The sequence below is a fragment of the Oncorhynchus gorbuscha genome, linkage group LG25, assembly GCF_021184085.1.
Source record: "Oncorhynchus gorbuscha isolate QuinsamMale2020 ecotype Even-year linkage group LG25, OgorEven_v1.0, whole genome shotgun sequence".
In the NCBI taxonomy this organism is placed as follows: Eukaryota; Metazoa; Chordata; class Actinopteri; order Salmoniformes; family Salmonidae; genus Oncorhynchus; species Oncorhynchus gorbuscha.
In genome coordinates, this window is record NC_060197.1 from 10,171,913 (window position 1) to 10,691,912 (window position 520,000).

General features: G+C 45.5%; 16 protein-coding genes and 1 pseudogene across 49 annotated transcripts in view; 9 read left to right on the top strand and 8 right to left on the bottom strand.

The window, feature by feature from the left end:
• The window catches only part of camk1da (calcium/calmodulin-dependent protein kinase 1Da), a 113,529-nt gene extending 67,919 nt beyond the window's left edge, over positions 1-45,610 (top strand). The window contains exons 4-11 of the mRNA XM_046328889.1: positions 33,590-33,728; positions 34,874-35,000; positions 38,744-38,819; positions 40,943-41,055; positions 41,401-41,479; positions 41,569-41,656; positions 41,899-42,184; positions 42,296-45,610. Coding sequence (XP_046184845.1) covers positions 33,590-33,728; positions 34,874-35,000; positions 38,744-38,819; positions 40,943-41,055; positions 41,401-41,479; positions 41,569-41,656; positions 41,899-42,184; positions 42,296-42,420 — 1,033 coding nt within the window. The 3' untranslated portion in view covers positions 42,421-45,610. The remainder of the gene's footprint in view (positions 1-33,589; positions 33,729-34,873; positions 35,001-38,743; positions 38,820-40,942; positions 41,056-41,400; positions 41,480-41,568; positions 41,657-41,898; positions 42,185-42,295) is intronic.
• Positions 45,611-47,426: 1,816 nt separating this feature from the next.
• On the bottom strand, positions 47,427-55,964 carry LOC124013623 (coiled-coil domain-containing protein 3-like). The gene is made up of 3 exons (XM_046327958.1): positions 55,197-55,964; positions 54,734-54,908; positions 47,427-48,196 (listed from the first exon to the last, which is right to left on the bottom strand). The coding sequence occupies exons 1-3, from the start codon at positions 55,628-55,630 to the stop codon at positions 47,897-47,899; spliced, it is 909 nt and encodes a 302-aa protein (XP_046183914.1). The 5' UTR covers positions 55,631-55,964; the 3' UTR covers positions 47,427-47,896.
• A 1,133-nt stretch (positions 55,965-57,097) lies between these two features.
• LOC124013710 (optineurin-like) lies at positions 57,098-65,175 on the top strand. 2 transcript variants are annotated; one of them, XM_046328155.1, is made up of 13 exons: positions 57,098-57,333; positions 58,713-58,858; positions 59,061-59,263; positions 59,517-59,675; positions 59,805-59,977; positions 60,047-60,200; positions 60,786-60,901; positions 61,035-61,184; positions 61,399-61,483; positions 61,618-61,770; positions 63,736-63,878; positions 63,985-64,104; positions 64,280-65,175. In XM_046328155.1, exons 2-13 carry the CDS (start codon positions 58,717-58,719, stop codon positions 64,284-64,286), a joined length of 1,605 nt encoding a protein of 534 aa, XP_046184111.1. In that variant the 5' UTR covers positions 57,098-57,333; positions 58,713-58,716; the 3' UTR covers positions 64,287-65,175. The 2 variants fall into 2 exon arrangements, with proteins under 2 accessions (XP_046184111.1, XP_046184110.1); XM_046328154.1 differs by having other exon boundaries at positions 57,100-57,333; positions 63,985-64,076.
• A 797-nt stretch (positions 65,176-65,972) lies between these two features.
• Positions 65,973-76,631, top strand: mcm10 (minichromosome maintenance 10 replication initiation factor). Of its 2 annotated transcripts, none has more exons than XM_046328152.1 (18): positions 65,973-66,075; positions 66,457-66,508; positions 66,608-66,901; positions 67,113-67,316; positions 67,504-67,864; positions 68,703-68,868; positions 69,491-69,658; positions 69,764-69,880; positions 70,681-70,877; positions 73,058-73,152; positions 73,288-73,395; positions 73,582-73,934; positions 74,086-74,218; positions 74,302-74,432; positions 75,024-75,137; positions 75,762-75,907; positions 76,104-76,146; positions 76,259-76,631. In XM_046328152.1, exons 2-18 carry the CDS (start codon positions 66,502-66,504, stop codon positions 76,340-76,342), a joined length of 2,721 nt encoding a protein of 906 aa, XP_046184108.1. In that variant the 5' UTR covers positions 65,973-66,075; positions 66,457-66,501; the 3' UTR covers positions 76,343-76,631. The 2 variants fall into 2 exon arrangements, with proteins under 2 accessions (XP_046184108.1, XP_046184109.1); XM_046328153.1 differs by having other exon boundaries at positions 65,979-66,070.
• A 721-nt stretch (positions 76,632-77,352) lies between these two features.
• Positions 77,353-80,904, bottom strand: LOC124014361 (unique cartilage matrix-associated protein-like). Its single transcript, XM_046329258.1, has 5 exons — positions 80,774-80,904; positions 80,495-80,560; positions 80,311-80,406; positions 78,246-78,344; positions 77,353-77,838 (listed from the first exon to the last, which is right to left on the bottom strand). Exons 1-5 carry the CDS (start codon positions 80,829-80,831, stop codon positions 77,750-77,752), a joined length of 408 nt encoding a protein of 135 aa, XP_046185214.1. The 5' UTR covers positions 80,832-80,904; the 3' UTR covers positions 77,353-77,749.
• Positions 80,905-84,586: 3,682 nt separating this feature from the next.
• LOC124013568 lies at positions 84,587-91,925 on the bottom strand (annotated as a pseudogene).
• A 1,995-nt stretch (positions 91,926-93,920) lies between these two features.
• LOC124014421 (cyclin-dependent kinase 17) lies at positions 93,921-127,928 on the top strand. Its single transcript, XM_046329368.1, has 16 exons — positions 93,921-94,273; positions 115,979-116,130; positions 117,873-118,037; positions 119,772-119,905; positions 121,699-121,824; positions 122,061-122,117; positions 122,232-122,346; positions 122,559-122,653; positions 122,804-122,866; positions 122,977-123,221; positions 125,092-125,189; positions 125,419-125,524; positions 125,745-125,787; positions 125,974-126,064; positions 126,161-126,238; positions 126,366-127,928. The coding sequence occupies exons 2-16, from the start codon at positions 116,004-116,006 to the stop codon at positions 126,401-126,403; spliced, it is 1,581 nt and encodes a 526-aa protein (XP_046185324.1). The 5' UTR covers positions 93,921-94,273; positions 115,979-116,003; the 3' UTR covers positions 126,404-127,928.
• Positions 127,925-138,423, bottom strand: elk3 (ETS transcription factor ELK3). Its single transcript, XM_046329369.1, has 5 exons — positions 138,107-138,423; positions 135,270-135,478; positions 130,830-131,603; positions 129,805-129,927; positions 127,925-128,825 (listed from the first exon to the last, which is right to left on the bottom strand). Exons 2-5 carry the CDS (start codon positions 135,474-135,476, stop codon positions 128,730-128,732), a joined length of 1,200 nt encoding a protein of 399 aa, XP_046185325.1. The 5' UTR covers positions 135,477-135,478; positions 138,107-138,423; the 3' UTR covers positions 127,925-128,729.
• A 2,773-nt stretch (positions 138,424-141,196) lies between these two features.
• LOC124014424 (host cell factor 2-like) lies at positions 141,197-150,642 on the top strand. Of its 6 annotated transcripts, none has more exons than XM_046329374.1 (16): positions 141,197-141,736; positions 144,755-144,903; positions 145,123-145,286; positions 145,514-145,716; positions 145,918-146,002; positions 146,104-146,207; positions 146,422-146,646; positions 146,905-147,096; positions 147,384-147,448; positions 147,594-147,774; positions 147,863-147,912; positions 147,993-148,136; positions 148,393-148,572; positions 148,859-149,156; positions 149,267-149,342; positions 149,489-150,642. In XM_046329374.1, the coding sequence occupies exons 1-16, from the start codon at positions 141,673-141,675 to the stop codon at positions 149,532-149,534; spliced, it is 2,226 nt and encodes a 741-aa protein (XP_046185330.1). In that variant the 5' UTR covers positions 141,197-141,672; the 3' UTR covers positions 149,535-150,642. The 6 variants fall into 6 exon arrangements, 4 of the variants coding, with proteins under 4 accessions (XP_046185330.1, XP_046185327.1, XP_046185326.1 ...); XM_046329371.1 differs by lacking the exon at positions 141,197-141,736 and adding an exon at positions 143,981-144,546 and having other exon boundaries at positions 148,399-148,572; XR_006835017.1 differs by lacking the exon at positions 141,197-141,736 and adding an exon at positions 143,983-144,546 and having other exon boundaries at positions 148,859-149,172; positions 149,489-149,506.
• A 123-nt stretch (positions 150,643-150,765) lies between these two features.
• Positions 150,766-160,984, top strand: cep83 (centrosomal protein 83). 5 transcript variants are annotated; one of them, XM_046328487.1, is made up of 16 exons: positions 150,766-150,894; positions 151,861-152,040; positions 152,136-152,286; positions 152,409-152,501; positions 152,886-153,017; positions 154,089-154,340; positions 154,515-154,646; positions 154,804-154,918; positions 155,062-155,206; positions 155,518-155,667; positions 155,798-155,873; positions 156,002-156,159; positions 156,332-156,461; positions 156,580-156,683; positions 156,761-156,956; positions 160,589-160,984. In XM_046328487.1, exons 2-16 carry the CDS (start codon positions 151,868-151,870, stop codon positions 160,715-160,717), a joined length of 2,136 nt encoding a protein of 711 aa, XP_046184443.1. In that variant the 5' UTR covers positions 150,766-150,894; positions 151,861-151,867; the 3' UTR covers positions 160,718-160,984. The 5 variants fall into 5 exon arrangements, with proteins under 5 accessions (XP_046184443.1, XP_046184442.1, XP_046184444.1 ...); XM_046328486.1 differs by having other exon boundaries at positions 150,815-150,894; positions 151,858-152,040; positions 160,589-160,834; XM_046328488.1 differs by lacking the exon at positions 150,766-150,894 and adding an exon at positions 150,983-151,352 and having other exon boundaries at positions 151,858-152,040.
• Positions 160,985-161,008: 24 nt separating this feature from the next.
• On the bottom strand, positions 161,009-186,596 carry plxnc1 (plexin C1). Of its 3 annotated transcripts, none has more exons than XM_046328485.1 (30): positions 185,410-186,596; positions 185,117-185,272; positions 184,318-184,452; positions 184,134-184,228; positions 182,435-182,715; positions 182,239-182,341; positions 181,893-181,980; positions 181,051-181,089; positions 179,853-179,986; positions 179,450-179,626; positions 178,872-178,974; positions 178,522-178,701; positions 178,224-178,394; positions 177,998-178,100; positions 177,705-177,806; positions 177,381-177,484; positions 177,203-177,244; positions 176,946-177,052; positions 176,536-176,734; positions 175,678-175,824; positions 174,598-174,766; positions 174,345-174,445; positions 171,525-171,597; positions 170,598-170,632; positions 170,421-170,516; positions 169,965-170,128; positions 168,046-168,193; positions 162,372-162,512; positions 162,216-162,290; positions 161,009-161,707 (listed from the first exon to the last, which is right to left on the bottom strand). In XM_046328485.1, the coding sequence occupies exons 1-30, from the start codon at positions 186,373-186,375 to the stop codon at positions 161,603-161,605; spliced, it is 4,539 nt and encodes a 1,512-aa protein (XP_046184441.1). In that variant the 5' UTR covers positions 186,376-186,596; the 3' UTR covers positions 161,009-161,602. The 3 variants fall into 3 exon arrangements, with proteins under 3 accessions (XP_046184441.1, XP_046184440.1, XP_046184439.1); XM_046328484.1 differs by having other exon boundaries at positions 176,946-177,058; XM_046328483.1 differs by having other exon boundaries at positions 176,946-177,070; positions 185,410-186,595.
• A 9,466-nt stretch (positions 186,597-196,062) lies between these two features.
• cradd (CASP2 and RIPK1 domain containing adaptor with death domain) lies at positions 196,063-239,382 on the bottom strand. Of its 3 annotated transcripts, none has more exons than XM_046328010.1 (2): positions 238,091-239,382; positions 196,063-197,774 (listed from the first exon to the last, which is right to left on the bottom strand). In XM_046328010.1, the coding sequence occupies exons 1-2, from the start codon at positions 238,395-238,397 to the stop codon at positions 197,536-197,538; spliced, it is 546 nt and encodes a 181-aa protein (XP_046183966.1). In that variant the 5' UTR covers positions 238,398-239,382; the 3' UTR covers positions 196,063-197,535. The 3 variants fall into 3 exon arrangements, with proteins under 3 accessions (XP_046183966.1, XP_046183967.1, XP_046183965.1); XM_046328011.1 differs by having other exon boundaries at positions 196,063-197,753; positions 238,091-239,381; XM_046328009.1 differs by lacking the exon at positions 196,063-197,774 and adding an exon at positions 223,901-227,576 and having other exon boundaries at positions 238,091-239,318.
• A 5,522-nt stretch (positions 239,383-244,904) lies between these two features.
• On the bottom strand, positions 244,905-252,169 carry LOC124014614 (suppressor of cytokine signaling 2-like). Of its 6 annotated transcripts, none has more exons than XM_046329830.1 (3): positions 252,054-252,169; positions 250,225-250,487; positions 244,905-246,427 (listed from the first exon to the last, which is right to left on the bottom strand). In XM_046329830.1, exons 2-3 carry the CDS (start codon positions 250,349-250,351, stop codon positions 245,949-245,951), a joined length of 606 nt encoding a protein of 201 aa, XP_046185786.1. In that variant the 5' UTR covers positions 250,352-250,487; positions 252,054-252,169; the 3' UTR covers positions 244,905-245,948. The 6 variants fall into 6 exon arrangements, with proteins under 6 accessions (XP_046185786.1, XP_046185785.1, XP_046185781.1 ...); XM_046329829.1 differs by having other exon boundaries at positions 251,937-252,157; XM_046329825.1 differs by having other exon boundaries at positions 251,645-252,157.
• A 3,199-nt stretch (positions 252,170-255,368) lies between these two features.
• On the top strand, positions 255,369-266,095 carry LOC124014306 (condensin-2 complex subunit H2-like). Of its 3 annotated transcripts, none has more exons than XM_046329140.1 (19): positions 255,369-255,507; positions 255,794-255,914; positions 256,150-256,251; positions 256,882-256,943; positions 257,972-258,050; positions 258,201-258,263; positions 258,417-258,496; positions 258,658-258,824; positions 259,946-260,091; positions 263,208-263,309; positions 263,416-263,479; positions 263,600-263,701; positions 263,788-263,832; positions 263,925-263,995; positions 264,102-264,318; positions 264,514-264,557; positions 264,678-264,779; positions 264,935-265,084; positions 265,304-266,095. In XM_046329140.1, exons 2-19 carry the CDS (start codon positions 255,801-255,803, stop codon positions 265,469-265,471), a joined length of 1,878 nt encoding a protein of 625 aa, XP_046185096.1. In that variant the 5' UTR covers positions 255,369-255,507; positions 255,794-255,800; the 3' UTR covers positions 265,472-266,095. The 3 variants fall into 3 exon arrangements, with proteins under 3 accessions (XP_046185096.1, XP_046185097.1, XP_046185098.1); XM_046329141.1 differs by having other exon boundaries at positions 264,102-264,297; positions 264,508-264,557; XM_046329142.1 differs by having other exon boundaries at positions 264,102-264,297.
• On the bottom strand, positions 265,855-267,992 carry LOC124014307 (protein SCO2 homolog, mitochondrial-like). Its single transcript, XM_046329143.1, has 2 exons — positions 267,932-267,992; positions 265,855-267,375 (listed from the first exon to the last, which is right to left on the bottom strand). Exon 2 carries the CDS (start codon positions 267,357-267,359, stop codon positions 266,403-266,405), a length of 957 nt encoding a protein of 318 aa, XP_046185099.1. The 5' UTR covers positions 267,360-267,375; positions 267,932-267,992; the 3' UTR covers positions 265,855-266,402.
• Positions 267,993-268,273: 281 nt separating this feature from the next.
• On the top strand, positions 268,274-356,015 carry LOC124014270 (coiled-coil domain-containing protein 136-like). 12 transcript variants are annotated; one of them, XR_006834993.1, is made up of 12 exons: positions 268,274-268,430; positions 275,862-275,921; positions 278,841-279,116; positions 335,445-335,765; positions 336,189-336,263; positions 338,139-338,438; positions 341,095-341,212; positions 345,444-345,753; positions 345,921-346,055; positions 347,524-347,589; positions 349,547-349,594; positions 355,224-356,015. XR_006834993.1 is itself a non-coding variant. In XM_046329085.1 (11 exons), the coding sequence occupies exons 3-10, from the start codon at positions 279,065-279,067 to the stop codon at positions 347,577-347,579; spliced, it is 1,416 nt and encodes a 471-aa protein (XP_046185041.1). In that variant the 5' UTR covers positions 268,276-268,430; positions 275,862-275,921; positions 278,962-279,064; the 3' UTR covers positions 347,580-347,589; positions 355,224-356,015. The 12 variants fall into 12 exon arrangements, 8 of the variants coding, with proteins under 8 accessions (XP_046185044.1, XP_046185041.1, XP_046185036.1 ...); XR_006834990.1 differs by having other exon boundaries at positions 268,275-268,430; positions 347,475-347,589; XR_006834991.1 differs by having other exon boundaries at positions 268,275-268,430; positions 347,475-347,589; positions 349,547-349,607; positions 355,224-355,289.
• Positions 356,016-370,373: 14,358 nt separating this feature from the next.
• On the top strand, positions 370,374-473,647 carry LOC124013603 (filamin-C-like). The gene is given in 48 exon segments (XM_046327920.1): positions 370,374-371,271; positions 408,337-408,585; positions 420,398-420,453; positions 420,455-420,496; positions 432,149-432,299; positions 436,851-436,969; positions 437,118-437,195; positions 437,275-437,437; positions 437,728-437,928; positions 440,696-440,833; positions 441,017-441,143; positions 441,499-441,635; positions 442,362-442,555; positions 442,728-442,985; positions 443,393-443,516; positions 443,818-443,978; positions 444,076-444,166; positions 444,395-444,564; positions 447,838-447,955; positions 448,520-448,782; positions 450,292-450,889; positions 454,113-454,286; positions 455,914-456,076; positions 456,392-456,552; positions 457,556-457,723; positions 457,847-457,970; positions 458,432-458,588; positions 459,754-459,943; positions 460,089-460,112; positions 460,249-460,496; positions 461,109-461,201; positions 461,683-461,782; positions 461,882-462,022; positions 462,132-462,260; positions 462,477-462,650; positions 462,845-463,006; positions 463,223-463,426; positions 464,352-464,504; positions 464,660-464,782; positions 465,045-465,299; positions 465,981-466,250; positions 468,664-468,801; positions 468,923-469,038; positions 470,558-470,690; positions 471,004-471,180; positions 471,425-471,643; positions 472,081-472,287; positions 472,435-473,647. Coding segments are annotated over 48 exon segments (8,238 nt in total). The 5' UTR covers positions 370,374-370,862; the 3' UTR covers positions 472,623-473,647.
• Positions 473,648-520,000: the final 46,353 nt, after the last annotated feature.

Genomic DNA, 520,000 nt, shown 5'->3' on the forward strand with positions numbered 1-520,000 from the left:
GAGAGAGACAGTTGTAGAGAGACAGTTGTAGAGAGAGAGAGAGAGAGAGACAGTTGTAGAGAGAGAGAGAGAGAGACAGTTGTAGAGAGAGAGAGAGAGAGAGAGAGACAGTTGTAGAGAGAGAGAGAGAGAGAGAGAGAGTTGTAGAGAGAGAGAGTTGTAGAGAGAGAGAGACAGTTGTAGAGAGAGAGAGAGAGAGAGACAGTTGTAGAGAGAGAGAGAGAGACAGTTGTAGAGAGAGAGAGAGACAGTTGTAGAGAGAGAGAGAGACAGTTGTAGAGAGAGAGAGACAGTTGTAGAGAGAGAGAGAGAGAGAGAGAGAGACAGTTGTAGAGAGAGAGAGACAGTTGTAGAGAGAGAGAGACAGTTGTAGAGAGAGAGAGAGTTGTAGAGAGAGAGAGACAGTTGTAGAGAGAGAGAGACAGTTGTAGAGAGAGAGAGACAGTTGTAGAGAGAGAGAGAGAGAGTTGTAGAGAGAGAGAGAGACAGTTGTAGAGAGAGAGAGACAGTTGTAGAGAGAGAGAGACAGTTGTAGAGAGAGAGAGACAGTTGTAGAGAGAGAGACAGTTGTAGAGAGAGAGAGAGAGACAGTTGTAGAGAGAGAGAGAGAGAGACAGAGTTGTAGAGAGAGAGAGAGACAGTTGTAGAGAGAGAGAGAGACAGTTGTAGAGAGAGAGAGAGACAGTTGTAGAGAGAGAGAGAGACAGTTGTAGAGAGAGAGAGACAGTTGTAGAGAGAGAGAGACAGTTGTAGAGAGAGACAGTTGTAGAGAGAGAGAGTTGTAGAGTTGTAGAGAGAGAGAGAGACAGTTGTAGAGTGAGAGAGAGAGAGACAGTTGTAGAGTGAGAGAGAGAGACAGTTGTAGAGAGAGAGAGAGACAGTTGTAGAGAGAGAGAGACAGTTGTAGAGAGTGAGAGAGAGAGAGACAGTTGTAGAGAGAGAGAGAGAGAGACAGTTGTAGAGAGAGAGAGAGACAGTTGTAGAGTGAGAGAGAGAGAGAGAGACAGTTGTAGAGAGAGAGAGAGACAGTTGTAGAGAGAGAGAGAGAGACAGTTGTAGAGAGAGAGACAGTTGTAGAGAGAGAGACAGTTGTAGAGAGAGAGACAGTTGTAGAGAGAGAGACAGTTGTAGAGAGAGAGACAGTTGTAGAGAGAGAGACAGTTGTAGAGAGAGAGAGAGAGACAGTTGTAGAGAGAGAGAGACAGTTGTAGAGAGAGACAGTTGTAGAGAGAGAGAGAGACAGTTGTAGAGAGAGAGAGACAGTTGTAGAGAGAGAGAGACAGTTGTAGAGAGAGAGAGAGAGAGTTGTTGTAGAGAGAGAGAGACAGTTGTAGTTGAGAGAGAGAGTTGTAGAGAGAGAGAGACAGTTGTAGAGAGAGAGAGTTGTAGAGACAGTTGTAGAGTGAGAGAGAGAGAGACAGTTGTAGAGAGAGAGAGAGAGAGACAGTTGTAGAGAGAGAGAGACAGTTGTAGAGAGACAGTTGTAGAGAGAGAGAGAGAGACAGTTGTAGAGTGAGAGAGAGACAGTTGTAGAGAGAGACAGTTGTAGAGTGAGAGAGAGAGAGACAGTTGTAGAGTGAGAGAGAGAGACAGTTGTAGAGTGAGAGAGAGAGACAGTTGTAGAGTGAGAGAGAGAGAGAGAGAGACAGTTGTAGAGAGAGAGAGAGAGACAGTTGTAGAGAGAGAGAGAGTTGTAGAGAGAGAGAGTTGTAGAGAGAGAGAGAGAGAGACAGTTGTAGAGAGAGAGAGAGAGAGAGTTGTAGAGAGAGAGAGAGAGACAGTTGTAGAGAGAGAGAGACAGTTGTAGAGAGAGAGAGAGAGAGAGAGTTGTAGAGAGAGAGAGAGAGTTGTAGAGAGAGAGAGAGAGACAGTTGTAGAGAGAGAGAGAGAGAGAGTTGAGAGAGAGAGTTGTAGAGAGAGAGACAGTTGTAGAGTGAGAGAGAGAGAGACAGTTGTAGAGAGAGAGAGAGAGTTGTAGAGTTGAGAGAGTTGTAGAGAGAGAGACAGTTGTAGAGAGAGACAGTTGTAGAGAGAGAGAGAGACAGTTGTAGAGAGAGAGAGAGTTGTAGAGAGAGAGACAGTTGTAGAGAGAGAGAGAGAGACAGTTGTAGAGAGAGAGAGACAGTTGTAGAGAGAGAGAGACAGTTGTAGAGAGAGAGAGAGAGACAGTTGTAGAGAGAGAGAGAGAGAGAGAGACAGTTGTAGAGAGAGAGAGAGAGAGACAGTTGTAGAGAGAGAGAGACAGTTGTAGAGAGAGAGAGACAGTTGTAGAGAGAGAGAGACAGTTGTAGAGAGAGAGAGAGAGACAGTTGTAGAGAGAGAGAGACAGTTGTAGAGAGAGAGAGAGAGACAGTTGTAGAGAGAGACAGTTGTAGAGAGAGAGAGAGACAGTTGTAGAGTGAGAGAGAGAGAGACAGTTGTAGAGTGAGAGAGAGAGAGACAGTTGTAGAGTGAGAGAGAGAGTTGACAGTTGTAGAGTTGTAGAGAGAGAGACAGTTGTAGAGTGAGAGAGAGACAGTTGTAGACAGTTGTAGAGTGAGAGAGAGAGAGAGACAGTTGTAGAGAGAGAGAGAGACAGTTGTAGAGAGAGAGAGAGAGACAGTTGTAGAGAGAGAGAGAGACAGTTGTAGAGAGAGAGAGAGACAGTTGTAGAGAGAGAGAGAGACAGTTGTAGAGAGAGAGAGACAGTTGTAGAGAGAGAGAGAGACAGTTGTAGAGAGAGAGAGACAGTTGTAGAGAGAGAGACAGTTGTAGAGAGAGAGAGAGAGACAGTTGTAGAGAGAGAGAGAGAGACAGTTGTAGAGAGAGACAGTTGTAGAGAGAGACAGTTGTAGAGAGAGACAGTTGTAGAGAGAGACAGTTGTAGAGAGAGACAGTTGTAGAGAGAGAGAGACAGTTGTAGAGAGAGAGAGAGAGACAGTTGTAGAGAGAGACAGAGAGAGACAGTTGTAGAGAGAGAGAGAGACAGTTGTAGAGACAGTTGTAGAGAGAGAGAGAGAGAGAGACAGTTGTAGAGAGAGAGAGAGAGAGACAGTTGTAGAGAGAGAGAGAGACAGTTGTAGAGAGAGAGAGACAGTTGTAGAGAGAGAGAGAGAGTTGTAGAGTTGAGAGACAGTTGTAGAGAGAGAGACAGTTGTAGAGAGAGAGAGACAGTTGTAGTTGTAGAGTTGTAGAGAGAGAGACAGTTGTAGAGAGAGAGAGACAGTTGTAGAGTGAGAGAGAGACAGTTGTAGAGACAGAGAGAGAGAGACAGTTGTAGAGAGAGAGAGAGACAGTTGTAGAGAGAGAGAGACAGTTGTAGAGAGAGACAGTTGTAGAGTTGTAGAGAGAGAGAGACAGTTGTAGAGAGAGAGAGAGAGAGACAGTTGTAGAGTGAGAGAGAGACAGTTGTAGAGAGAGAGAGACAGTTGTAGAGAGAGAGAGACAGTTGTAGAGAGAGAGAGACAGTTGAGAGTTGAGAGAGAGAGACAGTTGTAGAGAGAGAGAGAGACAGTTGTAGAGAGAGAGTTGTAGAGAGAGACAGTTGTAGAGAGAGAGAGAGACAGTTGTAGAGAGAGAGTTGTAGAGAGACAGTTGTAGAGAGAGAGAGACAGTTGTAGAGAGAGACAGTTGACAGTTGTAGACAGTTGTAGAGAGAGAGAGACAGTTGTAGAGAGAGAGAGAGAGAGTTGTAGTTGTAGAGACAGTTGTAGAGAGAGAGAGACAGTTGTAGAGACAGTTGTAGAGAGAGAGAGAGAGAGACAGTTGTAGAGAGAGAGAGAGAGACAGTTGTAGAGAGAGAGAGAGAGACAGTTGTAGAGAGAGAGAGAGAGACAGTTGTAGAGAGAGAGAGACAGTTGTAGAGAGAGACAGTTGTAGAGAGAGACAGTTGTAGAGTGAGAGAGAGACAGTTGTAGAGAGAGAGAGACAGTTGTAGAGAGAGAGACAGTTGTAGAGAGAGAGAGACAGTTGTAGAGAGAGAGAGACAGTTGTAGAGAGAGAGAGAGTTGTAGAGAGAGACAGTTGTAGAGAGTGAGTTGTAGAGAGAGACAGTTGTAGAGAGAGAGTTGTAGAGAGAGACAGTTGTAGAGTGAGAGAGAGAGACAGTTGTAGAGTGAGAGAGAGAGACAGTTGTAGAGAGAGAGAGAGAGAGACAGTTGTAGAGAGAGAGAGACAGTTGTAGAGAGAGAGACAGTTGTAGAGAGAGAGAGAGACAGTTGTAGAGAGAGAGAGAGACAGTTGTAGAGAGAGAGAGAGAGACAGTTGTAGAGAGAGACAGTTGTAGAGAGAGAGGTAGAGAGAGAGAGAGAGACAGTTGTAGAGAGAGAGAGAGAGAGACAGTTGTAGAGAGAGAGAGAGACAGTTGTAGAGAGAGAGAGACAGTTGTAGAGAGAGAGAGAGAGACAGTTGTAGAGTGAGAGAGAGAGACAGTTGTAGAGTGAGAGAGAGAGACAGTTGTAGAGAGTGAGACAGTTGTAGAGAGACAGTTGTAGAGTGAGAGAGAGAGAGACAGTTGTAGAGTGAGAGAGACAGAGAGAGACAGTTGTAGAGTGAGAGAGAGACAGTTGTAGAGAGAGAGAGAGTTGTAGAGAGAGAGTTTAGAGAGAGTTGTAGAGAGAGAGACAGTTGCAAATTGGAGACAGTTGTAGAGAGAGTTGTAGAGACAGTTGTAGAGACAGTTGTAGAGTGAGAGAGAGACAGTTGTAGAGTGAGAGAGTTGTAGAGAGAGAGACAGTTGTAGAGTGAGAGAGAGACAGTTGAGAGACAGTTGTAGAGAGAGAGACAGTTGTAGAGTAGAGTTGTAGAGAGAGAGAGACAGTTGTAGAGAGAGAGAGAGACAGTTGTAGAGAGAGAGAGACAGTTGTAGAGAGAGAGAGAGAGAGAGAGAGTTGTAGAGTGAGAGAGAGAGACAGTTGTAGAGAGAGAGAGAGAGAGAGAGACAGTTGTAGAGTGAGAGAGAGACAGTTGTAGAGACAGTTGTAGAGTGAGAGAGAGAGACAGTTGTAGAGTGAGAGAGAGAGTTGTAGAGTGAGAGAGACAGTTGTAGAGAGAGACAGTTGTAGAGTGAGAGAGAGGGAGACAGTTGTAGAGTGAGAGAGAGAGAGACAGTTGTAGAGAGAGAGTTGTAGAGAGAGAGACAGTTGTAGTTGTAGAGAGAGAGAGACAGTTGTAGAGAGAGAGAGACAGTTGTAGAGAGAGAGAGACAGTTGTAGAGAGAGACAGTTGTAGAGAGAGAGAGACAGTTGCAGAGAGAGAGAGACAGTTGTAGAGAGAGAGAGACAGTTGCAGAGAGAGAGAGACAGTTGCAGAGAGAGAGAGACAGTTGTAGAGAGAGAGACAGTTGTAGAGAGAGAGAGACAGTTGTAGAGAGAGAGAGACAGTTGTAGAGTGAGAGAGAGAGAGAGACAGTTGTAGAGAGAGAGAGACAGTTGTAGAGTGAGAGAGAGACAGTTGTAGAGAGAGAGAGTTGTAGAGTGAGAGAGAGACAGTTGTAGAGAGAGAGAGACAGTTGTAGAGAGAGAGAGACAGTTGTAGAGTGAGAGAGAGACAGTTGTAGAGTGAGAGAGAGACAGTTGTAGAGTGAGAGAGAGACAGTTGTAGAGTGAGAGAGAGACAGTTGTAGAGTGAGAGAGAGACAGTTGTAGAGTTGAGAGAGAGAGACAGTTGTAGAGAGAGAGACAGTTGTAGAGAGAGAGAGACAGTTGTAGAGAGAGAGAGAGAGTTGTAGAGAGAGAGAGAGAGACAGTTGTAGAGTGAGAGAGAGAGAGACAGTTGTAGAGAGAGAGAGAGAGAGACAGTTGTAGAGTGAGAGAGAGAGAGACAGTTGTAGAGTGAGAGAGAGAGAGTTGTAGAGTTGAGAGAGACAGTTGTAGAGAGAGAGACAGTTGTAGAGTGAGAGAGAGTTGTAGAGACAGTTGTAGAGTGAGAGAGAGAGAGACAGTTGTAGAGTGAGAGAGAGAGACAGTTGTAGAGTGAGAGAGAGAGAGTTGTAGAGACAGTTGTAGAGAGAGACAGTTGTAGAGTGAGACAGTTGAGAGTTGTAGAGAGAGAGAGACAGTTGTAGAGAGAGAGAGAGACAGTTGTAGAGTGAGAGAGACAGTTGTTGTAGAGAGAGAGACAGTTGTAGAGTGAGAGAGAGACAGTTGTAGAGTGAGAGTAGAGTTGAGAGAGAGAGAGACAGTTGTAGAGAGAGAGAGACAGTTGTAGAGAGAGAGAGACAGTTGTAGAGAGTGAGAGAGAGAGAGAGAGACAGTTGTAGAGAGAGAGAGACAGAGTAGAGTTGAGAGAGAGAGACAGTTGTAGAGAGAGAGAGACAGTTGTAGAGAGAGAGAGAGAGAGTTGTAGAGAGAGAGACAGAGACAGTTGTAGAGAGTTGTAGAGAGAGAGACAGTTGTAGAGAGAGAGAGACAGTTGTAGAGAGAGAGAGAGAGTTGTAGACAGTTGTAGAGTTGAGAGAGAGAGAGACAGTTGTAGAGTGAGAGAGTTGTAGAGAGACAGTTGTAGAGAGAGAGAGAGAGACAGTTGTAGAGTGAGAGAGAGACAGTTGTAGAGTGAGAGAGAGAGACAGTTGTAGAGTGAGAGAGAGAGACAGTTGTAGAGTGAGACAGTTGTAGAGTGAGACAGTTGTAGAGAGAGACAGTTGTAGAGAGAGACAGTTGTAGAGAGAGACAGTTGTAGAGAGAGACAGTTGTAGAGTGAGAGAGAGACAGTTGTAGAGTGAGAGAGAGAGAGACAGTTGTAGAGAGAGAGAGAGAGTTGTAGAGTGAGAGAGAGACAGTTGTAGAGTGAGAGAGACAGTTGTAGAGTGAGAGAGAGACAGTTGTAGAGTGAGAGAGAGACAGTTGTAGAGAGAGAGAGACAGTTGTAGAGAGAGAGAGACAGTTGTAGAGAGAGAGAGAGACAGTTGTAGAGTGAGAGAGAGACAGTTGTAGAGAGAGAGAGAGAGAGACAGTTGTAGAGTGAGAGAGAGAGAGACAGTTGTAGAGTGAGAGAGAGACAGTTGTAGAGAGAGAGAGTGAGAGTTGTAGAGAGAGACAGTTGTAGAGTGAGAGAGAGAGAGACAGTTGTAGAGAGAGAGAGAGAGAGACAGTTGTAGAGTGAGAGAGAGAGAGACAGTTGTAGAGTGAGAGAGAGAGAGACAGTTGTAGAGTGAGAGAGAGAGACAGTTGTAGAGAGAGAGAGAGAGAGACAGTTGTAGAGAGAGAGAGAGTTGTAGAGTTGAGAGAGTTGAGAGAGACAGTTGAGAGAGTTGTAGAGAGAGAGAGACAGTTGTAGAGAGAGAGAGACAGTTGTAGAGAGAGAGACAGTTGTAGAGAGAGAGAGAGTTGTAGAGAGAGACAGTTGTAGAGAGAGAGACAGTTGTAGAGAGAGAGAGACAGTTGTAGAGAGAGAGAGAGACAGTTGTAGAGAGAGAGAGAGTTGTAGACAGTTGAGAGAGAGAGAGAGAGACAGTTGTAGAGAGAGAGAGACAGTTGTAGAGAGAGAGAGAGAGACAGTTGTAGAGAGAGAGAGAGAGACAGTTGTAGAGAGAGAGAGAGACAGTTGTAGAGAGAGAGAGAGAGACAGTTGTAGAGAGAGAGAGAGACAGTTGTAGAGAGAGAGAGACAGTTGTAGAGAGAGAGAGACAGTTGCAGAGAGAGAGAGACAGTTGCAGAGAGAGAGAGACAGTTGCAGAGAGAGAGAGACAGTTGTAGAGAGAGAGAGACAGTTGTAGAGAGAGAGAGACAGTTGTAGAGAGAGAGAGACAGTTGTAGAGAGAGAGAGACAGTTGTAGAGAGAGAGAGACAGTTGTAGAGAGAGAGAGACAGTTGCAGAGAGAGAGAGACAGTTGTAGAGTGAGAGAGAGAGAGACAGTTGTAGAGTGAGAGAGAGAGAGACAGTTGTAGAGAGAGAGAGACAGTTGTAGAGAGAGAGAGACAGTTGTAGAGAGTTGAGAGTTGAGAGAGAGAGAGACAGTTGTAGAGAGAGAGAGACAGTTGTAGAGAGAGAGAGAGAGACAGTTGTAGAGTGAGAGAGAGAGACAGTTGTAGAGTGAGAGAGAGAGAGACAGTTGTAGAGAGAGAGAGAGAGAGAGAGAGTTGTAGAGAGAGAGAGAGACAGTTGTAGAGAGAGAGAGAGAGTTGTAGAGAGAGAGAGAGAGACAGTTGTAGAGAGAGAGAGAGACAGTTGTAGAGAGAGAGAGAGAGACAGTTGTAGAGAGAGAGAGAGAGAGAGAGAGTTGTAGAGAGAGAGAGAGAGAGAGAGACAGTTGTAGAGAGAGAGAGAGACAGTTGTAGAGAGAGAGAGAGACAGTTGTAGAGAGAGAGAGAGAGACAGTTGTAGAGAGAGAGAGACAGTTGTAGAGAGAGAGAGAGACAGTTGTAGAGAGAGAGAGACAGTTGTAGAGAGAGAGACAGTTGTAGAGAGAGAGAGACAGTTGTAGAGAGAGAGAGAGACAGTTGTAGAGAGAGAGAGACAGTTGTAGAGAGAGAGAGACAGTTGTAGAGAGAGAGAGACAGTTGTAGAGAGAGAGAGACAGTTGTAGAGAGAGAGAGAGACAGTTGTAGAGAGAGAGAGAGAGAGAGACAGTTGTAGAGAGAGAGAGAGAGACAGTTGTAGAGAGAGAGAGAGAGAGACAGTTGTAGAGTGAGAGAGAGAGAGAGACAGTTGTAGAGTGAGAGAGAGAGAGAGACAGTTGTAGAGTGAGAGAGAGAGAGACAGTTGTAGAGAGAGAGAGAGAGAGAGACAGTTGTAGAGTGAGAGAGAGAGACAGTTGTAGAGTGAGAGAGAGACAGTTGTAGAGAGAGAGAGAGAGACAGTTGTAGAGAGAGAGAGACAGTTGTAGAGAGAGTTGTAGAGACAGTTGTAGAGAGAGAGAGACAGTTGTAGAGAGAGAGAGAGACAGTTGTAGAGAGAGAGAGAGAGACAGTTGTAGAGAGAGAGAGAGAGAGACAGTTGTAGAGAGAGAGAGACAGTTGTAGAGAGAGAGAGACAGTTGTAGAGTGAGAGAGAGAGAGACAGTTGTAGAGTGAGAGAGAGACAGTTGTAGAGTGAGAGAGAGAGAGACAGTTGTAGAGAGAGAGAGAGAGAGACAGTTGTAGAGAGAGAGAGACAGTTGTAGAGAGAGAGTAGAGACAGTTGTAGAGAGAGAGAGAGACAGTTGTAGAGAGAGAGAGACAGTTGACAGTTGTAGAGAGAGAGAGAGAGAGACAGTTGTAGAGAGAGAGAGAGACAGTTGTAGAGAGAGAGAGAGTTGTAGAGAGAGACAGTTGTAGAGAGAGTTGTAGAGTAGAGAGAGAGACAGTTGTAGAGAGAGAGAGAGAGACAGTTGTAGAGAGAGAGAGAGAGAGACAGTTGTAGAGACAGAGAGAGAGAGAGACAGTTGTAGAGTTGTAGAGAGAGAGAGACAGTTGTAGAGAGAGAGAGAGTTGTAGAGACAGAGAGAGACAGTTGTAGAGAGAGAGAGACAGTTGTAGAGTGAGAGAGACAGTTGTAGAGAGAGAGAGAGAGTTGTAGAGAGAGAGAGACAGTTGAGAGAGAGACAGTTGTAGAGTTGAGAGAGAGAGAGACAGTTGTAGAGAGAGAGAGACAGTTGTAGAGAGAGACAGTTGTAGAGTGAGAGAGAGAGACAGTTGTAGAGAGAGAGAGAGACAGTTGAGAGAGAGTTGTAGACAGTTGAGAGAGACAGTTGTAGAGAGAGAGAGACAGTTGTAGAGAGAGAGAGACAGTTGTAGAGAGAGAGAGAGACAGTTGTAGAGAGAGAGAGACAGTTGTAGAGTGAGAGAGAGACAGTTGTAGAGAGAGAGAGAGAGAGAGTTGTAGTGAGAGAGTTGTAGAGAGAGAGACAGTTGTAGAGAGAGAGAGACAGTTGTAGAGAGAGAGAGAGACAGTTGTAGAGAGAGAGACAGTTGTAGAGAGAGAGAGAGACAGTTGTAGAGAGAGAGAGACAGTTGTAGAGAGAGAGTTGTAGAGTTGAGAGAGAGAGAGACAGTTGTAGAGAGAGAGAGAGTTGTAGAGAGTTGTAGAGAGTTGTAGAGAGAGAGACAGTTGTAGAGAGAGAGAGAGAGACAGTTGTTGTAGAGTGAGAGAGAGACAGTTGTAGAGTGAGAGAGAGACAGTTGTAGAGTGAGAGAGACAGTTGTAGAGAGAGAGTAGACAGTTGAGAGAGAGACAGTTGTAGAGAGAGAGAGACAGTTGTAGAGTGAGAGAGAGAGAGACAGTTGTAGAGTGAGAGAGAGACAGTTGTAGAGTGAGAGAGAGAGAGAGACAGTTGTAGAGTGAGAGAGAGACAGTTGTAGAGAGAGAGAGAGACAGTTGTAGAGAGAGAGAGAGAGACAGTTGTAGAGTGAGAGAGAGAGACAGTTGTAGAGAGAGTTGACAGTTGAGAGAGAGAGACAGTTGTAGAGAGAGAGAGAGACAGTTGTAGAGAGAGAGAGAGAGTTGTAGAGTGAGAGAGAGACAGTTGTAGAGAGAGAGAGAGAGAGAGAGAGACAGTTGTAGAGAGAGAGAGAGACAGTTGTAGAGAGACAGTTGTAGAGAGAGACAGTTGTAGAGAGAGAGAGAGAGAGAGAGACAGTTGTAGAGTGAGAGAGAGAGACAGTTGTAGAGAGAGAGAGAGAGAGAGAGACAGTTGTAGAGAGAGAGAGAGAGAGAGACAGTTGTAGAGAGAGAGAGAGAGACAGTTGTAGAGTGAGAGAGAGAGAGACAGTTGTAGAGTGAGAGAGTTGTAGAGAGACAGTTGTAGAGTGAGAGAGAGAGAGACAGTTGTAGAGAGAGAGAGACAGTTGTAGAGAGAGACAGTTGTAGAGAGAGACAGTTGTAGAGAGAGAGAGAGAGAGACAGTTGTAGAGAGAGAGAGAGAGACAGTTGTAGAGAGAGAGAGAGAGACAGTTGTAGAGAGAGAGAGAGAGACAGTTGTAGAGTGAGAGAGAGAGACAGTTGTAGAGTGAGAGAGAGAGACAGTTGTAGAGAGAGAGAGACAGTTGTAGAGTGAGAGAGAGAGAGAGACAGTTGTAGAGTGAGAGAGAGAGAGAGACAGTTGTAGAGTGAGAGAGTTGTAGAGAGAGAGAGTTGAGAGTTGAGAGTTGTAGAGAGAGAGAGAGACAGTTGTAGAGAGAGAGAGAGAGACAGTTGTAGAGAGAGAGAGACAGTTGTAGAGTGAGAGAGAGACAGTTGTAGAGTGAGAGAGAGAGAGACAGTTGTAGAGAGAGAGAGAGACAGTTGTAGAGTGAGAGAGAGAGAGACAGTTGTAGAGTGAGAGAGAGACAGTTGTAGAGAGAGAGAGACAGTTGTAGAGAGAGAGAGACAGTTGTAGTGAGAGAGAGAGAGAGTTGTAGAGTGAGAGAGAGAGACAGTTGTAGAGTAGAGTGAGAGTAGAGTGAGACAGAGACAGTTGTAGAGAGAGAGAGAGAGAGACAGTTGTAGAGTGAGAGAGAGACAGTTGTAGAGTGAGAGAGACAGTTGTAGAGTGAGAGAGAGAGAGACAGTTGTAGAGTGAGAGAGAGAGAGACAGTTGTAGAGTGAGAGAGAGACAGTTGTAGAGAGAGAGAGACAGAGAGAGAGACAGTTGTAGAGTGAGAGAGAGACAGTTGTAGAGTGAGAGAGAGAGACAGTTGTAGAGAGAGAGTTGTAGAGAGAGAGAGACAGTTGTAGAGAGAGAGAGAGTTGTAGAGTTGAGAGAGAGAGAGAGAGACAGTTGTAGAGTGAGAGAGAGAGAGAGACAGTTGTAGAGTGAGAGAGAGACAGTTGTAGAGTGAGAGAGAGACAGTTGTAGAGACAGTTGAGAGACAGTTGAGAGAGAGAGAGACAGTTGTAGAGAGAGAGAGACAGTTGTAGAGAGAGAGAGACAGTTGTAGAGTGAGAGAGAGACAGTTGTAGAGTGAGAGAGAGAGACAGTTGTAGAGAGAGAGAGAGAGTTGAGAGAGAGACAGTTGTAGAGAGTGAGAGAGAGAGAGAGAGTTGTAGAGTGAGAGAGAGAGAGACAGTTGTAGAGAGAGAGAGAGAGACAGTTGTAGAGTGAGAGAGAGAGAGACAGTTGTAGAGTGAGAGAGAGAGACAGTTGTAGAGAGAGAGTTGTAGAGACAGTTGTAGAGAGAGAGTTGTAGAGAGAGAGACAGTTGTAGAGAGAGTTGTAGAGTGAGAGAGAGTTGTAGAGTGAGAGTAGAGTTGTAGAGAGAGAGACAGTTGTAGAGAGAGAGAGAGAGAGACAGTTGTAGAGAGAGAGAGAGACAGTTGTAGAGTGAGAGAGAGAGACAGTTGTAGAGAGAGAGAGAGACAGTTGTAGAGAGAGAGAGAGACAGTTGTAGAGTGAGAGAGAGACAGTTGTAGAGAGAGAGAGAGAGTTGTTGAGAGAGAGAGACAGTTGTAGAGTTGAGAGAGAGACAGTTGTAGAGAGAGAGACAGTTGTAGAGAGAGAGACAGTTGTAGAGTGAGAGAGAGACAGTTGTAGAGTGAGAGAGAGACAGTTGTAGAGTGAGAGAGAGAGACAGTTGTAGAGAGAGAGAGACAGTTGTAGAGTGAGAGAGAGAGTTGTAGAGAGAGAGTTGTAGAGAGAGAGACAGTTGTAGAGAGAGAGAGACAGTTGTAGAGTGAGAGAGAGAGACAGTTGTAGAGAGAGAGAGACAGTTGTAGAGAGAGAGAGAGACAGTTGTAGAGTGAGAGAGAGAGAGTTGTAGAGAGAGTTGTAGAGTGAGAGAGACAGTTGTAGAGAGAGACAGTTGTAGAGAGACAGTTGTAGAGTGAGAGAGAGAGAGACAGTTGTAGAGTGAGAGAGAGAGACAGTTGTAGAGAGTGAGAGAGTTGTAGAGAGAGAGACAGTTGTAGAGAGAGAGAGAGACAGTTGTAGAGAGAGAGAGACAGTTGTAGAGAGAGAGAGACAGTTGTAGAGAGAGAGAGAGAGTTGTAGAGAGAGAGAGAGAGTTGTAGTGAGAGAGAGACAGTTGTAGAGTGAGAGAGAGAGACAGTTGTAGAGAGAGAGAGAGTTGAGAGTTGTAGAGTTGAGAGAGAGAGAGACAGTTGTAGAGAGAGAGAGACAGTTGTAGAGTGAGAGAGAGAGAGACAGTTGTAGAGAGAGAGAGACAGTTGTAGAGAGAGACAGTTGTAGAGTGAGAGAGAGAGACAGTTGTAGAGAGAGAGAGAGAGACAGTTGTAGAGAGAGAGAGAGACAGTTGTAGAGAGAGAGAGAGAGAGACAGTTGTAGAGTGAGAGAGAGAGAGACAGTTGTAGAGAGAGAGAGAGAGAGACAGTTGTAGAGAGAGAGACAGTTGTAGAGAGAGAGAGACAGTTGTAGAGTGAGAGAGAGACAGTTGTAGAGTGAGAGAGAGAGAGAGTTGTAGAGAGAGAGAGAGAGAGACAGTTGTAGAGAGAGAGAGTTGTAGAGAGAGAGAGAGACAGTTGTAGAGAGAGAGAGAGAGAGACAGTTGTAGAGAGAGAGTTGTAGAGAGAGAGACAGTTGTAGAGTGAGAGAGAGAGAGTTGTAGAGAGAGAGACAGTTGTAGAGAGAGAGAGAGAGAGACAGTTGTAGAGAGAGAGAGAGAGAGACAGTTGTAGAGAGAGAGAGAGAGAGACAGTTGTAGAGAGAGAGAGAGAGACAGTTGTAGAGAGAGAGAGAGAGAGACAGTTGTAGAGTTGAGAGAGAGAGAGACAGTTGTAGAGAGAGAGTTGTAGAGAGAGAGAGTTGTAGAGAGAGAGAGACAGAGAGAGAGAGTTGTAGAGTGAGAGAGAGAGAGACAGTTGTAGAGAGAGAGACAGTTGTAGAGAGAGAGAGACAGTTGTAGAGAGAGAGAGAGACAGTTGTAGAGAGAGAGAGAGAGACAGTTGTAGAGTGAGAGAGAGAGAGACAGTTGTAGAGTGAGAGAGAGAGAGACAGTTGTAGAGAGAGAGAGACAGTTGTAGAGAGAGAGAGAGACAGTTGTAGAGAGAGAGAGAGAGAGAGACAGTTGTAGAGAGAGAGAGACAGTTGTAGAGTGAGAGAGAGAGAGACAGTTGTAGAGAGAGAGAGACAGTTGTAGAGAGAGAGAGACAGTTGTAGAGAGAGAGAGAGAGTTGTAGAGAGAGAGAGACAGTTGTAGAGAGAGAGAGACAGTTGCAGAGAGAGAGAGACAGTTGCAGAGAGAGAGAGACAGTTGCAGAGAGAGAGACAGTTGTAGAGAGAGAGAGAGACAGTTGTAGAGAGAGAGAGAGAGACAGTTGTAGAGTGAGAGAGAGAGAGACAGTTGTAGAGAGAGAGAGAGAGACAGTTGTAGAGTGAGAGAGAGAGAGACAGTTGTAGAGAGAGAGAGAGAGACAGTTGTAGAGAGAGAGAGAGAGAGACAGTTGTAGAGTGAGAGAGAGAGTTGTAGAGTTGTAGAGAGAGAGAGAGACAGTTGTAGAGAGAGAGAGAGACAGTTGTAGAGAGAGAGAGAGAGAGACAGTTGTAGAGAGAGAGAGACAGTTGTAGAGAGAGAGAGACAGTTGTAGAGAGAGAGAGACAGTTGTAGAGAGAGTTGTAGAGACAGTTGACAGTTGTAGAGAGAGAGAGAGACAGTTGTAGAGAGAGAGACAGTTGTAGAGTGAGAGAGACAGTTGTAGAGAGAGAGAGAGAGACAGTTGTAGAGTGAGAGAGAGAGAGACAGTTGTAGAGAGAGAGAGACAGTTGTAGAGAGAGAGAGAGAGAGAGACAGTTGTAGAGAGAGAGAGAGAGAGACAGTTGTAGAGAGAGAGAGAGAGACAGTTGTAGAGAGAGAGAGAGAGAGAGAGTTGTAGAGAGAGAGAGAGAGAGACAGTTGTAGAGAGAGACAGTTGTAGAGAGAGAGACAGTTGTAGAGAGAGAGAGACAGTTGTAGAGAGAGAGAGAGAGACAGTTGTAGAGAGAGAGAGAGACAGTTGTAGAGAGAGAGAGAGAGAGAGACAGTTGTAGAGAGAGAGAGAGTTGTAGAGAGAGAGAGAGAGAGAGACAGTTGTAGAGAGAGAGAGAGAGACAGTTGTAGAGAGAGAGAGAGAGACAGTTGTAGAGAGAGAGAGAGAGAGAGTTGTAGAGAGTGAGAGAGAGAGACAGTTGTAGAGTGAGAGAGAGAGAGAGTTGTAGAGAGAGAGAGAGAGAGACAGTTGTAGAGAGAGAGAGAGAGACAGTTGTAGAGTTGAGAGAGTTGTAGAGTTGAGAGTGAGAGAGAGAGACAGTTGTAGAGTGAGAGAGAGAGACAGTTGTAGAGAGAGAGAGAGACAGTTGTAGAGTGAGAGAGAGAGTAGAGTTGTTGTAGAGAGAGAGAGAGAGAGACAGTTGTAGAGAGAGAGAGAGACAGTTGTAGAGAGAGAGAGACAGTTGTAGAGAGAGAGAGAGAGAGACAGTTGTAGAGTGAGAGAGAGAGAGACAGTTGTAGAGAGAGAGAGAGAGACAGTTGTAGAGAGAGAGAGAGACAGTTGCAGAGTTGTAGTTGTGAGAGAGAGAGACAGTTGTAGAGAGAGAGAGAGACAGTTGTAGAGTGAGAGAGAGAGAGACAGTTGTAGAGTGAGAGAGAGACAGTTGTAGAGAGAGAGAGACAGTTGTAGAGTGAGAGAGAGACAGTTGTAGAGAGAGAGACAGTTGTAGAGTGAGAGAGAGAGACAGTTGTAGAGTGAGAGTTGTAGAGAGAGACAGTTGTAGAGTGAGAGAGAGAGAGACAGTTGTAGAGTGAGAGAGAGTTGTAGAGAGAGAGAGAGACAGTTGTAGAGAGAGAGACAGTTGTAGAGAGAGAGAGAGAGACAGTTGTAGAGAGAGAGAGTTGTAGAGAGAGAGAGACAGTTGTAGAGAGAGAGAGAGAGACAGTTGTAGAGTGAGAGAGAGAGAGACAGTTGTAGAGTGAGAGAGAGAGAGACAGTTGTAGAGAGAGAGAGAGAGAGAGAGAGACAGTTGTAGAGAGAGAGAGAGAGACAGTTGTAGAGAGAGAGACAGTTGTAGAGTGAGAGAGAGACAGTTGTAGAGAGAGAGAGACAGTTGTAGAGAGAGAGACAGTTGTAGAGAGAGAGAGACAGTTGTAGAGAGAGAGAGACAGTTGTAGAGAGAGAGAGAGACAGTTGTAGAGTGAGAGAGAGACAGTTGTAGAGAGAGAGAGACAGTTGTAGAGTGAGAGAGAGAGAGAGACAGTTGTAGAGAGAGAGACAGTTGTAGAGAGAGACAGTTGCAGAGAGAGAGAGACAGTTGTAGAGAGACAGAGAGAGAGAGAGTTGAGAGAGACAGTTGTAGAGTGAGAGAGAGAGACAGTTGTAGAGAGAGAGAGACAGTTGTAGAGTGACAGTTGACAGTTGTAGAGAGAGAGAGACAGAGAGAGAGAGAGAGACAGTTGTAGAGTTGTAGAGTGAGAGAGAGACAGTTGTAGAGTGAGAGAGAGACAGTTGTAGAGTGAGAGAGACAGTTGTAGAGTGAGAGAGAGACAGTTGTAGAGAGAGAGAGAGACAGTTGTAGAGTGAGAGAGAGAGACAGTTGTAGAGTGAGAGAGAGAGACAGTTGTAGAGTGAGAGAGACAGTTGTAGAGTGAGAGAGAGACAGTTGTAGAGTGAGAGAGAGACAGTTGTAGAGTGAGAGAGAGAGACAGTTGTAGAGTGAGAGAGAGACAGTTGTAGAGTGAGAGAGAGACAGTTGTAGAGTGAGAGAGAGACAGTTGTAGAGTGAGAGAGAGTTGTAGAGTGAGACAGTTGTAGAGTGAGAGAGAGAGACAGTTGTAGAGAGAGAGAGACAGTTGTAGAGTGAGTTGTAGAGAGAGAGACAGTTGTAGAGTGAGAGAGAGAGAGACAGTTGTAGAGTGAGAGAGTTGTAGAGTGAGTTGTAGAGACAGTTGTAGAGAGACAGTTGTAGAGTGAGAGAGAGAGAGACAGTTGTAGAGAGAGAGACAGTTGTAGAGTGAGAGAGAGAGACAGTTGTAGAGTGAGAGAGACAGTTGTAGAGAGAGAGTAGAGTTGTAGAGAGAGAGAGAGACAGTTGTAGAGTGAGAGAGAGAGACAGTTGTAGAGTGAGAGACAGTTGTAGAGACAGTTGTAGAGTGAGAGAGAGAGAGACAGTTGTAGAGTGAGAGAGAGAGACAGTTGTAGAGTGAGAGAGAGTGAGAGAGAGACAGTTGTAGAGTGAGAGAGAGAGACAGTTGTAGAGTGAGAGAGAGAGAGACAGTTGTAGAGTGAGAGAGAGAGACAGTTGTAGAGTGAGAGAGAGACAGTTGTAGAGTGAGAGAGAGAGAGTTGTAGAGTGAGAGAGAGAGAGACAGTTGTAGAGAGAGAGAGAGAGACAGTTGTAGAGTGAGAGAGAGAGAGACAGTTGTAGAGTGAGAGAGACAGTTGTAGAGAGAGAGAGACAGTTGTAGAGAGAGAGAGAGTTGAGAGTTGTAGAGAGAGAGAGAGAGAGAGAGAGAGTTGTAGAGTGAGAGAGAGAGAGACAGTTGTAGAGTGAGAGAGAGACAGTTGTAGACAGTTGTAGAGTGAGAGAGACAGTTGTAGAGTGAGAGAGAGAGAGACAGTTGTAGAGAGAGACAGTTGTAGAGTGAGAGAGAGAGACAGTTGTAGAGTGAGAGAGAGAGAGACAGTTGTAGAGTGAGAGAGAGAGAGACAGTTGTAGAGTGAGAGAGAGAGACAGTTGTAGAGTGAGAGAGAGAGAGACAGTTGTAGAGTGAGAGAGAGACAGTTGTAGAGTGAGAGAGAGAGAGAGACAGTTGTAGAGTGAGAGACAGTTGAGAGAGAGAGACAGTTGTAGAGAGAGAGAGAGAGTTGAGAGTTGTAGAGTTGAGAGAGAGACAGTTGTAGAGTGAGAGAGAGAGACAGTTGTAGAGTGAGAGAGAGAGAGAGAGACAGTTGTAGAGTGAGAGAGAGAGAGACAGTTGTAGAGTGAGAGAGAGAGAGACAGTTGTAGAGTGAGAGAGAGTTGTAGAGAGAGAGAGAGACAGTTGTAGAGTGAGAGTTGTAGAGAGAGAGACAGTTGTAGAGTGAGAGAGAGAGAGAGAGAGAGTTGTAGAGTGAGAGAGAGAGACAGTTGTAGAGTGAGAGAGAGAGAGACAGTTGTAGTGAGAGAGAGAGAGACAGTTGTAGAGTGAGAGAGAGAGAGACAGTTGTAGAGTGAGAGAGAGAGAGACAGTTGTAGAGTGAGAGAGAGAGAGACAGTTGTAGAGAGAGAGAGAGACAGTTGTAGAGAGAGAGAGACAGTTGTAGAGTGAGAGAGAGAGAGACAGTTGTAGAGTGAGAGAGAGAGAGACAGTTGTAGAGTGAGAGAGAGAGAGACAGTTGTAGAGTGAGAGAGAGAGAGACAGTTGTAGAGTGAGAGAGAGAGACAGTTGTAGAGTGAGAGAGAGAGACAGTTGTAGAGTGAGAGAGACAGTTGTAGAGTGAGACAGTTGTAGAGTGAGAGAGAGAGAGACAGTTGTAGAGTTGAGAGAGAGAGACAGTTGTAGAGTGAGAGAGAGAGAGACAGTTGTAGAGTGAGAGAGAGAGAGACAGTTGTAGAGTGAGAGAGAGAGAGACAGTTGTAGAGTGAGAGAGAGAGACAGTTGTAGAGTGAGAGAGAGAGAGACAGTTGTAGAGTGAGAGAGAGAGAGACAGTTGTAGAGTGAGAGAGAGAGAGACAGTTGTAGAGTGAGAGAGAGAGACAGTTGTAGAGAGAGAGAGTTGAGAGAGAGAGACAGTTGTAGAGAGAGAGAGAGAGAGAGACAGTTGTAGAGTGAGAGAGAGAGAGAGACAGTTGTAGAGTGAGAGACAGTTGTAGAGTGAGAGACAGTTGAGAGAGACAGTTGTAGAGTGAGAGAGAGAGACAGTTGTAGAGTGAGAGAGAGAGAGACAGTTGTAGAGTGAGAGAGAGAGACAGTTGTAGAGTGAGAGAGAGAGAGACAGTTGTAGAGTGAGAGAGAGAGAGAGACAGTTGTAGAGTTGAGAGAGAGAGAGAGACAGTTGTAGAGTGAGAGAGAGAGAGACAGTTGTAGAGTGAGAGAGAGAGACAGTTGTAGAGTGAGAGAGAGAGAGACAGTTGTAGAGTGAGAGAGAGACAGTTGTAGAGTGAGAGAGAGAGACAGTTGTAGAGTGAGAGAGAGAGAGACAGTTGTAGAGTTGAGAGAGAGAGAGAGTTGTAGAGTGAGTTGAGAGAGAGAGAGACAGTTGTAGAGTGAGAGAGAGACAGTTGTAGAGTGAGAGAGAGAGAGACAGTTGTAGAGTGAGAGAGAGAGAGTTGTAGAGTGAGAGAGAGACAGTTGTAGAGTGAGAGAGAGACAGTTGTAGAGTGAGAGAGAGACAGTTGTAGAGTGAGAGAGAGACAGTTGTAGAGTGAGAGAGAGACAGTTGTAGAGTGAGAGAGAGACAGTTGTAGAGTGAGAGAGAGAGACAGTTGTAGAGTGAGAGAGTTGTAGAGTTGTAGAGTTGAGAGAGAGACAGTTGTAGAGTGAGAGACAGTTGTAGAGAGAGAGAGTTGTAGAGTTTGTAGAGTGAGAGAGACAGTTGTAGAGACAGTTGTAGAGTGAGAGAGAGACAGTTGTAGAGTGAGAGAGAGAGAGACAGTTGTAGAGTTGAGAGAGAGAGAGAGACAGTTGTAGAGAGAGAGAGAGAGTTGTAGAGTTGAGAGTGAGAGAGAGAGAGAGAGAGACAGTTGTAGAGTGAGAGAGAGAGAGACAGTTGTAGAGAGAGAGAGAGACAGTTGTAGAGTGAGAGAGAGAGAGACAGTTGTAGAGTGAGAGAGAGACAGTTGTAGAGTGTAGAGACAGTTGTAGAGAGAGAGACAGTTGTAGAGTGAGAGAGAGAGAGAGACAGTTGTAGAGTGAGAGAGAGAGACAGTTGTAGAGTGAGAGAGAGAGAGACAGTTGTAGAGTGAGAGAGAGAGAGACAGTTGTAGAGTGAGAGAGAGAGAGACAGTTGTAGAGTGAGAGAGAGAGACAGTTGTAGAGTGAGAGAGAGAGAGACAGTTGTAGAGTGAGAGAGAGAGACAGTTGTAGAGTGAGAGAGAGAGAGACAGTTGTAGAGTGAGACAGTTGTAGAGAGACAGTTGTAGAGTGAGACAGTTGTAGAGACAGTTGTAGAGAGAGACAGTGGTAGAGAGAGACAGTTGTAGAGAGAGACAGTTGTAGAGAGAGACAGTTGTAGAGTGAGAGAGAGAGAGACAGTTGTAGAGTGAGAGAGTTGTAGAGAGAGAGAGAGACAGTTGTAGAGTGAGAGAGAGAGAGACAGTTGTAGAGTGAGAGAGAGAGAGACAGTTGTAGAGAGAGAGAGACAGTTGTAGAGTGAGAGAGACAGTTGTAGAGTGAGAGAGAGACAGTTGTAGAGTGAGAGAGAGACAGTTGTAGAGTGAGAGAGAGACAGTTGTAGAGTGAGAGAGAGACAGTTGTAGAGTGAGAGAGAGACAGTTGTAGAGTGAGAGAGAGAGACAGTTGTAGAGTGAGAGAGAGACAGTTGTAGAGTGAGAGAGAGAGACAGTTGTAGAGTGAGAGAGAGACAGTTGTAGAGTGAGAGAGAGACAGTTGTAGAGTGAGAGAGAGTGAGAGTGAGAGTGAGAGTGAGAGACAGAGACAGTTGTAGAGTGAGAGAGAGTTGTAGAGACAGTTGTAGAGTTGAGAGAGAGAGAGACAGTTGTAGAGTGAGAGAGAGAGAGAGAGACAGTTGTAGAGTGAGAGAGAGAGACAGTTGTAGAGTGAGAGAGAGAGAGACAGTTGTAGAGTGAGAGAGAGAGAGACAGTTGTAGAGTGAGAGAGAGAGAGACAGTTGTAGAGAGAGAGACAGTTGTAGAGTGAGAGAGAGTTGTAGAGAGAGTTGTAGAGTGAGAGAGAGAGAGACAGTTGTAGAGAGTTGTAGAGAGAGACAGTTGTAGAGAGAGAGACAGTTGTAGAGTTGTAGAGAGAGAGAGAGAGACAGTTGTAGAGAGAGAGAGAGAGAGACAGTTGTAGAGTGAGAGAGAGAGAGAGAGAGTTGTAGAGTGAGAGAGAGAGAGACAGTTGTAGAGAGAGAGAGAGAGAGAGACAGTTGTAGAGAGAGAGAGAGAGAGAGAGACAGTTGTAGAGAGAGAGAGAGAGAGAGAGAGACAGTTGTAGAGTGAGAGAGTTGTAGAGAGAGAGACAGTTGTAGAGTTGAGAGAGAGAGACAGTTGTAGAGTGAGAGAGAGACAGTTGTAGAGAGAGAGAGACAGTTGTAGAGAGAGAGACAGTTGTAGAGAGAGAGAGAGACAGTTGTAGAGAGAGAGAGACAGTTGTAGAGTGAGAGAGAGTTGTAGAGACAGTTGTAGAGTGAGAGAGAGAGAGAGACAGTTGTAGAGTGAGGAGAGAGAGAGACAGTTGTAGAGTGAGAGAGAGAGAGACAGTTGTAGAGTTGAGAGAGAGAGAGACAGTTGTAGAGAGAGAGAGACAGTTGAGAGAGAGAGAGACAGTTGTAGAGTGAGAGAGAGAGAGACAGTTGTAGAGTGAGAGAGAGAGAGACAGTTGTAGAGTGAGAGAGAGAGAGACAGTTGTAGAGTGAGAGAGAGAGAGACAGTTGTAGAGTGAGAGAGAGAGACAGTTGTAGAGTGAGAGAGAGAGACAGTTGTAGAGTGAGAGAGAGAGACAGTTGTAGAGTGAGAGAGAGACAGTTGTAGAGTGAGAGAGAGACAGTTGTAGAGTGAGAGAGAGAGAGACAGTTGTAGAGTGAGAGAGAGGGAGACAGTTGTAGAGTGGAGAGAGAGAGACAGTTGTAGAGTTGAGAGAGAGAGACAGTTGTAGAGTTGTAGAGAGAGACAGTTGTTGTAGAGTTGAGAGAGAGAGAGACAGTTGTAGAGAGAGAGACAGTTGAGAGAGAGAGACAGTTGTAGAGTGAGAGAGAGTTGACAGAGAGAGAGACAGTTGTAGAGAGAGACAGTTGTAGAGACAGTTGTAGAGAGAGAGAGTTGTAGAGAGAGACAGTTGTAGAGAGAGAGAGAGAGAGAGAGAGAGTTGTAGAGTGAGAGAGAGAGAGACAGTTGTAGAGTGAGAGAGAGAGAGACAGTTGTAGAGTGAGAGAGAGAGAGACAGTTGTAGAGTGAGAGAGAGAGAGACAGTTGTAGAGTGAGAGAGAGAGACAGTTGTAGAGTGAGAGAGAGAGAGACAGTTGTAGAGTGAGAGAGACAGTTGAGAGACAGTTGTAGAGTTGAGAGAGAGAGAGACAGTTGTAGAGTGAGAGAGAGAGAGAGACAGTTGTAGAGTGAGAGAGAGAGAGACAGTTGTAGAGAGAGAGAGACAGTTGTAGAGAGAGAGAGAGAGACAGTTGTAGAGAGAGAGAGAGAGACAGTTGTAGAGTGAGAGAGAGAGAGACAGTTGTAGAGTGAGAGAGAGTTGTAGTAGAGTTGACAGTTGTGAGAGAGACAGTTGTAGAGTTGAGAGAGAGAGAGTTGACAGTTGTAGAGAGAGAGAGACAGTTGTAGAGAGAGAGAGAGACAGTTGTAGAGTGAGAGAGAGACAGTTGTAGAGTGAGAGAGAGAGAGACAGTTGTAGAGAGAGACAGTTGTAGAGAGAGAGTTGTAGAGTTGTAGAGTGAGAGAGAGAGAGACAGTTGTGAGAGACAGTTGTAGAGAGAGAGAGAGACAGTTGTAGAGTGAGAGAGAGAGAGACAGTTGTAGAGTGAGAGAGTTGTAGAGTGAGAGAGAGAGAGACAGTTGTAGAGTGAGAGAGAGAGACAGTTGTAGAGTGAGAGAGAGAGAGACAGTTGTAGAGAGAGAGAGAGAGACAGTTGTAGAGTGAGAGAGAGAGAGACAGTTGTAGAGTGAGAGAGAGAGACAGTTGTAGAGTGAGAGAGAGAGAGACAGTTGTAGAGTGAGAGAGAGAGAGACAGTTGTAGAGTGAGAGAGAGAGAGACAGTTGTAGAGTGAGAGAGAGAGAGACAGTTGTAGAGTGAGAGAGAGAGAGACAGTTGTAGAGTGAGAGAGAGAGAGAGACAGTTGTAGAGTGAGAGAGAGAGAGACAGTTGTAGAGTGAGAGAGAGAGAGAGAGACAGTTGTAGAGTGAGAGAGAGAGAGACAGTTGTAGAGTGAGAGAGAGAGAGACAGTTGTAGAGTGAGAGAGAGAGACAGTTGTAGAGAGAGAGAGAGAGTGAGAGAGAGAGACAGTTGTAGAGTGAGAGAGAGAGAGAGACAGTTGTAGAGTGAGAGAGAGAGAGACAGTTGTAGAGTGAGAGAGAGAGAGACAGTTGTAGAGTGAGAGAGAGAGACAGTTGTAGAGTGAGAGAGACAGTTGTAGAGAGAGAGAGACAGTTGTAGAGAGAGAGAGACAGTTGTAGAGTGAGAGAGAGAGAGACAGTTGTAGAGTGAGAGAGAGAGAGACAGTTGTAGAGAGAGAGAGACAGTTGTAGAGTGAGAGAGAGAGAGACAGTTGTAGAGTGAGAGAGAGAGAGACAGTTGTAGAGTGAGAGAGAGAGAGACAGTTGTAGAGTGAGAGAGAGAGAGACAGTTGTAGAGTGAGAGACAGAGACAGTTGTAGAGTGAGAGAGAGAGAGACAGTTGTAGAGTGAGAGAGAGAGAGACAGTTGTAGAGTGAGAGAGAGAGAGACAGTTGTAGAGTGAGAGAGAGAGAGAGACAGTTGTAGAGTGAGAGAGAGAGAGACAGTTGTAGAGTGATGGAAAGGGTTGTAAAAGTGTGTGGTGTTTTACAGAAAATATAAACACGCTTGTGTTTTTTTTCTTTTCTCCCCAACAACACTGAAACCATGTGAGTTAAACAAACCAAACCGTTCTGTTCTTCAGAAGCAGCAGGCTCAGCCACAGGCTTGTGAATGTTACTGTTAAAACACCTTCACACCACTACCTTACTGTAGGAACCACTACAGCAGGGTCAGCAACACCACTACCTTACTGTAGGAACCACTACAGCAGGGTCAGCAACACCACTACCTTACTGTAGGAACCACTACAGCAGGGTCAGCAACACCTTCACACCACTACCTTACTGTAGGAACCACTACAGCAGGGTCAGAAACACCTTCACACCACTACCTTACTGTAGGAACCACTACAGCAGGGTCAGAAACACCTTCACACCACTACCTTACTGTAGGAACCACTACAGCAGGGTCAGAAACACCTTCACACCACTACCTTACTGTAGGAACCACTACAGCAGGGTCAGCAACACCACTACCTTACTGTAGAAACCACTACAGCAGGGTCAGCAACACCTTCACACCACTACCTTACTGTAGAAACCACTACAGCAGGGTCAGCAACACCTTCACACCACTACCTTACTGTAGGAACCACTACAGCAGGGTCAGCAACACCTTCACACCACTACCTTACTGTAGGAACCACTACAGCAGGGTCAGAAACACCTTCACACCACTACCTTACTGTAGGAACCACTACAGCAGGGTCAACAACACCTTCACACCACTACCTTACTGTAGGAACCACTACAGCAGGGTCAGCAACACCACTACCTTACTGTAGGAACCACTACAGCAGGGTCAGCAACACCTTCACACCACTACCTTACTGTAGGAACCACTAGATCAGGGTCAGCAACACCTTCACATCACTACCTTACTGTAGGAACCACTACAGCAAGGTCAGCAACACCACTACCTTACTGTAGGAACCACTACAGCAGGGTCAGAAACACCTTCACATCACTACCTTACTGTAGGAACCACTACAGCAGGGTCAGCAACACCTTCACACCACTACCTTACTGTAGGAACCACTACAGCAGGGTCAGCAACACCTTCACACCACTACCTTACTGTAGGAACCACTACAGCAGGGTCAGCAACACCTTCACACCACTACCTTACTGTAGGAACCACTACAGCAGGGTCAGCAACACCACTACCTTACTGTAGGAACCACTACAGCAGGGTCAACAACACCTTCACACCACTACCTTACTGTAGGAACCACTACAGCAGGGTCAGAAACACCTTCACACCACTACCTTACTGTAGGAACCACTACAGCAGGGTCAGCAACACCACTACCTTACTGTAGGAACCACTACAGCAGGGTCAGCAACACCTTCACACCACTACCTTACTGTAGGAACCACTACAGCAGGGTCAGCAACACCTTCACACCACTACCTTACTGTAGGAACCACTACAGCAGGGTCAGCAACACCTTCACACCACTACCTTACTGTAGGAACCACTACAGCAGGGTCAGCAACACCACTACCTTACTGTAGGAACCACTACAGCAGGGTCAGCAACACCTTCACACCACTACCTTACTGTAGGAACCACTACAGCAGGGTCAGCAACACCACCTTCACACTACCTTACTGTAGGAACCACTACAGCAGGGTCAACAACACCTTCACACCACTACCTTACTGTAGGAACCACTACAGCAGGGTCAGCAACACCACTACCTTACTGTAGGAACCACTACAGGGGTCAGCAACACCTTCACACCACTACCTTACTGTAGGAACCACTACAGCAGGGTCAGCAACACCTTCACACCACTACCTTACTGTAGGAACCACTACAGCAGGGTCAGAAACACCTTCACACCACTACCTTACTGTAGGAACCACTACAGCAGGGTCAACAACACCTTCACACCACTACCTTACTGTAGGAACCACTACAGCAGGGTCAGCAACACCACTACCTTACTGTAGGAACCACTACAGCAGGGTCAGCAACACCTTCACACCACTACCTTACTGTAGGAACCACTAGAGCAGGGTCAGCAACACCTTCACACCACTACCTTACTGTAGGAACCACTACAGCAGGGTCAGCAACACCACTACCTTACTGTAGGAACCACTACAGCAGGGTCAGAAACACCTTCACATCACTACCTTACTGTAGGAACCACTACAGCAGGGTCAGCAACACCTTCACACCACTACCTTACTGTAGGAACCACTACAGCAGGGTCAGCAACACCTTCACACCACTACCTTACTGTAGGAACCACTACAGCAGGGTCAGCAACACCTTCACACCACTACCTTACTGTAGGAACCACTACAGCAGGGTCAGCAACACCACTACCTTACTGTAGGAACCACTACAGCAGGGTTTAAAACACCTTCACACCACTACCTTACTGTAGGAACCACTACAGCAGGGTCAGCAACACCTTCACACCACTACAGCAGGGTCAGCAACACCACTACCTTACTGTAGGAACCACTACAGCAGGGTCAGAAACACCTTCACACCACTACCTTACTGTAGGAACCACTACAGCAGGGTCAGCAACACCACTACCTTACTGTAGGAACCACTACAGCAGGGTCAGCAACACCTTCACACCACTACCTTACTGTAGGAACCACTACAGCAGGGTCAGCAACACCTTCACACCACTACCTTACTGTAGGAACCACTACAGCAGGGTCAGCAACACCTTCACACCACTACCTTACTGTAGGAACCACTACAGCAGGGTCAGCAACACCACTACCTTACTGTAGGAACCACTACAGCAGGGTCAGCAACACCTTCACACCACTACCTTACTGTAGAAACCACTACAGCAGGGTCAGCAACACCACTACCTTACTGTAGGAACCACTACAGCAGGGTCAACAACACCTTCACACCACTACCTTACTGTAGGAACCACTACAGCAGGGTCAGCAACACCACTACCTTACTGTAGGAACCACTACAGCAGGGTCAGCAACACCTTCACACTACCTTACTGGGAACCACTACAGCAGGGTCAGAAACACCTTCACACCACTACCTTACTGTAGGAACCACTACAGCAGGGTCAGCAACACCTTCACACCACTACCTTACTGTAGGAACCACTACAGCAGGGTCAGCAACACCTTCACACCACTACCTTACTGTAGGAACCACTACAGCAGGGTCAGCAACACCTTCACACCACAACCTTACTGTAGGAACCACTACAGCAGGGTCAGCAACACCTTCACACCACTACAGCAGGGTCAGCAACACCACTACCTTACTGTAGGAACCACTACAGCAGGGTCAGAAACACCTTCACATCACTACCTTACTGTAGGAACCACTACAGCAGGGTCAGCAACACCTTCACACCACTACCTTACTGTAGGAACCACTACAGCAGGGTCAGCAACACCTTCACACCACTACCTTACTGTAGGAACCACTACAGCAGGGTCAGCAACACCACTACCTTACTGTAGGAACCACTACAGCAGGGTCAGCAACACCTTCACACCACTACCTTACTGTAGGAACCACTACAGCAGGGTCAGCAACACCTTCACACCACTACCTTACTGTAGGAACCACTACAGCAGGGTCAGCAACACCTTCACACCACTACCTTACTGTAGGAACCACTACAGCAGGGTCAGCAACACCTTCACACCACTACCTTACTGTAGGAACCACTACAGCAGGGTCAGCAACACCTTCACACCACTACCTTACTGTAGGAACCACTACAGCAGGGTCAACCACCACTACCTTACTGTAGGAACCACTACAGCAGGGTCAGCAACACCTTCACACCACAACCTTACTGTAGGAACCACTACAGCAGGTTCAGCAACACCTTCACACCACTACAGCAGGGTCAGCAACACCACTACCTTACTGTAGGAACCACTACAGCAGGGTCAGAAACACCTTCACATCACTACCTTACTGTAGGAACCACTACAGCAGGGTCAGCAACACCTTCACACCACTACCTTACTGTAGGAACCACTACAGCAGGGTCAGCAACACCTTCACACCACTACCTTACTGTAGGAACCACTACAGCAGGGTCAGCAACACCACTACCTTACTGTAGGAACCACTACAGCAGGGTCAGCAACACCTTCACACCACTACCTTACTGTAGGAACCACTACAGCAGGGTCAGCAACACCTTCACACCACTACCTTACTACCTTACTGTAGGAACCACTACAGCAGGGTCAGCAACACCACTACCTTACTGTAGGAACCACTACAGCAGGGTCAGCAACACCTTCACACCACTACCTTACTGTAGGAACCACTACAGCAGGGTCAGCAACACCTTCACACCACTACCTTACTGTAGGAACCACTACAGCAGGGTCAGCAACACCTTCACACCACTACCTTACTGTAGGAACCACTACAGCAGGGTCAGCAACACCACTACCTTACTGTAGGAACCACTACAGCAGGGTCAGCAACACCTTCACACCACTACCTTACTGTAGAAACCACTACAGCAGGGTCAGCAACACCACTACCTTACTGTAGGAACCACTACAGCAGGGTCAACAACACCTTCACACCACTACCTTACTGTAGGAACCACTACAGCAGGGTCAGCAACACCACTACCTTACTGTAGGAACCACTACAGCAGGGTCAGCAACACCTTCACACCACTACCTTACTGTAGGAACCACTACAGCAGGGTCAGAAACACCTTCACATCACTACCTTACTGTAGGAACCACTACAGCAGGGTCAGCAACACCTTCACACCACTACCTTACTGTAGGAACCACTACAGCAGGGTCAGCAACACCTTCACACCACTACCTTACTGTAGGAACCACTACAGCAGGGTCAGCAACACCACTACCTTACTGTAGGAACCACTACAGCAGGGTCAGCAACACCTTCACACCACAACCTTACTGTAGGAACCACTACAGCAGGTTCAGCAACACCTTCACACCACTACAGCAGGGTCAGCAACACCACTACCTTACTGTAGGAACCACTACAGCAGGGTCAGAAACACCTTCACATCACTACCTTACTGTAGGAACCACTACAGCAGGGTCAGCAACACCTTCACACCACTACCTTACTGTAGGAACCACTACAGCAGGGTCAGCAACACCTTCACACCACTACCTTACTGTAGGAACCACTACAGCAGGGTCAGCAACACCACTACCTTACTGTAGGAACCACTACAGCAGGGTCAGCAACACCTTCACACCACTACCTTACTGTAGGAACCACTACAGCAGGGTCAGCAACACCACTACCTTACTGTAGGAACCACTACAGCAGGGTCAGCAACACCTTCACACCACTACCTTACTGTAGGAACCACTACAGCAGGGTCAGAAACACCTTCACATCACTACCTTACTGTAGGAACCACTACAGCAGGGTCAGCAACACCTTCACACCACTACCTTACTGTAGGAACCACTACAGCAGGGTCAGCAACACCTTCACACCACTACCTTACTGTAGGAACCACTACAGCAGGGTCAGCAACACCACTACCTTACTGTAGGAACCACTACAGCAGGGTCAGCAACACCTTCACACCACAACCTTACTGTAGGAACCACTACAGCAGGTAGTGGTTGATTTGATTTGATTTGATTTGATTCAGCAACACCTTCACACCACTACAGCAGGGTCAGCAACACCACTACCTTACTGTAGGAACCACTACAGCAGGGTCAGAAACACCTTCACATCACTACCTTACTGTAGGAACCACTACAGCAGGGTCAGCAACACCTTCACACCACTACCTTACTGTAGGAACCACTACAGCAGGGTCAGCAACACCACTACCTTACTGTAGGAACCACTACAGCAGGGTCAGCAACACCACTACCTTACTGTAGGAACCACTACAGCAGGGTCAGCAACACCTTCAGACCACTACCTTACTGTAGGAACCACTACAGCAGGGTCAGCAACACCTTCACACCACTACCTTACTGTAGGAACCACTACAGCAGGGTCAGCAACACCTTCACACCACTACCTTACTGTAGGAACCACTACAGCAGGGTCAGAAACACCTTCACATCACTACCTTACTGTAGGAACCACTACAGCAGGGTCAGCAACACCACTACCTTACTGTAGGAACCACTACAGCAGGGTCAGAAACACCTTCACACCACTACCTTACTGTAGAAAACATGGCAGCAAGGGTCAGCAACAGGCGAGCCGCGGCATTTTAGTTTTTTGGGGAAAAAACTATTGTAAAATCACCAGGAATTTAGGTTTCATTTAGGAAACGTATTCCCACAAATAAAAAAGAGATGTGATCGTGTCTCAATGTAATCAAGGAATGAAACTATTGTTATTTTAAAATAATAATATATTTTTGGGGCTTATTTGTGGTCAATTTGCAGTGTATCAATTATTATAATTATGTTCCATCCTCATCGACAGAAATCATCCCGCGGCTGAATCTAGTTGACAACCACTGCACTGCAGTGTCTGACACTGCTGAGCCAGACAACTACACAGGAGCACACAGGGTCACTGTACAGCTCAGATTACACTCAGATAAAGGGACAACCTGATACTGTTCTGACAGAGAGGGAGAGCGAGAGAGGGGGGGTGAAGGTAGAGAAAGGGATGAGGAAGGGACCGTGATAGCAAGAAAGAGAGACTGAATGGAAAGATGATTGAGTGTGTGTGTGCCTGCAGTATGGTGTGTGTGTATTGAAAGGGAAGTAGATTTGGCTCCTGTCTGATTGCCATGGTCTCCCTACGCAAATGGTTACGTAATCCCGCAGGATGGTGGCCCATCTCCTCCGTCACTACCACACCGTTATGTCCAGCCAACGTGTGTGTGTGTGTGGCTTAGCCTTTTGCTTGTCATCCCCTGCCACGCTCGTCTTGGCTGGAAAAAAGTCACTGTTGGCAGAGGAGAGAGAGCGAGAGAAGAGATGGAGCGTGGGGATATAGAGGGAGAGAGGATAGAAAGGGCGAGCGAGAGCAGAGCAGATTAGCAATTTCTTATCTCCTTTTTTTCAGAAACTTCATTAGAATGTACACTGTGTGTGTGTGTGTGTGTGTGTGTGCGTGCGTGTGTGTGTGTATTCAATATTCATCCAATGCAAATCTCTGTGGTTTCAGCGAAAAACATAAACTCAGCAAAAAAATCCTCACTGTCAACTATTTATTTTCAGGAAACTTAAAATGTCTAAATATTTGTATGAACATAAGATTCAACCACTGAGACATAAACTGAACAAGTTCCACAGACATGTGACTAACAGAAATGGAATAATGTGTCCCTGAACAAAGGGGGGGTCAAAATTAAAAGTAACAGTCAGTATCTGGTGTGGCCATCAGCTGCATTTGGGGCGGCAGTGCATCTCCCCCTCATGGACGACACCAGATTCACCAGTTCTTGCTGTGATATGTTACCCCACTCTTCCACCAAGGCACCTGCAAGTTCCCAGACATTTCTGGGGGGAATGGCCCTAGCCCTCACCCTTCAATCCAACAGGTCCCAGACGTGCTCAATGGGATTGAGATCGCTGGCCATGGCAGAACACTGACATTCCTGTCTTGCAGGAAATCACGCACACAACGAGCAGTATGGTTGGTGGCATTGTCATGCTGGAGGGTTATGTCAGGATGAGCCTGCAGGAAGGGTACCACATGAGGGAGGAGGATGTCTTCCCTGTAACACAGCATTGAGATTGCTTGCAATGACAACAAGCTCAGTCCGATGATACTGTGACACACCGCCCCATGGAGGGATTGTGTTATCTGGTGTAACTTGGGCACTTGTTGTAGAAGCCATTCTATAGCTGTTTTGCAAGTGTGATGTTCGGATGTACCGATCCTGTGCAGGTGTTACACGTGGTATCCCACTGCGAGGACGATCAGCTGTCCGTCCTGTGTCCCTGTAGAGCTGTCTTGGGCGTCTCACAGTATGGACATTGCGATTTATTGCCCTGGCCACATCTGGAGTCCTCATGTCTAAGGCACGTTCACACAGATGAGCAAGGACTCTGGGCATCTTTCTTTTGGTGTTTTTCCGTCTGTAGAAATGCCTCTTTAGTGTAGTGTCCTAAGTTTTCATAACTGTGACCTTAATTGCCTACCATCTGTAAACTGTTAGTGTCTTAACGACTGTTCCACAGGTGCATGTTCATTAATTGTTTATGGTTTATTGAACATGCATGGGAAACTGTGTTTAAACCCTTTACAATGAAGATCTGTGAAGTTATTTGGATTTTTACGAATTATCTTTGAAAGACAAGGTCTGGAAAAAGGCACGTTTCTTTTTTTGCTGAGTTTATTTGACCCTATGCTCAATCTCCCTCAGTGCAGTAATGAGAGGTGCAGTGAAACTGGTCCATCTTGTGTAGTATAGGCTGTTATTGTAGATTGACAGTTATGTTTGTATCTTATGGCGGTTAAGGTTAGAATTGTGATTGATTTAAGCTGATCCAAGATCAGTATTTAGTTCTAGTTGAGGCTGTTTACGGTTCAGTGTGTGGTTTAATCGGAATACCAGTAAGGATCATGGTTACAGCGCCCCCATGGGGATCAGAGGAGAGGAGCAGCCCCTCAGGCTCCTGCTGCACCGTCTGTCAACTCCGTACTGAGGAAGAAGGTACAGTACATTTGCTTCCCAAACGCCATACACAGGGGCACCGAGAGAGAGACTTTATTGGGTCAATATGAAAGTACTAACATCAGTGGATCAAAACAGTACTTCCTGGTAGTCCTTGGCGTGACATGACTTTCTGTTGAAGGTCAGCTGTCTGTTTATCAATAGAGTATATACGAGGACTGCAGCCAGATGCCTTCAGGGGACATGTCAAACATGAGAGCGCGAGACAACAGAAACAGTCGGTGGGGTCAATACAGGAACCAGGAGAGGGAGCTGTGTACCTGTGGAAATGCAAAATGTCCTTCCTCCGTTGTTTCCATATTGTGCTTGTCAGTACAAACGGAGACCAGTCATAAGAGACAGATTCTACCTCATTAATCTTCTTACCGTACATACTAGGCATTTTAATTTCTCTCTTGGTTCTAAAGCATGTTAAACCTAATATAGAGTAATTTGAATTACATTTATTTATTTTAATCCCTTCCTCAGAACTAGTCTTTACGGACTGTGGCACTATTAGAGATGAGTGGTTGGCTACTCCCCCTTGTGGTGGAATGTGACAGAAAGCTACTTTACCCCGACAGTCAGCCAGAGACCTCCAGTATTTACAAAGGTTCTCTGCAGTGCTACGCAGTGACGACACCCTGCTCAGATACAGCGGAGTGCCACTAAGCTAATGACCAGTGCACTGAGCTGTTCTGTTAGTGGCAGACCCAGGATCAGTTTACCCTTTCCATAACCATAAGGGACGGCCGGACAGACTACAAATCTGTCCTTAGATCAGTGCTTAGCAGCAATCTATACTGCCCTGTGCCAGCTAGCTGTTGAGGACTGAGGAAAGTTCTGGGATGTTCAGCTTCTGGCCTGTGGCTGTTCTGGCGCTTTAAAAAAAAACAATCTGGTTTAGAGTCTTAAAACAAACCTGTAAAACAGCAAGGGCACCGTCTGACACACACACACACACACACACACACACACACACAGTCTGAAGCTTAGCTATCCTCCACTGTGTGAATCTATGATCTGAGAAAAATGAGGCACCTTTTTTCTCAGTTTCTTTGTTTTAGATTTTGTTTCCCTCCCATCTCCTGTCCTCTCTCTCTCTGCTACAGTTCTCCCTATACAGTTAGTTTTAGACTGTATGGTGCACTTTGATTGGTCGTGATAGTATGGGGCATGAAGGGTTAAGTTTAGTGGAGCGGCGGGTTAGAATGGGTCAAAGCATACCCCCACTGTGGGGTACACACGTGTGTCTCACACACACACACACACACACACACACACACACACACACGCATACGGTTGAATGGAGGCAGATTCGTATAGCTCCTAAATTAAGTCTCAGTGGATCTGTCTCATGATAACCGGTTCCCTCCAGATGTGTGTTTGTGTCTGTTTTACTTACCTTGTTTACTGACCCCCTCTCTGTCTGTGTCACAGAGTCTCGGGAGGTGAGTTGTTTGACCGTATCGTGGAGAAGGGGTTCTACACAGAGAAAGATGCCAGTACTCTCATCAGACAGGTGCTAGACGCTGTCGACTACCTCCACAAGTTGGGCATCGTCCACAGAGACCTGAAGGTGACGGTGACACACACACACACACACTCACACACACAAACCCTGTCTACTCCCCCCTGCATTTTGACATGAGCGTGTCACTTGTGTTTTATGGGCCGTGATTCATTGCGGTGGTGAGGTGCAGCTTGCGTTTGTGATTTATGCGGGTCACAACACGCAGTGGCTTCTGTGAAATATACCACATAGCGGACTCCACTGAGAGAGGAGTACGGTCATACGGCCTCATAAAACAGACGACAACATAACTGTACTGTGTTGAAGGGTTATAGACTGTAGAAAGAGGAGGAAGGGAAGCGCTACTAAGGTACACAATAGTACATTTTGGTAGATAGAAGGTGCTCTTTGGTAAACGGGGTAAATTGGTCATCAAAAAGGAAGGAGGGCCTCCCGGGTGGCGCAGTGGTTAAGGGCGCTGTACTGCAGCGCCAGCTGTGCCACCAGAGACTCTGGGTTTGCGCTCAGGCTCTGTCGTAACCGGCCTCGGCCGGAAGGTCCGTGGGGCGACGCACAATTGGCCTAGCGTCCTTGTCTCATCGTGCACCAGCGACTCCTGTGGCAGGCCGGGCGCAGTGCACGCTAACCAAGGTTGCCAGGTGCACAGTGTTTCTTCCGACACATTGGTGCGACTGGCTTCCGGGTTAGATGTGCGCTGTGTTAAGAAGCAGTGCGGCTTGGTTGGGTTGTGTATCGGAGGATGCATGACCTTCAACCTTCGTCTCTCCCGAGCCCGTACGGGAGTTGTTGCGATGAGACAAGATAGTAGCTACTAAACAATTGGATTCCACGAAATTGGGGAGAAAACGGGGTAAAATTTCAACAACACAACAACAACAAAAAAGAACGGAAGGAGGACTAAGGTACTCTTCATATAATTAATTAAAATGGCTTTATTAGAATGGCATTTTCAATAGAAACAGTTTATATTTTATTTATTTTTTTACAACGCATTTTGGCTGCATGGCCTTCGTCAGGGAGTACTATTGAACATACCATACAAATGATTACGGTTTTCTATCTACAGTAGGTTCAGGGTAAGTAGAGATCCAAGGATGGGAGAGCTCCGTTTGTGGTTAACACGATCCCTCCATCTCTCCATCTTGCTCTCTCCATCTTGCTCGCTCTCTCCCTCTGTCCGCTCTCTCCAGCCAGAGAACCTGCTGTATTTTAACCCCCAGGACGAGTCTAAGATCATGATCAGTGACTTTGGTCTGTCCAAGATGGAGGGCAGCGGGGATGTCATGTCGACCGCGTGCGGAACGCCGGGATACGTGGGTAAGAAGAGATGCCCCCCCCACCCCATAACCTTAAATGTCCTGACTTAGAAGTTAATGCCACTTGTTAATATACCTTGTGTCGTCAGCTACTGAAATGTTAATGCTGGGAGCAAGTATTTTGGGGGTTTTGGTCTACCGTCCTTTCCAAAGTCGTATGCTACATTGTCTAAGTGCTCACTCTTACTGAGTGTGATGCCATCACTGTGCTTTACATAAATGACACACTGCATAATACAGTATACTGTAGGTGAAATCCCACTGCTTTAATTATGTGCGTGCAATGGGGGAGGGCGCATCTGTGTGCAGCTCACACACACAGACATCCTGCCTCTGGAGTAAGAAGGTCTTATCACACGCTGACAGACCCTGCCCCCAGTCGCCTGCTTTCCCCTTTTTTAGCAGAGCGACTGAGTCAGACGGCCAACATGGCGGGGCGCTCTACTGCAGTTCACTACGCGCTAGAGGGCTGTCAACTCTGTGCCACACATGGGGATTTATATACTGTAGCCCTGTGTGTGTGTGTGTGTGTGTGTGTGTGTGTGTGTGTGTGTGTGTGTGTGTGTGTGTGTGTGTGTGTGTGTGTGTGTGTGTGTGTGTGTGTGTGTGTGTGTGTGTGTGTGTGTGTGTGTGTGTGTGTGTGTGTGTGTGTGTGTGTGTGTGTCAACTCTGTGCCACACATGGGGATTTATATACTGTAGCCCTGGCTGTGTGTGTGTGTCAACTCTGTGCCACACATGGGGATTTATATACTGTAGCCTTGGCACTGTTTTTGCATGTGTGTCTTTAAGTGTTAGTTTGTGTGTGTGTGTGCTTTTTCATCTTGTCAAGAGTGTGTGAGAGACACAGATGTTTACATTATTTCCATGACAGAACCTTTCACATTGACGTTTAGCACGGTACCTCTGGTAGTCAGACACTCTGAAGACTCATCATGTTGACGTGTAGGACGGTGCCTCTGGTAGTCAGACACTCTGAAGACTCATCATGTTGACTTGTAGGACGGTGCCTCTGGTAGTCAGACACTCTGAAGACTCATCATGTTGACGTGTAGGACGGTGCCTCTGGTAGTCAGACACTCTGAAGACTCATCATGTTGACGTGTAGGACGGTGCCTCTGGTAGTCAGACACTCTGAAGACTCATCATGTTGACTTGTAGGACGGTGCCTCTGGTAGTCAGACACTCTGAAGACTCATCATGTTGACTTGTAGGACGGTGCCTCTGGTAGTCAGACACTCTGAAGACTCATCATGTTGACTTGTAGGACGGTGCCTCTGGTAGTAAGACACTCTGAAGACTCATCATGTTGACGTGTAGGACGGTGCCTCTGGTGGTAAGACACTCTGAAGACTCATCATGTTGACGTGTAGGACGGTACCTCTGGTAGTAAGACACTGAAGACTCATCATGTTGACTTGTAGGACGGTACCTCTGGTAGTCAGACACTCTGAAGACTCATCATGTTGACTTGTAGGACGGTGCCTCTGGTAGTAAGACACTCTGAAGACTCATCATGTTGACTTGTAGGACGGTACCTCTGGTAGTAAGACACTCTGAAGACTCATCATGTTGACTTGTAGGACGGTACCTCTGGTAGTCAGACACTCTGAAGACTCATCATGTTGACGTGTGTAGACACTCTGGTAGTAAGACTCATCATCATGTTGACTTGTAGGACGGTGCCTCTGGTAGTAAGACACTCTGAAGACTCATCATGTTGACTTGTAGGACGGTACCTCTGGTAGTCAGACACTCTGAAGACTCATCATGTTGACTTGTAGGACGGTGCCTCTGGTAGTCAGACACTCTGAAGACTCATCATGTTGACGTCTTATCTGCCGGCTCCTGTCCACGCCCCTCCATCCACATGCAAGTCAGTTAGCAGACACTTGTTTAAGTTTATCCATCGGGAACTATAGTCGGTGTACTGTAGGCCAGCTAAACAACACCTTGCTCATTAACCTCCCTGGGATATGTGGGACGGTAGCGTCACACTTGGCCAAAAGCCAGAGAAAATGCAGAGCGCCAAATTCAAATTAATTCCTATAAAAATCAAACTTTCATGAAATCACACATTTAAGATTCCAAATTAAAGCTAGACATGTTGTGAATCCAGCCAACATGTCAGATTTCAAAAAGGCTTTTCGGCAAAAGCAAACGATGCTATTATCTGAGGATAGCACCTTCATAAACAAAAGAGAGAACATATTTCAACCCTGCAGGCATGACACAAAACACAGAAATAAAAATATAAATCATGCCTTACCTTTGACGAGCGTCTTCTGTTGGCTCCAACATGTCCCATAAACATCACAAATGGTCCTTTTGTTCGATTAATTCCGTCCATATATATCCAAAATGTCCATTTATTTGGCGCGTTTGATCCAGAAAAACACAGATTCCAACTTGCGCAACGTGACTACAAAATATCTCAAAAGTTTGCCAAAACATTTCAAACTACTTTTGTAATACAACTTTAGGTATTTTTTAAAGTAAATCATCGATAAATTGAAGTCGGATAATCTGTGTTCAATACAGGAAGAAAACAAACTGAAGCATGCTTTCTGGTCATGCGCCTCTATCAAACAGTACACATGAAGTGACCCTCGTTCAAGATGGCCGTACTTCTTCATTACACAAAGGAATAACCTCAACCAATTTCTAAAGACTGGTGACATCCAGTGGAAGTGGTAGGAACTGCAAGCAAGTCCCTTACAAATCTGGATTCCCAATGAAAATCCATTGAAAAGAGAGTGACCTCAAAAACAACAAAAACATCTGAATGGTTTGTCCTCTGGGTTTCGCCTGCTACATAAGTTCTGTTATACCCACAGACATGATTCAAACAGTTTTAGAAACTTCAGAGTGTTTTCTATTAAATCTACCAGTAATATGCATATCTTATCTTCTGGGGATGAGTAGCTTTTCATACAAAATTACAAATGCTGCCCCCTGTCCTAGAGAAGTTAATGACATTGGAAGTGTCTCATCCTCCCTCTATCCCACAATCTCTTCAGATGAGGCCACTGCAGTTTTAGTCCCTCCATCCCTCCCTCCATCCCTCCATCCCTCCATCCCTCCCTCCCCATCTGCTGTAGGGCTTTTCTAAAAGGCTGCAATGTGACGGTTGCTGCATTAGAAATGCTGCTAAATATAGCAGCTACTGGATGATGGCATTGAGAAGCCTGCATTCCTGTGGTATGAATAGCCCAGGGTTAGCGCCTGGCTGAATTAAGACCAGACTCTGTGGTTTGGACAGGCCCACCATCAGAGAGCGGACACACGCATACACATACTGTGTACAAACACACACACACACACGTCGGCCATATTGTCAGAGGAGATACGCAATATACGCTCAGCCCAGCACACACAGTGCCTGACTGTCTGTGGGTGTGCGTGTTTCCTGTGATCTGTATTTACCTCAGTCTTCAATATTGTTCTGTTTGTCAACCGTTGTTTGGGTGAGCTCAGTTCTATTTTGGCTGGGCTGTTATCATTGATTAGTCTGGACAGGCTTCTCTCAGTCTCGATAATCGCCCACGGGGGTGTGGGGGGGGGTCACGGCCTCTGATAGGATGAGCTCCAGCTCTGGGCTTGACAGCAGGGTAATCCAGGGGGAGAACACGTCTCTGTGTCCATTTCTCCATCTCTGACTGTCTCCAGTTGTGTCATCAACGTCTCATCCCCCTCTCTCTACATCTCTCCCTTCGTCTCTCTCTCTCCTTTTTCTCTCTCTCAGCTCCAGAGGTTCTTGCTCAGAAGCCCTACAGTAAGGCAGTGGACTGCTGGTCCATCGGAGTCATTGCATACATCCTGTAAGTTTCTATAGTCAATTGTACAACTCCTACAGACATGCTATGTGTTCCCATACCCAGTCAATGCCATGAGGGCAGATTTCACAGCTTTATATTGAGGGCCTTGGTTTGGATCCTTCTAGAGTGCAGCTGCATTTCACAAGTTCGCACACACGTTTGACTTATTGTGCGTGTGTGTTTGTCTGTGTGCGTGGATGGTTGTGTGTTTTGTAATGGAGAATGACACAACATCATGCCTCTCTCTATTCCTTTCATCAGAGCCAGATGTTGGTCTGCTACACTCTGCTCTGCTCAGTCACCATGTATGGACATAGTGCTTCTGAGGAGAAAAAACAGACTTTTCAACATGTCTCTCTTTTTTGTTTTTCACCCCTCTGTCTGTGTGTGGACAACCTCTGAGTCAGAGGGCAGATTTAGCGCTGTGTCTGTTCCAGCTCTCGCTGACTGAGTTCCAGGCGTGTGTGTGTGTGTTAGGGGTTAGAGTTCAGGGTTAGGGGCGGGGTGAATAGGGGTTAGGGGCGGGGTGAATAGGGGTTAGGGGCGGGGTGAATAGGGGTTAGGGGCGGGGTGAATAGGGGTTAGGGGCGGGGTGAATAGGGGTTAGAGTTTATCGTTAGGGACAGGGTGAATAGGGGCAATGGAACAATAAAGGCTGTGAGAACGATTGAAAGGTGTGAGTTACCTCATTGTTCCTCATTTTTGCTCCCCTCTCCCTTTCTGTGTTGTTCTTGGCTCTCAATGGTTTGTCGCTCTGTGATGTGCAAAGCAGGCTCTGCCCTCTGGTTCTATCTCTCACCCTTCTCCTCTTCCCTTGTTCTTTCTCCCGTCCCAATAGCTCAGACATCCTTCTGTTCTTCTCTATTTTCACCTGTTTATCCATCTCTGTCTGTTTATTACATTTACATTTAAGTCATTTAGCAGACGCTCTTATCCAGAGCGACTTACAAATTGGTGCATTCACCTTATGACATCCAGTGGGACAGTCACTTAACAATAGTGCATCTAAAACTTAGGGGGGGTGGGGTGAGAGGGATTACTTAACCTATCCTAGGTATTCCTTAAAGATGTAGTTGTTATGGTACTCTCCATGCTTACACAGCTTTGGATATAAGGTTCACTAGGTGTCACTGGGTCATTAGAGGTGTGTGTGTGTGTGTGTGTGTGTGTGTGTGTGTGTGTGTGTGTGTGTGTGTGTGTGTGTGTGTGTGTGTGTGTGTGTGTGTGTGTGTGTGTGTGTGTGTGTGTGTGTGTGTGTGTGTGTGTGTGTGTGTGCTCCTGTCACCTCTACTGTACACATGGGGAGGATAAATAAATGTCTGAGAAACAGCGTTCACAGAGGTAGTGAGTCCAGCTGGTGGATTAAACTTTGAATGATTGTATGTTCAATAAGTAGTCCTCAAACATCCTTGAGAATAGCCTAGGCAATATTAAATTAGACCAAATATGTGTTTAGAGTTCAAGTAAATAGATTAAATCCAATAATATCCAGTTGTGGATGGTAGTGTTGGGTCGAGGCCCGACGTTGGACCCCTTGATGTTTCCTCAGTGAGTTCCCAGTGGTCAGTGAGCTACTCCCGTCTTGTCATTTAGCCATTAGCACGGGCCTCGGAACTCGTTAGCCGATTTCCGAGCGCCTCCACACAATCCAGCTCGGCATGCCTGGTTGGGTCTCTCCTCAGGTGTGACGAGATCGCATCAGGTAATCAGGTGGAATAATCGCTCCGGCTCCTGCGGAGGAATGGCGCGCAAGTCTTTAACCAAATGTGAAAGCACAAAAACAGAAGGCTCATTGCGGCCACATCAGAACAGCTTCTCGATGAAGGAAGGCATTTTAATGAGGTTCGATCATAATGGCGGCTAATGTTTTCTATGGAAATCGTTTTGCCACAAGAAGTTCAATTAGTCCAGGATGAGGTTAGGAGAGCAGACAGAGAAAAGGTTTCGGATACATTACATTCACCTTGTCAGTTTGTTATCAATTGAATAGTTGTTCCAGCATTTGTCTCATTCGTCATCATGTTATTCTATTATCATCTTGAAAGGAAACGATTCCCTGAAGTAGGAAGTGAATGCATGTTCATTTTTTAATTTTTTATGAGCTCACTTCCTGTCTGTGTCTGCAGGTTGTGCGGCTATCCTCCATTCTACGATGAGAATGACTCCAAGCTCTTTGAGCAGATCCTCAAAGCAGACTACGAGTTCGACGCGCCATACTGGGACGACATATCTGATTCAGGTAAGCTGTGTGTGTGTGTGTGCGTGTCTAATGGAATGAGTGATCCCCTTCAGACAGAGCTCTTCTTCCTCCCGTCTGGCAAATATGGACACCACACCACCATAGCTACTTTCTCTATGCTGTGACGTCGTCCTCTTGGAATTTGTGTTTTTAAAAGGTCATCACAGACCTGATCTGAGAACCCTATATTCTCCAGTCTAACCAGTAAATGGAAGAGAGCGGAGGCTTCGTCCAGGTGTTCGGTACACTGGCTAGGGAGTGTGGGAAACCATGTGCCTTGAACTGTGGACTGTTTGTGTATGTTGTGATGAGTGTGAGCTACTGTTCCCTCGTGTGTTTTCACAGCCAAAGACTTTATCGGCAGTCTGATGGAGAAAGACCCGGCGAAGCGCTTCACCTGTGACCAGGCCCTCAGGCACCCATGGTGAGAGAACACACTGATGGTAAACGCGCACACACACACTCATGTGGGTATTATGGGATGTTAAAGTGTCTGTGTGTGTGTGTGTTCAGGATCGCTGGGGACACGGCCCTCTGCAAGAACATCCACGAGTCTGTGAGCAGGCAGATCAGGAAAAACTTTGCCAAGAGCAAATGGAGGGTACGTTTGCATGTATGGTAATAAATGTCTGAGTGTCATTCAAGTGTCCGAGTGTGTCTGAATGATTGCTTATTTAATGTAGTGTTTATAAATCATACACTGGTCTCTTCCTCTCGCTCTTTCCTCTCTCTCTCCTCTCTCTCTTCCTCTATCTTTCTCCCTCTCTCTCTCTCCTTCTCTTGCTCTCTTTTCTTCTCTCTCGCTCTCTTCCTCTCTCTCTCTCCCTCTCTCTCCCTCTCCAGCAAGCCTTCAATGCCACTGCAGTGGTGCGACACATGAGGAGACTGCAGTTGAGCAGCAGTATGGGCCAGAGCATGGACAGCTCTCACCCTCACCCTCCTAACAGCCGGGCCGCACAGATGCAGAACCAACGGAACCAGGCCAACCAGAACCAGGCCAACCAGACTCCCAACCAGACCCCTAGCCAGAGCTCTACTCAACCCTCTCTGAGTCCAAGCCAGACTCTGAGCCAGAACCCTAATGCAGCCATTATGAAGAGCTTTTCTGTGGACTCGCCTCACAAGGACTGTAAGTGGACAAGTATGCATCCACACAAATACACAAACCATGAACTAGTAAACACCAACTACCAGTTTGTTAGTTCTGACTGTGTGTTCATAGCCTCTGTTCTCCCCCCAGGTGCCCCAGCCACTCCCACCCCCTGCAGCCTGGCGTCTGCAGCCTCCTCTGTCCCCTCCGCGGGGGCGGAGCTCGCCCGACCCCACCCATCCACTGTTGCCACGGTACTAACAGAGACTAAGTGACGCCAGGTCCCGCGGGGGACCAGCTGGGAGGCTACGGCGCTGTGAGAGATAGAGAGGGGTGAAAACCGCACCCTCCCCTTCCTTACCGTGCCCCTACTACCCCCACCCAGCCTGCCCCCCCGCCCTGCCCCTCCCCCACGCTGCATCTGGGAGGACTGGGAGAGCAGAGGACTCTAAACCCATTGCACCAATCACAACACGCCATACTCACCTTGGACAAGCCCATTGTGTCGACTCTGTGGACCCACACCCACTCCGAGAGCATTATTAATTGGTTTACATTTTGAGTGTTTGTTTCTGTCCGAAACCATGATGAGTGAAGTGGGTGTGTTTTCAGAAGCTGCTGTCGGATTGGGCGTTGTCTACGTCAGTCAAACTCAATTTCCCTGTAGTCTTTCCGGCATCTTCTAGAAGGTCCTACTTGTGAGTTTTTAAATTCTGTTTATTTTCTTGTCTTCATCCTCTGGGTTAACAGTTACCAACTGGATAATTTTTCATTTGTGTTTTCTTGCGCTTTCTCCCCCATGTTTATGTTCGCGCCTGTGTTTAAGACGTGCTTTAAAAGTACCATAAGACTGTTGATTGATGTCTCAGCGCTTTATCTATTTGCACGTTGAGGTTTGGATGCGGTTTCAGACCTAGATAATGTGTGTACAGCTACCAAGTTAGACTCTTCATCTACGTGAATTTATCAGACAGAGAATGGAGATTGTAAACAGTTTTAAAATACCCAAAATGGGGTCAGAGCATTGTACAAATTATTTGTTAAGGGAAACATGCACTATGTTTAATTATTGTCTTACTTTATAAGACTTTTATAATGACCACCCTATATGGGACGCATATACAATATATTATAGAACACACTGCAGGTTTGGGATGGAGTCGGAGAGTGCTGGACAGGGATTCCCCCTGTTAAAGTTTGAACCATCACCGGTTAGTTACCTGTGGGGTTTCCCATCCTAAAGATCAGGGGCTACAGGTGGGAAACCAGGCACTTCCAAATGTGCCTCAGAAAAAGCCCATGAAAAAGAGCAGCCATCTCTGTAGTGTCGTGTAAGCATGGGGAAACCCTGACGTACTGTATCAGTTTCCCAGGATCCAAGACGGTGGAGCTGTTGTCTCTACCCCCATCCCTTTTACAAAGCCATGACCTCACCACAAGAGCCATCATTGTGATGACATCATCAACCGGCACCCAGTACACAAATTCTCAGGGATTTGGACTGGGCGCCGTGGTGACCCTTGTTGCTGTAGAAACCGGTCGCGAGCATAGGTTTGTCTACACAGTTAGATGCAAGTCCAACGATCCCTTTATGTCATTGTAATGTCTAGCCAAAGCACTGTTGAAACAGAATATGTGGACACTGATTAACTGATGGTTAGCTATGAGCTAGACCTGCAACCCTGGCCGATTCCCACTGAGAAATGAATTGTTTTGAAACGAAGGACTGAACTCTGATAATCTGGAGAAAGATGACAGAAGACCAGATGTTTTCTATTTCTGTCCCCCTTACCTTCTCCTTTTCTCTCTGTCCCACCCCTCCCCTCTCTCCCTCTCTTTTTCTTTCTAGTTTCTTTAAGACCAGTTCACTGTATACTGTAGAAGTTTCACCCAACACTGGGACTGTTACGCTCACGACACCAGAGTCCCCTAACCAGACTATGGCCAGACACAGCCCTGCATATAGACTACATATAGAGGTCAAAGTGCAGTATTATTATCTGGCTTCGTGGTGCTGGGTCAACCATCATTAAGTGTGATGTCATCGACTGGATTATTTTAGGGGGTGGGTGGGCTTTACTTTAGGGCTCCGTTTTTGTTAATTTATTTATTTTAATCGAGGCAAGCATGTATTGTTTTCTGATATGAATGGATATATTTGTTGGAAACGTCTTGTGAATATTAATGCTAATTTGTAAGATAACCTATGCGAATGTTGTGCAGTGCGGGCGTGCGTGTGTGTGTGTTTGTGTGTGGGGGGTTGATTTGTATTCTCATTGGAATGTTTAATGTGTTTTAAATTAGCTACAGCCCCCCACACCTCCATCCCGCACCACACCAAGCTTTGATACCATGATATTCAGAGCATACCGTACTGAACACTCAGTAACTGCCATCTACGGCGTTACCATGGAGACGACGCCATCAATATTCTAAACAATATCCGACTAAAGAAAATACAAAATAAAACCATTTTAAATTTAAAAGCAAACTCAGGCTTTAGTTTGCAATGTGTATAAACGTTGAAGCTTTGACTGATACGACATCCACTGTTATGGAGCTGTGCGGTTTTTACACGTATCTGACTAAGTCATCGGTCGTCCACTTTTACCCCCTTTGCTCACTGACACTACGGCAACAGGCGTCCCAACACACCTAAACACATGCCCATGATCAGCTGTCATGAGAGAGAAAAGAATCCCACAATGCATCGCAACACTTTTTTCTGAAGATGAAATGCAAAGCATGTTGAAAAGTGCTTAAAGAAATCCACCTCCACAAGTGTTTGCATTAACTTTTATATGCCATTGTATGATGTTTGTATCTGTATCTAAAGAAGAAGATCAATGTGTCCATAGAGAGCAGAGTATTGTTGGGGACCACTGCATCTCCCTGTGGGTTCCTGTGAGGTCCAGAGCCCGGGGAATGGGCCATATTTACGCTGCATGTGACCAAAACAAACCTCCATCTTGTGTGGCGGTCTCTCACTAACGACTCCTGGTAGATGTTCCCCTTAACCACAGATCTAGGATCAGAAAACTCTCCCTCAATCTAAAGCTTAACCATTAGATACTAACTCAAACATAAATCTCGGATCAGAATATCCTCCCTCAATCTGAACCCTAACTAATAGATATACTAACAACCATAGATCTAGGATCAGCATATCCTCCTTTGATCTGAACCTAAACCATTAGGGGGAAGAGAAAATATCTGACCTTGTATCAGTGGTAAGGGGCAACTTTCTTCCTACTTCGTTAAGCAGACACCACCTTCCATTTTGTGTGGCAGAGTGAGTTTCCCTGCCACTCTTACTGTGCTGTGATGACCTTCTGTTATGGGGCTTGTATATCCGATGCCTTCGACAATCATGTGCACATATCAGTTACCATGACGACGACAGAGGCCAGAATGACTGATTTTAGTTTTTTTCTCTCCTGAAATAAATCCTGAACGATCATAAAGCAACTGTCTCCGTGTGTCTGTGTGCAGCGACTGCTACACTTTTATCCATTCAAAGTTTGTTTTTGCACTTAGATTGATTTCCACTTCTAATTGGCTTGTTTGTTGACCCCTGACCTTTTTGCCTTGACGACCAGAGAAAGATTAGAAAGGAGTCGTGTCCCTCCATAACCCTTCCATACACACAACCCCTGACTTCAGACACACCACAGATGCTCAACAGACAGACATTTGACAGACGTCTAGCAGATTCACAGACGTTACTCTCACAGACCCACTTCAGGTCCAGCTATGACCCTGGGTCTGAGTGAATGTGAAGACACATTGATCTACATGCTCACAAAATAATTGCCTCAGGCATCAATGTTTTCCCAATACACTTTATTTCTAATTGTATAGCAAATGACTGTTAATTCACTAATACAGTTAGAACTAGCCACTTATAGCCAAGTGTGATTGGACTTAATTGGTGAAAGTGGTCTGAGATTGCCCTGTAGTTCGTCTGGAACTGGGGGCCAATTCAAACTGCAGCCACATTACGCACCTCTCATACTCACTCCTAGCACGTCAGCCTCTATCCTCAGTTATTGACCTTTGAACCCGGACTCTGAGTCGTGTGCAAATTCCAACCCATTCGTCTTGTTTACATTGTCCCCCCCCCCCTCCTCTCTGCGTCTGTCTTTTTGCTCTCCTGGTCAGAGGAATGCAAAGAGAAGCTCAGGGAGATCATTCTCTCATAGACGTTAACAAACTCCATGCAACACACACACACACACACAATATGACATTCTCGGAGCGAGTTGAGCAAGTGTGGGTGGGGGGGCCTGCTGTTGTTGGACGAGAGGTTATGGTGCGTGTGAGTGGTGTGGGGGGATAGTTGAGAGGTTTTGGGTTCCCTGATCTTTTTTGCCATTTAAAGTGTTTCCCTCTCTCTCCTCTGTGCCCAGATACACAGCCCCTCCTCCCTTCCACTCTCTCATATTTAGGCTCCATAGGTGGCCTACAATCGATGGGATACACTGAAACAGCAACCAGAACGATCTTTCTCTCCTTCCTCGTTCTCCCCCTTTTCCTACTCCATCATCACATCTTCCTTGTCTTGCTTTTCCCCCTCCTCATCCTTTTCCTCATTCTTCTGTCCCTTTCCTCATCTCTAGCTTCTAGAAAATGGCAGGCAACGGGTCCATCTGATTAACTGTAGATGGATCTGAGCTGGTATGTTGGTGATTTTCTCTGGGCCAATCCAGAGACTGATAGAGCGTCTCCCTCTCTCCTGCCCAGAAAAGCACGCAAGCACATTCCGTTCTGCTGTGTCCCGAGCATAGACTGACAGACTATAGTAGAGTGTGTGTGTGTGTGTGTGTGTGTGTGTGTGTGTGTGTGTGTGTGTGTGTGTGTGTGTGTGTGTGTGTGTGTGTGTGTGTGTGTGTGTGTGTGTGTGTGTGTGTGTGTTGTCCCCTACAGTTACAGGTATTTGTTTTCCTGTGCTCACAGACCCAGATGAAGATTGAGGCTGTAGGGGTCTTCGTGATGAGGTTCAAGTCTTAGGACACGAACTCCGGCGAAAGGGGAGGGCAGTGAAGACTGTGTGTGTGTCTGTCTCTGTGGGGGTGGCACATCTGGCTTTATCCCACAGTGCCTGGAGGAGAGCGGGAAACCCATTGAGCCTGTAACGGCAACCCACAACTCTCTCTTTCATCCTCCACTCTTTTCTTTACCTCTTTTTTTTATACCAATAATGGAATTTCAGTTTGTGTTTAGTTTGTTTGGCCAAAAACAACAGATTGTGTAATCTGGAAATAAAACACCCAAGCGTTAGTAATCATGATTAGAGTTTATATGCAGCTTCAGTAATACATTCATATATAATAATCCCAATGCCTCATAGTCATTCTCTTTGGTGGTGCTGACACGAGGACAGCAACAGACACCACATGCCCACAGACACACCTACCAGAAAGTAACCTCACTTTCTTCATTCACTCTAGCCATTCACTCATCATATACTCACTCTACATTAAATCATTTCATCTGTCTATCCATCAGCTGTATGACAGTGTTGTGTATTAATAGGAGCTATACACTATCTCTCTCCCTCTCATTCTCTCGAGTCATTCACTAATACAAATTGGACAAAATTGCTATTCGAGGGCTACTTGATGCCCTCTCTATGTAATGTGTGTAGGAACTACAGTATATATGGCACTAAATGAGTATTGAGTGTGTGCCTGTGAACAACAGGAATTAGAGAGACTGCCCAGCAGTCTTTAACAACATCCAGTCCAAAGACTAAAGCGGTGTGTGTGGTAACACAGTCTCCTGGTATCTGCTGGGCGTAGCCTCCTGTGTGATAGTATTGAGGTGGTGCCCAGCCCATCTCTCCACTGACCTCAGCCTCTCCTCCAGCCCTTGCCTTTCCTGCTCCGCTTGGCGCTGGCTCTTCCTGGCGTTCCGGAGGGAGCGCTTCACCTTCCGGACGCGCTCCTTCAGCTGCCTGTTCCTCCTCTCCAGCTGGCCCAGGCGCTCCTGCTGCTTCCTGCTCTTCTCCTCCTCCTCGAACAGAGCCCCCTGCACCGAGGAGCACAGGAGCTGGAGGGGATGGGGAGGGAGGAGGAAGAGTGAGAAAGAGAGGTGTGGAGAGAGAGAGAAATTAAATCAACATTGGATGGAAATATCTATTAGCAGAAGTGTCATTCACCTAATCATTTTAAAGGGGGTGCACTATCTGGTGAACTTTTTAAATGTACAACTCGATGATACTTGTGTCCCGCCATTTTCAAAGGGCATGACACTCAATTTGTGAAATCAGTGTCTGAATATGTATTTGAGCACAGTGCAACAGGGAAGTTGACCTGAGGGTCTTCTGTAAACATGGACGAATACAGCATGCCAGTAAGTATGTTGTCGGTTGGCATCAGGAGGAGAGCGTGAGAGCCCCAGTGACGACATCTTCCCATCAATGTGTGTTCCTTTGGTTCGTTTATCTCCACCGCCTTAGTTACTTCTCCTTGGCTGGTGCCTTTCTTCTCCTAAGGGTTTCTGACAGACCTGATGCTCTGTGTGTGTGTGCATGCATGTGTGTGTGCGTGCGTGTTACATGCTCAGGCTTGATGAACACAGGGGTTGTGAGAGAGACCACAGGGAGTAGGGGCCCTGACTCTTTAAGGGCTCTAAGACCCACTTATCATGAGTTTGGGTGGAAGAAGCTCTGAGGAACAGTACTGTAGCTAGTCCCGCCCCCTCCAATGAGTCAAGGTGCAATGTAGCCTCTGTGGAATATAGTACCCCATCATCTCTCCCGGAGTTATGGCGGTTCTGAGGGGCCATCATTTTCCAGCTCATTGGAGGCGGCGAGACCTCTCTGTGGGGTTTCCCCTCCTAATGCTACGTTAGGCTTCAGGTCGGCATTGCAGAGGGCCCCGGGCCCCTAATATATCCCCAGAGGGTTGCGTTGACATGTGTTTTTGTCCAATAGCTAGCTCTCAAAACATTCTGCCCTAACGAGCATCCCATCTCCCTTTAAACAAAAGTGGTATCTGGGAGGAAAAACATGATAGTTCAAATAATTTAGCTCTATGCTGTAACTCCTAAAGTCCAGTACTAGAGTCCTGACTGTTAAATGTGCAGACAGTGTGCACTCCAAAAATATGTTGGGTTGTTTGAATGACCCAACTGTTGGGTTGCAGGTATTGGGTCACTTAGTTGAGTTGTTTCCTATAAAAAAAAGAGCAAGGTTGTTGATGTTGGGTTATTGAGATATGACCCACCAGATCAGATCAGAACACTGGAGGCATGGCTTAGTAGCGGCGTAGCTTTCAGGAAGTTGTTTTTGGCCACCTGTGAGGGTAACTAATTCCAGTTCATCTGTTCTATTGTCATGACATGTTAAGGTTGAATACTGACACTTGTGTGAGTTATATATTTGGAAAGGTACCACTTTGTTACAATATATAATTCATGTTATTAATTGTATATTAGAACGTAATGTGCAAAAATATTCAAGAAACATTGAAATGTGCAGTGTACAAACTTAACATGATGAACTGAAATGACATTCACTCTCACGGGTGGCCCAAAAAAGAACCCTGAAATACACACCCCTAATAGGCCACACCTCCTGAAAATAACCATTGAATTACATAACATTACCCAACATAAATCTGAATAAAAACCCAACTGATGGTTAAATTAACCCATGTTTGGGTAATCCAAACAACCCAACAGGTTGGGTTATTCACACCCCCCAACTAGCTGGGTAAAGATAACCCAGCATATGTTCAATATTTACCCAGCGCAGGGTTACCAAATAATGTAAATTTGTTTCTAACACAGTGTAGTGATAGTTTACCTCAGAAAAACTAAACCACCCAATCAAAGTTCCCTCACATTTTTGGGGGCACTGAGCAAATGTTAGGTTTTGTGAGTGGATACTTGACATTTTTTGCAAAATCCGCCACGCATCTACCATGAACATTGAGGATGTACCCTTACTATTTTAGACAGTAGCCAACTAAACCAATGGAGCCAATCCCATAACATTTTCACATGGAAATAGCTTTTGATTTCTATGATATAGCCTACAGTAGCCTAATATGTGGTGTTAAATGCAGGCCTACATTGAATTAAACGTTTTTACATTATGAAGGGCTTATTATGAATTTTTTGTACTTGGTCTCTAACTCAATTCAAAGGCACTCGCACATCTGAACTATCTTTTTTGCAGGTGCATTGGTAACAGTTTAATAACATGGGAACAAAGAAGAAACCCGCAAACTGCTCTTGTTCGTATCACTGCTTTTGTATCTTTTTCTACTTGGTCTGTAACACCATGGGCCAAATAGGTGGCTGTAACTTGCATTGTATGCTGCAAGAAACATCTTTACAAAATAAAAGGCATTATTATTACCATACAGAGAATTAAACAAATATCGGCTAACCCTCTGCATATTTGCGTATTTGTATATTCAAGCCTGTGTCAAAATGCAACACTGCCCTTTTAATAAAGACAAGATTTTATCAAATCGCTTTTCAAAGACAGCTTGAAATGTAGCCTACGCGTTTTGTGCTCTTGTAGGAAGCAGAATCTCCCCATTGTTCACCTATACTTATCTATAACTGGGCTAATAACTCGCTAACTAGCAAAGAATATCAACAAATGTGAACACCACGGCTCTGCGCTCTGATCTGAACTGATCGCTCATGGTCTGCCCCTGCCAGTAGAATTCTACTCCGTTGCGCTCTGGCTCTACATACAAGAAGATAAGACTCAATCTTGCAAAGTTAGATTTGTTTTGGTTTGTTGCATTGGAAATGGGCTGACATAATGTTGATTCGATCACAGAAAAACGTTGATCTATATAGTGTAAACTAATGAGGTGGTCTCAGTGAAGTTCAATCACTTGCTTTTCTGTGCAGCCTGGCATTTCTCCGGTGTGGCAGTCCTGGAGGAGGTGCACGGCCACGCACACAGCAGTTTAAATGGGACATTGCACCCAATCCAGGGACCTGGCAGTCTGCCTGAAACCAAACCCAGTGTCTTTCTGACTTCCGAATCTGGAAAGCTTGTTTTGCTGTTGTCTGCTAGACAAATGAAGGGGGCTGTGTTTTTTGACTGATTCAAAACCAACAGGGACAGTGCAGCCCCCTTCCAATACACCTGTTGGATTTTCAGATCTAAACAACGAGAGTTCTCAAGCCCCCAGGGAAAAAAACTATCCAAACTCAACATTTTTTTGTGCTAATATTGCACCAACAAACGGACTCCTGTCCAGACCAGTGTGTCGCGTTTCTCCCTCGCTGTTTACCACATTAGTCGCGGGCTAGGGACCTGGTACTTTGGGACATTATCCAAAGCTAACTCCCAACCATCCACCCATCCATCGATCTATCCCCAGCACCACCTGTCAAAACATCCGGGTGTTAACTGCTTGCTGTGGAGGATCATCTGTGTAAACACCACTTAGAGAAACAGGCACAGAGACACACAGAAAGACACAAACCCATTACCACACACAGCAGTCTACCCTCTGACCTGAACTGAGGTCCTCCTTCTTACAACCTCTGAGCAGCTGTAAAACCTTAATCTAAACACCGTCTGTGTGTGTGTGTGTGTGTGTGTGTGTGTGTGTGTGTGTGTGTGTGTGTGTGTGTGTGTGTGTGTGTGTGTGTGTGTGTGTGTGTACTGTACACATGGGGAGGATACTGAATGTGCAACAAGATCCCACTATTTTACCAATTTGACTTCAGATTTTGACATTTGTTTCCATTTCTCCTAACATAACATGTATGTATCCAAACGTCCTCAACGGTGGTTAAGTTTGGGATAGGGTTACTGTTACAACAGAAACGATGACAGTTCAATTAGGCATTCATTCCAAATGGTTAGATTTGCACTGGGATTTAACACACGACCCTTGGAGCCAGAGCTTGCAGTTTACGCCCGTCCACCATCCCCATCCACAACGCCTGACGAAATCACTCATACTTGATGGTAACAGTGCTCACCGTTGCCCCTAGTGGAAGGTTTGTAAAGCCCTTTCCTGGCTACCTGGACGGACGACAAATTTCGCCTTGGATCTTAGTTGGTATGTATGCATGCAGGTCTGCTCACGTTACAGTGTGGCAGCCACAGTATGGAGCATACACTGTCCTTCTGTTTGGCAGAGTACACACTGAATACTCCACTGAGTGCATGTATGGGGGAGTTGGGCGGAAGGGGGTCTAATTTGAGATTTCCATGCCCTAGGGAAGAAGGCTAGGGTGCATTAGATGACAAAGTATTTACCCTTGCTGTGACTGAATTCAACTAAATGAAACATTAAAAGGGGTTAGAAAGGGAGGGCTATTGCATTATTATTATTACTACAGTTCTGGACATCAGGTAGGACTGACTGAGTCACAGAACACACTGACTGTTATGAAGATGCTTAGAGGCGATCCTGCATTTAGGCTGGAGAAGCATTGCGGGACTGGGCATTTGTTCATATGAGAGACCCAGATCTGTCCCGACATCTCCCTATAACTCCAGTCTCTATCTCTCCCTCTCTTTTCTCTCTCCCCAATATGTCTTTGTTTTCCTCCCTCCTTTCTCTCTCTCTCTTACCGGTCTCTATTTATCTCTCATTTATCAACCACTGCAGGCTTTTCTCTATAATAAAGGAGAGGAAGTCTTTTGAGAGAAGGAGTTCTGAGGACAAAATGTCCATGGATTCGTTTTGGCACTCCGGAACCGCTCTGGAGTGCATAAGAAGGGGTTTAATCGAGTGCTAATTGGGGGTTTGGGTGTAAGTGGAGGCGCTCTCATCTTACCTTCCCATCCAGCTTTCCAGCCTGCATGGGATGTCCATCTGGAACCTCAGCGTTCCCACAGGAAAACTACAGAGCAGACAGCGCTAGACTCATCATCCTAGCCTCTCCCAGCCAATCCCTAACTAACCACCATCTGTCCCAACACATCGCTGAAGAGAGCCTCAGTCACATGTTAACCTCACACCTGTGTGTGTGTGTCTGTGTGCAGTGACGTAGTGGTAATAAAATAGGTGGGTAAAACTCTGATCGTCGGCCGTTGTGAAAAAAGTAACACTCCTTATACTTTCAATGCATTTTCCAGCAAAAAGGGGGTAAACGGCATTCAGTTGCGTTTACCCTCCACTACACCACTGCGTGTGCGTGTGGGTGAGCTGTGGTTCCATTGATCGGTTCCCACAGGGTTTGTAGTGTCATTTTTAAGCCTGTTTTTCTCCCATTAACTTTGTCTATATTTCCATAGCGTAAGCTCTGACAACACACACATCTGCTCCTCCACATGGACACACCCCCCTCCTAAGGTTACGACCCCTGCATGTCAGTACCTGGGCTCACGCCACGCAGTGTCTTTAACCCCTAACCTCTCAACCCGTTAACCCATCAGAAACTCGACACCCTGCGTGTCACAAGTCAGGCTCTCTGGGATAGACAACGTTTTATCCAAAGCGACTTACAGTCATGCTCATCTGGGATAGACAAGCATGCTCTAGAAGAAGGACCAGACCTGACCACTGTACCTCTTGAGGTTTCACATGACATCATCCCTCCACTCCAGTCTCCCTGAGACCCCGTTCCATTTCAGTGTCTGCAGGTCTTGAAAACAATGGGTACGTAGGTGTAATCCACATACATGGCCAAGCGAAGCCTCTAGCATGTTGCTAACACCTATTCAGTCCTTTCAGGTCTACAGATCTGTGAACACCCGAAGGGGTATGACTAGGAGCATGTGACCAGGTCAGCGACAGTCTTTGGTCCAGTGAACCTTGGGAATGGCTGAGTGTGTGTCTGTATTGTCTTGACCTCAGTAGAAATACATCTCATGCCTAGGGAATCAGAGGAGACAGGAGGTCTCATGACTTAATCAATGACTGCTTTGATCTCAGAGTCAGGTTAGTCTAGTTAAGCAGCGTGACCTAGACACACACAAACACACGGTCAGCTGGGTGGGCAGTCTTGTGTGTTGGTGCGGTCTTTGTGTCTGATTCTTAAATTGTGTGTCTATAGCTAAGGAGACACGTCAATACATCTCACACAACAGAGTACTGTCTGAGGATGATGGTGGCTCAGAGGTGAATGTCTGACTGTGTGTCTGTGCGTTACTCTGAAGGTCAGCGAGATGATTGCTGCAGATGTACACACATCTGGAGAGAGGGGAGCTACATGTGAGCACCTGCTGTATCCAGGGGCAAGCAGGTTGTAAAGAATAGAGTTTAATATAGCTTGCCTTAGTTACAACCCTACTCTGCTACGTAAGCTCTGACAAACATCTGTGTGTGTGTGTGTACGGTAGGTGTGTGCCAGCGTGCATGCATGTGTGTGCACGTGTGGCTGTCTGTTGACATTTTACAAGCAGGTAGAACTTCTATTTCCAGCTGTTTGGACCCAGAAGACCCTACCCTGCCTTCTCATCTCTCTTCCTGCCCCTTTCTCTTGTTATCTCCATTCATCTACCTTTTCCCCTATTTTCCTCCCTTTATCTCTCTTTCTCCCTCTCAAACCCATATTCCCCTCTAGCTACCTTTCTCTCCCTCCCCCTCTCTCTCTTTGTCCCCACCCCCCCCCCCATTATGTACAGTGCATGCAGTGTGTTGCGTGGCCTACCCTGCTGTCCTCTTGGGGGTCCCACTGTGGGGAGAAGGTCTGGAGGGGTTGGCCATGGGAGCAGTTGGAGAACTGGAACAGGCTGGAGAACGTACGGCGATTCTCTACGGTGTCTGGGAAGATGGCGTCCTGGAAGTTGACCCCGTGGGGCTGGATGTTGTAGTTCTCATCCATCCTGTAGGAGGTAAACCAACAAACACTGTGAGTGACTGAGTGCATGCTTCCTATAGGGTCAAAACGTGACCTCTAAAGGGGCTCAAGTCTGTATTATATCACCCAGTACATCGAGAAAGACGAGTATAGAGCAGCTAAATTTTGTAGGCCTATATACTGTAAAGTCTATGTCATGTTTTTGTGTGTATTTATGATGCATCACACTCTTAAATGTATTTGTGATTCTGTGCGATGTACACAGGTTCCCGGTCACCAGGTCATCCTGACTCACCAGGTCATCCTGACTCACCGGAGGAAGAAGATATAGGAGTAGTTCTCCATCACGGTGTGAGACTGGCACGACAGGTACCCCAGCCCTGTCAGGTTGAGGCGCGAGCCCGCCGGCACCTCCAGCATGCTGCCCCACGCCTGGTCGCACATGAGCTCCACCTCTGCGGAGTAGAGCAACCCTTCCTCAGCGCCCTCATAACCATACAGAGAGTTGTAGATGCCCTCTGCCCCGCCATACTCCTCCCGGTGAATTGCCAGCACCTTGGCATACACAATTATCTCTGCCAATTCCGCACGGCAGCTCTCACTCAGTGGACGCCACTCGGTGGGCAGTTGGCACCCGTACGCAACGCTCGCCATGGAGCCAAGAGCGAGAAGCAAAGGGGCAAAGGTCGTCATGTCTGGCACAAATCCGATAAAAAAAAGATGATGGAAATAAATATATAAAAACATTTACAATAAAAGTTCCTTTATATCCAGTGATAGGGGCATATAATAACGGCACTGTGGTCGTATTGTTGAATTATAGTCCGTTAAAATGGTTCCAGTTCAAAGTTGATGAAAACTATTTGACAGATCACACACAGAGAAACAGACGTGCTCCTGGCGTTAAATCTGAGTCCGTTTGTCAGTCCGTTAAAGACAGAGTATATCCACATACAGATAATCCAATGTTATGACCCAGTGTTTAAGTGCGCATTTTTTTGAGCCCGGTGCAGCGCAAGTCCAGTCCCATTCAAAGACATTCCAGAAGGCTCCTCAAAGCACCTTCATTCTCAAAGATCTCTCCGACCAATGAGACTGCACCAAAGTTTACACAGCCAATCATTGAACCGCCCTTGTTTTACTACAAATACTTTTTAATAGGCTTTATTACAGAAATATTTGAAACTGTTTGGAGGAATGCAGGCATGCGCGCTGGTGTGCGTAACGCTCTCATTCTGTTACTTTTGTTGTTGTTGCTTGTTTATTCTTTTTGACACGTCAAGCATTGTGTGATTTCTTGGCCAAATCAAATGAATGTAGTTTTGTCTATGTTGTGCATTAAAGTATTTGTCAAGGAACAGTAGGCATGCTTGCTTGTCCAAATATGTGTAAGCATTTATTAGTACGATAATATGTGATTGTTAATAACTAGCCAATGACATAATGTAGGCCTATATTTTTAATATCATATGGCGATACATACATACCCAGAGGAGACTAGAGCTATAGGAGGACGGGCTCATTGAAATGGCTGGAATGGAATAAATTGAACGGAGTCAAGCATGTAGTTTCCATACGTTTGATACGTTCCATTGATTCCCTTTCAGCCATACAATGAGACCGTCCTCCTATAGCGCCTCCCACCAGCCTCCTCTGACTCACATTTCATATGGTTGAACAACTGCCAACACGAGACGAGCCGACTGCTGCAGGGATTTTCCATGCACTTTTTTTTCTCCAGGCGAATGTTGCCATCTAGTGGACATTTGAAGGACCTGCAAACCAACAACATTTGTGGTCCCAAGGCAAGCCAATTATACCTCACTGTATTGTTCATTCTGAAGTGCCCATATAGCCTCTCATCCTTCATAGTCATACACTCATTTTACTACTCAGTTTCTATGTTTTTATAATTATACAGTGTCATAGTGCAGTAGGCAGATGGTGGGTAAATTAGGCAAAAGGCTGTCCTATTTCATTAGATTGATGTGAAAATAGTCTACAATATAGGCTGAATAAATTCTCAATTCTCCAATGAAATTGTCAAATAAATGTTTGATTAGTCGGCTTTCTGATCTCATATGTAATGGGTTTACCAGGCAAATGTCACTCCTTGACCAAAAGTGCAAGGTCACTCCTTACGGGAAAACCCGCTGGAATAGCAGTCCATGACGTCACTGTCAGCCGCTCTGTGGGTCAGTTCGAGGGTGTCACTAACGCAGCATATTCACTGATTTGCAAAATATATAGATGAGTCTACGGCTTTTGAAGGCAAACCAGCGTACTCCGTTTGATTGAAGATTTGATCATCACACACCCTTTTTTGTGACGTGACGTTAAGACAAGGAAATGCTGTAAACCAATAACAAGTCCGAAGAAAAACGAAACAGAAGTGTTTTGATCTTAGAAAAGAAGTATCCGAGTTCTTTCAAGGTGTATTTTAATCACGTGTGAGTATTGAAATCGCGATTAATTTGTTAGGCCTAGGTGTATAATGTGACGCACTAACAGTTTGGGAAGTATGATTTCGTTTTCACCTTGTTTTTACCCCAGCTAGCTAAAGAAGCAGTCAAATGTGGTACATTGTTGTATCGTTGAAGGTAATGTTTGGTAGAATTTCAAATGAGGAAGTGAAAGAGAAAGGAGTAGGAGAAAAGGGGGCAGCCTTGGCAGCTGTCAGTCAACCCATGTTCTGAGTCGGTAGTGGTGCCTTTTGTGATGTTATTTTAGAGTATTTGGGGGTTAGCTCCGACTGGGACTGAACCACCGGTCCAGCGAAAGCCAACACCTTATGACGCGTTCACACAAACTGGAAAATCTTCCGAGTTAAATGCGTTCATGACAACTGAGGATTCGGTATAAAAAAAACGAGCTCCGTCTTGAAAGTGTTTTGAACGGTCATCCAACCCCGAATTCCAAGTTGGGAACTCCGGTCTCTTTCTCGAGCGCCGATTTCCCGAACCTTAGGATCACTGACGTCATGATTCGACCTCGTTTTTTTCCCCTAGCTCCCGGTTGTCTTGAAAGCACAATAAACCCAGGGGTGTCAAACTCATTCCATGGAGGGCAGAGTGACTGCTGGTTTTTGGTTCCTGCTTTCAATTTGTGTCCAATTAAGACCAACAACCAAGTGAGGGGAGTTCCTAACTAATCAGTAACCTTAACGTAGCAATCAAGTACAAGGGAGGAGTGAAAACAAGCAGAAAATTAGCCCTCCGTGGAATGAGTTTGACACGCAACCTTTTCAGTTTAACCAGTGTTTCCCAAACCCGGTCCTCGCAACCCAAAGGGGTGCACATTTTGTTTTTTGCCCAAAGCTTGATGATTAGTTGGTTATTTGAATCAGTTGTGTAGTGCTGGGGCAGAAATGAAAACGCGCAACGAATTTGGGAAACACTGAGTTACAACAAGAGGTCCGTTACGCCAAAAGGTCTGAACCTCTTGAGGAGTTCGCTAGGTGTTGCTTTAAGGTCGCTACGATATACACTCCGTCACAGACCTGTGGAGGTTTATTAAATTACATGAAAAGTGGCCAGCACACTCAGGCAGGCTGCTGAGCTTCCTACCACGTGACAGCTGCTGATAAGATTATTCAATAACGGATATTGCCCAGTGTACATGAGTAATTGTGTGCAATAGTATTCCTTCACACCTCTGACAAGGCGTGCTGTTGTTTTGATGCATACAGATCTAGAGGATATATAACATCTGATTGTCCTTGCACGGGGCTTCGCTAGAATCAGAATCCCTATTCTCATTCTAGTGTATTCCATGGTCTGAGAATGTATTGTCCACTTGCATGTCTCCACACCTCCTCACCTTGCTGTAGAGTGATGGCGTCCAGCTCCCCCATGGTGAACGGGGACGTCTCCCGCGGTCCGAGCTCCCACCCCGGCCACAGCCCCACCACAGGCACCCTGGAGGAGACGCTGCAGCAGATGAACCGCCTCATCCAGGAGAACCGAGACCTGAAGGGTGAGGCATGGAGAGGGGACCAGAATGTGGTTCAGCCTTAAAGCTCATTGAGAATCTCCTGTATGGGGCGGGGACATTAGGATGTTACGGCATATGAGGTTCTGATTGTCTTGCACTAGCTGATTAAGTGATTGACTGCTCTGTCCGTGTGTGTTTTTGTGTGTTTTACAGTAATGTACTCTCTGTTTATCTTCCCCTGTAGAGGCGCTGAAGCAAACCAACGTGTCGATGAAGGAGCGCTTCGAGGGTCTGTCTGTGTGGAGGGAGAAGCAGAGGGAGGAGAAGGAGTTCCTGGAGGGGAGGCTGGATGAGGCACGCAGCCGTATGGAGGCCCTCTCCTCACACAACCAGGAGCTCAGCATGAAGGTGGAGGAGCTGGAGGGTGGAGGAGAGGGGAAGGGACAGGTGTGTGTGAGAGAGAGAGAGAGAGAGAGGGAGAGAAGGCTAGTGTTCACAAGGTTACTCTGGCTAGACCACACAATCCGCTTATTAAGTGAGAAATTATTGTATGGAGGATTTTTGTAGATTTTGTATAACAAAATAAGAGGCTTAGAAAAGAAAGATGGTGTGTTTAAAAAATATATATAGTAGAATATGGATAGATAGATGTACTGCTGGGCAGACTGTTTTGTCTTTATCTGTGCTGTGTCACCTCCAGGCCGAGACAGCCAATCAGAATTCAGAACTGGAGGCGCTGCGTGCCCAACTGGTGCGTCTGCAGGCTGAGAAGAATGACCTGGTGGCCATGAACTCTGAACTCCAGCTCAAGACAGGTCAGGGGTCAGAGGATGACTCCTTCATAGAGATCAGGTTTGCTGTGAGTGACACTCACTTACTCCATCCATTCATATTGAAAGGGTGTGTGTCTTGATTTTGGTGTGTGTGTGTGTGTGTGTGTGTGTGTGTGTGTGTGTGTGTGTGTGTGTGTGTGTGTGTGTGTGTGTAGAAAGAGGATACTGGAAAGGAGCTGTATCATAATGAAAGGGACCCCAGGTATGACATGAGTGTACCCAGGCAGGAGTCTGAGGAGCTGACTGTCAGCCAGCTGCTCCAGTCCCTGAGGAAGGAGACCCAGAGGGTGGAGAGGCTACAAATCGAGCTCCAGGCTACCAGATCCAGGTGGGCCGCATTTCTGCCTGGGCTTTATGTTTGGGTGGAACCGAAGACTGATGTTCCTATGTCTTTCAGAATCACAGAGCTGGAGGAGAAAGAAACTAACACGGAGAGCTCCACACAAACCTCACTACTGCCAGAGGTGGTTTCCCCAGCACTAGCCAACACAGCATGTGGTACTGAGCCAGAACCAGCGGAGGAGCCCCAACAGAACTCTGGGAAGGAGAAGGTAGATGCACAGATAAGCTGGTTAAGAGCTTGTCTCTCACCCTGTAAGAACACGCAAGTTATTGAGATTGAAATGTATTAATGTACAGTATGTAATAGGGATTTCCCAGATGATTTAAAGTAAACCAATGTGGTTTAATACAAGTTGCAACAGGGAGACACCTCCAGCACAGAAGCAGGCCCTTATATTCTCGTCTCACTCCACCAATGTTCTGTAAAAACCCGCTGAGAGGCCTGTAGGAAGTCACAACATCAGCTGCTACAGAATCAGTGTCCCAGAATACAATAACAATCATTGTCCTCGGTCCTTGTACCTCCAGTCTGGCGTCAATCACTATCAACAGACATGAACAATACATAACATTCAGTATCAAGTCTAGTGACCATCAATCAGTACACGAGTGTCCCAAATAAAACCTGGAAATCCTGTGTATTACAGGAAGAGAAAACACAAATGTGCTAAGCGTTGTGTTATTTACTCTTAACTGAATATTAACTTTATTAAATGTCCCCATTACAGTGTCCTGACCCTTAGCTTCTCGATCAGAACTGTCAGTGTGTTGGACTGTTCTCTGTTCTGTGTCAGGCTGTGTCAGAGGTGGAGAATCTGAAGGCTCAGATGATGACCCTGTTTAATGAGCTACAGCAGGCTCAGAGCAAACTGGGCGAGGCTGAGGGCATGAAGAAGAACCTGCAGGACAGGTGAGAGAGACACGGAGAGGAGAGAGCTACATAGACAATGGAAATATGTAAACTATGCTAACCTTGCTCATTCCCTTTCCCCCAATACACACTTTCCCTTTATCCCACTCTCTGTATTTCTCTATCTCTGTAGATGTAGGGATGTGGAGCAGGAGGTTGTGACCCTGACAGCCCAGCTGGTAGAGAAGCAGGAGGTACAGAGTGAGAATGACAGACTGAAGCTGCAGGTGGAAAGCATGAAGGCCCAGAGCCAGCTAGAGCAGAGGAAGGCTGGAGAGGAGAGGTGGGACAACAGTCAAGCATGCACGCACACTCTCACTCAGACATATTCCTACTACCCAACACTATTAGGGTGGGGTCTTGGGACAGAAATTCCCTGCTCCTCTTTTGAACCCACCCCCCCCCCCCCCCTATCAGTTTCCACTGGTCAATGCCATGAGTTTCTATATCTAAATACTCCTTAGTCATCATGAGTCAGTTGCCCCTCCCCTCCTCAGGACTAACCTGACCCAGCTGAAGGATGCCTACACCAAGCTATTCGAGGACTACAACGAGTTGAAGCAAGCGAGCAAGAACCAAGAGGTGACCACACTACTTAGCCTCTGTTAAACAGAAATCAGTCTAGTTTGGCACTTTGCACTGCTTTGCCCTTTGTCAAAATGGTATGGCATGGTGAAGGTGATGAATCTGACCGTTGCCCTCTTTGTGGCCTCCAGCCACTGGTCACTAAGGAGGTGGGAGACCTGCAGACCAGACTGGATGCAGCAGAGAAGGCCCTGGCTGCTAAGCAACAGCAGATAGATGTCATGAAGCAGGAGATGTATCAGAAGGAGAAGGAGCTGGAAACGATCTCTGTGTTTCAGGCTCAGGTAGGTTTTCTGTGTGTGTTCTCAATCTAGTTGTGTGTGTGTCATGTGAATTATTCTGTGTTGAGCTGGAGGTTTGTGTGTGTGTGTTCTCACACTTGGAAAAATATTAAACCATTCTTATTTACTTAGTGAACTCTGAACATTTGGAGTTGTACAGCATCTCTTAAAAGTGACATTTGAGTGACTGTCAGTGAAGGCAGCTTCTTTGTTAAACCAGTAATTCAATTAATTCAGGCTAAGTACCCTTCCAAAAAAGTGTAACAGTTTATATTTTCATGAGGTGAAATAGGTGCCACTGTCTCTTATTTTATTTTTACATTTAAAAAATAATAAGTATACTTCAACTCAGACTGGCTTGATTTTAAATATGAATATGCATTAATGAATGAAATAATTCAATGAAACACAAGAAAGAAGGTAGTAGGCCATCTTTACTCGTCATTTGGGTCAAGAATTCAATAATCAGCAGTTTGACTTCCGTGTGCAGTACTGGTATCTCCAACGACGGTCTCTGAAAGTACACAATACATTTTGAGGTAAAGATTCTTGTTGTTGAAACATCGCTCCCCTGAACTACATCACACACATTGTTCTCCATCATAATAATTTGAATGGTAGCTTCCGGCCCCAACTAGGTAGTTCAGGCCTGGGACTTGCCAAGAGATGATCTCATCAAAGTAGTTGATATAGGGGGTCCACTGACAGTCCTGGTTATGGTAGCTGTTGACTCGACAGCAGTAGAACTTCCACCTGTGACACAGTGATGGAAATCATACATGTATAGTATAACACACAGTCAAGATTGTCAAAAACTTGTTTTCTTTCAAATACTTCAGTGGCACTTGGTTTGAACCAATGGAATAGTCTCAAAAGTGCAAATGCTGCTCATATGGCACTCCAAGCAGGCTCAATCAACCGCTCAAAGTATTTGGGAAAAAATGAAATGTACCAATTGAACATATGATCTGGTAAACATTGAGGTTTACTCACCTTCTGTCCTCATAGTGTGATAGCTGTTCACCCCAGTTAGGACATAGTTTTGGGGGCATTTGAAGCTGAACTCTTGATCAAAGTAATTTACGTAAGGAGACCAGAGGCACTCAGGCTCTTGAGACAAATGTGTCTTTGCACTCACAAAGTCCCACACACGGTCTTCATAGTAGTTGACATGTTGACTGATATTAGATACATGACAATGCACATATTAATAGTTGAAATGATTTGAAAACAAAAAATGCATTTGAAGTTTTTTTATTTGATATGCCCAATATCAACAGTACAGTGCAGCTCACCTACTGGTCTATGCAGAACAATGAGATCATTTGATTTATAATTGGTGATGAAAAGTAAAACGGCACTAATGATTGGAGTAGACATTTCATTTTGGTAGAAGATTGATAGTAAGCAGATAAGAACAGCCTTTTGCCTTTTCACACTATTTACGTGGGAGATGGATTGTCTTGAAGGGCAGTTAAACTGTAAGGGCTGGTCAAATAGTTTTTCCCATCGGAGTTCTGCAACTCACAAGCAAGGAAATGATCAACTGATTCCATATACACAGCATCATTATATAAATGATGCCCGTTGACCAAGACTCCAGCAAGAAGCAGAATATAGAAATTGGGTCCGTTCATGGCTTCTCTGAGGAGTGTGATCTCAACAAAACAGCACAAGCAAGGTTAATGCTCCACTTCTAGAACTAGACCCAAGCCCCCCCCCAGGGGCTTGTTGGTCCGTTGTTAGTCCCTCAATTAAACAACATTTACAATATCTTTTGAATATTACATTTTATTTGGCTGAAATTAAATGTATAACCAATACACTCCATTCTGTATATGACATATCTATACAACAATACAGCCACACCTTTATAATCATTGACACGTATAGACAAATGTTTTGTCTGTCTGATTTTATATGCGTGGGTATCATTTTAATAATGCGTGTGTGCCATTCATTGTCCAGGCGGAGGTGTACTCGTCTGACTTTTACGCGGAGCGAGCCGCTCGGGAGAAGATTCACGAGGAGAAAGAACGTCTGTCTGCTCAGCTGGACTTTGTCAAGAAACAGAACACTCAGCTACAGGACGAGATGGACTCACTGGGCAGGTGCGCATCAGATTATATATTGGTCATGTGATCACAGATTGGTCATGTTGGGTCACGTTCACTGCCATTTTTGGATCCACCGCCTGACTACGTCTGGTTTCTGTAGGCAATCTCTGAGCGATATGCAGAGAAGACACATGCCACGTGGAGGCAATCCACATGGAGGTGCTGCTCCACACAACATGGAAGGAGCCAGAGGTACCGGACAGTACCTGGCTTTTGCAAGGTTCAAGCCAGGGCACATCATATTGTTTTCTGCCAATTAAATGTGATCTCATATTTATTTTTATGATGGAAAACCCTCTGCTCCTCTCCATCTCACATTATTTACAACAACGATAAATGATGTAATTGTGTGTATATAAGGGAATAGAGTTACCATACCACTGTGTGTCTGATAGGTGGTGATGCCAGGGACTGGCAGCAGCAGGGGAATATCCCGGAGCACGTCTGCCCCAAGTGTAACGAGATCCTACCAGACCTGGATAGCCTGCAGATTCACATCATGGACTGCATCATCTGAGCCTTCATCATAGTCATCAGCAACAACAGACAACTGCTGCAGATGCACCATAATCAGATTCTTCCTCTTCATCATCATCTGATTTATGGCAGAGTAAAATGCTGCCTTTATGCTCTAAAAAGTGTGTTTATTTTGCAGTTCGGGGCTATGTTGCTCTGGTCTGTTTTAGAACATGTAACTATAATATAAAATGTGTTCTTACAGTGCACAACTAGACACACTTTTGTTTTGTTAGGGGTGAAATGTATTGCGTTTATTATGCTGTTCGGTGGTAAATGGAGAACTGGAATTTGTATTTTAAGTTTGGTAACTTTGTTTTCTTATTGACAGCTGTCTGCCACTTAGTTTCTTGCTAAAGCGTTAGTTTTTAATAATTTGTTTTATTAAATGCTTATTACGGATTTTCGGGTGACTCAATTTAATTAAGCTGTAATTCTGTTTTGATTAAGGTTATGAATAGATTACATTTACAGCATAGACATTTCGTTTTGAATAATTCGAAAAATCTTTTGCTTCAACAGAGGGAAGGATGCCTAAGACACTTTAATGTTGCTTTGTAAATGTATATTGCACATACATTTTATCCATCATTGTCATGGTTTGTACATGAATAATTAAACCTATTTACAGCTTATGTAGCCTGCAGGAAGAATGACTATGCAAGGGAGTGTGTGTACCGTATTAGATAACTTCTCTATCCAGATGTATTTACAAATCACGTGATTCTGTAAAATAATTATGAAAATATGTAATAAAGGTGTTATTGGTACAGTAGGCTGTTTCTGTCTGTTTCACACACATCTGATGGCACCTGAAAAAATGCAACATGAGAGTACTCACCATGGATATAGAACGGAATCTGCTTTATATCTATGGGATAAAGCAGCTCGAGCTGCAACAAACACCCAAACTGGACCGTTTTATTTCAATCTCTTCATTCAAAGACTCAATCATGGACACTTACTGACAGTTGTGGCTGCTTTGCGTGGTGTATTGTCTCTACCTTCTTGCCATTTGCTGTTGTCGGGGCCCAGTAATGTTTCTACCGTGTTGTGCTGCTGCCATACTATGTTTGTCTTTGGTCTCTCATTTTGTAATATCGTGTTGTCTCTCTGGTCGTGACGTGTGTTTGTCCCATATTTTTATGTTTAATCCCAACCCCCGTCCCCGTCATTGTAAATACGAATGTGTTCTTAACGAATTTGCCTAGTAAAATACCTTCATATGTTTGTTCAGTCAGTGCAATCCGGAATCCTTGGGACGCAATATCCTCTAACCATAACCCTTACCTTAACCATTCAACTTCAATATGCTCTTGATCCCTGTAAACACACCATGTTTGTTGACGTTCACAAACTTTGTTTATATATTCGGACCGCGACTGTAGTCTATATTTAAAGGAGCCATGCCTACACCAGTCAATAAAATGAAATAATGTATAATTTCAACAAAAAAATTAAACTAGGTATACCGTTTTCTATGATTTTATCTGCGATATGCAAGTCATTTGTGAGTGGAAACATCTACCAAAAACATTGTGGACAGGCAAAATAGTAGCCATTATTCTATTTGATAGGGGTCCTTCGTTTAGCGCCAGATTTCAGTTCTTTCTCAGTAGTATTTTGAAGAAACAACGATAGCTAGCTGGAGAAGTCCCTGAAACCATCAAGTAAGGTGAACAATATAATTATTTTAAAGAAAATGTTTTCTTGGTCACTACACAAAAAGTATACAATCGACAACGTAATTTGACCTGAAATTTACCTCGAAGTGACATTGTTGCTACCGCGGCTTTCGCACTGTCTGGGGTGGAGATCATATTCATAATGTGTTTGCTAGCTTGCTGTACGCGTTGTTGCTAGTTTAAGTTTTGTGAAAATCGGATAACTTACTTATTTCGATGTCAGTAGGAAACAGATAATGGGAGAGAATATACATAATGGAAATTGTAAAGCTTTAGCTAGCCGTGTCCATAAATAAGTTAATGACATGTCAATAAACAATTGTGTCTTCGGGATATGACTGTTAAAATACCTGTGCATTTTTTATTCCTAGATCTGCTTTTTAATCGGGAAAGGCTTGATCTTAAATTTCCAAGAAATGGATGGTAAGGGATACAACTCGTGTGTCTGTGTTTGTTGGGGGGGGAATAATCAATATATGGCTTTGATCAAAACAAAACTCTATAACACTGTGTGTGTGTCAGGTGATGATGACCTGGACCTTCTAACAGAGCTGCTGGCTGAGAACGAGGCTGGAGAGGAGCAGCAGGCTAGCCAGGAAGCAGAGGATAACCTAGATGACCTGTTTGACAACGATGATGATGATGAAGAGTACAGGGAGGGACTGGAGGGGGAGGGTGGGGAGAGGGAGGAAGAGGATGAAGCCGTTGCTCTCTTTGGAGATGTGGATGGCATTGAAGACGAGGAAGAAGTCGAAACACAGCCGTCTGGAGGGAAGGCTCCTGATAACCTCAATAAATCCCAAGAAGATTTACAGGGTTTGTCCACAAGGAGTTCAGTACCTCAAAATGATTATGTTAGCACTATAGCGTAGCATTAACGCCTATATTATGTATACAGTAAATGTTTCTAAAATGCAGATACCTACTCTTAAAGTATGTCAGCTTCACACACGGTCTCCTTTGCTTTTATAATTCATGGCAGGTTTCTGGTTCTAATCATATTTGTTGTGTTTCTGTGTGTTCTCAGAGGAGCTGAGGCGTATGAAGGAGCAGATGCAGAGGCTGCAGCAGCAGCTAGAGGCCTCCCAGAAGAGCTCTACAGCCACCTCTACCCCAAACAGCATCCCAGGAACAAAGGCACCTTCCAAAGCTAACACTCCCTCACAGGGTCCCCCCAAACAGAGCTCCTCCAAGCCAGTTCGTCCCACACAGAAGACCAAGCCCCAAGCAGGTATTACTTTCGTATGTTTTTTTTGTGTTTCAGCATGTATTCTCATCAAAGTCAAAGCTGAGCTTACAGGAACACAGTGGCGACTTAACATGTCATGTAAGGAGCATCTGTGTAAAGTGTAATGGGTGACGGTGGTGCCTGTGGATGTGTGTTTTAAAGGAATCTCTTCATCTGTTGTTTTTGACAGTGGGGAAGCCCTCGTCTGCCCCAGACCGAGGAGACGGCACCAAGGTTCAGGAGTCCTCCGACTTCACCGCTCAGCTCAACAACGCTGACCTGTTCAAACGCAAAGGTCAAAGGACAGCTCACCAGGTCCAGCCCAGCACTACAGCAGCCGCTACAGACACCAGAGGTCCACTGGTGGAGATTAAGACTCACAGCTCCTTCCAGCCAATAGCAAGCAGCAGTAGGACCAACAGTACGGTACGTTCATCGCTACCTTCCCAGTCCAATGCGGCTGCAGCCTTGTCCGCCGTACGACAGGCCAATCCCCTTCCATCTCTCCCTAAAGACGTCGCCATCGAGAAGTACTCTGGACTGCGGCTGAGGTCAGAGCACACACACACTCATCTACCTGTAACACACACACACTCATCTACCTGTAACACACACACACACACACTCATCTACCTGTAACACACACACACTCATCTACCTGTAACACACGCACACACACACTCATCTACCTGTAACACACACACACACACACTCATCTACCTGTAACACACACACACTCATCTACCTGTAACACACACACACACTCATCTACCTGTACCACACACACACACACTCACACATCTACCTGTACCACACACACAGACACACACATCTACCTGTACCACACACACAGACACACACACATCTACCTGTACCACACACACAGACACTCATCTACCTGTACCACACACACACACACACTCATCTAGCTGTAACACACACACACACTCATCTACCTGTAACACACACACACACTCATCTACCTGTACCACACACACAGACACACACACACACTCATCTACCTGTAACACACACACACATCTACCTGTACCACACACACACACACACACACACACTCATCTACCTGTACCACACACACACACTCATACCACTACACACACACACACACACATCTACCTGTACCACACACACACACACTCATCTACCTGTACCACACACACACACACACTCATATACCTGTACCACACACACACACACACACTCATCTACCTGTACCACACACACACACACTCATCTACATGTAACACACACACACACTCATCTACCTGTAACACACACACAAACTCATCTACCTGTAACACACACATAAACACTCAAGGTTTCTTGCCCGAGCTCAGATCTGGATTCTGATTGGTTCGTTGGTTTCAGGCGACCACGCGTGTCCTCCACGGAGATGGATCGTAAGATGGCCGACCGCAAGCTGATTCGGCTCTCCCAATTGCCTGAGCGCCTTGCCCGGGAGAAACTGGATGAGTGCGACTGGGTCACCTTCGCTGTGCTGGTCAACAAAGCTACACCACAGAGCAACAGCAGTGTAAGACCAGAATTATTCAACTTTTATTTCACGAGGCAAGTCAGTTAAGAACAAATTCTTATTTACAATGACGGTCTACCGGGAAACAGTGGGTTAACTGCCTTGTTCAGGGGCAGAGCGACAGATTTTTACCTTGTAGACTCGGATTCGATCCAGCAACTGTTCGGTTACTGACCCAACGCTCTAACCACTAGGCTACCTGCCATCCCAAATTACCCCATCTAAACCACAGGAGGTTGGTGGCACCTTAATTAGGGAGGATGTGCTTGTGGTAATGGCTGGAGTGGAATAGATGGAATGATATCAAATACATCAAACAAATGGTTTCCATGTGTTTGATACCATTCCATTTGCGCCATTCTGACCATTATTATGAGCCGTCCTCCCCTCCGCAGCCTCCACTGCTCCATACTGTATACCAACATACAACTTCAACATCTACAGTAGGTCAATGATCATGTGGTTTTATTGACATGGACACTCAGGACTCCAGAAGTATGTAAGGTTGACCAATGTTCATTAAAAACAAGTCATTGACTTGACAAGAAGTGGGCCTGCCTGTATTCATTTCAGATGGGTCAGAGATCAGCGCTAAGAGTTGTCTCCCTCCCTCCGCTCACAGGGTAAGACGTTCAGCATCTGGAAGCTGTCTGACCTCCATGACCTGGAAGTGTACGTGTCTCTCTTCCTGTTTGGGGAGGTGCATAAGGAACACTGGAAGACTGAGCCAGGCACCGTCATGGGCATCCTCAACCCCAACCCCATGAAGGCCAAAGACGGATATGACGGGGTGAGTGTGTGTGTGTGTGTTTACTTTCTCTGTAGTGTGTGTGTGTTCTCACCATCACTCTCTCTTCTCCCACCCCTTCTCTGCCCCCCCCCCCCCCCCCCTCAGGTGTCTCTGTCAGTGGACCACCATCAGAAGGTGTTGTTGATGGGGGAGGCTCAGGACTATGGCACCTGTAAGGCAGCCAAGAAGAACGGAGACCCCTGCTCTCAGATTGTCAACCTGGTGGGTTTGCCTTTACATCCAGAAACACACACAGAACCGGCACCGCTCAACAGCTCCTCCATCCACTCTCTGACCCACACTGACCCTCAGAACCGACCTAAAGGCTGATCGGTGTCATTCATATTTGCTGTGTCAGTCATATACCACCGCCAAATAGAGAGGGGGACATTTGAGAACTTGTGAAGTGACATAGTTTCTAGCGTTTTCTCTGCAGTAGGAGGGTGTAGGACTGTTGTCATGTGCTATCTCTCTCTGCAGTAGGAGGGTGTAGGACTGTTGTCATGTGCTATCTCTCTCTCTGCAGTAGGAGGGTGTAGGACTGTTGTCATGTGCTATCTCTCTGCAGTAAGAGGGTGTAGGACTGTTGTCATGTGCTATCTCTCTCTCTGCAGTAGGAGGGTGTAGGACTGTTGTCATGTGCTATCTCTCTCTCTGCAGTAGGAGGGTGTAGGACTGTTGTCATGTGCTATCTCTCTCTCTGCAGTAGGAGGGTGTAGGACTGTTGTCATGTGCTATCTCTCTCTGCAGTAAGAGGCTGTAGGACTGTTGTCTTGTGCTATCTCTCTGCAGTAAGAGGGTGTAGGACTGTTGTCATGTGCTATCTCTCTCTCTGCAGTAGGAGGGTGTAGGACTGTTGTCATGTGCTATCTCTCTCTCTGCAGTAGGAGGGTGTAGGACTGTTGTCATGTGCTATCTCTCTCTGCAGTAAGAGGCTGTAGGACTGTTGTCTTGTGCTATCTCTCTCTCTCTGCAGTAGGAGAATGTAGGACTGTTGTCATGTGCTATCTCTCTCTCTGCAGTATGAGTGCCAGTACTGCCAGTACCACGTCAAGGCCCAGTATAAGAAGATGAGTGCCCAGCGGGCCGAGCTGCAGTCGTCTTTCTCTGGGAAGGCCACAGGGAAGGCCAAGGGGAAGGGCAACAGCCTGAAGGAACGACTGTGTCAGACTGGCTTCCACTACGGAGGCATGTCCTCACCAGCCTGCGCTGCTGCACTGTGAGTGTGTGTGTGTCACAGTGAATATTGTGTGCATGTGTGTGTTGGTTGGTCAGTGTGTTTATCTATGTAAACGTCAGTCGTCTCTAAGCGGTGTTTTCCATTAGCGCCGGTAATCAGCCGGTTACAGACTCATTTTCAACCGGCTTCTTTTCATTTAAACCTTTCAATTCGCTAGTCCATCGAGTCCTCTCCCGCTAGAATGAGCGATCTGCATCTCTTCCAGCGCTCTGTTGATCGGATAGGCGCCTGTCAGTCACAAAGCGAGCAATGACAGAGGAACGCAGTGTGCTGTCTGTCCCGCCTCCTGGTACAATTTGTGTGTGCTGTGGTTGGTTGCAGTCGAATGTCTTTACACAGAGGAGGGAGAGAGCGTGATGGTCGAGAAGTTGCCCGTGTAATGTAAGTGGTAAATCCTGTCTTTCTGCCACATTAATTTCTTTGGCGTGTTTCACATATGGCTGGATGGCTTCTCCAGCCACGCGGAGTCATGACCATCAGGCTATTTACTGTGCTTTGATTGACAGCTAAACGGCAAGTGTTGACTCGTTTATAAAAGGTGTGGAACGGACGTTGAATGAAGTCTCCTACATCCCTCTGTCATTCATAAATCCCTCAGCGTGGTTATATGTCGACGGCATCACATCAGACAAGCAAAGCGAAGGATTTCCTAGGTTTCCTTTGCTAGGATGTCGGGGTTTGCCAGACAGTGATTCTAAAGTGAGTGACTCTCATCTCGTCAGTCAGTGTAGCCTACCCAATGGCATCGTTGAGAGGCTCTGTCGTTTGGCTCCCCTATTTGCATAGGCTACTGGTAGGCCGAGGCTTTTTGGTGAATGTCTGCGGATACATTCTGAAAACATTTGAAGAAGATGGTGAATCATCACTGCAGGAACGTTAGGTAGTGGAGGGCCTCATTCTGGTCCAAATATGTTAATTGGGGCCCTCACGGAATCCAGGCATTAAAACAGAACAACAATATTCAAACATTTATGGACCTTAGTAGGGAACCAACTAAATGTATTGAAAATGTATTAATTTGCCCAAGTTTATCATAATGTATGAACAGAATGCAATACCACAACACATTTTTCTAATCTGGGAGGTAAATTCAATAATGTATTCAATAATTTCGCTGTGGATTCAGGGTATTACACTGTACCAGAGGCCATCAAATAGAGCTGGCAGGCTACTTTTTCTGTTTTTTGGCTGGCTACTCTTTCTGTTTTTTGGCTGGCTGGCTACTCTTTCTGTTTGGCTGGCTGGCTAATCTCTTTCTGTTTGGCTGGCTGGCTACTCTTTCTGTTTTTTGGCTGGCTGGCTACTTTTTCTGTTTTTTGGCTGGCTACTCTTTCTGTTTTTTGGCTGGCTGGCTACTCTTTCTGTTTGGCTGGCTGGCTAATCTCTTTCTGTTTGGCTGGCTGGCTACTCTTTCTGTTTTTTGGCTGGCTGGCTACTCTTTCTGTTTTTTTGGCTGGCTGGCTACTCTTTCTGTTTTTTTGGCTGGCTGGCTACTCTTTCTGTTTGGCTGGCTGGCTAATCTCTTTCTGTTCGGCTGGCTGGCTACTCTTTCTGTTTGGCTGGCTGGCTAATCTCTTTCTGTTTGGCTGGCTGGCTAATCTCTTTCTGTTTGGCTGGCTGGCTACTCTTTCTGTTTGGCTGGCTGGCTACTCTTTCTGTTTGGCTGGCTGGCTAATCTCTTTCTGTTTGGCTGGCTGGCTAATCTCTTTCTGTTTGGCTGGCTGGCTAATCTCTTTCTGTTTGGCTGGCTGGCTAATCTCTTTCTGTTTGGCTGGCTGGATAATCTCTTTCTGTTTGGCTGGCTGGATAATCTCTTTCTGTTTGGCTGGCTGGATAATCTCTTTCTGTTTGGCTGGCTGGATAATCTCTTTCTGTTTGGCTGGCTGGATAATCTCTTTCTGTTTGGCTGGCTGGCTAATCTCTTTCTGTTTGGCTGGCTGGCTACTCTTTCTGTTTTTTGGCTGGCTGGCTACTCTTTCTGTTTGGCTAGCTGGCTACTCTTTCTGTTTAGCTGGCTGGCTACTCTTTCTGTTTGGCTGGCTGGCTACTCGATGTCGTTGTGGAAAACACTGCTCTATGTGTTTGTCTGCGCTGTGAGTCAGTATGTGTGTGTTTGTATTGTATTGTGTTAATTTATGTACACCTCCGTTCCTGTCTAGGTCTGCGTCTGGCCCTAAGAAGCCCACCCAGACCACTCTAGGGAACCTGTTTGTTAAGGGATCAGACCAGCTGGCCAGCCAGGCCAAGAGACTGGGTAAGACTGGGGTAGATGGAGGGAGTGAGTGGGGGGCGAGAGAGGTTTAAGACTGGGGGAGATGGAGGGAGTGAGTGGCTGGCGAGAGAGGTTTAAGACTGGTGCTCTTTCGTAATGTGTTTGATTGTTTTTCAGCCATGAAGTCTAACGAGGTGTCTGGCTGCTCAGACGACTTCAAGGACCTTTTATCCATGCCTACCCCGGGAGCCCTCCAGCTGAAGAGACACCTCACCAAACCCCCAGGTAACTGACTCACTCAAGCAGACCAGACCAAACCCATGAACACATCAGATGGGCCATCTGGAGACTAGAGAAAGACAGGAGGGCTTTATTTTTTACCTTGGTGTGTTTTCTCCCTGCTTGTTAATGCATTAGAATTACTGTATATCATCTTTCTCTCTTCTTCCACCTTCTCTCTCACTCCCCCAGGTTCCAAGGGCTCCGCTGGTGCAGGGGTCCAGTCCATCTCTGCCTCTGACCTCCTGAAGCAGCAGAGACAGCAGCAGAAGCAGCTCTTAGAGAACCGTAGATGCCGGGCAGAGGAGATCCAGCAGAGGGTCCTCCAGAACACAGGCAGGGCGGGGGTCCCCGGGGCCTCTCCCCCATCTAGAGGGACCCTCCTTTCCCCTAAGTCTGCCTCAGAGGTCCCCAAAGTCACCCAGAGCCCCACCGCCCCCCACACCCCAACACTGGGCAGGGGTTTTAACGAGGGAGATGATATCTTGTTTTTTGACCACACCCCTCCTCCGCCCCCGACGCCACACAGCCTATCAGCAGCCAAGGTAGGTGGTGCTCATCCTATCACATGCTTTCATGCTTAGTGTACACTGTTGCACTGTTGATTTGACTGTAGAATGGATGTCATAGAGAGGCTAGAGTTCAACGGTCACATAGGTTGGAGGTTAAAGGTGAAGCTGCCCCTCTCCTCTCTAGTTGGCTGCTCTGAAGAAGCTGAGAGTGAAGGGTGCTGGGCTGGCCAAAGAAGACCCCAACGCTGTGAAAAGGAAGAGGAGCAACAGCACTGACATCACCACCAGGGTGCAGAAGAACCTGTCCTCGCCCGATGGTACACACCTGAGCACACAGACACACACACACACACACAGAGTCACTGTTCTTACCCATCCTCTGGGATCTGCCTCTGTACAGGTGAACAGCCTGGGGCCAAGGAGGAGGTGCCAGCCCAGAAGAAGAGGCGGGAAGAAATGGACTACGTCCAATCAGAGGAGTTTAAGAAGATCCTCAACGCCAAGTCCCGTCACGGGGCCGAGCTACAGGCGGTGAGTCAGCAATTACGTAACCATAGCAGCCTAGTGTAACTGCTCCCTTTTCTGTGTAACAGTGTAATGATTCCCCCTTATCTCTAGCCCAGTGTTATAATAGTTCCCCTCTCCTGTAATGATTCCCCCTTCCCCTAGACGAGGGTTAATAGTTCCTATCTCTCTCTTTGGGCAGAGTACCAGCAGCAGGAGAGCTACTTTGACCCCCTCGTGTAACAATGTAATGATTCCCCCTTCCCCTAGACGAGGGTTAATAGTTCTTATCTCTCTCTTTAGGCAGAGTACCAGCAGCAGGAGAGCTACTTTGACCCCCCCGTGTAACAATGTAATGATTCCCCCTTCCCCTAGACGAGGGTTAACAGTTCCTATCTCTCTCTTTGGGCAGAGTACCAGCAGCAGGAGAGCTACTTTGACCCCCTCGTGTAACAATGTAATGATTCCCCCTTCCCCTAGACGAGGGTTAATAGTTCCTATCTCTCTCTTTAGGCAGAGTACCAGCAGCAGGAGAGCTACTTTGACCCCCTCGTGTAACAATGTAATGATTCCCCCTTCCCCTAGACGAGGGTTAACAGTTCCTATCTCTCTCTTTAGGCAGAGTACCAGCAGCAGGAGAGCTACTTTGACCCCCTGGTGAAGAAGGAGGCGATGGAGGACAAGATGAGGAACATCAGAGAGCAGAAGTGTCGAGCCGTCAGCTGTAAAAAGGTCCGTGTCCAATCACAGGTCTTGTTCTCTAGTGTCATCAGCTAGCGGTTTTATTCTGTCGAGTCAAAATCTACTCCTGGGATTTACGTAAGTCAGATGAAAGCGCCCATCTCCTAGCACCTCAGAATATTCCCCATGAGCCAACTAGCAATTTAGACCGGTACGATTACAACGGTCCCAATGGCGTGTAAACCTAGCATGATAGCAGATCGGCCAGACTCCTAGCATGATAGCAGATCGGCCAGAATCCTAGCATGATAGCAGATCGGCCAGACTCCTAGCATGATAGCAGATCGGCCAGACTCCTAGCATGATAGCAGATCGGCCAGACTCCTAGCATGATAGCAGATCGGCCAGACTCCTAGCATGATAGCAGATCGGCCAGACTCCTAGCATGATAGCAGATCGGCCAGACTCCTAGCATGATAGCAGATCGGCCAGACTCCTAGCATGATAGCAGATCGGCCAGACTCCTAGCATGATAGCAGATCGGCCAGGCTGCTCAGAATTATAATTCACCTACTAGCAACATGATTTAACCGTCCTGTCAGACCAACATAACTGTGTCTTTACGGCTTGGTACAGACACATATTTATCTGTGTTTATCTGTGTCTTGTCTCCAGTGTAAGTACACATACTTCAAGCCTGCTGATCGCTGTGTGGAGGAGAAGCATGAGCTGCAGTGGCACGACGCCACCAAACGCTTCTTCAAGTGCCCCTGTGGACAGAGAGCCATCGCACTGGACCGCCTGCCACACAAACACTGCAGGTGAGACACGTACACACACACACTACAGTTTTTATCACGGCCGGTTGTGATACAGCTTGGATTCGAACCAGGGGCTGTAGTGACGCCTCTTGCACTGAGATGCAGCCACTCAGGGGCCCAGTTGAAACGCACACTCTCAAACACAATGCAGGTTACGTGCTCATCAGACATGATAATGCTGCGTTCTCTATTGCAGTAACTGCGGCCTGTTCAAATGGGAAAGGGATGGCATGTTGAAGGTAAGTGTCGCGTTTTTAGTGGGTTTGGAGTTAAGATCCGTCTCCCGTCTGATCGGTCCTTGGTTTGACTACTACTTAATGTTCCTTAACTGTTTCCTGTTCCTGTCCACAGGAGAAGTCAGGGCCTAAGATCGCTGGGGAGCTCCTGCAGCCTCGAGGTGACGAGCAGCCCAAGTTCCTCAACAGCATGCAGTAGCCCTGGGTCACTGACCGTCACCTTCATCATTGTCTTCATCATATGAAGCTGCTGGTGCTGCTGGTGCTGTTGGAGTATCTTGTGTTATATTTATTTGCATGTCGCTTTTTAAATTTACTTTTTAATGTTTGTTTTTAGTGTCAATGTCATTTTAAGTTGATTGTGGATTTTAAATTGCTGTGTTTTGAATGGATTCGATTGAATTTCCCGAATGAGCTGTTTGTCGTTCCCTGCTGCTGGGTTTGATGTGAATGTGCTGATTAAATCGTGCTGAGTGATTTACCAACAATCTCCTCCTTTTTCTGACTCGGGCTCGCTGGAAGAAATTGTCTCCGGTGCTATATTGCGTCCTTACAGTCTGGGGGAGTCTTAGAGACACCCAAAATAGTAACGGGGGCTGGATAAACAGAAGATTGGGTACGTCTGAACCAGGGAGTCCGCTCACTGTTTTGCGTCTCCCAAATGTGATTTAATACAGCTTGACGTGATAGCCTGCCTCATCACAATGACGTAACAGTCGGTTGTATTGATCGAAGCAGGTTGTGTAGAACACAATCGATCAACCACACCATGTGACCAGGTCATGGCTCATATAAGGAACAAACAGGCACTAGTTAAACTCCTGAGGTTAGAGACCTGCCTGTCAGTCTTTTTAGTTGCACTTCTTTCCTCCAGTCTCCTTTCTCTGTCTCTCTGTCTGTCCTCTGCCCAGTGCTGTCTAAAGTTTCAGCTGTGGAATGTTGGTAAGTCTCGCATGGAATCCCCGACGTTTGTCTCCGTCTGATGAGTTCCCCAGGACTCACTCGCGTACTCATTTTATCATTCCTTCTTTCTCCAGCTTCCCCTCTCTCCACCCTCCTTCAACTCTCTTTCTCACACACACACACACATTTGATTCAGATTCTGAATCTAGGCGCTTAAGAATTCACCCCCTGATTTATCAACACTTTGTAACAGTAAGAGAAGCTATATATGCCCCAAAAAAACATGTTTTTGTTTTCCCACAGCAGTACATTGTAGTATTGTCTTTATTGGTGTCTGTGGTCCTGCATTACAGTATAGGTTTCACATTTGTGATGACGGTTACAAATACAGAAAAGACCACACAGTTTGATACACAGACAGATGTGAAAGATACACAGACCACACCAAACAGTACACCACACAGATACATGCACAAAGATAGAAATTGAAATAAGCACAGAAACACAACCGATCACGACAGCCTCCCCTTTTCAAACTTGACCTGCCACATTCACTAAGTCTTTAAATGTTACATAATATTACCATTTTAAAATTGATTGAAATTGTGTTGTACTTCAACCTTTTTACTCCTAGGTGAGTGATGGTTTGGCCACCTCCCATGCTCTTGTTATGTCCGTCTGATAGGCTTGGTGTGGAGCATGCTCACCAACCGCGGGGATAACGGGGGTAGAGTCCATCATAGTGGAACTCACGCCACTGCTCTGTCTTCTCCCGTGTCCTCTCATCCTGCTCTGTGGATGGAGAGAGGAGAAGAAGGGAGCCGAGAGAGGGGAAAGGAAAAGGGTTGAGGGGGTTTTGTTTGTGGCAACCTGCGGAGTGTCGAACGCGGAGGACTAAGAACGTGTATTTCTGTCCTTCGTGTGAAACACTTTGGTTTACTTATGTGGGAGAAAACACTTACTTCCCAGAAACACATTGGGCACGAGAACTACCACAAACCCAACACATCCCTACACAGACATGTGGTCAAAGTGTTCAGTGCAGCACACTGTGTGATTACTTTGATTAGACTCTGTGATTACTGCAGATAAATCAAGCTGTGGCGTTTACCACTAAGAGGTATAAAGGGTCTGAGTTGAACCAAATGGGCACTTAGGGTTTTAAACCTCATCTTTGGAACAGAGTTAGTCGGTCTTACCATCGCGCTCCTCTTCCACATAATTCTCAAACTCGTTCCTCTGTTCGTCATAGTACTCCCTCCTCCTCTCATCAGCTGACAGCCTTACCCTCTGCTCAGCTACGCAGGGAGGGAGGGGGAAAAGAGAGGGAAGCAAGGTGAGATGGAAGAAGGTGTTATGGTTAGTGAGGTAGAGTGCGATGTGTTGTCTTAGTTACGTCATGAACCTCGAAGATGTTTGGCGCCAAACTTCCAACCTGTCCTCACCTCACACTTTCCTCACGTCACACACTGCAGGCAGTCCACCTCTATCACATAGTGTTTGGGAGAGATACTGTACCTGTTGCTTTATACACACACACACACACACACAGGCCGGTACTGTATACATTGGACACTAGCCCTCATTGGGGTACTCATAGACGTTTTAAGGTGACATCACAACATTTTGAGTACACACACACACACAACAACACATACACAACAACAACAACACACACACTGAATAGTAGGTTGTTTTCTTACAAAACGGTTGGGTGGAATGAGGCTTTGCGGAAAGGAAACTTTCTCAGGTACTAGGCTTACTGGTTGGGTTTTCTCCCTCCCTCTCTCCCTCTCTCTCTCTCTCTCTCTCTCTCTCTCTGTCTGTCTGTCTGTCTGTCTGTCTGTCTGTCTGTCTGTCTGTCTGTCTGTCTGTCTGTCTGTCTGTCTGTCTGTCTGTCTGTCTGTCTGTCTGTCTGTCTGTCTGTCTGTCTGTCTGTCTGTCTGATTAAATTAAATTCAAAGGGATTTATTGGCATGGGAAACATGTTTACATTGCCAAAGAAAGTTAAATGAACACTAAACATTACACTCACAATGTTCAAAGCGATAGACACCTATCAAATGTCATATTATGGCTATGCACAGTGTTATAATTATTATGAAAATGTGGAAAATAAATCAACGTAAATGTGGATTGTATTTACAATGGTGTTTGTTCTTCACTCATTGCCCTTTTCTTGTGGCAAACAGGTCACAAATCTCTTTCTCTCCCTCTCTCTTTCTCTCTTTCTCTCCCTCTGTCTCTCTGTCTCTGTCGTCGTGGCTGCAGACCTCCTCACGTGTCTTACTGTAACCCAGTGACCAAGTTAACAGACCTTTCCATTATCCTCCTCAGGTTTCTTCTCTTTCTTTTCTCTCTCTCATTTCCTCTTGTTGTCTCTCTCTCTCTGCACTAGAATGGTTAATTGGTCCACACATTCCTGTCTCAGCTCCTGCAGTGCCTTCCCTGCTACCTGCGCATCACTCCCCTAACACGGTCACAACAATGTTGTATACACCTACACACACATTCATGCACACACACATTTATCCCCCTTCTCTCTCAGGCACACCCAGCGCCTCAGTGACTGGCTGGCGATATAAACAGTATTTTGTAACTAAAACTTTTCAAGGAATGTGGGCTTATTTTCTCTGACCGGTGGCCTAGAGAGGTGCACTGACAGGGAGCTGGAGCAGACGACAGCCTATCTGTCTCTGGGACTGGCTGAGAGGGACAGAGAGAGAGAGGGAGAGAAGCTGCTCCATACTACCCTGTGACTCCTTTTGCTGCCTCCAGCCAGTGTGTGTGTGTGTGTGTGTGTGTGTGTGTGTGTGTGTGTGTGTGTGTGTGTGTGTGTGTGTGTGTGTGTGTGTGTGTGTGTGTGTGTGTGTGTGTGTGTGTGTGTGTGTGTGTGTGTGTGTGTGTGTGTGTGTGTGAGAAACAGATGGCTTCAAATGCTTTTAAGCTTTTGGGGCAGCTGCTAGCGATTCACCTGTGGGTGATTTGGAGTCTTTAGTCTGCCCTCAGAGTTCACAGCCATGACCTCAAACCACACCATCCAACATTTTAATCCACAGACCATCAAATGAATAGACTTTGAGTACACACACACACACCACCAGCCTCTACAGAGTGCTGTAAAGATCCCAAAACAAACTGTCCATAATGGCACTAGCAACTTCAACCACATGCAAACACTACCATCATCAACCCGCATGCCCCCTGTCCTGCCACTGCCCCGGCTCCATGGTAACGCCCCATAGTGATGGTAAACAGCCTCACCGAGGACCTCCGCCTCATGTTTGGCCGAGCGCCGACTACGCTTTTTGAAGAAATTTGCTGCATCCGCCTCGGGCATGAAGACTCGCCGAGCTGACCCTAGGGGCAGAGGGTAGCAGGGAAGGGTCAAAGAGGGCCATTGGAGTCACTCAGGTTGGGGAGGGGGAATGGAACATATGACACTCACCTTTGGGCTCTGCAGCTTTTCCCTCTCTTCCATCTGCCACCGATGCACTCCGCACCCCGGGGGAGACTGGGAAAGACAGAGGTCTTTGTCAATTTTACATTTGAGCTGATCAGCAAGTCCTCTTTCTAGAAATTCTGCACATGCACCTTTCAGAAAAGGTCTGAAAACATCAAACCTTTGCCATAAAAATAACATTTAAAAAGTCACCCTACACCTCCTCTACCATACCCTTCCTTGACCCCCCCCCCCAGCATGTCAACCCCCTATCGTGGTACTTACGTGTGAGGATGAGGAGGGTGGCGAGCAGAGAAAGAAAGACCAGATGAGTCCAGGACATGATGAAGAATACAGTGAAGCAGCGCTGCGAACAGTCAAGTTTTGAACTGAGAGAGGGGGGGAGAGGGAGAGGCAAGGGAGGGAGAGGGGAGGGAGGGAGAGGCGAGGGATGGAGAGAGTGGGTGTGAAGAGAAAGAGAAAGAGAGGGAGATTTGGGGGAGGGGGGACAGCTGGAATTTCATTCGCCCAGAGGAGGGGTGAGGAGAGGGGGCATGAAATATAACCTGAGACAGAATCTGTGTTGTCGTTACTGAGAGACACTTAAGAACCCACGAGAAAAATATGCAGAGTGAAATGAGTTCGAGGCACTTTAAGGATCATTTGAACTTCCAAACCAAACGTTTCACGCAGAAGGAGAGATAGGAGAGAAGGATGAGAGAGTGGGAAGTATAGGAGAAGGAGAGAGCGTGTGAGAAGGAGCAGAGGCAGAGATTGACGTTCATTACACCTCACAAATCATAAGGGTGTCACTGATCTAAGTCGCAGTATAAGAGCCACACACAGCACAGGGAGTTGAGGAGGATAGTGTGTGTGTGGTCTGCTCCGGGTTACTGATCTGAGGTCAGTTCAGGCCAATGAGGGCACATCACTATCCAATATCCACTATCCAATATCCACTATCCAATCAGTGACCAGGGTCCCACTGGAGATGTCAAAGCTGCTTTTGTATCCGTCAGTTTGTACGTGTGAAGATGTAGTGTGTGTTTCACGTTTTCAACTCTGATGTTTTTCGCTGCTTGGAAGACTTGTAGACCAGGAGACTCAGATTGGGATTAAAATGTGTTTGTCTGTGTGTTAACTTGTTGTGTGTGTCCACCTGTTGTATTGTGTGTGTGGATGCATATGTTTTCCCCCTGAGGAGAAGCAGGTGTGTGTGTTTCGTGTTGATGCATGCCAGCCGTGACAGACCTGGGCATATGCAAATCAGCAGAGCCCATTAGCCACTCTGGTATGGATGATCTCACTACTGTGCATTGCCCCGACGGGCACAGCTCTCTTAAGTTACAAACAATGTGCTATGCCCTCCACAGGAGGTTGGTGGCACCTTAAATGGGGAGGATGGGCTCATAGTAATGGCTGGAGCGGAATATGTGGAATGGTATCAAATACTTGTAACACATGGTTTCCATGTATTTGATGCCCTTCCATTTGCTCCGTTCTGAGACATCATTATGAGCCGTCCTCCCCTCAGCAGCCTCCACTGACATTGCCCTCATATGAACTCACACAACTTATTCGCACACAAATGGTAAGTCTTAAAAATGATCACTGTAATTCCAGCATCAGTTGGTGAAGTTCCTTCCTTGTCAACCTGTTTATGGTCTACTTTCCTTTTTTTCATACCTGGTTTATGACCTTTCACCCCAGGTGTGTGATGGTGTGTGACCCTTGCAGTGAGTGTGTTGCATAGGAGAAGGTGAGTTTTTGTTGTTGTACCTCTCTCACACATACACACACACACAGGTATGATTGGCAAGCAGGCAAACTAAATGTTCTATCGTGAGAATGATTGTTGAGATATCTCCACCTTAATAATGAAATAGATTCACTGCTGCTATCAAAGTCCTTCCTCCTCCCCTTCATCCACCTCTCTCTCCTCCTCATTTCCCTGTCCTCCTCCTCTTCTCTCCTCTCCTCCTCCTCCTCTTCTCTCCTCCTCTCATCCTTCCCTTCCTCTTCCTCCTCCTCTCCCTCTCCTCCTCCTCATTCTTTCCCTGTCCTCCTTCTCTTCTCTTTTCTCCTCCTCCCCTTCTATCCCCATCTCCTCCTCTTCTCTCCTCCTGCTCCTACTCCACACCCTCCTCCTGTCCTCTCCTCTTCCTCCTCTCTTTCTCCTCTCCTCTTCCTCCTTCTCCCCTTCCTCTTCCTCTCCTCCTGTGTATGTCCCATATATTTGAGAACTTAGAAGGCTTAGCTTACATGTCTCTTGTATGTTTTTTATATATAATACATGTAACTTTTCTGTTGTCTAAATGTTAACCACCCACAGAAGTCAGATTTTGCAATAATCTTCTATGAATCTTGTTTGTGTATTTGCTGCCTTATGTATTACTGACAAGTTCCAGGTTGAACAGATAAGAATCTCGTTAAATTATTTTATATCTTTTCCATGTGGGGAAGTGGTGATGCAGCCAGTCAAGATGCTCTCAAATGGTGCAGCTGTATAACCTTTTGGGGATCTGAGGGCCCATGCCAAATCTTTTCAGCCTCCTGAGGGGGAAGAGCTGAATAACTTTTTACTGTTTCACATTCAAGCTTCAAGGTGAAGTTCAGCTTTTTTTCTTCTTTCCTCTAAAAGGAATCTACCTTCAGTGTCTATGTAGCCACAATAATGACAAACAGCCAGACCACCTCCACAAATACTGCAGAAGTCATCATCCAGTTTACAAATGCAATAACTCCACCTTGAGGACTGTTCATGCATTTACATAAACACATGCAGTTGTCTGTGTGCTGGAAAAATCAAGAAGAGCTCTCTTTAAGATTCTCTCAATAGGAAACTGGGCAGAGGAGTCTGTCCTTGGCTTCTGTTTATCTGAGTGAATAATATGAGTGCCTTAGAGACGTGTGTGTGTGTGTGTGTGTGTGTGTGTGTGTGTGTGTGTGTGTGTGTGTGTGTGTGTGTGTGTGTGTGTGTGTGTGTGTGTGTGTGTGTGTGTGTGTGTGTGTGTGTGTGTGTGTGTGTGTGTGTGTGTGTGTGTGTGTGTGATCATGAAAAGAGTATGAGGTTTGTGGGTATTGATTTTGACACTGAATTACATGTGTAGGGTTGGTAGGATATCATGTATGGTGTCTGTGATTAACTGGTAGACTTAAGGGTTTCCCCTTTACTCTGAATGGAATGGCTGTTCTCCTTTCCATGACACACAGACGCGCGTGGCATGGCACACACACACACACACACACACACACACACACACACACACACACACACACACACACACACACACACACACACACACACACACACACACACACACACACACACACACACACACACACACACACACACACACACACACACACAGCCCTTAGGTGTTTTCTTTGGTTCCACAGGAGAGGTACCAGCCCTAGTCAGGAAACATCTCAGCCTCCGTTTGAAAACACAGGGGAAACACTCACCTCACACGCATAAACTCTCTTTCCTTCACACATACGTAGATCCTATCACTTGCCTGGTATCCAGACTGGTGCTGTATATGGAAATTGGACTGGATTGAATTGCTGTCCATCTTAATTGTAATGCTCTTTCTCTGTCTTTAAATTGTCCTTTTTGTTCCACCCCCCCCCCCTCACTATGCTAAGAACTCTACCTCCCCCCAACACTGTGTCTGGATCTGGGACAAGGTGGGACACTGGGATTGTACGTGTCTCCAAGGTGATGGAGATTTCACAGAGCTTTAGCCGCTGAATATTCATGAGGCCTGGGGCTGGGGGGGAGGAGCTGGCTGGGAGTGTGTCTGGAAAGCAGATTGGTTCGAGGGGGAAGGGGATGTTTAGGTAAAACACATCAGATTTAGGGGATCAAGAATGGTCTCTGAGGTGGTGTGTGTGTCTGGGATGTGGCACAAAGGAGTGAGGAAACCAAAAGAGTATCTCACCCTCCTCATTAGAATCTCACCATCCTCATTAGAATCTCACCATCCTCATTAGAACCTCACCTTCCTCATTAGAATCTCACCCTCCTCATTAGAATATCACCATCCTCACTAGAACTCCAAGGAACAGATGATAAAGAGAGTAAAGCAATTGATTCTGAGTCTGTTTATTGTTAGTTACATCGACAATAATGAAAGGAAATCACATAAACTCATTTTCAAACCATTTTAAACATAAAGTACTCATTACAAACTCATTAAAAGCAGCATAGATTTGATTGTTAAGGCGGGGATGTAAAATACAGCTAGGATTCTGTTATATTGAGGCATCAAGGTTACTGGTATTTCATGGTGGACTGGTCTACAAAGTGACACCCTGAGTACCTGGTTTCCAAAGTGTACTAAAACAAAGTGTACTATTCACCTTAATCCACTCATCTCTTTCATATACACTCTCTTTCTCCCAGTCTCTCTCTCTCTCTCTCTCTCTCTCTCTCTCTCTCTCTCTCTCTCTCTCTCTCTCTCTCTCTCTCTCTCTCTCTCTCTCTCTCTCTCTCTCTCTCTCTCTCTCTCTCACACACATTCTACCTCTGCTCCTCTCACTTCAGTCCACCACACAGTAAGTACTTTATTGTTAGGCAGAAGATGATTACTTCAATCAATGTTTAACTGTGCAATTAACATCCATTTAGTTTAATATGTTGAACACACCCAGAAAACATCCCTGACTGGACTCCTGGACACTCTCTCTCGCCCAATGAATAAATGACTCCTGTCACTGAGACTCAGTTTATTGGCTGGTGGATTTGTCAACATTTTTCAATCACCTTTGATTGGTAGGTTGTTAGTGGTGAGTGACCATCACACTGCGGTGGCTCTCTCACAGATTGGTCCAATCCCCTTGCACCAGACGGCCCCTTACAGCCCAGGTATCCTATAACACATGCAACAGACAGTGTTAGACACAACACACTGTTACACACAGTTTATTAACAATGTGTTTGATGTATACTGTGTCACTCCTGCAGAGATGTGATGTACCTCGAATTTGGCGTCTTCAACGGCATATTTGCTTGCTGCGATCTCGTACACCTCCTGCCCTATGTTCTCCTGGGTGGTTCCCCTCACGTCAATGGAGTAGCAGTTAGCTCCGGCATAGTGGCAGGAGATGGCCTACACCCACACGCACACACAAAACACACACTTCCATGATTTATGGATCCTAGAATGGTTAGGTATATATGGCTTCCAGAGTGTTTTTCAGTGGTGAGTGTGTTACCTTGCGGAAGCCCTGCTTCTGGTTCATTTCAGATCCATGGATCAATAGAGGGTGGAAGAACACTGCGTCTCCTTTCTCCATCTCCAGGTGCACCCTTGGACCCTTGGATGATTTGGGTCGTAGTCACGGACACCGTGGTACATCTTATTGACCCCGCCCCGAGGAAGAGGAAAGGGAAGTAATGTCACAAGATCAAGTGGGGGTAGTCATGCTTGTTGAGGAAGCAGCTGTGTGTGTACTACCTCCCACTCTGGGTAGTCGTGTTCTTTGAGGGTGCCATGGTGAGAACCAGGAAGGACCACCAGGGAGTGAACCTTCTCCATGGCGGTCCAGGACCACACAATACTGTCCGCTGGACAGAATGGAAAATAATGCAGGTCCTGGTGCATGGAGTGACGAGATGTCCTATTACCTGAGCTAGATCACACACACACACACACACACACACACACACACACACACACACACACACACACACACACACACACACACACACACACACACACACACACACACACACACACACACACACACACACACACACACACACACACACACACACACACACACAAATAAACATACATTAAATAGACAGGCTCCCTGTTTTCACTCTCTCAAAGGTGTGTCTATGTGTGTCTTTCTGGATAAGGGTCAGTGTTAGGGGTTGAGGGTCAGGGGTTAGAGTTTAGACCTGTGTTTGGGGGCTTGTTGATCAGCATGATGTGCATGGCCATGATGTTGGACCAGTGAAACACTCCACATAATAGTGCTCAGATGGTGCCGGAAGAAACGGCAACCGTTTTACAGGCGCCTAACCAATAGTGCTATTATGTGGGGGTTTTTCGTGTTATTTGCAACTTATTTTGTACTTCTTATGGCAAAAAGAGCTTCTGGATATCAAGACAGCGATCACTCACATCAGATCAGCCAAAGATTTTTTTTCTACAAAAAGCAGGACACACAGGATGTACTTCAGACACTCGACAAGGCCAATATCCCCGTCATTGGCAGGAGAAAGAGACACAGGTATAGAGGACACAGGGCGGGGTGCCTTGTAAGGATCCGCCGACGACGAGTGGGAATTCTGCCCTTTCCATCAATATTACTTGCCAACGTACAATCATTTGACAATAAATTAGACGAGGTACGATCATGAATATCCTACCAACGGGACATCAAAAACTGTAATATCTTATGTTTCACCGAATCGTGGCTGAGTGATGACATGGATAACATTCAGCTGGCATGATATATGCTGCACCGGCTAGATAAAACGAGGGGGGGGGACGGTCTGTGTATATTTGTAAACAACAGCTGGCGCATGAAATTTAAGGAAGTCTCTAGATTATCTCATGATAAGCTTTAGACAAAACTATTTGCCAAGACAGTTTTCATCTATATTTTTCGTGGCTGTTTATTTTACCACCCCAGACGGATGCTGGCACTAAGACCGTACTCAGTCAGCTGTATAAGGAAATAAGCAAACAGGAAAACACCCACCCAGGTTGGCACTCCTACTGGCCGGGGACTTTAATGCAGGAAAAATTCATTCAGTCTTACCTAATTTCTATCATTATGTTAAATATGCAACCAGAGGGGAAAAAAACTCTAGACCACCTTAACACCACACACAGAGACGCATACAAAGCTCTCCCTCACCCCCCATTTGGCAAATCTGACCATAATTCCATCCTCCTGATTCCTGTTTACGAGCGAAAACTAAAGCAGGAAGCACAAGTGACTCGGTCAATAAATAAGTGGTCAGATGACGCAGATGCTAAGCTACACCACATCAGTCACTGGCTTCATAAATAAGTGCATCGATGACTTCATCCCCATAGTGACTGTACGTACATACCCCAACCAGAAGCCATGGATTACAGGCAACATCCTCACTGAACTAAAGGTTAGAGCTGCCGCCTTCAAGGAGCGGGACTCTAACCCGGACGCTTAGAAGAAATCCTGGTACGCCCTCTGACGAATCATCAAACAGGCAAAGCGCCAATACAGGACTAAAATTTAATCATACTACATCAGCTCCGACGCTCATTGGATGTGGCAGAGACTGCAAACTATTACAGACTACAAATGGAAGCACAGCTGCGAGCTGCCCAGTGACACAAGCCTACCAGACGAGCTAAATAACTTATATGCTCGCGTCGAGGCAAGCAACATTGAGGCATGCATGAGAGCATCAGCTGTTCTGGAAGACTGTGTGATCACGCTCTCCATAGCCGGCGTCAGTAAGACCTTAAAACAGGTCAACGATCACAAGGCCGCTGGGCCAGACGGATTACCTGGACGGGTGATCCGGGCATGTGCTGACCAAATGGCAAGTGTCTTCACTGACATTTTCAACATGTCACTGATTGAGGCTGTAACACCAACATATTTCAAGCAGACCACCATAGTTCCTGTGCCCAAGAACACTAAGGTAACCTGCCTAAATGACTACCGAGCCATAGCACTCACGGCTGTAGCCATGAAGTGCTGTGATAGGCTGGTCATGGCTCACATTAACACAATTATCCCAGAAACCCTAGACTCACTCCAATTTGCATACCGCTCAAATAGATCCACAGATGATGCAATCTCTATTGCAGTCCACACTGCCCTTTCCCACCTGGACTAAAGGAACACCGATGTGAGAATGGTATTGTCACAGCTGGCTGAAGGACTGGACCAAGGTGCAGCATGGTAAGCGTACATTTTAACTTTATTTTAAAATGACGCAGACAAAACGATGAACAACAAAACAACCGTGACGCTATGTGCCCTGAACAACTACAAAGTTAACTTCCCACAAAACAGGTGGGGGAAAAGGGTACCTAAGTATGGTTCTCAATCAGAGACAACGATAGACAGCTGCCTCTGATTGAGAACCACACCCGGCCAAACACCTAGAAATAGAAAATCATAGAATGCCCACCCTAGTCACACCCTGGCCTAACCAAAATAGAGAATAAAAAGCCTCCCTATGGCCAGGGCGTGACAGGTATTCATTGACTACGGCTCAGCGTTCAACACCATAGTGCCCTCAAAGCTCATCACTAAGCTAAGGATCCTGGGACTAAACACCTCCCTCTGCAAGTTGATCCTGGACTTCCTGACAGACTGCCCCCAGGTGGTAAGGGCAGGTAACAACACATCTGTCACGCTGATCCTCAACACTGGATCCACTCAAGGGTGCGTGTACAGTCCCCTCCTGTACTCCCTGTTCACCCACGTCTGCATGGCCAGGCACGACTCCAACACCATCATTAAGTTTGCAGATGACACGCCTGATCACTGACAACGACGAGACAGCCTATAGGGAGGAGGTCAGAGACCTGGCCGGGTGGTGCCAGAATAACAACCTATCCCTCAACGTAATCAAGACACAGGAGATGATTGTGGACTACAAGAAAAGGACGACCGAGCAGCCCCCATTCTCATCGACCGGGCTGTAGTGGAGCAGGTTGAGAGCTTCAAGTTCCTTGGCGTCCACGTCCACATCACTAACAAACTAGAATGGTCCAAACACACCAAGACAGTCGTGAAGAGGGCACGACAAAGCCTATTCCCCCTCAGGAAACTAAAAAGATTTGGCATGGGTCCTCAGATCCTCAAAAGGTTCTACAGCTGCAACATTGAGAGCGGTCGAGTGGTTGCATCACTGCCTGGTACGGCAACTGCTCAGCCTTCGACAGCAAGACACTACAAAGGGTAGTGCATACGACACCGACCATCACTGGGGCTAAGCTACCTGCCATCCAGGACCTCTATACCAGGTGGTGTCAGAGGAAGGCCCTCAAAATTGTCAAAGACTCCAGCCACCCCAGTCATAGACTGTTCTCTCTGCTACCACATGGCAAGGGGTACCGAAGCGTCAAGTCTAGGACCAAAAGGTTTCTCAACAGCTTTTACCCCCAAGCCATAAGACTCCTGAACAGCTAATCTAATGGCTACCTGGATTATGCATTGTGTTCCGCCAACCCCTCTTTCACCCTGCTGCTACTCCCTGTTTATCATCTTTGCATAGTCCCTTGAACTAATCCTACATATTACCTCAAATAGCCCGACTAACAGGTGCACCCACACATTGACTCTGTACAGGTACCATCTCTATATTGCCTCGCTACTATTATTTTTTACTGTTTTTATTTTTATTGAATTTTCTTATCTATTGTTTACCTAATACCTATTTTTTACTTAGAAACTGCACTGTTGGTTAAGGGCTTGTATTCTGCGCTCGTGACAAATACACTTTGATATGATTTGAATGCAGGATCTGAGAACGACAAAGACAAGTGAAATAATAAAGAAATAAAGGAAAGAAAGACTGTAAGAAGAACGTGTGTGTTGAGCTTGTGTGCTTGAGAGTGTGTGTGTGCTTGAGAGTGTGTGTGTGTGCTTGAGAGTGTGTGTGTGTGTGTGTGTGTGTGTGTGTGTGTGTGTGTGTGTGTGTGTGTGTGTGTGTGTGTGTGTGTGTGTGTGTGTGTGTGTGTGTGTGTGTGTGTGTGTGTGTGTGTGTGTGTGTGTGTGTGTGTGTGTGTGTGTGAATGCGTCCGTGTCAGCCTGATCACTAGAAATACACTTCGATTTCGGACATTTGAAAAGGTCCTAAAAACATATGTATGCCTTCCTAGGCGCGCTGCTCAGACCACTGCGCTAGGGCAGCTCCCAATGCTCTAGCAAGCCGCAATGAATAATTAATCCATCAAAAATAGCTGTTAATCCAAAAGAGGTCGAATTTCAAAGAGAAACTATGAGATCTGATGCAGTCCGCATGCGTGGGTGTGTGTCCATGCAGTGTGTGTACCTGAGGCAGGCTACAGTAGCGGAATAACTCTTCCTGGAAGTCCTGCAGCTTGGAGATGGCCTTCTGGTAAGGGATGAACTCTGACTTGGCGATGGACACGTCCCTCATCACCACCAGCCCCGGGACCTGCACCTCCCGACGGAATATCCGCTCAAACGCCGCCCTGCCACACACACACACACACACACACACACACACACACACACACACACACACACACACACACACACACACACACACACACACACACACACACACACACACACACACACACACACACACACACACACACACAAACTCAGTCCTTGTTCAGTGTAGCATCCCTAATTAAGCCCAGCTGGTAAAGCCATGTGTCTCTGGTACAGAGGAGCAGTGTTCTAGTGTTCTGCTGGTGAACCATGCTGCATGTGGGGTCAAAGACAGGGGACATATTGAAGCGCTGGTGGAGACAGTCAAGTGAAGTGATCTTCAGGCATTTTTCTCTTCTGTGGTCTTTTTCTACTTTTATCATTGAGCATCCTACGTTAGACGCCTGTTTTTTGTTTATCTAGTGTTATCCTTTCAATCACATCTGAGACCTTTTCTGTTGTCTCTCTCATGGTGTTGTGGCCTTACCTGATTCTGTCAATGTGCTCCCCAGACACCAGGCCCTTGATAAGGAGGAAGCCATCCTCCTCATAGGAGATTCTCTGCTCAGTGCTCAGCAGATCATTGTCAAAGGAATACCTGGATACAGCAAGTGAATGACAGTGTGATAAACGCTTATTAGACTCATGTGTTTAGATACAGAGTGATGGTAACTCATAGTTGAATGAACTACTGAGATGATCTCAGCATTGTGTAATGTGCACAGTAAGTAGGGCAAGGGTCAATAGCTGTACTTTTAGACTGTCCTGATATAAGGCCATTGACATGGTCAAAAACAGCTAAAATAGGAGATTGATGTGTCACTTACTGTACCTCAGTGCTTGTGGTTGATAGTAGGCAACGTTTTGGCCAGAGGTAGATGCTTGCTTTATGCAATGAGTTAAGGCCATATTTGAATTATTTCCTACAACAACATTTGTATTTGTAGCTATTACACATTTATGTAAGCTATGTTATACCGTTAATTATAACAACAAATTAAATTGTGAATAAGATATAGCCTGATAGTTAGACTATACAAGCGGGCCTTTTACGCATTCATAGGCTATAAGATAATGTTGTTTATATGCATAAATAAACACATTTACAGAAAATAAATACATTTTGCAATGTTATAGTTACACTCCCAATGCTCAGTTTGCTCTGAAAAAAGCCTGACAATTACAGTAAAACAGTTGAAAAGGATACAACAAAAGAAGATGGTCGATCGAGATGATTCACGACCACTTTCAGTCTGTCTGCCGCCCCAGATATTTTGCAATAATATATGTTTTATTGTGTATTCCCTTCGATGCGCAGACAGCCATATGCCCACTGTTATGTAGACCTATGCTGCTGGTGTAGGCTACTCTCCAACTAGGTCAAGGTTCACAAGTGAGAATGTCACACCCTGATCTGTTTCACCTGTCTTGTGATTGTCTCCACCCCCCTCCAGGTGTCACCCATCTTCCCCATTATCCTCTGTGTATTTATACCTGTGTTCTCGGTTTGTCTGTTGTCAGTTTGTTTCGTTTGTAGAACCTTCCAGCGTTTCCCCTTGTTCCTGTCTTGGTTCCTGTTTTCTAGGTTTTCCCGGTTTTGACCCTTCTGCCTGCCATGACCCTGAGCTTGCCTGCCGTCCTGCACTTTTGCCCCACTACTCTGAATTACCGACCTCTGCCTGATCTGACCCTGACCCTGAGCCTGCCTGCCATCCTGTACCTTTTCCCCTGTTGTTGTAATAAACATTGTCACTTTGACACAGTCTGCATCTGGGTCTTACCTTAAACGTGATAGAGAAGGACATTGACAGATGCACACACACACACACACACACACACACACACACACACACACACACACACACACACACACACACACACACACACACACACACACACACACACACACACACACACACACACACACACACACACACGTTTGTTGTACTTTTCTTGTGGGGTAAAAACAGTCCCATTCAATATCCTATTTTCCCTTACATCTAACCCTTAACCTAACCCTTACCTTACCCCCCCCCCCCCCCCCCCCCCCCCCCAAAAAAACTAACCCTAAACTGAAACCTAATTGTAACCCTTTTGGCCCCCACAAGGATAGTAAAACCAAACACACACACACACTATTAATTGAATGGAAGATTTCCCTCATTTCAGCCTGGCCGCAGAGCTCATTTCAGCCTGGCCGCAGAGCTCATTTCAGCCTGGCCGCAGAGCTCATTTCAGTCATGGTCAACAACAACAACAAACAAGGAAACAAATAATTGGACACAAAACACTAAATACCACTCCTCAATCCTGTCCGATGGCAACCATCCGCATATGCCCACAAGACAAGACATGAGAGAATAAAAGAAAACAGAGCATCTTTGTGACAACCTTACAAAACATGCAACAGATATAGCCTAATAATTGAATGAACTATTAGGGGACAGAAATCAACAGGCACAGACTCAGGTGAGAATGGATTCCCTTAGCCTAAGTAGATCGACCCATGCATGCTTCCAAAATCAAAGGGTCCAATCCAATTCCAAGAGCTAATCAATTAATAGCAGGAGTGGAAAACGACACAATTGTCATACTTGAGTGAAAGTTAAGATACCTTAATAGAAAATGACTCAAGTAAAAGTGAAAGTCCCCCAGTGAAATACTACTTGAGTAAAAGTCTAAAAGTATTTTGTTTTAAATATACTAAAGTATCAAAAGTGAAAGTATAAATCATTTCAAATTACTTATATTAAGCAAACCAGATGGCAACATTTTCTTGTATTTTTAATGCATGGATAGCCAAGGGCACACCAACACTCAAACAAAAGTTACAGATGAAGCTTGTGTGTTTAGTCTGCCAGATCAGAGGCAATACGGATGACCAAGGATGTTTTCTTAATTAGTGTGTGAAAACAGACAATTTGACTGTCCTGCTAAGCATTCAAAATGTAACGAGTACTTTTGGGTGTCAGGGAAAATGTATGGAGTACAAAGTGTATTATTTTCTTTAGAAATGTAGTGAAGTAAAGGTAGTCAAAAATATAAATAGTAAAGTAAAGTACAGTACAGATACCCCCCAAAGGTACTCAACAGGTAGTACTTAAAAGTATTTTTACTAAGTAGTTTGCACCACTGATTAATAGGCCTAGTTGTCAGAGAATGTCGGATAAGATGTATCTGTGTACTAAGCCTACTGCAGGAGGCGCTACAAAACTACTCATTGAATGAAGGGCCATATTGGTGCTGCTGGTATGCGGCCACCAATCGCATTCAGTTTATTTCCCCCCTCTCTCTCGGTGTCAGCAGCAGCATAGGCGGAGGCGTCAGAATGTGGGCAGCCACAGTTTGCACCTCTACCGGTTCATCCGCGGACACAATCCGTTCTCACTCCCCATAAGCTCCCTGCTCGTCATAGAAGTGAGCTTTCGGGAATCTGGTCTGTAATTTTTGTATCATTTGAACTTTGAATACGGTGTTCAAGTGAGAACATTCTGTACGGAATAATGTGAGCAAGAGAAAAGCAAGACGTAGACGAACTGTTTTTTTTACGGGTGGGTGGAAAGACGGGCATCCGGCCTCCGAGGAAGCGCCCAACGAGGTGTGGAAGTCAGGTAGAAACAACGTACATCGTTTTTGGTAAGTAGCCAAATGTTGTGGCTTCATGTAGGTTTACAAGCACACTATCCATCAGAATGGCTACTGAAATGACTAGAATCAATGTTACCAGCGCGCAATGTTGCGTCGCCACAAGGGTCTGGTTGAGTTGACCAACTATTTTGCTCGCTTGTCAAAATAGGACTTATTAACACAATTATATGTGTGGTTTAAATACCTTAGTGAGTGGTTACAATGGGCAATACCATTGCTGTTTATTTGCCTTCAACCTATAGGCTAATTTACCCACCATTTGATTTTCAACACCATGTTGTCAACATCTTTCAGGCTATAACCCAGGAGAATCGGAAGCATGTAACGTCACATACAGTAGGTTACATTGAAAGTGCTGAGTATGCCAATGCCTTGTGCCGTGTCAGTTAGATGCATGTCATCACAATCTATACACAGATTCCTTTCAGGGTTACACTGGCTTCGTTTGTTTGTGCCCAATTTTATGTTTTGCTATAGCCTATCTGAACCGTTAAAATAACAATGTATTATAGGCTTTAACAGGTGTCGCACATTGTACGTTTGTGTCAAATGTGCATATATGAAACTGATTGGCTACTGTGTACAATGTTATCAATGAATGTAAGGTTGATAGAGGCCAATAAGCTATAATTCAAAGCATATAGATGTCTGAACGAGGGTTACTGTAAGTGTGTAATAGTGATGATGAGGAATTGGTTCCTTGGACCACAGTAATACCTGGCACACTCTAATCTCAGTCTAGCAGCGCTTAGCTGTGACTGCCTCTCAGGGAAACAATATCATGGTATAATTGGTGGAAATGGATCAGTTCAGTCAGATTTCCCTCTGAAAGCCATGCCACAAAGATACCAGGCACCCTCCCCACCATCTATCCCCCCCAGCACTGCATGTGTCCGGAGTGTGTTTTTCATCCACCATAGGTGTGTCTGTGTGTCAAATCTTAGTAGTTGTCAGTTAGTTCTTGGCCAAGAGGTATGTGTGTACATGTACTCAAGTTAGACCTAGCAGTTCCCTGCAGCTAGAATGACCCAGATCAGGAGTATGTAGCCAAGTTGTTCTATCGGTGTGAAACCAATCCCTCATGACAGGCTAATTATACTGACCCAAACCCTCATGTTTCTGTCCCAACTCTCTCTAATCTCTCTCTAGTGCTACAGTGTAACCCTGCTGATAATAGCATGCCACGATAACCTTGATATTGATCAGTCTCAGTGCTGGGAGGTGAAGTGCATGGAAGGATAAAGGAGACCGAATCAAGATTATATACAGTTGTGATGGTGTACGGGTGCTCTGTGAGTTTCCTCTGTCGTGACCCATGAAAGGGCTCACACTCATCCTCTCCGGTCCGATTGGATATGATCATGCCGATTATTCATGGTAGATGCACCGAATGTCGTGCGGTACAGTCTGTCTTTTGCCAGCCCCCTCTGTCTCTCTCGCTGTCTCTCTCGCTCTGTCTCTCCCCCTCTGTTTCTGTGTGTTTGTGTCAACTCCCCTCTCTCCTCCTTTGACACCAGACTCTAAGCCGGTGCCATCCTCTCTCTCCCTCTGTCTTTAGGAAGGTTCTTCTGTGAGTCTTCTTTTCATTGGACCCTCTGCTTTCTATACCCACAGTGTCTGTCTGACAAATGTTCAATCCATATGTCTGTCTGCCTTCACATGCAAATCAGCAGATCAAGTCTGAGGGATGAGAGGAGAGGATGAAAAATAGAGGAGATGGTCCAGCAGTGGTGGAAAAAATACTCAATTGTTAAAGTAAAGATACCTTAATAGAAAATGACTCCAGTGAAAGTGAAAGTCACCCAGTAAAATACTACTGGAGTAAAAGTCTAAAAGTATTTGGTTTTAAATATACTTTAAGTATCAAAAGTAAATGTAGTTGCTAAAATATACTTGAGTTTCAAAAGTAAAAGTACGAATAACAAAACATTCCTTATATTAAGCAAACCAGATGGCACAATTGAATTTATTTATTTATTTACGGATAGCCAAGTTCACACTCCAACACTCAGACATCATTTAAAAACAAAGCATTTGTGTTTAGTTATTCTGCCAGATCAGAGGCAGTCGGGATGACCTGGGATGTTCTCTTGATAAGTGAAGTGTGTGAACTGGACCATTTCCTGTCCTGCTAAGCATTCAAAATGTAATGAGTACTTTTGGGTGTCAGGGAAAATGTATGAAGTAAAAAGTATAGAATTGTCTTTAGGAATGTAGTAAAGTAAAAGTTGTCAGAACCCCCCCCCCCCAAAAAAAAACTACTTAAGTAGTACTTTTAAAGTATTTTTTACTTAAGTACTTTACACCAGTGAGGTCCAGACTGTTCTCCCTATATGAATGTGCTAACTCTGGTGGGTGGAGGGGTTGTGTTGACAGAGTAATGCCCACAATGACAGTACACACATTCTCAGTGCAGATGTGCTGAAGTACGCAGTATGCTCACAAAGTTCCTGTCTGCTATGGGAGGGGGGGATATCTCACTCTGACAGGCTTACAGAGGATCATCCTAGGTTAGAACACACTGTTGCCATTGACAACAGAACCAGGCGCTATCTCTTTCTTGATTTCTGTCCATCCCAACTTACGAGATTTCTCTCTCTCACAATCACATCAGGCATTAATCTTGTGTTCCGTTACTGTGTCTTGAGAGAGCTCACTGATTCGGGACAAGAGATACAGCACACACACCGTGCCCACAGCCTGATCTTTACCTATCACTGAAGATATCGTCAACACCGTACTGAGGGATGAACAACTGTGTGCGGGGCGAGAGAGCAAGATATACATTTTCCATTTATTTATTCCTAGTCCTTGTGTGAATGTTCATGTGTGTTTCTGTGAGGCGTGCACATCCCTATTCCTGCTCGTATGATTATGTGTGGAGGAAGGCAGGCTAACTCACACAGCCCCCCCCCCCCCCAGTCTGGTCAGCCAGGGGTTAAACTGTTAGCCTGGACGTGTGGAATGTGACATCAGATTATCATTAGGGGCAATCAGATGCTTTCTCTCAGTTCCTGATTCCTGAGTGGAGGACAGAGAAGAGCGGGAGGAGGAGGAGTGGATGCTGACGATGCCCCCCGTTTATCTATCATCTGATGCCATGTGTCTTCGGGACAAGGTCCGTTGTCATTGGGTGTATTTTGGGTCGCTTAGCAATTTCTTTTTCTTTTTTCCGGGGCAGTCTAATTGGAGGCTTGATAATGAGTGTAATTATTGCAGCCTGAGTCTGCCTCACACCCACACAGACACATTTAAAGAGTCATAGAACAGAGGTAAAGGAATGTACAGACGGCTATAGAACAAGCCAGAGAACAGCATTCTGTAAGATGGAATACACCGAGGTGTTACTTCTAACACTTTATCATTGCTATTTTCCCAATTTCATAGTCATGTACATTGTCTATACTGCACGTGACTAAGTATTGACCATACACCATTAAAGTGTAGTGGGGCTCATTTGATGGGTGACCACGCCTGAAAGCGAATGACTTATTGGCTTTCTCCACTTACGTAGCAGCTGCCTGTGTCCGACCCCTGCTGTGTGTGTGACAACAGTTGCCCAGCTCTTTTTCCCAGGCCTGCTTCAGAACATGGGTGACTGAATCAGCACAACTAGCGAGGGGAGGCGGTTTGACGGACACATGTGCACACGTGCTGATTATGGAAGCTATGTCAGCCACGTCAGGAATGTGGAAGAGGAGTGGGCTTGTGTGTGTGTGTGTGTGTGTGTGTGTGTGTGTCTGTGTGTCTGTGTGTTTGTGTCTGTGTGTCTGTGTGTTTGTATGGTGGGGGATTATCTCGTTCTGTCTCTGTGTTCACAGTTTTAAAGTGAAACTGAGGAAGTTGTGGTGTGTGGACACTTCAACTGTAGAAGACTTTCAGTATCGTTGATTACTGGTATGATCTGATGACCAGTCATGGTATATTAGAAATGCTGTCGGGTGTCGTCGCTGTCTCATTGTCTGGTTCTACTGCTCTCCAAACGATTAGACTGTACTTTCAAGGTGTGCTGGACACGCGCACACATCCTTGGCCTGCTATGGCGACAGAGCCGCAGCTTCCTTCCTGCTGTTCAATGGAGAGCGTTGAGATCATATATACAGTAATAAGCCATTTTATATCAGCCTGCAGTGTGTGTGTGTGTGTGTGTAGGGCAACAGTACAATACCAGTCTATTGTTATCTGGCTGTGATGTCATCTTATGTGAATGGCTGGACTAGAGTCAACGTGGGCCTGTTTTCTGGTGGGAATGGGACGACGACTTCTACTGAGGGATACACTTTCTGTCCCCTGAAAAGAGTTTGATGGAGGGAAGCCGGGGGTGTTCTGTAGACTATCCTAATGCCCTCCTGTCGTTGCCTGAAGAGGGGCATTGTGGGAACTGGAGCTGCCCTTTTGGAAGGAGCCCAGGGTCTGATTAACACTGCCCCGGTACCATGCACAGACCAGCACTGTGTGTGTGTGCACTCACACATTCTGTCTTTGTCCTCTCTTTTTTTCTTTCCCTCCCTCCCTCCCTCCCTCCCCTGGGGAGACTGTCCCATCGTGCGTTGCCCTGTGGGGGTTGGGACATTGGCTTGTAATCTGGAGATTAGAGGGTGGCATTGTCCGAGCAGCAGACAGACGGATTATTCACACACACACACACACACTTCACATACTGTACTCATACACACTCATAGGGAAATTCCCTGAAGTAGACACACGCACAACAGCACAGAGTGACTGTGTCTAATGGGTCCTTCTGTAGCTCAGTTGGTAGAGCATGGCGCTTGTAACGCCAGGGTAGTGGGTTCGATCCCCGGGACCACCCATACGTAGAATGTATGCACACATGACTGTAAGTCGCTTTGGATAAAAGCGTCTGCTAAATGGCATATATTATTATTATTATTTAATACAGAATGACTGTGTCTAATACAGAGCGACTGTGTCTTATACAGAGCGACTGTGTCTAATACAGAGCGACTGTGTCTAATACAGAGCGACTGTGTCTAATACAGAGCGACTGTGTCTAATACAGAGCGACTGTGTCTAATACAGAGCGACTGTGTCTAATACAGAGCGGCTGTGTCTAATACAGAGCGGCTGTGTCTAATACAGAGCGGCTGTGTCTAATACAGAGCGGCTGTGTCTAATACAGAGCGGCTGTGTCTAATACAGAGCGACTGTGTCTAATACAGAGCGATGGTGTCCCGTTAGTCTGTCCTGTCTGCCATGTTGAAATAGTCAAGGAGCTGTGATCTCCACACAGCGAACTCTATACTTCGGCACACAGAGTAACATGACTTCAGCTAGCATAACAGAACAAACCCTACCTTGTGGTGCAACTTCGCATAGTGGGTCCTAATGGCACCTAGCACACTGTTCTGACAGGCACATTGTTCACATTCCTTCACAGACCCTCATATCCCAACCCGCACAGTGGCAGTGACAGCGCAGTGACAGCACAGTGACAGCAGAGTACAGTGTCTGACTCTGGTTCACTAGTTCAGCTGACACCGTGGAGCTTTAGGAAGTCATGGGAACCTTGTTAGCAAACTGCCACGAGGCTGAAGGAAATAAATCTAGCCCAAGGTAAAGTTACATCACAAAAAGAGTTTGTTCTGTTTTGAGACAGTAGCTGGACTCATGTTACGTGTGTGTGCGTGTCAGACGCTGTATGTTGATGCTGATAGTCTCAGGACTCTTTTGGAGGGTCTTGGGTGGCAGGCTGTGTGTGTGTTGAAGAGGACACTTGTGAAGGCTTGGTCGTCTTGACTGCAATTGAGGTTAAAGTGGTATTGGGAGGAGGTAATGAGCTATGGGGTAATATGGCTAAGAGGCAGGGGATACTCTTAAATAGCTTCCTATCCTAGTCTCATTTCCTAGCCATTCTGCCTTCACAGCCAAATCAGAGGAGATCGCGGGAGAGGAAAGGAGACGAGCTGAAACTGTTGAGAAGCCTGAGCGGGAGGGTGGAATGTTTCTCTTCCTGACTTCCTAACCCTCACTCGGGTGAAGAGGAGGAATGTCACACCAGGAGCGACCCGGACAAAGACAGGAAGCACCGCTGGCTGGTCCAGTGGGAACAGAACGGGGACTGTGGGACGCAACAACCACCTGTGCCTGGCCTGGGTGTCTCCGGGACGATCCCTAGGGGCACCTGATGGGCACACCTGTTCTCTAGGGCTTTATGGTTTAGAGGTGGGGCCTGGGGAGGGTCGTGGGAAAGGGGAGGTTCAACAGGAAAGGAGAGATCAGGGAAAGGATAACAGTGGGCAGAAAAGACGGTGAAGTGATAAACCATTGAAGCGTGCAAGGATGAAATAATTGATCTGCTCTCTGTTGCTGGAATACACTTCCGGGTAACTTAGGCATTAATGTTTAATGTTTAATGTGCTTTAATGTTCACATCCATCTTGCGTGTGTGTCCCCAGTCCCCGTGTCCCTCCTATCTCTGTCCTGTGGGAATGGGAACTATTCCAGCTGTTCCTTGCGAAGAGGAAGCCTGTGTTTTGGGACACACTCGCACGTTCCCTGTTGTGCTCCTCTGGCTGGCTGTCCTGAGTCGTCCGGAAGCAGCTCGTTAGACCTCGTTAGTGGCTTTAAAGGAGAAGAAGAAGAAGTAAATAGCAAGATGTGTAACTGTAAGGCTGAGAGGGCTGGTGGGAGGAAGGTGCTACAGGAAGAGAGGATGGATGGGCTGACAGTTATTGACTTGACTGTCAGACTACTACAGGGGGTTCAATAACTGCTCCTCAATAACCGCACCGGTGTGGCCTTCTGCTCCTCGCACACACCGAAAGGAGACGACGAAGCACAGAGTTATCTTCTCAAAGGGTCGTCATGTGAGACTGAGACATTGCTAAAGCTGGTTAAAGGGTAGCGGTCCAGGCAACCCTGAAGGGTTGTGTTTAACTGGCTCCGAGCGAGCGTGTTTAGGGGTGAGGTCCTGTTGGAGTCTGTCCCGTTCATCTCTCCATTTGACACAGGGATAATGTATAGCCTCGTCCGTGCTCATCCTCTTACCTCCCTCACACGCACACGCAGTGCTTTTTCTCCCTTTCCAACCCCCCTTTGCTGCACACTGATGACACTGTAGTGTCTGTGCGCCAATTCAAACCCTGTTTGTGTGTGTGTGTGTCATGCCACTCACTATGGGGCTATGATAACTAATTGTCCTGCTTTATTCTGTGCGTTGTTTGTATTTTTATCAGAGATACTCTAGCTCGGATTGGTGATAGCTACTTTATTGAGGAAAAATCTATGACTGAGATATGAGGTTGTCTCACCTAGCGACAGTAGCTAAAGATGAATGCACCGGCCGTAAGTCGCCCTGGATAAGAGCGTCTGCTAAATAACTCAAATGTCAAATGTAAAGAGGGAGGGAGCACGTGCCTGTGTGGTGTTTATGCTCGTCTGTGTATAATGGCAGGCCTGTCCTCTGTAGAACACACTGTGTATTCAGCTGTGAGAGTCTGCAGTACCCAGTCCTAAAAATAACCCCCCTTACTGCCCCTCTCCTTCTCCTCCCTCCCCCTTTCACCCATCCTCTCTCTCCTACGCTATTCCTATCTCCCCATTCTTATCTCCTCTCTCTCTGCCCTCCTTCCCTACAGGATCCGATCGCTCCACTCTCTCTGTCTCATTGTCTTGGCTTCCACTCTCAAACTGAAGGAGATTTTCCAGCATTTGGGACATAGGTATTTCTGTCTCTGTTTGCTCAAGTGCCTCTAATGTACACACACACACACACACACACACACACACACACACACACACACACACACACACACACACACACACACACACACACACACACACACACACACACACACACACACACACACACACACGTCCATTACCCGTTAGCGCTGTTATTTCAGCTCATCCCTCCAGGGTCAGTCACGCTGAAACTCCTTTTAGCTCCTTACACTGAGAGGTGTGCGCGCGCGAGCTGGCGTGACTGGCTCAGTTCCAGTCAACCAGTGTGATGGATGTCGAGCAGCAGCGTTTTGTGCTAACACATCCCATTACATCACTGTGAACGGTTGCCCCCCCTGGCACCACTGGTTTATGGTTATTGGCTGCAGCAGCCATTACCTCTCAGCCGGGTTGGCTCGTGTTGGTTTTGGGAGTTCAGAGGTCACAGGTTGTCATGGTGATATGCTCGACCTCTCATCCCTGAGTCTGGCTGCGGGTCAAAAGATCGGAGGGGAGGCAGCGTTATGTCTCTAATAGCTGTGTTCCGTTATTTATGGTACGACCTCATCTGTGTGTTTGGGGGAGGTTGTTTGGGTAGGATAGCTGAGATAAGGCTGAGTTTTGTTAAGAGGCGTGTGTGTGTGTGTGTGTGTGTGTGTGTGTGTAGGATAAGGCAAGGTAAGTTTTGGGTTAGGGGTGTGGAGGGGCATTGATGAGAGGGGGAGGGGCATGATGAGAGGGGGAGGGGATTTGATTAATGCTTCGTGCCTAACCGGGTTAGCGTTGATTGTATTACATTTGGAACTGAGCTGCCTCCAGAGCGGTGTACTAAGGAGCATAATCAAAGAGTTAGCCTGCGAAGTTGGCTCAACACAAGTGACAGCGTAAGCACCTGGAGCAACGAGTAGGATTCTGTGCTTTCACATGCTACAGTGATTGCTTTTGATAAAAACGCTTTATCTGCTTTCTCAATGAAAACTACTTTGAACATTTCGGACATATATTTAATGGAAAATATATGTATGTTTCTAAACAACGTATCATGCCGCCTTGTTGACATGACTGAGTGGTGCAGATTACTGATTGATTTGAGAAAGGCCCTCCTCCCTCACTTCCCCCGTCAACATCACTGGCCATAGCCCGGTGCACCGCAGTTCAACTTAATGGAACTCCCTCAGGGTCCAGGAAGGAGGTGTAATACTGTGTTTGGGAGTGCTCGGGCAGTATATTGTAGTCCGCATGTCTTTAATCCCATTCATTTGACGACAGTGGTGGTTTTGGTTAGTAAGGCACACCTGCAAGATGAGGAACCCCTCTGGCACTGGTGTTTGTGTCCGTGCGTACTGTGTTCACTGCTGTACCCCCTCTTCTCTTACACAGGTGTGTTTGTGTGGTGGCCTACAGGGGTCTGTGACTGTCTGTGATCTTTATATCATAGGGGTGATGTTAGCTAGCCCAGGGCTAGGCCTGTAGCTGTAGCCTGTTACTCACCTCCATGTACACAGCAGACACACAACGGGTAGGGCTGGGCGATATGGCCGAAAAAAATCTTATCTCCATTTTTATTAAATTTTTTCCCTCTGAATAAGCTTTGCTTTGCACAATTTTATAGGTCAATACACCACATTTCAAACAGTCAGCAATAATCTAATGAATTCAAGGCTTGTAAAATTATACAGTGTCAAGAAAAAGTATGTGGGCCCTTTTGAATTGCCTGGATGTCTGCATAAATTGGTCATCAAATTTGATTTGATTTTCCATCTAAGTCACAACAATAGACAAACGCAGTCTGCTTAAACTAATAACACATAAATTATTGTATTTTTCTCGTCTATATTGAATAAATAATTTAAACATGCACAGTGTAGGTTGGAAAACGTATGTGAACCCCTGGGCTAACGACTTCTTCAAAAGCTAATTGGAGTCAGGAGTTAGCTAACCTGGTCCAATCAGTGAGACGAGATTGGAGATGTTGGTTAGAGCTGCCTTGCCTTGAACAAAAGAGGTCTCAGAAGACCTAAGATTAAGAATAGTTGACTTGCATAAAGCTGGAAAGGGTTAAAGTATCTCTAAAAGCCTTGATGTTCATCAGTCCACGGTAAGACAAATGGTCTATAAATGGAGAAAGTTCAGCACTGTTGCTACTCTCCCTAGGAATGGCCTTCCTGCAAAGATGACTGCAAGAGCACAGCACAGAATACTCAACGAGGAAGAATCCTAGAGTGTCAGCTAAAGACTTACAGAAATCTAACATGCTAACATCTCTGTTGACGAGTTTACGATACCTAAAACACTAAACAAGAATTGTGCTCATGGGAGGACACCACGGAAGAAGCCACTGCTGTCCAAAAAAAAACCACATTGCTGCACGTCTGAAGTTTGCAAAAGTGCACCTGGATGTTCCACACAACACTAAAGGGCTGGGTGATATGGCCAAAATCTCATCCCGATATAGGTCATTTCATATCCCGATAATGATACATATCACAATATAGCACATTTCTGTCAAACCCACCGTCGCTGGACCAGACAGGACTGGCAAAAAAGTGTTCTTCACTGACGAGTCGTGGTTTTGTCTCACCAGGGGCGATGGTCAGATTTGCGTTTATCGTTGAGGAATGAGCGTTACACCAAGGCCTGTACTCTGGAGCAGGATCGATTTGGAGGTGGAGGGTCCATCATGGTCTGGGGCGGTGTGTCACAGCGTCATTGGACTGTGCCTGCAATGACAACAAGCTATCTCAACACTGTGCATTACAGGGAAGATATCTTCCTCCCTTATATGGTACCCTTCCTGCAGGCTCATCCTGACATGACCCTCCAGCATGACAATACTGCTCGTTCTGTGTGTGATTTCCTGCAAGACAGGAATGTCCGTGTTCTGCCATGGCCAGCGACGAGCCCAGATCTCAATCCCATTGAGTACATCTGGGACCTGTGGGATCCATTGAGCATAAATTTCCCATAACATGTTCATTGATACTCTCGTTTTAGTAGGGTCTGCTCTGTTCTACCTTTTTGGTAGTTGAGACATAAAAAGGGTATCATTAGAAAGGTAATCTTATTACAGTCTAAGAGTTTCGGTGTCGATATGACCGATTCTGTTGGACCAAACCTCAAATGCAAATACTGAGTTTAAACTGCTTGTTGTGAGAGAGGAAGAAGTTCTTTGGGGGAGGGGCTTGGTGTCTGTGCCAGTGGGAAGGTGCACACAGCATAGAAGGAGCAAAGGAGCCTAGAACAAAAAGATTCAGAACACTCATAAAAACAACAACAAATAGCATTCTTGCAATACCGGCATATGGAACATCACGCTAAAACCAAAATGTGAATTAATTGGACATATCCCCCAGCCCTATGGACAGGTACTAGGCCTTTGTCTCAGAATAGCTTATCACAGTGTTAACCATATTAGCCTCAGGTCAATGTGGAGGAAGGGTCGTTGACATGTATTTGACATTTTGAATCTATTAATCAAAGTTGGCATATTTATTACATTTTGCCCTTACCCAGTCCACCTTTTTGACGTCAAAATGTTTCGTCTGTAGGTTCTACAAAGCAAAAGTTGGTGTCATGTGAAGCTTTATCGCTTGCTCTGAAGTATGAGTAGCACGTCTATTTAATTTGTGAATATTGAAAATTAAACTATATTTTAGATTAGGCTTTTTATTTATATATATTACTCTACTGCCATATCAAAGTTTCACCGTGGGATCTCTACTAGTTTTTAAAGTTATAGCCTGTTTTATAGAGAGTTTGGTTACATTACCTACTGTGCCAATCGTTGCACTCCTTTTACTTATATCATTACACATCCTGCACATTACCAGCAGAGGTCGACCATTTTGAAGCCATTTTCACATTCACTCTGTTGGTAATGCTGACAAATTGGATCATAAACAAAAGTAGCAGAGATCCCGCTCTGGAACTTTTGATATGCCCGTAAAGTATATTACGTTCAACAATACATTTGTATTTTTCTATTGTCATGTTTGTTTATTTTTAACCTAATTTAATGAAAAAATGTGTTATTGAAATCAATCTACTATTCATATCACAGAGCATGCGGTAAAGCTTCATATGACACCAATTGTTGCTTTGTAACGCCTACAGATGAAACATTATGGAGTCTTAAAGGAGGCTTTAATTAACTTAATTATTTCTCAGTTATGCTTTTAGATACATATGTCAAAACTTCCTCCAAAGGACCCTTCTATGAATTACATTTCGTGAACACTTCAAAATCATGTATTGAAAAAATAATTTTGTCCTGGTTTGGTATTGAATTCCAGTACAGCCCTGTCTCTGTTCTCGTTCTCTGTTCTCGTCTGTTCCTTCCTCAGCTAACAGTACATGCCTGGAGTTACCCCCGGTGATGTCATGCCTCTTACACAAACACAAAGACACCATTCTGTTCTTCTCACTCGAAATATGCTCACTTTCTCTTTTCCTCGCTCTCTTTATCCCTCGCTCGCTCTCGGCTTTCACACTCTCTCACATGCACGTGCACACATTCACGTCTCTTCTCGTTTCATTTTTATCTTTTCTATTTTCAATTGAATATTAATTTGATCATATCATAATTTCCTAGTTACTTGACAAATAGTGAGAGTGACTAGAAGGAACTAGAAGGAAAGGAGCAGCCAGCTAGAGAGGGTTCTGGGATAGTCTAGACCTACTAATCTTTTGGTAGCATAATATAGAGTCTGGGGCCTTGGTCACCATGGTGATGAGAGAGGAGTTTGGGGATATAGAGAGACAAAAGGGAGAGAGACAAAAGTTGCTGTTCTTATTCAACTTCAAGGCAGATGTCCCTAAATGGGGGTGGAACTACTGTATCTTTAGGGACATGACTTCAAGGGAGCTGTCTTAGTTGTCACATTTTTAATTGATTTTGATGTGTGTGTATTCGACTTAATTAGGCCTTGTTGTCTGCCGTCTCTCACTCGCCTGCCCTTTGTCTCCTCTTCGCTGGGCCCTGGCTTACCCACGATGCACTGGGGGACCCCCAGAAGCACAGGCTAAGAGGTTTGAGGGGAGATCTGAGGGGGTGCCTGGTTTGGGTTCGAAATTCTGGGTCAGGACTTCACAGAATAATTATTAGACTGTGTGTGTGCCTGCTTGCACATGTATGTTTTTTTTTGAAGGGATGCTGATAGGCGAGAGGAATGGGGGGGGGGGGATACTGGGACAGAGCCCATCAGCCAGTGTGTTGGATTGTGTTTGATGGGGAATTCTCTGTGCTTTTCATTTCACATCATTCAGATATGCCAGATGCTTTATCCCCCCTCTCTATCCCCAGCCCCCCAGCCCTGTCACATGAGCTCTCTTTGTTTTGGTGTGGCCCAGCGATAATACCCGTCTCTGTTACACCCCTCTGTATCTGAGACAGAGAGTGCTAATCTTGTACTTATGGCTGCACAATGAATCACACTTTAATCAAAATTGCAATATTGACATGTGCAATATCCATATCTCAAGGCTGATTTAAAAAATAAAAAAAACATTATGAATGGAACATTCAAATGTAGTAAGCGTCCCCTGAAACTCTGACCAACACTTTGGTTCCTACTAGTGATGCACCAAAATGACATTTTTGGCCAATTCCGATATTTTCTTTGCCAATAAATACTGATAACCGATTTATTTAACATTTTAGCGGCCTTATAAGTGTTCTAGTACAGTTAAATAGTTAACACACACACACTACATCTCAGTGCAAGAGGCATCACTACAGTCCCTGGTTCGATTCCAGGTTATATCACATCCGGCCGGCCGTGATTGGGAATCCCATAGGGCGGCGCACAATTGGCCCAGCGTCGTCCAGGTTCAGCCAGGGTAGGCCGTCATTGTAAATAAGATTCTGTTCTTAACTGACTTGCCTAGTTAAATAAAGGTTACACACCACACACCACACTGACCATTAGGTTCTTCAAAGTAGCCACCCTTTGCCCTGATGACAGCTTTGGACACTCTTGGCATTCTGTCAACCAGCTTCACATGGAATGCTTTTCCAACAGTCTTGAAAGAGTTCCCACATGCTGATCACTTGTTGGCTGCTTTTTTTCCTTCACTCTGCGGACCACTCATCCCAAACCATTTGAGTTGAGGTCGGGTAATTGTGGAGGATAGGTCATCTGATGCAGCACTCATCACTCTCCTTCTTGGTCAAATAACCCTTACACAGCCTAGAGGTGTGTTGAGTCATTTCCCTGTGGAAAAATAAATGATAGGCTCATTATGCGCAAACCAGATGGGAGGAGGATGGCGTCGGAGGGGAAGGCTGCCATCTTATTGCTCACCTCAAACTGGCTGAGGAGTTCTTCTTCAATGAGTCAGACTGGAGGAATATAATACAGACACCAGGTCCAGATCCCCGTTATTAGCTGGAGATGGAAATGTAGATTTCACGGAAAGAGATCAGGGTGTCTTGTGAGGATCAGGCGACAAGTGGCTATCCTGACCTTGCCTTCCGTCCTGCTAGCTAACATTGAATCGCTGGAAAATAAATGGGATGAACTGAAAGCATGTTTATCCTACCAATGGGATATTTAAACTGTAATATCTTATGTTTCACCGAATCGTGGCTGAACGACAACATTAAGAACATACAGTTGGTCGGTTATACACTCTATCGGCAGGACAGAACAGCGCCCTCTTGTAAGACATGGGGCATTTATGTATGCAACAGCTGGTGCACTATGCATTTATGTAAACAACAGCTGGACCATGACAGCTAAGGAAGTCTTGAGGTGTTGCTTGCCTGAGGTAGTGTGGTCTACAGCTTATCATGAGATAACTCTAGGTAGGATAGTGTTTCATCTGTATTTTTTGTAGCTGTCTACATACCACCACAGACCGATGCTGGCACGAAAACCGCTCTCAATGAGCTGTATAGCGCCATAAGCAAACAGAAAAACTCTCATCCAGAGGGGAAAAAATTATTTGGCCGATTAATCGGTATCTGCTTTTTTTGGTCCTCCAATAATCTGTATCAGGCGTTGAAAAATCATAATCGGTCGACCTGTAAACTCGAATGAACCTGTCCTCTGCAGCAGAGGCGGCCCTCATGAGAGACAGTTTTGTCATAGTGCTTGATGGTTTTAGCGACTGCACTTGAAGAAACTTTCAAAATTCTTAAACATTTTCCAGATTGACTGACCTTCATGTCTTGAAGTACTGGCCTGTCATTTCTCTTTGCTTATTTGAGCTGTTCTTGCCATAATAAGGACATGGTATTTTACCAAATAGGGCTATCTTCTGCATACCACCCCTACCTTGTCACAACACAACTGATTGGGTCAAACGCATTAAGAAGGGAAGAAATCCCACAAATGAACTTTTAACAAGGCGCACCTGTTAATTGAAATGCATTCCAGGTGACTACCTCCTGATGCTGGTTAAGAGAATGTGAAGAGTTTGCAAAACTGTTATCAAGGCGAAGGGTGGCTACTTTTAATAATCTCATCTGAAATATATTTTCATTTGTTCAACACTTTTTTTGGTTACTAAATGATTCCATGTGTTATTTCATAGTTTTGATGTCTTCACTATTATTATACAATGTAGAAAATAGTACAAATAAAGAAAAATCCTTGAATGAGTCGGTGTGTTGGTACTATACATATACACTGCTCAAAAAAATAAAGGGAACACTAAAATAAGACATTCTAGATCTGAATGAATGAAATATTCTTATTAAATAGTATTTTCTTTACATAGTTGAATGTGCTGACAACAAAATCACACAAACATTATCAATGGAAATCAAATTTATCAACCCATGGAGGTCTGGATTTGGAGTCACACTCAAAATTAAAGTGGAAAACCACACTGCAGGCGGATCCAACTTTGATGTAATGTCCTTAAAACAAGTCAAAATGAGGCTCAGTAATGTGTGTGGCCTCCACGTGCCTGTATGACCTCCCTACAACGCCTGGGCATGCTCCTGATGAGGTGGCGGATGGTCTCCTGAGGCTTCTCCTCCCAGACCTGGACTAAAGCATCCGCCAACTCCTGGACAGTCTGTGGTGCAACGTGGCGTTGGTGGATGGAGCGAGACATGATGTGCTCAATTGGATTCAGGTCTGGGGAATGGGCGGGCCAGTCCATAGCATCAATGCCTTCCTCTTGCAGGAACTGCTGACACACTCCAGCCACATGAGATCTAGGTACCTAATGGCAGTCAGGCTACCTCTGGCGAGCACATGGAGGGCTGTGCGGCCCCCCAAAGAAATGCCACCCCACACCATGACTGACCCACCGCCAAACCGGTCATGCTGTAGGATGCTGCAGGCAGCAGAACGTTCTCCACGGCGTCTCCAGACTCTGTCACATCTGTCACGTGCTCAGTGTCAGATTGCTTTCATCTGTGAAGAGCACAGGGCGCCAGTGGCTTATTTGCCAGTATTGGTGTTCTCTGGCAAATGCCAAATGTCCTGCACGGTGTTGTGCTGTAAGCACAACCCCCACCTGTGGACGTCAGGCCCTCATACCACCCTCATGGAGTCTGTTTCTGACCGTTTGAGGAGACACATGCACATTTGTGGCCTGCTGGAGGTCATTTTGCAGGGCTCAGGCAGTGCTCCTCCTGCTCCTCCTTGCACAAAGGCGGAGGTAGCGATCCTGCTGCTGGGTTGTTGCCCTCCTACGGCCACCTCCACGTCTCCTGATGTACTGGCCTGTCTCCTGGTAGCGCCTCCATGCTCTGGACGCTACGCTGACAGACACAGCAAACCTTCTTGCCACAGCTCGCATTGATGTTCCATCCTGGATGAGCTGCACTACCTGAGCCACTTCTGCAGGTTATAGACTCCGTCTCATGCTACCACTAGAGTGAAAGCACCGCCAGTATTCAAAAGTGACCAAAACATCAGCCAGGAAGCATAGGAACTGAGAAGTGGTCTGTGGTCACCACCTGCAGAACCACTCCTTTATTGAGGGTGTCTTGCTAATTGCCTATAATTTCCACCTGTTGTCTATTCCATTTGCACAACAGCATGTGAAATTTATTGTCAATCAGTGTTGCTTCCTAAGTGGACAGTTTGATTTCACAGAAGTGTGATTGACTTGGAGTTACATTGTGTGTTTAAGTGTTCCCTTTATTTTTTTTGAGCAGTGTATATAAACTCAATATTAGGAAGGTGTTCTTAATGTTTTGTACACTCAGTGTATGTGATCTTATACAATGTAAGCAAGTTTTTAAATGATTGTTTTAGTAAAATATTATATATTTTTGGGCTTCTTATGGTAAATTTGCATTCTTCAAATGATTTGTAATTGCTCTGGCCACCTGACCATCTGCTCAAGAAAAAATCGACCTGCGGCTGAATCTAGTTGACGATCCCTGCTTTACTGTGTGAGTGTGTGAGTGAGTGCAACCACTAGAGAGAGGATGAGTTAGAGAATGAGATGGAATGAGCGAAAGGGAGGGAAAAAGAGGTTGCGTTTTCTCCCTGTGCTGCTGATGCAAGATTCTGGACTCTGTCCAATGGGAACAGCTAATCTAGTAACTCTATATCTACGCTGCAGGGTGGCAGAGAGGGATCTGCTCCAGTTACTGAAGGTGGGACCAGCAGCATATGTTTTTTTCATTGTTGGATATAAAAGACTGCCCAATGCGCACACACACATTGGAGGACAGCTGTGGCTTCCTTGGCCCTCAGTTCTTCTCATATTCCCTTGCCAGCTCAGCTCATGCTGCTGAGCTGAGGTAAATAGTTAAATAAAGGTTCAATGAAAACATTTTTAAAAATGCAGCAGGAAAGAGTGAGTGTGTGTGTCACTCCCTACAGCAGCAGACAACCTTGGTCTCAGCAACCCAATCCTCCACAGCCTGCCCATTTTCCTAGCCTGTCTGCCCAAGGACAGTGATGCCCTGAGGGGCAGACACAGGCATACTCAGCCCCAGCCACATGACCAGGCCTGTGTCCCGCACAGGATAGAGTTGTTGGAATGGTAACATAGCATGTTAATATATAGCCTTATTGGCATTACTGCATTCAATACTGTCAAACTGTGTGTGTGTGTGATAAGATAAATGGAGAATGTTCTGTTGGAAAAGCCTATTCGTGAACTCCGAACACACTCTTCCCCTCCTGCTCACTCTGTTTTTTCTCTCTCACTCTTCTGCTCTCTCTGTTTTTACCTCCCTTTCAATTTAAGGGCTTTATTGGCATGGGTATCACATGTTTATATTGCCAAAGCAAGTGAAGTAGGTCAACAATACAAATTAACAGTGAACATTACACTCACAAAAGTTCCAAAAGAATAAAGACATTTCAAATGTGCAAATAGTTAAAGTACAAAAGGGAAAATAAATAAACATAAATATGGGTTTTTATTTACAATGGTGTTTGTTCTTCACTGGTTTCCCTTTTCTTTTGGCAACAAGTCACACATCTTGCTGCTGTGATGGTACACTTGTATTTCACCCAATAGATATGGGAGTGTATCAAAATGTTTTTTTTTCCCCCGAATTCTTTGTAGATCTGTGTAATCTGAGGGAAATATGTGTCTCTAATATGGTCATACATTTGGCAAGAGGTTAGGAAGTGCAGCTCAGTTTCCACCTCATTTTGTGGGCAGTGTGCACATAGCCTGTCTTCTCTTGAGAGCCAGGTCTGCCTACGGCGGCCTTTCTCAATAGCAAGGCTATGCTCACTAAGTCTGTACATAGTCAAAGCTTTCCTTAAGTTTGGGTCAGTCACAGTGGTCAGGTATTCTGCCACTGTATACTCTCTGTTTAGGGCCAAATAGCATTCTAGTTTGCTATGTTTTTTGTTAATGCTTTCCCCTCCCTCCCCCCCCCCCCCCCAGCAGGTTTGTTGTGCTTAAACAGATGCGCGCACACGTCAACACACCTTTTGTTTTACTATCCTTGTGGAGACCAAACCGTTGATTCCCATCCAAAATCCTATTTTCTCTAACCTTAACTCTACACCTAATCCTTAACCCCTAACGTAACCCTAAACCTAACCCCTAAGCATAGAATGAGCTTTTTCCTTATGGGGACTGGTGGAATGTCCCCACAACGATAGTAAAACTAAAAACACATGCACGTGCACACACACCTGCACACACACACACACACTCCATTAACTAAATTTGTTTTAATGAGATCAACTCCAGCCGAGAAGAGAACCAGGTCATACCCGTGCAACACACACCCACACCCACGCTTAAACCTGACATCAAAGCGTCCCTGCCTTCGCCCAGCTAGGTACATGGTGGGTGTTGGGGCATGTGGGGGGCAAAAGGTGGGGGAGACTAATCTTTCATCCCCTAACACACACACACACACTGTGTTTCATCGATTTTCATTGGTAGATTAGTGGTTGACTGAGGGTGGGGTGCTGCTATATGCGTTGGCCTGGGGCATATTTGAGGGCACAGATAAAAATGTCATTAGAGGTGATGTGATTCCTCACTCTTCATGACAGAGAGGCATGTCTGTTCTACACTATATCTGATCGTTCTTTGACGTTGTGCCCTACTGCCTGGAATCTGTACACCTGGAGGTGATTTGAGCCCATAAGCTTAGTCTGGACATGGTGAGTGTATGTGCACTTGGGGTCATTGATTGAATGATTCCAGGGATTCCTGCAATGCACGCTCATGCCATCAGGAATGACGGAGGAATTTTAAGGATGACCGAGATGTGTGTCTAGACAGACAGATGGTGTCTGAAGTGTATGCAGTTGAGCTAATGATCTCAGAGGGAGTGAAAGAGAAAGGTGCAGTACATGACCAAAAGTATGTGTACGTCGAACTTATCTTATCTTGATCTTATTTCCAACTCCTGGGCGTTAATATGGGGTGGGTTCACCCGTTTTGCTGCTGTAACACTGGAAGGCTTACCACTAGATGTTGGAACATTGCTGCAGGGTCTTGCTTCCGTTCAGCCACGAGCATTAGTGAGGTCGGGCACTGATGTTGAGCCATTAGGCCTGGCTCGCAGTCGCTTTGGCACCTCGGCGGTCCCGTTCTGTGAGCTTGTGTGGCCTACCACTTCGCGGCTGAGCCGCTGTCGCTTCACAATAACAGCACTTACAGTTGACCGGGGTATCTCTAGCAGGGCAGATATTTGATCAACTGACTTGTTGTAAACGTGGCATCCTATGACTGTGCCACGTGGAAAGTCACTGAGCTCTTCAGTACGGGCCATTCTACTGCCAATGTTTGTCTATGGAGTTTGCATGGCTGTGTGCTCAATTTTATACACCTGTCAGCAACGGGTGTGCCTCAAATAGCCTAATCCACTAACTTGAAGGCGTGGCTACATAGTTTTGTGTATATAGTGTAGATGGCTGGAGAGATGGATAGCTAGATATTCTTGGTCGTCTTCTTGTCTGTCTGATGTGATGTTTTCATTATGTAGTGGATAACTGTATCCCATGTGTGAGACACACACACACACACACACCGCACCCTTCACTGCTAGCTGGCAGTGTGTTATCGCTGTGTCCAGTACGGGATGGTGTGAGGGGGTTAGAGGGGGGGTCCCACTCTCGAGGGGAGTCACCGCGGCAACACAATGGGCAGGGAAACTGGCCCGAGGCAGAAAGAACAAGGTGTTTCCTATGACCTGGCTTACTGCTGTGTCAGCATGCGTGCGTGCACCCACACACACACTCTGATACACACATACTGATACACATAAACACACACACTGATACCCAAACCATACACTGATACACACACCATACATACACACATGCACACACACACACTGTATTCTACATGCATTTATGCATATTTATCATACGCACACAAATCACACACTAGCATATCCGCACAACACATTATTAATTGATACACTTACACACATACAGTAGATCCTACACAAATGGATGCACACACAACACAGCCATACCATCGGACCAGGAAGGTATTTGTGTTGCTATGAAATGTGGCCAGTTCTCCCAGTTTGCTGGCCTTTTCACCTCCCATCACACTCAGCCAGCCTGCCTCGGCCAATCACTGCAGCCGCTGGACTAGGTCTGTCACTGCAGCCCACCAATCACATCACACTACACAACCACATGACGACCACTGCTGTTACTTAGGGTGTGGCCAGTCTGAGGACACTGATGGGGAGGTCAGTGAGGGCGTGTGTGTGTGTGTGTGTGTGTGTGTGTGTGTGTGTGACTGCTATTCCTATATTTAGCTGGTACTGTGGATTTGAAGTTGACCTCTGTGTTGCACCTCTCATTATGTCATTTTAGCCACAGTAGATGGCCTTGACAAATGATGGATGTGTGTCTGCTTCTGCATCTGTGTGGGTATGTATGTTTAAGCGTATGTGCATGTGTGTGTATTAATGCATTTTGCTTGCAATTAAGGAAAGCAGTATTCCTGTTTGGATGTTGTTAAATTAATGTTTAGTTCGTGCTTTATGAAGGCCCTAGCTGAGTGCTGAGGGGAGGTGTGGTGACTGCAGTATTCATCTACTCATCATAAATATTAGATTAAAAGGAGGCGTAGTTTATTTATGAACGGTGCTATTTTAGCACATCCGTGTGTTCTCCGCCTCTCATGCGTACTCTTGCAGCTTAAGGATTGGGCTTCTCACGGTCTGTGTCCATGTGTTGGTAGCATGTACAATACCAGTCCATACAGGGGGTTAAAAGGGGTTAAAAAGCTAATCACGACAACACAACGTAATAATAATAATAATAAATAATATATGCCATTTAGCAGACGCTTTTATCCAAAGCGACTTACAGTCATGTGTGCATACATTCTACGTATGGGTGGTCCCGGGAATCGAACCCACTACCCTGGCGTTACAAGCGCCATGCTCTACCAACTGAGCTACAGAAGGACCACACGTACTTACTCCAGCCCAACTGTGCCGCTCTCAACATAAGGAATCTAACGTGTCGCTATGTGAGCAACATTGGACTAGAAGTGACTAGCGAGACAATTACAAGTTACTTGTTTACGCCTGGCCACCTAAAATGTGTGTGGGTCCAGTGCTGACCTTTTCCCTCTGTGCCCTGCCAGCCCAGCCAACCCTGAGGAGTGTGTGATGGAGAAGATGAAGAGGTTTAAGCGGCGTCTGTCCCTGACGCTGCGCTCCAGCCACACCATAGACGAGTCTCTGTCTGAACTGGCCGAGCAGATGACCATCGAGGACGGCGGCAACAAGGACAATGGTCAGTAGCGTGTGTGTGTGTGTGTGTGCGTGCGTGCGTGTGTGTGCGTGCGCGTGTGTGTATGTGAGAGAGAGAGTATTAGAGATTGTATTAGTAAACAAACAGAGCACACACGCTCCAGTGCTCTGTGCCAGTCCCAGTGATAAGAGACTGATGATGTTACTATTCTGAAGTGACTCTTGACTGAATGCCAATAGAGAAGGATACAGCCAGTGGACACACACACTAGGGCCCTTTAGTCACCCCGAGGATACAGTTGAAATGTTTGATGTAGCTGGCAGCCAGCAGTATCCTTTCTTGCCATCTGAAGTGATTTAATTTGATGGCTAATGAGAGTTTAAAGAGATGGTGTGCCAATGGCCAGCGGGAGACCGATAGAACGGGGTGAGAGACATGGAGAGGGAGACCGAGAGAACAGGGTGAGCAACATGGAGAGGGAGACCGAGAGAACAGGGTGAGCGACATGGAGAGGGAGACCGAGAGAACAGGGTGAGCGACATGGAGAGGGAGACCGAGAGAACAGGGTGAGCGACATGGAGAGGGAGACCGAGAGAACAGGGTGAGCGACATGGAGAGGGAGACCGAGAGAACAGGGTGAGCGACATGGAGAGGGAGACCGAGAGAACAGGGTGAGCGACATGGAGAGGGAGACCGAGAGAACAGGGTGAGCGACATGGAGAGGGAGACCGAGAGAACAGGGTGAGCGACATGGAGAGGGAGACCGAGAGAACAGGGTGAGCGACATGGAGAGGGAGACCGAGAGAACAGGGTGAGCGACATGGAGAGGGAGGCCGAGAGAACAGGGTGAGCGACATGGAGAGGGAGGCCGAGAGAACAGGGTGAGCGACATGGAGAGGGAGACCGAGAGAACAGGGTGAGCGACATGGAGAGGGAGACCGAGAGAACAGGGTGAGCGACATGGAGAGGGAGACAGAGAGAACAGGGTGAGCGACATGGAGAGGGAGACCGAGAGAACAGGGTGAGCGACATGGAGAGGGAGACCGAGAGAACAGGGTGAGCGACATGGAGAGGGAGACAGAGAGAACAGGGTGAGCGACATGGAGAGGGAGACAGAGAGAACAGGGTGAGCGACATGGAGAGGGAGACAGAGAGAACAGGGTGAGCGACATGGAGAGGGAGGCAGAGAGAACAGGGTGAGTGACATGGAGAGGGAGACCGAGAGAACAGGGTGAGCGACATGGAGAGGGAGAAAGAGTGGAAATTGACACACAGGGAAAACGAGCAGCAGTGTGAATGACCGTGTTCTGGAGAGTAGCTCTTTATATCCTTATATAACAACAGAAGCAGCCTGGTGGGATGAAACACGTACTGGGAAAATAAACACAACGCAGGGGGACGGCAGGTGATGTTGCCACACTGTTTGTGGAAAAGACATCACACAGAAAAGGAAACCACTCACACGTAAACAAACAGACATTTTGGGCTGTTGAAGTATAAAGCTAAAATCCTCTGGCCTACTTTAGGTTGCGTAAGTGTTCTTTTCTACTGTTTTTATATAAAACAAGGAAGCACTCTGTTTACTGAATTCTGCTCAACAGAAGACTGAACAGTATATGAACTTCTTGTTTTATAATGACTGATTGATTCATTGGTAGAATGCGTGGTTGATTCAATGGTAGAATGTGTGATTGATTCATTGGTAGAATGCGAGATGAATCGGCTGGATGGATAGATGGGCCAATTGATTGACATATTGATTGACATATTGTTTCTCCTTGCAGAGCCAATCGTGCGTAATGGGCGACCACCCTCCTCCCACAGCATGCACTCGTTCCTGCACCAGTACACCGGCTCCTTCAAGAAGCCCCCCCTCCGCAGGCCACACAGTGTCATCGGAGGAAGCCTGGGTTCCTTCATGACCTTCCCCAGCAACGGCAGCCGCCTTGGTGAGTTACACAGAGAGAGACAGAAACAGACTCGGAGATGCACAAGCACGTATACACTAACGGCACACACACACACACACACACACACACACACACACACACACACACACACACACACACACACACACACACACACACACACACACACACACACACACACACAGACTCGGAGATGCACAAGCTCACACTCATTCAAACATGCAGGCATATTTACTAATGACACACCCACTAGCAGCACCACTATAAGCAGCCTGTTCTCCTTCATGGCCATGCCACCCAGATGCCAAGGTGAGTTGCCGTGGAGACGGGCATGCTCGTGCCTGTGCGCCAGGAAGTGACTGAGAAAGAGCAGATGGCGACAGAGGACAAACAGGAAGTGAGTCATAGCCCCTGAGAGTTCTGTCCTGACACGGTCATGGTGTGACTTTTCATCACACACAACACCAGACTCGTCTGTCTCCGTCTCTATCTCCAACCTTTCTCGCAATTAAGTGCGTTTTGTACGACTCAACCTTTCTCATTCTACACTGTGTGTTTGGATGTTTGTGTGCGTATGTGATTCATTCATTTGTGTGTGTCTGAGGACAAACGTCTTCTCCGCATGTTCTCTGAGCCGTCACCATGACGATAGCTGTTCCTTGCTGTTCTCTAGTCTCCAGGGTGAGCCAACTATCATGGTCTGCGGTCTCGTCGATAAGTTTTCACGAAGAGCTTCTCCTCAGACTGAACTCTGTCCCAGTTAGAGTTACATGAGTTTGGCCATTTTTGGGGGGGAACAGACACCCAGGCAAGTCTATCTGGGACAAGATGGAACTAGATTAAAACACACTGTCACACTATGTTAAATGCCTGGTTAGCTCAAACAACAGAGTGTGAGAGAGCGAGGGAGAAATAGGGCCAAGGAGAGGAAAGCGAGTGGAGTTGGAAAGAAAGGAGGGGTATTTGGTAGGCAGAGCAGAAGATAGACGGCCAGAGAGAGAAGCAGAAGGGGGGGGGGTTGACAGTAGTGTGCTGGATGATATGATGACAGGCTGCTGGGTTGGTGGTGTTGACACTGATGACGGAGAGAATATGTGCCAGCACACTTAGATACAGCTACTCATTAACTGTGTTTGTGTGTGTGTGTGTGTGTGTGTGTGTGTGTGTGTGTGTGTGTGTGTGTGTGTGTGTGTGTGTGTGTGTGTGTGTGTGTGTGTGTGTGTGTGTGTGTGTGTGTGTGTGTGTGTGTGTGTGTGTGTGTGTGTGTGTGTGTGTGTGTGTGTGTGTGTGTGTCTATGCATGTATGTTTCGTGTGTGTGTTCACTAGTCCCCCCCCCCCCCACTACGCACCATGTTCTACACCAGAGGCAGTAGTTTTAGTTTTATGACCCTGGAGGAAGCAGTGTTGGTTAGTGTTTCATCTTTGGCCTGTGGGGTGAGAAGGGGAAGGGGTGAGAGCGGGACTGCAGGATGATGAAAGGAGGGAATTTGAGAGAGAAGGTGAGGTTGTAGGATCAGATCCAGGCCATAAACTAACTGTTGACAGAATGAGAGAAAGCACTCCTCTCTGTAATGTCTAACTTATTCTCTCCTATTCTTACTAAAACAGCAGACTACTGACTCAGTTTGACACAAGCTATAGCAAGTCCTTGCCATGTTTATCTTATCACGGGTGTCATTTGCCAGGCAAAATGTTGAAATTGCTTCTGAACTCTAACTCTTCCTCCCTCTTTCTCCTCTTCCTCTCCTCCAAAGACATCGTCCATGAGAACCTGAAGATGGGCTCAGACGGGGAGAGTGACCAGGCATCTGGGACGTCGTCGGACGAGGTGCAGTCGCCCACCGGGGTGTGTCTGAGGAACAGGGTGCAACGGCGCATCTCCATGGAGGTACACAAACACAGCTGGCAGGGTGGGAAGTATGAGCCGGTTCAGGCCACGAACAGTTAGACTGACTGACTAATGGAATGTTGTCATGAGACAGTAATCTGTGGCACGCTTGGCCTCTGACTGCTGACGTTCCAGACGATCCCCTGCCACATAGCTGGTCAACAATCCTGAGAGGAACCTCGGACAGGGAGTGGGATGGAGACCGAGAGAGCGACTACTCCACTTAGCTCAGCGAGAACCCGGGATTTAAAGAGGGACCGCCTTTAAAAAACAACTAATGCCTTTTTGAAAATGTACTGATGTGGCATCAGTATGAATCAAATAGTTGTTCTAGTGTCAACATTTACTGCGAAGTGTAAATAGGATCATTTTGGTCATAAAGGTAGTCTCATCCTTGCGTCACAACGGTAAATTAAGGTTGAGTTTTTTAATTGGATGATGTCCATTTGCCCGCTAACATGGGGTGAACAGCTGTGGTGATCGCTCTCTATCCAATAGCATAAAGAGTGACAGGCCCGCCCAGCAGCTCCGACGTTGTTTACATAAGACAATGCCTCGTGCATTCTTTTACTTGAAAAATACTGCCCCAAACACATTGGTTGTATGTAAAATTGCCTAACTAAAACATCCACGGCAACAACTTTAATTATATTTAATTACAGATGTCTCATGGGGGACAAACACCTCCAATACTGAAATCCTGTTTTTCTTATAAACAACAGAAAAACACTCATATGTTCAGTCACTCTTTAAGGCTGGGGAGGTTTTTCCTTTTGTCTCTGTGACTCATTTTTTTTGCTGTATGGGTAAGCTGTGTTATTTTTGCTATTTTCTATGTGAGTGAATGTTGTGAAGTATGACCTTAGTTTCTGGTGACTAGAACTTATTCAATGGATAATAGATTTAGTGCTTGTCTCACTGGTTCTGTTTACGGAGTTCCTATAGAATCACTGGTAGGAATGCTGTTTCCTCAGCCTGGTGACATTCTGCCACCTGGTGGTCAGTCTGGAGAAATGTAAGCAGTACTTTACCTAAATATCAGTATTAGGTTATTGCACGCGCACACAGGGATTGACCTATTTCTCCTTGATGCCAAGCGTTTATCATATTAGTCTGAGCGGAGACATGAGGTGCTTGACCTTTTTAGATGGGAATCATCCGACATCTGAATAATCTCTCACACACACACACACACACACACACACACACACACGTCATCTTGGTTACTACATCTAACCAGATTCACACATACATATCATTCTGCCCATTAGTTCCCTTTGAAGCGGAGTGTTGATGGGGTTAGTAGGCTGTAACAATACACTAATTCATATCACTGTCTATTGAGAGAACATGATGCTCTCTTTCCATCTACTTCTATGGGCGAGAGATGGCAGGCGGTATACAAGTGTGTTACGTGATATCCATGTGTGTGTGTGTGTGTGTGTGTGTGTGTGTGTGTGTGTGTGTGTGTGTGTGTGTGTGTGTGTGTGTGTGTGTGTGTGTGTGTGTGTGTCAATAGTGTGTGAAGATGCTTGTTTGCTTATCTCTGTTTTTGCTTTCTCTTCAATAACGATTGTTTTCATGTATGGATCATTTTTCTAGAAGCGCCTCTATTCTTCTGTCTCTCTTTTTGGGGTGAGTGGGAGGAGAGGAGAGAGTCATATCTAGGACAAAGTGTGTGGGTGTAATCATGGAGATGGCTACATGTTCCACACAGACGCCGTATTCGATAGGATACATGATGTGTATGTTACGTCTCTAACCCGTGTGTGTGTGTGTGTGTGTGTGTGTAGGACCTGAACAAGCGTCTGTCTCTGCCTGCTGACATCCGTATCCCTGACGGTTACCTGGAGAAGCTGCAGCTGAGCAGCCCTACCTTCGACCAGCCCCTCAGCCGACTCTCACGCAGGGCCTCCCTGGTACGTGTGTGTGTGTGAGAGAGCGATTGAAGGAATATAACATTATTACCCGACAGCGTTCAGGTACCGCCCTCTTTTCTGGTTGTCTCCATGGCAACAGGCATGAGGCTGCATTGGACTGTCTCTGTATGTAATCTTGTGCAGTGAATGAAGGTATCCTGTACAAATGTCATTCAACACAGGAAAAAAAAGACCTAAACAACATGGAAGATGATATCTTTATTTCTGTTTTTCAGTCGGAGATTGGTTTTGGGAAGCTGGAGACCTACATCAAACTGGACAAACTGGGAGAGGTCAGAGAACACACACAAACACTCCAATAAACTCAGAAAACATGTTTTTCACAAGAGGTTCCCGAAAGTGGTTTAGTTTTGACTCCGGTCATAACCAGTTTGTTTTTTCTATAGGGGACCTATGCTACAGTATTTAAGGGGCGCAGTAAGCTGACTGACAACCTGGTGGCGCTAAAGGAGATCAGGCTGGAGCACGAAGAGGGAGCACCCTGCACCGCCATCAGAGAAGGTGAGTCTATACCTCTCTGCCTTTCCTCCTCTCTCTCACGTTATCCCCCCTTCTCTTCCTCTCCCTCATCCTCCCATTACTGATTTCAATGCCACATTGTCTTTTATTTTTTTCCGCTCTTCGCTCTTTCTCATTCACTATTGTTCCTCCTCTTTGTCAATATATTACCCCTTCTATCGTTCTCTCCCTTTTCCCTCTTCCCTTCTCTCCAGTGTCGTTACTAAAGGACCTGAAACATGCCAACATCGTGACCTTACATGACATCGTCCACACAGACAAGAGCCTGACGCTGGTCTTCGAGTACCTGGTGAGAATCACTTACTACCTCACACTGCATGCTGGTCATTGTAGTCAAAAATCTGCCCTAATTATCTGAGGAATTTCTAGTCCTAAGTAGGCTCTTGTACATGTTCTTCCTGTCTTGTCTGACTGACTGCTGACCTCACTTCCTGTGCAGGATAAAGACTTGAAGCAGTACATGGATGACTGTGGGAACATCATGAGCATGCACAACGTCAAGGTGAGTATGACCAAGACGAATGACCTAAGCACTCACTGTACTGTAAGTCACTTTAGATAAAAACCCCGCATAAATAGTGGTTAACATTGCATGTGTTTGTGCGGTTCTAGATCTTCTTGTTCCAGATTTTGCGGGGGTTGGCTTACTGCCACAAGCGGAAGGTTCTCCACAGAGACCTAAAACCCCAGAACCTGCTCATCAACGAGAGAGGGGAACTCAAACTGGCTGACTTCGGTCTGGCGCGGGCTAAGTCTGTCCCCACTAAGACGTACTCCAACGAGGTGGTGACTCTGTGGTACCGGCCACCTGACGTGCTGCTAGGCTCCTCCGAGTACTCCACACAGATTGACATGTGGTAAGAACACTACACCTGACGTCCTGCTAGGCTCCTCCGAGTACTCCACACAGATTGACATGTGGTAAGAACACTATACCTGACGTGCTGCTAGGCTCCTCCGAGTACTCCACACAGATTGACATGTGGTAAGAACACTACACCTACCCCTGACGTGCTGCTAGGCTCCTCCTCCGAGTACTCCACACAGATTGACATGTGGTAAGAACACTATACCTGACGTGCTGCTAGGCTCCTCCGAGTACTCCACACAGATTGACATGTGGTAAGAACACTACCTGACGTGCTGCTAGGCTCCTCCGAGTACTCCACACAGATTGACATGTGGTAAGAACACTACACCTGACGTGCTGCTAGGCTCCTCCGAGTACTCCACACAGATTGACATGTGGTAAGAACACTATACCTGACGTGCTGCTAGGCTCCTCCGAGTACTCCACACAGATTGACATGTGGTAAGAACACTATACCTGACGTGCTGCTAGGCTCCTCCGAGTACTCCACACAGATTGACATGTGGTAAGAACACTACACCTGACGTGCTGCTAGGCTCCTCCGAGTACTCCACACAGATTGACATGTGGTAAGAACACTACACCTGACGTGCTGCTAGGCTCCTCCGAGTACTCCACACAGATTGACATGTGGTAAGAACACTACACCTGACGTCCTGCTAGGCTCCTCCGAGTACTCCACACAGATTGACATGTGGTAAGAACACTACCCCTGACGTGCTGCTAGGCTCCTCCGAGTACTCCACACAGATTGACATGTGGTAAGAACACTACACCTGACGTCCTGCTAGGCTCCTCCGAGTACTCCACACAGATTGACATGTGGTAAGAACACTACACCTGACGTGCTGCTAGGCTCCTCCGAGTACTCCACACAGATTGACATGTGGTAAGAACACTACACCTGACGTGCTGCTAGGCTCCTCCGAGTACTCCACACAGATTGACATGTGGTAAGAACACTACCCCTGACGTCCTGCTAGGCTCCTCCGAGTACTCCACACAGATTGACATGTGGTAAGAACACTACACCTGACGTGCTGCTAGGCTCCTCCGAGTACTCCACACAGATTGACATGTGGTAAGAACACTACCCCTGACGTGCTGCTAGGCTCCTCCGAGTACTCCACACAGATTGACATGTGGTAAGAACACTACCCTGACGTCCTGCTAGGCTCCTCCGAGTACTCCACACAGATTGACATGTGGTAAGAACACTACCCCTGACGTGCTGCTAGGCTCCTCCGAGTACTCCACACAGATTGACATGTGGTAAGAACACTACACCTGACGTGCTGCTAGGCTCCTCCGAGTACTCCACACAGATTGACATGTGGTAAGAACACTATACCTGACGTGCTGCTAGGCTCCTCCGAGTACTCCACACAGATTGACATGTGGTAAGAACACTACACCTGACGTCCTGCTAGGCTCCTCCGAGTACTCCACACAGATTGACATGTGGTAAGAACACTACACCTGACGTCCTGCTAGGCTCCTCCGAGTACTCCACACAGATTGACATGTGGTAAGAACACTACATCCTAACAAGTTACGCCAAGGGTAAGCAAATACTACCCCGGAGGTCCGGAGTACTGCTGGTTTTCTCTTCTACCTGATAATTAGTCCCTTATTCGAGGGGAAGAATCAAATAAATAAAAAAGCAATGGAACTGGCTTCGAGGTCCAGATTTGAGGCCCTTTACACCCTAGGAACTACAACCACTTCATTCATGAATGAATTTTACACATATAAACTTTGAGTAAGAGCTATACATCCTAACCCCTTCATCCTACTCCCTAGCCTCTATTTTTGATGTGTGTATGTGTGTGTGATTTTCTCTCTCTGTTGTGTAGGGGTGTGGGGTGTATATTTTATGAGATGGCTGCAGGTCGGCCCCTGTTTCCTGGCTCCACCGTAGAGGACGAGCTCCACCTCATATTCAGACTGCTGGGTGAGGACAGAGTACAGCCTCATTTGGATGTTACAGCCTAACTAACCCACTGACCTAGCGCCACCTAGTGTCTGCTACAGGGACGAACACACTAACACACAACCATGGAACTCTCTAAATAAGCAGGAGAGGCCTCAGACATGCTGCTGCTGATGGGGACATTATTTGAGCGTCAACTAAACGTTGATAGAGCGTTATCTAACGACTGTCCTCTCTCTTATTTCTTCAGGCACGCCATCAGAGGACAGCTGGCCAGGGATCTCTGGCGTCGACGAGTTCAAATCCTACAACTTCCCCAAATACAAACCTCAGCCCTTCATCAACCACGCACCCAGGTAGCTTGTGTGCCCGCGCGCGTCCATGAGTGTGTGTGTGTGAGAGCGCACGTTTCTGTGTGGGTGTGTGAATGCGTATCCGTGAGTGTGTTTAGTCAGTGCAGGAGGCAGGAAATCCTGTGGAACTTTAGTGAAGCAACTGTTCACTTCCTTCCTCTGAAGTTCCCATCAGTCATCACCGACTGACAGTAAACCCTGTGATTCTCGCTCTCCTTTTCAGGTTGGACACAGAAGGCATTGAATTGGTGTTATCGTTTCTGAAAGTGAGTTTGTCCGTCTACATTTTCCACACACTGTGTAACCTACGCAGTTATACTCTGAACCACTGGCATGCAGTACTGATAAAATAACAACAGGGGGTGCAGTAGTCACTTCTGCCCTACTGATTCTGTTTTGTCGTTGCTGTACTGTCAGAGTGTTGGTTAACTGTTGGTCTCCCTCCTCTCCAGTACGAGTCCAAGAGGAGGATCTCAGCAGATGAAGCTATGAAGCAGGCCTACTTCAAGAGCCTGGGGGCACGGGTCCACACACTGCATGAGAGTGAGTCTCTAAACCTGGGGATGGTCTAGTCCTCTGAATTGGCTGGAGATACTCACACATAATTACAAATCTCTCTCCGCTCTCTCTCTCGCTCAGGTGTATCAATATTCACTCTGAAGGATATCCAACTGCAGAGAGACCCTGGCTATCGGAACTCCTCAAACCTAGAGTCAGGTGTGTATAAAACAAACACACACACCTCTTCTTACCTAGAGCTTTATAACTGTTATGACATACATGGAACACTCTCTCTCTCTCTCTCTCTCTCTCTCTTTTTTAAAAATTCACTCCATCTCTCCAGGCAACAGCAAGAACAGAAGACAGAGCATGCTCTTCTAGACTTTCTGCACCTGGGTGGAGCTCTTTCCTGTTGCTATAGTAACGGACTCTCGCTTGAGATGAGACTGAATGGAACAGAGCCCCCTCCTCCTTCTCGCATGAGCCCCTCACCCCTGGACCCCCTTCCCCCCCATAGAGCGAGTGAGTCTGGAGTTGATTGGGGAGGGAGAGATGAACTATGTTTATTTATTTGAAGATATGGAAAGGGGGGTGGGGGGGTATATTTTGCTGCTATACTACTACTGTCTGTATTTAACACGCAGTTTGTGTATATGATGATGTGAACTCAGACACCATGCACAACCGACCAGTCGCTAAGGTTACTATTGTTATTGCAAATGATGAATTATGGTTATGATTCCACTGATGATCTCGATGTTGTTTATCATAGCTGTTACCTTTGCTGTTTTGCATGTCGTTGTGTTCAGAGACTGAATGCCTTTTTAGCATTTTTTTCCTCAAGTACTTTCTCAAGCTTCCTCTGATGGTGGTGTTTGACTGAAACGAGACCAGACTGGTCCAAACTGGGAGAGAGAGGGACTGGACTGGGAGTGTCTGGTCCTCAACTGGAAATCTTTCCTCTGAACCGAAGCAATTCCCAGCCTCCCTCATTCTCCTTGACCTAGAACATTCCAGAACATTTCAGGGGCCAGACCGGGCTTTAGGAAGGGGTTGAGGTGGGGTCCAGTCATTGGGAGAGCACAACGACCCTCAGAGCCTCTTAGCCAACGAATGGGACCACAGCAGAAGGTAGAGTTTGACTCCCCAGGACATTTCCGGTCTCCCTCTCCGGTTGTCATGGCAACAGGGAAGCAATGATTTGGGAGGAGAGAAACACAGGAGCGCCGTGACCTCCCACAGGAACTCATCAGTCCCCCCCCCTTCTCTATTTCCCCTAGATGGTCTTGACCCCCCAGGATGGTCTTGACTTAAGTTCTTGTATGCAAGATCTTCATTTTCTCTTGCCTTTTGAAGGTCTACAATACTGGTTGTTTTTGTGCATCAATAACCTGTAAGCAGTTTCTAGTTTTTTTTTAAATGGCTCTCTACTCTGTAGCTGGCCATGGGAGTGGGGTTGTACCATGATGACTGGTGTTTAAAATGGCTGACTTGATTTGACAGTATTAAGAGATTTTTGTTTTCTGTGTTTGACCTCTCCTTGTGAATACAGTGTCAGTGTGGCATGTCAAGGGGCAGAAGCGTCGCCTCTGAAAGGAGAAAACATTTAGTTTCACAGTCTACATAGTCTGGACCTGGTTTCTTTTTTTTCAGCGTTTGTACACATTTTAAATAGACTTAACAAGCCGCGGTGTGTGTCTTCAGCTGACAGTGATCTATATTAATATTGTAATACTGTACTTTTTCAAGTTTAAAAATGATCTGAGCTTACCTGAGGGGGTGTGTGCCAGACATATGGAGCTCCTGCTGTGGTGTAAACTCAATCTCTCTGGAACACTGACAGTTGTCCTGTAATTATTTATTTCTCATAACCATCACAGTAAAATTAGTCTGTTTGATAAGTACACTTGTCCTTGTCTTTATTGTGGTTTTCTTGAATAGCATTCAATGCTTCATGTTTTATTTAAAACCGTATGTAAGACATTTTTACTGGACTCTGACAGCAACAACAAAAAAAGCAAATCATTGATAATACATTTGTATCAATTCCTTTATAAAAACAAAATAACCAAAAGCTGTTACAAATAAGCTTTTGTTCAATATTGAACTGGAATTTCGTCAAAAGAGTTTCAAAGCTTGAAAATAAAACATTTACATAACAGTCTTACATTTGAGAAGGCACAGCCGGTACAAGGTAATAATGCATATAAAGTGTAATACAATACCATAGAAAAACACTTAGCCAGAACAATACAACCAGGTTCACAGCCTCAAATGAACATATCAACCACTATACAATGATACAAACATTTCTAACCATACGACCAGGCATTTGATAAAGGGCTGAAAAGGTCCAATGCATGGGACAGCATTCTGGCATTGAGAAGTGGATAAATATGGGATAGAAAATGTTTAAGACGGATGAGATCCAAACTAAACAGAAGAAAGCCAACAAAGAAATATTTTCAACTAAAGCTAAAGAAAATGTATCTTCAAGTCAATGATATTGACGCAGTTGAAGGCTGATCCAGTAGGTTTGCAGCAGTGTCCTGATATTTACTGGCTTAACCTGATTTGGCCTCGAGTCCTGCTGTGTCGGGGTCCAGGATTTGAAATTGCGTGGACTGGGCATATTTGTTCTGGTCGGGCCTGATTTAAGCCTGTTTTGGTCCAGTCCAGTAGGGTATGGTACTGTCCTCCAGGATGATCAGGACTTGTGTGGGCTGTGGGAGAGCAGTAAGGGGGAGGAGGTGTCCAGGCTGGACAGGGGGACTGGGATGGGCCCATTCAGGAGGGTGGGGAACTACAGAGAGACAGACAAAGGACAAGACTGCTGAAATACCACACAATTATAATGCTTGATCAATAATGCCCCCATATTATACTGAGGTAAAGTACATTCATCTATATCCCTATTCTAGTGTTATACATGTGTACTACTACAAATAACTTTTTGAAAGAACTCCAGCCTTAACTCTGGAGAGGCTGACTGGGTTTAAGAATTCCCTAAAATGGTGGCCGAGGTATTTTAACGCCCATCCCTCCTGACGATGGGAGGAGAGGCACTTCCTGTTGTGAGAGGGCTGATGGGAGTGGGTGGGGCTCCTGACCACCCCGCCTCCCAAGCAGGAAGCTGCCCCCCCACTCCTCGTCTACACCAGAAAGGAAACATCTGTAGCTTATTTTGAAACCCATGCACACAGTGAATCACACACATACAAACTTAAGTATAATCACAGCGAACCGCTCACACACACAACTAAATAGGGACCGTTGTTGTTGAGAAAATGAGGCTGTTCGGGGGAAATCTTCTGTCTTAGCAAAGGTTGCAAAATTCAGGGAACTTTCCAAATAAAATCTGGTTTTCCAGAAGTCCTGGATGGAGGATTACGGATTTACTGCTTATTCCCTCCTGGTTCCGGGACCCTCCAACCGGGATTTCGGGAAACAAGGGATTTATATTGAACGTTCCCGGAATTTTGCAACCCCAGTTGTAGCTCAAACTTCTAACTCAGACTGTCAGAATTCACTATCCCCCCTTTGTTTACCAGTTAGAGTGGAGCCCTTTCCCTCTCAGCTCAGTATGAACAAGCATAAATACTATACTGTCCTCCCCCTTTCTGTCACCCATCCCACAACTTTCCCCTCCCTCACTCCTCAACTCGCTTACATCAGTCTTCACTCCATGTGGTGTCACTCTCTTTCTTTCCTTCCTTTCTCCTCTCTCTTTATTCTCTTTTAGAGTTTGTGTGTGTGTGTGTGTGTGTGTGTGTGTCTCTTACCTGGAACAGGGGTCCATGGCCCTGCAGGCGAGCGGGGCTCAGGGGTCCTACGGGACTCAGGCTGCTCCAGAAATGGATACTGGACAGCAGGGGACTGGGGGTGAGGATGAGACCTGAGGGAGTCTGGAGGGGGAGAACGGGAGCGAGATTTCAATTTGTTCAATGTTCTGTTGGTGTTTTTCTCAGTGATCTGTAAAATGAGCTAGCGGAGTATGAACACACAACACAGATGTACTTTCTCACTGTGGTTATTCAGTCCTGCTGTGCTGCCACTGTTTGTTTTAGTTAAACACCGGAACCAGGAGGGGAGAGAGCGCTTCATACCCTGCTTTGGGGGACAGATTGGGGGTGGGGGGGGTGAGTTCAAGGCTGACTTTGGGAACTCTAGGGGTCACAGAACTTGGAAAACTAGGTTCCAGCTGAGAAGTTACATATGACAATTTCTCTCCATCTTGCCTCCCTATTGCTGGGGGGGGGGGTTGTGTTTCGGTGGGTAAGGAATGATGTATGCTATTTTAACGTGTTGTTTTGTAGTGGCCCAATAAAGAGTTTTAGGTGGAGAGAATCGATCTCTCTATCCGTGGTATATTACAACAACTCTTACCTCACGCCGGCGATTCAAGAGCTTTAGAAACATATGGCTTCACTTACAGACCTCCCCACCCTCCTTCTCTCCTTCTCCCCTCCCTTCTTTTACCTCTCCTCCTTACTAGTCTCGCTCCCCACCCACTCCCTCTTTTCCGCTTACCTCTTTCACTCCTTCCCTCATTTCCTCTCAGTCTCTCCTCAATAACTCTTTCTTACCTCCCTCCCTCCCTCTACTCTCCCTACCCTGCCTGTTTCAGGGTAAGGACAGACGGTTCCAGAGAGACTCAGGGATAAGTCAAGATAAGTCATGTATTTTCCCCAAATGTTATTACACACATAAATCAGCACGCACACACAGAGGGTGAGGGTGGAGCGAGTGTATGCTCTTGTGTTCAGGGCTAACCTGGGAAAAGATTGTGAGTGAGGGTGGTACTGACCTGTGCAGTGAAGAAGGCTGGTGTTAGGGACCCTGAGGGCAGTGCAGGACTGTTGAGGGCGATAGAGCCGATGTCATTGGCTGTCAGGAGCAGGGAGGGTGCGGATATCTCCAGGCCTTTAGGCTTCCTGGTTTTTGGCGGGACGCTATTGGCTAAGCCCCTCTTCTCTGGCGTGGGTGTGGCCTGGCCACGATCTCTGTGACCAGATGATAGGTTAAGGGGTTGAGCGCTCTGCTCTGATTCGTCAGTCTCAGGGGCGGGGCTCCGTGCCCTCCAGAGTGTGTGTGTGGGGCTGTGTGATGGGGAGGAGGAGCAGGACGAGGAGTGGGCTAGCCTTGTGGAAGTTTTGGATGAATAGTAGCCCTCATTGGAGGAAGGGAGCGGGGATGACGGCAGAGACACCACCGGCAGTGCCCCGCCCTTATGGCTGCGGTTCTGAACAAAGCGAATCACCGTGCCACTGTCGTCATGGTGATCATGTCGAGGCTCCACCTTGATTGGTCGGAGTAAATCAGGGGGACGGAGGAGGTCCTGGGGATGCTGAAGGGAGCTGACGGTAAAGGAGGAGTAGAGGCCTGAGTGGAGGTACTCGTTCCTCCCTGGGGGGCCACCCCTCACCCCCTCCTCATCCCCCTCCCCCTCCGACAGGGCCCCACCAGCCTCATCACACACCCGCACCCCCATCTCCACCGCCGCGGGGTCCATCTTCAGGATCTCCGGGAAGGACACAAATTTGTACACAAACTTCTGGCCAATCACCTTCTTGATGATGTTCTGGAGGAGGAAGAGGGGAGGAGAAGTTGAAGCATCATATGTTATACAGTAATAACAGTGTAATGTTAACATACATGCTACGATATATGGAGGTTTGACCTGTAGAATTGGTACAGACATGTTCATGCTGTGTAGAGATATTTGGTATTTATTAGGATCCCCATTAGCTGCTGCAAATGCATCAGCTACTCTTCCTGGGGTCCACATGACATAATACATAGTACAGAACATTATTAGTCAAGGACTGAAATACATAGCCTACATCAGTATATACACACAATATCTAGGTCTAAAACATAATACAGTGCAAATCACAATACAATACACACACATATATATATATATAAAATGGCTGTCTTGTCACAGTCCCCTTTGTGCAGGTGTTACTCATCTGTTTTTTTAATGTGTCTATTGCTAGTTTGAGTTACCTGTGGTGGCAGAGAGTTCCATCTAGTCATGGCTCTATTTAATACTGTGCGTTTCCCAGCCTCTGTTCTGGACCTGGGGACTGTGAAGAGACCTCTGGTCGCATGTCTTGTGTTGTACTGAACTGTCTGCTTGAACAGACAGTTCAGTACCTTCAACAGATCAATACCTTGCATAAAGACCAATAGTGATGCAGTCAATCTCTCAATACATGCTGCCTTGTTTCTGGACCAACTACAATTGACCTATGTCCTCCTTTGTCGCTCATGACCACACAGCTGGGCAGTAGTCCAGATGCGACAAAACTAGGGCCCGTAGGACACGTTTGGTCGGCAGAGCAATACCCTATCATGGACAGACCTCTTCCCATTTTAGCAACCATTGAGTCTATGTTTTGACCACGACAGCTTGCTATCTAGGGTTACACACGGCAGTTTAGTCCCTTCAAATTGCTCAGCCAACCATCAGTCATTTGTGTCAATGCCAAGCATGTTGAGTGTCCATCAGTATAAGCATGCTGAAAGTCTGTTGTTATTTGGTTTTCTGTAAAATAACTTTATGTTTGATCAAATGTTTTTCCAAATGTTTGCTGAGCACTTGTAACAAGCGGATTGGTCAGCTGTTTGAACCATTAAAGGGTGCTCTGCTATTCTTGGGTAGCGCAATGACCTTTGCCTCCCTCATTGTCTGAGGGCACACGCTGTCTTCTAGGCTTAAATTGAAGATGTGGCAAATGAGTCACAATGTATTCCGCTACCAACCTCAGCAATTTACCATCCAGGTTGTCTCTACCGGTTGGTTTGTCCTTATTTATAGATAGCAACCATTTTTTTCACCCTTCCATACCCACTTTTTGGAACTCAAAACTACAGTTCTTGTCTTTCATTATTTGTCCATTATGCATGAATAGGAAGACTCAGCATTTGGTGTTTGCATGTCATACCTAAGCTTGCTAATCTTGTCAACAACAACAAATATGAAAAGTGGTTGGCAATATCAAAGGGTTTTGTGATGAACAAGCCATCTGCCTTAATGAAGGATGAAGCCGAGTTTGCTTTTTGCATCAAATTTCATTAACTTTAACTCCTGCGCTTTTTACTATCATTCTTCATACAATTCATCTTAGTTCCATACTATAGTTTCTTCATTTTGTTTAGTTACATGATTTCTCAACTCACTGTATGTTTGTGAAGGGTTTATACAATGTTGGTGTACCTTGTCATCCGTACCAGCAGGCGTGTGTTAGTGTAGTGCCAATGTAATCTATGGGAGTTGTACCTTGTCTTCCGTACCAGCAGGCGTGTGTTTGGTGTTTGCGTAGTGCCAATGTAATCTATGGGAGTTGTACCTTGTCATCCGTACCAGCAGGTGTGTGTTTGGTGTTTGCGTAGTGCCAATGTAATCTATGGGAGTTGTACCTTGTCATCCGTACCAGCAGGCGTGTGTTTGTGTAGTGCCAATGTAATCTATGGGAGTTGTACCTTGTCTTCCGTACCAGCAGGCGTGTGTTTGGTGTTTGCGTAGTGCCAATGTAATCTATGGGAGTTGTACCTTGTCATCCGTACCAGCAGGCGTGTGTTTGTGTAGTGCCAATGTAATCTATGGGAGTTGTACCTTGTCTTCCGTACCAGCAGGTGTGTGTTTGGTGTTAGTGTAGTGCCAATGTAATCTATGGGAGTTGTACCTTGTCTTATGTACCAGCAGGTGTGTGTTTGGTGTTAGTGTAGTGCCAATGTAATCTATGGGAGTTGTACCTTGTCACCCGTACCAGCAGGTGTGTGTTTGGTGTTAGTGTAGTGCCAATGTAATCTATGGGAGTTGTACCTTGTCATCCGTACCAGCAGGTGTGTGTCTGGTGTTAGTGTAGTGCCAATGTAATCTATGGGAGTTGTACCTTGTCATCTGTACCAGCAGGTGTGTGTTTGTGTTAGTGTAGTGCCAATGTAATCTATGGGAGTTGTACCTTGTCATCCGTACCAGCAGGTGTGTGTTTGGTGTTAGTGTAGTGCCAATGTAATCTATGGGAGTTGTACCTTGTCATCTGTACCAGCAGGTGTGTGTTTGGTGTTAGTGTAGTGCCAATGTAATCTATGGGAGTTGTACCTTGTCTTCCGTACCAGCAGGTGTGTGTTTGGTGTTAGTGTAGTGCCAATGTAATCTATGGGAGTTGTACCTTGTCATATGTACCAGCAGGTGTGTGTTTGGTGTTAGTGTAGTGCCAATGTAATCTATGGGAGTTGTACCTTGTCATCCGTACCAGCAGGTGTGTGTTTGGTGTTAGTGTAGTGCCAATGTAATCTATGGGAGTTGTACCTTGTCATCCGTACCAGCAGGTGTGTGTTTGGTGTTAGTGTAGTGCCAATGTAATCTATGGGAGTTGTACCTTGTCATCCGTACCAGCAGGTGTGTGTCTGGTGTTAGTGTAGTGCCAATGTAATCTATGGGAGTTGTACCTTGTCATAGTAGTAACAGCAGGTGTGTACCTTGTCATTAGTGTAGTGTATGTAATCTATGGGAGGTGTACCTTGTCATCCGTAGTAAGCAGGGAGGTGTTTGTCATAGTAGTGCCAATCATCTATGGGAGTTGTACCTTGTCATAGTAGTAGCAGGTGTGTGTTTTGTCATAGTAGTAATGTAATCTATGGGAGTGTACCTTGTCATAGTAGTAACGCCAGGGAGGTGTGTGTCATAGGTGTTAGGGAGGTGTACCTGTCAATAGTAATCTATGGGAGTTGTACCTTGTCATAGTAGTAACGCAGGGAGGTGTACCTTGTCATAGTAGTAACGCAGGGAGGTGTACCTTGTCATAGTAGTAACGCAGGGAGGTGTACCTTGTCATAGTAGTAACGCAGTCATAGGTAGGTGTACCTTGTCATAGTAGTAACGCAGGGAGGTGTACCTTGTCATAGTAGTAACGCAGGGAGGTGTACCTTGTCATAGTAGTAACGCAGGGAGGTGTACCTTGTCATAGTAGTAACGCAGGGAGGTGTACCTTGTCATAGTAGTAACGCAGGGAGGTGTACCTTGTCATAGTAGTAACGCAGGGAGGTGTACCTTGTCATAGTAGTAACGCAGGGAGGTGTACCTTGTCATAGTAGTAATGCAGGGAGGTGTACCTTGTCATAGTAGTAACGCAGGGAGGTGTACCTTGTCATAGTAGTAACGCAGGGCGGTGTACCTTGTCATAGTAGTAACGCAGGGAGGTGTACCTTGTCATAGTAGTAACGCAGGGAGGTGTACCTTGTCATAGTAGTAACGCAGGGCGCGGCTCAGCTTGTCATAGTTCATGTTGGTCTTGTTCTTCCTCAGGCCCCACAGCTTGGCCACCTCTTCCGACTTGAGCAGTTTAAACTCCCCGTCGTTAGACGTCCAGCAGATCAGGTGCTTGTGGCTCTGGTCCAATAACAGCTGCAGCAGGAACTGCCACAACGTGATGGCACTCTCCATGACTGGGGAGAGATAGGGGGGGGGGGGGAGAGGGGGGGGGCATCATTGTCAGTTGCACTGCATGTAAATCGACAAACACACAGATTCTAACCCTCAAGTACAACAAGTACAAAAGCCTCCCCCATGTCCCGCCCCCAACCAAGAAGGCGTTTCCTGCACCATAGAAATCCTACCCATAAAGACAGAAAACACACCAACAACACATTTAGATCATCACTACAGACACTGGAGTCACAGTATTATGCTACTCCTGGCATTGTGTGCCAGATCCGGTGCCAACCAATGTACTGTCTATAGACATATGTATGCCTATGGGGCCAAGTTCCAGCCAGCGACATCATACTTCTCATATTACAATATGTTGAAGTGGGGAATAAAAGCCATTACTGCATATGTAATGAGACACACCAGTGACTGTGTAAAACTTTCACTCACTGGAGCGCTTGGCTGGCTGCCTAAATGATAAGAAGACGGGTCAACACAGCAGCTCTTTGTGAATGAGGAGCTGCCTGGCAGCTTTAGTACATCAGACAAGTCAGAGAAGCTTGTCCACTCAAACTCTATGCCACTCCACTAACACGCATGCACACTCGGTCACTGGCACTAACTCACACGCTGTGCTTTGTGCCTGTGCGCTTCTTAGTAGTAATTATGTTTCATTATAGGTCAAAATAAAGAGTTCAAGTGTGTGTGCTTGTGTCAGAGTTCAGGGACTTGGTGCTGCCAACTATGGCCAGATGGGTGGAGCGAGGGATGTTTCTGTGGTGATGAGAGGATGTGGTCAGTGCCCCTCTGCGAAGACAGGCCTCAGCCCAACAACACTATTTACCTTGACTTCACTGTCTGTCTCTCTCACACTCTACACAGACAACTTTCTGTGCACCTCTCTCTCTCTCTCTCTCCATCTAACTCTCATACACACCCCAGACACAAGCTTGTCCGTTTAAAAACCCCGAACAGAGTATCCTGCTTTCCCTCCTCCTCCATCCCCCTCTCCACCAGTGGGAGAGAGACCATCTAGGAGAGGAAAAAGGTGAACACCCCCTCTGACTCTGTTTCCTGAGGAGGTCTCGTGTGTGTGCGTGTGCGTGTGTGTGTGTGTGCGTGCGTGCGATGGGAGACCATAAAGCTGTCTAAATGAGGACTTCCTCTCATTCTGCTACAGGGCGTCTTCCCAGGGACCAGTCCCAACTCAAAGGTAGGAATTCCTGTCACCGGGAACCATCGGAAACACAGGGACCTCACAGTTGGGACAAATGGACGGGTTTCCTCCTCGCCTCGCTCTGGTACGGCAACACAGACCACCCATTTCCTATTCCACAACAACATATGGAGAATGCATTGCATACATGTATGTACTCTGGGTCTCCCCCAGGACATGCTGTGGTATGATGTATTTAGTCTTTGATGTTCCATAGTGACAAGGGTTAACAAGCCAAGCTCAGGCACAAAGCAGCAGGGTCTGTTCATTTGGGGATATCCTTAGCAATCATAAGGAAACATGCAACTCTGCATTGCCTGATAAACACTGGACTGGTGCAACTAAAAATATGGTTACAATAGATTTACATATGTTTTATTGCAGCATTGAATATGTCCATGTTATTTATGTGTACTGTATGGGATGATAGGCCCACAGCCCAGTGTCTCTCCTCCTGGACAGGTAGGTACACACACACTACATGTAGCTTCTGGTAGGGATGATTTATTTTGTTGATGGGGAGTTTCTAGTATCTTATAATAGTGTTATGACACAGAGACAGAAATCTTACAGCTGGTCCTCTGGACAGGCTTCTCCAGTATCTAACAACGATACTACGCGCTCCTGTCGCTAGCACGTACTGTTCAGCCACCAGTGATATCATTAGACATCATAGGCTATATAATGCCTCTAGTCGCTGTATCGTACCAAACGCCGCATATAGACGCTCTAAAGTCTCAAAAAGGTGTGGGTTATCACGGGTGGACCGCCGGGCTCGGGTCTGTGCAGAATCATCGGTGTTGGAGAGCCTGGAACACTCAAACGGTTCTTTGTTTGCCCCATGACTCATTTTCAAGATGTTGTCTGCTGCCAGATTCAATCCGGAAGCGCATGGCAATTAGTCTGTTGAGTCCAGACAAACCAGAAAGTCTACTATAGTTTTTAAAGGGCCATGAGCATTTTCACACCAACAGCTACTTTGAGTTGCCAAATGCATCCCAAAAAACAAGAAATTGCGCGAGAAAAGCAGACTAGAGCACCATGACAGACCCGAGCGATTTGCATTTGACATCCAATGTGTGAATAACGGAGTAGCCCAATGTTAGCAAACATCAAAACGAAAACAAATGTAACTTTTTAATAGCGTACTTATATGCATAGAAGGAAACATATACTTTTTACGCAAATGTATACATGTGTTACAAGATAGCGTAACAAATCGGGGATATACTACCAGCATCTATCGACTGTTGTCCCCTAAATTTCAAGTTCATTGTGATGACCGAGTTATATCATATCTCCAAACTATATTTTCTGGTACAGCGTTTACTTCTAAGTCATCATCACTCAAACTCCACTCAAACTCAGTGACTATCCTAGTTAAATAAAGTGAATATTAATATCATAAGAGAAGCATGCCTCCACATACCCTGGTTTTAGACGTCTACCTTCCTCCCGTATATGTTTTTAAAGAGAATTCCGTATAATGCGCTGGTTTTCCATGCTGATGCCGTCTGGGCTGCGGCGCTCGAGAATGTAAGGGGATCCGGAGGTTTTTTCTCCTTCTTCAGAGCAGGAAGTCGGAGCGCGCAGACATAGAGCCGGCTCACTTCCTCTCGCGCATTATTCCCCAGGCTCTCGGCCGTCTGTGTAAACACGCTTTTCCTCCTCTCTGCGACCGCTTGCGCGCGCACACACAGTAATATTGTAATTCTGACTACTTGCGGGCCAACTGACGTCACCTTCTTGGCAAGCACCTGGAGGCGTTTGTGTTCCTTCCTCCTCACGCACATACAGTCTGAGTGCTCTCTGTGTGTGTGTGTGAAATACTCAGACTGTATGTGCGAAATCTCCTTGACATCTAATTATGGAAAGAAATTGGGCTAGTTGTTACATTCAATTTTTAAAAGTAGGCTATTCTTCAAATCAGCCGCACCACACACAGACAAACGTGTGTACACACTTTCATTCTCACAGGCTTCACTTCGGTCAAAACGGGAGAAGAGGAGCCCTTTAATCTTTCCACATGTTTCAGTCCAATATTCCATTCACAGCGCTTTAAAAGGGCATTTTCCCCGAAGTTCATGGTAAATGCTGGAGATGTCGGTTCAATCGGATATTACCATTAAATGTCAAGCGCACTATTCCGTGGATCTTACACGGATCGGATTGAATCCTGGCCTTAGTGGAATAAGGTGATGTGATTATGTTTGTGTGCATTAGTGTTGTTGTGTGTCAATTACAAAATGCAATAAGTAGGCTCATGTGTGCACGTTTGTGTGTGTGTGTATCCACTTTTCCGGTGCGCTGCATGTGTTTCCTCTCACTGACAGGAAACTGTGCCTCACAAAACACATGCAGTCACGTAGGTCAGTAGCCTACACACGGCCGGCGTTATGGGCGGGCCTTAGGGGCCTGGGACGCCCTACCGTAGTCTACCTCCTTGTACAAATACAATATTGAAATATGAATAATAATTTATTTGACCGAGACGCGCCCCGACAGAAAGTTGCATCAATCTCAGATAAAGCATCGGAGCAAGAGAAACAGCTCCCCATGTCATATTATTTCTGTCCAGACAGTATCAGAAACATGGGCTACATTTATGCCTCCTGTCGACAATGCTTCGGTTGACATTTGCATAAAGTAGAGGAGAACTAAACTTGTTATACCGCTCCTCTAGCAGGGTTCTCGCTGCTCACCTTCCCACAATCCCTTGCACATGTATCTGTGTCCTCGTCGAAAATGAATGGGGGCTGGACTGCCGAATTCGTTGCTGGTGAAAACCTTCAGACCGGAGGGGCGCTGTTTCGCTCGCTCGGATGCTTTCTCCAGTGAGAGAGTTTCAGCAGCGAGGAAGAGCCGAAGCCCGAATCATTTTCATGGTCATAATATGCAGACCTCAGCTTGTAGCCTGTCTTCCCTCCTTTGGGACGATGACTCCCATTTTTTGGGCGGAGACATGAGCATCTCAACATTATACACATATCTAGTTTCAGCCTCTTTTGAATTGGAAAGTTGGCGGATGCACAGTGCACTGTTTGGATGCTGGCTTCCACTAAAGTAAATATATGTTTTGCCTAAATTATTTAATTACTCTGTCTAAATAAAATCATTTAAAAAGATTCACCAGAGAGCATGACTTAGCCACAAAGCTTTTTAAATACCTGTGCGTGCCCCTACGCCTATTTGGGAAGCCTGCCATTTGGGCAGCGCGCATGGCAATAGGCCTAGCTGATTGAGTTGCGGCTGTCAGTGAAAAGCATCTAAAATATGTGAGAAGATAATGTGTGTTGAGTGTCATTTTAAATGTTGCAACAAGCAGAGGGGTGTGTTGTGAAGATATGGTATGTCTCTCTCCAGAATGCATGCACTCAGCTATCCAGAATGCGCTCAGTTGTCTTCTGCCAATTCTTGCAAATGCATTGTTTCATTGTGTGAATTGTTTGTCCTTCAATTGTTTATTTTGATCAATTTTCGCATTACATAGTATGTCGCCAGTAGGCCTCGTACATGTACCATTAATTCCTCATGATTTAGTTACATTAATGTATATTAATGCATGTATTAATTACAGTCATTCAGTTTTGAGCCACACATTCTTTACTCCCCCCCCAATATATATATATATATATATATATATATATATATATATATATATATATATATATATATATATATATATTTGATTAATTGATTGCCTGTTGTGCATGTTATTTTGGCATTAATACGAGTCACATATCAGTTTGCAAACAATGTAAAACAAAAACAAAAACAAATATATATATATATATATTATTGAGTTAATAGGGCCACATACAAACATAGTCTCTTTTTTGTTTTCTTAAGGCAGCTCCAAAATGCAGGGTTTTCAGCCTAGCTCAGTGCTTTCTGTGGTGAAGGGGCAGGAGGGTAGAAAATATGGAGAGTTGCGTTTTGATTGTCTCAGTGTTCTGTCACTCATGGGGACACTATGTTGCTGCCAAGTCTAAGGGAAGAGCTAGAAAATTCCAGCCACTTGTGTGCTGCCATGGAATTACAATAGAAGTACCCATCCAAGAAGGCTCAAGGTCATTGGCCACAGATAAAATGAGTCAAATCATGTTATATCTACAGTAGCTTTGATTGGTCAACATCATACTTTCAAAATCTTAGCAAGCAGTCATCCTCATGAATCAAGTCAACAATATACTGGCAAATTATTTTTAGTCCATGTCATATGAAGATAAATTATGTATTAAACGTATTGGTGCTCATCGGCCATTGGACATAAACATTACACAACAAGTTGGAAATCGCAAATTCAACAATGACTTGTTTGGAAGGAAGGAATCAGTGGCTAACTGCAAGCATTGCAAAGCAATCATTAGCCTGACATTCAGTGGAGTGGCTGTGTGGTCCTAAATCTAAGATTCCTTAGTGTTGTGTTGTGTAATTGCTTTGCTGATTTTGCCCACTTTTCTTCTTTGTTTTTGCCCCACCAAGATTTACATGCTAAAATCACCACTGCAATTGTTTCATTGTTTTTCGTTCGGAGTGCTGCATGTCAGCCATGAGCATGTGTCTGGTTTCTCGGTCCTGATCATGTTGAGGGAGCATGCGCGCCTGAGCATGCATAGGAAGTATGTAGGAAGGTGCACATTTGGGATGTTTTATTTCTTATTGTCTTAACTCACCACATCCATCCCTAATAAGATGAGTTTCTCTGTATTTTTTTATTCTTCGTCGCAACAGTTTTTTTCTTTCTATCCATTGCGAGTACTAATAGTTCTTCACATTATTTGAAACAACTTTCCAACACTCCAGGCCTCGATAACCACCAAGTCTTGATCTGATGATCCCATAAATCCAGTGGAAACGTCATACAAAAACAGATGTCTGTCCCGATCGAGTTCACTGGCGCAGGAAACTGAGGGCCCGGAATAGGCTGATTGATACAACGTTGTAAGTTCGCTAGCGACAGCTTCTGCTGGAGCCAGTTGATGATTTGATCAAATGTTTCACTTTACTTGCAACAGCTCAAGTCAAGACCGAGAGAAAGAGAGGCAAGACAGGCGGAGTACGTGAATGTGATTGAAAGAACCAGACTTTTCATCAGGATATTTGATTGTTTTTATTTTGTCAGCTTCAGGCCTATGTATTTGACTCAGATGACGATGGAAGTACATTTCCATGCGCTCATTTATTTAGCCAATGGATCATAGTGTAGTGTAGCATACCAATGTGTCTATATACCCTACATTACTCATCTCATATGTATATACTGTACTCTATACCATCTACTGCATCTTGTCAATGCCGTTCGGCCATCGCTCGTTTATATTTTTTTATGTACATATTCTTATTAATTCCTTTACACTTGTGTGCATAAGGTAGTTGTTGTGAAATTGTTAGGTTAGATTACTTGTTAGATATTACTGCATGGTCGGAAATAGAAGCACGAGCATTTCGCTACACGAGCATTTCGCTACACTCGCATTAACTTCTGCTAACATGTGTATGTGACAAATACAATTTGATTTGAAATGGCAGACTGGTGCTCTCGCCTTAGTTGATTTTTAACTTGTAGATATTTTTATTTAATATTTTTATGATTAACCACGTAACGATGATTTTGAGAAACGAAAACATTATTATTGAAATGAAACTGTTCCACGAAAATGCGCATATACAACTAATAATAACTGGCACCCAGATCGGTATAAATTGTAGGGTACTAGGAGGTAACTAGCCCTCCCTAAGAACAATGCCTAATTGATGACACATAAAAGCAATGTTTGAAAAAAAACATGGGTATGAGGGTCATGCTTAGGCAAATTAACTATTAATAAGGGAAATAATTTACAGTTTACACTTTGTTTAGGAATTTCATGAAATGTTTGTAGAAAAGGGGCGTTCTATAAAAGTACATTGGTAAAATATTATGGCATAGGGTTTCAAACGAGTGTGTTAAAATCCATTTAATCAGTTTTAATTTAGAAATTCTTTAGTTAGTAATACTTAAAGGCTAAGTCTCGTTCTTATTTTAATAATTTAAATAAAATATGGGGGGGGGGGTGGTGTTGCACATGGAACAATTAATATTCGCACTATGAGGAGATTTGATGTAAAGTCCCTCTTTAGCTCACCTGCACATTCATTTTCTGTTGTTCCTTTTCCATACAACCCATTATGTACAATTGCGCTAAATATTATTTTAATATTGCAAAATTTTAAATCCTAGCAGTCTTTAAAATGATATTCAGGATCAAAATGTTTTCAATAGCTGTTTTTAATTAATGAAAAAAATATTAATTGGAAGTGAATATAACTAATAACATTAAATAATATTGGGGGGAATATAACATTTAATAACAACAACTCATAACTTAACTCATGAATTCAGTGTAACATTGATGTGGCAACTCTCTTATGCTCTGTTATTGCACAATTCTAATTTGTACATAGGTCACAAATAAAGCTATCCCCAGTCAAATTGGAGCACAGCTCATGAGCCCACCTCCTACACTGCTCACATCTAATCCAGTCCACACCTGTGACTGAAAACGGGGGAGTTACTACTTACTATATGACATAACGGTGTTGTGGAAAATAGCTAAAAGGCTATAAAGTAACATTAACTGTAAAGCAACCAGTCACTAGTGGAAACATTTACAACTGCAATTAAGTCACGTTATCTTATTTAATGTATTTTTACCACTCCTAGCAGTTTATGCTAACTAGCTAGCACGTACTGCTAGTGAAGTTGCTAGCTGGCAATTTAACATAAACTAGCGCTAACCGGGCTAGTCATTGTCTAAATGACAGTTAACTAGTTTGGCACATTCATAGAAGCCAACAGACTCATCCAACATATTACTTTACTCTAAAATTATCTAAATCTTTCTCTCTAAACAAGTGGATTATTTATCTTAAGCCTTTCCTACTTGTATATTTAACAAATATATATATAGATCTAACTTCATTGGAATATATCTACAACTTTTTCCAAATGTAAAACAATTGATCAATTTACCATAAAATTGTTTTGTTGACATATCTCCAAAAGTTGTGATGAAAGTGTTGGGGAAATAATTACCCTAAACTTTCCCAAACTTGAAACTCAAGAGCTGCCTATGGCCGCCTGCCCTGAGTCTACAAACACACACGCACACTTTTAAAATAGAGGTTCTCTAAGAAAAATGTGTGGATTTTCTCCACTTGCACCATGTGAGGCTGGAGAAAGAGTGTTTCGGGATATTTCTTGAATGTTGTAGCTTGATGTATTACCAGTAAATAATGCAGACAAAGTAGGTAAAGGATATAAGTAGAGGACAAGGATTAAAACTAAAATCAAACGTTAAACTTTGTCTCAACCCAATTTCTTGACTGGCTCTCTGGCATTTAGGCAAGCCTACATAAAAGTTGGAAGGATGTCAAAACTGCATTTTTAGAGCTTATAGTAGCTTAGAAATCACTTCGGCAATACAAATCCATAAATTGAATCAACACCTATTATTGGCAGCAACAAAAAAAAATCGGTCAAAATTGGACACTTCCATTCATTTCGATACAAAAATAGCAACTTCCTCTGTCTAGTATTGCAGTTCTGGTGAAGGGAACAACGTCAGAGTTTGTCACCTCGCTCCTCCTATTTCTCTCTCTTAACAACAAACAGCGCCAAACTGCTGTAACCGTTAATGGACCGAACTCCGGTGTGTAACGTTCCTAACGGAACAATGGACCCGTTATGGAAAAAAGTCAACTCATTTACTGGACCTTTTCCCCGGTCAAGACACGGACACCGAGCAGCGGCTATTCGGGAACTTATTATCGTGTTTGGAGGTGGAAACGAGGGGATAGCGGAGGAGCTCCATGTTTACAACACCGGTAACGTTAGGCTAACACGTTAGTTAACTAGTTTGGCTAGCTAATGGACGCGACACATTTTGCGTTTGAGAAGTGAGCTAGTTAGCTATTTGGTTTTCCTAGCCGTCTGGTGCGACTAATATGTTAATGCCTTGAAAGTTTCACAATCATTCTAACGTTAGCTAGTTAAGCAAACCAACTATTGCTCGGTCTCTGTCCCTTTGTCTAGTTTCTAAGCAGTGGTTTCTCCCAGCTGTGAGAGGGGACATCCCTCCAGGCTGTGCTGCCCATGGGTTTGCCTGTGAGGGAACCCGCATCCTGGTCTTTGGAGGCATGGTGGAGTTTGGCAAATACAACAACAGCCTGTACGAGCTACAGGTGAGGCTCTCCCACTCAATAGTGTCTTCAGTAATAGGGATCCTCTTGTCATGTTTTATGTATAAGGTGAAGAGTGTGCAGCAGCATTGTCATTCACAGTCCTGTAGCTCTGATGGAAGGTCTTCACAAGTACAGCGTCTTTCCCCCTTAGATTGTACAGTAGATTGTATGTATTCACTCTGATGGATAAGATGCCATAGTTGACCCCTTGTCTATCAGGCGAGCCGCTGGCTGTGGAAGAAGTTGAAACCCAGGCCACCCAAGAACGGCATGCCGCCCCCCTGTCCCCGCCTCGGCCACAGCTTCACCCTCATTGGGAACAAGTGCTACCTGTTTGGGGGACTGGCCAATGACAGCGAGGACCCCAATGGCAATGTCCCAAGGTATGGAGCTATGTACCTAGCTCCAACAGTCTCCAACGTAGCTTCTCTAATCAGGGTACTGAGGGTTGTGATTAATCATAAGAAACCTTAATGTTTGCTCTGTCACTGTTGATCCCACCTAGCCTGGACCCAGATCTGTTTGGCCACACCAATGACCATAGGAGTGGGAAAGATCTGGGACCAGGCTAGTTCTCATCCCACTGGCTGTCTCTGTTTTCTCTCTGTAGGTACCTGGATGACTTTTATGAGCTGGAGCTGCATTCAGTGTCAGGGGTGAAGGGTTGGAACATTCCAGATACTAAGGGCGTGGGTCCGTGGGCTCGAGAGTCCCACACGTCGGTAGCATACACTGGGTCAGGCTCCCCCAAACTCTACATCTTCGGAGGAATGAGAGGCAGTCGCCTTGATGACCTCTGGCAGCTTGACCTCGGTAACCTCACAGCCTACTGCCATGCTTTGATGAACCACAATCTGACCACAACACTTTGAATGAAATAACCTCCTTGGTGTGAATTCAAGTTGCTGTAGCAGTAACCAACTTTCGGTTTCCATAAAACGCAACCTTGCATTTGTGGTCGTGGCGATGAAATCTAACTGGCTCTCTGAATCCACTCTTCTGTCTGCTCATTAGAATCTATGACATGGTCTACACCTGACACTAAAGGACCCCCTCCTCTACCCAGAAGCCTTCACTCTGCCAACGTTATAGAAAACAAGTAATGGAAATAGTTATTTTGTGTGTGCTGTATATGTTTGTGTGGTATCATGGATGTTTGCCTAATATTTTGTATTTTTTTTGCTTTGCCTCTGTGGGAAGGATGTATGTTTTTGGGGGGTGGGTCCCCGTTCCAGAGACAGACAAACCTAACACCCTGGGAGCTGAATGGATCTGTACCAACTCCTTATCCGTGCTCAACTTAGGTCAGTATCATACCCTAAGTGATTAGCTTGTAATAATGAGTATCTGACTGGTCACATAACAGGCATTCCATTTAGTTAAATTCATATTTTGAGAATCATATTGAATTGAACCCAGTAAGGTTAAATCAATCACATTTATTTATAAAGCCCTGTTTTACATAAGCAGATGTTACAAAGTGCTTAAATAGTTAACCCCTTTTCCTGTTGATTTCAGACACCATGACATGGCAGAGCCTAGGCCCAGATCAGCAACAGGGGCAGACAGTGAGCCAGGGTGACCAGGAAGAGTCCCAGCCCAGCAGCGGGGGACCCCGAGCCAGAGCAGGCCACTGTGCTGCCTCTATCGGCTCCCGCCTCTACATCTGGAGCGGCCGTGACGGCTACCGGAAGAGCTGGAACTACCAGGTGTGCTGCCAGGACCTATGGTATCTGGAGACGGGTGAGGAGAGAGACAAGGATACTATTAATATCAGCACTTGTCTTATTACTGTAACTCAATATGTGCTGCAGAGTCATACCATCTTTAAAGCCTATTTTTACATTTTCATTTGACCTTTTATTTAGCTAGGAAAGTCAGTGGAGAGAGTGTATTTCTCATTTGTTCACACTAGCAACCCTCAGATAAAGTTAAATGGATATTGCTACCTGCTCGGCCATTTTGCTGCTACAACCTAACTGCAACTTGTGGTGTTTTCAGAGCGGCCCTCCACCCCAGCAGCAGTACTACTGGTCAAGTCCACCGTCAGCATGCTCCGTGTGGCCTGGCGCCCCCTACCTGCAGCAGAGTGTTACATCCTCCAGCTGCAGCCCGTCTCCCCCTCTAACACCCCAGACAACCCCACAGCCCGACCCAGCACAGGTGCCCAGGAGAGGAACCACCAGGACCAAGGTGAGAGGAGAAATCTACCTGCTGCTCACACACATACAATCAGAGACCACTAGTTTGAATAGAAATGACCACAGTGAATTTCACATGGCCTCGAGAGGATGCCAAGCTATTGGCTTTGAAAGTGGTTTTAAAGCAGAAGTCTTTGTCCAGGGCCATCTGGTCCATTCACAAGGCCAGGGTTGACATCTGTACCGGGCCAGGGTTGAAGGTTGACGCAGGCTAATATATAATGAGCTAAGAAGAGGTATATGTGTAAAGCTATGCTTGATGTGCTCGTTTTCCTCCAGATGTCCAGTCAGCTCAGGTCCCAGACGACCCCACCTCACAGGAAGCCCAGAATACATCCCAACAGGTCAGGTGGTGACCCCTTACATACATATCCAGTTGTCTTAGCTACAGTGCTGGGAAAGTGCTATATTCAGATGGTGTTAGTACTGCCATTGAGACTGTAACAGCTAAGCTAAATGTTACACCCTGATTTGTTAATGCTACGCCAGGAGGTGGCTTCAGGGCAGAAAGAGACTCCCATGGAAGTGTCAGAGGCTGTTAGAGACCCCCATACAGAGGGGGAGAGTGATGCTAGTGGAAAAACACAATCCGAGCCCTTGGGACATGAGGCTGACCCCACAAAAACCTCCCAGCCCTCAGACACAGTGGTGAGCAGTGAACACCAGCCAGGTAACAGCATGGACCTCAAGCTAGCTTTTTACTCTACCAGGTTTGTATATCATCTGCATAAACAATGACAGTCCTTCCTCATTCACAGGACAAGAACCTGACACCGCTTCCTCAGATCTCAACACTGTCAAATGCAAGGTAGGACAAGAATACTAAAGAAGTTACTCATTTTCCTACCATAGAGACTGAAGGAAGTAATCCCTGTCTGTGCCCTGTAGGTATCTGGTGAGAAATTAGATGAGTCTGAGTGGTTTGATGCTGGAGTGTTCAAAACCCTGTTCTCTGAGGTTACCCACTACTACCTGCCACCTGGGAATGACTTTATTCCCACCATCTACAGCAGACCCACTAACACTAAAGAGGTAAGCCACATCTTGGTTTGAATCTTAATGAAAAAACATGCCCCCAGAATGTGTGTTGAAAATGGTGCGTGTGTGTGTCAAATCCAGAAATCAATGAAAAGATTAGAGACAAATTAACAATTTCTGCATGTTATCTGCAGAAACCATCTTCAGCTAGCAGTCATTTTTTGTTAATTTGTCTCTAATCTTTTCATTGATTTCTGGATTTGACACACACACGCACCATTTTCAACACACCCCACTCCCACAAATTAAGTTGCAGGGGCCTCAGGACTATGAGTGGAGGGAGAAGAAGGAGCTGGGTCCAGGTGTAGCGTACAGGTTCAGAGTAGCAGGCATCAACAGCTGTGGTCAGGGAGACTTCAGCCCTACCAGTGAGTTCAAAACCTGCCAGCCCGGCTTCCCCGGAGCGCCCTCAGCTGTCAAGATCACCAAGGTACTGTACTCTACAACAGCAAACTTTACACTGAGAGAAGGTTACTGTTCAGGGGTGTAAATGAGGCCAAGCACATTAACAGAATGTGCTGCCAGCATTCGTTATTGTTCAACAGAGGCTTCCGAGAGCTCACGTGGGAGATTGTTGTGATTTCTTGCTGCCTGTTCAATTTCACTAGTTTTCTAGTTCCACAATATATTTCTCGTTTAACATGTGTATCATCGTTTCTCCTAAATAACCTGCTTTTCCTCTCACCCTTTATCCATCAACCACTGTCTCCCCCCAGGCTAATGACTCGGTCCACATCACATGGGACTCCCCCACATCCCCGTCAGGTACGATCTTGGAGTACTCCATGTACCTGGCGGTGAGGAAGAGCCGGTCCAGCAGCTCTGAGCGTCCTGGCCAGCTGGCCTTCATCAGGATCTACCGCGGCACCAAGACCTCTTGCACCGTCAGCCCCGCCCACCTGGCCAACGCCTACATTGACAGCTCCTCCCCCAACCGGCCAGCTGTCGTCTTCCGCATCGCCGCCAAGAACGAGCAGGGCTATGGGCCCGCCACACAGATCCGCTGGCTCCAGGGTACGCTGCAAGACAGGTGGGGGGTTATCCTGACCCTGAATCAGTACTCTAGTGGCATACTGACTGCCACCAATGAGTGGTCTCTAACCATGGGCTCTGTCTCCTTTCAGATGCCAGTAAACTCAAAGCCTCATCAACACAACCAGATGGCAGCCCCACGGAGGCAGAGCAGGAGGCAGCAGACAGGTGAACAAGCTCTGCTCTCATCTGACTAAACCTTAGGAGAAGGTTTATATGAGATGAGTTGTCTCTTGGCATTGTCAGGCTTGCTCTTTTTAGAGTTTGTATTAGAGGACTTATTGTCGTTTTTTTTCTTGTATCTTGCAGCTCAGGTTGAAGATGGACTGCCAGACGCTCGCCGATACCCAGGAAAGATGATGTAACTAGTCAGAGGGCATGACTACTTTCCAACCGAGCCATGTCCCTCACAAAAAGGCTGTACAGAACTTATAGATTTAAGTTATTTTTTGGATTTTTCTAATTGTTGTACATAACTGTTGCGTGTGTTAATTTCCACCTGTCATTTGACCATTTTGTATTACATTATAGTGTCAAAAAAGTTGCACTTCCATGACTATTTTTTTAAGTTAAATAGATAACTGATGTTATGACCAGAGCATTTCCCCTCTTGTCAAACATACAATGAATGAACGTGCCTTATTGTATGAAGGGGTTTTGATTAACATGTAGCAAACTTGAATTGGATAATAGTGGGATGTTTTGTGTATTTATCATTTGGACCAAGTCAATGGTTGTATTTCAACCTCAACATGCAGAAGTTTTTTGGTAAGTATAACATGATTCCAGCACAGCACTTCTTACATGCCTTGTGGGCATGGAATGTGAGGGTTTGAGTCCATCAATTTATGTTGTTCATTTACCATTTCATATTTATGGATACTGTTATTATCCTTTACTCAAAGGATTATTTTGTAGCCATAGGAAGTAAGCCATGTGTTTGAATCTTAAGCTATCTATACTTAAATACAGTGATTGCCACTACCTTTCCTCTCTTATAGCACTGTAGCTCACTATGCAATGTGGAAATCACTAGATTTCTTTGGGCTGCACATGTTTACAATTTGAAATGTACATTTGATCCAGACATGAATTCCATCTGATTCCGAAGCTACTTTAGTATGGCGAAAGCGAAGATACATATGAGTTTTTATTTATTTATTGTTGAATCTTTAACATTTTTTACTATATGTCACCCAGTGACAATGTAGCCCAGATCTCATTTTTGTTAATATGAGCTCAATGCAGGAGATAATTGTGTTTTAACATTCCTGTTTTGTTACAGGGTTGTATTGAAAAAGAATCCAGGCGGCATGACTAACTGTTATCCCTGTACTCTTGGTCGGTGTATGTTTTACAATTTGTTAAATGAGAACTGAGAACATTTTGGACTTCTGTTAACAGTCCAAATGAGGTAAAAAATAAATAAATACATGAAATAAAACTGTTCTTGACAATCTGCAAATGAGCATTATTATCAGTGTGTGATTCTTGTCTGAAATCAGACAATAACCTTTTTTATTCAATTTGTGAAAATGGATCAAAATGAAAAATTAATTGTGGCGAGAGTTTTCCAAGAGCCTTTGTAATGTTGCAATTTAACCACATGGGGTTAAAATTGAAGTAGAGTAAAGATAAATCTCCCATGATCCCATGCGAATCTGTAGTTCTCTGCAGGATAAGATAGCTAGTTTTGTCAAGGAGTCGAGTCGAGTTCGAGGTAAGCAACGATCAAAACAGCCTATTATTATCGCTGAATTGGTAGCTTCTAGGAAGGAGCATTCTAAATTGTGCCCAAGAGCTAGCCAGTTAACTTGATAACTGATTTGACATTGTTCAGTGACCGGTTGTTAGCAAGCTAGTGTACGTTGGCTAGAACGGCGGGAGTTAAAGCGCCACTTTCAAAAATAGTAGCACTAGTTGAATCTAAATGACTGGCTAACTACTGATGACAGCTTGGAGATCTGTGCCCTTGCTATTTGATTTTGTGCGATAGTGATCCGCCAAACACAGTTGTTATGCTATCAAGTACTGTAGCTAGTCAACGTCGTATGGTCCGGGCAAGACAGTCAGCTGAACTGTTTAGTGTGCAGTGATGGAACTGTTTGTCTTTGCTGGGCTGGATTGCCTTGCCTGTATTTGTTGCATCTGAGTCTGACATTGTCTTCTGTTCTTTGAGTAAGTAGCTACATGTATCCAGGGTGGGCGGGGTGCTTGAGATGAGGCCAAGATGCTCGAGTGCCGTGTTTGCAATCAAGCATAATCATCCCTCCCTTGACCACGCGTATCCACAACAGAACGTGGAGAAATCACTTGAGACCGAGGCTGTGTAGTTACCTGAGCGGTTCTCATTTGCACAAATAGCTGGGGAATTTAGGGCTACCATGGTAACGACTGCAATTTGCCCCAAACCACTCATCACACCATCCTTACAACATCCGTCTTTACCATCTCTGACCTGCAAACAGAGAGCACAGCACGTCTCTTCCCTTTGAAGTTGGTTCTGTCTTATGATTAATTTCCTTGAGCTAAAGCCTTTGTGTAGAGCTGAAGAAGTGGATCTTGCTTTGATGTCAATCTTTCTTACTAATTGGATGATGTATTTGGAAATGGATGGAGCTGAACAACGCGCAGATCACGCTTTCCCTAACCTCACTCTCTCTTCCTCCCTATATCCATCCAGTAGAGGCGAGATGAACCCCTCTGCTTTTGCTCAGTCCGGCCCCCTGCACCCAAGCCTGGACCCTGGGGGGATGGTGAAGCTGGTGGAGTCCGACATGGAGCTGCAGAAGATGCTGATCGATGAGCGGATGAGATGTGAGAACCACAAGACCAACTACCGGACTCTCAAGGCTGAACATACCAGGTAACATCCCAGGAGATGTGTGTAATACCATAATACTGATTTTGTGTGTGTATTCACGCTTGTATATATCTCCTTCACCGTGTTGTCTGTCCCAGGCTGCAGGATGAGTTTACCCGGGGGCAGGGAGAGCTGAAGCGTCTCCTCAGTGACAAGCAAACCGCCCAGGAGAAACTGCAGCTGCTGCTGGCTGAACTCCGCGGTGAGATGCTGGACAAGACCAGGGAGCTGGAGGAGCTACGACTACAGGTACTGGAGCTAGTCCATAGAAAACGCACCCGCTGACCTATGACTACTGTAGTGTCCCTTTTGTATATGGCAGTGTTTCTGTCTCTGTGCCAGTGTGTACAGCAGTCGGTTTGTTTTGTAAGGTGCTGACCCCCCAGCGGTTGGAGCTGTTGAGGGCCCAGGTGCAGCAGGAGATGGAGGGGCCTGTCAGAGAGCGCTTCAACAAACTGGAGGAGGTGAGCCTCACGCCCCAGAACACTGTCTATGGTCAATTCTCTAATGCTATTTACTGTTTTCTCCTCCTGACTGCTTTTAACCACCTCCGGCTGCCTCTTTAAATACTTTGCACTGCTTCTATCCAGCTTCAGCTGCTTTTGATAGCTTTGACACTTTAGTTCCACTGTGCTCTCCAACTGTCACAGCTGTAACCGTTATCTCCATAGCAACTGCTTGAGAACTTGAACGTTTTTGAGGGCAGGGAAGGGTGGGCCATCACACTTACACTGTCAGATTATTGAGAATGACAATGGTACATCCATTCAAATTCAACTTTCTCTTTGTTTCTGTCTCTTTCTCCTCCTTGATTATAACAAGCCCTCTTATCTCTGTGTTCCTTGCAGGAGACTGAGAAGTACAGGTCTGAGTATAACAAGCTGCGGTACGACTACACCTTCCTGAAGTCTGAGTTTGACCACCAGAGAGAGGAGAGCGCTCGCATACTGGAGGAGAAGAAGATCCGCTTTGATGCTGAGGTATGTGTGTGTGTGTGTCCGTGTGTGTGTGTGAGAGAACATTTTTAATGGTAGGTCTAATACAGTATGTTTGTTTTTCCATATACACTACATGACCAAAGTATGTGGACACCCACTCGTCGAATGTCTCATTCCAAAATCATGGGCATTAATATGGAGTCGGTCCCCCCCCTTTGCTACTATAACAGCCTCTACTCTTTTGGGAAGGGTTTCCACTAGATATTGGAACATTGCTGCGGGGACTTTCTTCCATTCAGCCACGAGCATTAGTGAATTTGGGCGATTAGGCCTGGCTCGCAGTCTCTGTTCTAATTCATCCCAAAGGTGTTCGATGGGGTTGAGGTCAGGGCAGGTCAGGGCTCTGCAGGCCAGTCAAGTTCTTTCACACTGATCTCTACAAACCATTTTTGTATGGATCTCGCTTTGTGCATGGGGGCATTGCCATTCTGAAACAGGAAAGGGCCTTTCCCAAACTGTTGCCACAAATTTGGAAGCACATAATCCTCTAGAATTGTATTCTGTAGCCCTAAGATTTCCTTCAATTGAACTAAGGTGCCTAGCCCAAACCTTGAAAACCACCCCCAGACCATTATTCCTCCTCCACCAAACTTTACAGTTGGTACTATGTATTCGGGCAGGTAGCGTTCTCATGGCATCTACCAAACCCAGATTAGTCTGTTGGACTGCCAGATAGTGAAGCGTGATTAATCACTCCAGACCTTGGCAGCTCTAGCAGGGCAGAAATTTGACAAACTGACTTGTTGGAAAGGTGGCATCCTATGACGGTGCCACGTTGAAAGTCACTGAGCTCTTCAGTAATCCCAATTTACTGCCAATATTTGTCTATGGAGATTGCATGGCTGTGTGCGCAATTTTTATACACCTGTCAGCAACTGGTGTGGCTGAAACAGCCGAATCCACTAATTTGAAGGGGTGTCTACATACTTTTGCGTGTTAGTATATAAAAGTTACTTTTCTGATTGTTGTGTGTGTGTGTGTGTGTGTGTGTGTGTGTGTGTGTGTGTGTGTGTGTGTGTGTGTGTGTGTGTGTGTGTGTGTGTGTGTGTGCAGGTATCACGGCTGGAAAGGGACAGAGAGGACCTGATTGGCCAGTATCAGGGCACAGACTCGTCTAGAGACGGTAAACGCGTTGAGTCTCTGCTGAGAGAGAAGGCCCAGCTCCACCTGCGTCTGAAGGGCCTGGAGGCTGAGGTGGCTGAGCTCCGGGCCCAGAGGGACAACTCTGGCCAGCAAGCCGAGAACGTGCAGCGCATCCAGGTCCGCCAGTTCGCAGAATCCCAGGCTGCAGCCAAGTCACTGGAGGTAAGAAACTTGTGTTATCTGTCAGTCAATGTTTTGAACTGTTATTGTCACTATGAAACTTAAGCTAGATGATTAAATAAATCTGTTGGAGTAAGTCCAAACTTTCTTAGAATGACTTTACTGTGTGTGCTTGTTTTGATTTGTGGAATAATGAATCATTTGATTGTGTTTCAGGCAGAGAGGCAGTCACTGCGCCTGCAGTTGGAGCGTCTGGGGAGCGAGTTGCAGCTGAGTCATGAACAGAACACCCAGCTGACCGGCAGACTACACAAGGCTGAGCGAGAGGTCAACACTCTCACCAGCCAGGTAAGTACCTATGTGATCCTTAACCTCTAACCCCAGAGATCATCAGCTGTGTTTCTCATAGCAGATGCTCTTATCCAGAGTGACTTACAGTCCCCACCATAACCCCTTATGTCAATAGGTTGCTGTGTGCTCATGCCAGTCTCTCGGTTTCTCTCAGGTGGAGGGCATGAGGCACTCTCACAAGCTGGAGGTGGCCAATGTGAAGCTGGAGTGTGCCAGGTCTAGAGGGGAGGTGGAGCGGGAGAGAGACACACTACAGGGCCAAATGGAAGGTGACTCGGCAAATAACCTCTTTGTGTGTTTTGATCATACATGTACTGTACATCACTCTCATTTTAGTCTGGTAACTTAACTCTTTCCTTCCTGTCTCTCTCCTTCAACCCCCCCCCCCTTTCCTTTCTTCTCTGGCTGTCAGGTATGCAGTCTGATGTGGAGGTGTTGAAGGGGACGGTGGAGAGACAGAAGGAGGTGCTGGCTGAGAGGGAGAGGGAACTCGTCCGGAGGGTGCAGGCTGCTCGCGAGGAAGAGTTCCACAAAACAGCTATCGTCCACGAGGAGAAGTTAGGATCCATCTCTCTCACAGACACACTGTCTCACATACACACGGTCTCAGATTACTTTGTTGAAATTGTGTGCATCGATCATGTGTGTGTAATGTGTGTGTCACAGGAGGTTGGTGTCACCTTAATTGGGGAGGGTGGGCTCGTGGTAATGGCTGGTGCGGAATGGTATTAAACACATGGTTTCCCTTCGTTTGATGCCATTCCATTTCCTCAGTTCCAGCCATTTTATGAGCCGTGCTCCCCTCAGCAGCCTCCACTGGTGTGCTTGTGTATATAATGTGTGTGTGTGTGTGTGTGTGTGTGTTCAGGTTGGTGCTGGAGGATCGTCTGGCTGAGCTGGAGCAGCAGAGGGCGCTACAGGATGCTGCTGGCCACACCCAGAAAGAGGAGTGGGAGGAGCGTCTCCGTGGCGCCCAGCTGGGGGAGGAGTCTGCCCGTAAGGAATTGCAGATCCTAAGGTTAGTAAGAGGTGTGCTGCTTTACCCGTGCATAGTGTGCATTACTAATATATTTCACATAAGTCTGTGTGTGTGTGTGTGTGTGTGTGTGTGTGTGTGTTAATGACCCTGTGTGTGTTGCGTGTGTCAGGACTAAACTGCAGCAGCAGGGCTCTCAGCTGGAGGAACTGCAGACACAGAAGACAGATAATGCTGATCTGAGACGGGTACTAAGCTGCCTGAGGCTCAGCGCCTGACTGACGTTCAGTTTGTATTGCCCTTTCAACATTGATTGGCTGATGTAAATGTCTAAACAACATTGAGGTGACCACGTACCTGTCCCTCCCTCTCACAGCAGAACCAGGAGCTGGGGGTGCAGCTGGGTACGTTGTCCCACGCAGAGGCTGAGCTTCTGGAGACCAACCAGCGTCTGAGGGACACCCTGGAGAGGGCCCGGGAGGACTTGAGGAGCGCCCGCTCACAAGCTGAGAGGACCCAACATGAAGCCGAGAGGTACACTGCATCACCTTTATACAGTGGTCTGTATACTGTATAGATATGCTGAGTATGAGGCAGAATGGAACAGTTAGAAATTATACTGTTGGAACCATCAAGTGGTTTCTATTTCTAACCTTCCTCTTTCTCCCTCTCACCTATTTCTTTGTTCTCTTCCCTATCTCTGCAGATTGGTGGAGGAGCGTCGTGTGGAGTGGTTAGAGGAGAAACACAAACTACAGGAGAGGGATGCAGAGCTGCAGGAGAAGTACGGCCAGGCCAAGGAGAAACTTCAGAGGGCCGCGCTGGCACAGAAAAAGGTACATGCCCCCCCCCCCCCATCCTCCTCTTCTATCTTCCTTTCACTGCCATCTTTACCTCTCTTCCCTTCCTCCTTTGCTCCTCCTTCTTCTTCTGATGTCTCTCTCTCTGTCCCAGAGGAAAAACATGACAGAGAACAAGGAGAAGAGATACCAGGACAGGATCCAACTACTGGAGGCTAAGATGGCAGAGCTGGAGCTCCAGACCAGCTCAGCCAAGAAGTATGTATATTTTCTTAGTGTGTGTATGTTAATTACTGTGTGTGTTTTAAGACTAGTATGCGTGTTTTCCTCCCCAGGCGTCCTTCCTACACCGAAGAGCATGCCCTCCTTAACAGACGACTGAAGGAACTGCAGCGCCGACACAGCGAGTTCCGACGCCTCCTATTGGGCAACCAGGTGACCTCTGCCACAGGCCCTGCCCTCATGACCTCCACCACCGGCACAGGACTTGGCCCGGTCCTCGTACCCGAGTCTGAGGGGCCTAGTCTTCATGTGAGTATATTGAAGCCAAATACCTTCTCATATACCTCATCACTGGTGTTCACAGACCAGGGACAGTATCCATAAAGAGTCTCGGAGTGGGAGTGCAGATCTAGGATCAGTTTTACTTTCAGATTATGATGAATAAGATTATGTGGACAGGGGGGAGGGTTCTGGTCCTAGCTAGGTGAGAGCATCCTGTCAGGCTGTTTCACCGCCTGGTATGGCAATCGCACTGTCCGCAAGGGTGGTGCAGTCAGCCACACGCATCACCTGGGGCACACTGCCTACCCTCCAGGACATCTATAGCACCCAGTGTCACAGGAAGGCCAAGAAGATCATGGACCTCAGCCACCAGAACCATGGCCTGTTCACCCTTCTAACATCTAGAAGGTGGAGATGGTACAGGTGCATCAAAGCTGAGACAGAGCGACTGAGAAACAGCTTCTATCTCCAGGGCATTAGACTGTTAAATAGCAATCACTAGCCGGCCTCCGCCCAGTACCCTGCCCTGAAGCTCAGTCACTATTACTAGCCGGCCTCCACCCAGTACCTTGCCCTGAAGCTCAGTCACTATAACTAGCCGGCCTCCGCCCAGTACCTTGCCCTGAAGCTCAGTCACTATAACTAGCCGGCCTCCTACCAGTACCTTGCCCTGAAGCTCAGTCACTATAACTAGCCGGCCTCCGCCCAGTACCTTGCCCTGAAGCTCAGTCACTATAACTAGCCGGCCTCCGCCCAGTACCTTGCCCTGAAGCTCAGTCACTATAACTAGCCGGCCTCCGCCCAGTACCCTGCCCTGAAGCTCAGTCACTATTACTAGCCGGCCTCCGCCCAGTACCCTGCCCTGCCCTGAAGCTCAGTCACTATTACTAGCCGGCCTCCGCCCAGTACCCTGCCCTGCCCTGAAGCTCAGTCACTAAAACTAGCCGGCCTCCGCCCAGTACCCTGCCCTGAAGCTCAGTCACTATAACTAGCCGGCCTCCGCCCAGTACCCTGCCCTGAAGCTCAGTCACTATAACTAGCCGGCCTCCGCCCAGTACCCTGCCCTGAAGCTCAGTCACTATTACTAGCCGGCCTCCGCCCAGTACCCTGCCCTGACCTGAAGCTCAGTCACTATAACTAGCCGGCCTCCGCCCAGTACCTTGCCCTGAAGCTCAGTCACTATAACTAGCCGGCCTCCGCCCAGTACCCTGCCCTGAAGCTCAGTCACTATTACTAGCCGGCCTCCGCCCAGTACCCTGCCCTGAAGCTCAGTCACTATTACTAGCCAGCCTCCGCCCAGTACCCTGCCCTGAAGCTCAGTCACTATTACTAGCCGGCCTCCGCCCAGTACCCTGCCCTGCCCTGAAGCTCAGTCACTATTACTAGCCGGCCTCCGCCCAGTACCCTGCCCTGACCTGAAGCTCAGTCACTATTACTAGCCGGCCTCCGCCCAGTACCCTGCCCTGCCCTGAAGCTCAGTCACTATTACTGGCCGGCCTCCGCCCAGTACCCTGCCCTGAAGCTCAGTCACTATAACTAGCCGGCCTCCGCCCAGTACCTTGCCCTGAAGCTCAGTCACTACAACTAGCCGGCCTCCGCCCAGTACCTTGCCCTGAAGCTCAGTCACTATAACTAGCCGGCCTCCGCCCAGTACCCTGCCCTGAAGCTCAGTCACTATAACTAGCCGGCCTCCGCCCAGTACCCTGCCCTGAAGCTCAGTCACTATAACTAGCCGGCCTCCGCCCAGTACCCTGCCCTAATGCTCAGTCACTATTACTAGCCGGCCTCCGCCCAGTACCCTGCCCTGAAGCTCAGTCACTATTACTAGCCGGCCTCCGCCCAGTACCCTGCCCTGCCCTGAAGCTCAGTCACTATTACTGGCCGGCCTCCGCCCAGTACCCTGCCCTGAAGCTCAGTCACTATAACTAGCCGGCCTCCGCCCAGTACCTTGCCCTGAAGCTCAGTCACTACAACTAGCCGGCCTCCGCCCAGTACCTTGCCCTGAAGTCACTATAGTCACTAAGCTCAGTCACTAGCTCCGCCCAGTACCTACTGCCGGCCTCCGCCCAGTACCCTGCCCTGAAGCTCAGTCACTATAACTAGCCGGCCTCCGCCCAGTACCTTGCCCTGAAGCTCAGTCACTATAACTAGCCGGCCTCCGCCCAGTACTCTGCCCTGAAGCTCAGTCACTATAACTAGCCGGCCTCCGCCCAGTACCCTGCCCTAATGCTCAGTCACTATAACTAGCCGGCCTCCGCCCAGTACCCTGCCCTGAAGCTCAGTCACTATAACTAGCCGGCCTCCGCCCAGTACCTTGCCCTGAAGCTCAGTCACTATAACTAGCCGGCCTCCGCCCAGTACCCTGCCCTGAAGCTCAGTCACTATTACTAGCCGGCCTCCGCCCAGTACCCTGCCCTGCCCTGAAGCTCAGTCACTATTACTAGCCGGCCTCCGCCCAGTACCCTGCCCTGAAGCTCAGTCACTATTACTAGCCGGCCTCCTACCAGTACCCTGCCCTGAAGCTCAGTCACTATTACTAGCCGGCCTCCGCCCAGTACCCTGCCCTGAAGCTCAGTCACTATAACTAGCCGGCCTCCGCCCAGTACCCTGCCCTGAAGCTTAAAGGCGCTGCATGGTCATTCCGACATCTGCGTTGGCCATTGTCACGAACCGGCTCAAAGCCCGTAACAAAGGGAGACAACGTGGAGATAAGGAGTAGCAAAATATGTATTTATTAACTAAAGCAACTAAGTATAATATACAATGGTGTGTGTAATCAGTAATCAGTAGTGTAAGTGAGTGTTTTGCATGCATGAATGTGATAATGCAGGGTGATGAAAGGTGCCAAAGCAAACAAACAAAAGGCCACCAAGAACCACAACAGAATCTACAAAAGGTGTCTGCATGGAGAGAGTCTCCCCCATGAATGGGGAAGTGGTGTATTTATCCTGGGAGACACCGGGCCCAGGTGTTTCCCATGCAGCTGACGATCCTCCCAACTCCGCCCACCAGCATCCTAATAAGGAAATAACAGAGAGAATACAGTAGACAGAGTGGGAGGGTCGTCACACCATGCAGCATTTAGGTGATATGGCCTCTGCAGAAGTCAGGGCATTCATACTACTAATGCTTCGCTGCACAGAATTGTTGTCAAGGAAGTGAGTTTGTTTATACAGGACCTCCCGCCAACCAACCATGTCAATGCAGAGCTATACGGAGCCCTCCGCATTGTTACAACATTTGAGAGGCGCACGGCGATGTGGTACAGAGCTCAATCTGCCCACTGGGGGCTCCGCTATTTCGTCTCACCATCCATACGGCGCCTCCGACCACATTTTCGGGTCAAGCATAAATTGGCTCTTAGTTAGCAGAATAATTTAACACTGGTCACTTTAATGTTTACATACTGTTTTATTCACATTGTTTATACTTTTAGTCATGGCTCATTTTTGTCTATTTTTCTGGATTATGTGTGTATTACTGCACAGTTTGAGCTAGAAACACAAGCATTTGGCTGAACCTGCGATAACCTCTGTTTACGTGACCAACAAACCTTGATTTGATAAGTGTTAGCAACATGGTAGAGGTCACTCCTCCATCTCTTTCTGTCCCTCCTCATCCTCTTTCTCCCCACCCCTCTCTCTCTCTCTCTCTCTCAGGAGGAGCAGCACCAGAGAGAGTTATCACTGCTGCGTCGGAGGCTGGAGGAGTTAGCCTGTACGCAGCAGCAGCAGATGGAGGAACTGGGACAGGAACAGGGGCTCTGGCCTGCACGACTCTCTCCCTGAACTCTGACCCCCCCCCCCCCCCCCCAGAGAGTGAGCATGTAGGATTTATTACTCCCTAAAAGTGATGTTTGGTAATATTCTAATTTAATCAGTGACATCTCAAATATTTTGTGAAAAACAGTTTGATTTTATTGGCACAAAAGATGTCAAATGAAAAGAGAACTACATGGATTCAATGTCTACATTCCTTGTTGAATAACAGTACTCTAGTCCTTCCATGCCTTGGCTGTTGATGCCTATGTAAATAATGATTTCAATGGCCAACCAATGACTTCCTCAGTTTTAATTGACTGTTGTGAGATTTGTATCAAATGTTTACGCTAAGACCATCACTCTAAAACTTTAAAAGCGTGATGGTCCCAAAGGCATTTGTATTTAAAAAAAAAACATTTTAAAAGTTGGTTTCGTGGATCTAAAGAGCTGTGACTTGCACAACATTTATACATTTTTTTTTGTAATGTTATTTCAAGATGTATGTGTTTTTGTATTTGCAATTCATACAAATAAATGTTTATGCTTTACTGATGTTGTGTACATATTTGTTGTTGTGAGCTTTACTTGTGTGAACCATTAACACTAGAACTGCTGAACTCTTCTTTAGTCTTTCAGTTTTGGTTGAGGAAACAAAAGTCCCAGCTTCAGAATAAGAGTGTATTTGCTGCTTCTGGGTAAATGTCTGTCTGGAATGTGACCTGCTAATTCCTGCCATCATTTGGTTCATCCCAGTAATCGGAAAAGCCTCCCGATTTGTATGTATTTTTTCTTCTTGAATTGTAAATCCCTGTGTCTCCTGACATATTCCATCTTAGAATCACAAAGCAGGGTGGGCATCGGTACTTAGAGCAGCTTTCTGGCCTTCAGCACGTCGAAGGGGAGGGAGTGAGCTCAGTTCCAGGAACAGCTCTTGAGGCTGTCAAACAGGCTCTTCACATGCTGCAGTTGCTCTTTCAACTCCACGGGGGCGCCGTTCTGATCCAGCTTCAGTTTAATCTGCCAGGGAAACACCACACACACCCAATTGTTTACACAAGCAGAGGAGGGGGGGGGCAGCTCATGTCCATAAACTTCAGACCTCAGCCAGTAGCAATATGCCACAATGGGGGATTATCATTCCACACAATCTAGGCAAATTCAAACTAAATATTTGGTGCAGGTATGGCCAGCTGCCATTGTGGAGCTCAAAACAGTCCATAGATCATTACAAAATGAAGAACTGAAAACAGCCTGACCACCCCCTTACCCCACAGAGAAGTGGTATCGGCTATGCTCTGCCTTGACACTGCAGTTATTTCATTTCCCAAGACCTGGGCTTTGTGCCAGTCGGCTTTACAGTTACACAGTGATCATATCATGTTGGCCTGAACAACATATTTTTCAAGATGTTTAGTCCTGGTTGAAGTGATTAGACAGTGCAGGGGAAGTGTGAAGGTTATGGGAAAAATCATGAATGCCAATTAAGGGGAGATTACTAAAGGTGGGAGTGAAAAAGACAGTTTACCTCATCAAAGTACAGCTGCATGTATTTGTAGAGTTCACGGAGGGCAGCAGATTCATTGAATTCGTTTTCATGTTTCTAAAGAAACAAATATACATTTAATGTCCTTAAAGCACAATATCAAAATGAATTAGAAAACAACCACTAGATGGGAGGTACCTTTGACTCCTTATGCAGGAACTCTTTGAACTCAGAGCTGCTGATTGGTGGCTGGTCCCTGACCTGCTTGTAGTAAGCCCTTACTTCCTGCTTGTACTGGGAGATATCTTTGGCATAGAGCAGTTTATTGGTTGGGTCATGCTGGAACAGAGAGAGGGTAGAAGAGTCATGTCAAATCTAGGTGATAGGTGTGCTTACATTTGAGCTTCTAGCATTGTCAATGCCAGGTATTCTAAGAGGCCTGCAAGTTATGAGACCAAGCCTGTGACTTGCATTTTGTTTTACATCTATGGGCTCGATTCAAGGTAGAGCTGTCAAATCCATAGGCAGCTACTGGCATTATACCTATCGATGCTAGTGTTGAGCGTTTAACTGACATGGAATATATATATTTTTTAAAACAACTAATGGATTGACGTCGGTTAATTTGAATTCCATTTTTGTTCGTTCGTTTTTTCTGTGAACTCAATGCGCAGTTTCTTTAGCGATAAATCAGACCAAGCCTGGACTTGTGCGATGTAGTAGGGAGTTGTAGTTTCCAACAAGCCAATATTCTACATACTGCAAAAAAAAACATGGTAATTAACTACAATGCCCATAATCCATTGTGCTTCTACTTGGCCTGTCTGTGTAGTGCAAACATAGAAAGGGAGAGAAGAGACAAGCAATGTTGCCTCAAATTCATTGGGTCACTGAAATGTTAGGTCTTGTGAGTGGAAACTTGAAAGTTGCCTCAAATTCTTTGCAACTTCCGATGCACGTTTTTTTGTGAACATTGAGGCTGTATCCTTACAGTTCGACAATAGCTAATAGGCTACTTGAGCATAATGTAGGCCTACCAACAAAGCCAATGGAGCAAATCCCATAACGTTTTCACACGGAAATAGCTTTTGAGTTCTATGATATAGCCTTCAGTATCCTAATATGTGGTGTTCAATGCAGGCCTACATTGCATGAGATGTTTTTTAAAAACATTATTTTACATTATGAAGGGCTTGACATGAATGATTTTTAATTTGGTCTGTGACACTATGGAACAAATAGGGGACTGCAAATTGTATTGTGTTGCATGTTGCAAGAAACATCTTTGCAAAATAGCATGTATTATTACCATACAGAGAATTAGAATGTAGGCTACCCCTCTGACTATTCAAGCCTGTCTCAACATACAACACTGCCCCTTTAATTAAGACAAGCTTTTTACCTGACTTGCTTTTCAAAGATGGCTTGAAATGTAGACCACCATTTTTGTGCTCTTGTCAGAAGCGGAACCTCCACATTGCCGACCTATACTTATCTATAACTAGGGTAACAACTCGCAAACGAGCAAAGAATATCAACAAATGTTCATGTGAGCAGCTCTGAACTGATCTGAAAAGCACGTTCATTCACTAGCAGGTGATTGAAAGAACCCTAGTGGGCTACCCACCAATAGAATTCTATTGAAAGACCCCTAGTGGGCTACCCACCAATATAATTCTATTGAAAGACCCCTAGTGGGCTACCCACCAATATAATTCTATTGAAAGACCCCTAGTGGGCTACCCACCAATAGAATTCTATTGAAAGACCCCTAGTGGGCTACCCACCAATATAATTCTATTGAAAGACCCCTAGTGGGCTACCCAGCAATAGAATTCTATTGAAAGACCCCTAGTGGGCTACCCACCAATAGAATTCTATTGAAAGACCCCTACTGGGCTACCCACCAATATAATTATACTCTGTTGTGCTCTGCCTACAACAAAATCACAGCCTCAAATCTTGCAAAGTTAGATTTGTTTCGTTGCATTGAAAAGGGGCTGATATAATGTTGATTCAATCACAGAAAAACATTGATCTATATAGCGCAAACTAATGGGGTGAACTCAGTGAAGTTCAATCTCTTGCGTCTCTGCGCGGCCTGACATTTCTTCTGTGTGGCAGGCCTGGAGGAGGTGCGGGCCAAGCTTGTGCAGTTTAGAGGGAACACTTGAGGTATCTCTACCTGAAAATACATGATCTACGTCAGGGGTGTCAAAGTCAAATGGACGGAGGGCCAAATAAAAAATGTAGCTACAAGCCGAGGGCCGGACTGTTCGAATGTTCATTGAAAATTTTTTAAATGACGCATATAGTCTAGTGAACCTAATTGAACCTACTGAAAACCTAACAAATATATTCCAATATGATCAGATAAATAAAGCAATATTTTCTTATGGCTCTGTCAGTAATCTTTCATTTTCAACAGACACAAAAGACAAATTTCCTTTATATAAAAATCCCCATAACATGAACATTAAATGAAAGAAACCGGTATTCAAGGCACCATCAGTAGCCTATATTTTCTATTTTAGCAAAAGTGGGCTAAATTTACTTCAAAGAAAAAAACAATAATAGCAATTTTCTATCATCCACTCAACTGAAATATTTTTAAAATATAATTGGATTGAAATACAATAAAATAAAGTGCAAAAATCTATTAATCAAAAACAACACTTTGTTTAAGGAGAAGTAACATGCAGTGAAAACAAATATTAAACTTTAACTTTTAAACTTGAACTGAGTAAAAACTCTAAATATGTGATTGCACAGTAATGTTCACTTGTTTGAGGTTGAGGGTGATACTTGGTGGTGTCCCATCTTTTCCACAAGTTCATCAATGTTCGGGTAAGGCTCTGAGCTGAGGAAATCCTCAGAATTGAGTGGAGGTGTTCAGCAGTAAGTCGACTTCTGTGTGATGTTTTGTTCAAGTTCATCAAAGAAAACAGTTGTTCACACAGGTATGTGCTGCCAAACATAGACAACGTTTGAGCAGCCTGGATGCGCAGCTGGGGCATTGTGTCGGGAGGAAACGGGCGAACTCCGCAGCACCCACTGCCGCATATTTTGCCCTCAGTGCATCATTGCATTGGAGGTCAATCAACTCCATTTGGAGGTTTGGTGGTGAGCTTTCCACGTCAACAGCAAATGGGTTACCGAGCAGTTCCAACCTGCTTTTTTGTGCTTCAAAGTCAGCAAATCGGCGTCGAAAGTCAGCGGCAAGCATACCTATTTTATCAGCCAACTGTGCGCTCGGGAACGCACTGGTAGAGAGCTTCTCTTTCATGGTCTGGCAGCTGGGAAAGTGGCTCAAATTTTCATTCCGCATCTGCGTCTCCCACAGAGTCAGTTTGGTTTTAAATGCCTTCACTGTACTGTACATATCAGAGATGACACGATCCCGACCCTGCAGCTGCAAGTTCATTGCATTCAGATGACTCGTAATGTCACACAGAAAAGCCATTTCACACAGAAACATTTCGTCTCGGAGTTGTGTTGTGTCTTTCCCTTTGCTGTCCAAGAACAGACAAATCTCCTCACGAAGCTTGAAACATCTTTGAAGCACCTTTCCCTGGCTTAGCCATCGCACCTCTGTGTGATAAGGCAAATCACCATGCTCCGTTTCTAACTCCGTCAGAAATGCCTTGAACTGGCGGTGATTCAAACCTTTGGCTCTGATAAAGTTAACTGTGCGCGTGATGATGCTCATTACATGCTCCATTTTCAAGGCTTTACCGCACAACGCTTCCTGGTGTATGATACAATGATAAGCTGTCAGCTCACCTGTCGCGTTTTCCTCTTGCATCTTTTCCCGTATCTTCTCCACCAGTCCGCTCCTGTGTCCACACATCGCAGGTGCTCCGTCGGTTGTCAAACCCACAAGTTTTTCCCAAGGCAGCTCCATCTCATTTACACATCTTGACACCTCTTCATACAAATCATGCCCCGTAGTTGTGCCATGCATAGGACGTAAAGCCAAAAACTCCTCTGTCACGCTTAGGCTGGAGTCCACTCCGCGGATGAAAATTGACAACTGGGCAATGTCAGAAATGTCGGTGCTCTCATCCACAGCCAAGGAATATGCAATGAAATATTTTCCCTTTTTCACAAGCTGCTCTTTTAGATTGATGGACAACTGGTCTACTCTCTCGGCAATGGTGTTTCTGCTCAGACTCACATTTAAAAAGAGTTGCCTTTTTTCTGGGCAAACTTCGTCACAAACTTTAATCATGCAGTTTTTGATGAAATCCCCCTCCGTAAATGGCCGGGCTGATTTAGCGATCTCTTCTGCCAAAATAAAACTGGCCTTGACAGCAGCCTGGCCTTGTGATTTGGCTTTTTTGAACAGAGCCTGTCGAGATTTGAGGCCTCGTTTTAATTCCTCTGCCTTTTGTAGCCTTTGTTCCATGTCCATATTCTTGTTTTTGTCCGCGTGTTTCGTTTCATAATGTCGTCTCAGATTATACTCTTTCAGTACCGCCACACTTTCTCCACACAGAAGACACACAGGTTTTCCAGCTACCTCCGTGAACAAATACTCCGACTCCCACCTTGTTTGAAACCCCCGGTTCTCAGTGTCCACCTTCCGTTTTGCCATTTTTGATGGGTATCTGAAAGTTAATTTTACTGTGATGCTGACAACTGCTGTGCCAATAAATATTGAAATGAAGCAGCCTACTGCTCGGTGCGTCACCGTTGCATTGTGGGAAATGTAGTATTGGTGCGTGTAAAAGATCTGCGGGCTGCCGGCTTGCTGCGGGCCGGTTCTAATAATAAATCAAGATCATCCCAGGGGCCGTAAAAAACCTTCTCGCGGGCCGGATGTGGCCCGCGGGCCTTGACTCTGACATATGTGATCTACGTGGATCAGTTGAGAGGGAACATTGGAGACAAGACGCTACCTGAAAATAGATGATCTAAGTGATTGATAGTTGTTGTTCAGCAGTCATAAAGGTATGCCTTATTTACTTTGAAGAACTACTAAATAGTGATTTTGTCAGACCGCACAGGCAGCAACTCTATAGAGATGAGATGATGACTTTGAATGAAATAATGAAGTCATCAAATGTATTAAACAACTGAAATGTTGTGAATAAATTATGGTTAATAAGTGTTAAGCAGTAAGGGGCAGTCACTACCATCATGGGACTTTTAATAATCATTTTTTTTATGTGTTACAGCATTCAACCCACATAGAGCATTTCATGTTTAAATATATTTGAAATTGAAAACTGATAATCGAATCGAAACGACCTCGAAAAGCACTATTCAGTAATGGCCTTGACTCACTGACCAGCAGAGTCATCAGTAGGTAACCATGCCCAGTAGCTGGCACCTAGGTTCAAACCTACATCCCTGTCCTTAGGGGGAGAGATTCTTGCACCAAATTCGAGCCACAAACTCCTGAAAATTAATTACAATTCTCTTTGTAAATTTGACAGTTGCAGAAACATACAAGAATTTAGGCTTGAACCTACAACCGCTTGGCTGCTAGGCAGCGATTTAACCATTGGACCACATTCTCCTTCACATTCTTTACCCTGCTCTTTGTTTATTTGACATAGAGAATTGTGTAAACGTACACAAAAACACAAGAAACATCTCAGGTCCAAAGCAGGAATTTTACTTTTTCTACTCTTCGTATAAATTGCATTGAGACTTGTGGAAACGTACACAAACGCACAAGAGATGAGATTTGAACAACCAACCTTTCTGTGTTACATGTCTCCTAGTACATTTTACATTGAAAGTTGTGTGAACCACCAACTCTTTTTGCATATTTGATATTGAGATTTGCAGAAACGTACACAAAAGCACAAGAGATGAGGTGTGTTAGTCATTATATTCTGCGATGTCACGGTCATGTCCCCACCTTGCCCAACTGTTTCTCAGCCAGGGAGAAGGAGTCCATGAAGGCCTGGGCAATGACGGACAGACAGCCGTCCAGAGGCGGGGTCTTCTCCATGTCGAACACAAACTGGGGGTTCTTCAGGATGTTCACCCAGAACCGCAGGGGCAGGCTGGGAAAGAGCAGGGCAGAGGGCCAGTCAAACATTATATTACTATCCCAATACAGTGAGTAGTGGATTGAGTATGAGTGAGTAAATACAACACATTGATTAGACATGAGGAAAGACATTAAGAAAGATGGATTCTACTATAAACATACTCAAACAGGTGTACCCTCAGGGTCATATACATTAGGCACCAAATGGAAGAAAACACTGAAAAATGGAAGGACTACTTGAGCTTAATCATAAAAATAAAATGCTCATATTCGTTTTCCATTGCAAAATGTTTTGCTACAGTGTGAATTTTATTAAACCTTTATTTAACTAGACAAGTCAGTTAAGAACCAATTCTTATTTACAATGACGGCCTACCAAAAGGCAAAAGGCCTCCTGTGGGGACGAGGGCTGGGATTACAAATAAAAAATATAGGACAACACACACATCACGACAAGAGAGACAGCACAAATTGACATAATGTAAGACCTAAGACAACAACATAGCAAGGCAGCAACACAAGACAACACAGCATGGTAGCAACATGACAACATGGTAGCAACACAATATGGTAGAAGCACAAAACATGGTACAAACATTATTGGCCACGGAGAACAGCACAAAGGGCAAGAAGGTAGAGACAACAGTACATCACGCAACGCAGCCACAGCTGTCAATAAGAGTGTGCATGATTGAGCCTTTGAATGAAGAGATTGAGATAAAGCTGTCCAGTTTGAGTGTTTGTTGCAGCTCGCTCCACTCGCTAGCTGCAGCGAACTGAAAAGACGAGCGACCCAGGGATGTGTGTGCTTTGGGGACCTTTAACAGAATGTGACTGGCAGAACGGGTGTTTTATGTGGAGGATGAGGGCTGCAGTAGATATCTCAGATAGGGGGGTGTGAGGCCTAAGAGGGTTTTATAAATAAGCATCAACCAGTGATGGAAAATCTGATGGCTGAATGGTAGGGAACATCTAGCCGCTCAAGACCACCCTCACCTGCCGATCTTTAAATTATGTATCTGTAATCTAGCATGGATAGGATGGATCTGAATCAGGGTTAGTTTGGCAGCTGGGGTGAAAGAGGAGCGATTACAATAGAGCAAACCAAGTCTAGATTTAACTTTAGCCTGCAGCTTTGATATGTGCTGAGAGAAGGACAGTGTACCATCTAGCCATACTCCCAAGTACTTGTATGAGGTGACTACCTCAAGCTCTAAACCCTCAGAGGTAGTAATCACACCTGTGGGAAGAGGGGTATAATTCTGACCAAACCACATGACCTTTGTTTTGGAGGTGTTAAGAACAAGGTTAAGGGTAGAGAAAGCTTGTCAGACACTAAGAAAGCTTTGTTGTAGAGCATTTAACACAAAATACAGGGAGGGGCCAGCTGAGTTTAAGACTGTATCATCTGCATATAAATGGATGAGAGAGCTTCCTACTGCCTGAGCTGTGTTGTTGATGTAAATTGAGAAGAGCGTGGGGCCTAGGATTGAGCCTTGGGGTACTCCCTTGGTGACAGGCAGTGGCTGAGGCAGAAGATATTCTGACTTTTTACTCTGCACTCTTTGAGAGAGGGGAAGTTAGCAAATCAGGCCAAAGACCCCTCAGAGACACCAATACTCATTAGCGGCCCATAAGAATGGAATCGTCTACCCTATCAAAAGCCTTGGCCAAGTCAATAAAAATAGCATCAGAACATTGCTTCGAATCAAGGGCAATTGTGACATCATTGATGACCTTTAAGGTTGCAGTGACACATCCATATGACCCAGATGAACACATACCTGTTGGTTTTCCAGATGTGTAGTACATCCTGGTCACTGATCCTCTTGCTCTCTCCCTGGGCGTCCAGGAAGTCAAAGAAGTACTTGATGGCAGGCGGGGTTTTGAGGTTAGGGGTTCCCCAGATCGTTCTGAACAGGTTTTCCACAAACGAATGCACAGCCACCTGAGAAAGGAGGAAGTGGAGATCATATGGTCATATATAATGTCCCTTACACTGAAACTGCAATGACAGCTCCAAGCAAGCCACTTTAGTACCTATCCATGTTTTTTTTAAAGCAATGTTCAAAGGGGAAATGAGAAAAGGGAACTGTTACAGTCAGTATATATGCTGGATCTCACATAACTGAAGAATCTAGATTTCCATCTTTCAGTTAACCATTTATCAGAGCACAGTGGCAGGTTGAAAGGGGTTGGTTTGACAGGTCAGGATGTAAGTTAACAGTGAGTTTTCTTGCCTTGGTGGAGAGCAGCTTGGTGAGGTACACTTCCTTCAGTTTCAGCTTCTTCCTCTCCGGGTTCTTCTTTTGGTCCTGGTCAATGTCAGGATCAATCTGGGGTCAAAGAGCACCATTAATCAATCATATCAAACGCAAAACAGTGACATCAAATTCAGAGGTCATGTTGGCACTTACCAGATGGAAGTATTTTGTGGAGTAGTTCTGATCGTCTGTGACAAATACACAACAACAGGTCCAGGTCACCATGGATGACTAAATAGCAGACAATTGTGCTAAATAGCTTCCTGGTTTCTGTTCGTGTTTTATATAAGCTGAAACAGTTAAGTGGTTTTGCATCTCACTTGTGTTTCACATCTGCCATATAACAACATTAGAAATATGGGGAGGGTAAATGTGGAGCAAAACATGTCTACTTTAAACTCAACTTTTACTGAGGAATGTTTGTTTTGTTGATTATTGTTTTTTATTTGTGCATTTCTTTTGGGCCCATGCTGTCTTGATTGAGTAATTGTTTGCACCAGAGCTCCCTTGTAAAAGAGACCTTGGTCTCAATGGGACTCCACCCTGACAAAATAAAAGTTTCAATAAACAAATACAATAAATAAAAGATGGACTTTGACAAAGCGAATCGCAAAAGTTACTCTGTGCCCACGTGTGTGGTAGTGATGAGCATTAACTATGAGCATGCGTTTGTATGTGTGTGAATACTGTTCGTGTGTACTCTGTGTGTAGTGTACTCTAGGCATCCCCCCCTCACACACACACACACACACACACACACACACACACACACACACACACACACACACACACACACACACACACACACACACACACACACACACACACACACACACACACACACACACACACACACACACACACACACACACACACACACACACATACGTTTGTGTGTGTGTGAATACTGTTTGTGTGTACTCTGTGTGTAGTGTACTCTAGGCATCCCCCCTCACACACACACACACACACTAATTTCCTGTATAATACAGTGTGAGGCGAAGTGTACAAGATCCACATCTCTAGGAGCTATGGAGGCATATTGTACTGTAGCATGGCAATCTCTGTTGACACCCTTACCTTTCAGGCTGCTCTGAGGACTCAGACTGGGATGGGTCTTAGAAAGCACTTTGATGGACGCTCCATCCGGTACCTGTAGACACACACTGAGTTAGAAGGTCGATAAATGCTTGCTGAGTTACAAGCTTCTCAACCAGCTGGTAGACCTAAAATACAGTAATGTTCTACAGTGAGACTAATAAAGAGTACAGGAGTTCTAATCTATTTGTGATCTGGTTTGGCCTTGTGACACAGGCAGCTCAGTCCTACCAGCCAGGCTGCCTTGGATTGGAGCTAATAATGCTTGTTAGTAGCCTTAAAAATCAGGTTGCAGAATGAGAGCAGCAGAGCAGTACACTGTACTTAGTACTCTGTGTCACGCCTTGACCTTAGAGAGCCTTTTTATGTCTCTATTTGGTTTGGTCAGGGTGTGATTTGGGGTGGGCATTCTATGTTTTTGTTTTCTATGATTTTGTATTTCTATGTTTTGGCCGGTATGGTTCTCAATCAGAGACAGCTGTTTATCATTGTCTCTGATTGGAAACCATACTTAGGTAGCCCTTTCCCTCATTTCTGTGTGGGAAGTTGTCGTTGTTTGTGGCACATAGCCCTTAAGCTTCAAGATTTTTTTTTGTGGGGGGGGGCGTTTTTGTAGGCGTCATCCTAATAAAAAGGAATATGTACGCTCACCACGCTGCACCTTGGTCTTCTTCCAGCATCGGCCGTGACACTCTGATTCAATGTCAAGGATGTTCTAGTCTAGTGAGACCCTCTACTTATAAGATACCTGACAGATTTGTGCATGTGGTTTGGTGACATTAAGCAACAATTTGACAACCCAATCCGTCTAGTTATTACAACTACTCAGGACAAGATTGAATCCGGATCGCGGAAGATCCGCGTTATAGCACGATTGAAATGGAAAGGTATTTTCCTATTGAGCCGACTTATGCAGGATTTACAGTGAATGCAGTCTCCGCAGACAAGGGAACGTTGCCTTTACATTTACATTTACATTTAAGTCACTTTAAATTCCAATCGTGCAGTTCTTCAGCGGTAATGATGGAATCCAGGCATTAGCCATTGACATACAACAGCTGCCAGTGATTGGACCTTTAATCTGAATTTTTTAATGTTTAGGCCTTCAACTGCATGTAAAAAATATATACAGTGGGGCAAAAACATATTTAGTCAGCCACCAATTGTGCAAGTTCTCCCGCTTAAAAAGATGAGCGAGGCCTGTAATTTCCATCATAGGTACACTTCAACTATGACAGACAAAATGAGAAAAAAAATCCAGAAAATTACATAGTAGGACGGGCCTGTGAATTTATTTGCAAATTATGGTGGAAAATAAGTATTTGGTCAATACCAAAAGTTTATCTCAATGCTTTGTTGGCAATGACAGAGGTCAAACGTTTTCTGTAAGTCTTCACAAGGTTTTCACACTCTGTTGCTGGTATTTTGGCCCATTCCTCCATGCAGATCTCCTCTAGAGCAGTGATGTTTTGGGGCTGTTGCTGGGCAACACGGACTTTCAACTCCCTCCAAAGATTTTCTATGGGGTTGAGATCTGGAGACTGGCTAGGCCACTCCAGGACCTTGAAATGCTTCTTACGAAGCCACTCCTTCGTTGCCCGGGCGGTGTGTTTGGGATCATTGTCATGCTGAAAGACCCAGCCACGATTCATCTTCAATGCCCATGCTGATGGAAGGAGGTTTTCACTCAAAATCTCACGATACATGGCCCCATTTATTCTTTCTTGGTCCCTTTGCAGAAAAACAGCCCCAAAGCATGATGTTTCCACCCCCATGCTTCACAGTAGGTATGGTGTTCTTTAGATGCAACTCAGCATTCTTTGTCCTCCAAACACGACGAGTTGAGTTTTTACCAAAAAGTTATATTTGGGTTTCATCTGACCATATGACATTCTCCCAATCTTCTTCTGGATCATCCAAATGTTCTCTAGCAAACTTCAGACGGGCCTGGACATGTACTGGCTTAAGCAGGTGGACACTGCTGTCTGGCACTGCAGGATTTGAGTCCCTGGCGGCGTAGTGTGTTACTGATGGTAGGCTTTGTTACTTTGGTCCCAGCTCTCTACAGGTCATTCACTAGGTCCCCCCGTGTGGTTCTGGGATTTTTGCTCACCGTTCTTGTGATCATTTTGACCCCACGGGGTGAGATCTTGCGTGGAGCCCCAGATCGAGGGAGATTATCAGTGGTCTTGTGTGTCTTCCATTTCCTAATAATTGCTCCCACAGTTGATTTCTTAAATCCAAGCTGCTTACCTATTGCAGATTCAGTCTTCCCAGCCTGGTGCAGGTCTACAATTTTGTTTCTGGTGTCCTTTGACAGCTCTTTGGTCTTGGCCGTAGTGGAGTTTGGATTGTGACTGTTTGAGGTTGTGGAAAGGTGTCTTTTATACTGATAACAAGTTCAAACGTGTGCCATTAATACAGGTAACGAGTGGAGGACAGAGGAGCCTCTTAAAGAAGAAGTTACAGGTCTGTGAGAACCAGAAATCTTGCTTGTTTGTAGGTGACCAAATACTTATTTTCCACCATAATGTTCAAATAAATTCATTAAAAATCCTACAATGTGATTTTCTGGATTTTTTTTCTAATTTTGTCTGTCATAGTTGAAGTGTATCTATGATGAAAATTACAGGCCTCTCTCATCTTTTTAAGTGGGAGAACTTGCACAATTGGTGGCTGACTAAATACTTTTTTGCACCACTGTATATATTCTCTGTCCTAGATGCTGATTTGAGATTGAGAAATATTGAACGTGAGATTAGGCTTATTTCCTGGATCAGGAATCTTGGAAGTGTTCTTAACCTTGTAGTGCTTGAGTGTGTTGAGCATGGTCACTTCTCCTAGAACCCCTGAGCTGGCATCCACCTCCTTCAGTGGGACAAACCTTCCATCCTTCTCATACTCTGCAGAGTTCAAGAAACAGAGAGAGAGAAGTCATTCCTTTGAAAGAATCTATGATCGATCAAGATTTTTCATTTGCTTTTAGAGTCATAATTCACTCATCACTCTTCCATTCTCTCCTAATGTCTTGGACACATGAGGTACTACAACTGACCGATGTGCATCTGTCGGAGAGGAGTGTTGTAGGGGAAGCCAAACTTGGTCTTGAAGGTCAGGAGGATCTTCTCCTTGACCTGCTCCACCGTGTCACAGTCCAGAGCACTGACCTCCAGAGGCTCACTGACCTCTCCGTCTGTTCCCACAGCAAACAGCACCTGTAGCCTCTGGGGTGGAGGGTGGAGGGTGGAGGGCGCGGTCAGACAGACACACATACATCATGATGTAGGCTACTTGCATGAGGTTTGGGTTAGAAAATTAAACGTGAGATGAGATATATTCATCAGTGTGTGGCTAACCCCTGAAGCTAACCTTCATTCCCACTATCTTTCTACTTGGGTCAGGGAAACCACACAGTTAGCTAAAGCTTTAAAAAGCCACATGTCTGTGTATATCACTTGATGGACTTCATACAATAACACTTATACACTATAGGGATAACATTTCTCTGTTATAAGAAACCACTGAGCAACTGTCTCAGCAGGATTACGATATGGCTCAACCAGTGCTTATAAAGACTACAGTTTGCATCCATTTTGGCTCTGATTAATTTACTTCTAGACTTGTTTCTTTAATTTAAAAGGGTTCATCTTTCGAGTCTGAGAGACAAACTGAGAAATGTGCCAAAGCGGAGGCCATATCTACTAATAGCTTCCTAAAACAGCAATAGTTACCCCTGTCAACATCGCATGTGAGGATCTTTGTGAGGGTAACATCACTTTCAACCCATCTACTTTTGCCCCAGCATATATTTTCTAACAGACTAGCTCCTCTAACCACAACTTTTCTGGTAACAAACAAAACATAAAGGAGGAACTGCCAACTACCTCTCTCGCTATGCCCTAGATCCAGGAAGGGTGCGTTCGTGGCAGTGTGCTGTGTGTGTGTGTGTGTGTGTGTGTGTGTGTGTGTGTGTGTGTGTGTGTGTGTGTGTGTGTGTGTGTGTGTGTGTGTGTGTGTGTGTGTGTGTGTGTGTGTGTGTGTGTGTGTGTGTGTGTGTGTGTGTGTGTGTGTGTGTGTGTGTGTGTGGCAGTGTGTGTGTGTGTGTGGCAGTGTGTGTGTGTGTGTGTATGTGTACCATTGGGCTGAAGTCCTGGGCCTGCCACAGTAACCAGTCTTCGTTAAGTGTGTAAAGAGCCTTTTCTGTGACTGAGTCCACTGGGCCTTTAGACATCTGCTGGGTCAGGGCACACACCAGCAGGAAAAGGGGCTGGCCCACGCTCTCCTGTTGGGACACAACACACACAGCTCAGTTAAACACACACAAACCGGTATTCACATGTGCAATTAGGTATGACTCATTTACATGCACTCGTATGAAAAGTTACAAAATCAGACACTCATTTACATAGACACTCAAACACACGTGGAAATGTGTGAGAGAAAAATACAAATGTACTGTGAGCTAACCATAATGACATGAAGGCTAATAAATACATACAATATGAATGAATAAGGCTTTGATAGAAGTAGAAAGAAAATAATAAATATAGACTGATATAGATAGACGGATGGACCCCGAGGAAGCCGTAGAGGCAAACGGATGGACCCCGACGAAGCCGTAGAGGCAGACCGACCGACCCCGACGAAGCCGTAGAGGCAGACCGACCGACCCCGACGAAGCCGTAGAGGCAGACGGACTGACCCCGAGGAAGCCGTTGAGGCAAACGGATGGACCCCGAGGAAGCCGCAGAGGCAGACCGACCGACCCCGACGAAGCCGTAGAGGCGAACGGATGGACCCCGACGAAGCCATTAGAGGCAGACGGACTGACCCCAAGGAAGCCGTAGAGGCAAACGGATGGACCTCGAGGAAACCGCAGAGGCAGACTGACGACCCCGACGAAGCTGTAGAGGCAGACGGACTGACCCCAAGGAAGCCGTATAGGCAAACGGATGGACCCCGAGGAAGCCGTAGAGACAGACGGAGGACTGACCCTGAGGAAGCCGTAGAGACAGATGGACATCCAGTTGGTGAGCAGCTTCTCTACGATGGACTCTGTGCGTCGCAGCATGAGTTTGGGCTGGGAGTTACTGGGCTGCTCCATCAGAGCCCTGAGTAGTTCCTCCATCACCTGGGTCAGGTAGGGCAGGTCACCGTGGAGGGACACGGTCAGCAGGGAGGCCACCGCACACCTTGTATGACACAACATACCTCAGACTTATGACATCTCTATTACCTGCTCTAGACGCCAACCTGCTCATCCATAATGACTTAAATGACACCTAAACCATTTCTACTGTACTATATACAGTACATTAACCTTATCTGTCGTATATCCTATACCCAAACCAGCTAAGTGACACTTGACCTAAATTGTGTCCTGTCCTGTCCTCACTGACTCACTTCTCCTTGACGTTGAAGTTCTTCTGCTCCTCGAGAGCGTGGACGAAGGAGGTGAGGAACACCTGATCCCGGATCAGTCTGGACAGGGCCTGACAGCTCTCGTCTGGCTGCACCTTCACAGCGTCCTGACCACAGGACAGATGTTAGCCACTTATGGAAATCTATTACATCCTCCGTTTCCCTTCCAGTCATTGATAAAGTAATGTTATGGCAATCAGACGAGCAGATTTCACATACGGTTTTAAATCAAATCTCACCTGGCCAATGTCTTTGATACAGGAGGTCATCACAGGTCCACCCTAATAGAAACAATAGGACGAACTATGAACATAAAAACACAACCTATCTGTCCATTTAATACAACATTTCTTATCTTAAATCAGACTGTATTAGATATACTGCATTGACTCTGTTCTGTGCTCTGCTCCTACGTACGTCAGGGAAGAAGATCCTGGAAGCAAAGTGCTTGTAGTCCAAGAAAGGGATGGCTCCAACGTTCTCAATTAAATCACACTTTTCCGTCTGCATATCCACAAATCCTAGAGAACAGAAGGGTAAGTAAAGGTGTTTCTTTTTGGTGTAACTATACCGTATGAACCCTATGTGTGAATTGCATGTGGGTGGTAGTCATGGGCCTTGACTCTGTTAAAATCCATGTATGATGCCAATTTGGTGCATCAGTGAGTATGAGTGTGTGTTTGCCTGTCTGTGTGTGATTTAAGAATATAAATCAAGGTCGGTGTTTCCACGACGACTGACCTTGTCTGATGTCATTTCTGATGTCACACTCCAGCTGATCCAGCTGCTTGTTCATTTGTGCTGCCATTTTCCTCTGTTTATTGTAGGAATACAACACCGCACCTGATCAGGACAGGGCAAGAGCTTTATTCACACACACACACACCACCATACCTAAACCTATTCAACCAAACCAGGTCAGACCTCATTTCAGAACCCAGAACCAAATCTTGTGTGCCAGCTACTTGATTGGACATTTACAGTCTGTCGTGAGACACTAAGTCAAAACAAAGTTGATGAGGGTGAATACTTACCCACAATGACCACAATGATGATGGGTATAAGCACAAGGATGATTAGCAGTGAAGGTGCAGCTTGTTTTGGCAAAAGCATTTTGGTGAAGTTTCCAACTCTTATCTGAAAAACAAGCACATCATAATGCATGTTGACTGTAAAATACTATTTCCAAGGACAGTTCTGATTCGGAGATTCCAAGAGCAATTAACAGCCTTTTTGGATGTATCTGAATAAGAGGTTTACCCTCAGTGAATTGATGTTAAAGTTGGGAGTGTTCTTTATCTCACAGATGACAGAGTCAGTCTCGTTGCTCGTCTCGATGGTGTCCATGACACACTCTACATCCTGGTTCTCCTCCTGAACACCAAACACTAAGATCTCTTCTGTGGTGATGTTCAACTTGTCAGCCCTTTTCTGAAATAAAAATAAAAATAGAAATGGAATGTGTGTGTATGAATGAATGGGAAAGAGAGAGGGAGTGTGCTACCAAAATACATATGTGTGTGTATCCGTGCCTCCATGCATGTGCATGTGTGTATACCTCAATGGTGACACGCATGTCATTTCCTGTCTTGATTGCGGTGTAGCTGGTGAATTCTGGGTCGGGATGGTAGGTGAGCTGTGATGAGCAGGCCAGTGTCTGATTGGCCACTCTCAGAGACACAGTGGAGGTGACTGGCTGGTTAATGTGTTCAAAGGGAGGTGTGTGGTACCACAGAGTCTAAAAACACCAACAACATGAATTAGAATACCTCAGATATTGAGGCCCCCATGACTGATTTCTGTGTGTGTATATTAGGTTCATATTAGGTTGCTGACTGGTTACGTAAGTGGGTAAAGACATGACGCTTAGTCAAGAAATCAATGAAATCAGTCTGTTAAGATGCCTACCCCAGAGCTGTATTTGGTTTGGATGGTCTGAGGGGTGTGGTCATGAACAACCTCCTCCACAAACTCCAGATGGGACCCGTGGACCTTGATCTTCCTCTTCCCACTGCAGGACACATACAAAATCAACCAATCAGAGGAGGGTTGTTGGTCACACCTAGCGTGCTGATGGGAATTGTAGTCATGACCCATCAGCATTATTTAAATAAGCCAGAGAAAGAAAAAAAAGTTGTAACACAAAACAAAGCATTTGACAGAATAAATTAAGTAAAACTAGCTAACCAAACATGAAGAATCTGCTTTAGAGAGCTACCAAAAGCAAAAAGGGAAGCCAGTGCTGAGCAGTTGAGAGAAAGAGGGAAATGAAACATCTATTAAAACACTGTTGAATGAAGCAACTTCTGGGAAGCGGCCCACTTTCTTTTCCCATCAGACAACACCATGGCCAGGAGCCATATGTGGAAACGAGTTACAGGCATGTTTCTTAACCTCTGTATAGCTTGTGTGTGTGTGTGTGTGTGTATACAACAATTCTGATCATATGTGCGTACCTATGTGGGTGTGTTTGTGCATGTTTTTACCTAGCCCAGGTAGTGCTTGGTGTTAACCCAGTGCAGGATGGTGAGGACCCATAGGTGACAGTGGCCTTGCCCAGACAGCGACCGTCTGGCAGCACAGCACACACACTGACAGAACCTTTGTCTCCACTGGGGATGTGGAACGTCAGACTGGACCCAGTGTGGTTCCACACTGGAGACCTGACCAGGTGATACACACACTACACAGGTTAGATACACACTTTACAAAAACACAGTGGTAAGGCATTGGGTTTTCATGAATGAATTGAGCACCAGTGAAAAAACCCATCGAAATCATTGTTTAAAAGCATTGATTTAAATAATCCACCTTTTATGTATCTCAAAAAATGATGTTTGCATCATTAGAAAATAAATCATATTCAACCGATTGTCCACTTTGACTCACTCCTTGAGACTGCAGTTCATGTGCCCTTGGATGCGAACCTTGGTCACATGATCCAGGTTCTCTCCATTCATCAAGGCATGGTTTCTCCCATGGAAGGACAGAACACTGGGCTCTATGGAAAAGATCACTGGCTCCTAACAAACAAACAGACACAGAGACAGACAGACAATATTTCTGATAAAGACAATTGAAACTAAATATGTGTTTGTGGCTGTAGGCTTGGTCTTTAGTTTTGGTAATTAATGATGAGTGACAAAGTTAGAGGCATAAATATCATACCCCCGAAAAATGCTTAATATTGCTCTGTCTAACTGAATACAGTATCTTGGCATTGGTAGACATCCATTTGAGTGTCTTCATTTTGTCCTCAATCTTAGCTTTCGAGAGCGAGTGTGAGAGAGTGAGGTTTGATAAGGCCAAAGGAACTTTATGACACTTTACAAACACCAAACCCAATAAGGAACAAACACTTCCTTCACCACCAAACACACACAGCTATATTCATCACATCTAATTCAATTATTCACATTTCATTCAAACTGTGAGGAGCATGATAACAAAGTAATCCCATTAAAACATCTCAAATACAGACACTATAATGGATCTTTCGGGGTTATTAAAGTTCAGATGTTATCTGTATATGTATGTATGTATGTATGTATGTATGTATGTATGTATGTATGTATGTATGTATGTATGTATGTATGTATGTATGTATGTATGTATGTATGTATGTATGTATGTATGTATGTATGTATGTATGTATGTATGTATGTATGTATGTATGTATGTATGTATGTATGTATGTATGTATGTATGTATGTATGTATGTATGTATGTATGTATGTACAGTAAGTAGCTTACGACACACGTGTGAACACATGTTTTGGTAGTGTATAGGTTGTAGTGACCATATACAAGAAATCTTTGTCCTTGTCACATAACAGATGTCCTAAGCTATGTAATAGGTACTTTGCATGAAATGACTGTGCCGTCAATGTCACCGTGAAAATCTCAGACCACTTCAAGTCCACTCTGTGTCACATGCAGACACATACGCACACTTGCGCACAAAAAACCCCACATACATACGAACTTAGTTCCCTGTTCTGAGATCAAACTTCCCTATAAGGGACATAAGATCCACTGAGAGATGCTGATGAAGAGGAAAAGGCTGTGATCAGCAGGATGGACTTACAGAGTAGTTCAAACCTGACTGGCTGAGTCTGCACACGTCCTGGGGAAGGAAGTGAGAGAGGGTTGATGAACAAGATACAGGAACACACATGGTGAAGAAGTTGCGAGATGAACACCCTCAAATACGGGGTGTGTGTGTGTGAGAGAGAGAGAGAGAGAGAGAGAGAGAGAGAGAGAGAGAGAGAGAGAGAGAGAGAGAGAGAGAGAGAGAGAGAGAGAGAGAGAGAGAGAGAACGAGAGAGAGAGAGAGAGAGAGAGAGAGAGAGAGAGAGAGAGAGAGAGAGAGAGAGAGAGAGAGAGAGAGAGAGAGAGAGAGAGAGAGAGAGAGAACGAGAGAGAGAGAGAGAGAGAGAGAGAGAGAGAGAGAGAGAGAGAGAGAGAGAGAGAGAGAGAGAGAGAGAACGAGAGAGAGAGAGAGAGAGAGAGAGAGAGAGAGAGAGAGAGAGAGAGAGAGAGAGAAGAGAAAGAGAGAGAGAGAGAGAGAGAGAGAGAGAGAGAGAGAGAGAGAGAGAGAGAGAGAGAGCGAGAGAGCGAGAGAGAGAGAGAGAGAGAGAGAGAGAGAGAGAGAGAGAGAGAGAGAGAGAGAGAGAGAGAGAGATAGAGAGAGAGAGAGAGAGAGAGAGAGAGAGAGAGAGAGAGAGAGAGAGAGAGGGAGAGAGAGAGAGAGAGAGAGAGAGAGAGAGAGAGAGAGAGAGAGAGAGAGAGACAGAGAGAGAGAGAGAGAGAGAGAGAGAGAGAGAGAGAGAGAGAGAGAGAGAGAGAGATAGATAGATAGATAGATAGACAGAGAGAGAGAGACAGAGAGAGAGAGAGAGAGAGAGAGAGAGAGAGAGAGAGAGATACCTGTATGGGGTCTGAGTTGGCAGACCTGGTTGTCCAGGAGCAGACATCATTACTCCAGCTACATCCAGCTGTCATGCACTGAGAACACCTGAGAGGCACAGAGACAGGAATAAGAATACTACACTGAGTTGAATCATAAACATGTATACCATCTGTTACTCAAGCAAAATGTGGACTAACAAATCTATAACATACAGAAAGGCAAGTGTGTAACACAATCTGCCCAACATATCATTTAAAAGATGTATTTAGAGTAAATATTGAAGTAGGTCTAAACAAGTAGGTTGAAACATAGTCTTTGAAGGTGCTGAGGCGAAGCATGACAGATCTGGGATTTCTGACTGACAGGGCAGAGGTAGGTGGTCCAGTGATGTCTGAACAGTTCGTGAGCATCAGTTTCTCAGCAAAGTTCTGCTTCCCCACTCTTATCTTCACTGTGACATCCAAACCTATGTGGGAGAACACAGGGAAACAATCTCTAAGCAAGATGCTCCATTTTGTCAATTGGAAATCTACAGGAGAGTTAGAAGGTGAAAGGTTACCTTCAGCAGGAAGCTGGTCGCTGGAGAACAGGCAGGAGCATTGCGGAAAAGCTGGAGCGGGGCTTGTCCTGTCACACAGATCACCTCTTTTACTGAAGAAGTTACAGGTGAAGGTGAGACTTCCTGTCTCATTCACATTCAGGTGGACCTTGACAGTGAGTGTGATCCTCTCTCCACTGCTGCTCTTCTCCACCTGGTAAGAGACCATGTTCTGTTGTTGGGAGTCCTCAGAGATGGAGATCCAGGCTGAAGGTTGAAGGCAGTCATCCTGAAACGAACATCTAGATCACATCACATAGAGGGGTCAGGCTGAGCAGGTTTAGGGTGACACAGATAAACAGGACACGTTTGGAGTCATTTAGAAATGTCATGTTGTTTTTAAAGAAAATCATTTTTTTTGGTCCATTAAAATAACATCAAATTGATCGGAAATACAGTGTAGACATTGTTAATGTCGTAAATGATTATTGTAGCTGGAAACGTCTGTTTTTTAAAACAAAAACCACCAGTCTCAACACCAACAGTGAAGAGGTGACTCCGGGATGCTGGCCTTCTAGGCAGAGTTGCAAATAAAAAGCCATATCTCAGACTGGCCAATAAAAAATAAAGATTAAGATGGGCAAAAGAACACAGACACTGGACAGAGGAACTCTGCCTAGATGGCCAGCATCCCGGAGTCACCTCTTCACTGTTGGTGTTGAGACTGGTGTTCTGCGGGTACTATTTAATGAAGCTGCCAGTTGAGAACTTATGAGGCACCTATTTCTCAAACTAGACACTAATGTACTTGTCCTCTTGCTCAGTTGTGCACCGGGGCCTCCCACTCCTCTTTCTATTCTGGTTAGAGACAGTTTGCGCTGTCCTGTGAAGTGAGTAGTACACAGCGTTGTACGAGATCTTCAGTTTCTTGTCAATTTCTCACATGGAATAGCCTTCATTTCTCAGAACAAGAATAGACTGATGAGTTTCAGAAGAAAGGTCTTTGTTTCTGGCCATCTTGAGCCTGTAATCAAACCCACAAATGCTGTAGCTCCAGATACTCAACTATTCTAAAGAAGGCCAGTTTTCAGCTGTGCTAACATAATTGCAAAAGGGTTTTCTAATGATCAATTAGCCTTTTAAACTGATAAACTTGAATTAGCTAACACAACGTGCCATTGGAACACAGGAGGGATGGTTGCTGATAATGGACCTCTGTACGCCTATGTAGATATTCCATTAAAAAATCAACCTTTTCCAGCTACAATAGTCATTTACAACATTAACAATGTCTACACTGTATTTCTGATCAATTTTATGTTATTTTAATGGACCAAAAGAATGGTTTTCTTTCAAAAACAAGAACATTTCCAAGTGACCCCAAACTTTTGAATGGTAGTGTATATTCACAGGAAGTTTCATCTATAGTGCCACGTTTAATTTTAAGAAGCTCCGGGTGATAGAGGAAATGCCCTTTGTTCTATCACTCTGAATTTGTAAAAATCAAGATCATATGATATTAAAAAACCTGGGCCGAGGTATGTCATTAACACAGACAAACCAACTGTCCTCATTGAATTACATTGAAATGGCTGCCACCATTGATCTTCACAACAAGAATTAAAAAGTACATTTTAGAAAAGAAAATATGTGACATAATAAAGAAATCTCTATATAGCGTAAGTTGTAGAAGTGTGTAGTTGTGGTTCTTGTGACTGACCTTGACTCACACCAGCCACAGAAGGGGTCCTGAGCAGACCAACAGTCCTTCAGACTCTTGTGTTCACTGCACTGAGCCACAGGCACACGTACCATCTACAACAAACACACAATATTATGTCCTGGGTCCTATTTCAGAATGCTTGTACTGTATAATATTTATCTCTGTGTACAGTAGAACTTACTTGGTTCCTCAGTGCCATGTACACATGTTTGCGGTCCACTGGATCCAGGTGCATCTTGGGAAACACACGGCGGTCGTCATCTGAATTGTAGAGCACTCTGGGACAGGCAGGTTTGTAGGCCTTGTCTACAGCAAGCTGACATGGGACAGAGAGAGACACTTGAATAACATCTCTCTGTAGATTGACACATAACACTTACAAACCACAATGCATAACATTGCCCTAGGAAATCCCCTATACTGCAGCTGTAAATATCAGTTGACCGCACACATTTCTCTCTGTCAAGAGTATGTATGAATTTGGTGATGATGATACGCGATAGACTAACAATCATTGATGTGTAGTGGTGACCAAACCCCTGTCTGGTTTGTTAGAGTGTACTGCATGGTGGTGATATTTCTGTTAGAAACATGCAGGGGATTTAGCTGGATTATTAAAGCTTTCCAGGGACAACACTGCATAAAGGAGACTATTGTGCCTAATAAAGTTACTGCGGTGTTTCTCCAGGCTAATTTAGACCTCGGTAAAACAAAACATGCTGTTATTCTGTTGTATGAGTATCTGTGTGTTCAAGGGAGAAATAAGGACACGAGAGGGGTGTTATGAGGCCAGTGTGTGTGTGTGTGTGTGTGTGTGTGTGTGTGTGTGTGTGTGTGTGTGTGTGTGTGTGTGTGTGTGTGTGTGTGTGTGTGTGTGTGTGTGTGTGTGTGTGTGTGTGTGTGTGTGTGTGTGTGTGTGTGTGTGTGTGTGTGTGTGTGTGTGTGTGTGTTAAGAGCTCTCATAACTGTGTTCCACAGACCTTGATGAGTTGTCCGTCTCCTGTCCCAATGAAGAACACCAGCCAGGAGTTGTGTCTCACTGCCAACACTGATGTCATGGAGCTGTATTTAAACACCACTGTCTCTGGGTGCAGGTCCTGGGTGGTACCGTCCTGGGTGGTACCCGTTGGCAATGCCTGGAACAGCATACATATCCGTGTTAAAGACAATCTCAACACATTTGCTAAGAAATTAGGGTAACGATAATGATAGTGACTTTGCTATGGTGTTGGTTATAAACCATACATAAAATCATCATCATCATCTCACCAACCTCTGCACAGCCTTTATAGCAGAAGTCTGGGTCATTGTATTTGAGTTGAGGCCCTGTAGAGCTGATGTTATAGATGGCCAGCACGGTGTTGATGGGGTCGCTTGTGTTACCAGCCGTGAACACACCTGCCCAGAGCACCTGCCCATGGAGCCCACCAGAACCTTGAATCACAGAGGAAGACAGGAGCTCCCGCCGCTCCGTGTTTCCACAGCATTTGAGTGTCGCACCTTGGAAGTACCTCAACGTATTTGTTTTACTGTTCTCGCTCTTGAACCAAATAACTCGAACTTGACGCTCTTGGGGAACGTTCGAGAACACGTAGATGTATGAATTACTCTGAAAGCCGTCCACAAACTGAAACTTCTCCTTTTGTCTGGCGTCAATATACGGAGTCGTACTCACATCTGAATCAGAAAAGATTCCCCCATGCTGTCCTTCTAGTGTATTCCGTAGGGCAAGCAACTGATCTGAATTCGCACACGCTTTACGCACACGGCTCTGCAGCCTTCCAGTCATAATGTAGGAGTTCGTCCCGAGATCAACAATAAATCCAATGGTTGAATCTCCAGGGTCCAATGAACCCACTTCAATATTCTCCGAATGCACAGATTTCGAGATTTCGTTGAGATCCAGTATTTCACAGTAACCGCATTTTGTGGTTCCACAGGTGATCAAGGTCTTGTTTTTGATGAATGGCAGTAAAATGTTTACCTTAAATGGATACGTTTCGTCGGAATGAGGTACTTCTTGGTTAGGATAAACTACATTCGGAGTATCCCTCTTTATAACTTTGGTAAAATCATGATCCAGCTGGTAGAGTCGGTCATCCGTAACGACGTATACGGAGCGGTCACTAATGGCAAAGTCGCGGACGTCTCCATCAAGTGTGAGATTCTCCTGGCCCCAACCCCAGTCCACACAGGCGAGGAGAACCCCCCAGAAAACAGCCATCATCTCGTATGTCATGTAGTCAGTCAAGCCTGAGAGAGTGCATGGTAAAACTCCGTTCCGCGCCCCTGATGCCACTGTCCAACTGTGCCGAAGGCCAATAAAAGGGATTGCGTAAAAGCGCACAGTGGATGGATGCTGCAACTATGTGTTCACTTTAGGTCATTCAATTTAGTAGCGGGCGGTTATGTACTGAGACTCAGATTTCCGTGTTTAACTCTCTACTGTGATGTCGAGATTAACGTTAGTTCCCTACCTTTCAATCTCAGCAGAGGGTGTTGCAGTAACATCGTTGTTTGGATGTTTCCAAAACGTCTCCAAACGGGCATTTCTGGTAATGCCTATATTGCCTATTAAAATGTCAGTGTCAACATCACCATCACCTATTTGATTATTGAGATTTAAATACTTTGTTTCAGTAATGAAATACTTAACCGAGAGTGAATGCCTCACACATTACTATGATGTCCTCATGATCCCAAGGGGGCCATTTCTGTTCGGTCCTTCACTGCGTTCTGGTGGAGAAAGTGTTACATTACTAGACAAAATACTACCCTAAAGACTGGCATGCAGTGGTGTAAAGTACTTAAGTATAATACACCAAAAACTTCAGTTGTATCAGTACTTTATTTATGTTTGACAACTTTTACTCCACTACATTCCTAAAGAAAATATTTTTTACTCTATTCATTTTCCATGACACTCAAAAGTACTCGTTACATTTTGAATGCTTAGCAGGACAGGAAAATTGTCAAATTCACACTTATCAAGATAATGTCCCTGGTCATCCCTGCCTCTGATCTGGCGGACTCACTAAATAGAAATGCTTTGTGTGTAAATTATTTCTGAGTGTTGAAGTGTGCCTCTGGCTTCCTTAATATAAGACATTTGAAATTATTTATGATTTAACTGTTGATACTTAAATATATTTAAAACCAAATACTTCTATTCAAGTAGTATTTGACTGGGTAACTTCACTTGAGTCTTTTTCTATTAAGGTATCTTTACTTTTACTCAAGAGTGACAATTGGTCACTTTTTCTATCACTGCTGGCATTATGTACACCAGAATCTACTCGCGTACCAGGTCTTGAATTAAGATATAGTTACAAATCTATTTGCGCCCGTACTGGATGGAAACCACAAGTGTAATGGCTGTGTTCAATGCAAAGGCACTTATAAATGAAGATCCTCTAAACACCCCCAAACAGGGAAACAGATCCCAATCAAATGTGTTATGACGTGCTCCACTAAGGCAGTTATTTATCTTATAACTTGTCATTGTGGTAAAAATTATGTGGGTAAAACAAAGCTCGAATTAAAAAGCACGAATCTCGGAGCATTTTAGCGCCATCAGGTGGTCAAAAACTCAATTTACCCAGTTGCGGCCCACTTCTTGGAAGCAACCACTGGATTTCGTCTCTACGTTATATCGGCATCGAACGTGTCACCCTCTCTAGGAGAGGGGGTGAACTCGACGATTTATTGTTAAAACGAGAGGCTGCCTGGATCTTTCATTTAAAGACTCTTGTTCCCTTCCATGTCAATGTAGACTTTTATCTTAAGCCATTCTTGTGATTATTGTGATTTTGCTATTGTAAATGTTTGTAGGCTTATGTGCCAAATTGTATCTATGATCATATGCTATCCTTTCATGTTTTTGGTATGTTATTTTTACATCTGAGAATGTATCAATGATATCAGGCCACACCCTGCCATGATTAATAATAAATAATAATATATACCATTTAGCAGACGCTTTTAGACACCTGTGTCTGTTTTTGACAATATATAAACTAGTCACCCCGCAGTGTTTGTCATTATACCCCGATGAAGAAACATTGTCTGTCGAAACGTTGGTTATTAGGTTATTACATTATTGCGTCTGAGCTCCTAGTGTCCAGATCTCCGTTAATTTTACAAGTTGAAAGGTAACAACCACCTCTAAGATGTTTTTATTTTTATTGTTTGTGTTCAAACAATACATGTAACAAAAAGTGAAATCTTGTACCAATGATACTTTTTGAAAGGTTACATTCACACACATTCATCTGTCCCCATAGCCATGGTAAATAAGGGTGCTGCAGCTCCCCCTGATAAACTGGGCCTTTATTACTCCTGCATGAGCGGAGAAAAAGACCCCGTCACTTGATACAGGACTCAATATTGAGAATGGGCCCATGACATCCCTCTCAGCTCTCTCTAGATTGGGAGTGATAACGCTCAAAGTGCTCCAACTCTCCACAAGGTCCTATAAGTAAGTAGCCTTGGCTTCTGCAAGCCAGAACAATTCATAGGAACAGGATATCCTGTTTCTGTAGCGTGAGGCAGCTTGATATACACGTCCACCCCCTGGAGACGACTCTAGTCTAGCGCAGGGCCTTCCCAGCGATCTCCTTAATTACAATTTCCAAAAATGTAAGACCTATTTCATCCAAGAATAATGGAGAAGGCGATTTACACTGGAGTAAGATCAACCACGTTGCCAACATACTTGCGAAGACTCAAAGGACAGTCTTCTATGTTGACCTCAGAATGCAGGTTCCTTCCAGACCTAATAGCAGAGTAAATCAAGCAAAAGGGAAAAAAAACTGAAAATAATTCATTAAACAAAGTAAAGATATATATTTCCCTCAGGAATTGTTGGGATAGTGAAGCAAACAATGTCTATAAAGTGTAGACTGTTAGCTTTAATTTGAGGTTATTTCCAACCATGTATAAAAAATATAAAACTGAAATATCACATAAATAAACATATTTACATAAGTATTCAGACCCGTTGCTCAGTACTTTGTTGAAGCACCTTTGGCCTCAAGTCTTCTTGGGTATGATGCTACAAGCTTGGCACACCTGTATTTGCGGATTTTCTTCCATTCTTCTCTGCAGATCCTCTCAAGCTCTGTCAGGTTGGATAGGGAGTGTCGCTTCACAGCTATTTTCAGGTCTCTCCAGAGATTTTCGATTAGGTTAAATTCCTGGCTCTGGCTGGGCCACAAGGACATTCAGAGACTTGTCTTGAAGCCACTCCTGCTTTTTCTTGGTTGTGTACTTAGGGTTATTGTTCTGTTGGAAGGTGAACCTTCACCCCAGTCCTGAAGGCTCTGGAGAAGGTTTTCATCAAGGATCTCTGTACATTGCTCTGTTCGTCTTTCCCTTAATCCTAGTCTTCCAGTCCCTGCTGCTCATAAACATGGATACACAGAATGATGCTGCCACCATGATTCACTGTAGGGATGGTGCCAGGCTTCCAAGTCATAACGCTTGCGATTCAGGCCAAAAAGTTCAATCTTGGTTTCATCAGACCAGAGAATCTTCTTTCTCATGGTCTGAGTCCTTTGGGTGCCTTTTGGCAAACTTCAAGCGGGCTGTCATGTGCCTTTGACTGAAGAGTGGCGTCCGTCTGGCCACTACCATAAAGGCCTGATTGGTGGAGTGCTGCAGAGATGGTTGTGCTTCTGGAAGGTTCTCCCATCTCCACAGAGGAGCTCTGTCAGAGGGACCATCGGGTTCGGGTTCTTGGTCACCTCCCTAACCAAGGCCCTTCTGTTAGATGAGTTTAGTTCTTATGTGTTCATTAACCAATTCAATTAAAACACTCTGTTTGTTTCTAAGGATTTGTAAGGTTCTTATTTGCATAAAATGCACAGAGACCAGCCACCAAAATTAGCCAATAGCGTTTATTCTCGAGAGCTCTGGTCATAATACCATGTACATTGGTTTATATACCTCACATTTCATCATACATGTCCCTCCTCCTCTCAGATACAATGGCAATATACTACACAATACTTCTCACATTGTCTGCCACCTGTTAAACAATCTACTACAAGCCCAAGGTCTCTCCCCTCCCTGGGTGGGGACAGAATGTCCTGTAAGGAACACAGTATTCCAGCCCGTCTGACGATAGCTCCATTCGTTTCTAACAAAGAACAGAAAGTCCTTGTTCTAATTATTGACTAAAACTTCACACATTATATTCAGTATTATGATTATTATAAGATTCATACATTCATACAGTAACAGAGTATTATTCTGTTTAGTTATAGTTCTAAGTTAATTGTATACATAATTTAGTCATTTTTCATAAAAAAATCCCATTACACCTTCTCCCAAGATTGCTCAGTGGCCGAGCGAGTCGTAGTGGTTCCAAACTTCTTCCATTTAAGAATGATGAGGCCACTGTGTTCTTGGAGACCTTCAATGCTGCAGACATTTTTTGGTACCCTTCCCCAGATCTGTGCCTCGACACAATCCTGTCTCAGAGCTCTACGGACAATTCCTTCGACCTCATGGCTTGGTTTTTGCTCTGACATGCATTGTGAACTGTGGGACCTTATATAGACAGGTGTGTGGGCCTTTCCAAATAATTTCCAATCAATAGAATTTTACCACAGGTGGACTCCAATCAATCACTCCAAGGATGACCAATGGAAACAGTATGCACCTGAGCTGAATTTAGAGACTCATAGCAAAGGTCTGACTAGTTATGTAAATATGGTCTCTTTTTAATTATTAATAAATTACAAACATTTCTAAAAACCTGTTTTTGCTTTGTCATTATGGGGAATTGTGTGTGACAAGGAAACATTTTTATTTAATCAATTTTAGAAAAAGGCTGTAACATAACAAAATGTGGAAAAAGTCAAGGGGTCTGAATACTTTCCAAATGCACTGTATACATGTATTCAAGTAGTAAAAATGTAAGTATTTGTTCCCAAATTCATAGCACGCCGTGACTGCATCAAGCACACTTCTACATGAATGTAGATGCTACCATAATCCTGAATGAATAGTGAATAATGATGAGTGAGAAAGTAAGCCCCACAAATATCTTAACACCCTCAAAATATTTTTGCATCCACTGTTATTGTAATGGTGAGAAGTTAGCATGTCTTGACGGTATGATACACTATATATACACACAAAAGTATGTGGACAACCCTTCAAGTTAGTTGATTTGGCTGTTTCAGCCACACCCATTGCCAACAGCTGTATAAAATCGAGCACACAGCCATGACACCACAAACATAGGCAGTATATTTACTTTACTGAAGTGCCCATAGACTTTCAATGTGGCATCGTCATAGGATGCCACCTTTCCAACAAGTTAGTTCGTCAAATTTCTGCCCTGCTAGAGCTGCCCCGGTCCACTGCAAGTGCTGTCATTGTGAAGTGGAAGCGTCTAGGAGCAACAACGTCTCAGCCGCAAAGTCCTAGACCACACAAGCTCACAGAACGGGGACTGCCGAGTGCTGAAGCGCTGTCCTCAGTTGCAACACTCACTACCAAGTTCCAAGCTGCCTCTGGGAGCAACGTCAGCACAAGAACTGTTCATCATGAGCTTCATGAAAAGGGTTTCCATGGCTGAGCAGCCTAAGATCACCATACATTATGCCAAGCGTCGGCTGGAGTGGTGTAAAGGTCACCGCCATTGGACTCTGGAGCAGCGGAAACACGTTCTCTGGAGTGATGAGTCACACTTTACCATCTGGCAGTCTGACAGACGAATCTGGGTTTGGCAGATGCCAGGAGAACGATACCTGCTCGAATGCATAGTGACAACTGTAAAGTTTGGTGGAGGAGGATTAATGGTCAGGGGCTGTTTAAGGTTTGGGCTATGCCCCTTAGTTCCAGTGAAGGGAAATCTTAACGCTACAGCATAAACTTACATTCTAGATGGATCTGTGCTTCCAAATTTGTTTCAGCAGTTTGGGGAAGGCCCTTTCCTGTTTCAGAATGAATGCCTCCGTGCGTGGTGAGTGGCAAAGGAGGCACGTGATGTTCGTGCCAAGGGCATCACAACACACACCAAATCCAATCAAAGTTTGTCACGTGCACTGAATACAACAGGTGTATTCACCTTACAGTGAAATGCTTACTTACAGGCTCTAACCAATAGTGCAAAAAAAGGTATTAGGTGAACAATAGGTAGGTAAATACATAAATAAAACAACAGTAAAAAGACAGGCTATATACAGTAGCAAGGCTATAAAAGTAGCAAGGCTATAAAAGTAGCGAGGCTACATACAGGCACTGGTTAGTCAGGCTGATTGAGGTAGTATGTACATGTAGATATGGTTAAAGTGACTATGCATATATGATGAACAGAGAGTATCAGTAGCGTAAAAGAGGGGTTGGCGGGTGGTGGGACACAATGCAGATAGCCTGGTTAGCCAATATGCGGGAGCACTGGTTGGTCGGCCCAATTGAGGTAGTATGTACATGAATGTATAGTTAAAGTGACTATGCATATGTGATAAACAGAGTAGCAGCAGCGTAAAAAGAGGGTTTGGGGGGGGGCACACAATGCAAATAGTCCGGGTAGCCATTTGATTACCTGTTCAGGAGTCTTATCGCTTGGGTGTAAAAACTGTTTTGAGAAGCCTTTTTGTCCTAGATTTGGCACTCCGGTACCGCTTGCCATGCGGTAGTAGAGAGAACAGTCTATGACTGGGGTGGCTGGAGTCTTTGACAATTTTTAGGGCCTTCCTCCGACAACGCCTGGTGTAGAGGTCCTGGATGGCAGGCAGCTTAGCCCCAGTGATGTACTGGGCCGTACGCACTACCCTCTGTAGTGCCTTGCGGTCATAGGCCGAGCAATTGCCGTACCAGGCAGTGATGCAACCAGTCAGGATGCTCTCGATGTGGCAGCTGTAGAACCTTTTGAGGATCTCAGGATCCGTGCCAAATCTTTTTAGTTTCCTGAGGGGGAATAGGCTTTGTTGTGTATATTAGGTTCATATTAGGTTGCTGACTGGTTACGTAAGTGGGTAAAGACATGACGCTTAGTCAAGAAATCAATGAAATCAGTCTGTTAAGATGCCTACCCCAGAGCTGTAGGTGGTATGGATGGTCTGAGGGGCGTGGTCATGAACAACCCCCTCCACAAACTCCAGATGGGACCCTTGGACCTTGATTTTCCTCTTCCCACTGCAGGACACATACAAAATCAACCAATCAGAGGAGGGTTGTTGGTCACACCTAGCATGCTGATGGGAATTGTAGTCATGTCTAAACCACATTATTTGAATAAGCCAGTGGAAAACAAAGATGTTTCATGGCAAAAGTTGTAACAATTTTTTAAAAACACAATAAATAAAGTATGTAAAAAAACAGCTTGCCACACCCACTTTCTTTCTCCAGCTGACAACACCACAGCCAGTAGCCATTTATAGAAAAGAGTTGAAGGCATGCTTCTTAACCTCTGTATAGCTTGTTCCAAAGGTGAACCCATGTTGTTGGATCTTATATGTGTGAATTGCTATAGAAATGCAAATTGATGTGTGTGTGTGTGTGCGTGCGCATGCATTCGATCTAGCAACCTTTCGATTACTGACCCAACAAAGCTAAACTAAATCATTTCTATACACTAGATATTTCTGTAGCCCTAGGCTTGGTTTTTAGTTTTGGTGATTTAAATCTGCTCTGTTAATTTATTTAATGAACCAGTGTTAATCAAGGACACAAACAGTAGATACTGTATGTAATTATAATGGATGGTTTGAAATCTACTACTACTGACCCCTGGGCACAATCATGTGATCCATTATCCCAGCATGCGTGCAGAAAACAGCCAGAGTCTGTGAGTTCACCACAACCCGTTGTGCCATAAGCACGCGCACACACACACACATTTCGTAGATTTTTTAAATTTCTCAATGTCTCTCAGGTGTTCTCAGTGCATGACAGCTGGATGTAGCTGGAGTAATGATGTCTGCTCCTGGAAACCAGGCAACTCAGACCCCATACAGGTGTGACACCTTTCAATCTCAGAGGAGGATGCATCGGTAACATTGTTGTTTGCATGTTTCCAAAGGGTCTCCAAATGTGCATTTTAGGTAATGCCTACATTATCTATTCAAATGCCAGTGCCATTATCACATAGGCTAGACTTTATTGAGATTGAAATACATACTTAGATTTAACAATTAAATACTTAACTGAGAGTGCATGCCTCACACGTTACTTTTGAACACATTGGATACTCAAAGGTGACTTTTTTTGTTTAGTCATTTGCTGCGTCCTGGTGGTGAGAATGTTGCATTAGTCCTACTATGCTATCACTAGAATGGAATAGACAAATGACTCGCCTAAAGACTGGCATTATGGACACCAGAATCTACTCACATACCGGGTCTTGAATTAAGATTGGGTTAAAAATGGATAGGTAACAACTACCTAAGAAAAATATTCAATTGTTTGTGGTTCTAATTTGAAACAGGCCCACCGAACAAATCAATCAATCAATCAACACACACAATACATGTAACCAAAAGTGTACGCTCACAAACATTCAACTGTCCCCTGTGTGTATACTGCAGCAGAAACCTCTGTAAAGGTTTAAACTTTGTACCAGAAGATGGCGCTCTAATAACAGTACAAATAGAACCCAAATGCAAGTATCCTTGGTCAGGTTCTGGTACTGTGCTTCTATCTTCCTCCTGTTAAACAATGACCTTAAAGTCCTACTCCAGATGTTAAACCAGAACTTAAAGTCCTACTCCAGATGTTAAACCAGAACTTAAAGTCCTAGTCCTACTCCAGATGTTAAACCAGGACTTAAAGTCCTACTCCAGATGTTAAACCAGAACTTAAAGTCCTACTCCAGATGTTAAACCAGAACTTAAAGTCCTACTCCAGATGTTAAACCAGAACTTAAAGTCCTACTCCAGTCTCCTTCTTCTCGTGGTTTTCCGGCAGACTAGATGCTTTGTTGCTGTATGGCTGCCTGTCACAGTTTGGTAAGTGCATTGCACATTTGTTCAGAAAAAAAAGGGAAATGGGGAAAGAAAAGGAAATGTCACCAAAATCTAACCATATATATACACACAACACTATCACCAATACACCCCACCACCCCTTCCCACTACTTTGGCCCCAACAGATCATACACCATGCGCATGGGAGGCTGGAACCCCATCTCTCAAAACCCCCTGTAGTTCTTCTGCACTAAAATCTCTGACACCCAAAAACTTCTCTGTTGCTGCTACTACCTATTCAATCCTCTGGGATCTCCTTTTCATCTGTTCGGTACAATGAATGACCATAGCAATAAACATTCTGCATCAAAACTCAGAAGGACAGACAGGGTCTTTCTTCTTCATCTCGATCTCGCCACTGGGTCTGAGTGTGAAACTGTGTCTATGTGTGGCGTCAATATGCTTGTGTTTTACGTGTTTGAGTGTATGTCGCGTGTGCATGTGTGTGTTAAGAGTGTCAGTGTTGTGTGAGTGTGTGGGTAGTCTAGTAAGTGTGCATAGAGCCGGTGCAACAGAGTCAGTGCAGAGTGCTCCCACTGGGCCAGTCATCTCGGGCATTTTCCTGATCATTGGGGTGAGGCTCGGGAAGCCTTCCCCTCACCCGTCGGTGCAGGTTCTTCCTCTTCACTTCTGTCAGGTTCAATTTGAAGTTCACTATCCGTTGACTGCTCAGGGTTTCAGGAGTGTAACATGTATATATCTCATCTGTACTTGACTCAAAGGAGAAAGTACTCTGCTTGTATTTTGCAGTATTTTACCTTACTGTGATTGTTTTCAATTCAAATGGTCAAAAATAAACAAAAATAAACTAAGCAAAGAGCAATTTCTCAAGTAATAATTTTGCTAGGACTGTCTGGTAGGGGTCTGAGTAGTGCTGGTCAATTTCTTCAACAGATGATCAGGTCTATATAATTATCAAACATACATTAGTAATGGAAAGGAAACACAGACTCATTGTTTAAGTATGGCAATTCTCCTTTAGTAATACAATTGTAGGCAGAAGTTGGTACAGAGTACAGTATATAATAGCTCTCCCCAGGTTCTGCAAAATGTTTAAGACATCCTGTAACTCATATAGCCTCCCCAGTCCTCCTTGTGTGAGTTTCCCTGGCAACAACATTTTAATAAATCTAAACTACCCCTGACAGCAGCAAACATCTTGTCAGCATTTAAAAGCTCAGCAGTGGGTTTGACTGATACTTGACATTTTATCACAAGTATAGGGTCATAACAAGGTGAATGAATCCAAGCATCTTCTGACTGGTGGCTGTTTTCATCAGGCCTGCGGCAGCCTTGTGCTCTCAGAAAACCAGTCGTATTCTCAGAACTTCAGATAGCCAGTTGGGGCCCAGACAGGAGGAGTCTGAGCGTAGGCGGTTTCCGTCTTCTGATAGTGTCTGAAGGGCACAACACTCAGAACAGGTGTTAACACACACACAGAAAAGGTCTCCTAAAGAGGAGACCTTACAGTTTATCAAAAAACAATTGATTAACCCTTTAAAAAGGTATGAGGCCTTGGTTTAACCCCTTCATTCCCCCCTTTGAGGCCACTAGGCCTCAACAAAAGCGAAGTAACTCAAGCATAGTGATTATAAGAATCATCCATAAAAAGGTGCCTTAGATTGCAAGCAATCCTCAGGAGATTGAGGGTAGAAATAAGGGTCTGGGGAACGAGGAACACGAAGCATAAACATGCCTGGCAGAGCCTTGTGAAGTATACATTTGCAGCTGCACAAATGCAAATCAGCAGAACAAGCAGTGGGGCCAGTAATGGGACCAAAATGGGAAAACAGCTTAAATTCAAAATCGCATAACTTATCTTGCAACCACCCAAACGGGAAAAAGGAGTCTTCTCCTGTAAGGGGCGTAGGTATCAGCCAATTGTGTTTATTCTTTCAAAATCTCTGTCATATTATCAGAGGAGTCAGGGAGAAGCATAACACATTTAGTGGGGGAAATATAATTTAGGGCTTTGCAACATCCCCCCTCATTATCCAGGATGTAGTCTAATTCCAGGCTATGCCTGGCTGTAACAGCTTTAAGATTCTGAACATCAGTAGAAAGAAGGGCAAAATCAGCTACTGCCAAATTCATATGGGCCTGCATGGAGTAGGAGTACTTAGCAATGGGACTACAATTGATCCAAGCAATTCACTTTGACCTAGTTTTTTTTTAAATGACTACATATGAACTACTAGCTGTGGCTTGTCGGCTCAGGTTCTGGGCCATGTTTACCATTGGTTACTGGTTTTCAATTGATTTTCTTTGATATCTATTCCCCCCAACAGAGGCTGCTGGTGGAAGATAAGAAGTATCAAAAACATGTACCTCAAAGTTTTACCCCAAGTTTTGTTTTTTTACAATGTGACCATAGTGGACATGTGTAACAACATCTGGGTCTGGGTGTAGACTCTTTTCTGTTATGATGGTTGGGATGTCTTCTGGAGGTGTGATAGGTGGTGCCACCCCTGACGCTCCTGCACTTTCACCGCTGTAGGTGTTGCTGTGATGACCTGGTACGGACCCATCCATCTGGGGTGGTTCCACTTCCTCTTCTGTACCTTCAGCTTGATCCATTCTCCAACGTCAACAGGTAGCCTTGTCTGGGTCACCCTGTTCTGGAACGTTCTGGGCTTTCCTGTATTGGGAATACAAAAACCTAACAGCATGGGTTAGTTCCTTCATATATTTGCAGTGCAGTCAGGTCAGTCAGTTTTGGAGTCATTGGTCTGTGTAAAGGAACATTCATTGGCCGGCCAGTTAAGAGCTTGTGTGGGCTAAGCCCTGTTCCGCGGTTTATGCTATTGCGCATTTTCATCAGGACTAAGGGAAGACACTCTACACATGACTTCCATGTGGAGTGGCATGCTTTGGCAAGCCCTCCTTTTATGGTTTGATTAGCCCTCTCAGTAATCCCATTACTTTGTGGGTGGTAGATACAAACAAACCTCTGATCTATCCCCAATTGGGCAGCCACCTGTGCAACCACATCTCCTATGAAATGTGTGCCATTTTTTGCGGGAAGAACTTCCGGAACACCAAATCTAGGGATAATTTCCCTTACCAGAAGTTTCGCTACTGTTTTGGCAACACAGTGCACGGTTGGAAATGCTTCAACCCACCTGGTAAAGTTGTCAATTATTACCAGGCAGTATCTCTCTTTCTTTCTTTTCGTTCAGCCATGTCTATGAAATCCATTGCTAAATGGGTGAACGGGCCGGCCGGCGCTGGAAATTTCCCTGGTTTCCGGGGGGTACCCTTACCAATGTTGTATTGCATGCATGTAGTACATTTATACACGTGTGTTTTGAAAATTTGAATCATATTTGGACAAAACCAGGTGTCAGATATTATTCTTACCATCTCCCCCCTTGGCGTGTGGCCAGGCGACACACAGAGGAGACGGTTTGCCTCTACAGGTCATCAGGGCCTCTGGAGCAGCCCCTAGATTCCCATAAGGGGGGATTAAGTGCATCAGCAGCTTGGTGTTGGTCCAGATCAGTGATTAAAGACGTACACGGGGTAGTAAGCATAACGGCATGAGTATGGCAGTGAGAAGCAGCATTCTTAGCAGCAGCATCAGCCTTACCTAAACTAATGCTGTCAGTGTTACCTGTGTGGGCACGGACCTTAAGAATAGCCAACTTGGCAGGAAGCAACATAGAAGCCCTGCTTGAAACGATCTGTAAACGATGTTTAATAGGGGTACCAGACACGTTAACAAAGTCCCTACCCTTCCAAACGCCATCCCAGCAGAGCCAAACACCATTGGCATATGCAGAGTCAGAATAAATGTTAACCTTCAATCTACTACATTTTTACATTTACATTTAAGTCATTTAGCAGACGCTCTTATCCAGAGCGACTAACAAATTGGTGCATTCACCTTATGACATCCAGTGGAACAGTCACTTTACAATAGTGCATCTAAATCTTAAGGGGGGGGGGTGAGAGGGATTACTTATCCTATCCTAGGTATTCCTTAAAGAGGTGGGGTTTCAGGTGTCTCCGGAAGGTGGTGATTGACTCCGCTGTCCTGGTGTCGTGAGGGAGTTTGTTCCACCATTGGGGGGCCAGAGCAGCGAACAGTTTTGACTGGGCTGAGCGGGAGCTGTACTTCCTCAGTGGTAGGGAGGCGAGCAGGCCAGAGGTGGATGAACGCAGTGCCCTTGTTTGGGTGTAGGGCCTGATCAGAGCCTGGAGGTACTGAGGTGCCGTTCCCCTCACAGGTCCGTAGGCAAGCACCATGGTCTTGTAGCGGATGCGAGCTTCAACTGGAAGCCAGTGGAGAGAGCGGAGGAGCGGGGTGACGTGAGAGAACTTGGGAAGGTTGAACACCAGACGGGCTGCGGCGTTCTGGATGAGTTGTAGGGGTTTAATGGCACAGGCAGGGAGCCCAGCCAACAGCGAGTTGCAGTAATCCAGACGGGAGATGACAAGTGCCTGGATCAGGACCTGCGCCGCTTCCTGTGTGAGGCAGGGTCGTACTCTGCGGATGTTGTAGAGCATGAACCTACAGGAACGGGCCACCGCCTTGATGTTAGTTGAGAACGACAGGGTGTTGTCCAGGATCACGCCAAGGTTCTTAGCGCTCTGGGAGGAGGACACAATGGAGTTGTCAACCGTGATGGCGAGATCATGGAACGGGCAGTCCTTCCCCGGGAGGAAGAGCAGCTCCGTCTTGCCGAGGTTCAGCTTGAGGTGGTGATCCGTCATCCACACTGATATGTCTGCCAGACATGCAGAGATGCGATTCGCCACCTGGTCATCAGAAGGGGGAAAGGAGAAGATTAATTGTGTGTCGTCTGCATAGCAATGATAGGAGAGACCATGTGAGGTTATGACAGAGCCAAGTGACTTGGTGTATAGCGAAGAATAGGAGAGGGCCTAGAACAGAGCCCTGGGGGACACCAGTGGTGAGAGCGCGTGGTGAGGAGACAGATTCTCGCCACGCCACCTAGTAGGAGCGACCTGTTCCTACCTAATATACATACTTCAGTAAGGGCCAGGAGCTCAGCTTGTTGTGCTGAGCAATGTTCAGGCAAGGGCTGTTCAATCAACAATGACCTATCTAGTGAGACTATACCAAACCCTGCATGTTTCCTACCAGTCTCCCTATCAATAAAGGCAGAACCATCGACAAAGAGAGAAACATCAGGGAGCTCGAGGTTCATCGTAAAGGTCAGGTCGGGCCTTTGAATCACGTTGGACTTGATCAGGCAAATGTCTCTACCCAGTAGGCTAACAGGAGTGGCCGGAGAGGTCAGAAAGGGAGCCTTAATAGTATTAGCTTCCCCCAGGTCAATTGTTGTATCTTCAGTCCAGTACAGCTTTTGAGATATCCCAGCGACTCCCATCGTCCTCACTGACTTAGATGTAGGTCCCAGGCCGAGGTGTTGGCCTGTAGATCCAATGAGGATCAGCTGGAAGGATCTGTGGGCCATGGAAGCGAGGCGGTTGAGCTTTTCCATCAGAGCAACATATGACGTCCTTCCAACACCAGTTAATCTTCACCAATGGTATGGTGAAGATCCGGACTGTGCCCTCTGTTCCATGCCAGCCAACCTCAGGCACATTCTCACAGGCTGTAAAACAAGCCTCGCCCAAGGACGCTACACTTGGCGTCACAACCAAGTCCTTAAAAACCTTGCGTCCGCCCTGGAGGACAAGCGAGCTGCCACCAACTCCCTACCACCCACAGCAGCATCACACTCCTTACGGACAAACTTTGTCCGCGAAGGGGCTAAACCACCGAAGAGCGGCTCTACACCATTAGAGCGAGACCAGCTGCGCTTGGCCCGCGACTGGAAAATGCTAGCTGACATTGGCCGGCAACTTGTGTTTCCTCCGGAGATCGCAACCACCACCCTAAGACCTGACATGGTGCTCTGGTCCCGTTCACTCAATAAGGTCTTCATCATTGAGCTCACAGTACCCTGGGAAAACTCAGTAGATGAGGCTTATGAGCGAAAACATCTGCGCTATGCTGATCTAGCTGCCGAAGCACGGCATCATGGCTGGAACACAGAAGTCCGACCAGTGGAGGTGGGCTGCAGAGGTTTTGTGGCAACATCTACAACCAGACTGCTTAGAGACCTGGGAATTAAGGGCCAGAGCCAGCGTTCGGCAATCAAAGCTGTATCAGAGGCGGCAGAAGGCAGCAGTCAGTGGCTCTGGATGAAGAGGAAAGACCCCAGCTGGGCCCCGAAGTGAGAGGGCCAGGAGGTATGCGGTCAACAATGATTGACTCAGGGAGAAGGACGCCCCTGCCATGCATAGTCCCATGGGATGTTTGCTATCAACAACAAGGCAACTCCTATGACTAATTGGGAATGGGACGCAAGCGTAGGATTGATCACCCTGTCGCTGGCCGCCTTTGAGGAGGGTGTATAGTGTGAAAGGCCGAAACACCCTAGGAACCAAAGGTACACTACTGACGATGCGCTCCCCAAATTTCACCACGCTCACTGTTCATTAACTCTTGGAAGTGCTTGCACAAAGGATAGTAACATCTCATCCTGTGTTCTTGGAATCTAGGTCCCAGGCCGAGGTGTTGGCCTGTAGATCCAATGCAGGAGGAGTGAGCTCCAGTGTCTATTAAAAATGGTACCTCTTGATCGTTGCCCTTCAGAGTAATGATTGGTTCTTTGGTACCATCCGGAAGTATGTACTGGTGACACTGGAGAAGGGGGTCAGGTCATCCCTATTGTTGATTATTCTGCGGTGGGAACCTCGCCTGGTTTGTCAAAGGAGGCTGTTGGAGCCATCCATATTGTCGACCATTCATTGGTTGAGTCTGGGAAAAAAACAGGTTGAGGCTGTCCAGTGTAGGCTGGTCTTCCACCTCTACCACCTTGGAAGTTCCCTCTGCCAGCATTCCCTCTCCCTCTCTGTTGCCAGGGTGGCTGTTGCTGTGGTTGGTGAGGTTGTGGTGGTGGTTGTTGAGGGGTAGAGGCTACAGCCACCATCAGGTTGTTGGTCTTTCCTTTGTCCAGCTGGGCCTTCTTGAGCTGTGTGTCAAGTCCAGTCTTTCTTGCTTTTTCTTCAGTCTTCATCTTTTTCCTCTTTTCTCTTCAATTCCTTTGTTATGTTACTTCCACTCCTCCTTTTGTCTTCGTCTTCATCATCACAATATCGTCGGAGTTTGTCAAAAGCTTTATCCATTTCTCTCTGCACCTTCTTTTCTTGAGCTGCCATGAGGTCCTTTGCCGTGGTAACTCCAGGGTAGAGAGGCGTTGAGTGTGCCCTGCCATCATTCCATATATCTTCTAGTTCTTGATACATTCTACCCGGTGCCGGTGGTGGAGAAGAATTATCTCCTGGAGCTACTAGTTTGTTTGGGAGTAGTGGATAAATTCCCATAAACCTATCGCCACAGTTGGGAGGGGGTGGTAGAGCATATGTTGGGGCGCTGCCTTCTAGAGGAAACTTCTCCGTCTCGACGGAGGCAGGGTTTTTAATCTTTGTCAATTCCTTTTTCAAACAGGTAGCTTTATTTTGAGTCCAGAATAGGTTACCCTCAGTTTTTGACCTCAACAAAGCAGTCACAGAAAACAGGGTGGATTTATTTTCTTCTTTCCCTTGGTCTTATTTTCCTGTCTTCTTTTCACAATGTCCTGCACATGTTGATATTCGGCTTTGGTAAATGACCCATCCATAGGCCATCCATATTCAAAAGCCTCTTTTCATGAAAATGCCATTTCATGAAAATGCCATTTCATGAAAACCCAGGTAAAGTATTTTTCCATAGTGGGTGTCGCGTCTTTGGCTATGCCGGATTAATTGCTAAGACATGCTATTCTATAAAACAATTTCTCCGTAATGAATATCACCTGATTGAGCTAATCATGTACATATAATTAACTAGAGAGTCGGGCACCACAAAATAATATTTATAGAGCTGTTATCTTCCGAATAAACTCTTAAAGATTTAGTCATATTTTACATCAATAGCAGTCAACATTAATCGTCATCTTATTTCAGTCTCATAATCTGAAAGTTGTAAATTCTTGGTTATCTGCAAGAATCTTGGCTAACAAGTTGAATCAGCAATACAAAATTGGGTTTAATTATTTATTTACTAAATACCTAACTAATCAGCGGGCGGAACAGATATGACAGCTTGTTACACAAAAGAAAAGGGTCTGTGTTGGGTAAAAGAGCGGGAGACTGGAAGAAAGGCGAAGCTGTGCTATCGTAAATACAGTATCTTATGCATTCTAAATTACCACCCATTTGGAAAAGGAAAATGCAATAAATACTTCCTCTGAGCTATGCTTCAGTAGGTTGGTGGTAGATGGAAGACCGTGTTGCCAAACCGAGTCCTCTGTCCTTTGAAGAATGTCTCTGGTGGTCACTTGGATAAGTTGTAGTAACGTCGTTGTGTGGTAGATGGGATACTCTGTCTGTTCCTTCCTAACCTGTGTTTGCAGCTGCGGTCGCTAACTCAACGGCTAAGAGGTATCACTTCTGTCGTGAATAAGAGTTCAAAGTTCATTCCATTCGCAACCAAAGCTCACGCTGATTTTGGCTTCGTTCTGTAGTTTTATCTGGCCCATTCTGACATAGGATCGTCATCCTACCTCATTGGAACAGGAAGTTATGTTGTCGTCAAGGCTTTATATAGGAAGGGAGAAAAGGGGTGTGTGTCATAGTTTACACCCTCTGTCTCTTCACGTGGACGGGCCACTGAGTGAGCAGCCCTAAGTTATGAAAACCCACATCTCACATTTTAGAAGCTAAAATCACATTTCATCCCATCACAAATAATTTCATATTCAAACATTTAAATTGAACAACAATTCCATGTGAATCTGATAACTCTGATGTGTAGACTTTCCACTGTAGAGTTTATGTCATCTTATTGATGAGAATGTCTCCGATGACAACCGAACTGACATCATATTCATTAAGCACCACTGCATATGTTCCATTGGTCGGATTACCAGAATATAGTTCATTTCCCCCCACATACTGATGTTCCCAGAATCTCTATGTTAACCAAGTAAAACCACCCTCCCACGCCAACGTCATGACATGTATTTCCCAATTAAAAACTGTAGAGGGGTGGCGGGTTTCATTGCGACCGGCCCCTCAGACAACTCTGAGCTCCAGTCTGCCATATCTATTTTTTAAAAATGAGTCTCTATGTCTAATGTGAATACAGATGAATTAGTGCAAAATAACTCTATATGTGTATAGTATATCCCTTAACTCGCATACATTTTTTTTTAAAGCAGGGTGATAAGTAAATTATAACTGAATACCATGTAATGTATGGGTGGTGTAAACTAATCATCCTCTATGGTGAAACCACAAAATAGTAAAGGGTTCAAGATGATTTATAGCTGGTATAAACTTTGGTGTGACCTCCACAACAATCCTGGTATATCTGTGATAATCTACTCCTTCAAAGGGAGAAACTATTACTTCAAAACTATTTCTTTTTAAAATAACATGGGTCAGTAACACACGGGCAGGTGTATTCCCTAATACAGCAATGGTGTATGCATTAAAGTTTATACCCCCACAGGCAACTCTTCCAGCATCTGATCAGAATGTCCACTCAGTTAATTGAAATACACGGGCATTATATTGTTTATAACTAACTCCTGATTTACTGTCCCACCATACAGTCAAAACACACAGAACAATTCATAAATAGAACAATTACAAATTCAGTTATCGGAAAAAATTTCAACAACTCTCAATTCTATCAACAATCGGCGTTTTATACTTGGAATTTGTGCCCTAAATCCTATCACCAAGTCTCATCACATAAACATTCAACCCAGGAATTTAGAACCTATTTCCACCTAGGCGGTCTGTGCTTCCTTCCACGGGTTGTGTAACAATAATTTCACACTTTCAATTATTCCACTATTACAGAGAAATTTAGGTTCGTATGAATTTAACAGCGAGGCGCCACTTACTTGCCAGAATGACTCATTAACCACAACGTGCTATAGCAAATTACAGACTTTCGATACAACAGGCATCTGCTTAACTTATAATTTTGTAGGGCTTGCACATGGATCAATGGTCAGTCCAGCGAAGTGGTCACTCGCTCCTGGCAGGCTCGCCAAAGTGTTGGTCAATTTCAGGTCTATATAATTATCAAACATACATTAGTAATGGAAAGGAAACACAGACTCATTGTTTAAGTATGACAATTCTCCTTTAGGAATACAATTGTAGGCAGAAGTTGGTACAGAGTACAGTATATGATAGCTCTCCCCAGGTTCTGCAAAATGTCTAAGACATCCTGTAACTCATATAGCCTCCCCAGTCCTCCTTGTGTGAGTTTCCCTGGCAACAACATTTTAATAAATCTAAACTACCCCTGACAGCAGCAACCATCTTGTCAGCAATTAAAAGCTCAGCAGTGGGTTTGACTGATACTTGACATTTCATCACAAGTACAGGGTCATAACAAGGTGAATGAGTCCAAGCATCTTCTGACTGGTGGCTGTTTTCATCAGGCTTGCGGCAGCCTTGTGTTCTCGGAAAACCAGTCATATTCTCAGAATCTCAGATAGACAAGTGGGGCCCAGACAGGAGGAGTCTGAGCGTAGGCGGTTTCCACCTTCTGATAGTGTCTGAAGGGCACAACACTCAGAACAAGTGTTAACACACACACAGAGGTCTCCTAAAGAGGAGACCTTACAGTTTATCATAAAACAATTAATTTTATCCTTTAAAAGGTATGAGGCTTTGGTTTTACCCCTTCAGTGGTGCACGGGAAAACGGGAAACTAGTTGTTATTGGCAGAGGTTGGGAACCTCTCTTTCTTATTGGTCTATCAACTAATTTACCGAATGGTGATGTCACCATTGAAAGGACCAAAGCTTCATCCCACCAAAACAGCCAAAAATGTCAGGCGTTCTTTTAAAACAGCTCATACACTAAAAGGGCATTATCATAATTTTCATAGTATTATTCCAAACTCATAGTGTGAAAATATATATAAAACACAGGATAATCACATTTTTGACTGTTCTGGGCCTTTAAAAAAGGCATATCTCAATAGGTGTTCCAGGTATCCTCATGACATGGCACAAATGGGGGGGCCTTTCCAATTTTGTTCCTCAAGCAAGGGTGGAGGTCGATGACATCACAAAGGCATCACCAGACCAACTCCTTGAAGTTTGCGGTTGTGTCTAAAAAAAACACTTCTTTTTTTGACCCTTAAGTGTGTGTACTTTACTGTATTTATACTTGGGATATAGCTTTCAACAGGATTTATTTTTTTTTATCATTGGAGGATGCCTTTAAAGTTGAGAATGGGCCCATTGCATTTAAACATTTTAATTTATGCACTCATGTATCTGTCAATTAATAATGTTATGCATTGTTTCCTTTTATGCAGTTCTGTCCTTCAGTTGTAATCGTCTATTAATATTATTTATTGTGTTGTGTCTTATGTTTTGTGTGGACCCCAGGAAGAGTAGCTTGCAGCTTTGGCTATACCTAATGGGATTTGATATTTTAAAAAACATTTTTTTTTAAAGGCATCTCTCACCTCTAGATTTCGGGTCATTATAGCTCACTGTAATCTAACACTCCCAAGGCCCTATAGGGACTCCACAAATAGCCAACTGATGCCCAATTCCAAATGGACCCTGGGGGAGGCAGGTAGCTTAGCGGTAAGAGAAGAGGGCCAACAACAGCAGGGTTGCAGGTGCAGATCCCTGCTCCAACGGGAAAATCGGGCTTGGAGTGAGTCGGCAACAGGAGGGTTGCTGACATCATCCTTGTCATTGTGCCCTTGAGCAAGGGACTGACCCGTTTCTTCCAGCCCCTCAGGTTGTGTGTGTTTGTAACGGCCGTTGGTAGAAGAAGGTGAGGACCAAGATGCAGCGTGGTAAGTGTTCATCATTATTTTAATAAACTGAACACTAAACACAACAAGGAACAAAAGAAACAACTGAAACAGCTCCGTCAGGTGCAAAACACACTAAACAGAAAATAACTACCAACAAAACCCATGTGGGAAACAGCTACCTAAGTATGGTTCTCAATCAGAGACAACGACAGACAGCTGACCCTGATTGAGAACTATACCCGGCCAAAAACAAAGAAATACAAAAACATAGAAAATAGAACGCCCACCCTAGTCACACCCTGGCCAAACCAAAATAGAGAATAAAAAAGCTTCTCTATGGCCAGGGCGTGACAGTGTACGGGGGTTGGTTGAGTATAAAGGCACATTTCTGTTCTCTGCAAGTTAATGGACAATAAAGTATATCTTAAATATATTTGTCCCTACAGTATGTGAAGTCCCCAGGGGTATATTCTAAGCCACAGCTTTTATAACAGCTCAGATGTCATTAACGGCCAAGTCAACATTCACCTGTAACCAATCAAGTGATGTCACATCCTGTGTACTGTTTAGACAACAGCTCAGCCAATCAGCAAAATGAAACAACACACACATTACCGGTAGACCTTCTTAGAGAGGTTCCATAGCGTTAGATTAGAAATGTGCCTTTGTGAGAAAGGAATCCTTAATGAGCTGTTTCCCACACAGTAAACTGTTTAGAGTTTACAGTAAGCCAGCCCTTATGATTCATCACACTTGTCTTCGGCTGTGTGATTTCATATGTACTCTACCAGAACCCCTTTCACACTATCATAAAGACCTGAACCGTACCATGCTGGCTCAGTGTCTTGTCACATTTACCTTTCATGCAGTATTCCAGCAATTATGGTAGATGTTTAACTAGGCCAGCACAGTACAGCTCGGTACCCATACAGCTGCAACCCAAAGCCCTCTCACTCCCCCCCTTATCCACCCAATCATGGAGCGATGCAGTCACCACGGCAACAGTAATGACCACATCCCGGGACTCTCCCTTTGTGGAAAGATCAATACGGGAACGATTGCCTCGTTCTGAGATTCCAAGGAGTTTTCAAATGTTTATTTCACTCTAGTGCTATTCTAGGAAGTCCCCGGCCATCACAGTGTCTGAAATGGAACATCGATTAGAGTAGCTGTCCAGGTTAGATTAGGTTAGACACACACACACGTATTGCTGCAAGTAGGCCTACACCAACACACACAGGCCTTGGCCTAAAGATGTGTTCACCCATGTGGCAGGTGTAGCCTACTCTCCCAGAGTTTACCATAAAAAAACACCATTATTATAATATACATAGGCTTACAGTGATATTCTGATGAATCACTTGTTTAACCGTGATGTTCGGCCTTATATGTGAGAGAGATAACATTAGGTCTGCAACATTAGTCTGTTTATTCCCTTATCAGGCTACATTTATTTCCAGCACAAACCAGGGCCTGAATGAGTGAATCACAAAGGACACTTTGAAATTGATCTCAGAAGACGCAGGTTGCTTCCAGTCCTAATGGCCTATTTCATAGCCTGGGCAGATTTCCCTTTTCATGGCACTTAACAGTAGTTATAGCCCACAATATAAAGTGCTACCCTCTGTAACAAAACAAATGTAATACGGGAAGAGCATTGCACTGTAATGGGAATTGTAAGCTATTGTGAAACCGGATCGATGGTTGCCAACCAATGTCTGGGTCTGAGACAGCTCATCAGGAATGGAATCAGCGCTCCTGACAGAGACGTTATGTGGTGGCGGTTATGTCATAATGACATTAGATTATGCCACTGGACTAATCCCGTGGGTCACCTCACAGAAAGGCCAGTGAGGTATGGATTCATCAGTGGCCCACTTACAATCCCCCAGTAGTTCCAGATTTCCACATGGCGTTCCCAGTTCAGGGAACTCACCCGGGGGAAGGAGGTCCATCGGCAGCCAGGCCAGCGGGGGTCCAGCCTCCTCAGCGAGAGAGAGAGCGAGAAGACAACTCTCATCCTGACCCAGTAGAGTAATCCCTCTGCTGAAAGAGACAGCTGCTTCCAATAACTCCACATTATACCTGTAATTTGCCAATGGGGCTGAGGCAGGCTGGGGTAGCCTGCTGCTTCTGAGAATAAGGGCAACTGGTCAATGATTTCTCTTCCTTTCCTTGCTACTCTGCTGCAGTATTTCTCAGATGTCACTGGCACAGGACTAGGGATTCATTATTCACTTACTGTAATTTAGATTTCCAAATTTCCCTTACATAACCATTACACACACACACACACACACTTTTCCCCTGCTGAAAGTACAGAGCCTCAAAATTGACCTTCTTCAGATGCTCTGAGGTTAGGGTTGTTATCAATGCTGAGCTGTGTGACCCCCTGACACACAGCATCAACATTGGTTCTCCTCCAGTTACAAAATCTATAAATGAGTGTGTGTGTGTTTGTGGATGTCGGTTTGTGGTCTCATGCAATTGTCACCTTTGCATAAGTTTGGATTTGTGTGTGTGATCATTCTTGTCTGAGTGTCTGTTATGTATGCACAGTACTGTATGTCTGTGCGAGAGAATGCAGGTCCAATTATGCATATGAGCCCGTCGGTCAATGTGTGTGTAGTTCATGCGAGGTGGAAACATGGGAGTGTAAAACAGTGCTCTCTGAGATGTAGTTATCCCTGTGGTGTGTGTTGTCAAGTTGAAGAGCTGAGTAAAAGATTTGCTTCCTCCTCGCGCTACAGCACTATAAGGGAATATTCTCTTGTATAATTCACCCCTTTCCTATTTAAATCAGAAAACATAGTCATAACACAACATACAAGAAGAAATAGACACTACTAATACCTGGCTAATGGCCTTGCCTGTGTTTGTGTAGCCTATGCTAAGTGCTGTGTATATCGTACACACTAGACTACTAATATTCTTACCCAGGGGATAAGGATTCTTTATAATACTCTTTTTCTCCCCAATTTCGATCTTGTCTCATCGCTGCAACTCCCCAACTGGCTCGGGAGGCGAAGGTCGAGTCATGCATGCTCCAAAACGTGACACGCCAAACCACGCTTCTTAACATTGGCCCGCTTAACCTGGAAGCAAGACGCACCAATGTGTTGGAGAAAACACCGTTCACCTGACGACTGAGGTCAGCCTGCAGGCACCTGGCCCACCACAAGGAGTTGCTAGAGCGCTCTGAGCCAAGTAAAGCCCCCCCCCCGGCCAAACCCGGACGACGCTGGGCCAATTGTGTGCCGCCCTATGGGCCTCCCTGGCAGTGCCCTCTTTATTATACTCCTATTAGTGTTTAGTATCATGGTGTACTCCATCATTGACCCCCATTCACAGGGGAGAACCAGAGGACTGAGGATTGTCACCGTCTGTCACTCTCTGTGAAGATAGGGTGGGTGTGTAGCCTAAACAACAAATTCATAGATACTCATACGCGTTCTTGGGACTGTTGTGGTCGCACAGACTTAACTGGGCCATGCAGATTCCAGGAGAACATTTTAAGAGAAAATAAGAAAAGAATGTAATTGAACTGGGACTGTAAAACTATTTATCCGAAGGCAAGCACACTTATCAGGAGTCGTCTATTACTGCACAATCAAGCTAACTCATTCAGCTGGATCACTAATCAGATAGTAGTTCATCGGATTCTTTTCCAGATACAGAAGGAACTGTTCCCTGAAACCTATCAGGATAATAAAACCTGAGTTGGAAAGCTGGCTAATTCGGAGAAAACATCCCGTTGGGATTTAAACAGATGAGGATGTAATTACACACTGAGCCAACCGTGTCTAACACGCAGCCACTTTCCTCTTCCTCCCTCTATTCATCCCCCCTCTCTCTTTTCCCTTTCCCCTCGGGGTCAGGGAATAAGGCCAGGAGCCGACAGACGCACCAATTAAAGCGAGAGCTTGTCTGGAAGCCAACAAACAGGTTTTTACTGACGTCCAATTTAAATCTCAATAATTCTCTATCACACCTCATATGGTTAGATCCTTCAGAACCCTGCAATCTTCTGAACAGGGAGAGTAAGAAAGGAGGAGGAGGCGGAGGGATGCTTGAGTCTGCCTTGTACACAAAGAACAGATGGAAAGAGAGAGAGAAAGAAGGGAAAGGTTTGCAAGAACAATGGGATTGATGAATGCCAAAACCAAGACACATGAAGTGGAGGAGACAGGGAAGGAGACAGAGGATATTAAAGTGATTAGGAGGAGAGAGAGAACATGAGGGACGGGAGAGACATGGGGACAGGAAAGAGAACACAGTATGAACCGATTCATGACTAGCCAAACTCACATCCAGCTTTAATATATTGTTTATCTCTAAAAGGAACGAGGGGAAAGAGAGGGCAGGGAAAAAAGGAGAGAGGATAATATCTGTGTCCCATCTCAGTGAAATCCACTGCCACACATTCAGAGGGAAAGCCTTGTGGTATCAGGTACCTCAACATGGCCTGGGTCCAGCTAACCTAACCACTCATCTACAGGGAATTGGCCTATTTACATTTAAATAAAGGTAACATTTTAAAAGGTAGTGTATTTAACCAGGCAAGTCAGTTAATAACAAATTCTTATTTAAAATGACGGCCTACTGGGAAACAGTGGGTTAACTGCCTTGTTCAGGGGCAGAACAACAGAGTTCTACCTTGTCAGCTTGGGTACTTGATCCAGCAAACTTTCGATTACTGGCCCAACACTCCTACACGCCAGACAACCTACACCTAACGCACATCACTTGTAAACATACCTGGCTAATGTGCTTGACTGTGTTTCTGTGTACACACTAGACTACTAATACTTTTACTCAGGGATAGGGATTCTTTATAATACTCTTAGTGTTTAGTGTCATGGTGACCCCCACAGGGCAGAGAGAGAGAGACATGATTGGACTGCGGATTGTCACCGACTGTCTGTCTGTCTGTCTGTCTCTGTGAGGTTAGGGTGAGTGTGTGTGATGGCGATGTGCGTGTTCATAAATTATGCAAATGTATGAGTGCATTTGTGTGTGTGGGTGGTTGAAAATACGTGGAATCATGTATGATTTAATGTGTGTGTCTGTCAGAGTGTGTGATTTAATTACTGTGTGTGTGTGTGTGTGTGTGTGTGTGTGTGTGTGTGTGTGTGTGTGTGTGTGTGTGTGTGTGTACGTCCTAGCTGGAGCACGGCAGTGTGGCCTGTGGATGGATTCTGGCTGGCTGGCACTTTGCCACTTTCCTCTAATCAGGCTTCTGGGAAAGCCGTTTCCATGCGCTGACTGAGGCATTCTGGGAAGTGGTCGCTAGGTAATCCCGCTGAAATTCCTCCCATGATTTCTGGCCTCCTTCAGCACTGTAAGGAGACTCCCTGTCCTGGCCTGGGTCAATCAATCAGACAGCGGCGTGTGTATGTGCGCATGTATGAGAGGTAGAGTAGGTGTGTTTCAGTCTGTACTGTTTGAGTGTTTCTATGAGCGTTTTATGTGAATGTGGGTGTCAAAGGAAGTGTGTGTGTATGCATGTATATGTGAGGGGGTGAGTGTTTAAGAGACTCTGTAGCATTGCTGCAGCACAAGGTTTTACTGGGAAGGCAGATGCTCTTCTGGGAAGCTGGGTTCGCGGTGGCATGGGACCAGAAAACAAGCTTTGAAGACAAAACAAGATTTCATTTACATCTATTCTGCTGCTTCTCTTCGAGATCAAGAGTCCTCGCTGAAAACGAGTTTCTCCCCGTCCATTTTGTACTTTGTAAATCCGTGAGGCAACATGACGGAAATTACTGCATTATTTGTTTACGTAAACAGACACAACAAAGCAAATATTTATCTCCATTTCTGGGCATATGCTCGGTCATATGGCCCGAGGTATTGTACAGACAGTGTGCTCACTGCTCGTTAAACACATGAGGAGATCTGAAGAGGTGTTGTGTAACATTTCTCCTAATTCCTTCACCCCTCCCCCTCTTCTTTGTACTCTCCCCATTTTTCCTTGTACTTCCTGGGTTGGGAGGTTTTAAATATAGCCTCCAGCTTTGAACAGATTAGAATGAATATCCGCTCAAACAAACCTAGTCCCCTCTGTGTGTGTTTGGTTATTGTATGACTGCTTCTAAACCGTCCTGAACTGTATACACACCGTATACGACGCAAAGTTCATTGAAGTCTAGACTTCATTCAGGCCTTATGTGTGGAGTAGAAGGGGTGGGGAGGTGCATAAATCATGAAGAAAATCTCCAACAGGTCTAATGTATCGAAAATAACAGTGTCAGTGGACGACTATGATTTAGACGGTGATTTAGAACAGAGTGCACACCGGCGGGAGCCGCAGTCGTAGACTGATATACAGCCGTGCCACTGAGGGAGGGACAGGTCATAGAGGGAGTGGATGAGTTCTTCAGAGATGGGAGATATGCTCCAGGGAAGAATGCTGGGCTCACACAAACACACGGCCATGTGGTGGGGTGACTAGAGCTAGTTATTCAGAAGTAGAGGAATGAGTGGTGGGGTGACTAGAGCTAGGTATTCAGAAGTAGAGGAATGAGTGGTGGGGTGACTAGAGCTAGTGGTATTCAGAAGTAGAGGAATGAGTGGTGGGGTGACTAGAGCTAGGTATTCAGAAGTAGAGGAATGAGTGGTGGGGTGACTAGAGCTAGGTATTCAGAAGTAGAGGAATGAGTGGTGGGGTGACTAGAGCTAGTTATTCAGAAGTAGAGGAATGAGTGGTGGGGTGACTAGAGCTAGTTATTCAGAAGTAGAGGAATGAGTGGTGGGGTGACTAGAGCTAGGTATTCAGAAGTAGAGGAATGAGTGGTGGGGTGACTAGAGCTAGGTATTCAGAAGTAGAGGAATGAGTGGTGGGGTGACTAGAGCTAGTTATTCAGAAGTAGAGGAATGAGTGGTGGGGTGACTAGAGCTAGGTATTCAGAAGTAGAGGAATGAGTGGTGGGGTGACTAGAGCTAGTTATTCAGAAGTAGAGGAATGAGTGGTGGGGTGACTAGAGCTAGGTATTCAGAAGTAGAGGAATGAGTGGTGGGGTGACTAGAGCTAGTTATTCAGAAGTAGAGGAATGAGTGGTGGGGTGACTAGAGCTAGGTATTCAGAAGTAGAGGAATGAGTGGTGGGGTGACTAGAGCTAGGTATTCAGAAGTAGAGGAATGAGTGGTGGGGTGAGGCACACCCTTAAAAACCACACATACACCGAACCAACACTCCATTCAGCCAGTCTCACCCAGAACTGACACACACACCGAACCAACACTCCATTCAGCCAGTTTCACCCAGAACTGACACACACACCGAACCAACACTCCATTCAGCCAGTCTCACCCAGAACTGACACACACACCGAACCAACACTCCATTCAGCCAGTCTCACCCAGAACTGACACACACACCGAACCAACACTCCATTCAGCCAGTCTCACCCAGAACTGACACACACACCGAACCAACACTCCATTCAGCCAGTCTCACCCAGAACTGACACACACGCGCCTTATGCAGAACAGAGACGCACGCACGCACACACACACACACACACGCACACACACACCATTCACACTCACACACACACACACACACAACAACACACCATTCACACAGTCTCACACACACACACACACACACACACACACACACACACACACACACACACACACGCACACACACACACACACACAGCTAAGTGTGTGCATTGTGTGTGAATGAAGCGTACAAAGCCTCTTTTCATGAGCTACTTCATGAGGTACTGTATTTGTTATTTGTCCAATTGCTGAATTGCACCTTGCAGTGTAAAGCAAACATAAGTGTGAACAGGTGCTTTGAGAAGAGCAACGTTGGCGTCCATGTGAGAGTGGCACAAATGTCGAAACTTCACTCTGGACATTTGCCATGGTTTACAATTTGAGCCGGTTTAGCTATCTTGTTTGTTTTTGAGCCGGGTCTGGTTACACACATAGATACTCTCACTTTTCCTCTCTCTCTTGGTTCGGGTCTTATTTCCTGTTATTCTAGAGCTGTGCTCCATGTTGTTTTCTCTCTAATTACAGGGTGGGGAGAACTAAGGTTTCTCTCCTCAGCTTCGTAAGTGTGGCCTCTGTGTGTGTGTTTGTGTGTGTGTGTGTGTGTGGGTAGTTGACAACTGATCCAGAGTATGTGGATGTGTTTCAGTGTGTGTGTGTGTGTGTGTGTCCACATGATTTCCCTCTCTGTGAAAGGACCTTTGATACCTGTTGAAGCTTGTGTCCTCAAATGAACTCACACGAAATCCTTGTCAATAAACACATCAAGGCACAAGTCCTAACTTGGGATTAGGGACCGTTTGAAATGTACTGTGGTGTAGGGGCAGGTCCAAAATAAGGGACAGTTTGAAATGTACTGTGGTGTAGGGGCAGGTCCAAAATAAGGGACAGTTCTCTAACTTTCTTTTGCTTTTGGGAGGGTAGTGCACTTTTCTTCCCTGATTTACATTCACCATTTTTCAGGTTTTATTAATTAAGGTCTTCCATATAGAAACATTTCCTCATCTGCTTGCATACTTCCCTTATGCACTACACTTATTCACGCACTTACAATACTACAGGTCAATATGGTCTATCAGTAAACTGTCTATCCTACCATCTATCCATAGTGACAATAGTGGTAGGTGGATCGTTTGTCCAGATCTGCAATCATACCACACATACAGTGCCTTGGGGATAATATTCAGACCCGTTGACTTTTTCCACATTGTTATGTTTCAGCCTTATTCTAAAATGTATTAAATAGTTTTTTACCCTCATCAATCGACACACAATTCTCCCATTCTTCTCCATAGATCCTCTCAAGCTCTGGCAGGTTGGATGGGGAGCGTTGCTGCACAGCTATTTTCAGGTCTCTGCAGAGATCGGGTTCAAGTCCAGGCTCTGGCTAAGCCACTCAAGGACATTGAGTCCCGAAGCTCCTCCTGCATTGTCTTGGTTGTGTGATTAGGGTTGTTGTCCTGTTGGGAGGTGACCCTTCGCCCAAGTCTGAGGTCCTGAGTGCTCTGGAGCAGGTTTTCATTAAGTATCTCTCTGTTATTTGCTCCGTTCACATTTCCCTCGATCCTGACTTGTCTCCCAGTCCTTGAATCTGAAAACATCCCCACAGCATGCTGCCACCACCATGATTCACCGTAGGGATGGTGCCAGGGTTTCCTCCAGACGTGACGCTTGGCATTCAGGCCAAAGAGTTCACTCTTGATTTCATCAGAACAGAGAATCTTGTTTGTCATGGTTTGAGTCTCCAAGCGGGCTGTCATGTGCCCTTTACTGAGGAGTGGCTTTTGTCTGGTCACTCTACCATAAAGGCCTGATTGGTGGAGTGCTGCAGATACAGTTGTCCTTCTGGAAGGTTCTCCCATCTTCACAGAGGAACTCTAGAGCTCTGTCAGAGTCACTATCAGGTTCTTAGTCACCTCCCTGACCAAGACCCTTCTCCCCGGATTGCTCAGTTTGGCTGGGTGGCCAGCTCCCGAAAGAGTATTGGTGGTTCCAAACTTCTTCCATTTAAGAATGATGGAGACCACTGTGTTCTTGGAGACCTTCAATAGTGCAGACATTTTTTGGTACCCTTCCCCAGATCTGTGCCTCGACACAATCCTGTCTCGGAGCTCTACGGACAATTCCTTCGACCTCATGGCTTGGATTTTGTCATGCACTGTCAACTGTGGGACCTTATATAGACAGGTGTGTGCCTTTCCAAATCATGTCCAATCAATTGAATTTACCACAGGTGGTCTCCAATCAAGTTGTCGATACATCTCAAGGATGATGAATAAAAACAGAATGCACTCGAGCTAACTTGAGTCTCATAGCAAATGGTCTGAATACTTACATAAACAAGGTATTTGTTTTTTTAAATATATTTGCAAAGAAATAAATAATACAAAACCTGTTTTTATTTTGTCACTATTTGGGTATTGTGTGTATATTGCTGCGGATTATGATTCTTTTACATTTACATTTACATTTAAGTCATTTAGCAGACGCTCTAATCCAGAGCTTTTGATCCACTTAAGAAAAAGGCTGTAACTTAACAACATTTGGAAAAAAGTCAAGGGGTCTGCATATTTTCCGAAGGCTCTCTAAAATCATTCTAATCTGAACCAATTTTCTATATAAATACACAAGAGAGGAATAGCTGATAGGCAGCGGAGGCCAGATGCTTCATTGCGCATTAAAGAACAGTTGAAGATACGCAGCTCAAAATGCTCCCCTATTGATCTCGTTTAGGGACCATGACATGATCCTACCTAGACTACCCAACAACAGCACAATCTAATTAAGAAATTGCATTACTTTTTTCAAGTGAGTACAGTTGAGTAGGCTGTAAACTGCAGTGAAAATGACATTTGTCATACGGTTCTCTCTGCTACCGCATGGCAAAGGGTACCAACAGGACACTGGACTGAACAGCTTTTACCCCCAAGATTGCTAAATATAATGAGCAAAAATATAAAAACGCAAACATGTAAAGTTTGTCCCATGTTTCATGAGCTAAAATAAGCAATCCCAGAATTTTTCCATACACACAACAATATTATTTCTCTCAAATTCTGTGAACTAATTTGTTTACGTCCCTGTTAGTGAGCATTTTATCCTTGGTCAAGATAATCTATCCACCTGACAGGTGTGGCATATCAAGAAGCTGATTAAACAGCATGATCATTACACAGGTGCACCTTGTGCTGGGGGAACAATAAAAAGGCCACTCTAAAATGTGTTTTGTCACACAACACAATGCCACAGATGTCTCAAGTTGAGGGAGCGTGCAATTGGCCTGCTGACTGCAGGTATGTCCTCCAAAGTTGTTACCAGAGAATTGAACATTAATTTCTCGACCATAAGCTGCCTCCAACGTCGTTTCGGAGAATTTGGAAATACGTCCAACTGGCATGTGTGTGTCTCCCTACGCTCCCAGTAGGCCCAGCTATTCAGGAAAGCTTAACACGCGTTCCGCCTCCTTTCAGATCAGAGCGGCTATTCCTCGACCAAACGTTCAATATAGCCTAAATATTTGTCATTTTACTTTCAAAATATACTACCTTTTGTGTGGCATAAACACAACTAGTCAAAATGTTTTCATCTGATTGGGCTTCTTCAAAAGTCTTATGTAGGCTACCTGCTCACACTCATCCACTCCACTCAAATATAATTCCAGCATCCAAACTGCGCAACTGCCATTCAATTAATCTGTTACAAAACACCAACAAGTTTAATGACATTCGGAGACTGTCAAACCAAGCCTTTAATACTGAGTAGGGAGGGATGCATTTTCTGTTGGTCGAGAATGACATACAGTGGGGCAAAAAAGTATTTAGTCAGCCACCAATTGTGCAAGTTCTCCAACTTAAAAAGATGAGAGGGGCCTGTAATTTTCATCATAGGTACACTTCAACTATGACAGACAAAATTAATGTTTTTCTCAAGAAAATCACATTGTAGGATTTTTTATGAATTTATTTGCAAATTATGGTGGAAAATAAGTATTTGGTCACCTACAAACAAGCAAGATTTTGGCTCTCACAGACCTGTAACTTCTTCTTTAAGAGGCTCCTCTGTCCTCCACTCATTACCTGTATTAATGGCACCTGTTTGAACTTGTTATCAGTATAAAAGACACCTGTCCACAACCTCAAACAGTCACACCCCAAACTCCACTATGGCCAAGACCAAAGAGCTGTCAAAGGACACCAGAAACAAAATTGTAGACCTGCACCAGGCTGGGAAGACTGAATCTACAATAGGTAAGCAGCTTGGTTTGAAGAAATCAACTGTGGGAGCAATTATTAGGAAATCAGTCTCCAGATCTCAACCCCATAGAAAATCTTTGGAGGGAGTTGAAAGTCCGTGTTGCCCAGCAACAGCCCAAAACATCACTGCTCTAGAGGAGATCTCAAATCAAATCAAATGTATTTATATAGCCCTTCGTACATCAGCTGATATCTCAAAGTGCTGTACAGAATCCCAGCCTAAAACCCCAAACAGCAAGCAATGCAGGTGTAGAAGCACAGTGGCTAGGAAAAACTCCCTAGAAAGGCCAAAACCTAGGAAGAAACCTAGAGAGGAACCAGGCTATGTGGGGTGGCCAGTCCTCTTCTGGCTGTGCCGGGTGGAGATTATAACAGAACATGGCCAAGATGTTCAAATGTTCATAAATGACCAGCATGGTCGAATAATAATAAGGCAGAACAGTTGAAACTGGAGCAGCAGCACGGCCAGGTGGACTGGGGACAGCAAGGAGTCATCATGTCAGGTAGTCCTGGGGCATGGTCCTAGGGCTCAGGTCCTCCGAGAGAGAGAAAGAAAGAGAGAAGGAGAATTAGAGAACGCACACTTAGATTCACACAGGACACCGAATAGGACAGGAAAAGTACTCCAGATATAACAAACTGACCCTAGCCCCCCAACACATAAACTACTGCAGCATAAATACTGGAGGCTGAGACAGGAGGGGTCAGGAGACACTGTGGCCCCATCCGAGGACACCCCCGGACAGGGCCAAACAGGAAGGATATAATTATAACCCCACCCACTTTGCCAAAGCACCAACTTACCATCCTGAGACAAGGCTGAGTATAGCCCACAAACATCTCCGGCATGGCACAACCCAAGGGGGGGGGCGCCAACCCAGACAGGATGACCACATCAGTGAATCAACCCACTCAGGTGACGCACCCCTTCCAGGGACGGCATGAGAGAGCCCCAGTAAGCCAGTGACTCAGCCCCTGTAATAGGGTTAGAGGCAGAGAATCCCAGTGGAAAGAGGGTCATGACTGTAAGTCGCTTTGGATAAAAGCGTCTGCTAAATGGCATATATTATTATTATTATATTAGAGGGGAACCGGCCAGGCAGAGACAGCAAGGGTGGTTTGTTGCTCCAGAGCCTTTCCGGTCACCTTCCCACTCCTGGGCCAGACTACACTCAATCATATGACCCACTGAAGAGATCAGTCTTCAGTAAAGACTTAAAGGTTGAGACCGAGTTTGCGTCTCTGACATGGGTAGGCAGACCGCTCCATAAAAATGGAGCTCTATAGGAGAAAGCCTTGCCTCCAGCTGTTTGCTTAGAAATTCTAGGGACAATTAGGAGGCCTGCGTCTTGTGACCGTAGCGTACGTGTAGGTATGTACGGCAGGACCAAATCAGAGAGATAGGTAGGAGCAAGCCCATGTAATGCTTTGTAGGTTAGCAGTACAACCTTGAAATCAGCCCTCGCTTTGACAGGAAGCCAGTGTAGAGAGGCTAGCACTGGAGTAATATGATCAAATTTTTTGGTTCTAGTCAGGATTCTAGCAGCCGTATTTAGCACCAACTGAAGTTTATTTAGTGCTTTATCCGGGTAGCCGGAAAGTAGAGCATTGCAGTAGTTTAACCTAGAAGTGACAAAAGCATGGATTAATTTTTCTGCATCATTTTTGGACAGAATGTTTCTGATCTTTGCAATGTTACGTAGATGGAAAAAAGCTGTCCTTGAAATGGTCTTGATATGTTCTTCAAAAGAGAGATCAGGGTCCAGAGTAACGCCGAGGTCCTTCACAGTTTTATTTGAGACGACTTTATTTGAGACGATTAAGATTAATTGTCAGATTCAACAGAAGATCCCTTTGTTTCTTGGGACCTAGAACAAGCATCTCTGTTTTGTCCGAGTTTAAAAGTAGAAAGTTTGCAGCCATCCACTTCCTTATGTCTGAAACACATGCTTCTAGCAAGGGCAATTTTGGGGCTTCACCATGTTTCATTGAAATGTACAGCTGTGTGTCATCCGCATAGCAGTGAAAGTTAACATTATGTTTTCGAATAACATCCCCAAGAGGTAAAATATATAGTGAAAACAATAGTGGTCCTAAAACGGAACCTTGAGGAACACCGAAATTTACAGGAGGACAAACCATTCACAGAGACAAACTGATATCTTTCCGACAGATAAGATCAAAACCAGGGCAGAACTTGTCCGTGTAGACCAATTTGGGTTTCCAATCTCTCCAAATGAATGTGGTGATCGATGGTATCAAAAGCAGCACTAAGGTCTAGGAGCACAAGGACAGATGCAGAGCCTCGGTCCGATGTCATTAAAATGTAATTTACCACCTTCACAAGTGCCGTCTCAGTGCTATGATGGGGTCTAAAACCAGACTGAAACATTTCGTATACATTGTTTGTCTTCAGGAAGGCAGTAAGTTGCTGCGCAACAGCCTTTTCTAAAAATTTTGAGAGGAATGCGAGATTCGATATAGGCCGATAGTTTTTTATATTTTCTGGGTCAAGGTTTGGCTTTTTCAAGAGCGGCTTTATTACTGCCACTTTTAGTGAGTTTGGTACACATCCGGTGGATAGAGAGCCGTTTATTATGTTCAACATAGGATGTCCAAGCACAGGAAGCAGCTCTTTCAGTAGTTTAGTTGGAATAGGGTCCAGTATGCAGCTTGAAGGTTTAGAGGCCATGATTATTTTCATCATTGTGTCAAGAGATATAGTACTAAAACACTTGAGCGTCTCTCTTGATCCTAGGTCCTGGGAGAGTTGTGCAGACTCAGGACAACTGAGCTTTGAAGGAATACACAGATTTAAAGAGTCCGTAATTTGCTTTCTAATAATCATAATCTTTTCCTCAAAAGAAGTTCATGAATTTATCACTGCTCAAGTGAAAGTCATCCTCTCTTGGGGAATGCTGCTTTTTTGTTAGCTTTGCGACAGTATCAAAAAGTAATTTCGGATTGTTCTTATTTTCCTCAATTAAGTTAGAAAAATAGGATGATCGAGCAGCAGTAAGGGCTCTTCGGTACTGCACGGTACTGTCTTTCCAAGCTAGTCGGAAGACTTCCAGTTTGGTGTTGCCCCATTTCCGTTCCAATTTTCTGGAAGCTTGCTTCAGAGCTCGGGTATTTTCTGTGTACCAGGGAGCTAGTTTCTTATGAGAAATGTTTTTAGTTTTTAGGGGTGCAACTGCATCTAGGGTATTGCGCAAGGTTAAATAGAGTTCCTCAGTTAGGTGGTTAACTGATTTTTGTCCTCTGGCGTCCTTGGGTAGACAGAGGGAATCTGGAAGGACATCAAGGAATCTTTGTGTTGTCTGTGAATTTATATCACAACTTTTGATGTTCCTTGGTTGGGGTCTGAGCAGATTATTTGTTGCAATTGCAAACGTAATAAAATAGTGGTCCGATAGTCCAGGATTATGAGGAAAAACATTAAGATCCACAACATTTATTCCATGGGACAAAACTAGGTCCAGCGTATGACTGTGACAGTGAGTGGGTCCAGAGACATGTTGGACAAAACCCACTGAGTCGATGATGGCTCCGAAAGCCTTTTGGAGTGAGTCTGTGGACTTTTCCATGTGAATATTAAAGTCACCAAAGAATATAATATTATCTGCTATGACTACAAGGTCCGATAGGAATTCAGGGAACTCAGTGAGGAACTCTGTATATGGCCCAGGAGGCCTGTAAACAGTAGCTTTAAAAAGTGATCGAGTAGGCTGCATAGATTTCATGACTAGAAGCTCAAAAGACGAAAACAGATTTTTTTTTTGTAAATTGAAATTTGCTATCGTAAATGTTAGCAACACCTCCGCCTTTGCGGGATGCACGGGGGATATGGTCACTAGTGTAGCCAGGAGGTGAGGCCTCATTTAACACAGTAAATCACATCAAGATTATGATCCGTGATTAGTTCATTGACTATAATTGCCTTTGAAGTAAGGGATCTAACATTAAGTAGCCCTATTTTGAGATGTGAGGTATCATGATCTCTTTCAATAATGACAGGAATGGAGGTGGTCATTATCCTAGTGAGATTGCTAAGGCGAACACTGCCATGTTTAGTTTTGCCCAACCTAGGTCGAGGCACAGACACGGTCTCAATGGTGATAGCTGAGCTGACTACACTGACTGTGCTAGTGGCAGAATCCACTATGCTGGCAGGCTGGCTAACAGCCTGCTGCCTGGCCTGCACCCTATTTCATTGTGGAGCTAGAGGAGTTAGAGCCCTGTCTATGTTGGTAGATAAGATGAGAGCACCCCTCCAGCTAGGATGGAGTCAGTCACTCCTCAGCAGGTCAGGCTTGGTCCTGTTTGTGGGTGAGTCCCAGAAAGAGGGCCACTTATCTACAAATTCTATCTTTTGGGAGGGGCAGAAAACAGTTTTCAACCAGCGATTGAGTTGTGAGACTCTGCTGTAGATCTCATCACTCCCCCTAACTGGGAGGGGGCCACAGACAATTACTCAATGCCGACATCTTTCTAGCTGATTTACACGCAGAAGCTATGTTGCGCTTGGTGATGTCTGACTGTTTCATCCTAACATCGTTGGTGCCGACGTGGATAACAATATCTCTATACTCTCTACACTCGGCAGTTTTAGCTTTAGCCAGCACCATCTTCAGATTAGCCTTAACGTCGGTAGCCCTGCCCCCTGGTAAGCAGTGTATGATCGCTGGATGATTCATTTAAGTCTAACACTGCGGGTAATGGAGTTGCCAATGACTAGAGTTTTCAATTTGTCAGAGCTAATGGTGGGAAGCTTCGGCGTCTTAGACCCCGTAACGAGAGGAATAGACACCAGAGAAGACTCGGCCTCTGACTCCGACTCGCTGCTTAATGGGGAATGAGCCAAAATACCAGCAACAGTGTGTGAAAACCTTGTGCAAATGTTTGACCTCTGTCATTGCCAACAAAGGGTATATAACAAAGTATTGAGATAAACTTTTGTTATTGACTTATTTTCCACCATAATTTGCAAATAAATTACAGGCCTCACTGATCTTTTTAAGTGGGAGAACTTGCACAATTGGTGGCTGACTAAATACTTTTTTGCCCCACTGTACTCAATTGTGGGATTGACATACTTGATTGTGATGTTGAAACCGCAAGCCATAATGAAAGTTCAAAGTCGGTAATTGGTATGCATTGCTTATTGGTTGTGTGGTGCATTGGCACATAAACCTGCTGGTGGAAAATGTGTTTTATTTATTATATAAATATAGCCCATGGTTGTCTGCAGCTGGCTCTGATGTAATGTAATGATACAGGCAGGGAGAGAACGAGCAAGTCCGTGGTGATCGGCGATCCCTCAACCTTCTGTTCTGTTAGCCCTGTGTGGCATCAACAGTCTAAAAAAAATATATGCTAAAATGGTAAAGTCAATAGCCAAAATTATAAACTCAGGGTTGCTACAATTGTTATTTATGGTGGTATTATGTTTTAAAATGTTTTTTTTTTTTTTTTACAGTACCTTTCACATACTGTATGGGCCACAACACTCCTCACAAAGACACTATAGACAAAATTGTAGTAACCTGCTCGTGCTGCTTTGTGACAACAGCAGCCAAAACATCTTCCATTATTCAACACTCTCATCTAACAACTCCCCCGCAGAGTTACCCAACATCCCTCCTCCTGTTCAGTCTAAACTGACGAAAAAGTCAAAGGCAAAATGCTTGGCTGGAGTGATGTTAGTGTGCAGCGTTCCAAAGAGCATCCGGGAATGTCTCAGACACAGTTGATCCCTGGCCTGGAAGGTCACCGTGGCTTTGTCTCAACCAACCAGGAGAGGGATTTACGCTCAGGCCATGTGGTTCACGGCCTGTGATCCTCTCAGGGGGTCGTGATGGTGACAGCGGACAGGCTGAGAGGGGTCTCTGACCTTTTCCTCCAAAGCCACCACTCACCAACCAGACCAACAGATAGCAGAGACTGTGAAAGAGAAAGGGATGGTGATGTAGATATCTCAAGAGAAGGACTGCCACACAACTGGGTTGTAGTCATTAGGGCACACCAAAAAACAAGTATTTATTATTGGACAAGTTCAGGAGAGGTAGTCCCTCCCACTTTCAGTCTGATGCCTAATAAATACCAAGGCAGGGGTATGTAGACTTTCCTCTCCCCCTCTAGCCTTGCCCAGTGACTAGTGTTTTGTAAAAAGTCAGAGTACATCCAGTTTGATTGATTTGACTGCTGCCAAGCTGCAGTCACTGCACCCTACCTGTGCTAGCCAATGTTTCCCTGGCTCGGCGTTTCTGGGGGCAACCCAGTCAATCCACAAAAACAGATGTGTAAAAATCCATGCAGCGAGGTGTGTACGTATGAGAGTCCCCTAGTTGTACTTCAAAGCTTTCCCAGGAACACTGGTTTTTCATTCACCAAAAAAAAAAAAAAGTAAACTAACTGACACTCACTTTGTGCATGTGGCTGTGCTATGAATTACCTTACAATTAATCCTATTAACAATTATACTAGCAATGGCCGAGGTGCAGACAGAACTCACACGTCGTGCATGTCAGAGAGGAACGGGTTCTTAAAATGTTCTTACATTTACTTTGAGTAGTCAGAGAATTTGTTTGGCATTAACCTTGTGATCATGAACAGCAAGACACATGCAGATGAAACAGTATGGCTTTTGTTTTTACAACTGTAAACATTTGGAAATTAAACATTTTGTAAAATAGCCCTACATGAAGAAATGCCAACATGACATCAAGCCCCAAAAAAAGCACTAAATAAGAAGCAATCACAGAAAAATACAATCATTGTAATGCCATTTGAAGAGAAAAGAACCTGTTCCAGTTCCACCTTAAAAAAAAGGTGGACAAATAAGAGAATGCTTTTTCAAGGCAAATCATAGGCAAAAAGTACAAGAATATAGTTCATGTACAAACTCTAATTTCAGCTCCACTTGGAAAAAAAGGAGAAAAAAAAGCCTTGACCTTGTTGAGCCATTTCACTTTTCTAAAAACCGAGTGCAGCGGTGCTCAACTATTGTTACTGGCCATAAATGTCGCCGATTCATTGTGATGTAATGTTACAACAATATGTTGTGAAAATAAGACTAGATGTTACGTAATTCCATGGTCCACTTAATGGACATGGAAGAAGAAAAAAAAAATACTATCAGAGAATTTGTTTTCCACAGAGTGAATGACGAAACATTGTGTTTATTGACTTTTCAGGGTCTGAGTCACTGAGTTTCCAGGACTGTGTGTAGGCCTGTGTGTTTTCGAAATCGGCTTATTCTAATCTTATAGTAACAAATCAGTGTCCTCGGTCCTCCAGCCTGGCGTCAATCACTATGAAGATCAACAGATACAGGAACAATTCATAACACAGATCATCAAGCAGAAAGAGTTTCCCCAAATAAAAACACTGGAAATCACGTGTATTACAGAATGACAAAACAGAAATACGCTCAGCATTGTGTTAATTACTCTTATCTGAATATTCACTTTATTCATCTTAAATTCCCCCATTTCAACACACAAAACAGGGCCAGGCCAATGACGCATTGCGCTCAGGGTTGCCGTTAGCCGGTAATGGACGGCTTTTGGCCTATATTTCTTTGTTGATAAATACAACATTGGCCCTGGCCAATTGTCCTGGAAAAGAAAAAAAATCCCATTGCGAAATAATGCCTGTTAGCCTCTTCATTGATGGAAATACATTTGACTGGTCATATTTATCATTCTATTAGGTTATTTTACATCATTCAGTGGAATTAAATTGGCAAATGTGTAGGCTACAGTATATTTTTTATGCATCTTATTTATCACACCCGTACAGCATAGATCCTTTGAGCAGATAATCTGTCAAAGAATGAGAGCTGCTGTTGTATCACACACCACTTTGCAATGAGCTGGAGGCAGTAGGCTATGCATTTCCTTTTAATACATGAGGCATGTCTTACCTTTCGGCAAAGTAGCCGATTAGATCTCTAAATTTCTAATGGACATTTTCATCTCCGTCGCATGAAACCTCAAGTGTGTGGTGCCCTTTTGACAACTGTGTTTCCCCGCTAATTGCATTATGGAACGAACATTTGTGAGTAGCCTACTTAGGTGAATAAATAGTTTATTAACATTTTAAACTAAACGTTCTGTTGCGTCACACTCATTGCTTAATGCCTACTGGATGTATGAATTTGGGCTGCATCGTCCCACGACTGTCCTACAGTCGGTTTGGAATAGAATTGTTCAACTTGACCAATAGAAAGGGTAAATTTAGTAGATTGACAGGCTAGTGATTCTGCTGTTAGTTACTTGTCTAGCTGGCTGAGGAAAAGTAAACTATAGACGGTTATTCTAGCTTTATCGTTGCATCCTCGACTTCCATATTCTGTTACTATGAATTACCATAATCTAAATGTGATTTGTCATTCTGAGCACCGTGGGTGGACACTAATCAGGTTACGCACCCAATGCACATGGGATCGGCAGATTACACAAATGTCTGGTAAAAAAAATGTTGCTGGTCACATTTTCCTAACGGAAACCCTGGTCTGGCTGAGCTAACGGTTGTCATCCATTCAGCATTTCACCCATGATCCATAGTGTCCGCTCCCCTCACTGGAACACCTCGTCCAGGGTAGAGGGGTGGACGTCAGTGGCCTGCAGGGTCTGGAGGAGCCTGTGGACTGTAGCACTCCTCCCCTGGCTCTGCCTCCACTGGATCAGCCCTGCTAGCACCTGCCCGTGCAAGCTCAGAGGGTGGTCGGCACGGCAACGGTACAGCGCCTCCGCGGAGAGGCCCAGGTCGAGGAGAACAGACTCCCACTCCGACCCGATACGGGATGCCAGCCGGGACAACTGTCTGTCGGACGGGACTGCTCGGAGCGTCACCTCTGGAATGTTCCACTCATCTTTGGAAGGGAAGAAGGGAAAGGTGGTGGGTATGCATGGAAAGAGGGAAACGCAGAGAAAAGAGATGGGAGGAAGAGAGGTGGAGTAAGAAAAAGGTAAAGAGAGAGAGAGTTTATCAATATCCATTTAAGAAAAACATGTTGCAGATTCATAGTGATGCTACAACAATTTGTGGTGAAAATAAGACTAGATGTTATGTAAATCCGTGTCCATTTATTGGACATGAAAGGAGGAGGAAAAATACTTCCACAGAGAGTGAACGTCACAATGCCATCATGTTTGTTTACTTTTCAGGGTCGAGAGAAAAGGCGTGTTTAGGAGTGCGTGTAGGCCTGCATGTTTTCAAAATCAGCTTGTCTGATAATGACCTCCGTTTAGGAGAGAGGGAACAGAACGAGCGTGAGATAGGCCTAGAAAACAAAGCGATAGTGAGATCTTGTGGTGTTTTTTATTTATCTGAACATGTTGCATAACATAGGTGGGCAGACCAGGAACACTGTTCCTGGGAACCACTCGTCTTTCAACACCAATCTTCTCGCCACAATATCCATTTATCACAAAATTTCCATCCAACCTTTTTATGCGAGTAAAGTACATGTCGAAAAAAAAATAACATGCAACGACGAAAATGTCTGTAAACTTTCCAAATGCCGACAAAACTAAATGTGCTAGACAAGGTGGGATCATTTTGTGCCTAAAATGAATTGTGAGAAACAGAGGTGGAAACACAGTTGCATGCAAATATTGCTATAATAACCATCATATCGAAGTAAACTTGGAGTGACGTGGTATGTTCTGTGCTCCTCCCACTACAACTCAGGAAAGCCTACAGTTTATTAGGCTACAGATGAAATAAGTGATGAACTTCACAGGGTGATGAACGTGCACGGTGATGATCTTGATGGTCCTTTCCAATCAATATCTAGGGTCTTATTCTGGAGACATGATTATCGATGATTGGCTGCCGTTTGACAAATAAAAATAAATCTCATCGTGAAGGCTGGTCTGCCCACACTGAGCGATGTTGACTAGCACACTTGCCAAAACCAGAATGGTCACATTAGCTTATTGTGCCATATCTATTAGAGATGAAAACCCATTTAACTTGTAATTTGTATTTGTCATATGGGAATTTATCCGCATTTTTAAAAAAAAAACATTTTTAAATGTGCACTGGGCCATGTCATCACACACAAACTTCTATCTGCTGGAAACAAGTCAATCTGCTGGGAAAATGTGCATATTGGTTTTTATGCAGATTTTAGCATATTTGCACTAAACTGTCATGGATGGAAACCAAGCTTGGAAAGAACGGTTTTGAATATCCATTACCAATCTCGCCCCCCCCCCTGGCTGAAGGGAATGGGATATCGTAGATGTGGCTGGAGTGCCGCAGTCACCTCGCCTCAAAATACAGTCAGTTGTTTGTCACCTATGGTTGGTCTTCTTGCCCAGCCGGTAAGGGGCTGAGGGTAGTAGAGCAACTGTCCTTGGAGAGGGTATCAAAACTGGTGCACACATGGAGGTGACAGGGTTTGCATGGTAAACAAACATGCTTTGGGGACAGCTGTATAGCATGCATTGTATGTATAGAGCAGGTCAAGGTCCAGCCACGTTCAGTTCAGTAGGTATGGTGGACACAGATGGATGTGGGGCTGTTATGAGACGGTATAACGAGGTGTACGGTCAGTGAGTTCGGGGGCAGTATGGTGAGTAAATGGCCTAACAGTGGTCTCTCCTCCGCACCCTATCCCTTTCCCCAGCTCTCCTCCATGCTTAGGCCTATATCCCCAATTCCCTCCCTCCCGCTAGTCCCTCTGCCTCGCTCTCCCCTTCCCTTCCACAATTCAATCTATCCTCCGTGCCTCCCGCTCTAGTTTAAGGTAATCTTTCACTCTCACCCCTCTCCCTCCACTCGGTGCTGATAGTGCCAGTTGCTCTCTTGAACCCTCAGACAAAAGATATCACTGTGCCAGCCTGTGTTACTGCACTCCGAGCCCCCATACAAGACAAAGAGGATTTCATAACCCTGCCCAATTCACAGATTACGCATGTACACACACGTAATAGGGATGTTCCAGGTGAACAAAAGTAGTAACAAAGTAAATCAATGTGGTTTAATACAAGTTGCAACAGGGAGACACCTCCAGCACAGAAGCAGGCCCTTATATTCTCGTCTCACTCCACCAATGTTCTGTAAAAACCCGCTGAGAGGCTTGTAGGAAGTCACAACATCAGCTGCTACAGAATCAGTGCCCCAGAATACAATAACAATCAGTGTCCTTGGTCCTTGTACCTCCAGTCTGGGGTCAATCACTATCAACAGACATGAACAATACATAACATTCAGTATCAAGTCCAGTGACCATCAACTACTACACAAATGAGTGTCTCAAATAAAACACTGGACATCATGTGTATTACACTAAAGGAAAACATAAATAAGCATCGTGTCAATTTTATTAATGAGAAAATTCCCCACACACAGCCCAGCGCGTGTTTACACACGCACACACACACACACGTCTGGAGAGTTAATGGTTGGCATCCAATTAAGTGACAGTTTTGAACTCAGAGGCGCAATGAGGGCAACACTCAAACTGCCCCCCCCCCCCGCCATCATCTGTTTTGGGAATCCAACATACTGAGAGAAAAAAACAGTTTGAGCTAATAAAAAAAAACAGTGAGCTAATACTGAGAGACGCGAGGGGCGGGGGGAGTCTAACTCCTATAAGCTGGAGGAGGGAGTTCTGGGTCCAAAAGGTCACGTGTCAAGTTCCCAAACGAGTCGCTGACAGAGAACTGCCAAACATGACACTGCCGTTCACTGATTCAAATTTAATGAGAGTAGGCGCTCTAATGCTCCCATGACATAGCTCATTAATTTATGAATGCATGGCACCTGATAGAAAGTGTCTCGCACACTTTTTCAAAGATCTTTCATTGGTCAACATTTTACTATTGAACAAGACCCATTATGGGATAGCTAGCAGCTGACACACTAGGCTAAGCAACTCGAACCTGGGTAACAACTCCCAGAAACGGTGTCATAAATAAACCCCCCACAGAGGAGGCAGTAGGACTCTGAAGTACATCATGTTCCCTAATGCATGCCAAGAACGGTTCGGCCCAACCAAGCGCCAGGCCTTCATCTGTTCGTTAACAAAGGGGACACACACAGAAACTCAGAGGGAGGGCACACTGGGACAGAGTGACAGGCCTGTGAGAGAGTAAACAAATCCTTTTCCCGTGAAAAACCCATTTGCTGAAAAGGTGCATAGGCTAATAGTTAAGATTCTGGGAGCTTTTGACAAATAGGCCTCCACTGGAAAGAGCGCGGGTCGAGCGAAAGAGCGCACGTCGAGCGAAAGTCGAGCGAAAGAGCGCACGAGAGGGATAGTAACCAAATAAGGAGCTGTGGGAGACAAAATCAACTGAGGAAACTGAATACCTTCCTAGGAATTGCCTCTTTATGAGAAAAGCAGGCATCACTCTAACCTTCTCTCACACTGAAGAGGGGGGCAGGGCATGCTGACATGTCACTGAAATAAACCAGAGTATTTAGAAGTGTATGAGGCCATTGGACAGTAGTCCCGGTAGGTAAAGGCTGTGTAGCGATGCCTAGTTTATTCTAAATAGCAAAACCCGAAAGAAACCAACATCACCATGCTGCTTCCATATTTGAATAACCAACTCATTCAGATCCATTCATCCAAGTTCCAACAGTTCCATTAATTTCTGTTCAATTCCACTTTTATCTCAGTTATTAGCACTTACACTGCAATGTAATAACAAAGAGATGAACGATGACGAAAAGCCTGAAACCAAACCCTGAGTAGGCAAAGAAAACAATCCCAAAAGGTACAGGACTCTCGCCAAACTACCTTGTTCATGGCTAAAGTGACCGTCAGAGACAAAGTGAGTGGGAGTAATGTGTGTGTGTGTGTGTGTAGGCCTAAAATAATCATGATTTTTCTACTCTTGTGCAGAGTGCTTTTTCCAGGAAAGTTTCCTGTGTCCTCGTGGGACTCTGGTGTCTTGTCGGAACACAAACGTTTGTTTCTGCCTTTGTAAAAATGTTTAACTCGAGTACTCAAAATGACTTCATGGAAGCCAGTTGGGCACAGTTGGCCATTTAAACTAGCTCTGGCCGTACAAAGCAGCTTCTTAAAACAATTCAGCACAATCTGCTGTATGCTTGTACCAACTGCACTTAAACGTAGCCTCCACAATAATGTTAAAAAAACAAACATTTTTTATAAAAAATTTAAACTGGTCCTGGCTAGGGCTGTTGTGGTGACCGTATTACCGCCACACTGGCAGTCATGAATATTCATTGAGTGACATTACCTTCAGCTAAATAGAATCTATCACCACCATGCATTTACATCTCTCTCCTTTATTCCTTTCTTGAGCACCTCAGTCTGTTTCGCTGCAAAAACATCTTATTATTGATGTTCCCGAACAGATTTCAGAACTGGGTAGCTGCAGGAACAAGATTGGAGAGCCCATGACGTACAGAGTTTGGGTGGAATTTCACCAGTTGGGCAACGAGAACATGCTCCTCAAACAGTGGTTGGTGAGTGGAGTGAAACAAATGTTTTATATTTATTTCTCAGCTGCTCACATTAAGCACATGCTCTGCTATAAAACTGAAGCCTACAAAATGGTCCAGCCGGAAAGAGCAGAGCCTCCATTTACTATTTGAGTGCATACAGATGACACCGTACAACTGGCAACCGTGTCAGCGTGCATGCGCCCGGAGCAACACAGGAGTCACTAGAGAGTGATGGGACAAAGACCTCCCGGCTGTCAAAACCCTCCCCTAACCCAGATGACGATGGGCCAACTGTGCGCCGCCAAATGGGTCTCCCGGTCACAAGCCTGCTGCGACACAGCCCGGGATCGAACATGGGTCTGTAGTGACGCCTCAAACACTGCGATGCTGTGCCTTAGACCCCTGCGCCACTCAGGAGGCCAAATGATCACTTTCACACTCAACACAGGGAAAGGGGGAAACCTAGTCAGTTGTACAACTGAATGCATTCAACTGAAATATGTCTTCTGTATTTAACCCAACCCCTCTGAATCAGAGGCGCAGGGGGCAGCCTTAAAATCAACATGGGCGCCCAGGGAACAGTGGAACGACAGATTTTTACCTTGTCAGCTCGTCAATTCGATCAAACAACCTTTAGTTTACTGGCCAAACGCTCCTACCCGCCCCACAGCCACTTCATATGCGCACTCGCTCCGTAATGGGAAAAATATCATCCCTATTTAAGTCAACTCATTCTGTTCACCTGAAATAAATTCTCTTCATTACATCATTTCTCTTTAGACCAGACTAAAATAATGGATTTATTGTGACGGTGACTTTAAAAAAAAGTAGATGTACCAAAGGCAGCTTTTATGAGTGGAGGCCTGGCAACACTAAACCTGTTTATGTTAACTAACGGTCCATTAACATCGAGACAGGAAGTCTTTTGCAGGACAATAACAGTCTGACAAAAATGTCATGACCGCCACAGCCTCAGTCCTGGCTGTGCGATTGGTCACCTGGCTACCTGTGAGCAGAGCAGCCGGCCTCTGACTCGAATGCTTCACCGTTCGAACGGGAATACTCCTCCTGCCAAGATTCCTGGAAAGCAGACGGCAGGCACTACCCTTGGCAACGCACGGACAAGGAAAACAAGGCAGCAGCACACGGCACTCTCCCTCTCGGTCTGTCCCAGCATGAATTTACTGCTCTTTATCAGGACACAGCCGCACCTCTACTCCCAGTCAGGGAAGCCTCAGACTACGGCCTCAGTGTTAACTCACTATACAACGCCTTACAAGTTTACAGCTTTAACTCACACTATCCCCTCCATGAGACAAATAAATACACTCCTAAGAACAAGCTGCAATGTAGAATACAGTCGTCAAATAAGCGTTCTCTCAATGAACTAGTCAGTCTGAACTAATTCGATTGCCGGTTTGATCATTTCTTGACTTTGTTTATTAGGACTAATTAAAATGTTCATGCCTAGGCTAAATTAAACGAGGCCTAGATTGTAATTGAAAACAGCTGTGTTTTGGTATTTATTAATTCAAATGTTCATGCAAATAACCATCAGGACAGGTCTTTCGCAAGTTATATTATGCAAATTTTGAAGCTGTATATTATGCACATTTTGAAGCTGTATTACTGTGTAGGTGACATGTTCTCCTTGGCTAAACGTTCTTTCTTTTAAACAATATACATATATGATTAATAGCAGGGATGAAGATGCCAAAGCCAATGTTTTATTTTCAATAAATCATGTTGGTATAAGAACATTGTTTATACTTCACAGGCTAATTTCTATTCTGTTATGATTTACGATAAACAAAATGTAGTTTTTGAGCACCTTGGCTGGACGCCCTAATGCGTTACGCACCCAACACATATGGATGTCCGGTAAATTAAAATCTTGCCGGTCACGTTGTCCAGCGCCAAAGTTTCCGAACGGATACCCTGGTAGGCAGCTGGTCTAATTCGCCTGTCCTCCGGTTAGATGCTGTTCTGACTTAACAAAATGTTAAGTCATGGTGAGAGGACATATTGTACCAGCATCTATCCAATCAGGTGCTGACAGGAATCCCTTACTGGTGGAGACCAGAAACCATGGTAACCTGTAAACTGATTGAGAGATGCATGTTCTGTGTCAATCTGCATGAGCGGAGGAGCAGGAGGGAACAGGGAGTGACAGCATATGTTCCAAACAAATACAGTGGTGGCAATAAAACTTATTTAAGACACCCGTATGTGTGTGTGTGTGTGTGTGTGTGTGTGTGTGTGTGTGTGTGTGTGTGTGTGTGTGTGTGTGTGTGTGTGTGTGTGTGTGTGTGTGTGTGTGTGTGTACACTGGGCAGCGAGTGAAGCAGGGACGAGGTAAGGGTTATTGAAAAACAGATAATACCATCACATGGTTTCCAAGGCAACCCACCAATGTCATCTGTTGCCATCATAACAGGAGTGGGGGAAGAAGGGGATAAAAATCACAAAGCACATCCATACATTTGTGAGTTAAGCCAAATGATTCAGTGAGAGGCCTGTATAAAATAATACATGGAATCCTTTTCAGGCTAAATGATCCTTTTCTGACCGCCAGATTACATTTACATTTAAGTCATTTAGCAGACGCTCTTATCCAGAGCGACTTACAAATTGGTGCATTCACCTTATGACATCCAGTGGAACAGTCACTTTACAATAGTGCATCTAAATCTTAAAGGGGGGGGTGAGAGGGATTACTTATCCTATCCTAGGTATTCCTTAAAGAGGTGGGGTTTCAGGTGTCTCCGGAAGGTGGTGATTGACTCCGCTGTCCTGGCGTCGTGAGGGAGTTTGTTCCACCATTGGGGGGCCAGAGCAGCGAACAGTTTTGACTGGGCTGAGCGGGAGCTGTACTTCCTCAGTGGTAGGGAGGCGAGCAGGCCAGAGGTGGATGAACGCAGTGCCCTTGTTTGGGTGTAGGGCCTGATCACAGCCTGGAGGTACTGAGGTGCCGTTCCCCTCACAGCTCCGTAGGCAAGCACCATGGTCTTGTAGCGGATGCGAGCTTCAACTGGAAGCCAGTGGAGAGAACGGAGGAGCGGGGTGACGTGAGAGAACTTGGGAAGGTTGAACACCAGACGGGCTGCGGCGTTCTGGATGAGTTGAAGGGGTTTAATGGCACAGGCAGGGAGCCCAGCCAACAGCGAGTTGCAGTAATCCAGACGGGAGATGACAAGTGCCTGGATTAGGACCTGCGCCCCACTGTGTTCAATCAAGTAGAATAAAAGCCTATAGAAAGTGAAGGCTCTCGTCCTCTCCTCCACCTGAAACACTCTTCTCGCACTGTTCTTTACGCTGCTGCTTCTAGGAAATGTGAGAGCAGATTCATTTCACCCTCCCCGTCCAGCCCCCCACATCCATTTATTACAATCTGTACAGTGAGTGGGGGGGGAGAGAAATAGAGAACAGACAAATGGCTTTGATTAAATATTTTTCCTAGAAAGGAGGATGCAGTGTGTGCCTGACCTCAGTGCTGCGAATGAAAACAGCTGTCAGGGAAACCAGGCCTTCGAGACTCGACACACTCACAACCTAGACGGTCCTAAAACAGACTTCTCCCCTCGCCATTTCCCCTTTCCTTTACGGATACTGTACATTCAAAATAAATATTAGGGCTTCCAGTTACACTGTATATGCTTAGGCCTACATGTGTTCTACATCACATGTTGAAATGTCTAAATGTTTAGTATCTGCCAAAGATAGTTAAGTTTTGTCCAAAAAATTCATACAAAAGTATAGATGGGTGAAATGGCCCCCAAACAACATCTCCATTTTTACATGTCGTATATGTATGTTGATTTTGTAAATGTTCTGGCTAAATAACATTTGTTGCACAATTAAGAGATCAATACACTTTTTCAAACTGTCAGGAATAATCCAATGAATTCAGTGCTTGTGAAAGTATACCTAGGCTAACTATAAGCCTTCCACAACCATTAGACCCACTAATAACCTGCTTATAACCTGCTTCTTTTTCAGGCTTTCATGAAAATGTAAATACCAGAACCATGCACAGCCACTAATAATTTCTTGTAGCAGGCATTATAAAAAAAAAAAGGTACTCTCTCAAGCACAAGCCCACGTGCTTTATACCTCAAGTCTAGCCAACTTTAATCTATTTGCTTTCTAACAAGGAATAAGAACAGTTGAACTGTGATGAACACACCCTCTGGTCCGTCTCCAACTGTTTCAACAATAGCGCATGTTCACTTTGTTTAGATGTTGAAATCAAGTGTCTTACCTGGATAAGAACATGCTTATTTCTCAGAATGATGCCAATTCCTTATGCAAATGTGTATTTTGCTCGTTACACATTTATAAAAACACTAGACAGCTAGCACATAGAAGTCCGTGGCTATTAAGCTCCTAGCGGTACATGGTGCCAGAATATCACACACAGCAGAAATTGAACACACATTTCCCATAACATGTTCATTGATAGTCTCGTTTTAGTAGGGTCTGCTCTGTTCTACATTTTGGTCGTTGAGACATAAATAGGGTATCATTAGAAAGGTCATCTATTACAGTCAAATAATGACTGAGAGTTTCGGTGTCGATATGACCGATTCTGTTGGACCAAACCTCAAATGCAAAAAGCGAGTTTAAACTGCTTGTTGCGAGAGAGGAATTTGTTATCTTCGTATTTGTTGTGAGTGGCAGGGGTTGGTGTCAGTGAGAGTGGGAAGGTACACATTGCACACAGCGAGCCAAAAAGACACAGAACGCTCATAAAAAATGTAAAAATTAAAACCTAGATTCTTGTGATACAATTAGAACGTCACACTAAAACAAATTAATTTGATACGTCGCCCAGCCCTACAAAAAAAGAATACCAATTTATTTACTTACTAGCAAGCAATGAAAATGTGCATTGTATAAAACGGTGCTATAGCCTATTGCGCTCTACACCCCCCCTGCGCATCTAGCAGATTAGCTGCTGGAGCATCAAAGCACTGTTGGAAAGAAGAGATGTAGAACCTTTAAAGAGTAACTTAACTAAATAATTGCTCATAATTATCAGTGAAAACTGCTAAATTTAACTTTTTGGGGGTTTAGCCTAAAATGAATGGGCCTATTTAAAACAGTAATTGTCCTCAATTAGTGTCACAGCCCTAGTTAGCCTACACCTGTTTACAAAGCATGTGACAGATAGAAATGAGATTTGGAGGGACATTCAATTCCAAAGCTATTTTGTATAGTTTCTCAGAATACAATGGATTTCTATGTTTTTAAGAGGTAGAATTTCGGAAAGACGCCATGTTGACACCAAACTAGAATGGTATTGTTATGGAATGTTTGTGCAAAGGAATGCCACATTTTGTGTGTGTACTATGCAGACATATTGCAGTTATTGTGCAGATATATTGCAGGGCAATAGGCATAAAACTGCCAACAATGTTAGAACCATAGAATTGTTGGAATTAAGGGCCTTTTCCACCCACGCACTATGCCTTTGAAACTCCCTGACAATCTCAGGGCTGGTCAACATGTTGGTGCATTTAAAACAGGCCTTTAAGACTGATCTCTATCGGCTGGCCTACCTTTCCTCCCATCTAATTGTTGCTTTCTTTATACGGTTAAATATTTGAACATTTCTGTTCTTTATATGATCATGTTGACTTATTACATTTTTTTTGTAATTGACCTTTAAATTTGATACACTTTTAGATTATTGTATTGTAAAAAGTTCATTATTAATATTAATTCTTTAGAGTAATTATATTTCTATGGTTACAACCATGTTCTACTGCTCGAGTTCCTGCACATCTTATAGAATATTAGCACTAAAGTATTGCAGAGTACAAAATTAAACAGTACCTACACTCAAAAATAAGTACCAACACTGGTTTGAACTTTTTACTGTACAAATGAAGAGCCACTGACAATCTAGCCTATAACGTTAGTTTGACGTCAAACACTTGGCATCAGACTCACCTGTTGGACTTTGCACAGGTACATTGGGTTGCTCCAAATCCTGGAGTAACTTGTCTCTCACCCAAGTAAACTCTTCTTCCAGGGAATTCAGAAATGTTCCAAACGCCCGCGGACCTCGGGTGGGAAGGATATCCAGCAGTCTCAATGTCTTCTTCTTGTTGCTAATTTGGGACTGAATCTCGTCCACCTGGCTCTCTGTTAAAATGTTCTCCTGGTACAGGAATTGAACTATAGTGTCCTCAATTAAAATTTGGTCGGACAGGTCCAGCCGGTGTTTCCTGAGTATTTCTTTGTGCCTCGGGTCCATAGTTGTCGTGAAATAACTAGCTAGTCGTACCTAATGTCTATAAACATTTATCTCGTTTAAATTTCATTAGATATGGCGGGTTAGTTTTTGGCTAACGTTAGCCATTTTACATTAGCTTGCCAGCTAGGTCGCCTTCATGTGACGTTTGGTTTGCTGCTAACGTTAACTGCAGCATATACGCAAACGTCTTGTTGTCTCAACGTGAACAAAAACTAACCTTATTACATGATTCTTGTCAACTGTCATTCCTCTTGTTTTACAATTACTTTCGGCACGCGCATCTGCTTACTTCCTCTTCTTTGGGGTTGGTTTGGCGGCTTTCACCCAACTTTTAAGGCGCATACATCGCCACCTATTGTAATGGAGTGTGAGGCCAGTCACGTCCTAACTACATAAAATTATCTTAATTTGTCCTGACATAGAGCCCTAGACACCACTTTCCTCCCCCCACTGCACCACTCAAACCCCAACCAGCCTCTAACCATTTCACAATCTCTCACTATCTACATCATACAAGTCACAAAATATCAACACATACTCTACATTTCCTCCACTAAACACTCATCACACAGGCCTGTTCCGTGTCTCCCGATCATCCACAACATGGCATTCAAATCTGTGTCCAGACTAATCTACTCCACACATCCTCCTACATCCTCTCTCTCCACCTCTTTCTTTACTGACCCATGCACAAGATACAATTGCCTCCCATTACTACTAGAATCCCACCCCCTTTGCCAAGAAAATGAGCCCTTTTGCCCGGAACAAGGACTTCACTTCACTGCAGCCCAACCGGACCTGAATATTTACAGATACTGAATAGATACTTTTGTACCAGTTTCTTATAGTATCTTCACAAGGTCCTTTGCTGTTGTTCTGGATTGATTTGCACACTTGACACCAAAGAATGTTCATCTCTAGGAGACAGAACGCATCTCCTTCCTGGGTAGTATGATGGTTGAGTGGTCCCATGGTGTTTATACTTGCATAGTATTATTTGTACAGATGAATGTGGTACCTTCAAGTGCTTGGAAATTGCTCCCAGGGATGAAACAGACTTATGGAAATCTACAATAGTTTTCTGAGGTCTTGGCTGATTGATTTTAATTTTCCCATAATGTCAAGCAGAGGCACTAAGTTTGAAGGTAAACCTTGAAATACATCCACAGGTACACCTCCAATTGACTCAAATGATGTCAATTACCCTATCAGAAGCTTCTAAAGCCATGACATCATTTTCTGGAATTTTCCAAGCTGTTTAAAGGCACAGTCAACTTAGTGTATGTTAACTTCTGACCCACTGGAATTGTGATAGTGAATTATAAATGAAATAATCTGTCTGTTGGAAAAATGACTTGTGTCATGCACAAAGTAGATGTTCTAACCGACTTACCAAAACTATAGTTTGTTAACAAGAAATTTGTGGAGTGGTTGAAAAACAAGTTTTAATGACTCCAATCTAAGTGAATGTAAACTTCCGACTTCAACTGTAGCTGTGACCCTGATGAGGAAGTAAACGGGCTGGCAATTGCACTGGGGAACGTTTCCTCTGAAGACTCTTTCCAAAAATATTCTGTTTGTGGCAGAATTAGCCTGTCTCATGTTTGTCTTGTAGACAATGCACCCCAGAGATGAATTGTTTATTTTTTACATTAATTTCAAACAAATGTCCACATTGTTCTTCTACTTCTAAAAAACAAAATTGCTGCTGGATCTATTAGGAAATAAATGTAACTACAAGTATTTGTTGCTTTTATGGCTGCCTGTTCAATTCTAATCTTTAGCCCAATTATGGGCAAAAGATCTGATCTGATTGGTCAAATACCAGTTATTGGGCAAAAGATCAGAATTGGATTGCCTGTGTAAATAAACAGCTTTAGACTGATTTATTTGTCAACAATAAAACAAAACAGTTTTCATTCGTATTAAACTAATAACACTGTAAGTTGTGCTTGAGAGGTATAAGGTGAGGGAGCCGAAGCCTTGAGTATAAATCCCTGATGGGATCCCATGTGACACCAGTTAATGAAATAAACCCATGTTGACAGGCAGGCCTCTATGTCATCATTGTCATGTTAATCTGACCTGCCATTTTCAATTACAGTTGCATCTGAAACCTCATGTCCCATCCGCGTGGCAATGTGCTGTGTCAGTGCAACTCTCAGAACAGTGTCCAGTCTAAAACCTATACGGCTGCAGAGCCAAGCCAACATAATTAAATGAGAATGCGAACAGAGACGAAGGAACATCTCTGCATCTCTGGTGCTTAAGGTTGTTTATAATACTACAATAATGGAGATGAACTGCACAATTAATATAAAACTTTCAAATGTGTCTAGTTGCACCCAGTTCTGCATTACTGAACCATGTCCCGATATAAGATCGGCTCTTGACTCTCATGTCCCAACTGATCTGTTGAGGCTGTTACCAGGCTTCATATTTGCATGGTAGATTTGGATATGAATGACAAGAACAAGGATGCTGCATTTGCCTTTCAAATATCCCAATAATAATAACGGATACCAGAACAGGTTGGACTGGTGATTGATAACAGAAAGCGACTGTAAGACAGTAACATGTTTACAGTGGGGGGGGGGCCTGGTGACCCGGTGAGAGCTTTGCATCCAACTACACTAAGGCATAAGCTCTAGTAGCTTCCCTACAGCTCAGCAGGGGACACCCTGACCCTAACCCATGGTGGATATGACAATTGACAGCCTTGATCCTTCTTCCATGTCTTCTTCCTATTCAACCGGTCATCAACGGTCTTACCTTTTGAGTCCTGATTGATATAGTAGCTCTTCCTCTTCAGCCATTACAACAAGGGGTTGTTGAAGTCTGCAGTTGTCTCGTATTTTGAAAGGAGGAAACAATGTGGAGTGAAATTGACCATTTCTGTGAAACAGACCTGTTTTATAACCTGTTCCTCTGTCATGTAAGGAAGTGTTATGCTTCTAAGTGATCTATTATAAAATGAGTGGACAGATGTGCTTTGCAGGTGACTTGAGGAATATAACATGAAGAGACAAAGCACACACATTATTAAGATGTAATTGGTTAGCAATCAGCTATGAATGCAACACATATGGACATATTCCAAAGCTGCCTCTCCAATAGCAATACTTGGCCATTAACAAGGTTTGTTCTTGGACCCGGTGAATTTCTCAGAAAACGCTTTCTGTTACATTATCTGCACACAAAATCAGACCATATTGAGTGTTCAGGTGGTGTCACCAAATATGTAGGTTTTCCAGCCTGCTAAATTTAAACCTTTCTCCTCACTTACTGGGGGTAATGGTGTTTGGACTGAGGAAGGTGAGAACCTGCAGGTACAGCAGAACACATCCCTACACTACCAAGCCTTTCCATCATGCGACCGCTACAGAATGAACGGTCCCTATAGAAAGTGTAAGCATGGGCACTGGGATTTAAGTCTCATTCTGCTCCACAAGCAGAATTACAATCCAATACCCAGCCTGACCTCATCAAACCAGCGCTAGCTAGGATGGCCCAGAGATACGCAGGCTGCAGTCGCTGTGCCCCAAACATAGTGTGTTTTCTCAGTGGGTAAGCCACTGTACTGTGAGCAAGGATGGATCCAACAAACACTACATAAAACTGAACAATGCTGCAGGTGGAATTTGAACATACAGCCTACTGAGGCACTCAGTTCTTTGATTCATAGGAAATTGCTTCAAGTCAGTCTACTCCAATCTGCACCTTTGAACAGTGTTCTGCATCTGCTGCTAACAAGGGGCATATTATACAGGACAACATTACAGAACACTCATTTACAGAACTATATTCTGCAGGACATTACTGATTCTCTGCATCAAATTGTCTGCCCTGGCCTAGTCTAAACATCCCATCCTGCTTTAGAAGCTGCAGGAATGCAGCCAACTAACCCAGAGAGACCAGAGCTGTGTGTGTGCTGGCGTTGTTGCTCGCCAAGCCAGGTCTCAGTAGCAGGAATTGATTGTTTTAGTGGCCGGTGGGTGGGTTCTATTATGTTTAATTTCAAACAAAAACAATATTGACTGGTGCCTCATCCCTGTGCCCCCTCGACATCGACCCAACCTCTTGCCCAGAGCCTACAGCTAAACGTAAACTGAAAACCGTCACACAGAGATAGATAGGAACGAGTCTTCGATTCCATTCTTTTGTTTTATTTTTCTGGTTTCCTCACCGAGAAAACACTAGACACTTGTATTTAAGCACCATATGAAAACAGTAAATGTCATGATCATGTATCAAGAGTGAATTCTGGAATATTCTGCAAGAATTGTTCACACTGAACCTTATGTACTGAAAGTGGAGGATGAATCAAACAATACACATGAGCACCATGACACCCCTGCATCACATTCATTATTGCCTCCCAAATTGCAGAATAGAGGCTATGATAAAGCATGATTTCAGGTTTTATTTTTGTAACTTTTATTTTTCTAGGAAATACAGTAGCACAAACAATAAATACTTAAAATATTGATTAAAATAAGATTCACGTCGATCCAATGAAAACCCCTGGCCGAACATCTAATATGCTCTTGGAAATGTAATTCCTTCTTTTAGTAGTAGCTAGATGTTAGATACAGCCTGTCTGTCTGTCTGTCTGTCTGTCTGTCTGTCTGTCTGTCTGTCTGTCTGTCTGTCTGTCTGTCTGTCTGTCTGTCTGTCTGTCTGTCTGTCTGTCTGTCTGTCTGTCTGTCTGTCTGTCTGTCTGTCTGTCTGTCTGTCTGTCTGTCTGTCTGTCTGTCTGTCTGTCTGTCTGTCTGTCTGTCTGTCTGTCTGTCTGTCTGTCTGTCTGTCTGTCTGTCTGTCTGTCTGTCTGTCTGTCTGTCTGTCTGTCTGTCTGTCTGTCTGTCTGTCTGTCTGTCTGTCTGTCTAACCAAGGTCTAGTTCTGAGGTGTGAGCAGCAACTTGCTCAAGGGCATTTTCTATCGAAAGAAAATGCAGTGATGAAGTATTGAGGTGTCGCACAAAAGTGATGCGTAGTGGGAGGAAAATCCAGGATTAAGAAGTTCAGAAAATCTATTACTTTTAACCTCTTAGCAGGAGGCAGAGTGAGACAGTGTGAGAGAAACCAACGCAAGTTGAGGCCAGTATATTTCTTGTGCTTTAAAAAAAATCAGAAGAATGAAAATAAATAATAATCCTCCCTTCTCAGTGTTGGGGAAACGACACTGAAAATATTTGACCAAGTTACCAATTACTTTGCACTGGAAGAAAATAAGATACACTTATAGCTTACTTAACTAAAGTTATTTTGAAAAATGTGTTAACTACATCCAGACTACTACGTGAAAAATTCTTATATCTAAATCTGAAATGTCAGACTACAAATTGCAAGTTAAATCACCCTGGCCCTATAAAAACACCAAAACACTTTCAAGTTTTCAACGCCGATACCGATTATTGGAGGATCATAAAAGTCGATGCCGATTATTGGAGGACCAAAAGGGCCGATACCGATGTAAATCGGCCTATTTAAAAAAAAAATGTATTTGTAATAATGACAATTACAACAATACTGAATGAACACTTATTTTAACTTAATATAATACATCAGTAAAATCAATTTAGCCTCAAGTAAATAATGAAACATGTTCAATTTGGTTTAAATAATGCAAAAACTAAGTGTTGTAGAAGAAAGTAAAAGTGCAATATGTGCTATGTAAGAAAGCTAACGTTTCAGTTCCTTGCTCAGAACATATGAAAGGTGGAGGTTCCTTTTAACATGAGTCTTTTATATTCCCAGGTAAGAAGTTTTAGGTTGTAGTTATAGGAATTATAGGACTATTTCCCTCTATACCATTTGTATTTCATTAACCTTTGACTATTAGGTGTTCTTATAGGCACTTTAGTATTGCCAGTGTAACAGTATAGTTTCCGTCCCTCTCCTCGCTCCTCCCTGGGCTCGAACCAGCAACACAACAGCCACCCTCGAAGCAGCGTTACCCATGCAGAGCAAGGGGAACAACTACGAGAAGGCTCAGAGCGAGTGACGTTTGAAACGCTATTAGCGCGCTAACTAGCCAGCCATTTCACTTCGGTTACACCAGCCTCATCTCGAGAGTTGATAGGCTTGAAGTCATAAACAGCGCAATGCTTGACGCACAATGACGCACAACGAAGAGCTGCTGGCAAAACGCACGAAAGTGTGGTTTGAATGAACGCGCCTGCTTCTGCCTACCACCGCTTAGTCAGATACTTGTATGCTCAGTCAGATTATATGCAAGGCAGGACACGCTAGATAATATCTAGTAATATCAACCATGTGTAGTTAACTAGTGATTATGATTGATTGTTTTTTATAAGATAAGTTTAATGCTAGCTAGCAACTTACCTTGGCTTATTGCATTCGCGTAACAGGCAGTCTCCTTGTGGAGTGCAACGAGAGAGAGGCAGGTCGTTATTGCGTTGGACTCGTTAACTGTAAGGTTGCAAGATTGGATCCCCCCGAGCAGACAAGGTGAAAATCTGTCGTTCTGCCCCTGAACGAGGCAGTTAACCCACCGTTCCTAGGCCATCATTGGAAATAAGAATGTATTCTTAACTGACTTGCCTAGTTAAATAAAAAGGTATTAAAATTATTATTTTTTAAATAGTAATTTTTTAAAAAATTCGTCGGCAAATCTGCACCCAAAAACACCGATTTCCGATTGTTCTGAAAACTTGAAAATCGGCCATTCCAATTAAAAATCGGTTGACCTCTACTTTCAAGTGACAATTAAGTAAGTCTGAGGTTGAAAAATAAGTTGAAAACTTGACAATAAAAAAAAAAAAAATTGTAGTTCGCTACACAGCAAAAACAAGTAATTAGCTGAAAAGACTACCAATATTTGAATTTAGTTCAACCTCCTCCAAGCTACTGAAAAAAAGGTAGTTAAATGACTAGTTGCACTACATGTAGTTCATGACACACCAACACTGCCCCTTCTTATGATTACAGTACAAAAAAAGAAAATATAGAATATGAACAAACTCAAACATAAATCAGAACAAAAAGTGGACACCGTGTCAGATGCTCATTTCTCAGACATGAGGCAGAGTGTGTAAAGCAACAACAAAGAGCTTGAAATGAGAAGCAAAAAAAAAAAAAGTTGAGTGCCAACTGCCATCCCTCCTGGGTCTCGTTCAGAAGGTTCCGAAACCCTGTTTACCTGAGCTGGTCTGCAGGCAGGGTATACCACTTTGGCTTGAAAACATTTGCACCCGTTTCAGTGATTATGTACATGTCCCAGGTCTGAAATCAACCCTTAGCTCCAACTCCTAAGCCCTTTTTGATGAACAACTATAGCACTAAATGAACTGGAAGGGTGTAGTAATATGGGAGAAATTCCACCTAGCTTCCTGAGGATTAGATGACTGACTTGGCTCTATAAGCATATTGCTCAACAGCAATCCTTCCAGAAGTACGGGGCTAGTCTACAAGCCATGTCTAGTGGTTGGGGCTAAAGACTGACTTCGGACTGGGTGATAGTCTGACTGCCACTGCATGGCAGGTGCACTGCTCTCTATCCCAAACCACATCTGGGATTTACGGTCCTACTATACATTGTAGCTGTAGTCCGTCAGGTAGTTCTTTAGCCTGTTGGGTAAAGGCAGCTCCTGCACCTGCCTGGTGGCGTTGTTGATGGCGATCCGGGACAGGTGCTGTAGAGAGGGCGTGGCAGTGTACACAGGCTTAGTCAGTAGCAGCTGAACCGTGCCGTTGGGTGGGGCCAGGGACTGCGACGCCCCTGACGACGCACCTTTACTGGTAGTCCTGGACAGCTGCACGTAGTGTTCCACCAGGTGCACCACACTGTCAAACTGCTTGAGCTTGGGCTTGATCAGCACCACTGAGTCTAGTTTAAACTTCCCCTCCTTGTACTCGATGCGCAAGTTAGTTGGGCCGGCGGAGGTCATGGCAGAGATGGTGAACAGGTAGTCCCTCTGGGAGCTGTCTCGCACCAGGAAGGTGCCCTCTGATGCATCCTGGAGAATCTCTTTGGCTTCGTTGGCAGTCAGGCTGCCCCAGTACCAGCCTGTTAGGAGAGAGAAACACACATACGCATTAGCACAAGGAGACAGAACACACAACATTGGGTTATTCAAAGAAAACAAGATCGCTTTATGAGAAAAGACAGTAATCCAAATCAAAATCTCATGCACGAACGCACAGTCAGAAATTATGAACATGAACCATGTACATAAACCTGAATTTAAGCCTTAACCCTAAAAAAAAGCCCTTTATACTGTCCACAGGAATTTAAAAACAAATTCCACTTGGTCTTAGAGAGTGGGTTAATAACATTCTCACAATTTTTTTGTGCTTTTTCAGTGAAATGAATGAGAAGAATCTCTGCAGTTAATGTACACTGCAGCAGTGACTGTCCACCCCCCCCCCCAACCCAAAAACTAAGTTTGACTGGATTTGTGGAGGTTAGACATTTTCCAGTACTTTTGTACACTTTTTAGCCAGTAGTTCTGAAAGTAGCACTCACAAGCTGGTAGCCTTTTACTGCATGGTTCCCCAACTGGCAGCTCACAGGTGGTTTTATTTGGTCCCCCAAGTAAATACATATACACACACACACACACACACACACACACACACACACACACACACACACACACACACACACACACACACACACACACACACACACACACACACACACACACACACACACACACACACACACACATATATACCTCTCATACTGCATTCGGAAAGTATTCAGACCCCGTCCCTTTTCCCACATTCTGCTAAGTTACAGCCTTATTTACATAAGTATTCAGACCCTTGGCTACAAGACTCAAAATTGAGCTCAGATGCATCCTGATTCCATTGATCATCCTTGATTGGACATGATTTGGAAAGGCACCACCTGTCTATATAAAAGGTCCCCAGTTCACAGTGCATGTCAGAGCAAAAACCAAGCCATGAGGTAAAAGGAATTGTCCGTAGAGCTCCGAAACAGGATTGTGTTGAGGCACAGATCTGGGGAAGGGTACCAAAATATACCTGCAGCATTGAAGGTTCCCAAGAACAGTGGCCTCAATCATTCTTAAATTGAATTAGTTTGGAAGCACCAAAACTCTTCCTAGAGCTGGCCGCCCAACCAAACTGAACAATCGGGGGAGAAGGGCCTTGGTCAGTGAGGTTACCAATAACCCGATGTTCACATTGACAGAGCTCTATAGTTCCTGTGGAGATGGCAGAACCTTCCAGAAGGACAATCATCTCTGCAGCACTATACCAATCAGGCCTTTATGGTGGAGTGGCCAGACGGAAGCCACGCCTCGGGAAAAGGCACGACAGCCCACTTGTAGTTTGCTAAAAAGCACTTAAAGGACTCTCAGACCATGAGAAACAAGATTCTCCGGTCTGATGAAACCAAGATTGAACTCTTTGGCCTGAATGCCAAGAGTCACATCTGGAAGAAACCTGGCACCATCCCTACAGTGAAGCATGGTGATGGCAGCACAAGGCTGTGGGGATGTTTCTGAGCAGCAGGGACTGGGAGACTAGTCAGGAGAGGAAAAGATTAACGTGCGCAATGTACAGAGAGATCCTTGATGAAAACCTGCTCCAGAGCGCTCAGGACCTCAGACTAGGGCGACGGTTCACCTTCAACAAGACAACAACCCTAAGCAGACAACCATGACAACACAGGAGTGGCTTTGGGACAAGTCTCTGAATGTCCTTGAGCGACCCATTAGGAGTCCGAATTTGAATCCGATCGAACATCTCTGGAGAGAGCTGAGAATAGCGGTGCTGCGTTGCTCCCCATCCAAACTGACAGAGCTTGAGAGGATATGCAGAGAATAATGGGAGAAACTCCCCAAATACAGGTGTGCCAAGCTTGTAGTGTCATACAAGAAGACTTGAGGCTGCAATCGCTGCCAAAGGTGCTTTAAAAGTACTGCATAAAGGGTCTGATTACTTATGCAAATGTAATGGCTACGCCCCTGCCCATTCATGTGAAATCGATAGATTTGGGCCAAATGAATGTAGCTCAATTGATTGATTTCCTTAACTGTAACTCAGCAAAATCTTTGAAAATCGTTGCATTTATATTTTTGGTTCAGTGTGTGTGTGTATATATAAATACTATTTTTAATTGAATTTGTGTTGGACATAAAAGACCAAAAACGGGAAATCAGCAAGTGATTTATTCCCACGTATAATAATGAAACAAATGTAAGCAAGGTTTGAAATTATTATGTTTTAGTCAAATATCTGTTTGGGCTTCTTGAGGTCAATTTGCAGTAAACTAATATGTAATTGTGTTCCGGCCCCCGACCATCCACTCAAGAAAAGAAAACAAATCACATCGGCTTGCAGCTGAATCTAGTTGATGATCCCTGCTTTAGTGTGTGTACTTTACTGTATTTATACTTGAGATATCGCTGTTCAACAGTAAAAGTTGGCACAGCTTCCCCACGTAGTTGAGAGTTATGAGCTTTGCTTAGAAACAATGTGCTTTTTCTGGGAAATTAGAAGGGGGAAAAAATGTAACTTCATTTTCATCATCTCCAACACCAGCCCAACATCAACATGTGAAAATTGCACATCTATGTTTTGTAGTAAATAAAGATAACTGTTTCCAATTACATCAACCAGTTAGTAAGCAATGCCTACTAATGTGGTCCTTCTGTAGCTCAGTTGGTAGAGCATGGCGCTTGTAACGCCAGGGTAGTGGGTTCGATCCCCGGGACCACCCATACGTAGAATGTATGCACACATGACTGTAAGTCGCTTTGGATAAAAGCGTGTGCTAAATGGCATATATTACAATATATTATTACAATATTAATGATTGGTGATGTCATTCATTAGAAACAGGTATCTCCCATCTTCATTTTTACATATGTTGATGTTGCTAGAGAGGATGAATAAGAAGTTACATTTTTAATTTCCCTTTAATGATAATACATGCCTCTTAAAATACATTAAAGAGGCTTGATCTTTGAATAGCCCACAAATGTTTACCTAATAAAATGTCCACCTCCATTTTAAGATCACAACATTGGACAAGCTCTCCATGATCCCACCTCTCCACAGCATTCCAATAATGGCAATCCCATACATAAATTCACTAACAGCATTTGAAGTTAAACATACATTTCATTAGAACTGTAAATTAACACAGGTCTTGTGAAAAATGTACATCAATGCCAAACATGTGATTGAAGGCACATTGTATAAATTCATAGACATGTTCTGAACATGTTTTCATTTGAATGCGTCTAATTGTTTAAAAAAAAGTTTTAAAAAAGTATTCCAACAAACTCACAATAACCTAGAACAAAACGTCCTTATAACATTCTGCGACTTAAAAACAGTAACTCATGCACGAATTACTACGAAATTCAAGAGAACAAACCCGTTACTGTTCAGGATAAATATGGGTGAAATGCATTCATTGAACGATGAAATACCAAGTGTGCTTTGTTTAGTTGTCATTTTCAACCATGCATAAATGAGTACAGAAAGTGCGTACTGCATGACCGCATGCATATCGCGCTAGATAGGGGCACGAGCATGTAGATAAGGTTACTTTCAAACTAGTTTGCTTTACAATCACTCGTTTTTTTCAGGGCCATAGAGATACATGGTCTTGTTTGGAGTTTTTATTGCAAACAAATATTTAGAAAGTTAGGCTATATCGCTTATTTGTAATTCAGAAATGCTTTGACATTCTAAGTCGTGCTCGTATGTATATAACAGTACTGGTAAAACTACTAGAACGCTGAAAATAGGAACATTTAGTAATCATGTCGAAATGTGTGTGTAGAGGAAATCTAAAACGATAAAATGAGGACATGCACTGACCTGTATTTTTAAGGTCTTTCATGGCTTGACCGATGCGAGTCTCATCGGAGTCTACAACTCGCGACTCGGTATCCGTTCTTCTCTCATTTTCGATGGTCTCGGTGGATTCGGGTGAGTGGCAGGTCATTGGGGAACAACCCGAAATTGTCCAAAAGACATCCGACAAATGCAAACAATATTCCCCAAAAGACAGGCAGTTGCACCACAGTCGCAAAACCAGTTTCTTCTGCAGGTTTCTTCTCGAATTTGATAAATTAATCGTCCTGTAAATTAATAAATAAAAACACACGTAAATGAATTAAGTTTAACCACGGGCATTCGTGCTAGATACCAGCTAACGTTACATTGTGACATATCTGTTATGTGCTTGACTCCAGCCACCCGAGTCATAGACTGTTCGCTCTGCTGCCGCACCGCAAGCTGTAGCGATGCACCATCAGGACCCCGAAGAGCCCCCCCCCCAAGCCATAAGCCTTCCAAATAGTTAACCGGACTATCTGCATTGAACCACCTTTGCACTAACTTCCGACAAAATCACAAAAACTGCTGCTAACTGTTGCCTAGTCATTTTACCCCATACCCTTAAGTACACATCTACCTCAATTACCTCGTAATTACCCCTGCACATCAACTCGGTACTGGTACCCCTGTAACATGGAAATATAGCCGTGTGACAACCCTAACACTATAAAGACGTGTATAGTCATTTAATTTCTCGCCGATATGAAATATTTTTCCAAAATCGTATCGCAAGTGATGCGTTTTAATGTTCAGCACGAGCGTCGGGGTTCTAACTCCCCTGCCAGAAGATACTTCAATAGGCGCTAAAGGTAGTTGATGTATATGAATGTGGTTACTACCTATGCGCAAACTTTAAAAAACAACAACATGGCAAGTAAGGGGACACGAAACAAGGTGAACACTGAAAAGCATAATTAATTCGCTTAATAAATCTTCAATAAAATAAAATCACTTAAATGCTCGAGGTATTACAATTGATGAGTGGAGATTAAAGATTATGAAACGTTTTTTATGTCTGCATTCAAAAATAAATAAACAACAGATTAAGGCACGATCTGCAAAATCGACTACTTCTCGGAAATTGCAATGGCAGTTTAAACTCACTATATGCAGGGCGGGGGATAATGAAAACATAAATCACCATCAGCCCTGTTCGGTGTTTGCAACTTGTCGATTGTAGCTGTTTGATTATTTTGTGTAGGCTACATTAAAGCCTACATTGAGGTCGTGTAAACGTTTTTAAATAACCACTGTTCCAAAGCCAATAAAGCACGTGCCATCGACTATCGCGTATGTTCACAACACATTTCTAACATTACAGTTTAGCTATCTAATGCTGACTAGCTAGTTTACAAAGTAAATATACTATGATCAGATAGTTATATGAATGAAATATCACCTATTTGCGAGTGGATCCTGCACCAAACGACTCAACCGATGACCATTCAAATACACACTTCTCCCTAAAGAAGAAGGGGACTAAGATGAATAAATAAACAAAGCACAAAACCGCTCGTTATAGCTACACACTTCCAGGGAACGGCGAGCCAATGTAACCATGTCGATCACATTGAAAGATGACAGATTACATAGCTAGAGTTTTCCATGTCGTATTATTTATCTTCTGACGGGCTAATCAATCAGTTGTCATTTTGGCGAGGTGGCAAACAAACTAAGAATATTTTTCCAACCCGTGGTGCAAAACAAGCGATGACAACGTCTCGCGACCGAGGCAAGTCGACTCCGCACGACTCGCTTGCTGCTGGTAAATGTTAAGATTTCAAATATCATGCAGAAAGTCACCAAACCAGGCTTGTCTTGTTTTTGGTACAGATCCCAATGACAGTCTTTTCCGCGACGTTGAATCCCCTTCCTTCGGTATGTGTTTTGAATAACCAAATCCCCATTAAACCCACAGCTATACACAAAAGACCGATTTCCAAGAACTTTCCAGGAATCGCGTCACGTGGTGTAGAGCGCAACCATTTTTAAGGTAGTGCCAAGCCAGCTGCACCTCATATGTTTGCGTGCTCATAATGTATATGTGTGTGCGTGATAGAGAATGGAAGAAAGAGAGCGATTTTTAAAAACAAAATTCCAAGAAAATACTTTCGACGAAACCTGCATTTTCATGGAAACCATGAAGTGTCTAGATCCCTGAGCGCTGCTAAACCCTAACCGGCCTGCTGCTATAGAATACAATAAACACACAAATCCCATTTTATTAAATGCGATTGTGCCCGTAGAATTAGTCTAACTCACTTTTTAATTAACCACCTTATTTGTTTGACTTTGAATATACTGAGTCTTTGTTGGGGACTCACACGTGCTGTTATGTAGGCCTAAAATATATTAATGATGGTCATTAAAGATCTAGGGTCCAAGTCAAAACGGGCGCGCTGTCCGCTGGAGCTACGGCCCCAGAGAGAGATGGTTGGGGTGCGGACGCAGCGGGAAAGAAGAGCTGGCCCAGGGCCTCAAATCACTTTACACAACAAACAGCATGCTATTTGACAAATGTATGACTTTACTTAACAATTAGACCTGGATCATTGATAGACTTTGGCAAATTAGTCTACTGCTGGCTTCATCTGCAAGGGTCAAATATGCAATAGGCCTAGGGAAGCCACAGAGTGTCAAGGGTCAAGCCTGAAAGGAGAATTTCACCCACATAGACTGTCATGAAGGCCCTGAAGGGCTTCACTATATGTGTGTCGGAAAAGGTATTATGGTTATTTGGGCAATGTTTGAGAATAATAGGCTAGTCTAGACTATCACTATCACCTGGGGGTATGCTGGCAGTCCCTATAGCAAGTAGTTGAAAAAGGTTATGAGTGGTATTATCCACTCTCTGTGCTATGTACAGAAGTACGGGTTCAAACACTATTTTTCTGCCTGACACAGAATTCAAAGCAATTCAACATCGGGTTTCCAGGCAAGGGTTAACAGTGTTGGGGAGTGGCGATTAGCGAACTACATGTAGACGAGTAATTTCACTACATGTTGCAGTCGCTTGGTGCTATTGAACTAAGTTCAAATCGTAGTATTTTTTTCAGCTATACACAAAAGACCGATTTCCAAGAACTTTCCAGGAATCGCGTCACGTGGTGTAGAGCGCAACCATTTTTAAGGTAGTGCCAAGCCAGCTGCACCTCATATGTTTGCGTGCTCATAATGTATATGTGTGTGCGTGATAGAGAATGGAAGAAAGAGAGCGATTTTTAAAAACAAAATTCCAAGAAAATACTTTCGACGAAACCTGCATTTTCATGGAAACCATGAAGTGTCTAGATCCCTGAGCGCTGCTAAACCCTAACCGGCCTGCTGCTATAGAATACAATAAACACACAAATCCCATTTTATTAAATGCGATTGTGCCCGTAGAATTAGTCTAACTCACTTTTTAATTAACCACCTTATTTGTTTGACTTTGAATATACTGAGTCTTTGTTGGGGACTCACACGTGCTGTTATGTAGGCCTAAAATATATTAATGATGGTCATTAAAGATCTAGGGTCCAAGTCAAAACGGGCGCGCTGTCCGCTGGAGCTACGGCCCCAGAGAGAGATGGTTGGGGTGCGGACGCAGCGGGAAAGAAGAGCTGGCCCAGGGCCTCAAATCACTTTACACAACAAACAGCATGCTATTTGACAAATGTATGACTTTACTTAACAATTAGACCTGGATCATTGATAGACTTTGGCAAATTAGTCTACTGCTGGCTTCATCTGCAAGGGTCAAATATGCAATAGGCCTAGGGAAGCCACAGAGTGTCAAGGGTCAAGCCTGAAAGGAGAATTTCACCCACATAGACTGTCATGAAGGCCCTGAAGGGCTTCACTATATGTGTGTCGGAAAAGGTATTATGGTTATTTGGGCAATGTTTGAGAATAATAGGCTAGTCTAGACTATCACTATCACCTGGGGGTATGCTGGCAGTCCCTATAGCAAGTAGTTGAAAAAGGTTATGAGTGGTATTATCCACTCTCTGTGCTATGTACAGAAGTACGGGTTCAAACACTATTTTTCTGCCTGACACAGAATTCAAAGCAATTCAACATCGGGTTTCCAGGCAAGGGTTAACAGTGTTGGGGAGTGGCGATTAGCGAACTACATGTAGACGAGTAATTTCACTACATGTTGCAGTCGCTTGGTGCTATTGAACTAAGTTCAAATCGTAGTATTTTTTTCAGTAGTTAATTAGCCTACTTTGTTTGCCGTGTTGCGGTGTAGCTAATTTATGGAACTACACAATACTTTTTTTTGCAAAAATAAAACATGAGTGAAGAAGCAAGAATTGTCTTACTTTTTTGGCATCAAACCTGCCAAATTCTCACTTGAAACCTGTTTTGCAATAGGCTAAATTACACATTCTGTGAACAGCTGACTCTGAATGATATGTTCTTGTAAATTTGTAGTCTATGACATTGCATGTTTAGAAAACATCATTTTTCATGAAGTAGTTTGAATGTCGTGACTTTCGTTAACTTATTGTAGTGTGAAGTAGGCCTAATTGGTAGCTTGGTAAACTATATATTTCAGAATAGTTTCCCCACCACTGGTTAAAAACTAAACCACATTAAATGCGTTTGATGTATGGCTTATAGGGCATGTAAACTAGAGGCAAAGTCAAATAACATTGTGCGAATTAGGCCTATATGCAATAAAAGTAGAAAATGTGTTCAGCAACTGGAAAAGTTTAGCATAAAACGAAATGTTGCATTGCTGATATTGGTTGATGTTTTGGTATTTCGATAAAACATCAGAAGTGGTTAATATGACACACAGATGCTCATTTGATAACTAAGGCTGCGTTTACACAGGCAGCCAAATTCTGATATAAACATTGTTCAAATTATTGACAAGATACTTGATCTGATTAGGAATAATATCAGATTGGAGCTGTCTGTGTAAATGCAGCCTAACCTGGCCACAAGCATCGAACATCATCACACTTATTCAAGGATGCCTTGTAAATATAAATTCCAAGTGCTCCATCTTTCGGTGAGATGGGTACAGGTTGTTTTTTAGTGGTACACCCGCCAGTAGATGGCAGCAAAGCGCATAAGCCCTGGCTCTGTTGACGTCAGAGCGGAAACAGTCGGCGAATAAGAACATCTCGCGCGAATATAACATAAAATAATAAAATGGTGGACGCGCGGTTCTTTTGAAAGTGCTCCAAAGTTTATCATCACATATTAAATATTTGGCTCACCTTCGTATTTTGTGAATCAACGTATACGGTGATTGAAAATAATTTGGTGAGTGTAATAGCATTTCATGAAGGTCTGTATTAAAAAATGTTGGTAGCTGGCTAGCTAGCTAACGTTACAGGAATGGTGTAACAATACGTCAGTACTACTAGTAGGTCAGTACGTTAGCGACTATATTAACCAAATCTACTTTTCTGTGAACTTAAACGTTCGCTAGCTAGATAGCTAAATGTCAACCAATCTATTTTGTAGATAGCTACTGAATAAAGTGTTATCTTTTCTAAAAATCACACCAATTCAAATCTGACATGATTTTATCTTTAATTTTAATAAGGGGAGCCATGGTCATGGACACAGTGGAGACTCGATTCGCCCATTTGTTGCAGCCTATCCGGGAGCTCACGAAAAACTGGGACATTGATGTGGCCTCGGAGTTGGCAGATTATCTAGAGGAGGTGGGATTGAGCCTGTGACGTGCATTATGGGGACAATCATGTCAACAACATAGACTTAAAGTACTGTATTAAAAACATTGTTGTGTGTCAACACACACAGCCTTGTATTGATCAATGGAGTCACCAACCGGGTTGAAAATCACACAGACCAAGGCTGGAGTAGACTGTTAAGAAAGCTTGTCCTCTCACAAGTTCATATACACTTACCACTCATATTGTCTCTATGTTCTGGCAGTTGGATGAGATGTGCATCTCGTTCGATGGGGGCAAAACCACTCTGAACTTTGCAGAGGCAGCGCTGCTCATCCAAGGCTCAGCCTGCATTTACAGCAAGAAGGTGAGAAGGGGGGTTGTGGTAGCAGGTGTGGCCAACTGCACCGCCTCTGACCAACATTATTTAGAGGCCCTCGAAACGGGAGAGAGAGAGAGAGAGAGATTTTAGTTTTAAAACGAGTTTTGTCAAGGGTTTTGCCATTTTGTCAAGGGGCTCAATGGCTGAGAGAGATTACATTCAGTTTAAAGCTAATTTCCTTAAATTCTTCTACACATTTTGCCATGGGGCTGAGAGAAATTGCTGTTTTAAAGCTAATTTCCTACAATTCTACAAAAGTTTCCATGGCTTAATCCATGTTCTTATGCTATCTATCTGAGTGACTCAAACATTATAACAAAATCAATGACTTGACTGTCTAGTTTTTATTTTGGTGATTGTTAGTTCTCAAGAATCTTATTTAAAAAATATATAGGTCCATTATCATTTCTACACACTTTATATCTAGGTTAAGTGTTTTTTAAAGTTTACACTGGAAAAAATTTCAATGCCTCAAATGATTTTCAAAACAAAATCATATCATTCTTTTATCATGTTTTTTTTGGTGGTGGCAATGATTTAGCAGCCCACCGACGCTAAATGAATGTAGGGGAAACATTTTATTAAAATGTATTATTTTGTTATTGTTTGATTCAGGTGGAGCATTTGTACAACCTGGTGTACCAAACTCTGGACTACATCAATGACAGAAACAAGAAGTAAGTGCAGTACCGTCAGAAAGTATTCACACCCCTTGACTTTTTCCACATTTTGTTGTTTTACAGCCGAATTTCAAATGGATTAAATTTAGATTTTGTGTCACTGGCCTACACACAATACTCCATAATGTCAAAGTGCAATTATGTTTTTAGGAATTTTTTAAAAAATTAATAAGAAATGAAAAGCTGAAATGTCTTGAGTCAATAAGTATTCAACCCATTTGTTATGGCAAGCCTAAGTAAGTTACTGAGTAAAAATTTTACATTACATTTACATTTAAGTCATTTAGCAGACACTTATCCAGAGCGACTTACAATGTGCGTAACATGATTTTTTTAATGACTACCTCATCTCTGTACCACAAACATACAATTATCTGTAAGGTCCCTCAGTCGAGCAGTGAATTTCAAACACAGAAAGACAGTGAATAGAAGGAAGCCTGTACAAAATCTAAATATTCCAAAACATGGAATATCCTGCTTGCAATAAGGCACTAAAGTATAACTGCAAAACAAAAAAGTCAAATAAATGAACTTTATGTCCTGAAAATAAAGCGTTGGCCTAGTTATAGTAGACTTAAATTGGCTTGAAAATCTATGGCAAGATCTGAAAATGACTGTCAAAAAGGTATAATGTGAAAATATTGTACAATCCACGTGTGCAAAGCTCTTAGATACTTACCCAGAAAGACTCACAGCTGTAATCACTGACAAAGATTATTCTAACATGTATTGACTCCGGGGTGTGAATATTTACATAAATGAGTATTTCTGTATTTAATTTGTCTAAAAACATGTTTTCACTTTGTCATTGTGTGTAGATGGGTGGGGGATGGGACAATTTAATACATTTTGAAGCACAACACAGTGGAATAAGTCAAGGGGTATGAATACTTCCGCAAGGCACTGTCCCTGCCTCGCTCCCTGTGAACACACACAGCACCACTCAAACCACCAGTCTTCATGGTGCTCTGCTTCTTCACCTCCTTTCCCATTGAGTTTAAGGGATTTGTACCTGTCATTTTCAGGAAAGATAAACGAGCATTGACTTCTGGAGAGGATGAAACGGATGGGGCCTCATCCAGCAATGCTAATGATGACGACGGGGTAAGAGTGTGGAGCTGGGTGGGTGGGGGGGGGGTGACAGTTGGGCTAGGAGACATTGACCAAAGAGAGCAATAGGGGGTTTGTAGCAGGCTGTAGTTCCTGCCCAACACTGTTATTACCTGATTTTACTGATGTTTGTTGTTCCCCCAGTTTGACTCCTTAGACCAGGATACAACATCTCTGCAGTCAGAGATGAAGAATGAGGCCAACACGGTGAGTGTCCACCTCTGGAAACATTTAACCCTTTATAAATGCCCCTCTGAAACACCAATCAATATATTGTACATTCTAATCAGACTAACTGATTTGTGTGTGTGTGTATATCCATGATTCTCTGTGTAAATGATTGTCCTGTGTGTTCCTTAGAATGTGGACGTGGTCCCTCTTCCCCCCGAGTCTCTGATTCCTCCCGAGGCATTTGAGAAACAGAAGCTGCTTCTCGTCAGGTGGGTGCCAAGTCCACGGCCTAAACCGCCCTCAACATGAACTCTTCTGTAGAATAACTATGGAACATTGTCAGCCTTGCAATATGTAGATGCCTTACTTTTTGGTGGGACAAATTTCTGTAGAGGGCTGTCATATCAATGTTTGTGTGTGTGCCCTGCAGTCTGAAAGGAGAGGTGCTGGGCAGCTGTAAGGACTTTAAGATGAACACGTTCACTCCGGACTCCCTGGGTATCATCCGCCTCTTCCTGGCCTCCTCTCAGTCCCACTTCCTCAGGGACGCCTTGTCTGACGCACCCCTGGTCCCCGTCACCCTGTTCGGGCACCAAGGTAGAGATGCATTTAGAGATCGATACTGTATATCGACAGTTGTACATTACTGTGTCTAGCTCTATACACTGTACACAAGCGTTTTGGCTTGACTTTATCTCAGCATTCAACACCATAGTACCCTCCAAGCTCATCATCAAGCTCGAGGCCCTGGGTCTGAACACCACCCTGTGTAACTGGGTCCTGGACCCAGAGTTCCTCTTGTCTTTTTTTTTTTTTTACCCATCTTAATCTTTTGATTTTATTGGCCAGTCTGACATATGGCTTTTTCTGTGCAACTCTGCCTAGAAGTCCAGCATCCCGCAGTCGCCTCTTCACTGTTGACATTGAGACTGCTGTTTTGTGGTTACTATTTAATGAAGCTGCGGGTACTATTTCATTTGACCCTGTAATCGAACCCACAAATGCTGATTGTCTAGATACTCAACTTGTCTAAAGAAGGCCAGTTTCATTGCATCTTTAATCAGGACAACCGTTTTCAGTTGTGCTAACATAATTGCAAAAGGGTTTTCTAATGATCAATCAGCCTTTTAAAATGATCAACTTGGATTAGCTAACACAATGTGCCATTGGAACACAGGAGTGATGGTTGCTGATAATGGGCCTCCGTACACCTATGTTGATATTCCATAAAAAATCTGCCGTTCCCAGCTACAATAGTCCTTTAAAAAAAAAAGTGCTTTTTCATAAACAAGGACATTTCTAAGTGACCCCAAACCTTTGAACGGTGTGTGTATGTATTTTCTTAATCCATTCCTTACTTAGATTTATGTGTATTTTGGTAATATATTGTGAAACTGTTAGATACTACTACACTGTCGGAGCTTGAAGCACAAGCATTTCACTACACCCGCAATAACATCTGCTAAACATGTGTATGTGACCAATAAAATTTGATTTGAGAAAACACCCCAAAGATTTGATTTCTCTGTGAGTGGGTTGGGAGCGTTTGTGATGTGTTTTGCCTCCAACAGAGCACTAAATAAAGGTTAAATAAAATGCATTAAAAAAAATCCCATACCATGTTGCCAGGACCAGCTCAAAAGGAATATACGGTTCTTTTATGTGTATTTCTAAGCTAAGGCCGGGTGCTGACATCCTTATTGTTGTTGTGTGTCCAGATGACGCAGAGTTTGCAGCAGGGGATGCCGTGGCGGGCGTTACCGGGGACGATGGTGGTGATGCCGGTGCGGACAACTTTCTTCCCCTGGAGGACAACGGGATGGAGATGGACCATGGACCTGAGGAACATATTGACAGACACCAGGTGGGAATGTAGACATCTCTCTCTCTCTTACACACGCGCACATACTCATGCGCATGTAAACTCAGCAAAAAAAGAAACGTCCTCTCACTGTCAACTGCGTTTATTTTCAGGAAATTCAACAACTGAGACATAAACTGTACACGTTCCACAGACATGTGACTAACAGAAATGTAATGTGTCCTTGAACAAACGGGTGGGGTTCAAAATCAAAAGTAACATTCTGGTGTCTCCACCAGCTGCATTTAGTACTGCAGTGCATCTCCTCATGGACTGCACCAGATTTGCCAGTTCTTACTGTGAGCTGTTACCCCATCCTTCCACCAAGGCACCTGCAAGTTCCTGGATATTTCTGGGGGGACTGGCCCTAGCCCTCACCCTCCGATCCAACAGGTCCCAGACGTGCGCAATGGGATTGAGATCCGGGCTCTTCGCTGGCCATAGCACAACACTGACATTCCTGAAATCACGCACAGAACGAGCAGTATGGCTGGTGGCATTGGCATACTGGAGGGTCATGTCAGGATGAGCCTGCAGGCAGGGTACCACATGAGGGAGGAGGATGTCTTCCTGTAACGCACAGCGTTGAGATTTCCTGCAATGATGACAAGCCCCAGACCATGACTGACCCGCCACCTCCAAATCGATCCCGCTCCAGAGTACAGGCCGCGATGGGACGCTCATTCCTTCAACGATAAACGCGAATCCGACCATTACCCCTGGTGACACAACCGCGACACGTCAGTGAAGAGTGCTTTTTGCCAGTCCTGTCTGGTCCAGTGACAGTGGGTTTGTGCCCATAGGCGACGTTGTTGCCGGTGATGTCTGGTGAGGATCTGCCTTACAACAGGCCTACAAGTCCTCAGTCCAGCCTCTCACTGCCTATTGCGGACAGTCTGAGCACTGATGGAGGGATTGTGCATTCCTGGTGTAACTCGGACAGTTGTTGTTGCCATCCTGTACCTGTCCCGCAGGTGTGATGTTCGGATGTACCGATCCTGTGCAGGTGTTGCTACACGTGGTCTGCCACTGCGAGGACGATCAGCTGTCCGTCCTGTCTCTGTAGCGCTGTCTTAGGCATCTCACAGTACGGACATTGCAATTTATTGCCCTGGCCACATCTGCAGTCCTCGTGCCTCCTTGCAGCATGCCTAAGGCACATTCACGCAGATGAGCAGGGACCCTGGGCATCTTTGTTTTGGTGTTTTTCAGCGTAAGTAGAAAGGCCTCTTCAGTGTTCTAAGTTTTCATAACTGTGACCTTAATTGCCTACCGTCTGTAAGCTGTTAGTGTCTTAACGGCTGTTCCACAGGTACATGTTCATTAATTGTTTATGATTCATTGAACACTCAACAGTGTTTAAACCCTTTTGCAATGAAGATCTATGAAGTGATTTGGATTTTTATGAATTATCTTTGAAAGACAGTGTCCTGGAAAAGGGGCATTTCTTTTTTTGCTGAGTTTATATAGATATACACTGTCTTCAGAAAGTATTCACACCCATTGACCTTTTCCACATTTTGTAGTCACAGCCTGAATTTAAAACACACAATACCCCATAATGCCAAAGTGGAAGAATGTTTTTTTTTAATGTTAACAAATTTATAAATAATGAAAAACTAAAATGTCTTGAGTCAATAGGTTTTCAACCCCTTTGTTATGACAAGCCTAACTAAGATCAGGAGTAGAAATCTGCTTGTCAAGTCACATAATAAGTTGCATGGACTCAGTCTGTGAGTTTGTTTTTAACATGATTTTGGATTGACTATCTCATCTCTGTACCCCACAATTAACTACAAGGTCCCTCAGTCGAGCAGTGAATTTCAAACGCAGAAAGACTGTGAAAAGAAGAAAGATTCAACCACAAAGACCAGGGAGGTTTTCCACTGCCCTGCAAAGAAGGGCACCCATTGGTAGATGGGTTAAAAAGCAGACATTGAATATCCCTTTGGGCATGGTGAAGTTATTAATTACACTTTGGATGGTGTATCAATACACCCAGTCACTACAAAGATACAGGTGTTCTTCCTATCTCAGTTACTGGAGAGGAAGGAAACCGCTCAGGGATTTCACCATGAGGCTAATGGGGACTTTAAAGCAGTTTAGAGTTTAATGGCTGTGATAGGAGAACACTGAGGATGGATCAACAACATTGTAGTTACTCCACAATACTAACCTAATTGACAAAGTGAAAAGAAGGAAGCCTATAGGGGATAAATATTCCAAATAATGCATCCTGTTTGCAATAAGGCACTAAAGTAATACTGAAAAGAATGTGGCAAAGCAAGTCACTTTTTGTCCTTAATACAAAGTGTTGTTTGAGGCAATCTAATACAACACATTACTCTCCATTTTTTTTAACAATAGTGGTGGCTGCATCATGTTATGGGTATGCTTGTAATCGTTAAGGACTGGGGTGTTTTTGAGGATAAAAAATAAATGGAGGATAACCTGGTTGTTTGCTTTGGACAAAAAATTGGGATATGAATTGTCCTGCTGAAAGGTGAATCTAAAACAAGGCCAAATCTACACTGGAGTTGCTTACCAAAAAGACACGGAGTGGGTGAATTACATGTTTTACTTAAATCTGCTTGATGATCTGAGGCAAGAGTTGAAAATGGCTGTTTAGCAATGATCAACAACCAATTTGACAGAGCTTGAAAAATTTTGAAAATAATTATTGGCAAATATTGTACAATCCAGGTGTGCAAAGCTCTTAGATACTTACCCAGAAAGAAGTACATTTATAATTGCTGCCAAAGGAGATTCTAACATGTATTAACTCAAGAGTGTGAATACTTATGTAAATTAGATCTTTTCAATACATTTGAAAAAAGGAAGCATGTTTTCACTTTGTCGTTATGGGGAATTTAATAGATTTTGAATTCAGGCCGCAACGCAACAGAATGTGGAATAAGTCGAGGGGTCTGAATACTTTCCAAAGGCACTGTGCATGCATACATACATACAGAGGAACCGTTTGTATCGCACACGCCTAGTTCTATTACAGCTAGTAACCCCATTATCGTAGCCCTTTTTATGGGACCTTGTGTTGAATTGTGTATGACTTGTATTACCACGTGGTGTTTATTGGTGTGTTCTAACTTGCTCTCTCCCAGGCCCCCAGTGAAAGGAGGGTGTTGAGGGAGAGGGAAGGAGTCCAGCAGCTCTCTGAGGAGGAGCAGAAGAAACAGAGGATGGAGGAGGAGAGGGCTCAGATGGTACGGTTACCCGTCACAACCACCGACACATTTAGAGACGGAAAAGAACCTTTCTAGTATGCACGTTGTTTTTTTTGTCTTTGATGTGAGGATTGTTGTGATGCAGGCAAACATGTGGAGGTTACATGACCTTTATGATACAGTCGGCGAGGACAAGCCTCTGAAAACAGGTGAACATTTTCCTATCGATGACATGCAGTCCAACTGACTCTTACTCACTGAGAGGGTATCGCAGTATGTTTTCGGTGAGGGGGGCCTGTCTGTGTTAAATGTGTGTTCTTTCGCCATAGGGAAATGTTATAAGGTTCCTCCGGGTCTTGATGATTCTGGGAAGCGGAAAAGGAAAGGCCCTGCTGCGCTGCAAGACTTCTGGACCTGGTACACTGGCACCTGTAAGTTGTGCGTAAACGCGTGTTGGTGTGTCTGAAGACTGTGAATAGGATGGAATATACCTGACAAATGCCGCCTCTTGTTGCAGATGACCCCCCTGAACCCAGGCTAAAGAATGGACCTACGTATACGGGTAAGGGTGGATCTCACCTCCTCTATCCCCTCATTTAGCTTTCTTTTGGACCCTCTATTTGGCGCTTACAGCAAATGGTGTTTCTGTTACAGACTTGAACTACATCTATATGAGTAAAATGAAAGACAAGCTGAAGACCCGGAAAAGGATTCTTAGAAACACGGTATGTGTTTGTACTTCTATGGGTCATGCTGCAAAGAGCATTTGTTGCTGTTTTTACTGTTGAGTGTATGAGTATGTGCTGAACATACAGCCTTGTGCCCTTACAGGGTGTGTTTGTGTCTGACGAGGAGCTGAGAAGGACGTACCTGCAGCTGGACGAGAGAGTAGAGAGGGAGGAGGAGTTAGAGGGCCTCAGACACCACGACCCCCTAGGCCTGCACGATGACCTCTCTGACAACGAACATGACCCTTTGACTGATGAAGCCCCGGCTGACTTCCTGAATGGACAGGCTTTCATACCTGGTAGACACTGTCCTGTCTCAGGTCTCCACTGTGTGACTGTAGAGTTAGACTAATGTATTAGTGTCACTCCACAATGATATTTTACTTGACAATACAAAACGCAGATAAAAATAAATAAATAAAACGCATTGTTGACCACTCAAAGTTGTAAGACACTGTAGGCAATCCTAGGCAAAGATGGTATGTTTACACTGTTTCTGTTGCTGCCAGGGGCAGACATGGACGGGCTGAGTTACGAAGACCTGGTGAAGAAGAGTGTGGTACGTATACATAGGCCGGTCTCAAGAGCCAGTTTTTCTGGGTCATGTTCCAGCAAGAAATACTACAGGGTTCTGTGTAGTTAGTCACTGATGTCCCACCCCACTTCCTTCATATTTCAGGAGCAGTTCTTGGTGAACTCCCAGGGTTATGCCCAGGAGACGGCGCTGTCGAAAAGAGTGAAGGAATGGGAGGACAAAATACGACCGGAGCTCACCTATCAGGTAAGACTCAATAACATACTTTCTAGACATTTTTCTGTAGATCAAGTATCTATTCTAATAAAAATATATAATTGTTCAGACTGTTGATTTCTAGTTTGGCGTCATGTGATCTGTTGGTTAAACTTCCAGACACTCCTGTCCCCATGTCTATGCAGGAGGAGCGTGCTACCTTTGACATCCATGACTATGGGGACAGGATCGTAGCCGCGTTGTGCAGTGTGGGCCAGAGGAGGACTTTCGCCTCTGTAGTCCACGGCATGGACAACTTCGAGGCCTGCAAGTACATGCTGGCTTCCCTACAACTGGTGTGTGATTTTAATACATCACAATCTAATCGAGCGTAATGAGCCACTGTCTGGAGTTCAGTCTTGACACTGAACACTTGATATTTAGAGATGCTTGATTTTATTGTATGACAAATTAGTTGAATAGCTCCTAGTTCAAGGTGTAGTTGTCTACAGTAATTCCATTACTCTACCATCAGGACACTGTGCCATCAGGTTATCATTCTCTCTCCTCTTCAGGCCAATGATTACACAGTGGAGGTGGACAGGAGTGAGGGTCTCGAGGAAAGCATCGACAGCATGGGACTCACTCTGCTCAGCAAACACCGGGCCAACCAACGATTCAAGAAAGCCCCCGCATCAACCTCCGACCCAAATCACCCAGACCCATTCATCTCCTCAACCTGATCCAGTGGATGTGTGAGCTCTTGCCTCCTACAAACTCAGTGGGGACTAGAGGCCCATTACTCTGAAACGTGGTACACACTCCTGTGTGTGTGGCGCCACTTGTGCCTACCAGATCACTAGTACTAACCTGCTCTATCAACAGGACCTGGCTGCACCCATTAACTCGCTCATGTACTTGCTCTTATTTAATTTCATTCTCCTCTATTGTTTTGATCTTTTGTGTCTGTGTATTCCTCTGGTTATGTCAGAGAAAGAAGCTATTTTTTTCCCCTTTTTTTCCATTCACCTGCATTTACACAATATATTTACCAGATGTCACACTTGGGGTATGTTGTGGTGTGTTGACTGACACACATCTAAAAAGATCACCCTTTTCACAATTCTTGCCTTTGTATCCATGACAATTGTATATATAGCTTTTTATTTGCATGTTTGTCCAGGTGGTGTAGAACTCATACATTTTCTATATAAAATGAGGACTTTTTAAGAACTTGATAATTTTTCTACTTTCATTGAAGAGAATAACCTAAATTGGGAAATTATGTTTCATTGGTTTGTAAGGAAAAATGTTTTTTACTATGGCCAAAAATGTGTACAAAATAAAACATGAGCATGTGGATTTTACGTGAAGACACTTTCAATATTGCAACACCTACTAGTGTCTGTATACTAGTGATTGTCGTGCCCTTGACAAAAGACGAGTATAAAGACAATTTCATATCCATATCATTATTGTTGGACAAAAACAACTTATTGCACACACAGAATCAGCATAGCCTTGAAGTGTCCATATTGTTGTGGTTCAGTCGGGTCTGGGAATAATTTAACACAGGGCCTAATTTCTGATGGAGATTAGCTGGACTGGGTTCAGTTTAAGTGTGACATACCATGGGTCTTTGATAGTCTTGTTGGTGTGGTTACCGTCATTCACTCAGAGTTTGATGTAGCTCTTCATATGGTTCCTGACGCTCTCAGCAATCTGCACGTCGTCCTTCATCCTGTTGTAATAGTCCAGGAACAGCCCATCTGGGTTGACCAGGTAGATGAGGATGGTGTGGTCCACTATATAGTCCCCGTCCTCATCCTTAGGTCCAGGGCTGGCGTACACCCTGTAGTCCTTCCCCGCCACCTTCACCTCATCTGGGGTACCCGTCAGGCCGATCAGCCGGGGGTGGAAGTCCTTCACGTACCTCTCCAGGGCCGCCACGTTGTCTCGTTCCGGGTCGACCGTCACAAACAGCGGTTGGACCGCGGGGAGAGATTGGTCCTTGTCCAGGGCGCTGACCACAGCAGATACCTTATCCAGCTCTTCGGGGCAGATGTCAGGGCAGTGGGTGAAGCCAAAGTAGAGGAGCACCCAGCTACCCAGGAAGTCTCTCTTGGTCCTGCGGTGCCCCCTGTGGTCGAGGAGGCTGAAGTCTCCCTGGCCCAGGGCCACCTTTTTCAACTGCTCTATACGCTGCAATCGGTGATTTTGCCGCTTCTCGTTTCGCACGTACCACCAGGTGCCAAGCAGACCCCCGCCGAACAGCAGGGTGACTACCAGACGCGTTCGCAACCTGATCTTGGCTGTGGAGGTGTTGGGTCCCTGGGAGAGGGTGACCCTCTGGGTGAAAAGGGGGAGGGAGAGAAGGCCACGGGAACTCCTCAGTGTCTGCTGCGGGTGTGTAAAAGGCCCATACAGGCCTGTCCTATGTTTAGGGGTATGGTGTCCACAGAGTGGTGCCTGTGAGGAGAGCCACACCCTCTGGGGATGGTGTGTGGAGCCAGAAGTCTGTTGGACTGCTGAAGACCTCACGGTGCATCTCAGGAGTCTCCCAAACGTCGCATGGAGGTCACCCCCTATGAAGCCTACAAGTCCCAGCATCCTTCTCTCCAGACACAGCATACTTCCCACAGAAAACCTTGAGGGGTTGAGAATAAAGGGTTGTCACTAGTCACCGCAGCCACAAAGTCATAAACTCTGTCTATTTCTACAATTTATCGTCTTGAAATGTGAGTGTTAAACCTAACCACATTTTTAATGCATTTTTTAAGATGGAGCCAATTTGGACTTTTGTGGCCGTGGTAACTAGGGGAAACCAGAAAAGTGAGAATGTAAGCAAGTTGTGTTCCAAAGGCACACCAGCCCATTCAGTCTAATAACACCACAGGATGTAGCTTTGTAATTGTCCTGACCCTGTCAAACCATACCACAATCATCAGCAACACAGCACTACCACAAAGACAATACAGGTTTAGAAACTGTGACGAGTAGGCGACTCAAGCTAAACTGCACCATTATAACCAGCTTGAGTAGCTAGCTATCTGGCTATGCCTACAAGCTACCTGATTTAGATGCAGACGTTATAAGAGCATTGACTGAGCTCTTTAAATTAGTCATGTTTTCATACAGCATGCAGGTTATCTTATAATATCCCACTATGATGGCAAAATGGATAACATAGCTAGGCTAGCTACCTCAACTTCCTGGCTGGTCGACCTTTACATGCACACACTGCTCGTGTGATGCTGCTGTTACATGACCACCTTCTTTTCAGATTTGTATATTCGACAATACCAATATGTAATAAATAACAAAACAAACACCACTATTATGAACAAGGCAACAATTGTTAAATGTGTTTGACAATTGTGTTGTTACAAAAGAGTTAGAACAATTGTCTTTTACATGTTGAAGTCACATCGGCAGATTCGTGTATATCTCTGTTTGTGTCCTAGACTTTCCAATAGGTGGTGCTGTTGTCTCTCCTACATGCTGCGGAGTTCACCAGTGTTCAAATTTATATGAATTCCTTCAGTTTAGCTTCTTTCTTTTACGTGTAGGTAATTTGTTGGTGCTGGATATCAAATGATTTCATCAGACATTTCTGCATGCTTAGATACTTCCATGGTTCAAGAGATCATGGGAAAAGGGAACAGATAAAAGCCAAAAAAATCAAACATAGGCTCTAAAAAGGTAGGATCCATTATATTTATCTTGCAACCTGCTCCCTCTCTCCAATCTTACTCCCTTATTGATCTGATAATGAAGGCCTACACAGCAATTTGGGTTTGGGGTAAATCCACCCCAATCAATGAAAGACAGAATGTTTATTTTCTTTTTACCCGGCCACAGATTATAGACATGATCTCTATGCACTGGTGTAGCTTGTGATTTTCATAGGGAAATCATTGATTCACTTCAGCCACTTCCAGTGTTTTTCCATTCTAATAGTAATGGTGTGTTTTTATACCACAGTGTGAATGTTTGTGCGTGCGTGTACCAGTGAATGAGTCATATTATATATACTGTCCATAATGTCTACACACACCATCATATACATATACTGTATATTTGAATTTCCGGACTCCGACATTGCTCGTTCGAATATTTACATATTTCTTAACCTCTTTTGGGGTTTTGTTTTGTGTTGTTAGGTATTACTGCACTGTTGGAGAACGGAACATTCATTTCGTTTCACCCGCGATGACATCTGCAAAATACATGTGTATGCGACCAATAACATTTTACATTTACATTTAAGTCATTTAGCAGACGCTCTTATCCAGAGCGACTTACAAATTGGTGCGTTCACCTTATGACATCCAGTGGAGCAGCCACTTTACAATAGTGCATCTAAATCTTTTAAGGGGGGAGAAGGATTACTTTATCCTATCCTAGGTATTCCTTAAAGAGGTGGGGTTTCTGAACCACCCCCCCCCCCATATATATTCTCTCGGAATCAACAACGCATGAGAAAACTTTGCGTTTTGTTTAGTTTGTTTGTCTATCGGGGTCTATCGTACTGTCATTTGGTGAAAAGCTTTGCTCAGTACATTGTTTTCACTGAGGAAATGTGCAGGTCTGCCTTTAATGATAACGCAGAGGATTTTCCCAAGGCTGCTGTTGACACATATCCCACGGTAGTTCTCTCTCTCACTCCATCTCATCAGTTGTCATAATCTGTTCCTCTCTCTCTCTCTCTTCATCTTCTTCACTGGAGTTGTAAAATATGACTCAGGCTGTTTTACATCTATTTCTTTTCCTCTGTCTCTTTCTCATGAGATATGTTTGCCTTTCAAATTGAAACAAATTTGGATATTATTTTACTGATGCAGTAGTGCATAATACAATGTAGGCCTTATAGTAAGAGGCATTGTTTTGTTCTACTGTAATAAGTGCAAATGTAAATGATCCCCAAGCAGTACCCAGGCTATAATAACTAGATACGTTTGATGTAAATTGTGTCTGAGTCTGCTGATGAATAAAAACTAGTGTGGTAGGGTTAATTTGAGTTAAGCAAAGCTGGGTTGTGTAGTCTCTCTAATGTTTAGTGTTTTGATATTATGATTTTAGGTAATTATTTGGGCTTATGTTAGCGTTTTGTTATGAAGCCATTTCTTCTTATAAGAGGTCGGCAGGCAATATGTGGTATAGCTGCATAGTTGTAATACAATGAATGTGGTGATTATTATGTTGCACTGTTATTAGTGTGCTGCTTTAAATGTTAATGTTATTCAGGCCGCTCTGCCTTGGTCTCTGGGGCAGAAACACACACACTTACACAATGAACAAAAGCAGCCCAGACTCCCTACTAGAGCATCAACCACCCAAACTATAGATGAGACAAACTACAGCCGTGAGGACCAGTGTTAGCCCAGACCCAAAGACGTGTGTGTGTGTGTACCTGCTGTCTCCTAGCCAAAGGTGAAAACAGCTTAGATAAATCCCTTCACCCTAATCTACTGCCCACCCATGTCCCTCCCACTACAGCTCTGCACTCAACAGACATCTTATCTAACTGTCTCCAGTTGTTTTCAACAGCTCAGATCATTTACATGTTATTGTATTTAAAGTGATATTTACAGTGCTTTGGAGACTTTTTGTGACATTCAAGGGAAGAATGTACCTCTTAATGTCCTGTGAGCTCACCATCAGGAAACAGGGGGTGTGGCGGTATGGAATGTAAACACAACTGGACTAGTCTGTTCTGTTTTAGTTTTTGAAAATGAAGTCATATCTGGCTTTTAGAAGTCAATGTAGGTGCTAGTGTGTGGGTTCGGTATTGTCCGTGTGTGCGTGCGTGCTGTGCATGTGCGTGTTCTGGCCCTGCTGTGTTGACAGTAATAGGCAGGCTCCCTATTCCAGACCACTGTGGTCACTGTGGAACAAGAACAGTAATTACATCTCTCTTCCTCTTCAATCCTTTTCCTCTCCTCTCAATCGCTCTCTCCCTCTCTCCATCAACACTATCCCTGACTCAACCACCTCATCTCACTTTCTTGCTCCTTCTCTCTTTCTATCAGTAAATACTCCTTGCCTCCCCATTTTTCTTTCATAGACTCTCTCTCTCTGTGTAAAACATAAGTTTCTCCCTGTCTATGGTTTCCATGTTTAATTAATATGCTGAACAGACTACAGGGCTGCAGTATCCAGGTCATTTCACAGTCTGTTTCGCACTCCCCTTGCGCTAAACTTGCTAACCATATTAGCCTATTCTCGCCAGAGAAGCCAAGCCGCATCACCTCGCTCCCCCTATGCCTCTCAACATGGCTGGACCTGGAGGAGCAGCTGTAGGGGTCAGGGCGCCTCTCCTTTCTCCAGATCTGGGTGTGGCCAGGTCCGCTGCTTCCCTCTCTGGAGGAAGAGGAGGAGGCAGAAAGGGGGACGCTGCCATTCTGAGGGGCCTCCATGTTGGGCTCCCGCACGTCCCCTAGCACGTAATACTGGATGTCCTTCAGCTCCAGGCAGTCTTTGGCAGACTGGTCCCTTGGTCTGTAGAGGACAGAGGGAGGACATCCAGGCTTCAGGCACCTCCCCACCTGAAGGCCCAAATGACCTCCTCTCATTCTTCACAACGTGGACAGCTGAGGGCAGCAAGCCAGGGCGAAGCGGGATGTTTTTGATTTTTTCCCTGATAAACATGCAGAAACCTTTTGTTTTGTTTGCCAGTGTTTTCCTTCCCCTTAAGTGCACTAGATGTTCTGTAAATGGATTTGGGCTGAAAAGGCCCACGCCATAAATAAATCAGAAGAGAAAATGCATTTCTGGGCCAGTTGATATTATTATTGTGTTATGAACAACAATGCTTTAATCAACAACAGCAGGCAGCACAGCAGGCCTTGGCTAGGCTACTACCCTCTCTTTCTGTGGCATTAAAGTTTGCATACACAGTGTTGACTGTTTTCTATCAACGGGAAAGGAAAAAATAGAGGTCTGGGTTAAATTTCCACTACAAATAAATTAATATAAAGATGAACATTTGTTTGGGTTACCTTGCCTGATCACTCTGCAAGTGTAGGGAGAAAATCGGCACCCCTGTGCTAAAAGCCTACCACACCTGAATAAATTAACCTTCTGAATACAGCAAATACATTATCAATATTTTTTGGTCTTTATACGCAAGTGTGACTCCAAAAGTGGGCACAGTTGAGAAGTTAAATATACCCTAAGGAGGAAATTTGTTGAAACAAAACGAAAAGGTTAGGCTACTGTCCCACCTTTTGACGCATAAGAACAAGTTGTAGGCATAGGCAGAGCCATGTATTTAGAAAGTAAGGGCCAATGCAGTTTCTGCTTCATTTTTCTCCAAAAATAGATTTGTTATACTTTTTCCCCCAGATTTTTCAGGCCAGCACCTCTACATCCTACTATGTATCCACGTACTGTTTTTGTTGCAGGTGCTGGAGTGATAGGTGAAATCATCTGGAGGAAGAGGAGGTAGAAAGGGGGACACTAGCTTTCTGAGGGGCCTCCATGTTGGGCTCCCGCACGTCCACTAGCACGTAATACTGTATGTCCTTCAGCTCCAGGCAGTCTTTGGCAGACTGGTCCCTTGATCTGGAGAGGACAGAGGGAGGACATCCAGGCTTCAGGCACCACACCAGAAGGCCCAAATGACCTCTCGTTCTTCACAACGTGGACAGCTGAGGGCAGCAAGCCAGGGCGAAGCGGGATGTTTTCTGTGTTTTCAAAATAAGACAGACTAAAACTATTATAAATATACATATATAACATATATTTTTTTTATATTGACTTCCATTGTTTCACAGACAAACTTTACTTTTTTAAGTAAAAAAGCCTTACCTATCTCGCCCAGCATTTTCTGGATCCTAGTCAAATGTTGGGAAGATTTCTTAAGAGGCATTGTAATACTTACACATGTTTACTCTATGATTTCAGTTTGTGTTATAAAGTTTAGGGTGTCTTTTGTGGTGAAAAGCGCATTTGAGCGTTCTGTTACCCGGCATATACACTGTCAAAATTCTAGAATATCACAGGACTTTATTTATGATGTTATTGCCATTTTCAGCAGAAATACAATGGTTGTATCAGTGTTCCTAGATGTAACAATGAATGACGATTATGATGCTTTAGCCTGCATCAGGTAGCCTAGCGGATAAAAGCATTGGGCCAGTAACCGAAAGGTTGATGGGTTCAAATCCCTGCTTCGGCTAATTGAAACATCTGTTGACGTGCCCTTGATCAAGGCACATAACTCTAATTGCTCCAGGGATGCTGTCGATAATGGTGGATTTCTGACCCCACTCTTCGAGGGTGTCTCAGGAGGTGTAGGGATATGCAAAAAAACATCTCCAATTCGCACTTGTACATTTGTGAAATAGAACTATTGTCAGGCTTAGGCCTATAATGTAATGCAGTTAAGTTGTTTGCGCTTTCAAATAATATTACACAATGGACATTCATGCTAATGCGGTGTAGCCAATAGGACAGGGTTGCTCTGCTCTGTAAAAAGTGTGCGTAGTTTGGTTTGTGTTGACTCTCTTACCCTCAATAAGGAGAGTGAGCTAATAGTCTTTGGAGGGGACATGGGAAGGGAACACCACTCTCTAGCCACATGCACTCACACATATTTGGTAAAATTCTATGACAAGATTTATAGTGTGTTATGACACTAACTATAAGCGTCCATAATTCTCCATTCTCATAAGTGGTTACATTAGGGCTCCCGAGTGACGCAGCAGTCTAAGGCACTGCATCACAGTGCTAGAGGCGTCACTACAGACCTTGGTTTGATTCCAGGCTGTATCACAACCGGGCCGTGATTGGGAGTCCCATAGGGCGGTGCACAACTAGCCAAGCGTTGGGGTAGGCCGTCATTGAAAATAAAGATTTGTTCTTAACTGACTTGCCTGGTTAAATAAATAAAATAAAAACATAATACTCTCTATGTTTTATGGATTATGAACTAAAATGACCTATAAGACTATAGTGCATAATGTTTTATAGCCATGCTGGTTTAAAACACAGAACATCTACTTATAACACATATTAGGCCAACCAAATATTTTTCCACGTTTTTTTCACTGCAAGAACCTCCTTAGGTACAGTAATATTCCTTCACCTCACTATGGTACTAAGGCATATTAATATGGATATATAGTATGGAAACTGTGTTGTAATGACACTTCTGTTGATCCCAACTCTGGCCCAGCTGTGTCTTAACAAGATCACAATGTCTTTCCAGCAGAGTGCTCTGCCTTGCGCCCAGGGCAACCACGCTCCATCTGGGAAAACCCAGTTTCACTCTCTCCCATGCTAACTGGGGCACCTGACTGTAAACTGTTGCATGTGTTTTGAGATGGAGCAAATCTGTCAGCTGCTCTGATGGCTGGTTGGAAAGAGGAAACGAAAAACAATTAGGGCCTTTTTTATGGTGTTGATGTTTTCTCCGAGCCACAACTTCTTTTTACCAAATGGACTTGCACATTGTGTACGCCCGGAGTGTTTGTGTGTGTGTGTTATCTACACCCTGGCTTAATGGCAATGAACACACTCAGTTTAAATGTGAATGCCTGTGTTACCCAGAGAAGTGATGACAGGAGAGACGGGCAGATCCTGTCTTAGCCCACAGCAAGGTTAGGCTAGTTTTCACAGCCTGCTTGTCTTCTTGTCTTTATACCAGTGTGTGTTTATGTTAGTTTGTGTGTGTGTGTATCCATGTGTGTTAATAGACTGTACGTCCCCACTTACCTCCTGATGATGGTAGCATGGCATTCATAGCATCTCCCATATGATAGCACACAGCAGAAACCTCCACTCCTTGCGTCACGGTGGTGGGAGTAAAACCTATATGTGTTGCTAGCTTATTCAATTCTACTTATGCAATTTGTCATAATTCTGGGTATACTCCCTTCCCTCTTCCTTTCAGACAGTAGTGTTCTTTCTCTCTCTGGTCCTCAGAAAGCCTGCCTTATATAACTTCTGCTGCAGTGTTGCACAGCGATGCACAGAGGATCAGTCACACTCACTCACTGTAGACAGGTTTACTGATTCACCGTCTGATCGAGAGAACCCACAGGGCAGAGGACACCAGGGTGTTCTGGTAAAGATGAAAAATCCTTCAAAGTCAACTTTGAACTTTTGTAGTCTTTCCTGAAACTTTCATCATTGGCTAGTAAGGACCATCTATTTCAACTAATTTAGATATTGAGGTGTGACTGTTAAGAATGTTTCACTTATCTCGGTAGTTTTGCTTTCAGCTTGAACAATTTGCATCTAGCCTATTTCGTGTGATGCGGACCAGTGGACGTGGTTGCTTAGCAACCCCATACGCCCGAGTTGTGTGATGCTCTGATCTCGTCGCAGTTCCATTTTTTATAACGAGAGGCCTGCTTGTTGTGAGTCATTGTGTATTGTGAAGTGTTACTCAGTTTGTTACTTCATGGCCTTTGTGCTCACAATGACAACATGTCAAAGCTGAGAGCACATAATAAATAGTTACATCTGTTGACAATAATCAGCACTGACAAATAGGCTACTTTGGTTCCATTTGATGCCATCCTGATAGTCACGAATGTTAACGGGTCTTGCAACACAAAGGAGAAAACCATTCCATGGCTTGCAAATGACTGATACCATCATTATTTAAATGTCTTTGTTTGTTTGTTATCGTATTGTTTTGACAAATATCACAATATTATTTTTGCGCTAGTTGGCTTTACCTTCACCAAAACTTCAGTACTTTTCCTTCATAGCTTGTTCCCCATCTTCTTTTTTAAAAGGGAGCCAATTTTGTTCAGCAATTTTATTTCCATGACTGATCAAAATTCGTAATGAATAGTTTGAGAATAATCAGCATTGACAAGTAGCCTATTTTAGTCCCATTTGATGCCATTCTGATAGTCATGAATATTAAAGGTTATATTATATAAGGTTATATCACAAAATGCTGGTCGCAGAATGACAGATACCATAAACCTGTACATATTTCCCCCGCAGTGTTTCATGTCCCTCTGAAGGTACACGGCAGCTGTGAGAAGCCACAAGAGTCCTCCCTCATCAGCCTCTCCCCCAGTACCTGTCCTCAGTGCAGCGAAGGGTTAAATCACTCACGTCATAAGTTCATTGTGTATTCATGACATACAATCTGGGCTCTCTCGTCAGGTTCGATGGCTGGATGAAACTAGCTGTGTTCGTTGATCACAGCTGACGGGTCAACAGCAGGTAAGGAAAGGGTTAAGCCGTTTTAATCTGTAAGGAAAGATATATGGGGAGGATAGAAGGAGACGGAATTAATCAGACAGCGGTATTTAGTATGAGAACCTTTACTAATGAGGCCTGCGTAGTTAACACAACGAGAAAAGAGAATCGGAGGGAGAGAGAGTGTGTGTGTGTGTGTGAGAGAGGGGATGGAGGGAGGGAGGAGTGAACGACAGACGGGGAATGAATCGCAAGCTGCAGGAGAATAGGTTGTCAGCATCCAGAACTCCAAGGTCTGACTCTCATTAAAGGTAAATACAGTGTGTGTGTGTCTATATTTACCTGATATTTGCACGTACAGATACGTGTGCTAGATGGAGAAAGGAATGCCTTTGATTTGACCCGTGTGGTTAAATCAGCAGAAAGAGCAGGTAGAGGGAAAGAGAAAGGGAGAGGTAAAACGAGAGAAGGGATACAAAGCATTAGCATCAAACGTGCTTCATACCCAGACCGAGAGAAACCAGTAGAGGGACCAACCGTGCAAATGAGGGTGAGAGAATTGGTCAGTGGTAGAGAGAGAGAGAGAGAGAGGACAGGAAAGGGTTATAGAATAACAGCTCAAGTAAAAAGAAGACAGAACTGCAGTATCAAAACAAAAGGAGGTCTAGAGAGGGAATTGTGTAGTATCTGAGTGAGTTTGAGAGAGAGCTGTAGTGTTTGTCTCTTTGTTGCATGCATCTCAGACTGCGGTCCCTCGCTCAGTTTGTCTGTTTGTTGCATGCATCTCAGACTGCGGTCCCTTGCTCAGTTTGTCTGTTTGTTGCATGCATCTCAGACTGCGGTCCCTCGCTCAGTTTGTCTGTTTGTTTCATGCATCTCAGACTGCGGTCCCTCGCTCAGTTTGTCTGTTTGTTTCATGCATCTCAGACTGCGGACCCTCGCTCAGTTTGTCTGTTTGTTGCATGCATCTCAGACTGCGGTCCCTCGCTCAGTTTGTCTGTTTGTTGCATGCATCTCAGACTGCGGTCCCTCGCTCAGTTTGTCTGTTTGTTTCATGCATCTCAGACTGCGGTCCCTCGCTCAGTTTGTCTGTTTGTTTCATGCATCTCAGACTGCGGTCCCTCGCTCAGTTTGTCTGTTTGTTTCATGCATCTCAGACTGCGGTCCCTCGCTCAGTTTGTCTGTTTGTTGCATGCATCTCAGACTGCGGTCCCTCGCTCAGTTTGTCTGTTTGTTTCATGCATCTCAGACTGCGGTCCCTCGCTCAGTTTGTCTGTTTGTTTCATGCATCTCAGACTGCGGACCCTCGCTCAGTTTGTCTGTTTGTTGCATGCATCTCAGACTGCGGTCCCTCGCTCAGTTTGTCTGTTTGTTTCATGCATCTCAGACTGCGGTCCCTCGCTCAGTTTGTCTGTTTGTTTCATGCATCTCAGACTGCGGTCCCTCGCTCAGTTTGTCTGTTTGTTTCATGCATCTCAGACTGCGGTCCCTCGCTCAGTTTGTCTGTTTGTTTCATGCATCTCAGACTGAGGTCCCTCGCTCAGTTTGTCTGTTTGTTGCATGCATCTCAGACTGCGGTCCCTCGCTCAGTTTGTCTGTTTGTTTCATGCATCTCAGACTGCGGTCCCTCGCTCAGTTTGTCTGTTTGTTTCATGCATCTCAGACTGCGGTCCCTCGCTCAGTTTGTCTGTTTGTTGCATGCATCTCAGACTGCGGTCCCTCGCTCAGTTTGTCTGTTTGTTTCATGCATCTCAGACTGCGGTCCCTCGCTCAGTTTGTCTGTTTGTTTCATGCATCTCAGACTGCGGTCCTCGCTCAGTTTGTCTGTTTGTTTCATGCATCTCAGACTGCGGTCCCTCGCTCAGTTTGTCTGTTTGTTTCATGCATCTCAGACTGCGGTCCCTCGCTCAGTTTGTCTGTTTGTTTCATGCATCTCAGACTGCGGTCCCTCGCTCAGTTTGTCTGTTTGTTTCATGCATCTCAGACTGCGGTCCCTCGCTCAGTTTGTCTGTTTGTTGCATGCATCTCAGACTGCGGTCCCTCGCTCAGTTTGTCTGTTTGTTTCATGCATCTCAGACTGCGGTCCCTCGCTCAGTTTGTCTGTTTGTTTCATGCATCTCAGACTGCGGACCCTCGCTCAGTTTGTCTGTTTGTTGCATGCATCTCAGACTGCGGTCCCTCGCTCAGTTTGTCTGTTTGTTTCATGCATCTCAGACTGCGGTCCCTTGCTCAGTTTGTCTGTTTGTTTCATGCATCTCAGACTGCGGTCCCTCGCTCAGTTTGTCTGTTTGTTTCATGCATCTCAGACTGCGGTCCCTCGCTCAGTTTGTCTGTTTGTTTCATGCATCTCAGACTGCGGTCCCTCGCTCAGTTTGTCTGTTTGTTGCATGCATCTCAGACTGCGGTCCCTCGCTCAGTTTGTCTGTTTGTTTCATGCATCTCAGACTGCGGACCCTCGCTCAGTTTGTCTGTTTGTTGCATGCATCTCAGACTGCGGTCCCTCGCTCAGTTTGTCTGTTTGTTTCATGCATCTCAGACTGCGGTCCCTCGCTCAGTTTGTCTGTTTGTTTCATGCATCTCAGACTGCGGTCCCTCGCTCAGTTTGTCTGTTTGTTTCATGCATCTCAGACTGCGGTCCCTCGCTCAGTTTGTCTGTTTGTTGCATGCATCTCAGACTGCGGTCCCTCGCTCAGTTTGTCTGTTTGTTTCATGCATCTCAGACTGCGGTCCCTCGTTCAGTTTGTCTGTTTGTTTCATGCATCTCAGACTGCGGTCCCTCGCTCAGTTTGTCTGTTTGTTTCATGCATCTCAGACTGCGGTCCCTCGCTCAGTTTGTCTGTTTGTTTCATGCATCTCAGACTGCGGTCCCTCGCTCAGTTTGTCTGTTTGTTTCATGCATCTCAGACTGCGGTCCCTCGCTCAGTTTGTCTCTTTGCTCTCCAGCGTCTGTGCGTCTCTCTCACCTCCAGGATGGAGGGGCTGCTGCGGCTGCGTCTACCCGGAGCTTGAGGAGCCTTCCTGGGCTTCGTCTGTGTCATCTTCCCCCTGTATCTCTCTGCCCTAGTCCCCCTATACTCATCCATCACTCGACCTCTGCAGTACAAGAGAGCATCTGGACCCACACAACACCTTCCCCTAATCCCCCACACTGAGTTGCCAGGGAAACCATGGACGGACTACGCCTGCCACCGGTCATCGAGGAGGTCATGGACCCTGCAGGTTAGTGTGTGTGTTTGTTTGTGTGTATGTTTGTTTGTTTGTGTGTGTGCTTATCACACAATCATGTGTGTGTTGTTTATATGCCTGCGTGTGTGCATTGCATACCAATGACTCCATGGATGTCTACACAAAATATTGTGTTCGTGAGTGTGTGAGCCATAAATGGTCTACCAGTATATGTGTGTGTGTCTGTTTGTGTGTCTGGGTGTTTGTGTTAGCCAGTCAGCGAGGCCTGTGTTTACCAGAACAGATGGATTAACAGAGATCCAGGCAGGCTTCATCTCAGAGGGAGGGAGCGACAGCCTGCCAGCCTTCCATAGTGACACTACTCAGGGACGTGTTTTTAAAATTTATTTCACCTTTATTTGACCAGGTAGGCAAGTTGAGAACAAGTTCTCATTTACAATTGCGACCAAGATAAAGCAAAGCAGTTCGACACATACAACGACACAGAGTTACACATGGAGTAAAACAAACATACAGTCAATAATACAGTATAAACAAGTCTATATACGATGTGAGCAAATGAGGTGAGATAAGGGAGGTAAAGGCAAAAAAGACCATGGTGGCAAAGTAAATACAATATAGCAAGTAAAACGCTGGAATGGTAGATTTGCAATGGAAGAATGTGCAAAGTAGAAATAAATATAATGGGGTGCAAAGGAGCAAAATAAATAAATAAATTAAATACAGTAGGGAAAGAGGCAGTTGCTTGGGCTAAATTATAGGTGGGCTATGTACAGGTGCAGTAATCTGTGAGCTGCTCTGACAGTTGGTGCTTAAAGCTAGTGAGGGAGAAAAGTGTTTCCAGTTTCAGAGATTTTTGTAGTTCGTTCCAGTCATTGGCAGCAGAGAACTGGAAGGAGAGGCGGCCAAAGAAAGAATTGGTTTTGGGGGTGACTAGAGAGATATACCTGCTGGAGCGTGTGCTACATGGTGACCAGCGAGCTGAGATAAGGGGGGACTTTACCTAGCAGGGTCTTGTAGATGACATGGAGCCAGTGGGTTTGGCGACATGTATGAAGCCAGGGCCAGCCAACGAGAGCGTACAGGTCGCAATGGTGGTGACAAAACGGATTGCACTGTGATAGACTGCATCCATTTTGTTGAGTAGGGTATTGGAGGCTATTTTGTAAATGACATAGCCAAAGTCGAGGATGGGTAGGATGGTCAGTTTTACAAGGGTATGTTTGGCAGCATGAGTGAAGGATGCTTTGTTTGCGAAATAGGAAGCCAATTCTAGATTTAACTTTGGATTGGAGATGTTTGATATAGGTCTGGAAGGAGAGTTTACAGTCTAACCAGACACCTAAGTATTTGTAGTTGTCCACGTATTCTAAGTCAGAGCCGTCCAGAGTAGTGATGTTGGACAGGCGGGTAGGTGCAGGTAGCGATCGGTTGAAGAGTATGCATTTAGTTTTACTTGTATTTAAGAGCAATTGGAGGCCACGGAAGGAGAGTTGTATGGCATTGAAGCTTGCCTGGAGGGTTGTTAACACAGTGTCCAAAGAAGGGCCAGAAGTATACAGAATGATGTCGTCTGCGTAGAGGTGGATCAGAGACTCACCAGCAGCAAGAGCGACCTCATTGATGTATACAGAGAAGAGAGTCGGTCCAAGAATTGAACCCTGTGGCACCCCCATAGAGACTGCCAGAGGTCCGGACAGCAGACCCTCCGATTTGACACACTGAACTCTATCAGAGAAGTAGTTGGTGAACCAGGCGAACTGTAAGCTAGCTGGATCACAGAGCTCTGTGAATATTACATTAATAAATTCTTAATATGAATAAAATATTGGATTTACACATCCAAATATAAATGCTGATGCTGGGTAAATAGTCAATCATCAGAACAATAGGAATTCTGTATACATTCTTTCAGCGATCAGATCCCCAGGGGTTTTCCTGGCATTAATGATGTCAGACATTCAGCCAATGTATTTGTTTTGTAACCTATGACCTCTGTTGTGAATCCTTTGATAACTAGCCTATGCACGGTGTATGACTGACCGTTGGTCCACAGTTTGGCCATTGAGCCGATTACAACAAGCTCTATGCAGGTGTGTAGTTGAGACGGTGTTGTAGTTTTAACAGGTGTACGTGAGACAGTGTTGTAGTTTTAACAGGTGTAGTTGAGACGGTGTTGTAGTTTTAACAGGTGTACGTGAGACGGTGTTGTAGTTTTAACAGGTGTACGTGAGACGGTGTTGTAGTTTTAACAGGTGTAGGTGAGACAGTGTTGTAGTTTTAACAGGTGTACGTGAGACAGTGTTGTAGTTTTAACAGGTGTACGTGAGACCGTGTTGTAGTTTTAACAGGTGTACGTGAGACAGTGTTGTAGTTTTTACAGGTGTACGTGAGACAGTGTTGTAGTTTTTACAGGTGTACGTGAGACAGTGTTGTAGTTTTTACAGGTGTACGTGTGACAGTGTTGTAGTTTTAACAGGTGTAGGTGAGACAGTGTTGTAGTTTTAACAGGTGTACGTGAGACAGTGTTGTAGTTTTAACAGGTGTAGGTGAGACAGTGTTGTAGTTTTAACAGGTGTAGGTGAGACAGTGTTGTAGTTTTAACAGGTGTACGTGAGACAGTGTTGTAGTTTTAACAAGTGTACGTGAGACAGTGTTGTAGTTTTACAGGTGTAGGAGAGAGTAGATAGAAAGAAAGAAAAAGTAGAGCTGGTATATGGCTCATATCTTTTTGGGAAAGGCTAGAATCAAGCCGTTTTCTCAGAGGAAACGAGGGAGACTTGGTTATAGGTGCTACAGAACCTGGCTATGAAATGCAGTGGGCAAAGTGAGAGGGTTGAACAAGACCACACATTCAAAGATGGCCTACTTTTCTATAGTAGAGGGTTAGAAAAACATAGCTCGACTGTTGTGTCACTATTAAACTCAATGCTGCTGTTGTTTTTCATTTAGTAAAGAAGCTTCTTTCTTAACCAGGCAAAGGGTAGCTAACTAGAAGGCTGGTGGTGACTGGTTATCCACGGGAAAGCAAGAGAGTCGGCTTCACGATGTGTATAATCAATCTCACCTAAAAATTCTCATCCAGTCCTTTGGGCTCCCGAGTGGTGCAGCGGTCTAAGGCACTGCATCTTTAGTGCAAGAGGCGTCACTGTGGTCCCTGGTTCAAATCCAGGCTGCATCACATCCGGCTGTGATTGGGAGTCCCACAGGGTGGCGCATAATAGGCCCAGGTTTGGGTAGGCTGTCATTGTAAATGAGAATTTGTTCTTAACTGAATTGCTTAGTTAAATAAAGGTTCAATGAGAAAACATTAGTAGTCCAATTTTAGTCATAGAGATAACTGAAATTAGCCACAGGTGTCTGAGTTGAGTTTTTGTTCAAGATAAATTTAGTTAGCCAAAGCTTCTCTGGCAGAGTGGATGGGGCTAGTTAGCTGTTGTAGCTATGAGTTAGCCATAGCTGCTCTAGTTAATGGCGTTTGTTAGCTAGCTATACCCAGATGAAATAGAGAGTCCCGGGAGTTCTCCCTGTAAAATTCATTCTGTGTTTGTCTGCTGATGGCCCAGTTTATTCTGCTTCTGTAATGACTACAGTGTTTCTCCACTCTCACTACAAGGTAGTGACAAACACACAGCATCTCTCTCCTTCTCTCTCCCCCTCTCACCTGATTTGACTCTAAGGAGTTTGATAGAGAGGTAGAGTATAATGATGGACACACTGTGGGAGAGGGACGGAGAAGGTCTCCACCCACTGCATCTCAATCTCCTTTGATCTGGCTGCGACATTCTAGAACACCCCATCCATGTTGTGTCACACACACACACACACACACACACACACACACACACACACACACACACACACACACACACACACACACACACACACACACACACACACACACACACACACACACACACACACACACACACACACACACACACACACACACACACACACACACACACACACACACACACACACACACACACACACCTTTGAAGAACCATTGACTCCCATAGCTCTTCCCTCAATACCCACTGGTTTCACCAATCCCCGTCTCTACTTGTCCACCCCCAGCAGCTGCACCCCTCCTCTCCCTCTTCCCTCTCTTCACATATGCCATGTATAGCACCCACAGAGCCCAGCGCGTGCCAACCACATCCTCCCACCATCACGCCTCCATGGCCCACTAACACACCACTCTACTGCAGTCTCTCTCCCTGCTCTCTCTCTCTCACACACAGGGAGACAGCTGCAGCCATAGTTCTGCCTCTGCATCCTCCTATTAGAGTCTGTCTCCTGTCCTCTGTCATCTGTAATTGGATGTGACTGGCGATGAAAAGTTCAGGATCGTGACCCCTCGCCTGGGTTTACCCTCTCTGTCTCGCTCTCCAGCAAAAACGAGGCCTCTTGAGCCTTCCCTTCCTTCCTGCCAGTAACCAGTCACCCCCCCCCTCCATGTCCTCCTCCTGAACTACCTCAACTCTGCAACCCATCCTCTCCTTGTACACAGAGCTAATCGTAGGAGTGTGTCTGTAACAGAGGTCAACAACAAGTACATTCATGAGAGCTGATTGTCTAGTTACAGTATAACCTTCTCTAAACTCTCTCTCTCTCCGTCTCTCCGTCTCTCCGTCTCTCTCTCTCTCTCTCTCTCTCTCTCTCTCTGGTGTGTGTGGGCCGCTGTCTACCAGGATTATTATCAGTGTAGCTGAGTACTGAACTCCTACATTGTCTCCGTATTACGACCCACTTAAAGGCAATAACTGTCAAACTAACAGTTCATCACTATACCCTCATCAAGTCACTAGATGTCTGACTGGAACAGTACTGTAGACTGGGAATTTGCTTCTACTGCTTTGAGCCAAGTCTGGGAATGGCTTGAGGTCTGTGGATGTGTATCCTGGCTGGCAATCCCTATGAAATATCCTGTTTCGAATGACAATCTGCATCCCAAATGTCACCTTGTTCCCTATATAGTGCACTACTTTTGACCAGAGCTCTATGGTCTATCTAAAGTAGTGAACTACAGTATATAGGGAATAGTGCCATTTGGGACGCTATCTAACGTTAGCTATGGACACTGCACTAACTCTGCAGTTAACACAGGCAGCTGTTTCAGGTAAACTAGCTAATCTAGCTAATTGGGATTTAATCATAATGTCAATACTAGATACAGTGCTTAGCTAGCTTGGAGGAAGTATTTAGTGTTGTGTGTACTGTGTTTGTGCACTGAGCTAGCTACCATCCCATATGCTCATCCGTGGATGTTTGGAGTAAATGCACTATTTTTTCTTTTTTCTGATTGGCTCAAAGTCACGATTTTGGCCGCTAATGAGCATTGTGATTCTACAAGTAGAATGGGTAGGTTCGTCGCTACCAAGGCCTCACGCAGCAGGGAACGCTTTTGTTCTACTAAGAGAAGGAACGGCTTCCCACTGTGATAAGTACATGTCATGTTTGTCATTCATTGTCATGTCTTGTCCCTGTGCTCCCCATGCTATTCGTTTCCCTCTGCTGGTCTTGTTTGGTTCTTTCCCTCCTTCTATCCCTCTCTCTCCCCCCTCCCTCTCTCACTCTCTCGCTCTCTCTCTCTCTGTCGTTCCGTTCCTGCTCCCAGCTGTTCCTATTCCCCTAATCATCACTTAGTCTTCCCACACCTGTTCCCGATCCTTTCCCCTGATTAGAGTCCCTATTTATTCCTTTGTGATCCGTTCCTGTCCCGTCGGTTCCTTGTATTGTATTCACCATGCTGTGATTGCGTTTCGCCCTGTCCTGTCGTGTTTTTGCCGTGATTGTGTATCACCCTGTCCTGTCGTGTTTTGTGCCTTCATCAGATGCTGCGTGTGAGCAGGTGTCTCAGTCGACTACGGCCTGCGCCTACCCGAAGCGACCTGCAGTCTGTGGCCGCTTCTCCAGTTGTTTTCCCCTCTACAAGTCTAGAGGATTTCTGTTATTCCGTTTTGGACTTTAATAAACTCTGTTTCTGTTAAGTCGCTTTTGGGTCCTCTTTCACCTGCATGACAGAAGGAACCGACCAAGGAATGGACCCAGCGACTTCAGACGCTCGTTACACTGCCGTCGAGATCCAAGGAGCCATGCTCGGCAGACACGAGCAGGAATTGTCTGCTGCTCGCCATGCCGTGGAGAACCTGGCTGCTCAGGTTTCCGACCTCTCTGGACAGTTCCAGAGTCTACGTCTCGTGCCACCTGTTACTTCCTGGCCTGCCGAGCCTCCAGAACCTAGGGTTAATAACCCACCTTGCTACTCCGGGCAGCCCACTGAGTGCCGCTCCTTTCTCACGCAGTGTGAGATTGTGTTCTCTCTCCAACCCAACACATACTCTAGAGAGAGAGCTCGGGTTGCTTACGTCATTTCACTCCTTACTGGCCGGGCTCGAGAATGGGGCACAGCTATCTGGGAGGCAAGGGCTGATTGCTCTAACGTATTCCAGAACTTTAAAGAGGAGATGATTCGGGTTTTTGACCGTTCAGTTTTTGGTGGGGAGGCTTCTAGGGTCCTGGCTTCCTTATGCCAAGGTGAACGGTCCATAACGGATTATTCCATTGAGTTTCGCACTCTTGCTGCCTCTAGTGAGTGGAACGAGCCGGCGCTGCTCGCTCGTTTTCTGGAGGGACTCCACGCAGTGGTTAAGGATGAGATTCTCTCCCGGGAGGTTCCCTCAGATGTGGACTCTTTGATTGCTCTCGCCATCCGCATAGAACGACGGGTAGATCTTCGTCACCGGGCTCGTGGAAGAGAGCTCGCATCAACGGTGTTTCCCTGCTCCGCATCGCAACCATCTCCCCCCTCTGGCTTTGAGACTGAGCCCATGCAGCTGGGAGGGATTCGCATCTCGAATAAGGAGAGGGAACGGAGGATCACCAACCGCCTGTGCCTCTATTGCGGAGTAGCTGGACATTTTGTTAATTCTTGTCCAGTAAGAGCCAGAGCTCATCTGTAAGCGGAGGGCTACAGGTGAGCGCAACTACTCAAGTCTCTCCATCAAAGTCCTGTACTACTTTGTCGGTCCACCTACGCTGGACCGGTTCGGGTGCTACATGTAGTGCCTTGATAGACTCTGGGGCTGAGGGTTGTTTCATGGACGAAGCATGGGTTCGGAAACATGACATTCCTTTCAGAGAGTTAGATAAGCCTACGCCCATGTTCGCCTTAGATGGTAGTCATCTTCCCAGTATCAGATTTGAGACACTACCTTTAACCCTCACAGTATCTGGTAACCACAGTGAGACTATTTCTTTTTTGATTTTCCGTTCACCGTTTACACCTGTTGTTTTGGGTCATCCCTGGCTAGTATGTCATAATCCTTCTATTAATTGGTCTAGTAATTCTATCCTATCCTGGAACGTTTCTTGTCATGTGAAGTGTTTAATGTCTGCCATCCCTCCCGTTTCTTCTGTCCCTACTTCTCAGGAGGAACCTGGCGATTTGACAGGAGTGCCGGAGGAATATCATGATCTGCGCACGGTCTTCAGTCGGTCCCGAGCCAACTCCCTTCCTCCTCACCGGTCGTATGATTGTAGTATTGATCTCCTTCCGGGGACCACTCCTCCTCGAGGTAGACTATACTCTCTGTCGGCTCCCGAACGTAAGGCTCTCGAGGATTATTTGTCTGTGTCTCTTGACGCCGGTACCATAGTGCCTTCTTCCTCTCCGGCCGGGGCGGGGTTCTTTTTTGTTAAGAAGAAGGACGGTACTCTGCGCCCCTGCGTGGATTATCGAGGGCTGAATGACATAACGGTTAAGAATCGTTATCCGCTTCCCCTTATGTCATCAGCCTTCGAGATTCTGCAGGGAGCCAGGTGCTTTACTAAGTTGGACCTTCGTAACGCTTACCATCTCGTGCGCATCAGAGAGGGGGACGAGTGGAAAACGGCGTTTAACACTCCGTTAGGGCATTTTGAGTACCGGGTTCTGCCGTTCGGTCTCGCCAATGCGCCAGCTGTTTTTCAGGCATTAGTTAATGATGTTCTGAGAGACATGCTGAACATTTTTGTTTTTGTCTATCTTGACGATATCCTGATTTTTTCTCCGTCACTCGAGATTCATGTTCAGCACGTTCGACGTGTTCTACAGCGCCTTTTAGAGAATTGTCTCTACGTAAAGGCTGAGAAGTGCTCTTTTCATGTCTCCTCCGTTACTTTTCTCGGTTCCGTTATTTCCGCTGAAGGCATTCAGATGGATTCCGCTAAGGTCCAAGCTGTCAGTGATTGGCCCGTTCCAAGGTCACGTGTCGAGTTGCAGCGCTTTTTAGGTTTCGCTAATTTCTATCGGCGTTTCATTCGTAATTTCGGTCAAGTTGCTGCCCCTCTCACAGCTCTTACTTCTGTCAAGACGTGTTTTAAGTGGTCCGGTTCCGCCCAGGGAGCTTTTGATCTTCTAAAAGAACGTTTTACGTCCGCTCCTATCCTCGTTACTCCTGACGTCACTAGACAATTCATTGTCGAGGTTGACGCTTCAGAGGTAGGCGTGGGAGCCATTCTATCCCAGCGCTTCCAGTCTGACGATAAGGTTCATCCTTGCGCTTATTTTTCTCATCGCCTGTCGCCATCTGAGCGCAACTATGATGTGGGTAACCGTGAACTGCTCGCCATCCGCTTAGCCCTAGGCGAATGGCGACAGTGGTTGGAGGGGGCGACCGTTCCTTTTGTCGTTTGGACAGACCATAAGAACCTTGAGTACATCCGTTCTGCCAAACGACTTAATGCCCGTCAAGCTCGTTGGGCGTTGTTTTTCGCTCGTTTCGAGTTTGTGATTTCTTACCGTCCGGGTAGCAAGAACACCAAGCCTGATGCCTTATCCCGTCTGTTTAGTTCTTCTGTGGCTTCTACTGATCCCGAGGGGATTCTTCCTTATGGGCGTGTTGTCGGGTTAACAGTCTGGGGAATTGAAAGACAGGTTAAGCAAGCACTCACGCACACTGCGTCGCCGCGCGCTTGTCCTAGTAACCTCCTTTTCGTTCCTGTTTCCACTCGTCTGGCTGTTCTTCAGTGGGCTCACTCTGCCAAGTTAGCAGGTCATCCCGGTGTTCGAGGCACTCTTGCGTCTATTCGCCAGCGCTTTTGGTGGCCGACTCAGGAGCGTGACACGCGCCGTTTCGTGGCTGCTTGTTCGGACTGCGCGCAGACTAAGTCGGGTAACTCTCCTCCTGCCGGTCGTCTCAGACCGCTCCCCATTCCTTCTCGACCATGGTCTCACATTGCCTTAGACTTCATTACCGGTCTGCCTTTGTCTGCGGGGAAGACTGTGATTCTGACGGTTGTCGATAGGTTCTCTAAGGCGGCACATTTCATTCCCTCGCTAAACTTCCTTCCGCTAAGGAGACGGCACAAATCATTATTGAGAATGTATTCAGAATTCATGGCCTCCCGTTAGACGCCGTTTCAGACAGAGGCCCGCAATTCACGTCACAGTTTTGGAGGGAGTTCTGTCGTTTGATTGGTGCGTCCGTCAGTCTCTCTTCCGGGTTTCATCCCCAGTCTAACGGTCAAGCAGAGAGGGCCAATCAGACGATTGGTCGCATACTACGCAGCCTTTCTTTCAGAAACCCTGCGTCTTGGGCAGAACAGCTCCCCTGGGCAGAATACGCTCACAATTCGCTTCCTTCGTCTGCTACCGGGTTATCTCCGTTTCAGAGTAGTCTGGGTTACCAGCCTCCTCTGTTCTCATCCCAGCTTGCCGAGTCCAGCGTTCCCTCCGCTCAAGCGTTTGTCCAACGTTGTGAGCGCACCTGGAGGAGGGTGAGGTCTGCACTTTGCCGTTACAGGGCACAGACGGTGAGAGCCGCCAATAAACGCAGGATTAAGAGTCCAAGGTATTGTTGCGGCCAGAGAGTGTGGCTTTCCACTCGCAACCTTCCTCTTACGACAGCTTCTCGTAAGTTGACTCCGCGGTTCATTGGTCCGTTCCGTGTCTCCCAGGTCGTCAATCCTGTCGCTGTGCGACTGCTTCTTCCGCGACATCTTCGTCGCGTCCATCCTGTCTTCCATGTCTCCTGTGTTAAGCCCTTTCTTCGCACCCCCGTTCGTCTTCCCTCCCCCCCCTCCCGTCCTTGTCGAGAGCGCACCTATTTACAAGGTACATAAGATTATGGACATGCGTTCTCGGGGACGGGGTCACCAATACCTAGTGGATTGGGAGGGTTACGGTCCTGAGGAGAGGAGTTGGGTTCCGTCTCGGGACGTGCTGGACCGTTCGCTCATCGATGATTTCCTCCGTTGCCGCCAGGATTCCTCCTCGAGTGCGCCAGGAGGCGCTCGGTGAGTGGGGGGGTACTGTCATGTTTGTCATTCATTGTCATGTCTTGTCCCTGTGCTCCCCATGCTATTCGTTTCCCTCTGCTGGTCTTGTTTGGTTCTTTCCCTCCTTCTATCCCTCTCTCTCCCCTCCCTCTCTCACTCTCTCGCTCTCTCTTCTCTCTGTCGTTCCGTTCCTGCTCCCAGCTGTTCCTATTCCCCTAATCATCACTTAGTCTTCCCACACCTGTTCCCGATCCTTTCCCCTGATTAGAGTCCCTATTTATTCCTTTGTGATCCGTTCCTGTCCCGTCGGTTCCTTGTATTGTATTCACCATGCTGTGATTGCGTTTCGCCCTGTCCTGTCGTGTTTTTGCCGTGATTGTGTATCACCCTGTCCTGTCGTGTTTTGTGCCTTCATCAGATGCTGCGTGTGAGCAGGTGTCTCAGTCGACTACGGCCTGCGCCTACCCGAAGCGACCTGCAGTCTGTGGCCGCTTCTCCAGTTGTTTTCCCCTCTACAAGTCTAGAGGATTTCTGTTATTCCGTTTTGGACTTTAATAAACTCTGTTTCTGTTAAGTCGCTTTTGGGTCCTCTTTCACCTGCATGACAAGTACATATCGGCAGTCTATTGGCAGTAAGATTCTCAGTGTGTTTCATGCTTTAGAAGTAAGCTATGTTGTTAGACTAGTAACCTTCTGTGTTACAGTACAGACTTAGTGAGACGTGTGTGTCTGTGTTAAGCTGTGTGTGAAGTGGTTTGTTGAGAAGTGTGTGTCTGTGTTAGGCTGTGTGTATGCAGGTGGCACATGGGCACAGGGTTGGGTGTATTATTTGGTACTTGAGGCCTAATCAGTTGGTCTACTGAATACAACATAACTGTGATATATACAACCCAACAGTTACTAATTGGTAAATAGAAACCCTGCTTTTTGCTCATTATTATGGAATCCCAATTATATGTACTTTGTTACAATCCCTGGTAACACACATATAGTTACAACATGCACCTTACTTCGACAATATATGTTAACAATATGAACACCTTACTTTAAATGAATGGGTTTAACGTGTTGTAATTATTACATTCTGTACAGACTAATTAGCATGTTAGGTATCTAATTTGCATAAAATAGTATAAAAGTTGTATTATAATTTCAGGAATTGTTACGTAGTCTCAGTTTTGCATAAAGCATGAAGATTTGCAAATAATATCACCACCATATGTTAAATTATTGGGCTTAAATTACTGTAATTATGTATTCTGTACTGCCTAATGTGCATATTAAGTATTTCATTTGCATAACAATTACATTTTCATTGAGTACATTTGACTTTAAATTGAATAATCTCTGTGTTCTACATCCGCCTTGAAAATGTCATAACAATATGACCACCCTATCTTGAGATATTGGACAAAACGTGTTGATTTTAAGAATCCAGGCGGGTGATAAGGTGCCATTATTGACCAGGGATTAACATTGTCCGTGAACTTTTTCAATCACTTGAAAATATCTTTCTTAGCAATGGTAAGTCCTATCCTCATGAAATAGAGTGTTCCTGAGAAGCTTCTCTATAACCTGGAATACAAAGTATATCACCAGAGCTAAAGTTTAACACCGTTCTGTAAAGCAATACAGCCCACTGCAAGAAAGAAAGAAACAGTCTGAACTGCTTGTCTGGAGAGCCACAGAGGTGTGAACACACACACACAATGCAAACAATGGGAGCACAGGTAACTTTGGAGACAATGGGGAATTGCAATGTGGCCATTCCTCTCCAAAATAAAAAATGCACATGTATCCACATTTTAACAGCAAACAATATAAAACTACTATCATTGTTTATATCCAATATTAGCTATAACCTAAATCACTGGAACTGAGCATGGGCACTAGACTGTATACCTTAGCTACTGTATCCCAAACACAACCTGGCAGACCACAACTACATAAAACAGAATACATGGCTAGCTAGCTACTGAAACCAGCTAACGTTAGCTTAGCTAGCTATTCATGCATGTATTTTTACTGACCGATCCGATGTTTTTACTGACCGATCCGTCTGTTCTTCTCCCGAGCTAGATCACTTCCTGTCGAGCCAAATTGAGTCTCACTTTCGCTTTCAATCTCCTCAAAAACATATTTTGTGGGCATTTGTTATGCTCAAAGCAATTAAATTAATCTGTTCACCAGAGGCAGGTAATGCACTCGTCCAAGCTGCAATGGCTCTTCTTCTGCCTCCTCGTGAGGTCGTATATCCCACCCAGGTCATCTGCATATCCCTGGCAAGCTTATCTCATTGGCTACACACCAGTGTAATGACAGGAACACAGCAGTGAAGTGAGACACAAAGTATTTTTTGGCACGCAATGACCAGTGGGTTTCCTTTTTATGCAAGTAAAGTACATGTTGGATAAAAACATGTCACGACAGGCCTGATGGAAACAACTAATTTGTTAATAAACTTTCCAAATGTCGACAAAACAAGGTGAGATCTGTTTGTGTCAGTAAAATTGATTGTGCGAGAAATTGTGTTGGAAACGTTTTTATGCGCAAATATGAATAAAATAACTAAAGGAAATATCGAACGTGAACTTGGAGTCATGACATGTTCTGTGGTCCTCCCACTTCAACTTGTCAGGAAAGCCTGCAGTTTATTAGGCTACAGATGAAATAAGTGATGAACTTCACAGGGTGGTGAAAGTACAAGATGATGATCTTGATGCTCCTTTCTAATAAATATCTAGGGTCTTATTCTAGTGACATGATTATCGATGCTTGGCTGCCGTTTAACAAATACAAATAATCTTGCTCTTTTGTTCATAATAATCTCATCATGTGTAGGCTATACCTGTAACCGTACTGTATCTGAGAGCTGTTGGCTTGTATCTGAGAGCTGTTGGCTAGAGCGCACGTACCAATACCAGAGTGGGCACATTCGCTATATAACGCCTTTTTTTAATGTGACAAAACCATCAGTAGAGTGGAAAATGCAACGGAAACCTATTTAACTTGTAGATTTTATTCAGTACATGGGAATTTAATTGTAAGCATTTTTTGTACGTGCACTAAGTCATCATTTTTATCTGCAACAAGTCAATTTGACGAAAACACATCTCGGGTGGGAAAATGCGCATATTGTTTTTATGCAATGTTTTAATTAAATATTTGCATGAAAATCTGTCGCCAATTGGACGGAAACCTAGCTAATGATAAAAAGGGTGGACATTAGATGTGGTCATAACCTCAGCAAAAAAAGAAACGTCCTCTCACTGTGATCTGCGTTTATTTTCAGCAAACTTAACATGTGTAAATATTTGTATGAACATAACAAGATTCAACAACTGAGACATAAACTGAACAAGTTCCACAGACATGTGACTAACAGAAATGTAATAATGTGTCCCTGAACAAAGGGGGAGGGGGGTCAAAATCAAAAGTAACAGTCAGTATCTGGTGTGGCCACCAGCTGTATATTACTGCAGTGCATCTCCTCCTCATGGACTGCACCAGATTTGCTAGTTCTTGCTGTGGGATGTTACCCCACTCTTGCATCAAGGCACCTGCAAGTTCCAGGACATTTCTGCTGGGAATGGCTCTAGCCTTCACCCTCCGATCCAACAGGTCCCAGACGTGCTCAATGGGATTGAGATCCTGGCTTTTCGCTGGCCATGGCACAACACTGACATTGCTGTCTTGCAGGAAATCACTCACAGAATGAGCAGTATGGCTGGTGGCATTGTCATGCTGGAGGGTCATGTCAGGATAAGCCTGCAGGAAGGGTACCACGTGAGGGAGGAGGGTGTCTTCCCTGTAACGCACAGCGTTGAGATTCCCTGCTATGACGACAAGCTCAGTCCAATGATGCTGTGACACACCGCCCCAGAACATGACAGACCCTCCACCTCCAAATCGATCCCTCTCCAGAATATAGGCCTCGGTGTAACGCTCATTCCTTCAACTATAAACGCGAATCCGACCATCACCCCTGGTGAGACAAAACCAGGAAGAGCACTTTTTGCAAGTCCTGTCTGTTCCAGCGAAGGTGGGTTTGTGCCCATAGGCGACATTGTTGCCGGTGAAGTCTGGTGAGGACCTGCCGTACAACAGGCCTACAAGCCGTCAGTCCAGCCTCTCTCAGCCTATTGCGGACAGTCTGAGCATTGATGGAGGGATTATGTGTTACCGGTGTAACTTGGGCAATTTGTGTTGCCATCCTGTACCTGGTCCCGCAGGTGTGATGTTCGGATGTCCCGATCCTGTGCAGGTGTTGTTACACGTGGTCTGCCACTGCGAGGACAATCAGCTGTACGTCCTGTCTCACTGTAGCGCTGTCTTAGGCGTCTCACAGTACGGACATTGCAATTTATTGCCCTGGCCACATCTGTAGGTTTCATGCCTCCTTGCAGCATGCCTAAGACACGTTCACGCAGATGAGCAGGGACCCTGGGCATCGTTCTTTTGGTGTTTTTCAGAGTCAGTAGAAAGGCCCCTTTAGTGTCCTACATTTTTACAACTGTGACCTTAATTGCTTACCGTCTGTAAGCTGTTAGTGTCTTAACGACCGTTCCACAGGTGCATGTTCATTAATTGTTTATGATTCATTAAACAAGCATGGGAAACAGTGTTTAAACCCTTTACAATGAAGATATTTAGTGGAGAACATTGACAATAAGTTACATTTGTTTGTGACAATGTTATAGTCGTTTGCTGAAAACAAAATGTTAAATAAACTTGGTGGTTCAATGGTAAGATTGCCTAAGAACACGCCATTTCCATACAGCTACCACCAGAAGCGACTTTTTCATAGCAGATTAAAACTTTCACAGCAGGTTAGGAGAATTACGTAACAGGTTAGGACAGTTAGGTTCAGGTTAGGAAAAGGTTAAGGGTTAGCGAAAATGCTCTCCTAACCTGCTACGAAAAGTCACATCCGGTTGAACCTGTATTGAAGTGGTGTGTTTTTAGGGAGTCCCGTTTGATGGTAGTAGGTCACAGCAGGACAAGTAAGAGCTTATTTTGACATGTAGAGTTTTAGCTTTCAGCAGATATAAAAGTTGTTCATGATTTCTCTTGTTTTTGTTTCTCTTTACCAGCCATACTCAATAGGCAATAGCCAGAGCATGTGCCCATGGGGGCCTCAACCCACAGGAGGCCCCCATTGATTTTGTTGTGTCACTCAGGTACACTATATGTTTGTGTGTGTGTATATATATACACACAGTTGAAGTCGGAAGTTTACATACACCTTAGCCAAATAATTTGATGATGATATGCAAGTATAGATACTGGTGTGCAAAAGAGCAGAAAAGTTCAAAAAAGAAAATATGGGGATGAGGTAGATAGATTGGGTGGGCTATTTACAGATGGACAGCTGCAGCGATCGGTTAGCTGCTCAGATAGTTGATGTTTAAAGTTGGTGAGGGAAATAAGTCTCCAACTTCAGCGATTTTTGCAATTCGTTCCAGTCACTAGCAGCAGAGAACTGGAAGGAAAGGCGCCTAAATGATGTGTTGGCTTTGGGGATGATCAGTGAGATATACCTGCTGGAACGTGTGCTACGGGTGGGTGTTGTTATCGTGACCAGTGAACTGAGATAAGGCGGAGCTTTACCTAGCATAGACTTATAGATGACCTGGAGCCATTGGGTCTGGCGACGAATATGTCACGAGGGCCAGCCAACTACATTTACATTTACATTTAAGTCATTTAGCAGACGCTCTTATCCAGAGCGACTTACAAATTGACTAGAGAATACAGGTCGCAGTGGTGGGTGGCATAAGGTGATTTGGTAACAAAACGGATGGCACTGTGATAGACTGCATCCAGTTTGCTGAGTAGAGTGTTGGAATCTATTTTGCAGATGACATTGACGAAGTCGAGGATCGGTAGGATAGTCAGTTTTACTAGGGTAAGTTTGGCGGCGTGAGTGAAGGAGGCTTTGTTGCGAAATAGAAAGCCGATTCTAGATTTGATTTTTGATTGGAGATGTTTAATATGAGTCTGGAAAGAGAGTTTACAGTCTAGCCAGCCACCTAGGTATTTATAGTTGTCCACATATTCTAGGTCGGAACCGTCCAGGGTGGTGTTGTTAGGACGGGCGGGTGCTGGCAGCGAATGGTTGAAAAGCATGCATTTGGTTTTACTAGCGTTTAAGAGCAGTTGGAGGCCACGGAAGTAGTGTTGTATGGCATTGAAGCTCTTTTCGAGGTTAGTTAGCACAGTGACCAAGTAAGGTCCAGAAGTATACAGAATGGTGTTGTCTGCGTAGAGGTGGATCAGGGAATCGCCCGCAGCAAGAGCGAAATCATTGATATATACAGAGAAAAGTGAATTGAATCCTGTGGTACCCCCCATAGAGACTGCCAGAGGTCCAGACAACATGCCCTCTGATTTGACACACTGAACTCTGTCTGCAAAGTAGTTGGCTAACCAGGCGAGGCAGTCATTAGAAAAACCAAGGCTATTGAGTCTGCCGATAAGAATATGGTGATTGACGGTCTTTTATCGATGGCGCGCTGTGTTAAGAAGCAGTGCGGCTTGGTTGGGTTGTGTATCGGAGGATGCATGACTTTCGACCTTCGTCTCTCCCAAGCCCGTACTGGAGTTGTAGCGATGCGACAAGATAGTAGCTACTAACAATTGGATACCACGAAATTGGGGAGAAAAGGGGGGGTAAAATTCAAAAAAAAAAAAAAAGACAAAGCCTTCGTACACAAATTGAGGTCCATACAGAAATGGTTTGTCAAGATCGGTGTGGAAGAACTCAACTCCATCGAACACCTTTAAGATGAATTGGAATGCCGACTGCGAGCCAGACCTAATCGCCCAACATCAGTACCCTCACTAATGCTCTTGTGGCTGAAAGGAATCAAGTCCCCGCAGCCATGTTCCAACATCTAGGGGAAAACCAACTCAGCAGCAAAGGGAATTAATCGCTGTGATTTTGAAATGAGGTGTTTGACTAGCAGGTGTCCACATATTTTTGGTCATGTTGTGTATCATTGTATAAACAGTAGTGGTCCTTCTGTAGCTCAGTTGGTACAGCATGGCGCTTGTAACGCCAGGGTAGTGGGTTCGATTCCCGGGACCACCCATACGTAGAATGTATGCACACATGACTGTAAGTCGCTTTGGATAAAAGCGTCTGCTAAATGGCATATATTATTATTATTATTATTATAACACACATAAGATGGCAAAATGTGTAGAATTACCTTTAAAACTGCAACATTTTCTCCACCAACAAGAGGGGTGTGAACAGTTTGAAGTCACATTGTACTTGGTGGGGGTTTGTTATTTTGGCGATAAATTACAACATCCATCCGGACCTTCTCAAATAGTATTTGAGTACCCCTGCTCTATACTAAACAGACAGCAGCCATCTCCATAGGAGCTCGTTGTTGTGGACTGCCCTTGTATGGTCGTATAAAAAAATATATGTTCTAACAGGTGCGTGTGTGTGTCAATTATTGTGAAAGATCTCGGCTGACATAACCAACATATTTGTCTCAGTGAGAATGTGAATTCATAACGTGGCTAGATTCCTGTCATGGTTTCTCTTCTGAATGGGATGTTTTGTCCTTGAGGGAGTGACGTCAATAGAAAAAGATGGATGGGATGCGAGTTTAACATGTGACGATTCTGCACGTAACTGTAGTTTACGGTGTGTGTGTGTTTTCTCCAAATTGGACCATGAGACTGTTCCCAAATAACACTGCATTGTGTCTATGCGGTGCTGCTAGACATTGACAGTGTGTGTAGGACTTGAGTGTGTGGGATGTCATCTTTGTGTGTGTGAGTGTCAGGTGTCTGTTACCTTAGTGTGTTAGTAGAAAATTAGGATATGATGGATAGAGGTAGAGGAGAGGGGGAGAGAGAGAGTGAGTGAAATTGATAACATTATGTCCCAGTGCCCTTCGTCCTCCTCCATCTTCATCATCCTACAGTATATCATATCCCCTCTGCACTGGGGCTGTGTGTATTCAGGTTAGTCATATTGGTTTTATAAGCCCTCGTTCTGTGTGTGTTTGTTTGTGTGTTTGTGTGTATTCATTATCTCCTGGTAAATCATAGAGACAGGGGTGCTCTGATAGGAGATATTTTCCTCATATTGATCTCCCCTCCCTTGTAAAGAAGGAAAACAAATTGAATTGGGTTTATAATCGGGTAAACATTAATACTGGTGATTAGTCTAGTCTGGTTTAGGCTTTTATTTATGTCCTCTCTAATATTCCTACTCTTTGATTCTGTTCATTCCTTTTTACTCCTATCTTCTCTCGCCTATCCTCTCTCCGCTTCATCCTTTTTACTCCTATCTTCTCTCGCCTATCCTCTCTCTGCTTCATCCTTTTTTCTCCTATCTTCTCTCGCCTATCCTCTCTCTGCTTCATCCTTTTTACTCCTATCTTCTCTCGCCTATCCTCTCTCTGCTTCATCCTTTTTACTCCTATCTTCTCTCGCCTATCCTCTCTCTGCTTCATCCTTTTTACTCCTATCTTCTCTCGCCTATCCTCTCTCTGCTTCATCCTTTTTACTCCTATCTTCTCTCGCCTATCCTCTCTCTGCTTCATCCTTTTTACTCCTATCTTCTCTCGCCTATCCTATCTCTGCTTCATCCTTTTTACTCCTATCTTCTCTCGCCTATCGTCTTTCTGCTTCATCCTTTTTACGCCTATCCTCTCTCTGCTTCATCCTTTTTACTCCTATCTTCTCTCGCCTATCCTCTCTCCGCTTCATCCTTTTTACTCCTATCTTCTCTCGCCTATCCTCTCTCTGCTTCATCCTTTTTACTCCTATCTTCTCTCGCCTATCCTCTCTCTGCTTCATCCTTTTTACGCCTATCCTCTCTCTGCTTCATCCTTTTTACTCCTATCTTCTCTCGCCTATCCTCTCTCTGCTTCATCCTTTTTACGCCTATCCTCTCATTTACATTTACATTTAAGTCATTTAGCAGACGCTCTTATCCAGAGCGACTTACAAATTGGTGCATTCACCTTATGACATCCAGTGGGACAGTCACTTAACAATAGTGCATCTAAAACTTAGGGGGGTGGGGTGAGAGGGATTACTTAACCTATCCTAGGTATTCCTTAAAGAGGTGGGGTTTCAGGTGTCTCCGGAAGGTGGTGATTGACTCCGCTGTCCTGGCGTCGTGAGGGAGTTTGTTCCACCATTGGGGGGCCAGGGCAGCGAACAGTTTTGACTGGGCTGAGCGGGAGCTGTACTTCCTCAGTGGTAGGGAGGCGAGCAGGCCAGAGGTGGATGAACGCAGTGCCCTTGTTTGGGTGTAGGGCCTGATCAGAGCCTGGAGGTACTGAGGTGCCGTTCCCCTCACAGCTCCGTAGGCAAGCACCATGGTCTTGTAGCGGATGCGAGCTTCAACTGGAAGCCAGTGGAGAGAACGGAGGAGCGGGGTGACGTGAGAGAACTTGGGAAGGTTGAACACCAGACGGGCTGCGGCGTTCTGGATGAGTTGAAGGGGTTTAATGGCACAGGCAGGGAGCCCAGCCAACAGCGAGTTGCAGTAATCCAGACGGGAGATGACAAGTGCCTGGATTAGGACCTGCGCCGCTTCCTGTGTGAGGCAGGGTCGTACTCTGCGGATGTTGTAGAGCATGAACCTACAGGAATGGGCCACCGCCTTGATGTTAGTTGAGAACGACAGGGTGTTGTCCAGGATCACGCCAAGGTTCTTGGCGCTCTGGGAGGAGGACACAATGGAGTTGTCAACCGTGATGGCGAGATCATGGAACGGGCAGTCCTTCCCGGGAGGAAGAGCAGCTCCGTCTTGCCGAGGTTCAGCTTGAGGTGGTGATCCGTCATCCACACTGATATGTCTGCCAGACATGCAGAGATGCGATTCGCCACCTGGTCATCAGAAGGGGGAAAGGAGAAGATTAATTGTGTGTCGTCTGCATAGCAATGATAAGAGAGACCATGTGAGGTTATGACAGAGCCAAGTGACTTGGTGTATAGCGAGAATAGGAGAGGGCCAAGAACAGAGCCCTGGGGGACACCAGTGGTGAGAGCGCGTGGTGAGGAGACAGATTCTCGCCACGCCACCTGGTAGGAGCGACCTGTCAGGTAGGACGCAATCCAAGCGTGGGCCGCGCCGGAGATGCCCAACTCGGAGAGGGTGGAGAGGAGGATCTGATGGTTCACAGTATCTCTGCTTCATCCTTTCTTCTCTCGCCTATCCTCTCTCCGCTTCATCCTTTTTACTCCTATCTTCTCACGCCTATCCTCTCTCTGCTTCATCCTTTTTACTCCTATCTTCTCTCGCCTATCCTATCTCTGCTTCATCCTTTTTACTCCTATCTTCTCTCGCCTATCCTCTCTCTGCTTCATCCTTTTTACGCCTATCCTCTCTCTGCTTCATCCTTTTTACTCCTATCTTCTCTCGCCTATCCTCTCTCCGCTTCATCCTTTTTACTCCTATCTTCTCTCGCCTATCCTCTCTCTGCTTCATCCTTTTTACTCCTATCTTCTCTCGCCTATCCTATCTCTGCTTCATCCTTTTTACTCCTATCTTCTCTCGCCTATCCTCTCTCTGCTTCATCCTTTTTACGCCTATCCTCTCTCTGCTTCATCCTTTTTACTCCTATCTTCTCTCGCCTATCCTCTCTCTGCTTCATCCTTTTTACGCCTATCCTCTCTCTGCTTCATCCTTTTTACTCCTATCTTCTCTCGCCTATCCTCTCTCCGCTTCATCCTTTTTACTCCTATCTTCTCTCGCCTATCCTCTCTCCGCTTCATCCTTTTTACTCCTATCTTCTCTCGCCTATCTTCTCTCTGCTTCATCCTTTTTACTCCTATCTTCTCTCGCCTATCCTCTCTCTGCTTCATCCTGTTTACTCCTATCTTCTCTCGACTATCCTCTCTCTGCTTCATCCTTTTTACTCCTATCTTCTCTCGCCTATCCTCTCTCTGCTTCATCCTTTTTACTCCTATCTTCTCTCGCCTATCCTCTCTCTGCTTCATCCTTTTTACGCCTATCCTCTCTCTGCTTCATCCTTTTTACTCCTATCTTCTCTCGCCTATCCTCTCTCCGCTTCATCCTTTTTACTCCTATCTTCTCTCGCCTATCCTCTCTCTGCTTCATCCTTTTTACTCCTATCTTCTCTCGCCTATCCTATCTCTGCTTCATCCTTTTTACTCCTATCTTCTCTCGCCTATCCTCTCTCTGCTTCATCCTTTTTACGCCTATCCTCTCTCTGCTTCATCCTTTTTACTCCTATCTTCTCTCGCCTATCCTCTCTCCGCTTCATCCTTTTTACTCCTATCTTCTCTTTCCTCTCTCTGCTTCATCCTTTTTACTCTATCTTCCTTTTTACTCCTATCTTCTCTCGCCTATCCTCTCTCTGCTTCATCCTTTTTACTCCTATCTTCTCTCGCCTATCCTCTCTCTGCTTCATCCTTTTTACTCCTTCTCTCGCCTATCCTCTCTCTGCTTCATCCTTTTTACTCCTATCTTCTCTCGCCTATCCTCTCTCCGCTTCATCCTTTTTACTCCTATCTTCTCTCGCCTATCCTCTCTCTGCTTCATCCTTTTTACTCCTATCTTCTCTCGCCTATCCTCTTCTCCTTTTACTCCTATCTTCTCTCGCTTCATCCTTTTTACGCCTATCCTCTCTCTGCTTCATCCTTTTTACTCCTATCTTCTCTCGCCTATCCTCTCTCTGCTTCATCCTTTTTACTCCTATCTTCTCTCGCCTATCCTCTCTCTGCTTCATCCTTTTTACGCCTATCCTCTCTCTGCTTCATCCTTTTTACTCCTATCTTCTCTCGCCTATCCTCTCTCCGCTTCATCCTTTTTACTCCTATCTTCTCTCGCCTATCCTCTCTCTGCTTCATCCTTTTTACTCCTATCTTCTCTCGCCTATCCTATCTCTGCTTCATCCTTTTTACTCTCTATCTTCTCTTCATCCTTTTTACTCCTATCCTCTCTCTGCTTCATCCTTTTTACGCCTATCCTCTCTCTGCTTCATCCTTTTTACTCCTATCTTCTCTCGCCTATCCTCTCTCCGCTTCATCCTTTTTACTCCTATCTTCTCTCGCCTATCCTCTCTCTGCTTCATCCTTTTTACGCCTATCCTCTCTCTGCTTCATCCTTTTTACTCCTATCTTCTCTCGCCTATCCTCTCTCTGCTTCATCCTTTTTACTCCTATCTTCTCTCGCCTATCCTCTCTCTGCTTCATCCTTTTTTTTTACTCCTATCTTCTCTCGCCTATCCTATCTCTGCTTCATCCTTTTTACTCCTATCTTCTCTCGCCTATCCTCTCTCTGCTTCATCCTGTTTACTCCTATCTTCTCTCGACTATCCTCTCTCTGCTTCATCCTTTTTACTCCTATCTTCTCTCGCCCTATCCTCTCTCTGCTTCATCCTTTTTACTCCTATCTTCTCTCGCCTATCCTCTCTCTGCTTCATTCATCCTTTTGCTTCACGCCTATCCTCTCTCTGCTTCATCCTTTTTACTCCTATCTTCTCTCGCCTATCCTCTCTCCGCTTCATCCTTTTTACTCCTATCTTCTCTCGCCTATCCTCTCTCTCTGCTTCATCCTTTTACTCCTATCTTCTCTCGCCTATCCTATCTCTGCTTCATCCTTTTTACTCCTATCTTCTCTCGCCTATCCTCTCTCTGCTTCATCCTTTTTACGCCTATCCTCTCTCTGCTTCATCCTTTTTACTCCTATCTTCTCTCGCCTATCCTCTCTCCGCTTCATCCTTTTTACTCCTATCTTCTCTCGCCTATCCTCTCTCTGCTTCATCCTTTTTACTCCTATCTTCTCTCGCCTATCCTATCTCTGCTTCATCCTTTTTACTCCTATCTTCTCTCGCCTATCCTCTCTCTGCTTCATCCTTTTTACGCCTATCCTCTCTCTGCTTCATCCTTTTTACTCCTATCTTCTCTCGCCTATCCTCTCTCCGCTTCATCCTTTTTACTCCTATCTTCTCTCGCCTATCCTCTCTCTGCTTCATCCTTTTTACTCCTATCTTCTCTCGCCTATCCTCTCTCTGCTTCATCCTTTTTACGCCTATCCTCTCTCTGCTTCATCCTTTTTACTCCTATCTTCTCTCGCCTATCCTCTCTCTGCTTCATCCTTTTTACTCCTATCTTCTCTCGCCTATCCTCTCTCTGCTTCATCCTTTTTACGCCTATCCTCTCTCTGCTTCATCCTTTTTACTCCTATCTTCTCTCGCCTATCCTCTCTCCGCTTCATCCTTTTTACTCCTATCTTCTCTCGCCTATCCTCTCTCTGCTTCATCCTTTTTACTCCTATCTTCTCTCGCCTATCCTATCTCTGCTTCATCCTTTTTACTCCTATCTTCTCTCGCCTATCCTCTCTCTGCTTCATCCTTTTTACGCCTATCCTCTCTCTGCTTCATCCTTTTTACTCCTATCTTCTCTCGCCTATCCTCTCTCCGCTTCATCCTTTTTACTCCTATCTTCTCTCGCCTATCCTCTCTCTGCTTCATCCTTTTTACTCCTATCTTCTCTCGCCTATCCTATCTCTGCTTCATCCTTTTTACTCCTATCTTCTCTCGCCTATCCTCTCTCTGCTTCATCCTTTTTACGCCTATCCTCTCTCTGCTTCATCCTTTTTACTCCTATCTTCTCTTGCCTATCCTCTCTCCGCTTCATCCTTTTTACTCCTATCTTCTCTCGCCTATCCTCTCTCTGCTTCATCCTTTTTACTCCTATCTTCTCTCGCCTATCCTATCTCTGCTTCATCCTTTTTACTCCTATCTTCTCTCGCCTATCCTCTCTCTGCTTCATCCTTTTTACGCCTATCCTCTCTCTGCTTCATCCTTTTTACTCCTATCTTCTCTCCCTATCCTCTCTCTGCTTCATCCTTTTTACTCCTATCTTCTCTCGCCTATCCTATCTCTGCTTCATCCTTTTTACTCCTATCTTCTCTCGCCTATCCTCTCTCTGCTTCATCCTTTTTACGCCTATCCTCTCTCTGCTTCATCCTTTTTACTCCTATCTTCTCTCGCCTATCCTCTCTCTGCTTCATCCTTTTTACTCCTATCTTCTCTCGCCTATCCTCTCTCTGCTTCATCCTTTTTACGCCTATCCTCTCTCTGCTTCATCCTTTTTACTCCTATCTTCTCTTGCCTATCCTCTCTCCGCTTCATCCTTTTTACTCCTATCTTCTCTCGCCTATCCTCTCTCTGCTTCATCCTTTTTACTCCTATCTTCTCTCGCCTATCCTATCTCTGCTTCATCCTTTTTACTCCTATCTTCTCTCGCCTATCCTCTCTCTGCTTCATCCTTTTTACGCCTATCCTCTCTCTGCTTCATCCTTTTTACTCCTATCTTCTCTCGCCTATCCTCTCTCCGCTTCATCCTTTTTACTCCTATCTTCTCTCGCCTATCCTCTCTCTGCTTCATCCTTTTTACTCCTATCTTCTCTTGCCTATCCTATCTCTGCTTCATCCTTTTTACTCCTATCTTCTCTCGCCTATCCTCTCTCTGCTTCATCCTTTTTACGCCTATCTTCTCTCTGCTTCATCCTTTTTACTCCTATCTTCTCTCGCCTATCCTCTCTCCGCTTCATCCTTTTTACTCCTATATTCTCTCGCCTATCCTCTCTCTGCTTCATCCTTTTTACTCCTATCTTCTCTCGCCTATCCTCTCTCCGCTTCATCCTTTTTACTCCTATATTCTCTCGCCTATCCTCTCTCTGCTTCATCCTTTTTACTCCTATCTTCTCTCGCCTATCCTCTCTCCGCTTCATCCTTTTTACTCCTATCTTCTCTCGCCTATCCTCTCTCTGCTTCATCCTTTTTTACTCTAAAATTGTCTTCGGTCCTTTTCTCCAACTGTTTTTATCTTTTTCCCCCACTTTCAGTCTCTCGCGTCATCTGACTGGCTTCATCTCTTCTCTCCATCTCATATGAAATGACTCATTACAGCTCTGTCAAACATGAATTAAAAACACCACTGCCACAGTGATGACGTCTGATCTGGCCAGAGAGAAAGAAAGGGAAGATGCTGAGAACCAGAGGAGATGAGGGATGGAGGAAGTGAAGGAGAGAGAGATGTTTCATGTTTTCACAGAACTAATGCAGGCCTATTGATATTCCAGCACTGCTCTTCTCTGGCCTACGATCTACTGTCTTTTCTCATCAAGGTTGGGGTGGTGTGTGTGTGTGTGTTCTGTGGCAACATCTGGGATAATGGTCACTTGGGGATTGATGAAAGGAACAGAGCCAGATGGATTGATAATGGGACATGGAAGAAGGAGGTTGTGTGTATAGGTCTGTGTGGTGGTCCTCAGTATTCTGCCTGTCTCATAGCCAATGTCACCCGCTCCGCCTCACCTTTATTTAACCAGGTAGGCTAGTTGAGAACAAGTTCTCATTTGCAACTGCGACCTGGCCAAGATACAGTGCCTTGCGAAAGTATTCGGCCCCCTTGAACTTTGCGACCTTTTGCCACATTTCAGGCTTCAAACATAAAGATATAAAACTGTATTTTTTTGTGAAGAATCAACAACAAGTGGGAAACAATCATGAAGTGGAACGACATTTATTGGATATTTCAAACTTTTTTAACAAATCAAAAAATTTAAAATTGGGCGTGCAAAATTATTCAGCCCCCTTAAGTTAATACTTTGTAGCTGCGATTACAGCTGTAAGTCGCTTGGGGTATGTCTCTATCAGTTTTGCACATCGAGAGACTGCCATTTTTTTCCCATTCCTCCTTGCAAAACAGCCCGAGCTCAGTGAGGTTGGATGGAGAGCATTTGTGAACAGCAGTTTTCAGTTCTTTCCACAGATTCTCGATTGGATTCGGGTCTGGACTTTGACTTGGCCATTCTAACACCTGGATATGTTTATTTTTGAACCATTGCATTGTAGATTTTGCTTTATGTTTTGGATAATTGTCTTGTTGGAAGACAAATCTCCGTCCCAGTCTCAGGTCTTTTGCAGACTCCATCAGGTTTTCTTCCAGAATGGTCCTGTATTTGGCTCCATCCATCTTCCCATCAATTTTAACCATCTTCCCCGTCCCTGCTGAAGAAAAGCAGGCCCAAACCATGATGCTGCCACCACCATGTTTGACAGTGGGGATGATGTCTTCAGGGTGATGAGCTGTGTTGCTTTTACGCCAAACATAACGTTTTGCATTGTTGCCAAAAAGTTCAATTTTGGTTTCATCTGACCAGAGCACCTTCTTCCACATGTTTGGTGTGTCTCCCAGGTGGCTTGTGGCAAACTTTAAACAACACTTTTTATGGATATCTTTAAGAAATGGCTTTCTTCTTGCCAATCATCCATAAAGGCCAGATTTGTGCAATATATGACTGATTGTTGTCCTATGGACAGAGTCTCCCACCTCAGCTGTAGATCTCTGCAGTTCATCCAGAGTGATCATGGGCCTCTTGGCTGCATCTCTGATCAGTCTTCTCCTTGTATGAGCTGAAAGTTTAGAGGGATGGCCAGGTCTTGGTAGATTTGCAGTGGTCTGATACTCCTTCCATTTCAATATTATCGCTTGCACAGTGCTCCTTGGGATGTTTAAAGCTTGGGAAATCTTTTTGTATCCAAATCCGGCTTTAAACTTCTTCACAACAGTATCTCGGACCTGCCTGGTGTGTTCCTTGTTCTTCATGATGCTCTCTGCGCTTTTAACGGACCTCTGAGACTATCACAGTGCAGGTGCATTTATACAGAGACTTGATTACACACAGGTGGATTGTATTTATCATCATTAGTCATTTAGGTCAACATTGGATCATTCAGAGATCCTCACTGAACTTCTGGAGAGAGTTTGCTGCACTGAAAGTAAAGGGGCTGAATAATTTTGCACGCCCAATTTTTCAGTTTTTGATTTGTTAAAAAAGTTTGAAATATCCAATAAATGTCGTTCCACTTCATGATTGTGTCCCACTTGTTGTTGATTCTTCACCAAAAAAATACAGTTTTATATCTTTGTTTGAAGCCTGAAATGTGGCAAAAGGTCGCAAAGTTCAAGGGGGCTGAATACTTTCGCAGGGCACTGTAAAGCATAGCAATTTGACACATACAATAACAACACAGAGTTACACATGCAGTAAACAACTATACAGTCAATAATACAGTAGGAAAAAAAGTATATATACATTGAGTGCAAATGAGGTAAGATAAGTGAGTTAAGGTAATAAATAGGCCATGGTGGCAAAGTAATTACAATATAGCAATTAAACACGGGAATGGTAGATGAGCAGAAGATGAATGTGCAAGTAGAGATACTGGGGTGCAAAGAAGCAAGATAAATAAATAAATACAGTATGGGGATGAGGTAGATAGATGGGCTATGTACAGGTGCAGTTATCTGTGAGGCAAGCTAGCAGGTGCAGTGATAAAGGCAAGATAGCACCCTGTCCTTGGTCTGGGATGAAGCACAACAGGATATTCATCAGTGCAGGTGTGGGCCTGGGGCAAAAGACACGTTTCTGATTCTCTGTCACTCATTCTTCCTCTCAACCTTCCTCTCTTTTCACTGGCTCAGCTGTAGAATCTTGAGTGGATATGTGGCACACCTGACCGTTGCTAGTTTTGATAGTTTTGACATAATTGTACCTTTTTAAAAATTAAATTCATAAACACTTCAAAAGCCTAGAAACAGGTGTGAAGACCAAGAACTAAATAAAAATGCGAAAGGGGTGGGCCTATGGGAACTTGTACGCGGTTATCGGGTTAAAGAACCGTCATAAATTAAAGGAACCATATAAAGCCGGGGGTTAAGAGGAAACATATTAAAGGATGACCCTCGTTAAAATAATGAGAGAAGAAAATACTGGATCAAGTCACACCTTTCTGAGATAATTGATTACTGATGTGCCTCCTGGTGCTTTTGTTGCTGATGCGGAACGTGTCTGATTGCATTGACGCACATTTCCTACGTGTGGCCTTGTGCATCGTTGTGTGTTTTTGTATGCTCTGATGAAGGTCTGACGACCGAAAGCTCAGCCTAATACATTGAAAATGATGCATTGATCATGAGTGTACGGAGATTCCTTTTCATTTCACTGGCTCAGCTGTGCCACAGAGCACTGTTCCTCTTTGTGTGAGTGAGTGTGTGCGTCACATGCGCCGAATACAACTGGTGTAAACATTACAGTGTACTGCTTACTTACGAGCCCTTAACCAACAATGCAGTTAAAAAAAATATGGATAAGAATAAGAGCTAAAAGTAACAAGAAATTAAAGAGCAGCAGTAAAATGACAATAGCGAGACTATATACAGGGAGTTACCAATACAGAGTCAATGTGCGGGTAGTATGTACATGTAGGAAGACTATGCATAGATGACAACAGAGAGTAGCAGTGGTGTAAAGAGGGGGGGGGGCAATGCAAATAGTCTGGGTAGCTTGGGGCTAGAAGCTAGTTGGAAGTCTTTTGGACCTAGACTTGGTGCTCTGGTACCGCTTGCCGTGCGGTAGCAGAGAGAACAGCCTATGACTAGGGTTGCTGGAGTCTTTGACAAATTTTTGTAGGACCTTCTTCTGACACCGCCTGGTATAGAAGTCCTGGATGGCAGGAAGCTTGACCCAAGTGATGTACTGGGCCGTTCGCACTATCCTCTGTAGTGCCTTGCGGTCTGAGACTGAGCAGTTGCCATACCAGGCAGTGATGTAACTAGTCAGGATAATCTCGATGGTGCAGCTGTAGAACCTTTTGAGGATCTGAGGACCCATACCAAATCTTTTCAGTCTCCTGAGGGGAAATAGGTTTTGTTGTGCCCTCTTCACGACTGTCTTGGTGTGCTTGGACCATGTTAGTTTGTTGGTGATGTGGACACCAAGGAACTTGAAGCTCTCAACCTGCTCCACTGCAGCCCCGTCGATGTGAACGGGGGCGTGCTTGGTCCTACTTTTCCTATAGTTCACAATCATCTCCTTTGTCTTGTTCACGTTGAGGGAGAGGTTGTTGTCCTGGCTCCACACAGCCAGGTCTCTGACCTCCTCCCTATAGGCTGTCTCGTTGTTGTCGGTGATTAGGCCTATCACTGTTGTGTCATTGGCAAACTTAATGATGGTGTTGGAGTCGTGCCTGGCCATGCAGTCATGAGTGAACAGGGTTTACAGTAGGGGACTGAGCATGCACCCCTGAGGGGACCCTGTGTTGAGGATCAGTGTGGCAGATGTGTTGTTACCTCCCCTTACCACCTGGGGGCGGCCTGTCAGGAAGTCCAGGATCCAGTTGCAGAGGGAAGTGTTTAATCCCAGGGTCCTTAGCTTATTGATGAGCTTTGAGGGCACTACGGTGTTGAACGCTGAGCTGTAGTCAATGAATAGCATTCTCACATAGGTGTTATTTTTGTCCAGGTGGGAAAGGGCAGTGTGGAGTCCCATAGAGACTGCATCATCTGTGTATCTGTTGGGGCGGTATGCAAATTGGAGTGGGTCTAGCATTTCTGGGATGATGGTGTTGATGCGGAAGCCATGACCGGCCTTTCAAAGCACTTCATGGCTACAGATGTGAGTGCTACAGGTCGGTATTCATTTAGGCAGGTTACCTTCATGTTCTTGGGCACATGCACTATGGTGGTCTGCTTAAAACATGTTGGTATTACAGACTTGGACAGGGAGAGGTTGAAAATATCAGTGAAGACACTTGCCAGTTGGTCAGCACATGGTCGCATTACATGTCCTGGTAATTTGTCTGGCCCTGTGGCCTTGTGAATGTTGACCTGTTTAAAGGTCTTACTCACATCGGCTGCGGAGAGCGTGATCACACAGTCTTCTGGAACAGCTGGTGCTCTCATGCATATTTCAGTGTTATTTGCCTCGAAGCGAGCATAGAAGTAGTTTAGCTCGTCTAGTAGGCTCGTGTCACTGGGCAGCTCTCGGCTGTGCTTCCCTTTGTAGTCTGTAATGGTTTGCAAGCCCTGCCACATCCGACGAGCATCAGAGCCGGTGTAGTACAATTCGATCTTAGTCCTGTATTTACGCTTTGCCTTTTTGATGGTTCGTCAGAGGGCATAGCGGGATTTCTGATAAGCTTCTGGGTTGGAGTCCCGCTCCTTGAAAGCGGCAGCTCTAGCCTTTAGCTCAGTGCAGATGCTGCCTGTAATCCATGGCTTCTGGTTGAGGTATGTACGTACAGTCACTGTGGGGACGACGTCATCAATGCACTTATTGATGAAGCCAATGACTGATGTGGTGTACACCTCAATGACATCGGAGGAATCCCGGAACATATTCAGTCTGTGCAAGCAAAACAGTCCTGTAGCTTAGAATCTGCTTCATCTGACCACTTTTTTAAATTAATCTAGTTACTTGTGTTTCCTGCTTTAATTTTTGCTTCTAAGCAGGAATCAGGAGGATATAATTATGGTCAGATTTGCAAAATGGAGGGCGAGGGAGAGCTTTGTATGCGTCTCTGTGTGTGGAGTATAGGTGGTCCAGAGTTCTTTTTCCTCTGGTTGCACATTTAACATGCTACACGGATTGAAGTTTCCCTGCGTTAAAGTTCCCGGCTACTAGGAGCACCGCCTCTGGGTGAGCGTTTTCTTGTTTGCTTATGGCGGAATACAGCTCAGTCAATGCTGTCTTAGAGCCAGCCTCTGACTGTGGTGGTATGTAAAACAGCTACGAAGAATACAGATGAAAACTCTCTCGGTAGGTAGTGTGGTCTACAGCTTATCATGAGATATTCTGCCTCAGGCGAGCAATAGCTCGAGACTTCCTTAGATATCATGCACCAGCTGTTATTTACAAAAATACATAGTCCGCCACGCCCCTTGTCTTACCAGACGCCGCTGTTCTATCCTGCCGATACATTGAATAACCAGCCAGCTGTATGTTGATATTGTCATTGTTCAGCCACGACTCCATGAAGCGTAAGATGTTCCAGTTTTAATGTCCTGTTGGTAGTTTAATCTTCCGCGTAACTCGTCAATTTTATTCTCCAAGGATTTTACATTTGCTAGCAGAATGGAGAGAAGTGGGGGTTTATTCGACCGCCTATGAATTCTGGCCCCTCTTTCTCCGCCTCCTCTTCACGCAGATCACGGGGATTGGGGCCTGTTCCCGAGGAAGCAGTATATCCTTCGCGTCGGGCTCGTCAGAGTCGTGAAAGGAAAAACAGGATTCTGCTAGTCCGTGCTGAGTAATCGCAGTCCTGATGTCTAGAAGTTAGAAACAAACAAAAAAGCAATTGTCTGGGGGCAAGTAAATTGTATAGATTAGGAAAAAGGACTGAAAAACGTATCCATCTTTAATTCACTTTACCTTAATCCATCAGAAATATATGAATGGGCAAGTGAGAGAGAGAAAGGATCAAGTAAATGACTAGACATGCTGAAGGGGGTCATAATTTCTCCTCCCCCCAGCCCAGTGGCACATATCCCAGCGGTCTATTTTAGCCTGGGCTGTCACAAATATTTATTGACAGGCACTCCATGGCCACCCTTCACTCGTATTGCCTTTCAATTCATAGTCTGATTCTAAATGCTACCCTTTTCCCCTATAGTGCACTGGTCAAAAGTAGTATATATAGGGAATAGGGTGCCATTTGAGCCGCAGCCACAGTGGGTGTACTTTCTATATGTAGCTGTCTTTTAGAGGCGACTGTAACACTGCCTGTTTATTTCCAGTGAGTGAGAGGTCCCACATACACATTAACCTGCAGTACATCACTCTTTATACAGGCTAAGAGGGCTGCTCTGCGTGCCTTTGTAAAAAAAGGTGCCGCTTCAAGGCAGGCTAATTTACTGCTAGATTAAGCCAATTTACGTTGGGTTGAATTCCTCTGTATCGGGGCAATGTACAGTATATTGCAGAGGTTGTTGGAGTGATCAGAACAGAGGAAGAGGAAGTCATATCTTTTTTTATTGCTTTACTTTGAGTGGACTCAGGTTGGAAACAAAGCATTGTCTGACATGGTGTCTTGGTGAAACATGCTATTTAGACAGAAGTGAATTGTAGCTGAATCGTCAGCTTTACACCCCCAGAGGATAGTGACTTCAGGTATCTGCATGCTAAGAAGACTGTAGGGTGTGTTTGTATGTACGTGTGTGCTGGAATCCTAGCCTTCGGTAAGTCTGTATGTCTCAAACTCTGTAAATGATGTCGTGGTTTTCACTGCTCTTTTGCGTTCATGTCCCTACTAGTCACCTGTCTTCCCTTGCCATGGTTAGATGACATTACTCCTGCTCTGAATACCAGTTATTGTTTCAGTAGCTTATTTACTACCTTTTATACCAGTAAGATTGCTCTAGTTCTGTTTCCCTGAGTACCCTGCAATCAAATTGTCTGTAGCCATAAACCCATATTTGATATAACATTGCAGTGATGGGATCAAGTGTGTAAGACTGGAGTCTCCTCATGTGTATTCTAAAGGGGGTGTATCGCTTTGACTGCATAAATAAGCTGCTTTCTGTGTGATAGGATGCATGTGTAGCATACTGTATGCAGAGAAGAGAGTGTGGCCATGGTTACCAAGGTGCTGTTTTGTGACGCAGTGTTGAGGTATGACTCATTCTGCCATCGCAGCCTCCCCCCTTCACCTCCAAACCACCAGCCACTGAGATTGTCCCTTCGTCATGGGACAGGTCTGGGATTATGGGATTATGGGGGGCATTATTATGGGGGGCATTATTTATGGGCACAGTTGTGTAGAAGGGATATAATTGGTTATGGTTGTTATTTGGGCTCTGTTCTAACTGTGGCTTCTCAGTCAGATAGAAGAGAGAGACACGTCTATTTCGTCTTGCCAAGAGTATTTCAATGTCAAACTCTGTCTTTAGAAAGAGTATTGTGTTTCTTTGAGAGTGAGAGAGAGAGCGAGAGAGAGAGGACAAGGGAAGGCTAGCAGAGAGAGGGAGGGAGAACAGAGCGAGAGAAGGTTAGGCGAGGGAGAAGGAGTAGAGAAAGAGGTGGATAGAGAGAGGGGGGAGAGAAGAAAGGGTCAGACAGCGATGATGAGTGATTATTGAATGATCCCTGTGACAGTGATGCTGTTGTAGCAGGGACATCATTGGTCGCCTGCCAGAAGCCCTTAACCAATCAGTCAGTCCTGTGGCAGACCAGAGTGATGTTGGGGCCCAGAGTTGATTACAGAGAGGAGGAGGAGGGGAGGAGTAAGAGGGGGAGGGTTAGGAAGGTTAAACAAAACAAACAAACAAGAGCGGAGGGAACCGTGAGGAAATGACTAAAATGGTTTCAATCACTTCAATCACCTAAATTACCTTGAAAATGGCACATAACCATATTTGCAATGGCCTGTCGTAAGTCTCATCTCTATACCCCACACATACAATTATCTGTAAGGTCCCTCAGTCAAGCAGTGAATTTCAAACACAGATTCAACCACAAAGACCAGGGAGGTTTTACAATGCCTCACAATGAAGGGAACCTATTGGTAGATGGGTATAAATAAAACATAAACAGACATTGAATATTACTTTGAGCATGGTGAAGTTATTAATAACACTTTGGATGGTTTATCAATGCACTAACAAAAGGATTGGACCCTTTTTTAAATTTTCGCCTAAAATGACATATCCAAATCTAACTGCCTGTAGCCCAGGACCTAAAGCAAGGATATGCATATTCTTGATACCATTTGAAAGGAAATGTTTGTGGAAGTTTGTGGAAATGTGAACTTAATGTAGAAGAATATAACACAGTAGATCTGGTAAAAGATAATACAAAGAAAAAAAGACCTACAATGTATTTTTCCCCCCATCATCTTTGAAATGCAAGAGAAAGGCCATAATGTAATATTACAGATGAGGTGCAATTTAGATTTTGGCCACTAAATGGCAGCATTGTAGGTTCCATGTTTTAGACTGATTCAATGAACCACTGCATTTCTGTTCAAAATGTTGTATCAAGACTGCCCGAATGTGCCTACTTGGTTTATTAATACATTTTCAAGTTCATAGCAGTAAGGGGTGCGTATCTGGTGGCAGGGAACTCAGACGCAGGAGAGCAGAACTTGATAATAGCAGGAGCAGTTTAATAGTAAAACCAACAGCATAAGAACAAAGTATGGGCACAATAACCCGACGCGCACCAGTAATACAAAATGTGCACAAACACTTACAATAAACAATACCACACAAAGACATGGGGGGAACAGAGGGTTAAATACACAACACATAATGAGGAAAATGAGAACCAGGTGTGTGGGAAAACGAGACAAAACAAATAGAAAATGAAAAATGGATCGACGATGGCAAGAAGACCGTCGACGTCGACCGCCGAACTCCACCCGAACAAGGAGAGGCATTGACTTCTGTAGAAGTCGTGACAGTACCCCCCCCCTGACGCGCGGCCCTAGCTGCGCGCCGACACCAGCCTCGGGGACGACCCGGAGGGCGAGGCGCAGGGCGATCCGGACGGAGATGGTGGAACTCTCGCAGCATTGAAGGATCCAACACGTCCTCCACCAGAACCCAGCATCTCTCCTCCGGACCATACCCCTCCCAATCCACGAGGCACTGAAGGCCCCTCGCCCGACGTCTCAAATTGAGTACGCCGGGGCCCCCTTGATGTCCAGAGGGGGTGGTATCAGAACCGTCTGATACCCCAATACACACTGGAAGAGGGAGAGGTTAGTGGAGGAGTGGCGAAGCGAGTTCTGGGCCATCTCTGCCCAGGGCACGAAAGCTGCCCACTCCCCAAGCCGGTCCTGGCAATAGGACCTCAGAAACCTACCCACATCCTGGTTAACTCTCTCCACCTGCCCATTACTCTCGGGGTGAAAAACTGAGGTAAGGCTGATCGAGACCCCCAGACGTTCCATGAACGCCCTCCAGGCCCTCGAAGTGAACTGGGAAGCCCGATCAGACACTATATCCTCAGGCACCCCGTAGTGCTGGAAGACGTGCGAAAACAAGGCCTCCGCAGTCTGTAGGGCCGTAGGGAGACCAGGCAGAGGAAGGAGACGGTAGGACTTAGAGAAACTATCCACAACAACCAGGATCATAGTGTTTCCCTATGATGGCTAGAATGTCAGTGACGTCGACCGCCAAACACCGCCCGAACAAGGAGAGGCATCGACTTCGGCAGAAGTCATGACAATAACTGTACACTCTCCTCAAACAATAGCATGGTATTATTTCACTGCAATAGCTACTGTAAATTGGACAGTGCAGTTTGATTAACACGAATTTAAGCTTTCTGCCCATGTCCTGGGAAATGTTCTTGTTACTTACAAACTCATGCTAATCACATTAGCCTACATTAGCTCAACCGTTCCACGGGGTGGACACCAATCCCGTAGAGGTTAAATGACAGAGTGAAAAGAAGGTAGCCGAGAATACAAATATTCCAAAAGATGCATCCTGTTTGCAATAAGGCACTAAAGTAAAACTGCACAAAATGTGGCAAAGAAATGAACTTTATATCATGAATACAAAGTGTTATGTTTGGAGCAAATCCAACACAACACATCATTCTTCATATTTTCAAGCATGGTGGTGGCAGCATCATGTTATGGGTATACTTGTCCGAGGCAAGGCCTAGGGAGGTTTTTTTTTGTTGATAAAAAGAAACAGAATAGAGCTTATGACAGGCAAAATCCGAAAGGTAAACCTGGTTCAGTCAGCTTCCCAACAGAAACTGGGAGACAAAGTCACCTTTCAGCAGGACAATAACCTAAAACACATGGCCAAATATACACTGGAGTTGCTTACCAAGACGACATTGAATGTTCCTGAATGGCCTAGTTGTTGTTTAGACTTAATTCGGCTTGAAAAACTAAGGCAAGACTTGAAACTTTCTGTCTAGCAATGATCAACAGGCAACTTGACAGAGCTTGAAGAATTTAAAAAAGAATAATGTGCAAATGTTTGCAAAGCTCTTACAGAAAGACTCAAAGCTGTAATTCTCAAAAAATGTAGCATTTCTAAAAACATGTTTTCACTTTGTCATTATGGCGTATTGTGTGTAGACGGGTTGAGAAAAAAACATCTATTTAATCAAGTTAATTCAGGCTGTAACTAACAAAATGTGGAATAAGTCAAGGGGTATGAATACTTTATGAAGGCACTATAGTTTTACTTTATTAACCTTCTTTGAAATCATGCGTTTCCCTCACCTTGCTCTATCCCAGATATGTGTGGTTTTACTCCTGTCTCGTCTCCCTTCGACAACTCGTTACATTTGATTAAAAATAGATTGTTAGCTTTTAGGCATCACTGTTAAATCCAGACTAAACCAGGGCCTCCAGATATTCTTCCATAATTGTGCCATGATGATAATTGTTATGCTGTGTTTAAAAAAAAGTACGTCTGAGATTCTTTCTCCGAGGCTAACGTTGGATAAGTGTGTTGTGTCTTTCATTTGAGTAGATTTGGGTTGGAAGAGGGACTTGGGAATGAATTCAATGAAATTTCCATCCTAATACGAAGTTGCCACAAACCCAGATCTCACAATGAAAAGACACAAGTTATCTTTCAAAAATAGGAAATTACTTATGTCAGGATACAGTACCCTTACATACACAGGCTTCATCCTTACTAGTCTATGCATCCTAGAATTAGACGACGTTGTTTCCTAAGGCCTCACCCACATTAAACAATCCCTTCAAAGGGGACAAGAGGGGCTACGGTCTAGTGAAATGAAACCAGGCCTAAGTAATGCTCTTACAGTAAGATCATTGATTTAATTTCCCACAGTGCTCTGCCGTGCTATTGCAGCCTGCTATATACAGTATAACCACCTCAATATCAGGTCTGTATACAAGGAGCTCAAATGGAGATGTTCTCCTGTGTCTCTGTATCCCCTTTGATCAGAGTGGTGACACCAGAGAGCAGAGGGTTTATATGGAACTGTGTCAAGCATGTTATGTAAGAATGCAGTACTCACTGAGTACATAGAGTACTCACAGAGTATTGAGCTCTTTGACGTGCCACTGTCAGCAGCAGGACGTTAGCCCTCTGGATGGGTGTGTGTTCCATGGAGAGATCGGCTATGAAATAGTGTGTGTTTGTGAGAGGGAGAGGTCAGTGTCTGTGTGTTGGAGGTACTGGGCTATGGCTGGAGGTAGGAGGTCGACTGCTAATTGTCTAATACATAGCCTCCTTTAGTTGCAAAGTATTCATATTCACCAGTTGACTCAACTACTGTGAGTCATCTTTACTGAGCCGTGTGTGTGTGTGTGTGTGTTCATCTGATTATAACCTGTTGTTGACTGTTTGTTTATAAGCAGGTGTTGGCTTGTTGTGCTGCCTGTATTATGTATATATTTTCAATCCAAAGGGATAAGACACATCTGGTGTATTCTCAGGTATGCACACACGCACACTTGCACACTTGGCCACAGGTACGCATGCACACACACATGCTTTTACTAGAATATTGATTGATTTAACTGGAACTATTGTCAGCCCAATGGCTTTCCCAGAACTCTGTGTCTTCCAGTTAATTGGCCAATAACACACACCCACCTGCATACACAGCTAGTAACGGAGACCTCAGCCTCATGTCTTAGGAATGGAAGGTCCCACTCTCTCTAATCCGTCCTGTTTCATCTCTCTGTGTGTGAGAGTCCGTCTGGGCAGTGGTGACGCACTAAGGAGACTGCAGCAGACACACATGCATCACCTCCTTTCACCATCACTTACATCAGCAGAGAGAGGTAAAAGAGAGTTTAATTAGCCAGTGATTTAGAGGGGGGCTGAGTCTGACCCTTCAGGGGAACCACTACCTGTCAGTGGTGTAACAGACCAACAGTAACAGACCAACAGTCCCACTGGTGGGGGAGAAGAGAGGGGGAGAGAGAGAAACAAACACGGAATTACCTGGAAGGCTTACAACGACCAAAGACTACCAGGAAAACAGTCAGAAACCTGAAAACACCATCCAACCTGGAACTGACTGAGTAATGTTAAGTCTGAAGCTAGATTTTATTTCCAAAAGCCAAGAAGAAAAATACACTACAATGATATATTTGACTTTATAAGGACTGAATGCTAAGTTAAAGCTACCAAGCTTGATACAACTCCAATTAGCACTGACGTGTCAAGTGAGAGGTGTCAGAGCCCTTTAGCCCAACAATGGCAGGAGAATCAAACCGGCTACCCCGACCAAATGCAGAGGGCTTTGAAGCTGCCTCCCGCTGTTCAGAGGTCATTAAAATACAGTACCCTCTGGATGTAAAAAATGACAAGGCAAGAAAATAGTACAAAATGGACCTCCTTATGGAAAATCAAGAGGCTCTTTTTGCTGACTGTTATAAAAATGGGAACATGAGCAACTTAATCTTCCGCACAGACCATCCCCTGGCATGGCACAGTGCTATATTTACACACTTCCACTCCCTCTGTTAAGGGGGCGGGGGGGGGGGCTTGTTAGCAATGGGTTGAAACTCAGGATACTGGGGATTCTGAGGCAGCTGATATGAATCTCTATAAGTCTGGAACAGTATTGGTACAGGGCAACCCCAAACAGTTTCAGCTGGACTTTCACCTAATCAAAGAATTAGCCCCGCAGGAGAAGCTATCCCTTGAGAAAGCTACCCAAACCCCGAGCGGGTCAGACCAGACCTCTTCATTATATAACCCTACAGACTAGAGGTCTATCGATTATGAATTTAACAACGATAATTGGACAAAAAAAGCCGATAACCCGATTAATTGGACGATTTTTAAAATGTATATATACATTTTTGTAATAATGACAATTGCAACAGTACTGAATGAACAATGAACACTTTTATTTTAACTTAATATAATACATATGGGCTTTTGGATGGGTGTTCTTAAAGGTGATTCCACAGGTTGGTGGTATTTCTTGATTTAGCCGTTGCTGACCACATGCTTACATCTTTATCACAAATAAGACACCTTACTTTCCCTGGTGCCAATTCCATGTAATAGTCCCACACTGGTGCTCTGCCATCTGTAAAACACACACAGCTCTGAAGTGACAATGATACTGAGTCTGCTTAGGAGACAAATACTCTCAACTGTTTGAATAAAAATAGAGTTTAAGTTACCTGTGATGAATGTTGAAAACAAAAACTGTAATTTCTATATGCAGGAAATCATATTTTAATAATGGACATGGTAAGAATTGACTACCAAAATGCTAGTCATAATTCCCATGACACCTTCTAGCAAAATTTGAAAAGCGGTTCCTTCATTCCATAGGATATTTTAAGATTCACTTCAAATAAGGTCTGTGTTACGTGTAGGCTTACACCACCTTGCCAATGTTATAACTGTGTAGATATCCATAGGACAAGGTAACTCTGATCAATATTGTCACGGTCTTCCTCCTCTTCATCTGAAGAGGAGGCGAGAAGGATCAGAGGACCAAAATGCGGCGTGGTATGTGTTCATAGTGAATTTTAATAAAGAGAACACTGAAAACTGCAACACTATACAAAAACAATAAACCAATGACGACCGTGAAGCTACAAATGAGACCTGTGCTGACACAAGCCACTAACATAGACAATCACCCACAAACAATGCAACCCAGGCTACCTAAGTATGATTCTCAATCAGAGACAACTAATGACACCTGCCTCTGAGAACCATACTAGGCCGAAACATAGAAATCCCAAATCATAGAAAATCAAATATAGACTGCCCACCCAACTCACGCTCTGACCATATTAAATAAATACAAAACAAAGGAAATAAACGTCAGAACGTGACAAATATTGGCTAAATATAAGTGCCGATCATTTTTTTGTAGAGTGCATTTATGAAAATATTTTGACAAACGTTACCTTATCCTAGTGAGATGTACCTGGGTATCAAAACGCCGAGGCGGTTTAAGCACGAAACACAGACCTTATTTGAAGTAGATCAAGACATTCTCTATGGAAGACATGAACGGTAAAATAACGAAGGAACCCCTTTCAAGTTCAGCCGCAAGTTATTACAGGAATTATAATGCGTCGACTATTTCTCTCTAAACCATATACGAGCCTGCTGCTGCCTACCACCCCTCAGCCAGACTGCTCTATCAAATATCAAATCATAGACTTAACTATAATAAACACACAGAAATATGAGCCTTAGGTCAAATCCAGAAACTTTCACCTCGAAAAACAAAACGTTTATTCCGTTCCGTATTTTATCTAACGGTGGCATCCATGAGTCTAAATATTCCTGTTACATTGCACAACCTTCAATGTTACGTCATAATTAAGTAAAATTCTGGCAAATTAGTTCGCAAAGAACCAGGCCGCCCAAACTGTTGCAGATACCCTGACTCTGCGTGCAATGAACGCAAGAGAAGTGACACAATTTCAACGACAGTCGTTGATTGATTGTTTTTTATAAGATAAGTTTAATGCTAGCTTGAAATTAAGGATAAATTCAGCTGGAGGTAAGGCAGGTGGAGCTGGAACAGCAGGTGATTACACTCCAGTCAGCACAGACCCAGACAACAGTCCAGCACAACAACACCCCCTTAACCAGATCCGGAGAGCTGGAGAGAGACATATCTGCACTCTGGACTGTAAATGAGACAATATCTCCAGGAGAAGAAGCAAGAGCAAGAGAAGAACAGAGCACTGGAGAGGATCATACTGCTGGAGGAGAAGGTGAGGCAGATGGCGTGTGACAGAGAACAACCTACTAGAGAGGTGGCCACCCCTGAGGAGAGCCAGCAGAACAGCCCACTTCAGCTTCCGACAAAAGTCTCGACACCACAGCAGTCAGTCCACCCCTGACCACAGCGTCGAAATCACAAAACACAAAACAGACAAATGAAGAACCTCAAGCCCCCCCTATCAGCCACCCTGATAGCCCTCCTGATAACACGCCCACACCCACTGAGGACATACACAAGACACAGATTGTATTCCTTATGGACTCAAATGGGAAATATATACAAGAAAAAAAAAATTCTTCCCAAATACAGTGTGTCTAAATTCTGGTGTCCAAACACCTAGCGCACCCTAGACCTTCTGTCTGAGGACCAACTAGGATCACCCAGCCACATAATTAAACACACAGGCACAAATGACCTGAGAGCCCAGCAGGAAAGGGTGGCCACAGCACTCAAGGGGGTGATTGAAAAAGCTTTTTCTACTTTCCCCAATGCACAAGTGGTTATCTCCACTCTGCTACCACGAAAAGTCTTCCAACCTGCTACCATACAGCAGGTAAATGCAAGTATTTCCCGTGACTGTGCCTCAAAACCAAATGTTTACCTGGCCCACCACTCCACCCTGGACTTGAACAGCTTCTATGACCAGGTCCACCTATACAAGGCAGCAGTGCCCACCTTTGCCCGGACCCTAAAGGACATCGCTCTCAAACGCAGCCCCAACACCTCACACAGGAGCAACAGATCAATAGACACCCCGCCCAGACCAGAAAGACACTCTCCCAGACCTGCGGGACCCCCCTCGGACCTACACATAGAGGACCCAGGCAGAGAGGACCTACAATCCAGACCACAACACCAGCCACATCCCCACCCCAACCAATCAACACCCCAAGTCAACCATGCCCACACCCCATGTAGGCCCCCTCAGATCAGACCTATGCCCCTCCTGCCCACCCCATGGCCCCCACTCCCGCAAAGAGGGCCTAAACATGGAAGTCACACATACGCCCAGGCCGTGAGCGGGTAAACAGGCCCAACCTGTTTAAGCCAATGGCATGTACCAGATGCTCAGCAGGCTCTGCTCACACTTACTGGCCTGATGCCAAACCACACAACCGACAACATTGGACACTTTATGGGACACAAATCCTTCATTATCTCATCCTGGAATATCCAAGGCCTGAGGTCATCTGCCATCAATCAGAAATACAGACATTGTCATCCAACAAGAAACATGGTATAGAGAAGACGGACCCACTGGCTCTGCTAATTTGATATAGATCAGACCTAACTCACTCTATTAAATTAATCAAAACAGGAATATTAAATTAATCAAAACAGGAATATTTTACATTTGGCTAGAAATTCAAAAGGAAATATCAAGGCACAAGGCGAGACCCAAATGCAGACACAGGAGACAGATGGTTGGAGTCTTACAATGTTTATTAATCCAAAGGGGTAGGCAAGAGAATGGTTGTGGACAGGCAAAAAGGTCAAAACCAGATCAGAGTCCAGGAGGTACAGAGTGGCAGACAGGCTCGTGGTCAAGGCAGGCAGAATGGTCAGGCGGGTGGGTACAGAAAGTCCAGAAACAGGCAAGGGTCAAAACCAGGAGGACTAGAAAAAGGAGAATTGACAAAAGCAGGAGAACGGGAAAAACATTGGTTGACTTGGAAAAATACAAGATGAACTGGCACAGAGAGACAGGAAACACAGGGATAAATACACTGGGGAAAACAAGCGACACCTGGAGGGGGTGGAGACAATAACGAGGACAGGTGAAACAGATCAGGGTGTGGCAGGAAATGATCTTAACAGAGAAAAACATCCTCCTATGTGCAATCTTTATTTTACCTTTTATTTAACTAGGCAAGTCAGTTAAGAACACATTCTTATTTTCAATGATGGCCTAGGAACAGTGGGGTTAACTGCCTTGTTCATGGGCAGAACGACAGATTTTTACCTTGTCAGTTCGGGGATTCGATCTTGCAACCTTTCAGTTACTAGTCCAACGCGCTAACCACAAGCACTTGAATCTCCATACTTGAATGAAGATAGCTTCTCCATCCTGGAGGGGGAAATCAATCATTTCCAGGCCCAGGGACATGTACTAGTCTGTGATGACCTAAATGACAGAACTGGACCAGAACCTGATACCCTCAGCACACATGAGGACAAACACCTGCCTGGAGGTGACAGCATTCCCTCCCCCATAACCAACAAAAACGGGTCACAACTCCTGCATCTCTGTTGCATGCTGGGTATGTACATAGTCAATGGTAGCCTTCGAGGGGACTCCTATGGTAGCTACACCTATAGCTCATCTCAGTAGTACTGAAGACTACTTTATTATTGACCTCTACCCAGAGTCTCTCAGAGCATTCAGTCAGCCCACTGACACCCCTATCAGATCACAGCAAAAATCACAGTCTACTTGAACAGAGCAATACTCAATCATGAGGCATCAAAGCCAAAGGAACTGAGTAATATTAAGAAATGCTACAGATGGAAGGAATATTGTGTGGAAACCTACCCAAAAGCAATTAGACAACAAATTCAATCCCGAATATTTAAACTTGGCAGTATAAAATCTAAAACGGTATATTTGAACTTTCAGCTTCCCTATCAAATAAAAAAATTACAAACAGATGTAACGGCTGTCTTGGGTGGAAGAAGGAGAGGACCAAAGCACAGCGTGGTTATTGTTCATCTTTTTAATAAACAACTGAACACTTCAGAAATACAAAACAACAAAGTGACAACCGAAACAGTTCTATCTGGTGCAGACACACAAAGACTGAAAATAAACACCCACAAAACACAAAGGAAAACAGATTACCAAAATATGGTTCTCAATCAGGGACAACGATAGACAGCTGCCTCTGATTGAGAACCATATCAGGCCAAACACAGAAATAGAAAATATAGAAAAACAAAGACTGCCCACCCCAACTCTTACCCAGACCATACTAAATAAAGACAAAACAAAGGAATAAAGGTCAGAACGTGACAACAGAAAACTGAAGAAATTGAACAACAATGACAAATGGTTTGTTGAAGAATGCAAAAACCTAAGAAAGAAATTGAAGAACCTGTCCAACCAAAAAGGTATTGACCCAGAAAGCCTGAGTCTGTGCCTTCACTATTGTGAATCCCTAAAACAATACAGAAATACACTACGGAAAAAGAAGGAACAGCACATCAGAAATCATCTCAATGTAATTGAAAATCACATATTCACCCTGCACAGGCTAATTGACAAACAAACATACAAACCAAAACAAAAGCAAAGCCTTCTCATGCTTTGTTGATAAAAAAAAGCATTTGATTCAATTTGGCATGAATGTCTGCTATATAAATTAATGGATAGTGGTGTTGGCGGAAAAACACATGACATTATAAAATCCATGTACACAAACAAGTCAACAAATTAAAATTGGCAAAAAACACAACATTTCCTCCCACAGGGACGTGGGGTGAGACAGGAATGTAGCAAAAGCCCCACACTCCTCATATATATTAACGGATTGGCGAGGGCACTAGAACAGTCTGCAGCACCCGGCCTCACCCTACTAGAATCTGAAGTCAAATGTCTACTCTTTGCTGATGATCTGGTGCTTCTGTCACCAACCAAGGAGGGCCTACAGCAGCAACTAGATCTTCTGCACAGATTCTGTCAGACCTGGGCCATGACAGAAAATCTCAGTAAGACCAAAAGAAATGGTGTTCCAAAAAAGGTCCAGTCACCAGGACCACAAATACAAATTCCATCTAGACACAGTTGCCCTAGAGCACACAAAAACCATGCCTACCTTGGCCTAAACATCAGCGCCACAGGTAACTTCCACAAAGCTGTGAACGATCTGAGAGACAAGGCAGGAAGGGCCTTCTAAGGAACATAAAATTCAACTTACCAATTAGGATCTGGCTAAAAAAAATCTTGAATCAGTTACAATGAGGGAAAAAAGTATTTGATCCCCTGCTGAATTTGAACGTTTGCCCACTGACAAAAAATGATCCGTCTATAATTTTAATGGTAGGTTTATTTGAACAGTGAGAGACAGAATAACAACAACAAAAATATATAAATTGATTAGCATTTTAATGAGGAAAATAAGTATTTGACCCCTCTGCAAAACATGACTTAGTACTTGGTGGCAAAACCCTTGTTGGCAACCACAGAGGTCAGACTTTTCTTGTAGTTGGCCACCAGGTTTGCATACATCTCAGGAGGGATTTTGTCCCACTCCTCTTTGCAGCTCTTCTCCAAGTAATTAAGGTTGAGGCTGACATTTGGCAACTCGAACCTTCAGCTCCCTCCACAGTTTTTCCATGGGGTTAAGGTCTGGAGACTGGCTAGGCCACTCCAGGACCTTAATGTGCTTCTTCTTGAGCTACTCCTTTATTGCCTTGGCCGTGTGTTTTGGGTAATTTACATGCTGGAATACCCATCCACGACCCATTTTCAATGCCCTGGCTGAGGAAAGGAGGTTCTCACCCAAGGTTTGATGGTACATGGCCCCGTCCATCGTCCCTTTGATGTGGTGAAGTTGTCCTGTCCCCTTAGCAGAAAAACACCCCCAAAGCATAATGTTTCCACATCCATGTTTGACGGTGGGGATGGTGTTCTTGGGGTCATAGGCATTCCTCCTCCTCCAAACACAGCGAATTGAGTTGATGCCAAAGAGCTCCATTTTGGTCTCATCTGACCACAACACTTTCACCCAGATGCCCTCTGAATCATTCAGATGTTCATTGGCAAACTGCAGACGGGCATGTATATGTGCTTTCTTGAGCAGGCGGACATTGCGGGCGCTGCAGCATTTCAGTCCTTCACGGCGTAATGTGTTACCAATTGTTTTCTTGGTGACTATGGTCCCAGCTGCCTTGAGATCATTGACAATATCCTCCCGTGTAGTTCTGGGCTGATTCCTCACCGTTCTCATGTTCATTGCAACTCCACGAGGTGAGATCTTGCATGGAGCCTCAGACCGAGGGAGATTGACAGTTCTTTTGTTTCTTCCATTTGCGAATAATCGCACCAACTGTTCTCAACAAGCTGCTTGGCAATGGTCTTGTAGCCAATTCCAGCCTTGTGTAGGTCTACAATCTTGTCCCTGACATCCTTGGAGAGTTCTTTGGTCTTGGCCATGGTGGAGAGTTTGGACTCTGATTGATTGATTGCTTCTGTGGACAGGTGTCTTTTATACAGGTAACAAACTGAGATTAGGAGCACTTCCTTTAAGAGTGTGCTCCTAATCTCAGCTCGTTACCTGTATAAAAGACACCTGGGAGCCAGAAATCTTTCTGATTGAGAGGGGGTCAAATACTTATTCCCCTCATTAAAATGCAAATCAATTTATGACATTTTTGACATGCCTTTTTCTGGATTTTTGTTGTTGTTATTCTGTCTCTCACTGTTCAAATAAACCTCCCATTAAAATTATAGACTGATCATTTCTTTGTCAGTGGGCAAACGTACAAAATCAGCAGGGGATCAAATACTTTTTTTCCTTCACTGTATAGAACACTTTTTCTGTATAGAACACTTTTTCCCTCACTGCCCTTTATGGTTGTGAGGTCTGGGGTCTGCTCACCAACTAATAATTCACAAAATGGGACAAACACCAAATTGAGACTCTGCATGCAGAATTCTGCAAAAATATCCATGTACAACGTAGAACACCAAATAATGTATGAAGATCAGAATTAGGCCGATACCCGCTAATGATCCAAATCCAGAAAAGAGACGTTAAATTCCACAACCACCTAAAAGGCAGCGATTTCCAAAGCTTCCATAACAAAGCCATCACCTACAGAGAGAAGACAGACTACAATATGTGCACACAGCCCACAAAATGAGGTGGAAACTGAGCTGCACTTTCTAACCTCCTGCCAAATGACTGACCGTATTCGAGATACATATTTCCCACAGATTCACAAAGAATTCAAAAAACAAACCCGATTTTGATAAACTCCCATATCTACTGGGTGAAATACCAGTGTGCCATCACAGCATCAAGATTTGTGACCTGTTGCCACAAGAAAAGGGCAACTAGTGAAGAACAAACACCATTGTAAATACAATCTATATGTTTATTTATTTTCCCTTTTGTACTTTAACGATTTGCACATTGTTACAACACTCTATATACACATAATATGACATTTGGAACTTCTGTGAGTGTAATGTTTACTGTTCATTTTGTATTGTTAATTTCTCTTTTGTTTATTATTGTCACGGTTTTCATGTGGTGAAGGAGAGTTGGACCAAACTGCAGCGTGTATATTGTGATCCATGTTTAATCACACAACGTAACACGAACTCTACAAAACAATAAACGTAGTGAAAACCAAAACAGCCTTAACTGGTGCAAACTAACACAGACTAAGGACATCAAGACACTCAGGACAATCACCCACAATACAACCAAAGAATATGGCTGCCTAAATATGGTTCCCAATCAGAGACAACGATAAACACCTGCCTCTGATTGAGAACCACTTCAGACAGCCATAGACTCTCCTAGAACACCCTACTAAGCTACAATCCCACTAAGCTACAATCCCACTAAGCTACACACCACATACAAAAACCCATGTCACACCCTGGCCTGACCAAATACATGAAGAAAAACACAAAATACTTCGACCAGGGCGTGACAGAACCCCCCCCCCCTAAGGTGCGGACTCCCGAACGCACCTCAAATCAATAGGGAGGGTCCGGGTGGGCGTCTGTCCATGGTGGCGGCTCCGGCGCGGGACGTGGACCCCACTCAGTAAATGTCTTAGTCCCCTCTCCTTGCGTCCCTAGATAGTCCACACTCGCCGCCAACCATGGCCTAGTATTTCTCACCCAGAACCCCACTAGACTGAGGAGCAGATCGCGACTGAGGTGAAGCTTGGGACTGAGGTGAAGCTCTGGACAGAGGGGCAGAAGCTCTGGACAGAGGGGCAGAAGCTCTGGACAGAGGGGCAGAAGCTCTGGACAGAAAGGCAGAGGCTCGGGACAGAAGGGCAGAGGCTCGGGAGCCTCTGGGCTGAGGGGCTCCGGCAGCGGCGCCGGACAGGCGGGAGACTCCGGCAGCGGCGCCGGACAGGCGGGAGACTCCGGCAGCGGCGCCGGACAGGCGGGAGACTCCGGCAGCGGCGCCGGACAGGCGGGAGACTCCGGCAGCGGCGCCGGACAGGCGGGAGACTCCGGCAGCGGCGCTGGACAGGCGGGAGACTCCGGCAGCACAGGAGAGGAGAAAGGCTCCGACAGCGCAGGAGAGGCGAGGCGCACTGTAGGCCTGATGCGTGGTGCTGGCACTGGTGGTACTGGGCCGAGGACACGCACCAGAAGCCTGGTGCGGGGAGCTGCTACCGGAGGGCTGGGGTGTGGAGGTGGTACTGGATAGACCGGACCGTGCAGGCGCACTGGCGCTCTTGAGCACCGAGCCTGCCCAACCTTACCTGGTTGAATACTCTCGGTCGCCCTGCCAGTGCGGCGAGGTGGAATTGCCCGTACTGGGCTATGTAGGCGAACCGGAGACACCGAGCACAAGGCTGGTGCCATGTAAGCCGGCCCAAGGAGACGCAATGGGGACCAGATGCGTAGAGCCGGCTTCATGGCATTTGGCTCAACGCTCAATCTAGCACGGCCGATACGCGGAGCTGGAATATACCGCACCGGGCTATGCACCCGCACTGGGGACACCGTGCGCACCACTGCATAACACGGTGCCTGCCCGGTCTCTCTAGCCCCCCAGTAAGCACAGGGAGTTTGCACAGGTCTCCTACCTGGCGTTGCCGCGCCGTCGTGCTTGCTTCGCCAACCTCATTCTCCTGTAACCTTCCGCGCACTGCTCCATCGAATCCCAGGCGGGCTCCGGCACTCTCCCTGGGTCGACCACCCACCTGTCTATCTCCTCCCAAGAAGTATAGTCCATACTGTACTCCTCTTTGGGCTACTCCTGTTTCCTCTTCTCCTGCTGCACCTTTGGGCGGCTACACTCCCCTGGTTTAGCCCAGGGTCCTCTCCCGTCAAGGATTTCCTCCCATGTCCAGAAATCCGTAATACGCAGCTCCTCTTTGGGCTGCTCCTGCCTGTTGACACGCTGCTTGGTCCGTTTACGGTGGGTGATTCTGTCACGGTTTTCATGTGGTGAAGGAGAGTCAGAGCAAACTGCAGCGTGTATATTGCGATCCATGTTTATTCACACAACGTAACACGAATCCAAAACACAAACTCTACAAAACAATAAACGTAGTGAAAACCGAAACAGCCTTAACTGGTGCAAACTAACACAGACTAAGGACATCAAGACACTCAGGACAATCACCCACAATACAACCAAAGAATATGGCTGCCTAAATATGGTTCCCAATCAGAGACAACGATAAACACCTGCCTCTGATTGAGAACCACTTCAGACAGCCATAGACTCTGTCATGTTTTGTCATTGATTATCATGTCTTGTCCCTGTGCTTCCCCTTCTATTCGTTTTCCTCTGCTGGTCTTATTAGGTTCTTTCCCTCTTTCTATCCCTCTCTCTCCTCCTCTCCCTCTCTCACTCTCTCGCTCTCTCTTCTCTCTATCGTTCCGTTCCTGCTCCCAGCTGTTCCTATTCCCCTAATCAATCATTTAGTCTTCCCACACCTGTTCCCGATCCCTTTCCCTGATTAGAGTCCCTATTTCTCTCCTTGTTTTCCGTTCCTGCCCGGTCGGATCCTTGTCTATAATTCACCGTGCTGTGTCTATGTATTGCCCTGTCGTGTCGTGTTTCCCTCAGATGCTGCGTGGTGAGCAGGTGTCTGAGTCTGCTAGGTTCAAGTGCCTTCCCGAGGCAACCTGCAGTTCTTGATCAAGTCTCCAGTCTGTTCTCGTCTTTATGAGTAGTATTATGCCTTTTGTTTTGTAAAGTATCTTTACTGGATTAAAGACTCTGTTTTCGCCAAGTCGCTTTTGGGTCCTCATTCACCTGCATAACAGACTCTCCTAGAACACCCTACTAAGCTACAATCCCACTAAGCTACAATCCCACTAAGCTACACACCACATACAAAAACCTATGTCACACCCTGGCCTGACCAAATACATGAAGAAAAACACAAAATACTTCGACCAGGGCGTGACAATTATCTACTTCACTTGCTTTGGCAATATGTTTCCCATGCCAATAAAGCCCCATGAATTGAATTGAATTGAGAGGAAGTGTGTGAGAGGATGAGAACGGGATATAGAAATATATATAGAAACAGCACCTGTCAGCCATGACGTACAGTTGAAGTATGAAGTTTATATACAATTAGGTTGGAGTCATTAAAACTCGTTTTTCAACCACTCCACAGATTTCTTGTTAATAACAAACTATCATTTTGGCAAGTGGGTAAAAACATCTACTTTCTGTATGACAAGTAATTTTTCCAACAATTGTTTACAGACAGATTATTTCACATATAATCCACTGTATCACAATTCCAGTGGGTCAGAAGTTTATATACAGTAAGTTGACTGTGCTTTTAAACAGCTTGGAAAATTCCAGAAAATGATGTCATGGCTTCAGAAGCTTCCGATAGGCTAATTGACATAATTTGAGTCAATTAGAGGTGTACCTGTGGATCTATTTCAAGGCCTACCTTCAAACTCAGTGCCTCTTTGGCTGACATCATGGGAAAATCAAAAGAAATCAGCGAAGACCTCAGAATAAAATTGTAGACCTCCACAAGTCTGGTTCATCCTTGGGAGCAATTTCCAAAAGCCTGAAGGGACCACGTTCATATGTACAAACAATAGTACGCACGTATAAACACCACGGGACCATCAGGCTGAGGAAGGAGACACTCTCAGGAAGGAGACACATTCTGTCTGAGAGAGACTGTTTGTTCCTTACTTGAATACCTGTATCCCATTATAATCCCATTATAAACATCCCAACAGTAAAAACCACCCCCAACCTCTCACAGCCATTCCAACATTAAAGGCATTAACCTGGTGCACACAGAAAACACATGAATCACAGTTTCTTTCATTTGACAGAAAAGACACCCCTGCCTGATTCCTGGTTCAACCCGTGCCAACCAGCTGTTAGTGGCCAGGGCTCCATGAAGAACCCTCCACTGGAGGTCCCCTGACCTCTTTGGCACTGGGGGTTTGTAGAGCCCCCTCCACCTAAAACCCACCATACTCTCCGCCCCACATACCCCCTGCCACTGATGTGCCTTCACTCCTGTTAGGCTTCTAATGTTCCTAACCTTAAAGCAGAGGCTGTAGAGGGCTTTACCTCCCACATCCTCAAACTCCCCCAGGCTCGGAGTGTTAAAATCTAACAAGTCCTCCAGACCCTCTTGCCAGTCTCCAGTCTCTGCCTCACCTGCAGTGGAGGAAACATTGGTGGCCCCTCTCCATTTGGCCGCCCAAACATCCCTCTTACCGGCTCAGACAGTGCCTCCTGGACATCCTCCAGGAATCTCTCCAGCAGCCTAAGAGATGTTATTCCTGTTTGTTGTGCCAAGACTTCCGGGGTTTTCCACCCCTCCTCTCCTAGCAGTCTCAGGTCACCCAGCCTTTGTGAACCCCCTGCCATCAGTTGCCTCTGCAGGGTGGCCGACTGAACCGATCTCAAAGGGATGGCTGGCTTGTGGCTCCACACCCCCTTCTCATATGGGCCTTAGCAGCTGCCAGGCCCTCAGCATTGCAGAGTAACAATCTGAGAGACCTGCTGTACTCAGCCTCTCCAGCTTCATGAGGAACAGCTGCTGGTCCAATCCTTATCCGCCAGCTCTCCTCAGCAGTGCGCATGCTGGCTCCCTCCAGCCAACATCAGCATGGTACAGCAGTCTCTGCACCGCCTTTAACCGGAAAGCAGCCATCCTGCTCTCCAGTTCCACCAGGCCCTGTCTTCCTTCGTGAACAATCATGTACAACACTGCTGCCTTCAGCCAGTGATGGCCCAAGCAGAAGAAATCCACCAGCTTGCGTTGCAGGTCTGGGGATTGAGGACAGACAGTTTATGCCACAGGGAAAATGCCACCAGGTTGTTAATTATCAGCACCCTCCCTCTATATGACACTTGGGACATGAGCCACCTCCACCTGGCCAGTCTTGACACCACTGCCTGTGACAGCCCCTCCCAGTTTTTCCTTACCCACTTCTCCGAGCCCAGGTACACCCCCAATACTTTAAGCCCTTCACAACCCCACTGCAAATCCCCTGGAAGCAGAGGACGAGCGCCATCCCCCCATGCCCCACATAACAGAGCTTTGCTCTTTCCCCAGTTTACCTTAGCTGATGAAGCTCCCTTGTACACCTTCAGACTGGTCTCTAGTGCCTGCATATCCTGATCATCCCTGACCATCACAGAAACATCATCTGCATATGCTGACACTGCTATGCCTTTCACCACATCCATTCCTGTCAGCACACTCCCTGCAGTTTCCTGCGTAGCAGTCCTATAAAAGGCTCAATGGCTAGTGTGTATAACTGCCCCGATAGAGGGCATCCTTGTCTAATGCCCCGTCTCACCCAGACTGGCCTACTGAGCACCCCTCCCACCTTGACCATACATGACGCCCCAGCATACAACAGCTTCACACATGTCAAAACACTCTTCCCAAACCCAAACACAGACATCACATTGTGGACCATACCCATACTCATGGTCCACTCTATCAAAAGCCTTCTCTTGATCTAAAGAGACCAGTCCAAAGTTCACATTAGTTCACCTCTCGACAAGTCCAACATGTCCCTAATTAAGAACAAGTTGTCCGTGATTGAGCGTCCCGGTACACAATATGTTTGGTCCTTATGTACTATCGAGTCCAAATGGGACTTCAGTCTGTTAGAGAGGACTTTGGCAAATATCTTGTAGTCCGCACAGAGTAATGCCACAGGCCTCCAGTTCTTAAGTTCACATAAGTCCCCGCTTTTTGGGTGGGAGAGTGAGAGCCGCCCGACGCATTCACGCAACACGCAAAAAAATCCTGTCCAATTATTTCCCAGAATATTTTATAAAACTCCACTGGGAGTCCATCGACCCCCGGTGCACGACCGGGGGACATCTGGGTTACGGCCTCTTCCAGAGGAATGTCCATTTCATCCCTCTGTGCCAGAGAGAGCTTAGGGAGTACTGCGAACAAGACTTGAGCACACATAGGATCACACACTTCTGCCCTATATAATTCAGTATAAAACTCCACAGTCCGCTCCCGCATCTCCCCCACCACAGAGGTCACCCGCCCATCAGACAGCCGTAGACAATGTATGCCCTTGGCTTCACTTTGGTCTTTCCAAACCAAAGAAGAAGGAGCTGGGAGCATCCATCTCCTTGAGCATGGATAACCTAGCTCTTACAATTGCTCCCTTTGCTTTAACCTGGAAAAAACTGCCCATGTCCCTATGTAATTTGGCTAAGTTAGCCTGGAGGCCTACATTGCCTTGCCCCACCATCTCTACCTCCATCTCACTAATACAACGCTCTAGTTCCCCTATTACTCTCCTAGCCTCTGAGGATGAGAGAGCTGTGTACTGTTGACAGAAAAGCCTGGACTTTCCCCACATCCCACCATTGACTCAGAGACTCATACTCCTCTCTTCGCTGCCCCTACCTTTCCCAAAAGTTCTGGACACCTGAGCAAAAAGTGGCATCTTGTAAGAGCTTTACATTGAACTTCAAATAAGATGCCTGCCGGGGCCCTGGTGAAATAGACAGCTGAGCCATGGTTATGTGATGATCCGAAAACCCCACCGGGAGAATGGCAGCGCCCAGCAGCCTATTGCTCCGATTCCTAGACACGTATAACCGATCAAGTCGGGCTGCACTCACCCTAGCCCCAAAAACCTTCACCCATGTATACTGTCTTGTGTTTGGATGTTTAGTTCTCCAAACATCCACTAGGTCGAACTGATTAATGACATCCCTTAACACTCCCACTGACACTGAATGAGGCTCTTCCCCATTTCTGTCTTTCATAAAATCCATTGTACAGTTCCTGCCCCCTCCGACCACCAGCGTCTCCTCAGGCGCCACCTGTGAGAGTTCCTGTCTAAGGCTCCCAAATAGAACCCATCTTTCTCTCCCTGTGTTAGGGGCATACACATTTATAAAGACAAAACCCATGTTGTTAATTTCTGCTTTAACAACAAGCAGTCTACCTTTACACACCTCCTTTGAGGAGCAATGTTTTACAGACAGCCCCGGTGCAAAAAGGACTGCCACCCCTACACTAGGATTTGTCCCATGGCTCAACACACTTGCCCCTTTCCACCAGAGCCAATCGACTTCATTCAACACATCACTATGTGTCTCCTGCAGAAACAACACCTGTACTTTTTTTGTTTTACATATTCACCCAACACACTCCTCTTTCCCGCATCTCCGGCACCATTTATATTGAGTGATCCACCCGAAGAGTCTCCATAAGAAGTGGGAGAAAAGCCAGCAGAAAAAGAGACCAATAGCAAAGCTCAAAAAGCCCCAGTGTCAGAAAGAAAATATACATCTAAACAGTGTCTGAATGTAAACCTTTTCGCACTGTTGTGACCCACTTCCTCAACCTAAACCGTTTCCTGGGTGAGAGGACACCATGCCCCTCATTTTTCATAGCATGTTGTACTGATCTTACAAACTTTCTAGGATCAGAAAAAAAAGCCTCAAGATTAACTTTTTTTCCCCTTAGTCTCATTCAGGAACCTTGTCAATTCTCTCAACGTGTACTTAGACCCCTCTGCTTGACTGGCTGTCAGCTTCGGGCCCATTGAAGAGGCTGACTAGACCCAGCCTCCGCTTCCCCACCATCTCTAGCCTGACTAGACCCAGCCTCCATTACCCCACCATCTCTAGCCTGACTAGACCCAGCCTCCATTACCCCACCATCTCTAGCCTGACTAGACCCAGCCTCCATTACCCCACCATCTCTAGCCTGACTAGACCCAGACCCCGCTACACCACCATCCATAGCCTGACTAGACCCAGCCTAAGCTACCCCACCATCTCTAGCCTGACTAGGCCCAGCCTTATCTACACCACCATTCATAGCCTGACTAGACCCAGCCTCAGCTACCCCACCATCCATAGCCTGACTAGGCCCAGCCTCATCTACACCATCATCTCTAGCCTGACTAGGCCCAGCCTCATCTACACCACCTTCCCTGGCATGACTAGGCCCAGCTTCTGCTGTCTGCATCTCATTACCCCCTGCACTTTGATCTCGATTTCCCCCACTGGCGCTTGTACCCTCACCTTGTCTACCTGCTTTATGTTGTCATGCAAAGCTCTTATGCCCCAAATCCCCATACCGTAGACTATCTGTGCTGGCAAACCCTGCATAGAGCTCCTCCCCATGCCTCACTTTAAAATGCACATTTACTTGTTGTTCATTGTAAACATAAACACTTGTCTCCGGAACGAAACAACTTGCTTAACGGCATCTGCCTGAAAACCTGCTGACAGTACACGAAAACCGCTAGCAAACTTACCAAAACGACTCAGCTCTTTCCTGATTTGGTCATCCGTAATAAACGGAGGCAAATTTGCCACTACAACTCTTGTTGAAGGGGTAGAGAGAGGTGAAATTCACACCAACACATCCCTTACAAATATTCCGCAAGCAATTAGCCTACCAACCAAATTAGCCCTAACTTTGAAAAAACTGTGGATACCACTAAAACAAATATTACATTAACCCTCCACCATAGAAAAATAAAATTGAAAGAAAAGACCAGAAAATAATCAAGTTAGTTAGGACGGAAACCTCCACACCAAACACTCAAACTCCAAAAAACTCCCAGCATGCACTGCAAGAGAGAGTGAGAGTGTCTCGCTCTCTCTCTCTGACTCTGTCTCTGTCTCTCTCTGACTCTATCTCCTCTCTGTCTCTCTCTCGCACTCTGAGTTTTTGTCCTTGTGATTTCTATCATCTCTTTAACATGGAAAGCAGTCTACCTCAAATATTGCATAAGCAATGACTCAAGTGTATCAAAAGATAAATATTCTTTCTTCGCCTGACTCAGCATTATTTTAGATGATTCTAAAGAGACACATATAGCTCCATAGAGTGTATTGAGTGTTTTGAGTTCCTCTGAGTTTCTCTGACTGTTCCACTGTTTCCCCACTAGATGGCTCTGTAGAACAGGTAACACTACTTGAATAGTTGCTCAGCAGTCTTCTGCTTGGTCTGATGAAAGCAATCTCAGGTGGTGGACTGTGTGGGAAAGAACGAGTGTGTGTGGGAAGTCTTTGGGGGGGGGGGGGGGGGGGTCTCTGTGGACACCAGGTGAGGATCATACCGGGGGGCAGCAGGTGGAGTGAGGGCTGGGGATCAGGGGGTCGGGGTAAGAGACTCAAAGCCTAGACAAGCAATGAGGTGGGGGGTTGAACCACAGTTGCCTCTCAGCTTGCAAACACCAGGAGGTATAATATGAAGAGAGGTCAATGTGTTAAGAAGTACTGCTACTACTTTGTAGACCAATACAGACCTCTGTATGAAAGGAGTTTGCAAACTACGCTGTTTACCGAGGTAGTAATTCTCTCTCTCTCTCTCTCTCACACACTATCTATCTTTATCTCTCCTTTCCCCCATCCCTCTCTCTCTAGATGACATATGTGACCTGAAGGTGGAGAGGCCTGGCATTGTGGACATGCGGACGGCCAAAGAGAGGGAGACCCTGGAGGAGAACGATGAGAAGCAGGAGAAAGGGAAGGAGGTGGAGGTGGGGAACGGAGAGAAGGGCCAGCAGGAGGACCAGGGAGAGGAGAAGGAGGTGAAAGTGGAGGAGGAGGAGGAGGTGGAAGGAGGAATGTTAGAGGAGGATGACTTGGAGGAGTTGAAGTCCCAGGTGTTGCAGCTGGTGTTGGAGCTGGAGGAGGCCAGGGAGGTGTCTCAACAACATGAAGAGAGCTTCATGGAGATCCAGGGTGAGTTGCTGTTTGTGAGTTTGAGTGTGTGTGTGAGTGAAGAGTTTGTGTCTGAGTGTGACTGTATTTGTGTTAGTGTGTGGACTTGTGTGTGTCTGAGTGAGTGAGTGTGAGTGAATGTCTGTGTGCCTGTGTGTGTGAGATTGTGTGTGACAGCTGTAGCCATGATTGCATGCTGGGTGTTTAGTTCATTGTGACATCACTGGGTTGTGAGAGGGTTGGGAGGTCCTATTGCTCAGCTGTCATGGTTCTTGTGCCAGTTGTCCCTGCCCCCAACTCCCCCATGGTCCATTCTGCTGACTCACATGCATACTCACTTTCTTCCTCCTCTCCTCCCTCTTTCTCTCCCTCCTCTTGTACATTTCCTCCTCTCATATCCCCCCATTCTCTTCCTCCCCTCGCTCCTTCTTTCCTCTGTCTCAGGTCTGTTGGAAGATGAGCGTCTGGCTAGTGCTCACCAGGCAGAGAGCTTTACCAGACAGATCCAGAGACTGCAAGGTAGACACGCACGCAAGCGTGTATGCACACACACAGACATGCACAAAAGCGCACACACCCTTATACACAACCTCTCCTCTCTCCACTTCTGATAAATGAGCACAGCACCATTATCTTCCCCTACTGTCTCATGAAATAGTGTATTGGCTGAGGAAAAGTTAACAATAAACATAACTTTTATAGATGAACTTAACTTTTAAATGATCCCCCCACTCCTTTGTCTCCTAGTAGGGTCTCGTGATAGTGGTGAGAGGACAACTTTAAGAGATACATGGATTGGACACAATATCCTTCTCTGTCTAATTGTACTGTCCCCATCACTTGACAATGCTATAGGGTTTAAACAAAAGTTTTATAATAAATTGTTCCAAGTAGAGTCAATATTAAAAGCGCTATAGGGTTCCAATACACATAGCTAAATATGACACTATATCTATTCTCTTATGACTTAGTCCCACCATAGTTATATGGTCTAAAATGACAGGCTTATCTAGTGCCAATTACCAATCTTAGACTGTATTCACAGAATTTGTCTGCTTGGGAAGACCTCTGGTATAGCTCCATGATTGGCTGAAATCTCAATGGTGCTCAACCTCAGGAGACTTGATGGCCACCGTATGAATGATGTCACGTGACCAGAGAGACACCAGACCATAGAAATCCATATATTACTACTCTGTTCTATTTCATTCTGTGCACCAGACATCATTAGTTACAGGAAGGACAGTGGCTCCAGACGACATAGAGGCCTTGTCATGATGTCACTACCTTAGGAGAAGATGCTCAGTCTCCAGGCTCAGCATTTGGATAATCATGGGGTCATGTAGGTGACTGAGTGTAAGGGTGCGTGGGGGGGTGAGAGGGAGCACAGCACTCCCCCCTTGCAGTGACACTCACCACATGACTCCTATTGGAATGCAGACTGGGGGTGGGGGTCGAGGTAGGGGTAGTTTGTCTTAGCTCATTTGGCTTTGTTATTCTGCTGTTGTACACACACGACGCCAGTGTTTCCCATCTACAGTGAGGGAGAAGGAGAGAGAGAGGGAGAGAACTCTCCGTACATGGTGCACTCCACGTAACGGCAACCCCAAGGCAGAATGCCATGTGACGTCAGAGAGAGGCCATGTGATTGGCTGAATGACTGTAAACATTAAGGCAGAAGGGGATTGATGTTCCCTTAAGGAAAGTTCTCAAGAGGAAAATGTAAACGTATTGGTACAACCGTGTGAGTGCTCAAGAATTGCCCTCTTACTCTGGTGAGCCCAGACGCCTTTTGTCCCTAACCCAGGACAAGCCTATGTCCAGTACAATACTATACTGTACCTCACACTATAACTAAGTAAGTAAGTAGCTTTGTCTGAGCCAGAACTGCCCAGACTGTACATCTTCGTAATGTTGTGGTCCAAGAAGTAATCTAGGTGTGTGGTTCCTCTGTGCAGTGTGTGGTAAGAGAGCTGGTCTGCAGACACTGCCATATAGCCATGGCCTCTTGAGCTCTGGCCATGTCTTTGTAAACACATCAGTCTCTCTTCACTTTAAAAGTAAAGTATGTGTGTGTGTGTGTGATTAATGAGGAGAGGTGAGGCGACAGGGGTTCTACTTTAGAGATAGAAAGCCCAGACCAGAGCTAATGCCCTTGTCCCTCTCCTCTGCCTTCTCCCTCTTCACTCTCCTCCCCATAGCCCTGGCTCATTCAGCTCTTGTGTCTGCTCTTTGCAGCCAGGACATGTTCACTAGAGTGTTTACCAGACCTTCCTGAAACGAAAGGTCCTTGACAGAGTACAAGTCAACATTGCTTGTCTTTTCTGATTTACAGATTTACATGAACTCCCCTCTCTTCTTCTATTCTCTTCTCTCCTTTCCTTCCCCCTCTAGCTCAGCTGCGTTCGGTCCAGGAGGAGATGGACTCTCTGGAGGAGGAGAAGGAGAGTGAGCTGGGGGAGGTGCAGGAGGAGCTGAGGTCTGCCCAGGAGGAGGTACTGGTTTTGCAGCAGGCGGGGGAGGAGACAGCAGCGGAGAGGGAGAACGACATCGCCTCCCTGCAGGAGGAGCTGTGTCGTCTGAGGGCCGAGCTGCAGCGTCTCCGTACCACGGCCCAAGAGTACGAGCAGGAGATCACCACCCTGCGGGCTGAAATCAGTATGAAGAGCATGAGGAGGGAGGGAGAGACTGACGGTACTATCATACTATATACTGCACTAACCCTGCATCTAACCCAAACTACTAACCACTACAACACCACACAAGCTGCAACACTGCTTAAACCCCTTACACAAACTCAAAACACAAAACCATTCCACACACATTCCCTGCCCATCCAGTACACCACTCCATACATAACACTGAAGCAATGGAAACCAATCAGTGATGAGGAAAATCTCCATCAGTATGCACAGTAATATGATACAGTTAAAACTGTAGGCCGGATCCAATAGACTCAACAGGTCCAGTTGGCAGAGAGGCCTTCTTAGCAGCAGAAAACTGTGGGTAAATACGAGACAGTCTGGGAGTCATCATTGTGACTCCAGGGTTTCCAGATTTGTCTTTAGCCCTATCCATTAAAACACACTTCGGCAATGTTTAGAGGATTTATGAGTGTTATTGATCGCAGGCTTATGGTTATTGGTGAAGTTGCGCACGGAGAATTCAAGGTGTCACCACTATACTGTTAGGAAAGTATGGTAATGACACAGCACCACCGTGTGTACTCAAACAAGAGGGAGGAAAGCCAACGGCCTCTGTTTCAGGTTGATGGGTTGATTCTCTCGTGGTTCCGCTAGTCCGTATTGATCTAGGTAGATCCCCTTTCAGTTTTAATGCCCCCCCATTGTTGGACCGGCTGCAGAACTCCTTACCTCCTCATTCTCTGGTGCCACCGTGGTAGTTTATGGCTCGAGTATTAGATGTGTTGAATGAGAGTTGCAGTTGTTTTGAGCGAATGAAGAGATTGTTGTGGTTGTAAATGTTGAAAGTTGTCATTTGTAGTTTTTGTAAAAGTAAAAAAAATAAATAATAATCTTTGTTAGAGTGATCATTTCTCTATTGTTGTATTGTTGTGCTGAAAATGAGACGTCGGTCTCGATGGGCTTCCCCAGACTAAACGAAAGAGGCCAATAAAAATAAATTCAACCTGATGAGTAACAAACTGTTTCGGAGAAAATGAGGATCGCAATCTGTCTTGGCCTCTGTAGGGATGATGCAGACTGAAAACTGATTCCTCCTTCAAACACTCTAATGTTGAAACCCCTCAAGTCCAGAAAGCAGGCGAAAGCTTTTAAAGGTTCTACTGTGCTCTCTGTCTCGATGTGCTCATTTGTTACGGCTGCTACTCCTTTATTTGAATTGAATGCTAATAAGTAGAAACACAACTCTGCCCTACACAAAACCAACCCAATAGTAGATATAAATGAATTAAAGTCACATATTTTTCCAGGGCTGCTTTTTTCAATTGGTTATTTTCAGAAGAGAGCCTGGGTACTACGCTCTCTCTCTCTCTGTCTCTCTCTCTCTCTCTCTCTCTCTCTCCCTGGCCATTCCTCCTCAGTGTTGTAAACCTCTTCTGGTTTCTTCTCTCCCTACTTTATGTATTCAGTATAATGATGACATAACATATTATCTAGCAGAATGAGTAACACAGGGTTACTAGATCAAAGGCTGTCTCTCTCTGTGTGTGACCTGTATTATATTGGCAGTTCACAGTACCCTATCCTCGTGCATCTCCAGCCTGTGCATGACTTTCATTAGCCCGTGTAACAGCAGGGCTAATGCCAGAGAGAGAAAGAGGGAAGAAAAGAGAGGGAGGAAAGAAAAGGGAGAGGGAGGGAGGGAGGGCGGGCGGGGGAGAAGGTGGTATTGAGACAGAATTAGGACTATAAAAGTAAAGGAAAGCAGGGATTCAGAAAGGGTCAATGAGATTGTGCTCAAGATACAGTGGTGGGTCTAAGTGTACTGTACCTCACCCAGTCACATAAACACATTAGGCTATTATTATAGCCATAAATCAGGATATTGAACAAGATGTGGCAACCTCTCTCATAGCCACCCACACATACACACTTTCAGGTGTACACACACGTGCACACGTTTAGGTATACACACATAAACACACGCTGCCCAGCAACATTACAAACAACATTCCTAATTATAACACCTGTAAGAGGAGCTCTTTGGCGCTATAGTGCTGTCGTGTTTAAAGGTAAGCTTATACTTGGTTATTTTCAGACTTCATCCTCAACTCTCCCACACTCATTGGCCACCTTCATCCAAGGGAGGATTGAGCCTCTCAACCAGCGTCTGCGTGTTGCTAACAGTATACTGTAGTGTCCTCCACTGTCCCTGTTTCATACTAGTCTCGATCTAGTGAACCTCTGTTCGCAAACACCAATTGGATAGCTTTTTTTGGCAGACATTTTGAGCTCGCTGCTTACGTCACGTTCTTAACTCTGTTACACCTGAACACATTTCAGGACTCTATCTAAACTAATATGTTACAGGGCCATGGTGGAACCAGTGTTGTTCAAAACCTCAACTACCTTCCTCGCCATATCACACCCTTTCCTGTGGAATCTGTTACCATGACCACTTATTGTTAACATGGTTCAGTGCGTCAACTGTCCCACCCCAACACACACACACACACACACACACACACACACACACACACACACACACACACACACACACACACACACACACACACACACACACACACACACACACACACACACACACACACACACACACACACACACACACACACACACACACAAGACAAAACAGCACACACTCATGTGACCCTGTGTACGTGTGTGTGTGTGTGTGTGTGTTCCAGGTGAGGTAAGCCAGCTGACGGCGGAGTGTCATGCGATTTCAGACGAGTGTCAGACCCTGAAGGATGAAAACAAACAGCTGAGCCACAAACTGCAGCAGCTACAGCAGCAGCGAGCCGGGTGAGTGGCCGAGCAGCCAGTCGAACAAGCTGCCGACCAATTAGTCACAGGCTCTCTATGTCTGGGGACCCCCACATTGCTCTACAAACCTACCGTCTGTTTATTGTCTGCAGATCATCTATCATAACTTTTTGTCTGGGGTCTGATGTATCAGTAACAAGCTGTCAGTCCACAGATAAGACAGGATCACACAGGTAAACGTAAGAGGCTTTTTAAAGCCTTTGTCTCTTCCATCTCTATCCCCAAGACATTTCTTCCTTGGTCGTCTGGATGTGTGAGAGTGTGATCTCGTTCCTACAGTATACACCCTGTAACATAACTAGGAGGTGTGTGTGTGTGCGTTATAGGTCCCAGTTTTGGGACTGGTGCAGCAGATAATAATTCCTGTAGCACAGGATAAATTATGTAACAGGAGAACGTGGCTTCTCTTTCAAAGGTTCTCTCGATTATTTTATTAACATTCTCTCAAGGGCAAATTGTCTTTTTCTGTCTTTTCATTGTTTTTCAACGTTTTTTGTTGTTGTTAAAGTGTATTTAATAATCTGTCTCATAAACCCCTGACATATTCGTTCATACACATATCAAACATACATCAAAAATATTAAATTTCAATCCAATTCACATCTTCAAATTCTTTACATTTATACCCCAAACACATTTACGCTTAATTTAATTCACCTGTTTAGATTATAATTATGTAGTTGATTGTTGCCCACTATAGCCCCATAGGAGTCTATAAAAGATGTAAGCCTTTAAGGTGGTATAACTCATTAGAAGGTATTTTATACCCATGCTCAAAATGCATTCACTCCGTATAAGAAAGGTTAATAGAAAGACAAGAATATTGCAAATGAGATTAATGTTAATTATTGGAAAATGACTGAACAAGCTACCATATCGCTAACTGAAGCTAGCAACCAACTGACCGGAGCTAGCAAACAGCTAACCGGAGCTAGCAACCAACTGACCGGAGCTAGCAACCAACTGACCGGAGCTAGCCAAAAGCTGACCGGAGCTAGCCAAAAGCTGACCGGAGCTAGCCAAAAGCTAACCGGAGATAGCCAAAAACTGCTTTTCTAACATTTATAGTACAACAATTACAAGGTTCTTAAACATCACAGTTACAACATTAAATTATCTAAACCCTTAGGACACTGTCAGGCATGTCTTACCCAGTTAACAACTCTTTTTTTTCTCGATCAAAGGAATGCACCGCCATCATTACATTTCACACTTGACATGCGCTTTTTGTCTAGTACCAAGTTATGCAATTACTATGTTGTTCAAAACCATTACATTCACTTCAACAGGCAAGTTACAAAGCTATATTGTCCTATTCAGTGTATTTTTGCACTGAACTGACCTGTTACACAGGATAAATGCTCACATTGTATATAGACGTATTCTTCTACTGTATTATTGACTGTATTGTAATGACCCTGTGTTTATAAGCGCAGAAATCGACTCTGCCGCTCGAGCATGCTTTTGCGGCACAGTCGATAGCACACCGGACCTCGGGCTCGAAGGTCAAGGGTTCGAAACCTGCTCCCTGCTGTTTCATTATAGTATGTTTGTTTTACTCCATGTGTAACTCTGTGTTGTTGTATGTGTCGAACTGCTTTGCTTTATCTTGGCCAGGTCGCAATTGTAAATGAGAACTTGTTCTCAACTTGCCTACCTGGTTAAATAAAGGTGAGAAAAAAATGATGAAACAGGAGAACGAAGCCAAAGTTCTCTCAATAATGAGAACACACAGGTGCAGGATCGCATATATAGTCCCAGTGCGAAGTGAACAAGTCTAATTCCCCCTACTGGCCAATAGTAGTATACATGCATCGAAATGGCAGGACCTTAAAGGACTGACATATCAGTAAAAGCGTTCTTCCCCAATACAAAGAAACAATACACAACCGTACATTTTGTGTGCATCACACATGCATGTGTCTGTGTCTGTGCATGCACATGTGTGATTGTGCACCTGAGAATACACCAGATGTGTCTTAAAATATACATAATACAGGCAGCACAACAAGCCAACACCTGTTTATAAACAAACAGTCAACAACAGGTTATAATCAGATGAACACACACACACACACACACACACACACACACACACACACACACACACACACACACACACACACACACACACACACACACACACACACACACACACACACACACACACACACACACACACACACACACACACACACACACACACACACACACACACACACACAGCTCATTGAAGATGACTCACAGTAGAGGAGTCTACTGGTGAATATGAATAATGTACAACTAAAGAGGGAGGCTAAGTATTAGGCAATTAGCATTCTACCTCCTACCTCCAGCCATAGCCCAGTACCTCCAACACACAGACACTGACCTCTCCCTCTCACAAACACACACACATACACACACGCCGAGACAGACACACACACACACACACTATTTCATAGCCGATCTCTCCATGGTACACACACCCATCCAGAGGGCTAACGTCCTGCTGCTGACAGTGGCACGTCAAAGAGCTCAATACTCTGTGAGTACTCTATGTACTCAGTGAGTACTGCATTCTTACATAACATGCTTGACACAGTTCCCTATAAACCCTCTGCTCTCTGGTGTCACCACTCTGATCAAAGGGGATACAGAGACACAGGAGAACATCTCCATTTGAGCTCCTTGTATACAGACCTGATATTGAGGTGGTTATACTGTATATAGCAGGCTGCAATAGCACGGCAGAGCACTGTGGGAAATTAAATCAATGATCTTACTGTAAGAGCATTACTTAGGCCTGGTTTCATTTCACTAGACCGTAGCTCCTCTTGTCCCCTTTGAAGGGATTGTTTAATGTGGGTGAGGCCTTAGGAAACAACGTTGTCTAAATCTAGGATGCATAGACTAGTAAGGATGAAGCCTGTGTATGTAAGGGTACTGTATCCAGGGGCCTCCTGGTTGGTGCAGTGGTTAAGGGCGCTGTATTGCAGCGCCAGCGACCGGGAGGTCCGTGGGGCGACTCACAATTGGCCTAGCTTTGTCCGTGTTAGGGAGGATTTGTCCGGTAGGGAAATCCTTGTCTCATCGCGCAGCGGCGACTCCTGTGGCGGGCCAGGCACAGTGCGCGCTAAACAAGGTTGCCAGGTGCACTGTGTTTCCTCCGACACATTGGTGCGGCTGGCTTCCGGGTTGGATGCGCACTGTGCTAAGAAGCAGTGCGGCTTGATTGGGTTGTGTATCGGAGGACGCATGACTTTCAACCTTCGTCTCTCCCGAGCCCGTATGGGAGTTGAAGCGATGAGACAAGATAGTAGCTACTAAAAACAATTGGATACCACGAAATTGGGGAGAAAAAGGGGTAACATTTTTAACAAATATCCTGTATCCTGACAAGTCATTTCCTGTTTTTGAAAAATAACTTTTTGTTGTGTGATCTTGGTTTGTGGCGACATCGTATTAGGAAGGAAATTTAATTGAATTCATTCTGAAGTCCCTGTTCCAACCCAATCTACTCAAATGAAAGACACAACACACTTCTCCAATGTTAGCCTCAGAGAAAAAAAATCTCAGACTCATTGGCAGAAGTAGTGACTCATGTTTTCCCAGAATGAAAGAGAGCTATGGTTGGTCCTTCACGGTATTGCACTGTAATACATCACACTGAATACAGTAGTTACTTCAATGCACTCTATTGTTGTACTCTGATAGTGCTCATCAATTTTTAAGCTTCAATTATTTGTTCACTCTACCGATTCACAGAATGTATGGTTGTGTTTTAGCAAAGTACTCTGTAGTGTAATGGGGTGATCTGACCATATAAGCTGTTATGTCATGAATGTTTAAACTCTGGGAGAGTTGTGGTTGGCCCAGGGGACAGAGTTAAATCTGTTTAAACTCTGTGAGAGTTATTATTGGCCCACAGTATAATTTTCTCCCAGTGAATAAATGTTGCTGAGAGGGAATCAGCAATGAGGCGAGTACTGCACTGCGGATATCAACAACACCACAGCAAATACACACACACACACACACACACACACACACACACACACACACACACACACACACACACACACACACACACACACACACACACACACACACACACACACACACACACACACACACACACACACACACACACACACACACACACACACACACACACACACATTATACATTATAAATTGCTAACACACTGAATGATCTCTCTGGATGACAGCTCCAATGATTTCTATCTGGCCTTGAGAGGGGAGGGGGACGAAGACCAGAAGGATGAGGGTGTTGGGCAGGATGAGGAATCAGTGAAAGCTGGAGGCTACATGACCCTGTCCCAGACCCAGGGTGGGCAGACCCAGGGTGGGCAGACCCAGACTGGGAAAGGTGGGCGCTTGGTGGATGCCTCCATCCAGAAGAATATCTCGTTTGATGGCAAGCCCATCACCAACTGGAACGGGGGACCCTCTGAAGTCTTCTCCCTACGAGACCAGCTCAAACTGACTGAGGAGAGGTCCTCGCAAGTACAGAGACAAGTATGGACACAGACACATACAAGTCTTATAAAACAGAGTAAGCCAATGTGATGATGAAAATGTGCTCTCTCTCTCTCTCTCTCTCTCTCTCTCTCTCTCTCTCTCTCTCTCTCTCTCTCTCTCTCTCTCTCTCTCTCTCTCTCTCTCTCTCTCTCTCTCTCTCTCAGTGTGAAGGGTTGAAGGGGGAGCTTGCGGAACTTCAGGGGCTGTTTGACTGCAGCCAGAAGGAGAGGGCGGAGCTGGAGCAGGAACTGCATCACTGCAGGGTGGAGCTAGAGAGGCTGGGCGGCAGGAAGTCACAGGTGAGAGGTCAGCGGTCGGAGGGAGGTAATTTTGGTAACTTTGGTAACAATGGCCGACAAAAGATAGCCTCTTCTGTGTATGAGTTGGTGAAAACAAGTGTTCCTATAAGGGGACAAACACTACACATGTGTTATAAGAAGGGTTATGGTGGTGAAGGAGCTGGTTAGGAGGTAAGTAGAAGGGAACGAGAAGACAACTATACACATACACACCTGTATTTACAGTACACTTGCGCTAACTAACCCATTCTCCTCAAGCATCAAGTCTGTCTGTCTGCCTGTATTGTGTGCATGTGGGTCAGTAGCAACAGCTCAGTCAAACAGCTATGTCTCATGGAATCGTGACTTGTCTCTCGTCCTCTTTCTGCCTCCAGTCCTCTCTCTGCCTCCAGTGGTGTAGTCAGTTATTCTTGTGTCCTCGACTTTGGTCCCTGGCTTCTTCCGCCCTCTTCTCAACATGCATTGCTTCAATGGCGGTGTGCGTCCTCTGCGTCCTGTCGCCCTGTCCAGTGTCTGTCCCCGTGTCCACCTAAACAGTCCGGTCCCTACCCTCTTTCTCTTCCTCTTCCTTTCTGATGCCATCAAAACCAGGAAATTCTGAATCAGAATTTTGTTGAAAAAAGAAAAGACTAATCAACCCACATGTTATTATAGTGTACAAATGTGAGCTTATAAGCAAGCCACTCTACCCTTGATGATTTGATTGGGTGTACATGGTCTCCTTATCAAGAATTTGGACTTAAACCATCTAGCTTGAGTACCACAGCAGTTCATGTCACTCACCTGTCCTCCATAGTTGTAGTTTCTCTTGTGACGAAACCCCCTCACCCACACTGCTGGGCTGCCTACAACTCCCAGGGTTCTCTCTGTCTGAGTGACCGTTTGAGTGACAGGCAGCACTTTTCAGTGTCATCTTTAAATGACAAGATAGAACCATTACACAAGTTGTTCATCTTGTCTTTAACCATCTTTGATGTGCTCTAATGCCATGCATTTTCTGTTTTTCCCCTCCCTTCATCATTGCCATGGCTGTGTTTTGTTGAAAACTCATATTTATAAACTTATTCACATTCATATTGTCAAATCTGTTTACCATAACCACCCCACAAAACGTTGCGCAATATGGTTTTTATTATCAATCTGCCTGTCTCTTTATTTCTTTTGTTCTCCCTCTCTGTCACTCACCCTCTCTGTCCTTGTCTATCGGTCTCTCTACCTGTCTATCTGCCTGTCATCTCATTTATCTACCTCTCAATCGCCTCATGATGTTTTATGTACATATACCTATCTGTTGTCTCTTCATCTATCTCTCCACATGTGATTCTTTCATTGTTGTCTCACTTTATTATGATTTGTGATTTCTCTCACCACCTCCCTTCTCCTCTCTCATGCCCCCACGATCCCTTGTTTTCTCCCCAGAACTGCACTCCTCCGTCTGAGCCCCCTGTTCTCTCCATCTCCTTCATAGGAATGATTGTAATAATGGCCCTGATATGGTGCTGGTGGGAGGAGCTGGCGTCCTAGAGGGGACCAGGTATGGGCATGCCCTTTCTTTATCTAGAAGAATCAAATATAGTCAACTCTTATTTCCTCTAAGAGAGGCTGAATGTCTGTTGTGGATGCAGATTATTCAGCCTCTGGTTGTGGGTGTTCCTGAATGTAGAATACTGCACACACAGATATACTGTAGAAAGCGAATGTGTAGCGCCAGTACGTCTGGTTTGGTTAATGGTTAAATGTTATTAGAGTTCGTAGTTCAAAGTTCTGACAGTGATCTGATCTGTTTTGGAAGGGTACCTTATTCCACTGACATAAAGACTCTGACTCAAGCATAAGCGTGTGCTGGAAAGACCAGCTATTGCAGTGGAGTAGACCCATGTCTTACAATGTAAGTTGTCCCTGTGAGAATCACGTTTCCCTTGATCTGTCAATCAAACTAAAGCTGTTTGAGGAACGCAACCTCTATGGTGAACAATAAACATCCAAAGCCACATTAACACCAAATGGGCTAGAACCAAAATGTCAATAGAGGGTGGCGAAAATACTTTACAGATGTCAGCGACTTGGCTCCCGTTGGGGTAAACCGGCTCAAAATGTACCGTGTGGTCTGCTTTGTTCCTCTGAAGGTGGGCCGTCAACCTTACGAGTTAACGGAATCACTGAGGCAGACGGTCCAATAACTCAGTCCCACCCAGCAGTCTCCAAATGCACCATTCACTGTGTTTACTATGACTCTACTGAATGGAATGACTCCGATTCTAAGAATACTAAGAACTTGGCTCGGAACAGCCAAGCAGCCGCCACACTTGAAAAGCTGCGAGTAAGAGAGAAATGAAAAGGAGAGAGAAGAAAGAGACTTTCACACTTGCTCGCCTGTTCCGCTGATGTTTTCGTCCGAGAAAGGTGGCTTTTTTTTTGAGTGGTCCGTCACACTTATCCGAGGGAAACACAGTGACACGCAGCTCCTTTCATGTCTCCATTGGGACTGTGCAGAGATTACCACTAGAGCCAAGATGGATGACACAGTGTTTATGTCAACACCCACTGCTCCTGCCTGACCTCCACAGGCGGGACAGCAGCCAGGAAGCCAGGGAACTGAGGTTTAGAGAAACCTTCTCTCCCTCCAACCTCCAGTCAGCTGAATGCTGTGCTGTGGTCAGCCTGCAGTGAGGCATAGTCCTTTCTCCATCCCTCTCTCTCTTGCATGGCCCCTGACAGATTTAGCTGAAAGGGGTCTTGGGACATTTAGAATGAGTTATGGCTATTTACCTTGGGACATTTAGAATGAGGTTTGGTTATTTACCTTGGGACATTTAGAATGAGGTATGGCTCTTTACCTTGGGACATTTAGAATGAGGTTTGGCTATTTACCTTGGGACATTTAGAATGAGGTATGGCTCTTTACATTGGGACATTTAGCCTGAGTTGGAGTGTTTGTCTTTTATTGTAGTGAGTAAGGGTTCAGAAAGTTTAATGAGAGTGTCAAGCGTCCATTTTAGGATGACATGGCCACAAGCTGTGTGTGGGTGTGTGTGTGTGTGTGTGTGTGTGTGTGTGTGTGTGTGTGTGTGTGTGTGTGTGTGTGTGTGTGTGTGTGTGTGTGTGTGTGTGTGTGTGTGTGTGTGTGTGTGGGCGAGAAGCTGTCAGTACACTACACCACACTCAGGGGGGATCCTCTTACTGGGCTCCAGGGTGACATCACTGCTAAACTCTCTCTCTCTCCCTCTCTCGCACACCACACGCACCACACGCACCACACGCACCACACGCACACACACACACACACACACACACACACACACACACACACACACACACACACACACACACACACACACACACTCTCTCTCACACTCTCTCTCTCTCTCTCTCTCTCTCTCTCTCTCTCTCTCTCTCTCTCTCTCTCTCTCTCTCTCTCTCTCTCTCTCTCTCTCTCTCTCTCTCTCTCTCTCTCTCTCTCTCTCTCTCTCTCTCTCTCTCTCTCTCTGCAGCTAATAACACCACTCAAGTCTTCTCTCTTCTCACAAAAGAGTGTGTAGGTTGGTTGTGTCGGTCTGTATCCCAATTGAACTGTAAATTATTGGGCTGTAAGGCACAAAATAGTCCTTTGTCCAACATGTGTGTTGATGAAATGGATGTGTCCAAAGTGTATGCAAAGCGAAGCGGTTGTTTGAGCTAAACTGACCAAACTCGAGGAGCTGGTTGTCATGTTTGTCATTCATTGTCATGTCTTGTCCCTGTGCTCCCCATGCTATTCGTTTCCCTCTGCTGGTCTTGTTTGGTTCTATCCTTCTCTCTCCCCCTCCCTCTCTCACTCTCTCGCTCTCTCTTCTCTCTGTCGTTCCGTTCCTGCTCCCAGCTGTTCCTATTCCCCTAATCATCATTTAGTCTTTCCACACCTGTTCCCGATCCTTTCCCCTGATTAGACTCCCTATTTATTCCTTTGTGATCCGTTCCTGTTCCATCGGTTCCTTGTTTTGTATTCCATGCTGTAATTGCGTTTCGCCCTGTCCTGTCGTGTTTTTTGCCGTGATTGTGTATCACCCTGTCCTGTCGTGTTTTGTGCCTTCTTCAGACGCTGCGTGTGAGCAGGTGTCTCAGTTGACTACGGCCTGCGCCTACCCGACGACCTGCAGTCTGTGGCCGCTTCTCCAGTTGTTTTCCCCTCTACTATCTAGAGGATTTCAGTTATTCGGTTTTGAGCATTAATAAACTCTGTTTCTGTTAAGTCGCGTTTGGGTCCTCCTTCACCCGCATAACAGAAGGAACCGATCAAAGAATGGACCCAGCGACTTCAGACGCTCGTTACACTGCCGTCGAGATCCAAGGAGCCATGCTCGGCAGACACGAGCAGGAATTGTCTGCTGCTCGCCATGCCGTGGAGAACCTGGCCGCTCAGGTTTCCGACCTCTCTGGACAGTTCCAGAGTCTACGTCTCGTGCCACCTGTTACTCCCTGGCCTGCCGAGCCTCCTGAACCCAGGGTTAATAACCCACCTTGCTACTCCGGGCAGCCCACTGAGTGCCGCTCCTTTCTCACGCAGTGTGAGATTGTGTTCTCTCTCCAACCCCACACATACTCTAGAGAGAGAGCTCGGGTTGCTTTCGTCATTTCACTCCTTACTGGCCGGGCTCGAGAATGGGGCACAGCTATCTGGGAGGCAAGGGCTGATTGCTCTAACAGATTCCAGAACTTTAAAGAAGAGATGATTCGGGTTTTTGACCGTTCAGTTTTTGGTGAGGAGGCTTCTAGGGCCCTGGCTTCCTTATGCCAAGGTGAACGGTCCATAACGGATTATTCCATTGAGTTTCGCACTCTTGCTGCCTCTAGTGAGTGGAACGAGCCGGCGCTGCTCGCTCGTTTTCTGGAGGGACTCCACGCAGTGGTTAAGGATGAGATTCTCTCCCGGGAGGTTCCTTCAGATGTGGACTCCTTGATTGCTCTCGCCATCCGCATAGAACGACGGGTAGATCTTCGTCACCGGGCTCGTGGAAGAGAGCTCGCATCAACGGTGTTTCCCTGCTCCGCATCGCAACCATCTCCCTCTGGCTTTGAGACTGAGCCCATGCAGCTGGGAGGGATTCGCATCTCGAATAAGGAGAGGGAACAGAGGATCACCAACCGCCTGTGCCTCTATTGCGGAGTTGCTGGACATTTTGTTATTTCATGTCCAGTAAGAGGCCAGAGCCCATCAGTAAGCGGAGGGCTACTGGTGAGCGCTACTACTCAGGTCCCTTCATCTAGATCTTGTACTACTATGTCGGTCCATCTACGCTGGACCGGTTCGGGTGCTACATGCAGTGCTTTGATTGACTCTGGGGCTGAGGGTTGTTTCATGGACGAAGCATGGGCTCGGAAACATAACATTCCTTTCAGACCGTTAGACAGGCCTACGCCCATGTTTGCCTTAGATGGTAGTCATCTTCCCAGTATCAAATTTGAGACACTACCTTTAACTCTCACAGTATCTGGTAACCACAGTGAGACTATATCTTTTTTGATTTTCCGTTCACCGTTTACACCTGTTGTTTTGGGTCACCCCTGGCTTGTATGTCATAATCCTTCTATTAATTGGTCTAGTAATTCTATCCTATCCTGGAACGTTTCTTGTCATGTGAAGTGTTTAATGTCTGCCATCCCTCCCATTTCTTCTGTCCCTACTTCTCAGGAGGAACCTGGCGATTTGACAGGAGTGCCGGAGGAATATCATGATCTGCGCACGGTCTTCAGTCGGTCCCGAGCCAACTCCCTTCCTCCTCACCGGTCGTATGATTGTAGTATTGATCTCCTTCCGGGGACCACTCCTCCTCGAGGTAGACTATACTCTCTGTCGGCTCCCGAACGTAAGGCACTCGAGGATTATTTGTCTGTGTCTCTTGACGCCGGTACCATAGTGCCTTCTTCCTCTCCGGCCGGGGCGGGGTTCTTTTTGTTAAGAAGAAGGACGGTACTCTGCGCCCCTGCGTGGATTATCGAGGGCTGAATGACATAACGGTTAAGAATCGTTATCCGCTTCCCCTTATGTCATCAGCCTTCGAGATTCTGCAGGGAGCCAGGTGCTTTACTAAGTTGGACCTTCGTAACGCTTACCATCTCGTGCGCATCAGAGAGGGGGACGAGTGGAAAACGGCGTTTAATACTCCGTTAGGGCATTTTGAGTACCGGGTTCTGCCGTTCGGTCTCGCCAATGCGCCAGCTGTTTTTCAGGCATTAGTTAATGATGTTCTGAGAGACATGCTGAACATTTTTGTTTTTGTCTATCTTGACGATATCCTGATTTTTTCTCCGTCACTCGAGATTCATGTTCAGCACGTTCGACGTGTTCTACAGCGCCTTTTAGAGAATTGTCTCTACGTAAAGGCTGAGAAGTGCTCTTTTCATGTCTCCTCCGTTACTTTTCTCGGTTCCGTTATTTCCGCTGAAGGCATTCAGATGGATTCCGCTAAGGTCCAAGCTGTCAGTGATTGGCCCGTTCCAAGGTCACGTGTCGAGTTGCAGCGCTTCTTAGGTTTCGCTAATTTCTATCGGCGTTTCATTCGTAATTTCGGTCAAGTTGCTGCCCCTCTCACAGCTCTTACTTCTGTCAAGACGTGTTTTAAGTGGTCCGGTTCCGCCCAGGGAGCTTTTGATCTTCTAAAAGAACGTTTTACGTCCGCTCCTATCCTCGTTACTCCTGACGTCACCAGACAATTCATTGTCGAGGTTGACGCTTCAGAGGTAGGCGTGGGAGCCATTCTATCCCAGCGCTCCCAGTCTGACGATAAGGTTCATCCTTGCGCTTATTTTTCTCATCGCCTGTCGCCATCTGAGCGCAACTATGATGTGGGTAACCGTGAACTGCTCGCCATCCGCTTAGCCCTAGGCGAATGGCGACAGTGGTTGGAGGGGCGACCGTTCCTTTTGTCGTTTGGACAGACCATAAGAACCTTGAGTACATCCGTTCTGCCAAACGACTTAATGCCCGTCAAGCTCGTTGGGCGTTGTTTTTCGCTCGTTTCGAGTTTGTGATTTCTTACCGTCCGGGTAGCAAGAACACCAAGCCTGATGCCTTATCCCGTCTGTTTAGTTCTTCTGTGGCTTCTACTGATCCCGAGGGATTCTTCCTTATGGGCGTGTTGTCGGGTTAACAGTCTGGGGAATTGAAAGACAGGTTAAGCAAGCACTCACGCACACTGCGTCGCCGCCGCGCGCTTGTCCTAGTAACCTCCTTTTCGTCCCTGTTTCCACTCGTCTGGCTGTTCTTCAGTGGGCTCACTCTGCCAAGTTAGCGGGTCATCCCGGTGTTCGAGGCACTCTTGCGTCTATTCGCCAGCGCTTTTGGTGGCCGACTCAGGAGCGTGACACGCGCCGTTTCGTGGCTGCCTGTTCGGACTGCGCGCAGACTAAGTCGGGTAACTCTCCTCCTGCCGGTCGTCTCAGACCGCTCCCCATTCCTTCTCGACCATGGTCTCACATTGCCTTAGACTTCATTACCGGTCTGCCTTTGTCTGCGGGGAAGACTGTGATTCTGACGGTTGTCGATAGGTTCTCTAAGGCGGCACATTTCATTCCCCTCGCTAAACTTCCTTCCGCTAAGGAGACGGCACAAATCATTATTGAGAATGTATTCAGAATTCATGGCCTCCCGTTAGACGCCGTTTCAGACAGAGGTCCGCAATTCACGTCACAGTTTTGGAGGGAGTTCTGTCGTTTGATTGGTGCGTCCGTCAGTCTCTCTTCCGGGTTTCATCCCCAGTCTAACGGTCAAGCAGAGAGGGCCAATCAGACGATTGGTCGCATACTACGCAGCCTTTCTTTCAGGAACCCTGCGTCTTGGGCAGAACAGCTCCCCTGGGCAGAATACGCTCACAATTCGCTTCCTTCGTCTGCTACCGGGTTATCTCCGTTTCAGAGTAGTCTGGGTTACCAGCCTCCTCTGTTCTCATCCCAGCTTGCCGAGTCCAGCGTTCCCTCCGCTCAAGCGTTTGTCCAACGTTGTGAGCGCACCTGGAGGAGGGTGAGGTCTGCACTTTGCCGTTACAGGGCACAGACGGTGAGAGCCGCCAATAAACGCAGGATTAAGAGTCCAAGGTATTGTTGCGGCCAGAGAGTGTGGCTTTCCACTCGCAACCTTCCTCTTACGACAGCTTCTCGTAAGTTGACTCCGCGGTTCATTGGTCCGTTCCGTGTCTCCCAGGTCGTCAATCCTGTCGCTGTGCGACTGCTTCTTCCGCGACATCTTCGTCGCGTCCATCCTGTCTTCCATGTCTCCTGTGTTAAGCCTTTTCTTCGCACCCCCGTTCGTCTTCCCTCCCCCTCCCGTCCTTGTCGAGAGCGCACCTATTTACAAGGTACATAAAATTATGGACATGCGTTCTCGGGACGGGTCACCAATACCTAGTGGATTGGGAGGGTTACGGTCCTGAGGAGAGGAGTTGGGTTCCGTCTCGGGACGTGCTGGACCGTTCGCTCATCGATGATTTCCTCCGTTGCCGCCAGGATTCCTCCTCGAGTGCGCCAGGAGGCGCTCGGTGAGTGGGGGGTACTGTCATGTTTGTCATTCATTGTCATGTCTTGTCCCTGTGCTCCCCATGCTATTCGTTTCCCTCTGCTGGTCTTGTTTGGTTCTATCCTTCTCTCTCCCCCTCCCTCTCTCACTCTCTCGCTCTCTCTTCTCTCTGTCGTTCCGTTCCTGCTCCCAGCTGTTCCTATTCCCCTAATCATCATTTAGTCTTTCCACACCTGTTCCCGATCCTTTCCCTGATTAGACTCCCTATTTATTCCTTTGTGATCCGTTCCTGTTCCATCGGTTCCTTGTTTTGTATTCCATGCTGTAATTGCGTTTCGCCCTGTCCTGTCGTGTTTTTTTGCCGTGATTGTGTATCACCCTGTCCTGTCGTGTTTTGTGCCTTCTTCAGACGCTGCGTGTGAGCAGGTGTCTCAGTTGACTACGGCCTGCGCCTACCCGAAGCGACCTGCAGTCTGTGGCCGCTTCTCCAGTTGTTTTCCCCCTCTACTATCTAGAGGATTTCAGTTATTCGGTTTTGAGCATTAATAAACTCTGTTTCTGTTAAGTCGCGTTTGGGTCCTCCTTCACCCGCATAACACTGGTACTGTATGTGTGTTAAAACTTGTGAATGAATAACCTCTGTGACCTTTGAACCCTGTCCTCTGTCCTCTTGCCACCAGGAGAGCGAGGGAGGCTGGAACCTGGTGGCGGCGGTTGCAGTGGCAGCGCTTGTAGTCCTGATAGTCCCCAGCCTTTCCAGAGCGTTTACCTGAGGACTACACAGAACGGAAGTCACTGTACAGGAAATGACTGTGCTGGTTTCCCCTGGCAACATGGGCAATGCCATGCCCCTATCTCATGATGCCCTTATCAAGTCTCCTCCTAGCTTCATCTTCCAAGGAGGACTGCATTGACAACTGACATTTTCACCAGGAAATACAACACAACAAGAAAGTAGTCTCAAGGAGAAATACGTATACCTGTTTAAGCCACTCTAAAGATAAGGACGGCAATATCTTGTTTCTCTCTTTAAAGTCCTTCAGTTTGACTCAATCGATTTCTCTATAACAGGGACTGCCTCCGAGTTTGTGGCAGTACGGTGTCTGCATGGGTGTCAATGGAAAGACACAATTTAGCACAGAACATGTCTGCGCATTTATTGATTGATCGGTTGAGGGTTTATTATTTGATTGGTTGATGGTTGATTGGTTTATTGACAACCTGTAAAGGTTGAATTGGGAAAAGCTCATGCACATATTGAGTCACTGATGAGATTTGTCTCTTTCCAATGGGCATGTGATCTTTCCCCAGAACCTACCCCTCCTTTTGAATCACTTTGACCATTGCCACTGCAATTGTCTCCGCTACACCTGTAACACCTGTCCTTCTGTTTATGTTGTGGCATGCTCTTTTTACGTTTTAAATGAAGATGTGTGGAGGAGGGTTTGATTATATGAGTTTGTTGTATTGGATGTCTGTCTCCTTTGTAAATGTAAAATAATGTTTTTAATTCAAATATGTCAATCATGATTTGAATATGTTGGAATCTCATTGTATAAAAGGGATAATGCCCTCGAAGCCGTTGTTGTTAGGTCCGAGACGAAGGCCTAACAGCACCCCGTGCCAAAATCCTTCAAACACCAGCTTCTCGGGCATCACTTAAGTATAATTGATCCATTGTCTCCTCTTCATTCTCAGTGGCACAGATGGTCAGTTTGCTCTCTCTCTCTCTCACCCTCTCTCTCACCCTCTCTCCTCTCTCTCTCTCTCACCCTCTCTCTCTCTCTCTCTCTCTCTCTCTCTCTCTCTCTCTCTCTCTCTCTCTCTCTCTCTCTCTCTCTCTCTCTCCTTACAATTGGTTATATTTTGTATGTGAATGGAACCACGACCACTATACACATCTATACAGACAAACAATACTATCATAAATGCAACTTGGTGTGTTCAATTTGACAGTCCAAATGATTTCCAGCTAGATGTCTATTTTTGTAGCCATAGGAAGAATTTATCCCCGAGACTGAGGAGTTATTTAATGACTGATTCCACTGTGTTTGGTTCTGCTTAGAAACAGAACTTAACAAGGCTCGTTATTTGAAACAGAGAGTTATTTTTGTAAATAGACGTTGTGTTTAAATGTTTTGCATTATTTTTTATATTATAATCGTGACAAGCGTTCTGAAAAATGACAAACAATCAACATAGGTCACCAAAATGAAAAGTGGAGCCAGTGATGAAATATGGACCATTGTTTTCTAGGATGTGCATTTTGGGGTTTCTCTTACCGAGTCTTTTCGTCTTGTACTGTTTGCGTTCTACTCTCTGATATCTATATTCTCTAACGATGATTCCCTTTTCTTTGTTGGCACAAAGCACACCGTTTATTCACAGGTTCTCCAACTGCAACTTGCCTGCAATGCATGGGACCTTTTCAGTGTCATTGCTGTAAGCTTGACACAACACATTCCAATGATAGATTGACTTAACAACAACCGCGATGTGACACTGTTGTCATGGAGAAGACGTCTAACCTTTACGGAGTGCACCGAGAATACCTTTTGGTTCTTACTCTACCTTTTGGCATGACTTAGCTACCGTGGAAATACATAGCAACAAAAAATCCTTTCATCTCCTTTATGTTAACGGTGGAGCAAAATGTCAGAAATGCGCTTTGCGTTGAGTGAGAACGGTGGTGTTATTTTAGAGCTGCCTGAGTTAAATGGTCTTTGTCCGAGAACACACCACGACTATGACTGAGAGAGCAATCTGACATAAGTGTTTTCTTTTCGAGAGGATCGTTTGTGAGAAACGTGTACAGAATGCAGTAAGCGTTATAGCTGGTGCCTGGATTTGTAGTGTGCTGTCATGACTGACAGTTAGTTGGCTTGTTTCATAGATGTATGTAGGCGAGCTAATCAGCTAACATTCTGTGGGTGTGTAGGTGACAAGACACTGAAAGCGTGCTTAGCCAATATTCCTCTGTATTCCAGTATCCTATTGTAGAGTAATAGCGTTATATAAATATGTATAGGTAATTAGTGCTTCTAATTTATGCTAAGAATCAATTCATTACGACTATAAGTATATGCTATTAGTTTCAATACGTGATTCATAATCACAAATGTATGATAGGCAATTAGACACTGAGGTGACCTGAAAAAAATGAATGCTTATAGGCTATGTATAGAATATGTTTTTTCCCACAGTGCAGAGACAATAAATGAACTCATTGGTAGGTAAATGCTTGCTACAGTGTATGTAAAAAACAATATCTGTAGTTGTGGACCAACATGTGGTATTTGTATTGTATTTTAAATAGGAAATAGTTTAGCACAGTTAAATAACATTGTTTGTTGATTTGAGAGCAGTTCTAGATTGAGTAGAGGGTTCTTTTTGAATTGGCTGAACACAGCCAGTGCATGAATAGTGTATATGTGTATGAGACCGTAACATGTTTAGATATTGCATGTTCGACTTAACTTGCATCCCTATAGATGGGTAGATCTAGTTCCTGTAGTCACAGTCATTTCAGCCAATCCATTATGACCTTATTAATGCATGACTAATCAGAATCATTTGTGATTTCTTTTCTCTCTCACTATGTCAGTCTCTCTTAGTTGATGTACTACTTTACTGGGTTGTCACTATTAATATTTTCACTTTGGTTTCATACATTCTATTCTACTCTACTTTATTCTACTTTTCTTCTTCAATTGTCTGGTCTCTACAGTGTGTATAGATTTATGTGGTATATATCTTATATATATCCGGAATAAAATTCCGGAGTTCTAAATTGAGCAGCTGCTGAAAAATGAGCTCCTGTATTTATTGAGATTTAAATGTTTTTTTAGAGTGAAGTACATCGAAAAAATCAAGAGAAAACTGCATGACTCAATAGAAGACAAAACAAGGAACAAACTAAACAAGACAGGCTTTTGAAAAATTAACTATTTTTTTCATAAAATTGTACAGTTATCTTAGCTAGGTGAATTGCTAGCAGAATTGTTTACTTGTTGCTAAGCAGTTGCTAGGGACTCTCCTGGAAGAAGCTAGCTAGCTTACAAAGAATAACAACAAAAATATCTAGTTAACAGAAGAAAGGAAGACAAAATAAGGACAAAAGAAGGACAGAAGAAAAAGGAAAAGAAAGAGGACAACAAAGTGAAACAGTCAGCACTTCTATTGCAACTTCGTATTTCGTCGTCCTAACGTAGTCTACACTGCTATCTGCCCAGCAGCTAGCCAGCTAGCAAACGTCCACCGTCTACCGAATAGCAGCACTGTAGAAACTATTACACTCAACTGAACGACTTGATTAGTGTAGTGTTAGCTAGCTACATAGTTCTCTTTGCTGTCTTCGTATCCAAGATAATTGTGTAGTTTAGAGCGTGTAGTCTTAGAGTGATTATCTTAATTTACCGAGGTTAGCTAGCCAGCTATTTGTCGTCCTTAACGTAGGAGACACTGCTAGCTAGCCAACAGCTAGCCAACGTCTACTGAATAGAACTTCCGCACTCAACAACCCGGTCGCATTCCGCTTCGCTCCACAGGTAGTATCACATTTTTCATTTCATTTCATTACAGCACAACGGTTTGATTTGTTTGATCGTAGCTAGCTACATAGCTAGCTACATAGCCGTCTGTGTATCAAAGATAATTGTGTAGTCTAGAGCGATTTTCTAGGTTAGCTAGCCAGCTATTGTCGTTCTTTTAACGCAACATAACGTAATCAACAGTGCTAGCTAGCCAGCTAGCCCCCGAATAGCAGCACTGTAGAAACTACTACACTCAACGGAACGACTTGATTAGTGTAGTGTCAACAACGCAGCCACTGTCAGCTAGCCTACAAAGTCAACAACGCAGCCACTGCCAGCTAGCCTACTTCAGCACTACTGTATCATTTTTAATAATTTTACTCAATAAGATTCTTGCTACGTAAGCTTAACTTTCTGAACATTCGAGACGTGTAGTCCACTTGTCATTCCAATCTCCTTGCATTAGCGTAGCCTCTTCTGTAGCCTGTCAACTATGTGTCTGTCTATCCCTGTTCTCTCCTCTCTGCACAGACCATACAAACGCTCCCACACCGCGTGGCCGCTGCCACCTAATCTGGTGGTCCCAGCGCGCACGACCCACGTGGAGTTCCAGGTCTCCGGTAGCCTCTGGAACTGCCGATCTGCAGCCAACAAGGCAGAGTTCATCTCAGCCTATGCCTCCCTCCAGTCCCTCGACTTCTTGGCACTGACAGAAACATGGATCACCACAGATAACACTGCTACTCCTACTGCTCTCTCTTCGTCCGCCCACGTGTTCTCCCACACCCCGAGAGCTTCTGGTCAGCGGGGTGGTGGCATAGGGATCCTTATCTCTCCCATGTGGTCATTCTCTCTTTCTCCCCTTACCCATCTGTCTATCGCCTCCTTTGAATTTCATGCTGTCACAGTTACCAGCCCTTTCAAGCTTAACATCCTTATCATTTATCGCCCTCCAGGTCCCCTCGGAGAGTTCATCAATGAGCTTGATGCCTTGATAAGCTCCTTTCCTGAGGACGGCTCACCTCTCACAGTTCTGGGCGACTTTAACCTCCCCACGTCTACCTTTGACTCATTCCTCTCTGCCTTCTTCTTTCCACTCCTCTCCTCTTTTGACCTCACCCTCTCACCTTCCCCCTACTCACAAGGCAGGCAATACGCTCGACCTCATCTTTACTAGATGCTGTTCTTCCACTAACCTCATTGCAACTCCCTCCAAGTCTCCGACCACTACCTTGTATCCTTTTCCCTCTCGCTCTCATCCAACACTTCCCACACTGCCCCTACTCGGATGGTATCGCGCCGTCCCAACCTTCGCTCTCTCTCCCCCGCTACTCTCTCCTCTTCCATCCTATCATCTCTTCCCTCTGCTCAAACCTTCTCCAACCTATCTCCTGATTCTGCCTCCTCAACCCTCCTCTCCTCCCTTTCTGCATCCTTTGACTCTCTATGTCCCCTATCTTCCAGGCCGGCTCGGTCCTCCCCTCCCGCTCCGTGGCTTGACGACTCAATGCGAGCTCACAGAACAGGGCTCCGGAAGGCCGAGCGGAAATGGAGGAAAACTCGCCTCCCTGCGGACCTGGCATCCTTTCACTCCCTCCTCTCTACATTTTCCTCCTCTGTCTCTGCTGCTAAAGCCACTTTCTACCACTCTAAATTCCAAGCATCTGCCTCTAACCCTAGGAAGCTCTTTGCCACATTCTCCTCCCTCCTGAATCCTCCTCCCCCCCCCCTCCTCCCTCTCTGCAGATGACTTCGTCAACCATTTTGAAAAGAAGATCGACGACATCCGATCCTCGTTTGCTAAGTCAAACAACACCGCTGGTTCTGCTCACACTGCCCTACCCTGTGCTCTGACCTCTTTCTCCCCTCTCTCTCCAGATGAAATCTCGCGTCTTGTGACGGCCGGCCGCCCAACAACCTGCCCGCTCGACCCTATCCCCTCCTCTCTTCTCCAGACCATTTCCGGAGACCTTCTCCCTTACCTCACCTCGCTCATCAACTTATCCCTGACCGCTGGCTACGTCCCTTCCGTCTTCAAGAGAGCGAGAGTTGCACCCCTTCTGAAAAAACCTACACTCGATCCCTCCGATGTCAACAACTACAGACCAGTATCCCTTCTTTCTTTTCTCTCCAAAACTCTTGAACGTGCCGTCCTTGGTCAGCTCTCCCGCTATCTCTCTCAGAATGACCTTCTTGATCCAAATCAGTCAGGTTTCAAGACTAGTCATTCAACTGAGACTGCTCTTCTCTGTATCACGGAGGCGCTCCGCACCGCTAAAGCTAACTCTCTCTCCTCTGCTCTCATCCTTCTAGACCTATCGGCTGCCTTCGATACTGTGAACCATCAGATCCTCCTCTCCACCCTCTCCGAGTTGGGCATCTCCGGCGCGGCCCACGCTTGGTTGCGTCCTACCTGACAGGTCGCTCCTACCAGGTGGCGTGGCGAGAATCTGTCTCCTCACCACGCGCTCTCACCACTGGTGTCCCCCAGGGCTCTGTTCTAGGCCCTCTCCTATTCTCACTATACACCAAGTCACTTGGCTCTGTCATAACCTCACATGGTCTCTCCTATCATTGCTATGCAGACGACACACAATTAATCTTCTCCTTTCCCCCTTCTGATGACCAGGTGGCAATCGCATCTCTGCATGTCTGGCAGACATATCAGTGTGGATGACGGATCACCACCTCAAGCTGAACTTCGGCAAGACGGAGCTGCTCTTCCTCCCGGGGAAGGACTGCCCCGTTCCATGATCTCGCCATCACGGTTGACAACTCCATTGTGTCCTCCTCCCAGAGCGCTAAGAACCTTGGCGTGATCCTGGACAACAAACTGTCGTTCTCAACTAACATCAAGGCGGTGGCCCGTTCCTGTAGGTTCATGCTCTACAACATCCGCAGAGTACGACCCTGCCTCACACAGGAAGCGGCGCAGGTCCTAATCCAGGCACTTGTCATCTCCCGTCTGGATTACTGCAACTCGCTGTTGGCTGGGCTCCCTGCCTGTGCCATTAAACCCCTACAACTCATCAGAACGCCGCAGCCCGTCTAGTGTTCAACCTTCCCAAGTTCTCTCACGTCACCCCGCTCCTCCGCTCTCTCCACTGGCTTCCAGTTGAAGCATCCGCTACAAGACCATGGTGCTTGCCTACGGAGCTGTGAGGGGAACGGCACCTCAGTACCTCCAGGCTCTGATCAGGCCCTACACCCAAATAAGGGCACTGCGTTCATCCACCTCTGGCCTGCTCGCCTCCCTACCACTGAGGAAGTACAGTTCCCGCTCAGCTCAGTCAAAACTGTTCGCTGCTCTGGCTCCCCAATGGTGGAACAAACTCCCTCACAACGCCAGGACAGCGGAGTCAATCACCACCTTCCGGAGACACCTGAAACCCCACCTCTTTAAGGAATACCTAGGATAGGATAAAGTAATCCTTCTCACCCCCTCCCCCCTTAAAATATTTAGATGCACTATTGTAAAGTGGTTGTTCCACTGGATGTCATAAGGTGAATGCACCAATTTGTAAGTCGCTCTGGATAAGAGCGTCTGCTAAATGACTTAAATGTAATGTAAATGTATCTTCTCTGCTGTGCTTCAAATACTGTAAATTCCACTGACTGTGCATTTTCTTCTTACCCAGCTTCAATTCCAGTATGGAAGCTTAAACAATAAGGGAGAGACGCATTACAGAAACTATTCTACATGTCAAAACAACCTGTGCTCTTAACTAGAAACTGGCTGCTGCTCACTGTATGTGATGATGTGAAGTTTGACCTTTGAACTTGTGTAAAGCTGCTGCTCATTCTGTATGTCTCTCTGTCTGGGTCTGTGTGACATGGCTACTGTCAATGTCTCTTTTATGCGGTGCTGAATCTGATTTAGCCATAGTCTCTACTACAACACCTTGCCAGTCAATGTCTCTATGAGCTTTTATGGGTTAATGAAAATATTGTGAGTATTTTGGTAAATAGGCTGTACATTTTGTAAATGAACTGAGAAATAAAAGTAGTTTATCCTTTATCCTTCTCTCTCTCTCTCTCTCTCTCTCTCTCTCTCTCTCTCTCTCTCTCTCTCTCTCTCTCTCTCTCTCTCTCTCTCTCTCTCTCTCTCTCTCTCTCTCAACTCAGCAAAAAAAGAAACACCCTCTCACTGTTAACTGCGTTTATTTTCAGCAAACTTAACATGTGTAAATATTTGTATGAACATAATAAGATTCAACAACTGAGACATAAACAGAACAACTTCCACAGACAAGTGACTAACAGAAATGGAATAATGTGTCCCTGAACAAAGGGGGGGGGGGGGAATCAAAAGTAACAGTCAGTATCTGGTGTGGCCACCAGCTGCATTAAGTACTGCAGTGCATCTCCTCCTCATGGACTGCAACAGATTTGCCAGTTCTTGCTGTGAGATGTTAACCCACTCTTCCACCAAAGCACCTGCAAGTTCCCAGACATTTCTGAGGGGAATGGCCTAGCCCTCATCCTCCGATCCAACAGGTCCCAGACGTGCTCAATGGGATTGAGATCCGGGCTCTTCGCTGGCCATGGCAGAACACTGACATTCCTGTCTTGCAGGAAATCACGCACAGAACGAGCAGTATGGCTGGTGGCATTGTCATGCTGGTGGGTCATGTCAGGATGAGCCTGCAGGAAGGGTACCATATGATGGAGGAGGATGTCTTCCCTGTAAGGCACAGCATTGAGATTGCCTGCAATGACAACAAGCACAGTCTGATGATGCTGTGACACACAGCCCCAGACCATGACGGACCCTCCACCTCCAAATCGATCCCGGTCCAGAGTACAGGCCTCGGTGTAACGCTCATTCCTTCAACGATAAACACAAATCCGACCATCACCCCTGGTGATGTAAAACCATGACTCGTCAGTGAAGAGCACTTTTTGCCAGTCCTGTCTGGTCCAGTGACGGTGGGTTTGTGCCCATAGGTGACGTTGTTGCCGGTGATGTCTGGTGAGGACCTGCCTTACAACAGGCCGAGAAGCCCTCAGTCCAGCCTCTCTCAGCCTATTGCGGACAGTCTGAGCACTGATGGAGGGATTGTGCATTACTGGTGTACCTCGAACAGCTGTTGTTGCCATCCTGTACCTGTCCCGTAGGTGTGATGTTCGGATGTACCGATCCTGTGCAGGTTTTTTTACACGTGGTCTGCCACTGACAGGATGATCAGTTGTCCATTCTGTCTCACTGTAGCGCTGTCTTTGGCATCTCACAGTACAGACAATGCAATTTATTGCCCTGGCCACATCTGCAGTCCTCATGCCTCCTTGCAGCATGCCTAAGGCACATTCACGCAGATGAGCAGGAACCCTGGGCATCTTTCTTTTGGTGTTTTTCAGAGTCAGTAGAAAGGCCTCTTTAGTGTCCTAAGTTTTCATAACTGTGACCTTAATTGCCTACCGTCTGTAAGCTGTTAGTGTCTTAACGACCGTTCCACAGGTGCATGTTCATTAATTGTTTATGGTTCATGGAACAAGCATGGGAAACCGTGTTTAGACCCTTTACATTGAAGATCTGTGAAGTTATTTGGATTTTTACTAATTATCTTTGAAAGACTGGGTCCTGGAAAAGGGCCGATTCTTTTTTTTTCTGAGCTTATGTGTGTGAACTCAACTGGTCTGAAAGCAATGTTACTGTAAAAGAATGCTCATGAACATGCCGTCTCATATGAACGATCCTGATCAATGTTGTTTTGCCATATTCCAGAAACATCCTAATCTCAGTTGGATTGAATACACCAGATACATTTCTAAGTGAATTGCAGACTACAAGCTTAAGACTGTTCCGTCCGATCTTTATTCCCTGTGTGACTGACCTGTTGACCGGTCAGAGAGGAGGTTCCAAAGGAACAGCGTAAAGAGGAAAGATGATCGACACTCCCTGCATCGTAACCCTCTGCAACCCCATCACACCCCTCTTGGTCCTTAACTGTCTCTCCCTCCTCCAGGGGTTTTATATATAGTTCCAGCGCTCAGTGTCAAAGCCTCTCACTCAGATCCATTACATGACCGCACATGATGGACGAACCCTATTCTCTACTATACACACGCTATTCACTATACTCTAGTCATTATACAGTTACGATGCACACTGTAGTGCGTGACTGACTTCCTCATATGAAGTTGTTGCATGTTGCGTTTATATGTTTGTTTTCTATATATATTGTCCTTTATTATTTCACCTAACCCTACCACACCTCCCCTAATTAGGCTTCGACTTCCAGTTTATACATACTACATACATTCTATGGACCCAGTATATTTGACATTAGTTATATTTAGTTTGTCTTTAGTCCCATCCTTCAGCTACCCTCAACCCCTCCCATTTATCTATGAACACCATCCATTTTGGGGCTTCTATTTGCTATATATTTTTTTCAACTGTGCTGTGATGTTTCACAAAAGTTCTGAACGTTACTATTATCATAGCTTCGGCAGATTGTAAATTAAAGACAAAACATTTTTGCTAGGAGTATTATTATATTATTGCTCAATTGATTATGACCTTTCAGATCACCCAGTGGTGCTCAATGCAAAGTTAACGGGAAATGTTGCAGTTCTTCAGCCATTCCTGAACCTGCGACCAAAAACAAGCTAGATATGGACAGTGCCAAAAACAAACGATCTAATGATTCTCTCTCTGTTATGGATATGTTTGTAATCATTGAGGACAGTGGAGTTTTTCCAGGACAAAAAAATAACCAAATAAATAAAATCCTAGTTCAGTCTGCTTTTCACCAGACACTGGGAGATGAATTCACCTTTCAGCAGGCCATTTTTTTTACCTCGATTTAACTAGGCAAGTCAATTAAGAACAATTATGGCTTAGAAACAGTTGGTTAACTGCCTTGTTCAGGGGCAGAATGACAGATTTTTACCTTGTCAGCTCGGGGATTTGATCCAGCAACTTTTCGGTTACTGACCCAATGCTCTAACCACCTGTCGCCACAGCAACCTAAAACAAAAGGCCAGATCTACACTGGAGTTGCTTACCAAGAAGACAGTTAATGTAACTGAGTGGTAGATTGTTGACAAAATACAGTTAAATCCATTATATCCCACTTTGTAACGCAACAAATTTTGGAAAAAGTCAAGGGGTGTGAATACATTCTGAAGGCACTGTAAGCAGTGCTCGGGCAGTTACTATTTCATGTAGACATTTTGTCACGCCTTGGTCATTGTATCTTGTGTTTTTGATATATGTTTGGGTAGGCCAGGGTGTGACATGGGTTTATATGTTGTATTTCGTATTGGGGTTTGTAATAATTGGGAGTGTGTATTATTAGGGGTGTGTCTAGTTAGGCTTGGCTGCCTGAGGCGATTCCTAATTGGAGTCAGCTGATTCTCGTTGTCTCGGATTGGGAACCGTATTTAGGCAGCCTGAGTGCGCGTTGTATTTCGTGGGTGACTGTACCTGTCTTTGTGTTAGTCACCAGATAGGCTGTAATTTAGTTTCACTCGTTTGTTGGTTTGTATTTTCAGTTATTTAATGTACCGCATTATCTTCATTAAGTCATGAGTAACCTACACGCTGCATTTCGGTCTGACTCTCTTCTAACAGCAGACGAACTACATTACACATTTCAGGTGTTTTCAGGCATTTCCTTCCCCTCAGAAAGCAACATTATGGAAGACGTGAGTCCAGTGAGTCTCAGACACTGTGTTTGAGAGCTCAATTACATGTTGATGCTCTCTCCTGCTGACTGAGGTGTGAGATCACCCACACAAGAGGGGGAGAGATGTAGATATTCTGGGCCTACTGCCTCTGAGTGTGTGTGTGTGTTTTCCCTTCCTGTGTCCCCCACTGTTTAAGCTAACTCTCCTTATTGAGGGTAAAGGAGTCAACACTGAACATTACAGCTGCATTTCTGAATCATACAGAGCATCCCGGTCCCAGTAGGCAATGCTGCCCATTGGCATTCAGAGTTGTGGCACGCATAATTATGATGAAATTAGACTATTGGAAAGCACAAAAAGTTGCAAGTAACCTGTGTGCTGCCAGATACATGTCTAACTTGTGTATTTTGTTTTTGTAAATACTGAAGATCTGACTGATAATCAAGAGGTGTCATATCAAGGTGGAATGTTGGATAAAGAATCACTCATCACATTCATTGTTACTCTAGACCTCTGATGCAACCATTGTAGTTCTGCTAATTTATCGGTTGCCAAAACAAGATTTACGTGGGAAGATCCAGTGATGACATCATAAATTAATTCCTGTGATATTCTAGAATTTTGACAATGTATATAAACGTGTGTTACAATTGTCACGAACCGGCTCAAAGCCCGTAACAAAGGGAGACAACGTGGAGATAAGGAGTAACAAAAGATATATTTATTAACTAAAGCAACTAAGGAAAATATCCAATGGTGTGTGTAATCAGTAGTCCGTAGTGTAAGTGAGTGTTTTGCATGAATGTGATAATGCAGGGTGTTGAAAGGTGCCAAAGCAAACAAACAAAAGGCCACCAAGAACCACAACACAATCTACAAAGGTGTCTGCATGGAGAGAGTCTCCTCCATGAATGTGGAAGAGGTCTATTTATCCTGGGAGATACCTGGCCCAGGTGTTTCCCATGTAGCTGACGACCCTCTCAACTCCGCCCACCGGCATCCTAATAAGGAAACAAGAACAAAGACAGAATACGGCAGACAGAGTGGGAGGGTCGTCACACAATGACTCCTGACAAATCCTCTTCTTCAAATCCTCTAGCTATAATCACCAAACGGGGCAAGAAAGCTAAGGCTTTTTAAATGTTCAAAAGTTAAATTTGTCTGTAAAATAACTCATACATAAATGTAATGTAATTCAATAATGGAAAAAATACATGTGGCTTTGTCTCCTGTTCAACACTTGACTTACAAATCTGTCTTCCTTTGAAAACAGAAAACATTCCACTTCGCTCAGGATGGCTACCCTCAGTTGTCCACATTGTGAAGAAGACATTCTGGGTGTCTGAACTGTCTGCACCAAGGGCCCAGCCTATCAAAGACTGCCTAGAGCTGAAGAACATCCAGTCTTACCTGGTGCTGGATGTGTGGGAGCCTAACCTGGAGTCACTTCAGAAGTGCAGTGTCCCTCTTGCTGCCTCCAGCCAACCTGGCCACAGCCAGAGCTGGAGAAGGGAGAGTCACCCTAACCTCTACTGCTACTCCAGGCCCAGCCATGGTGAGAGGCATAGTGGGAGAGAGGTGATGTGGCTTGGCTTCTCTGACGAGAGAAACAGTCACCAGAGCCATGACTTACTGCCAGTGCAGCATGAAGAGCTCCAGAGAGAACCAGCAGGACCTCTTCTCCCAGCTGTCCAAGTCCCGTAAGAGGAGCAGGGAGGGTGGGGAGGACCCTCAGGCCAACCCAGACTCCAAGAGTAGCAGAGCTGAGCACCCCACCCACAGCATTGTGCACACAAGGCACTTAAATGGCAGACTTTTTGATTCATGAAATGTTATGCAAGTTTTTGTTTTTCACATTTGCCGCGTTTTGGAATGAGTTTGAGTATTTTTGGTAAGACATTTTATAAACGTCTTACCTGTTATTTAACTCTTGAGTGTCTGTGTGTGGTAACTGCCAGGTAACTGCCAAAATAAAGGAAACATCAACATAAAGCATCTTCATAGGGCTTTGGGCTACCACGAGGCACCAGAACATCTTCAATGTGCCTTGGCATCGATTCTACAAGTGTCTGAAACTCTATTGGCGGTATGCAATACCTTTCTTCCACGAGAAATTCCATAATTTGGTGTTTTGTTGATGGTGGTGGAAACTGCTCTCTCAGGCACCGCTCCAGATTCTCTCCAATAACTGTTCCATTGGAATGAGATCTGGTGACTATGACACACACACACACACACACACACACACACACACACACACACACACACACACACACACACACACACACACACACACACACACACACACACACACACACACACACACACACACACACACACACACACACACACACACACACACACACACACACACACACACACTTTAAACCAATGCTTCTATGAGACCCCTCTTTCAAAGTCACTGAGATATATTTTTCCAGCCATTGTAGCCAAAATAATGGGCAACCTGGATTTTTTTATACATGACCCTAAGCATGATGGGATGTTAATTGCTTAATTGCCTAATCAATCAATCAATCAAATGTATTTATAAAGCCCTTTTTACATCAGCAGAGGTCACAAAGTGCTTGTACAGAAACCCATTCTAAAACCCCAGAGAGCAAGCAATACAGACGTAGAAGCACACTGGCTAGCAAAATTTCCCTAGAAAGGTAGGAACCTACGAAGAAACCTAGAGAGGAACCAGGCTCTGAGGGGTGGCCAGAATACTTAACCCCAGACTGTTCTTCAAGATGTTCAAACACTCATAGATGACCAGCAGAGTCAAATAATAATGAGCTCAGTGGTTATAACTTTCATTTGGCTTAATTAATTCAGGATGAAAGACCCTCTCTAACCTCTTACGCTCTGTCTTACCATATGTATGGACCCTACATCATGGGTCAGAGGTCAACCGTGACCACATAGCTACCAGTGTCACTTCCAGGAAAAGACTCGGGCCGCATAGCATTTACATAGCTCACCACAGAGCCAGCCATGGGGCGGACAACACCAGACATGCAATCAAACACTGTTTTAACTTTACCCCATTTGGTTGTGTGTGTGTGTGCGAGCGAGCGAGCGCACGCGCGAGCGAGAGAAAGAGCAAGTGAGTGAGAGAGCGAAAGAACGAGAGAAAGAGAGCCGCTTTTGAAACCCCTGTCAACCCAAGAATCCTGTATGATCTTCCTCTTGTTAATTAAGCGTCAAAAGGTTTGATGGTATCTTATTAATAAGTTAGCTTGTCATGTGAGTTTATTTATTATGTTGACAAATATATACGTTTATAAACACAATTCTGCGTCAGTGGACATATGAGTGACAACAAGAATAACCCTGGCTGGTAAAGGTTGGATCTGTTGAAGACGCTGGCATCATTTTTCCCTTCATAGTCCAATTGTTATTAAAGGCCCAGTAGGCCCTGGTCACCGTTCACTTTTACAACAACCTCAAAGCTCCGTCCCCTTCGCCCAATTTGGAGAGCCTAAAAATAAGGAGAAGTGTCACAACTGTTATGGCGCCCCAGGGCCAATCGTTGACCCCCTTCTCTTGTGTTACCCAATGGTGTTGCCTCTCGCTATCTCCGTCTGATTAGAGAATACCCATCCTGCAGTTGTATATGGTCATGACCGGGGCATTCCAGGGAGTCGAGGGGCCTGACGCGAGCTTCAGGGGTGCCGAGCTTTTTAAAAACCTGTCCTGCCTAGAGCTTCATTTAGCTACTCAAGTGTAACGGACATCACCAAGCAGGCTGCCGCCACCGACTTCGTACGGCTACTAGCGGTCCTGTCCACGGACTACGCCTTCATCTTTCCACAGTCTATTCTTCTTCCGTGCCAAGGTGTCTATTAGGATGCAGCTACCACTTTTTTCACAATTCTGATCAATTTAAAGCCAGGAGACCGTCCACATTGGAAACGATAAACGGATTATTTAATTAATCCCACTGACAGACTGCTTGGTTTGACAAACTCCACTCCCATCACAAGTACAAACGAAAAGCTCGTTTACTTTTGCTTTCATATTTTTCCTAGTTGTACAACTTTTTTTCACGGCCAATGCGCAAGCTTGGCACTGGCCCGCAATAAACAGTTTTTTCTTTCTTTCCACGCTCCCTTGCGTGCCGTAACGTTCACACACTGGCCCCACTGAATGTGGTATAAAAAGGGCACGGAAACCGACAACATGATGAGCAATAATACGTACTACGAGCAGCAGCAGCCGCCGCAGTACTACAAGAGTACGGACAACGGGGACGACGAGGAAGAGATGCCGGCTACGGAGAAGGACCTCGCTGAGGATGCGCCCTGGAAGAAAATCCAACAGAACACCTTCACCAGGTGGTGTAACGAGCATCTCAAGTGCCTCAACAAGCGGATCAACGACCTACAGAAAGACCTGACCGACGGGCTCAAGCTCATCGGTCTTCTGGAGGTTTTGAGCCAGAAGAAAATGTACAGAAAGTACCACGCCAGACCTAACTTCAGACAAATGAAACTGGAAAATGTGTCCGTTGCGCTGGAATTCTTGGAGAGAGAACACATAAAGCTGGTATCGATAGGTAAGTGGGGTTTGTATTTAGGACCGATATAGCGCAATGGTTGGGTTTCTCGGAACATGTTGAAAGTTGATGCTTTGTCCACTCTGTCTGGGATAGCCACTTTTTGGGGTGCCGTTACTGTTTAGAGGGCGTATTTGAGTCAGGGGAATGAGTCTGAGATTGATTTCTCCTCAAAATGAATTAAACACATTTTGATCTTATAGAAAAGTAATGCGCAATGCAGCTTTTTATTTATTAGAGTAAAACGTATTCCTAGTTGTGTTGTTGATTGTTCCATGATTATATTGTTCAGTGTTGTGTTTTCACTGTATACACTTCTCCATAACTATTGTTGCATGCGTTATAAACAGTGCATAACTGAAATGCACTGTACTTTTTGACGCAAATTACGCACGTCGTCGATATGAACTTCTGTGCGTAAGAGTGACCAGACCACGGCGCGATGTGTTCAGGATGCGCCAAACAAGAAATGTCCCCTTTCTGACCCCCCGACAAAAGACTACTTTCAGCTGGATCCGGGAAACAGAGAGATTCTGGATTCGGTGCATGCCTTTGGATCCCTGTGTGTTTATTACTGTGTAACTCATGCATGGTCCCATTAGAAACGATACTGCCAATTGAGAGTCATTACAATCTCAGGTTTAACCAACTTGGCTGCTGTCATTTGTTGTTCATGAAATGAAATACTGAATGAGTCATTTGGAGCGTTCTCATCGAATGGATAGTCTCCAATTTGGATTAGGCAATGTCTTTATAGTTGCTTCTGAATGATGTAGTGATTTGGCATCTCTATCTCATGTGTTCAAGCATGTGGACGAAAGATGAATAAGTAACAAGTAGTCTACAAAACATTTGTATATATCCAGCTATTTGTATATACACTGAGTGCACAAAACATTAGGAACACCTGCTCTTTCCATGACATAGACTGACCAGGTGAATCCAGGTGTAAGCTATGATCCCTCATTGATGTCACCTGTTGAATCCACTTCTATCAGTGTAGATGAAGGAGAGGAGGCAGGTTAAAGAAGGATTTTTAAGCCTTGAGACAATTGAGACATGGATTGTGTATGTGTGCCATTCAGAGGGTGAATGGGCAGAGACAACATATTTAAGTGCCTTTGAACAGGGTATGGTAGCAGTTGCCAGGCACATCAGTTTGAGTGTGTCAAGAACTGCATCGCTGCTGGGATTTTCACGCACGACAGTTTCTCGTGTGTATCAAAAATGGTCCACCACCCAAAGGACATCCAGTCAATTTGACACAACTGTGGGAAGCAATGGAGTCAACATGGGGCAGCATCCCTGTGGAACGCCTTTGACACCTTGTAGAGTTCATGCCCCCTCCTTTTGCCCTCAGAACAGCCTGATTTTGTCTGGGCATGAACTCTACAAGGTCATGAGTAAGGGATCATAGCTTTCTCCCGAATTCATCTGGTCAGTCTATGTCATGGAAAGAGCAGGTGCTCTTAATGTTTTGTAATGTAATGTTTCAGAACCGGAGGCTCCAGGATGTAGGATATGTTCTTGGAGAACCAATAACAACATCAGCCTGATGTCCCTAACTGGATCTAATGTGGATTCTGATGATTTTGTCATATATTTTTTATTAGGATCCCCATTACCTGTTGCAAAAGCAGCAACTCAGCAACTCTACTCTTCCTGGGGTCCACACAAAACATGAAACATGAAACATGACATAATAGAGAACGTCGATAGACAAGAACAGTTCATGGACAGAACTACATACATAAAAGGCACATGTAGCCTACATATCAATGCATACACACAAACTATCTGGGTCAAATAGGGGAGAGGCGTTGTGCCGCGAGGTGTTGCTTTATCTGTTTTTTGAAACCAGGTTTGCTGTCTATTGGAGCAATATGAGATGGAAGGAAGTTCCATGCAATAAGGGCTCTATATAATACTGTACGCTTTCTTGAATTCGTTCTGGATTTGGGGACTATGAAAAGACCCCTGGTGGCATATGATTATGATGATGATGATGATGATGCAGCAGCCAGCAGGACAGACAGTAGTGTATTGTTAAGACTGGCCCTGTAGAGGACTCCTCTGTTGCTGAACCTTATAACAGTGATTTATGAATGCACCTTGTGCTCGGAGAATGTGGTTCTAAGGAAAACATTGTTTCTTAACCTTAATTTAACTAGGTAAGTCAGTTAAGAACACATTTTTATTTTCAATGACGGCCTAGGGACAGTGGCTTAACTGCCTTGTGGCTTAACTGCCTTGTTCAGGGGCAGAACAACAGATTTCTACCTTGTCGGCTCGGGGATTCTATCTAGCAACCCTTCGGTTACTAGTCCAACGCTCTAACCACTAGGCTACCTGCCGCCCCAAAATGATCCTTGGCTGAGCTTTCTGCCTTAAAACTAATCAGTGCTATAATATTTATTCTCAGAATCTAAAACAGGTTCATGAGAAAAGGTGGCACACCAAAGCATCCTTGTTGTCAACATCTGTTGTGCTGATGTGTTGTGGCTGTGTTGGCCGACTCTTGATAAGAGCATGGCAACAGCCATCAGTGGTACAGACCCCAGTTCCCACTCTGGCCTTTGTTGTTTTCTTCATCTTACACGTTGTTTACTTTCTGTCACATACATTGCCATCAGAAAGTATTCACACCCCTTGACTTTTCAAACATTTAGTTTTGTTACAAAATGGGATTCAAATGGATTTAAATATCCTTTTTTTGGGGGTCAAGGATCCACACAAGATATACTGTTACATTTTGCATGAATTATAAACTATCAAAATAAAGAAAGTCCCACACTCCATGTGTAATGGCCCAGCAATTTAATGGGTATTTACCAACGTTTCGGCATCACTTGGCCTTCCTCTGGGTCATCAATGAAATAAAATATAATCATTTTTTTCTTCCTCTTTGACCAAAATCTATGATATTGAATTTTATTTATGAAAAATAAAACAGTAATTTAATAGATACGTATTCATCCCCTAAGTCAATAGATGTTAGAATTACCTTTAGCAGAGACTACAGCTGTGACTGTTTTTGTGTAAGTCTCTAAGAGCTTAGCATACCTGGATTGTACAATATTTGCCCACTATTCTCAAGAACATTATTCAAGCTCTGTCAAGTTGGTTGTTGATCATTGCTAGACAGCTATTTTCAAGTCTTGTCATAGATTTTCAAGGCGATTTAAGTCAGAACTATAACTAGGCCACTCAGGAACATTCAATGTCATCTTGGTAAGAAACTCCAGTGTATATTTGGCCTTATATTTTAGGTTATTTTCCAGCTGAAAGGTGACTATGTCTCCCACTGTCTGTTGGAAAGCAGACTGAGCCAGGTTTTCCTCTCAGATTTGGCCTGTGCTTAGCTCTATTCCAATGCTTTTTATCCTAAAAAACTCCCTAGTCCTTGCCGATGACAAGCATACCCATAACATGATGTATCCGCCACCATGCTTGAAGAGTGGTACTCAGTTATGTGTTGTGTTGGATTTGCCCCAAACATAACGCTTTGTATTCAGTACAAAAAGTACATTTCTTTGCCAATTTTTTTTTGCATTATTACTTTAGCGCCTTATTGCAAACAGGATGCATATTTTTGAATATTTGTATTCTGTAAAGGCTTTATTCTTTTCACTCTGTCATTTATGTTAGTATTGTGGAGTAACTACAATGTTGTTGATTCATCCTCAGGACAAACTGAAATTGGGTCAGCTTTGAGGGGTTATCGGGTCCAATATCTGTTAGGGCTACCCAGGATGCAGTATGATAAAGGGGAAATGGGTCTACAAGCAGACAGAGTCATTGGGAAGGGTCGGACCATGGTGGCTGAGTGACATTGGTGAAAAGAGTGATCCTTTCAGAAGGGCACCTGCCATGGCTCTCTCTCTCTCAGTGGGGGGTGGAGGGGAGTGTTGGGTAACAGAAGAGCTGGAGAACACACACACTCACACACTCACACACTCATTCACTCTGCCTTACTCCTTCACACACATGATACACACACACTCATGGATGCCAGCAGGCAGGGAAGGAAGACTAGAGGGTGTGTGACTTGGAGAGTTGGAAGTCAAGTAAGTACGGGAAAGGTTACTGCCACATGAAATTCAGACTGATATCCCCCTCCCCCTTGGTTCTGGTGGTTTGGCCTTCCGGCTCTCTGGTTGTCTGGTAGTCTGGTAGTCTGTAGGGGCAGTGAGGGGCCAGCCTGGCCCAGGTCAGCTTCACTCATTTGGGGAAGGGGGCTGATTGATGAGCAGACAGCTGGGCTCTGGGGCTCTGGGCTTCCTCCACTAACAGGCGCCTAAAATAGACCCACATACAGCCCCAGAGTGGCATGGGGAGAGGGGACGAGGGAGAGGACTGTGAAAGAGGGGTTAGTTAAAATAGAGGAGGCAGGGAAGTGGGGAGAATGAGAGGGGTTAGGAGAGAGGTTGTGGAGAGAGGGGGTCGGGAGAGAGGAGAGGGAAATTACGAGGGTATGACGGGGCGAGGAAAAGGTGACTGAGACCTCTGGCGCTCAGGGGGGTTTGAGGTGGGGGTCCTGAAGAGTTGCGTATCCCTTTTCCCGGCACTAAGACACAGTAGTATATGACATTATGACTCAAACAGACCATCCGTTATGACATTATGACTCAAACATGTCATCCGTTATGACATTATGACTCAAACAGACCATCCGTTATGACATTATGACTCAAACAGACCATCCGTTATGACATTATGACTCAAACAGACCATCCGTTATGACATTATGACTCAAACATGTCATCCGTTATGACATTATGACTCAAACAGACCATCCGTTATGACATTATGACTCAAACAGACCATCCGTTATGACATTATGACTCAAACAGACCATCCGTTATGACATTATGACTCAAACAGACCATCCGTTATGACATTATGACACAAACAGACCATCCGTTATGACATTATGACTCAAACAGACCATCCGTTATGACATTATGACTCAAACAGACCATCCGTTATGACATTATGACTCAAACATGTCATCCGTTATGACATTATGACTCAAACAGACCATCCGTTATGACATTATGACTCAAACATGTCATCCGTTATGACATTATGACTCAAACAGACCATCCGTTATGACATTATGACTCAAACAGACCATCCGTTATGACATTATGACTCAAACAGACCATCCGTTATGACATTATGACTCAAACATGTCATCCGTTATGACATTATGACTCAAACAGACCATCCGTTATGACATTATGACTCAAACAGACCATCCGTTATGACATTATGACTCAAACAGACCATCCGTTATGACATTATGACTCAAACAGACCATCCGTTATGACATTATGACTCAAACAGACCATCCGTTATGACATTATGACTCAAACAGACCATCCGTTATGACATTATGACTCAAACAGACCATCCGTTATGACATTATGACTCAAACAGACCATCCGTTATGACATTATGACTCAAACAGACCATCCGTTATGACATTATGACTGGACCATCCGTTATGACATTACTCAAACAGACCATCCGTTAGAATTTGACTCAAACAGACCATCTTTGATGAATAAAGTTAGAACTTACTCTGCTCTTTGATGAATGAGTACATCTCTCTCTCTCTCTCTCTCTCTCTCTCTCTCTCTCTCTCTCTCTCTCTCTCTCTCTCTCTCTCTCTCTCTCTCTCTCTCTCTCTCTCTCTCTATCCCGTCTCTCTGACTCAGTCCTAATGAGAGAAAAAGAGAAGTTGAGCAGGGCCCTCTGATTGGTTGGTCGTTTTATTTGACTGCGGTATGATTGACCCCATTGTGGGTTCACATTGTAGTTGTGAATTTAACAGGGGGGAAAGTTGTGGTATCTCCAGTAGTAGCTGTGTGTATGTGTGTATGTGTTTCCTGTATCACTATCCATGGATAAATACTGTGGTTCTGTAATGGGTCTCTGACATGACTGTGCAATGTGGTGGGGAGCAATGACAGAGAGAGAAAAGGGGAAGAGAGCAGTATGGAGAGAGAACGAGGGAGAGAGCAGTATGGAGAGAGAGCAAGGGAGAGGGCAGTATGGAGAGAGAGCAAGGGAGAGGGCAGTATGGAGAGAGAACGAGGGAGAGAGCAGTATGGAGAGAGAGCGAGGGAGAGGGCAGTATGGAGAGAGAGCAAGGGAGAGGGCAGTATGGAGAGAGAGCAAGGGAGAGGGCAGTATGGAGAGAGAGCAAGGGAGAGAGCAGTATGGAGAGAGAGCAAGGGAGAGAGCAGTATGGAGAGAGAACGAGGGAGAGAGCAGTATGGAGAGAGAACGAGGGAGAGAGCAGTATGGAGAGAGAGCAAGGGAGAGGGCAGTATGGAGAGAGAGCAAGGGAGAGAGCAGTATCGAGAGAGAGCAAGGGAGAGAGCAGTATGGAGAGAGAGCAAGGGAGAGAGCAGTATGGAGAGAGAACGAGGGAGAGAGCAGTATGGAGAGAGAACGAGGGAGAGAGCAGTATGGAGAGAGCAGTATGGAGAGAGAGCAAGGGAGAGAGCAGTATGGAGAGAGAACGAGGGAGAGAGCAGTATGGCGAGAGAGCAAGAGAGAGGGCAGTATGGAGAGAGAGCCAGGGAGAGAGCAGTATGGAGAGATAACGAGGGAGAGAGCAGTATGGAGAGAGAGCAAGGGAGAGGGCAGTATGGAGAGAGAGCAAGGGAGAGAGCAGTATGGAGAGAGAGCAAGGGAGAGGGCAGTATGGAGAGAGAGCAAGGGAGAGAGCAGTATGGAGAGAGAGCAAGGGAGAGAGCAGTATGGAGAGAGAGCAAGGGAGAGGGTAGTATGGAGAGAGAGCAAGGGAGAGAGCAGTATGGAGAGAGAGCAAGGGAGAGGGCAGTAAGGAGAGAGAGCAAGGGAGAGGGCAGTATGGAGAGAGAGCAAGGGAGAGAACAGTATGGAGAGAGAACTAGGGAGAGAGCAGTATGGAGAGAGAACTAGGGAGAGAGCAGTATGGAGAGAGAACTAGGGAGAGAGCAGTATGGAGAGAGAACTAGGGAGAGAGCAGTATGGAGAGAGAGCAAGGGAGAGAGCAGTATGGAGAGAGAACTAGGGAGAGAGCAGTATGGAGAGAGAGCAGTATGGAGAGAGAGGGAGAGCAGTATGGAGGAGAGAGAGCAGTATGGAGAGAGAACTAGGGAGAGAGCAGTATGGAGAGAGAGAGTATGGAGAGAGAACTAGGGAGAGAGCAGTATGGAGAGAGAACTAGGAGAGAGCAGTATGGAGAGAGAACTAGGGAGAGAGAGGAGAGAGGAGAGAGAGCAGTATGGAGAGAGAACTAGGGAGAGAGCAGTATGGAGAGAGAACTAGGGAGAGAGCAGTATGGAGAGAGAACTAGGGAGAGAGCAGTATGGAGAGAGAACTAGGGAGAGAGCAGTATGGAGAGAGAACTAGGGAGAGAGCAGTATGGAGAGAGAACTAGGGAGAGAGCAGTATGGAGAGAACTAGGGAGAGAGCAGTATGGAGAGAGCAGTATGGAGAGAGAGTATAGGAGAGAGAGTATGGAGAGAGACTAGGGAGAGAGCAGTATGGAGAGAGAACTAGGAGAGAGAGCAGTATGGAGAGAGAACTAGGGAGAGAGCAGTATGGAGAGAGAACTAGGGAGAGAGCAGTATGGAGAGAGAACTAGGGAGAGAGCAGTATGGAGAGAGAACTAGGGAGAGAGCAGTATGGAGAGAGAACTAGGGAGAGGAGAGAGAACTAGGGAGAGAGCAGTATGGAGAGAGAACTAGGGAGAGAGCAGTATGGAGAGAGAACTAGGGAGAGAGCAGTATGGAGAGAGAACTAGGGAGAGAGCAGTATGGAGAGAGAACTAGGGAGAGAGAAGTATGGAGAGAGAGCAAGGGAGAGAGCAGTATGGCAAGAGAGCAGTATGGAGAGAGAACGAGGGAGAGAGCAGTATGGAGAGAGAGCAAGGGAGAGAGCAGTATGGAGAGAGAGCAAGGGAGAGAGCAGTATGGAGAGGGAGTGAGAGAAAACGAGAGCGGGAGAGAGTGCAGGGAGAGGATGGAGTAGAAAGAGAGGGGGATAGAAGCTGGATGATAGAGGGAGCGAGAGAGCAGTATGGAGAGGGCGAGAGAGAGGGTGGTGAGGGTGACTGGTTCTTACGTTGATTGTCTCACTCCTTCAGCAAGTCTCTGGTGTGTGTGATAAAAATGTAACCTTACCCCCAATGTTACCCCAACACTCTGAGAGGTTCCAAGTTACCTCCTGGTCTCCTGGTGTTAGACAGTGTTCAGCCTCTGTGGTAGTAGACCCTATGGGGCAGTAGAAGTATTAACTGTTGTAGATCCTTGCAGATCCTTCCCTGCTATCTTACTTTACTGGATCTGAGGGAAATGAGTGAGACCACTCTCTCTTTCCTCATCTTTCTTTTTGTCTCTCCTCTCTCTCTCTTCGTCTCTGTCTCTGTCTCTTCATCTCAGCCGCTCTCTCTCTCTTTCTCTCTCTCTTTCTCCCTCTCTCTCGCCCTCTCCATTACCTTCTCTCTCTCGCTCTCTCTCTCACTCTCTTCCTCTCTCCCCATCTTCCTCACCCTCTCTCTCTCTCTCTCTCTCGCCCGACAACAGTATCTCTAATTGTTAGCATGTGTCAGAGGCAGTCAGCTCAGAAGAATGTCCGAGCAGGGCCAGAACCCCCCCCCCCCAAATCACCCCCTACCCTACCCTACATGCCACACCTCCTACCTCTCTTGCAGCCACCAAGGATAAGCAACTCTGGCTATCCAAGAGAGGAGAATAACTCTGATTGCACCACCACCTCCCCACAAAAACACCTCACCCCCAAAACACCTCACCCCCTGTTAATATCTTTCTTTATAAAGGAAATCCTCTATGTTGGATTGATATGGTTTCTCCCCCCACAGACTTCCAGCCATTTCTCTTGTGTCGTGTACAGCATTTAGATACAGAGGACTTAGGAAAAGGTCCAGTTTTTCAACAGCCAGTTGAATATGTCGCCTTGAATATGTCGCCCCTGTTAGAGGGCCATGTGTTTAGTGTTGCAGTCTGGGTAGAGGGAATTGAATGGGCTTTATGTAAGATCTATTAATGGGTCTGAAGCACTTCAAATCAAATGACAACATCAGTCTCACACTGAGAACACCTGAAATGATATTGGTGTAATAATAATTTTGCTCTGTTATATAATATTCTGTCTAAAACAATATATGTTTCCATGTATCTAATCCAGCTGTGAATTTTGCATTGATGTACTGTCTATTTCCACTGGTTATCAGGAGGCTGAGGATATGCTCTGTATTTCATCTTTGGATTCAATGAACCTGAGCAGAAGTACAGGTATATGAGATTATAAAACGGATGTGTCTAATACCGGATGCTCATTGGCTAAAACCGCAGTCCAGCTGGTGTCTATTCCACAAGTTACCACCGGCTAAATCTATGACGTTGAAATGCCCATTTACTCTGTTCCAACTGGACTGCGCAATCCACTGTCTCGTCATCTCAGCCAGGCAATTTATAAACTAGATCTTCCCTGTAAAAAAAGCATCTAGAAATGATCTCCCATTTCTTTGAGACTAACATTTAGTTTTCAACAGCGGAGATGAGCGATAACCTTTGCCGTCTGTCTCTCCGACATTTGCAACATATTGAAATTCATTCTCCCATCTGTCCTATATGGTAATGAACGTGTCGGGAGTCTGAACGAGACAGACAGACTGGCATACACACAAAGAAATGTCTGGAGAAAAACACTAAATGCAGCTAGTTTGCGGTCATTCCAGCTTCAGTTTCTTCTGAACAGAGAGCAAATGTTCTGCCTCAGGGCGAAATTGCACATCATTAGCTCATTTTTATGGATGTATATAAAACAAACAATCATTAGAAAACAGCTTAAACAAACTCAAACGCAGCTACTTTGCTGTTATTCCGGTTGCACTGTTTGACGTGACTGTGTTAGCAAGCAAGGGATAAGAAGTTTGCCAGCCATCATGGCAAGTGAACATTTTCAACGACGGACTGGGTCACGTCCATAGTTTTAGAGCAAAAAGACTTAACGATTGGGCCACGTATCTAGCAACCGGACCGATTGAACGAACGACCAGCCTGCTTGGGTATCAACCCTTGATTTGTGTCTGGACTATATCTCGTGGAGGGTGAAATACAGTAGTGTGAATAAATGAATCAAAATAATGTTTTTAATTCAAATATGTCAATCATGATTTGAATATGTTGGAATCTCATTGTATAAAAGGGATAATGCCCTCGAAGCCGTTGTTGTTAGGGCCCGAGACGAAGGCCTAACAGCACCCCGTGCCAAAATCCTTCAAACACCAGCTTCTCGGGCATCACTTAAGTATAATTGATCCATTGTCTCCTCTTCATTCTTAGTGGCACAGATGGTCAGTTTGCTCTCTCTCTCTCTCTCTCTCTCTCTCTCTCTCTCTCTCTCTCTCCATCTCAGTAGTCTGCGTGTAGCGTGAGGAGGAGCATAGTGAGAGGAAGAAGTCCGTCCACAAGTTAAATGTTCCGAAAGGCACTGCTCGTAAAAGCTTTAGCGGCACCACAGCCAGGGTCAAACGAGGACCACAGAGCAGTTTCCACTGGAGAGAGAGGGAGAGATTAGGAGTGGAAACAAGGGATAGGGTGAGTGGAAGAGTGAAGAGATGGACAGGGAGATAAGTGTGGAAACAGGGGATAGGCTGAGTGGAAGAGTGAAGAGATGGACAGGTAGAGAAGAGTGGAAACAGGGGATAGGGTGAGTGGAAGAGTGAAGAGATGGTCAGGTAGAGAAGAGTGGAAACAGGGGATAGGGTGAGTGGAAGAGTGGAAGAGTGAAGAGATGGACAGGTAGTGAAGAGTGGAAACAGGGGATAGGATGAGTGGAAGAGTGGAAGAGTGAAGAGATGGACAGGTAGAGAAGAGTGGAAACAGGGGATAGGGTGAGTGGAAGAGTGAAGAGATGGACAGGTAGAGAAGAGTGGATACAGGGGATAGGATGAGTGGAAGAGTGAAGAGATGGACAGGTAGAGAAGAGTGGATACAGGGGATAGGATGAGTGGAAGAGTGAAGAGATGGACAGGTAGAGAAGAGTGGATACAGGGGATAGGGTGAGTGGAAGAGTGGAAGAGTGAAGAGATGGACAGGTAGAGAAGAGTGGAAGCAGGGGATAGGATGAGTGGAAGAGTGGAAGAGTGAAGGGTGAAGAGATGGACAGGTAGAGAAGAGTGGAAACAGGGGATAGGATGAGTGGAAGAATGGAAGAGTGAAGAGTGAAGAGATGGACAGGTAGAGAAGAGTGGAAACAGGGGATAGGATGAGTGGAAGAGTGAAGAGATGGACAGGTAGAGAAGAGTGGAAACAGGGGATAGGATGAGTGGAAGAGTGGAAGAGTGAAGAGTGAAGAGATGGACAGGTAGAGAAGAGTGGAAACAGGGGATAGGATGAGTGGAAGAGTGGAAGAGTGAAGAGTGAAGAGATGGACAGGTAGAGAAGAGTGGAAACAGGGGATAGGATGAGTGGAAGAGTGGAAGAGTGAAGAGTGAAGAGATGGACAGGTAGAGAAGAGTGGAAACAGGGGATAGGATGAGTGGAAGAGTGAAGAGATGGACAGGTAGAGAAGAGTGGAAACAGGGGATAGGATGAGTGGAAGAGTGGAAGAGTGGAAGAGTGAAGAGTGAAGAGATGGACAGGTAGAGAAGAGTGGATACAGGGGATAGGATGAGTGGAAGAGTGAAGAGATGGACAGGTAGAGAAGAGTGGAAACAGGGGATAGGATGAGTGGAAGAGTGAAGAGATGGACAGGTAGAGAAGAGTGGATACAGGGGATAGGATGAGTGGAAGAGTGGAAGAGTGAAGAGATGGACAGGTAGAGAAGAGTGGAAACAGGGGATAGGATGAGTGGAAGAGTGAAGAGTGAAGAGATGGACAGGTAGAGAAGAGTGGATACAGGGGATAGGATGAGTGGAAGAGTGGAAGAGTGAAGAGATGGACAGGTAGAGAAGAGTGGATACAGGGGATAGGATGAGTGGAAGAGTGGAAGAGTGAAGAGATGGACAGGTAGAGAAGAGTGGAAACAGGGGATAGGATGAGTGGAAGAGTGGAAGAGTGAAGAGATGGACAGGTAGAGAAGAGTGGAAACAGGGGATAGGATGAGTGGAAGAGTGGAAGAGTGGAAGAGTGAAGAGATGGACAGGTAGAGAAGAGTGGAAACAGGGGATAGGGTGAGTGGAAGAGTGAAGAGATGGACAGGTAGAGAAGAGTGGAAACAGGGGATAGGGTGAGTGGAAGAGTGAAGAGATGGACAGGTAGAGAAGAGTGGAAACAGGGGATAGGATGAGTGGAAGAGTGAAGAGATGGACAGGTAGAGAAGAGTGGAAACAGGGGATAGGGTGAGTGGAAGAGTGAAGAGATGGACAGGTAGAGAAGAGTGGAAACAGGGGATAGGATGAGTTTAAGAGTGAAGAGATGGACAGGTAGAGAAGAGTGGAAACAAGGGATAGGGTGAGTGGAAGAGTGGAATAGTGGAAGAGTGAAGGGTGAAGAGATGGACAGGTAGAGAATAGTGGAAACAGGGGATAGGGTGAGTGGAAGAGTGAAGAGATGGACAGGTAGAGAAGAGTGGAAACAGGGGATAGGATGAGTGGAAGAGTGAAGAGATGGTCAGGGAGAGAGACTGGTTAAACATAATGTGTTATTCCAGAGACTGACGTTTCCAACAGACAGACCTACCAGACAGTAGACATTCCTTTGAGTCCAGCCAAGAGAGCCAAAATCACAAGATTGTTTGGGATGAGATATTTTGAACCTGTGTCAATACATGTTTATTATGACTAGCCACAAAGTTCACAGATGACGAGCGGGATTAATCCAAGGGGTCCTGATGATGGTGATGTTAAATGTCAGGCAGTGACACAGCCGCCTGCTTCCTGTGAGGATGTTTGGGTATATGGGTTTCCAGTACATCACTTTGTTTGTTACCCTGTCCACATAGACTTGGCACCATAAACATAGATAAGGGTCCGTGTCCATAGCAACAAAACGTTTCCAAACCACATTTCCACAATTTCTATGTTTAAGACAGATGTGATGACCTAATCGTTGCGAGTGGAAACAGGTTATCAGGATTAAGCCATCTGGACCGCAGGATTACACAGTAGGGGATATAATATGGAGGGAAGAATAACGGATGAGAAAGAGAGAGAGAGGGGGGGGGACTCTGGAGTTGAGAATGGAGTAGGGGTAGGGTTTGGATCTGACCTCTCCCTTCGACACACCCAGGAGCCACCTAACATCCAGTGCTGTGGTGCCTGGCAAATGTATGCTTGTGTGTGTTTGTGTGTGCTCGTGTGTGTGCGTGTGGGGGGTTTGTGCGTGTCTGTGTGTGTCTGCGTAGACTAAGTCACTCACATCTGGAGTGTCAGAACAGAAAGCAGTCGCTTCTATAACCTGATTGGTCAAAGTGAGAGAGACAGAAAAACAGAGAGGTAGAGTTCCATTGAAAGGTTCCATTGTGCCCTGTTTCGGTGACGTCACCATTAAGGTCCCCCGTCAATGTCTGTCATGCTGTTAAAATAGCCCAGCATTACACACAGTATAATGTAACCTAGCGTATGTGGAGTGCCCTCCATGCTAAACAAACAACCTGTTGTAGTCTATGCACACACTTCTTAGCACCCTGAGAAATCGGCAAGTGCATTCTGGGGCAGTTGGTGTCAGGCACAACTGCTGCTAGCAGCCCAACAATCTGACCCCTTAATCCATTTCACCCAAGTCTGCTCCCTACAGGGTTGCTAGGTCTGACCCTGACTCTACTTCCCTCTGCTCCCTACAGGGTTGCGAGGTCTGACCCTAACTCTACTTCCCTCTGCTCCCTACAGGGTTACTAGGTCTGACCCTAACTATACTTCCCTCTGCTCCCTACAGGGTTGCGAGGTCTGACCCTAACTCTACTTCCCTCTGCTCCCTACAGGGTTACTAGGTCTGACCCTAACTCTACTTCCCTCTGCTCCCTACAGGGTTACTAGGTCTGACCCTGACTCTACTTCCCTCTGCTCCCTACAGGGTTGCGAGTTCTGACCCTAACTCTACTTCCCTCTGCTCCCTACAGGGTTGCTAGGTCTGACCCTAACTCTACTTCTCTCTGCTCCCTACAGGGTTGCGAGGTCTGACCCTAACTCTACTTCCCTCTGCTCCCTACAGGGTTGCGAGTTCTGACCCTAACTCTACTTCCCTCTGCTCCCTACAGGGTTGCGAGGTCTGACCCTAACTCTACTTCCCTCTGCTCCCTACAGGGTTGCTAGGTCTGACCCTAACTCTACTTCTCTCTGCTCCCTACAGGGTTGCGAGGTCTGACCCTAACTCTACTTCCCTCTGCTCCCTACAGGGTTGCGAGTTCTGACCCTAACTCTACTTCCCTCTGCTCCCTACAGGGTTGCTAGGTCTGACCCTAACTCTACTTCCCTCTGCTCCCTACAGGGTTGCGAGTTCTGACCCTAACTCTACTTCCCTCTGCTCCCTACAGGGTTGCTAGGTCTGACCCTAACTCTACTTCCCTCTGCTCCCTACAGGGTTGCTAGGTCTGACCCTAACTCTACTTCCCTCTGCTCCCTACAGGGTTGCTAGGTCTGACCCTAACTCTACTTCCCTCTGCTCCCTACAGGGTTGCTAGGTCTGACCCTGACTCTACTTCCCTCTGCTCCCTACAGGGTTTTTAGGTCTGACCCTAACTCTACTTCTCTCTGCTCCCTACAGGGTTACTAGGTCTGACCCTGACTCTACTTCCCTCTGCTTTCTACAGGGTTGCTAGGTCTGACCCTAACTCTACTTCCCTCTGCTCCCTACAGGGTTGCTAGGTCTGACCCTAACTCTACTTCCCTCTGCAGCCCAAGGTGTTGCCTGATCTAAGCCCTTATTCATCTTCACTCTCCTCCTGGTCCCTATGGCGTTGCCAGATTGGACATTTTGTTTATCCAGGCGCAGGCCTCTCTCCTCACCTCCCACAGAACAGGGTAGGTTCCAATGGGGTGCTGTGAGGTCAGAGCAGGGGAAATAACAAGATGGAGGGGGAAAATGCCTGATAACATGTTTAGGATATTTCTCAGCCTCGACACAAATGGGGGATTTTAAGGAATCTGGCACCCCGCCATGACGGTTCAAGGCAAGGGAAGGCTGGGGGAAGGGAGTGAGGGTGAGGCGAGGCAAGAGGAGTGATAGCTGGGTGTGGGGGAGGGCCCAGCTGTGTAGTGCCCAGATGTTTAGCCCTCAGCATGGCGGAAAAAATGAATAATTAACACTTTGAAAACTCCCTCTGCCTTTCATGAACTTCTTCCCTTATGGGTCATAAGGCCACTGCCACTCCACACACCTCTTTACCTGGGACAGATCAGAAGTGAGAATGAGGAGAACAGCTTGAGTCTTTCTCCCTTATCATACCAGGGATGAATGTGTGTCTGAGTGACGCTGGGACATTACACACACGCTGGGGAGTTCAAATGATATAGTTCTAACACCCACATCCTTGATCAATTAGATGTAGTTCCTTTTGAAGCAGCATAAACAGCTGGCTGTTCATTCTATGGGCTAAGATTGGATTTCTACCTGTCACTCTCTCCATCTATTTTTGGCTCATGTTTGCCTGTCTCACGCTGTGGGCCCTGGGATGTGTTCTTTGGTGAGGTTTCTTTCATGAATGACTGTGCGGGGTCTTCTAAGATGTGCTTGTGAATGGAGTGTAAGGCACGCTCTTTCATTCACAACATGTTTCATATGGTGACTTTAAAGGCTTATGAAAACGTCACACACACACACACACACACACACACACACACACACACACACACACACACACACACACACACACACACACACACACACACACACACACACACACACACACACACACACACACACACACACACACACACGCACGCACACACTTACACACATACTGTATGCAAGCATGCATGGATACACGCACACACAACACACACACACAAATACACACACACTCAAACACATACACACACTCTCTCTCTCTCTCTCTCTCTCTCACACACACACACACACGCACATGCACACACATACACTGAGTGTACAAAACATTAAGAACACCTGCTCTTTCCATGACATTTACTAACCAGTTGATTCCAGGTAAAAGCTATGATCCCTTATTGTGTCACTTGTTAAATCCCCTTCTATCAGTGTAGATGAAGGGGGGGGAGACAGGTTAAATAGGATTTTTAAGCCTTGAGACATGGATTGTGTATGTGTGCCATTCAGAGGGTGAATGGGCAAGACATAATATTTAAAGTGTCTTTGAACTAGGTATGTAGTAGGTTCCAGGCAAACCGGTTTGAGTGTGTCAAGAACGACAATGCTGCTGGGTATTTCATGCTCAACAGTTTCCTGTGTGTATCAAGAATGGTCTTCCACACAACAACATCCAGCAAACTTGACACAACTGTGGAATGCATTGGTGTCAACATGTGCCAGCATCTCTGTGGAATGCTTTCGACACCTTGTAGAGTCCATGCCCCGACACCTTGTAGAGTCCATGCCCCGACACCTTGTAGAGTCCATGCCCCGACACCTTGTAGAGTCCATGCCCCGACACCTTGTAGAGTCCATGCCCTGGCACCTTGTAGAGTCCATGCCCTGGCACCTTGTAGAGTCCATGCCCTAACACCTTGTAGAGTCCATGCCCTGACACCTTGTAGAGTCCATGCCCCGACACCTTGTAGAGTCCATGCCCCGACACCTTGTAGAGTCCATGCCCTGACACCTTGTAGAGTCCATGCCCTGACACCTTGTAGAGTCCATGCCCCGACTAATTGAGGATTTTTTGCGCTGCAATATGGGGTGAAGCTCAATATTAGGAAGGTTTACCTAATGGTTTGTGTACTCAGTGTAAGCACACACACACACACACACACACACACACACACACACACACACACACACACACACACACACACACACACACACACACACACACACACACACACACACACACACACACACACACACACACACACACGGTGTAACGGTTTTCTAGGTGTAAAGGAGAGTCAGACCAAAATGCAGCGTGTAGATTGCGATCCATAATTTAATAAACAAACGTAACACGAATCTAAATACAAACACTACAAAAATCAATAAACGTTTAAGTCATTTAGCAGACGCTCTTATCCAGAGCGACTTACAAATTGGAACAGCCTATACTTGTGTAACCTAACACATAGACAGGAACAAGGACACTAAGGACAATCACCCACAAAACACTCAAAGAATATGGCTGCCTAAATATGGTTCCCAATCAGAGACAATGATAAACACCTGCCTCTGATTGAGAACCACTCCAGACAGCCATAGACTTTGCTAGATCACCCCACTAGCTACAATCCCAATACATACCAAAACCCCAAGACAAAACACACCACAATACAAAAACCCCATGCCACACCCTGGCCTGACGCAAACATGAAGATAAACACAAAATACTTCAACCAAGGCGTGACAGAACCCCCACCCCTAAGGTGCGGACTCCCGAACGCACCTCAAAACAACAGGGAGGGTCCGGGTGGGCGTCTGTCCATGGTGGCGGCTCCGGCGCGGGACCTGGACCCCACTCAGTCAATGTCTTTGTCCCCTCTCCTCGCGTCCCTGGATAGTCCACCCTCGCCGCCGACCATGGCCCAGTAGTCCTCACCCAGAACCCCACTGGACTGAGGAGCAGATTGGGACTGAAGGGCAGCTCGGGACTGAGGCAGCTCGGGACTGAGGGGAAGCTCGGGAGTGAGAGAAAGCTCGGAAGTGAGAGGAAGCTCAGGAGTGAGAGGAAGCTCAGGAGTGAGAGGAAGCTCAGGAGTGAGAGGAAGCTCAGGAGTGAGAGGAAAGCTCCGGAGTGAGAGGAAGCTCCGGAGTGAGAGGAAGCTCCGGAGTGAGAGGAAAGCTCTGGAGTGAGAGGAAGCTCCGGAGTGAGAGGAAGCCCAGGCAGGTAGATAGATCTACCAGATCCTGGCTGGCTGGTGGTTTCAGCAGATGCTGGCTGACTGGCAGATCCTGGCCGACTGGCGGATCCTGGCCGACTGGCGGATCCTGGCTGACTGGCGGATCCTGGCCGACTGGCGGATCCTGGCCGACTGGCGGATCTGGCAGATCCCGGCTGACTGGCGGATCTGGAAGAGTTTGGTTGACTGGCGGATCTGGAAGAGTTTGGTTGACTGGCAGATCTGGAAGAGTCTGGTTGACTGGCAGATCTGGAAGAGTCTGGTTGACTGGCAGATCTGGAAGAGTCTGGTTGACTGGCAGATCTGGAAGAGTCTGGTTGACTGGCAGATCTGGAAGAGTCTGGCTGACAGGCGGATCCTGGCAGACTGAAAGATCTGGCTGCTCCATGCTGACTGGCGGCTCTGGCTGCTTCACGCTGACTGGCGGCTCTGGCTGCTCCATGTAGGCTGACAGCTCTGGCGGCTCCATGCAGACTGGCAGCTCCTTGCAGACTGGCAGCTCCTTGCAGACTGGCAGCTCCTTGCAGACTGGAAGCTCCTTGCAGACTGGAAGCTCCTTGCAGACTGGCAGCTCTGGCTGCTCCATGCAGACTGACAGCTCTGGCTGCTCCATGCAGACTGACAGCTCTGGCTGCTCCATGCAGATTGACAGCTCTGACTGCTCCATGCAGACCGACAGCTCTGACTGCTCCATGCAGACCGACAGCTCTGACTGCTCCATGCAGACCGACAGCTCTGACTGCTCCATGCAGACCGACAGCTCTGACTGCTCCATGCAGGCTGGCAACTCTGGCTGCTTCATGCAGACTGACAGCTCTGGCTGCTCCATGCAGGCGGACAGCTCTGGCTGCTCCATGCAGGCTGGAAGCTCTGGCTGCACTGAACAGGCGGGAGACTCCAGCATGGGTGTAGAGGAGGAAGGCTCCGGCAGCACTGGAGAGGCGAGGCGCACTGTAGGCCTGATGCGTGGTGCTGGCACTGGTGGTACTGAACCGAGGACACGCACAGGAAGCCTGGTGCGGGGAGCTGCTACCGGAGGGCTGGGGTGTGGAGGTGGCACTGGATAGACCGGACCGTGCAGGCGCACTGGTGCTCTTGAGCACCGAGCCTGCCCAACCTTACCTGGTTGAATACTCTCGGTCGCCCTGCCAGTGCGGCGAGGTGGAATAGCCCGCACTGGGCTATGCAGGCGAACCGGAGACACCGAGCGCAAGGCTGGTGCCATGTAAACCGGCCCAAGGAGACGCACTGGGGACCAGATGCGTAGAGCCGGCTTCATGGCATCTGGCTCGACGCTCAATCTAGCCCGGCCGATACGCGGAGCTGGAATATACCGCACCGGGCTATGCACCCGCACTGGGGACACCGTGCGCACCACTGCATAACACGGTGCCTGCCCGGTCTCTCTAGCCCCCCCGGTAACCACAGGAAGTTAGCATAGGTCTCCTACCTAGCGTAGCCCTACTCCCTGTGAGCCCCCCCAATACATTTTTGGGGCCGACTCTCAGGCTTCCATCCGCGTCGCCGTGCTGCCTCCTCATACCAGCGCCTCTACGTTCCGCCTCCAGTTCTTCCTTGGGGCGGCGATATTCTCCAGGCTGAGCCCAGGGTCCTTTACCGTCCAGTTCGTCCTCCCATGTCCATTTCTCCAGGTAGTGCAGCCTCTCCCACTGCAGCTGCTGCTGCTCCTGCTGCTGCTGCCTCTGTTGCCTCTCCTGTGGCTTCTGCCTGTTGACACGCTGCTTGGTCCGTTTGGGGTGGGTGATTCTGTAACGGTTTTCTAGGTGTGAAGGAGAGTCGGACCAAAATGCAGCGTGTAGATTGCGATCCATAATTTAATAAACAAACGTGACACGAATCTAAATACAAACACTACAAAAAACAATAAACGTAACGAAAACCGAAACAGCCTATACGTGTGTAACCTAACACATAGACAGGAACAAGGACACTAAGGACAATCACCCACAAAACACTCAAAGAATATGGCTGCCTAAGTATGGTTCCCAATCAGAAACAACGATAAACACCTGCCTCTGATTGAGAACCACTCCAGACAGCCATAGACTTTGCTAGATCATCCCACTAGCTACAATCCCAATACATACCAAAACCCCAAGATAAAACACACCACAATACAAAAACCCCATGCCACACCCTGGCCTGACCCAAACATGAAGATAAACACAAAATACTTCGACCAGGGTGTGACAGATGGCTGCCATGTGTTTCCTGATGTGACAGTAGAGTAGTGTTTAATGATCCAGTTTCAATGCAAGGCCCCCAGCTAACTTCCTACAATTCTATACATTTTGTCATGGTGCAGAGGAAAACATTTGCATTCTTAAAGCTAAATTCATGCTATCCTATACATTGTGCCACGAGGCAGAGCATTTCCTTCACAGTTTTACAGCCAATTTCCTGTAATTCTATTTTTTTTGTGCCATGGTTTACGACGTGTTCAAACGTTATCTGGGGCCCTTGGGGCTGCAGGGGTGTGTGTTATACCAGTGATACCATCTGTATCTATCTGCCATTCCCCAGCATCTACCACTCGTCAGAAGACAAACTCCATCTGCATTCCTGTGTAGTTCTGATCTACAACTTTGTGAAGTTAGTTTGCTTATTTCAGTTAACTAGTATGTAGTAACTATCTCTGTTTCTGTGTCTGTGTCTCCTGCCCTGCTCTGTTCTGTTCTGTTTTTAGTCTGTGCTTTCTCTCTGTAGTCTGCTGACTGTCACACTGTTGACCTATTCCCTGCTCACCACACACACACACACACACACACACACACACACACACACACACACACACACACACACACACACACACACACACACACACACACACACACACACACACACACACACACACACACACACACACACACACACACACACGGACACGGACACAGACATCATATCTATCTGTGCCATCTTTCTGTGTGATCCATATGTATGGGCCAGTCTTAGTGTATTGCTTTGTATTCATATCTGTTATGCACGTACAGTATGCATAAGTATGTGTGTCTGTGTTTATGTAGCTATACAGTATGTGTGAGATTCCTCTAAGTGTAATAGAAAGTGTAGGGTTTCTGTCTGTACTGTAGCATTGATGAGGACGTGGGTTAGTTGTATTCCACTGTGGTCCTCACAGTTCCCTCATGCCCACCAGCCCAGAGCAGAACAGATCACATGGGAGCCGGGGGGTGGGTTGGGGGGGGGGTTCGGGGAGACAATACCGCCTGTGTGCCGGAGTTTTGCGGGAGGGGGGATCAACCAAGGAGAAGTACTGTATACAATGTATGTGACTGTGTGTGTTACTGTCTGTTACATCCCCCTAGAGGTTGTTGACCCCCCCAGTTGTTGGTTCTAAACGCCTGTGAGCAACTGGGCCGGCAGCTGAGACTGCAGACTGGGTCCCACCAGAGAGAGAGAAATATAGAGCGAGAGAGAGAGAGAGAGAGAGAGAGAGAGAGAGAGAGAGAGAGAGCTCAGTCATCCTCCCTACGCAACAGCAGACCATACAAGTCCTCCGCTGCCCTCACTCCTTTCTCCCACACCCCCTGAGCAGAACACTGGTAACCACTACTTGAATGTAAAATGGGCTGTTAAATCAAATACTCCCTTCGAGAACAATACAGTCTAGTCTATCAATCTACAGTAGGAAACATCCCACAAACTGATTTCCAACATTCAGTCAACACTCCTATAGAACAGAGTATTCCCTTCTTTATCTCCATTACTCTGACTGGGCCCAACCAGGTGACAAATCTAATTCACTTCTGAGCTTTCCTGGCTCAACCTCTAACTCAGGAAAAAGAGAAAGGGAGAAAGGTCCCTTTCTTTCTTGTGTTCTGTTCTTCTTTGTTAGTTACCCAGGCTACTATTCTGTTGGTAGAGAAACACCCCTGGGCCTGTGTTCAAAAAGAGTCTCAGAGTAGACATGCTGATCTAGGATCAGTTTAGCATTTCAGATAATAATAACCATGCTTCTATGTACAGGGGGGGGATCTGATCCTAGGCCAGCACTCTTACTCTGAGACTCTTTGTGAATACAGACCCTGGTGTTCTTGAGGGGCTGGCTCAGGGTTTGGCATGAGGAGAGAGTGCTTGTAACCTGTTCACCATGACAGGGTTATTACCGAGTGGTATACAACGTTTACTTTGGAGACTGCACCATGCCAAACACCCAACCAAGGGGGATGAGAAAGGGGGGAGTTAGGTAGAGCAGCCAGGGAGTAGAGGATTCCTTTTAGGAGAGATGTGAGCTGAATAGAAATGTGATCCAAGACGAAAGTGTGTGGAGGTCTGTTATAGCAACCATGTCCTGGTGTCTGTTTTCTATGGAGTGTTGAGAGATGTGCTCTTACTGACGCTTTAGACACAGAACAGTGAGTGTGTGAGTGTGTGGGTGTATTAGTACATGTCTGTGTGTGTGTGTGTGTGTGTGTGTGTGTGTGTGTGTGTGTGTGTGTGTGTGTGTGTGTGTGTGTGTGTGTGTGTGTGTGTGTGTGTGTGTGTGTGTGTGTGTGTGTGTGTGTGTGTGTGTGTGTGTGTGTGTGTGTGTGTGTGTGTGTGTGTGTGTGTGAGTGTATGCCACATGTTTCGTTACTTGCTGTGTTAGACAGCTCTGGTCACAGCTCTTGAAATGGCTAGGCCCTTCAGTCTTTTATAAGCCACAGGTGATGTGTGTGTGTGTGTGTCTAATTTCCGTGGTCTTTATATAGCACTGGGCCTTTGTAAAGCCCTAAATTACACATCCAACATTTATCCAGCTGCTGGAGCTGACCCCGAGGCCTATTGTGTGTGGCGGAGGAATGCAGCAGGTCGTCAGCTGGCCTGTGTGTTTGTGTGTGTGTTTTTATGTGATTATGTTCGATTTGTGTGTGTGATGATGATGAGGCTGTATGTTGTGTGTGTATCTGTTGGTTGTGCATGCGGGACTGAGTTTGTGTGTGTTTGTGTGTGTGTGTATGTTTGTTTGTGTGTGTGTGTGTGTTTGTGTGTATGTGTGTGTGTGTGTTTGTGTATATGTGTTTGTGTGTTTGTGTGTAGGTGTGTGTGTGTTTGTGTGTGTGTGTATGTTTGTGTGTGTTTGTGTGTGTGTGTGTGATTGTGTGTGTATTTGTGTGTATTTGTGTGACTGTGTGTGTGTGTGTGTGTGTGATTATGTGTGTGATTATGTGTGTGATTATGTGTGTGTGATTATGTGTGTGTGATTATGTGTGTGTGATTATGTGTGTGTGATTATGTGTGTGTGATTATGTGTGTGTATTTGTGTGGTCCTAACCATGATGTAGTCTATGTATCTGTTCGTAGGTTGAACTCTGGGTTTGTATACAGTACTCCTCCCATAATGGCATTTAACAGGGCTTTAATTGATGAGGTGGTGAGAGAGAATAATGACATTTAACAGGGCTTTAATTGATGAGGTGGTGAGAGAGAAGGTGAGGGTTTGGTCAGCTGAAGCTCTCAGTCACAGTTCAGCTCTGCTTTGATTCATAAGGTTGTGGTTATAACTGTTTATTCAGGCCTGGCAGAGATACATGGGGAACCCTAAGCCTGCAGGGGTAATACTCCAGCCAGGTCACCCATGATACAAGTCAGTATTCGACGTCCATCCATGTCTGAGGACGCCGAGAGATGATGTGGAAACCAGCCACTAGGGGCAACAGTGAGCGCTGTTACCTTCAAGTATATTTAGGTTTTGCTATGGTGTTGTGGACAGCGATGGCGGATGGGCGTAAGCATCTGCCTTTGATTCAGTGTGTGTTCGCTTGTCCTGATGTCCCAGTGACAGAGGGAGTGAATAGAGTGAGTGTTCGATAGGAAGTTGTTTTTGAGTTGTTATTTTAAGCCTATCCCAAACCTTAACCCTTATCTTAACCATTCAGAGTTAACACCGAAACCGATTTTGGAGTTAAATGCCTAAACTTAACCTGAAACACTTCGAAATTTGACGTTCGGAACAACTTCGAAATTTGACAATTGAGAAACATAAGATGAACGTCTAATTCTGACGTGAGACTGTGAGAGTTTGTTACTCTGCGTTGGTGCACTAAGTGACTTTGTTTTCTTCTTAGGGATTGAAGTGTTCAATCATACTACTTCAGTGTGTGTCTTATATAAGCATAACCTTTTGACCGTTGTGGCTCTCAAGCCTTCGTTGTTCAGAGAAGCAGAAACGCAATTCATGCCAAGGAAAGTGATTTATCTATGTATATCTGTGTGTGTGTGTGTGTGTGTGTGTGTGTGTGTGTGTGTGTGTGTGTGTGTGTGTGTGTGTGTGTGTGTGTGTGTGTGTGTGTGTGTGTGTGTGTGTGTGTGTGTGTGTGTGTGTGTGTGTGTGTGTGTGTGTGTGTGTGTGTGTGCGTGTGTGTGTGTGTGTGTGTGTATATATGTGTGTGAGTCTGTTAAAAACTGCCCCTGGGAATCCCTCTCCAACAACTGTTTGACATTGGCTCCAGCTGGTGTCTGTGTGCGTGTGTTTTCTTCCTTGGACATTGTCTTTGGGAAATCCTGTGGAAAATGTGAGTCTGAGTGGCTCGCTTCCACACTGTCATTTGTTTTTTTCTGTCTTTCTTTCTCCTGTTGGAGAGATACGGTCACTTTTTCCCTCTCTCTCCGCTCAACTGTCAAACACTCACTCTATCTACTCACTCTATCCACTCAATCTTTCTACTCACTCTAAAGTATCCACTCACTCTATCCACTCACTCTATCCACTCACTCTATCCACTCACTCTATCCACTCACTCTATCCACTCACTCTATCCACTCAATCTTTCTACTCACTCTAAAGTATCCACTCACTCTATCCATTCACTCTATCCACTCAATCTATCTACTCACTCTAAAGTATCCACTCACTCTATCCACTCACTCTATCCACTCACTCTATCCACTCACTCTATCCACTCACTCTATCCACTCACTCTATCCACTCACTCTATCCACTCACTCTATCCACTCACTCTATCCATTCACTCTATCCACTCAATCTATCTACTCACTCTAAAGTATCCACTCACTCTATCCATTCACTCTATCCACTCAATCTATCTACTCACTCTAAAGTATCCATTCACTCTATCCACTCAATCTTTCTACTCACTCTAAAGTATCCACTCACTCTATCCACTCACTCTATCCACTCAATCTATCCACTCACTCTATCCACTCAATCTTTCTACTCACTCTAAAGTATCCACTCACTCTATCCACTCACTCTATCCACTCACTCTATCCACTCACTCTATCCACTCAATCTTTCTACTCACTCTAAAGTATCCACTCACTCTATCCACTCACTCTATCCACTCACTCTATCCACTCACTCTATCCACTCACTCTATCCACTCACTCTATCCATTCACTCTATCCACTCAATCTATCTACTCACTCTAAAGTATCCACTCACTCTATCCATTCACTCTATCCACTCAATCTATCTACTCACTCTAAAGTATCCATTCACTCTATCCACTCAATCTTTCTACTCACTCTATCCACTCAATCTTTCTACTCACTCTAAAGTATCCACTCACTCTATCCACTCAATCTTTCTACTCACTCTAAAGTATCCACTCACTCTATCCACTCACTCTATCCACTCACTCTATCCACTCACTCTATCCACTCACTCTATCCACTCACTCTATCCACTCACTCTATCCACTCAATCTATCTACTCACTCTAAAGTATCCACTCACTCTATCTACTCACTCTAAAGTATCCACTCACTCTATCCACTCACTCTATCCACTCACTCTATCCACTCACTCTATCCACTCACTCTATCCACTCACTCTATCCACTCAATCTTTCTACTCACTCTAAAGTATCCACTCACTCTATCTACTCACTCTAAAGTATCCACTCACTCTATCCACTCAATCTTTCCACTCACTCTAAAGTATCCACTCACTCTATCCACTCAATCTATCTACTCACTCTAAAGTATCCACTCACTCTATCCACTCACTCTATCCACTCACTCTATCCATTCACTCTATCCACTCAATCTATCTACTCACTCTAAAGTATCCACTCACTCTATCCATTCACTCTATCCACTCAATCTATCTACTCACTCTAAAGTATCCATTCACTCTATCCACTCAATCTTTCTACTCACTCTATCCACTCAATCTTTCTACTCACTCTAAAGTATCCACTCACTCTATCCACTCACTCTATCCACTCAATCTTTCTACTCACTCTAAAGTATCCACTCACTCTATCCACTCACTCTATCCACTCACTCTATCCACTCACTCTATCCACTCACTCTATCCACTCACTCTATCCACTCACTCTATCCACTCAATCTATCTACTCACTCTAAAGTATCCACTCACTCTATCTACTCACTCTAAAGTATCCACTCACTCTATCCACTCACTCTATCCACTCACTCTATCCACTCACTCTATCCACTCACTCTATCCACTCACTCTATCCACTCAATCTTTCTACTCACTCTAAAGTATCCACTCACTCTATCCACTCAATCTTTCCACTCACTCTAAAGTATCCACTCACTCTATCCACTCAATCTATCTACTCACTCTAAAGTATCCACTCACTCTATCTACTCACTCTAAAGTATCCACTCACTCTATCCACTCAATCTTTCCACTCACTCTAAAGTATCCACTCACTCTATCTATTCAATCTTTCCACTCACTCTATCCACTCACTCACTCACTCACTCACTCACTCACTCACTCACTCACTCACTCACTCACTCACTCACTCACTCACTCACTCACTCACTCACTCACTCACTCACTCACTCTAAAGTTTCCACTCACTCTATCTATTCAATCTTTCCACTCACTCTATCCACTCACTCACTCACTCACTCACTCACTCACTCACTCACTCACTCACTCACTCACTCACTCACTCACTCTATCCATTCACGCACTCTTTCCACTCACTCTATCCATCCATTCACTAACTTTATCCATTCACTCACTCTATCCACTCACTCTATCCACTCACTCTATCCACTCACTCTATCCACTCACTCACTCACTCACTCACTCACTCACTCACTCACTCACTCACTCACTCACTCTATCCATTCACGCACTCTTTCCACTCACTCTATCCACTCACTCTATCCACTCACTCTATCCATTCACTCACTCTATCCACTCACTCTATCCACTCACTCTATCCATCCACTCACTCGATCCACTCACTCACTCTATCCACTCACTCACTCTATCCACTCACTCTATCCATTCACTCACTATCCACTCACTCTATCCATTCACTCACTCTATCCACTCACTCTATCCACTCACTCTATCCATCCACTCACTCTATCCACTCATTCGATCCATTCACACACTCTTTCCACTCACTCTATCCACTCACTCTATCCACTCACTCTATCCATTCACTCACTCTATCCACTCACTCACTCTATCCACTCACTCACTCTATCCACTCACTCACTCTCTCAACTCACTCTATCTACTCACTCTATCCATCCACTCAGTATCCACTCATTCGATCCACTCACTCGATCCACTCACTCTATCCACTCACTCTATCCACTCACTCTATCCACTCACTCACTCTATCCACTCACTCACTCTATCCACTCACTCTATCTACTCACTCTATCTACTCACTCTATCCATCCACTCACTCGATCCACTCATTCGATCCACTCACTCTATCCACTCACTCTATCCACTCACTCTATCCACTCACTCTATCCACTCACTCACTCTATCCACTCACTCACTCTATCCACTCACTCTATCTACTCACTCTATCCATCCACTCACTCGATCCACTCACTCTATCCACTCACTCTATCCACTCACTCTATCCACTCACTCTATCCACTCAATCTTTCTACTCACTCTAAAGTATCCACTCACTCTATCTACTCACTCTAAAGTATCCACTCACTCTATCCACTCAATCTTTCCACTCACTCTAAAGTATCCACTCACTCTATCCACTCAATCTATCTACTCACTCTAAAGTATCCACTCACTCTATCCACTCACTCTATCCACTCACTCTATCCATTCACTCTATCCACTCAATCTATCTACTCACTCTAAAGTATCCACTCACTCTATCCATTCACTCTATCCACTCAATCTATCTACTCACTCTAAAGTATCCATTCACTCTATCCACTCAATCTTTCTACTCACTCTATCCACTCAATCTTTCTACTCACTCTAAAGTATCCACTCACTCTATCCACTCACTCTATCCACTCAATCTTTCTACTCACTCTAAAGTATCCACTCACTCTATCCACTCACTCTATCCACTCACTCTATCCACTCACTCTATCCACTCACTCTATCCACTCACTCTATCCACTCACTCTATCCCCTCAATCTATCTACTCACTCTAAAGTATCCACTCACTCTATCTACTCACTCTAAAGTATCCACTCACTCTATCCACTCACTCTATCCACTCACTCTATCCACTCACTCTATCCACTCACTCTATCCACTCACTCTATCCACTCAATCTTTCTACTCACTCTAAAGTATCCACTCACTCTATCCACTCAATCTTTCCACTCACTCTAAAGTATCCACTCACTCTATCCACTCAATCTATCTACTCACTCTAAAGTATCCACTCACTCTATCTACTCACTCTAAAGTATCCACTCACTCTATCCACTCAATCTTTCCACTCACTCTAAAGTCCACTCACTCTATCTATTCAATCTTTCCACTCACTCTATCCACTCACTCACTTCTCACTCACTCACTCACTCACTCACTCACTCACTCACTCACTCACCACTCACCACCACCACTCACTCACTCACTCACTCACTCACTCTAAAGTTTCCACTCACTCTATCTATTCAATCTTTCCACTCACTCTATCCACTCACTCACTCACTCACTCACTCACTCACTCACTCACTCACTCACTCACTCACTCACTCACTCACTCACTCACTCACTCACTCATCCCATTCACGCACTCTTTCCACTCACTCTATCCATCCATTCACTAACTTTATCCATTCACTCACTCTATCCACTCACTCTATCCACTCACTCTATCCACTCACTCACTCACTCACTCACTCACTCACTCACTCACTCACTCACTCACTCACTCACTCACTCACTCACTCACTCACTCACTCACTCACTCACTCACTCACTCACTCACTCACTCACTCACTCTATCCATTCACGCACTCTTTCCACTCACTCTATCCACTCACTCTATCCACTCACTCTATCCATTCACTCACTCTATCCACTCACTCTATCCACTCACTCTATCCATCCACTCACTCGATCCACTCACTCACTCTATCCACTCACTCACTCTATCCACTCACTCTATCCATTCACTCACTCGATCCACTCACTCTATCCATTCACTCACTCTATCCACTCACTCTATCCACTCACTCTATCCATCCACTCACTCTATCCACTCATTCGATCCATTCACACACTCTTTCCACTCACTCTATCCACTCACTCTATCCACTCACTCTATCCATTCACTCACTCTATCCACTCACTCACTCTATCCACTCACTCACTCTATCCACTCACTCACTCTCTCAACTCACTCTATCTACTCACTCTATCCATCCACTCACTCGATCCACTCATTCGATCCACTCACTCGATCCACTCACTCTATCCACTCACTCTATCCACTCACTCTATCCACTCACTCACTCTATCCACTCACTCACTCTATCCACTCACTCTATCTACTCACTCTATCTACTCACTCTATCCATCCACTCATTCGATCCACTCATTCGATCCACTCACTCTATCCACTCACTCTATCCACTCACTCTATCCACTCACTCTATCCACTCACTCACTCTATCCACTCACTCACTCTATCCACTCACTCTATCTACTCACTCTATCCATCCACTCACTCGATCCACTCATTCGATCCACTCACTCTATCCACTCACTCTATCCATTCACTCACTCGATCCACTCACTCTATCCATTCACTCACTCTATCCACTCACTCTATCCATTCACTCACTCGATCCACTCACTCGATCCACTCATTCGATCCACTCATTCGATCCACTCACTCTATCCATTCACTCTATCCACTCACTCTATCTATGGGGAATTAGGACAGGGGTACACACACACACACACACACACACACACACACACACACACACACACACACACACACACACACACACACACACACACACACACACACACACACACACACACACACACACACACACACACACACACACTTGAACATAATATGCAGGAAAAAACAGCAGAGTGATTAGATACCACAGCACTGTGCACACAGGACGTGTCTGAAGCAGATAGTGTGAGGCTGTGCGTCGGTCAAATGCTTCCCCAGGAGGAAGTGAACCCATCAGCAGGAAACAAGAGCTGTTCTGTAGTGTTTCCTCATGGAATCCCCCCCCCACTCTGTGGTGCCATCATTGCCACTCCACTAAACTCTGTCTCCTCACTCAACCCTTACACATTACTAGGCTACCACACACACACACACACACACACACACACACACACACACACACACACACACACACACACACACACACACACACACACACACACACACACACACACACACACACACACACACACACACACACACACACACACAATAAGTCTGGATGTCTATGCATTGTGTCTATGTCTGACCATTGCGTACAAACACACACTCAAGCTATACTGTCTTTTCTTCTGTTCTGCACTGATCTAGCTGATATGGGAGGATTCTGTTCCCCTGTTCTTTGAACTGGATTCCAGAAGTCGTTGGAATCATCTGTCTTATTACTTGTCATAGGAAGACAGAAGTGCTTGAGGCTCCTTCTGATCTAGCCCATACCTCAATGGATTCTTCTAGCTGACATTGTCCCCCAGTGAGTAAAAGAGTTGAAAATACTAGTTTTCACTGGGCCTTCTGTTGTTCTGTTCTGGCTCTTACAGGCCAGGTGTCTGAGCTGCATCCGTCTCTTTGTGTTAGTTCTCGATTTGTTAGAGACAGAGCGGACAGATCAGAACACACACACCCATGTCTTCATTACCCTTGAGATCGCATCGCATCAAATCCAATGTTATTTGTCACATGCTTCGTAAACAACAGGTGTAGACTAACAGTGAAATGCTTACTTACAATGCAGAGTTAAAGATAAAGACACAAAATGTAATAAAAAATTATAACTATTGACACATGGAATAAATACACAGTGATTTGGTGGAGTATTGTGAGTGTGCAGTGAGCGTGGTTATATGTCAGCATGTATGTGTGCAAGTGTGTTTCATAGCAACTATAGAGCCATAATAGACTGAAGTAAAGAGTGGAGCAGTGGGGGATCTTTTAGCAATCTGCCAGTCAGAGAGTTCAAATGTTCATAAATGACCAGCATGGTCAAATAATAATAAGGCAGAACAGTTGAAACTGGAGCAGCAGCTGGCTTCTGAAGGGCCGCTGTCCAAACGCCAGCTCTGTCCACCCTACTCACTGCTGACCCTTCACGTCTGTCCATTCTGTTTATGGAGCGAGAGAGAGAGAGAGAGAGAGAGAGAGAGACAGAGCGAGAGAGAGAGACAGAGAGAGCGAGAGAGAGAGAGACAGAGAGAGAGACAGAGCGAGAGAGAGAAACAGAGAGAGCCCAGGAGAGGAGCGGAAAGAATGAGACCTGGACCTAGGGCCAGACACCTTCACATTAACAACAAGGGCTTGTTTTAACACAACCTCTCCTGCGAAGGCTGTACGCCCATTGGAGTGCTACAGTCAGTGTCAGTTTGAGTGGGTTACAGTTTGGCGTTGCCCGGGGTAACCAAACAAACAAACCAATCAGAGCCTTAAAGGTCACTCTGCTCCGACATGGAGGCGAAACAATGGGTTCCGGGCAGAAAGGCCACATTGAAAGGCCACATTGAAAGGCCACATTGAAAGGCCACATTGCCTGCCCCCCCCCCCCCCCCCCCCAGTCCAACTGGAGAGAATGTGTTATGAGTGAAGTTCAGACATCAGGGCTTTGTGTCTCCGAGCAGCGACTTACAACAGGGAACAGGGAGAGAGAGGGAGAGGGGGGGGGGGGGGGGTTGAAAGGAGAGGAAAGAATGAGAGAGGGAGAGACAAACAGGGGGAGGCAAAGGGGGACAGAGTGGGAAAGTGAGACGTGTTAGGGGAGTAACAGAATGTGCCAGAAAGATAAAGAGGAAAATGAAGACAGAGGAAAAGGGAGGAAGGAGAGAGAATTGTGTGATCCAGAGAGAGAGAGAGAGAGAGAGACACAGAGACAGCAAATCATTTTAGCAACTTAGTACTTTTGTGCTTTACTGCTCTAGTGGAGGAACTGAAGTGGGTTAGTGTGAGCTATTGGATGCCCTCTATTCTCACCCTCTGTTCTATTATCTCTCTTGACTCCATGTGGCAGTGTGGTTGGTGAATGGCACAGGATGATTTGAATGGGTGTGGGAGATACACTGCTTATCTCCTGTACAGAGAGTAGATTTTGTAAAGGGTCAGGCCAGGCGCCATGAGACTGAGAGAGGGAGGCATTCAATCACACACTAATGCTTTGGCTCCAGAGACACAGATGCCTCACACACACACAGACACACGCACACACACACACTTGTCGACAGGGCCATATTCATTGTTCCCGTCAATACCCCCCAACCTCAACCTCTGTTTGACCCCTCTGGAAATGATCAGAAAACATTCTCATTCCCCATCCCAGCTCCAGTTTGGAATTCTGTCCCCCTCCTTCTCCCCCCTAACGCACCTTTCCTTTTCCCCAAGCCTTTAAGTCATGTGTTTGTTGTTCTTTCCCACTGTTTGTTCTTCCATGCATGTTGACTTTGATCCTGCTGGATTCCACGACCATGTCATCAGCCCCGTCGGATGTTTGCAAGCTGTTTGTTTGCAGAGTTCAACTTCAAGTTACGAGGAAACATTTTGTTTTGTCGAGTAAGATTAGACGAGGCAGTTTTCCAAGATCAATTCAAAGCAGTGGAGGTGTAGCGGTCCTATATGCGAAGGGTCGTTAACTGTCCAGTAATGTAGAAAAAAAACATTGCAAATTGTCAACATTGCAAGTGATGACAGGGTGACAGCCTTGTTGACAGGCGAGACTACTGAGCCAGGGAGTCTGGGTAATGTCCCCTCCCAATACAGTAGGACACACATGAATGCACGCACTGACCATTCTGATGCAGTCCTATAGGAATGTCCCTGTTCAAGCCAGGATGCTCTCACCATAGACTCAGATCCTACACACCCCAGTGCCGGAAATATCAGGCTTTCAAATGTTGGACCTGGACCAAACCACTGAAGGGATTGAATCGCTCTCTCTTATCGCATGTGTGTGTGAATGTTTGTGTGTGTGCATATGTGTGTTTAGTACTCTCTTAGGAGTGCTGAAGGAGAAGTGTCAGACTGGGAGAGTGTGAATGTAAAGTCCTGCCTTTTTTAAACGGGCACAGTATACCTGAGGGGTCTTCTCTTTCTGGTGTTTTGCTGGTGCAGTAATATCACTCTGCAGGGTTCGTTAGTGCTGATCTGCTCTCAGCACCTTGCAAGCTAAATGAAACACGAAACTGCCCCCTCACTGAGCCAAAATGGAGACCATCAGCCAAAGATATCAATCTTTCTACATCTGTCCTAGCTCTCAATATCACTCCCCCTAGCCTACCACTTCCACTAACCTCAAACTCCCCCAACTACTGTAATCTCCTATCCCTACACCAGAGGAAGCTGGTGGGAGGAGCTCTAGGAGGACAGGCTCTTTGTAATGGCTAGAATGGAAAACTTGACTTCCATATGTTTGATCTGTATGATACAGTTCCATTTATTCCACTCCAGCCATTATAATGAGCCCGTCCTCCTATAGCTTCTCACACCAGCCTCCTCGCCCCCACACCTGTATACCCCAACAGTGCCTCTACCCAGTCCTCCAATTCAAAACCTCTTTCCCTTCTTTCCCTTATGGTCCAAGCCCAAACTACTAGCCATCCCTACCTACAACTCCACTCCCCTACCCCCTTAACCCCCTCCACCCTCACATCACCTCCCCACCAACCCCCAACCTTACACCCCCTGTACTTATTTGACTGAACCAACTCATGGATAAGGCTGTTGTGGGAACCGTATCACCGTCACACCGGTGGTCATGAGTCACGAAGGCAGTCAAATTCCACGTGACCATTTAGTCACGGTAAATAGACTTCTCCATGCTCTGATGCTGCTGATGGTCATTAGTATGATGGTCATTAGACTACCAAACTTGCTAACTGCCTGGTACTCAGCACTCTATTGTCCCTCTAATCACTCTGACATCGATGCAAATGTATTCAAAATAAGAATCAAATTCTTCATGAGAGCCCATGAGCTAATGTCCCATAAGCCCAGGCCTCAGGCCTATATGCTTTTATAAGGTTTGTTCATCGACTACAGCTCAGCATTTAACACCATAGTACCCTCCAAACCTGGGTCTCGACCCCGCCCGATGCAACTGGGTCCTGGACTTCCTGACGGACCGCCCCCAGGTGGTGAGGGTAGGTAATAACAATCTCCACCCCACTGATTCTCAACACTGGGGCCCCACAAGGGTGTGTTCTCAGACCTCTCCTGTACTCCCTGTTCACCCACGACTGCGTGGCCATGCACACCTCCAACTCAATCATCAAGTTTGCAGACGACACTACAGTGGTAGGCTTGATTACCAACAATGACGAGACGGCCTACAGGGAGGAGGTGAGGTCCCTCGGAGTGTGATGTCAGGAAAATAACCTCACACTCAACGTCAACAAAAATGATCGTGGACTCCAGGAAACAGCAGAGGGAGCACCCCCCCTATCCACATCGATGGGACAGTAATGGAGAGGGTCGTAAGTTAAATTCCTCGGCATACACATCACGGACAAACTGAATTGGTCCACCCACACAGACAGTGTGGTGAAGAAGGCGTAGCAGAGCCTCTTCAACCTCAGGAGGCTGAAGAAATTTGGCTTTTCACCAAAAACACTCACAAACTTTTACAGATGCACAATCTGTCGGGCTGTATCACTGCCTGGCATGGCAACTGCTCCGCCCACAAGCGTAAGGCTCTCCAGAGGGTAGTGAGGTCTGCACAATGCATCACCGGGAGCAAACTACCTACCCTCCAGGACACCTACATCACATTCTTATTCATTCTTTTACACATGTGTGTATAAAGTAGTTGTTGTGAAATTGTTAGGTTAGAGTACTCGTTGGATATTACTGCATTGTCGGAACTAGAAGCACAAGCATTCCGCTACACTCGCATTAACATCTGCTGACCATGTGAATGTGACAAATACGATTTGATTTGATCCAATGTAGCCAAATAACTTAGAATTAAGCACATAAGTCCACTTTACAAGGGGTGTAGAGTTTAACTGGCATATATAAGCCGTTTCAAGTTTGGGGAAGATCATTTTCACCATACCAAATACCTTCATAATAAACCTTCATAATAAAAGTAATAAAAGTATAATTGCATTTGTGGTCACTTTTGATAATGGTGTTTTCCTCTAATGGAACATTCGTGTTTATAGCCTACTGTCATGTGTTCCCTCTCCGGCCTCGAGGTCACCAGGTTCTCGTTATGGCGCACTCCTGTCCCTCACCTGGACTCCAGAGCGTTATGCGTATAATGACACTCACCTGGACTCCATCACCTCCTTGATTACCTGCCCTTTATATGTCTCTCCCTTTGGTTTCTTCCCCAGTCGTCATTGTTTCTGTTTCATTGTCGGTGCGCTGTTCATGTTTCTTGTTTTGTTCATTTATTTCTTAAATGTCTTCACTCCCTGAACTTGCTTCCCGACTCTCAGCGTACATCGCTACACCTACTACCGTGTGCGCATTGCTGCGCTTATAATGTGAATAAAGAACCTAATAGTTTAGCAACATTTTGATCTGTTGTGTCAGCACATTGCATAACAAATGTGGTTGTATTCATTTGGGATCTATCACATCCCACAATTTCCCCAGAATGCAGTATGTTTGGAATATTTATTCCAAATGAATAGGTGGACCTTTGTACTATGGGGGAATAGTATATTGACATAGGCTAGTGCTTTTGCTGTTCGTTAGGGCTACTCATATTGTTGGCTGACAAAAGGTTAATGTGGACAGTTCTTCCAATATCTTCAATATGCACCTCGAAACTGGATGAGTGTGTGAGGGATCATCCAACCAGACAAGACAAATGGATAGCCGCCGGAAGGGAAGCTTAAATATCAGTATTATGAAGACGGTGACTGAGGAGTCCTAGAGTGATACCATTGTCTAATCCCCCCCCCACACACATCTCCCCCTGCCGCCTTATATGTGATCTCCGTGGTGATCACCGTGGCGATAAGGCCGGGACAGCCAGGGTCTCATAAGAGCAGAGTAAACACACAACACACTGTTTCTCTTTAGAACAGACCAATCAGATGGCAGGTGTGTGTGCGGTAGAGGCCCCACACAAGGGGTTAGGGCTAGACCTAACCTGCTCCCCAGTTTGTGAGTTAAGTTGTAACTGTATATGGAAGAGGGCGTAGCCCTTTCCTCCAATCAAATGACCTAGTGGCCTCATGGGTGGAATGTTATTAATATTTTAATAAGCTGCTGAAAATCTGGTGTTTCTATATCAAGCGGTTTTGATATATTTTAGTGGTCTGTGATGTAAATAAAGTGTAATATTAGGATGCAAACTCAAAATTGAATACATTTGAACTCTATATCATACATGGTACAGGTGTCTCCTTTTTTGACCCCCAACAATGTGTGTGAGGTGTATAGTTTTGTTTTATAGTAGATTTGTTTAAGACTACCAGGAAACACTCGATGTGACCCTAATTTAGCCCACTGCAGTAAAAGGTTAAACTCGAGTTACCTGGGGAGACAATTTATAGAGGCCAGTATTGCTTTCATGGGAGTATTGCTTTTTTTGCACAATACCTTCAGTCTATTACTATGTTCTTTATTCAGTATTAGTACCTTAGTAAATGACCTGACCTTAACCCTCCCCTCTCTCCCACTTTACAGACAGTAAGGCCATCGTGGATGGGAACCTGAAGCTTATCCTGGGTCTGATCTGGACTCTGATCCTGCACTACTCCATCTCAATGCCCATGTGGGAGGACGAAGACGATGAGGACGCCAAGAAGCTGACCCCCAAGCAGAGGCTGCTGGGATGGATCCAGAACAAGGTGCCCCAGCTGCCCATCAACAACTTTCACCGTGACTGGAGGGACGGCAAGGCCCTGGGAGCCCTGGTTGACAACTGTGCCCCAGGTGAGAGCTGATCCAGGATCTGTGACTCATTCTGTTTTCCTTGGCTTGGAGCTGACTCAGAAACAGTTTAGTGTTAGTTAATTAGACTAGATGGATGGCAAAGCCCTGGGAGCACTGATTGACAACTGTGCCTGAGGTAAGGCATTGAGGAGCAGTTTGAGTGCAGATTGTCAATCTGTAGGAACTGTAAGAGTTTTGTAAGAGCTGATCCAAGATCTGTGCATCATATGTTTCATTTGTTGACAATAGTCTTCCAGGTTGTAACTCATTAGAGAGCTGTTTGAGGGTTGATTAATCATCCATAGTATTCACTGGAACAACACTAAACACTAACCTTAGCCATCATTCCAAGTATGTGTCACAGAAGTTCCAGAGAAACTCCAGTGTTTTTGAAACAGTCTTGTTGAAACACCAAGCCTAATGAGACCAGGTCAGGGGTAAGGGTTATGTACGTTCAGGGCTGACTAACTGGTTGATATAAAATGTTGAAATGGTGCCGGAAGAAATGGTAGCAGTTTTACGGAAACCTAACCATGTAATGGTTGTCGTCTTCCTCTTCTGAGGAGGAGTAGGAAATATCGGACCAATGTGCAGCGTGGTAAGTGTTCGTCATATTTATTCCACTGAACACAGAAAACAAACGAATAAAGGAAAACCCAAACAGTCCCGTATGGTGAAAACACTGAAACAGAAAATAACCACCCACAAACAAGAGTGGGAAAACAAGGCTACCTAAGTATGGTTCTCAATCAGACACAACGATTGACAGTTGCCTCTGATTGGGAACCATACCAGGCCAAACACATAGAAATATAAACACAAGAACAAAACATAGAATGCCCACCCCAACTCACGCCCTGACCAACCTAAAATAGAGACATACAAAAGGACCTAAGGTCAGGACGTGACAAACCAATTATGCTATTATGTGTTTTTTTTCATGTTATTTGTAACTTATTTTGTACATAATGTTTCTGCCACCGTATCTTACCGCAAAAAAATAGCTTCTGGATATCAGGAGAGCAATCACTTACCTCACCTTGGATAAGACAACGCCTTTTCCTTCAACAAGCAGTACGCACAGGATGTACTTCGAACACCCGACATGGCCAAAATCCCTGTCATTGGCAAGAGAAAGAGACACGGGAACAGAGGACACAGAGCGGGGTGCCTCATAAGGATCCACAGAAGGCGACTGGGAAGCTGCCGCTATGTCAATATTACTTGCCAAAGTGCTATGATTGGACAATAAATTAGACGAGGTATGATCACAAATATCCTACCAACGGGACATCAGAAACAGAATCGTGGCTGAATGATGACATGGATATTTAGCTTGTGGGATATACGCTATTGATAGAATAGCACACTCCGGTAAAACGAGGGGGGGGGGGTGATCTGTGTATATTTGTAAACAAAAGCTGCTGCACGAAATCTAGGAAGTGTCTAGATTTTGCTCTCCTGAAGTAGAGTATCTTAAGATAAGCTGTAGACCACACTATTTGCCAAGAGAGTTTTCATCCACACTTTTCATGACTGTTTATTTACCACCACAGACGGATGCTGGCAGTAAGACTGCACTCAGTCAGCTGTATGAGGAAATAAGCAAACAGGAAACCGCTCACCTAGAGGCGGCGCTCCTAGTTGCCGGGAATTTTAATGCAGAGAAACTTAAAATCAGTTTTACCTAATTTCCATCAACATGCTAAATGCGCAAAATTCTAGATCACCTGTACTCCACACAGAGACGCATACAAAGCTGTCACTTGCCCTCCATTTGGTAAATCGGACCACAATTCTATCCTCCTGATTCCTGTTTACAAGCTATATTTAAAGCAGGAAGCACCAGTGACTCTGTCTATAAAAAAGTGGTCAGATAAAGCAGATGCTAAACTACAGGACTGTTTTGCACAGAATGGAACATGATTTGGGATTCCTCCGATGGCATTGAGGAGTACACCACATCAGTCACTGGCTTTATTTATAAGTGCATCGAGGACGTCGTCCCCACAGTGACCGTACATACATACCCCAACCAGAAGCCATGGATTACAGGCAACATTCGTACTGAGCTAAAGGGTAGAGCTGCCACTTTCAAGGTGCGGGACTCTAACCCAGAAGCGTATAAGAAATCCCGCTATGCCCTCTGACCAACCATCAAACAGGCGCCAGTATAGGGCTAAGATTAAATCGTACTTCCGATGCTCTTCTTATGTGGCTGGGCCTGCAAAGTATTACAGACTACAAAGGGAAGCACAGCCGCGAGCTGCCCAGTGACACAAGCCTACCAGACGAGCTAAATCACTTTTATGCTCGAGGCAAGCAACACTGAGGCATGCATGAGAGCATCAGCTGATCTGGACGACTGTGTGATCACGCTCTCCGTAGCCGACGTGAGAAAGACCTTTAAAAAGGTCAACATTCACAAGACTGCGGGGCCATACGGATTACCAGGATGTGTGCTCCGGGCATGTGCTGACCAACTGGCAGGTGTCTCCACTGACATTTTCAACATGTCCCTTACTGAGTCTGTAATACCAACATGTTTCAAGCAGACCATCATAGGCTTTGTGCCCAAGAATACTAAGAATACTAAAGATACCAAGAATACTAAGGCAACCTGCCTAAATGACTACAGACCCGTAAGCACTCACGTCTGTAGCCATGAAGTGTTTTGAAAGTCTGGTAATGGCTCACATCAACACCATTATCCCAGACACCCTAGACCCACTCCAATTTGCATACCATCCAAACAGATCCACAGATGATGCACTCAACTATCTATTGCACTCAACTGCCCTTTCCCACCTGGACAAAAGGAACACCTACGAGAGAATGCTATTCATTGACTACAGCTCAGCGTTCAACACCATAGTGCCCTCAATGCTCATCACTAAGCTAAGGACCCTGGAACTAAACACCTCCCTCTGCAACTGGATTCTGGACTTCCTGACGGGGCACCCCCAGGTGGTGAGGGTAGGTAGCATCACGTCCGCCACACTGATCCTCAACACTGGAGCCCCTTGGGTGCATTCTCAGTCCCCTCCTGTACTCCCTGTTCACCCACGACTGTGTGGCTAGGCGCGACTCCAACACCATCATTAAGTTTGCGGATGACACAACAGTGGTGGGCGTGATCACCGACAATGACGATACAGCCTATAGTGAGGTCAGAGACCTGGCCGAATGGTGCCAAAGGAGATGATTGTGGACTACAGGAAAAGGAGGACCAAGCACGCCCCATCCTCTCCGACGAGGCTGTAGTGGAGCAGGTTGAGAGCTTCAAGTTCCTTGGTGTCCACATCACCAACAAACTAGAATGGTCCAAACACACCAAGACAGTCGTGAAGAGGGCACGACAAAACCTATTCCCCCTCAGGAAACTAAAATCCTCAAATGGTTCTACAGCTGCAACATCGAGAGCATCCTGACTGGTTGCATCACTGCCTGGTAAGGCAACTGCTCGGCCTCTGACCTCAAGGCACTACAGAGTGTACAGCCCTGTACATCACTTGGGCTATGCTGCCTGCCATCCAGGACCTCTACCTACACCAGGCGGTGTCAGAGGAAAGCCCTAAAATGGTCAAAGACCCCAGCCACCCCAGTCATAGAATGTTCTCTCTTCTACCGCATGGCAAGCGGTACCGGAGCGCCAAGTCTAGGACCAAATGGCTTCTCAACAGTTTTTACCCCCAAGCCATAAGACTCTTGAACAAGTAATCAAATGGCTACCCGGACTCTATGTATTGTGTCCCATCCCACCACCCACCAACCCCTATTTTACGCTGCTGCTACTCTCTGTTTATCGTATACGCATAGTACATGTACATAGTATCTCAATTAGCCCGACTAACCGGCGCCTGTATATAGCCACTGTCTTTTTACAGTTGTATTCATTTCTTTACTTATCTATTGTTCACCTAATACCTATTTTTTACTTACAGGTTTTTACAAAGCCTTTGGCACTCATTTCAGAACCTTGTGTTCATTTTTCAAAACTCTGGACACAAAACTCAAAACGGTCATGACTTGTAACACAGGCTGTCCAATGTTCAAAACATTGCATTGTGCATTCATATCTTTAAAGAAACCTTGCACTTGCAGAATCATTGGTTCAAATAACTCATTTATCATGAAATACCATAGGAACATTAATTTATATCTCCCACACAAGATACCGATAGTTTCACTGTGTAGTTGCTCGTTCAATCATTAAATATTGTAGTACAAAACATGTGATACATGTTTCATTATAGTACAACACATAAGTACATCACTGTAAAAGGACTAGTAAAGAGAATACTACAGACTGTCACGTTCGTCAAATGGAGGAGACCAAGGCGCAGCGTAAGATGAATACATACTTTTAGTGAAGATGAAGAACACTTAACAAACTATACAAAACAAACGTGAAGCTATAATAATACTAGTGCAGACACAGGCAACTAGACATAGACAATAACACATGAAATACCCAAAGAAGATGGCTGCCTAAATATGATTCCCAATTAGAGACAACGATATACAGCTGCCTCTAATTAAGAACCAATCTAGGCAACCATAGACATACATAAACACCTAAATAGTAAACGACTCCATAAACCTACAAAACCCCTAGACAGTACAAAACACATACATCACCCATGTCACACCCTGACCTAACCAAAACAATAAAGAAAACAAGGAATACTAAGGTCAGGGCGTGACAGTACCCCCCCAAAAAAATATGTGGACTCCCGACCGCACACCTAAACCTGTATGGGAGGGTGTGGGTGGGCATGACTCCGAGGTGGCAGTTCTGGCTCAGGACGTGGACCCCGCTCCACTTCACCCTTACTTAATGTCTCTGGAGCGGGAACCCTCACCGCTGACCACGGATTAGAGGACTCCACTGGACTGATGGTCGAGTCTGGAGTGAGTGGCACCTCTGGATTGGAGGGAGACTCTGGCGGATCTGGACTGGAGGGAGACTGGCGGATCCGGACTGGAGGGAGACTCTGGCTGATCCGGACTGGAGGGAGACTCTGGCGGATCCGGGCTGGAGGGAGACTCTGGCTGATCCGGACTGGAGGGAGACTCTGGCGGATCCGGGCTGGAGGGAGACTCTGGCGGATCCGGGCTGGAGGGAGACTCTGGCGGATCTGGACTAGTAGGTTCCGGGCTGCGACCCGTCGTGGTAGGTTCCGGTCTGCGGCCTGTCGTGGTAGGTTCCGGTCTTCGGGACTACCATAGAGCACAACATCAATGAGGAGATCCTATTCAAGGTGTGGATGTGGGCGCTAAGTATGAATGGATGAGGCCAAAAAGCATACAAGCTGCATTCAGTACGCAATATTCCTGAACTGCACCACATCAGAGAAGGGGAGTCCGAGCTGAACCAGAATGAGATGTGTGTCTTCCGTATGCTCTCCCCTACCATCCCTAACTCTTCATCAGAACCAGCCGTTTCGTCATTAGAAAACTCTCTAATGAGAGAAGAATGAGGGAAAGGGAGAGGAGGAGGATGAGGAAGAGGAGTGTAGGGGGGTAACCAAAAAACACAGACATTTCAAATCAAATCAAATCAAATCAAATCAAATGTTATTGGTCACATACACATGGTTAGCAGATGTTAGTGCGAGTGTAGCGAAATGCTTGTGCTTCTAGTTCCGACAATGCAGTAATATCCAACAAGTAATCTAGCTAACAATTCCAAAACTACTACCTTATAGACACAAGTGTAAGGGGATAAAGAATATGTACATAAAGATATATGAATGAGTGATGGTACAGAGCGCATAGGCAAGATACAGTAGATGGTATTGAGTGCAGTATATACATATGAGATGAGTATGTAAACAAAGTGGCATAGTTAAAGTGCCTAGTGATACATGTATTACATAAGGATGCAGTAGTTTAGTTTAGTTTAGTTTATTTTATTTTTACAGGGACAGTGCACATTAATCAACGTTTCAGTAAAAGTGCCGGTTTTAGCCAGCCGGCTAATTTTCAACCGCAGTCCCTGGGCAGGTTATTAAAAACAATTACAATATAGACAATAGCACCATAGAACAAGCAAGACATAGCATACAGACAGAGCAACATAGAACAAAAAGCAGCAAAAAAATAATAATAAAAGCAACGAAGTGTTTCCACACCTCACAAGCTACAGACAACAGACAACATGGAAAGCGGCAACACACAGCTAGGGACCATGTTCACAAATCTGATTGACCTTTAGCCAGGTCTTCAAGCATTTTGTGAAAGTGTGATATGTGGTGCAGTTATGTGTGTCTGATGGCAGTGTATTCCAGACATGGGAAGCTCTCACAGAGAATGCAGATTTACTAAAGGTGCTTTTCCTTAGGGGAACTATACAGTCACCTCTCATGGCAGACCTTGTGGATCTACTGCCATATGTCTGGGTTTTCTGTTTAACAAAAATATTGAGTGGAGGGGGAGCCAGGCCATTTAGGATCTTGAATACAAGACATGCGTCGGTGTATTGCACAAGATTTTCCCAACTCAAGAGCTCATGCTTTCTAAGGATGTGACAATGATGATGGCTATTGGGCTTCCTATCAAGCACTTTGAGAGCCTGTTTGTAGACAGACTGAATAGGTTTTAATGTTGTACAGCAAGCTTGGGCCCAACTAGTCAAGCAGTATGTTAATTGGGGGAGTATCATAGAATTGAAGTACAGTTTTGCTACCTCTGTAGTCAAACAATTTCGTATAAATCGGAAATTAGCTAGGTTGAATTTGGTTATTTGAATTACCTTTTTCACATGCTTTTTAAAAGAGAGGTTGGAATCAAGTATGATGCCAAGGTACTTAAAATCGGATACCACCTGGAGCTTCTCCCCTGACACATAGACATCTGGCTCAGTAGCATCTGTTGCCCTCTTTGTGAAGAACATGCAAACAGTTTTTTTCACATTGAGATGCAAACACGAGTCACTGAGCCACTTTGTAACCTGGACCATTACAGTAGTGAGTTCTTGTGCAGCTTGTTGTTTGCTCTTTGCATGCACATATATCACTGTATCATCTGCATACATTTGAACTTCAGACCCAGTACAGACAGAAGGCAGATCATTAATGTACAGGCTGAACAGGAGGGGCCCCAGTATTGACCCTTGGGGCATGCCCACATCATAGCTACGAGTGGGCGACAGCTCATTGCTCACTCTGACACACTGAGTTCTGCCTTCAAGGTATGATTTCATCCATCTCAAGGCATCAGGGGAAAAGTTGAACAGTAGATGATATAGAGTACAGTATATACGTATACATATGAGATGAATAATGTAGGGAACATTATATTAGGTAGCATTGTTTAAAGTGGCTAGTGATATATTTTACATAATTTCCCATCAATTCCCATTATTAAAGTGGCTGGAGTTGAGTCAGTGTGTTGGCAGCAGCCATTCAATGTTAGTGGTGGCTGTTTAACAGTCTGATGGCCTTGAGATAGAAGCTGTTTTTCAGTCTCTCGGTCCCAGCTTTGATGCACCTGTACTGACCTCGCCTTCTGGATGATAGTGGGGTGAACAGGCAGTGGCTCGGGTGGTTGTTGTCCTTGATGATCTTTATGGCCTTCCTGTGACATCTGGTGGTGTAGGTGTCTTGGAGGGCAGGTAGTTTGCCCCCGGTGATGCGTTGTGCAGACCTCACCACCCTCCGGAGAGCCTTACGGTTGTGAGCGGAGCAGTTGCCGTACCAGGCGGTGATACAGCCCGACAGGATGCTCTCGATTGTGCATCTGTAGAAGTTTGTGAGTGCTTTTGGTGACAAGCCGAATTTCTTCAGCCTCCTGAGGTTGAAGAGGCGCTGCTGTGCCTTCTTCACGATGCTGTCTGTGTGGGTGGACCAATTCAGTTTTGTCTGTGATGTGTACGCCGAGGAACTTAAAACTTACTACCCTCTCCAAATCACCAAACCACAGAGAGATAGTGCATAGCCGGTAATTAGAGATCAGGGTCGTCAGGGCCTAGCCAGGTGGACTTGCCCGACATCTGCCCTAGATAGAGTGATCCCTGCTGGGGAAGGTTTCATAACTCTAGGCTTGGCTCTCTCGGTGAAGGCCTCTACTAACTTGGACTAGGCTCCTGGCAGGCAGTAGGGCTTTCTAAGATATGGTTCCAAGGCAAACTCAGACTGACCTTGGGTCAGTAGACACATCTTGTTCAACAGAGCCACTAATCCTGTGTTTGTACAAATGGTGTGAGACCAGATGAGTGGAATGGCATTAATAGGTTCACAGAGTTAGTTACTCCAGAGAAATGAAGCCAAGAACTGAGGTGCGTCTTTTTGTTTACTGAGTGTCTGTATGTGTGTATAGGTGTTTTGTCTTTTGTAGGTGTGTGAGTGTGCGTGTGCATGTGAGAGAGAGCCGTTGTGTGAATGTGTGTGCTTTATTTGTTTTCATGTGTTTGCATGCTTCTGCTCAGGCAGGAAGTTGAGAAGTGTGTTGGAGGGGGGCTAAGGTGGGTGAACAATAAACAAACAACGACTCCATTCTCCCACATACTGAACCTGTCTAATTCACTTACCCAGAGCAGCGGGGTCACGGAGCGGGTGTGTGGGTGCGTGTGCGTTTGTACTTTACATGTGAATGTATGGTGTACGTGCCTAATCGTGAGTGTGTGTGTGTGGTCGTGTGTGTGCACATTTAGGTTTTTCAGAGTAAGTGTGTGTTTATTGTCTAGGTGTCTGTATTAGCAGTGTTTACACTGCTGCTACACAGAGCTCTGTCTCTGACACTGCGCAGGACTAAGTAACAGGTTATATTCTAGGCTTTGACCATACAGGGCTCTGTTTCTCTCTGCTCTCACTGAAACATTTACACTGATAGATCCAGGACAAGCTATACTCTCACAGTACACGTAGCGTTAGGGCAAAGTGCAATTCTCTCACATTCTCTCACAGTACCACCTCTGCCTATATGCAGACTACGAGCTGCAACTTGGCCCGTACTCAGGGGCCTGACCTCCATGGGGCCCCGATTTATTTTGTTAGCCACTCATAATTCATGGCAAACAGGGAATTAGCTTTGAAAATGCATTTTTTTCTTCATCCCTGGCAAAACCAAATCTCACTTAGGGTGCCCAAAACGCTAGAGGCGGCCCTCTTCTCGTCAGCACAAAATGGAACATTCAGGAACGTTCACCCATTAAGCAAGAAATGTGAAACATACAGTGGAGTATAAAAACAATATTGCACGTTTATTTTCCTACTAGCATTGACTTTGCTGATAACTTCTTTAATGAGGATAAATGTACTTACTGCGATTGTGATATGTGCTTGTCCTACCTAGCTATGAATGAATGCACCAACTGTAAGTCACTCTGGATAAGACCGTCTACTAAATTACTAAAATGTAAATGTCAAATATAATAACTGTTTTGGGTGAAACTCAAACTGCTCTCAGACCTGCTATCCTCTATTGCGTAACTAATTGGTCCTGACACCTCGAGTTCCCCTGGTTCAGCCAAACCCCTTCCCCGCAAGGCGCTGGACATGGGTGTGCTGCAGGCTGCAGTGAGTTTCTGGCTGTTGTAACAGCATGGTGAGTGTCAGAGTAGAGAACACAGCAGCGAGGAACGCAATAAGTGAAAACACATGTTGCGCACCGCATTTCCTGCCGAACACATTATTGTGTGTGTGTGTGTGTGTATGTGTGCTCATGTATGTTGTTAAGGAACAAAAGGAACAGGGCAGAGGCCTCTCGTTAGAAGCCTCTTGTTAGAAGTAAGGGTGGACAGTAAAACAGTGAAAGTAAAGCGTATTGTCCGTAGAAGTAAATTAAGGAAAGGTTTGCTCGTGGCTTGAGTCCATGCCTTGTGATTAGAATACAACAATAAACCAGGACTAAGCAACAGCGAACAGAGAGGGTTTGGACACACACACACACACACACACACACACACACACACACACACACACACACACACACACACACACACACACACACACACACACACACACACACACACACACACACACACACACACACACACACACACACACACACACACACACACACACACACACACACACACACGATTCCACAGCATCCTATCCTGAGGTTGTTCCCCTCTCCTCAGAGTGAAATGTTACGCATCAGATTTTTACCCAACACACCCCTCTATCCACCCCCTCTGAATGGCCCTCGCCTACCCTCACACTACCTGGTCACAGACCCACCAGGGCCAGTAAATCACACCTCAGCCTAACAGAGGCACATTAAACAGGTATGAGTTGGTTGAAACGGTACTAGTTTATACTACTGGCCCGCTGTAGAGGGCTCATTAAACATAATGACCCATCTTGAGAATCACTGTTTGTGCATGTGTATTGAGTGTATGCTGGTGTGTGTGTGTTTATGGAACACAAACAAATTTGAGGGTCAGGTACAGCTTTTTAGCAGTGTGGGAGAATGCTTTAGGGGTTTATGTTCCTCTCCTGTTCGTTTTTCAAATTCCCCCGAGAGCCCCCTCACACACTCACTCTCTGCCATGTATTTGTTTAGTATCCTTTTGCCTCACACCTCTGTTTTCATACCGCTCCTGGCAGTAGTGGGGTTTGCGCAAGGAAGTCACCCTGAGCTGAGAACATTCTGGATGGAATTGCAATAGAGACGGCCATGACAGCTAATGAGACTTGTGGAAAATGTATTGCCATTTAGTGAGGTGGGAGAAACAGCAGTAAAAAACACCAAACCACTCTGTCACATTGAGTAGTGCTCCCGCTCTCCAGTTCCACAGTCTGTGGATACAGCCTGGACTCATAGACGAGACTAGACATAACATAGTACATGCAAATCCGGGACACTCAAATGAGTATTATGCTGTATGTTACGTTTGGTATGGTTATATAAGACAGAAGGTTACTTAAGACAAAAAATAAAAGGAGGGTGCTTGGTTTTGGTGGATGGGTGGGCATACAATGCGAATTTCTAGCAACACAAAGGTTGCGTGTTCAAATCTCATCACGGACAACTTTAGCATTTTAGCAACTTTTCAGCTTCTTACTTCTTTTTAGCTACTTTGCAACTATTTAGCATGTTGGCTAACCCTTCCCCTAACCCTTAACCCTTTTTGCTAACCCTTCCCTTAACCCTAATCTTAATCCTAACCCCTAAACTTGCTAATGTTAGCCAGCTAGCGATTGTTAGCATTAGCAACATGTTGTTTGTTTTGGAAATTTGTAACATGTTGTACGGTTTGCAAATTTGTAACATATCGTAGGAATTGTTATTGGTAACATATCATAGGAATTGTTATTCATAACATATCATACGAAATGGATGATGGACATCCACAAATTAATACATACGATATGAAACGTAACATATACTAAATCTAGTGTCTCGGATTTACGTACAGAATAATACAAAATGCTGAGACCAGGTTGGTGGATAGAGAACTGTGTAGTGATGACATGTGTAGTGAGAACTGTGTAGTGTTTGTGTGTCGTCTGAGGCTTCCTACATCTCTCATCCTCACGCCACTCCCTGTTAATCCTATTAACTGAATTGTGTGTGTGCGTGTGCGTGTGTGTGTGTGTGTGTCAGCTTTGTTCAAAGTGACCCACAGTCGGAAATCAGGAAAAAAGTAACTCACCGCTCTCTAAGAATTTACCAGCTCACTCTTGCTTGTCTCTACATATCTTTACTGTAGAGGCAAAGTATTGCGGGTAAACATGGTTTGGCAGTTGTTGTCATGATTATAGCGAATCGTAGTGGATGGACCTATGTTGATTCTCTGTGTACTGTGGTCCCATGACTAAATGCTCCCTCTCTCCCCTCTCCCTCCCTCCCTGTCATGTAGGCCTGTGTCCTGACTGGGAGACGTGGGATCCTAGCCAGCCTGTGGAGAATGCCAGGGGAGGCCATGCAGCAGGCTGACGACTGGCTCGGAGTGCCCCAGGTAACATCACCACACCACCTACACTCACCATCACTCCTGGTCTCACCTGGTTTAGTTCACAAAACCTGAACTCATTCGTACTTGTTCAACTCGTCTAGTTAAACTCACATCCACATACTTAAAGATTGGTAAAATGTATTGTGACGTATTTATAAATGCACTGTAAGACTTGTCATAAGCCTGTATGATCAACCTGTTCTTTGAGTGAGTGAGTTGGAGTTGGTGGGTGTGTCCCAGGTGACAGTCCACAGCCACATAGGCCAATGTGGATAAGTGTATGTGGGATTGTGTTTGGCTAATTACTTCAGTATGTGGTTGTGGAGGTACATTGGCATGCTGCTGTACTGGGCTGGGTCTTGGAGAGAGGAGAGGCCAGGCTGGCATCAGGTTAGGCTGGATTCTGAAGAGGCAAGTGTGGGTTAGCCAATGCCACAACCAGGACCACTGGAGCGTGTTCATATGAAACCATAAACTGTTTCCTTTGTTATGTCTTTGTTTTAGTATGGTCAGGGCGTGAGTTGGGTGGGTTGTCTATGTTTGTTTTCCTATAATTTGGGATTTCTGTGTTCCGCCTAGTATGGTTCTCAATCAGAGGCAGCTGTCAATCGTTGTCCCTGATTGAGACTCATACTTAGGTAGCCTGGTTTCACTTTTGAGTTGTGGGTGTTTGTCTTCCGTGTCAGTGTTTGTTACCACACGGGACTGTCTCGATTATTCACATTTATTGTTTTGTTCCAGTGTTCTGTTGTGTTTGATTAAACATTATGGACACTTACCACGCTGCGCATTGGTCCTCCGATCCTTCTCGCTACTCCTCCTCAGAAGAGGAGGACGAGATCCGTTACAGTCTGAAGACTGTTGACACCTTGAGGAAGCGATAGGAAAAGGAATCTGGTTGATATCCCTTTAAATGGAGCAAAGGGAGGCTATGGAACATGGAGTTTTCAAAATAGAAGCCACTTCCTGGTTTGATTTGCCTCAGGGTTTTGCCTGCAATATCAGTTCTGTTATACTCACAGACAATATTTTGATAGTTTTAGAAACTTTAGAGTGTTTTCTATCCAAATACTAATAATAATATGCATATATTAGCAACTGAGAATGAGGAGCTGGCCGTTTACAATGGGCACCTTTTCATCCAAGCTACTCAATACTGCCCCTGCAGCCATAAGAAGTTAATGCATGTGTATAGAGGAGGGAGTGTGTGTGTGTGTGTGTGTGTGTGTGTGTGTGTGTGTGTGTGTGTGTGTGTGTGTGTGTGTGTGTGTGTGTGTGTGTGTGTGTGTGTGTGTGTGTGTGTGTGTGTGTGTGTATGTGTGTGTGTGTGTGTGCACTTGTTTGTGTATGTGTATGTTGTATTTGAGCTTATATGGGAGGGTCCAAACCATCACTGTATGGGGGAAATCTCAGCATGCTTTGAGCACGGGTCACATGGTGGGAGTGACAAGGTCGTGGGATGTGTTTACATCTTTAACATCTGTACCATGGTCAGCTCTTGTTACCCCTGTCTAACCTTAAACATTGGGATTCCCAAGACACCACTGATCCTGTATCAGTCGAGGAACACACAGAGAATAGCATAGTGGTTAACCTAGTGAGCGGCCATGCTAAATAATGGCTGGTCTATTTTCAGGCTCTCCCCCTGGCCCTACAGCCAAGGGTTAAATATAGCTAGAATACCTTCTGACACCCCTCAGAGAGAGAGAGAGAGAGATATGCGTCAACAGCAACCTTGGGAAAATCCTCTGCATTATCATTAAGAGCAGACTCGTACATTTCCTCAGTGAAAACAATGTACTGAGCAAATGTCAAATGGGCTTTTTACCAAATTACCGTACAACAGACCACGTATTCACCCTGCACACCCTAATTGACAACCAAACAAACCAAAACAAAGGCAAAGTCTTCTCATGCTTTGTTTATTTAAAAAAAGCCTTTGACTCAATTTGGCATGAGGGTCTGCCATACAAATTGATGGAAAGTGGTGTTGGGAGGAAAACATACGACATTATTTAATCCATGTACACAAACAACAAGTGTGCGGTTAAAATAGGCAAAAAACACACACATTTCTTCCTACAGGGCCGTGGGGTGAGACAGGGATGCAGCTTAAGCCCCACCCTCTTCCAACATATATATCAACGAATTGGCGAGGGCACTAGAACAGTCTGCAGCACCCGGCCTCACCCTATTAGAATCTGAAGTCAAATGTCTGCTGTTTGCTGATGATCTGGTGCTTTTGTCACCAACCAAGGAGGGCCTACAGCAACACCTAGATCTTCTGCACAGATTCTGCCAGACCTGGGCCCTGACAGTAAGACGAAAATAATGGTGTTCCAAAAAAGATCCAATCGCCAGGACCACAAATACAAATTCCATCTCGACACCGTTGCCCTAGAGCACACAAAAAACTATACATACCTTGGCCTAAACATCAGCGCCACAGGTAACTTCCACAAAGCTGTGAACGATCTGAGAGACAAGGCAGGAAGGGTCTTCTATGCATTCAAAAGGAACATCAAATTCGACTTACCAATTAGGATCTGGCTAAAAATACTTGAATCAGTTATAGAACCCATTGCCCTTTATGGTTGTGAGGTCTGGGGTCTGCTCACCATCCAAGATTTCACAAAATGGGACAAACACCAAATTGAGACTCTGCATGCAGAATTCTGGAAAAATATCCCCTGTGTACAATGTAGAACAACAAATAATGCATGCAGAGCAGAATTAGGCCGATACCCACTAATGATCAAAATCCAGAAAAGAGCCGTTAAATTCTACAACCACCTAATAGGAAGCGATTCCCAAACCTTCCATAACAAAGCCATCACCTACAGAGTGATGAACCTGGAGAAGAGTCCCCAAAGCAAGCTGGTCCTGGGGCTCTGTTCACAAACAGACCCCACAGAGCCCCAGGACAGCAACACAATTAGACCCAACCAAATCATGAGAAAACAAAAAGATAATTACTTGACACATTGGAAAGAATTAACAAAAAAACAGAGCAAACTAGAATGCTATTTGGCTCTAAACAGAGAGTACACAGTGGCAGAATACCTGACCACTGTGACTGACCCAAACTTAAAGAAAGCTTTGACTATGTACAGACTCTGTGAGCATAGCCTTGCAATTAAGAAAGGCAGCCGTAGGCAGACCTGGCTCCCAAGAGAAGACAGGCTAGGTGCACACTGCCCACAAAATGAGGTGGAAACTGAGCTGCATTTCCTAACCTCCTGCCCAATGTATGACCATATTAGAGACGCATATTTCCCTCAGATTACTCAGATCCACAAAGAATTTGAAAACAAACCCGATTTTGATAAACTTCCATATCTACTAGGTGAAATTCCACAGTGTGCCATCACAGCAAGCAGGATTTGTGACCTGTTGCCACAAGAAAAGATCAACCAGTGAAGAACAAACACCATTGTAAATACAACCCATAAGTATGCTTATTTATTTTCCTTTGTGTACTTTAACCATTTGTACATCGTTACAACACTAATTTGACATTTGTAATGTCTTCATTCTTTTGAAACTTCTGTATGTGTGATGTTTACTGCTCATTTCTCTTGTGTATATTATCTACCTCACTTGCTTTGGCAATGTTAACACATGTTTCCCATGCCCACAATGTCCCTTGAATTGAATTGAATTGAGAGAGAGAGAGGGATCCACCTGGATGACTATAAAGAGAAAGAGAGACTATTAGAAAGGGAGAAAATTGGTCATTGTGTCACAATGGGAAGTGCCGCATGATGCAAGCTGGTTCAGATCAACATTCTCAGTCTGAAAACAGAGAACTTGTTGACAGACAGTTTAACAAGGTTGGGAAAGTCTTGAAGTTGTTTTGACTGGCTTCATTTGGCCAAACTCATTACTTCTTCTGACCATGGAGCATGGTTTAAGAGCTCTTGAAAATGTCAGTATGATTTCAGCATTATACACTGGGAGTAGAATACCTATAGTAAGAGTCTGTGAATGTATATATATATGATTGTACAGGTATGTACGCATGAAGCAGTGGCACCTCTTTAGCATGAACAACCTGTTTCCTCTCAGAGCCACACACCCTATGGCTATCATAGGTTGTAAATTAGCATGTGTTTGCGAGAGTATGTGAACGTGAGTGTGTTTCCACCTGTAAGTCCCCATGTGGTGGTTGTGTATAATTATTGATTCCATTATCCAGAGGGCTGTTTAAACACAGACATTTCATGTGCCTAACAGCTGCTACAGAACTTTACCTCTCTCTCTCTCTCTCTCTCTCTCTCTCTCTCTCTCTCTCTCTCTCTCTCTCTCTCTCTCTCTCTCTCTCTTCCTATTAGGTGGTTGTAGAATTTAACGACTCTTTTCTGGATTTTGCTAATTTGCGGGTATCGGCCTAATTCTGCTCTGCATGCATTATTTGGTGTTCTACGTCGTACATGGAGGATATTTTAGCAGAATTCTGCATGCAGAGTCTCAATTTGGTGTTTGTCCCATTTTGTGAATTCTTGGTTGGTGAGCGGACCCCAGACCTCACAACCATAAAGGGCAATGGGTTCCATAACTGATTCAAGTATTTTTTAGCCAGATCCTAATTGGTGTGTTGAGTTTTATGTTCCTTTTGATGGCATAGAATGCCATTCTTGTCTTGTCTCTCAGATCGTTCACAGCCCTGTGGCGCTGATGTTTAGGCCAAGGTATGTATAGTTTTTTGTGTGCTCTAGGGCAACGGTGTCGAGATAGAATTTGTATTTCTGGTCCTGGAGACCAGACCTTTTTTGGAACACCATTATTTTCATCTTACTGAGATTTACTGTCAGGGCCCAGGTCTGGCAGAATCTGTGCAGAAGATCTAGGTGTTGCTGTAGGCCCTCCTTGTGTTGGTGACAGAAGCACCAGATCATCAGCAAACAGCAGACATTTGACTTCAGATTCTAGTAGGGTGAGGCCGGGTGCTGCAGACTGTTCTAGTGCCCTCGCCAATTCGTTGATATTTATGTTGAAGAGGGTGGGGCTTAAGCTGCATCTCTGTCTCACCCCACGGCCCTGTGGGAGGAAATTTGTCAGTTTTTTGCCTATTTTAACAGCACACTTGTTGTTTGTGTACATGGATTAAATAGTGTCGTATGTTTTTCCCCAACACCACTTTCCATCAATTTGTATAGCAGACCCTCATGCCAAATTGAGTCGAAAGCTTTTTTGAAATCAACAAAGCATGAGAAGACTGCCTTTGCTTTGGGTTTTTTGCTTGTCAATTAGGGTGTGCAGGATGAATACGTGGTCTGTCATACGATAATTTGGTAAAAAGCCTATTTGACATTTGCTCAGTACATTGTTTTCACTGAGGAAATGTATGAGTCTGCTGTTAATGATAATGCAGAGGATTTTCCCAAGGTTGCTGTTGACGCATATCCCACGGTAGTTATTGGGGTCAAATTGTTATGGAATGGGGTGGTCATTCCTTGGATCCAAATATTGGGGAAGATGTCAGAGCTAAGGATGATGTTAAAGAGTTTTATTATAGCCAATTGCAATTTGTTGTATATTTGATTATTTATTTGAGGATACCATCAAAACATGATTTGTCCTGTAGTTCATTCAAGGTAAATGGAGAATCCAGTGGGTTCTGGTAGTCTTTAATAGTTGATTCTAAGATTTGTATTTGATCATGTATATGTTTTTGCTGTTTGTTCTTTGTTATAGAGCCAAAAAGATTGGAGAAGTGGTTTACCCAGACGTCTCCATTTTGGATAGATCATTCTTTGTGTTGTTTGTTTATTCTCTTCCCATTTTCCCAGAAGTGGTTAGAGTCTATGGATTCATCAATTATATTGAGCTGATTTCTGACTTGCTGTTCCTTCGTTTTCCATATTATATATCTGTATTGCTTTAGTGATTCACCATAATGAAGGCGTAGACTCAGGTTTTCCGGGTCTCTATTGTTTTGGTTAGACAGGTTTCTCAATTTCTTTCTTAGATTTTTGCATTGTTCATTAAACCATTTGTCATTGTTGTTCATTTTCTTTGGTTTTCTATTTGAGATTATTATATTTGATAGGGAAGCTGAGAGGTCAAATATAATGTTAAGATTTTCTACTACCAAGTGACCCCTTCACTATTACAGTGGAACATTTTGTCCAGGAAGTTGTCTAAAAGGGATTGAATTTGTTGTGGCCTAATTGTCTTTAGGTTTCCACACTACAGTCCTTCCATCTATAGCATTTCTTAATATTACTCAGTTCCTTTGGCTTTGATTTCTCATGACTGAGTATTGCTCTATTCAAGTAGACTGTGATTTAGCTGTGGTCTGACAGGGGTGTCAGTGGGCTGACTGAACGCTCTGAGAGACGCTGGGTTGAGGTGAGTGACAAAGTAGTCTATAGTACTACTGCCAAGAGAGGAGCTATAGGTGTACCTACCATAGTAGTCCCCCCGAAGCCTACCATTGACTATGTACATACCCAGCGTGCGACAGAGCTGCAGGAGTCTGATCTGAGGGGGCCTAAATTATTTTCGTGGTAGCAGGGTGGAGTTAACCACTTGTGCATTGGGGAAAGTAGAAGAAGCTTTTTCAATCACTCCTTTCAGTGCTGTGGCCACCCTTCCCTGCTGGGCTCTCAGGTTGTTTGTGCCTGTGTGTATTATTATGTTGCTAGGTGAACCTAGTGGGTCCTCAGACAGAAGGTCAAGGGCACGCTGGGTGTTTGGACTCCAGAGTTTAGACAAACTGTGTTTGGGAAAACATTTTTTTTTCTTGTATATATTTCCCATTTCAGTCCATACGGAGTACAATCTGTGTCTTGTGTATTTCAAATAAAATAAATAAAATAACATTTTATTTGTCACATACACATGGTTAGCAGATGTTAAAATGTGAGAGTAGCGAAATGCTTGTGCTTCTAGTTCTGACAATGCAGTAATATCCAACGAGTAACCTAAGAATTCCACAACAACTACCTTATACACACAGTGTAAAGGAATGGAAGAATATGTACATAAAAATATATGAATGAGTGATGGTACAGAACGGCATAGGCAAGATGCAGTAGATGGTATCGAGTACAGTATATACATATGAGATGAGTAATGTAGGGTCTGTAAACATTATACAAAGTGGCATTGTTTAAAGTGGCTAGTGATACATTTATAACATAAATTCTTACATTATTAAAGTGGCTGGAGTTGAGTCAGTATGTTGGCAGCAGCCACTCAATGTTAGTGGTGGCTGTTTAATTGTCTGGTGGCCTTGAGATAGAAGCTGTTTTTCAGTCTCTTGGCCCCTGCTTTGATGCACCTGTACTGACCTCGCCTTCTGGATGATAACGGAGTGAACAGGCAGTGGCTCGGGTGGTTGTTGTCCTTGATGATCTTTATGGCCTTCCTGTGACATCGGGTGGTGTAGGTGTCCTGGAGGGCAGGTAGTTTTCCCCCGGTGATGCATTGTGCAGACCTCACTACCCTCTGGAAAGCCTTAAGGTTGTGGGCGGAGCATTTGCGGTATCAGGCGGTGATACAGCCCGACTCGATTGTGCATCTGTAAAAGTTTGTGAGTGCTCTTGGTGACAAGCCAAATTTCTTCAGCCTCCTGAGGTTGAAAAAGCGCTGATGCGCCTTCTTCACCATGCTGTCTGTGTGGGTGGACCAATTCAGTTTGTCCGTGATGTGTACGCCGAGGAACTTAAAACTTACTACCCTCTCCACTACTGTCCCGTCGATGTGGATAGGGGGGTGCTCCCTCTGCTGTTTCCTGAAGTCCACGATCATCTCCTTTGTTTTGTTGACGTTGAGTGTGAGGTTATTTTCCTGACACCACACTCCGAGGGCCCTCACCTCCTCCCTGTAGGCCGTCTCGTCTTTGTTGGTAATCAAGCCTACCACTGTAGTGTCATCTGCAAACTTGATGATTGAGTTGGAGGCGTGCGTGGCCACACAGTCGTGAGTGAACAGGGAGTACAGGAGAGGTCTGAGAACACACCCTTGTGGGGCCCCAGTGTTCAGGATCAGCGGTATGGAGATGTTGTTACCTCCCCTCACCTCCTGGGGGCGGTCCGTCAGGAAGTCCAGTACCCAGTTGCACAGGGTGGGGTCGAGACCCAGTGTCTATGTGTACTATGGTGTTAAATGCTGAGCTGTTGTCGATGAACAACATTCTCACATAGGTATTCCTCTTGTTCAGATGGGTTAGGGCAGTGTGCAGTGTGGTTGCGATAGCGTCGTCTGTGGACCTGTTGGGCCGGTAAGCAAATTGGAGTGGGTCAAGGGTGTCAGGTAGGGTGGAGGTGATATGGTCCTTGACATGATGACAGAAGTGAGTGCTACGGGGCGGTCGTCGTTTAGCTCAGTTGCCTTAGTTTTCTTGGGAACAGGAACAATGGTGGTCCTCTTGAAGCATGTGGGAACAGCAGACTGGGATAAGGGTTGATTGAATATGTCCGTAAACACACCAGCCAGCTGGTCTGCGCATGCTCTGAGGATGCAGCTGGGGATGCCGTCTGGGCCTGCCGCCTTGCGACGGTTAATGCGTTTAAATGTTTTACTCACATCGGCTGCAGTGAAGGAGAGTCCGCAGGTTTTGGTAGTGGGCCGTGTCAGTGGCACTGTATTGTCCTCAAAGCGAGCAAAGAAGTTGTTTAGTCTGTCTGGGAGCAAGACATCCTGGTCCGCAACGGGGCTGGTTTTCTTTTTGTAATCCGTGATTGACTCTAGACCCTGCCACATACCTCTCGTGTCTGAGCTGTTGAATTGCAACTCTACTTTGTCTCTATACTGACGCTTAGCTTATTTGATTACCTTGCGGAGGGAATATCTACAATGTTTGTATTCGGTCATGTTTCCAGTCACCTTGCCCTGATTAAAAGCAGTTTCGCTCGAATGCTGCCATCAATCCACGGTTTCTGGTTGGGGAATGTTTCAATAAACGCTGTGGGTACAATATCACCGATGCACTTGCAAATAAACTCGCTCACCGAATCAGCGTATGCATCAATGTTGTTGTATGACGCAATGTGGAACCTTTCCCAGTACACGTGTTTGAAGCAATCTTGAAGTGTGGAATCAGATTGGTCAGACCAGCAGACCAGGAATCAGATTGGTCAGACCAGGAGACTTGAGCGAGGGAGCTTCCTGTTTAAGTTTCTGTCTATAGGCAGGGAGAAACAAAATGGAGTCGTGGTCAGCTTTTCCGAAAGGAGGGCGGGGGAGGGCCTTATATGCGAAGCGGAAGTTAGAATAACAATGATCCAGGGTTTTACCAGCCCTAGCTGCACAATCGATATGCTGATAGATTTTAGGGAGTCTTGTTTTCATATTAGTCTTGTTAAAATCCCCAGCAACAATTAATGCAGCCTCGGGATATGTGGTTTACAGTTTACATAGAGTCAAATGAAGTTCGTTCATGGCCATCGATGTGTCTGCTTGGGGGGGAATATATGCAGCTGTGATTATAATCGAAGAGAATTCTCTTGGTAGATAATGTGGTCAGCATTTGATTGTGAGGAATTCTAAGTCAGGTGAACAGAAGGACTTGTGTTCCTGTATGTTGTTATGATCACACCATCCTCAGTCGATGTGGGGGTGTTGTCAGAAGGGCTATCAGGGAGGCTGACAGGGGGGGCTCAGGGGGGGGGGGGTGAGATCCGCTGGGCTTGGGGTTCTTCATTTGTCTGTTCTGCTGTGATGTTGACGCTATGGTCAGGGTCTGGTGTGGACTGTTCTGCTGTGGTGTCGAGACGTTCGTCAGGAGCTGAGGTGGGCTGTTCTGCCGGCTTCTCTGCGGGGGTGGCCACCTCACTAGTGGGTTGTCCTCTGTCACATGCCACCCCCCTCAACCTCTCTTCCAGTAGTCTGATCCTCTCCACTAGTGCTCTGTTCTTCTCCAGCTCTTGCTTTTTATATTGTTGAAGTTGTCTCACCACAGTCCAGAGTGCAGATATGTCTCTCTCCACCTCCAGCTCTCCGGGTCTGGTTAAGGGGGTGTTGTTGTGCTGGACTGTTGTCTGGGTCTGTGCTGACTGGAGTGTAATCACCTCTTCTTCCAGCTCCACCTGCCTTACCTCCAGCTGGATAAATGTATCCTTCATTTCAATGAGAGAGTAGTACTATGTGCTGGGAGGTTGACTTTCTGCTTGGGCTTGCTTGTCTGTAGGGTTATATAATGAAGAGGTCTGGTCTGACCCGCTCGGGGTTTGGGTAGCTTTCTCAAGGGATAGCTTCTCCTGCTGGGCTAATTCTTTGATTTGGTGAAAGTCCAGCTGAAACTGTTTGGGGTTGCCTTATAGAGATTTATATAACCCTTAACAGAGGGGTCGTGTGCTAATATATCACTGTGCCAATTCCAAGGGGTGGTTTGTGTGGAAGATGATGTTGCTGATGTTCCCATTTTTATAATAGTCAGCAAAACGTGTCTCTTGATTTTCCATAAGGAGGTTTATTTTGTGATCTTTTCTTGCTTTATCATTCTTTACATACATAGGGAACTGTATTTTAATTACCTCTTAACAGCGGGAGTCAGCTTCTAGCATCCTGTATATGTTCCTGACAAAAACTCCAAGTTTATCTAACTCTAAATCTATCTTTTTTTAAAGAACATGCTTTAGAACATGCTGAAAAATATAGGAGCTCATCTATCTCTCTCTCTCTCTAATATTTGTTTTATTTTTCCTTACATCTCCCCCTTCCCCCCTCTCTTTCTTTCTCTATATCACTTCCATCTCTTATCTTCACTTGTTCTAAGTCTCTCATTGTCCTGCTCTCTCCTTCCCCTTCTCCCGCTGCTTTCTCCTCACCCCTCTCCCTCTGCTCTCTCTTTTCTCTTCTCCCTTTCTCCTTTCCCCCTTTCTCTCTACTCAAACCTCACTCCTGTAGCTCACTCGAGCACCACGTAGGGGAACTTTCTTTCTCAATAAAACATTCAACTACTCCAACGTGATTTCCTGGTGGCATTTCTCGCTTTTCTATTCCCCCTCTCCACCCCCCTCTTTCCACTGCGATCATAAGGAAAACACATTGTGATGTTGGACAATACAATTATCCTTTCATTGCTGCTTTTGATTCCACTGCCCTGGTTTTCTCGGTCTTTTTACATCAACTTTACAGGCTCTATATCTATTTCATGTCTTTCTTTGAAGTAAGTTCTTTATCCTCGGGTTAGTAGTTTTTAATACAATATTTATTATAACGTTATTAAATCATGCTCCGATTGTATGTTAGGAGAAACAGGAAGTGATAACCTTTGACTCCTGTGTGTGCTGCGCCTCTTCCTGTCCCCTCTTCTTATTAAATCAGGCTTTGATTGTGTACCGAGAGGAAGAGGAAGAGAGAGGCCCAACTCGGTGGAAAATCTGTCTCCCTCCAGCAGGAGGCGTTTTGTTGTTGTTTCGCCCACCAATCAAGGAGTTTTTGTATGGAGGTCAATGAGAGAGTGTACAAAACAAACACATTTCTGGATTATTTGCTACATTAGGTTTGTCTGATCAAATAGCAGTTTTGTAATTCTTAGGAATACCATCAGGAGCTTGACACGACGCCGTGCCGCTTTGTGGACAACGACTCACATTGTTAGAGACATGTATCTTATATCTTGTGAGTATATCCATAGAGAAACAGGAAGTGATGATAACCTTTGACCCTGTGCACTGTCTATTGTCTTCTCCCTCTCTGTAGGTGATAGCCCCTGAGGAAATAGTGGATCCAAATGTGGACGAGCACTCGGTGATGACCTACCTGTCCCAGTTTCCCAAGTCCAAGCTGAAGCCTGGTGCCCCGCTGCGCTCCAAGACTCTGCACCCCAAGAAGGCCAAGGCCTATGGACCAGGTGAGAGAGAGAGACTGGGAATGTAATGACTTCCTTCCTTCAAAGACAACTTTATCTTCTTTATCTATAAATAAACTATCTGGGTTCCCGACAGGACTGACCTCTATAATGTATAAACAACTATTGGAAAGCTCATGGGGCGGCAGGGTAGCCTAGTGGTTAGAGCGTTGGACTGGAAGGTTGCAAGTTCAAACCCCTGAGCTGACAAGGTACAAATCTGTCGTTCTGCCCCTGAACAGGCAGTTAACCTGCTGTTCCCAGGCCGTTATTGAAAATAAGAATTTGTTCTTAACTGACTTGCCTAGTTAAATAAAGGTACAATTTAAAATAAAAAAATGTTCTGACCTAGCCATTAAAAAATATGGTCCACAGATGTAATTGAATCTGAACAACCCTTTAACTGGAACAGAATATGGAAAAATATGACCTTGGCATCCCATAATCCGAATTACATTTGACATTTAAGTCATTTAGCAGACGCTCTTATCCAGAGCGACTTACAAATTGGTGCATTCACCTTATGACATCCAGTGGAACAGTCACTTTACAATAGTGCATCTAATCGTCAATTAACACATTTTAAGTTTATTCACAGACTGTGTTTAACAACAGGGAAATATTTTATGATGAAATGGGCCCCAACTCCCAACTGCTCACTGTGTCCCTTAAATCAGGTAGACACATTCCTCCATATGATGTGGGAGTGATCTGCAGTTAAATGCTTTTGGGCAAAATTACAAAACAAACTTAGAAGTGCATGAATGTAAATATCCAATGCTTTGCATCTATTATGTTACTTCACAATGATAGCTCCTTGAATCTCTCAATCAATCAGAGATGATTACTGCTGGCAGGCAGCACTACTGCAAAAAAAAATATGTTGGCTCTTAGATGGTAATCACCTCACTCTCTCCTAATCGCAAGTGGATACAGTTGTTATTGACAGCAAGAATGAATGGTGCTAGTCAATGAACAACATTACTCAACATTGACATTATCCCACCACTGGTTAGCCACTATTGGCTTAAAAAGCCAAACCTAACACTATCTGCCAATTAATTTCCAGCAATATTTCACCTGTCTGTCTGTGTGGTGCACACGTTTGTGTCTATCTCTCCGTGTGTAGCCAGTTGATGTGGTAACCGTCTTGTGGTTTGACAGAAATACTTTCCCCAAAACCTTCTCAATTAGATGTTAACTACAAAGTATGCTTACCTGGCAGAAGTATATCATGAGTAATATATAATTTGTATCTATTATTTGTTATTTGAAAACTTTTCCATTAAAATGACTTAAATTACATTGGCTTGCGAAAGTATTCACCCCCTTGGCATTTTTCCTATTTTGTTGCCTTACAACCTGGAATTAAAATGGAATTTTGGGGGTTGTATCATTTGATTTACACAACATGCCTACTACTTTGAAGATGCAAACTATCTTTTATTGTGAAACAAACAAGAAATAAGACAAAAAAACGGAAAACTTGAGCGTGCATAACTATTCACCCCCACAAAGTCAATACTTTGTAGAGGCACCTTTTGCAGCAATTACACATGCAAGTCTCTTGGGGTATGTCTCTATAAGCTTGGGCACATCTAGCCACTGGGATTTTTGCCCATTCTTCAAGGCACAACTGCTCCAGCTCCAGTCATACCACAGATTCTCAATTGGATTGAGGTCTGGGCTTTGACTAGGCCATTCCAAGACATTTAAATGTTTCCCCTTAAACCACTCAAGTGATGCTTTAGCAGTATAATTAGGGTCCTTGTCCTGCTGGAAGGTGAACCTTCGTCCCAGCCTCAAATCTCTGGAAGACTGAAACTTGAAACTTTCCCTCAAGACTTTCCCTGTATTTAACGCCATCCATCCCTTAAATTCTGACCAATTTCCCTGCTGAGGAAAAACATCCCCACAGCATGATGCTGCCACCACCATGCTTCACTGTGGGTTTGGTAATCTCGGGGGGTGATGAGAGGTGTTGGGTTTGAGCCAGACATAGCATTTTCCTTTATGGCCAAAAAGCTCAATTTTAGTCTCATCTGACCAGAGTACCTTGTTCCATGTGTTTGGAGAGTCTCCCACATGCCTTTTGGCGTACACCAAATGTATTTGCTTATTTTTTCTTTAATAAGCAATGGCTTTTTTTCTGGCCAGTCTTCTGTAAAGCCCAGCTCTGTGGAGTGTATGGCTTAAATTGGTCCCATGGACAGATACTCCAATCTCCGCTGTGGAGCTTTGCAGCTCCTTGAGGTCTCTTTGTTGCCTCTCTGATTAATTCCCTCCTTGCCTGGTCTGTGGGCTTTGTGGGAGGCCCTCTCTTGACAGGTTTGTTGTGGTGCCATATTCTTTCCATTTGAAAAAAAAATGATTTAATGGTGCTCTGTGGGATGTTCAAAGTTTCTGATATTTTTTAATATCCCAACCAAATCAAATGTATTTATATAGCCCTTTGTACATCAGCTGATATCTCAAAGTGCTGTACAGAAACCCAGCCTAAAACCCCAAACAACAAGCAATGCAGGTGTAGAAGCACGGTGGCTTGGAAAAACTCACTAGAAAGGCCAAAACCTAGGAAGAAACCTAGAGAGGAACCAGGCTATGAGGGGTGGCCAGACCTCTTCTGGCTGTGCCGGGTGGAGATTATAACAGAACATGGCCAAGATGTTCAAATGTTCATAAATGACCAGCATGGTCAAATAATAATAATCACAGTAGTTGTCGAGGGTGCAGCAAGTCAGCACCTCAGGAGTAAATGTCAGTTGGCTTTTCATAGCCAATCATTAAGAGTATCTCTACCACTCCTGCTGTCTCTAGAGAGTTGAAAACAGCAAGTCTGGGACAGGTAGCATGTCCAGGGGAACAGGTCAGGATTCCATAGCCGCAGGCAGAACAGTTGAAACTGGAGCAGCAGCACGGCCAGGTGGACTGGGGACAGCAAGGAGTCATCATGCCAGGTAGTCCTGAGGCATGGTCCCAGGGCTCAGGTCCTCCGAGAGAAAGAGAGAAAGAGAGAATTAAAGAGAGCATACTTAAATTCACACAGGACACCGGATAAGACAGGAGAAGTACTCCAGATATAACAAACTGACCCTAGCCCCCCGACACATAAATTACTGCAGCATAAACCCTACTCAGTACTTCTCCACAACTTTGTCCCTGACCTGTTTGGAGAGCTCCTTGGTCTTGCTTGGTGGTGCCCCTTGCTTAGTGGTGTTGCAGACTCTGGGGCCTTTCAGAACAGGTTTATATATACTGAGATCATGTGACAGATCATGTGACACTTAGATTGCACTTTATTTATCTAATGATATCACTTCTGAAGGTAATTGGTTGCACCAGATCTTATTTAGGGGCTTAATAGCAAAGGGGGTGAATACATATGCACACACCACTTTTCCATTGTTTATTTCTTCAATTTTTTGAAACAATTTTTTTTCATTTCACTTCACCAATTTGGACTATTTTGTGTATGTCCATTATATGAAATCCAAATAACAATCCATTTAAATAACAGGTTGTAATGCAAAAAAATAGGAAAAAGGCCAAGGGGGTGAATACTTTTGCAAGACACTGTATATATTATTGCAAATAATATATGGGGGATTGTAAATGATGCAGACAATTACAATGATACAAGCCACAATCTATTTGCAATATTAAAGCTGATCCACCTTCTAAAGAATACAAAAACAATAATAACTATAACTTTGCCATGAAATGAGCAGCAGCGGTACAGAACCATCGCTAGACCGGCATATTAGACGGCACATTCCTCACTCGCTAAATGCACAATTAAAGAGCCAGATGCACAATTAAAGGGGAATTACACTCACTTTTAGTTTTCTTGCAGACCTCCAAAAAAATGATCTTCTAATGTAATTTAACCATATATATGGACTCAGAACATCCAATTTAGTTGTTTCTCTATGAACAATTGTAATTTTGAGAGTGAAAAACTATCTAAAACAAGGAAAAATAAAACTGAGAAAACAATCTGGGGAAAAATCACAGATTTGATAGGGACCCCTTCCAGTCAGGTATATTGACAGAAAACATAGTGCTCTTCTTTCTCTTGTACACTAAGGCCCGGGGTTGGATGGAAGCATGTTGGCTGGGTGGGGTTGGAGGAATGGGATGGGAGGTTGGGGGTGGAGGCCCACTTGTATTTATTTTCTTATCCTGTTTGTACTGAATGTATTATTACTTACTTAAACTCTGTATGTATTTTTCTTCTTTTGAGTGACAGCCTACAGGTATATGTTTTATTTTATGTTATATAAATTGGAAACGGAGAATGCACCACCCCAACCAAAAAAATAACAAAACAAATTAAATGTCGGTAAAAAACAGACTTCCTTAACAATCTGCATCTTCTAAAGTCTCAATAGCCCAAAGGCCTTCTGGTTTATTCTGTGTATTAGGTGCAAGACTTATTGTTGAAAAGGAAGGTGTTTTATCCTGTTTACACCTGTCAGCACAGAATAAGTGACAGAGGGCTCTCCCATCTAGTTCTCTACTCCTGCTTACTGTCTCCATCCTTTCCCCCGTCAGGTATTGCGCCCAGAGGGAACATGGTGCTGAAGCCGGCTGAGTTCATCGTGGAGACAGTGGAGGCGGGGCTAGGGGAGGTGCTGGTCTATGTGGAGGACCCAGAGGGACACACAGAGGAGGTGGGGCACTCTCACTCACATTAACCCTTAACTCCTCAATCCCTTACTCCTCCATCCTGAAGATGCTGTTCATTTGACCACACAGTTCCTCACATTCAGTTTCTACCTCTCCCCTTTCTCCGGTTCCGCCCCGCTCTTTCTGTTCCAGGCCAGAGTGATCCCCAACAATGACAAGAACAGGACGTACTCTGTCATCTACCTACCCAAAGTGGAGGGCCTTCACAAGGTAACATACTTATAAAAGTCAGTAGTATAGGATTTCCCCCAGCTGTCTAACAGGGGTCTATCCATGTTCCTCTCCCCAGGTGAAGGTGCTTTTCGCTGGGCAGGACATAGACAGGAGTCCCTTCGTGGTGAGTGTGTCCAAAGCCATGGGAGACCCCAACAAGGTGCAGGCCAGAGGACCAGGACTGGAGCCTGTAGGCAACGTGGCTAACAAGGCGACCTACTTCGACATCTACACAGCAGGTAACACACACATACACATCTGGGGAGGACCATGTTCATGGTATGGAAGTAGATCATCTAGCTACCTTCCCTATTGAAATCCCCTAGTTTCGTCAATAGGGTCGTAAGTAAATATAAGGATCTTTTAGAATGATCATTAGCTTTGCAATATTAGCTGATATTTATTCCTTCAATCATGATGACAAAGTACATGTATGTATTTGTTCTCTCTAATGGCCCCCAGTGTTACGTCCTTTTCTGTCCCCTGAACACACAGTAGGAGGTGTTAGTTCATCTCTTTTTGTCCCCAGGTGCTGGTGCTGGAGACGTGGGTGTAATCATCGTGGACTCCCAGGGCAGAAGAGACACCGTGGAGATCATTCTGGAAAACAAGGGGGACAGTATTTTCCGTTGCACCTATTGCCCTATCCTGGAGGGGTCTCATGTTATCTATGTGACGTTTGCTGGGCAGCAGATACCCAGAAGCCCTTTCACCGTCCACATCTCAGAGGGTAACACACACACACACATGTCTGTGCGTGTACACACACACACACACACACACACACACACACACACACACACACACACACACACACACACACACACACACACACACACACACACACACACACACACACACACACACACACACACACACACACACACACACACACACACACACAGATTTTGTTGATTGTACTGACTTTTTACATCCACTATGTGACTTCCTCCCTCTTGTTCTAATCTGAGTAATATTGATTATTAATGTCTAGACTGACCTCACTACTGGACATTTGATCTCCATAACAGACAGTGACATCCTGCCATAACAGACAGGCCACCGGCATGGTATTTTGGGTTCTTCTGAAAATGGTTGAGTTAGGGTTGGTGAACTCTTGGTTTGTGGGAGGACTCTGGATGGGTTCTGAGTGTCAGGGAGGCAGGGTTCTAAGCTGTGGATTCTGGTCGTTCTCCAGAGTGATCCTGTCCTGTTCCTGCATGTGTGTCATGTCGTTGTTGTTCCTCCATGCAGCTCCACCGAGTTCCCTGCCCCCCGGCTCTCCGGTGCAGATAGTGCCCCAGTCCATACGCACCCCACCCACAGACAAGGCCAAGAGAGTGCCCCCCCCAACACCGCCAAAACCCAGGCGACCAAGTTAGTACAGGCCTGCCCGTGGAGGAGAGACTGGAGCCTGCCTGCGCTAGCCTTGTCAAAACTATACCACCAACCCCCTTGACGCACCGCTCCAGGGGGTCCCCAGCTTGATGGCATGTGCTGGCGCTTAGCCCTCTGTGCCCCCCCCCCTCATCCCAGGCAGCTTCCAAAGAGCGAGAATGAGAGGGAATGAGTGTGTAACTGAAAGAAGAAATGAAATGAAAGGATGAGAGAGAGAGAGAGAGAGAATGAGAGGGAATGAGTGTGTAACTGAAAGAAGAAATGAAAGGAGAGAGAGAGAGAGAGAGAGAGAGAGAGAGAGAGAGAGAGAGAGAGAGAGAGAGAGAGAGAGAGAGAGAGAGAGAGAGAGAGAGAGAGAGAGAGAGAGAGAGAGAGAGAGAGAGAGAGAGAGAGAGAGAGAGAGAATGCAAGAATGAAAGAAAATGGAGAGAGTGAATGGGATTAAGAAATGCAGTTCCTCCTCATTTTAACAACAGTGGCAGCATTATCCATTCATGTGATTGGCTGGTTTTGGACGGTCACCTTTACAGACGCTCGGCAGGTCTTCGAAACACAGAGGTCACACACTTACAGTACATCACCTGCTTCATAAATAGAAGTACATTACAATTGGTCTTCCAACATTGTCTTATTGCAATAATATTTGACTACTGCATATCAAAAAAGTTATCAAATAATCCCACACACGTTCATTTTATCCAGTTTGTAGCTTACTTTGGCTTAATATCCTGTAACACATGTGATTTGATTTATTTCATGTGTGACGTTAAATTGACTTTAGAACAGAACTAACGAGTAACAACACCCACAAATTAACAAAAATAGATTTTTAACAAAACAACAGCACCCTAGTGTACCATAACACCGTTTTTTTAATGATAGATTCCCAATTAACCCAGAAACAATCTTGTTCAAGTCAAACGGAAATCGATGGTCTTAACCTTTGACTTTAGTTTTATTTGACGAGAGCGAAAGTCAGCGTGACCGTCCAGACGTGTGCGAGTCTTACATACCTCATTACACTGTCTGCTCATCATCCTCATCTTCATCCCCCCAGACCAAAGCAAACGCTCTGTGTTGTCAGCCATTTACAATTTAATATTTTCTGACTAACCCTGAACATGCAAATGCTCCTCCATTTTTAGCTTCACTTTTACCTGACATTTTTCAAAATCGTTTTCATAATATAACAGAACAATAACATTGTTTTTCTTCATAACCCATTCTAATAACAGCCTCTCTATAAAGAGGTTTTCCATAAATCTATTTTAGTTTTTATTCAGTTATTTTATTTTCCTTGTTTTTCTTTTGGTCATTTATTAAATTTAACGGTCTAAAATGATGATGAATTGGGAGAGATAGCTGGTTATTTCTTCCTAATTTGATAAAAATGCTGTAATGTTTTCTGTGGCCGAGGCATTTTGAAAGCCTGCAGAGTCATAAGTCAAGATGTTAGCATAGTTATGCTAGCTATATTTCTTTGGAATGTTTTGCCATCTAACTAGAGTGTAACGCATTGTATTCAAGCGCACAGAGATTATTCCAGAAACCTTTCAACGTGTCTTTTTGTTTTCATTCAAGCCAATTCAATCCATTCAAGCCAATTCAATCCATTCAAGCCCAGTGTGTTACAGTAACCCGCCTTTGTTCTCTGTCTAGCTGTTCTGCAGGTTTATAACTTCTGTTCAATGTCCATCTCTCCTGTTGCTTCTTCCCTGGTAGCCCATGCAGACTGTAGCCCATGCAGACTGTAGCCCATGCAGACTGTAGCCCATGCAGACTGTAGCCCATGCAGACTGTAGCCCATGCAGACTGTAGCCCATGCAGACTGTAGCCCATGCAGACTGTAGCCCATGCAGACTGTAGCCCATGCAGACTGTAGCCCATGCAGACTGTAGCCCATGCAGACTGTAGCCCATGCAGACTGTAGCCCATGCAGACTGTAGCCCATGCAGACTGTAGCCCATGCAGACTGTGCTTCATGCACCACCATTCAACCGACTAACTAACAGCCAACCTCTGCCGCAGCCTGTGTGTGTGTGAGTGTGTATCTTGTTATCTTCTTGTCTAACCGAGTTACCCCCTCGGTGGTCCCACAGCCAGCAACCCCAACGTGTGCCGGGCCTCAGGGAGAGGTCTGCAGCCTAAGGGAGTGAGGGTGAAAGAGGTGGCCGACTTCAAGGTCTACACCAAGGGAGCCGGCAGCGGAGAGCTCAAGGTCACCGTCAAGGGGCCAAGTGAGTGTGTGGATATGAGTGTAATCTTTCATGTTGTTTATGACTTGTCACCACATTCATTTACTGGTTTCATAAGGGCATAAATACTCTTCGTGAAATGTAATGGTTTACAATGGTCTAGTTGTGTGACTAGCGGTTGACCTCTGAGCTGCTGTGTGTGTGACCTGTTTGTGACTCCCTCAGAGGGACTAGAGGAGCCTGTGAAGGTGCGTGACGCGGGAGAAGGGGTGTATGAGTGTGACTACTACCCCATCATGACTGGCAAATATACCATCACCATCACCTGGGGCGGACAGACCATCCCACGCAGGTGAAACCCTATCCTCCCCCCTGTTCTGCTGTGGACACAACCACATGAAAGCTATAAAGACCGTGGGCTGAACCATTAAGGGATTTCCAATTGTTGAAATAACTTAAAGGAGCCGAAATGACCTGTAATGAGTCATGTTATGAAGCGTACATTCCTGCATTCCTTGGAGGTTAATAGTTGGGGGGGGGGGGGGGGGTGGAACTGGAAATATCACTGTCCAACATCAATTACGTACATTTTACTGACCTTACAGTCAATGGGGCTGACTAGACCACCCCTGACTGTACAGTATGTGTGTCTATGTATGTCTGTGTCTGCATTAACATGTATGTGTGCGTGTGTGTATTCCCTGCAGCCCGTTCGAGGTGGTGGTGAGTGAGGACGTGGGGCCCCAGAAGGTGAGGGCGTGGGGGCCGGGCCTGGAGACAGGCATGGTGGGGAAGTCAGCTGACTTTGTGGTGGAGGCCATCGGCACAGAGGTGGGAACTCTGGGTAAGTCTGACAGACGGCTGTTAGAAGAGAAAGACCCAGGATAACGCTGCAGAATGCTGTCTCATTAATATATTGGCCAGAGGGGATGGACTCTTTTCCACTGAAATTATGACATGACTGTCAGGCAACTTACACAGATTCAATTTCACACACACACACACACACACACACACACACACACACACACACACACACACACACACACACACACACACACACACACACACACACACACACACACACACACACACACACACACACACACACACACACACACACACACACACACACACACACACACACACACACACACACACACAGGAGGCTGTCTGTGATTGTTAGCAGTTGGAGGGATTAAAGCCCACGTTTTGGGGGTCACTTGTCACGGAAACCAGCACAAGGCCTGAGGGCTTCCTGTTCCTGTCACATGATCAGTCTGACCTGCCAGCTGTGGGAAAAGGTCATGACCCCTGACGATTCACCTCATCACAGTTATTATATGAATTAGGATGAACTTACTCTTATTTCTCTTCTACCTCCATCAGAAGCCACAACAAAACCAACCTGCCAATATCTCTTAGTCTGTTGCCATCTATGCCTGTTTGTCTCTTTGCTGCCAGTGTATCGGTGTCTGTGTGCGTTTCTGTGTGTGTGTAAGCTTATATCTCTACCCACCTCTATATAATGTGTACCTATATCTCCCTCCCTGTCCCTGTTCATCCCCAGGTTTCTCCATCGAGGGCCCGTCGCAGGCTAAGATAGAGTGTGATGATAAGGGCGACGGGTCATGTGACGTACGTTACTGGCCCACGGAGCCTGGCGACTACGCTGTTCACGTCATCTGTGATGACGAGGACATCAAGGACAGCCCCTTTATGGCCCACATCCTCCTCACAGCCAATGACGTGTTCCCTGAGAAGGTTAGACCCCACCCCTTCATATTTACCATACCAGCTTGCCAGCCTGTAGAACGAGAATATTAAAGTGACGTAACAGTAAGAGAATGGTAACATACTGTAATAGGGATGTAATAATGACATAAAGGCTACGTAAAGATGACATAACAGCATTATGAATACGCTCTCCTTGCAGGTGAAGAGCTATGGCCCAGGTCTGGAACCTATTGGCTGCATTGTCAACAAACCAGCAGAGTTCACCATTGATACAAGTAGAGCTGGCAGGGGCCAGCTGAAGATATACGCCCAGGATGCAGAGGGCTTCCCCATAGACATCCAGATCACAGAGAACGGAGACAGCACCTTCCTCTGTGTCTACATTCCCACCAAGCCCATCAAACACACCATCATTATCACCTGGGGAGAGATCAACGTCCCCAACAGTCCCTTCAGGGTAAGGCTGACCACCCATCTAACAGACTGTAGACAAATACCTGTTAGGTCAGTGCTTTCCAACCCTGTTCCTGGAGAGCTTGTAGATTTTCATTCCAACCCCAGTGGTAACTAACCTGATTCAGCTTATCAGCCAGCTAATTATTATAATCAGGTGCGCTAGATTAGGGGTGGAGTGAAATCCTACAGGACGGTATCTCTCCAGGAACAGGGTTGAAGAGCCCTGTGGTAGATACACATACAGTACATACATACATCACTTACTGCGTTTTATAGCATATTCAGACTCTAGAGTGCATTTGCAAAGATAGTATACAGCTTTTTTACAATGTTCTGGTACTAGTAATGTATGTTCATTGCTGTGTGTGTGTGTGTGTGCGCATGCATGTGCGTGTGTGTGTGTGTCAGGTGACCATCGGAGAGGGCAGCCACCCAGATAATGTGAAGGTGTACGGTCCAGGTGTGGAGAAGTCGGGTCTGAAGGCCAACGAGCCCACCTACTTCACTGTGGACTGCTGCGAGGCAGGACAAGGTTAGATGCAACAGAGAAATACAACACATAGAAGGGTCTTCACTACTCAACGTTGTAGCTGACAGTTTGCAACCTGAATGGGTGTTGTTGAGTGAGTTCTAGCACTGATGAGTATTTTCTTGCCATCTGCCTTCTCAATGTTAAACAATCTTACTTGTTTGTCCCACTCCAATTCTTACCCCCTGAATTCCCTAATCCTGGACCCTTCACTCCCATTCCCATTCCCATTCCCATTCCCATTCCCATTCCCATTCCCATTCCCATTCCCATTCCCATTCCCATTCCCTTTCCCATTCCTCAGGGGATGTCAGTATCGGCATCAAGTGTGCTCCCGGCGTGGTGGGTCCGGCAGAGGCTGACATCGACTTTGACATCATCAAGAACGACAACGACACGTTCACAGTGAAGTACATGCCCCCCGGCCCCGGACGCTACACCATCATGGTGCTGTTCGCTGACCACGTGAGAGAAAGAGAAACTACGCCACCATTTTGAATTTTTAGCTTAATTATTATGAAACCAGACAATAACAATGACCCCACTTTGACCCCTGACACAGGAAATACCCATCAGCCCTTTCAGAATCAAGGTGGACCCCTCTCATGACGCTAACAAGGTGAGGGCGGAGGGACCCGGACTCAACAAGACAGGTGAGACTTCTAGTAACCACGACAACAAGCCGCCGACATGACCAACAGATCAAAATCACATACAATAATGTAAACTATGATGTTATAATGACTATAGAGTGACAAAACAATGGACATCAATGTCCAATTCTGGTGTTTTATTTCATTCTATGCTAATGACTGTTAATACAACTGATTACTGGATCAGTTGTATTGATCATGAATGTCCCTCTGTGTGACAACGTCTAGGTGTGGAGGTGGGTAAGCCCACCCACTTCACCATCTACACCAAGGGAGCGGGCAAGGCCAAGCCTGAAGTGCACTTCACCGGAGCAGCCAAAGGGGACGCCGTTCGAGACTTTGAGATCATTGACAACCATGACTACTCCTACACCGTGCGCTACACTGCAGTGCAACAGGTATGTAACCATGACTACTCCTACACCGTGCGCTACACTGCAGTGCAACAGGTATGTAACCATGACTACTCCTACACCGTGCGCTACACTGCAGTGCAACAGGTATGTAACCATGACTACTCCTACACCGTGCGCTACACTGCAGTGCAACAGGTATGTAACCATGACTACTCCTACACCGTGCACTACACTGCAGTGCAACAGGTATGTAACCATGACTACTCCTACACCGTGCGCTACACTGCAGTGCAACAGGTATGTAACCATGACTACTCCTACACCGTGCGCTACACTGCAGTGCAACAGGTATGAGTTCACATAAGGCCAAGATTCCTCACAATCTCGTTAAAATCTGTATTATTTGAAGTGTAAGTTATTGGCTTGTTTATTGTTTACTCCATGTGTAACTCTGTGTTGTTGTCTGTGTCACACTGCTTTGCTTTATCTTGGCCAGGTCGCAGTTGCAAATGAGAACTTGTTCTCAACTAGCCTACCTGGTTAAATAATGGTGAAATAAAATAAATAAAAATACTCAACTAGTCTAAAGAAGGCCAGTTTTATTATTATTATTATTTTTTAAATCAGCCGGCTACAATAGTCATTTACAATATTAACAATCTATACACTGTATTTCTGATGAATTTGATGTTATTTTAATGGACAAAAAATGTGTTTTTCTTTCAAAAACAAGGACATTTTTAAGTGACCCAAACTTTTGAACGGTAGTGTATATTCAGTATGTCCATATGTCACTATAACAACCACATTCATCTTTTTCTGTCTGACCGTCTTCCATATACTCTCTCTCCCTCTTTCCCCACCATATCTCCCTCTCTCCCTCCCTCTTTCCCCACCATATCTCCCTCTCTCCCTCCCTCTTTCCCCACCATATCTCCCTCTCTCCCTCCCTCTTTCCCCACCATATCTCCCTCTCTCCCTCCCTCTTTCCCCACCATATCTCCCTCTCTCCCTCCCTCTTTCCCCACCATATCTCCCTCTCTCCCTCCCTCTTTCCCCACCATATCTCCCTCCCTCTTTCCCCACCATATCTCCCTCTCTCCCTCCCTCTTTCCCCACCATATCTCCCTCTCTCCCTCCCTCTTTCCCCACCATATCTCCCTCTCTCCCTCCCTCTTTCCCCACCATATATCCCTCTCTCCCTCCCTCTTTCCCCACCATATATCTCTCTCTCTCTCCCTCTTTCCCCACCATCTCTCTCTCTCTCTCTCTCTCTCTCTCTCTCTCTCTCTCTCTCTCTCTCTCTCTCTCTCTCTCTCTCTCTCTCTCTCTCTCTCTCTCTCTCTTTCCCCACCATATCTCCCCCTCTCTCTCTCTCCCTCTTTCCCCCCAATATATATCTCTCTCTCCCTCTTTCCCCACCATATCTCCCCCTCTCTCTCTCTCCCTCTTTCCCCCAATATATATCTCTCTCTCCCTCTTTCCCCACCATATCTCCCTATCTCCCTCCCTCTTTCCCCACCATATCTCCCTCTCTCTCTCCCTCTTTCCCCACCATATCTCCCTCTCTCCCTCCCTCTTTCCCCACCATATCTCCCTATCTCCCTCCCTCTTTCCCCACCATATATCTCTCTCTCCCTCCCTCTTTCCCCACCATATCTATCCCTCTCTCTCCCTCTTTCCCCACCATATCTCTCTCTCTCTCCCTCTTTCCCCACCATATATCTCTCCCTCTCTCTCCCTCTTTCCCCACCATATCTCTCTCTCCCTCCCTCTTTCCCCACCATATATATCTCTCTCTCCCTCCCTCTTTCCCCACCATATCTCTCTCTCTCTCTCCCTCTTTCCCCACCATATATCTCTCCCTCTCTCTCCCTCTTTCCCCACCATATATCTCTCTCTCTCTCCCTCTTTCCCCACCATATATCTCTCTCTCTCTCTCTCCCTCTTTCCCCACCATATCTCTCTCTCTCCCTCCCTCTTTCCCCACCATATCTCTCTCTCTCTCCCTCTTTCCCCACCATATCTCCCTCTCTCTCTCTCTCTCTCTCTCTCTCTCTCTCTCCTCTCCCCCTCTTTCCCCACCATATCTCCCTCTCTCCCTCTCTCTCTCTCCCTCTTTCCCCACCATATCTCTCTCTCTCCCTCCCTCTTTCCCCACCATATCTCTCCCTCTCTCTCCCTCTTTCCCCGCCATATCTCTCTCTCTCTCTCTCTCCCTCTTTCCCCAACATATCTCTCTCTCTCCCTCCCTCTTTCCCCACCATATCTCTCCCTCTCTCTCCCTCTTTCCCCACCATATCTCTCTCTCTCTCCCTCTTTCCCCAACATATTTCTCTCTCTCTCCCTCCCTCTTTCCCCAACATATTTCTCTCTCTCTCCCTCCCTCTTTCCCCACCATATATCTCTCTCTCTCTCCCTCTTTCCCCACCATATCTCTCTCCCTCTTTCCCCACCATATCTCCCTCTCTCTCTCTCTCCCTCTTTCCCCACCATATATATCTCTCTCTCTCTCCCTCTTTCCCCACCATATATATCTCTCTCTCTCTCCCTCTTTCCCCACCATATATATATCTCTCTCTCCCTCTTTCCCCAACATATATATATCTCTCTCTCCCTCTTTCCCCAACATATATATCTCTCTCTCTCCCTCTTTCCCCAACATATATATCTCTCTCTCTCTCCCTCTTTCCCCACCATATCTCTCTCTCTCTCTCCCTCTTTCCCCACCATATATATATCTCTCTCTCCCTCTTTCCCCAACATATATATATCTCTCTCTCCCTCTTTCCCCAACATATATATCTCTCTCTCTCCCTCTTTCCCCAACATATTTATCTCTCTCTCTCTCCCTCTTTCCCCAACATATTTATCTCTCTCTCCCTCCCTCTTTCCCCACCATATCTCTCTCTCTCTCTCCCTCTTTCCCCAACACATTTCTCTCTCTCTCTCTCCCTCTTTCCCCAACACATTTCTCTCTCTCTCCCTCCCTCTTTCCCCACCATATCTCTCTCTCTCTCTCCCTTTCCCCACCATATATCTCTCTCTCTCTCCCTCTTTCCCCAACACATTTCTCTCTCTCTCCCTCCCTCTTTCCCTACCATATATATCTCTCTCTCTCCCTCTTTCCCCACCATATATATATATCTCTCTCCCTCCCTCTTTCCCCACCATATCTCTCTCTCTCTCTCCCTCTTTCCCCACCATATATCTCTCTCTCTCTCCCTCTTTCCCCACCATATCTCCCTCTCTCTCTCTCTTCCCCCTTTCTCCTTCTCTCCACCTCTCTGTCCCCCCCCTCTCTCCATCTCTCAGAGTAACATGTCTATCTCAATCTGCCACGGCTGTGACCCCATTCCCAAGAGCCCCTTCAACATCACTGTGGCGCCGCCCCTTGACCTCAACAAGGTCAAAGTTCAGGGGTTGAACAACAGTGAGTACCCCCCCCCCACACATGTACTCTCATTTTACTAAGAAACTGACCAGGAAGTAAACTACTGTTCATCACCTGGAAGAGTTTGACCTCATGTCGTCCAACATGTTTGTCTTCCCCAGAACACACAGCCACAGGTAATACGTTGTCCTTCTTCTAACAGTTACTTCCTTTAAGAGGTTATATAAAATCACCTGGCCCTCCCTCGTGATATTCAATACTGCCAAGGAATAATTTGGCCGATGCACCAAGGACAGTATAGTATTTGTTTTGTATGATGGCTTGCCTCCATATAGAAAATAATTATGATCCCCTAGGTATCTAATCATTTCAGTCTGTTAAATTAAAATCTATTGTTTTCACTTTGGTGCCAAACAGGAATCTATGCTATAGCCCGGTCTGATACCCTGTGTGTGTGTGTGTGTGTGTGTGTGTGTGTGTGTGTGTGTGTGTGTGTGTGTGTGTGTGTGTGTGTGTGTGTGTGTGTGTGTGTGTGTGTGTGTGTGTGTGTGTGTGTGTGTGTGTGTGTGTGTGTGTGTGTGTGTGTGTGTGTGTGACCTACAGAGGTTGACGTTGGGAAGGATCAGGAGTTCACAGTGAGCACGCACGGCGTCGGTGGCCAGGGCAAGATGGATGTGAAGATCACCTCACCCTCTCGTCGGCCAATCCCCTGCAAGCTGGAGTCTGACACGGCCAACGAAGTGCACACTGTGAAGTACATTCCCCCTGAGGAGGGACCCTACAAAGTGGACATCAGCTATGATGGGAACCCTGTGCCTGGGAGCCCCTTCACCGTGGAGGGGGTGATGCCCCCTGACCCCTCAAAGGTAGGATACACCTGAGATGAACACACACACACACACACACACACACACACACACACACACACACACACACACACACACACACACACACACACACACACACACACACACACACACACACACACACACTGTACAGTAAGCACTGTAGAATACATAGTGCAGCTGAGATTACATCACCAAAAGATTGAGTGGATAAAGCTAGTGTGTTTTTTGCTGGAAGGAATGTTCAGACATTTCACAACTCTGTGTGCTGCTCTATAGAACGATGGGTCCGGTCTGCATGGGGTTAGACGGTAAGGAAGACCTGGCCTTGGTCCAGTCTGCATGTACTGTATCAGTCTCTTTAGGACCTGTAGGGTCGCTGTCCTGGTGGTCCCGTGGAGAGCTATAGGGAGGAACTTCCATTAGTACATGACTTAAGGAGGCTTCCTGTCTGATGACACACATCATTGCATTCAGTTTCCATTAAACAACTGTCTGTGAGGGTCTAACTCAAAACCCAGTGTGTCCCATCTTAGTAGTGAGTATCTCCCCCCTCTCTCTGTCACTTTTTTCCATCTCCCGTTCTCTCGCTTTGCCCCACTTCCCGTCTCCTTCTCTATCCCTGTGTTCTTGTTCTATCCATCCTCTTTCCCAGTTAGTCTTTAGTATAGTAATGTCTTCCCTTGGCACAGTTTCTCCATACTGTACTATTTCCCCCCTGACTCTCCCCTGGTCCCCTGGTCCCCTGGTCCCCTGGTCTGCCAGAGTCAGACAGACAGGTCCAGGAGCAGTAGAAGTGTAATACAGTGATAATGAAACATATTCATCACGCTGATCACCTGGGGGCTGTTTGCTTTGTTCAAGACTCATCCAGAGAGTACCAATCATTAACCATGCCAGGAGGTGTGTGTGTGTGTGTGTGCGTGCGTGCGTGTGTGCGTGTGTGTGTGTGTGCGTGCGTGTGTGTGTGTGTGTGTGCGTGCGTGTGTGTGTGTGTGTGTGTGTGTGAAAGAGACAACGAGAGATAGTATGTGTGTGAGTGAGTTTTTACGTTTAGTCGCAGTTAGATGAGTCAGGCGGTGAGGTCACTGCTGTCCCATGTGGGACTGAGGCGTTGGACCATAACACACCTGACCCCCTTCACCAGATGTTCCCCAATACGTCATCCTCCCTCCCCCTCCCCACTGCCAAACAGGAAGAGCTATATGTCAGTCACTGGACTGCGCCATCACTCTCGGAAGGCATTACTGGGAGGGTTTAGAATGCGCCGGTCATGCAGAGAAAGAACTGAAATAGTTATTGTAGTCATAGACATATGCATTTTTAATGTTGGTCAGATGCAGTCATCTTTCAAGCATTTGGCAGATGAGACTCCTGTAACTTCTTCACTTTGATGGCTCTATTACTGAAATTCCTAAAGCGCTTAATATTGCGTGCTTCATTTTATTTGTAACATAGAGCACCCATTTCGATCTAATCACCCCCTCTGAGCTGTTAGTCTAATGGTTTCTCCCCCCTGCTGTCTCTCAGGTGCGTGCCTATGGCCCAGGCCTCCAGGGGGGCATGGTGGGTAAGCCGGCCCCCTTCGCCATTGACACCAAGGGTGCGGGCACCGGCGGGCTGGGCCTGACCGTGGAGGGGCCATGCGAGGCCAAGATCGAGTGCCAGGACAACGGCGACGGGTCCTGCTCTGTCTCCTACCTGCCCACAGAGCCCGGCGAATACGCCATCAACATCCTGTTTGCCGAGCAGCACATCCCCGGCTCCCCCTTCAAGGCCATGGTACAGTCCGTGTTTGACCCCAGTAAGGTCACAGCCAGTGGGCCAGGCCTGGAGAGAGGAAAGGTCAACGAGGCAGGGTCGTTCGTAGTGGACTGCGCCAAGGCTGGGGAGGCCGAGCTGACCATTGAGATTATTTCCGATTCGGGGTCGAAGGCGGAGGTGCGTGTTCAGAACAACAGTGATGGGACCTATTCTATCACGTACATCCCACAGTTCCATGGCATGTATACTATCACCATTAAATATGGGGGCCACGCCGTGCCCAAGTTCCCCGCCCGTGTGCAAGTGGACCCAGCCGTGGATACCAGCGGGGTGAAGGTGTACGGACCAGGAGTGGAACCCAGAGGTAAGAACATTCACAAATGTAGATAATTGTCATCATCATCATCATCATCATCATCATCATCATCATCATGACGATGACGGACAATAGGCTTTTCACTTTGATTGTTTTTCACCAAATCAGAATTCAGGCTTCATTGCACTTATTTGATACAGAATTCAGGATTTCCACTGAATAGCTTCTGTGTGATTCAAACAAGGTTTAGGACTGTAGTTTGTAAAAGATGCAGTATGTAGCCTACTCTTAACAGTACATAGAAGAGATATTTTCAGAGAGAAAAAGAGTAATATGAATGAAGAAGTTAATTCTTACGGTGCCAAATACAATTATAAGTAACTGTCACGTAAAGTTTGTAGCTTAAATCAGAGGCTACCACATCCCTGCTGTTCAAAAGACTCTGGCTGTATGCAAAATGGCACCCTGTTCCCTATATGGTGCAAAAGAAGTGCTCTATATAGAGAATAGACAGCTAGTCTAACTCTTGACTGAGTTCAGGCCAGCCACTACATCAAACACAGGGTGAGTGTCACAGTAAAGCAAAATGAACCATGAGCTCTGGCCCAGAGACGTCCATCTCTTCTCTATCCCTCTGTCATTCCATTGTGTTTCAAAGCACAAAAGCAGTCTCTCCTGTCTGTATCACTCCCCTTGCTTGTCCAGCACATGTGGCTGACATATGGAATTTGTCGGGTTGGTAGTGGTTAGTGAATTGAGCCTCAGGACCACCTGGCTGAGGGGACTCTTCTCTATGGTCACCTTTTGGCAGTTGAGTGCTTTGTAGTGGTAGGAGTGGGGGTCACTTGTTTTGAAATTATTATACAATTTGGTGGCTCTTTTTTTGGATACTAATCAGAAGAGGGAATTGGCCTCATTCTGCTCTGCATGCATTGTTTGTAGTTATTCTCTGTACTCTTAGGATGCTCTTAGGGAATTCCTCATGAAGTGTTTCAATTTGGTGTTTGTCCCATTTGTCAAATTCTTGTTTTAGAAGCGGACCCCGCACTTCGCTGCCTTATAGTGCAATTGGTTCTATTGTTGATTTGAATATTTTGAGCCAATGGTATGTCTAACTTGAGAGGTATTTTAATGGCATAGAAAGCCCACCTTGCCTTGGCTTTAAGTTCTTTCAAAGCCCGGTTGAAGTTTCCTGTGGAGCAGATTTCTTTTGGTCCCAAATGTGTAGGTGTTTGTGTTCCACATCAGTGGAGCCCAGTACAAATGGATATTGGTTTCCTGTCATCTGGATCTTTTCTGGAACATATAACGTTTTTGTCTTTCTGAGATTGAGTGTCAGGGCCCAGGTCTGACAGAACTGTTGCAGATGATCTAGTTGTTGCTGTCACCCCTCTTTTTTGGGGGGACAGCAGCACCATGTTATTTGCATACAGGAGGTATTTTGAGTGAGACCTGAGTGAGACCGGGGGCTGTCAATTTTTCTAGCGTTTTTGCCAATTCAGTAATGTATGTATTACATAGACTTGAGCTCCGGTTGTCCCCCTGTGTCACTCTGAGTCCTTGGGAAAATAAATGTGTATGTTTATTTCCAATTTTGACTATATTTCTACACATTGATTTGATGACATCACACAGTATGTTTTTCTACCCACACCACTTTCTATTCATTTGAGAAAAATGTCTTCACGCCAGATTAAATCAAAGACTTTTTGGAAATCCACAAAGCAGGAGAAATGTTTTGTTTTGATTCTCATGTCTAACATTTAGGGTGTGGAGGGTATATCAATTAGGGTGTGGAGGGTATATCAATTAGGGTGTGGAGGGTATATCAATTAGGGTGTGGAGGGTATATCAATTAGGGTGTGGAGGGTATATCAATTAGGGTGTGGAGGGTATATCAATTAGGGTGTGGAGGGTATATCAATTAGGGTGTGGAGGGTATATTAATTAGGGTGTGGATGGTATATCAATTAGGAGTGGGGGTATAAATGTTGTCTGAAGTTTGATCATTTGGTAAGAATTCAGTTATATTTTTGCTCAGGACATTGTGTAGTAATATGCTGTTCATGATGGCGCAGAGTATGTTTTTGCCAGGTTTCTGTTGACACAAATGCCACAGTAATTGATTGCATCAAATTTGTCTCCATTTTCAGTCCTTGGTTCCAGATGTCAGGGGAATAGCCTACACTCAAAACCTGACTACTAGAGTGTGGCAGTGCTAAATTTGTGGTCTGTGTATTTGATCACCTCCCTCCCTCCCTCCCTCCCTCCCTCCCTCCCTCCCTCCCTCCCTCCCTCCCTCCCTCCCTCCCTCCTCCCTCCCTCCCTCCCTCCCTCCCTCCCTCCCTCCCTCTCTTACCTTATTTCTCTCTCTCTGTCCTTTCTCTCCCAATCCTATTCTCTCTCCCCTATTTCTTTCTGTCTGTAGAGGAAGGAAAATAAACCGACAATTAGCCGTAGTGACCTGACAGCTTGACTGACATTACTGGCCTGCACAGCCCTGTCTGGCTTTGATTAGACTTGGACGATCCTGATTGGCCATGTCTGACAGTGATTGGCTGGACGTGTTCCTGGTTGGCAGTGATTGGCTAGGCTTTTAAAGCCAGTGGAATCGATACTGCAGACGCAGACGTGCGGCTTGCAATGGAGGTTTCTGTTAACTCAGACAGACCTGCTGTCGAATTAGTCTCACCTTAGATCCCTAGGGATAAGTTCTAGATAGAAAGGGGGGAGAGAGAGAAAGAGAACTGTGTGTCTATCACGTAGAGAGAAAGAGAACTGTGTGTCTATCACGTAGAGAGAAGGAATATGTGATCAGAGTGCAGGAGGCTGCGGAGGGGAGGACGGCTCATAATAATGGCCAGAACGGCGCAAATGGAATGGCATCAAACACATGAAAAACATGTGTTTGCTTTATATGATACCATTCCACTGATTCCACTCCAGTCATTACCACAAGCCCGTTCTCCCAAATGGAGGTGCTACCAACCTCCTTTGGATCAGAGAACGAGGGACAAAGACAAAAGTACAGACAGACAGACAGACAGACAGACAGACAGACAGACAGACAGACAGACAGACAGACAGACAGACAGACAGACAGACAGACAGACAGACAGACAGACAGACAGACAGACAGACAGACAGACAGACAGACAGACAGACAGACAGACAGACAGACAGACAGACAGACAGACAGACAGACAGACAGACAGACAGACAGACAAAACAACCAAGCTCCACATACATACCGTATCTGTGTTGTCCACAGGGGTCCTGAGGGAGGTGACCACCCATTTCATTGTGGATGCCCGTGCCAAGAGCAAGACCGGGGGCAGCCATGTCAAGGCCCGCATCGTCAACCCTACAGGCGCCAACACAGACGCCTACATCACTGACAAGGGAGAAGGCACCTACAGAGTGGAATACACTGCCTATGAGGATGGTAAGGCTGAGTCATGCATCTGCACCAATAATGTGATGTACATTCTATCTAGAGGACATTATGATGGAGCAGAATATCATATTATCTACCATTCATAACACCAAAACTCATTGGGAAGTCATTAGGTTGCCTTGGATGTTATTGTACCTGAATGAGCCCAGAGCTGCCTCAGTACACCCATCTGATTGACTTATAGCCCCTCTGAGGCCTGAAGTGAGGGAGTCTGGGTAGTCTTAGGGCTCACCTTGTTTTATGAATGTTTTTCCAGCACGTCGTAATTCCCCCAAAATAAACCAAGTGGCTTTCATAAAACTAACTTTTTCCCCTCCCCTTTAGCCATGGGGAAAAGAGCCAAGCTCAGCTGTTCTGCCCTTCATGACTTTAACATACTCTAGCCTGCCAGGAAGCAGTTTGATTTCTCCCGGTGTAGGCCCCTTGGCGCATATTCACCAAGTGGCTATGAGTAGGAGCACTGATATAGGATCAGTTTGGGGGGGGGGGTCTGGTCGTAGCTCACCACTCATACTGTGATATAATTTGTGAATATTTGTGAGTTATTGAGAAGTGGGAGGGCGTTGATGTGTGTATATATAGGCCCAGGTTGTTGAGGACACAAGGGGAAAGGGAGCACACACTTTGAGATCACTTGGAAAAGGGAGAGAGAAGATCAGAGAGACACACAGAACAGAAAGAGGGAGGATAAGGTAGAGAGGGAGGAGAGAGAGAGAGGGAGGAGAGAGAGAGAGGGAGGAGAGAGAGAGAGGGAGGAGAGAGAGAGAGGGAGGAGAGAGGGAGGAGAGAGAGAAGGAGGAGGGAGAGAGGGAGGGAGGAGAGAGAGAAGGAGGAGGGAGAGAGGGAGGGAGGAGAGAGAGAAGGAGGAGGGAGAGAGGGAGGGGGAGAGAGAGAGAAAGAGAGGAGGGAGGGAGAGGGGGAGGGAGAGAGAGAGGAGGAGAGAGAAGGAGGAGTGAGAGAGGGAGGGGGAGAGGGGAGAGAGAGAGAGAAAGGGAGGGAGAGAGGGAGAGGGAGGAGAGAGAAGGAGGGAGAGAGAGAGAAGGAGGGAGAGAGAGAGAGGGAGGAGAGAGAGGGAGGAGAGAGCGAGGGAGGAGAGAGAGAGAGAGGGAGGAGAGAGAGAGAGAGGGAGGAGAGAGAGAGGGAGGAGACAGAGAAGGAGGAGGGAGAGAGGGAGGGGGAGAGAGGGAGGGGGAGAGAGGAGGGAGAGAGGGAGAGGGGGAGAGAGAGGAGGGAGAGAGGGAGAGGGGGGAGAGGGAGAGAGGTATTAGTAGCCAGTGTAGGGGATGTCTGTTACGTTCAGGCCTCAGCCCGCTGGATTGGGGGACAGAAATATGCAACCTTGTGGCAGCCTCCTTGACATCGACTTTTCAAAATGAAGTTCACACACACATACAGTTTTTGTAGCAGTTTAGTAATCTAATCAGCATTCCCCTAGCGATGGCCACCGTGATTTGTAGTTGAGATTGGGTTTTTGGAGGTCACACTGCTTTCAGTGTGTGTGTGTGTGTGTGTGTGTGTGTGTGTGTGTGTGTGTGTGTGTGTGTGTGTGTGTGTGTGTGTGTGTGTGTGTGTGTGTCTTACTGTGTGTGTGTTCTCTCCCTGTGTGTGTGTTCAGGGATGCACCTGATTGAGGTGCTGTATGATGATGTGGCGGTGCCTAACAGTCCATTCCGTGTCCCGGTAACGGAGGGTTGTGACCCCAGCCGCGTCAGAGCCTACGGTCCTGGTCTGGAGGAGGGCCTGGTCAACAAACCCAACCGCTTCACTGTGGAAACCAGGTACACACACTAACTTACTTATGTAATCATCATCCTTACCATGTGGAACATAAGGCTTCTATCAGAGAGCTGCATCCTTTTGTCACTCTGTTCATGGGGTACACACTGGACACAAACTGGGGTGAAAATAAGATGGTTGAAATGGGGTGTAAGTAGGGTGAGAAAGGTTCAATGGTGTGGCAATTTTTTTTCTCAGTTATGAGATACTGGTTTGTTTCAATTCAGCATTTAGGTAAAACATTCTTCTCTTCTCCCTCTTCACCACCCCTCTTTTTCTGTCCCCCTCTCTCCGTCCCTCCCTCCCTCCCCATCTAGGGGTGCTGGTACAGGGGGTCTGGGTCTGGCCATCGAGGGTCCATCAGAGGCTAAGATGTCTTGTAAGGACAATAAAGATGGCAGCTGCAGTGTGGAGTACATCCCCTTCACCCCGGGAGACTATGATGTCAACATTACCTTTGGTGGCTTGCCCATCCCAGGTACTTTGTGGAAAGAATTTAAACTATTCTTGATTGGGTTGATAAAGAGTTTTGTTAGTGTTATGGAAGATGTTCTGATTGGTCTCGGCTTTCTAAAAGGTACGTGTATCGATGTACACTAGACCTGTATATACCACTATAAGTATGGAATGAGAATGTTTCGCTTGGTCAAAGAGGATGAAGTGACGCGAGATGTTTACTCTGCCCAAAATCTGTCTGTCCAATGAATTTTTGTATGGATGTCAGAGAGAGATTAATTGCTAATTTGTTAGGTGAGGGTTATTTGATCAAATAGAAGTTTTGTAATTGCTAGCTTTTTACGAATGCACTGATATAAGTGGACGCATGTGGCATATTGGCAACTTTGAAAAAATATATGTTTATCGGAGTTGTGCATGTCATAGAAATAGAGGACTCATCATGGATATAACCAGTTTTAGCATGGACATTGCCATTGAGGGCTTCCCAATGACTGTATATATGAATGGACAAAACCATTGATCATGTGACACCTTTCATTCCTATGTGAAGACTCAATAGTGCTTGGAAGTCAAATTAAGTCCCTTACAACTTCTTCCCTTACAACTTCTTCTGTGTGCAATTGTAAAAGTAGTCGGTTCAAGGACATACATCTGTTCTATTTTGAAGCAATTATTGGAACTATGACCTTCTTTGCATTTCTATGGCCTGTTGTAAACATGCAGATCTGCCCTCTCATTGGCTAGAATGGTCCCATCTGATCTCGTCTTCCCCTGCTTGCTTTCCATCTTTGAGGACATGTATTTCCATTGTTAGAGCGGTCACTCGAATATCTTGTCAATACAGGGCCCGTTTAACACATGCTGCAAGTATGTAAATGAGAATGTTTTGTTTTGTAAGGGCTTTCAAAGAGATACATAAACCAATGAATACTCATCAATGTACACTTCACCTGTATACCTATGTGTGCAATTCCATCCTGTCTGTGTGTGTGTCTGTGTGTCTGTGTGTGTGTGTGTTGCAGGGAGTCCTTTCCGTGTGCCAGTGAGAGAGCTGGTGGACCCAAGTAAGGTGAGGTGTTCAGGCCCAGGGCTGGGTAGTGGAGTCAGAGCCCATGTTCTTCAGACCTTCACTGTGGACACCAGCAAGGCTGGCCTCGCCCCTCTGGGAGTGGTGCTGTACGGACCAACTGGTAAGAGGAGAGAGAAAGAGAGAGACACACACACACAGACACCCCCCTCCCTCCGTACACACCAAATAGCTTTCGTTTTAAGGTTTCAGACTGTGATCAATATTGAATTACTTCCCACCTCAGGAGTGGCTGAGCCAGTGAACATCACAGATAACGGAGACGGAACACACACAGCGACCTACACACCGGCCAAGGACGGCCCGTACACCGTGTGTGTGAAGTACGCTGACCAGGAGGTCCCTCGCAGGTCAGAACAGCAGGAGGAGGAACCACACTGTGATCACAGAGAAACATCTTTGATGTTTTCATCAAATCTTTGTACTGACTACGCAATGTTTTCATCAAATCTTTGTACTGACTACGCAATGTTTTCATCAAATCTTTGTACTGACTACACAATGTTTTCATCAAATCTTTGTACTGACTACGCAATGTTTTCATCAAATCTTTGTACTGACTACGCAATGTTTTCATCAAATCTTTGTACTGACTACACAATGTTTTCATCAAATCTTTGTACTGACTACGCAATGTTTTCATCCCTCTGTCATTCTCTCTTGATGCTCTTTTCCTTTCTTGAAGTGGAAATTCAGTTGAACCGAAACATTTAAATCCTTGAGAGATTGAAATCTTATGACTTGATCTGTCATAAACCGTTCAGTCGTGACACTCCTTTCTTTCAAATGATGTTTTTCTCTCTCTCTGCAGTCCGTATAAGATCAAGACATTGCCTGCTCATGATGCCAGTAAGGTGCGTGCCAGTGGGCCAGGTTTGAACGCCCAGGGTGTGCCTGCCAGCCTGCCTGTGGAGTTCACCATCGATGCCCGCGATGCTGGCGAAGGTTTGCTCACTGTGCAGATACTGGTGAGTCCCCTCTTCCTCTGTCACTTCCTCTCTAGACAGGAAACTCCCATACACTGTGAGCTCAGCCATTGAAATCCCTATTTAAAACCTCAAATACTTTTTCTTTAACCTTAAGATGATAAACATCTCTTCAAGCTCCCTGTTATGATTCATACTTCTTACCAATTTGGACATTTCTACCTTATTTTCTTATTGTGTGATTAAAAAAAACAAAAAACATGTCAAGTCAGCCCCTCCACCTATTCTACCCATTCCTTTCTCTCTCCCCCTCCCTGATCTGGGATGTGGTTGGGTTGTGCCTGTGACGTGTCTGCCTGTTGACTTGTCTGCAGGGTCCGGATCGGTCCAGGCGCGAGGCCTCAGTGTTTGTGGAGGACTGGGGCAGGAGGGTATGGGAGAAGCATATAGTCAAGGGGACCATACCCTTCAGTATTCTTAAGAAAGGCTCCGTAAGGCCTGCTCTTCCTTTTTCTGGCCTCTTCTCTTTCACCCCTCCCGCTGTCTTCCGTCTCCCCTCGCCCTCTTGTTCCCTTTTCGTCCCCGTCTTCCCTAGTCCCCTCGTTCCTTTATCCCTTGTCTTTTTTGTACTTGCTGAGGACCCTGGGAGGATTATTTTGTCATCTCTGTCTCCTTTCACTCTCCTCTCTTCTTACTGTGAGAGAGGAGGGAAGGGATTGTAAACCAGATCAAAAGAGATTGTAGACCAAAGTTAAAACAATGCATAAACAAAGGATTAACTTCACTCCCTGGCTGAAACTTCACTGAAACAATTGTGGTTCTGTGATGAGTTGGGACAGTACACATCAGGGAGGAACAGGGATCTCTTGGATGTTGGATGTTTGAAAGTGAACATTTCTCCTAAGCAGTAGTACACATGAAAGACATTCTCCATCCCCTCAATGTCCCTCCTCCCCAGTCTGTGTGGACTGACCTCCATTGGGTTTGGCTAATTGGCTAATGTGGTTTTCTTTATCCCACTAACTGTAGAAAATGGCGCTTCCCTAAACACAGCACCATCCATTTTCAAAGATAATCACTCCCATTGTTGCATTGTGCACAGATTAGTGTAGCGTCATGTTGAAAAGATGACATATATAGAAAAGTTACAGTTTACATGAGTACACACACTCACTCACTCACTCATACCATATCCCTGTACCTGTAGGACCCAGAAGGCAAGCCGAAAAAGGCCAATATCCGTGACAACAGAGACGGGACGTACACAGTGTCCTATGTACCAGACATGGCAGGGCGCTACACCATCACCATCAAGTATGGAGGAGACGAGATTCCCTACTCACCCTATCGTATCCATGCCCTGCCCATTGGAGACGCCAGCAAGTGTCTGGTCACAGGTCAGTGAGAGGACTACATGTAAATGTATATCTATACTGTATATCTCTATGGAGGAAGGCCTGGATAATTATTGCTCTGATGAAGTAGCTTGAGTGGGTTTAACCCATGAGGCACCATAACGATGGTTTTATTTTCTACTTACAGTTTCCATCGGAGGACATGGATTGGGTGAGCATTTCTAAACATGTTAATTCTGAAAACTAGCATGCATATCAGTATATGTACAGCATGTGATTATATTGACTTGATGTTGTAGTTTCAGTAGTTTTGTATGGTCTCCTTACATGTCAATCACTCTTGACAGGTTCAGGCCTCGGACCCACCATCCAGATCGGCGAGGAGACCGTCATCACCGTGGACGCAAAAGCTGCTGGGAAGGGAAAGGTGACCTGTAAGGTGTCGACGCCAGATGGGGCGGAGCTAGACGTGGACGTGGTGGAGAATTCCGACGGAACTTTTGACATCTACTACACGGCTCCGGAACCTGGGAAATACGTCATCACCATCCGCTTTGGAGGAGAACACATTCCAAACAGCCCCTTCCACGTGGTGGTGAGTACTTTCTTGTACTACAGTGCGCACGGAATCATGGGTACTGTAGTCCTAACCTGAATTTGTTGGGAAAGTGGTGTTTGTTTGTCAAAGTGTTGTGTGACAATGTTGTGTGATCTCTAGGCTGGTTCCCATACTGTAGGTTTGACTCATATCACATAACAGTAATTACAAACGGTGGTTTGAGCCCTGAACTCTGATTGGCTGAAAGCCATGGTATATCATACCATATACAACAGTTTTTTTTGTTTTTTGTTTTACTGCTCTAATTACGTTGGTAACCAGTTTATTATAGCAATAAGGCTCGTCTGGGGTTTGTGATGTGTGGCGAATATACCACGGCGTTGCGTCGTGCGTAAGAATAGCCCTTAGCCATGGTATATTGGCCACATACCACACCTCCTTGGGCCTTATTGCTTAAATGTATTACACAGTTCTATGATAACATAGGAGTTGCGCATGGTGTGCCACTTACATGAACCTACGATAATCCTGGAGGATTACTATAACTGTGTACGCATGGTGATTTGTAAGTTACCCATAGAAATACGATGAGTAATTCATCGATTTCTATGACGTTTTCCTAAATGTGTGTCTTACCCTCCCCACCAGGCCAGTGATACCGTCCCTATAATAGAGGAACCGTGTGACAAGCTCCAGTTACAACAGCCCTACCAGGCCTACCAGGGCTACCCCCCTCACTGGGTATAAACCTACCCCAAACCCCGCCTCACCCCACCCCACCCTGCCAGCACTTACCTCCACCTCACCTCCACCCTCTCCTTCAGCTTACCCACCTCCTTCATATCCCAACGCCATGAGTCCTACTTTACTTTACATGCACATCTCAAAAACTGTGTTGCTTGTCCTCAGATGCTGCTCGCAAAGAATCATTGTATGTCCACTTCATTTCTGTTGTGCTCGTCTACTTTATGGCGATAGCCATTGAGCATCGATATGTCTGTTGTGTGTGTGTGCGGGACGCTTTCGCATCGCTTTGACTGTTTTTCTTTCAGCTTACCTTCATACCGCTCAGGCCTTCAAAGCCTGGACTCTCGCCTGTCCTGTCTGCCCAGAGTCAGGGCCTTTGTCTGGGCTGTGCTTTCACCTCCATCCCCTCGTACTGTCCGTGATCAGAGATATAGACCAGAATGCCAATGTTAATTTCATAATTTCCCTTTCATAGGCCACGGAGGAGCCCGTCACCCCCGGCGATCTCATGGAGCCTATGCTCCGCCCCTTCAACCTGGTCATCCCGTTCACCGTTCAGAAGGGAGAGATCACAGGTGAGATTTAACTGATGTCTGACAATTGTGTGTGTGGTGTTTCCTGTGTTATGAATGATAATAATTTACCTGTGTATGTGTGTGTGTGTGTGTTTCCAGGTGAGGTGCGAATGCCCTCAGGTAAGACAGCCCGTCCTAACATCACAGACAACAAGGATGGGACCGTCACAGTGAAGTACGCCCCTACAGAGAAAGGCCTGCATGAGATGGACATCAAATATGACGGAAACCACATCCCAGGTACATATTGCATAGAGAAACACACACGCCCATAAACAAACACACACACACACAAATTCAATACAGGAAGTAGATCTATAATTGGTCGTTTCATACTGTTCCATCACAGGAAGTCCCCTCCAGTTCTATGTAGATGCCATTAACAGTGGTCATGTGACAGCCTATGGTCCTGGTCTGAGCCACGGCATGGTCAACAAACCTGCCACCTTCACCATCGTCACGAAGGATGCAGGGGAAGGTAAGGAACTAAACAAAATAATACCATACACTACTGTGCTATGGTCAAATTCTAGCATGGTATTAAAAATGGTATTCAACAATTCTCAAAGTCTTCAATCCCTTTCCCCTGCCTGATTTTCCTCCATCCCTCTCTCACCCCTTCTGTCTCCCCTGACATTCCCCCATCTCTCCTCACTTCTGCTCTTTCTTTCTCTCTCTCTCCTCTCATGTCTAGGTGGTCTGTCCCTGGCGGTGGAGGGTCCCTCTAAGGCAGAGATCAACTGTAAGGATAATAAGGATGGAACCTGCACTGTGTCCTACCTTCCCACTGTACCAGGAGACTACAACATCATCGTCAAGTTTGACAACAAACACATCGCCGGCAGCCCCTACACTGCCAAGATCACAGGTTGTGTGTGTGTGTGTGTGTGTGTGTGTGTGTGTGTGTGTGTGTGTGTGTGTGTGTGTGTGTGTGTGAGAGAGAGAGATAGGAATATGCAACAAGGCTAGAGCAAGCCAAAGGTTGTAGTCATTATATGCATTATTTGCTTTTCATTTTCTCGCCTTCATTCTTGTTCTCTCCTGTCCGTCTCTCCCCTGTAGGAGATGACACTATGAGGACATCCCAGCTCAACGTCGGCACGGCAACAGACGTGTCATTGAAGATCTCAGAGACAGACCTGAGCAGCCTGACAGCGAGCATCAGAGCACCGTCGGGCAACGAGGAACCCTGCCTCCTCAAGAGACTGCCCAATCGACACATCGGTGAGCCACTCACCAGGCCCGGGTCCCAAAGTTCATCAATCTATTATTTAGTCAGTTACACAACTGTTAGTTGTGTAAACCTCTTTTTTTGTGTCCAAAGAGACCTGGTAAGATTGCAGCAAGGGTAAACGTCTGTATGTTTGAACCATAAAGAGGCACAGATATAGTCATTCCATGTACCTGATTGCGTTCTCCTCTATCCGTCCTCCTCTCTAGGTATCTCATTCACTCCTAAGGAGGTAGGGGAGCATGTTGTGAGTGTGATGAAGAACGGGACGCACGTGACCAACAGCCCCTTCAAGATCATGGTGGGCCAGTCAGAGATCGGCGACGCCAGCAAGGTCAAGGTGTTTGGCCAGGGACTGGTGGAGGGACACATCTTTGAGGTGGCTGAGTTCATAGTTGACACCAGGAACGCAGGTGAGGGTGTTTTCATTGGCATTCATTGTGACAAGTTCACGATTGGACATTATAGAGGGTTAAGATAATATTCAACTTTAGATGTTCAGAAGTTTTAAGTTAGTAGTTTTTGCTGTGTGTGCACTGTAAAAGGATTGCAGTGAATTTGTCAGTAACTTGCAGGCAGCTCATTGGCAAGTAAGTTACTGTATTTCATATTGCAGTACACCTACTGTTATCTAACTACTGTATCAAAGCAATGACGTAATGACACACAGTACAATACTGTATAATTGACTGTATTATACTGTAAAAAAGTAAATGATACTGTAATCGTAATGAATAAATGGATGGATGGATGAAAATCATTGAGGGGATTAGGATTTGTATTTGACAGTATTTTACTGTAATTACATGTGATTGGTGTAAGGAGATTGGCTGCTACGTAGGTAATGGGTTTTTCTTTACAGCATAGCAATGAATATTTGGTGTTTTATATCACTTGCATTTCTAGAGGCCTTAACAAAAAAAACCCACTAGTGGTCAAAAGCTTTTTGGCACTCCAAAAAACCAATACGATACTGTATTCTGTGGGATACTTTTTTTACAGTAATTTACAGGTAACAGACTGCCAGTAACTTACCGCAAAAACAAGTTATGGTTTTTACAGTGTACCATTCAAAATACAGCAATAATTTCCCTGCCTACAGAATGTTCCCACAATGGACCATCATTTCCAGTATGCTGCAGTAAAATGTTTCACATATTTTACTGTTAATAATACTCAAAATGGCTGCATAAATTACAGTTTTCCATTACATTGTGGATATGGCTGGTGTAACCAACACTCATCTTCTACTGTGACATCTTCTCTCATCCCTCTACTCTTCTCATGTCTCTCTCTTTCCCTCCCTCCCTCCATCTTCTCTCCCTTTCTCTCTATCAGGTTATGGTGGTCTGGGCCTGTCTATCGAGGGTCCCAGTAAGGTGGATATTAACTGTGAGGATGTGGAGGATGGTACCTGTAAGGTGACCTACTGTCCTACTGAACCAGGAAATTACATCATCAACATCAAGTTCGCCGACCAGCACGTCCCAGGTGAGTTCAGGGGGCCTCGGGTGGCCTCGGGTGTCTTACAACATGCCTGTATACAGTTCAGCTCCTATCTAAACAGACTTATCTTGCTATGGGTGGTCTTGCATTTTTTTGTCTGATTTGGGTTCCTGACAGGCTGTGATTGGTCTATCCCACAGGAAGTCCTTTCACGGTGAAGGTGTGTGGTGAGGGCAGGGTGAAGGAGAGCATCACTAGAAAGAGACATGCTCCATCCATTGCTACTGTGGGCAGCACCTGTGACCTCAACCTCAAAATACCAGGTGAGAACCGTTATGGTCTGTGTGTGGTCCAGGATTGGGATTCCAAAAAGCCCACTGGCTCTCCTCCTTTCTATCTACCATCCCTCCTTTTCTCTTGTCTTCCTCTCCTTGCACAGTCACATGCTTTCACATAGCTTTCTTACACACTGTCGTGACCCCTTGCTTGGTCTTCCTACTGCATAGTTCTATTTTCATCTCTTGCCCTTTCTTCCTCCTTCCCTCCTTCCTTCCCTCCCTCCTTCCACCCTTCCACCCTCTGTAGGTAATTGGTTCCAGATGGTGTCGGCCCAGGAGCGGCATACGCGCACGTTCACGCGCAGCAGTCACACGTACACACGCACGGAGCGCACAGAGATTAGTAAGACACAGGCGGGGGAGACCAAGCGGGAGGTGCGTGTGGAGGAGAGTACCCAGGTCGGGGGAGACCCCTTCAGGGACGTGTTTGGAGAGTTCCTGGGTAGTCAGAGTCTCACAGGCTTCAGTGGGATACCAGCCACTACCAGAAAGCCTCAAGAGGGTGTGTGTGTGACACAAGAGGGTGTGTGAGGCCTATCTAATGCCGATTAATTGATTCAGGAATGTGTGTGTTTTGTCCAATTTGGCTATGCTTTTTTGTTTTAATCCAGAATAATAAATACATCTAGAATACAAATGTATGTCAAACTACTGCTTGATTAAGTTTAATAAAAAATATAAAAAATTGCATGATACAATGATGTATGTAAATAGTCCATTTTATAAATCTGGTGTTAGCATGTCTGGATATTAATGTGTATGCCTTTGTGTGTGTTGAGTTGGGGAGTCGCTCCATGTTTCTCCCATTGTCCCAGATTGGAATTTATAGGAGGGCGTTTAAAGGAGAGAGCACAGATGGAAAATCTGAGCAGTTCATGGCTGTCACCTCTGTGACCCATCCATCTTACTCTGACATCACACAGAGACAGAGACTGAGCCACACACCGCTGAATCCACATCTCAGTCTGACTAACCTCATACAGTCTCTATGATTCTCTACTGCCCCTACTGACAACTTGAATGTTTGAAGAGTGAGCACTATTTTGAAGTTTGTCTGAAGCACTTCTCCTCCTTGTGTCCTTCTCTCCTTCTCCTCTCTCTCTTTCTTCATCCCTCTCCCATATATTTATCTCTCCCCCTACTCTCATTCCCTCTTTTTTTTCTTTCCCTCCTCCCAATACAGGTGACCAGGGGACCCAGGAGATGACGGCCCAGGTGACTAGTCCGGGGGGTAAGACGGAGGACGCAGAGATCATCGACGGCGAGGACAGCACCTACAGCGTCCGCTTCGTCCCCCAGGAGATGGGGCCCCACACGGTCAACGTCAAGTACAGGGGCCAGCATGTCCCCGGGAGCCCCTTCCAGTTCACCGTGGGGCCCCTGGGAGAGGGAGGGGCACACAAGGTCCGGGCTGGGGGCACGGGGCTGGATAGAGGAGTGGCAGGAGTGGCAGGTAGGTTGGCAGTAGAGCTCTCTTAGCAAGTGATAGGCTGGGTATGAAGCTTCTGAATAGGAGAGCCTTGCCTTTTCAGTCACTAAATGTAGGGCTATGTTGGACTTTTGATCAAGATAATGAAACTATCCACATTCTTTTATTAATTTTTTATTTCACCTTTATTTAACCAGGTAGGCTAGTTGAGAACAAGTTCTCATTTACAACTGCGACCTGGCCAAGATAAATCAAAGCAGTGTGACACAAACAGCAACACAGAGTTACACATGGAATAAACAAACATAGAGTCAATAACACAATAGAAAAAAGTATATATACAGTGTGTGCAAATGATAAGATAAGGGAGGTAAAGGCAATAAATAGGCCATAGTGGCAAAATAATTTCAATTTAGCAATTAAACACTGGAGCAGAAAACACTGGAGCAGAAGATGAAAGTGCAAGTAGAGATACTGGGGTGCAAAGGAGCAAAAAAATAAAAAATAACAGCATGGGGATGAGGTAGTTGGATGGGCTATTTACAAGATGGGCTATGAACAGGTGCAGTGATCTGTGAGCTTTTCTGACAGCTGGTGCTTACAGTTAGTGAGGGAGATATGAGTCTCCAGCTTCAGTGATTTTTACAATTCGTTCCAGTCATTGGCAGCAGAGAGCTGGAAGGAAAGGCGGCCGAAGGAGGAATTGGCTTTCGGGGTGACCAGTGAAATATATCTGCTGGAGCGCATGCTACGGGTGGGTGCTGCTATGATGATCAGTGAGCTGTGATAAGGCGTGGCATTACCTAGCAAAGACTTCTAGATGACCTGGAGCCACTGGGTTTGGCGACAAATATGAAGCGAGGTCCCGCTAACTAGAGCATACAGGTCGCAGTGGTGGGTAGTGTACGGGGCTTTGGTGACAAAACGGATGGCACTGTGATAGACTGCAGCCAATTTACTGAGTAGTGTTGGAGGCCATTTTGTAAATGACATCGCCGAAGTCAAGGATCGGTAGGATAGTCAGTTTTACGAGGGTATGTTTGGCAGCATGAGTGAAGGATACTTTGCTACGAAATAGGAAGCTGATTCTAGATTTCATTTTGGATTGTGAGTCTGGAAGGAGAGTTTACAGTCTAACCAGACACCTAGGTATTTGTAGTAGTCCACATATTCTAAGTCAGAACTTCCAGAGTAGTGATGCTGGACGGGCGGGCAGGTGCTGGTAGCGATCGGTTGAAGAGCATGCATTTAGTTTTACTTGCATTTAAGAACAGTTGGAGGCCACGGAAGGAGAGTTGTATGGCATTGAAGCTTGTCTGGAGGTTAGTTAACACAGTGTCCATGGGGGGGCCAAAAGTATACAGAATGGTATCGTCTGCGTAGAGGTGGATCAGAGAATCACCAGCAGCAAGAGCGACATCATTGATGTATACAGAGAAGAGAGTCGGTCCAAGAATTGAACCCTGTGGCACCCCCATTGAGACTGCCAGAGGCCCGGACAACAAACCCTCCGATTTGACACACTGAACTCTATCAGAGAAGTAGTTGATTAACCAGGCGAGGCAGTCATTTGAGAGACCAAGGCTGTTGAGTCTGCCGATAAGAATTTGGTGATTGACAGAGTCGAAAGCCTTGGCCAGGTCTATGAATACAGCTGCACAGTATTGTCTCTTATCGATGGAGGTTATGATATCGTTTAGGACCTTGAGCGTGGCTGAGGGGCACCCATGACCAGCTCGGAAACCAGATTGCATAGCAGAGAAGGTACGGTGGGATTCGAAATGGTCAGTGATCTGTTTGTTAACTTAGCTTTTGAAGACCTTGGAAAGGAAGGATAGGATAGATATAGGTCTGTAGCAGTCTGGGTCTAGAGTGTCTCCCCCTTTGAAGAGGGGGATGACTGCAGCAGCTTTCCAATCTTTGGGGATCTCAGATGATATGAAAGAGGTTGAACAGGCTAGTAATAGGAGTTGCAACAATATCAGTTGATAAGAGGGTCCAGATTGTCTAGCCCTGCTGATTTGTAGGGGTCCAGATTTTGCAGCTCTTTCAGAACATCAGCTATCTGGATTTGGGTGAAGGAGAAATGGGGAGGCTTGGGCAAGTTGCTGTGGGGGGTGCAGGGCTGTTGACCAGGGTAGGGGTGGCCAGGTGGAAAGCAAAAATACTTATTGAAATTCTCAATTATCGTGGATTTATCAGTGGTGAGAGTGTATCCTAGCCTCAGTGCAGTGGGCAGCTGGGAGGAGGTACTCTTATTCTCCATGGACTTTACAGTGTCCCAGAACTTTTTGGAGTTTGTGCTGCAGGATGCAAATTTCTGTTAGGAAAGCAAAGGAAAGCTTTTTCAAACTGCCTATGTATATTGGTTCCTAACTTCCATGCTTCTTTCCCCTTTGTATATACTGTATAACTGACTGTCTGTGTTCCTCTGTAGCTGAGTTTAGTATCTGGACCAGAGAGGCTGGTGCAGGAGGTCTGTCCATCGCTGTAGAGGGGCCCAGTAAGGCAGAGATCAGCTTTGAAGACAGGAAGGATGGATCCTGCGGAGTGGCCTATGTGGTGCAGGAACCAGGTCAGACCAATATATTATACACACTACATTCATCTAATGTACACAACAACATACTGGACATATTCTACACCTGAAATCACAAGGTTGACTATGTGCCTTCTATCTCTCTTTCTCTCTCCAGGTGACTATGAGGTGTCCATTAAGTTTAATGATGAGCACATCCCAGACAGTCCCTTCATAGTCCCCATCGCCACTCTGTCTGATAACTCACGCCGCCTTACAGTCACCAGCCTACAGGTTAGAACACACACACACACACACACAGGCATACACACACACACATATACACTACCTTTCAAAAGTTTGGGATAACTTAATTAAGAAATGTTCTTGTTTTTGAAAGAAAAACACGTTTTTTTGTGCATTAAAATAACATTAAGTTGATCAGAAATACAGTGTAGACATTGTTAATGTTGTAAATGACTATTGTAGCTGGAAAAGGTTGATTTTTTTTTAATGGAATATCTACATAGGCGTACAGAGGCCCATTATCAGCAAACATCCCTCCTGTGTTCCAATGGCACGTTGTGTTAGCTAATCCAAGTTTATAATTTTAAAAGGCTAATTGATCATTAGAAAACCCATTTGCAATTATGTTAGCACAGCTGAAAACTCAGAGCTCAGATTAAATAAGCAATTAAACTGGCCTTCTTTAGCCTAGATGAGTATCTGGAGCATCAGCATTTGTGGGTTTGATTACAGGCTCAAAATGGCCAGAAACAAATACCTTTCTTCTGAAACTCGTCAGTCTATTCTTGTTCTGAGAAATGAAGGCTATTCCATGCGATTGAATGCCAAGAAACTGAAGATCTCGTACAATGCTGTGTACTATTCCCTTCACAGAACAGCACAAACTGGCTCTAACCAGAATAGAAAGAGGAGTGGGAGACCCCGGTGCACAACTGAGCAAGAGGACAAGTACATTAGAGTGTTTAGTTTGAGAAGCAGACGCCTCAAGTCCTCAACTGGCAGCTTCATTAAATAGTACCCTCAAAACACCAGTCTCAACGTCAACAGTGAGGAGGCGACTCTGTCCAGTGTCTGTGTTCTTTTGCCCAGCTTAATCTTTTCTTTTCATTTGGCCAGTCTGAGATATGTCTTATTCTTTGAGATTGCTCTTTTGCGGATACTATTTAATGAAGATGCCAGTGGAGGACTTGTGAGGCATCTGTTTCTCAAACTAGACACTCTAATGTACTTGTTGTCTTGCTCAGTTGTGCACCGGGGACTCCCACTCCTCTTTCTATTCTGGTTAGGCCAGTTTGCGCTGGTCTGTGAAGTGAGTAGTACACAGCGTTGTACAAGATATTCAGTTTCTTGGCAATTTCAGACCTTATTCTGATGTCTGTCATTATTAGCGAGGACTGGAATGTATTATACAGAGGGCAGAGTTCACTGCTATATGAATAGACACACCTGTCATAACCTCTTCTTGGATTTAAACCAGAGATGGAACGTCATCTATATTTGAGTTGTAAATGAATTTAGAATAGTTTTATTAGTGGATAGATTTGGCAGGCCACTCTAAAATCTATATGCAGTGTGTGTGTGTGTGTGTGTGTGTGTGTGTGTGTGTGTGTGTGTGTGTGTGTGTGTGTGTGTGTGTGTGTGTGTGTGTGTGGGGGGGTGAGATGGTTGGATAATTATTATTATTAGCTGCTTCTGCTTTAGGGGAAATGTGTTACCCCACACCCTGTCATCAGTCTGACCACATGGGGCTTATTAGATCATTGAACTTTAACCTTTGCGATTGAAGGAGATGGGGTTGAAGGTGGGCCAGGAGGCGTCGTTCGCGGTGCAGTTGAACGGGGCGAGGGGGTTGATAGATGCTAAGGTTCACACCCCGTCCGGAGCAGTAGAGGAGTGTTATGTTACTGAGCTGGACAGCGGTAAGACGTACCACTGAACAAACTGACGATACAACAACTCACTACTACACAGTACAGAAAATATCCAAGATACTGCCTTTTCCACCAGATTGATTCAATTCCTTTGATAATTAAGAAAATGCATCAAGCAGTACATGCAGTAGTAGTATTTTACAGTAGAGGGCTTGTACAACCAAAGCACCAGGTGCTCATCCTACATTATAAAGAAGTTCATCTCAATTGCATGTCTTGCTAAATGAAAGGTTCAGTAAGTAAATTGTTAATATTGTAAGGTGTTGGCCATTTTAACCTTCCCCTTCCTGTTCCGCTGCAGACCAGCACGCCATCCGGTTTATCCCGAGGGAGAACGGAGTCCACTCCATCGAAGTGCGTTTCAACGGGAGCCACATTCCCGGTAGTCCCTTCAAGATCCGTGTGGGAGAGATCGGACAGGTCGGAGACCCGGGAATGGTGTCTGCCTTCGGACCTGGGCTGGAAGGAGGAACCACAGGTATGAGGAACACTGTGTCCTACACACACAAACACATACATTAAGGTAGACAAATACGGTAAGTGTTTATTCGAATTTTAACACGTTCAGTAATTTGGTCGTTTCAAATACCCACAGAAGGCCTATAGACCACTGTAAGGAAAAATCCACAAAAATGTATAAATGACCAATATTGGCTCACATGTCTCTTCTAACTCACCTCTGATTGGATGTTTTCCCTGTCCATCTCTGTCCCCTCCTGTAGGCGCGGCGTCAGATTTTGTAGTGAACACGTGTAATGCGGGGTCGGGTGCTCTGTCAGTGACCATCGATGGGCCGTCCAAGGTCAAGATGGACTGTCAGGATTGTCCCGAGGGTTACAAGGTCACCTACACACCCATGGCCCCCGGCAGCTATCTCATCACCATCAAATACGGAGGACCATCCCACATCGTAGGTAGCCCCTTCAAGGCTAAAGTCACAGGTAAGTCCTCGATAGAGCAACGCTACCCAGACACTAACATTTGAGTGTTGACTCCAGAATGTGTTGATGGAGAGATGGCAAGTGTGTGTACTGGTCTACTAAAGAGTCCTCAGACCTTGCTTGGTGTAATGAGTTGGAAGATTCCCTAGCCTCTACACACTCCTATTATATTAGACATGATGTATTTGTCCACCTAAGCTGTGTGTGTTTATATTTTATATGAGGAGAGATTATGCAACACGCCAGATGTGTTTATAGATCTTACGCAACCCTACTTATGCAATTCCTCTCTCTCTTTCCCTCTTCTCTCTCTCTCTCTCTCTCTCTCTCTCTCTCTCTCTCTCTCTCTCTCTCTCTCTCTCTCTCTCTCTCTCTCTCTCTCTTTCTCTTTCTCTCTCTCTTTCTCTCTTTCTTTTTCTCTTTCTCTCTCTCTCTAGGTGCTCGTCTCTCTAGTGGTCACAGTCTACATGAAACCTCGTCCGTTCTTGTGGAGACAGTAACCAAGACGTCGTCGTCGTCGATGGGCGTGGCCTATGGCCCTAAGTTTTCTTCGGATGCCAGTAAGGTGGTCTCCCGGGGCGCCGGCCTATCAAAGGCCTTTGTAGGGCAGAAGAACACCTTCACAGTAGACTGCAGCAAAGCAGGTGAGAGGCATTGGTCATACACACAGGTGTGCACACACGCAGACACACACGCAGACACACACTGTACAAATGCACCCACATACAAAGTATACACACGCAGATACACTCACACAAATACTTTATGTTGCCGTATTTCTTCCACCATAGGAACTAACATGTTGATGGTGGGGGTACACGGCCCAAAGACCCCGTGTGAAGAGGTCTACGTTAAACACCTGGGCAACAGGATGTACAACGTCACCTACACCGTCAAAGAACAGGGCAACTACATCCTCATCGTCAAATGGGGGGATGAAAATGTCCCCGGCAGCCCCTTCCATGTCACCGTCCCCTAAAATGGACTCATCCATCCCTTGTACAACCCCCTGCTGTATCCCAGAATGGACTAGTCCAACACCCCCACAGACACACTAAAGATACAAAAACTTTTTCCGTCTTTCCAGGGGGGAATTAATTTACCCATCATGCATTGTGCCAAATTACTCTGATAACTTATCCAGGTGACATCACAAAGATCTGAGGTGCCAATCCTACTATGTATGCGCCTCCCCTATTTTCTACGCACCACACACCAACCAGGCTTTTACTTTCAATGAGAGAGAATGTACAAAGAGAAGTCAAAAGTGAAATAATGTTTTCTGTCTGTATCGACCTATGTTAGTATTTTCAGAGCACAAACACAGTATGTAGTCACCAACATGTGCTTTTTTAGCTAGTCCTCCAAAGGTGTCCCCCAATGCCTGTACTGGCCTGGCCAAAATGGCTGCCTTACATGAGGGAAGATGGCTGTGATGTCACTGTCTGGGTCACAGACAGACAGACAGACAGACAGACAGACAGACAGACAGACAGACAGACAGACAGACAGACAGACAGACAGACAGACAGACAGACAGACAGACAGACAGACAGACAGACAGACAGACAGACAGACAGACAGACAGACGAGTTATTTACCTTTATTTATTCAGTCCTTTTATTTTCTTTGACAGAAAATGGTCTTATATTGTTTCAAAGGAGAAGGTTTCAGTCGATCTTAGAAACTATTCTCCCTCATACCGGGCCTTCCTGTGTCATTTCGGGTGTAACCATGGACACAGAGATGTGGTTGGCCAAGGATTTTTTACTGAGGAAGTGAGCACGGCATAGCAATCGGTTTATTGTGTGAATGTTTCATTAAGAAGTCCACAGAGAGATGCTACAGTGGAACAGTATCATTGAGTGACATTTTATAGTGATTTTATATGTATGAAAATGAACAGAAAAAACTCTTAATCGTTTGATATACTAACCTTCTGTTTGGTACGGATGTGCAGCCATAATAAAACGTTTAACTGCTAACTTTCCATTGAAAACCCAACATGTGTTGTCTTGAGTCTTAATTTAAAGTGTGCTTTTGAGTGGGTGTAGTTTTGTTTGCGTTAAAAAAAATGATGCCCAAAGCAATTTAGTATATTTAGTTGAGAACAAAGGTGGTCCTCTGTAGCTCAGTTGGTAGAGCACAGCACTTGTGACACCAGAGTAGTGGGTTCAATTCCCATGACCACCCATAACGTCATGTGTAATGTCAGAACACATGACTGTCACGTTGGATAAAAGTGCTCACTAAATGGCATGTGTTGTTATATTAGTGTTTTAGCATTTTTTATATCTGCACAACAGTACCACTGGCTGGTGATAATGGGCTATTACAGATGGTTGGTGAAATCACTCAGTTTAAACAGTGTTTCCCAACCCTGGTCCTCCAGTACACAGGTTAGTTGTAGGCCTGGACATACACACCTCATTCAGCTCATTAAGGGCTTGATGATTAGTTGACCAGTTGAATCAGGTATTGTTGTCCAGGGTTACAATAAGCATGTGTACTGTTGGGGGTACTGGAGGAGCAGGGTTGGGGAACACTGAGGTAGAATGAACTAAAATGTCATGTGTTACCTGGTACCTAGGGAAACTCTAGCATCATTACAGAGCTTTTCCCTGTACTTCCTCCATAAATATACTGACTACAGGAATGTCCCCTCTCTGTCCGAGGGCAATATTACCACTGTGGGACTCTAATGGGCCCCCTGATCCAGTGTAATCACGTTGTCATTACAGACCAGTGGGAGTTAAACCTTCAGCTGGGACAGAGACAGGCAGTAAGGGAGCTGCGTTTAGGACTATTACCCTGCACTGTCAATAATATGTTTAGTACGTTGCACAATGTTTTGAATGGCACTAAACTCCCTTGCTTTACTGTACGGTGTGTTGTTACACTGTGCAGCATCGCCCTGTGTGTTGGTTTCAGCCATAGTCCAGTGGTACGATCAATCTTTGATCAATTCATTCGTGGATTCGTTAGTTGATTTGTTTGACTCACTAATAATGCAGTTGTTTTGTTGGTTGAATGTAATGAACTGAAGAGTGGCACGGAAGCCTCTACTCACACAGAGAGCTGGTGCCTCTCTGGAGAACCAGAGAGCAGCGAGTCTCGCCTCCAGAGATCAAGAATCTATGAGCTGTGTGTGTGTGTGTGTGTGTGTGTGTGTGTGCGCGCGCATGCATGGGGAGTTTTTTTTCCATCTGTGTTCCGTCCGAGTGCTGATGGTCTCCCTTTGTCACAAATCCTATGCTGTGACAGGGAGTGGAAGTGGAATGGGTGTTGCTATCACAAAATGCAATCACCGGAGTTTTAATGTGAAAGTCCCATAGTGACAACAGAGATGGGGAGCTGTGATCAGACAATCACATTTCACGCCTTTTCATCTATCGCCAACACTATGTCAACACAACAGCAGGCAGGCAAAACCTGCAGGCACACGCACTCACGCACACACACACACACACACACACACACACACACACACACACACACACACACACACACACACACACACACACACACACACACACACACACACACACACACACACACACACACACACACACACACACACACACACACACACACACACACACACACACACACACACACACACACAATTTCCCTGCTGCCTCTTTCTGACACACACATTTGTTCCTGTCTCTTCTGCTGTCACTCTATTCAGACCCCCAGTACTGTGCAGCTGTGCAGTAGACACAGAGGGAGATACCCTGCACAATCCCTGTAATGGAAAATGCACTGCTTTCAATTCATGCCTCATACATCATTTATAGTGCGTGGAATTGATACTCTTTCTGCACGGGATATGAAATGGAAAGGACTCCTGGCCATTGGGCAGGCTGGCACTGTATGGTAAGCTGGGCTAAATTATTAAGGAACTGTGAAAAAGCATGGTAAGCATACAGGCCTAGGAGCATTAATCTATTTTTTTCTATCTCTCTCTCTCTCTCTCTCTCTCTCTCTCTCTCTCTCACTGGGATAGCATATTGTAAAGGCCATATTGTAAACGATTCTCACCATTTGCATAATGGCATCAGTCACTTAAGGCAAGCTAACTTGCTGTATATCGATAAGAGGTTGGGGTCAGGGGTTAGAACTAGGGTTCTGCAAAAAAAACTAAAATTGTTCTGATTGGTAGAATTGTACACTTTGGCTCTATCATAGACCTTTGAAGCCCCCCCATACTATCCCACCTGTTTCCATGGCAGAAGTTCTCCAAATGGCCTTTAGGTGGAAGCAAAGATCAAGCAAAGAACACCTCATCTATCCCTATCCTGGTATGCACAGTACAATCGGCTACAAATGCAATGCAGCTAGGTTACACTTATTATAGACGGAAAAAGTCAACCCTGAATAGTTCTACGTTGTGGGAGGACATATCATTGCCAGGATAAAATGCTTGCGTCATTGAGAGGGAGGGAGGGAGGGAGGGAGGGAGGGGGAGAAATAGGGGTCGAGAGAGAGTTAGAGGGGGGGGGCAGAGAGAGAGTGGGAGGAAGAGAGAAAGAGGGGGAGAGATAGAGAGAGGGGAAGAGAGAAAGAGGGGGAGAGAGAGAGAAAGAGAGAGAGAAAGAGAGTAGGGGGGGTGCAATTAGTGCTTAGCATGGTGCTTTGTGTGCCTTGTCTGGTCAACAGGCTGTGAATCCACACGGGTTATTACTGAAACCAAATATAGATTGGTGAAGGGAGAAATGGATGGAGAAATGGAGGGAGCGTAAAGGAGAGTTAGAAAGATGCTGAAAGAGAGAAATAGAGAACGATTGAGAGAATGGATGCAGAGATAAACAGGTACTGATGACAGAGTGAAGGAGAGATGGAGAAATAGAAGAGAGTGATTTGTTGTTAGTGTTGTTGGTTTCTCACAGTTGTGTGGTTGTGTGACGTGTATGGGTGTATGTGTATGTGTATGTGTATGTGTGTGTGTGTATGTGTGTGTGTGTGTGTGTGTGTGTGTGTGTGTGTGTGTGTGTGTGTGTGTGTGTGTGTGTGTGTGTGTGTGTGTGTGTGCGTGTGCGTGTGTGCGTGTGCGTGTGTGCGTGTGTGCGCGCGTGTGTTGTGTTAGGCCGCATGGTGATAAGTGGTCCATGCTGTTTGCTGTCCTCCTTCAGACCATCTGGACCAGCAGCACTAACTGGACCATTACGTCCTACTCAAACACCCACACACCCACCCACACACCCACACACACCCACACCAGTGGCAGTCAGTGCCATTTAAGATTAGGGAGGACGATATTCGATTATTATTTCTAGTACAGCATATTGGATGACTGTCATTTGTATTCCATTCACCCAGCTCAATATAACATCGATATACTTAGGCTACTGCATGATAATCAAATTTGCCCTATACCAATCATGAGGTTGCCTAGCCTACTAAGATCACCCTCTGGCAGTCCGACGGACGAAACTGGGTTTGGCAGATGCCAGGAGAACGCTACAGTACCTGCCCGAATCATTAGGTAGTAATCATTAGTAAGACAAGTTTATATTGGTCAAATTCAGGTAGGTTCATGCCTGTTTCGTTCCGTTTGCTTCCGTTTTGCAACAGAATCGGTGGAATGAATACACCCCTGATCACCCACCCACACACACAGTTTACTTTCATAGCAGCCATAACATCTGACATAATGGAAGTCTATAGATTGTTAAGCATTTAGAACAAAGAGCTGTTTGGGAGCCAAATGAGACTGCTCTTTTATGTGAATGGAGCCAAATGAGACAGCGAGACAGCTCTTTTTTTGTGAATGGAGCCAAATGAGACAGCTCTTTTTTTGTGAATGGAGCCAAAGGAGCCTCCTCATTTATGTGAATGGAGCCAAATGATACGACTCTTTTATGTGAATGGAGCCAAATGAGACGGCTCTTTTTTTGTGAATGGAGCCAAAGGAGCCTCCTCATTTATGTGAATGGAGCCAAAGGAGCCTCCTCATTTATGTGAATGGAGCCAAAGGAGCCTCCTCATTTATGTGAATGGAGCCAAAGGAGCCTCCTCATTTATGTGAATGGAGCCAAAGGAGCCTCCTCATTTATGTGAATGGAGCCAAATGAGACGACTCTTTTATGTGAATGGAGCCAAATTAGACGGCTCTTTTATGTGAATGGAGCCAAATGAGACAGCTCTTTTTTTGTGAATGGAGCCAAAGGAGCTTCCTCATTTATGTGAATGGAGTCAAATGAGGCGACTTTTTTACGTGAATGGAGCCAAATGATACGACTCTTTTACGTGAATGGAGCCAAATGAGACAGCTCTTTTTTTGTGAATGGAGCCAAAGGAGCTTCCTCATTTATGTGAATGGAGTCAAATGAGACGACTTTTTTACGTGAATGGAGCCAAATGATATGACTCTATTACGTGAATGGATCCAAATGAGACGGCTCTTTTATGTGAATGGAGCCAAATGAGACGACTCTTTTACGTGAATGGAGCCAAATGAGACGGCTCTTTTATGTGAATGGAGCCAAATGAGACGGCTCTTTTACGTGAATGGAGCCAAATGAGACGACTCTTTTACGTGAATGGAGCCAAATGAGACGGCTCTTTTACGTGAATCGAGCCAAATGAGACAGCTCTTTTATGTGAATGGAGCCAAATGAGACGACTCTTTTATGTGAATGGAGCCAAATGAGACGACTCTTTTATGTGAATGGAGCCAAATGAGACGGCTCTTTTACGTGAATGGAGTCAAATGAGACGGCTCTTTTATGTGAATGGAGCCAAATGAGCCGGCTCATGGAAAAGACTCGAAATGTCCATAACTACGACACAGCCTATATCATTGTTACCACATTAGCTACCGTCACAGTCAGCGTACATTATGTGCTGTGTATATGTTGTCGATTTTAAGAAATGGACAGATATGAAAATCATTTTAAAAAACTCAAATTGTGGACTGTGTGAAACAGCGGCAGTCTGCCTTTGTACAGCAGGGTCGTATTAGGACCGGCATGGAGTTGCTGATTGGAAGTGACGCTCCACAGGCCATCTCCCCTGCTGATGACACTAGTGTTGGAGATGGACCCCACACCGCTGTGACCCAATTGGTGTGGGTCTTTGGCGGTCCCTTAGGAGAAGGTGGTGACCACCCAGGACAGATTGTCTGTCCTGCTGTTACTGCCCACCCCATCTACATGTGAGACATGCAGGAATGGCAAACTGGGTGCTACAGGATGCTGCCTTGTACGACCTGTCAAACTACTACACAGCTGACCTTGCTATAGGCTGAGCTGGGGCTGAGCTACTACACAGCTGACCTTGCTATAGGCTGAGCTGGGGCTAAGCTACTACACAGCTGACCTTGTTATAGGCTGAGCTGGGGCTGAGCTACTACACAGCTGACCTTGCTATAGGCTGAGCTGGGGCTGAGCTACTACACAGCTGACCTTGCTGTAGGCTGAGCTGGGGCTGAGCTACTACACAGCTGACCTTGCTATAGGCTGAGCTGGGGCCGAGCTACTACACAGCTGACCTTTGCTATAGGCTGAGTTGGGGCTGAGCTACTACACAGCTTACCTTGCTATAGGCTGAGCTGGGGCTAATCTACTACAGAGTTAACCTTGCTATAGGCTGAGCTGGGGCTAAGCTACTACAGAGCTGACCTTGCTATAGGCTGAGCTGGGGCTGAGCTGCTGACCTTGCTAAGCTACTACAGAGCTAACCTTGCTATAGGCTGAGCTGGGGCTAAGCTACTACAGCTGACCTTGCTATAGGCTGAGCTGGGGCTATGCTACTACAGAGCTGACCTTGCTATAGGCTGAGCTGGGGCTAAGCTACTACACAGCTGACCTGGGGCTGCTATAGGCTGAGCTGGGGCTAAGGCTACTACACAGACCTTGATAGGCTGAGCTGCTATAGGCTGAGCTATAGGGGCTGGGGCTAAGCTACTACACTGACAGAGCTGAAGCTGAGCTGGGGCTACTACAGAGCTGAGTTAGGCTGACCTTGCTATAGGCTGAGCTGGGGCTGGGCTAAGCTACTACAGAGCTTACCTTGCTATAGGCTGAGCTGGGGCTAAGCTACTACAGAGCTGAACTTGCTATAGGCTGAGCTGGGGCTAAGCCACAGAGCTGACAGCTGACCTTGCTGGGGCTAAGCTAGGCTGAGCTGGGGAGCTGGGGCTAAGCTACTACAGAGCTGACCTTGTTATAGGCTGAGCTGGGGCTAAGCTACTACAGAGCTGACCTTGTTATAGGCTGAGCTGGGACTAAGCTACTACAGAGCTGACCTTGCTATAGGCTGAGCTGGGGCTAAGCTACTACACAGCTGACCTTGCTATAGGCTGAGTTGGGGCTATGCTACTACAGAGTTGACCTTGTTATAGGCTGAGCTGGGGCTAAGCTACAACAGAGCTGACCTTGCTATAGGCTGAGCTGGGGCTAAGCTACTACAGAGCTTACCTTGCTATAGGCTGAGCTGGGGCTAAGCTACTACAGAGCTGAACTTGCTATAGGCTGAGCTGGGGCTAAGCCACTACACAGCTGACCTTGCTATAGGCTGAGCTGGGGCTAAGCTACTACAGAGCTGACCTTGTTATAGGCTGAGCTGGGGCTAAGCTACTATAGAGCTGACCTTGCTATAGGCAGAGTTGGGGCTATGCTACTACAGAGTTGACCTTGTTATAGGCTGAGATGGGGCTAAGCTACAACAGAGCTGACCTTGATATAGGCTGAGCTGGGGCTATGCTACTACAGAGCTGATCTTGTTATAGGCTGAGCTGGGGATAAGCTTTCACACACACACACACACCGTTGGCTGTAATAATAGTCAGAGAGCGATTAGGGGCCAGTGTGTAGGAGCCATTTTGGCCTGTTTATGTGTTGTGTATGTGTTGTCTTTCGGGTTCATTTGACATGTTTTGTACACTAGAGGGCGCTATATGTTGGGGTCATGGGTCACTGGTCAAGTGTGTGTTTTTATAAGTAGCACAGGTGACCAGGAAGGGTTATCACAGGTGACAGGAGAGCACATCCAGTTGTTACCGTATCACAGATACAGCTTATAGAATGCATCTCTCTGCACCTTTTCTACAGGAATATGTGTTTTGGAGTTATTTCTATTTTTGATTTAAATAGGATAAATGGGAACTTCACCCAAAAAGAGTAATGTTTGGAAAGCTGATTTTCGTGGACCTGTTATGGACAGCTCTCTCCTGTGCCAGTGGCTTTTCATAGGGAATCGCCACCTCAGTTACAATTACTACGGAAGCCTATGGAATGGGGTGAGAACCATGAGCCATGAGGTTTTGTGTTGAATTTAATATACACAGAGGAGGATGGAAAATACCTGTCCTCCGGCTACACCATGGTGCTACCCTACAGACTGCTGCTGAGGCTACTGTAGACTGCCATTGCAAAACAGTGTGTTATAATAATTTATTTGGCGACTTTAATATATTTAGTATAGTTTTATCTAAAAAGTATAATGTTTCACTGTTTTTATTTGTATGCAATTCACTGTGAAGCCTCCACATACACATACACACATACATACACAAACACACTGATTTTCTTGCCTCCATTGTTCTATTATCTCTCCCACTAACCCTCTTCCTCCCTCTCTCACCCTCCTTCACCCTGTTTTTCTTCTTTCTAAAATAACAACCTTCCTAGAACAGTATAATTGAACATCCTGTTGCTCTCTCTTTTCTCTTCCTCATGCTCCACTGTGTGATTGTGTACCCTGCTGGGCTGAGTGGCAGCGTACATGTTTGTGTGTATGTCTGATAACACAAGTGTGTGTGTGCATGTGTGTTGGCGTACATTCGTATGTGTGTGGCCCCTTGCACTGTGGCTCAGAGCAGAGCAGCAGAGGCATTGAGTGCAGCAGGCCCTTTTAATAAAGGCATTAATAATGGTATTATTAGGCTAAATGGATGGGATGTAATTAATACTGTTCAGAAACGAGGGGATGAGGGGAAAGAGGGGATAAAAATACACCTTCTATTTTTACCAGCCAGAATTCTAATCCAGGAGGAGAAATGACGTATCGTACCAGACCCAGGCTCCCTGGCCTGATCTCCTCTCTACCTCATCCCCTGACTCCCTGGCCTGATCTCCTCTCTACCTCATCCCCTGACTCCCTGGCCTGATCTCCTCTCTACCTCCTCCCCTGACTCCCTGGCCTGATCTCCTCTCTACCTCCTCCCCTGACTCCCTGGCCTGATCTCCTCTCTACCTCCTCCCCTGACTCCCTGGCCTGATCTCCTCTCTACCTCCTCCCCTGACTCCCTGGCCTGATTTCCTCTCTACCTCCTCCCCGACCCCCTGGCCTGATCTCCTCTCTACCTCCTCCCCTGACCCCTGGCCTGATCTCCTCTCTACCTCCCCCTCCCCTGACCCCCTGGCCTGATCTCCTCTCTACCTCCTCCTCTGACCCCCTGGCCTGATCTCCTCTCTACCTCCTCCCTGACCCCTGGCCTGATCTCCTCTCTACCTCCTCCCCTGACCCCTGGCCTGATCTCCTCTCTACCTCCTCCCTGACTCCCTGGCCTGACCCCTCCCTGACCCCCTGGCCTGATCTCCTCTCTACCTCCTCCCCTGACCCCCTGGCCTGATCTCCTCTCTACCTCCTCCCCTGACCCCCTGGCCTGATCTCCTCTCTACCTCCTCCCCTGACCCCCTGGCCTGATCTCCTCTCTACCTCCTCCCCTAACCATGTGGCTTGGTCTCCTCCCCTAACCCTGTGGCCTGATCTCCTCTCTACCTCCTCCCCTAAACCCCTGGCCAGATCTCCTCTCTAACTCCTCCCTCAACCCCATGGCCTGATCTCCTCTTAACCTCCTCCCTTAACCACATGGCCTGATCTCCTCTCTACCTTCTCCCCTAAACCCATGGCCTGATCTCCTCTCTACCTCCTCCCCTAACCCTGTGGCTTGATCTCCCCTGACCCCCTGGCCTGATCTCCTCTCTACCGCCTCCCTTAACCCCCTGGCCGGTTCTCCTCTCTACCTCCTCCCCTAACCCTGTGGCCTGATCTCCTCTCTACCTCCCCCCCTAAACCCCTGGCCGGATCTCCTCTCTACCTCCTCCCCCAACCCCATGGCCTGATCTCCTCTCTACCTCCTCCCCTAAACCCCTGGCCTGATCTCCTCTATACCTCCTCCCCTAACCCTGTGGCTTGATCTCCCCTGACCCCCTGGCCTGATCTCCTCTCTACCTCCTCCCCTAACCCTGTGGCTTGATCTCCCCTAACCCCCTGGCCTGATCTCCTCTCTACCTCCTCCCTTAACCCCCTGGCCGGTTCTCCTCTCTACCTCCTCCCTTAACCCCCTGGCCTGTTCTCCTCCCCTAACCCCATGGTCTGCTAACCGGGCTGGAGATCACCTCCATCTAATTCTCCCTTCTCTCTCTACCTCCTCCCCCTTATTCCTCTACATCCCCTTCTCTCTCTCTACCTCCTCCCCCTTATTCCTCTACATCCCCTTCTCTCTCTATATATCTCAGATCTGTGTCCCATTATCTCTTCCACCAATTATTTTTACCCCCATATATTTTCCCTACCTCCTCCCCCCCCTAACTATCCCTCTTCTCTCTCCCCAATCTATTTCTCCACCTACTCCCCCTTTCCCCATTATGAACCTCCTCACCCCTCTCATCTCCCTCCCTCTCTAACCCCCACATACAACTCTATTCACTTGTCACATGCATTCACACTTGCATTCTCTCATCCTGTGTTCTTTTTGACTGATAACAGCTCACATATACATGAACACTATTCAGCCCTCGAATATTGCTCCCATTTCCAAATCTCTGTCTCCTCTCCCCTTTTCACCTTCTCCTGCTCATGTTCTTTCTCTCTCTCTCTTTCTCCTGCTCTCTCTGTCACTCGCTCACTCGTTCTTTCTTCCTCACTCTCTTTTCACTTAATCTCCTAGCCTAGATTGGCATGTCTGGACAAAAAGAGACCTGAACCGGGTCATCTCTCTGCCGGGTGCCTTAACTGTGTGTGTTTCTGTGTGTGTGTGTGTGTGTGTGTGTGTGTCAGCCATTCATACAGTAAATACAGAGATGGATTCAGGAGCCTGTATTCTGTGGATTACAGCGTTGTACAGAACAGGGGGATCAGTTCCTGCTCGCTGTTCAGATGAGGTATTAGCCACAGAACTACTCAATCGCCTTACATGTTTGACTTAAGAAAGTGGCTCTGTACAATAGGATTTAATTGTCTCCCCTTTGTGTTTGTTCTCTCTTTTCATTTCACACACACACACACACACACACACACACACACACACACACACACACACACACACACACACACACACACACACACACACACACACACACACACACACACACACACACACACACACACACACACACACACACACACACACACACACACACACACACACACACACACACACACACACACACACACACACACACACATACACACACAGAGTGGCAACATATTACATTTGTTCTTGTTGGGAAGGGACCCCCTGGGTCAGTACGATGTGGGTGAACACGGTGTTTGTAGTCATTTAAATGCATTAAACATTCACAATGCACTATTCAAATGATTGAATTGTTGGTCTCTGCTCAGCGCATTGGTCCCCCCGAATCACAGGTCCTAATTGAAAACAGCCTGGATTCAGAAATGATTATCCCTCTCTGTGTCTCTCTCCCTCCGTCTCTCTTCAGCTCCCTCCCAGAGAGAGAGAGAGAGAGATCATGGGAACAGAGACTGATCTGCATATTTTTAATGGGCAGAGTCTGCCTATACATACATATTTGGCTGGCGGTGTGCCAGGACACCGACTCGTGTTTTTTTTTCGAGAGAAGGCTGAAGAGAGATCAGTTAACAGCAGAGCTAACGCTAGCTGGCTAACAACAAGTTGAATGTGTAAACGACTGTTTACCAACATTAGCATGCGTTTGTCAAGTTGACTGCACCTCAGGTTAGCCTGTCAACCCATTAGTAAGGGTTAGCTGTAGGCTAGGCTAGGGTACATCAGGCTACAGCTGGAATGCTAATCCATGTGTGTTTTGAGTGGCAGCAGACCCCAGTGTGTTGGGCAGTGTCATGGCGGCATGTAGGCACGTACCACCCCATTCTCTCCCCAGACCTCGCCACACTGGCTCTGATTGAGAGGTGGGAAATTGAGGTGCTAAAGAGAGCACAGAGCAGCAATATTTTTTTGCTCGTGTGTGTGCTCTGCGCTGTGTTCAATTCCACATGGAGTTGGAGAAATTGAGGAGAGAAAGGGAGGGGGGGGGGGAGGGAGAGAGACAGAGAAGAAGGGAGGGAGTTTAAAATTTGCAGTGAACAACTGTAGCCACTTGACTGACAGCAGCAGCATGGATTTACTGAGCCAATCTCATCCACCTTGTAAAGGTCATAACCCCTTCCTTCTGTTATTAATCCACGCTGGCTTTCCTGTAGCCGCTCTATCTAGGGGAGAGTGTATATGAGTGCGTATTTAGTTTTTTATATATAGACAGACACACACACACACACTGCATGCCTCTACTTAGGAAATATACTGACAGACAGGCTAGCTTCCCTCTACTGTTGCTCAATTTTGTTAGCAATTAGCTGCTTTGTTGTGGTCAGTCAAGGTGCGCGTACTCTAATGAATACAACGCAAAACAGGCAGAGATGAGCTAATTGTTCATGAACTTGCCCGTCTTGCTCAGATTGCTGCCCTGATCAGTACATGGTATAATTTGGACAGTTGGTCCCATGCTTCATCAGGGAAGAGTCGGTAGGAGACTGAAGAGAGTCAGCATTTGTCTCTGGTGAACAGCTGGTCTAAGTGGTGTAATGGCGAGTACGTTTATAATCTGGAATCCAATTATAGAGATGTGATTTCCACCTGAGTGTGGGGTCTCCTACCAAACACCCAGGTGGATACACTCCACACCTGACAGAATCTTTACTGCGCAAGGAATGTTCGTCTGAGCAGTAGAAAGTAGCTCATTGGGATGAATAATGTTGCAGTGCAGTATGAATTGTCGGCCATTGTTGCAGCATTATAAACAGCACAGTTTACTAGTGTCACCATTGGGGTTATTAGTGCAGGTCATGTTGAATACAACAGCTGAGGTTAAACAGCGTGACATAGTGAATGGTGCACCATAGTGTTCCTAATACAGATACAGATTTCTGGCATAATAAATGGCACATCAGTCTGGTTTCAAGGTCATTGCTGATCAAATCAAATGTTATTTGTCACATGCGCCGAATACAACAGGTGTAGGTAGACCTTACAGTGAAATTCTTACTTACAAGCCCATAACCAACAATGCAGTTTTAGGATCATGTTTTTTTCAATACAAAAATAAAAGTAACAAATCATTAAAGAACAGCAGTAAAATAACAATAACGAGGCTATATACAGGGGGCACAGGTACAGAGTTAGTGTGGTTAGTCGAGGTAGAGATAAAGTGACTATGCATAGCTAATAACAGAGAGTAGCAGCAGTGTAAAAGAGAGAGCGAGGGGGGCGTAACACAAATAGTATGGGTAGCCATTTGATTAGATGTTCAGGTGTCTTTTGGGTTGGGGGGGTTGGAAGCTGTTTAGAAGCCTCGTGGACCTAGACTTGGCGCTCCAGTAAAGTAGTTCCAGCCTAGCTCAATGGGAAGGGTTGGATCAGAAGGGGTTTGTCCTTTCCAGCTGTGTCGTCTGATTGGCTGGCCACAGAGGTCAGCGGTCATCATCTGTACTGGCTGGGAGACAAAGTAGTTCGTTAGTGTTCAATTAGCTAGCCTGGTGGGTTAAACAGACACACACAGCACACCCACCATCTGGAGAGAAGAGAGGGAGGGGGAGGAAGAGGAGAGAGAGGGAAGCAACACCATTTGGGGAGAGAAATGGTGTGAGAGAGAGTAGGGTGAGGTGTTTGATATAGGGAGAGACATCGTCGACCATCAGAAGCCGTAGAGGGGGTGTGTGTTGTGTGAGTGGGTGTAGCCTCTAAGCTATGCTGTTGTTCTTCTCGTCTGTAGCTGGAGCTTGACAGTGGTTCAGCCAGAGCAGTGGGACCTGTTACCAGGAGCGTCTTCTAGCGGCTCCAGTCACTCCCTCTAAATAAAACACAGGCCTTTCTTATCAGCCTGCTCTCCTCAAAGACACAAACTGAGAAAAAATCAGAAAGAATCTCCTATTTTGTCTTTGATTCACCAGCAGAATTTGGAATTTTCCGGGCCTGTCTTCAGACCCCATCTGCTTCCCAGAGCCACGGTGTTCCCAGCGCTCCCTCTCAGCGTTCCCAGTCCATTATTAGCGGATTATTAGCTCCATCTCTTGGCAATTATTATTATTATTATTTTTCAAATGTAACCTTTATTTAACTAGGCAAGTCAGTTAAGAACAAATGATTGTTTACAACAGCCTACCGGGGAACAGGAGCAGAACAACAGATTTTTTTTTGCTTCTCTCTCTGCTTCTCTCTCTGCTTCTCTCTCTGTTTCTCTCTCTGCTTCTCTCTCTGCTTCTCTCTCTGCTTCTCTCTCTGTTTCTCTCTCTGTTTCTCTCTCTGTTTCTCTCCCTGTTTCTCTCTCTGCTTCTCTCTCTGCTTCTCTCTCTGCTTCTCTCTCTGCTTCTCTCTCTGCTTCTCTCCCTGTTTCTCTCTCTGCTTCTCTCTCTGCTTCTCTCTCTGTTTCTCTCTCTGCTTCTCTCTCTGCTTCTCTCTCTCTGTTTCTCTGCTTCTCTCTCTGCTTCTCTCTCTGTTTCTCTCTGCTTCTCTCTCTGCTTCTCTCTCTGTTTCTCTCTGCTTCTCTCTCTGCTTCTCTCTCTGTTTCTCTCTCTGCTTCTCTCTGCTTCTCTCTCTGTTTTTCTCTCTGCTTCTCTCTCTGTTTCTCTCTCTGCTTCTCTCTCTGCTTCTCTCTCTGTTTCTCTCTCTGCTTCTCTCTCTGTTTCTCTCTCTGATTCTCTCTCTGCTTCTCTCTCTGTTTCTCTCTCTGCTTCTCTCTCTGCTTCTCTCTCTGTTTCTCTCTCTGCTTCTCTCTCTGCTTCTCTCTCTGTTTCTCTCTCTGCTTCTCTCTCTGTTTCTCTCTCTGCTTCTCTCTCTGTTTCTCTCTCTGCTTCTCTCTCTGTTTCTCTCTGTTTCTCTCTCTGTTTCTCTCTCTGCTTCTCTCTCTGCTTCTCTCTCTGCTTCACTCTTCATCTCACTACCCCTCAATTTGAGCAGATGTAATTTAATTAGCTGGCATCATCCCTCCATAAGCCCCCACCCACACACACCTAAATTACACACACGCGCGCACGCAACACACACACCTTCCAGCCCATTTCCACTAATATCCCCCCCCCCTCAGGGGGGAGTCCAGGTTATGGAGTCACGCCATTCGACTTTATCACAAGAGGCACTGATGCGTGTGTGTGTGTAGTGTGTGTGTGCATGACACCACTCCAACATGGTCCTCTCTCACTTTAAAAAAAACCCACGATAGTCATTGAGAACACCAACTCTTTCACGACAACAACCCGGTGAAGTGAACGCTCTGGAAGCCACTACAACAACACAACATCTCGTCTCCTCTCGCTCATTCATCAGATAGCCTCTGCGGTCACGGTCCACACTGCCATTGGTTTCAGATGACCGTCAACATGAGTGGTTGAAGTGACTGATGTTAGTACGGTGGTGTTTTTCATCCACACACAGAGCTGACCCTGAGGGATGGGCTGAGATGGATCTGTAGGTGTGCGTTGGGGCTTTTATGAGGCATAACGGGGGTTGTGTTGTTTGTGTGTGCGCGCGCGTGCGTGTGTGAACGGGTGTGAATGTGCGGCTGTGTGCGTGTTTCTGGGTTTGTGTGTGCGTGTGTGCGTGTGTACGTATGGGTGTGTGTGTGTGCGCGTGCGGGTGTATGTGTGAACGTGCAGATGGGATGCTGTACGTTGTGTTTCTGTGTTTGTGTGCGTGTGTATCTATGGGTTTGTGTGTGTTCAATCCCACAGTTTAACCCCAGTGAAACGAAACAGTCTGCTCCAGAGGGGCATGGGGTCATGGCTGTTGTTTACAGCTTTCCCAGGAGATGTCGGAGTGTTATTCCCATTTAATAAGGAACACAATCATTCAACACACGTTACTGACCATCGGAAATTGTCATAGGACCAATACATGTTGACATGCAATTACCTTCAATTACCTTCAATTACCTTCAATACAATTATGAAACTGACCCACACTGCTACCAAACAACCTACCCTGAAGTTCTCCCCAACTTCCCCAGCCTCCAATATAGACACTTGTTATTGCCCAATGAATATGAAGTGACACACAGGGATGAGGAGAGAGATAATAACTGTAGTGTAATCATTGCTGTCCCCCTGCGCCCCAGGGCCCTGTGCTAATCGGGACCTTTGTTGCTCCTGCCCTAGGGGAGACAGGCTCATTATTTCTGCTGTGTGTGTCAGAGTGTGTGTGTAAGAGTGTGTGTGTTTTTGGGTACGCTGTGTCCACATGCTGTTCTGTGTGTGTGTGTGTGTGTGTGTGCGTAATTACAGAATGATACCACCAACAATGTCCTCTGGGTCTTACACACCTCGTTTAGGCCTTACCGTTCAGCAGCAGTTGTAATGGATGGCTCTGTGTCTTACACACCTCGTTTAGGCCTTACTGTTCAGCAGCAGTTGTAATGGATGGCTCTGTGTCTTACACACCTCGTTTAGGCCTTACCGTTCAGCAGCAGTTGTAATGGATGGCTCTGTGTCTTACACACCTCGTTTAGGCCTTACTGTTCAGCAGCAGTTGTAATGGATGTCCTCTGTGTCTTACACACCTCGTTTAGGCCTTACCGTTCAGCAGCAGTTGTAATGGATGTCCTCTGTGTCTTACACACCTCGTTTAGGCCTTACCGTTCAGCAGCAGTTGTAATGGATGTCCTCTGTGTCTTACACACCTCGTTTAGGCCTTACTGTTCAGCAGCAGTTGTAATGGATGTCCTCTGTGTCTTACACACCTCGTTTAGGCCTTACTGTTCAGCAGCAGTTGTAATGGATGGCTCTGTGTCTTACACACCTCGTTTAGGCCTTACCGTTCAGCAGCAGTTGTAATGGATGTCCTCTGTGTCTTACACACCTCGTTTAGGCCTTACCGTTCAGCAGCAGTTGTAATGGATGTCCTCTGTGTCTTACACACCTCGTTTAGGCCTTACCGTTCAGCAGCAGTTGTAATGGATGTCCTCTGTGTCTTACACACCTCGTTTAGGCCTTACCGTTCAGCAGCAGTTGTAATGGATGTCCTCTGTGTCTTACACACCTCGTTTAGGCCTTACCGTTCAGCAGCAGTTGTAATGGATGTCCTCTGTGTCTTACACACCTCGTTTAGGCCTTACTGTTCAGCAGCAGTTGTAATGGATGGCTCTGTGTCTTACACACCTCGTTTAGGCCTTACCGTTCAGCAGCAGTTGTAATGGATGTCCTCTGTGTCTTACACACCTCGTTTAGGCCTTAACGTTCAGCAGCAGTTGTAATGGATGTCCTCTGTGTCTTACACACCTCGTTTAGGCCTTAACGTTGAGCAGCAGTTGTAATGGATGTCCTCTGGGTCTTACACACCTCGTTTAGGCCTTACCGTTCAGCAGCAGTTGTAATGGATGTCCTCTGTGTCTTACACACCTCGTTTAGGCCTTACTGTTCAGCAGCAGTTGTAATGGATGGCTCTGTGTCTTACACACCTCGTTTAGGCCTTACCATTCAGCAGCAGTTGTAATGGATGTCCTCTGTGTCTTACACACCTCGTTTAGGCCTTAACGTTCAGCAGCAGTTGTAATGGATGTCCTCTGTGTCTTACACACCTCGTTTAGGCCTTAACGTTGAGCAGCAGTTGTAATGGATGTCCTCTGGGTCTTACACACCTCGTTTAGGCCTTACCGTTCAGCAGCAGTTGTAATGGATGTCCTCTGTGTCTTACACACCTCGTTTAGGCCTTACCGTTCAGCAGCAGTTGTAATGGATGTCCTCTGTGTCTTACACACCTCGTTTAGGCCTTACCGTTCAGCAGCAGTTGTAATGGATGTCCTCTGTGTCTTACACACCTCGTTTAGGCCTTAACGTTCAGCAGCAGTTGTAATGGATGTCCTCTGTGTCTTACACACCTCGTTTAGGCCTTACCGTTCAGCAGCAGTTGTAATGGATGTCCTCTGTGTCTTACACACCTCGTTTAGGCCTTAACGTTCAGCAGCAGTTGTAATGGATGTCCTCTGTGTCTTACACACCTCGTTTAGGCCTTACCGTTCAGCAGCAGTTGTAATGGATGTCCTCTGTGTCTTACACACCTCGTTTAGGCCTTACCGTTCAGCAGCAGTTGTAATGGATGTCCTCTGTGTCTTACACACCTCGTTTAGGCCTTACCGTTCAGCAGCAGTTGTAATGGATGTCCTCTGTGTCTTACACACCTCGTTTAGGCCTTACCGTTCAGCAGCAGTTGTAATGGATGTCCTCTGTGTCTTACACACCTCGTTTAGGCCTTACCGTTCAGCAGCAGTTGTAATGGATGGCTCTGTGCCTGAGGATGTCCTTGACCAGGTGTTGTAATCTCCCCGCTCATTCTCTCTCCCTCCATTCCTTCATTCCACTTTCTCATTCTCTCTATTTTCCCTCCTTCATTTGCTCTCTCTTTCTCTCCCTCTCTCATTCTCTCTATCCCTGATTTTCCCTCCCTCCCTCCCTCCCTCCCTCCCTCCCTCCCTCCCTCCCTCCCTCCCTCCCTCCCTCCCTCCCTCCCTCCCTCCCTCCCTCCCTCCCTCCCTCCCTCCCTCCCTCCCTCCCTCCCTCCCTCCCTCCCTCTCCTTTTATAGCCCTCTCCTCAGACCTTCAGTCCCTATCTCTTCCGATCCACCTCTTTTCTTCCTCCTCATAATTTCCCTTCTACCCCCCCGCTTCTCCTTCAACTTACTCATTTTACTCCTCCTCTTCTCTCTCATCCTCTTCTGCTCCGAATAATCTACCTGCAATGTTCTCATCCAGCCTGACATTAGATTTGTGACCCTGGCATACACTGTCTCTCCCTAGGGGGCTGTGATAGGGGTGTGTGTGTGACAGGTGTGTGTGTGTGTACGTGGCAGGTGTGCTCCTTGTATGGGTCATGTGTGACTGAGTGTACCCTCCGGTATTCATGAGGTCAACACATGCAAGGAGAGCACACAAACTGTCTCGAGCCACGGTACAGTAACTCCCACTTGGTAGAGGTGTGTGTGTGTTCGTGAGTCTATTTGCATGTATGTGTACATGCACGTGCCACATGTGTGTGTGGGTGTCTGGTCAGATGTGTGTCCCATAATTTATTCGGTGGTATTTCATCCAGATGGGTCTCTCTCTGGCTGGGTGACCTTGGAGCTGGGCCTCATGGTCCACTGGTCAGTCTCATGTCCCGTGGCCGCTCCACATGGCGGAGGTGAAAGCACTGCTCCGGATCCCCCTCTACCCTCCTCTTCTCTGGCTACGCATGCTGGGGGGACCAGGTGCTTCTGGAGGTCACTGGAGGAAGGCCAGAGAGAACGGCCCACAGACCACATACTAGGGGAGAAAGGATGGGATGTTTTTTTTAGCCCATATGCAAGGACTGAAGGAGAAGGGAAGGCAAGGTCTTGAGCCCGGCCTGTGGGACAAAGCAGGACAGGGTCACGGTTTGAGAAGTTGGTCATGAGGGAGGGAGGGAGGGAGGGAGGGAGGGAGGGAGGGGAGGGGAGGTGAGGTGAGGTGAGGTGAGGTGAGGTGAGGTGAGGTGAGGTGAGGTGAGGTGAGGTGAGGTGAGGGGAGCGGAAGGGAGGGAATTGTTAAAGATTGTTAAAATTGGGAGAGAAGAACAGTGAGAGAGAGAAATTAAGAGAGAGGAGAAAGAGAGAGAAAGATTGAAATAAAGAGAGGGTGGGAGGGACATAGAGAGAGATTGCAGAGAGCTAAATAGAGAGAGGGACATAGAGAGCTTTCACTTGCTTTGGCAATGTAAACATGTTTCCCATGCCAATAACGCCCTTTGAATTGAATTGAGATAACAGAGAGAGCGAGAAAGAGAGAGAGAGACAGGGGGGCGGGTAGAGAAAGAGATGAGTGTGAGAAAGGGAGGGTGATTGGAGGTGAATGATGATAAAAGGGTCAAAACACTGTGACCATACAGTGACTGTAATGTAACTGTACTGTGACCGTAATGTGACCGTAATGTGACCATACAGTGACTGTAATGTAACTGTACTGTGACTGTAATGTGACTGTAATGTAACTGTACTGTGACCGTAATGTAACTGTACTGTGACCGTAATGTGACTGTAATGTAACTGTAATGTGACCGTAATGTGACCATACAGTGACTGTAATGTAACTGTCTGTGACCGTAATGTGACCATACAGTGACTGTAATTTAACTGTACTGTGACCGTAATGTAACTGTACTGTGACCGTAATGTGACCATACAGTGACTGTAATGTAACTGTACTGTGACTGTAATGTAACTGTACTGTGACTGTAATGTAACTGTAATGTAACTGTACTGTGACCGTAATGTGACTGTAATGTAACTGTACTGTGACCGTAATGTGACTGTAATGTAACTGTACTGTGACCGTAATGTGACCGTAATGTAACTGTACTGTGACCGTAATGTGACTGTAATGTAACTGTACTGTGACCGTAATGTGACTGTAATGTAACTGTACTGTGACCGTAATGTGACTGTAATGTAACTGTACTGTGACCGTAATGTGACTGTAATGTAACTGTACTGTGACCGTAATGTGACTGTACTGTGACCGTAATGTGACCATACAGTGACTGTAATGTAACTGTACTGTGACCGTAATGTGACCATACAGTGACTGTAATGTAACTGTACTGTGACCGTAATGTGACTGTAATGTAACTGTACTGTGACCGTAATGTGACCATACAGTGACTGTAATGTAACTGTACTGTGACCGTAATGTGACTGTACTGTGACCGTAATGTAACTGTACTGTGACCGTAATGTGACCGTACTCCCCATGGTAGACCTGGTCTGTAACACAACTTAACCCTGCTGGAAGAGTCTGTCCATCTTACTTAAGGAGGGAAGATAGGATGAGGGGATCATTCCCTCTCAAACGAGCCGGAGCGACTGAGGAAAAATGAATGTTGTCCGAGACAGGCCTCTGCTCTGATGCATCCCTACACTGTAATGGAAAACTATAATTTATACGGTAATTTGAGGTATTATCTACAGTATTATCTACAGTATAATGAGCGGCCCCATGAAATTTAAAAGGTATAGTGAATAGATAGGAAATGCATTTAAACCTTAAATGGTTGAGCATTTTGCCATGTCCTTTAGGTCTGTTTTGCCCTGTGGTCACGGCCATTTTGGAAGCCTTTGTTAAGACCCCTAAAATACTGTGAAATAAACCCTTCCCCTCAATGAATTTCATTCATTCATCCATTCATTCATTCTGATGACGGTAACATTTATTATGTTAATACAGTCCATTTTTACAGTATTGTACTGTGTCATAACACAGTACTTGCTTTGATAACATATTTATATTACAGTAGGTGTACTGTAATATGAAATACAAAATTGTACTTCCTGTAAGATACTGTGGCAACACCTTTACTGTGTATGATAGCTAGGATTCAGTTCATGCTTGTTACCGGAGAGGTTCAGTTCAATTGGGTGGTTTGTTATTATAATACATCAGAAGGAGTAAAAGTTAAAGTCGCACAGATCTATATTCTGGGTTGATAAATTATGGTCAAAGGCAGGCTCCTTGAGCTGTAGACAAGGGCAGGGTCCTTGAGCTGTAGACAAGGGCAGGGTCCTTGAGCTGTAGACAAGGGCAGGCTCCTTGAGCTGTAGACAAGGACAGGCTCCTTGAGCTGTAGACAAGGGCAGGGTCCTTGAGCTGTAGACAAGGGCAGGCTCCTTGAGCTGTAGACAAGGGCAGGGTCCTTGAGCTGTAGACAAGGGCAGGCTCCTTGAGCTGTAGACAAGGGCAGGGTCCTTGAGCTGTAGACAAGGGCAGGCTCCTTGAGCTGTAGACAAGGGCAGGCTCCTTGAGCTGTAGACAAGGGCAGGGTCCTTGAGCTGTAGACAAGGGCAGGCTCCTTGAGCTGTAGACAAGGGCAGGGTCCTTGAGCTGTAGACAAGGGCAGGCTCCTTGAGCTGTAGACAAGGGCAGGCTCCTTGAGCTGTAGACAAGGGCAGGGTCCTTGAGCTGTAGACAAGGGCAGGCTCCTTGAGCTGTAGACAAGGGCAGGCTCCTTGAGCTGTAGACAAGGGCAGGGTCCTTGAGCTGTAGACAAGGGCAGGCTCCTTGAGCTGTAGACAAGGGCAGGGTCCTTGAGCTGTAGACAAGGACAGGCTCCTTGAGCTGTAGACAAGGGCAGGGTCCTTGAGCTGTAGACAAGGGCAGGCTCCTTGAGCTGTAGACAAGGGCAGGGTCCTTGAGCTGTAGACAAGGGCAGGCTCCTTGAGCTGTAGACAAGGGCAGGCTCCTTGAGCTGTAGACAAGGGCAGGGTCCTTGAGCTGTAGACAAGGGCAGGCTCCTTGAGCTGTAGGCAAGGGCAGGGTCCTTGAGCTGTAGACAAGGGCAGGGTCCTTGAGCTGTAGACAAGGGCAGGCTCCTTGAGCTGTAGACAAGGGCAGGGTCCTTGAGCTGTAGACAAGGGCAGGCTCCTTGAGCTGTAGACAAGGGCAGGGTCCTTGAGCTGTAGACAAGGGCAGGCTCCTTGAGCTGTAGACAAGGGCAGGCTCCTTGAGCTGTAGACAAGGGCAGTCTCCTTGAGCTGTAGACAAGGACAGGCTCCTTGAGCTGTAGACAAGGGCAGGCTCCTTGAGCTGTAGACAAGGGCAGGCTCCTTGAGCTGTAGACAAGGGCAGGCTCCTTGAGCTGTAGACAAGGGGACATAAGATGAATATCTCCAATCAGAAAATACGATCCAGCATATTTCTGTAATTTGTTTGTCAATTCAAGTAAGGATGAACATAGACGAAAGGCCGCAGTTAAATGAGGTTAAGAAGAACATAACTGAAGCTTAAAGCCAGTCATTTGTTAGAATAGTGATTGAAAAGAGTTGATGCTTTTATCATGATTATTGGACTCTGGTGCATATGTGCAGACTGTTTCCATAGTAACCTCACTCTGGTATGATCTTTTTAGTCACTATACTTTAGCGTTCAAAAGTTTGGGGTCACTTAGAAATGTCCTTGTTTTTGAAAGAAAAGCACTTTTTTGTTGTCCATTAAAACAACATAAAATTGATCAGAAATACAGTGTAGAAATTGTTAATGCTGTAAATGACTATTGTAGCTGGAATAGGCAGATTTTTAATGGAATATCTACATAGGCGTACAGAGGCCCATTATCAGCAACCATCCCTCCTGTGTTCCAATGGCACGTTGTGTTAGCTAATCCAAGTTTATAATTTTAAAAGGCTATTTGATCATTAGAAAACCCTTTTGCAATTATGTTAGCACAGCTGAAAACTGTTGTGCTGATAAAATAAGCAATTAAATGGGCCTTCTTTAGACTAGTTGAGTATCTGGAGGATCAGCATTTGTGGGTTCGATTACAGGCTCAAATTGGCCAGAAACAAAGACCATTCTTCTGAACCTCATCAGTATATTCTTGTTCTGAGAAATGAAGGCTATTCATGCCAGAAATTGCCAAGAAACTGAAGATCTCGTACAATGCTGTGTACTATTCCTTTCACAGAACAGCACAAACTGGCACTAACCAGAATAGAAAGGGGAGTGGGAGGCCCCTGTGCCCAACTGAGCAAGAGGACAAGTATAAGTACATTAGTGTCTAGTTTGAGAGACAGACTCCTCACAAGTCCTCAACTGGCAGCTTCATTAAATAGTACCCTCAAAACACCAGTCTCAATGTCAACAATGTAGAGGTGACTCCGGGATGCTGGCCTTCTTGGCAGAGTTCCTCTGTCCAGTGTCTGTGTTATTTTGGAAAGCTTAATCTTTTATTTTTATTGGCCAGTCGGAGATATGGCTTTCTTTTTTGCAACTCTGCCTAGAAGGCCAGTTTGTTTTCTTTCAAAAACAAGGACATTTCTAAGTGACCCCAAACTTTTGAACGGGAGTTTATGTGTGAGACAGATGGAGAACGATTCACCATTACTGCATTGACTATTATTATATATATATATGGTTTATGCAAGTTTGTTAAGAAGGAGGGAGTAAACAGAGGTTTGCACAGAGAGCAGGAGCAAGAGATTGAGTGAGAAAAAAAGAGAGTAACACTGTAAGTGCCTGCCATGATGACTTGTAAACAACTTTGCGGTTGAGCGTTGCCGTGGCGAGCGTTGCCGGGTGGAGGGCGCATAACTTTGTTTCGTTCCATTGAGTGTCGTAATAAATGCGTTCACCGCTCGCTGGTCTGAGAGCTGTTTGTAAATGGTTTCTCTGCCCCTGCCAGTTCTCCCTGTTGTTCCCTGTACTCTTTTCCCCCACCACACACACACACACACACACCCTCCAGCTCCCAACTCACCTTGGCTTCACCTTAGAATGATATCCAGCTGTAGCTCACTGAGTCCTCTCTTCACCAGGCAGGTCATTGGTTTCCATTAGATGTTCCCTGTTCCTCCAGGCTGGACCTAAGGGGGCACGCCCTCAATTCCCACGACCTACACACACTCACATCTCTCTCTGTCTGTATGATAACCTCTCCTATAGACTGGAAGAGGCTGGGAGTAATAAGATGAGGAATGCTTTTCACAGTGTACCAACAATGCACTGTACTGTACAACTGTTAAATGGTGGGTGGACGGACCATAGAGGATCAGAGAGGACAAGTACATGTACCGGATCACTATGTTCTATTACCAAGACCTTTCTGCACTGCACGACAACCTCTCCAATATACACTTAACAAGGTTGGTAATACGATGAAGAATGCTTCAACACAGTGTACTAACAATGTACTACAGTTTAGCTGCTTTGTAACGGTCGGTGGACGGATTAAATATTTACCTGTACCTCATTACTGGGTTCTGGCTCTCAGGCCACCTGGACTGGCACGGGTCACATCCTCTAATTTAAAACAACGTGTGATGTACGTCCACAGCAGTCCTATAAAATACCAATACCCTCACACTGAGTGTACTAAACCTTAGGGACACCTTCCTAATATTGAGTTGCGCCTCCTTTTGCCCTCAGAACAGCCTCAATTTGTCAGGGCATGGACTATACAAGGAGTCAGGGCATGGACTATACAAGGAGTCAGGGCATGGACTATACAAGGAGTCAGGGCATGGACTATACAAGGAGTCAGGGCATGGACTATACAAGGAGTCAGGGCATGGACTATACAAGGAGTCAGGGCATGGACTATACAAGGAGTCAGGGCATGGACTATACAAGGAGTCAGAGCATGGACTATACAAGGAGTCAGGGCATGGACTATACAAGGAGTCAGGGCATGGACTATACAAGGAATCAGGGCATGGACTATACAAGGAGTCAGGGCATGGACTAAACAAGGAGTCAGGGAATGGACTAAACAAGGAGTCAGGGCATGGACTATACAAGGAGTCAGAGCATGGACTATACAAGGAGTCAGGGCATGGACTATACAAGGAGTCAGGGCATGAACTATACAAGGAGTCAGGGCATGGACTATACAAGGAGTCAGGGCATGGACTATACAAGGAGTCAGAGCATGGACTATACAAGGAGTCAGGGCATGGACTATACAAGGAGTCAGGGCATGGACTATACAAGGAGTCAGGACATGGACTATACAAGGAGTCATGGCATGGACTATACAAGGAGTCAGGGCATGGACTATACAAGGAGTCATGGCATGGACTATACAAGGAGTCAGGGCATGGACTATACAAGGAGTCAGGGCATGGACTATACAAGGAGTCAGAGCATGGACTATACAAGGAGTCAGGGCATGGACTATACAAGGAGTCAGGGCATGGACTATACAAGGAGTCAGGGCATGGACTATACAAGGAGTCAGGGCATGGACTATACAAGGAGTCGAAAGCATTCCACAGGGATGCCGGCACATGTTGACTCCAATAGTTCCCACAGTTGTATCAAGTTGGCTGGATATCCTTTGGGTGGTGGACCATTCTTGATACACACAGGAAACCCAGCAGCGTTGCAGTTCTTGACGCAAACCGGTGCGCCTGGCACCTACTACATACCCCGTTGAAAGGCACTTCAATATTTTGTCTCGCCCATTCACCCTCTGAATGTTACACATACACAATCCATGTCTCAATTGTGTCAAGGCTTAAAAGTCCTTCTTTAACCTGCCTCCTCTCCTTCATCTACACTGATAGAAGTGGATTCAACAGGTGACATCAATGAGGGATCATAGCTTACACCTGGATTCACCCGATCAGTCTGTGTCATGGAAAGAGCAGAGTTCCTCATGTTTTGTAAACTCAGTGTATGTGGCGGCATCAAACGGTGTTTGGATGGTATATTTCCTTCTCCTTGCAAAGGACACGTTCCAGGTTTTTATAAAGAGCAGGGAGTAGATTATCAGCCTCCCCGTCTCTATCAACAGGATCTGACTAACATGGAAACGCTCGCTCAACACACAGCCTACAATCTGGATTTGCATGTATCCATTCTGATGAAGTCAAGCCTCTTTAGCAACGCTGGCTTCCTGGATGCCTGGATACACAATATTACCCATAGTGCTCTCTGCTCTGCTCTCTTGGACCATGGGATACCAGCTTGGTAGAGGCAGTAGGCACGCAACTGGTGTATCATACCAACTTGACCCATTCCCATTAGAATTGAGGGATTATGAGGTTCAGCCATTTGAATGTGAGGTTCTGCAATAAAGCACTTTGACATATTTACTCCACATACTTTCACGACTCTAAGTTGCTCTGGATAATGTGCGATGCGGTCTGCATCACAATCTAAAGGATGTGTGGTATAATGGAAATTAAAGTGAAAAAATAAATACACACTTTGTCCCAAAACAGTTGATTCAGTTTATTGTCTGTGCCCTTGGGCGAGACTCTAATTTACTCCACTGTCTAATGGTCTAATTTAATCAGGCTAAGTTGTTTCTCAGATGGCTATGATTATTATTTTTTACACTTACACTGTAATTTACTTCGCTTCTCAAATCAGGGGAAATTGTGATGGCTGAAAACAGAGGACATTTAAAGTGTGATTGAAATAAGCTTTTTCACTCCAGGCTACTGCTTTTAAACTGCTGAGACTGGAAATTTGACCCAGAATGATTGTCATCTCAAACCATTTCAGCACTCCTTTATCTCAATAAATATCTGTGATTGTCTTAGTCTGCTGCATGCACAGTTTTCATGAGTGTTAAGAATGATGTGTGTGTGTGTCTATGTAGAAATGTTTGTGTGTGTGTGACTGTGTGTGTGTGTGTGTCTATGTAGATATGTTTGTGTGTGTGTGTAACTGTGTGTGTGTGTGTGTCTATGTAGATATGCTTGTGTGTGTGTGTGTGACTGTGTGTGTAGTGTGCCTGCGGCCGGGCGTGTGATAACAACAGACACAGCTACTGTCATCAGTGGGGGCTCCTTGATGTTATTGTCTGGCTCTGCCAAATAAAACGAAGACACACTTAGCCCCTTCTGTTACTGTGCCATTGAGACACGCTGATATAACCCGACCTCACTGAGCTAAACCATACAGTATTTACCTACCTGTACCGCTGACATGGCAGATTACGGTCACATCTAGGCGTCTTAGAAATGGTGCCAAAATGGGACAAACTGTCATTGATTAATAAGCTGTCAAACGTCCTGGGGACCTGGACAAACGTCTAATATTGCAGTGCATCGGGTGTGACCCGGCTGGACGAGTGACACTCGCTGAGGGAGTGGGTATATCTGCATGATGCAGTGTTAGTGGTGATGACCTCCGTTGGTGATTGATCCCTTCATGCTTTCATTACCAGTGACAGTGCAGTACTTTAAAGTTGATGTTCCCTCTGACAGTGAGTTGTTGTCTTACCCATCTTCTTCCGCTGTGGGCTATTTCGAGTCCCTGTGAACAGAGCCCACCTTCTTGGTCCATCACACACACTGCTGCGTTTTCAGTTTCTCCTTCTTCACCTCTGTTTAGGACGGTCTGGACAAAACTACCATAGCAGCAATTTGACTCAGACAGACACCATGGACTCCCTGTGGTAAGGTGACAGCCCCACGGATGGGCTTTAAAACTTTAGTTATACTGCAGGGCAGGCGGCACCGACTCAGGCATAATCCATCGGAGACAAGTTCTGCTCTTCAAGAGATGAAATCACACTTGCAAAGCTGGATCAACTGAAAAAAGAAACAGAGAGAGAAAGTGAGAAAGAGACAGGGAGAGCAAGAGAGGACTTTCTGACTACCTGCTCAGCCTAATCAAAAACAGCTGCCAGGAAAGCGAGAGAGAAAGAGAGAGGAAGGGACTGACACGTTTAAATATTCCCCCTGCATCATTTAATCAGTCAGTCACTCTTTTTTTCTCCCACTATCACTCCATTATCACACACTTTCCCTCCCTCTGTCTCTCTACCCCAGTTTCTCTTCCCTTCCCTTCCCCTCACCTCTTACTCTGTCTGTCTCTCTCTCCCCCCTCTCTCGCTCTCCACTCTCTCTCTCCCCTCTTTCTCCACTCTCTCTCTCTCCCCTCTCTCGCTCTCCACTCTCTCTCTCCCCTCTTTCTCCACTCTCTCTCTCTCCCCTCTCTCGCTCTCCACTCTCTCTCCCCCTCTCTCTCTCCCCTCTTTCTCCACTCTCTCTCTCCCTCTCTCGCTGTCCACTCTCTCTCGCTCTCCACTCTCCCTCTCTCTCTCTCCCTCTCTCTCTCCCCTCTTTCTCCACTCTCTCTCTCTCCCCTCTCTCGCTCTCCACTCTCTCTCTCCCTCTCTCTCTCCCCTCTTTCTCCACTCTCTCTCTCCCTCTCTCGCTCTCCACTCTCTCGCTCTCCACTCTCTCTCGCTCTCCACTCTCTCTCGCTCTCTTTCTCTCCTCTTTCTCCACTCTCTCTCTCTCCCTCTCTCGCTCTCCACTCTCTCTCGCTCTCCACTCTCTCTCTCTCCACTCTCTCTCCCTCTCTCCCCTCTTTCTCCACTCTCTCTCTCTCCCCTCTTTCTCCACTCTCTCCCTCTCTCCCTCTCTTTCTCTCTCTCTCTCCCCCTCTTTCTCCACTTTCTCTCTCTCCCCTCTCTCGCTCTCCACTCTCTCTCCCCCTCTCTCTCTCCCCTCTTTCTCCACTCTCTCTCCCCTCTCTCGCTCTCCACTCTCTCTCTCTCCCTCTCCCTCTCTCTCTCCCCTCTCTCTCTCCCTCTTTCTCCACTCTCTCTCTCTCCCCCTCTTCGCTCTCCACTCTCTCTCTCCCTCTCTCTCCCCCTCTTTCTCCACTCTCTCTCTCTCCCTCTCTCGCTCTCCACTCTCTCGCTCTCCACTCTCTCTCGCTCTCCACTCTCTCTCCCCTCTTTCTCCCCTCTTTCTCCACTCTCTCTCTCTCCCCTCTTTCTCCACTCTCTCCCTCTCTCTCTCCCCTCTTTCTCCACTCTCTCTCTCCCTCTCTCACTCTCCACTCTCTCGCTCTCCACTCTCTCTCGCTCTCCACTCTCTCTCCCCTCTTTCTCCGCTCTTTCTCCACTCTCTCTCTCCCCTCTTTCTCCACTCTCTCTCCCTCTCTCTCTCCCCTCTTTCTCCACTCTCTCTCTCTCTCCCTCTCTCGCTCTCCACTCTCTCTCTCTCCCTCTCTCGCTCTCCACTCTCTCTCTCTCCCCTCTTTCTCCACTCTCTCTCCCCTCTTTCTCCCCTTCTCCAGGAATGCCATTTATTATCATTAAGGTCACATTTGATCTTAGGAACGGCTCCTTCTCTCCTCCTTCCACACCGGACGACAGAATTTCAGACAGAGAGATGATTTCAAACGGAGAGATGGGGCGATAGATTAATATTAATGCCTTGGTTCAGGGCTCAGGGGTGGAGTAAAGGGGAGGGGGGGAGGAGGTGTGGGCTCCCAAGGTCTTGACGGAGGTTCCGCGCGACCCTGAAATCACATAGCTCATGACTAGAGTAGAACAGTGTCAGGATGGCTTAAGAAAAATATAGAACCTCCTATTGTTTTCCCTGAAATATGCAGCTGTGACATGGTATTTCATACTGTGACTTCACATTTAAGTCAAGTCAGAACAGTGATATTTCCTCCTAAGCAGCTTAAAGCAGGCGCCTGAACATTTGATAACATTTTGGTTGCCTTTGTGAGATATGGTGATTGTCGTGTGGCTTGTGACTGTCCAGATGTTTTAGAATGATGACTGTCCAGATGTTTTAGAATGATGACTGCCTTTGCCCCTGTGAGAAGTTTTGATTAATACCCAAACAGACGCACATACTCAACACACACACACACACACACACACACACACACACACACACACACACACACACACACACACACACACACACACACACACACACACACACACACACACACACACACACACACACACACACACACACACACACACACACACACACACACACACACACACACACCCTCTGTTTGATTCAGTGCCAGAGACTCATCAGTCATCATCGTTGTCTAAATCTGTTTATCTCTGTTTGAACCAGAGTTAATCCCCTCCACCCCTTGTCTTTCTCTGTCTTTCCCTTTTTCTGTCTTTCTCCATCCCTTTACCCTCCCTATCCTCTCATTCCCCTCTCTACCTCCCTCTCCCACCATGTAGGCTCCCATCCTCCTCCCTCTCTTTCCCTTGTTCTGCTTACACACATTTACAGTGTTACAGTACTGGAAAATGGTCTTCTGTGAAATATCTGTCTGTGATTGCTTAGATAAGACCGCACCACAACAAACAGGGCAAATCCTTCAACGCTTATACACACACACACACACGCACGCACACACACACGCACGCACACACACACACACACACACACACACACACACACACACACACACACACACACACACACACACACACACACACACACACACACACACACACACACACACACACACACACACACTACAGACACCCTCCACTAGCCACGGGTGTGGAATGCTTAGGTCCAGACCAAAGTCCCCGTCTCTGGCCTTTTCAACCCATTAGAGAGAGTAGGACTGTCGGAGCTGGAACGGATGGTTACACAAGACGAAAGTGACAGTAAGAGCACTAAGATCAGAAGTGTGTGACTCTGGGTCACGGCTGAACTCTCTCAGGATAAAACAGCCACACTCTGGCACAGTGTGTGTGTGTGTGTGTGTGTGTGTGTGTGTGTGTGTGTGTGTGTGTGTGTGTGTGTGTGTGTGTGTGTGTGTGTGTGTGTGTGTGTGTGTGTGTGTGTGTGTGTGTGTGTGTGTGTGTGTGTGTGTGTGTGTGTGTGTGTGTGTGTGTGTGTGTGTGTGTGTGTGATGTACAGGGTTGAGGGGATGAGTTTGGGTTGTGTTTCCCTCACTGTCTCGTCCCATAACCCTCTATAGAGTGTCCTCTACAGATTGGTATTTAAAGGTGAGTGTATAAGATTTATGAGAGAAAGAGGGAGAGAAGAAGAGGGGGAGTGATTACATAGGTGTTCTATCTATCTCCATCCATATCTGTCTCTGTCTTTGCCCATCTCTCTCTCTCTCTCTCTCTCTCTCTCTCTCTCTCTCTCTCTCTCTCTCTCTCTCTCTCTCTCTCTCACTCACTCTCTCCACATCCCCCCCCTCTTTTCCTCTCTCTCTCCTTCTGTTACGAGTTCAAGCGTAGGTCAGATTCCATCCTCGTTAGACACCAGACAAATCTGAGCACAGCCGGAAAGCGTTCGAACCCCATTCATCTTCACAGCAAACGCGGTGGAGAGCCCATTCATCTGAGAGAGGACCACTCTTGACCGATGCGCTCCACAGTCGCCCGTCGCTGTGGAACAAACAAATCGTAAGATGGCGTTGGCGTTTCATTTATTTATTTCATTGAACCTTTATTTAACTAGGCAAGACTTGAGAGGGATATGAACGGCCGTGGGGTGGAGGCTATTTACTCAGCCCTTTCTGTGGAAGGCACATTATCCTCATATGAACGCACACAGGTATAAGTACAGTACACGTACACATATACTGCATATGAAGTACTGTACCACATGTCATATACACTGAGAGGACAACGTTTGGAACACCGGCTCTTTCCGTGACATAAACTGACCTGTTGAATCCAGGTGAAAGCTATGATCCCTTATTGATGTCACTTGTTAAATCAACTTCAATCGGTGTAGATGAAGGGGAAGAGGCAAGTTAAAGAAGGATTTTTAAGCCTTGAGACAATTGAGACGTGGGTTGCGAATGTGTACCGTTCAGAGGGTGAATATGGGCAAGACAAAAGATTGAAGTGCCTTTGAACGGGGTATAGTAGCAGGTGCGTTACATCCAGCCGGCCTCACAACCGCAGACCACATGTATGGCGTTGTGTGTGGGAGAGCGGTTTGCTGATGTCAACGTTGAGAACAGTGTCCCATGGTGACGGTGGGGTTATGGTATGGGCAGGCTTTAACAGGCATAAGCTACGGACACAATTGCATTTTGTCAATGTCAATTTGAATGCACAGAAATACCATTATGAGATTTTGAGGCCGATTGTGAGGCCCAAGCTACAGTTTCTGTGACCAACAGATGCATATCTATATTCCCAGTGATGTGAAATCCATAGATTAGGGCCTAATGAATGTATTTGAATGGACTGATTTCCTCATATGAACTGTAAATCAATGACATTGTTGCATGTTGCATTTATATTTTTGTTCAGTGTTTAAACACCCTGGCATTTTCTCAAAATGGAGAACCCCTATGTAATCACCCCCCCCACCCCCACCCACCCACCCACCTCCCTCCATGAAAGTAATGACACACCATGCTAATGAGAGCTCTCCTATGCAAATGCATTCAGATCTGAAGACATGAAATACCTCTGTGTCCAATGTGTTTTTCCTCTCTCTCGTCTCCCCTGCATTTCTAAAACGTTAATCATTACCTTCATCCCAAATTGTATATACAGTACACTATGGCCCACTGGGATCTGGTCAAAAGTAGTGTACTACATAGGGGCTAGGGAGCCATTTGGGACATAGGCTATGTGCGTAATGAATGTAGAGTGAGATACACATGCAGGGCTGGGAGTGGTGAGACACTAGTACTCTATTTACTGCCCACTCAGTGGGCAGTCGTCTCCTCCTGGTGCCCTTAAATAATGCCGCACGGTCTCGGTGGAACATTACAGCTCGTTGGTCAAATTACAAGCTTTCATGTGACATATGGTATGGAATAAGTGGTGCATCTGTTTATTTGAATGTGTAATGAACATGATAATCCGAAGAAATGCATTAAAATAAACGATAGTAAATGCTCTGTTTCTGTTGTCGGCTTTAATTGCAGGTTACGAGCCCAGTTCTGTATTAATGGTTTTTAGGTCTTTTTTAACTGCCAATGAGATTCTATTCTAAATCAATTCATGGGGCCAGTAAATGATTCATATTGGCAGCTGATGGATGGTGCCAAGGCCAGTGTTACCTCAGGCCACCCTATTGTGATGAGAAGCTTGTCAGGGTGCCCTCTGCCTTCTGGAGAACAATGGAGCCAGTGGATGATGTATAAGTCTCTGTTGGCTTTGTTCTGGGGACACAAAACTATAAACCCTCTGGCAGTCCACCAGAGAGGGGCATCACCCCTCCCCTGACGCTACACATGCAGGCACACACACACTCACACACACACACACACACACACACACACACACACACACACACACACACACACACACACACACACACACACACACACACACACACACACACACACACACACACACACACACACACACACACACACACACACACACACACACACACACGCTTTAACTTTTAAACCTCTTTACTTACTGTGGTTCTTCTGAGAAAACCTTTAGAATATTCCACTAATGATTTGGTCCTGATACATCAAAATCAGGTTTTGGGGAGATGAGGGGATGAGAGAGCTCTAAGCCTTTATTTTGTATTCCTGCAGTGGGTCTCTATCGACTGGGGCCAGTAAATATCACAGCCGACAAGGCCTTACTGTCACATCATACAGGAATAAATCAACAGCATCTCATCTGCTGCTAGGCTGTCTCATTCACATTAACGTTGTGACTTGTCAGCACATTCTACTGGGGGGGGGGGTTACAAACATTGGAGTAAAACACGCTTATGTTTTGGGCTCTGATGAGGTATGACAGTTGAACGAAGCTCACAAGTTATATTTTTCATGAATCAATGGTTATATATAATTAATTTATAAGTCCAACAATGTATGTAGCAGCTACAGATTGCCCCTTTAAATGTCACCCTATTCCCTATGTAGTGCACTACTTTTGTTCCGAGCCTTCTGGGCCCTGGTCAAAAGTAGTGCACTATATAGGGAATATGGTGCCATTTGGGACAAACCCTGGCGGCTCTTTGGAGACAATGCTTTCTGATAGGTCTGTGGTCTCCAGGTGAGATGAAATACTCTGCCACTGTTCCTGAGTCAGTTTAATATTCTGTGTTTTAATGATTTAGGAGAGAAATCTGACTCTGGACCAGTACTTATGGGCAAACAGATTCATACGGCACGTCAGGTCATATGTTGAGATCTATTGATTATGTTATCTTTCTCTGTTTCTCTGTTGAGTCTCTGCATTGCAACGCACACCTTCAAACTATACTACAATATGCTATTCAGGGCCCTAGCAGGGTATTTCACACAGATGGTGTTCTGTCAATCTCGCTATCCAGTTTTCTTCATTTGACTGCTCTGTTTCAACCTGAGTCTGCTCCACTGTTGGCAGTGGAATCATTTGCTGCTGCTAGTTGTAACGGAAGAAAGATGTGGAAACTGGGGATGTTGTGGAAACTGGGGATGTTGAGTTGGAGGGAAGTTAGATGTTGTTTTTCACTACACAGAAAATACATTCAGAAGCACAGTCTCAGCAGTCAGGGAAGAGAGATGTGGAGACACCTGGATCAGACAACTTTAGCTGCTGTACTGCAGCTCTCTGTTGATCTACCTGCTGCTCCCTCTCTTTCTACCTCTTCATTTATTCTATCAATCTCTGCTCTCTCCATCTATCTCTTTCCCACTGCAGCTCCCTCATTATCTCTCTTTATCTCCCTCCACCACACGCTTCCTTTCCCTCTTCTTCTCCCGCTTTCATCCCCTCTTCCTCTTCCACACCTGCTCTCACCCCCCCTTCCTGTCCTGCTCTCACCCCCTCTTCCTCTCCCGCTCTCACCCCTCTTTCTCTCCCACTCTTACCCCCTCTTCCTGTCCTGCTCTCACCCTCTCTTTCTGTCCCGCTCTCACCCCCTCTTCCTCTCCCACTCTTACCCCCTCTTCCTGTCCTGCTCTCACCCCCTATTCCTGTCCTGCTCTCACCCCCTCTTCCTCTCCCACTCTCACCCCCTTCCTCTTCCACACCTGCTCTCACCCCTCTTCCTGTCCTGCTCTCACCCCCTATTCCTGTCCTGCTCTCACCCCCTCTTCCTCTCCCACTCTCACCCCCTTCCTCTTCCACACCTGCTCTCACCCCCTCTTTCTGTTCTGCTCTCACCCCCTCTTCCTCTCCCGCTCTCACCCCCTCTTCCTCTCCCACTCTTACCCCCTCTTCCTGTCCTGCTCTCTCCCCCTCTTCCTCTCCCGCTCTCACCCCCTTCCTCTTCCACACCTTCTCTCACCCCCTCTTCCTGTCCTGCTCTCACCCCCTCTTCCTCTCCCGCTCTCACCCCCTTCCTCTTCCACAACTGCTCTCACCACCTCTTCCTGTCCTGCTCTCACCCCCTCTTCCTCTCCCGCTCTCACCCCCCTTCCTCTTCCACACCTGCTCTCACCCCCTCTTCCTCACCCGCTCGCACCCCCTCTTCCTCTCCCACTCTTACCCCCTCTCACTCCATCGCTCTTGCATGCCCTCTCAATGTATTCTCTCAATCTCTCTCTGTTTTCCTGTAATGTTGGTAGTGCAGCATTGCAGTGTTGTCTGCCTCCCCAAAAAGATGCGTTAGACATCAACCTCCCACTCACTCGCCCCTCCCCTCTCTCCCAGCACCCTGTCAGATGGGGTCTGGTGAGGTGACATCTAGCTGCACCAGGCCATCCTCATGGCTGTGTGGGCCTGGGTTAGTGCCCGGTGTGTGGGTGGCCCCCAACGGCAACTGATAAATGAAACACATCAGATCGTCTTTCATATTCTGCCCCCGGCAAGGTGAAAAAAAATATTTTCATGAGAGAGAGCGAGAGAGAAAGAGGGAGAGAAGGATAAATAACACAAAGCAGTGAGAGAGAGAGGGGGGCCGAAAAAAAAGTGTGAGAGAGAGAGAGAGAGAAATAATGGATGCGAGGCGTGAAGAGAAGGAGAGGTGAGCTCTACTGGGCTGAATCCATGTAGTTATTCACCACAACAGACCTCGACGCTGCTCTTTACACACTACAACCACAGTTTACTACCAGCTGCAGACAAGCACTAATAGCACTGAACACAGCACTAACGCCATAGACATGACAGATACAGCACTTAGTTAAGAATCTCTTATGTGTAGGAATGGGTTCTTCAGCAGTGATCAAGGACAGGACATTATCTTCAGTGTCAAGTGGGTTGATCATATTCCCATTTTGCGTCTCAGGATTTGCTTTGTAGTAGCTGCCAACTACCTATAGAAGCCAATTCACTCAGAGAAGCACGCACACACGCAACACACACACACACACACACACACACACACACACACACACACACACACACACACACACACACACACACACACACACACACACACACACACACACACACACACACACACACACACACACACACACACACACACACACACACACACACACACACACACACACACACACGTTCTCCTCGCCATTCCCCTCAGACTCCCACTGCGTCACTCTCCACACCAGTCACGATGTCACCCACTATCTGCTAGCCGTGCCATACGGTTATTGACCAAGGAAGTGCTTTAATAAACAAAGCGGCCAGGAGAAATAGAGAGAGAACAAGGTTGGCTAAATGTACGTGGTGAGGGTTATGACATTCCATTGAAAGCTCTGGTGGTCCATATGGCTGAATGCATCTCAATTACCGAAGGTGTCATACAGGGTCGGATTTACCATCAGGCATCTCACGCCTGGAGCCTCACATCATCAGGGGCCTCGAGAACTTGGCATAGGTTTGTTTAACTATACACCATTTCTCTGTTATCGTGCCTTCCTCCTCCTGTGGGTTATTTAGCAGTTGTGACCGTCTCCGGCTTTGACAAGCGGAGAGGCTTCTGTTCTCTCACTCCAACTCTGGCTCTAGCCTTTGAATGGTTGGGTCTTTTAGCTATCAGGACCCCATTCCTGAAGACACAGGACACAAAGGAAGGAACCGTGATAAAACCTCAACTCGTTTTTCTACACACACAATTATTATCTGATGCTCTTTAGTGATGTTGTCCCAAGTTTTTCGATGCCTTTCTGATGCAAAACAAACAAAATAAATCTTTCCCATAATGAAGTCATTTGACATGGTAAAAAATGTAATCCGATGAATAATACATTTTTTTTAATGCTATTGGTCGATATTGCAAAGAAAATCAACTTTAGGTTTTGGCCCAAAATCATGAATTTAACTTAAACCAAGTAGAAAGCATGTATACATTATAACGTACCTATAGCTTATATTTGAAAATGACTACCCTATAACTCAACCCCAAATTTTATTTTGGCGAACAACTCAGTCCAAATTTTTGTTGTTGTTATCCTGATGTGGCCCTTGACCCAAAATGACTGCCCACCCCTGCTCAATGTTATCTTTGATTTATTTTGTTATTTTAACAGGTAAGTTGACTAAGAACACATTCTCATTTACAGCAACGACCTGGGGAATAGTTACAGGGGAGAGGAGGAGGGGGGATGAGTGAGCCAATTGTAAGCTGGGGATGATTAGGTGGTGATGCAAATACCTTAACTAGAGAAGGGCATTTCAGGCCTTTTGAGTCTGCTTCATTCACTTAAATGAGCTGGCTCCAAACAGCTCTTCGTTCAGTAGCCGTGATTATGTTCAAAATAAATGGAGGGGTGTGTGTGTGTGTGTGTGTGTGTGTGTGTGTGTGTGTGTGTGTGTGTGTGTGTGTGTGTGTGTGTGTGTGTGTGTGTGTGTGTGTGTGTGTGTGTGTGTGTGTGTGTGTGTGTGTGTGTGTGCGTGCGTGCGTGTGTGTGTGTGTGTTAGAGTGTGTGTGTGTCTGTGTGTGTGTGCGTGCGTGTGTGGGCTCTATAAAACAGCTGCAGGACGCTGATCGTAATTGTCTAAACCACTGTGGAATATTGGAGTTTCCAATCTTTTCCCAGAACCATCTGTCTGAATAACTATTTGGATGACAGAGCCCCCTATGAATGACTGGCAGATAGGATGACAAACTTAAGAAGATAGGAGAATATGGAGACCAGGGGGATGGCAGATGGTTGAGTGTCTTTTTCAAATCTAAACGGTGGTTCGAAGGGCTCCCTGGTTTTTGGGGAGGTTTTATTTCTGCCCTTGATTGAGGGACTGTTTACCTCTCATATGGAGCATGCTATTCCTCTCTCTCCGCTCCCCCCCCCTTCTCCATCTCTCTCTCTGCCCCCTCTCTCTCCCTCCCTCTCTTTTTCTATCTCTCTTCTCCCCCTCTTTCCTTCTCTCTCTCTCTCTCTCTCTCTCTCTCTCTCTCTCTCTCTCTCTCTCTCTCTCTCTCTCTCTCTCTCTCTCTCTCTCTCTCTCTCTCTCTCTCTCTCTCTCTCTCTCTCTCTCTCTCTCTCTCTCTCTCACCTCCCACCCCCTCTGTCTCCCTCTTTCACTCTTCTTATTCCGCTTCATCTGGAGAACGGATATTTTCTCTCTTCAGCAAAGGAGCACCAAGGTTGTATACCTTGAACAGCCCTCGTTAACACTTTACAATGATTATATTACACTGTACAAGTGTACAACCTTAGTTAACTCCAACTTTAATCTGTGTTTCACTATGCATCAAAGTCAGTTTTGATTAGTCAGTGTACCAAGCCACAGGTGATCTGCCAGCGAGTGATTGGCTGATCCTAAAAGTGAGTCAAATCACAGAGCTCTGAGAGGGCACTGTCTCTATATGGCAACCGTAACCACGGCTACTTCCCCTTTCATGGAGGTGTAATTTGATGGCTGGGTGGATAGACTCTCCTCTCCTCCGCTCTCCTTTACTCATCCCTCTCTCACTCAGTATTACCAGCATGAGTGAAGACCACCCTTCATCACCATCAACACCACCTTCGTCATCATCCTTATTTACTGAGGAGATTTAGAGAGTGGACTGGAGAAACTCATCATACACCATCAGGCTGTCTGAAGCGTGTGTGTGTGGTTGTGTGTGTGCTTGGAATCATAACTGACCGTCTCTTTTACCTACTGCAGGGTACGCCTCGTGTGTGTGTGTGTGTATGTGTCTCTGTCTGTGTGTGCGTGCGAGCGAGCGAGCATGTTTGTGTGTGTGTGTGTGTGTGAGTTTGTGTGTGGAGGCTGCCTGCAGATTCTCTCAGATCCTGACTGTTGATGGGTCCTGTCTGGGGTAGCGGTCCAATCGCCACAACAACAAGCACTGGCTGGTCAGAACACGTCCATGACAGACACACTGACTCCCAGCTGTCAAGATGGCTGCTCCTGGGTCATCATTGGATACCTTTCATGATGTTAGTCAGAAGAAGAACCATTGAACTGTGATGAGTGCAATATGAATGTACTATTAGCAGGGGATCTGAATGCAGAGCAAGTGATGCAATATCAGTCACAACAGAGTCTCCCACCGTAGAACAGTCGGTGTTTATTTTGGCAAAGCTTGTGGTCTCTCTTAATAACCTAGTTCGAGAGGTTTACATTGGCTCCGTGTCTGTTCCCCCGTCTCCTGTCATCTCGTAGCCCAGAACGGAGTGCCGTAGCTGGGACAGGCCTGGAAGAAAAAGCGAGCAGTGTCGACATTAGCGAGCGGTGTGATGGATAGCCGCAGGGCTACAAACATTATGATTTCATTACAGTGGAGGCCTGGGGTCCGCCTCTCGTTCCAACCAACACAGCCTTCTCCTCTGTATCAATATTTCATACTGTATACGCTGGGGTGAGGGGAAGTACGTGCTGGCTCTCTCCTGTTTGTGTGTAGGTATATGTGTGTGATTATTTGTAGGGACTTTGTTTCTGGGCATTTGACAAAGACTGTTTAAAACATATAAGCTAGTTAAAAAAGCTACAATTTAGAAATAGTTCTGGCCTCTCCCTAAATAGCAGGAAGCAGATTGTACAGTCAACTTTCCTGCCAGTTCTTGATTTTGATGACACCATTTACCAGATTGCAGCAGCCACTTCTCTTAAACCTTTGGAAGCCGTCTCCTATAGTGTAATTGGTTTTATCACTGGTTACAGGTTTAATACGGACCACTGCATCCTGTATCAAAAGGTTGGCTGGTCCTCACTAAAGTTCTGTGAATCAATTCATTACTCCTTTTTGGTTACAAAGTTCTACTACACATTTGTGTTTGTTTTTGCAGGGCTTCCTTCCTTGTGTGTGTGTGTGTGTGTGTGTGTGTGTGTGTGTGTGTGTGTGTGTGTGTGTGTGTGTGTGTGTGTGTGTGTGTGTGTGTGTGTGTGTGTGTGTGTGTGTGTGTGTGTGTGTGTGTGTGTGTGTGTGTGTGTGTGTGTGTGTGTGTGTGTGTGAAGGAAGGAAGGAAAGGGGACACCGGGTCAGTTGCATTCAACCAAAATGTGTGTGTGTGCGTGTAGGCTATGGTTGTGTAGGTGCTGGCTCTCTCTCTCCAGTTTGTTTCTAACTGATGAGTTTCACAGTCTTTCCCCTCCCATCAGCACTAAATCCATCAAGGCTGCTGGCTCGGGCATTGTAAACACCAGATTCCATTCACCACGTGAGTCAGTGTGCCAATGTTTGTGTGGGTTAGAATGTATGAGAGAATATGAGTGTCTGAGTATGTGTTGGTATCAGGATCACTTGAGAGAGAGAAAGATAGAGAGAGAGACAGAGACAGAGACAGAGAGAGAGAGAGAGAGAGAGAGAGAGAGAGAGAGAGAGAGAGAGAGAGAGAGAGAGAGAGAGAGAGAGAGAGAGAGAGAGAGAGAGAGAGCCAGAGAGAGAGAGAGAGAGAGAGAGAGAGAGAGAGAGAGAGAGAGAGAGAGAGAGAGAGAGAGAGAGAGAGAGAGAGAGAGAGAGAGAGACTTTTTGACTTTTGGTCTTTCTTTATTGAAACATTCTTAATTCATTTAAAACTCACCCCCCCACTCCTAAAATAAATAACAAACAAAAAATAAAATAAATAAATAAAAATACACAAAAACCCTCTCCTACAACCGTATATCCAAGACATCTTCCCCAGCAATACAGACAGCCCCCCCAACACACCATATCTCCTCAAACATCTCCACACATTTGATCATTTTATAGAACTCAAACTCAACCCTAAGGCGCGCAGAGACCATCCCATGAAACAGTAGTAAAGGGTCTGTTATCCCCCCACCTTTGACCCTGTTCCTCCTTGTTAGCCAAATAGCTAACTTTGCCTGAGCAAACAGAAAATTCAACAAAACACATTTTTCTTTCTCCTTACTCGAATACCTGTATCCCATTATAAACATCCCAACAGCAAAAACCACCCCCAACCTGTCACACAGACATTCCAACAGAGACATTAATGGCATTAACTTGGTGCACACAGAAAACACATGAATTACAGTTTCTTTCATTTGACAGAAAGGACACCCCTGCCCAATTCCCGGATCAACCCGTGCCAACCAGCTGTTAGTGGCCAGGGCTCCATGAAGAACCCTCCACTGGAGGTCCCCTGACCTCTTTGGTACTGGGGGTTTGTAGAGCCCCCTCCATCTAAAACCCACCATACTCTCCGCCTCACATACCCCCTGCCACTGATGTGCCTTCACTCCTGTTAGGCTTCTAATGCTCCTCACCTTAATGCAGAGGTTGTAGAGGGCTTTACCTCCCACCCCCTCAAACTCCCCCAGGCTCGGAGTGTTAAAATCTAACAAGTCCTCCAGACCCCTTGCCAGTCTCCAGTCTCTGCCGTCACCTGCAGTGGCGGGAACATTGGTGGCCCCTCTCCCTTTGGCCTCTCAAACACCCCCCTTACCGGCTCAGACAGTTCCTCCTGGACCTCCTCCAGGAATCTCTCCAGCAGCCTAAGAGACGTTATTCCTGTTTGTTGCGCCAAGACCTCCGGGGTTTTCCACCCCTCCTCTCCCAGCAGTCTCAGGTCACCCAGCCTTTGTAAACCCCCTGCCATCAGTTGCCTCTGCAGGGTGGCCGACTGAACCGATCTCAAAGGGATGGCTGGGTTGTGGAAGATGGGCCCCTCCCACACCCACTGCCCAGGCTCCACACCCCCTTCTCGTGTGGGCCTTAGCAGCTGCCAGGCCCTCAGCACCGCAGAGTAAAACTCTGAGAGACCTGCTGTACTCAGCCTCTCCAGCTTCATGAGGAACAGCTGCCGGTCCAACCCTAATCCGCCAGCTCTCCTCAGCAGCGCGCATGCTGGTTCCCTCCAGCCAACATCAGTGTGGTACAGCAGTCTCTGCACCGCCTTTAGTCGGAAAGCAGCCATCCTGCTCTCCAGTTCCACCAGGCCCTGTCATCCTTCGTGGACGGTCATGTACAAAACTGCTGCCTTCAGCCAGTGATGTCCCGACCAAAAAAAGTCCACCAGCTTGCGTTGCAGGTCTGCAAGCAGACCAGCGGGGGGGTTGAGGACAGCCAGTTTATGCCACAAGGAAGATGCCACCAGGTTGTTGATTATCAGCACCCTCCCTCTATATGACACTTGGGACAGGAGCCACCTCCACCTGGCCAGTCTTGACACCACTGCCTGTGTCAGCCCCTCCTAGTTCTTGCTGACCCACCTCTCCGAGCCCAGGTACACCCCCAACACTTTAAGCCCTTCACAACCCCACTGCAAACCCCCTGGAAGCAGAGGAGGAGCCCTATCCCCCCATGCCCCACATAACAGAGCTTTGCTCTTTCCCCAGTTTACCTTAGCTGATGAAGCTCCCTCATACACCTTCAGACTGGTCTCTAGTTCCTGCATATCTTGCCCATCCCTGACCATCACAGAAACATCATCTGCATATGCTGAGACTGCAATTCCTGTCACCACATCCATGCCTGTCCAGCACACTCCCCGCAGTCTCCTGCGTAGCAGTCCTAAAAAAGGCTCAATGGCTAGTGTGTACAGCTGCCCAGATAGAGGGCATCCTTGTCTAATGCCCCGTCTCACCCAGACTGGCCTACTGAGCCCCCCTCCCACCTTAACCATACATGACGCCCCAGCATACAACAGCTTCACACAGGTCACAAAACTCTTCCCAAACCCAAACACAGACATCACATTAAACAGATACTCATGATCCACTCTATCAAAAGCCTTCTCTTGATCTAAAGAGACCAGTCCAAAGTTCACATTAGAACCTCTCGACAAGTCCAACATGTCCCTAATCAAGAACAAGTTGTCCGTGATTGAGCGTCCCGGTACACAATATGTCTGGTCCTTGTGTATTATAGAGTCCAGATGGGACTTCAGTCTGTTAGAGAGGACCTTGGCAAAAATCTTGTAGTCCGCACAGAGTAATGCCACAGGCCTCCAGTTCTTAAGTTCACACAAGTCCCCTTTTTTGGGCAAGAGAGTCAGAGCCGCCCGACGGCAGCTCATCGGCAACTCTCCTACCCCGACGCATTCTTGCAACACGCAAAAGAAATCCTGTCCAATTGTTCCCCAGAATTTTTTGTAAAATTCCACTGGAAGTCCATCAACCCCGGGTGCACGACCGGGGACATCTGGGTTACTGCCTCTGCCAGTTCATGTGACAACAGAGGAATGTCCATTTCATCCCTCTGTGCCCGAGAGAGCTTAGGGAGTCCTGCGAACAAGACCTGAGCACACATAGGATCACACATTTCTGCCCTATACAATTCAGTATAAAACTCCACAGTCCGCTCCCGCATCTCCCCCACCACAGAGGTCACCCGCCCATCAGACAGCCGTAGACAATGCATACCCTTGGCTTCACTGCTCTGTCTTTCCAAACCAAAGAAGAAGGAGCTGGGAGCATCCATCTCCTTGAGCATGGAGAACCTAGCTCTTACAAGTGCTCCCTTTGCTTTAACCTGGAAAAAACTGCCCAGGTCCCTATGTAATTCGGCTAAGTTAGCCTGGAGGCCTACATTGCCTTGCCCCACCATCTCTACCTCCATCTCACTAATACACCGCTCTAGTTCCCCCAATACTCTCCTAGCCTCTGAGGATGAGAGAGCTGTGTACTGTTGACAGAAAAGCCGAATTTGCACTTTCCCCACATCCCACCACTGACTCAGAGACTCATACTCCTCTCTTCGCTGCCCCCATTTTTCCCCAAAAGTCTGGAAACCTGAGCAAAAAGTGGCATCTTGTAAGAGCTTTACATTGAACTTCCAATAAGATGCCTGCCGGGGCCCTGGTGAAATAGACAGCCGAGCCATGGTTATGTGGTGATCCGAAAAACCCCACTGGGAGAATGGTAGCACCCAGAAGCCTATTGCTCTGATTCCTGGACATGTAAAAACGATCAAGTCGAGCTGCACTCACCCTAGCCCCAAAAACCTTCACCCACGTATACTGTCTTGTGTTTGGATGTTTAGTTCTCCAAACATCCACTAGGTCAAACTGATTAAAGATGTCCCTTAACACTCCCACTGACACTGAATGAGGCTCTTCCCCATTTCTGTCTTTTGTAAAATCCATTGTACAGTTCCAGTCACCTCCGATCACCAGCGTCTCCTCAGGCGCTACTTGTGAGAGTTCCTGTCTAAGACTCCCAAATAGAACCCCTCTTTCTCTCCCTGTGTTAGGCGCATACACATTTATAAAGACAAAACACATGTTGTTAATTTCTGCTTTAATAACAAGCAACCTACCCCTACACACCTCCTTTGAGGAGCAAATTTTTACAGCCAGACCCGGTGCAAAAAGGACTGCCACCCCTGCACTAAGATTTGTCCCATGGCTCAACACACTTGCCCCTTTCCACCAGAGCCCCCAATCAACTTCATTCACCACATCACTATGCGTCTCCTGCAGAAACAAAACCTGTACTTGTTTATGTTTTACATATTCACTCAACACACTCCTCTTTCCCGCATCTCTGGCGCCATTTATATTGAGCGAGCCTACCCGAAGAGTCTCCATAAGAAGTGGGAGAAAAGCCAGCAGAGAAATAGACCAATAGCAAAGCTCAAAAAGCCCCAGTGTCAGTAAGAAATTAAACATTTAAACAGTGTCTGAAGGTAAACCTTTACGCACTGTTGTGACCCACTTCCTCAACCTAAACAGTTTCTTGGGTGAGAGGACACCATGCCCCTCATTTCTCATAGCATGTTGTACTGATCTTACAAACTTTCTAGGATCAGGAAAAAAAGCCTCAAGATTAACTTTTTTCCCCTTAGTCTCATTCAGGAACCTTGTCAGTTCTCTCAATGTGTACTTAGACCCCTCTGGTTGACTGGCTGTCAGCTCCGGGCCAATTGAAGAGGAGTCTGAAAAAAATACCTCCTCATCCTCTTCCTCAGACTCACTTTCCTCATCTTCTCTATCTCCCACCCTGACCACCTGCCCTTTCTCTCTGGTTAGGGCCTCACCCACAGCAACAGGCAACATTTCCATGGTGCCTTTGTCCACACCCTTTTTCTTTTTCCTCTTGACACCCTCCTCCTCCTCCCCTAATCTCTTACACTTCCCCACTATACTCTCCTCATCCACTAGAATAACCTGACTAGACGCAGTATCATCTGCACCACCCTCCATAGCATGACTAGGGCCAGCCTCAGCTACAACACCCTCCATAGCATGACTAGGGCCAGCCTCAGCTACAACACCCTCCATAGCATGTCTAGGCCCAGCCTCAGCTACAACCCCATCTCTAGCCTGACTCTCTAGACCCAGCCTCTGCCTCTCCACCATCTCTAGACTGACTAGGCCCAGCCTCATCTACACCACCATCTCTAGACTGACTAGACCCAGCCTCTGCTGTCTGCATCTCCTTACCCCCTGCATTTTGACCTCGATTTCCCCCCCTTGCGCTCGTACCCTCCCCTTGTCTATGGCCTTTATGTGGGCACGCAAAGCTCTTGTGCCCCAAATCCCCACATTCAAAACACCGTAGACTATCTGTGCTGGCAAAACCTGCATAGAGCCCCTCCCCATGCCTCACTTTAAAATGCACATTTAGCTGTTGCTCATTATTGTTCAGAAACATAAACACTTGCCTCCTGAATGAAACAACGTGCTTAACGGCATCTGCCTGAAAACCTGCTGACAGTACACGGAAACCGCTAGCAAACTTACCAAAACGACTCAGCTCTTTCCTAATTTGATCATCCGTAATAAACGGAGGCAAATTTGCCACTACAACTCTTGTTGAAGGGGTAGAGAGAGGTGAAATTGACACCAACACATCCCTTACAAATATTCCGCTAGCAATTAGCCTACCGACCAAATTAGCCCTTTTCATGAACACAACCACAGCCTTGTTCATTCTAGAAGCAGAATGTATAAACTCAGCTCCTACCTGTTCACCGACCGCGAGCAGAACCTCCTCCACCTTAACTCTGTTCTCAGGAACACACCTGAATCCATGCTGCATCGACAGCGTCTCCTGCGCGCTAGGCTGAGAAGCCATTGCGCACACTAGACCTTGCAACCCCCCGGAACGTTACTCTGTCCTCTTCCACCCTAACTTTGAAAAAAAAACTTTGGATACCGCTAAAAACAAATATTGCATTAACCCTCCACCATAGAAAATAACATGTAAAGAAAAGAATAGAATCAAGAAAGTTAGTTAGGATAGAGCTTTCCACACCAAACACTCAAACTCCAAAAAACACCCAGCATGCACCGAGAGAGAGAGAGAGAGAGAGAGAGAGAGAGAGAGAGAGAGAGAGAGAGAGAGAGACAGAGACAGAGACAGAGACAGAGACAGAGACAGAGAGAGAGAGAGAGAGACAGAGACAGAGACAGAGACAGAGACAGAGAGAGAGAGAGACAGAGAGAGAGAGAGAGAGAGAGAGAGAGAGAGAGAGAGAGAGAGAGAGAGAGAGAGAGAGAGAGAGAGAGAGAGCCAGAGCCAGAGCGAGAGCGAGAGCCAGAGAGAGAGAGAGAGAGAGAGAGAGAGAGAGAGAGAGAGAGAGAGAGAGAGAGAGAGAGAGAGAGAGACAGAGACAGAGACAGAGACAGAGAGAGAGAGAGAGAGAGAGAGAGCCAGAGACAGAGACAGAGACAGAGACAGAGACAGAGACAGAGCCAGAGCCAGAGCCAGAGACAGAGAGAGAGAGAGAGAGAGAG

Coding starts and splice junctions, on each gene's coding strand:
- LOC124013623 (XM_046327958.1), bottom strand. CDS start 55,630: ATGTTTTTATATATTTATTTCCATCATCTTTTTTTTATCGGATTTGTG. Junction 54,909..55,196: donor TCCTATATCTTCTTCCTCCG/GTGAGTCAGGAT, acceptor TACCTCCTACAG/GATGGATGAGAACTACAACA. Junction 48,197..54,733: donor ACCCCCAAGAGGACAGCAGG/GTAGGCCACGCA, acceptor CATCCCCTCCAG/CTCCTGTGCTCCTCGGTGCA.
- LOC124014270 (XM_046329085.1), top strand. CDS start 279,065: ATGGACGGACTACGCCTGCCACCGGTCATCGAGGAGGTCATGGACCCT. Junction 338,439..341,094: donor GAGGGAGGGAGAGACTGACG/GTACTATCATAC, acceptor TGTGTGTTCCAG/GTGAGGTAAGCCAGCTGACG. Junction 341,213..345,443: donor CTACAGCAGCAGCGAGCCGG/GTGAGTGGCCGA, acceptor TCTGGATGACAG/CTCCAATGATTTCTATCTGG.
- LOC124014361 (XM_046329258.1), bottom strand. CDS start 80,831: ATGTCCTGGACTCATCTGGTCTTTCTTTCTCTGCTCGCCACCCTCCTC. Junction 80,407..80,494: donor AAAAGCTGCAGAGCCCAAAG/GTGAGTGTCATA, acceptor CTCTGCCCCTAG/GGTCAGCTCGGCGAGTCTTC. Junction 77,839..78,245: donor TGTGGAAGAGGAGCGCGATG/GTAAGACCGACT, acceptor CTCCATCCACAG/AGCAGGATGAGAGGACACGG.
- LOC124014306 (XM_046329140.1), top strand. CDS start 255,801: ATGGTCATGGACACAGTGGAGACTCGATTCGCCCATTTGTTGCAGCCT. Junction 255,915..256,149: donor TGGCAGATTATCTAGAGGAG/GTGGGATTGAGC, acceptor ATGTTCTGGCAG/TTGGATGAGATGTGCATCTC. Junction 264,319..264,513: donor TAGACACTGTCCTGTCTCAG/GTCTCCACTGTG, acceptor TGCCAGGGGCAG/ACATGGACGGGCTGAGTTAC.
- LOC124014614 (XM_046329824.1), bottom strand. CDS start 252,152: ATGGGGATTTGGTTATTCAAAACACATACCGAAGGAAGGGGATTCAAC. Junction 250,488..252,048: donor AACAAGACAAGCCTGGTTTG/GTGACTTTCTGC, acceptor ATTAATTTACAG/GACGATTAATTTATCAAATT. Junction 246,428..250,224: donor GAAAGACCTTAAAAATACAG/GTCAGTGCATGT, acceptor CTCTCCTAACAG/GCTGGTACTGGGGCAGCCTG.
- plxnc1 (XM_046328483.1), bottom strand. CDS start 186,375: ATGACATACGAGATGATGGCTGTTTTCTGGGGGGTTCTCCTCGCCTGT. Junction 179,987..181,050: donor AGTCAGGTTTGAACTACTCT/GTAAGTCCATCC, acceptor TTTGTTTGTTAG/GAGCCAGTGATCTTTTCCAT. Junction 171,598..174,344: donor ACACACTCAAGCACTACAAG/GTTAAGAACACT, acceptor GTGTGTCTACAG/GTACCGGATGGAGCGTCCAT.
- elk3 (XM_046329369.1), bottom strand. CDS start 135,476: ATGGAGAGTGCCATCACGTTGTGGCAGTTCCTGCTGCAGCTGTTATTG. Junction 131,604..135,269: donor TGCGTTACTACTATGACAAG/GTACACCTCCCT, acceptor TTCCTCCTCCAG/AACATCATCAAGAAGGTGAT. Junction 128,826..129,804: donor GCCATGGACCCCTGTTCCAG/GTAAGAGACACA, acceptor GTCTCTCTGTAG/TTCCCCACCCTCCTGAATGG.
- LOC124013710 (XM_046328154.1), top strand. CDS start 58,717: ATGGCGTCCAGCTCCCCCATGGTGAACGGGGACGTCTCCCGCGGTCCG. Junction 58,859..59,060: donor GGAGAACCGAGACCTGAAGG/GTGAGGCATGGA, acceptor CTTCCCCTGTAG/AGGCGCTGAAGCAAACCAAC. Junction 60,902..61,034: donor AAGAAGAACCTGCAGGACAG/GTGAGAGAGACA, acceptor CTATCTCTGTAG/ATGTAGGGATGTGGAGCAGG.
- LOC124014424 (XM_046329370.1), top strand. CDS start 144,357: ATGGACCGAACTCCGGTGTGTAACGTTCCTAACGGAACAATGGACCCG. Junction 144,547..144,754: donor GCTCCATGTTTACAACACCG/GTAACGTTAGGC, acceptor CCCTTTGTCTAG/TTTCTAAGCAGTGGTTTCTC. Junction 147,097..147,383: donor GAGGAACCACCAGGACCAAG/GTGAGAGGAGAA, acceptor GTTTTCCTCCAG/ATGTCCAGTCAGCTCAGGTC.
- mcm10 (XM_046328152.1), top strand. Junction 70,878..73,057: donor CCAGCCTGCGCTGCTGCACT/GTGAGTGTGTGT, acceptor GTTCCTGTCTAG/GTCTGCGTCTGGCCCTAAGA. Junction 73,935..74,085: donor ACAGCCTATCAGCAGCCAAG/GTAGGTGGTGCT, acceptor TCTCCTCTCTAG/TTGGCTGCTCTGAAGAAGCT.
- cradd (XM_046328009.1), bottom strand. CDS start 238,397: ATGGACCCGAGGCACAAAGAAATACTCAGGAAACACCGGCTGGACCTG. Junction 227,577..238,090: donor ACCTGTGCAAAGTCCAACAG/GTGAGTCTGATG, acceptor TCCCTTCCAAAG/ATGAGTGGAACATTCCAGAG.
- LOC124014307 (XM_046329143.1), bottom strand. CDS start 267,359: ATGCTGTGTCTGGAGAGAAGGATGCTGGGACTTGTAGGCTTCATAGGG.
- LOC124014421 (XM_046329368.1), top strand. CDS start 116,004: ATGGAGAAGATGAAGAGGTTTAAGCGGCGTCTGTCCCTGACGCTGCGC. Junction 119,906..121,698: donor AACGGCGCATCTCCATGGAG/GTACACAAACAC, acceptor GTGTGTGTGTAG/GACCTGAACAAGCGTCTGTC. Junction 122,654..122,803: donor CGCTGGTCTTCGAGTACCTG/GTGAGAATCACT, acceptor CTTCCTGTGCAG/GATAAAGACTTGAAGCAGTA.
- cep83 (XM_046328487.1), top strand. CDS start 151,868: ATGAACCCCTCTGCTTTTGCTCAGTCCGGCCCCCTGCACCCAAGCCTG. Junction 154,341..154,514: donor CTGCAGCCAAGTCACTGGAG/GTAAGAAACTTG, acceptor ATTGTGTTTCAG/GCAGAGAGGCAGTCACTGCG. Junction 155,207..155,517: donor GCTATCGTCCACGAGGAGAA/GTTAGGATCCAT, acceptor GTGTGTGTTCAG/GTTGGTGCTGGAGGATCGTC.